At 42.5% G+C, this 576,716-nt stretch overlaps 4 protein-coding genes, 3 non-coding genes and 2 pseudogenes across 24 annotated transcripts; 2 read left to right on the top strand and 7 right to left on the bottom strand.

Annotated features, from left to right (window-relative positions):
- Positions 1–23,367: 23,367 nt before the first annotated feature.
- Positions 23,368–138,110, top strand: ABCD3 (ATP binding cassette subfamily D member 3). 4 transcript variants are annotated; one of them, XM_060622200.3, is made up of 25 exons: positions 23,368–23,490; positions 24,965–25,070; positions 26,752–26,901; positions 87,636–87,672; positions 94,619–94,717; positions 98,533–98,621; positions 105,459–105,528; positions 106,859–106,956; positions 107,301–107,424; positions 107,967–108,023; positions 109,979–110,121; positions 113,706–113,775; positions 115,820–115,889; positions 115,979–116,076; positions 116,193–116,284; positions 117,866–117,957; positions 118,039–118,114; positions 118,241–118,304; positions 124,151–124,228; positions 124,335–124,400; positions 124,497–124,586; positions 125,063–125,182; positions 131,436–131,540; positions 134,514–134,570; positions 136,531–138,110. In XM_060622200.3, coding segments are annotated over exons 2-25 (2,025 nt in total). In that variant the 5' UTR covers positions 23,368–23,490; positions 24,965–25,068; the 3' UTR covers positions 136,609–138,110. The 4 variants fall into 4 exon arrangements, with proteins under 4 accessions (XP_060478183.2, XP_060478186.1, XP_060478192.1 ...); XM_060622209.3 differs by lacking the exons at positions 23,368–23,490; positions 24,965–25,070; positions 26,752–26,901 and adding exons at positions 62,982–63,079; positions 86,630–86,695; XM_060622203.3 differs by lacking the exons at positions 23,368–23,490; positions 24,965–25,070; positions 26,752–26,901 and adding an exon at positions 62,600–63,079.
- Positions 33,930–40,685, bottom strand: LOC132673050 (poly(A) polymerase alpha pseudogene; annotated as a pseudogene).
- On the bottom strand, positions 78,431–78,541 carry LOC132674041 (U6 spliceosomal RNA). The gene has a single exon (XR_009608365.1). It is a non-coding gene; the product is annotated as a U6 spliceosomal RNA (small nuclear RNA).
- A 23,850-nt stretch (positions 138,111–161,960) lies between the features above and the next one.
- Positions 161,961–172,971, bottom strand: F3 (coagulation factor III, tissue factor). The gene is made up of 6 exons (XM_060626299.3): positions 172,748–172,971; positions 171,522–171,633; positions 167,139–167,329; positions 165,051–165,229; positions 164,350–164,497; positions 161,961–162,973 (listed from the first exon to the last, which is right to left on the bottom strand). The coding sequence occupies exons 1-6, from the start codon at positions 172,845–172,847 to the stop codon at positions 162,837–162,839; spliced, it is 867 nt and encodes a 288-aa protein (XP_060482282.3). The 5' UTR covers positions 172,848–172,971; the 3' UTR covers positions 161,961–162,836.
- Positions 172,972–173,142: 171 nt separating this feature from the next.
- Positions 173,143–505,088, top strand: SLC44A3 (solute carrier family 44 member 3). 15 transcript variants are annotated; one of them, XM_060626289.3, is made up of 26 exons: positions 173,143–173,450; positions 175,658–175,732; positions 181,065–181,193; positions 181,925–182,024; positions 183,860–184,080; positions 246,181–246,297; positions 341,209–341,264; positions 345,892–346,008; positions 357,075–357,250; positions 397,365–397,716; positions 398,235–398,342; positions 401,905–402,047; positions 404,162–404,298; positions 405,222–405,315; positions 429,023–429,183; positions 431,062–431,151; positions 432,380–432,504; positions 437,197–437,383; positions 448,549–448,714; positions 458,063–458,219; positions 461,396–461,479; positions 485,197–485,370; positions 490,151–490,288; positions 492,819–493,055; positions 494,456–494,624; positions 496,489–497,532. In XM_060626289.3, the coding sequence occupies exons 10-25, from the start codon at positions 397,690–397,692 to the stop codon at positions 494,555–494,557; spliced, it is 2,130 nt and encodes a 709-aa protein (XP_060482272.3). In that variant the 5' UTR covers positions 173,143–173,450; positions 175,658–175,732; positions 181,065–181,193; positions 181,925–182,024; positions 183,860–184,080; positions 246,181–246,297; positions 341,209–341,264; positions 345,892–346,008; positions 357,075–357,250; positions 397,365–397,689; the 3' UTR covers positions 494,558–494,624; positions 496,489–497,532. The 15 variants fall into 15 exon arrangements, with proteins under 15 accessions (XP_060482272.3, XP_078307761.2, XP_078307757.2 ...); XM_078451635.2 differs by lacking the exon at positions 175,658–175,732; XM_078451637.2 differs by lacking the exons at positions 173,143–173,450; positions 175,658–175,732 and adding an exon at positions 175,932–176,202.
- Positions 187,113–187,219, bottom strand: LOC132674021 (U6 spliceosomal RNA). Its single transcript, XR_009608348.1, has one exon. It is a non-coding gene; the product is annotated as a U6 spliceosomal RNA (small nuclear RNA).
- Positions 434,569–434,675, bottom strand: LOC145715710 (U6 spliceosomal RNA). Its single transcript, XR_014138142.1, has one exon. It is a non-coding gene; the product is annotated as a U6 spliceosomal RNA (small nuclear RNA).
- CNN3 (calponin 3) lies at positions 495,106–522,523 on the bottom strand. The gene is made up of 7 exons (XM_060626298.3): positions 522,414–522,523; positions 501,010–501,131; positions 500,745–500,811; positions 499,888–500,025; positions 499,396–499,512; positions 497,539–497,685; positions 495,106–496,216 (listed from the first exon to the last, which is right to left on the bottom strand). The coding sequence occupies exons 1-7, from the start codon at positions 522,468–522,470 to the stop codon at positions 495,875–495,877; spliced, it is 990 nt and encodes a 329-aa protein (XP_060482281.1). The 5' UTR covers positions 522,471–522,523; the 3' UTR covers positions 495,106–495,874.
- Positions 504,675–513,473, bottom strand: LOC132673578 (small ribosomal subunit protein eS7 pseudogene; annotated as a pseudogene).
- Positions 522,524–576,716: the final 54,193 nt, after the last annotated feature.

Below are 576,716 nucleotides of genomic sequence, written 5' to 3'. Positions count from 1 at the left end.
ATAAACAGTAGAAGGGAAACTACCACCTTGGAGGGACCCAGGAAGTTTTTACCAGGCAGGCCACGGCCCAGAGCATGAAGGAGTTTCTTCTGCTCTACACTGGGGACCTCCCAGCAAGAGCGTCTGAGTCAAATGGGTATCCTCTGTGGTCATTGCCCCCTCAGTCAAAGCAACAGAGGGCAAACAACCTGTTTTTTGTATGTTGCTCCAACAACCACCACCACAGAGTAAACCCCAAAGGTTGTGGATGGTTAATAGTAGGCTTTTATTAAAAACCCACATATTTGGCATCTCTTAGTTATCTGGTTTGACTTCTGATTTCACCCCTTACTGGTGTGTGACCTTGTAAAAGTCACTTCTCAAATTCTTTCTTTGCCTGTCAGTGAAGCCAAAAGCACCAAATCAGTGGAATTCTTTTGATTATTAAATGAGTGGGCACGGAGGGTAGGTGCTCACACAGCACCGGCACTGAGCACTCATTCGATCCTCACCTCCTCTTCCCTCTTGCCTTCTTCTCTCCTCCTCCCTCTTCTACATTTCCCTTCGCTGCCAAAACTGGGACTCTTTGGCTCCAGACTTCAGGGCTCTTACTTCATTACTGTTAAGTCTGCACTTTACAGAAGTATGAAAGAGAGAAAGTGAAATAACAATTTCCAAGGAATTATCGCTATTTGAATTGTCCTATTGGGACGTCTGAAAGACCTCAAGGTTTTCTCCTCTAAGGTTTTGATGGTTTCCTGTCTCACATTCAGGTCCTTTATCCATTTTGAGTTTATTTTTGTGAATGGTGTGAGAAAGTGGTCTAGTTTCAACTTTCTGCATGTTGCTGTCCAGTTCTCCCAGCACCATTTGTTAAAGAGACTGTCTTTTTTCCATTGGATGTTCTTTCCTGCTTTGTCAAAGATGAGTTGGCCATACGTTTGTGGGTCTAGTTCTGGGGTTTCTATTCTATTCCATTGGTCTATGTGTCTGTTTTTATGCCAATACCATGCTGACTTGATGATGACAGCTTTGTGCAGCCGCTCTGGAAAGCAGTGTGGAGGTTCCTCAGAAAATTAAAAATAGACCTACCCTATGACCCAGCAATAGCACTGCTAGGAATTTACCCAAGGGATACAGGAGTACTGATGCATAGGGGCACCTGTACCCCAATGTTTATAGCGGCACTCTCAACAATAGCCAAATTATGGAAAGAGCCTAAATGTCCATCAACTGATGAATGGATAAAGAAATTGTGGTTTATATACACAATGGAATACTACGTGGCAATGAGAAAAAATGAAATATGGCCTTTTGTAGCAACATGGATGGAACTGGAGAGTGTGATGCTAAGTGAAATAAGCCATACAGAGAAAGACAGATACCATATGGTTTCACTCTTATGTGGATCCTGAGAAACATAACAGAAACCCATGGGGGAGGGGAAGGAAAAAAAAAAAAAAAAGAGGCTAGAGTGGGAGAGAGCCAAAGCATAAGAGACTGTTAAAAACTGAGAACAAACTGAGGGTTGATGGGGGGTGGGAGGGAGGGCAGGGTGGGTGATGGGTATTGAGGAGGGCACCTTTTGGGATGAGCACTGGGTGTTGTATGGAAACCAATTTGACAGTAAATTTCATATATTAAAAAATAAAAAAAAATAAAAAATAAAAAAAAAAAAAATGAAAGACCTCAAGGGTCTTTTCTCCGGAGCTATTACGTCATGCTCTCAAAAGTTGTGCACATGCGCCATTTGGAAAGTGTGTTTCTCAGGAGGTTCTTCCCACCTCCTGGGGACAACCAGGGGCGGGACGGGGGCGGGGTTTGGTGCGCTATGGTAAGAGGCTCCTCAGGCTCCACCCACGGCCTCAGGGGATTGACACCTCTCCCCCCACCCCTCCCCTCCAGGGAGGAGACAGGGACTGGGAAAAAAGACCCTGTGTGCTGTTAATTTTTGTGATTGAAAATCCTATTTGGAGCTTTCCTTTAACAGAGCCCAGCACCCCAGAAAGCCATGCTGCTATGCTCCCCGCACTGTCTCTCATTTGCTCAGGTATGAACTTGGAAGAGAAACCCTGAGTCACCAAGGCAACTCTGCCTTCACAGTAATCTGTCAAAGCAGGGAACTGGGGCTCTTTATAGCAGATCTCAGGAACCCAATTTTTTTCTATGCGACGGGGGTGCTAAATCACCACCAGTGAAGTGTAATGTTTTTTGAAAAGTTTTTCATTAAGTCTTCAATAGATTAATGGAAACAGAAAATTTTTTTCCAGGAGTTTTTCTATGACTAGAATCTAGAACAAAGAAAAAAAAAAAAGGTGTATGTTGAATTGAAATGTTTGTACTTAACCCCATGTGTTGTATTTTTGTTCCAATTAAATATACTCATGTACTATTTTTTGGTCTAATTTAAACAACCAAAGAAGGAACTGACCAATCAGGTTTTCAAAAGGAATCTTTTGGCACCGTCTTGTGACCATTTATGGTACAATTTAAACAGAACCAAAAGCAGCCCTCTTTAAGTTTTCTAAAACGGTCTTCTGGAACTCTCTTGTGGCGCATTGTGGAACTGAAGAAAACAACAGCTACCGAATAATGCCCCTTGTCTCACATATGGGGAACGCTTTTGCTCCTGCTGCTATTATAACTATTATTCCCTGAAGACTTACAGCGCAGCCACACTCACTGATCTCTTTGTGTGACTTTGAAGCACAATATGAGAACGACCACGTCTCATTTTCACCTCAAAGATGGAAATAAAAGCGGACTTGCTCCAACATGTTAACATCTGTCAAGAACCACAGAATTTTAAAGCTGATCAGTCAAGAAAATATCAACTCTCCTCATGCGATGGTCATGCAGCAGGCCCACTCTGACTAGTAAAGAGAAGTGCCTGCCATCCTGGGCACCTTATTGTGCTCTCTAATCTCTTTATGTGTGTCAGTAGTTAATTTTCACAACTCTAAGAGGAAGGACTCTGTGATAATCTTATCCCCCACTGAGAAAACCGAAGCCCAGAAAGGCAATTGCCAGAGGTCAGTGACTGACAAGAAAGTGCCAGAGCTGAGATGTGGCCAGATCATTCCCTCAGAGGCTGTGTCCCCAACCCCTACTTCACACCTCCTCTAACTCTACTAAGACTCTGGGCATGATTTTAGTGACTATTGTCATTCTGCGTTAACCTTTCCTGTTGTTATAGCCCTTCGGCAATGTCACCTAAGTGCTTGTTAAATTGGTGATGTTAGTGTTAGTCTTGAAAAAAGTGACTGAAAATCCGCCCTTGATGTGAACATGGACTAAAGGTGTGATAAAATTTGAAGTGCAATATTAGCTGTCAACAAAGTCTCCAAAATGGAAATAAAGGAAATCCCTCTACCTTTTCTGCATTTATGAAGAACCACAAAATTTTGAAGCTGGCCAGCCAAACAAGTGCCATAATGTCTGTGCTGTTCATATAGGGGAGACTCTAAGGGTTTCTTGACTTTGGCACTATTAACATTGGGGCACTATTGACACACAGGGCTCTCCTGTGCATTGTAGGATATTTAGCAGCATCCCTGGTCTCCTCTACCCATTAGATGCCAGTTGTGACGATCAAAATGTTTCCACTTTGGTGGTGGTGGAGTCAGCAGAGAGGCTCAGATTCTTCTGGATTGAGAACAACTGAGATAGAATATACTATGAAATCATTGCAATAAAATGAGAAAATGCAAGGATTATAGCCAGCATAACTTTAATCTTCTCAAATTGTCCTCAGAAAGGGAGAGAAGAATGGAAACAATGAAAAAAATGTCATTGGCCTGGCTGCAAGATCAGCCCCCCCTGAAAAATGACACAAAACTATCACGTTTATATACCTGACAGCTGAGAATGAACACTGCCCCCCCTTACATTGAGTCCTATGGAAAAACCAACGTTGAGTATGTAAGATTTCCATGATTGCGTTGCACGATTGCATCATAAAATGTGACTGCTATGTTTCCAGAAAATCCTAAAGACTTATTCTCCTGATTTCCTGACCTTCAGGTTCTCTGCGGGCTCTGGCTTTCACCTTCATCAAATATTTCACTCACTTCTCAGCACCCTTCTTGAGCTATTCTCAGGTAATGACTGTAATCCCTCTTCATATCTGATATCAGCTCAGATTTAGATCTCCTCCTTCCACATATAGAATCTACGAGTTTCCAAGGATAACCTCATCTACTCCACCATTTTCCATGGATGTCAAAATATCCTAACTTAAAAGTTTCAAAATTTCATCACTCTCTGCTAACACTTTTAACCTCTACCTTTTTTCTATGATCAATATTTCATTCATTTATTCACTCGTTCATTCATCACTCATTTGGTGATTACCTATTATATCTTCTAGGCACAGTATTAAATGCCAGGAATACAAAAAGCATTAAGCTGGTCTCTAGGGAGGGCACCTGCAGTCTAACACTGAAGAGGGAGGGAGCAGGGAAATGACAATGCATTGTGTGTGGCAAATGATAGGATGCAGGTGTCCACAAAAGGCTCTGGGAACATAGGAAAGGAAAAAATTCTGCGTCGGGGTAGGATAAGGAGGCTTCACTGAGGAGTTGGGAATTAATCTGAGTGTAGAAGAATAAATAGGAGTTTGCCAGGCAAAGAGCATGGGGTGGTGGGGGGGAGGTTGAGGAAGTGGGGGGGTAGAATGAATCACCTATACATAGACCAGATCTGTGAACGAGTCTGGTGAGTTTCTATTCTTGCCTTTTAGATAGTCTCTCAAGAAGGGAATCTTTTCCCTTCCCCTGCATGTTGATGTACTCCATGTCGAACTAATGGCCACCACCTCACAGCCACCACCTCACCAGATTCATTTTTTTCTAGCCACACTGTGGCCCTTGCTCCAGAAGGTTCTGTCACTCTCCCACTCACCACCTCCTCAGCTGACTCCTCTCTCCCTTTCTGCTCACATCCAGTTCCCAGAACCTGTCACTTCCATGTCTGTCATCTCTGCCTCACTCAACCCATATCTCTTGCCCTATGACCATTACTGCTCTTCAGACATACCTTACCTCTGTTCTAGAATCCAGTGAAAGCCTCCTGACTGGCTCGTGACTTGCGGTCTCTCCCTTTTCCCATCTATCTGACCATAAGCTACAACTTATGGAACCGTTGTGGGGATTTTTGGACGACTCGTTCATGCGTTGACTGAAAGGCAGGCAAGGCAGGCATCTGGTATTTGCAGCCTCTCATGGAGATGAGCTCTGTGGTAGGGAATAAGTAGAGACAGCAGGGTCAGAGCAACCAACAGTGAGGCCACCACAGTTAACAACCAGACCTGGCTGATGTCATCCCTAGCCCCATTCTCACAGTCCTTGCCATGGCTTAGCAGGCTCCACACAGCCCTCGTGGTTGTGAATCACACAGGACATGCGCTCTCCCACCTCAGGCCTTGTGCTGACTTAGTGGCTCCCTGTATTCTTCACTCTCCCTCATTTCCTCCAACGTCTCAGATGTCACCTTTTCTGACCCATCTCTCCAACAACCCTCTGTAGAACAGCAGCTCTCTGTGATCCCGGGAATTCTTACCCTCCCTGACTTACCTCTGTGCTACTTTTTCATCTCCCCTCCATGACAGCAGTGACTTTGTCCATTTGTTCTCTGTTGTATTCCCTGGGTGTGGAAGAGTGTCTAGTCAGGACTGAGTCAACACCAGCTGAATACATAATGGAAGAGTCAAGTTCCATTTCTTCTTTCCCTAGCAGCATCTATATTTCCCAGCCATGGGATCTGGGTGAGGTTTTCCCACCTCTCCGTACCGGGATAGAGTGGAGGGAGGATTTGACTGGCCTAGAAGCCCCATCCTCTTGCCATCAGTCATTGGCTTAAAGGGGCACTTCCCCAAGTCCAAGTCAAACAGCGCAAGCAGTGGTTGGTTCAGGGCTGGGAAGGTAGCCCAAGTTGGTCTGATACAGGTAACACTCCTTTGGCTTGGTGGTCAGGGAAAAGGAAGCTCTGTTCTGTGGGTGGGCATGACTTGCCTTACAGTCAACGGCTCTAGGTACTTTGCTCTCAGGAGAGGCTCCAGCCTGAGGACCAAGTCTGAAAGCTGCGCAGAGAGCATAATAGACAAGTAGAGCCAGGGCCTCCACCACCATGTGAATCTCTCCTTCTGAAGCCATTGCATCTCTACAACTTCTGGATTCCTTGTTTCGTGAACTGATGAATCCCATTATTGTTTAAGTCAGCTTGATGTCAGTTTTTCTTTTTTGTGCAATCCAAAGCATCCTAGCTGATACACTGTCCTTAAAATGCTATTGTGCCCTAGTGATGATTTAAGGACACTGATCAACTAGAATGTTTATTATTGAATCAATAAATTCATTCGTCAAATATTTAGGGAGCACCATACAATGACTTTAAAGTCAACTAAATGATCATGGCTATAAAACCGACGTTGGGGCGCCTGGGTGGCCCAGTCGGTTAAGCGTCTGACTCTTGGTTTCAGCTCTGGTCATGATCTCACAGTTTCAGGGGTTCGAGCCATGCATCAGGCTCTGTGCTAGCAGTGTGGAGCCTGCTTGGGATGCCCTGTCTCCCTCTCTCTCTGCCCCTCCCCCACTCACATTGTCTCTGTCTCTCTCAAAATGAATAAATACACTTAAAAACAAAAACAAAAAACACTTACTTCATTTGAGGGAAAATGATAAGAGATAGGGAGTGTTTAGACTCGAGAGAAGGCTTCTTAGACAACAACTTCATAATAGATGTGGCCTCATATTTGAAGAGGATGACGTGTTTAGACATGGATTTGGCTAACACCTGCTGGAATACAAGATATTCTTAATTCTGCTGTAGGTGCCAATCCCTTCTCCTAAGGTGCCAGGGGGAAATACATTCACAGAGAACAAAGCAAGGAAAGGCAAGACCTTGTGATTAGCTCAGACTTCAGCTTTAGATCACTGTGCTTCCTCTCAAAAGAAAAGGGGTCTTAACCCAACGCAGACTGTCCTGGAGGAGCTAGCATCAAGGCAAACAGAAGGCCTCCTCTGTTTGCTTCCACCCCAAAGTGCAAACCCTTGTTGTGAGTCTTACCACTCCAATGGGAAGAGAGGATATCTATGCCGGTCTGAACCAGATGGGGAATCCAATGCAGGAATAAAAGATGCATATCTCTATCTCTACATTCCTTCCCTCTACTGAGCCACCAGATGAGATCACAGCCTTGGTCAGTAGAAATACAAACTTATAAAATCTTGATCTGGGGTATCCAGCTAGGCCACGCAGGGATTCCTGCCTGCATGACCTATGAGATAATAAATTCTTGTTTTTAAGAGGCTAAGTTTCTGAAGTTTCCAAAGGTAATTTGTTACACAGCAATAGATAACCGACACAAATGGGTACGTAGAGTTTCATTACGTAAATTTAGGTTGTTTCCAACCTTTCCCAACTGCAGTATGGCACTGAACACCTTTAGACATATGTCCCTACGCGTTACTAAAAGAAGTTGTGTATGATAAATTATTACACATAGAACTGTTTACTCTTATTTTAAGTTATAATACTGTCAAGTTACCCTCCCAAAAGTTATATACCGATTTGTACTACCAATAAAATCTGTTTTTTACCCCATAACCTCGCCACTACCAAGTATTATAGATCTTTATCATTTACCAGTTTGAAAGGGGGAAAAAAAGGTTTCATGTATTGACTGCTTACCCCGTGTCAAGCCCTGGCTCAGTGCTTGACATACCTTTTCCCATTTGATCCTTAGGGTAACTCTATGATGTAGGTGTTATTATGACCCCATTTATTACCCCAATGATGAGAACAAGACCTAATCAAGAGTACATAATTAAGTAGTAGACCAGGTACTCTCAGGAAATCTCACTTAGGAATCTGATCTTTAAATGGCTGGTGAGGGAGCCTGGGTGGCTCAGTTGGTTGAACGTCCAACTCTTGATTTCAGCTCAGGTCATCATCTCATGGTTCCTGGGATCTGCCAGGTGTTGGGCTCTGAGCTCACTGCACGGAGCCTGCTTGGGCTTCTCAGTCTCCTCTTCTCTCTGCCCCTCCCCTGCTCTTGCACTCTCCCTCTTTCTCTCAAAATAAATAAATAAACTTAAAAAAATAAATGGCTTGGGAAATTTGACCTAGTCTCACATGGCCATTAGACTCTTAGTATTTCTTTTCCTGTAATTGCATATTCATATTTTCTCCTTCTGTGCTGGGTGTCTTCTGTCTGCTGCTTGAGGATTCACAGTCTTCCTACTCTACCCTGTTCTCTCCTAGAAGTTTGACTTCTCTGGCCTTCATTAGCAATGCCCCAGTGCCCTAAGTCTCCCTGCTGGGTTTAGCCAGTGGAGAACCTGGCAGGAAATTAGAGGTGGGAAGAAAATAAACTCCAAGTATTTACTCTGACTGGCTTTGAAAAAAGGTCATTGTTCTTCTCAGGTGACCTTCTCTTCTTCTAGGCTCCTGTAATTTTTCTCTTCTCTTTTCACACATAGAAATGATTCCTGATTGGCTGCAAATAGCCTCAGTTAACTGTGGCTGTCCTATACACACAACTATACAAATAGTCTTTTGTAAATGAAGCCTCCTTGCTTTATCTTGAGTGTGCTATTATTTTAGATTTTCTATTATGTTGTCTTTTCTCACTGAATTGTAGGCATTCTGTATGTTGAGGTCATAATTCTTTGTCACTTGATGTGGAAGCGTCTATCTTGGTTTATTATTTTTTAGTATCATTCTTAAAAGTGAAACAGCTGTGGGGTGCCGGGGTGGCTCAGTCAGTTGGGCGTCCGACTTTGGCTCAGGTCATGATCCTGCGGTTCGTGAGTTCGAACGCCACATCAGGCTCTGTGCTGACAGCTCAGAGCCTGGAGCCTCCTTCAGATTGTGTCTCCTTCCCTTTCTGCTCCTCCCCCACTCCACACTCTGTCTTTCTCTCTCTCAAAAGTAAATTAACATTAAAATAAACAGTGAAACAGCCAGTTACTTTATGAATAAAATGGGTTTATTTGGGAATAGCAGAGGAATTTCAATTCAGGACATGTATGCCATGGCAAACCATAGGCAAGTGCAGAGATCAAAGGAGAGAAACATTACTTTATAGAGGAAAGGTAAACATTGGAAGGGGCTGCTTTGAGCGAGAGTCCAATTAAGAAAAGCATGAGTTCAGGCTGGTGATGGTTTCTCATTGGCTGAGTTGTGGCATTTTCTTATTGTCTGAGTTTGCTACCAGGCAAGAAGAAATACTCCCTTTACTTTCTACTCCTGCTGGAGTAGTAAAATCGGCTCCTTCCTGTTGGGAAAATGTATAAATATCTTCCTGTTAGGGTCTGCAATTGACCATGAATGATGATGGGGCTTGAGAATTCCTTTTGGCCTTGGGTCCATTTTATGAGGATTACTTTATTCAGTTGCAATAGTTTTATTTAAGATGATTTCTGTGTAGGGGCGCCTGCATGGCTCAGTCAGTAGAGCTTCTGACTTTGGCTCAGGTCATGATCTCAAGGTTTGTGAGTTTGAGCCCCACATATGGCTTGCTGCTGTCAAAGCAGAGCCTGCTTCAAATCCTTGGTCCCCTCCCCCTGCCCCTTCCCCATTTGCACTCTCTCTATCTCTCAAAAATAAATGAATGTTAAACAAAAAGATGATTTCTGTGTAAATATTTTTATATCCTCACCCAAGGCCCCACCCTAGAGAATGTGGCCTTGACCTTGACAAATCCATTGCAACTCACTTCTCCACTTTGGGGTGGGATGCAATGTCTGGATCCTAATCCATTTGTGCCCCAAATATCATCTTGCCCTCCTTAAAAGTTTACTTTCATCTTCAAGTATATGGAAAGGTTTTGTCTGTACTCCACCTGACTTGTCTACTAGATGCTGTTCCTCAATGTCATGTGCTTCCTCCTCTGCTCATGGCTGCTTCCTGCCTGGAATTCTTAGGCATGGTCCCCTGCCAAAAGGGCTCCTCTACTTGTACTGGTGGAGGAGTGAATGTGGGGCAGGCCACGCTTTGTTTATCATATACTCCCTTTACTTTCTAAAATACCGTTACATGAGCCTGTACGGTTAATCAGACTTTGGCTATGGGGGTGGGAGGAAAGAGAGGGTGCATTGCAATTGAGGTGGAAATTATTATAATACGGGATGGTGGAGGAAGGAGACTTACACTGAGGGTCTAATACGATTTTTCCCAAAGTACATATAGGAGGTTTGGTTATTCATAGGGAGTTCCTTGTGGGCACACCTGGTCACTAACATCACTCCTTATCCTGGTATCTTTCTTCTAACCATCTAACCCCTCCTCTCTGGATTCCTCTCCTGAACCACCCAGAGAAATGTTGTTCCCTGTCCACATGGTCAGTCTTGCCCCCAGAATTATTTTGTTACCTCTAGTGTTAAACTTTCCTTAGCAGAGTGAAGTGAAAGAGGAGCTCCAGCAGTACACCAATGGAACAATCTTGCCTTTGCAAAAGTCCCCCAGAACTGTGTGTGGAGGGGCTTCAGTACTCCAAACCCCATGGAAGAGTCTAGGATGGGCAGCCTGAGTCTAGTCCCTTTTGAAGAAGCTCGACCTGCAGAAGCTGCAGACCCTTTTTCATTTTTCCCATTCTTGAATGTATTCATTTCTGTTCTCGATCTCCTGTTTTCCGATTGTGCCCCTTCAGGCTTCACAGAGTAAAAAATGGACCATAAAGGGCCACTCCTTTAGCCATACAACCCCACAGCAGCTTTGAAAGCACCTTTTGTGAAAAGATGGGGTTTCATTTTTAACCAGGGGCTACGCTTACTCTCAGTTTGGGGGAAAAGGAGGGAGGAAGTCTTGGCTACATGTCTTAGGGAGAGGAAGGCAGATGGGAGACAAAAGAAAGAGGTCCATTTCACTCTGTCTCCTTAAAGGATGACAGGCCCAACAGTCAGATTCTAACAGTTGTTACTACAACAATGGAACAGGACACTTTGGAACACAGAAGCTCCCTGTCCTGGGAAGTATGTGATTAATGGGATGTCATAGAAAGGATTACCTGTCTTAAGAGCAAACACAAAGTCTTTCTCTTTACCTGTCCTTTTGAATCAGTTCTTTACTATTTAAGGATATAAATGTAAAGTCAGAATTGGACTTGGCTGACTATTCATGAGGGAAGAATGCTAAAGGAAAGGGGGATGGGATCCGGGCATGGGTTAGACAGGTAAAACAGGCTGTGTTACATTGTTGAAAGGAGAAGATAGCAGTGTGTGTGTCTGTGTGTGTCTGTGTGTGTGTTGCATGAAGCTAGATGCTGGTAGGCTGAGCTGGGCTAACAGATTCATGAAGAGGTAATTAGCTGGACAGAGGCTTCCCTAGACTCTTGGAACACAATCCACTGCATGCCCAGGTGTTATCTGCCTCTCTTCGCATTGCCCTGTGGGAGCTGGGGCTTGGGACACTGACACAAGTACTGATATTTGGCTACTCCTGCTGCTATAATGAGGTCCTTTGTCTATGATCCAAGAGTCTTCTGTTTTCTCCCAATATCCATGAAACTGTGGCAGGCTAACTCAGATTATAGGATGGTAAAATCTCAGACTCTTCGCAGTTCTTGACAGTCTTGGTACCAAGAGGGGATGTAGACAAAAGAGGCTAATTAGCAGATTTTCGAGGGAAGTCTCTGGGAATTGGCAGTGAACATGTCGACCAAGTTTTTGACCAATGAGGCACGGTTCTCCATGTTTTTGCCAATTATAAGGAGGAATTGAAGCAACCTGAGGACTAGGAGGTAGGTTCAAAGTCAGCTGTGTGAGGTGGGGCTTGGAGCATTGCTAATTCATCTCGGTGTAGGGAGACCCTCACCGGTTTGGCAGGCAGCTTCAGGTCTGCCCTGCTGTAACAACTAGTGCTAATATTAATCCTGGATGTGCAGGAGTTTTGGGCCTTTTTAAAAAAAATTTTTTTTAACGTTTATTCGTTTTTGAGAGATGGAGACAGAGTGCGAATGGGGGGAGGGGCAGAGAGAGTGGGAGACACAGAATCTGAAGCAGGCTCCAGGCTCTGAGCTGTCAGCACAGGGCCCGACACGGGGCTCGAACTCACAAACCGTGAGATCATGACCTGAGCCGAAGTCGGACGCTTAACCGACTGAGCCACCCAGGGGTCCCGGGCCTTTTTCTAGAAGAATGGCAACAACTGGATCATTAGTCCCTCCTATGATCTATCATTCCACCCTCAGATTCGTTCAGACAAGAGCAAAGTGTCTCAGCAGCTTTGCAGTGGGTCCCAGCCATTATCATGGTTCTTTGGGGGAGATATCCCCGAGACAGCTTCCATGGGAAGCCACAGAAGAAATCTAATATTTGAGCTCGTAAGAGTTCCTGGGATTGGATTTACAATGCCGCTGCAGGTGATCCACTGGAGAATGAGAAACTGACCTGAAGAATTCTACATAAACTCTTATAGTCAGTTCTCACCCCGCCAAAACTTACACTGGAACTAGATGAAGTCTCAAGAGATGTTATTTTGATAATGGGCAGCAAATGCCCCAGATTGAGGTAGATTTCTTAAAAAAAAAAAAAAAAAGTTGCTGCCGTGTGAGCCATGCCCAAGTCAGCAAAAAGGTGCAAACCCAGTAACACCAGCCAGAATATAAAGTGGCATGGCTACTGAGTCAAGGGGTTCCTAAGGCTGAAACGGGTGGTATTAGCCATGAGGATTTTCACCCAATTTAAATTGTTGAACCAGCCAAAAGCACTGCAAGCTCATTTGGTTGAGCCATGAGTAGACACCATACTGTTTGAAAGTAAAAGTAAATATAAAGCCTTGCTGGCCTGGAGAAGCTCTTTCGTCCTGTGTCCCCCTGAACCCTTCCTCTTCCCTCTACCGTTGCCTCAGCTGATGTTAGTACAGATGTTTTATGGACCTTCCAGGATCAATAATGTCCATAGGCATCTGGCATCAACCTTCAAAATTTCTGATTCTGCTCCCATCCCCTTATCCTAGTCCACGCACATAAGTAAATCAGGTTTGGTCACCGAATACAGCTGTCCTCGGAAAGGGATCATTTCCTCCTAGCTGCTTTCTGGGTAATGATCAGGACACAAGGGATGAGGTGATAGGGACTTATTTTGAAAATCTGAGATTTCTCCATGACCATTGCTGGGCATGGTATGTCTTTCTCTCCCCTAACAGCGACTCCAGGCCAGCATGGTTGGCACATCCTCCAGATGGCAGCCCCGTCAAAATGGGGCCTGGGAGATTCAGACTTAACTCTGGTTCAGCCACCTGGATTCTCTGGCTGGACTGACACGGTCCCAGATCATAAGGATAGTTGCCATTTGGTTGAGGACACCATCATCAATCCCCTATCACAGGCCAATGTGGAGGCCGCAATGGGTCTGTGTAACTTTTGTTAAAATGTCCAAGTTACTTTTTTTTTTCTGAATAAAAGGTCTGAGTATGATTAGGGGATGATTGAAGCAAAGGTGAAATGATCAACGCCGAAAGTGGATGCAGAAATTTGAGGCAATGGAGGACAGGCAGCAGTAGCACCTGGGATGGGAGCATCTCAGACCCTGAGACACATGAGAGAGAGAGAGGGAGAGAGAGAGAGATCTGAATGATCTTTGTTTTTCCAAATCACCTCCGGAGCCTTTCTCATGAAGAAAAACCTCTGGTGAGATTCTCCCAAACGATTGCAAGGACTTTTTTTCCCCCAAGGGCTTTTGATTTGACTGACTGCCTGATTTTGTCATCATCTGCCTGATGACTCTGATTGTGATTTGACCACTAGTCACCTTACCTTTACAGGGGAATCAATCAGAAGAGGCAGAGGATGGTCCCAGCTCCTGCACCTCCCACAAAGATAATACCTGTTAACACATCCAGATGTCTTCACCCCTATTTTTACAACCATCACTAATAGATAATAGATATCTATTATAGATAAATGCCCCCCCCAACTGCCCTCAGGCAGTCCTTCTATAAAGAAAGACTAAACTCAATTATTTAAACTCAGCCGGGGAAGTTCAAGGTTTACCAGCTGGCCAAGAGGTAATGTTGGATGTTCTGTCAACGTCTCCCTTTAAATGATATAGGTCCTACTTAGCAACCCCCACAACTATAAACAACACTTTCATTTCATGGTCATGATGTACATATGCTCTCGGGACTATACTTGCTTTGTGGAACTAGGACATTAAGTTCCCTGCCTTCTGAAAACACAATGATTTGCAGCTTTGCCATGGTCATAAGAAATCTTCAAGTGGTTAGGGAAGCACCACTAGTAAATCACGAAGCCCTCACAACTAAGAGATCTCTCCCAAAAGATGCCACTCTTGGTTCTCAGGAGAGATTCCCCAAGAGATAACTGACTTGTTATTTATGTGCACCCTGTGTATACCTATCCCTATATCAGGACTCATCCGATTAGAAGAAGTGGTACAAAAAATTAGTCCCTGACTGTAGTTGAGGTGATCAGTGCTAGTGTCTCATCCCCGGGAAGCATTCAAGTGGGCCTCAACTCAGCAGGTAAGATTGCTACAGATGAGAGAATTGCCCTAAACTTCCTCCTGGAGGGCCAAGCAGAACCGGTGCCATCACAGATACATCCTGTAGTACCTGAATTAATGTCTCAGGCCAAGTGGAAACACCAATACAGAAATATAAGGAAAAAATCCCCTGACTTTCTAAGGTAGAACCTGATGATATATGGGATTTGTTCAACTGCCTGGATCTGGAACCCTGGGAGGCATGGTTGGGGTGAATTCTACAGGTTGGTTTCAGCCTACTGGTTTGAGTCCTACTGATAGTAGACGAATTAGATGTTGTACTGTACAAATTGAACAGATTTGGTCTCAGCCTCTGTTGGTCAGATTCATTAGAGTAGCCAATGGAGTGGTAGACCCATCAGAAAAGTTTCCAGAGTATAAGACAGTGTAGATAGATGTGCTTATCTTCTAGTATAATAAAGTTTACTTTCAGAGCAAAGAGCCGGCAGGGTAACTTTTTTTTTATTATGAAATATTTGGTTTCTCTAAGCTCAGGGCTCCTTCCCTTTATATGTACATGTGTCAGCTGGCCCTTTCTGCGTCACCCTGTGGGAACTGGAGCACAAATACTCATGCTTTGGTATTTACTTTGCGAGTAAGAAAGTCCTCAGCCTTTGACCCTGGAGTCTCAGGTCTTCCGCCAGGATCCATGAAATTGTAGCAGGCTAACTTCTTAACTTGTGAGTGGGGTAAAATACCACTCTTCACAGTTTTCGACATTAATCTGTCCTATTTGTTTTGTACCTAATGGATTAAAGCTTTCCATCAAGTAAATCTAGGATAATCCTGTTCCTCTCCACCCACAAAGGAAGAACTAATGAAGGACGAGGGTGATGTTTGGTGTCCTTCACAGCTTTCTCCCCATTTGTGGGTTGCCCATGCTCTTTAAACAGCCCTCTCCCAGGGGTAAAGTGACCTCAATGGATTGCTCCAGGCTCTGCCTCTTGCTCTCTCTTGTGCCATCCTATCTCACCCCTGCAGCCCGTTTCTTCTCTTTGTCCATGTTAGTTACAGTGGCCATTGTTGGTTGGCTCTCTAGTATCCATTGTCTATCATTCCCCCACCCTTTCAGTTGGAGCTCCTGTGGGAGCCCAATACCATTCAGACATATTTCAAAGCATCCAGGGGAAGCGAACCCTGTCCCCAGCTTCAGACGTGGAATTCAGTGGTGTAACAGCAACACATTCATTCTCTTTGCCAGGAGATCTATTCTGGCCAGTGAGATCTTAGAGGAAATCTGAGGAAGAGCTTCTCAGAAAGTTACCTTTCTCTATTAAAAGATGGCCACAGAAAGAAGCACATCCTATTTCCAGTCGGGAGGTTTGGAGCTTCTGTAGCCATTTGATCCCAGCTTGCAAATAAGGCACCATTCAGGATGGCAGAACAGAGAGACGACCATAATGTCGTGATGTTCAATCAACTGTGAATCCCACTCTCCCTCTGGGAAATAATGCATTTCCTAAATGTTTAAGTCTTCTTGAGTATGCGATTCTATTACTTGTTAGCATACAGTGAACTAAGTTCTGGGCACTCTTCTAAGTACCTTAAATGAACATGTGTAGTTAAGGCTTATAACAAACCTATGTGTTTATTATTTTCTTCACTTGGAAGACAAGGAAACCTAGATACAGACAGCGTAAATATCCTGCGCAGGTCACACAGCTACTTAAATGACAAAGCTAGGATTTGAACCCAGATCTGGCTCAGAAGCTACAGATATAACCACTAATCTAGCACTTCTCACTATGCTGTTACTTGCAGTCTAAAGCATTTCAACTGATACTAACTGTTCTTTGCTTCTCAAGGCTACCTCAACTGACACTTAGGCTTTGGACCCCTTTGACCTCCAAGCTCATGGCTGCAAGCCAGTTTCATCCTCCAATGTCCACCTTCAGGGTCCACTGCTTGCCCAGAAGAAGAGATTCAACATTAATATCTAACTTCATCTCTTTTTTTTTTCAACTTTTTTTAATTTATTTTTGGGACAGAGAGAGACAGAGCATGAACCGGGGAGGGGCAGAGAGAGAGGGAGACACAGAATCGGAAACAGGCTCCAGGCTCCGAGCCATCAGCCCAGAGCCTGACGCGGGGCTCGAATCATGGACCGCGAGATCGTGACCTGGCTGAAGTCGGACGCTTAACCGACTGCGCCACCCAGGCGCCCCACTTCATCTCTTATTTGAACACCTAGGAAGGCAGCCCAAAGTTAATACATGAGTTCTTATTTAACAGTGTTTAAGCACCTTGATATGACCAACGTGTTCAAAGGGCATCTGCAGTATTGACCAAATAATGCCAATTACTGACTGGCAGTAACTGGGAGCTCTTATATTTGCCCTACTCCTGTCGAGGAAACAGACAAGCAGCTTCTCAAGCCTGTCTCAGGGATATACACACACACATATACACACACACACACACGCACACATATATCTACACACATGCACACAGCACAGTTACCATGTATGACATGGGGCAAGTGGGAACACAATTACCAGATAGCAATGACCTTTGCTCCCCTTCCTTTTGTCTTGGAAGTCCCTTCTCCTCTCTGACTGTTCTGGCTACTGGTCACATTCCTCCCAGCCTGTGATTAAGGGGAAATCTGGACTTTGCACTGGACACTTCTGCAGCCCACTGTCCCTGCCCCACCTCTCTCCATCACTATTATCGGTAATGTTTCAGATAAATTGCCAAAATAAAATTTTTTTTTAAATCACTGGAGAAATGAGGGCAGAAGTGAAAGGTGTTCTAAGGCTGGGGACAGAGGGTATCAGTGGGTGGATCTGTTTGATTAAATCAGGAGTGCTCTATTGCTTAACATTTTTACAATAGAAATGTTGAGTAACTCATTTCCACATTTTCTCCAAACCACAAGGGGTGTGCCCTTGAGGGAAATGGAGATAGGAAGAGTTCACCTTTGAGAGATTCTTAAATATTACAAGATTTCCTTAGAGCTACATGTGGAGAACTTGGCTTTTTTCCCCTTAAAGCTTTTGTATTATAAACATCCGAAGCCTGTTTAAAAAAGATCTTAAATGAAGCAGATGGTTCAAACTGATCTGAATTTGGAGCTCAAAAAACTAGAAAGTCTCTTTTGTAATTCACACTGGACTTTGAAGATAAAGGTCAGAGTCTTGAGAGGTCTTCTTTTCACATGGATAGTTGAAGAAGAGAATGCTAATAGAGGGTTGGGATTTTTCAATGTGTGAAGAAAGTATTTATTTTATATTTTAAAAATCCAAGTATTCTTTTCTCTAGACCAGAGAGAGAGAGAGAGAGAGAGAAATGATCATAGGTATCAGAAAAAAGGACGGAGAACAACGATGAAAGGCTGTGCATTCTATTAGACTTAGTCCCTAAGACAACTCTATGAACCTAAATGCTTAACAAGAACTGAATGCTGAATACATTATGGAATACTCACACAATGAAATACTACATAATGATGTGACTGAGCAATTTACAATTACGTGCAATAGATCAATCTCAGGATATTGGGTTTCGGAAATATACCAGATGCAAAATAGTACATTCTGCATGACTCACTGACAAGAAGTACAAAGCAGAGAAAGCTAATCTATGCCATTAGACATCAGGATGGTGAGTACTTTGGGACATAATGACAGAAAGGGAGCACCAGGAGGATGTCAAAAGTCAGTGAAATGTTCTGTTTTACAACCAAGGGGCTGGTTAACATGGGTGTGTTAAGTTTGTAAAAATTCAGTGTAGCTTCAAAATTGCAACAAGTCTATGAGAATATAGTTATTACCATTTCCATTTGCACATGGGGAGTCTGTGGTTCTGAGAGGCTGATGACCTGGTCAAGGTTGCACATTTCTTAAGTGCTAGAGTCAGGATTTGATCTAGGCGGCCTGCTTCCAGGGCCCAGGTACATAAAGATTCTGAGGAGTTTCTGTTGCTGCATATCCTGGCAACATTTGATGTCAGTTTTTTTGGATTTGGGCCACTCTAATAGGTGTATAGAGGTATCTCGTTGTTGGAATTTGCAGCTCCCTAAGGATATGTTGTACATATTTTCATGTCCTTATTTGCCAACCGTATATCTTCTTTGGTGGAGGGTGTCTGTGCAGATCTTTTGCCCATTTTTTTTTAACTGGATTGTTCATTCTCTTATTGTTGAGTTTTAAGTGTTCTTTCTATATTTTAGATAACAGTCCCCATCAGATATATCTTTTGCAAATATTTTCTCCTGCTCTAGGTCTTTGTCTTCTCATTCTCTTGACAGTGTCTTTTGCAGAACAGAAGCTTTTAATCTTAGTGAAGTTCAGTTTATCAATTATTTATTTGATGGTTCAGGACTTTGGTCTAAAATAGTCATTGCCAGGGGCACCTGGGTGGCTTGGTCGGTTAAGCGTCCGACTTCGGCTCAGGTCATGATCTCACGGTCCGTGAGTTCAAGCCCTGCATCAGGCTCTGTGCTGACAGCTCAGAGCCTGGAGCCTGTTTCAGATTCTGTGTTCCCTCTCTCTCTGCCCTTCCCCTGTTCATGCTCTGTCTCTCTCTGTCTCAAAAATAAATAAACATTTAAAAAAAATTAAAAAAAAAATAGTCATTGCCAAATTCAAGGTCACCTAGATTTTCTCTAATGTTATCTTCTAGGTGTTTTATAGCGTTGCATTTTATATTCAAGTCTGTGCTCCACTTTCAGTTAACTTTTTGTTGGGTATAAGGTCTGTGTGTAGATACATTTGTTGCTTGTATGTGGATGTCCAGTTTTTCCAGTGCTAATTCTGAAAAACTATCTTATCCCCATTGCATTGCCATGCCTCATTTTTCAAGAGTTGATTGGCTATATTTATGTGGGTCTATTTCTGAACTCTCTATTTTGTTTCATTTACCTTACTTTTTTTTTTTTTCTCCAGCACTACCCTGTCTTGATTACTGTTACTTTATAGTAAGTCTAGAAGTTGGATAATTTTGTTATTCTCCTTTAATATTGTATTGACTCTTCTAGGTCATTCACCTCTTTATATAAATTTCAGAATCAGTTTGTTGAGATCCACAAAATAACTTGCTGGAAGTTTCATTAGGATTTCATTAAATCTATAGATGAAGTAGAGAAGAATTGACATCTTGACAATATCGAGTCTTCTTACCCATGAGTATGGAATATCTCTCCATTTATTTAGTTTTTTTAAAATTTCTTTCATGAGAGTTTTTTAGTTTACTTCATATAGATCATGTACATATTTTGTTATATTTATACCTAAATATTTAAAAAATTGGTTCTGGGGAGCCTGGGAGGCTCAGTGAGTTGAGCATCAGACTGTTGATTTCAGCTCAGGTCATGATCCCAGGGTCTTGGGATTGAGCTCTGCATTGGGCTCCATGCTGAATGTGGAGCCTGCTTAGGATTCTCTGTCTCTCCCTCTGCCTCTCTCCCCCACTTGCATTCTCTGTCTCTAAAATTAAAAAAAAAATTTAAGAAATATATAAATATCTCCTAACAATTTTTTTATTCTAATGTAAATGATCTTTGTGCTTTTAATTGTAAATTCCATTTGTTTGTTGTTGGTGTATAGGAAAGCAACTGACTTTTATATATTAACTTTGCATCCTGTAACCTTGCTGTAATTATTTATTAGTTCCAGGAGATTTTTATTGATCCTTTCAGATTTTCTGCATGGATAATCATGTCATAAATGAAAAAAAAAAACAGTTTTATTTCTTCCTTTCCAATATGTATACCCTTTATTTTATCTTCTTGTCCTATTGCATTCGCCAGGACTTAAAGTGTGATATTGAGAAGAAATGGTAAGAGGGGACATCTTTACCTTATTCCTTATCTTAGTAAGAAAGTTTCTAGTTTTTACTTGTAGGTTTTTTGTAGATTAAAAAAAAAATCAACTTGAAAAAGTTCTCTTTTCCTGGTGTGTGAGAGTTTTTATCACGAATACATGTTGGGTTTTGTCAAATGCTTTCTTTGTGTCTATTGACAAGATAATGTGATTTTTTTTTCTTCTTTAGTCCTTGATGTAATGGGTTATGTTAACTGAGTTTTGAATGTTGGATCAGCTTTGCATCCCTGGAAGAAACCCTACTTATTGCAATTGGTCATGCTGTGTAATTCTTTGCTGAATTCAATTCGCTGATACTTTATTAAACTTTTTGTATCCATATTTAAGAGAGATGTTAGTCTTTGGTTCTCCTTTTTTGTACCATTTTAATTTGGTTTTGGTATCAGGACAATGTTGTCTTTATAAAATGAATTAGAAAATACTCTCTCCTCTTCTATTTTCTGAAAGTGATTATATAGAATGAGTGTTAATTGTTCTTTAAATGTTGGGTAGAGTTATCTAGTGAAACCATATAGACTTAGAGATTTCATTTGGGGAGGTTTCAAGATTACAAAGCCAATTTCCTTAATAGTTATGAGCTATTCAAATGGTCTATTTCATATTGACTAATTTATGGTTGTTTGAGCTTTTTGAGGAATTGGTCCATTTCATCTAAGTTGTCAAATTTACGTATGTAGAGTTGTTCATGATATTTTCTTATTATCCCTTTGATGTCTGTAGGGTCTCTAATGATATCTCCTGTTTCATTCTTGATATTGGTAATTTATGTCTTTCTTTCTTTCTTTCTTTCTTTCTTGTCAGTGTTGCTTGAGGTATGTCAATTTTACTGATCTTTTCAAAGAACCAGCTCTTTGTTTTATTTATTTTTTCTATTGTTTTTCTGTTTTCAATTTCATTGATTTCTGCTTTTACCCTTATTATTTATTTTATTCTACTTGCTTTGGGTTTATTTTGCTCTTTCATCTCTAGGTTCTTGAGGTGGAAGCTTAGATTATTAATATAAGACTTTTCCTTTTTTCTAATGTATGTTTTTGGTGCTATATATTTCCTGCTCAGCACTGTTTGAGCCATGTACCCAAATTTTGATATGCTGTATTTCCATTTTCATTCAGTTCAATCAATGTATTTTTGTTTGTTTCTCTTGCGACTTCTTCTTTGGCTTGTGTCTTACCTAAGTGTGTTGTTTGGTTTTCAAGTGTTTGGAAATTTTCTTGTCATCTTTATTTATTTCTAGTTTGACTCCATTGTTTTTGGAGAGGCACTTTGTGTGATTTCAGTTTAGATTTGTCTTATAGCCTAGGACACAGTCTATCTTGGCATATGTTTCACAAGTACTTGTCAAAAATATGTGTTCTACTCTTGTTGAGTGGAGTGTCGTATCAATGTCTCTTAGATCTTATTGGCTGATGCTCTTGTTGAGTTCTTCTGTATCCTTACTAATTTTCTGTCTAGTTGTTCTATCAATTGTTAAGAAGGGGGCCTTGGGACACCTGGGTGGCTCAGTCAGTTGAGCATCCAACTTTGGCTTAGGTCATGATCTCATGGTTCATGAGTTGGAGCCCCACGTTGGGCTCTGTGCTGACAGCTTAGAGCCTGGAGCCTGCTTCGGATTCTGTGTCTCCTTCTCTCTCTCTATCCCTCCCCCACTCACATTCTGTCTGTCTGTCTCTCTCTCTCTCAAAAATAAACATTAAAAAAAAAAGAAAGGAACCTTGAAATTTCCATCTGTAACTATAAACCTGTCTATTTCTCCTTGAAGTTCTATCAATTTTTTCTTACATATTCTGGAGCACTGACATTGGTACATATGTTTGTTTTAATACACAGACTGTGAGGAAAGACTTAGCTAAAACAAGGACATGAACTTTGTCCCATGGAGTGACAGGCTGATATGACTATGCCAGGCACCTGAGAAGGACAAGCATTTAAGGTACAAAGGGCAAGTTCTTACTTCACTGGACAAACCATCACTTACCAGATGCCTCTCGATATTGCTATTTTCTGACTGAAATCTCTGAAATGCATCTTAGGATAGAAGTCTCCAAATTCTCCAATGCCACTTATGATTATCTTGAAATGGAGTCAACCCCACGGTTCTTAATAAGGGCTCTTAAAAATGAGTTTTTAAATGTGAACTGATTTATTTAACTCAACTAGGCATTATGATTTCCATTTTTCAAATAAGGATACTGATGCCCAGAACATTTAATAATTTGCCAGTGGTCACCCCACCAAGGTGACTGGGTCCAGTCCAGGAGCCTGTTTCCTCTTCACTCCAAGCGGTCCCTGCTGTTTGGTTCCCTGCTGTTCAGGAGACTGTATTTGCAAAGTCTGGGTGGCTACTTTGTGCTAGGCTCCGAGGGGGATAGAGGAAAACAAGACAGGGTTTTTGCTCTCAAGCACCTCACGATCTTAAAGCCTCAAGTGCTACCATTTAAACAGTAGTTTAATTCTTAACTGCTCACGTTTCTTGTTGTCTTCACCTATTCACCCTCAGCAGAGGAGGTAAAGCCGTGAAAAGATGGATTGTCTTTCCGCGGTGTTGATGAATGACTTGGTGGAGTATAACGTGAGGAAACAGTCTGTACTCCTCACTGCTTTAACAAGAAACGACGTGTTTCTTTAAATAGCCGATCCTTCTCGGTCACTTAAGGTATCATTTGATTTAACAAGTTTAACGTGCTACAGGTTTTGGGGGGAAACGTACATTCGGTTTTAACCTTTAATCCGATGGCCGAGTTGAAGGAAGCCCAGTCCTGACAAGACTGTGTCCTGTGGCACAGGCTATGGGGAACCACTTGGGTCGCTGTTCACCTTAACTTTCTCGACAGGTGTTTTGCTGGGCACACGACCTCCCTGGAAAACGTCTGGTCCAACAGGCCCTCACAGAACCATTCCCCTCAAAGCAAATCCTGTCCCTGCCCTTTTACGCCTTGGTTCTCGCAGCCCACAGTTTATTTAAATCTTTCATTTCCTTTGAGGGTCAGAGCCAGAGCCACAGCTGCGCGAAGCCCTCCTATCCCAATCCAGCCTGTGGGGGTTTCCAGCCTGTGGGGGTTTCCTCCCCCGTAGTACAGAATGGAACTTCCTGTACCCTCACTCAAAAACATAGGAAGAGCACAGCATAACGGTTAAGACTTCAGGCTGTTACTTAGGCTTCTGGATTCAAGTTCATCATTTACTGGGTAAGTTATCTCAGCCTCAGTTTCTTCATCTGAAAATGGAGATAGACTCCACAGGTTAAATTAACTCCTAGGAAAGTGCTTGAGCAACCAAACGCCCGTCAAAAGCTGAACAAACAGAATGTCATAGATACATACAAAGGAATATTATTCAGCCCTTCAAAAGAACAAAATTCTGTCACATGCTACAATGTGGATGAACCTTGAGACATTATGCTAAATGAAAGAAACCAGACACAAAAGGACAAATACTGTGTGATTCCACTTAAACGAGGTAACTAGAAATAGTCCAATACATGGAGACAGAAAGTAGAATAGTAGCTACCAGGAGCTGGAGGAAGGAGAGAAAGGGGGTTCTTTTTTGTGGGGTATGGAGTTTCAGTTTGGGGTGAGGAGAAAGTTCTGGAGATGGATAGTGGTGATGACTGCATAGCAATGTGAATGTACTTAATGCCACTGAACTGTGCACTTAAAAATGACTAAAATGGCAAGTTTTAACAAAAAAAGTGCCTGATGGCACAAAGACATTCTGGATTCTATTTTCCTGGCCATGGAAAATATTTATAATAATCTTCTAAAACCATTATATTTCAGCACCCCTATGTGTAAGTTATGAATCTTGGAGCAATCATTACCCACAAGTTGAGAAATGTCACCCTAATCCAACTTCAGGAGACATTTACCTATGTTGCTAAGCATTTATCTGGAAATTTTCATAAACAGTGGGGAAATACACACACACACACACACACACACACACACACACAGATTCCAATAGCATTTATAGTGCATAATCACAACTAAGAAAAAAGTTCTGGGGCACCTGGGTGGCTCAGTCATTTAAGCATCCGACTCCTGATGTCAGCTCAGGTCTTGATGTCCAGGTTGTGCACTCAAACCCCATGTTGGGCTCCATGATGGGTGTGGAGACTACTTAAAAAAAGAAGAAGAAAAAGAAAAAATGAAGAAAGAAAAAAAGAAAAAAATTTCAGGAAAAAAAGGACTGGAAGGATATTCACCAAAATGACAGAAGCTATATTCATTTTCTCTTCACATTTAATATATATCTGTAGTTTTCAAATTTTAAGAAAGTGAGGAATTTTTAGAAGTGCAGAAGTTACTTTTACAATCAATCTCTCTCCCCTCACCCAGGCCTCCCCCTGCCTCTCTCTTCAGGAGGTCCTTCTCCTTTCCAAGCAGAATACCTCCCTGTGGGCCAGAGCCTGGGTAGAAATCTTTGTGGGATTGGCAATGGCCATCTATGACTTAAATGATGGCCTTGAAGTCCATGGTGGGCAATGAGTTCCTCAGGACAAAGGTACGATATCAATTCAAGAGATCCTAAACTATATTTTAATTTGATAATAGAAACAATAAAAGCCTAAAAGTTTCATAAACACAGGTTTATCCTTTTCAAAGCAAATGTTAAATTACTAAGATATCTTAGATTTTCTTCTCTTCTATTATATGTAACTAGCCCTGGGAAGACTGTCGATTCAATTCAGCGCATACTCATCACTTACTATAGACGAGGCGGTTTGAAGGAATGCAAAGCTGAACTTCAAACCAGTGGAAGAGAAAATGTAAGTACACAAATAATAATATCACAGTTTGGAATATGGTCAACTCAGCAAAGGCAGTCAAATGCTGTAGGATGTCCATAATAATATTTTATACATTTAATACTTTGGAGTCATGATAAAGATTATAAATATAACTATTTGGGTTTTCTAAGTAGCCAATCAAATCTTTAACCATTAAAGAAATTCACTGGAACAAGTAAGGTTTTCAGTGAGTGACATTTCCATTTGATTTAATTTTCAGAGTTAAGCATCTCAGTCTGTAATGATTATTCTGAGCTGCTATAGAAGTGTAACTCATTCTTTGATTCTCTAACATTTTCTTCTCAGTAGATGTGCTCAGATAAATTATTTGCCTTTGCTTCTATATTCCAAAACCTTTTTCTATGTGAGACTTATTCTGTTAAGATAAGATTAAATCTCCATTTCACAATTTAAGGAAAGTCTGATTCCCTCCCAAATGTGTCTGTCAAGCCCTTGGGTAAGACAGTGTGGTCATGCTACTGATGCGACCGCTTACCACTGTCACCTTGGATGGGTCACTTACTTCATTTTTCTGGGCCTTTATTTAACAATAGGCCTTGAGTGGTTGTGATATGTCATCTACTACTCACTGTTGGTTTGCCAGAGACTAGAAGAGGTGGTCTGCAAAAAAAAAAAAAAAAAAAAAAAAGACACTGAAAGTTAGTCATTTCTGTTCTTATAAGTTCTTGGAGCCTCTGTTCCACCAAGCATGACAGCAGGCTCTTATCTTGTCTCTCTTGCATTCTTGCTCCTCCCAGCTCTCCCTTTCACTCCACCCCTTCCCTTCAGGGTTCCCTGAAGATTTCCAAACTTTACCATTATGAAGAACAATTCCATTTCTTGAACCCTTTTCACAAACTCAGTTTTTGGTTTACTTTTGCAAAGCCTTACCAATTAAGATACTCAATTCACAATGCAAATATAGGATCAGGTATTCATCAAACGTTATAGGAGAAAATAGCAACTTGTATTTTGCATGGATGAAGGTGTCAACTGGACATTGTCAAAGGTATGTGATATTCACTTTTTGTAGATAATCCATGTTCATACAAAGGTAGCTGCAAAATAATTTGTAAGCAATTTATTCTGGGTGTATGCTAAGTTTTTCTAAAGATGTTTTGCATTTTAAAATAATTTTTAGGGAAGAACTTATTAGTAAAATACTGATTTGTGAAGTATATGTTGGCATATTATATTTTTTACAAGATCTTCCTCAGATTTTTATAAAAAAAGAATGTGTGGAATGACTTTAACTTTCCGTCTTACAGCTCGTCATACTTTTTTTTTAAGATTTATTTATTTAGTTTGAGAGAGAGAGAGTGGGAGCATTAACGGGGGAGGGGCAGAGAGAGGCAGAGAGAATCCCCAGCAGGCTCCGTGCTATCAGCTCACATGGGACTTGATCTCATGAACTGTGAGGTCATGACCTGAGCCAAAATCAACAGGCAGATGCTTAACCAACTGAGCCACTTAGGCACCTCATCACCACGTTTATTTGAAAGTACAGTCCATGTACAGAGCAAGAATTTGATCTCAGGTGTTTACACAATCTACATTTCCTCATTTGATGATCTGGGGTTATTTATTCTAGTGCCACAGTTTCGATTATATCTTCCACCTGAATCATGCACAAGTAGGTATTTCTGATTTATCCCCTAAGGGCAGCATCTGCTGGCTTCCTGCTGAACATTTTCCCTTGGTGTACATGCATCTCCAAACCAAACCATCCAGAGCAGAAGTCATCTTTTGACCCCAGACACCCCCACCTAGCGTTCCTATTCTACTCTGCCTCTTGTGGCCATCACCTTGAGTAATTACCATCCTCTCAGTCAATCAAACTTGAAATCTGTGTAATCTCCAGGTTTCTCTAAAATCTCTTGTCAACTTGTTGATTCCATCTCCAAAATGCCTTTTGAATTTTTTCCCTTCTTTCTACTCTTAACCACTATAGCAACTACCCTCACGCAGGCCTCATGCATAGATCTCCTTTCACCTTTGGTCCTCTCCCACACATGGTGCCTAGGAAAGTGTTTCCATAGATTCCACAGTATGGTTGTTCTCTTTGCAATCCTCATATGACTTCCTATCACATATAGAATGAAGTTCAAACCTTGTATTCAAAGCCCTTTAAATCTTTTTTTTTTTTTTTAATTTTTTTTTTTAACGTTTATTTATTTTTGAGACAGAGAGAGACAGAGAATGAACAGGGGAGGGTCAGAGAGAGGGAGACACAGAATCTGAAACAGGCTCCAGGCTCTGAGCTGTCAGCACAGAGCCCGACGTGGGGCTCGAACTCACAGACTGCGAAATCATGACCTGAGCCGAAGTTGGCCGCTTAACCAACTGAGCCACCCAGGCGCCCCCAAAGCCCTTTAAATCTTGACCTCAGCCATGTTTTCAGACTCATCTTCAATTTATTCAAAAATATTAAGTCCACTATGTGCAAGGTGCTCTGCTGGGCCCTAATGGTGAGCAACACCAGACATAATTGCTGGTTTCACTGGGCTTCCTCGGGAATATGTTCCCCTGCATCTCTGAATTCAGTAGCCCCGAATCACTCATCGCTAGCCAGGTATGCTTTAGGCTTTCCTCTCTATAGGCTTGTCCTCCACCTGGAATGTCTTTTCCTTCCCCATAGTCACCTGTTGAATTCTTCAAAGACCTAAATCTTGCTTCTTCCAAAATGCTTCCCGGATTTCCTCTTCTGTTTATTCATTATGGTACAGAGTAAAAACTACAAACCTTGTAGCCAAAAAACAGTAGGTTCAAGGCCTGTTTCTGCTACTTATTGACCATGTAAACTGGAGCAGATGACATAGTTCTGCAAAGCCTGTTTCTGCATCTATAAAATGGAGGCAACAGTATCTATCTCACATGGTTGTTCTATAGATTAAGTAATACAGATAAAATAATATAATGGCAGACAAGATGGTCTCAGTCTATCTTTTATGTTATACATGTGTAGAAATGAATGGTTATTCTATCCCCGTAGAGGTGTTAATAATAAACAGTCCAGATAGATCACAGTTTTTCACCATGGCAGTATCACTTTACCTGTTTTTTGAGTTGAATATTGCTATCATATATTTAATCCTTACTCTGACCCAGTCATTGTATGGAATCTCATTTAATTATCGCCAATCCTATGAAGTATGCATTATCCCCTGTGTTTGATATTGCTTATTAGCAAAACAACATCTATTTCCACCCTCTTCTGTGCTTTCCCTGGCATTAAAGGGACTGGAGATTACGAACTACATTTCTGGATGCAATTTAAATTCTGCCAATAAGATACACTCAAGATAATTTGGAAACGGTAGAGAAGGTTGAGGGAATTCACCCAAAAGAGAGGCAGATACGATGGCTTGGGCAAATGTGAGTTTTTGCAGATCTGGTCAGACTCTCTGTTCTACCAGTAGTGCCCAGCCTTGGAGGCTATTTTTTCCAATAGCTCCACATAAAGAAAATTTGGAGAAGCACTCTACTTGGCTCATTTTGTGTGCCTTAACTAACTACTTTGTTTATCCCATAACCGACCACTGTGGCCAAGGAAAGAAAGCTCCCTAAGAATATGCAGCTCCATTTGGATCAAGTGGCCATAGAAGATAGAGGTACAGTTCCTCTAAATAAGTGGAGTAACACAGATACGGCCCCTGAAGAATCATCTTGGCCTGAGTTTCCGAAAAAACAGTCTTGCAAACAGGTTGTTTGTTTAAGAAGGGATCCTAAGGAGTAGGAGTGAGAGTCTGGAGGAATAAGACAGGGAAGGGGAAAAAAAATAACCCTAAAATTCCATGACGCATTATTGATTTGGCGATCACTGTGGGTAACTGGTACTCAATTCTACCAGCATGTATTATTACTTTGATTTGTTAACTTGGCTGAAGGAAGAAACCTAGAGATTCTTACTTCACAGGTTGGGGGACCAATGTGAAGGCACTGTCAGCTACTAAGTATATGTGTCCCAACTATACGCTCATAAATGAGAGAAATAACCACAGGGTGGATCCAACAGATCTGCTGAACCCATAGTGAGACATATTTGAGCTAGGACTCCATTTATCACTTGGCCTCCCTATGACCCCATTTTAAGCGGAGAATAACAAAGGTACTTCAGGTCTCTTGATTCAGTACGAACACATAGCCCTGGTCCCTATATTCAACAGTTCTTAAAAAGTCTGACAATTCCTTTTTGCCAGTGCATATTTACCCGATGAACAGTCTTATATCCCTCTGGGAAAGGATCATGGTAGTGTTTATCATATGCAGTAGCATTGCATTGTCTTTCCTCAAAGGGATCTGCCTCTCCCTCAATGAATGGGCTTTGGGTCCGGGAAGTGACATACTTAGAAACTGGGTAAAGGGCTCTTTTTCTCTGAAGTAAGAGCTGGTGAAGATTTCTGTTCTCTAGCTCTCAATTTTTCTGTTTTATTATATAAGTCAAGTAACATTCTGGTTGGCTCTCCATCTGGCTCACCCCTAGGAACACCATGGTTTGTTGGCTAATTCCTGAGGGTCAAAGTATACTGAGTACTACTTACTATAGCCTTGCTGCCCATTAGGACATATGCCCCCTTTATTCTAACAGGTAAACACTGCCATTGGTCTCTGCCATTCCAGAATCCTACCATTTCCTCGATAGTAGGAATCTCAGTTTCATGGCAACATCTTCTGTCAACCCCAGCCTATACAAGACAGTTGTCACAGAGCTTCTCAAATTAACTGGTATCCCTTAGCAATGTGTTCCTCACCGCGTTAGTGAGGTAAGTGTCCTCTGGTTCCTCCTGGGGAACGCTATCAAGTATCGGTTTCTCTGATCACAGATAATAACCTCATTCTAATATTTTTATATCCCCCAATCTTCAGACCCCTTCCTCAGTGCTATGCCAAGTCAGTTTCAGCGCCTCCATCTCATTTATCCTAGGCTATCAGAGTGTGCAAGCTTCAAAGAGCCTTCTCAGCAGCATGTTGGACACATTACTGGTGTCCTTGACAGAACACTGAGCTCCAAGTCATGGAGAAGTACTCCCAATGTCAATAAGCTATAATCCACCCAGCTTTCTATTCCTGCCTCCCACCACCATCCTCAATCCAGTATGCTCAAGATCCCTGCACATGTGTCCCCCAGATTCCTAAAATATTCCTATTAACTAGGTCCTGCAATTTTGGGGGTGCATAAGCCCTTCTTCTTGGCACAAGAATGGTATTTCTGCTCAGGGGGTTATGAAGTCTTACTGTAGTAGTCAGCCTGAGGAAGAAAAGTATTATCTAGAGAAAAACCTGCCTCAGGTGTGATCTTTCAAATGTCTCCAGACCGGGAGAAGTTGCTCTCTTCTACAAAGGTCAAGAGCTAGTGAATAGAGAGCTGGTCTCAGTTGCCACTATGGAAGAAGGTAGTCCACTTCATTTATTGTAGATCTGTGAGAAGCTAGCTCTCCTCCAATGGACTGACATTGGCAGGGATGGTCTATATACCTTCTGGCCAGGTTTGTGCCATGTGGGAAGTTCATAAAAGGATATAAAATCCTGGGGCACATGGCTGGCTCAGTTGGTGAAGTGTGTGACTCTTGATCTTGGAGTAGTTGTGAGTTCAAGCCCACAACTACTGTGGGTGTAGAGATCATTTTAAAAAATAAAATCTTAGGGAAAAAAAAGAATATAAAATTCTAACATAAGAACAAAGGAAATATTTATATTCAAGTTTATTAAATACTCCCCCCCAAAAAGAGGATACCAAACTTATAGGACTAAGTACACCTTGAAGCAGAGTTCATACTGGTCACATTTTATTCAGAACACGTAGCCTGAAGTCAGGACACAATACAGGGAGACAAGGAGAAGGCCTTGAGTAAGCAGAGGAGCTTAGATGCATTTTTTTTAGATTTTTGGCTAAGGAAAAAAGAAAACTTAGAAATGGATCTTTAGTGCTTTTCATTGAAATGATAGTCACAGTTGCCTTGCCTCCACTGTAGCACTGAAAAAGTCCTCCAACCTGTGGTAATTCCCAACCATGTGCAGACGCTGTGATTGGTCTGTGTATGTGAACAGGTGAGCGGCTATGAAAAAAATTTAGTGAATTTAGAATTCTGTGTGTGTGATGATTTTTTTGAAATCTTCTTATTTAAAATCTAGCTTAGGGAAGAAAACCATCATTTGTATTTTAATTGAAAATATTCAGGACTGAGGAATTTGCGGAATTTGCCCCAAAATATTCTTTTCAATAATTTAGTTGTACTGCAAGCAGTTTAAGCAAAGCTATTTGGATTTACTGTTTTGAGAACAGTTAGGCCCTCTACAGAAAGAATCCAGTAATTGTGACACCATCTTAAGCATTTTCCTGATGAGAGGGAATCAGATCCCTAAGGCTTGACCCTGGGCGAGAACTTACCCAGGTAGTTAAATTCTTTGCTTGGAATAGGGATGGGGTGAAATAACCCTTACCTTAAGAAATTTGGAACAAAGAGGGGACTGATACAGTATCTGGAACAAAGGTGGGCCTAAGATTCAAAGGAAAGACGTAAGTGTAATTACAGGGTAATATATAGTACAAAGTAAATATTGTCTTTTCTTTTAGTGAAAGCAGTTTAATAGGCGATCAATCATGGATCTAATCACTGGCATCTGCAAAGGGTGAGGAGTTCAAAGATAATCAGCATTTGCCTTATAATCTTGCGTATTTTTGTAATATGTTTTATATGCATTTTTCATGGTTCACAAATGTGAGGCCAGACACCTGCTTTCTTGACCTGCTTTGAAAACATAAGCAGAACTATAGTTGTATTAGTTGCATTATTAACTTAGCTCCACACACCATTTTGTTCCCAACTTATCTAGTATCTGATCTTATCAGGCCCCAAATAGCCTCATTGTCCAGAAGAATGCATACTTCCAGATTGTTTGAGGCCCTCCTTCTAAGGTTTCAAGAATTCCTCTCATGTGGATAAGCTGTCCTTAAGCACAACAAAGCAAAGCAGCTTTGGCAATGATCCCCTGTCTTCTTGTTGGGCTGCCTTTCTGATAATAAAGCTTCCTTTGGCTTCAAAACTGTGTTTCAGCCATTGGCTTACTGCACATTGAGTGCCTGGACAAGTTTAAATTAGGCAACATACGCACAACGTTTTTCTCAGCTAAAAGGTAAGTCCTTCCAACGGGAGGCCGAAGTACTAATTATTCAATAAATAACACAATACCAATTACTATATCTTACAAAACAGTCAATGACTAAATATTTTCCATAATTCAGAATACCATAACAATGTTCTGGTTTTGTTTTTAAAGTTGATCCCATCTCTAAGAATTTTAACAGATACTCTGTTGAAATTAGTTTGCTTTATGTATTAGAAAGTGTGCCTTAACTTTGGAGCAGACAGATCCTGGTACTCTTATTAGGCATGTAAATTCAACCTCTATAAGATCATCTTACTCTGGAGGATGATCATGACTATTCAGTGAATTGAATTTTGATTATCAAGCACTTATTAAATGCCTATTATGTACTAATATTATCATGCTGGCCACTGGGGCTAGAATGAAGCAAATATTTTATAAGGCAATTCATGTTCCACAGTACAGGGATTTAGGACGCTTGTACCTCATGTGGCCTAAAGAATTTTGGAACTCAGAGGAAATGAAAAAAATCATCTTGATCAATATCTTCACTTCTCAGATGACTACACAAGGCCAAGGGAGGTTAAATGAATAACACAAAATCCCAAACCAGTTAGCTGTAGAGTCAGAATTACAAACTAGGTCTCCTTGTTCTTGGCCCTCTGTTTGTCCTGCTATACCTGACAGAGGATGTCCTCTCCCTGGGGATAATAGATGGATGCTTTTCCAGAAATAAAGGTAGAGCTTGAAAATAACATTTCCTCCATACTTTCTGCCCTATTCTTTTCTTTTTTTAAAGTTTATTTATTTATTTTGAGAGAGAGAAGGAGAGAGAGAGAGAGAGAAAGTGACAGAGCACACAAGTGAGGGAAGAGCAGAGAGAATCTTAAGCAGGCTCTGCACAGCCAGCACAGAACCCAACACGGGGCTCAAAACCCACAAACTGAGATCATGATCTGAGCCGAGATCAAGAGTCAGATGCTTAACTGACTGAGCAACCCATGCACCCCTTATTTATTTTACATTTAAAAATAAAAAAGGGGCACCTGGCTGGCTCAGAGGAGCATGTGAAACTTTTTTAAATAAATAAATAAACAAAAGCTGTGGAGTTTTAAAATTCATCAAAATACAGCCAGTCTAACATTAAAAGAATTTTTTTTTAATGTTTATTCATCCTTGAGAGAGAAAGAGACAGAGCACAAGTGGGGGAGGGGCAGAGAGAGAGGGAGACACAGAACCCGAAGCAGGCTCCAGGCTCCGAGCTGTCAGCACAGAGCCCAATGTGGGGCTCGAACTCACAAACCGTGAGATCATGACCTGAGCTTAAGTCAGATGCCCAACCAACTGAGCCACCCAGGCGCCCCCAGACAGTCTAACATTTTACCTATTTCTTTTGTCCCTGACCACAGCTATATGTATCAACATAGATGCAATTGTATGTATTAATTTTTTCACTAAAAAATCATAAGCATCTTTTCTAAGTTATTATAGTCTCATAAACATACTTTACACAATTAAGTTTATTGGTGGTTTCCATTATAAAAGATGCTACTTGGTCACTCTAGGAAATTCACAAGTCAGAAAAGTAAAAAATTAGAAGAAAAGAAAAAAGCACCTATAGTTTCACTGTGTATAAATTCACCCCCTATGTGTATTTTGGAACCATCATTATAATATTTAATGACTGAATAATTTTTAATATTTTTTCCAACATCTACAATCAATTTTATTCTAATATAATCTAAACACATACCATTTAGGAAATACCAAGAAAAATTTATGTACAAGAGTTGACGCTATTTCATTTGGATAAAGCTGACAAATTCTTGCTATGAGTATAGTCCAGGAAACATCTCCGAGGAAACCTAAAATATTGGAATAGATGCTGTGGCCCCCAGTTTGATAGCTCTCAGAGACAACTGAAGTTGTCAATGTTTGGTACTAGATGTGAAATTTCATTGGTTACCCTGCAACTGTTAAGGCTTCTTATGCATCTTATATCTAAATTCTTAAGCAGATTGTCGTCTCATAAATCCAAGTCTTCTGGAATAGCCTGCAGTGCTAAACCTGCAAACCAAATGCAAATCTCTGTTCCATCAAAACACAGTTTGATGCTTCTTCAACAGCCTTTTGTATGTACTCAACCTGTGAGATCCCAATGTAACAATTTTTCCTCCAACATTTTCAATTACAGATTGTGGAAGATTCTTGCTTTCACTGATTCTTCGGATCCACCCTTTTACCAGATTATTTAATTTTCACAAATTAAAATCCTGCGCTGCAGTTCCTTTTCCTCTTCGAAAACCCCAAAGGGCTTCACAGTCTCAATTAATTTCTGAGTAAGTTGGCAGTCAGTCTCTTTGGGGGCTGCTAAGAGGTGATGTCACGGCGCCTCTGTGGTCCCTGTGTTTGCTGTGATTCCTGAGGTTTTATCTGGAAACAGCACGCGGTCCAGCGGCCGCAGCTCCGGGTCACTTCTCCGCTCCACCCCGCTCCTCACCTCGCCCCGCCCCGCACCACCTCCCACCGCGCCGCCCGCCGCCGCCGCCGCCCCCCCCCCCCCCCCCCAACTCAGGATCCCCCAGCTCCCAGGAGAGAGGGAGGTAGGGACGCCACAGGTCTGGGTCCAGCCTCACTCCCGCAGGGCCCCCGCCGCTTTAAGTGTTTCTCCTTCCTCCCCCTTGTCCTAACACGGCAACGCGAGTAATGTTTTATCTTGACAGAAATATTTTTTATTATATTTAGGTGATTGCGTTCAGAATCCTGGAGGGAAGTAGGGGCTGAATGGGTTGTTGAGTTGGTTTGTGATGTTGTGTAGTGCTGTTGGACAATATTTCTCCTTCAAAACATATGGCAGAATTCTATTTCTCCACCCTCTTGAAGTCAACCATAGCTTTAACCAATGGGGCAGGAGTGGAAATGACTTGTGTTTGTTGCAAGTGGAAGCCTTTAAAAGTCAGTGCACGGTTGGCTATGTCTCTTTCCTCCTGCCGCAGTGACATGCAAAGTACCAGATGGTGGAAGTTACATCAGCCTGAGTCTTTGTGTAAGGAGAACAGTGCCCACAGCAGGACAAAAAAAAAAAAAAAGGACCTCAGCAAGAAATTATATTTGTTATTTTGAGACAGTGAGATCTTATTACTGCAGTCTATCCAGTTTAATGTTTTGCTTTAATCTCAGAAGCATTCTATCCATCTCACATTGAAAAGACTGCTGGTTTGTCATGTGATTGGACTTTGACATCTGCAACTCCCCTGATCACCTCATGTGATTGTACCTTCCCTCTGTTCCTGTTCCATATATATCTTTCCCAAAGACAAGATAATCTCAGGTAGAAGAGGACCACTTTTTAATTGTGATAAAAATAGTTGCACTCTGGCCTAAAACCTGAAAACAAAGCAAATTTGGTTTTTATAAAGAGAATTGTGCTGCTTTGAGAAAAGAATCTGTCTCTAAGAGTCCAGATGGTTGTCATAATTCTTTGACTAAAGAACTTGAAGACTAGGAGCACCTGGGTCACTCAGTTGGCTGGGCAACCAACTCTTGATTTTGGCTCAGGTCATGATCTTAGGGTTTGTGGAATCAAGCCCCACCTCTGGGCTTGCACTGACAGCTCAGAGCCTGTGTAGGATTCTCTCTCTCTCTCTTTCTGCCCCTCCTCTGCTTGCTCTCTCTCAAAATAAATAAATAAACTTTTTTAAAAAAAGAACTTAAAGACTAGAATGCCTAGCACAATCTGATAGATGTTCAATATATACTTATTTGGAAAGACAGTCAAGTGAAAGAGGGAGAAGGAAGAGTATGTGGAGTTTTAAAATTCATAAAGTGTATCGACTATATATATATATATATATATATATATATATATATAATCAGAATAGTTTAATTTGCAGAAAGAAAGTGTATCTATCTTAACCAGGAGGCTCCTTACAACATCCATCTGATAGAGACATTTCCAACACCGTTGGGCCTATGAGATCATAAGGTCCAAGTAGCCTGAACCTAATGCGGAGCCTTTTCTTGATCTGGATGCCACTCAGGACTGGATGCCTCATGTGCTACTACTAAAAGAGTCAGAAAACCATGCTTAAATATGGTATGTCCAAAAAAGTCTTGTCCTTGTGGTGGGACATTCCAGGTACAACTTGTCTATAACATTTTGAGGTGATATCTTAACATTGGACCCACAGAAACTCACTGGTGTGCCAGAGCCCTGAACTCTCAGAATTTAGCTCCATCTTTAGCATCCATGTTTTTCATTAAAGCATCTATCTGTGATGCTTTATTTTTCTAATGCTTTCTTTTTCCCACTCACCAGGCACGATTAGCACAATGTAACCAATGTAATGGACCGATGTGATAATGTGTGAGATATTAAGATTGAAATTTTACTAATAGCGAATGAATAAAAGCATTTTCTAGGTCAGTATCTGCATGGTAGAGCCAGACTGCAAATGACATCATTACCTAATTAAGGCTTGCAAAATTCCACAGTTATCCTCTGAGACTTGGGTTTTGCCACCAACTAGATGGACAGTGAGTGGGAAACTGAAGCCATTGGTAGGTTTTTATGCAGGGGCAGTCTGGTTCCCTTGGAGCAAGGGGAGGTGATGTTGCTGCTGGCAGTGAAAACTCAGAGGCTATGGGGATTTGAAGTTCTCAGCCCCATCTCTTCTGCTTAAAAGTCTTAGGTTCCTACTCCTTTCCTATTAGTGTCTTAACTGAGCATAAGAGCCTTAATGGTATTGTGCATTTAACGGACACTGAAACTCTGCAACTTTTACAGTTAGGTTCTGTGTTTAATTCTCAGCTGCATCTGCCCCGTGCCTATAGGATCCAAGGGATTACTTTAAAAATGTGATGCTTTCTGATTATCCACCCATGCCCTGCATTGGGCTTTAAATGCCTTAAATTTTACCCTTTTTTTTCTATATATGCTCTCCAGGGTTGTAAGACATGGCCATCCCAATCCACACAATCTTTGTACCTACCATTGCCACTAAATGCCATTCCCACTTGGTCTTCTAGTGCCTCGCTTTTAACCTTTCCGTCCCATGCTATGAGTGATCTGTGTCCCCATTTCTCCCTAGCAGGAAGGTTATTTATGTGTTCCATTTCCTGGAGCCATCCCACTCCCCTTTAATTGCTTGATCAGTCAGGGGCCTGGCAGGAAAGAGATGGAACCCTCAAAAAGATGACTAAAGAAAATTTAATGACATTATTACTTACAATGTGTGACAAGATATAGGGAAACTATACAGGCTGGAGGAGTTCTACAGGGCTGGCAACAGCAGGAAGCCTATGGTCTCTAAACTGGAGAAAGCAAGAAGAGGGAGGGATGGCTGAAACCAGTGAGAATGCAGTAGTAGCAGGGAGCGAGGGAGCTGTGGCCTTAGGTGTAGGAATGCATAACCTGTCACTTCACAAACAGGCAGTCAAGGGAATCGACCCATCACACTTTCACTGCCCTCTCATTTTCTGGTCTCCAGCCCATCCCAGTTGGAAATCTGGTTAATGCTGTTGATAAAAGTCAGGGGCACAGAGCAGAGTGTGAAAAGATGGTGAATGGATATGAAAGAGCAAATAAAGACTCTGCCCTCAGTCAACCCTCTTCCCTTTTCCCCATCAGCATCCACCATTAGTCTTTTTTTTTTTTCTCCCCTAGGTGAAAAATTCATTTCCCCCAAACAGGGTGCATACCCAGAGTCCCATCAGCTAGTATAGCATTCCTGGGTGTTAACAATGCAGTCATATTCTCACCCGAAACCTAAGACATTGGCCACCACCAGCCATCGGTGCTCTTCATATAAAACTGTAGATCTTTTAGGGCACTTGGGTGGCTCAGTCGGTTGAGTGTCTGACTTTGGCTTGGGTCACGATCTCAAGGTTGGTGAGTTTGAGCCCTGCGCGTTGGGCTCTGTGCTGACAGTTCGGAGTCTGAAGCCTGCTTCAGATTCTGTCTTCATCTCTCTCTGCCCCTCCCCTCCTTACATTCTGTCTCTCTCAGAAATAAATAAACATTAAAAAAATTGAAATTTATTTTTTTTGTAAATTTTTAAAAATGTTTTTATTTACTTCTGAGACACAAAGAGACAGAGCATGAGAGGGGGAGGGGCAGAGAGGGAGGGAGACACAGAATCCCAAGCAGGCTCCAGGCTCTGAACTGTCAGCACAGAGCCCGACACGGGGCTCGAACTCACAAACCGTGAGATCATGACCTGAGCTGAAGTTGGACACTCAACCAACTGAGCCACCCAGGCACCCCCAAAATTAAAATATTTAATAAAAAAACCCCTGTAGATCTTTTAAAAAGAAGAGAAATAACCAATTAGCATAGAACATTGTTGCTACCATCTAACATGGACAATATCCAGCATAGTATGGTCCTCTGGCCCCTTAGCATCTATGTGACTCATAACATGTGTGCTCTAAGAGGCAGTTGGAGCTCCTTGGAGGAAAATGGTTCTCAGGTAAGAGACAATTTGATACCAGGGTAGCAAGGGCAGAAGGACAAATCAAGAGCTTCTGAGCTGAGTTGTTTTCATCATCAGGATCCAATTATCAGTCTTGATCAGCATGCTTTGATCACCATTTTTAGAGGAAAGCAGGATCCAGGTTCAGAGAAGGGACTTAGTAGAAAAGTAGTGAGGTGGTGGTAAGAACTTCAACCTGTTAGGCTGGTGTTCAGGACTGGGTACTACTTCTATCTGGTGACAGTACAGAAGGTGAAGGAGATGAGCCTCTTCCAGCCAATGGTTAGATAGACAGAAAGCAGCCCACTGCTCATGTAGCACACTGTCAATCCACAAATACTGAGCGTTACCATGTGTCAAGTATTGTCTTGAAAACTGGAGGTATGATGTTTGAAAAAAAGAAAAAAAAAATCCCTGTCTTTACGGAGCTTGGGTAGAAGTGAGGAAGGCAGAGGTCAGATACATTCATTCAAATGGTTAATTAGTTAGGGGCGCCTGGGTGGCTCGGTAGGCTAAGCATCCACCTCTTGATCTCTGCTCAGGTCATGATCTTATGGGTAGTGAGATAGAGCCCCAGGTGGGGCTCTGTGCTGACAGTGTGGAGCCTGCTTGGGATTCTCTCTCCCTCGCTCTCTGTCCCTGCCCCACTCGCATGCATGCTCTCTCTCAAAATAAATAAATAAAAAGGGGCGCCTGGGTGGCTCAGTTGGTCAGGCGTCCGAATTCGGCTCAGGTCGTGACCTCATGGTTCCCGAGTTCAAGCCCTGCGTCAGGCTCTGTGCTAACAGTTCAGAGCCTGGAGCCTGTATCAGATTCTGTGTCTCCCTCTCTGTCTCTGCCCCTCCCCAGCTCACGCTCTTCTCTCTCTCTCTCAAAAATAAATAAACATTAAGAAAATAAATAAATAAGCTTAAAAAAGAAAAACCAAACGGTTAATTAATTAATATAGTAAAATGTGCCATGGACAACTCTTTGGCAATATCAGAGCACATATCAGGGCCCTACCTAATCTGGAGAGTCGGGGAAGACTTCTCAGGGAAACAAATGTATCTCACGATCATTAGTGGGCAGGTGTGAGGGCAGCAGACCACTTCCAGATACCACACCTGTGAAAGGGCACCTAATCACTAGCCCACCAGCCTTGACTCTGCCGAGTTCTAGGCCCACACAGGATAGAGCTAGATGGAAAACCGGCCCCAGAAGAGTCCAGAAGAGACATAGCTGTGAGTGGTCACATGTAGTGGCTCCAATTCCATTTCCTCCGTGAGTCTAATATTTCTCTGTTTGTGTTTGTGTGGGTGTATGTGTGTGTGTGAGAGAGAGAGACAGAGAGAGAGAGAGAGGGACAGAGAGAGGGAGAGAGAACACTTTCATGTCTTTGTCTCCATTGCTATTTCCTTGTTTGCTCCATTGTTGGAGCCTGGAAACCGACCCCAGCAACCATTAAAAGTGACTCTCAGGTACTTGAGGTAAATGCTAAACTTTCTCACATTATTCCTGCCTTTCTTTCTCTCTGTGGTTCCTGCGTCTGCTCAGATTTTACTCTTTCTGTGTTGTGGCTAAGAACTCTGAAGTCCTATAAACCTGGGTCCCAATGCTGGCTTCGCCAGTCACCAGCTGTGAGACCTGGGACAAGTTCCTTAGTGTCCCTTAACTTCAATTTCCCCAGTTAGAATCGGAGGCTAGTAACAGTACCTCCCTCACAGAGCTCGTGTGAGAATAGAACGGGATATGCCACTGTAGGTGGAAGTTCTAGTTGTTAATTCAGTTTTTCCTTTTTCACCACTTGGACCTGACAGCAAAGTCTCGATACCGAACTTTGACACTCATCCTCCACTGGGATGCCGACTGCAGTTACTCTCAGGTGCTTCTCATGCTGGGCCGCTTCCCATGAACCCCTCATCCAGCCTCGTGCTCTAGGACACCATGACAGGTTTAGCCATGAAGTCAATGGCCCCGCAGGGGTATCAGGCAGCTCCTCCTCATCTCGCTTCTCATCTTCAACCTCTCTCATTCCTTAAACTGTTCCAAATGAGGAAACAAATTTTTGTGGATTTTTCCCATATTTATGGAACAATTTTACGTAAATTCTTAATTTTAAAGTCACACAAATATAATGATACACATTTCGCTATATGAAAAAAACTCCCAACAACTGAAATGGCATGAAGTTGCTTTGTACTAATGCTAATGTTTTCTATGTGTCTGTGAGCCTGGATGGGGATGAAACGGTTCCCCAGCCCAGGACTAGATGATCTCTTGAGGTTCTTTTAGAGATATGAACAGGAAACTAATGACGAAATAATGAGTTCTAGTCTTACATGATGTGCAAGGTGTATGCCCGGGCTTTGTTGATAGGCTCAAGATGTTGTTGGCCGGTATTTCAAGAAAAAAAGAGTGTTGTGGTCTATAATTCTTTATTTACATTTTTTAAAAGGAGTTATTTGTTTATACTAGTTTCTTACTTGATCTCTGGATGCAACAATAAGGCTCCTGACTGGGCAAATATATTTTTAACTGCAACACTAAATGTATTAAAAAAAATTTTTTTTAATGTTTATTTATTTTTGAGAGAGAGAGAGACAGAGAGAGAGTAGGGAGGGGCAGAGAGAAAGGGGGACACAGAATCCAAAGCAGGCCCCAGGCTCTGTGCTGGGGCTCTGTTCTGTCAGCACAGAGCCTGATGCGGGGCTTGAACTCACGAACTCCAAGATCATGACCCGAGGCGAAGTCAGACGTTTAACTGACTGAGCCACCCAGGTGCCCCAACACTGAATGCATTTTATCCTAACATTTTTCTAAACTTTTTTTTTTTTTTAAAACAATTTAGATTTACAGATGTTTCAAAGATACTACACTGCGCACTATTTGGGCACCTGGGTGGCTCAGTCGGTTGAGTATCCAAATCTTGACTTTGGCTTAGGTTATGATCTCATGGTTCCCAGGATCAAGCCCATGCTGGGCTCTGCACTGATGGAGTGGAGCCTGCCTGGGATTCTCTCTCTGCCTTTCTCTCTGCCTCTCCCTCCCTCACGTCTGTGCACATGCTTTTTTTCTCTCTCTCAAAATAAACATTAAAAAAAAGATAGTACAAAGATAAGTTAGAAAGATAGCACAGAGATGGGTTACAAAAATAGTTTAGAGAATTAATTCTTATATGTACATTTCTTGGAGATCCTGAGGGTTTGGTTCTGGATCTACCAAAATAAAGTGAATATCACAGTAAAGCATGTCAAATGAATGTTTTGGTTTCCCAGTGCATGTAAAAGCTATGTTTATACTGTACTGCAGTCTATTAAGTGTATAATAGCATTACATATAAAAAAAAAAGAATGTATATACCTTGATTAAAAAATACTGCTAAAAAATGCTAACCAATCATCAGAGCTACCAGTGAGTTGTAATCTTCTTGCTGGTGGAGGGTCTTGCCTCGATGTTGATGGCTGCTGACTGATCAGGGAGGTGGTTGCTGAATGGTAGGTGGCAGTGGTAAAATACAACAGTGGGGCAACTGGGTGGCTCAGTCAGTTAAGCATCAAAGTCTTGAGATTGAGCCCCACCTTGAGCATTGGGCTTCCTGCTGGGAGTGGAGCCTGCTTAAGATTCTGTCTCCCCATCTCCTTCTGCCCCTCCCCCACTCATTAGCACACACACATAATCCACCCCCCCTCTCAAAAAAAGAGACAACAATGAAGTTTATTGCACCAGTCAACTCCTCCTTTCACAATTTGTCTGTAGCATGCGGTGCTGTTTGATAACACTTTACTGAAAGTAGAACTTCTTTCAAAATTTGAATCAATCATCTCAAACCTTGCCTTTGCTTAATCAGCTAAGTTGATATAACACAGAATCCTAAATCCTAAATCCTTTCTTAAATCCTTTGTTATTGTTTCAACTTCAAAAATGTCTTCACAGCATCTTTGCCGGGAGTAGATGCCATCACAGGAAACTACTATGTTTGCTCATCCATAAGAAACAACTCCTCATCCGTGAAAGTTTTATCATGAGATTGCAGCCATTCAGTCACATATTCAGGCTTCACTTCTAGTTCTCTTGCTATTTCCACCACACCTGCAGTTACTTCCTCCACTGCAGTCCTGAGCCCCTCCAAGTCATCCACGAGGGTGGGAATCAGCTTCTTCCAAACTCCTGCACATGTTGATATCATGACCTCTTTCCATGAATATGAGTGTTCTTAATCGAATCTAGAATGGTGAATCCTTCCCAGAGGGTTTTCAATGAACTTTGCCCAGATCCATTAGAGGAATCACTATCTATGATTCCTCTATCTATAAGGCAGCTATAGCCTTATGAAATGTATTTCTTACATAGTAAGACTTGAAAGTCAAAGTTACTCCTTGAACCATAGGCTGCAGAATGGATGTTGTGTTAGCAGACATTAGTGACATTAATCTTGTTGTGCATTTGCATCAGACCTCTTGGGTGACAGGTTCATTGTCAATGTGCAGCAATATTTAACAAAGAATATTTTTTGTGAGAAGTGGTTCTCAACAGTGGGTTTAAAATATTCAGTAAACCATGTTGTAAACATGGTTGTCATTCAGGCTTTATTGTTGTATGTATGTATTGTTTGATGTATGTCATTCAGGCTTTATTGTTCCATTTACAGAGCACAGGAAGACCGAATTTAGCAAAATTCTTGAGGCCCTAGGACTTTCAGAATGGTAAGTGAGCAATGGCTTCAACTTAAAGTTAGCAGCTGCGTCAGCCCCTGACAAGAGAGTCAGCCTATCTTTTGAAGCTTTGAGGCCAGGCGTTGACATCTCCTCTCTGGTGATGAAAGTCCTACATGGCAGCTTCTTCCAATAGACAGTTGTTTCATGTACATTGAAAATATGTTGTGTAGTGTAGCCACCTTTATGAATTCTCTTAGCTGGATCTTCTGGATAACTTGCTTCAGCTTCTATATCAGCACTTGCTGCTTCACCTTGCACTTCTATGTTATGGAAATGGCTTCTTTCCTTAAGCCTCATGACAGAACCTCTACTAGCTTCAAATTCTTCTGCACCTTCCTCACCTCTCTCAGACTTCATAGAATTGAGGAGTTAGGGCCTTGCTCTAGATTAGGCTTTGGCTTAAGCGAATATTGTGGCTGGTTTGCTCTTCCATCCAGACCACTAAAACTGTCTCCAAATCAGTAATAAGGCTGTTTTGTTTTCTTATATTCATGTGTTCACTGGAGTAGCACTTTCAATTTCCTTCAAGAACTTTTCTTTTGCATTCAAACTTTGGCTACCAGTTTGGTGCAAGAGGCCTAGCTTTTGGCCTGTCTCAGCTTTTGACGTGCCTTCCTCACTAAGCCTAGTCATCATTAGCTTTTGATTTAAAGTGAGAGATGTGCAACTCTTTCCTTCACTTGAACACTTGGAGGCCACTGTAGGGTTATTAATTGGCCTAATTTCAATATTGTTGTGTGTTAGGGAATAGGGAGGCCTGAAGAGGGGAAGAAAGATGGGGGAATGGTCCATCGGTGGAGCAGTGAGAACACACACAAAATTTATCACTTAAGTCTGCTATCTTATATGGGTGCGATTTGTGGCAGCCCGGAACACTTACAATAGTAACAGATCATTGCTTTGTTCATCAGAGATCATTGATCACAGATCACCATAACAAATGGAATAATAATGAAAAGTTTGAAATATTGTAAGAATTACCAAAATGTGACATAGAGACATGAAGTGAACAAATGCAGTTTGGAAAATGGTGCCAGTTGATTTGTTTAAAACAGGGTTGCCACAAGCCTCCAATTTGTAAAAACAAAAACAAAAGCAAAAACGCAAGATCTGTGAAGTATAAGGAAGTTAGATATACCTAGATAGTTTTCATGCAGCTTCTTTTAATGTTATTACATTGCATGTAAGCAGGTACCTTTATCAAACCTAAGGAATCAACATTGGTACAGCACTATTAACTAAACTTCAGACTTCATTGAACTTTCACCAGTTTTTCACTTACTTTTTTTTTCTGCTCCAGGGTTCAGTAGGTTACCACATTGCATTTGATTACCGTATCTCTCTTGTCTCCTCCAAACTGTGACAGTTTCTCAGTCTTTCCTTGTTTTTCATGAACTTGACACATTTGAGGAGCACTAGCCAGATATTTTGTAGAACGTCCCTCAATTTGGGTTTGTCTGATGTATTGTAATGACCAGACTGGAGTTATGGGTGTTTTAGAATGTCACAGAGATGAAATGCCTTTCTCATTTCATCATATGAGGGATATGTGATATCAACATGTGCTAATCAACTTATTACAGTGCTGTAAACCTTGACCACTTGGTTAAGATGGTATGTGTCTGTCAGTTTTCTCTACTGTACTATTACTGGGTTCCCCCCGCCCCCTTTTAATACTCTGTCCATTAGAAGTCACTTACTAAATCCAGTTAACACTCAAGAGCCGGGAAAATAAATGACTCCTCCTAGAGGTAGGATTATCAAAACATTTGTGAACATACATTAAAAACACCAAAACATTTAATAAATATTTTGGGGGAGATGCTTTGAGGCTATGCAACTATTCGGTTCCTCCTTAAAGTTTCACCCACTAATTTTAGCATTCATCCCAAATCTTGCCCACAATAATTATTGCCGTGGTGCTCAAATGGTAACTTTTCTATTTCCCTCATTCCTTCTATATTTATTATTCAGAACTTTGGAATTTTTCACCCACTAATTTTAGCATTCATCCCAAATCTTGCCCACAATAATTATTGCCGTGGTGCTCAAATGGTAACTTTTCTATTGCCCTCATTCCTTCTATATTTATTATTCAGAACTTTGGAATTTTTCTGTAAGGAAGGATTTTGCTTCTCCCCCATTTATTTGTTTCATCATTTGTTTATATCAGTTAAGGACTAATAGATACTTATTCTATTCTTGGGTCATAATCAAATACTATTGTCATTACTTTTTGTTGTTCAAATTGTTCCGAGTTTCGCCAATGAAAACTCCTTATTATTTCTGTACCATCCATCTATCTACATGGGTTCATACTGATATCTTTGACTCATTCAACTCCGCAGGGTTCTTTCTAGCCTTCCTGTCTTTACTTGTTTGTAATTTACTCTCCCTGACAGCAAGACATATGACTTCCATCATCTGTAATTTATTTACGTATTTGTTCAACCTTGTTGAACAAAGGATAACCTTTGTTATCCTTGTAAAGCAGTATCAGAATTGCTAACCTGTCCTCTCGTGTGAAACATGGTTACTAAGTAGACTACAGTGTTTTTTGTCCATTCTTTTTGTCTTTAGTCTTACAGTTTCCAATAAAAATTACTTAGGTCAACTCTTCCTCCCCACTCCCATGCAGTTATGTCATACTTTCTCATATAGTTAGATTCATTTGTTGTGGTTGGTCTTCATTCTATCTTGGGATTCCCCAACAATCCTGAGTTAGCTTTTCAAACTGCATGCAGTAAAGTTTACTCTTTGTGGTGTATAGTTCAGTGGGTTTTACCAAACACAAAGGGTCATGTATTCACCACCACAGTACCACATAGAATAGTCTTGTCATCATAAAATTCCCTTGTGCTTCTCCTTGTACTGAACTCCTTTCCCCTGCCCTAACACCCTATGATAGTGTTTTCAAAAATAAGCATTTTTAAGTGAAAAAGAATATTAGGAACCAACTTGTCCTAAACTTTTCCATTTTATAATTTTTGGTATTTAAAAAATTTATGAAAGTACTGTATACACATTTCTGTTTACAGGTAGAGAAAGCCACAATATAAAAAACAATCCTCCTTCAGTAGTTAGCATGTGTGAAGATGTAAGAGCTTGTCTATCGGTATGTTTTTGGCACAGTCTTGGACCTTTAAATCTGAAGTCTTTCATGGTAGTAATAGTTCCAAGCCCCAATCTCAGAAGTAACCAGTGTGAAGCCCTTTATTTCCCATATGAGAAAGTTGAGAACCAGAAATTAAGGTCATGCAGTTATTTATGACAACACATGAGGTGGAACTCACACTCAAGGCTCCCAGTCCATTGTTCTTTCCACATCCTGGTGTTTTTTCAAAGGCACGAGCTCGGATCAACCTGCCACCCAAATGCAGATGAATGTGAACCGGATAACTTGAAAACACCCATGAGGTAGTAAGTAGGCGGCTTTGACGTCAGTTGCTGCTGCTGTAGACAAAGGGACACTTGTGTGTGTGTCTAAATCCAGATGATTTTTATTTTCTAAGTTATGCCATGGAGGACTATAAAAAAAATCTTTCCACTCTGGCCACAGCAGGTATGTGATAGGGATTTGTAGAGAAGCTCATAGACAGAAGGCATTGGCAAAGATTCTCTTATGGAAGTCCCTGTTTTGCAAAGATTTAAGCAGTAGCAATTAGAAGCACAGATTCTAGAACAATAAAAGAATCATTGATAAAATCTGTGCCCTTGAAACTGGACTTGGAGGAACTGAAGAGAATGAGAAACTCTGGAATATGTATAACTGTGAAAACGGAAGCACGCCCCTCCCCCACCCACCCCACCAAAGGACCAATGTGGCACTCTGGAGCGAAAGGAGTCAAGGAGTGAATGAGCAGAACCAACCTGACCAAAAACATAGAGCTGCTTGCCACAGGACTAGCACAGGACGTCAGTCACCCTAGTGCTACCTGGCTGAAGGCTCCACCAGCATCTAGAGCACGGGAGCTGTGCAACACTAAAATTATACTGTGATTATAATACGTGTACTTGAAATATGGCACAGCTATCTCAACTTACATTATTTCCATTGTGTAATTTAGTTGCCTTGAACTAATCCTTCTATTGCTTGAGTAAAGAGAACTCCTTAAAAAAAAAAGAGAGAACTCCTTTATTCTGTTGAAGATAGATGTCTGAACTGGGTGGAACTCACTAACGTGTGCTTACAGCCCTGATTGTTGCCCAGCGTCGGCAGACCAAGACAACACCCCCAGGAGAGGATGGTGCCCAAACAGGCCCCAGTTCCATGGAGATATGCCACTTCTTACATATATGAAACAAAAGCTCCAGGCAGCAAAATCCAGAAATCCTTCCAAGTGTAGAAATATATACATTTTTCAGGATTACAAACTTACTATTTTATGTGTGAAATTAACTGTACATCTCACAGGGCATTCTTAAATATTCTAAAGGTTATCTGAGTGAATGGCAAGATAAATTATTTCCCTTGAATGTTTTTAAACACCCTAGGTCTTCATAAAATAAATTATGTCCCATTCATATTTTTAGATATTCCACGTCTTTCTCAGGACACGACAGCCTTAACACTGGAACAAATTCCAAGGACATTTAAGTGGATGCAACTTCTCTTTCAACCTGAATTTACCTTTAGATATCTCCTTTAAAAAAATAGCTTGTTTGTTTATTCATCATTTAATTGGAGTTACAATTTAAGGCACAGATCTAAAATGTTCAGTTTGATGAGTTTTGGCATTTGTAAATATCCATGAAACCACCACCCCAAACAAAATATGGAACATTTTCATCATCAGAAATTTCCCTTATGCTATCTTCCAGTCAGTTTTACCCCACTTCTAAATCCAACCACTTTCTGACTTCCATCATAAATTTATTTTGCCTGTTCCTACATTTCATATTCATTCAATCAAGTAGTGTGTTGTGTGTGTGTGTGTGTGTGTGTGTGTGTGTATTCTTTCATTCAGTGTTTTTGAGATTCATCCATGTCGCTGTACTTACCAGAAGTTCTTCCTTTTTACTGCTGAATAGTGTCCCATCATGTGGCTATGCCATAATCTGTTTACACATTCTGTTGTTGACACTGGAGTTTTCCAGTTTAAGGCTGTTATGGGAAAGGCTGCTATAGATATTCTTGAATTAGTCTTTCTTTTTTCCTTTTTCTTTTTTAAGAGTTTATTTTTTAAAGTTTATTTATTTATTTTGAGAGAGAGAAAGAGAGAGGAAGTGTGTGTGTGTGTGTGTGTGTGTGTGTGTGTGTGTGAGAGAGAGAGAGAGAGAGAGAGAGAGAGAGAGTGAGTGTGGGGGAGGGGCACAGAGAGAGGGAGAGAGAATCCCAAGCAGGCTCTGAGCTGTCAGCACAGAGACTGATGTGGGGCTCAAACTCATGAACTGTGAGATCATGACCTGAGTTGAAGTCAGAAGCTTAGCCAACTGAGCCACCCAGGAGCCCCTATATTTTTCTTTTTTAAAAAGTCTTATTTTGAAATAATTTCAAAATTATTCAAATAATTTCATAATTGAAATAATTTCAAAAATTATTTTTGCAACTACCAAAGTTACAAAAATTAAAATGACACAAAATCACACATATACCCTTTATCCAGATTTATTGATTGTAAATATCTAACTTTTGTTTTATCATTTGTGTGTGTGCTATTTTGTGTGTGTGTGTGTGTGTGTGTGTGTGTGTGTGTGTGTGTGTTCTTGAATCATGTGAAGGCCCTTTACCCCAAAATGATGGCCCTTTACTCCTACAAAGTTCAGTGTAGGTTTCCTTAAAATATGGATATTCTCTAATATAATCACAGTACAGATCTTCCTTGACTTATAATGGGGTTACATTCTGATAAGCCCATCAGAAGTTGAAAATATTGTAGGGGCATCTGGGTGGCTCAGTCGGTTAAGCGTCTGACTTCACCTCAGGTCATGATCTCATGGTTCGTGAGTTGGAGCCCCACGTCGGGGTCTGTGCTGACAGCTCGGAGCCTGGAGCCTGCTTCGGATTCTGTGTCTTCCTCTCTCTCTGCCCCTCCCCCACTCCTGCTCGCTCTCTCTCTCAAAAATAAATAAATCAAAAAAATTAAAAAACAAAAAAGAAGTTGAAAATATTGTAAATTGAAAATGCATTTAATACCCCATGACCTACTGAACACTATAGCTTAGCCTAGCCTACCTTGATCATGCTTAGAACACTCACATTAGCCCACAGCTGAGCAACATCATCTCACACACAAAGCCTATTTTATAATAAAGTGTTGAAAATCTTATGTAATTTATCGAGTACTGTACTGAAAGTGAAAACCAAAATGGTTGTATGGTTACAGAATGGTTGTCAGTGTATCTGTCGTTGCCCTTGTGATCGCATGGCTGATGAAACCTTGGTGGCCACTGCCCAGCCTCCCAAGAGAGGATTGTACCGCATATCACTAGCCCAGGAGAAGATCAAAATTCAAAACTCAAAGAACAGTTTCTACTGAATGTGTACTGCTTTTACATCATAAAGTTGAAGAATTGTAGGTCAAACCATCATAAGTCAGGGACCATTTACATAGTTAGCAATTTCGGTGAATTTTACATTGATATAATACTCTAAGCCATCAATCATATTCCAATTTTATCAGTTACTGACCCAATTATTGACCCAATAACATCTTTAAGGAAATCCTCTGCTGTCCCTCATCCCACCAACAACAAAATCCAGTTTAGGGTTAGCTACTGCTTTAATTGTCACCTCTTTTTAGCCTCCTTTAATCTGGAATGTTTTTAAAGCCTTTCTTTTTATGACACTGACATTTTTCACAACAACAGTACTCCTCTCTTGTTTAAAAAATGTTCTTCATTTTGGGTTGTTCTGATGTATCTTCATGGTTAGATTCACATTATGCATTCTAGACCAAAATACTGCATAGGGATGTTGTATCCTCAGAATAGCACATTTAGAGGCATAAGATATCCATCTGTCCCACCCTGGTGATGTTGATTTGAATTGCCTAGTCAAGGTGTTGTCCAATTTATTCACTAAAATCACCATTTTTTACTGTTGTAATTAATAGGTGGTCTATGGGAAGATAATTTAGGATTATGAAAATATCCTGTTCCTTATCAAAATTTCCTCCTGGATTTAGCATCCATTGGTGGTTTTTGCCTGATTCAATCTTTACTATGATTATCGCAAAATAGTAATCTTTCAACTTGTGTACTCCTCCACATTTACCAGTTTGTCCTCAGCATTGAACTATAATTAAGAGCTCTCTCCTCTGCTTCCTTATTTATTTATTATAGATATGAACTCATTAATTTCTGTTTCTTCACTGGCTTATAATTCGTTACTGTGCTTATTTTGGTGCCCAAATTATCCCAGATTTGGCCAAGAGGAGTCTCTTCAAGAGGGCTCTTGTGTTTTTGTGACATGCTTCATCTTTTTTTTTAACCACTTCTTATTTTCTGGCATTAGTAGCCCTTTCAGACTTGTAGTCACTTTGTTCCATGCCTAGAATTAGCCATGTCTTTGAGGAGCCCTCGTTCATTTTAGTGAAGAATGATATTAAAGACCAAGATCTTTAATAGGTACTAGGCATGATCGTTGCTACCAGCATCTTTGCTTCTTGGTCCTTTCAGTGGACAGAATTAAGAAATACACAAATGTATACACATATATACGAATGTACACCTGCAAAAACATACACATACATGTCGCGACCAGCGCAACAAACACTGAGATCAGGGTCCTGAGGGTAGGGGAATGTAAGAAATAAAAGAAGAGAAGCCAGTTTGGGAACAGGAGGGTCCCCTGGGCTGATGGCCCAAGTGACGGCTTTATTGTTGCTGTACACAATCTTTTATATCAAGACTCTTATGGATCAGGTCATTCTAAGAATAAACAGGTTTCACATGATTGCTGCCAGCCAAAACATTTAGTTCTGTGTACCTTGTGAACTTTCTAAACAGGTCACAACAAGACCTTGTTGATAGATTGCTAGCAAAACACAGTTCCCATGTTTGTTTCTCTTTGACCCCGGGTAGAAAAAGGGGGGTAACATTACTGCCAACACCCACAGACCACAGGCTTCAGGAATTAGCTTTCTCAGCCTTGACAAGGCTTTCGTATGCCTTTGCAAGTGGGGGAATGAGAGGGGGAACCACCGGGTTGGCTGAGTCAACAGGGAGCCGTTGCTCGACCCGGTCTCAGCCTGGCACCGGGGTCCGGCCTCCCACACATACATACTTATACACACACACCATATACATATTTTAGAAGTCATAAATTCATGCCTGAGACCTCCAATTCCAATCCATCCCCTCAGCATCCTTTTCTCGTTTTCTTCCATTCTTTATTTGTATTCTCCCTCTCTCCACAAGATATCTAGCTCCCAACAACATCTGTATGTTGCTCAGTCCTGTAATACACTCTAACATAACTTAGAATCACTAAGTTGATACTGATACTTAGAATCACTAAGCTGATACTACTATAATAAACGAATCTCTAAAAAGAGTCCAAGATTCACTTGTAATTCTTTTCTACTCCCCACCTTGCCCAAGACTAAGGGTGTACAGTCAAACATTTATCTGTAAGTTACTTGGCTTCCTTCCATCTTTCCTTCCTTGGTTCTTTTCTTCCTTAATCTTTTTCCTTCCAGTATGGTTATGGTATTCATTTGAAATACAGTTAGGTTCGTGTCTTTTCTTTTGCTTAGAGTTTTTTATTTTCCTCCCATTCTTAGCGTTTGAATTTAATTTTTGAATGTGTAGAACATAAATATGCTTTCAAGATCCAAAATTTTGCAAAAAGATATTCTCAGAAAAGTGATACTTCCTTCACATCCCTTCCCATCCTCTTTCTTCCCACCCTTTGTATGCCACCAATTTCATTGTTATCTGGTTTGCTGGTTAGCGTTTCTTTTTATAAAGATAAGCAAATATACGTATATATCCCATTTTCCCTTCTTTTGTATGTAAAAGGTAGGACCTGTTTAAGCTCTTATGCTTTATTTTTTTTAAAGCTTATTTATTTATTTTGGGGTGGGAGGGGCAGAGAGAGGGAGAGAGAGAGAGAATTCCAAGCAGACTCTGCACTGTCCGCATGGAGCCCAATGTGGGGCTCAAACCCATGAGCCATGCAATCATAACCCAAAACAAAACCAAGGGCTGCAATCATAACCCAATACAAAACCAAGGGCTGGATGCTTAATTGACTGAGCCACCTAGGCTCCTGTCTTATGCTTTTTTAAAATCTTAAGGGTACCTCCTGAAATAACTTCCTTGCAGTTTTTAGAGATCTGCTCTGTTATTTTTTACAGCTGCATAGAATTCATTGTGTGTCTGTGCCAAAGATTTTTCAATCCATATCCTATATTTAAGTCTTTGATTAGTTTCCATTATTTCATAACTTCAAATCATGCTTCAAGAAGAAGTAATCCTGTGCCTATATGTTTTTTTGTTTTGTTTTGTTTAAATTTCTGGACTGTACCTACTTCCTTGTGTATCTAAATTCCTAGAAGTAAGATTGCTGGGTTGAGGCATATATGCATGTATGGTTTTGTATTTGTTTCCATATTGCCAAATTACCCATACTTTTTTCATTCTCACAGTGATGTATGAGGGTGTCTGTTTTCCCCATAGTCTTCTCACAGAGTAACATTGTCAAGCTTTTCAATTTTTGCCGATGTTACAGGTAAGAAATGTATATCAGTAGAGTTTTTCATTTATCTTATGAATGAAGTTGAACATCTTTCAATATATCTAAAGGCCATTTTTTTATATCTCTTTTTGTGAATTGTCTTTTTTTGTTGTTTGTCCATTTTTCTTTGTTTTTTTCCCCAAGTTTTATAAATTCTTTTTTTTTTTTTTTAAATGTTTTATTTATTTTTGAGACAGACAGAGCATGAGGAGGGGAGGGTCAGACACAGAGAGGGAGACACAGAATCGGAAGCAGGCTCCAGGCTCTGAGCTGTCAGCACAGAGCCAGACGTGGGGCTCGAACTCACCGCAAGATCATGACCTGAGCCAAAGTCGGACGCCCAACTGACTGAGCCACCCAGGCACCCCTATAAATTCTTTATAAATTAGGGAGATTAGCCCATTATCTGCAAAACAGTTTGCAAATATGTTCTGCTAGTTTGTCATTTATCTTTTGACATTGCTTACACTGTTTTTTGACATATCAAAGCTTAAAAATTTTCATTACTTATATTTTTTATTTTTTTTCTTTTACTGCATCAGGATTTGTTAGTCATAGTTAGAACACTTTTTCTGATACATAGGTTATAGAAGAATTCACCCACCTTTTCCTATAGATTCCCCATACACGTGTAGCAGGATAATTTCTTAAGATATCAGTTTTTGTTTTCTCTCATCAGTTTTCCCTTTCCCTTCTCCTACTCAGGGAGCAAGTTCTATGCATCATCGCCTCAGCTGGGCTCTGTACGAGGGCTGCATGACTTTTGATCATCAAAGCTTAAAGGGAGCCTGGGGTTTGAGGAGAATGAAAAGGTCCTGCCAGAGACTGCAGGAGACAGGGGTTCTTTAACTGTATAGTGTACCAGCTCCAACTGGAGGCTAGGTCAGAACACCTAGCCTCATCCAAGATCTCCTGACTTGAAGGGAACTGTGCAGGCTGAGACAATGACACTCCAGTCACAGTGAGTGCAGACAGAGGACTGATAAATGGAGGGGCCTCTACAAAGCCTTTGTGAAGTGTTAGACTCCAGAACTTTGACACCCTCCATCCCAAAAGGAAAAAAGACTAAGCTTATCTATTTGTTTTATATTTCAATTTCATTTTAAAGATATAACAGTTTCAAAATAGTTCTGGGATAACTGGAGATCCACATGCAAATGAGACAAATGAAATGAGAATGAAATTAGACAAATACTTCACATCATATGCAAAAATTAACTGTAGGGGTGCCTGGGTGGCTCATTCAGTTAAGCGTCTGCCTTTGGCTCAGGTCATGATCTCAAGGTTTGTGAGTTTGAGCCCCTCATCAGGCTCTGTGCTGACAGCTCAGAGCCTAGAGCCTGCTTCGGATTCAGTGTCTCCCTCTCTCTATGCTCCACACTCCTGCTTGTGTTCTGTCTGTCTCTCAAAAATAAACAAAGGGGTGACTGGGCGGCTCAGTCGGTTGACTTCTGGCTTTGGCTCATGTCATGATCTTGTGGTTCATGGGTTTGAGCCCTGCATCGGACTCTGTGCTGACAGCTCAGAGCCTGGATCCCATTTTGGATTCTGTGTCTCCCTCTCTCTCTGTCCCTCCCTCGCGCTTAGTCTGTCTCTCTCTCTCTTAAAAATAAATATTTAAAAAAATTTTTTAATTAAAAAAATTAAAAAACATTAACTCCAAATGGATCAAAGATCCAAATGTAAGAGCTAAAACTATAAAACACTTAGGAAGAAACACAGGGGATACATTTTCATAACCTTAGATTTGGCAGTGGATCCTTTGATATGTCATTAAAAGCACAAGCAACAAAGGAAAAAATAGATAAATTTGACTTGAACAAAATTAAAAACTTTTGTGCATTAAGGGACATTATCAAGAAAGTGAAAAGACAGCCTAAAGAATGGAAAAAACTATATGCAAATCATGTATCTGATAAGGATCTAATGACCAGAATACATAAAGAACTTTACTTGACTTGAAAAGACATTTCTCCAGAGAAGGTGCGCAAATGACCAGCAAGCACATAAAAAGATACTCAGCATTAGGGAGATGCAAATCATTACCACAATTCACATTCACTAAGATTGCTATAATAAAAACAAATGAACAAATAATAGGTGTTGATGAGAACAGGGAGAAGTTGAAACCCTCATTCACTGTTGGTGGGAATGTAAAATAATTCAGTTGATGTGAAAAGGAGTTTGGTGCCTCCTCAAAAAATTTAACATAGATAGGACATCTAGCTGGCTCAGTCAGTAGAGTATGTGACTCTTGATTTCCGGGTTGTGAGTTCAAGACTCACGTTACATGAAAAGCTTATGTAAAAAAAAAAATTATCATAGAATTACCATATGTCCAAGTAATTATATTTCTAGGTATATATCCCAAAGAATTGAAAACAGGTGTTCAAGCAAATACTTCAACATATCTGTTCATAGCAGCACTATTAACAATGTCCAAATGTCCATTAGCTGATGAGTGGGTAAATAAAAAAAGTGGCTGATTCATAACATAGACTATTTTTCAGCCATAAAAAGATTGAAGTACTAATAGATGCTACAATGTGGATAAACCTTGAAAACATTATGCTATGTAAAATAATCCAGACACAAAATGTCACACAATGGATGATTTCGTTTATTTGAAATATCTGGAATAGATAAATCCATAGAGATGGAGAGCAGATTGGTAGTTGCTGGGGCTGGGATCAAGGGAGAGTGGGGAGCAACTGCTTAACAGGTATGGGGTTTTCTTTTGGAACGATGAAAATATTTTAGATCTAGGCAGAGGTGGTAGTTGCATAATCTCGTGAGTGTTCTAAATGCCGCTGAATTGTTGACTTTAAAAGACTTAATTTTAGGGGTGCTTGGGTGGCTCAGTTGGTTAAGTATCCGCCTTTGGCTCAGGTCATGATGTTCAAGCCCAGTGTTGGAATCTATGCTGACAGCTCAGAGCCTGGAGCCCGTTTTTGGATTCTGTGTCTCCCTCTTTCTCTGGCCCCTCCCTGCTTGAGCTCTCTCTCTTTTGTTCTCTCTCTTTCTGAAAAATAAACATTAAAAAAGTTTTTAAAAAGATTAAAATATTTAATTTTGTTATGTGAACTTCACCTCATTAGAATTTTTCTTAAATGTAATATATGATGTATTTACATGGTTAAAAACTTAAAGATACAAATTTATTCAGTGTAAATATTTCTTTCTGCATCTTACCCCCACTCAGTTACCTTTCCTACAGTCAATATTATCAACCTCATGAATATCCTTCTAAAGATATTATATTTGCCCATAAGCAAATAAGTATATGTTATTTCCTTTCTACTCTTTTTATGAATGGTAACATATTTAACATACTTTTCTGCTCCTGGCTCTTTCTTCTGCTTAATGTTATATTTTGAGATCATTTCATATTAGTACATATAATCAATATTCCATCACATTCATCTAACCTGTCCTTCACTTGTGGGACTTAAAGAATGTTCCTAATTCTTTGCTTTTACAAAGGTACCTTATATCTATGATATTTCACTGCCTGAGAGTACATTTAAAGAGTCAATTCCCTGAAGTAATTTACTGAGTCATAGGATGTGTGCATTTCTAACTATTTTTAAGCTATTGATCAATTGTTTTACAATTTGTACTAATTTACATGCCTCCCAGAAATGTTAATAAAAAATTACATAATGTGTTATCAAACTTTGGATCTTTGCCATTTTGATAGGTGAGAGTAGTATCTAAGTAAGGCTTTATTTTCTCTATGTGTGAGAAAAACATCTTTTCCTATTAATTTTAATTTTTTATTATGTGAACTATATTTCTCATATTATTTACCCATTTTTTAAATTCAGATTATGGCCTTTTTCTTACAGATTTGAAGGTACTTTTAGGAAAATAACCACTGGTCTATGAAATGAAGTACAATTTTTTTTCCTACAGTTTTCTTTCTGCTCTGTTTGCAGTGTTTTTTGTCACGAAAAAAAAAATTTTAAAGTAGGCTTCATGCCAAGCATGGAGCCCAATGTGGGGCTGAACTCATGACCCTGAGATCAAGAGATGGACACTTAACCAACTGAGACACTCAGGTACCCCAAGAAATTATTTTTAAGAGGCCAAATTTATTAATTTTTTTCTTTGATAGCTTCTGGATTTTAATATTTGTGGTATGGTCTTCCCCATACCAAGATTATAAGATAATTATTTCATGAAGAATTCTTTCCTCTCTTTTTTTCTCACAGTTTTATGGTTTCTTTAACTTTTTTTTCTTTTTGTTCATTCTTTGAGCAATTTGGAAATTATTCTGTTTGGAGAATGAAGTATGTATGGATCATAGTCATTTTTCAGATGATTCGGGATTAGAGAAAAATAAGACTTGGTTTCTTCCCTTGTGATGGTTCCTTCCATTTAAATAAATAAGCATTATAGAAGCTGTGACAGAAATCTGAACAGAGTGCTTTGGGGACATCAAGGGAAGGAAAACAGAGTCCAGAAAAGGCTTCATAAAGAAATAGATATCCAATACTTACTGACAATCTCAATGACCATTCCTATACCCTTCTGGAAACTCTTCCATTGTGACTTCTGTGATCCTCATGACTCCAGATTCCCATATTGCCTCTTTAATTATTCTCACTGTCCTGGATTGTTTTCTTTCCTCCATTGATCAAATATATGTGTTCTACAGGATTATATTTCACTTCCCAACTGCCCATTCTTCTTTCTAATTCTTTTTCAGTTCCAAATAGTCTCTTTTTTGTATATGAAGACCTCTAAGTCCATATACATTTTTTTCTGAGTGTATAACTAAAACTGTTTATTATATCTGGGATTTTATATTTGTGAGTATTTGATTAGTATGTGTTCCCCTACTAGACTGTTCTGCATAAAGACTGTTTTGTTTTTATCACCACTGGTCCCAGTTCCTGGCATATAGTAAGTCGTTAATAAATATTTTCATATAAATAAATGTTTAGTACTGATCTTTTTTCCTAAAAACTAGTTCTTAATTTTTTGATTACTTGCTGAGCATTTCCACCAGGTATTCCTTTTAGCTCCTCAAAATCAATTTGCTCAGTGTAACAAACACCGAGATTCTGGCTAACACTGTATAGGACCTGAGGATATATTTACTCTAAATAACAGAAAACACAATAGTAAGTGCATATGGTTTTAATCCATGTGACTTAGGGCAGCACTCTGCTGTAAGTTAAGTTCTATTTTTAACTTTTTGTTGAAACTCCACACTGTTTTCCACAGTGGCTGCACCAGTTTGCATTCCTACAAACAATGCAACTTACCAACAAGTGATTCTTTTTTAAGCAAAGATGAAAATGATGAATTTTTCCTGGTGACTTGAGGTGTTTACCTTGTTAGAGAAATGAATGCTAGTTTCTCTTAAAAAACATGCAACCATTCATTAATAGAATTATATATGAGACAGAGGTAGCACAAAGGGAATGATTAACTTGGCAGGAGGTTGGGAGTTGGGGAATGTGGTCAGAAAAGACAGTTTGCAGGAGGAGACCATCAAAGCTTAATTTTAAAGGATGAACTGAGTGGGGAGTGAGGATATTAGGGGAGAAAGGGGTTGGTATTTCAGGTAGAAGGAATAGAATATTCTAAGGAAGACCACAGAGGGGGAATATCAGTGTGTATTTATCTCCTAGGGCAGAGGTGGAATATGTCTTTTCCAGGAGAGTGCCAGGGTAGGAATTCAGAGAGGTAGGCAGGGCTTATGTCATAACTAGCTTTGTGTAAGGTGCTTCACGGCGGATTTGGAATTTACCTTGGTGATTAGGAACTAGTGACGAATCAGTCATCTGCATCTAATTATCTTCCCTGGCAAGAATGTTCCACTTCTGTGCTCCTGACTTCAGGTAACTAATGTCATCCTCTCAGGCACTCAACCAGGAAATATCGAAGTAAATTTAAAACTTTCCTTTCCATTAAATAACAATCTCACCATCCCCATCCAATTTGAACCCACAAAGTGTTTTCCTTCCTGTTTGCTCTGTGCTGCCTGACTCAGGTGCTTACAACCTTTCACCTAGATTATTTCAAGAGTGTTCAGACTGGATTCTCTGCTTGGTATTTCTTCCTGCAATCCATCCTACACGCTGCCACTGGCATAGTCTTTTTAAATAGAAGCTGAGATCATAACTCTTCCCCCAAACCTGGACTCCTCCCTCTTACATGCAGAATAAAATTCTACCTGGTTGAATGGGTGTTTTAGATCTTCCACCTTGACCTCCATTAAACATTTCAAGCTTTTTTCTTATTTCACACCCTTTCATGAACCTCCACCCAACACCAGACTTAATCATCTTGCTTTGTGCCTTCTTGTCTTTGTATCTTTGCTTCTGTTATATCTTCTCCTTTTTAAAAAAGTTTATTTATTTTGAGAGAGACGTAAGAGGGGCAGACAGAGAAGGAGAGAGAGAGAATCCCAAGCAGGCACTGTGCCATCAACGCAAAAGCCTGAGGCAAGGCTCAAACTTACAAACTGTGAAGTCATGACCTGAGCTGAAACCAAGAGTCGGACGCTTAATCCACTGAGCCACCCAGGCAGTTCTTCTCCTGAAGCCCCTTCCTTCCATCTGTTTTTCAAGGCTTGGCCCCAATCACATCAGCTGCATAACAAATTACCCCCAAACTTAGTGGCATAAAACAATGGTAAACATTTATTGTCTCTCACAGTTTTTATGGGTTATTTTGGAGCATCTTGGTGGAGCGTTCTGGCTCTGGATCGTTCATAAGGCTGCATTCACCCGTGGGGGTGGAAGATTCTGCTTCCAAGGCTGGTAAGCAGGTACTGGCTCTTGGTGGGAATCCATAATTCTTCTCTAGAGCTGTTTGAGTGTGCTTCGTAGTTTCCCTGAGAGCAAGCAATCCAAGAGACCAAGGTGGAAGCCACAATGCCTTTTATGATCTGGTCTCAGGAGTCACATGCTGTCATCCTCACCACATTCTTTCTGTCACAAAGACTAATCCTGATGTGAGGGAGATTACACAAGGGCATGAATACTGGAAAGCAAGGATCATTGGGGAGGATAATGGAGGATGGCTAACATAACAACTCTTCAAGAGGCTTTCCAGATTCTCTAACTCCCTGTGCCCTTCTTTTCTCTGTCCGCTATCCTGTGCATACCAAATTGCCTGATTGTTAACGGAGATGTAAAAATCAGAGCTCTTGGATATCTTCCAATAAAATCACATTTTTCTTAATTATTAACTATTATAAAGTGTGGACCTGAAAAATTGCTTTGGTTAATTATCAGAGGGCATGTACTGAGGAAATTTGTTCTGTAAAATCTTAAGTTGTCAGAAACTCTGTTGTTTCAAACTCATATTAGAGAGAGGGAGATGTAAACCATCGAAGTAAGTCACTTTGACTTGGAGAAGCTGCCTCTGAGTTTCAGAAAAGGGGTTTTTGGACACAACATTCTACATTGCTCTTAAATTTAAGTTACTAAGGGAATAGAACCCAGAGTAGACTTCTCAACTCAGGTCTGATTATTAACTCTACAGATCTGATTTGCTCTGAGTCTATTAAATACTGTTTCATTTAGATTTTATCTAAACTCCTTTCTTCTAATAGTATAATGACCCCCATTTCTTCCTTTTTTTTTTTGAGGCACACCCATAATTCCTCTGCTGTGTGGCATCCTCTCTGTAGCAAGTTAATAAACTTAACTTTGTTGGGTTACAGGTTTGTCCTTTGTGGTTTTACCTGATGGGCTTTATGAACAGCTAAAATTATTTGAACACACATTAACTAATTTCATTTTTTTAGAATCGCTTATGCTTTTTGAACAAGGGTACCTTTTAGAATATCTTGCCCAATGAGTCATTTTTATCTTTCCTCTGATCTGTAGTCTATTTCCTAAATATATCTTTCCTCTAAACTTGCATGCCCTTCCTTCATTGCTACAAACTTCAAGATAATATGTCACTTTCTCTCATGGTTCCTAACACTTTTATATTACTATGTAATTTATTGGTGAATTAATAATATTCCCTCTTGTCCTCTTGCATGGCTCTTTCTCTGGTCCTTTAGGATTCAGCTACAAAATCATTTTCTGTCAAGCCCTAATTGAAAGTCCTAGTCAAAACTAAACATTTTCCTTTTTCATGCTGTCATAGTGCTTTGTCCATATCTTTAATGTGACACTTACATATTTATAATTTTTTTCAGGGGCACCTGGTGTCTCAGTCGGTTAAGCATCCAACATCAGCTCAGGTCATGATCTCACCGTTTGTGGGTTCGAACCCCACGTCAGGCTCTGTGCTGACAGCTGAGGATCTAGAGCCTGCTTCCGATTCTGTCTCCAAATCTGTCTGCCCTCTCCTGTTCACACTCTGTCTCTCTCTCTCTCAAAAATAAATAAAACATTAAAAAAGATTTAAAAAAATATTTTTTTTTCATATTTTTTCCTCCTCTACCAGCCTTTGGAGAACAGCCTTTGGAGGGATTGTGATCTGTTTATCTTTGTATCCTCTGTGCGTACCAAATTGCCTAATTGTTGAATGAGGTAATGAAAATGTCTACATGCCAAATACATGCCAAATGGAGAATTTAGTAGAAAGCTCCACCTTCGAAAAATGTAAACAGTTACCTCCCCCCCCCCCCCCCCCCCCCCCCCCCCCCCCCCCCCCCCCCCGCTTTGTGATTCTTGTAATCTGTATTAGGTTATCTCCCAGTTTATACTGGGAAAACACCTAGGAAAAGTTTTGTGGGCTACTTTAATATGGGCTACTTTAACACGTAGGCTACTTCAATATGTGTTTTTATTATGCAAGGTTTTATGCATTTATTTTCTGACTCCAGCTTCTTCAGCCGAAGACAAGGATTCACTAAGTTACTGTACATATGCCAGTCTAAATGCTAGGGATAATGATTTCTGCAGCATAGTGCCAGCCAGAAGAATGCTGTAATCTGTAATGCCCTTCTGATTCTGGGAGTAAGGCCAACGCTCCCACAACGCACGATTGTTATTTCTGAATGTCCCTTTGCAAAGAACAGTGTTTCTCAAACTTTTTGTTTGATCAGACCCACATTAAAGAAATACACTTTATCACTGCTTGGGACACATGGATACAAGACTGGAATAAAAATTTCTCAAAACAACTCGTTTACATGTGATGCACTATGAGATTTTTCTGTCGTCTATCCTTACCGATCTCTCTCTCCAACACACATAGACACACAGATGGTCTCAATCTACCAAACTGATTCCACCGTCCCCTAGAGATTATAACCCTTGGCTTAGAAAAACTGGCTTGTAAAAAGGTTCTCGATTTGTAGTCATTCTTCCCACATTTTCCTATATCTCTTCGGAGTTTCCGACGGTTATTTTCGTCTGAATAATTACGGTGACTTCGGTTTTGTGTAAATGTTCTGTGATGGGGCCATTCCCCTTCTTCCTGCGCTCCTTTAAGAGGGTGGTAACGGCCCTTCACCGTGCAGGGGGGGAAAAGGGGAGGTGGAGTGGCAGGTCCCACCAGGTTCGGTGCAGGGCAGGCTCGCTTTTCCAGTTCTTGGGAAAGGTCGGTGTGCGCGGAGGTGGGGGTAGAGGTGAGGCAAGGGAAGCAACCACGCCGGGGAGAACTAACGAGCACCAGACCAAGGACCCACAGCGTCTCCGCGCCAGCAATCCCGGCGACTCTGCGGGGGTCCGCGCGTGCGCAGAAAGCATCCCAGGACTGTTCCGGCCTCCGTGGCGCCCGCGCGCGCTCCCGCCGAGCTGAAGTCAGTGGTGGGCTCCAGCGCGCGGACGACGCGGCGGCGCGCGCTAGGGGGCGGTCCTGCGCGGCCGGCACCGCCCTCCCTCCGCGCGCCCCTCTCCTCCCAGTCTGCCCCGCGCTTCCTGCACTAGGGTATCCGCTGCCGCCGCCGTCGCTGCCGCCGCGTCCCCGTTCCCGGCTCGCTTGCACTGGCGGTGCTATGGCGGCCTTCAGCAAGTACTTGACGGCGCGAAACTCCACGCTGGCCGGGGCCGCGCTCCTGTTGCTCTGCCTGCTTCACAAGAGGCGCCGCGCCCTCGGCCTGCACGGGTAAGAAGGCCCCTGGCCGCGCCGCCTTCCCGGGCCCGAGCGGGCGCGCCCCGCGCGCTCTCCCTCCTTTCTCTCCTGGCGCCGGGTGGCGGGTCCCTTTGCCCGGCGGGGTCAAGCGTAGAGGCCGGCCACGGCTGCTGCCAGGTTCCAATGTCAGGGTGTCTGGGTTTCCCTGCGGCGCCGTTGTCCCCAGTGTTCCCTGCGCCCCGCACTCTGCCTCCGGGATGTGACTCCCCACACCCTCTAGCAAACCTGTGCCTCTGCCCCGGGGCCTCGTTTCCAGTGCTCTCTGTGCCTTTTCACTGCCTCCAGGAGTGTGAATCTTTCTCCAGCGCCCGCTGGCATTCTTGTGCTCCGGCCGCGAGGCTGTTGCCCCCAGCCCACCTGCTGTGCCAACTTTCTGGGTATGTTCTAGTTTTGTCATCTCATTTCCTGAGAGACCGTGGGTTTGCCTTGTGGACGTGTATGTATGATTTGAGACTGAGGATTGTACTCGCCAGGCTGGAGGCTGTTGTCTCAGTCACTTGGCTGGGGTTTGACACGATTCCCTAGTAGTTGTTGAAAGTCGTGATGATGGTTCCTGCCAACTATCCTGGGTCCATTTGGCAAGATTGCTTTTGTAAAGTGGTTTCCCCATGGAGGTGGGTCAGTGAACTCCCTGGCATTTCATCCGGAAAGGCTCAAGTGGTTCCGTAGTTATTTGGAAAGCAAGTTTCCCTCCCCTGGCTCTTGAGGTGGAAGGTCAAAGTGTGATTTAGCTGAGGATCAAGATCCTTTTTGATTATATTCCGCTGCTTTCTCCTCGAGAGAATCTTAAGGTTTAGCTTTAACTTTGGGCGATTGTAAGATAAGAGGAAGGAAAAGAGTATTGAGTTACTGTTGTGGGGTTACAGACATAATTTTTTATTAACTGGGAGACACTTGGCTTCAGCAAATGAATGAGGGAAGGTTACTTCCCAAGCTTTCTTGCCATTCATTGGATATTCCATGTTAAATCTTGGCATACCGCTTTCATGTATTTTATTTCATTCATCTCCCTGGGCAGGTACTGTTGCCTCTTGTTTTTGTTTTGCTTAAAATGTCTGACTAGTAGTAGACTTAGGACTAAATCACTAAGAAGTGACCTTCCTTTCATGAAGTGTTTACTAACGTTCTCCTAGAAGTCTTCCCTATCTTACTAAGGTTTGAAGTGATGGTCTTTCTTTTCCTTTCTAAATTTGATTAACAAAGTTGAAAATGATCTGCATCTTTGTCCAGACAATACAGCCCCAATTTACTTTTCTTCTATTCAATTTGCTTTTAAAATGATTTATTCTGGAAAATATAAACAGTTTTTTTTTTTCTATTGGATTGTATGCTTTCTGAGCTCCCAGTTGGAAATGGAAGTTATTTGTTAACCTGGAATATGTCAAAATGTTAAATGCTATAAAATAGCGTTGAATTTTATTAGAGAAATGTTTCAGTGCATAGAACAGGTATTTTAGTGTCAGGTAAGGGATTTGAGGACAGCTCTAACAGATCTGGCTTACTTTGTTTTATCAGAGTATTACATGTGTAATGTGTTTGTCTGTAATATAGAAAAGTACACGTAAGTGGAGAGCTTCAAGATTTTTACAGATAGAACTCACCCATGTAATCAGCCTTCAGATCTGTACCCAGATAAGAATATTATCAGCATCTCAGCATCTCTTCATGTCCTTTACAGTTACAGTTTAGGTGGCTCCTGATTTATAAGACCATAGATTATTAAGGAAAGTTTTATTTTATTTTATGTTATGTTATTTTATTTTACATTTACTTATTTTTTGAGAGAGAGAGAGAGAGACAGAGGGAGACACAGAATCAGAAACAGGCTCCAGGCTCTGAGCTGTCAGCACAGAGCCTGAGGCGGGGCTTGAGCTCACGTGCAGTGAGATGATGACCTGAGCCGAAGTCGGACGATTAACCGACTGAGCCACCCAGGGGCCCCGAGTAAGGAAAGTTTTAAATATAATCTCCTGGGAAATAGTAGCAAAACAATACAACAGAAATGGTTTTACTGAATTTTATGTGTTTTTATCATTTACATTTTATTGTAAAATGCGTTAAAACTATCTTTTTTGAGAAACTTAGTAAACTTTTTGGGGGATTAAATTATGCAACAGTTATTTTACTGAACAGAAGATTGTTAACCTTGTGTATTGGCATGAGTAAGGAAAATCTTTATTTTCCACATTAAATATTTTGTGGGAGGAGAATGCAAATTAAGAGCAGATAAGCATGATGTTTAAATTACTGAGATAAAGTAAGTGAATTACTTTAAAACCATTAAGAATGGCATTGAGTCTATTTTTGTAGATGTTATATTTCCAGAAACTTTTGGAGATCTTTCAGATGCTATCTTTGGCTGCACAGTTTGAAGATTAGAAGATTAGAAAATTCTGACTTTATATTTTACTGGCTTTTTGGGCATCGTTTGTAACAGGGCTAATTAATTTTCCTATCTGGTGCTTAATTAAGGAACCTGTGGCTGCTTGACCTTTTTTCATCTGTGCTTTTATTTTTTTTTTTTATTTAAAAAAAATTTTTTTTTTTTTTTAACATTTATTTATTTTTGAGACAGAGAGAGACAGAGCATGAGCAGAGGAGGGTCAGAGAGAGAGGGAGACACAGAATCCGAAACAGGTTCCAGGCTCCGAGCTGTCAGCCCAGAGCCCGATGCGGGTCTCGAACTCAGGGACCGCGAGGTCATGACCTGAGCGGAAGTCGGACGCCCAACCGACTGAGCCACCCAGGCGTCCCTCATCTGTGCTTTTAATAATAAGTTTGTCTTAGAAGATATCCCTTAGAATCAAATAGATAATAGAGCTAGAAAAGCCACTTTAAAAGTTATAATGTCACATTATTCCAAACATTAGAAGAACAAGTAATTTAACTTCCTGAGTTATTTTTTAGTTTTGTTAATGCAGTTTTTTCAAAGTAAGCAGAATAACTACCTATATATACACTTCACTGAAGAAGTACCATCAACATTCTGCCATTCATGTTTCATCTATAGCCCCTTGCCTCCCACTCCTTATTTTTACAGATTTTTAGGTAAATTTATATATTGAACAGTATAAATCTTGCTTATACATTTTTTACGTAAATGCAGTACAACAATGTAACATACCCCTATCATAATGAGAACATTTTCATCTTCCTAGAAAGTTGCCTTGTGTTCATTCCTCACTACAGTATGCTAACTTTTTTCACCTTAATTTTGCTTAGTCATACATTTTATTTTATTTATTATTTATGGGGAATAGTGGAATCTTTATTTATGGATAAAGGAGAATGCATGTTCAGTTGAAAGGAAGTTAATGGGTTTCAGAATGTTGTGGGATGGAGAGTGTGTGTGTGTGTGTGTGTGTGTATGTATTGCACACACATTAAAAAAATGTATGACAGGGATGCCTGGGTGGCTCAGTCTTGATTTTGATGCAGGTCATGATCCCATGGTTTGTGAGTTCAAGTCCGGTGTCAGACTCTGTGCTGACAGTGTGGAGCCTGCTTGGGATTCTGTCTCTCCCTTTCTCTCTGCCCCTTCCCTGCTTGCACTCTCTCTTTCTCTCTCAAACTAAATAAATAAACTTCAAAAAATATATGACATCTTAGAAAGGATACATTTTTGTTAGGGAGAAGAAATTTAAATGCAAGTTAGTTAAAAATGTAAGGTGGTTACAGAATGCATTGTACAGACAGATATGCCTTAGAAGTTCTGAGAAAGGGGAGATTAATGTGTTTGAGAAAAGTTAGGGAAGGTTTTATGACGAATATGAGCTAAGCCCAGAAAGGGGGTAGGAATGGATAACTGCAGATAAATTGAACGTTAATAGCAGCCTTTATCAGATTTTTGTTGCATTTTGTGATATGAAGATGCTTTGTGGTTCCTTTTTAATCCAGCTTCCACTGCCACCAGAACTCTTTTTAAGAAACACAAATATGATCATGTTATTCCTTCATTAAAGTCTTTTGGCTCTTCTAAAATACAAAATTCTTTTTTAAAATTAAAAAAAAAATTTTTATGTTTATTTTGAGAGAGAGAGAAAGAGAGAGAGAAAAAGAAAACGAGTGGGTGAGAGGCAGAGGGAGAGAGAGAATCCCAAGCAGGCTCCATGTGGTCAGTGCAGAGCCAGACTTGGGGCTCGAACCCACGAACTGTGAGATCATGGCCTGAGCTGAAGTTGGACGCTTAACCAACTGAGCCACCTAGGTGCCCCTCTAAAATGCAAAATTCTTATCATGAGAAAATCGTGTTCATGATCTGGTTCTTTCGTACTGCTTCTTATCCTCATCCAGCCAAATGGAATAGCAGTTCTGAGTAGGAGAGTTTGCTCAGCCTTTGCAGTTTGATTGCAATAACTGTCATCCCCACTACTTCTCCCCTACCCTTTGGTGTTTATTTTCTTTCAAAACTCAGTCCAGTTAACACTTTCTCTTAGGTGTTTTCTGTCTTTTCCTGATTTCCAAATTGATGTTGTCCTTTGCTCTAATGATACTCTAAGCATTTCTCGACTTTAGTAGTTAGCACTCTGTATTGTACTAGTTTGTTTTCTTGGCTTCTGCCTGCATCATATTGAGTCTCTTGAGGGCATGTACTGTGCCATTCTTAAATTCCTAGTTTGCATATGTTACAGGATAGACAATTAAGTGTTTTATGGGGTACACAAATTACGTAGGGTAGTTGAAGAATTTTTAAGTGTAATTGTCTGATAGACAGTTGGAGATGTAGGACCAGTAAAAACATGAGTAGAAATTACATGAGTGGGAAATTATGAGCCAATTTTAGAGGGCAGACAACGACACCAGTCTGCACTGCTGTAGTATTTTATGATCTTAAAAAAAACAACAACAACAAAAACACGAAAAACAAAAACAGAACAAAGCAGTTTCTTTCCCTTCCCATGAATGCTTGTCAAGTTCAGATTTCTCATCCTGAATTTCAGAGCCTTCCCTCACCTGGTCTCACCTTACCTGGCTAATCTTATCTGCCATTGCCTGCCAATGAGTACTCCGTGTTCCAAATGGGCAGTTTTGCACCGTTCTCTGAACAGGCCACACTCATTCTAAGTTTTGAAGCTTATTCATATTAACCATCCTTGGAATATCTCTATATTTTCTGTTTTTCAGCTCTTATCCTTTAAGGTTTAGGTTAGAGTCACCCTTTTCGTGAAGTAGCATTCAACAACTCTGGATGATCTAAATAATGGTTCTTTTAACTTTCTGAAGCATGAATTCAGCATACCTTTTCCTTTGGATCAAACCATTTTATTGAGGGGCTTCTGCAAAAGGTCATTAGGCTGGGAGCACAGTGAGATCTGACATCTGCAAGCCTGGCTGGGAATCTCTCCAGCTTCACCTGTGCAAAAGGTGAGGCATTTTTAATTGCTTGACTGGGTGTGAACTAGTTGTCAGCTATCAGGGTATAGCTAAGTAAACCAGCTTGTAGAGTGATCCTTTATCCTTTTCAGAGCCCAGTCTCTATAGATGGTGGGAACACTGTTTCCTCCCCCAAATATTTTTGAGGAGTTTCAGGGAGATTGTGTTTTTCTTAATTACACCTTATTTCACTTTTTTGTCTCTGCTCTGTTTTATTTTATTATTTATTTTTTTAATTTTAAAATATATATTTTCATTTTTTTTTAATTTATTTTTGTTAAAGGTCTTATTTGTAATTAATCTCTATGCTCAATGAGGGGCTCAAACCCATGACTCTGAGATCAAGAGTCGCATGCTCTTCCAACTGAACCAGCCAGGCACCTCTAATATGTATATGTGTATACACACATATACATATACACATATACATATACATATTTTAACTCTAAGTATAGTTGACATACAGTGTTACATTAGTTACTGTTTTACAACATAGTGATTTTACAAGTTTATTAGTTATGCTTTGCATCACAAGTGTAGCTACTGTCACCGTACAATGCTGTTACAATACCGTTGACTATATTCCCTGTGCTGTACCTTTTGTCCCTGTGACTTATTCATCCCATAACTGGAAGCCTGTACTTTCCACTCCCCTTCACCCATTTTACCCATCCCCCGCACTCCACTCCTATCCCTCTGGCTACCATCAGATCTCTCTGTGTATGAGTCTGTTTCTGCTTTTTGTTTATTTGTGTGGTTTTTTTTTTGGATCCCACATATAAGTAAAATCATACGGTTTTTGTCTTTCCCTGATTTATTTCACTTAGCGTACTGTTGTCTGAGTGCATCCATGTTGTCTCAAATGGCAAAATCTCCTTTTTTATGGCTGAGTAATACTCGTGTGTGTGTGTGTGTGTGTGTGTGTGTGTGTGTGTGTGTGTTTATCACAACTTTATCCATTCATCTATCAGTGGGTGCTTAGGTTGTGTTCGTATCTGGCTGTTGTAAATAATGCTGCAATAAACATAGGGGTGCATGTATCCTTTTTTTTTTTTTTAACGTTTATTTTTGAGAGAGAGCGCAAGTAGGGGAGGGGCAGAGAGAGAGGGAGACAGAATCTGAAGCAGGCTCCAAGCTCTGAACTGGACATGGGGCTTGAACCCACAAACCACAAGATCATGACCTGAGCCGAGTTGGACGCTTACCCAACTGAGCCACCCCGGCGTCCTGCATGTATATTTTTGAGTTAGTGTTTTTGTTTTCGTTGGGTAAATACTCAGTAGTGGAATTAATGGATCATATGGTATGTCTATTTCTAATATTTTGAGGAACCTCCATACTGTTTTCCACAGTGGTTATACCAATTTACATTCTACCAACAATGCATGAGGGTTCCCTTTTCTCCACATCCTTGACAACACTTGTTATTTTTTGTTGTTTTGATTTTAGCTATAGTGACAGGTATAAGGTGGTATTTCATTGTGGTTTGTTGTTGTTTTTTGTTTGTTTTAAATGTTTATCCATCTATTTTGAGAGAGAAAGAAGGAACCCCAAGCAGGCTCCACACCCCTAGCACAGAGCCAGATGTGGACCGGAACACATAAATTGTGAGACCATGACCTGAGCCGAAATCAAGAGTTGGACACTCAACTGACTGAGCCACCCAGGCGCCCCTCTTTGTGGTTTTGATTTGCATTTGCCTGATTAGTGATGTTGATCATCTTTTCATGTGTCTGTTGGCCATTTGTATGTCTTCTTTGGAAAAATGTCTATTCAGATCCTCTGCCCATTTTTAATTGGATTATTTGTTTTTTGTCTTTTTTTGTTTTTTGGTTTTTTTTTTTTTTGGTTGTTGAGTTGTAGTTTTTTTTTATTTTTTATTTATCTTTTTAAATTTTTGTAATGTTTATTTATTTTTGAGAGAGAGAGAGAGAGAGAGAGAGAGACAGAGTGCAAGTAGGGGAGGGGCAGAGAGAGAGAGGGAGAAACAGAATCCAAAGCAGGCTCCAGGCTCTGAGCTGTCAGCACAGAGCCCGATGCGGGGCTTGAACCCATGGACCGCGAGATCATGACCTGAGCTGAAGTCGGACGCTTAATCAACTGAGCCACCCAGGTGCCCCTGTAGTTTTTTTTTTTTTTTTGATATATATTTTGGATATTATCAGATATATCATTTGCAAGTATCTTCTCCCATTCAGCAGGCTGCCTTTTTGTTTTGTTGATAGTTTCCTTCACTTTGCAAAAGCTGTTTTAGATCCCATTTACATTGTCTCTCTTTTTTATTTTTTCATCTTGTCTCTTGAACCTGTCTTTTTAGTATCTGCCTTGATTCCTATAAAGTGTCAGCCACAAAGCAGATAATTGTGATAGAGTTTTATTGAAAATTTGGGAGTGGTGGCAGGAATTATATCTCAGCATAGCGAACAGCTTAAAATAGAGACATTCTTTTATTTATAAATCCCTTTGATATTTCCACTGTTTTAAGTTTGTTGACTATTTTTCCCTGAGCCTCAGCCATGTGGCCTGTTGCTAGATCTTCTCTGTACCTTTTGGATATTCTCATATCTCTAGCTTCTACTCCCTGTACTCCCTCCCCACTAACTTTACAGCTTTCCTGCATACTTCAAATTCAGCTTTCTTTCCTTCCTGAGATCTGTTCCTTTCAAATCAAGCTCTAGAAGGGGCTGGCTTCCCTTTGCTCAGTTTGACAGGCCCACTAAATGTTTTGCAAAGTTCAGGTATGAGTCAGGTGAGGGGCTGGAGCTGCATAAGACTCTTGGGATGAACTATGAATGGAGTTTTTAGGCCCCATTTAGAACCTCAGAATAGAAAGATGGTGGTTAAGCGAAAGACCTGAAGGAATTTGCCAAGAAAAGCATTTGTGTACTGAAACCAACTAATGCAGGTCAAGTCCAGAAGCAGTGTTCTCAGAACAGTAGAGCTGTCTGGGGTCTATTGGACAGGGACTGAGTACAAACTCTTTAATTAATTACACTTCTCAGTTTCTGGCACATTAGCATCACTGGCCAGGCATTCGTTTTCAAGGCTTTTTGTATTTGCTGTTGCCTTGCCTGATATGCTCTTTCCCCAGGTACCACACTGCTAACTCCCTCCCCTTTTTCAGTCTTTCTTCAGATAACTTCTCAGGGAGACCTTCCAATGCCATTCAGTTTACAAAAGCATTCTCGATACACACACTGCCCACTTCCCCAGATTTTCCTTATCAGTCAAATGTGATATTTATTTTACATATTTATCTTGTTTATTATATGTCTCTGCCTTTAGGATGTAAGCTCCATGAGGGCAGCAATTTTTGTCTGTTTTGTTTATTGATACAACCTCAGTGGCTAGAACTATGTCTGGCATATAGTAGGCTCTCAGATAAAAATTGTTGAATGACTCTGTTTCTGAGATGCTCATTTCTTAGGGCTGTGGTTACTTTTATCTTAAATAACAAATTTTTCTTGCTATGAATGTTGTCTTTTTAAGTATATTATGAGCCATTTAGGAGCTGACCCCTTTTATATGCATTGGTAAAACAAGTCTTAGAAATTTATAAAAATGGTATTATTGTTTTATAATCTGTTTTTCACAGTTACAATACAGTGGAACAATACAGTGGAAACATTAAAGACAATTAAAAAAATTAAATTATCCATAATGTTATCACTATAACATACATATTGTTTTTATTACCTCTAATTTCTCATTTATATGCATATAGTTTACATAATTATAATGTATGTGTTTTGCTGTTTTCATTTAACATGTAGACATCTTCCCTATGTTTCATCATTAACTTCATAACTATAATTTTAAAGAAGTACATAAATACTCCTTCCTGTGACTGTATCATAATTTTTTTTGGGCATCTAGTTTGCTTCTGTAATTTTTCTAGATAATACTAAATATATTTGCAGGTAAACATTTCTGTCTCTGCAGAATTATTTCCTTGGAATAAATTGCCAGAAACGCGATTATACAATTAAAGCTTATGAACTTTTCTTAGTGTTTACGGAAAGAGTGTGAACATTCTGGCGCTACACAAATTATACGTGTTACTTTTCAAGAGTTGTGCCATAGAATACCATGGAATGAGTCCAAATTTAATTCTCTAATCATCATTAAAGGGTGTTTGAATTTGTTTTAGTACTTCAGAGGTGTAAAATAATGTCACAAGATTATTTTAATTTGCAAGAATGCACATTTGTACATGCAGCAACTTGATCTTTGTTATGGAGTCATTTTGGCTTAGTATAAAACGTGGTCTTTGGAGTTAGACACGGGTTCACGTTTTTATGCAGCTGTTTACTACATCTATAACCTTGTACGGTTTACTCAGCCTCTGAGCGTCAGTATTCTCACCTGCAGAACAGGGATAATAATAGTACTTAAATCAGTGGTTGTGAGGATTAAATCGGAAAATGTCTTTAATTTAGTAGTCTCTGGAACCCAACTGAATAAATAAAAGATAGCTTTAGTTCCCTATGCTTGCTGAAGGAAAACTAAAAGGACAGCAAAACGTGCCACTATTGGGTTCTCAAAAACTGTTGAGCCTTCCTAAAAATTTCCTCAAAGGTGCCCCTGAAAATCTCCTCAAGAAGCCTTTTTGAATTGATAGAATCATTTACTCTCAGAGTTTGGAAGGTATTTAAGTTACCAGGCCTCTGTATTTTTTCCGTTGCTGCTTCCTGAAAATGTACTCATTTCTCCACCTCTTAAAGAAGAAGTCTAAAAGTCAGTTTATTATTTTAAGTGTGGTCTGACTGACACAGAGTGGAATGGCTTGTTATCTCCTTAGTGATCCTAAGCTTTGTTAAAATCAGGGGAATTACATTTATTTTTGTGACAGTCGTTCACTCATATTTAGCTTTACACAGTTGTTTCCCCTCCATTTGCCTTCCTTAACCTGTTGTTGTATTTGTTTTTTTTTTTTTTTTTTTTTTTTTTAATTAAAACTGGGTGCAGGTATTTATGCTTATCTTTGGACATACCACTTACTCTAAATTTTTTTTTTTTGATCCTGCTCATTTAATTAATATTCGTTCTGTATATTTTCTCAATAAATTTAAGTTATTGGGTAGGACCAAGTATAGAACAGTGGATTTATACCTCTGTAACCTTTCTTTAATTGATACTCTTTGGGTGTTGGATTGGTTCTCATCTTCAACTTACTGAGCACTTTTCACACCTTTCCTTCCAGTAATGACCTGGCACTCTGACAGTAGGGCGAGGAATCTAATCCATACTGGGCCAGTTAAAGTCCTTTAAGTTGTTACTGCTGGAGGGTCTTTCTTTTCTGGTCATGGAGCTGTGAAAATGAGACCTTAGAGCTGTAGGTGACATTGGTTTCTTTTGCGTGGAAAAGGTGGAGAACTCCTGATTTGGGCCATCATCAAATGCTTTGTAGCATAATAAACAAGGTTACAGAATTTTCATGATCCCTTCAGAGAAGGGAATGAATTTGGTTCCACATGACTTTTTGGTGAACTTGTGCTTGTTCTTAGAATTTACCATTTCTGATAACTGATACCATGTTGTCCATTTGGATAAATTGTAATTCCACCCCCCCCCCCCCCCCCCCCCGATCATTGTCACTCTCATCCATGACCTGAAGAATATCATTACCTTCTAATCTATTACAATAAAATACAAGCTGGAATTATGAAGAAGAAAGATAGGCTCTTTACAGTTTTCTTTGCAATTATATATGCCAAATTGAATTTTATAAAAATGGGTACTGTATTTCTCTATTGTTATTTCTTTTGCAGTGATTTGCATGGAATGTTAGAGTTGTTTAAAAATGGCATTTCTAGTCATTTCTACAAAAAATTTCACATCAGGCCCTTGCTTAAGAACATTGCTCTCATTATGACAGTCTTTTTATGAAGAAATCACTTTTGTTTTAGGCATTTCTGTCAGTGATCCAGCCTTGCATAAATGCAAGGATAAAATTCTTTTACTAAGTGATGGTTGTGCTCTTCACTGGGAACTAATGTACATAGTAAGAGCATTTGAAGTCTTCTTAAGTAAAACCATAGTGAGTGTGTTTAAAAATGGTTTATTTTTATTAAAGTTTATAAAATGTTTATTTTTGAGAGAGAGAGAGCATGCAAGTGGGGTATAGGCAGAGAGAGGGAGACACAGAATCTGAAGCAGGCTCTAGGCTCCGGCTGAGCTGTCAGGACAGAGCCCGACACGGGGCTTGAACTCATGAATCATGAGATCATGACCTGAGCCAAAGTCTGAGGCTTAACCGACTGAGCCACCCAGGGGCCCTTAAGTGTTTTTTTTGTTTGTTTAGAAACATGCATTAGTAATCCTTTTGCTAGATTAACAGCCCTGAATGAATGCAATTAAATTAGTATAAAATTGAAAATAAAGCTCATCAAAGCATATTCAGCTAATTTGGTATCTGTTGTTACCTTGGGAGCCTTCACATTTGAGTCTGACTTTAAGAGATTTTAGTGTTTTGCTAATGGGCGGGGCGGGGGGGGGGTAGGGGTAGAATGTCTTCTGTGTGGGGAAAACAGCATGAGCAAGGGCATGGAGTTAATGGAGTTATGATTTGAGAACAGACTGTGAAGACATGAAGCTGGAGGTATGACTCTTAACTATTTATTGAGCACTTACCATATTTTCAGCATTGTTCTAAGTATTTTACATTTATTTCTTACAAATGGTCTTTTGGGATAGTTGTTTTACTATCTTCGTTTTACCAGTGATGAGTCAGGTAAAAATGGTACCTGATTATGAGAGTGTTTCAGTTTGAATTAGCCATGTGGAAGGTAAAAGACAGAATAAAGCATTTTTATCAGATCCTTCAGGTGGGCTTAGATTCAAAAGAATAGTCAGTAATCACTCAGGAGTTAAAAAAAAAAGTCTGAGGTTAAATGCAAAATTAATGTTAAAATTTTATGGCAAATGTTGATACTAAAATACTGGAATCATCACGAAATAGTCTAAGATTTCTAATGCCTTTTTATTGTATATTACCCTACAGATAAAGAAAACTGCATGAAAACACATACATAACTTAATGACTTTTTGCTTTTAAGATAAACACCCTTGTAACTACACACAGGTCTAGAAATAAATCTTTGCCAGCCACTCCAGAAGCCTTCCATGTGCCCCTTCCAATCACAGCCCATTCCTCTCCCTTGCTATATAATTGCTATCCTGACTTCTATAGTAATTGCATCTGTATGTCTCTTTTTTAATTTTATTGTCCAAAGGTGCATGCCTAAGCATTGTTGTGTGTTTTCTTGTCTCTCTTAATCTACATGTCCTGCTTGCTTTTTGTCTTGCCCCTTTCTTACAGTTTGTAGATTGCATTGATTGCATACATTTTTCTTCATTCTCTGTATTTCCTGTAAATTAGTAGTTGGATCTAAAAGCTTCATTAAAGTTTAGATTTTGTTTATTTTTTATTTTTTTGGACAAGAATACTTCTAGGTGTTGAGAGATACTCTCCATCAAGATGTATGTAGTGTCCGGTTGTTTCTCTTTTTGTGATTTTTAGCAGCCATCGTTGCCTGATGCCTTGATCAGTGCATTTATTATGGCTTGTAATATGGTGATATTTGAATTGTCATTCTTTATTTGTAAGGTGGAATGCTTCCATAATAAGAAACTTTTCTTTACTATTTGGTTACCCAGTGGTACAATTCAATTAGGAAAGGTAGGATAGATACATGCTTCTTAATTTACCAGTTTTCAAAATAATCCGTCAGTTCCCTTGTTCCCTGAAGGTGACCAATGAGTTGTTCTTAAGTGTCATTATGAACCTATTGATTTACCACAAGTAAATATTTAATGCTATTTTATAGATGCTTTGGTAGAACTCTATTTTATGAATGTAGTGGATCTTATAAATGAAATATAAAATGTGCCTCAGTTATCAACTCTTTCCACTATGTATTACTTCTATATAAATTTTAAGAGCAGCATGTTGGGATTTTGATGAAGATTGCTTCTAATCTGGATCAGTGTATGATTGCCTTTTTTTTTTTTTTTTGATTAGTCTTGCCATAAGTTCGTAAAATGTGTGAAGTTTAAAAAATCCAGCTTTCAGTTTTGCTTTACCTCTATTTAGTGTCTGTTTCTTACTTCATTATTGTTTTCCTTTCTGTATTCTTTTATTCTTTACACTTTCTTCAGTTAATTTTATTTTTCTAATGTTCCGAATTTCCAGACTTTGTTTTCCCTAGAGTGTGCAGTGAAGGTTATAAAGTCTTCTCTAAGCACTGCTTTCGTTGCAGCACACAGGTTTTTTGATGTATAAACTTTACCATTTTGTAAATGTATTTGATATGTCTATTATACATTTCAAAAATATTTTTATTTTGTTGAGCCATGACTTTTCCCAAGTGTATCTCTTTATTTATGTCTTTATTTATGTTTATTTATTTATCTATTGTTGCATAAAAAACCACCCCACAACTTAATGGCTTTTTGCCGCAATTCTGTGGGTGGCTCGTTTTGTCTGGGTTTGCTTGTGAGGCTGCATTCAACTAGAGGATTGGCTGCACAGGAAGATTTAAGATGGCTTTACTTCTTTCTGGCTGATGGTGCCAGCTGGTGGCTTGGGTAGTAGGTGCCTTGGTTCTCATCTAAGTAACTTTTTATTATCCAGTAGGCTTGACCAGTTTCCTCATGTGGTAGTCTCAGGTCAATATTCCAAGCGGCAAAAGTAAAAGAAAGGTTTTTGCCACATTCTTTTGGTTAGAGCAAGTCATAAGCTCGGCCCAGATTCAAGGATGAGAAAACAGATTCCTCCTTTTTAGGAGGAACACAAAGAATATGTCTCATATTTAATTTACCAGAATTTCAGGACATTTGGAAATTTTTCTTCTATTTTTTCTTTGTGTTATTGATTAACAGGATAATTGCTTTGTAGTTAGTATTTCTTTTTTCATTATTTTATTTTTATTCCTTATAGTGGTTTGGAAATTATTCTTTATTTTAATTTTTTCTTTTACTGGTGACCCTAGAAATTTTAACATATATTAAAATTTTCAAGGTTAAACATTAATAATACTTTGTCATCCTTGTAAGCAGTAAAATGACTTTAGAGCAGTGGCTCCTCTTAGTTTCCTCCTGATTTATATGTGTTTGGTGTGGTGTTGTTTTTCTTTTTTTTAAAGTACTAAAAGACATTATTATTGTTTTATGTAATTTTCATTTAGAGTTATGTTTACTACTCTTTAGTCTTCATTCATTTTTGCAATTTGCACCTTCCAACTAGAATCATTCTCCCCGCCACCAGCAATATGATCTTTAGTACAAATCTACTGATAATGAACTTTATGCATTTTGTCAGATAATATCTTTATTTGCTTTCATTCGTGGGAGTGTTTTTCCCCTGAATATTTAATTCTTTATTTATTTTGGGAGAGAGAAAGACAGCACAAGTAGGGGAGGGGCAGAGAGGGAGAATCCCAAGCAGGCTCTGCATTGTCAGCGAAGAGCCTGATGTAGGACTTGATCTCACAAACTGTGAGATCATGACCTGACCCTACACCAAGAGTCAAACGCTTAACCGACTGAGCCACCCAGGTGCCCCTAGAATATTTAATTCTTGATTGGCAGTGATTGTCTTTCCACTGAAGATTTGATTCCACCATCTTCTGATTTCCATTATTATTGAGAAGTCAGCTATCAGTTTATAACTGTTGCCCCTTTGATGGTAATGGGTCTTTTTCTCCTCTAGCTCTAACTTTTAGGGATTTATCTTTATCTTTGACTTTTCCGGAGCTCAATATGATTTGGTTAGGTGTGGATGTTTTTATCTACCCTGCTTAGGATTCCCAGGGCCTTTTTGACTTTGTGGATTGGTTCATCTTCCATTTTGGAATATTCTCAGCCATATACCTTGTTCTCTTTCTTTATTCTTCCCGGACACCAACTAAGATAGTCTTGTTATAACCACAGTCTCTTACTTTTTTTTTTTTTCTTTTAAAACACTTCATAAATTTGTGTTTCATCCTAGTGTGGGGACCATGCTGATCTTCCTTCTCAGTGTTATTCCAATTTTACTACATGTGCTGCTCATGTGAGCACTCCCTTGTTTTCCATTTTTTTTTTTTTGTTTACTTTTTATTACACTCTGGATAGTAAATTCTGATTTAGCCTCGAGATTATTAACTAGTTTCTTCAGCTGTGTGAAATCTGCTAAAACTATTAAATATTTAATTTCATTTGTTTCTGTGTTATTTTTTTAAATGTCATTTGGTTCTCTTAGGTTTGTGTTGCTTTTTATAATTTACTTGGTTTGGTAGATATCTTTGTTTTATTTTGTGTATTTCTTTTTTTTTTTTTAATGTTTTTTATTTTTGAGACAGAGAGACAGAGCATGAGCAGGGGAGGGGCAGAGAGAGAGGGAGACACAGAACCTGAAGTAGGCTCCAGGCTCTGAGCTGTCAGCACAGAGCACGACGCGGGGCTTGAACCACAAACTGTGAGATCATGACCTGAGCCGAAGTTGGACACTTAACCAACTGAGCCACCCAGGCGCCCCTTTGTGTATTTCTTTATATACAGTCTGGGGGAGGCTGGGTGGCTCAGTCGGTTAAGCAGCCAACTTCAGCTCAGGTCATGATCATACAGTTCGTGGATTTGAGCCCTGTGTCAGGCTCTGTGCTGACAGCACAGTCTGGAGCCTGTTTCAGATTCTCTGTCTTCCTCTCTCTTTGCCCCTCTCCAGCTCTCACTCTGTCTCTGTCTCTCTCAAAAATAAAATAAAAAACGTTAAAAAAATTTTTTTAAAGACAGTCTGCTTTGTCTTTTAGGATGTGTTTGGCAGTTCCAACGTCTGAAATCTTTTTGGGTCTCCTTCTGTTTTCTTTAATTTCTTCTGGTTCCTGTTTATGGAGTCCGTTTGCTGTGTTCTTGGTTACTTTGGTTATGGTCTGGACATTTTATTTCAAATTACTTACAGGGTTGTGCCTAGGTGGCTCAGTTGGTTAAACAATCCAGCTCTTGACTTTGGCTTAGGTCATGATCTCACAGTTTGTGGGTTCAAGCCCTGTGTTGGGCTCTGTGCTGACAGTTTGGAACCTGCTTGGGATTCTCTCTCTCTGCCTCTCCCCCTACTCATGTGCTCTGTCTCTCTCACTCTCTCAAAATAAATAAACAAATAAACTTAAAAAAAACTAAAATTACTTGTAGGAATAGTTTTGAGGCTTATAGTAAACATACTTTTCTTTTAAGAGGAAAGTTTGCTTTTTACAGTACCTGGAGGCATTATCATTCAGGTATCATTCAGGTTCAACTTAAACCAAATAAGAGCACAGTCTAAAATTTTTTTTTTTAATGTTTATTTATTATTGAGACACAGGGAGAGACAGAGCATGAGCAGGGGAGGGGCTGAGAGAGAGGGAGGCACAGAATCTGAAGCAGGTTCCAGGCTCTGAGCTGTTAGCACAAAGCCCGATGCGGGGCCTGAACTCACAAACCGTGAGATCATGACCTGAGCCGAAGTCGGATGCTCAACCAACTGAGCCACCCAGGCGCCCCCAGTCTAAAATTTTTAGTACAGCATTTTAATAAACGCAAAACTGACATTTCAGAGTCCATATTTTTGTTTCCCAGAGGAGTCATATCATTATGTGTCCACATTATTGTCATGTTAATAATGCCTTTCAAATCAATAACTCTACTCTTGAACTTCAAATGTAAAATTTTTAAAAATTGTCTTCTGGACAATTCCATATAGTTATGTTACGGGGACTTGAAATCGAACATGTTTACAGTGAGTCCAGTTATTTCCCTAACTGCTTTTTCTTTTTTTTTTTTTTAATGTTTATTTATTTTTGACAGAGAGAGAGAGAGAAGGGGGTGTGGAGACAGACTCTGGGGCATGAGTGTGGGAGGAGCAGAGAGAGAGAGAGGGAGATACAGAATCCGAAGCAGGCTCCAGGCTCTAAGCTGTCAACACACAGCCTGACGCAAGGCATGAACTCAGGAACTGAGAGATCGTGACCTCAGCTGAAGTTGGATGCTTGACCGACTGAGCCACCCAGGCGCCCCTCTGAATGCTTTTTCTACCGTTATTGTTTTTTATGGCTAACAGAATCACTGTCCTCCAGTCACTCACGGTGTAATTGTTCGTGAAACCTGAGGAAAATGATCTTTGCCTTTCATGGCATCAGTTTGGAACTGATGGTTTCTACTATCTCCTCTATCTTTACACAGTTTTTAAAGTCTATGTTCTTCTCCACTTTTTTCCATATTCATTCGAACCTTGAACAATGTAGCGATTAGGAGTACTGAACTCCCACGCATTTGACAATCTGTGTATAATTTTGGACTTCCCCCAAATTTAACTACTAATAGCCTATTATTAACTGACCAGAAGAAACCTTACTGATAACATAAATATTGATGAACACATATTTAGTATATTATATGCATTATGTACTGTATTCTTATAGTGAAGTAAGCTAGAGAAAAGAAACTATTACTCAGAACATCATAAGGAAGAGAAAAATGCATTTACAGTCTCGTATTGTAAAAAATCTGTGTATAAGTGGTCCCGCACAGTTCAAACCTGTATTGTTAAGGGTTGGCTGTAGTCCCAGCTCTGATCTATTTCCTCACTCTCTCATTTCTAGCAGTTTCCCTATCTTTCTTTCCATTCTGATAGCCACCGCCTATGTTCAGGTCTTCACCTTCGGGCCCTAATTAACCTCATTTGGGTGTATGCCATGTACGTGCACGCACATGCACACACATGCACACACACACACACACACACAATTTGATGTGGCTATGGAAATGAATTGAAAGAGCTTAGAGATGATAAGGAAACTATTTAGAAAGTAGGTAGGAAGAGTATAGTACTTCATGTGAGAAATTTTGATGGCCTGAATTGAAGTCCTGGAAGTACAGATGAAATGAAGAACATAAGAGAGTGATTGGATATGAAGAGTATGAGAAAGGGAGAATACTTAAGAATAATTCCCAAGTTTGTGGTTTGGGTGGTATCTTAGATGAAGGTACATTCACTGAGTTAGGGCCCAGGTTCAGTATGAGAAGATGAAAGACTAGATTTGGGGTAGAAAAGTAAGTTTAGAAGTATTCATTAAATATTATTTAATTTTTAGAATTTTATTTTGGAATATACTAATAAATTGATTATTCCATCAACACTAATGAAGCAGTGATTTAAAACCAATTCATTGTTTACAAAAGAAAAATAATATAAAATAATCTTGGACATTAACTGGAATAAATAATTCTTTATACTCTTTTACCCCCAGCACTGGTAATGAATTGTAGCAATATTATTTCACCTATCACTTTAAATGAATGTTGATTCCATTTTTATTGACCTTAAAATTTTTGCCTGTATTTAAATGGTAAATCTGTAGAAGAACTGTAAGAAAAAAAAGTAGTATATGCTTAATTTCATGCTTATACATATTTAAGGAAGCACCAGTTTCACTTAAGGCCAATGGTGGGATCTGTAAGAATTTGTTTTTTTCCTTCAAAAGAGGTTCATACATTATCCCAAGTCTGAGAAATACTGGCCTGGAAGAATGAACTAGGTGAGAAAAGCTTTAGGGACAACATTACTGTTCTGGTTAAATAAATTCTGATTAAGGTTTTCAGAATTGTTTTCTTCCTTTTTTAGTTTGAAAGCTTTTATCTAAAAACTTCTTTGTTTTAATTCTTGACAATTTCTTTTTCCTAGTCTTTAGTTGTCTCCTCCCATCTTTAGGGAACTTCCTGCCTGTTAATTTTATATGTTTTGCTGGCAGTATTAAGGAACAATTAACTCCATCTCCCCCTCCCTCACCTCTCCAAAAATAAAGAACAAACAAAATGCACTATTCTCTTATGTTCTTAGGAAAGAATCTTTTTTGGTATCTGTTAGTATTTTTTTTTTTTATGGCTTTATTGAAACATTATTGATAGTAAACTGCTGATATTTAAAGTATACAACTTGATGAGTTTTGGCATGTAGCACCTCTGAAATAATTATTGTAATCAAGGTAACGAACATTTCCATCATCCCAAAGTTCCTTGTGACCCTTTGTAGTCAGTCTCCTCCTTGCCCTTAGCTTGAAGCAACCACTAATATGCCTTCTGTAACTACAGATTGGTTTTAGTTGCTCTAGAATTTCCTAAGTGGAATCATACGTTATATACTTTTTTGTCTAACTACTTTCTGTCAGCATATTGCTTTTGAGATTCATCCATGTTGTGTGTATCAATAGTTTGTTTTTTTAATTGTTGAGTACATTTTATGGATATACCACTTGCTTGTTGATGGACATTTGGATTGTTTCCAGTTTTTGACCATTAAAAATAAAGCTGCTGTGAACATTTATGTAGAGTATATGTATGGATGTATGCTTTCATTTCTCATGAGCAAATAGGAATGGCTAGGTTGTATGGTAGGTGTATGTTTAACATTGAACATTTAACATTTAAAAAAAATTTTTTTTTAACGTTTATTTATTTTTGAGACAGAGAGAGACAGAGCATGAACGGGGGAGGGTCAGAGAGAGAGGGAGACACAGAATCCGAAACAGGCTCCAGGCTCTGAGCAGTCAGCACAGAGCCTGACGCGGGGCTTGAACTCATGGACCGCGAGATCACGACCTGAGCCGAAGTCGGACGCTTAACCGACTGAGCCACCCAGGCGCCCCTAACATTTTTTTTTTTAATTTAAAAAAAAATTTTTTTTTGAGACAGAGCATGAGCGGGGGGGGGGGGGGGGCGGGTAGGAGCAGAGAGAGAGAGAGGGAGACACAGAATCTGAAGCAGGCTTCAGGCTCTGAGCTGTCAGCACAGAGCCCAACGCGGGCCTCGAACTCACAGAACGTGAGATCATGACCTGAGCAAAAGTCGGACCCTCAACCAGCTGAGCCACCCAGGTGCCCCTGTTTAACTTTTTAAGAAACTGTTTTCCAAAGTGATTGTATCATTTTATATTCCCATCAACAGTATATAGGAAGATTCCAGTTGTTCCACATCCTTGATAATTCTTGGTATGATCAGTCTTTTTAATCTGAGCCATTCTAGTGGATGAGTGTAGTGGTGTCTCACTGTGATCTTAATTTGCATTTCTCTAAGAACTAAGGGAACGTTTGAGCATTATTCATGTGTTTATTTTCCATCCATACATTTTCCTTGGCACAGTGTCTGTTTAAATCTTTAAAGGAATTGTCTTCTTATTTGACTTAAGATTATTATGTATTCTGAATATGCCTTTTTCTGGGATATGTTTTGTTTTGTTTTGTTTTTAAGTTTACTTATTCTGAGAGAGAGCACATGAGGTGGGGAGGAGCAGAGAGAGAATCCCAAGCAGGCTCTGCACTAGTAGCCTGAGATCACCACATGAGCCGAAATCAAGAGTTACATGGTTAACTGAGCCATCCAGGTGCTTCTGGAAATATGCTTTATAAATATTTTCTTAATCTTTTGAAGAACAAACATTTAAAATTTTGATGAAATCCAAGTTATTGATTTTTTTTTTTTTTTTTTCTGGTACAGCTTGTATTTTGTGTGTCCTATTTAAGAAGTCTTTGTTTTAACTCAGGGTTACTAAGGTTTTTTTCCTGTTTTCTTCTAGAAGTTTCATAGTTTTAGCTCTTACATTTAGGTCTGTGTTCCACTTCCATTTCTTTTTTGTATATGGTGTGCAATAAGTGGTAGGATTAATTTATTTTACATATGGCTGTCCAGTTGATCTGATACATTTGTTAAAAAGATTGTTCTTGGGGCACCTGGGTGGCTCAGTTGGTTAAGCGTCTGACTTTGGCTCAGGTCATGATCTGGTGGTTTGTGAGTTTGAGTCCTGTGTTGGGCTCTGTGCTGACAGTTCAGAACCTGGAGCCTTTGTCTCCCTCTTTGTCCCTTCCCCTACTTGTGTTCTATCTCCCTTTCTTTTTCTCTCAAAAATAAATAAACATTAAAAATTTTACATAAAAAAAGATTATTCTTTCCCCATTCAATTATCTTAGTACCTTTGTCTTAAATCAATTGGCCATAGGTGGAGCTGGATGCTGCACTTGATCCCACAACCCTGGGATCATGACCTGAGCCAAAATGAAGAGTCAGATGCCAAGGGTGCCTGGGTGGCTCAGTCATTTGAGCATCTGACTCTTGATTTTGGCTTAGGTCATGATCCCATGGTCAAGGGATTGAGCCCCTGTGTCTGGCTCCGCGCTGAGCATGGAGCCTGGTTAAGATTCTCTCTCTCTCTCTCTCTCTCTCTCTCTCTCTCTCTCTCTCTCTGCCCCTCTGCCACTTGCACTTACCCTCTGTCTCTAAAATTAAACAAAAAACTTTTCTGATGAGATTGGTGGCAGTATTAACAAATATAATTTTTAAAATATTGCATAATAAAATATATTACATTTGGAAGGTCTGCTACACAACTCAGTGAATCAGTATTTTCCAAAACTCAAATGCATATTACAGAATTTTGCATGGATAAAATATCCACCAAAAGTAATGTACTATAGACCAATGGATTTTATTGTATAGGGTACAAAGAGGTTCATTGATTTCATACTGCACTGTAACATTATAGTTATGAAAATTATGAAGTACTCCCATTTGACAACTATCTGTATCACAATAGAAAGAATGACTCCGATATGAGAACCCAGTTTTCTTCTATTAAGTCAGACATGAATAAGATTTTCCGAAATATAAGACAGTGCCACTTTCCTAACTAACTTTTTTGTTTGGGAAAATATAGCTATTTTTATAAAAAATTTATGTAACATTATCTTTAAATGAATTTTGTTGTACTCTGAAATGTAACAAGACAACTATTGACTAATGACTGTTGTAGTTATTACAGATACCTTGCCATTAGTGTAAAAATCAGCAATATATTTTGAACACGTTGACCTTTATTTTAATGCATTTAGCTGGTTAGTTGATCTTTTTGGTAGCCAAAGAATACACAAGAGTAGAAGACATGACTGTTGTAGAGCCTTTTTTAGTTTCATAAGATAAAAAGAAAAGGTAAATACTGAATATTTGTTAGAATTGAATCTGCCTACTGGTAAGTAGATCATATTTTGGAAGTAAATGAACTTCTCTCCAGGCTGTAGCATGACATTTCAAGTGAAAACATGTAACTCAATAATTAGGATTCTGGCATACTAATTCTAATAAATTCTAATTTATCATAAAATTTATCATAAAATTCTAATTTATCCTAAATGATCTACATATATTTATGTAGCTAGTATCTTCAATATTGAGAACTTTCATGGAAAACATTAAATAATTCTTTTTTTTAAAGTTTATTTATTTATTTGGAGACAGAGAGTGTGAGTGGGGGAGGGGCAGAGAAAGGGGGAGAATCTCAAGCAGGCTCCATGCTGTCAGCGCCTGACGGCCAGGCTAGAACTCGCAAAACTGAGATCGTGACCTGAGTCGAAATCAAGTGTGGGATGCTCAACCGACCGAGCCACCCAGACACCCCTTAAAGAATTGTTTTAAAAAGTGGAATTTAGGGGCGCCTGGGTGGCTCAGTCGGTTAAGTGTCCGACTTCAGCTCAGGTCATGATCTCGCAGTCCGTGAGTTCGAGCCCCGCGTCGGGCTCTGTGCTGACAGCTCAGAGCCTGGAGCCTGTTTCAGATTCTGTGTCTCCCTCTCTCTCTGACCCTCCCCCGTTCATGCTCTGTCTCAAAAATAAATAAACGTTAAAAAAAAAAAAAATTAAAAAAAAAATTAAAAAGTGGAATTTAGAAAGCCTGTAAAAGAGAGCTCATAATTAATTGCACCTGCCTGAACATATATATAAAGGCATTTTCTAAAACAGTTTTACAATCTCATAAAAAATTTAAAACAGAAAAGCAATCCTGTAATACAATTGAAAATAGAAAAAATAATAAACCCAAGCACTCTTACAATAAGAGCATTTACTAAACTGTAGTTAAGTTTGGCTTGCTAGCCTTGTTCAGTGATCTGGTATCTTATAACTGAAAGTGTTCATTTTAGATTGTTGGAGCCCCACTAAGTGTTGAACATAGAGGATTGAACAATATATGCCCCCTGTAGACACGGAGGTATGCTACCCACATTCCCCTCAAATAAGGGCTTACTGTCCAGCTATAAGGAGTTGGATAACCAAGTGACCCCTTCTGCCTGCATCTTAGAGTCTGCCTTTGTTACAGAGTCACCTTCCCCAAGTGATTGACCTTTCTGGACCAGCATGCATTTGTAGACTGAACAAGGAAAAGGTAAAAAGACCTGGCCTTTTCAACCTTTCACAGAGCACTCTTATGGACAGTACTTGCTACAGGGTTTCCTGCCTGGTTGGTTGAAATTTTATTGGGCCTGCATCACAGTTTGAGTTTTGTCTAGACTTGCTTTCCTTTCATAGGTATTGATCCCCAGTAAACATTTTGTACCCCAAACAGCACCTCATGTCTACTTTGGAGCGACCAACCTGCAGTAGCTCCTGATCTCATGGAACTGATTTATAGGGAGGAATTATCCATCAAAAGAGATTTAAAATGTGATCAGTGTTGTACAGAATTATAGGGTTCTATGATAGTGTGTTACAAAAAGAACCTAAGCCTGATTATTATGTTGTTTAGGGAGGTAACCTAAATTAGTGGTCAGACCTAGATGTAATTACCAGATTAATCGCTTTTGAATAGCATGAACCATGCCACTTATGTACCAAGTCAGTTTTCTATTTGTAACATGGAATGGCACATGGTCCTTCCTCCTTTAGGCCACTAATCTGGGATTGCTCACATGGCTGGGAGAAGATTCCTAGCAGCAAGAGAGCCCAGTGCACAAATAGTTTGCAAGCCCTTGCTTGTGTTAATTTGCTAATATCCCATTGGTGGAAGCAGTTTGCATGGCCAAACCTTGATTCAAAGATGGAGAAATAGACTCTGCCTCTCCATGGGAAAATGAGTGTGTGTGTATTAAAAATTAATAATACAATGCTTGATATAGTAGTAGTTAACATATTGAGCATTTTCTCTAAATAATACTTAGTAAGGGGCAGCTGGAGTATTATATTTAATATGTTCTATCTTTGTGTGATATGAAAAAGAAGGAACTCACTTGGAGAATTTGGTATATTCTTCTGATGTCTTAAAATAATTTTTATGATGGGAACAGTTTGCAAATAAAGCTCTTTCTCTTTTCTTTTTTCCTCTGCAGTAAGAAAAATGGAAAACCACCATTACAGAACAATGAGGTAAAATTTTAAATAACCTACTCTTTGGGATTTCATGTATTTCATTTATTTTGTTACATAAATTTGAATTAGGATAAAATGATATTAGAATTAGAAGGGAACTTATTATTCAATCCACTGTTTATTATAGGAATTCTTTTTGAAATAGGATTCCTTGTAGGTGACTTCCAGTATTTACTTGAATCTGTTCATATGATGAGGAGTAGTAACACCTAGGAGGCAGCCATTACTGTATTAGTTCCAGCCCATAATGAGATTAATCTTCCCCTCTACCCTCTTAGTGATTGATTCTATTTTGTCTTTTGTAGCCATATAGGACAAGCCTGCTCTGTTTTCTCTAATAGACTTTCATATTGTTTGAAGATAGTTTATCTATCTTCTATCTATCTGTCATGGTTTCCAATCTTTTTCAATTCCATATACATTCTTCTGGACCTACACTGATTAGTTTCTCTAGACATTATTCTTAGTCTAGAACACTTGACTAGCATGGGATATATCAGCACTATTACCTCTCTTAATATGAAAGCCATATTGCTGAAATTCAGCCTAGAATTACATTTATGTCTTTGCTCCTAACTGCCGTTTACATTGAATTGAGTTTTTGGTAGATTGTAACCTTCATTTATCCTTAAAAAAAATTATTTTAATGTTTGTTTATTTTTGAGAGAGAGACAGAGGGCGAGCGGGGGAGGAGCCACCCAGGCATCCTTCCTTCAGTTACTTTCTGTTGAACAACTCTGTTGGCAGATTCCCTACATCTGTATTCATCAGTTGAATTTCTTCTTTAATAACAGCTTTATTGAGATGTAATTTATAGACTATAAGATTTATCCATTCAAGGATACAGTTCAGTATATTCGCAGAGTTGTGTGGACTAATTTTAGGAAATTGTCTTCTCCCCAAAAAGAAATTCCATGCCCATTAACAATCACTCCTCATTAACCTCTTCTTTTAGACCCCAGTAATCACTAATCTATTTTCTATTTCTGTGATTTGCCTGTTTCAGAAATTTTATGTAAAAAGAATCATATAATATGTGGTATGTTATGACTGCTTCTTTTATTTAGCATGACATTTTCAAGGTTCATTTGTGTTGTTGCATGTATCAGTATTTCATTCCTTTTTATTGCCAAATAATATTCTGTTGCATAGATTTACCACATTTTATTTATCCATTTATCAGTTGAGGGAAATTTAGGTTGTTTTCATTTTTAGGTTGTAAGGAATAATGCTGCTATGAACATTCATGTGCAAGTTTTTGTGTGAACCTGTGTTTTCATTTCTTTTGAGTAAATACCTAGAAGTGGAATTGCTGGATCGTATGGTAACTTAGTTGATTTATTTTAAATAAATATTTATTTCTATACATGGCAGCTTGTTGGATATGTGCTATTAGTCTATACTATAGTATGTCTGTACTGTTAGTGTAAGTTTGAATGTAATTCTGACGTCTAATAAGTCCGGTAGAAGGCATTCTCCATAATTAAAATTTTAGTTACTTATTTATTTATTTTAATATTTATTTATTTTTGAGAGAGAGAGACAGAGCATGAGCAGGGGAGGGGCAGAGAGAGAGGGAGACACAGAATCTGAAGCAGGCTCTAGGCGCTGAGCTGTCAGCAAAGAGCCTGACGTGGGACTCGAACTCACAAACTGTGAGATCATGACCTGAGCCGAAGTCAGATACTTCACTGGCTGAGCCACCCAGGCGCCCTAAAATTTTTTAATGCTTGTTTATTTTTGAGAGAGATACAGAGAGCTCAAGTGGGGGAGGGGCAGAGAGAGAGGGAGACACAGAATCCAAAGCAGGCCCCAGGCTCTGAGCTGTCAGCACAGAGCCTGATGTGGGGCTCAAACCCATGACCCATGAGATCATGACCTGGACCACCCAGGTGCCCCATTTTCAGTAATTTAAATTGGCCTTCTCATTCTTCTTCAGAATTGCTGATATTATTGACTACGTAATTAGGACCAAGGAGGTTACTCCAGCATCTCTTAATTTGTTTGCTTGTTTTCGGTTATGGTTTATTTGGCTATGACTATATCCAACTATAGCAAAATCAGGTTCATATTTCTTTATTAAGGGCCACAGTAATTTTCTAAGAACATCAATTCTTGATAAGTTTATTGATTCATTTATAAAGTCGATCTCTCAACAAATATTGATTGATCCCTTCATATATGTCTAGTTATTGGTCTTGTCTCTGGGTGTACAGCAGATATGAATATAAGTCCTTACCCTTGTGGAGCTTACATTATACATGTCAGTTAATATACTAGTAAAATGTTCTTAACAAAGAAGAAAATGGGAAGAGTTAGACATGACTTATTCCTAGTAAACTCATGCTGGCTTCTAGTAATTAGTGTCTCTTAATGTACCCAGATCTTCCATATAATGTCTGTTCTCTGAATATTCCAGAGATTGATGTCAAAATTGCTGTTCTTTGGTTTCTGTGATCTTTTTCTCTGACTGTGAAGAATGGGACAAGGTTTGTTTATCTCAATGTCTGGCATATTTCCATCTTCATAATCTCATATCTAAATTATATCTGAGTAATCAAACCTTAATTATCTTAGTTATATCTACCATCTGCATCATATCATATCAAGTTCTAGGACATCATTAAAACTTGTCAGTACAGCTAAATTCATTCACTGATTCTTTAATTTCTATTTTTGTATAACTTTTTTTTAGCATATACTTATTTGCTCATTGTATAGTGTGAGCAAGATAACTTTATGTTAGATTAAATAGTTGACAAAGGGATATAATACAGTATGCACACTTATACCACATTTGTAAAATTTATAGGAAGTGAGCACATATACACATATATACATATATGCTGAAATGAAATCTGATGGGATATTTGCCTGGTAGTTGATGTCTCTAAATGATAGGTATAGGCTCCTTATTTTTGCTCTTCAGACTTTTTAATTTTTCTGTAGTTAATGTGTTACTTAGGAGGGAAAGCAGTTAAAAAGGGAATGTTTTTTTCATTGAAATTTTTTTATAATGTTTGGTGGGATGGTACAATTTTCACAAGACATGAGATTTAAGAAGAAGATTTAATAGGGGCGCCTGGGTGGCGCAGTCGGTTAAGCGTCCGACTTCAGCCAGGTCACGATCTCACGGTCCGTGAGTTCGAGCCCCGCGTCAGGCTCTGAGCCCCGCGTCAGGCGCTGGGCTGATGGCTCGGAGCCTGGAGCCTGTTTCCGATTCTGTGTCTCCCTCTCTCTCTCTGCCCCTCCCCCGTTCATGCTCTGTCTCTCTCTGTCCCAAAAATAAAAAAAAAAAATAAAAAAAAAAAAGAAGATTTAATAGAGTTACACAGTAGTATAAAGACATAGTTGAGTTGATTTAAAAATACTTATTTAATTTTGATGGCAGTATACATGACATAAAACTCAAAATATATAAAGGTAAACACAGTACTGTGTTTATGGGGAACCATAAATTCAAATGGAGAATTTAGCATTCCCATGCATGTTTTATACTGATGGGGTGTTTGTATGTATGTGTATCTTCATAAACATTAGTGTAAGTAGAACTATTTTGCATGTTAAAAATTCTATAAATTGAATCATGGATGTATCATTCTACTTTTTTTCAGCTTAATGTTTTTTAGTTTCAATGTTAATGTCTGTGTTGATAGCTGAAGATCTAGTTAATGTAACTGGTCTGTAGTATTTTGTTGTATAAATAGGAGCTGCTTCCTTTTTTACAGGTGTGTAGAATTTTCATTGCATAAATTTTCTATAATTTATATACTATATCATTATTGATGCATATTTAGGTTTTGATTTTATGATAATATACGGTGTGCAGATGTTTTTCATTTATGTGTTTAAGCATATGTGCAGGAACACCAATAGGTTAAGTTCCTAAAAGTAAATATGCTGTGTTATTTTACATTTTACACCCCGTGTACATTTTACATTTTGTTAGTTGCTATTATAGGTATTACATGATAGTCGTATCAATTTGCACTTTCCCAACAATATACCGGAATGCTTACACTCTTGTCAGCGCCATATGACCTTTTATTTTATTTGCTGTTTCAAACATCTGTTTTAGTTCATTCTAGTTCATCTCACCTTTCTAAGTTGATTGGCACATCAGTTGGAACTTCTTTTTGCCCTTTGACCTAGTTGCCTCCTGAGTGTTAGGTACATTATTTTCTGGTTGCATTTTTCTTTCATTATTTAAATGGTCTTTATCTAATGGTTTGCTTTTTCTATAATTTAAGTTTTAAATTTGTAACATCAAAGTGTTTTTTTGTATTTTTAAAGAAATAGTGGGAAGTTCCAGGTGGGGAAAGTCAATTGTGAAATTGAAGTGAATTCATAGGATGGGCTAGTAGTGCTTATGAAATGTACTGTCTCTGTAGATGCTCTCCTTTAGATTGGTTTCAGGTATGAGTTTTATTACGTGTCAAGACTGGTAGAGCATTTTGGTACGTCTTCAGCCTTTCTGAGCCAGCCTTCTAGTCCAGGGGTTTCTTTGCAAAACATGCGGTGATGACTTTAGGAAGTATATATTCAGTTCCTTCATGGCTTGAAATGAAATGCAAATCAAGTCAGGCTTTCAGAAAGCTTATGGGTTAGGAGTGGTGACAATAGGAGCAGTAGTAAAAGAGGAGGAAGAATTATATACCAAGTAGCTGTTAATATTTTAAAGTGCTTCAATGTGACTTTCTCATAACTTTTCTAAAACTGTCCTCATTGTTTTCCCTAGATCGTTTTTTGAAAGCAACTAGAAATAGGTAATCCTCTGTTTAAGTCAGAAGATGGCCATTTAATTTATTACTACTCTGTTTATTCAAGGTATTGACTACATGTGCAGTAAGGTGTGGTAGGGAGGCAGTGACAGGAGGAAAAACTTGAAAGTAGAAGTTTTAACTTTTTTTTTTAAAGGCAGTTGATATCTATTGCCTTGTCTTTATTTTTTTTTCCTATATTTTGTCAGTTGGGGGAAGTAAAAGGGGAGATTTCAGTTGAAGTTGTAGGGTTTAGCTTGAGAAGAATAAGCTAGCTAAAGTAAATAGACTGGGGGCGCCTGAGTGGCTCAGTTGGTTAAGCATCCCACTTTGGCTCAGGTCATGATCTCACGGTTCATGAATTTGAGTCCCACGTTGGGCTTGCTGCTGTCCGTGCAGAGCCTGCTTCAGATTCTCTCTCAGTCTCCTGCCCCTAACCCATTCCTGCTCGCTCTCTCTCAAAAATAAATAAAAACATTAAAAAATATATTAAAAAAAACAAATAGACTGTAAGTAGCACTTTTGGTCTGTTTTACTTACTGGTGTATCCACATCATTCAGAACAGTGCCTGGGACTGAGTGAGTATTGAATGAATGCATGCATGTGTGAATGAAGTAGACTGGGCCTCTAATTCAGTAGAACGAGTTTTGCAACCTTCATAAGGTTTGAAAGACCTAAGCTCTGTTCTAGCAGTAACAGGGTAGGCTGATTGTTACCCATCTTAGTCTTCCTGATGTAACTGTACAAATACAGTGCCTTCAGACTTCCTTTCTTGGTTTACAGTTCTGTAATGCAGTCAGTGCCTGTTAAGATTATATAAATATAAGGCACTTAGCATCTGACATACAGATGGAAGATTATTATTATTCTGATTCAGTATACAAACTATTCATTTCAGGTTCATCAGCTTAGATGAAACATATTTACACTAAAGTTTAACTATAGAATTTACTATACCATGGGTATTGTTTATCAAGAGCCTAGTAGTTAACAAATAAGTAACTTTGATTATGGGAAGTGGGGAAGGGTCTAGGGAGGGGATGGGATCCTTCTGGTGTGTGTTGCCTACTGCAGGAAGTTTCTCCTGTATATTCTTCCAAACAGTCCAGGGGTAATAAAGTAAATAGCCTCTACCATACCCAGTTCATCTTACATTTTCTTTATCCTTGCGAACACTTAAAAGAAGAAATGTCTGAGGATGGTAAGATTAATCACTGCTCTTAAGTTTCTTCAGTGGTTTCCCACTACACTGGCAATAAACTCTAAGTCCTTACTGTGGCCTCAAGGGTCTGTCTTTTGCAGGCCATGTCAACCTCTTCAGCTTTTCTCATTTTTGTTCTCTTTGCTTTAGCATTTCTACACTCTTGCTCTTCGGTGTACGCACTAATTTTAATTCTCAACGCTGGGTTTTTGTGTTTGGTGTTCCCTGTGCTTGACTACCCTCCTGTCCCAAAGTTATCACATGGCTTCACTTTATGTCGCAGCTTAAATGTCACCTCCCCAAAGAGCTCTTGCTTTCATCCTAGCTGAATCCGTCTTTTTCTTCTGGTCCTGCCTAGTGTACCTGTAACAATTTATTGGTTTATTTTTATCTTTATTTCTCCTGTTAGAATGTGAGCTGTAGGAGTAAAGGTACCTTGTCTTAGAGTTTACGAGGAAGAGAGAGTGAGTTGGTAGATTGCATGTTGGAAATGCTAAATGATAAATATAGGAAACTAAAAGTTCCCGGTAATTAATACCAGGAAAATTCCTGTTCAGGATTTTAAAAACATTCTACTGTTAATCAGGAAGTGGATAATAGTAAGTACTTGACCATTTCTTAGCTGTCTCTCTGATCTCATCTTCTGCTTCTATCCTTTGCTTCTATGCTTCTAGTTCCAGCCAGATTGCCATTTCGTTGTTCCTCAAGCATCTAAATGAGCTTTCACCTTGGCATTTTACACTTGCTGTTTCTTCTGCTTGCAGTGTTCTCCCGGATATTCCCGTGGCCCAGAACTTCTCACTTCTTTATTCAGTTTCTGATAACATTTTATTTTCTTGAAAGCATGTTTGAAGAGCAGTGCAAGTTTGTACTCTCTGAATGCAATATCCATTTTGATAATTGTTATTACTGACTTCGATGAAATGTGGTTCTTTAATCTTATTTGTTATAAATATCTTAACTTTTTTCGTTTTAATGTAGAAAGAGGGGAAAAAAGAGCGAGCTGTGGTGGACAAGGTGTTTCTTTTAAGACTCACACGGATTCTGAAAATCATGGTCCCTAGAACATTTTGTAAAGAGGTAAGTCTTATGAAATTATATTGTTTAACTTTTGAGGTTACATGAGATCAGACCAATAGCTTTTGTTATTCTACAGGTCAGATGTTTTCTGTGTAGGTAATGAAGACTCCTACTAAATTTTAATTTTTTTTTAATCATCTCCTGTCATGTAAGTACTCTTGTTGTTTGGTGCCAATTTTTAAATAGTTTTCTCTTGTTTATGAAATATTCATTATATTTTGTGTGACATGCTAGGTAGAGTACTTCACTGCAGCTACCTTAAATGGTGTTGTATTTTTTAATTAATTAATTTGAGGGAGAAAGAGAGGGTGCGTGTGCACTTGAGCTGGGGAGGGGCAGGGAGAGGGGAGGGGGGAGAGAGAGAGAGAGAGAGAGAGAGAAAGAGAGAAAGAGAAAGAGAAAGAATGAATATCCTAAACAATCTTGGAGGAGCCTGGTACGGGGCTTAATCCCATGACCGTGAGACCATGAGCTGTGCTGAAGTTGAGTCAGATGCTTAACCAACTGAGCCACCCAAGTGCCCCCGTATTGTTTTCTTATAGCTAAATTCTGTTAATAAAAACAAGATTAAATTTAGAAAGACAAACATTTTTATATCATTGAGATATTAACAAGTCACATTGATTTATGGATGGAGTATGTTTGAGGGTTATGCTTTTGTATTTGATTAAATATGTTTTTGAGATGCCCAAAATGATATATGAATTTTCCCAGTAGTTTCAGTAAGTGAGCTGGTTCTAGGAATAAATTTTTATTATCTTTTCCTTTGCCCTTTTAATCAGTATTACCTTTATCATTATTTGAGGAGTATTTTTAATGATTAAAAAATAAGATAATGCTGTGTTCTCCATCTTTAGTCACCGTCTGTACCACTAGAAATATCATTACCTTTCACTCTCTTTCCCATAATTCATCTTTTCAGTCACTGGGATTGGATCATTTTTCATTCTGAATATTCTTAACCTGGATATTGTAGTGTTCTTTAGTTAGTTTCACTTCAAAGAAGCTCCCCTTTTTATCTTCTCTGCCAAATTTATTTTCTCGAAACGTGTTTTCCGTTGTTCACATTTTAAAAACCATTAGCCTTATAATCTGTGAATAGCAAGAAAAAGATAGGAAGTTCCCAGTGCACTGTAATCCCCAAAGAGAATGCACATTCCTTCGTCACACTGGACTTGCTCTCTTTCTACTTCACTTTGGCATGGTGGCTTGTGGATTCCACCGTTACGCAACTGTAAAAAATAATTTAGTAGCATTTTTTCCCCCAAATAAGATAGAGATAATGCATGTTCCTTGAAGAAAAATTGGAAAATGCAGGTAGATTTTTTTCTTCTTGGTACCTATTAGCCTCTCAGAACTTCTGTTGTTATTTTGGTGTATAGTACATATTTTAATAAAAATGAGATCACACTGACACTTTTTAAATCTGCTCCTTTCTTTATTTTTAAATGTTTTGTAGGGTAAGTCACAACCTGACTTTGACCTGTCTTTCAGTATCATCTGCTTAGAATATTCTTTGCTATTTTGTAGTCAGGCTCTGTGCTCTTGTGCTTTCATGACCTCATGTCTATGACATCCTGCCCTCTACCCCAGCAAAAACAGATATTGATAAAAAGTAGCTTAATGCTCAGTATCTTCTTGTGAAGTTTTCTCATTCTCCAACCACCTGACTGAAGAATTCTTATTTAAAATACAAACTTCTCTGGAAAGATTTGTATATTCCCCTCTTATGAGTTAGCAGTTCAGTACTTATTTGACCTTTTAGCAAGGGTTTGCTGAGCATAAAATGAATGTGAGACATTGGATGGGTCTCCGGGAATTAGTAAGGAAGATAAGAAGGGCCTAAATTGGCCAACCTCGCAGCTTTGTCTAGGCCTAGCCATGCTGCAGAGTCATTTTGCACACTATCTTTGAGAAATATAAAAATCCAAGTTTAACCCCAGTTCACCAAAGTGAAGTAAACTCCCATAGAAATCACAGGAGATTGGAAGTAGGGATAGAGAGACTAACTGATTTAGGAAATAGAGAAATGATAATACTGCATATGGATATATGGAAGTTGATCTATATCATGAGGTAAAGGACTGCCTAAATCAGTGCAGATCTTTAGTTTATGACATGTTCACAGACCCATTAACCGTGGGAATAGTAGTGATTCTAAGGACTTCTTTGTAGAAAGGTGCTTCAGGAGTGTCAGTAATCAAAGTTTGCCAGATTTTGCTAAAGTGAGCCAAGTCAGGTGGGTACTTATTTCAGGGAAAAATTAAGCCAAGAGCATAAAATGAAGGAAAAAAGAAACTATCTTTGTCTAGTGTTTCCTTTATATGTCAGTGATTAATTTAGGATTGAAATTGTGTTTAAGATCTGAATTGAAAGTTAGCATTACAGTTAAAGTGACATCTGCCCATAGTGTTTATTGAAATGAAGAGATTCTTCTGTTGCCAGTTGCATACCTAACTTTCAGATGGTGGCGAGTGTAGGAAGATGGTATCTTTGCTTTCTGGCAGATGTTGGGGTAGCAGCTTTCACTGCTCAGTTACACAGACTTTCTTTGACATTGTCTTTTCTTGTGGTTTCGTTGTTCTGTGTTTATGACTCCCTGCCTCGTCTTCACGGAAAGTGCTGTATTTTGAGTACCTTCACCTTTTTAAAAAACTATTTGTTTTGTAAAAGTTACATAAATAATAGTTGCAGTTGCCACTCGACTCCATATCTTTAACTTTAAATACATTATCCAACAAATGTCCCTGCTGCCACATGTCCTCTTCCCTGACTTGAGCTTCTATGTTACTGTCATTATTCCTCCAGTTTAGAAGATTTAAGTGGGGTCAGCTTTGAATGGTGTGTGTGTTGGAGGTTGGAGGGTAGGCTCTCATCTCGCAGAGAGAGTTGACTCCTCACTCAGTCTCTCATCTTTTCCCCTCGGTGATCTGTTTTCCACAGCATTGTTTAAGTAACGTCCCCTAAATGACACTTTTTCACATTTTGTTCTACTTAGAGGCTTACAGTAGCTTAATTCTGGTAAATTCTGCTGGATATGCAATACCATTATTCATACGGTTTTAATCTATTTTCTGTTTCCCATTAAATCCTTCATCTTTCTTTACTCATAATCCTCATTCTCTCCTTTGTTTTCCTTGGTCTGTTTGATTTGTTCCTAATGTCATAACCCTCTTTTGCCACCCCAGGCCTTCCTGTCCTGCCACTTATCACATGAAGCGATGGAAATATACTTGTCTCCTATGCTCTGTTTTCTTATTTTTTATTTCTTATTTTATATGTAAATCTTATTTTATTTCTTATTTTATGTGTAAATAACTAAGTTGAGGGCAGGGGCAGTATTAGAGATTTTTCTAACAAATTGAACCAAATTTATTCCATTAGGCAAACTTTTAGCCTTTAATATGTGTTAGTTATTTAACTGTACATTAACAGTTACTGTCCTTTTTCTTTATTACACTTGTATATTCACAGTACAGGACAATCATAATACACTGTGCCTCAGGTAATTTAAGTTCTACTGCTACCTTCTGTTATTGGCTAATTGTATGAAGGGAAGTCGTTTGACCTGCCTGGGATTCACTTTGAATTCTGGATGACAGAGTTAGATTAAATGATTTTAAGGCTTTTTTCATTTGTATTTTTAAATTCTTTTAAAATTATATTTAAAAATTACCTGTAGGTAAAATGTCAGCTACTGTATTAAAGCTAGAATAAAGATTTGAATTTAGAAATCAAAAATCTTTACCAAAATAATGTTTCTTTTAACCTTTAAAAATGCATTTATTTAATTTACTGTGCCTGGTTTATTTTAGACAGGTTACTTGATACTTATTGCTGTTATGCTGGTGTCTCGAACATACTGTGATGTTTGGATGATTCAAAATGGGACACTCATTGAAAGGTACTTTTCTATTCACCTTCCTCCTATATGTATAAAATACTAATTTGTCTCCTATATAACATTATCTTAAGCAAGAAATAGATTCTAAATTACATATAAATATTTAACTCAGGTGATGTATTTGTTCATTTACTTAAATGAGTGTTTCCCATGTGCCAGGCACCACGCTACTCTGTGATAGGGATATATTGGTGAACAGGAGAGACCCTGTACCAAGCCCTGCAGAGCTGACAGTTTATACAGGGCTCGGGACAAATAAACAAATTAAAAGGCAGTGTATTAAATGCTGTAATAGGGGTTTAAAAAAGTCACCAAGTTGGATATTTGAAATTAATCAGATAATTTGGAGGAAAAGATCAGAGCATTTCAGGGAATCACATTGAGAATGTTTACTGGAAAGAAGAAAACAATTCTTAGACATTTTCTTCAATTTTTGAAGTTAGTGCTTTATTGTGTTTTTTTCAATATAGCCTTTCTGTATATTATCACTACATGTGATCATTTTGAATTTAAAAACAGTAACAGCTGGGATATTAACATTTATCTTAATAAAGATTTTACTCCTTATGATACCAATTTGAACATCAGAGTAAAATATTTTTCTTGGAATTCTATTTCCTAGTGTGCAATATTTTATCGGAGAATTTCTTAAAGTACTTAATTAATCTAAATTAATTCGTTCATTTTGAATGACAGTACTTAAAATTTTTTAATGTTCCCAAATTTTGAAATAAGGGTTGATTTTTTTTTTTTTTTCTTTCTCGATTTGTTTCTCAGGATTTATAGGATGAGAAAGAATGCTTTGTGCCCTTGTTTTGACTCATCTCTCTAGGAGAATACAGAAAGTCATTTGCAAAGGACTAAAGCCCCAACTACACGCCTTAGAACATGCGTAATTGTGTGGGCTCTTGTAGTCGACACAGGTCTCCCTGAAACCTGTGGTTAGTCCCCTGTCTTTTTCTTTTAATCAGAGTAGTACGTGAATAGCTTAAAAAGGAGTACATGAACTGGACTTAGTCATGAACACACTAGTCCTGTGCCCCATTCTTCCACTTTAACTGTCGCTCCCAGAGTCAGTTCTTTTCTTTTCTTTTGTTTTTACCATTTCATCTCTGTCTCTGCGTTTCAATGTAACTTACGTTACTGTCCTAGGTTTTTCAGTGTTAGAGAACATGCATTTATTTCCTACTTTGGAAGATGAGAATTTGCTCTTTTATACTCCTACCCGTGCTCACCCTCTCATGTTCTACCTTATTTATTAAGTTAGAATTTATTGTTTACGTGATTTTGACTGTTTACCGCTGAGCTACATGCTGCACTTTGGTAGTTTCTTTTATGTACAACTTTTTGTTTTTCCTGGCATTTAAAAATCACAAGTTTTTGTTTGTTTGCCTTAGTTCTTTGCCTACTTCTTACTAATTCGGCTCAGACTTCCTGACAAACTGTAAAATCTTTACAGTGTTGTAATATGGTCCTGCACACCAGGATTTGATTTTTATCTCTATTTCCACTGCGCCTCATACCTCTTGTCAATTTCTTGTCTTCCTGCTCTACTCAGTATTGATTGCACTTTAGGCTCACTAAATAGCAGTCCTTTTTGAATTTGCTTTTATCATGATCTTGGGAATTTCCTTTATCTTTCTCTTTTGTATTAAATAACCTGTTTTCTGAATCCTTTGTCTCCCTCTTCCTTAGTTTACTTTCTCATTTTGGCAGGTGCAGTCTTTTTCTGAGAAAGGATACCAGGGAAGTAAATTTTTGAGGCCTTCCTTGTAGATCTGATAGTCTTTCTTCTCCTCTTAAACTTGACTGATAATTTAGCTATTAATGCATTCCAACTTGGAATTCATTTTTTGTTAGAATTTTGAAAACATCACCTGTTTGTTGTCTTCTGTAGAGCTTGGCAGTTCTCAACCTTGGTTGCAGGATGATTTGAATCATCTGGGGAATTTTGAGAAGGAATAATATCTGGGCTCACCCCTACACATTCTGATTCAACTAGTCATTACTTTTTGAAACATCCCAGTGATTCTAATTTGCAGCCATGGTTAAACACTGCTGGTCTAGCTGCCATGTTGGGTGTGGAGGCCCATTCTTGTGCAGATTGCCCTTCCTTGGCAGTACATCTATTTTAAGTCCCTATGGAAGCTTTTATTATCATTTTTTTATTGTTCATGTATTGCTGGTATTTGGGAATTTTACTGAATATTGCTGTGAATTTTTTTTTTCATTGTTCTGGGCACTAGATGGGCCTTTTTCTCCCCTCCCCTCCCCAGGTAGGCTTCATGCCCAGCGCAGAGTCTAACGGTGGGGCTTGAACTCACAACCCTGAGATCAAGACCTGAGCTGAGATCTAGTCAGATGCTTAAGTGACTGAGCCACCCAGGTGTCCCACTAGGTGGGTTCTTTTCTTTCTTTCTTTAAAATGTATTTATTTATTTTTGAAAGAGACAGAGCGAGCAGGCAAGGGGCAGAGAGAGAGGGAGAATTCCAAGCAGGTCCCAAGCGCTGTCAGCACAGAGCCTGATGCAGGGTTCGAACTCACAAACTGTGAGATCATGACCTGAGCTGAAACCAAGAGCCAGATGCTTAATTGACTGAGCCACCCACGCATCCCATAGGTGAGCTTTTTTTTCAATTTGAGGAACTCATTCTGCATTCTGAGATATTTTCTTGTGCTTTTCAAAAATTTTTTTCTCTCCCTTTTTTCTGGAATCCTTATTACTTGAGTGTTGGAACCCTAGACTGATCATCTGATTCTTATAATTTCTCTACTGTTTTCATCTCTGACATTTTCAAGGAAATTTCCTTTTACTGTATCATCCAGTGAATCTGTATTTGTCATAATTTTATTTCCAAGAGTTATCTTTTTGTATGGATGTTCATTTTTAGAGCAGTCATTCTTTCAAGTGTGTGACTTTCTTTCCTTCTTTCTTTCCTCCCTTCTTCCTTTCTTTCCTTCCTTTTCTTTCTCTTTCTCTTCTCTCTCTCTCTCTCTCTCTCTCTCTCTCTCTCTCTTTCTCTCTCTGTCTGTTCTCTCTCACTGTCACTCTCACTCTCTCCCTGTCTCCCTGCATTGTTTCTGTTTCCTTCTTGGCCCTTTGTTCTCATCTTTGTTGTTTATGTTAGCAACTCTGTCACTCTTGCCTCTCTATTCACATTTAAAAGTGAGGGCTGAAGGAAGCCAAGTTGAGGGCTTATTGAAGGTCTGGTCTTCCTGAATAGTGTTTTAAACAGACAGTCTGGTCATTTTTGTGTGTGTACCCTAGTGAGGAATTCACTAAAAAATTCTAAGAAGTTTGTCATAAACATAAGTGTTTATTCATTGCTGCTAGCATATCAGCTTTGGAGGATCAATTTTATTGCTAAGTTCTGTTTATATGGGCTGTGTGCCTAAGTAATTTGAGTCTTTTGTATAACGTAGAGAAGAGATTTATACCCTTTTACATGATTGTAGAATTTATAGTTTTTCCTTTGATGACTTTATTATCTAAATGCCATATCTATTAATAAAAATACAGTCTCACCAATTACAGCATTGTTAAATACTTACAGCAAAAAATGTGCAGGTTATATACACTATGAATTTATTAGCTATCTGTGTAGAAAGTTACATATTATATATAAATAACCTTGCACAACCTTGGTATAGTATAGGAGAAGTAGTTTATTTCGTAAACTTTTTTCCCCTTTTATTTACATTTTGTGATTTCACGTTTTGTAATCTAAAATAATATTTGCTCTTATAAACTATGGATTTCCAACTTTAACTGAATAGACACTGATACTAGTTTTCTCACAGACTTAATGCCCTGGAGAAAATGCATTGCCAAGAGTAGGTGGTACATTATTTGGTGATGATGGACAGGAGGAAGATTATTATCTGGCATAAGCCAGCTTATAATTCTGTTAGATAGAGTAATCAATTTGTTGGGTACTCAGTTTTAAAATGTAGTTTTGAGATGTAGAAAAAAAATGAAAAACAAAACTACTTAAGGGTTTCTAAATAACATATTATTTTGATACTATTTAAACGTACAGAAGAGTTGCAAGAACAGTGCAAGGAGCTTCCTTACACTCTTAACCCATATTCATCAATTGTGAAATGGCCATTTTAAAGTTAATTGTTAATTTTCTCCTTGATAAATATTTTTGAGCTTCTATGTATGAGATCTTTGATCTTTGGTTAAATTTAACATCTTTAAATGTGAATTCATAATATGAAAGTTTTATTTGAAAAATAACACATTCCTCTAACTCGGTACTAATGCCACATTGTAGATTGGTTTATCTGTCTTTTCCTTTTTGCCTCTGCCACGGAGGTTTAGATTCATGTATTTCTCCTAAAAAAAAAAAAAAAAAAGAGTCTCAAAAAGACTCATGATGGTCCTTAATGTACATTTTAATATCCCTTACATGTTTATTTGTTAGCAGTGGCTAAAAGCTTTAGAGTATGGGCACATTTTAACAGGACAGACTCCTTCTTTAAGGTAGAGACTGGTAATTCCATGATTTGAAGGAGAATCCTTCATACCTTGTTGCTGCTATAGTGGAATCATAAAGATATATTTTATTTTCACCCAGGCTACAGGCAACATTTTAAAATCACCAAATCATCATTTATAAAAGGCTTAAATGTTTTGGAAGTAATAATGATGTAAATAAACTGTAAAATTATTCTTTATTATTATTTTTCCTTTGCAGTGGAATAATAAGCAGAAATAAGGCTTTATTCAAGAAACCATTTTTTAAATTTATAGCTGCTACTCCAATGGTAAACCATTGCTGAATGATAGCATGTGCTTTACCAAGTTTTATAATCTTGTGTGTTTCACAGCTTGGGCTAAAGCTAAAGCACTTTGGTTTTATGTAAAGTTTGGTTCAAGTCATTTTAATTTAAACCTCTAAACTTTTTGTACTGTCTTAATTGCTTCTTGTTTTTAATATTCTTTTAAAAAAATTTTTTTAATGTTTATTTTTGAGAGAGAGAGAGAGACAGAGACAGAGCATGAGTGGGGGAGGAGCAGAGAGAGAGGGAGACACAAAACAGGCTCCAGGCTCAGAGCTGCCAGCACGGAGCCCGACGCAGGGCTCGAACTCACGAACGGTCAGATCATGACCTGAGCTGAAGTCGGATGCTTAACTGACTAAGCCACCCAGACGCCCCTTTAATTTTCTTGTTTCTACAAACATTTTTATATGATTCTATTTTAGCTTTTTCTAGTTCAACATAAAATTAAAAAACAAATTGTTTAGCACTTCTATCAAATTTGGACTATTAATTTTTTATCAGTCTAAAGGAGCATTTCCCTAAGTATGTCCTGTCTATGTATGACAGAGGAGATGCTACACGCTATAGAACTGTCTTAAAAGAGTTTCAGTGCAACACGTCATACTGTAAGAGCTTTGAGAAGACCTTTTTATAAAGACATTTGCTAGCTTTGTTTAGCTCAGATTTTCCAAATTTATTTGACCATACAACTTTTTTGCTCTAAAAGACCAGTTAACATTACATGGCATTATTCACCTATTCCCTCATAAAAATAAAATTATTACCATATCATTTTTTTGTGGTGTGGAGCTAGGTTTTGTTTTGTTTTGTTTTTCCGGTTATTTTGAAAGAGCAGAAGAGGGGCAGAGAGAGAGAAAATCCCAAGCAGACCCTGTGCTGTCAGCATGGAACCCAACTCTGGGCTTGATTCCACAAACTGAGATCATGACCTAAGCCAAAATCAAGAGTCAGATGCTTAACTGACTGAGCCACCCAGGTCCCCGTGGAGCTAGGTTAAATCATTTAGCCTATATATTTAAATATATATTATATATTTAAATATATAATATATATTTATTTAAATATATTTAAATTCAAAATATATTTTACTTATATTTGAATATTAATAAATACTATTTGAGAAAAGAGTGTGTGACCAAAGAAGTTCTATCATTTTAGTAGATCACAGACATAAGGTACTCAGAGATCCTTTACTTATATGATAGTTTTCAAAAAAGTAGTGGAACCCTTACTTTGAATAAGTTCTTAATGGATATTTTTAGAACAGATAAATATGTAAAACAAATGAACGTAAAAGAAGAGTTGGTTTAGTTTAAGTGTGTTAACACCTCTGAAGCCTCTGCAAAACCATCCTGAGGCTCTGAGGAACCCCACTAATCTACTTTCTGATTTATCATTTAGTCCTGGGGTCAGCAAACAAGCCTCCACAGGACAAATCCCACTGCCATCTGCTTTGGAAAATTTTATTAGGACACAGCCAGTCTCATTCTTGGCTGTTTTTGCTTCTGCATTTGCAGAATTGAGTAGTTGGAACAGAGACCTTCCTGCCCACGAAAGCTTAAAATATTTACTCTTGACCTTTTGCAGTGAGTTTGCTGATCTGTCGTTAGTCTGTCTCTGCAATTAGTTCATACAAATGAGAATCATGGTATTAAAATATTTAAAAACAAAGAAATACTAGCTTATTTCATCCATAATAACCCATTCCTGACTCTATAAAGTTAATTGTTTTGCCATCTAAGCTCCTTTTGTGGCAGTTTAAGCCTTTTTTTAAATTGCCATTTTTACTAAGGAAAGAACTAAGGAAATTATTCGTATTTGATTTTGCCATTTATAGAGGGATTTCAGGCAGCCTATGTAAAATGATTAAATTTCAAAAGTTAGAAACATGTTTTTGCAAGAAAATGTTTTTCAGCACCTTTTTTTCTTAATTGATTCTTTTGAGTCAATAAAAATTTCCAAGAGTAATTTTAGAGCTTTACAGGGTTTTTAGTGTGAAAGATTGCTTCTTTTGCAACTAATGCATTGCATGTGGTGGTTTGCAGTGGTATCATTGGTCGTAGCAGGAAAGATTTCAAGAGATACTTATTCAACTTCATCGCTGCCATGCCTCTCGTAAGTGTAATTCTTTAAAAATCTTTACATACAGACAAATTTGTATCTTACTAAAATCTTCAAAGATTTGTTTGTACTTCTTAACTTTAAAGATTTATGGCAAGTTCCTATTCCGAGTTTAGTTTTGTAACTTACAGCAGAATCTTTCAATGTAAACCTTTATCCTAGATAGAAAAATAAATTGGATTGATGTGTGTGTGTGTGTTGTTTTTTTTTTTTTTTAACCTTTAGGCCAGGGTATCTCTGATGTTTAGTAGCATTGCACTTGATGGTAGTAGTGCCCCTCCCCCAGTTTTGATGACCAAGTATGTCTCTAGGACATTGCCATATGTTCCATGGAGGCTGGGGTGGGGGTAGGCACGGTGGCAAAATCACCCTGGTTGAGAACCATTGCTTTAGGCCATTTATAGTAACTTGAACCACTGATGTAGTTTAAGTTAAATTGGATTTATTTATTTATTTGTTTGTTTGTTTAAAATGGGAATTTATTATCTATATATTAAAAATAAAGGTCAGTGTTTGGTTTAAATCATAAGTGATTTTCTTAGCTTGGTTCTTTATTGTCACTATAAGAATTTTAATATAAATATATCAGTGAAAAAAACTTGATTGTAAAATCCAGTTAATCAGAAAATATGTCAGATTTAATAAAGCTTGAGAAATATACATACATGGCTTTTAGACCTTTAAGAAATTGAGATAAGTAGTATAGATATCAGTAAAAGGTTGAGATTCAGTAGGCGGCCAGTGTTTTCTTGAGAAAATGTTCATGTAAATGAGTTTGGAACTGTGGAAGAATTAATTTATTAATTTTAATATAATGATGGAAAAGAGAAATAAAGATGACTCTAGAAATACTCTGGAAATGGTATTAGTTGGTGTGAAACTTAGAGTACTTTTTTTTAACAAATGCAAATGAAAATAGAATTTCATTGTCTAGGGTTGTCAGTGCTTGTAGTAGGAAACAAAATATAAACGCAAATGTCAGGACTCCTTTACATTGGATACAAAGGTGACAGATTAGGCTTTTTGTTTGTTTACAAAAAAAGTAGCAAGGTGCTTCTCATAATTGATGATACTAACATATTCTAAAATTGAGTGTCAAGTTAGGTTTTAATAATATATCACGATAGTATAGCCAATTGCATTTGGTTTAGCATATTGTCTTTGTATCTTTGTAAACTCTAAGTAAAACAGAACTGAAGTACATCAGTTTGGACTGTCGGTAATAACAAATCATAGGATTTAGGGACATACCCAGTGAAAGAGAAATAAATTGTAATTTTATAAGTAGAAATGTAGTGAAACCAGTCATATCTGTTTGTTTCAGATCTCTCTGGTTAATAACTTCTTGAAGTTTGGGTTAAATGAGCTCAAACTGTGCTTCCGCGTAAGACTAACTAAATACCTCTATGAGGAGTATCTCCAGTAAGTGATAACCTATTTTTGTATTAAAAATGCTTAAATTGAATAGAAATGCTTATGATATTGAGATATAGAGGTTTTTCCTTTGTATTGAATATATTTTTCAAGGGAATTGCTCTTGGACCCAGAAGCATACAGGGAAAGCCCTCAGTAATTTAGACTCTCCTACGGGCCTTTCCGTTAATCGACAAGTCATCCCTCTCTGGATGTTCTTCCTTGTTTCTAAAATCAGTTAGGACAATCTTTAGGGACTCTTCCAGCTCCTGACTTTTCTGTTTCTATGAATTTACACTATGTGCTAAAATGTGATTGTTTGTTTTAATGTCATTTTTTTACTGCTATTATAGAGCTTTCACATATTATAAAATGGGAAATCTGGACAACAGAATAGCCAATCCAGACCAGCTGCTTACACAAGATGTAGAAAAGTTTTGTAACAGTGTAGTTGATCTGTATTCAAATCTTAGTAAGGTAAGTTTCTTTATTTTCTTTTTTTAAACTATCAGAAAATTATAGGTTCATTCAATTATTTCAACACATGGATGTTTTGATAAAGTAATAGAATTAAACAATATTACAAGTAGAAAGAGCCTTTTGTTTTATAGGTGCAGATATATAGAAACCAGAAAAGGTGGTACTAGATTTGGGGTTCCATCTTAGGTCCTTGTATTCAGTGTCTTTACACTACATTGAGAAACTACTGGGTTACTAATGGTTAATTATCACAGTAGAGCTTCCTTAGTTGTTGGAAGGTGATACATGTTTTTCCCACTTGATGGTCGGTAGACATTGGTCATGCTGTCTCTATTTTAAGTTTTCAAGAATGTTTCTTTTATGTATTTGTTGATCTATATACTGTTATAGTACATTATATATATATAGTGGGAACTCTACGTGTTGACAAATATGTGTTAAATGTTGAATAGTATTTTATATTTGTTGTGTTGTGTTAGCTATATATCTATGCATTCCGGTTCTTTTTAATTCCTTACCTTCTAATATTTACGTTACAGCCATTTTTAGACATAGTTTTGTATATCTTCAAGTTAACAAGTGCAATAGGAGCTCAGGTGAGTTTAATCTCTTTTAAATTGCTCTAATATGGTGTTGTAAATAGCTGGAGTGTTTGTAGGAGTTTTTATATATCTCAAAGAATGTGCTTTTATGACATGTACCTAATAAAGTCTAGTTTATAAACTCATACTGTACTAGAGACTTAGAAAGTATTCTAATTTGGTGTTTTAATTTTCCTTAAGGCAGATACTTGGAAAGTTTCTGTGGCATTTATAACCGGAAGTGCTTTAACAATGACATACATGTACTTACTGTTGTAAAGTAATGGCTAAATAAGAAGAGATTTGGAGGCAGCCATTTTAATATGAAACTTGAATGTTAAAATGTCAGAAATACCTTTAGAGTGGCTGTAACTGTTTATTACATCATATATAATTTTATAAAAATGTAAATGGTTGACTATCTCATGAGCCTTATTACCCTGTCTTTCTGATACTCGTGTTGGTAACAATGACCTTTAGATTTTCTCTGAGTATTCTCATTGAAGTATTACTTTAGGCATTTAATACATTATTGTTACATATTTATCACACAACCATGTAATAATGTGGCCGTTGTATATATATGTGCATGTGTATGTGTACACATTTTGTAGTTGAGAATATATGATTTCTATAGTGGATTTAGCTTTTTTTCCAGAATACTGGGAAAGTAGTTTTTTATTTGAATTCTCTTATCTACCTTACTAACTTTTTGCTACGCTGTGATCCAAGTTTAATCATTCTTCTAGTTTGTTTTTACTATAAGCAAGTGAATAGGCCTAATGCCTCTCTCTCTCATCTGTGTGCTCCAATATTTTTATGGTACTTAGTACATTTTTATACTTAAATAATCTTTCCATGTATCCCTGTTATCCAATTCTGATTCTCAAAGGTAGAAACTATGTTTTAGTTCTTTCCTTTGCCCATTCTTGCAGTAATTGTTGAACTGCATTGAATCAATCATATTTAATTAAAAAAATATTGAATACACATTATAGTCCACACATCTTGTGTTAGGTGGTAAGGATAAAAAGATGAATAAGACACAGTTCCTGCTGAAGAAGGTTTACAATCTAATAACAGAATAGATATTCAGATTATTATAAGGTCAAGTGCTAAGTTCAGTAACAGAAGTTTGAATAAAATCTTTAGTGTCCGGAAGAATTGGAGGTGATATTTGAGCTGCTCTGAGGAGGATGAGTAGGCATCCATTAGATATGTCAGGTTTGCCAGGCATAAGAACAACTTCATTGAATGGCGTGTTCAGGAAGTCGTTTTTTCAGCATGGCGGAACATGCGATATAGGTGGGAGTGAGGGAGTACCTGTGATGAACTTGGAGAGGTGAGCTTAAAGCTTCTCCCTTGGGTTGGTCAGTGGGTGATGTGGTGACTCACCAAGTTACAAGCTGTGGCAGCTGCAGGCAAGATGTAGAGGGAAGGGCAATTAGAGCTGCCTTGGGGGACTTTGCTTGAGGCCCTACAGAGTAGTGAGGTGTTAAGTGTATGGTACTTACTTGGAGATATTGTCTTGGATTCTTAAGAGTGATGGGGGTAGAGTTAAAAATTTGGGAGAAGAGATCTAAGGAAGAAACCTCAGGGAATATTAACATTCCAGGAGAAGGCAAAAAAAAGAGGTCTGAGACTTTCTGTGGAATCTTAAGGGAATATCAGGAAGAGTTTCATCAGAAGAGTTTTAGATGCTATAGGAAGAGTGTAGACTGCAATTAGGAATTTTTGGGTGAACAAATTCAGGAGAGCGTACAGTGTTGGAGGAAGAGTTGATGAGTAGTTAAAAGGATGAAATGCCCAGTGTGTCCTTTCTCAAAAAAGAGTTAAGAGGAAAAAATTAACCAAAAGAGCAGTTTTTCTCAAAGCCACTGGAGCTAATTATAGAAATTGTACATGTTGCATCCGGTGAATGTATTATGATATCCTTAAACTTTGTATATTCTCTCTTCCAATAATAATAGGGCCCAGCAAGTATGATGGCCTACTTGATTGTTTCCGGGCTATTCCTAACTCGACTTAGAAGACCCGTTGGTAAGATGACAATAACTGAGCAAAAGTATGAAGGAGAGTATAGATACGTTAATTCCCGGCTCATCACCAACAGGTAAGGAGCAATGTATTAAAGGAATTTAGCTGTGGAGCACCTGGGTGACCCAGTCAGTTAAGCGTCTGACTTTGGCTCAGGTCATGATCTCATGGTTCGTGAGTTCGAATCCCACATCAGGCTCTGTGCTGTCAGCACAGAGGCTGCTTTAGATCTCTGTCCCCCTCTCTTTCTGCCCTTCCTCTGCTCCCGCTCTCTCTCTCTCAAAAATAAACAAACATTAAAAAATAATAATAATCATTAAAAAATGAAGGAATTTAGCTGTATTAAAAATGTGTTTTTATGAATATTGATGTCATATAAGTTAACTCCAAAAAGTGTGGTAGACAGTGTTACTAAAATGGTGTTTGTGAATTTCCCTCTTTTGAAAATATACATTATGAAAGATAATCAGTTTTATACAAGAGTAATCTTCCACATTTCTAACTCTTTTTCTTAACTGTGTAGTATCCTTGGTTCACCTCTTCATAATTTTCTGTTCATTTCACTTTAAACATGCTCAAAATATAATTCAAATTCTGATTTACTTACAATACTTCTTCAAGGAAAGTTCTATCTCAGCTTATCCACAAATACTTTTGAGACTGTTTGGAATTCTTAGTAATTCAGTCTTCCTGCATCTGTCTCTATTTTCCTATTTTCCAGATAGTTTCCAAAATAGGAAGAAAAAGTATTAGGCTTTGGAGCCAGCCTGACTAGTTTCAAAATCTGCCTCCTCCATTTACCAGTTATATATTATACAACTTTCGGCAAGTTAGTTATAGCTTCACTTTTCTTGTTTATGATAGATAATATAGGGCTGTTGTGAGGATTAAATATGAAATATATACAAAGCTTCCAGCACAGGTTTTGATATGCAGTTTGTACTCAGTAAATTTTCTCATGTATTAATGTATGTATGTATTAATCTGTCAACCTTACCTCATTTTGAGAATCCTGATCTTTATTTAGTACCCCATAAGCATTTACAGACTTATTCAGAATACTTTTTTTAGGGGCACCTGGGTGGCTCAGTTGGTTAAGCGTCTGACTCTTGACTTCAGTTCAGGTTATGATCTCACAGTTCGTGGGCTTGAGCCCTGGTCAGGCTCTGCACTGACAGTGTGGAGCCTGCTTGGGATTCTCTCTTTGTCCCTCTCTTTCTCTGCCCCTCCTCTGCTTTCTCTCTCTCTCTCTCTCTCTCTCTCTCTCAAAATAAATAAAAAATATTTTAAAAATATTACTCTTTTAATAATTCCCTCTTCCTTTATTTCCTTGCATCGCTAAAATGGTAGCAATGTTAAATAGAATTTTGTGCTGTAGGGAGGCTGAGGAATAGATGATTGGTTGAGTAGAGAGGTGATTTACCAAGTGAATGGAAGATGGTATCAGCTAGAATGCTTTCTTTTACAAGAAACAGAAAACCCTGATTCTGGCTGTAACAATAAGGACATTTACTACTTGACATAAGAACTCATAAGATGCCTGTTCCAGGCACAGCATGATCAGGGCTCTGGCTCTTCTTTTATGTTCTCTTGGCTCAGCCTTCCTTTGTACGTTCCTCTTTTCCTCAGCCTAAGTTTTCTTGTGATTACAAGATGACGAAGCAGTTCCAGATGTCACCAGCACTCCTCCCCTGTAAAAAGTCCAGAAATCAGAACAGGCCATCTCTTCATGAGAGCAGGAAAACTTTCCCGGAAGTCCCATGGCTGACTTTGTGTCACCTCTCATTGACCAGAATTATCACTTACCCATGTCTGAAGCAGTCACAGTAAAGTGATTGCCTGAGACCAAATGGAACTCATTCCTTGTAGATAGGTAACTAAGAAAATTGGAGTTCTCTTAGGAAGAAGGATGTGGAAGAGAATTAATGGTAGATGCCCAGCCATAGTATTCTAGGATGTTTTTGCCCTTTCAGGTTTTAGATTGGGGCTAAAATGACTCAGTGGAATGTTTACTTTATCTTCCTCCATGGGCTTAAATGTGCAGAGGAGGTAGAAGGAAGCGAGAAACTAATTATAGGTATAGAATTGTTTTTAAACTGGAACTCTGATACCCTGGGGCTCTATATGATTGTGTCAAGGAAATGGTGAAACACAGGTCGAACGTGATTCATTTTTTTTTTTTTTAAATTTTTTTTTTTTTTTTAACGTTTATTTATTTTTGAGACAGAGAGAGACAGAGCATGAACAGGGGAGGGTCAGAGAGAGAGGGAGACACAGAATCTGAAACAGGCTCCAGGCTCTGAGCTGTCGGCACAGAGCCCGACACGGGGCTCGAACCCACGGACCATGAGATCATGGCCTGAGCCGAAGTCGGACGCTTAACCGACCAAGCCACCCAGGCGCCCCAAACGTGATTCATTTTTATACGAAGTTAATTTTACTTGAAGGGGCTGAGGCAAGAGCTACCTTGTTTTTATAATGGGAAGAATGCAGGTACATTTTGGAGTAGAATATGCAATTCACATAAATTTTTAAGGGAAAAAGAGACTTTAAGGAAATATTGGGTGTTTATTGAAGGCTTTTCAACTCTGCCCTTAGACTCCTATGTAAATCTTTACTTTTCTCTGCTGTAAGAGCTACTTTTCTGGGAATGTTTACATCATACTGATGTATGGGAAGACTAGACTTGAGGGTCAGGTATGGTTTACAATCTTATCTGCTTGACTTGCTAGCTGTGTGACAACAGATTTTCTTAACTGCACTTTACCTTTCTTCATCCGTAAGAATGCCTTTTTTCTTCTAGTCAAGATTCTTGTGGCCCTTATGGACCCATTCAGTCCAGCTCAAGAAAAGGAGAGTTGTTGTGAGGAAATGGTGGGGTTCCCAGAATAAGAATGACTGTTCAGCTGGGCCTCCTGGAAGCTGGCACTGTGAAATCATTTGGAGTTGGTTTGCTTTTCAGTCTTTCAAAGGCTGTATGTCATGGCATCGCTCAGTAGCTTCTTCTACCTGTTATTTATCCTCTCCCTCCTGTGTGTAGGGTCTATACTCCATTTGTCATCTATAATGGCTGTCCCAGCCCTGCTTTCCTATATATCATAGCAGCTTCCTTCTTATTTTTTATTAAAGAAATTAATTAAATTTCTGAGGACTCACCCGGCGCATCTTTTCCAACCAGGCTACGGGTGGCATATGCAACATATGGCTGCAGTTCAGTCTGTGATCCGGTTAGGTGTGTGTTCCTGTGCTCTCTGGTCAGCTGAGCTTGGAGCAGGATCTCCAGCACAGAACTGTGGCAAGACACACCCATTAAGCCTATAGTCTTAAGTGTCCACTGAAGTTTTTTTTTTTAATGTTTATTTATATTTGAGAGACAGAGACAGAGCATGAGTGGGGAAGGGGTAGAGAGAGGGAGCTACAGAATCTGAAGCAGGCTCCAGGCTCTGAGCCATCAGCATGGAGCCCAATGTGGGTCTCGAACCCACAAACCGTGAGGAGATCATGACCTGAGCCGAAGTCATATGCTTAACCTGCTGAGCCACCCAGGCACCCCCTAAATGTCCATATCAATAAAATATTCAGTCATCAAATACTCTATTTCAGTTGTTTTTCACGCATAGATAATATTAAAATTAATTACTAAATTATTTTCTTTAATAGTGAAGAAATTGCCTTTTACAATGGAAATAAGAGAGAAAAGCAGACAATCCACTCAGTCTTCCGAAAACTGGTAAGATAACATGCTTGAGGCTCGTGTATTTATGGAAAGATTATTTTTGGCCCGTGACTATCTGTATCTATAGGTATATATCTTTAATCCTTAAGCTATTCATTTTTAAACAGCTATGAAGTATTTTTATGCTGTATTTTCATAAAAAATATAAGAATAAAAACTATCCTATTAGTGTATTAAGCCTCCCGTTACAAACATTATTTATTCATTAAAATAATTGTCAGTGTATTTTTAGAGATGCACAGGCGTCTTATTTAAAGATAAATTCTTTGGTTTCTGTAGCATTCTTGAAGATATTATTATGATGATTATTATTTAGAATAGGGTCGGCAAACTGTTTCTGTAAAAGACAAGATAGTAGATCTGTAGCTTAGGCTTCTTAGACCGTATGGTCTGTGTTGTACCTATTCAGCTCTGCCCTTCAAAAGTAACTCTACACTCTATGTAAATGAGTGAGTGTGACTGTGTTCCAATAATACTTTATTTACAAAAATACGTGGCAGGCTGCATTTGTACTTTGGGCCATATAGTTGGTTGACACTTGATTTAGGTTTCCAAACATTGTTTCTTGTGAAAACTGTACATACATCGGTTCTTTTCTTGCCATTTGGAAAATTTGAATTCAAGGAATTTTATTCATTCATTTAAAAGATACTGAGTGCCATCTAGGTGCCCATGCTTGTTCCAGGTGCTGGTAATTTTGTGGACGTGACATACAAAATCCTGCCTGTAAGGAGCTTACATTTAAGTGGAAGTTTGTGAAATTAAGTGTATATTTGAAGTGATTTAAAAAGGTTAAGGAAAGTCATTTTAAATTCCTTATTTCAGAAATTGGATTTTTGCCTTACTTATATTTAATGTGACTGAACTTTGATAGTGCTTACTGATAAAATGCATTTACGGTAATTTTCCAGGGAACTGCTGCTGTTCACCAGCTCACTCTTTACCTGGGTTGCTTATTCTTATCCTTAGATTTTAGCCCCAAAGTTAACAGCTTATTGTGGCTTTGCCTTCTCTGGTTAGTCTATGTGAAATGGCCTTCCCGATTTAACGATCTGTTTCTTTAAAAGCATATATTGCAATTTATATTTATCTTACTTGTTTTCTAGTTTGTCTCTTTCATGAGGATGTAAACTCCATGAGCTCAGGGACCTTGTCTGTTTTATTCACTGTTGTATCTCCAGCATTGAGCATAGCATATAACACATGGCATTTGGTGAATAAATGTTCCAGTCATTGTACTTTCACAAGAGGTAGTAAGAGTAAGCCACCCTGACATGCATGGAGTGAGCAAGTTAGTCACAGAATAGAAATATCAAGGAAGATGGTATTCCTGGCCAAGAGAACAACAGAAGGAAAGCCTTAAGACAGGAACATGTTTGAGGAACCAGTATCTCTGGAACTCAGAGAGGAGGAGCAGCTTAGATTAAATTTAGGATAGAGCCCAGTGCCAGATCATGCAGGGCCTTGAATAATCTGATAAAAAGGCAGAATACAAAACATTTTTAGATTTGTTATTTTAAGGTACTGCATTTAACTGAGATTAAAGCTACAGACTAGGGCTGCGCAGCATTGATTACATTAGCACTTGGTTCAGATGCAGTGTAATATGATTCTTAGAGAAAGCATAGACCAGATGTCTCCAACTAAAGCAAAGCACTGAGTGCCAATCTAAGCAGCTAGTGTTTTACCTAAATTAGCTCATCCTTCTGTTTTGTTGTCGTTGTTTTAGTTCTTGATCATTTTCAGCATATATGTATCTGACCATATTCTGAATACAATATTATGTGCAAATAATACCACATTATCATTTATATGTGATTTCCATTCTGTTTGCATAAAAATGGTTTCATAGAGTATTTTTGTGGCATCTACTCTGATCAGCACTGTGCTCAAGAAAATGTGATGTACAGTGTAATCAGAGATCGTAGGCACTCTAAATATTCATGGAATAAATCTTATAATTTTTTTATTTTTAGGGTAGATTCATATTTTTATATACGTACAATATATATATATATTTTGTTTTTGCTTCTGCCAGGTGGAGCACCTACATAATTTCATTTTGTTTCGGTTTTCTATGGGCTTCATTGATAGCATAATTGCCAAATGTAAGTATGCTTTGAAATGGATAGTGGAATGAGATTTGTGGAAAAAGTGAAGTGTTATTAATGTTTCAATCCTAACTGTTTTGTGTCAGATCTTGCCACTGTTGTCGGTTACCTGGTTGTCAGTCGTCCTTTCCTAGATTTGTCTCATCCTCGACATGTCAAGAGTACACATTCAGAACTTCTAGAGGTAAAGTATTAGTAACCGTTGTCATAATAAATGGAAAATTTCAATATAAAAACAAATAAAAGCTGCTTTTTAGTCTTAGAAACATAAGTGAAAACCAGTATTTATTTCTTTTTAAGGATTACTACCAAAGTGGAAGAATGCTTTTGCGAATGTCTCAAGCTCTGGGTCGGATAGTTTTGGCTGGCCGTGAGATGACGAGATTGGCCGGGTAAGTAAGATTAGTAATGATGAACAAACAGTTGCAGAGAAGTTTTAAAACTGTGTAATACTTAATGATTGTGCCCAGTTGAGGTTAAGATAAGGGGCAACTGAAGTCCCGTTTCCTACTCCTGGAAGCTGATTTAGGACCTTTAGAGAAGATTTTTCTCTGATAGTAAACTTTTCATGTTTGCTTAAGACAGCTGTTTTGAGCCTTCAACCAGGTTAGTGGTTCTTAAGCTGTCTGCTCTACGGACACTAGTATTCGATAAGTTGGGAAATGTTAAGTCATGGCAGTCTTTTCTTAATTTACAGAAAATTAAGTTAATGAAGAGAATTTTTGCATTTGAACTTTTTTGTCCTCCTCTGTACTTTTTTTCCCCATAGGTCTTGTTACTGGCAACCTAGCAAAGGATAAACACAGATGAAGTTGATTTTAATGGGTAAAAAGTAAAAAGTCACTTCGTGGTGTCTGTGGCTGCAGTTGTAAATATGGTCATACTGTTAGGTGAAATTGTTCTTAGACCATAAAATGGAATTAAATATTTCAGTATTTTAAGCTCTAATATAAAGGGCTTGGTATGGTGTAAAAAACACCATCATGTAAAAAGTACTTCTGAAGAAACTGGATCACATCGGATCCTTCCCAGACCTGTGACCCATCCGCATGTTTCTTCTTTATTCTTCCTTATGTTCTATGGCAGTTTAGGGCTTCATTGCAAGATAGAGGAGATTGTCTACTGCTATGAGGAGTCTGTTTCTCTTGAGAATGCGGACACTCTTCCTGCTTGTTAATAACTTTTCTCATGTCTTTATGGTTCATGGTAGATGGGGTGCTTCTGTTCCTTTGGAAGGTTTCTGCTTGATTTTCACTCTTTTGATTCTTTGATGCAGATTGCTTTCTCTTTGACCATCGTGTTATTTTTATTTCCTCAATGTCTTGGCATTAGCTTTGATTTCTCTCTATTGCCACAGTGATTTCCAGCTAATATTAACACTTCATCTTTTCTCCCTTTTGAAGTAGGAAAGAGAGGAATCATCCGTATTTGTCCATGTTTATAGGAAGGTAGCAGGCATTTTGGCATACTTGTAATAAACGCCTTCCTCAGACGGAGAAGCTAACTATACTTGGCATTGTAGCTCATTCTAGCAGGAACTCGGTCCATACTTCCTATGTCTAAGGAATGCACTAGTACTAGTCCTTAGTCTACTAGTCTAGTATCTACTAGAAACTTCCTTAAAATTCTAGTGGCATACAACTTTCTTGTCTCACCTGTTAAAAGAAGTAACTATGTGTTGAGGTGGGGATCCTATGAAACCTCTTCCCTTATCCTGTTCCTGTTGTCCTACTGAAACATAATAAAGCATGCATACACTATTAGCGCTCATACTTTCTGATGATAAGACTTCTTCTTTTAGGTTATTTCATTTAAACTAAATTATAATTTTGGAAACGAGTTCAGTTTGAATAAGTTTTGAACTTACACAATGTCATATGTCGTTACATCTCAAATAAATAACAAAAATAATAGAGATATGATGGCCTTTGGAGTTTTCATTAGGACTTTTTTTTGTGTGTTTTTTTTTTTAGTTTTACTGCTCGGATTACAGAATTAATGCAAGTACTGAAGGATTTAAATCAAGGCAAATATGAACGCACCATGGTCTCACAACAGGAAAGGGGTAAATATGAATGTACTGGGCCATGTAGTTTAAATTTTGGCTGACATAATGTGGTGCTTTAATACTTATTTTCCACTTAAGGTATTGAAGAAGGAGCACAAGTCATTCCCTTGATACCTGGTGCTGGAGAGATCTTCAATGCTGATAACATTATAAAGTATGTATTGAAAAGTTCTTTAGCACCATAAACATTTGCTAACTGCATAATAGCCTTTCTCTTTCAGCTGCATTTGCTTAGTATTTAATGTAAAATTTTAATTTTTTTTATCAATTTCCTCTGTAGATTTGATCATGTTCCTTTAGCAACGCCAAACGGAGATATCTTGATTCAAGACCTTAATTTTGAAGTAAGTTTTTAAATGATTGTATAAAAGCTTAGATCAGATTCAGAAAGTGAAATGGAAAACTGTTTTCTGAATATTTAAAATAACTGTAAGGCTTGTCTTAGTCTCTGAATCCGCAAAATTGTTTTAAAAAGTAAGTCTTTGAAACACTTAGAAATCTATTTTTCTTAATTGTCAGAACTTTAAAGTTTCCTATATTACTATGAAAAAATCTTTTGCAAATGAAGTCTGTCTCAAGAAAGCGATAGAAGGTATAGTTACTTGTAATCTCTGGTGAGGAATGAGTATTTAAACATGCAATATAATTTTATTCTAAGTTAAAAAAAACTATGGTTTGGTATTGTTTTGACCGTGCAGGAGGGTCTGTACCTATACAAACAAAATACAGAATTTGTTATAACTGAAAACATGGAAGAGCAGCACAGTAGCACTGCAGTAACATCTCATGCCAAGTGAATAGTGCTGCTGAGTCAGTGTGGTCTGTTAATCAAATGGGGATATAGCAGACGCCATTAAAAAGAAGCAGCAAAGATGCGTAGTTTTGTGATTTATAAGACATTCCCAGACCTGAGGAACTATAACTATTAGGTTATATGTCTGTTACGACTTTATGAATAGTTCAGATCTGAAAATCTTGTTGATTAGTAACAAATTCCTATCATGGAGGCTGTCTCCCCAGGTCTAGATATCATTTCTCTAGAACAACACTGTCCCATTGAACCGTCTGCAGTGATGGAAATGTGCCATGTTTGCTTTGTCCAATGTAGTAGCCACACTTAAAATTTAATTTTAATAAGTTAGATCTTAAATAGCTACACGTGACTGACCTAGTGGCTACCATATTGGACAGCACAGCTCTAGAATTCTTCTCCACATGCCTACATGAGTGGCCTTCTATAATTTGTTTTATGTGGAGCGTCTTTTCAACTACTTTCACTTTAGAAATGTCTGATAGTTGGGGCCCCTGGGTGGCTCAGTCGGTTAAGTGTCTGACTGCGGCTCAGGTCATGATCTCATGGTTCGTGAGTTCAAGCCCTGCGTTGGGCTCTGAGCTGTCAGCTCAGAGCCTGGAACCTGCTTCAGATTCTGTGTCTCCCTCTCTCTGCCCCTCCCCGCCCCTCACTTTCTCTCTCTGTCTCCCTCTCAAAAATAAATAAACATTAAAATAGTAATAAAAAAGAAATGTCTGATAGTTGATAAAATAAGTATCATTACTGGATTTGTTTTGCAATTGTTATAATCTTCAGCAAGTCTTCGATTTTGTTCCTGTTAGTAATGTATATTTTTTAAGTACGTCCCCACTTTCTTTTTAAGGAACTATAAAAATGAAAAATGTTAGCTATGCAAAGTACTTTGAACTTATTTGACAATGAGTATTATATATTACCATATTTATTTTCAAGCCAGGAAACACAAGAATACATAGGGAAAGTGTAAATATAATTGGTAAATAATGAATGACTCCCAAGTATCCCAGAAGTGTCTCATTTAATTCTCGGTGTGCCAGTCATTGTGGTGTGCTCCCTTGGCATAGTAGGTAAGCCATCTACCTGGCTTGATTTCAGGGATAAAGAAGAGCTCAGAACCCCATTTTTGTTACACCAGGGTGAAGGAGGGCCATAGGATTTCTCCAGTGAAGAATCCTCTTGGCCCTTTCTCCCACTTTCCCTCACTTTGTCTTGATGCAGAAATAGATTACACCAACAATACAGATGTATACTTGATTAAGCATAGTGAGAATGGATTTGGGATCTATACGTACAGATACACGGAATAGAAAAGATCCCGATTATTGTCTGAGGTATTGCCTACTTTGTCACATGGGTATCATGCTAAAGATGTCACTCTCCTTTTAGTCCTGAAGCCCTTCTTTTTAAAGTCCCTATGTTTGGATTTAATAAACTTCTGGCTAGTGCCTATAGCTTCACTTTTATAGTCTCAGAAAGACCGTTACTTTTTGCTCTTATTTTGGTTTCACTTGGAAAGTCTTTTGAGTCCCTAGTTATGCCCCTGCTTGTGTGTTACTTTGTGACCATGTTTCGTAGGACCTGTGATCTCTCCTGTTGATTCTTATTTTGTTTTCTCTTCCAATGGAAACTGTTTCTTTGACTTGTGCTCTTTGGGCCTAGTGTAATATATTCCTCTTCTGTCTTTCTCTGAGTTAGGTGTTTTAAGTTAGACTTGGCTTTTTCTCCTTTATTTCTGTCATTTTCCTTAATGTAGCCTTCCTTTATTTAACAAACATCCTTTACTTCTTTGTAACCTTTAGTTATTTTCTACCCATTTGGCTTACTTGAAAATAAGGATTCCTTTCTCCTGAAAAGAGGCATAATAAAACAGACTTGGCCACCAAAAAATAAATGTTTAATGCTTTATGGTTATTTTGTCTTTTGGGTCACCTAATAACAAGATAATATACACCTCTTTAGGATAGGAGATTTTATCCCTCATTCCTTTATAAACTCCCCCACCACAGATGTATTTATCCATTCAGATGTAGACTGAAGAGACCCTCAGAGATTAAAGACTTGTGGATTATAATGTAGGCATTAAAATAGTACTTTGTAAGTTACTCAGATTTTTACTTTTTTAGTAAGGCACATTTATAATGTTTGAAGAAGCCTGTGAATCTTCATAAGCAGCATACTTTTGTATATTCTCTTTTTTACTTAAATCATATTTATGTGTACAACTGTTTTTGATGAAGTCTTATATCTGGGGGAATATTTTATTGGTAAAAATATAGTGGTACAGAGCACTTGTTGACCCCTTAAACTGATCCCAGAACCTCAGTAATTATAGTGTTATTAAGGACTTCGTAACTATAAAAGGCCATAAGTGAAAGTTACCCTTGTCTTTTAGTCTTCATTTAAGCTGGGGTGGGGGGACATTTTTATAAATCTTTACCATGGAAAAATTATCGCTGGCTTATCATGACTCAGTCATAATCAGAAGTTTGCCCACCATTACCAAAAGCCATGGGGGTAAAGTTATGGCTGAATCCAAGACATTTGAGCATAAGAGAGTGCTTACAGATGTCTGTAAGTCTAATTATTATTTTTACATGTCATTATAAATTTGGTTTTTGGATTTCCTGGCATATTGCACCAAATAGAGTGGAGAAGTATTGGATATCAGTGAAAACCACAATGAACAGTTAGGAACAGAAGAAGGTCTATATGATTGATATGACTCAAAGCATAATAGTGGGGAACCATTTAATTAACAGTCCTGAACTTTAGGAGCTCCTAAGGAATCACCATTATAGTAAAGTAAAATTATTATATATAATCAGAAATATTCACTATATTCAGTTTCACAGGAAAAGGTAATAGGTAATTCCTTAGAAGTCCATCAAAAAGATTCTTTAAAAATAATTTCTCGGAAAATGGGATAGTTCATTTTTCTGGAAAAATCATTCAGTATAGTTCATTCTCTAACACTGAAGTACATAAGATGTGGTATTTTTTTGTAGATCAGTTATGTGGTAGGCTAGTCATTCTCAACCATTTTTTTTTTTCAATATATGAAATTTATTGTCAAATTGGTTTCCATACAACACCCAGTGCTCATCCCAAAAGGTGCCCTCCTCAATACCCATCACCCACCCTCCCCTCCCTCCCATCCCCCATCAACCCTCAGTTTGTTCTCAGTTTTTAAGAGTCTCTTATGCTTTGGCTCACTCCCACTCTAACCTCTTTTTTTTTTTTTTCCTTCCCCTCCTCCATGGGTTTCTGTTGAGTTTCTCAGGATCCACATAAGAGTGAAAACATATGGTATCTGTCTTTCTCTGTATGGCTTACTTCACTTAGCATCACACTCTCCAGTTCCATCCACGTTGCTACAAAGGGCCATATTTCGTTCTTTCTCATTGCCATGTAGTACTCCATTGTGTATATAAACCACAATTTCTTTATCCATTCATCAGATTCTCAACCATTTTTAAAAAGAAGCTCATTCTTTTGTTACTGTGGTAAAATATACATAACGTACAATTTATCCCTTTCTACCATTAAATTTTTTTATTGTGGCAAAATGCACATAACATAAAATTGACTCTTTTAACCATTTTTTAGTAAACAGTTCAGTGCCATTAAGTTCATTTATAGTGTTGTGCAGCCATCACCAACTAACCATCTCCACAAATTTTTATCGTAACCAACAGAAACTCTGGACCCATTAAACAATAATTCCTGATTTCCCACTCTCCCCAACCCCTGGTAACTACTATTCTACTTTATAGATATGACTATTCTAGGGACCTCATATAAGTGGAATCATACAGCAGTTGTCCTTTTGTGTCTAGCTTATTTCTTGAAGTTTCATCCATGTTGTAGCACGTGTCAGAATGTCCTTCCTTTTCAAGGCTGAATCCTATTCCATTGTACGTATAGTCTACATTTTGTTTATCCCTTCATCCTTCTGGGTTGCTGCCACCTTTGGCTGTTGTGGCTAATGCTGATGGCTCTGTGTTTCATCAGAGTAAAAGGCAGTCCTTTCAGTGGCTCCCAGTGCCCTGTAGGATTTGCCTGCACTGCTTTCCACCAACCTCTTACTTCTCTCAGCTCTTTTCCTACTACTCCTTCCTCTCTCTCAGTTTTCTCAACCTCTTTTCTGTTTTTTGACAAGGATACGTACATTCCTGCTTCAGTGCCTTTGAACCAGCTTTTTATGGGTAGGGTTAGGCTAGAGCAGTCTTCCTCTAGATAAACTCCTAATTTACTCCTTTCAAAGTTTCCCAGTTGTCATTTCCAATGAGTCCTGGTCTGGCCACCTTCAAAACGTAACCTCCCCTAACCGCTTCCAAATTTCCTTACCTTGGTATATATTTTTTTCCATAGCACTTATTTTCTAAGATACTGTTTAGTTTACTCATTTCTTGTGTGTATTCTTTATTTTATGTCTCTCCCACTAGAATGTAAACTGGTACGGGCAGGTTTTGTTTTTTTTTTTATTCATTAGTATAGCTCCATTACCTAAAGCAGAACCTGACACTGAGCATTCCAAAAGTATTCATTCAATTAAGTAATAAGAACATAAGGCCTCAACAGTTAAAAAAATTTGTCAAAGGCAGGTTCCACAGCTAGCGTAACTCATACCTTTGTTGTCTCCTTTCCTGCTGTGATACATTGCTCTGTAATGTTGTGAGCTGAAATTCTAACCCAGGTTTCTGATTTTTCACAGGGTTGATTAACACTTATATGAGACCATAAGCTCAGAACTTAACCACTCTTGATTACGTTTTTTTCGTTTAACTTTACATCATTGCAGAGCGATTTGGTGGCACTTGTAAATATTAATAATGCATATATACTTCTAAGAATCTGATCTGTATAGACACATTTCTCACCAATGCATAAATTCACTCACTGATTCCAGTTCATTGCAGTATTTAAAAGAGCAAAGCAAAATGCAAAAGACCTAACAAAAAGGAGGTAGTTAAATAAATTAGGGTGCATTCTTAGAATGGAATACACTGTAGGCCTTTAAAAATAGAATGGGAGGAATCTGAGTATACTGACTTAGAAGAATATTTGTGATATATTATTAAATAACATATAGAACATACATAGTATGATTCCATTTTTTTTTTTGAAAACATATACACACATACTTGTTTTCAAGAATTCTCAAAATTTATAAGCTGCAGTCATTGACTTTTAAATGAAAAAAGTGAGTAAATATTGAAAGTAAACAAAAATGAAAGGTCAACCAAACCCTCCACTGCTTCTACCTATTATCACAGTTATAGACAAACTAAAAAGCTTATCGTTAGCAAAGAACAATTTGACTCAAAAGAAATGTTCACTGAGTATATATTCCCTATTAATTCATGGACTGATTTTCAGGTTCGATCTGGGGCCAATGTTTTAATTTGTGGTCCAAATGGCTGTGGGAAGAGTTCACTTTTCCGTGTTCTTGGTGAAGTAAGTACAAATTGGCCTCAAGATATTGTAGTCTTGTTTTGCCATATAATCTACTACATGGTGAAATTTATAATTGCTCCTCTCCCCCTTCCTTTTCCTTTTATAGTTATGGCCTCTTTTTGGAGGGCGTCTAACTAAACCTGAGAGAGGAAAGTTATTCTATGTTCCTCAGGTAAGACCTTGTTTATTTTGTAATCTTTGATTTAAAGATCTTTTCATTTATTTTTAAAGAATTCACTTATAATAATTTTTGCTCTGCCACTATCAGAGACCTTATATGACCCTTGGAACACTTCGAGACCAAGTGATATATCCAGATGGAAGAGAAGATCAGAAAAGGAAGGGGATATCTGACCTAGTAAGGAGATGCTTATGGACTAGACCTACTGGAAATCCTCCATATCAGATTCTTTATCTTAATCAGTTAAGCATTTTAACTGCCAGGTAGTTTATCCTAGCCTGAAAAGCCTTGTAAAACCTTGTCATTAATTACAACTTTCCAAGTTGAGGTAAGATGTTATCTACTTTGCTTAAATATGGTTTGGTGAATTTAACCTGTCTTTATACTATTACTTTTTTTTTTTTTTCATTGCCCTTATCTTTTAATTATATGCAATAGTGTTATTCTCTTTAAGCTACCACATATGTCAAAGTTAGCATAGATAGGAAGTAAAGGATTTAGGGCTATCTTTGTGCCACATTCTTTTGTGAAATGTGCCCCTGTAAGTAATATTGGCAGTAGAATTACAGCGATTCTAGTTTAAAAAATAAAGCAAGCTAGAGAATGTTGGTTTACATTACGTGTGATTTAATCTTTAATCATTTTGCTGAAAGGTACTAAAGGAATACTTAGATAATGTCCAGTTGGGTCATATCCTTGAACGTGAAGGAGGCTGGGACAGTGTTCAGGATTGGATGGATGTCCTCAGTGGTGGAGAGAAACAAAGAATGGCGGTAAGTTATTCTTGGACTATATTGCATGACAGGGCAACTGATTGCTTAGGGTCACTCTTACAGTCCAGTATTTTGATTAATCAAGGCACACAGTTTTATCTTAATCTTTTTATTTAGCAAGTATTGTTGAATGGATTAGTTTAAATGATAATAGAAATGCTTGAAAATACATAACTTGCATGTACATTTAGAAGTCTGAAAAATCCATAAATTTTCTAATTATATTACTATTAATTCATTGGGGATTAATTAAAGTTGGGGAAACTTTCCATCACATTGATCCTGGGTTATATGGTAGTCCAAGATGTCTTATATCTTTTTCCTGTTGACCTCTCACTGAAGCTTTTCTTTCTGAAATATCAGAAGGTAGTAGAAATCATCCACTCTAACTTTGTTCCCACTTTATTCTGTTCCTGCCCTTCCCTCTACCATTATGTGTGTCCTGGTTTCAGGGCTCAGTATCTGCTACCCAAAATTATTTAGATTTCTTACATTTTCCTAATATGAAGAAGGGTTTGCAAGGAACTGTTTTAATTTTATGATTGTCTAAACTTATTCCTGATCAAACTTGACTACAGGACACTGCATATTAAGAGTGATACCTTGAGTACTCTGTTAAGAGGGATAACTTTTAAAGAGTCATTTTCTAACCCTGCATACCATAGTTTGCGCAGATCCAGAGGAATTTTTTTTCCAGTGTGTTAACCTTGTGGAAATTAGAACTGTGGCTAAGGAAAAACAGTAAAAGAAATGGCTTATTGCTGAATTGCTTACTCATTATCTTTAGATTCTATTCTCCCTTTTCTGTTGCCTCCTATTCCCTGATACTGCATATTATTTTTCCCAAAACATACCCATTCTATATGAACTTAATAGTGATTTGTCTGGCTAGTGCTATAGCATAAGATTAATTGATAGAGTGAAGAATGAGTCATAAACAAAAGAAAAGAGATGTCAGCCATACTCAAAATGGAAATTGGGTGGTAGGAGTGAGAATTTGAAGTGATTGGGGTTTCTGGAATCAATTTAGTAGATGACTATAGAAATAACTACAAGTCAGTAGAGCAAATTTAAATTCTTGTTACCATGACTTCAAAGAAGATGGAGGGATAAGTCAAGATTCACAAATGGACACAGTATAAATCCAGAGAAAGAAAAATAAATGTGCTGAACTAAGAACTCTATGTGTAGGGTACAGAAGGGATTGTTCTCCTTTGAAGATAAGAAGTTCAAGGTCTGGAGGAGTGAGAGAATGTGTTAGGGAGAGGACAAGGGCCAAAGAAGGAGCCCTGTAAAACCAGATGAGCCACTCTGGAGCGCCTGGGTGGCTCAGTCGGCTAAGCGTCGGACTTCACCTCAGGTCATGATATCACAGTCTGTGAGGTCGAGCCCTGCGTCGGGCTCTGTGCTGACAGTTCAGAGCCTGGAGCCTGTTTCAGATTCTGTGTCTCCCTCTCTCTCTGCCCCTCCCCTATTCATGCTCTGTCTCTCTCTGTCTCAAAAATAAATAAACGTTAGAAAAAAAAATTAAAAAATAAAATAAAACCAGATGAGCCACTCTGGAGTTGGTTGGGAAATGGAGGAGCTTACCCATGACAGGGCTGCACGACCAAGCCATTGGCAGGTGTGTTCTGTGTAGACCAGTGTTTGCAGAACTGACTGAAATTTAAAATCATATTGCTTTGCTACCTTCAAAAGGTTTGTGGGGAGAGAGAGAAGGCTAATGCAACAGATGTTGATGTTGGTGAAATTGGGCGAAGAGTTTTTGTGTGGTCACTTTACTGTTCCTACAGTTCTGGGTAGGCTTGAAAATTTTCAAAGTAAACAATTGAGGGAAGAGAGGACATAATTTTTATAAGTTATAAAAATTATAATTTTTTAGGAGTAATAAGCTTGAAAGGTCTAACCACCCCAAACAGTGAATCTGTAAGAGTGATGGTTGGTATAAACAGATGAACCAAAGGAACTTTTGGGTAAGGAAAGTCACATTTAAATTTGAGGGAATGGAATAATACCTTTGAATAAAGGGAGGTCTGGTGAACACATTTCTAAAAGTTCCTTGAAAAACGTCAGTATAAATGTAGGGAAATGAGATTATTATTCCATGATCTTAGTGAAAAAAACCTTAATTATGGTATAATTTTCACAGAGTTCACTATTAGCTGGGAATCTACTCTGTGCAGGCACTGAGATAGGTGCCTGCCCTTGATAATTGAGTGAGGAGATACAGATATTCTCAGCTATCTCACACACAAGGCAGTCTTCAGTTACAGCTGTAAGGAAGGTGCACTGGGATAACACGAGGGAAGGATTGGTTTTGCGTGGCAAACTCTATCTAACTCTCCTGGCAACCCTGTCAATTAAGGTACAGACAAGGGAAAGCCTTGCAGGCTACTGAGTGGCAGAATGGAGATTCAAGTGCAGGTGGGTCTGACACCAGAATTCTTGCTCTTTTTTTTTTTTTTTAAAGTTTATTCATTTATTTTTGAGAGAGAGAGTGGGAGAGGGGCAGAGAAAGAATCCCAAACAGGCTCCACACTGTCCTTGTGGAACCTGATATGGGGCTGAAACCTATGAACTGTGAGATCATGACCTGAGCTGAAGTCAGATGCTTAACTGACTGAACCTCCCAGGCACCCCCAGAATTCTTGGCTCTTGACCAATATGTGATACAGCCTCCAGTGTCCAGGTGGACTGTCTGTCCAGTTCCCTTCTCTCACTGTCTGTTACAGTCTCAAGTAACATCTTCCTTACCTCCCCTGCACTTGTTTGGGCCCAGCCATTACCAGCCAGGGTTGCTCTACCCAGTATCGTTAAGTTGCAATATCTTACTTCTCTGATTGATAGTTATCTTTCCTACTCCTCTATTCTTGTTCTTCCTATTTAGGAAAGTTTTTTCTTTTTAATTATGAAAAAGTATGTATGATAGAAAAGTTGGAATATTTTTAAAAGTATAAAGAAGGGCCAAAACCCCCCTTACCAGAGATACCATTGTCATAAAATTTTTAGTGTTTTTTAAATCCATTTTTGCAATTCTTTTTCTTTTACCTAATTGGCAACTGTCTCCTTGCTTCAGACACCCTGATATTTTGAATATTGACGCATCCCTTTTCTTATGATTGATAAGTCCCCTTCTGACTCTGCCTCCTTTCTGTCCAGTACAAACTTAATAATCCAGGTCCTGGCACATAGAAGGTACTCAGGTAGTATTTCTTAAAGCAATGAACAAATGATCCCTTCCCTTTAACTTCCTTTCCCACTTTTTGTTTCCTCTTATTACCTCAGCCTCAGCCCAAGAGCAGTTGTTTGCCTTGGCGTTTGTGTATATAGGCTCCTGAGCACAGCTGAAAGATCAGGGTGACGGGGGTTGGTACCGTCACGCTTTCATGGCTTCCAGTCTTCCAGGGGCCCACAGCACGGTCAGGTGGTCATTTACTTACTTTTGCCCCTCTCTCTTATTTTCCACGAGTATCATTTATAAACTACCAATCTCAGGCTTTCTACCTCATTGCCTACTCCATGTCTCTCTGCAGAACAGCTCAACTTCTCCTCAGAGGAGAAAGAGAAGCTGTTATGTCAGTGAGATGACAGCTCATTTTTATTGAGTGCTTAATAGGTGATAGGCGGTAGGCTAAGCCCTCTCCATTCAATTCTCACAAGTCCCCTGGGGCAGGAACTGCGGAGTACCCCGTGTATGGAGGAAGGTGAGCAATAGCACAGTGAAGTGTGCTGCCACACAAGGCTGGGGGTGAAGGTGACCACCGAGGCGTAGGCGGTGGCGTGTCCAGCTCAGGTGGCAGTACAGCTGCAGGGGTCATGGACTTATTCACATCACGATCTCTGTGGGATCTACTGTGGGATCAAGTACTGACGGCGGAGTGGGAGAGAGACATGTGAGAAAATCGCTACACGATGTGCTGGGTGTGGTGAGGTAGGTATGCAGAGACTTCCATGGGGACACAGAGGAGGGGCATTTGTGGAATGCCTTTAGATAACCAATCCTCTTCATTGAGCTTGCACTAGGCTGCCCTGACCTCCCTCATTCTGTCTGTGGAGGCTATGTCATCCTTCCTCTTGAGAAAAGCTCAGTGTCTCCATGTTTTTGGACCCTCTCTCCTCTGACTTTATCATATTCTTTCCTTCGGTTATGCACATGTGCAGACACACACCCTGTATTCAATCTCTTCTGGTCCTTCTCTTTCAGAAAGACATTCCAGGTCTCCCTGATCTAAAAGGCAAACTCAGCCTTAACCTCTGTCGTCTGTACCTTTCATTCTCTGCACAGCTGAACTTCTTCATAGTCTATACTTAATGCTTCCCCTTCCTCACCTCATCAAATAGATACAAACCCCAAGAGAGCTGCTTATGTTCTGGCCATTAATTTATCAAATATTTAAATGTTTCCTTCATGCAAATATCGAGTGTACAGTAGTGATTAAAATAATCTCTGCTTATGCAAATATACTAGCCTAGAGGAGTAGACAAAGAAACAAGACAACACACAGTTCAAAACCTATGAAGCACTGCAGAGATGTTAAGGAGTGACCCGCTTAGATTGTGGGACAGGGGTCAGGGTAGGTTTGAGGAGGTGGTCTAAACAGAAATTTCAAAGATGTGAGAAGCAGAGTACGGTGCGGTGTTTGAGACCTAAGAAAAATGACATGTGCTAAGCCTCTCTGGCCTTAGATACCTTGTGTCCTGGTCATGTTGAGGTTAGAAATGTTGAGGTTAGAAAGTAAGTAGGAATCCGATTATGCAGGGTCTGTGGGCCATTGTAAGGAGTTTGGGTTTTGTTCTTAGTGAAGTGAGAAGTTGTTGAAGGGGTTTAAGCAGAAGAGTGAAATTCTCGGATTTACATTTCTGAAGAATCCTTCTAGTTATAGGGAAAATGGATTGGAGAGGAGTGAAAGAGGAAATAGGCCATTTGTGGTCCTCTAGGCAGGAGAGGATTGTATTCTGGGCTGAGGGCATGATTTTGGAGATGCAGTAAAGTGAGTGGACTACAAAAGACTGAAGGACTTACTCGAATGGACTAAAAAAAATGAGGGGTAGGAATGTGGAAGGAAGGAGAAGAAGGGAAAGATCAAGGAGGACTCATGGCCTTCTAGGTTGAGCAGCTGTTTGATAGTGTGATTTGCTGAAATGTTTAAGATGGGGGTGGAGTACATGAATGGATTTTAAGGGGAAAATCAGATAACTAAGTAGAAATATCAAAGAGGAATATTTATATATCAGTCTTGTAATTAGAAGAGAAGGATGGGCAAGAGATACATATTGAGAGTTTACAAATGTAAATAATACTTGAGATAATGAGATTCAATGAGATCACTCAGACAATGTAGGAAAAAGAGGAGAGGACTTAGGAATTGGCCCTGAGGAACCCCAACATTTAGTGGTCCAGCAGAAAAGAAAATGCTGGAAAAGAAACTGAGGAAGCAGCCTAAGAAGTGAGAAGAAACGTTAAGACTATGGTTTCACTGTTACTTTCTCAAGAAGGAGGAAGTGGTCATCTGAGTTGCATGTAGCAGAGAAGATAAATTGGGTAAGGATGGAAAAGTGTCCATTGGTCTTGCAACATGGCGATCGTTGTTGGGGGCTGATGACCAATTGGAATATCTGTTAGACAAAGGATCAGGGTAAATAATTCCCAGAAAATAAAATACGTGTGGAAAATAAATGAGCAAATGTTCAGCATTTGTGCCAATCAAAGAAATGGAAGCTGTAACGATCTTGATGTTAATTTTTACTTACAAAATTTGCAGAGCCTTTAAAAAATGAGCACACCCAGTACTGACCTCAGGGATATAAAACAGGGGCACTCAAAAATAATTGGTGGAAATATTAATCGGCAGCTTAATATTAATTGCCATGACTGAGGTAACAGAATATTTAGAAGTAAACACATATTTGCACTTGAGCCATCTAGAGTCTGAATTCCAAGATTTGGTTACAATATATATCCTCTAATCTTGTTTAGAGAACTTTCTCTGATAGTTTGAAACTCAACTTCATTTCACATCACATCTTAAATGTTTTGATGAACTCTTAACAGTATTTCCCATGTGTTACATTTTCCCCATTGTTTGGGAAGACAAGTAAAAACAGGTTTTTTGATATTGTTTCTGTTTTGGGAAAACATTTTTTAAGTTAAAATAATTTTTGTACTTCTTTTACAAGACTAAGTGTATATCTAGTTGAGCTTACTAGTTTTTGCATGTTGTGATTACACAAAATATTTCTTTTTGTGCTTCAGATGGCAAGGTTATTTTATCATAAACCCCAGTTTGCCATTTTGGACGAATGCACAAGTGCTGTGAGTGTGGATGTGGAAGGCTACATTTACAGTCATTGTCGAAAGGTAAGTACTTCAGGTTCTCAGTTTTAGGGTTTGTGTCATTCTTCTCTGTGTACTCTGTGTCCAGCGAAATATCTGTCCAAAGAGAAGATTTCAAGTTACTAAGTAATGAAATTACTATCAAAGAAGGATGTATCGACTTTAATAAAGATTTCAAATGATAATTAGTAGATATGAATAAAAGAAAAAGAATTGTAAATGATTTCTGTATATAATTCTTTAGCCGTATCTTAGATTTGAAACAAATAGTATATTTAAACTTACTTCCAACTTTCTTACCAAAGTTTCTTTTGGTAGCCTTTTCTTTAAGTAACTATTGAGTGGTTACTAGCAGTATATCCTAACCATTCGCAGCTCTGTGTAAGTAAACGAAGTACAGGAGTCTTAACAACTTGTAGCTGTTCTTTGGGGGTTTATAGTACACATAAAAGGTCATATCGCATATTTACAGTGTGAATTCCTACCCATCAGTGTTGGTACTAGCAGCAGCAGCAGCAGCAGCAGCAGCAGCATCTCCCGGGAACTTGTTAGGATGCGGACTCTGGCCCTACCAAGTCAGAGTCCACATTTTAACAAAATTCTCAAATGCACATTAAGGTTTGAGAAGCATTGGCATGATGACAAAGGAATGCATGTGCTACATTCATCTTTGTAGGAAGATTTTCGTTACTGATTTTATTTCTGTAATGGTTTGTTTTCTATTCTTGAATCCGTTTCAGTCATTTATAATTTCTCTATGTATTTGTTCATATAAACTTTCAGATTTATAGGTATTGGAGGTATTTATAGGTATAGTCCATTTGATCAATGATTTAGAGGCTGGTAGTTTTGACCATGCGACTTCCTCTTACATCTAGTTGTAGGCTGTGAGTCCCCACATAAGATGTGATTCTCCTATAAAGCATAGATTCCATTTAAAAGAAAAAAATTCTTATGGGACTCCCAGTTGATAATTTAGCTTATACTACTATAACAGCAATTGAATATGTATAAGTATGAAATCAAGTATGAGCTCCTTGAACTTAGAGCTGATTTACAGCCACAGAACTAGTAAATTCACAAATTAAGTACAGACAAAACAGAGTTTCAATTTGGTAACATTAAAGAGACCTGTAAATACTGTTTTGCTGAAACCAAACCACTGGTTTAGGATTTAATTATGGAAAGATACAGTCTGAGGTCCAGATCTTATATTTTGAATTTTGTTTATGTATCTTCAGCAATTCTAACAAAAAGAATGCTTTCATTAAGTTGAGATCTGATCCAATTATTGTGGAATCATAAGAATAAATAATTTCTGAAGTGAGCTCTCAAAGATTAAATAAGTGTTGTACCACTGAAATGTATTTTATTAGTAACTTATTTTGTCATGCAGTTTCTGACCAATTTGAGAACCTTTCCACGTGACATCCAAAGTCACGGCGCATTAAAAGTTTTAAGTGCTGTCACTTTAAGTAATCACTTGGTACCAGCAGAAGTATAAATCCAGACTTGGGCACTTAAATCTCATGTCGAAATGATCCGGAATGTACTTAGGCTAATTTTTAAAAAATTATCAAAATGAAAATAAAATTAGAACTCATGATGGAATTTTCTGGATATTCTGGCATTTATCTCTGTCAGCCTTGAGAGATCCATTTTAAGAAACCATGATCTAGAGCAGAGTTTCTCAGTCACCGCTCTTCTGACATTTTGGGCTGGATAATCCTTAGTTGTGGGGGGCTCTCCTTTGCGTTATAGGATATTTGGCAGCATCTCTGACCTCCATTCATTAGATGCCAGTAGCTCTCAGTTGTGACAATCAAGAATGTCTCCATGACATTGCCAAGTGTCCTCTAAGGGATAAAAATCCTCCCGTCCCCAGTTGAGAACTACTGATCCACAGCATCTGTAGTTATATTGATTAGTGTTTTGTTTTTAATCTTTATTACAGTCTAAATCTTTATATACAGTTTAAAAACCAATAAGCTTTTTGGGGCGTCTGGGTGGCTCAGTTGGTTAAGCATCTGACTCTTGATTTTAGCTCAGGTCATGATCCCAGGGTCGTGGGATTGAGCCTCCCCCCGCCCCGCTCCCATGTTGGTCTCCGAGCTGGATGTGGAGCCTGCTTAAGATATTCTCTCTCTCTTTCTCTCGTTCTCTCTCTCTCTCCCTCCCTCACTCCCTCTCTCCTTCCCTCCCTCTTTCCCTCCCCTTCTACCTCTCCCTCACTCATGCTCACACTTGCTCTGCTCTCTTGCTCCCTCTCTCTCAAAAAAAATTAAAAACAAAATAAAAAAATGAAAACCAATAAGCTTTTAAAACCACAAGATTTTTCATTATTTTGCAGCAAGCTCAACTGGGTAGCCAAACTTTGCCTGAACTAACAAAAGATATTTAAACTCTTAGACGTCTCAATGTCAGTGTTCTTACATGCTGCCACAGAAACATTCATGTGTTTAATTACAGAATTCTTTCCCAGAACCCTCCGGTGATGATACTACTACTTTTCCAAAATCTGAATTCCAAGACCTATTCCAAAACAGGGGTTCCAATAAAGGATTATGATCCTGTATTTGAAAAACAGATGTACTGTAGACAACACTATATTATATAGATTTAATTTTCCTGATTTTGATCTTTTGCTATTTTTACTGTTCTTGTACTCTTTTCATATATTTTTCGCAGTAAAATAGGAAATGTGTTGGGATGTATATTTTCTGCTCCATACAAAATAGTATACTTAATGCTAGTACCTGTTAGTTTTTTTTATTTTTTAAGACTTTATTGATACTTGTTTGTTTTTGTTATGTGGTCAATGGTCAGTACTTTGCATTACCTTGAACATCGGGGCGTCCATTGTAATTTTTTCTCTTTCACATTGATTTTTAACTATAGCTTCTGAAGACAGTCATTTTAATAGCTTAAAAATATATACTAGTTTAATTTGTGATTCTGTGTTGTTGATGTAAACCTAAATCATTTTCTTTCTCTTAGGTCGGCATCACCCTCTTTACTGTGTCACATAGAAAGTCTCTTTGGAAACACCATGAGGTTTGTATTTCTTAACATTGAATGGTATAGGGGAATTTTATCTTATTTAAATATGTGCATTCAGGTGGTTATATGCTTTTAGATTTCTTGGTGTATGTTCCCTTTTAAATACATACCTTGAAGTACAAAAGGTGATTCTATTTCAGGTATATAAAATAAAATCGGTTTTTCTTAAATATTATTGTAGTTGTCAGTTTTGAAAGTTCTAATACATATAAACAAGCCTTCGTTGTATTTGAGAGATACTAGAAAACCACTTGTGGTTCTCTGTTTTTATAAATGACTGTTGTATAACTGACTAAAATTTACACAACCTTATCACAGCTATTGCTAAGTAAAGTTTTTCTCACCACCCAGTATTGGCAGGAGGGGAAAGAGTCTTGAGGATTAGATGGCAGAAGGTTTAGGGACAGTTTTAGTGAGATCATGGCTATGAAGGGGAAACTGAATAATGTCGGCTATGTTTACCATTGCACTGTAACAAAATAGAATCATTAAGTAGTCGTTATAATTTACACAGAGATTGTGTGAGGTTTGCACTGGTACAATACCCTATTTATTCTGGTGCTTAAGCAGAGCCATTCTCGGTGTGGCAGTTCTTTTCACCTCTTGATGTAAGGTGATCACACCCCCAAACTAAACCCTGTTGATTCATTTTCCCTCTCTCCCTACTTTCTTTTTCTCTTTCTTCCTTCTTTTTCTTCCTAAATGATACATTTTAGGTAGAAGAACGGGTTTGAGAAAAATTAGAACAATAGTATAGGGTATCTTGTGCCTTAAAATACATACCTCATGGAGCAGCGTTTTCACCAAGTACTGGGCTACATAAATGTCCTTGAGGGATACAGAGTACTGTCTTTACCCCCAAGAACCTTATGGTTTATGTGATCGTGTACAAATGATCAAATGAAGAGATGGGATTTAAAGTCAGAAAACCTGGGTTTAAGCACCACTGTTTCTGGCATCAGTTGCTTCCTTCATTAATAAAGTTTCTTATCGTTGCCTTCCTGTCTCCTAGATTACCATGAGGATCAGAGAGATAGCCTCTGTGAAAGTGTTTTGTGAAAAATAATGGAATTCTGTATAGCTGCTTGACTTTTAAAGATTCTTTTTATGATCTTATGACATAATTTGACCATTTTTTCATGAATGAAGTGAGAAAGTGAATAACAAAGCAGTTTGAAAAGTGTCCAGGCCTTTGTGTTTTCTCAGGGGTTCATAAACATTACAGCCAGAGGGCTGTGAGAGGACTTGGGCTTGACTTCCCCTCTTTTTCTGGTGGTGCACACAAGCAAAACATCAAGAAGTGATTATGTGAAGGAGGGGTGACACGTTACGATGTCAGAGGCCACAATAGCTAAGAAATAACAACATAGAAGACGGAAAAACAAGTCCTTTCTGTAAATAAAAAGCCACTAAATAAAACAGAAGCCTTTGTAACTGCCGTCCTAAGTGTCTTCAGTGGATAGGGTATATAGGAACTCTGTACAGATCTTTTCCTCCTCTGCTAAGACCAAGAACTAACAAAAGCCTTAAGTTAGAGGTCCCACACTGATCCAGGAAACCAGATAAAGGAAGTATTCAAGACTGCCCTGTTGGTCAGTGTGTTTTTACACAACCAAGATCAGATCCTTGTTTTTGTGGAGTTACAGAAGCATTCTGATTTGTAGGAGGCTTATACATTTGGTTCCTTCAAGATAATAAGGAATTCTGGTATTTTAGTTCTCATAAAGGAAAGTACTATATCCACTCCAAGCAGAATTATATTGTTGCTATTTTTAAAAAGATAAGACGTCTTCATTTAGTCTTATTACCTTTCTGTGTATAAAACTTTTGAAGGTTTTAGTAAAGCTTAAAGTAATTCCCAATTGTACTCTTGCATAATAATCTCTACATAAATTGCTGACAAAAAGGAAATTCTCTTAGTCATTGATTTTTCTCCCCTGCTTCTTTCCTACAGTACTACCTGCATATGGATGGGAGAGGCAATTATGAATTCAAACAGATAACAGAAGATACAGTTGAGTTTGGCTCTTAGAATCCAGAGAGCTGTACTGCTTCAATGAATTCATTACAGAACACACTTAGAAATACACAGTACATTGTAAAATAAAGTTGAGCTTGTTTGTTTTTAAACAAAGCAACAAATTAGCTATGAAATGATTGAGAACAAGTTGTTACAATTAATATTATATAGGAGATTGCTAATTGTGTATATGTTGGTTTAATTATTAATATGTACTAAGAATGTCCTTATTCTTGTGGTTAAAAACCTGCCTAAATTAAATTGGGCTTAAATCAGTGTAACCTGATTCATCCTGGGATGTAAACCATTTGAAGTCAGCTAATTTGACTTTGATGGCTCTATCTTTTCCTTCAGTGAAGAACCCTATTAAAAACTGGGGTCATCATTTATCCTGTTCTAACAAGATAGTTTTGAGTTTCATTTTCTTGTGCTCCATGATAGTGGGAAACAAATCAGTGTATTATCAAAATGTACAACATCAATGCATAATAGCATTTATTACACGGTGGCAGATTTCTTTAGCTGCCACCACTACACTCATTCCTTGTATATGTCTTGGGGTACATTTGACTCCAGGAAAGCCATTTGAATTTTCTTTGGCTAAATCATAAATGTGCCCCTCTCGATCTGCAGTATTGAGTTGTTTTGAGGGTTCTTTGTGGTGATATAACAAAAATTTATGTGCAGTCTTGCTTACAAGGGGTGGTTACTATGTTTCACACCTGATCTTCCCAATGTTTGGGATATTAAAACACAAAGTCCTTATATATCAAGCTCAAGGTCTTTAAGAGTGTTAGATTTTTAAAAAGAATCGGATGGATTTGTGTATGGTAGAAACCCATTCATTAGAAGTATGGTGGTTACACGGCATTAAACTCCGGATGAGCCATAGGAATGCACTACAGGAAGTAATGCACTGAGTATGCAATGTTATCACTGTCTTTGACCGTGATTTTATGTTGGAGAAATATGTTATAAATGATTATGCACATGGGTGAATTATGTTTCTTAGGCACTGGTTTATCTCTGTGAATCTTGAATAGCTTTTTTATATTTGGGTTATTATGTTGAACTATCCTAAGAGAAATTGATTTCAGCTCACCAAACCACATTAATGACTTGTATTATTTGCACAGGGAAAACTGAAACTGAATATTCTCAATAAGCTAGATATGAAATCAGTTTTATCAAACTAGGGTTTAGAAAGGGGCGTTTTATATTCTTATTTCTGTATAACTGATTTTGGTTTTTTGCAGAATTAACTATGAGAATCACCGGCTACCAAAGTAAAACTTGATGTACTGATTCCATAATACGTAACTTTCAGTTTTTACCACTCTCTTTGGCAAACTTGTATACTTACTTATTTTCTGTTCAGATTAAAAAGAATCAGATATCCTGTACAACCTTTGCTTGTTCTTTTTATTCTGCTATCTAAAAACTGGGTAATTCATACATAGTTCATATAATCTTGACTTGAAAAACACAAAAATAAATTGACATTCAGAAATCTCTTTTAGCACCCAATGTCTCTTTTAAAAAAGTTTTGTTGGGGCGCCTGGGTGGCGCAGTCGGTTGAGCGTCCGACTTCAGCCAGGTCACGATCTCGCGGTCTGTGAGTTCGAGCCCCGCGTCAGGCTCTGGGCTGATGGCTCGGAGCCTGGAGCCTGTTTCCGATTCTGTGTCTCCCTCTCTCTCTGCCCCTCCCCCGTTCATGCTCTGTCTCTCTCTGTCCCAAAAATAAAAAAAAAAAAAAAAAAAAAAAAAACGTTGAAAAAAAAAAAAAAGTTTTGTTAAATTTGATTTTAACAGAATGAATTTCTCTTTTAGAAAAACCACCATAACACCTTCAGTGTATCAGGGCACCTGGCTGGCTCAGTTAGTAGAGCATGTGACTCTTGATCCTCGGGGTCATGAGTTTGAACCCCATGTTGGATGTAGAGATTACTTAAAAAAAAAAAAAGTTAAACTACAAACTTCAGTGTACCTCACAAATGCTGCCAAATAACCAGGAGACCTTAAAAGATATCAGTCCTGGGAAAGATTTTAAGTTATGGAGGAAATTTTAGATTTTCAGATTTCAAGATTACCCTAAACCTAATAGCTGCCTCCTAATCCCTTCTGTAATGGATGTTTACCATCAAAAAACCATTTTGGGTTTTTTTAAAATTTTGTCTTCCTTTTAAAATTTAACAAACATTAAAGCACCTCACCATTTGAAGCATAGAGGAATATCCTTCTCCTGGAGAATCACCATTACATTAACGTAATGATGGTTCTGAGAAGATCTACAATAAAGAAACCAAACATTCCTAAAACATGATTGAACAGGGAACATCTTTTTCATCATAGTTCCTTGTAACATCGACTATAGGCTGCACTGGGAAATAGCAGTTTAATCTGAAAAATAAGCCAAAGGATAAGTTTTATCCAGGAGCAACATACTATTGCGTACCAAGCGTATCACTCCGTTCTAACACCAAGCTTCTAGTTTTCATACAACAGAAAATAGGGACGTAAACAACTAAGGTTGTTTGCTATGCATTAATGGAATAAACATGTATCTAGGGTTTGCCTCTGCAGGGCAGGAAAAATGTTACCTTCCCCTTCTTTGGGTTTTTGGCTGGGCCTGAGAATTAAGTTGACACAAGATGGACGAACAGGAAAGAAACAGATTTATTTAATACAAGTTTTCGGTTGCACAGAAGCCCTCATAAGGAGATGACCCAAAGACGTGGCATAACCTAAAGGCTTTGATACTGGGTTGAACAAAGAGAGGCAGCTGTGGAAAAGCAGATAAGGTATGTGAGGAAGCCAAGAAAAAAGGTTTTGTATAGAATTCTCTCAGTCTCAACATCCTGCCCTTGAATGAGGATGGTACTTTCCTTCTGGTTGAGGGAGGACATCTTCAGAATGGGGAGGACAAGTATTAGCTTGTTTTCAGAAAGAAAAAGGGCGGAGTCAAAGTGCCCTTCTTGTACCTGTTTTTTTTCTGTGTCTTTAGATCGCAACTGTCGTTATGCCGAAGTAAGCATGTCTTGGAGCGGCATATTTTGCCACCCTTCACCTTTTTCCTCCTCTCCTAATGATTAGCATTTGACTTAAAACTGTAGTGATACTATAGGTTGTATCATTTCCTTATGTAATTTTCACACTTTTAAAATTGGTGTTTAAAAGTGTAGTTTGCCTAAAGGCGGAGTGAATTGTCTTCTGTCAGATGGACTTGAGCATTGTTAGTTGTAGGAAACTGTTGACATTTTTACCTACACCAGTTATTTTTCCTTTGCAAGTCATTGAAATGTTCTGACCTATAAACATATGCATGTCACTTGGAAAAAATCTACCAAAAATTACTGAAAAACAGTCCCCTCCTCACCCCTAGAGGCAACCATTTTTAATTGTTTTGTGGTAATTCTTATTTTTAAAATAATATGCTCTACAGCTATTTCTAGATTTATCAATTTTAAAACACTTCCTATTGCCCATTTGTCACTGGCCCTGAACTCAGGACTGACCTCCTGAACTCAAACTCCTAGAAGCTTCTGCCTCAGTCATACTTTTTGAAAACTAACTTAAATGCTGGAACAGAAAAAAGAAAAATCTGAAGAAGACACCTGAGCAGATGAATCAAAAAATGCTTCAGCCTCATTGTAATGGTAAAATCCCCTGAATGTTCATCCCAACCCCTACTAACAGGTGCCTGTCTTCTCTTGTTTAGGGAGTCACTGCTCTGGAAATTACACCCTGTGATCTCATTGTTTGTGCACATGAGGACCTTGTGAGGCAACTCCCATCTGGTGCAGTCTGTCTATAGGTCACCAAGAAGCGGACCAACTTTGGTCCTGTAACAGATTTGGTGACCCAGATGACACTCTCGTCCTTCTGAGGTTCTATATTTCAGTTCCCTGGTTTCCCACGGGCAGAGCAGTGGGTAACAGCAGCTGCCCAGGCTATTGGGGCCAAGCGAGGATTCCTTGGGGGGACTCTCCCTTGTTGGTGCCTGTGTTACCCTACAGCATAAGAGACGAGGCTGGACCCAAAAGTCAAAGCCACCTGCGAGGTTTTAACAGGTGTTACAGGTCTAGCTGAAGGGAGGTACCTTATAAAGAGGGAGGCTTACATAAAGTTCCCGCTCCAATCCAATCCGCTAATAAGAGAAAAAAAAGCCACCTCATCCTGATTGGTTGGAAGGGCCGTGTCCCTACTGGTCGAAATTCGCAGGCAATTCAGTTTGGCACTTTTGGGAGCGAGAGTCTTCTGTGTTAAGCCAGACTTGTATATGGGGCTACGTCGTGGTCACAGTCTCCTTCTGCTCTGTAACAGAAGCAGTTTAACAATAACAGCCCCCGGTGCATAAGGTTTTTCACTTGGAGCCTGTTCCATAGTCCCTAACTGTCTCAACCTGTGTTGCTGGAGCGGCCTCAGTGCCCCACTGGGAGACCCAGCAGCTACACTGAGCCTTCTGTTCAGAAGATCCTTCCACGGAGGTAAGTGGTGCTGATCCCACAGCACAGCTAGAAGAGTTACTCTTCAAGTTGTCTCACAAAATGTGGGTAATTCGGCAAAAAAAAAAAAAAAAAAAAAAGTCTCGTTAGTCAAGCATACTTTGTTCAAGTCAAGCTGGGGGATTGAATGCTCCTTTAAATCCAGCCTAATCATCCCTGGGTTGAAGGATTGCAGCAGCCGGCTGTTTAGGGACTCGGAAGCACCGGCCCAGCAAAGCGGGAACAATCTATTGAGGGCTCATTTAGGGCCTGGATACCTGGTTGGTCTATTTGTCTCAGATACCTGACATTGTTGTGTTGTTTAAAAACCCATCAGTCTTCCCAGAGAGGCTGTGAGATTGTGTAAAAATGCATACAAATTGGGACCCTGAGGCCCAAGGTAGTCAAGTGGTCCTTAATACCCGTTTCTTCCTTTTTTTTAATATATTTTTTTAATTTAAAAATTTTTTTTTAAAATTAATGTTTATTTTTGACAGAGAGACACACAGTGTGAGTGGAGGAGGGGTTAGAGAGAGAGAGAATCTGAAGCAGGCTCTAGGCTCTGAGGTGTCAGCACAGAGTCCGACACGGGGCTTGAACCCACAAACTGTGAGATTATGACCTGAGCTGAAGTCAGACACTTAACCGACTGAGCCACCCAGGCACCCCTAAATGTTTATTTTTGAGAGAGAGACAGAGTGCGAGCAGGGGAGGGACAAAGAGAGGGAGACAGAATCCTAAGCAGGCTTCAGGCTCCAAGCTGTCCAAAGCCCGTCTTGGGGCTTGAACTCAAGGACCATGAGACTGTGACCTGAGCTGAAGTTGGCCGCTTAACCGACCGAACCACCCAGGCGCCCCTTAATACCTATTGCATATCTCAAAGTGCTCCAGATATCTGCAGAAAACTTCAAAAATTGGCCATAGGTCCCAACACTAACTCCACTCAGTGGACAGAGACAGCTTTTAGGGTATTCAATAACTGATATGTGACAGAGGGTGAAGAAGAAGACAAGAAAATGAAGACAGACTGCCGTTGTGGCAGTGGCTCCAGTCTGCATGAGGTAACTCAGGGGAAGAAAGGAAGGCCCCATGGGTGAGTGTCCCTAGTCCCAATCGTGGGACCAAGTTACCAAAGACAAGATAGGGTTACAGTCAGTGTGCGTATTGTAAGCACGAGGAGCGCTGGGAATGGGATTGCCCATATTGCCCCGGGGAAGGAGAGGGGATGGGCAAAACCAAATCATTCCAGGTGCCCCTCATAGAAAATCAGATCCTCATCTCCACGAGGAGCACCTGTGGCCCTAGTAGAAGAGCCAGTTGGCTTTTTCCTTGATACTGGGGCTGCCTTCTTTCTGCGGATCACCCAGGACAATAGCCTTTCCAGTAAAAATATAAGAAGAGTCTTGGGAAAAAGAGACCAAAAGATTTCTGGAGCTTTTGACCTATGAAACAGGGCCCAAATTACTAAAGCACCCCTGTTCAAACCTGGCCCGTGGCTTCCATAGACTTACTGGTCATCAAGGATAAGTACAAATCTTAATAAGGTTTTTGTGTCTAAGTGTGCTATGTTTGACCTCCGGATGGTTGTTAAAAGTAATTTGTAAAAGAACTCCATTTGATTTAAAGGCAAGTGCTTGTAAGAATTGGGCATTGTTGGGGTGCCTGGGTGGCTCAGTCATTTAAGTGACCTGCTCTCTATTTTGGTTCAGGTCATGATCTCACGGTTTGTGAGATCGAGCCTTGTCTTGGGCTCTGTGCTGGCAGCGAGGAGCCTGCTTGGGATTCTCTCCCTCTCGCCTGATCTTCTCTCTCAAAAATAAACAAATAAACTTAAAAAAATTGGGCACTCTAGAACTCCAAAATATAAACTAATCCAAATGCTTTTCAAGTTCACATGATCTGTGATAATCTCTTGTAAATTAAAATCCAAGTTTGTTGAGCATCAGCATATCTTTTGGAGTTATCAACATCAAACTTATTACAGTAATCAGCTTTTATTCTACCTGAATTTATGGTGCATCTGTTGCACCTTGTCAATAAAAATGGCTTAAAGTGATGGTTGATTTTTGTCTGTGAAATCATTAAGAACAGGTAGGTTGAATAGATAAAAAGGCCTGTAGGTAAACTTGTGAGTGGCTTCCAAAATCTGTGGTAACCTAAAACTTTAAATCTTTGCTGGATTAGATGATAAACTGGGTTGAACTCACTGGATATATAAGTTGGATAAAATATGGAAACGTTGATCACTAAAAATAAGCTTATTCACTTTTGTCCTATTACAGAGAAACTAACAATAACTTGGGTCTGTTAGTAATCATATTTTATGCTTTATGAAAAATGGTATTGTGAAAAGTAATGTTTTTAGGAATGATGAAATATATCCAGAAATTTGCTGACCTAAATAGTTCTGGTGTAACAGCTCACAATTGCTTTACTACTTAGTTTTTACTAGAAATTAAAGTCTCTAAGCATTTAGAATTCTAATAATTGTAACTAAGACTACTGGAAATAATATGGGAAATAACTCTGTATGCAAGGAAAGTAAGATATGTGTTTTTGGTAAGAAAGGTATGAGGAATGGAAATACATTTTTGTTGAGGAGAAAGAAAGTAACTTGTCCTAAAATGACACTGGTTGTATAGGAGAGGGAAAATTCAGGATAAAATCTGAAGTTAAAAAGAAAATTGTAGAAAGCCTGTGAAAAAGGAATCTCTGGAAAGGAGTTTTATGTGTGATCAGGACTGAGATGGGAATGAATGAGATTTATTGATTTATTGATTTATTGATTTATTGATTTATTTATAACTCTACCATTTAATCATTTATTTATTCAGTCACTACCATAGAAGACTCTGTGGGCCGGTTACTGGGCATTCCTGGATTTATTCAATATTTATTCATTCAATATACATTATTTTAGTGCTTACCACATGCTCTTTACTATTCCAGACTCCTTACTGTATTCTCTCCCTAGGACTATAATCTTGGGACGTTCTAAAGATGGTCAGCCATGGGAAACTGTGCATGGCCATGGAGTCCAAATTGAACATTTTTAAAAATATAATTTATTGTCAAATTAGTTTCCATACAACACCCGCTGCTCATCCCAACTGCCCTCCTCAATGCCCATCACCCACTTTCCCCTCTCCCCCACCCCCATCAACCCTCAGTTTGTTCTCAGCATCCAAGAGTCTCTTATGGTTTGCCTCCCTCCCTCTCTGTAACTTTTTTTCCCCCTTCTCTTCCCCCACGGTCTTCTGTTAAGTTTCTCAAGATCTACATATGAGTGAAAACATAGGTTATCTGTCTTTCTCTGACTGACTTATTTCACTTAGCATAATACCCTCCAGTTCCATCCACATTGCTGCAAATAGCCAGATTTCATTCTTTCTCATTGCCAAGTAGTATTCCATTGTGTGTATAAATCATATCTTCTTTATCCATTAGTCAGTTGTTGGACGTTTAGGCTCTTTCCATAATTTGGCTATTGTTGAGAGTGCTGCTATAAACATTGGGGTACCGTGCCCCTATGCATCAGCACTCCTGTATCCCTTGGGTGAATTCCTAGCAGGGCTATCTCTGGGTCATAGGGTAGTTCTATTTTTAATTTTTTGAGGAACCTCCACACTGTTTTCCAGAGTGGCTGCACCAGTTTGCATCCCACCAACAGTGCAAGAGGGTTCCCATTTCTTCACATCCTCACCAGCATCTATAGTTTCCTGATTTGTTCATTTTAGCCACTCTGACCGGCATGAGGTGGTATCTCAGTGTGGTTTTGATTTGTATTTCCCTGATAATGAGTGACATTGAGCATCTTTTCATGTGTCTGTTAGCCATCTGGATGTCTTCTTTGGAAAAGTATCTATTCATGTCTTCTGCCCATTTCTTCACTGGATTATTTGTTTTTCAGATGTGGAGTTTGGTGAGCTTTTTATAGATTTTGGATACTAGCCCTTTGTCCAATATGTCATTTGCAAATATCTTTTCCCATGGAATGAGTGAGTTTTAAAAGTACACTGGTATAGGGGCACCTGGCCTAGCTCAGTCAGAGGAACGTGTGACTCTTGATCTTGGCTTGGGGTCATGGGTTTGAGCCCCACATTGGGCGTAGAGATTACTAAAAAAAATAGAATAAACTTAAAAATATATACTGGCATAGGTTGGAATTTGATTCACTCTTGATAAAAAATTATAAACAAAGTTTTTTCTTGGGGCGCCTGGGTGGCTCAGCTGGTTGAGCATCCAACTCTTGATTTCAGCTCAGGTCATGATCATGGGATTGAGGCCTGCGTTGGACTCTGCACTGAGCGTGGAACTTGCTTAAGATTCTCTCTTTCCCTTTGCCCCTCTCCCTTCTCGTGTTCTCTCTCTCTCTCAAATCAATCAATCAATAAATAAGTAAAGATTTTTCTTTATCTACCCAGGAAAAATGGTTTCTATGCTTTGTTTTTATCAGGTCTTTGATTATTTAAGAAAACAGAATCTTCTTAATAACCTCCTGTTGAATCTCTTATTACCAGCTTGGGCAAAAGTTTCATAATGATCTATGATCCCACTTAGACATGGGCTTTAGAACCTTCCAATATTTTTTTTTTACAAACTTCCCCAAATTCAAAATCTAAATGAAGTCTTTGACTAATTAGGCTTGTTTATTTGGTTTGGGAAGCATTATCAACTAAGCAATGATAAACCTTCTTAGGTTATCTTGTATGGGTAAATGCTATGGTTGTTCTAGAAATTAAATGAAATCCCTCAAGTTCTAGTAGGTCCTGGTATAATATCATCACTGGTAATTCTGATTATTGAGGTGTTGTATATCACAAAAATACTATAGCCAGCAAGGGATATATAAGGTATTGAAAGGAAAGGCCCAAATTTTGAAGGAAGCTGTAAAGTACTTGGGGTTTATGATGTCTGAGGGGCAGTGAGGTCTTCCTCAAGAAAGGAAAATAGTATTATGTCAGCTGGCCCACCAAGGACCCACAAACAGTTGTGTGGGTATTTGGGAATGGCTGGTTTTGCCGCATCTGGATTCCTAATTTTGCCAATTGCAAAACCCCTTTAGGATAATCTTTAAAAACATTTTTTTTAATATTTATTTATTTTTTTTAAATTTTTTATGTTTTATTTATTTTTGAGACAGAGAGAGACAGAGCATGAATGGGGGAGGGTCAGAGAGAGGGAGACACAGAATCGGAAACAGGCTCCAGGCTCTGAGCGGTCAGCACAGAGCCTGATGCGGGGCTCGAACTCACGGACCGCGAGATCATGACCTGAGCCGAAGTCGGACGCTCAACCGACAGAGCCACCCAGGCGCCCCTTAATATTTATTTTTGACAGAGAGAGAGAGACAGAGCATGAGCAGGGGAGTGGCAGAGAGAGAGGGAGACACAGAATCCAAAGCAGGCTCCAGGCTCTGAGCTGTCAGCACAGAGCCTGACGTGGGGCTTGAGCCCACAGACCGCGGGATCATGACCTGAGCCAAAGTTGGACACTCAACCGACTGAGCCACCCAGACGCCCCCCTTTAGGATAATCTTAAAAACAGACCTGTTTTTAAGAGACAGACCTGTTTGAGTGGGATTCAAGCATGTGATTAGGTTTGCTCTGGTCACAAAGGTCTCAAAAGTGAACTTGTGTTCAATGCAGAAGTATAGGTATTTGTTTCCATTTTAGATGGTGGGGAGGGCAGACGGTCCTCACTGTAAAGATAATATATATTTTTTAGTGTTTATTTATTTATTTTTGGGGGGTGGAGAGAGAGAGTGAGCATGAGCAGGGGAAGGGCAGAGGGGGGGTGGAGAGAGAGAGAGAGAGAGAGAGAGAGAGAGAGAGAGAGAGAGAGAGAGAATCCCAAGCAGGCTCTGTGCTGTCAGCACAGAGTCTGATGTGGGGCTCGATCTCACAAACTGTGGGATCATGACCTGAGCTGAAATCAAGAGTCGGATGCTTAACTGACTGAGCCGCCCAGGCATCCCAAAGATAATATTTAAAAAGATGTAAAGGAAGTGAGGGAGCTGGCCATATGGACATCGGGAGAAGAACATTTTAAACAGAAGGAAGTGGTAAATGTGAAGGTCATGAGGCAGCCATGCCTGGCCTGTTAAAGTGTGATAGGCAGCCTCCCTATTCTCACCCCCTGGTGTTCATACCTTTATATAATTGGCTGTCACACTGAGTTAGTGCTGGCCCAGTATGATGAAAGAGCACAACAGAAGTGACCATGTATGACTTCTTTTTTTTTTATTTATTTTTTTTAACGTTTATTTATTTTCTTGAGACAGAGAGAGAGACAGAGCATCTGAGCTGTCAGCACAGAGCCCGACGTGGGGCTCAAACTCACGGACTGTGAGATCATGACCTGAGCTGAAGTCGGACGCTTAACCGACTGAGCCACCCAGGTGCCCCGACCATGTGTGATTTCTGAGGCCAAGTCAGCAAAGGCATTGTGGTTTTGCCTTGATTGCTTGGATCACTCACCCTGAGGGAAACCAACTGCTGTGATGTTGAGGACACCCAGGCAGTGTGAGGAAAGGTCCCAGGCTATAGCCAGTGCTGATGTGCCAGTGTGTAAGTGGGCCATCACAGAAGCAGGTCTAATCCCAGCTCCAGTCTAGCCTTCAGACAGCTGTAGCTCCAGATAATATCTTGAGTGCAGGCCTCTTGAATACCCTGATTGAGAAGTGCTTCTGATCCCTTCCTGAAGTCTTGACCAAAGGAAAACATGACTTTTGATGTTTTCTTTTCATTAAAAAAAATTTGTTTTAAGTTTACTTTTTTTGTGCGAGAGAGAGTATACAAGTGAGGAAGGGTCAGAGGGAGGGAGAGAAAGAGAGTCCCAAGCAGACTCTGCACCATCAGCACAGAGCCTGATGTGGGGCTTGATCTCCCAATCTGTGAGATCATGACCTGAGCCGAAACTGAGAGGCAGACACTAACCTAACCTGAGCCACCCATGTGCCCTGCTTTTGTTGTTTTTAACTGCCAGACTTGGGGATGCTTTGTTATGCAGCACTGGATTACTAACGCCTGATGAAACATTAAAGAGGCAAAAGTAATAAGACAGTGGGTCAAGGCTTCAGAGAAGCAATGAGGGCCTAGATTATGTGGGACTTTTTGGTCACAGAAAGCACTTTGACTTTCTTGTCTGATGGGAAGTCATTGGGGTGACATGATATGACTTAGGTTTGAATAGGCTCCCTCGGGCCGCTGTGTTGAGGCATGGACTGCACACACAGGGGTAGAGGCAGAGGAGTGGGTGAGGAGGTCCTCACAATAATCGCATAAGAGGCCGTGAGGACCTGAGGACTGAGGCAGGGTAGTGGTAGTGAGTGTGGTGAGCAGTGGTAAAATTCTGGATGTATTTTGAAGGTAGAACTGATAAGACTTGCTGAAAATAAGTTAAAAGCCTGGGCAGAATATAAAGAAGCAACCTCTTAAAAACATCCTAGATCCAGCATATAGTGAAGAATTACCTAGCCGAGATCAAGGAAAGGCCTAGAGCTCAGAAGGATAAGCTAGAGATGCTCTGTCCTGGAGGTAATTGCAGAGCCCAGAGCAGGAAGCTGAGAGCTAGAGTGAGTCTTTGAATTGGGCTCATAAGTGTCAGTCAGCTGCTGCCGAGAATGGGAACCACTGCACGCTCTGAGCAGCTATCCTGGAAAGACAGAACAGGCTAAAAAACCCTGAAAAAGATCCTGGCTAGTTTGTGCCAAGAAACACAGGAAAATTGGTTGAGACTATTATTACCAATATCCCTTTCTAGGATAAGGGCTGCCTCAAGAGGTAAACTAAAACTTAGCTTATTCAAGATGACTTATGGGAAGGGCGCCTGGGTGACTCAGTGGGTTGAGAGTCCAACTCTTGATTTTGGCTCAGGTCATGATCTCATGGTTCATGAGATCGAGCCCCATGTCAGGCCCTGCGTTGACAGTGTAGAGCCTTCTTGGGATTTTCTCTCTCTGTCTCTCTCTGCCCCTCCTCCACTTTCTCTCTCTTTCACTCTCTTTCTTTCTCTCTCTGCTCATCCCTCAAAATAAATAAATAAACAAACTAAAAAAAAAAAAAAATGATGTATGGGAGGCCCTTTCCTACAAACTACTCCTCCTCACTGCCAGACCCAGAGGGTTCTCTGGCTATTAAGCATATAATTAACCTTTGACAAGTGGTGGAGACACTCAACGAGTATGGAAGCTTTTACCTCCCCCTACCTACTGAAATTGGACTTGACCCAATGGACCTGGGGAGAAGGTGTACCTCAAAAGTTGGAAAAATGGGTTGCTGCAGGACCAGTTACGCCCAACTAGACAGGGCTCCACCTAGTAGTATTAGCCACACATTCTTCCTTAATATTAGAGGGAGGGGCTCAGTTGGGTAGCTCAGTTGGTTAAGCGTCTGACTTTGGCTCAGTTCATGATCTCACGGTTCATGAGTTTGAGCCCCGCGTTGGGCTCTGTGCTGACAGCTCAGAGCCTGGAGCCTGCTTCACATTCTGTGTCTCCCTCTCTCTCTGCCCCTCCCCTGCTTGCTCTTTCTCTCTCCCTCTCTCTCAAACATAAAAATAGACATTTAAAAAAATAAATAAATAAAATAAAATTAGAGGGAGTCGTGGCCTGGATCCACCACTCCAGAGTGAAAAAGGCACCGGCACCAGAAACTCAGGAGGAGGCGCTCCCAAAACAAATGACCACAAGTACAGGTATGAGTCACTTACAGGCCTGTAACTTCTGTTCTGCATCCACGAGGTAAGTGAAGCCCCCATGGATAGAGGTTCTCAGGTTTGAACTCTGAGAGTTTCAATCTGAATGATACTGGCTCTGCTGATGTGGTTTCTTCAGTCTTGTCTCACCCCTTGAGTGGGTGAAATCATTTTCTCTGCGACTGTTCAATAACGAGTGCCACAGATCGTAGTTAGCACAGTAAATGGATAGTTTTCTGGTTCTCTTTGTCCATTGGGTTCTAGAGACTGGGTGCGATGTTTTAGCCTTACGATCTCAAAATGAACGCTTTTCCTGATAGTAGTTTTTGTCACAGTCGTTCTAGGGATATCTAAAACTATCAACACAGCAGGGCACTCTTGGGAATTAAATTCTCTGGTGAATTTAAGTAAGAGATACTAGACTGGCTGTGGACTACCTGTTAGTGGGAGGAAGGTCTGTGCAGTAATTAATACTTCATGTAGTACCTGGATTAATACCTCAGCTGTAGTAGAAGTAAATATTAAGAAAATCTTTGATCAGGCAGCTTGCCTACCTACCTTCAACCAAAGAGGAGGACCCTCCAGAATGTGCAGAATGGCACTACCCACCCAGGATCACATGGTTCCTCTCTTCTCTGGGGTCACTAATAATCCTGCTATTCTTATCAGTTTTTGGACCCTGCATACCCAACTCTTGGGTAGTTTGGGGTCAAGCGTATGGAGGCTGCAAAACTGCAGATAGTACTAACACAAGGGTGTGAACAGCTACAGGTTAAACCCAGTGACACACAAGCATGTCTCAGACTAGCCGGGAAAACAGTTCTGCTCCTCTACTAACCCCTGTGATGTCACACACGTCAGGCAGGAAGTAGCTGCGGGAGATGGCCCTTTGGCCTGTGCCCCTGAAGGATGAGGAGCAGAGTAAAACTAGAGGACAGGTTTTGTCACCAGCCTGACCTCCTGAACTCAGGAAACTCCTAGAAGCTTCTGCCTGTCCATCTTACCTTTTAGAAACTAACAAACGGCTGGAACAGAAAAAGAAACATTTGAGGAAAACACCTGAGCAGATGAATCAGAAAGTGCCAGAAAGTGTCTCAGCCTCCTTATAATGTTACGTTGACCTTCTGAATCTTCATCCCAAGTGCTTATAAAAGGAACCTGCTCTGCCTTGTTCACGGGGTCATGGCTTGGGGAATCAGCATTCCCTGTGGTCTCCTTTCTTGTACAAATAACATGACCTTGTGAGGCAATTCCACATGGAACTGGTGTCTGTAGCTCACGCAGGAGTGGCACCCCCTTTGGTCTGCCACATCCTCCACTGGGAGTTAAATCATTTAAACCATTTAAATTCATTTAAAATGAATTTTAAACACTCTATTGAAGCATAATACACAGGCAGCAAAGTCCATCAGTCTTAAGCTCCATGAGTTTTTGGAAAGTGTGCATACTCATTATCACCCTCCAAATCAAGAAATAGAACGTTTTTACATCTCAAAGGTCACCCTCCTGTTGCCTTCTAATTCTCAGCCCCTAAGAGCCACTATTCTCAGTTCTGTCACATAAATTACTTGGTCTGTTTTTGATATGTATTAGATATGATATCTAATATATATCATATATATTAGATACCCTTCTGTGTACAACTTCTGTTCTTCAACCTTATGAAATTGTAGATGTGGCAAGAGGTCCCTCATTTTTATTGCTGTATAATATTTAATCATATGAATAGACCATACTTTATTCACCTTCCCATTGGTGGGCATTGGGTTTTCTGTTTGGGGCTATTACAAATAGCCCTAATAAACATTCTTATGCACATCTTTTGGTGCCCATGTGTGTGCAATTTTGGAGTGGAATGTGTTCAGCTTTGTTATGTTTTGCAGACTGTTCTCTGAAGCAGTTGTACCATTTTTACACTCCCACCGTTAAGTATATGAGAATTCCAGTTTCCCCAGTCCTTGCCAATATTTGATATTGCTAGTGGGTTTTTTTTTTACTTTTTTCTTTTTACTTACGTATTTTTAGCCATCAGCAGCAAATCTTGTGGTTTCATTCTGCATTTCCCTGATCAGTAATGAGGCTGAACTTCCGTTGCGTGTTTATTGCCCATTTGGATATCCTCTTTTTTGAAGTGGCCATATAAATCTTTGGGCCAGCTTTTATAAATTGTCCTAGTGATATTACAGATTTTTATATATTCTGGGTATAAGTCCCTTATTACCTAAATGTTCTAAGATCAGACAACACAGACTTTAGGACAATGAGCATTTCTTAAAAAATAGACAAACAAAAACCCACATAAATGCTTAAACACAATTAACCAACTTGACCTAACTGGCCTATGTAAACGGCAACTGTAGATTTCTTCCAATCCTTGAATATGATAGATCTGTCCATTTAAGACTTCTTTAATGTTTGTCAGTAACATTTGGTAGTTTTCTGTGTAGAGGTCTTACACATCTTCCATTAGCTTTGTTGCTAGACATCTGATGTTTGTCGTGTCCTGGTGTTGCTAGACATCTGATGTTTGTCGTGTCCTGGTATAAATTGTATCTATTTAATACTCCTAACTGTTGCTACTGAATAGAAATGCAGTTAATTTTTGTATATGGATCTTAGTGACAGATTGTATTTTTCCAAGAATGGATCCCTGAATATATATCCCATCCCACATACTCTTTACAGTGTGGAGAGGTGAAGTCTATATTGCCTCCTCTTGAACGTGGAAACGTTTGTAATTTGTTACGATAAGTTGGGAGATTTGGGCGTTAATCCAGGAGACAGGATCAGGAGAGGCAGTAACACGCAAACCTTATTTGGGTGGTGCTTGAACACAATTGCCTGAGAGGGAAGTTCCTCCCAGTAGCAGGGTCAAAACCCAAAAGAACTGACAGAACTAAGGAGAAATTAGTTCCAGAGATGGTGGTGTAGGACCAGCACCCATGAGGGGAACAGGACAAGGGGACCCCCGGTGGGGGAGGGGCAGGGGGAGGGAAAATCAAATGGACTCCTCTGTCTAGGTAATGCCGTTCAGCAGCAACTGCTCCAAAGGACAGCAGGAGTTTGGGTCTCTTACAGCTGTAGTGTTGTCTCGTCTGTGGTTGGCAGAAGTTCAAGGCAGTTTCATGGGCTATGTACAGTAAGTATGCTCTAATTGGCTAAAAATATGGGAGGGTTTTTTTTTGTTGTTGTTGGTTTTTTTTACTACATTTAAAGCAAATGGATGTGTGAAGATTTGAGTTTGGCACTGGTGGGCTTTGGGCTGATGGTCCTAGACTGCTGTGAAGAAAGAAACAGCAGGCCATTATAGGCTAATTTACAGGGACCGTCTTGAGCCCATTTATAGAACACTTCTGCAACGAATAGAATGTAGCACAAATTTCCAGTTAAATCATTTTATGTTTTTTTAAAGTTTATTTTATTTTTAAGAGAGGCAGGGGGGCGGGGCAGGCAAGGAGAATCCCAAGCAGGCTCTGCACTATCAGCACAGAGCCCAGTGTGGGGCTTGAACTCAGGAACCGCGAGACCATGATTTGAGCTGAAATCAAGAGTCAGAGGCTCAACCGACTGAGCCACCCAGGTGGCCCCCAGTTAAATCATTTTGAATTCATAATCAGCATTTGCTTTCTGATGAATGTATAATATAGTTCATTGCAGAGCCAAGCAGAGAGCTGTGTTTGTTTCTTACTGTCTTTTCTCTCTAGTGTCCCATAGCCTTTTTTTTTTTTTACCTTGCTCTATCTGCCGCAATTATCATAACAGATAATCTTTAATTACTTCCCGCTGTGCCACCATATCAATGTTTTATTACTTTCCAGAGGTGTTCTTCCTGGGGTCTTCTGGCTTCTCCTTCCCTCTGGTTCTGGAGACCGGCTGAGCTGCTAGCCTGACACTGGGTTCTCCTGCATTGAATCCCATGTCCTCCTCTACTTTGGGTTTACTCCTTTAGAGTGGAACATGTCCTGCTGTGGCTTTCTGGGACAGGGTGCATGGGAGGAAAATTCTTTGAAGTCTTTCATGTCTGAAAATATCCTTATTCTGTTATACTGGTGGGATGTTCAGCTGGAATGCTGAATTTAAGCTGAAGATCATTATCCCTTAAAATTTTTGTATATTCATCAGCCTCTTATATTTGTTTTCTTAATATCCAGTTTGCTGTCGAGACTTTTTCTCCTATCCCCCCGCCCCAACACCCGTCCCGCTCCAGATACTCCCCTGCCATATCTGGCAAGTCCTAGTGTCTGAGTTTCTTCAGATCTCTTTGTCAAACACACTTTATTTTTGGTATTATCTGATGCCCAAGATACGGTTTTAATGATGCAAGCATTCCCCCTTCCTGGAGGACTTCTGCTACTCTCCCGTCTCCCTTTCCCCCTTTGCCTGATTAACTCTGTATCCTTTCCTGGAGATTTTACTTACTTATTTATATTTTATTTATATTTTGAGGGGGAAAGAGAGAGTGTGAGCGGGGAAGAGGGGCAGAGAGAAAGGGAGAGCAAGAATCCCAAGCAGGCTCTGTGCTGTCAGCACAGAGCCCAGTGACGGACTCAAAATCACAAACTGTGAGATCATGACCTGAGCTGAAACCAAGAGTCAGAAACTTAACCGACTGAGCCACCCAGGCGTCCCTTTAGCTGAGATTTTTAAGTAGTTCTTCCAAGTCTAAGTTAGATGGCCCCCAAACACCCTATTCTTGACCCACATATTGTTATCGATTACCTATTATTCTGTTATCATTATTTGACATTTTACTCTACAAATATATGAGCTCTATAAGTGCTGGGATTGTGCCCGTTGTATTTTAATCAAACGCATAATGCCTGGCACATAGTAGGTGCTTAGAATTAGAATAAATTAATGAATTCAAATGCATAATCATGGCTCTTTTTTTCAAGGCAATTATGATTGAAAAAAGGAGCCAAGGCAAGTAAAGAATTATTTTGTACAACACTAAGGGTCCTGAGAAAGAGCGTAAGGGTGTAGAGGGGTAGTGGGGAGAGTGTTCTGGGAATCCAGGGGAGGAAAGCTTCTGGCTGACATCCAGGAGACATTATGAACTACCTTGAAGGGGGAGCTCGGTCGAAGCAAGGCACATGAATCAGTGGAATTGAGGCAGGAAAGCTTTCGGTCTTTAGACAGCTGCGGATGAGGCAGAGGTCCTCAAAGTACTGTCTTTGGAAAATAACAGAGTGCGTCTTTGGAAAATGTAATATTTGTAATATCATGGCTCTGCTTTTACTCTTGGCATGGGTTAATAACTTGCTGATATTTAATGTTAATGAACGGCATCCTCTCATCAAGTCTGTGCAGTTCTATCCGTTGGTGAGGTGTGTTTTCCTTCTCCACCCTATGTCCCCTAACCTGCTTTTGTGAAATCGGGAATAGTGGCCTCAGTCATTGGGAAAGCACACAGAACAGAGCTTCTCAGACCTTGGTGAGGGTACACATCACCTGGAAACTGAAGATTCTGATCGAGTAGATCTGGAGTGGGGCTTGAGAATTTCCATCTCTCACTAGATCTCAAAGCATGCCCAAGCCGCTGTCCCCCCGACCGCACTTGAGGTAGCAGGATCTGGGGTAGAGCTCTAGCTCTGGACCGCAGAGACCATCACAGGTAGAGTTGCAGCAGCTTGGAGAAGGTACTGTGGTTCCACGACTCTGGCCACTCCTGCACTTACAGGTGTTTGGTTTTACCACGACTCCCTTCTTTTCTAACCCAGTCTACAAGCAGTCTGGTCATGCTGTCGATCCTCCTCAGGACCTGAAGATGGCGCCACGACCTTAGTTATCAAGCACTCTTCCATCTGCAGTTCGGCGAGGGAAAAGCATTTCCTGCCCCTCCGAATGTTCCGGTTCTCATTCTCTGGTTTGATACGTGCTCGGAGAACAAAAGTAACTTTGCAGATGAAGCATCGTCTTTTGGTGGTGTTTGAAAATCAAGTTGGAGAAAGAATTTTAGGTCAGGAACCTTTTCCTTAAAGCGTTGTTTTAGAACCCTATTTAAAAGTTTATTTAATTTTGCGTGTTCAAGATGAATTGCAGTTTTTTGGTTTCAAAATTCTTGGGTTTTTTTTTTTTTTTTTTTTTTTTTTGTATTTTCATTTCCCCAGAGGAAGAGTGTTATTCTTAGTTGTTAATTATTGATGGTCTAATAACGTGTTATAATGTAATTTAGGTTAAAGGAGCTGAAGAGCTTTAGGTCAATTAGTGCACTTGACAAAAGAGAAAACAGGCTTCCCAATTTCATTTAAGTTCTCTTGAAAGAGTTTCTGTTCCTTGCAACAGGTTAAATCCTAAGAGATTCCTACATGACAAATGTTCTCCAAGGCAGTATAGTCTATAGTTGGAGAATCTTATCATGCTGTATGTGTTAATTTGATTGTGGCTCTACAGCACGCCACAATTCTGACCTTTGCAAGGGCTAGGAATGCCCCGTTTGGGTCTATAGCTACTCTTACTGCAGTAAATAATAGATTAAGCCAGTGGTTCTCAAACTTGATTGGGCATTAGAATAACTTGGAGAGTTTCTTGTAACAACACAGATTGCTGACTCCTGTTCTTATCCCACTCGCAAAAATTAACTCAGAGTGGATTACAAACTTAAATGTAAGATTTGAAACCATGAAACTCCTAGAAGAAAACATAGGAACGAAGCTCCTTCATAATGAATTTTTGGAAATGACACCTAAAGCACAGGCAACAGAATAAAAAATAAACTTGTGGGACTACATCAAAATATAAAGTTTCTCCACAGCAAAGGAAGTCATCAACAAAATGAAAAGACAACCTATGGAATGGGAAAAAATATTTGCAAACTATATATCTGACGAGGAATTAATATCCAAAATATATACAGTACTCATATAATGTAACATCAAAAACCAAAAACTAAAAGTAAAAAATGAGCAAAGGACCTGAATAGACATTTTCCCAAAGAAGACATACAAATGGTCAACAGGTACATGAGAAGATGCTCAACATCGCCGGTCATTAGGGAAATGCGAATCAAAACCACGACGAGATATCACCTCACAGCTGTCAGAATGGCCATGGTCAAAAAGACAGGAGATAACAAAAGCTGGTGAGGATGTTGGTGAAAGGGAGCTCCTGTGCACTGTTGGTGGGAATGTAATTGGTGCAGCCACTGTGGAAACAGTATGGAGGATTCTCTAAAAATTAAAAATAGAAATACCATACAATCCAGCGATTCCACTTCTGGGAATATATCTAAAGGAAATAAAAACACTAACTCGAAAAGATGCCTGTACCGCCTCATTCATAGCGGTATTATTCACAACAGCCAAGACATGGAAACAACCTAAGTGTCCATCGATGGATGCGTGGATAAAGAAGTTGTTGTGCAATGAAATACTCTCCAGCCATAAAAAAGACAGCTAGGACAGTTCTACCGTTTGCAACAACATGGATGTACCTTGAAGGCATTATGTTCAATGGAATAAGTCAGGGAAACACAGATACTGTATGATCTCACTTAGAGGTGGAGTCTAACAAGAACACCACCACTAGTATCACAGAAAGAGGTCAGACTTGCAGTTACCAGAGTGAGGGTTGTTGGCCAGAAAGGGGAATTGGAGGGAGGTGGTCGAAAGCACAAAGGTCCAGTTAGAAGATAAAGCTGCACTAGGTCGGGCTGGAAAGTATAATAGACGACTAGCCAGTGCGGCTGTGAGATGCGCAGGAAAGCTGTTACGGGAGTCGGTCCTAAGAGTTGGCAGCACAAGGCGAATTTTTTTTTTCTTTTTATCCTATCTGTGTGAGATGATGGATGTTAACTAAACCTGTTGTGATCATCATTTCACAATATGTGAAAATCAAACCATCATGCTGTGTACAGCATGTATACCTTAAATGTATACAGTGATGTATACCAATCATTTCTCAATAAAACTGAAAAAAACCTGCACAGATTTCCAGTTCTGTAAGTCTGAGGTCAGGGTTATAAATTTGCTTTGCTTTTTTGTTTTTTAACGTTTATTTTTGAGACAGAGAGAGACAGAGCATGAACAGGGGAGGGGCAGAGAGAGAGGGAGACACAGAATCTGAAACAGGCTCCAGGCTCTGAGCTGTGAGCACAGAACCCGATGCGGTGCTCGAACTCACGGACCGTGAGATCATGACCTGAGCCGAAGTCGGATGCCCAACCGACCAAGCCACCCAGGTCCCTAAATTTGCTTTTCTAACGAGCTCTGGGGTGATGGTAATGCCGCTAGTTTGGGGATCCTCACACTTGCAGAACCATTGGATTAAGCTAACGCTGGACCACAGCAATGGTTTGGAAGTATCCAGGAAACAATACAATTTCTTTCAGGGAATCAGATATGCGCACAAGATTTAATCTTTGCCAACACGCAGACAGCTTCCCTTTAAAAGGAAACAGTGTGGTTTAGCTGTTGGTCAGGGGAGGATATTAAAAATGTGAACAAGTGGGAACCCAGGCATGGAGCAAAGTGTAAGCAGTATTTTTTTAAATGTTTATTTATTTATTGAGAGAGAGAGAATCCCAAGCAGGCTCTGCACTGTCAGCACACGGCCCGACATGGGGTTCGACCCCACAAACCCGTGAGATCATGACATGAGTTGAAATCAAGAGTCCGACGCTTAACCGACTGAGCCACCCAGGTGCCCCAAAGTATAAGCCGTATCATGGGCGGATGCCGGAAGGGCCAGGGATCTGTCCTACAGAGTGGCAGACCTGCATGTGCTCTGATTTAGGACGGAGAAAACTCTTCTTCTGTCTCCACAACAGCTGATGAGTGAAATCCCACCAGCACTCTCTCATTCTTCTTCAAAGTGTGACTCTAGGTAAAATACTGTGATGAGTCACTGACCCCTTACTGTAAGTGATTTTCAAATGCTTTTTTTTTTTTAGTTGGGACAGTGGGATGATGTGCTCTGAAATACCCTTGACCCTTCTCCCTGTTCAGTCAGTCCACAGTCCTGTGCTCCTTGTTCGGGAGAGATAACAGGAGCCGAAAGCAGAGAAGAGTGGAGTTTCCTCTGGTTCTGGACAGTCTGGACAGACAGGACTAGTGCACAGACAGCAGATTGAAAGAGGACATGGCCGTGAGTACTAGCGAGGCTCCTGCCACCTCCAGCCCACCACGCCCGCCTAGAAAAGATTTCCTTGAGCAGGAGGGAGAGACTAGACACGGGAAGAGGAGGGACCCAAGGCAGGAACAGTGGCAGTGGACACAAGTCCAGGGAAAAAGTGGATGTCCCAGGGAAACGCCACATTACTCGGGATGGTTTCTACCAGCTGGTGCAAAGAGAGCCTAAATGAAAATTAAGTCAAGTGTTAAGAAAATGAAGAACAATCATCCACTATAAGCTTCTGAATGAAAGTCACATTGCAACAGTGATGAACCTCAGGCAACCCTTGGAGAAGAAATAACACGCTAAATACACATGTCCTAGAACAGGTAAAAATTGCATTTGGGAACGAGTTTATTTCCTATTTGATGGACAGAGATCATTATCATTGTTCATTTATATAAGAGATGGATATTTGGATTATAAGCCATCAGTTGTAACTAGGGTAAAATGTCTTTGGATTTCACAAGTCAAACTTCATCAATATTTTAAGATCATAATTTAAGGTCATAGAAATCCCTTTTCAAAGCTTGGAAGTTGACTTTAGTAACAATCAGCTTTATGATACTTTAAGGGCCAGGCTAAGTAACGAATTATACTCTGGCCCCCTGGAGGGCAGTAGTCTCTGGATGCCTGCCAGCCAGGACTCTAGGCTTTTTCTGCTCCCAGCGCTAACTGCTGTGTTGATTTTAGAGGCAGCTGTTTAGTCTCAGCCATAAGGACAGGTGGGGAAACCTGAGGCGCAGCGACAATGTGCGGTATGAAGCCTCCCAAACGTGGCCTCGTCGGGATGTGTAATGAATTCCTTCCCTGTGAACAGCCAGCCACCTCATTAGTACCCGACCTGCTTTCACTCGGCCTGTGCTCTCTTTAATGGGACCATTCAAATTCCTTAGATTAGGAGGCCGCACGGTCACGTAACGCTGCGATTATGCCTGGCAGGGAACAAGCAGCCTGATGGAAAGGCTTCGTCAGATGCCCTCTCTGGGAAGTGTTCTTCACCCCTCCCCCCCCCTCCCCCCCCCTCCCCCACGTCTAGTGCACTAAGCTCTTTGTCCTGGCCAGCGCCGCATGAGCAGGACTTCCAGGTACTGGCCCAAGCACACCTACCTCAGGACATGCGCCCCTGACAAGCTCTCTGTTGTTGACACTGTTGCACACGCACACGCACCCCGTCTGTTCTCTGGCACGCTGCAACAGGGTAGACTGAAACGCTGCAACAGGGTACGATTCAGCCTCTCCCGCGTCGGTACGGATCGTCCAAGGCAAGCGCGCCAACAAAACTAGCCCAATAAACCAACATGTTCTCCTTGACGTCTCCAAAGTTTCGACCATGTATTCGCCTTTCAGGCTACCACTGGTAGGGGAACAGCAAAGGGGTTTTTGCCCATTCTTCCACAGACTGTGATGTTCTATCACACATTTCATGTTTAGAGTTTTACTGATAATGCTTGGAGTTCTTTGGAGCAGAGGAACAGATGAACTTAAAATTTATGAACAGCTGGACAGTGAACAGATTCTTTGCTTTTTTTTTTTTTAATGTTTTTATTTATTTTTGAGACACAGAGAGACAGAGCACGAGCAGGGGAGGGGCAGAGAAAGAGGGAGACACAGAATCCGAAGCAGGCTCCAGGCTCTGAGCTGTCAGCACAGAGCCTGACGCGGGGCTTGAACTCATGGACCGGACCGTGAGATCATGACCTGAGCTGAAGTCGGACGCTTAACCGACTGAGCCACCCAGGCGCCCCTCTTTGCTTATTTTAATGTCAGCTCAGGTCTCCTTGGCGGGGCGCTTCCGGGTGGGTGTGCCATCTGGAGGCTTTAACTACACTGACTGCACCGGCCCAGACTTTCACAGTGGGAAGCAAACACGGTTGAGGCCCAGCTACGTGCTGGGAAAGTCACTTCCATTTCGAGTTAGAATCCTCTTCCAACACATTCATGAGATCAAGACTTCTGCTGCGTTTTATTTGTATTTGAATATTTCCATTTCTCTTCTCTAGAGGGAGCTAATGCAGTCAGTTGGACTGAGCCATGACTAAGAGCCTGCTGGCCCCGCCACCATAAAGGGGAAGTAAATGTGAGCCAGACCCAGTCCCACTCACAAAGGGCTCTCCATTTAGTTTTTCTTATTTTTAAATGTTTGTTTATTTTTGGGAGAGAAAGAAAGAGAGAGGGAGTACAAGTGGGGGAGGGGCAGAGAGAGAGAGGGAGACACAGGATCCAAAGCAGGTTCCAAGCCGATAGCAGAGAGTCCAATGCAGGGCTTGAACTCAGAACTGTGGGATCATGACCTAAACCAAAGGTCATGATGCTCAAACGACTGAGCCACCCAGGTGTCCCTCAATTTAGTTTGCTTTTAATGAACTCTAGACACTCCACTTCTCTATCTTACATTGTCCTTTTGTCCAATTTTCTTTGAAGACAATAATCCAAAGAATTTTTCCTTTCTCCTCTCCAACTTTCATCTCCAACTCAAACTGATGCCCATGGGAAGAAATCACATCTTCTAAATCTGCAGTCAGTTGTATCATTTTCTGTCTTCCCTGTAATGCCATGTGTCCCTGCCATTGCCATGCGACGGGGGGTGCCTCCTTGCAGGCAGAGTATTGTCAGGCGTGGTCAGGTATCTTGCCTGGGGCAGTTGCATGGGAGCAGAAGTTTTGTGTTTTTCTTTTTTTAACAATTTCTTTTTGATTTTAATTTAATTTAATTTTATTGAGAGAGAGAGAAAGCACATGCACAAGTAGGGAGGGAGCAGAGGGAGAGAGAGAGAAGTTTTAAGACGTGGCTTAAAGCTTGAAGATGAGACTACTCTTCCTCCTGTTTTTTGCTTTTCCCTCTGCCCTGACCCAAACAGAGCCTTCACCTTCGGTGTGGGTTCTAGAATGAGAACCTAATTAAGAAGAGCTGTGGTCAACTTGCAGCCACCAAACTAATGTACGCGAGAATTCAAGGTAATGCTGTTGTGAGCCACTGAGAATTTGGGGGTCATTTGTTACCACAGCAGTGCCAACTCGTACAATGGCCAAATCGTAAACAATACGTGGAAGATATAATCAAGACGATAGCCACAATTCCCAGTCACCTTTATTTATATAAAAGTATATTAAATAAATTATCTCAATATATACAAACAGAACAATATTACTTCTATAAATAGATAATCCCCATGTGTAAAACCTCTTAAAAATATATAAATATACACAATATTGGCCATAAAAGCTCGAAGTACCTTAAATCATAAACTCTATGTGGTTTGTATAGTAGTCTTATAAAAATATAGTTAATTGTCAAGTGCTTAATCAACAGCACGGAAGTCAGTTAAAGTGCTACCCCTAAGGTGCTTTAGGAATGTGCCCCAAACAGAAGTCTTCTGCATTTCACACATTCACATAAACGTTTGCCAATTGTTTTGAACCTCCAAGAGAACTCAGAAAAGAAGCAGCAGAAGACCCTAAACACCATATATCACAAAAGCAGAGACACAGGTTAGACAAGTCCACCCAATTTCCATTTTACTCTCCTGTGTGATTTGAAGTCAGCTTCTCAAAAGCCTTCCAAAAGTCTACCCAGGAGTTTTTTGTTTTTGTTTTTGTTTTAAGGCATTTGTTCATTCGTTTTTGATGAGACAACCTGGTTTCATCTTGGGTGTAGAATATACATTCTAGAACATGATATGTGCAAAGGATGTCATAGTGTTAAACAGAAATTTTAAAAACTTGGAATGGTTTGTACTGTTCGTTACATTCCACAGCGTCTAATGCTGCTGTTGAAACCAGAATGCTAACTGTGAGAACAGGTCAGATAAAGAGCTATTGTTGAGCCCGAGAGTCTCCGTGCTCCAAAATACTCATTTGTGTTTCCATATATTCTATTCTCTTCAAAGTTCTTGGTCGCAGTGCAACATGAACTGTGCCGTGGTCGGCAGCTCCAAGGGTGTGTTCTTTATGCAGCATTGAGTGGGGAGCCCTCCTTCCCGCCTCGCCCCCTGCGCACCTTCCTGCACTTGTACAGGGACACCCCCAGGATGATGGTCAGGATGATGACTGCAAGCACCACCATTCCAATGACAAGGAACATTTCTGGAAAACAAAAGGTTCCAGTCAACTTTGAGAGCTTGAACCCCATTTATCAGCGGGCAGAACGGAGGGTGTAACTCTAAATTACACCAGCCTGCTTTTGCGTAATTTGAAATTTCTTTCTTCCACCCTTTCCACCACAACATATTTTGATTAGGAAAGAACTGGTCAAACCCTAGATGTTTTAGGGCAATTGACAGTGGCGAAATCATTCAATGGGCTACTTAATAAACTGGATAATGTTCACAGCCAGGAGATGGTACACGTAAATGGGAGCAAGAACAGCTTTTGGAAACAAGTGGCTAAAAATAATGCTGGGTTTGGTGGCAACAATTATCATAGTAGAAGATAAATGATCAGTGCAAAGAGCAAGATGCAGAGTGCTGGCAGGGTTCAGGTCAATAGAGATGATCATTGGTTGGGGCAACAGGAAGGGCTTCCTGGTGGAGGAGGCATGTGAGACGGTTCTCAAAGACACATTTCAGTAGATGGAGCAGAGGCAGGGAAGCAGCGATCTGGGTGTGCATGAAGACAGAGAGGCAGCAGAACTCCAGCTGGCTTGAGGGAGATGGCTGTGAGGACTGTGGGTAATGATGGCCCAGAGGGGTACAGGACCAGAGCGAAGGCCAGCCCTTTTCTTCCATCATGGTTAATCAACAGGAAAAATTTGTTTAAAAGTGCTTTTAAATTTTCAAATCTCATCTTAGCAAGGAGCCATCCTGTGACTCTTTTGATCCCAGAATGTCCTCAGAGTACTATCCCTACAAAGCCTGGAGGGAGACTCAGGCTGTCAGCTTCATGGACGAGTCTGAACCCCTCTCAGCACTGCCAATTAGGAACTAGTCCTCGCAAGGGGTCTGGGCCCCATGTAGGCACACACACTCACGTAGGTATATTTGCTAGAGGCAATCCCCTCCCTTCATGGGTTAAACTTTCTGTCTTCTGTGACAACAGCCCATAGCAAGTGCTCACAGATGTCTATTGGGTGCAGCTGCAGCTGGCCCAGAAACTCCCCCATAACCCGCAGAATCAGAATTTAAGTATGAAAAAAATACCCAGAGAAATCTGTGATTTGATGCTAAATGCTAAACATGTACAGTGTGTCCATTGCTCAGCAGTGAGCTTGGCACACAGTAGGTGCTCAAGAAAACACTAGCTAAAACAAGGGAACAACGCAGAAACATTTTCAAATGCCTAAAATTGTAAGAGTCTCCCCCAAACAACATGACCCAAACAAACAAACAGCAACAACAACCAAAAACATGGCTGTTTCTCCCTGAACAAAAATACTTCCTGGTTCTAAGGGTGCACTCGAACTCTGGAAGGTCTCCATGCCTCCCAGAAGAATAACGGACAGAGCCATTCACCTCTGGACATACCTTTCTCTTGGCTAGTACACTCGATGAGACTTTCTGGACTCTTTTGGTTTACTTTCCGTGATGGAATCACTGCTTGAACATTGAAACAGTAGCTTTCTCCTTTATCCACATCAATCAAAAACTCGTTAGTGTTTGTCTTGGCTGTTTTCTGTTAAAAGATCAAGAGTTCTTAATTTATCTGGGCTCAGAGTGAATTCTTTCCCCTTCACTAAGTCAACTGTGGAAGCAAAAGCCTGCAGGGGCACACCAGACATATAATGGATTAGAAGTGACTTGGCTGGTCAGTTCCCCCTGATAACTGCTAAGGATGCTTCTTCCTAGACCCAAAATACCCAACTTAAGCCCATCCAACCCAATTTAGCTCCTTTAGAAGATATTTGCAATAAAGGGAAAAAGGAATGAAGCATTAGTTGTGAATGGAAAACAGACTTTGTCTCTGGGATCCTCAAGAGAGGAAGAAATGGGAGAGCCAGTAGGAGCCTCAGAGAAGACCTGGTCCAGCCCTTGGCTGAGCAGCCTGTGTATCCGAAGGGCCACGCCCAGAGTCACAGAGCCGGGACAGCAGGCACCCCTGCTCCTCCACCACACTGCTCTCTCAACCACCCCATTCTGGCATCTTTGAATTGAGGGAAGAAGCGGGCTGTAAAGTCAAGGATCCACAATTTAAAACAAGTCCTAAAACCAAATGAAAGAATCCTCACCTTTCCCGTACTTGAAGCTTTCCAATAATAAAGTGTGTAACTTAAGTCTTTCCCAAAAACATCCCGGAGGCTTAGGAATGTGCCGTTCATCCTGACTAAGGTATGTGCATCTTGTACAGTCACATTCAGTTTTGTCCCAACTTGTTTGTAACTCTGAATCATGGGCTGTCCAAGCTTTGCTAAAACATAGAAAATGAGCTTCATTGGAACCAAAGAATTCTATACCAAATAGAATCGCATTTAGTTATCACAGTTAATAACAAGCCAGTACCCACCCCCCCATTGTAAAACAGCCCCATAGAATATGCTCCCTGCAGGAATTCGCTCAGTGGCTCCAGAGCGGGACATCCTACGGCAGTGCTATCCAGTGCAAATATAACAGCCACAGATGTGATTTAAAATTTCCTTGTAGTCGCATTAGAAAATGTAAAAAGGAACAGCTGAAATTAAACTTTAATAATACATTTCATTTAATCCAAAATAGCTAAAATATTATCATTTGGCATGTAATCAATAGAAAAAATTTTGGAGATATTTTTCAAAATCCAGTGTGTATTTTATACTTACGGCATTTAGCTGTGGGTGCTCAGTGGCCATATGTGGCTAGTGGCTGTTGTATTAAACAATACAGTTGTATACAGTTCCATATTTGAGATAGAGTAAATTAGGGGCTGTGGAAAGCCCAGGAAATGTCCTTGGTACCTCAAGGAACCAGTGTTAACTGGTCATCTCCTATGCTTAGGCTGAAGGACAGTAGAATAATCCCAGTAATTTAACACGAATTATATGCATTTATATGTGTGTGTGTGTGAGCACATGCAAAATTAATATATAAAATACTTTCTCACGTCAAGGAAGGATTTGAAGTGGCTTAGAAGAAACTCAAGAATTATAAAAAGGGGAATGAGTGTCACTGAGCCTGCACTGTCACTGAGGTGGCTGTGGCTGTGGTGGCCATGCTCCAGCTGAGGGCCCAGAGAGACACGGGAGCAAAGGCCACAGAGGAGTTTGAAGGCAGGCTCTGGCCAACAGGGGCTCAGGAAAGGCACACAGATTCGCTCAGGGGTCAGGCCGCCCCCTATTTCCACCCTCCAAGTAGATACCTGAGGGACCAGGTGGTTGACAGTCCCTCCCCCCTCCCCCCTCCCTGCCGGGAGAGAGCGTTCTCACTGGGCAGCCGCAGGGCTACACACAAAAGCACCAGATAAAAAACATGACACGCTTCCATTCTAACCTTTCGTTCTAATTCTTCTTAAAAGAGCAGCTGATTTCACCCAGCACGATGTGCTGCATCTGTTTATTTAAAATACCTAGTTCTGACCAAAAAAAAAAAAAAGTTGAAATCTCCTACTTGGCAGGAATCCTCTGCATTCCGTTTTTAGATGCTCAGGTCAGCTTACTGGGACAAAGGCTGGGGAGGAAAGCATTCCTCGTTTTCAAAACCAGCACGAAGGAGGCAGGCTGGGAGCCGGCCCAGCAGGGCATCACGTGACGCGGAGCATGGTCAGGTTATTTAAAAAGGTCGAGCCTGATTGTGGACTCAGAGGGACGCCGGACCTATCCCCTGGATTTGTGACTGTTTGTGAAAACCCAAAACGGGGACTTCTGGTCTGATAATGGAAGAGAAAATTCAGGAGATTTAGTTGCATCTGTAATATATAATGTAAATGTCCTCCTAGACGCTGAATCTCCAGCTTTGATAGATTTCCTACTCCCCAGCCCCTCCATCCAGGCAGTTGCTGGGAGGGCCTGGTGACAGACAAAAGTTACTCAATGACACTGTTACCAACTCCAGAGTTCACGTTCTGTGAACCTCCTAGCACGCCTGGACGGAGCCAACAGCGCTGTGGCACTTACCAATTTCTGAGAAAGAGAACATGTTTAAGGATGAATATTCTTTTCTTTTAAATTTATTCTTATTTTTTAATTTACATCCAAGTTAATTAGCATATAGTGCTATAACGATTTCAGGAGTAGATTCCAGTGACTCAACGGATGAGTATTCTTTATGGAATAGCCCCTGCAAGTCACAAGCTCACAAAAACATTCAGACCACAAATGAAAGGGTATTACACATTGAGCACTTACTCTCTAAGTAAGGTGTGAACTCTGGGGAGTTTGTAAACTGAGGCTCCCCAGCGTAATCGGTGGCATCAGCTGGGTAGGAAAAGACCCGGGCCAGGTACGTCTGATTCACATTGTTCACGATCTCGTCGGTGAGGTCACACTCCGTGTCTGTGGTGTAGAAGCATTTGCTTTTCCAGTTGCCTAATCTGGGGCTGAAGGAAGGAGGAGGAGCGTATGAGGATCTGCAGCTGAGACAGACAGCTTTCTGGTGTGGTGCCGGGTTCCAACACCACTCACAAGCAGTCTGAGTAGGCATTTGCTACGCCGAGTCCTTTGGACATATCTGAGTCCTCACAGCAAACTGGGGATGGCTCTGTAATTACTGTTTTCACAGATAAGGCAACTGAGGCAAAGTGAGACTGGGTGACCAGCTCATACAGCAGGACTTTGGGCCACACAGCACTTTGCCTGCCGAGTCTGTGCTCTTAACCATTCGTTAAATGTCTTTTTTAAAATGTAGACAATTTGTTAGAGTCACACAGGAGAGAGAGCAACATCCCATCAAGACCCAATTATTTGTTCTAGTCTACTTATTATATCATTGTATAACACACGTATCTTTATCACATTCTATAGTCTGTGTGGAACATAGCCACTGTAGTAATAATAGAATCTACATAATAATCTATTCTATATCTTACATTTGACTGACCATTGCTGGTATGGTTATTTATCATTGAATCTACTGTATGCCAGGTACTGTACAGGGCCCTTTACACAGGCTACCTCATTTGATAGAATCCTTTCAGGAAGGGATTGGATCTTTTTTACATATAAGGACACATGCTCAGGACCACTAAGTGACTTGTACAAGGTCACCTAGCTGATGAGGTGCGGGCTGAGTCTGTCCATCTCATTTTACGACATGCCTCCCTCACTTTACAAGATATGAATACAGCCCAACAAAGTTTACAACATAACAATAAAGGCAGGATCGGAGAGTCTGAGAGACTAAGAGACTGGGACAGACCTTTCTTTTGTAAGACGCCATTGAAGGGGAAATAGTTTAAAGAACTGCTAAACACGAAATTATTCTAAAGGACCAAAACAATTTGTAGATGAATGCCCCTGCTCCTGGATCCACACACTTCTGACCCACGTATATTGACAGCCACACTGTTCTCTCCTTTGGCATCATGGACCTCCAGAGAGCCCTGCCCACCATTTAAGACCATGCTCCAGTCCCACTTTCTCCAGGAATCTCCAGATCTCCTTTCTCAGAATTGACCTCTCTTCCTTGTTCCCAGCAATGATACCTCCGTTAAAGCACTTACTGTGAACTTGGTCCCACTCCCCATTAAGCAGCAGGGCTAACTTGAAGGATCACACATAGCCGGGCCTTGCTGAGTGTTAGGCAGTTTGCACTTACGAGTTGGATCAGGGGGAAAATGGAGCTGCCATAGGATTCGACTGTCTCAGTCCACACACGAGAGCCGTAAGTACATATTTTTTTAAAAAATCTGAACTAAATATCCAGGCTAAGAGGATGTGGGCAAACACACTCTGCCCTAAAATTCACAAACTGAGATCGACACAGAAATATTTTGGTTTTCTAGATTTCTCTTTCTGTGAAAAAGTAGAGAGTCTGTCTCAATTCCAGAATGACAAAAATGCTTTTTTAATAGTTATATCACTTCTCTTTTACACAGTGAATCAGAGCATGACGATTCTTCTCCATCACTGTGGCACACACACGGTTCAGATTATCAGGGGAAAGACTCCTGGGCTCTGTGACTACGTTCCATCCGAGAGACAGGTATTGGGCTCCCCCAGCTCACTCGTAGAAATCACAGTACTCTATGGTGAAATTTAGCACAAGCGCCTGGATCACTGAACGTCGTAAAGTAATGTGAACAGGTAATGAAGGGGCGGTTCTGTACTACATTCCTCTAAATGCTATTGCCAGCATTAATATTTAAAAGACTTCAAGGTTCCTCTAGGTATTGTACACCCTCCTGATTTGGAAATCATAAATGTCCCATCTGAATTACTAAAAAATTCCAGCAGAATCCAGATTCACCAATTTAGGAGCAGGTTGTTTTCTAGAAGGTGTGGAAGTTTAGTGTTAGAATTCAGAACATTTCTGTGGAATCAACATCACAGGTGGTGGTTGGGTGCTAAGGCTTGAGCCAACGGCACTTCCCAGCTACCTCTAGAAAGTGTTTCCAAAGAGGAAAAGTGCAGCTGGATCTCCAGGCACAGCAGTGGCACCCATGGCTGGGGACAGGCCGGCAGCGAGGTGGCGGGGGGGCGGGGAGTGGGTGAAGAGGGACAGTAGGTTAAAATGCTTTCTCTAGGGGCAGAGAACCGGGAAGGAAGAAAGCCCACAGAGGAGATGCAGTGGGAATGACCTTCCTTCCTCCTCCCAGCCTTGGGGCCTCACATCAGACTGTGGCAGACCCACCCAAGTAGGTGGTGGTATGGGGTCCTGGGGAGACCTTGGTTCCAGACCTGGGTGGGCACCCGTTATCAGGGCAGGCAGTCACGAATAAACCGCTCACTTGCCCATGGCAACAGTGTCCTCTTCTATAATAGGATTGCTGTGGTCCTTTTCACCCAGGAATCCTACTTATTCATGGGGAGGCTGCAGGAGAGTATGTGTCTCCCAGGAGCAGGATTGGGGACTGTTCACAGGCCTTGGGGTGCAGGGCCAAGAGTACAGGGAGATCCCTCTCTTGGCAGGAACTCCCCACCCCTACCCTCAGGCACCGCCAAGCTTCAGCTCAGCTAGGATGTGCGCACATCGCTCTTCATGGGGGACGTGTTCATTTAAATATTAGCAGCCTTGCAAAGTCTAAGAACTTAGGGTTAACTAAGGCTTAGGTTTAAAAATCAGGTAGGGGCACCTGGGTGGCTCTATCGGTTGAGGGTCTGACTCTCAATATTGGCTCAGGTTGTGATCCCAGGGTCATGGAACCGAGCCCATATTGGGCTCCATGCTCAGCAGTGGATTCTCTCTCACTCTCACTCTCCCTCTCCCTCTGCAAACCACCCCCCACCCCACTCTTCTCTCCTGCTTGTGTGCTCTCTCTCTAAAATTAAAAATAAAAAGAATAATCTTGGGAGATTATTTACAATTGTGATGGGGAAGTGATTAAAAAAGAATAAAAAATAAAAATCAAGTAAATCATAAATGTTTCCACATGTTCACCAAACATAAGACTGAGTATATTTAGGAGTAAGCATTCTTCCTAAAATCTTATTTTCTCAATCCAGAAGGAAGGTGTTTTACTAAAGTAAGCTTCAGCTCTCTATCAGAGGAATTAATTACTAATTCTCAATTAGTGGAATCTGAATTGACAAGTGTGACCACAATTATAATTATTCCCTGGGGTTATGAAACCCCCGTATCTCTATACATGAACGAACACACACACACACACACACACACACACACACACACACCACACACACACACACACACACAGATTCTCCTCCTTGTCTAGCAAACAGTCGTCATGAAGTTCATTTTGAAAAACAAGAACATCCACCTAAAAGACCCACTGCGTATTTAGGAGCTGTGTTCAAACACAACAGCAAAACATCTTTAATTCTTAGCCAGTGATACTATTGTGCCTTTATTCAGTTAGTGTTAAAATAACTTCCACAGCAGCTCTCCTCTATTTAATAAGATCTCTAGCAAGCCTCCTGAACATTTCAGAAACCCCAAACTCACCAAGAATATGGTGAAAACCATCAAGGAACAGAGATGGCACATGTCCGACATTCAGACTGAACGTGCAAATCACCAGCTCTTGGAAAGAGCTGCCAATCAGAGCAGGATGGATGAGTGCAGACAGAGGAGGATTTCTCCCGGGCTTAGTGAGTCACAGATTTGACCTCCGAGATCGTGGATGCAACTGAATTTTGAACCAGTGTCTAAAGATTAATGAATCAAATACTGCTTAAGGGCAATGTACACATTTGTACTCCTCCCCGCTTCCTCCTGAACATGTTAGATCTGGCTCACAGTCTAGACAGTGAGGAAAAAGACGGGTGTGCTGAGAGGATGTTAGTTATCTTCAATTGTGACCCACACCTACCCATGCTGCCATAGTCTGCTCAAGAGAGTTCACCTACCTACGGCTTACACTCCATTTGAGAATCTTCCCATCCTGTCCAAAACCAAGTAAAACATTCTATCAGTTTAAGCTGAGGAAATGTTGCAGGCTTCATAGACTATGCCACTGGCCAGCAAATTACCACCAATGCCCTCTTTGTCATCTGTTAAATACTCTCATCCATTAATCAGCTTTAAAGACGTTTGTATTCAGCACAGGAAAGTGAAAACATCAAAAACCTTAATTTTCTTTCTTTTTTTTTTTTTTTTTGTACGTAGCTTACCTTATCTGAACAGTGTAGACATGATTGATGGGTTTGGGTTCCCACTCCAAAATTGTCTTGAAATTAGTTGATTTCCAAGTTAAATTATATGCTGCCACTACATCTGTAATGCCTTTAAACAACAGAGAAACAGCTATTATTACGTGAACTCAGTACATGATTTCATGTTGATGCTATAAAACATCTTCCCATCCCTCCCACATCACTATAAACTTCATATTAATTTTTTTTTGCAACCACGAAAGCTTCCATTCACTACTGAATTATCAAGACAAAAAAAAAATTCAAGTTTTTCTTAATTTTCTTAAATTCTCTTAATTTTCTCCTGGCAAGATTGACCTTGTAATCTAAGAAAATCCTTGTTTGAAATGATTTATGGAGGAAGCCCTGTGATAACCTGACCTAGCACACAGCCCAAGAGCTATCAGCCTCCTGGGAGGTCCCAGGCCAGCCCAGGGAAGTACAGGACTCCAGAGGTTCCACTCACCAGGGAGGGCCATGTAGGATGGGTTTGGGGTAAGCTATGGAAGAGAGCAGATCCCACATGTGTGAGAGAGGTTAGGGCCGCATACCATAAGAAAGTCAAATCTTGACTTTTCTCATTTGTATCTAGCATGTCTCTATACTGAAACTTTCAGAGAGCCAGGCGGAAGTGTGGCCCGTCACACCATCGGATATATTCAGTTAGGACGCTTTATTATTAAGGTCTGCTTTGCCAATACGCAGCAGGTCACAGTCTCTGCCCTGCCCCCCCACACCGAATAAGCATAAGGGTCATGCACCATGTGGTGTCTACGCCAATCCAAGCGACTTTTTGCCACAGGATTGCCTCTAATTGAATCTAGAAGGTGATCGAGGAACCACAAGTGCCTCTCCCGCTCCATCAGGGAACGTGGACGCGCAGTGAAGGATGGTATCTATCCAAACCCTGCACGACGCTGACCAGTGCAGGTGTGGGTCCACGTCCACCACCTTCAAGGTCGCGGACCACTGGAACAGACTGGCTAAACTTAGAGCGGGAGCCACACTCCACGTGTGCAATCCCAGCGGCCGGACACCGAGCAAGCCTCTCCAGCAGAAGCGGCAGCCGCCTCCTACCCTCCAACTCCCGCCTGCGCGCCCCGGGGGCCGGCTTCGCTGACACGGGTGAGAGCTGCCGCTTCAGGCGGGCGAGCCCATTCCTCCGAGCCTCGCGCTCCTGGGCTTCGGGGGCGCCCGCCACTCACCGGAGGCTCCGGTCACCTGCAGGAGGACCAAGCCGAGCAGGAGCATCCGAGCGACGGTGTCCTCGAGGCAGGGAGTTCGGGGTCCGGGGAGGGTCTCCATGTCCACGAGCTGGCGGTGAGGTCGGGAGGATTCCGTTGCGCCGCGAAGACTGGGGAGGCTGGGCTGGAGGCCCCTTTGGGCACTGGCGGCAACGGAAACGATCCCGGAGAACCCCGAGTCTGGGGGAGCTCTGGCCCCGCGCGCTTTAAAGAGTCGCGCGGACGCCGGCGCCTCCGCAGGCCCCCGGCCCGCCCCCGCCGCTCCTCCCCACTCCCGCCCCCGGCCCGATCACTGGCAGTCGTGCTGGGCGGACCCCGGGACCGGTCCCCACCCCTGCTCCGCCCCCTCCGGGTAGGAAACTCCGAGGAGTGATTCACGCGTGATTCAACCGCGCCACCGAGCGCGGTGCTGCCCTTCGGTCCGGCGGCTCCAGGTGCTGCGGGGAACCGGGTCCCCCGGCCCCCAGCGCTCCCCGCCCGGTCCCCGGGTCGCCGAGGCCGGCGACCCCGACGTCCGGCCTGAGTGGGCAGGTCTTGGGGCTGAAAGCGGGGGCGCTTTGGAAGCAGTTCTCGAGGTGGAGGGAAAGGATTCTTCTCTACCGTTTGGAGACCCAGTGCTGTCCCGGCCGGTGGGAGCGGCAGCACTGACGGGGTCTAACGGCAGGTAGGGGCTCCGGGCTCGGTATTTCCCCCGCGCTTTGCCCATGTGGGGCCGAGCCTCGGAATCTGCAGCCAGGTGGCCGCGTGACTCTGAGCAGAGCTCCCTCCCAGCCTTCGTCTTCTCCCCCGAAAGCAATCATACCTGGCCTTCCCACCTCACAGGGCCCTTAGCGTGGGTCGCGAATGCAGGTGTCTGCCCACTGGTCCGAAGGTCAGTTAGCGAGGCTCAGGCCAGCCCCGCTGGGGGTAGTAACTTGGGAAGAGCTGCTTCAGGCCGGCAGTTTGCCCCTGGGAGAATTCCAGCATGACATCTGCAGCCCTGTGGTTCCCGAAAGGACTGCTCTCACACCGAAGAAGAAGACGTTCGTGGGACTGAGTCCTACCCAAGTGTAGAGAAACCAAAAATGAAATAAAAAAATCAGACTTTTTTTTTTTTTTTTTTGGCCAGTAGTCCTCAGCATTGGTTTTTGGAACGTATTTCTGGCTTCCTCTTCTGGGCTTTCCTGTAAAATTGTCAGGCGATAGGATGTTACCGTGTATTCTACTAAAGCGGCATTGTAGAAAGCCTTGTTAAAGTATTTGCCATCATTCCTTTATTATTACTCCTTAGTTGCCTCCAAGACAGACTGGAGAGGTGTTCGGGAGAAAGTAGATAGAGTCTCCCACTTTTTTCTAGGGAAGTCAGCCTTGCATTTGCATTTAGTGTATACTAAATACTGTATATTTCCATATAGCCCGGGAAACCGTAGCATACACTCATTTTAAAAGAAATAAAACCTCGCAAAAGTTTTGTTTTCTCCCTTTGCCTGAACTGAAATAGCACATCCAGTTCTTGTTCTTTTTTCCTAGAAGCTGAACGCTGCACTTGGTGGTTTCTTTTTGTGGTCTCTTCCAGCTCTATACCCCACAAAGTTTGTATTTGCAAAACGAGACCATGTGGGCCTCCTTTTTGTAGTCTCCCGCCTGAGTCATTTTCCCTAACAGATCTTTAGCCCAGCCTGGGATGTGATTCTTTGTACCGGAGTTGAAGGTACCTAGGAGAAAACGTTACACTTGCTTTCAGAGACTCAGGGAATCGTTGCTGTGTCTACAGAGTGATTGGCTCCACTCGGAGTCCCTGACTCTCCTGAAACATAAAGGGACTTAAGTGTGTCAAGGTCAGCAATTTGGCAAGAAAAGTATGTTTCACGTTAGACGGTGACACAGAAGAAATGCCTTAAATGTTGATACATTAGATACTTACTTTGCAAATTCACCCAAATTATCAGACAGGGAAGAGAGGAATTTGTTGAGTTTCTGCGTAGGTTTTTGAGTAAATATAGAATTATATCCTTCAAGGTTTGAAAAATGCTAAAATTTTTTTACTACTTCCAAGAAAAAGAGGAAGCAGACTGGCTATAGTAAATAATATCTCTGTGATATTGCACTCAATCAGACTGTGGCCAGACGATTTCTAGGTCTCTGATGCTTGGCACTGTTAAAAGAACATTCCTAAAATTTCACTGTTGATATTTATTGCACAGAAACCAAGTGATTGTTAAAAATTATTCCCTACCCATACACATTTTTTTTTTAACCCCCTTCGGTAAACCTGAGCTTAGCAGTTACCAAAGTTCCCTCCGGTTTGGTATATCTTGGAGACTCTGAGAAGTTGGAAAAATTCTTAAACTATAATGATAATCAGGCTAGCTGGACCACTCCCTTTATGGTTAAGTCGTAGAGTATCAGAAGGCTGGCGGGGACCTCACAAACATTCTTTTAGGGATGAGGGTCCTACAGACAGCCTCACCATGCAGCTCTGGTCTTCCGACCTCAGGAACTTTTCTTTCCACAACCAACTTTCCTCTGTTCCAGTGCATGGAAATAAGACTGGCTTATAAACCGTGACTTACTTGATTAATTTATTCATCCATAGGCACTCAACAATGCTCTCCAAGTAGGTATAGAAAATGCTTGCAGTTTGGGGAACTCACTGTTCTCCGGAGGAAATATCCTGATGGTTATTCCTTGAAGCGTGCATACATGGAGACTTGTGGAGCAGCTGCATAGCTTTTGCATAACCAGTGATGCACTGTGGTTGATGAGGAGTGTGAGGATGAGGGCCATGTTGCAGCCCTTCCTCTGTGCCCCCCCGAGAACTTCACTGACTTGATTTCATGGAGTACTTCACTTGATTTCAACTCTGGGTTTGTTGTCTTTCTTCGCCACTAGAGCTCCTTGGGGGTAGTCAGGACTGGATTTTTCTTCTTCACATCTCTCAGCCCTTTGTGCAATTACCAGCACAGGGTAGGCTTTTATACATTTGAATCAATGAAAACGTTTTTTTGGAACCATGCATGCGGCCAAATATTTTCGCTGGCATTCAAGAGATGAGATTTGCCATTGAAGTTTTTCTGTCTAATGGCTGGGCGGTGAGTGTTCCATAAAGCTCAGATTGGTAAGAAAATACGAATCCATCATGGGTTGCAAGGTGTCCCTTGACAGTAAGCTCTGGCTGTCTCACTAGTGACTAATGATTCTTGCTATAGCAAGAAAATCTAATCTGGAGGAGAGGTAGCCGAACAGCAGAAAACAAATGTGGAAGTTTGGAAATGGTTAGCAGTTTTCTAACAGCCTGGATTCTGGGGTGATTCAGAAGATTTTCAGTCATATGATGAGGCTGTTCTTGCATGGAAAGGCTTCACGACTTTTCGGAAGAAACTGCACAAAATGTATATCTCTCCAGGAAGGGGACAGGCTAAGCTTTATGATCGCAGGTGAGATTGAGAGTAATTTATGTAAAACTATTATATTCATATAGAATGGTAAAAAGAGCAGTGGATCCTTTTTACCCCAAATTCAGGAAAAGGGCTAAGTCTGAGAAAAGGCCAGAGGGACTTAAGAGTGGGAGGGAACACAGAGTTCTGGAAAAAGAAAATATGACTTAGCAGAACTTAAAACAACATCTGGGAGGGTATAGTTAGTCATGGAAAAATTGGCAGTCATGATTGTGCATTTTATGAAAATAATTATGTACTAGTTCAAAAGTTAGCGTTTACACTGAAATTAAATAGTCGAAAGCCTGTACGATGAACTCTATTATCCTCGCCATGCAAAAATACTTCTATTAGCTGTCTAAAATCATTTACAGGAAGCTTTACCAAGTACGTTATCGCACAGCACCAATATTTTCAAAGCATAATTTTAGAGAAATAACTTCCAGTTCAAACCTTACACAGGATTAGTATTTTCAGCACAAAAATATCTTTATAAACCCAAGGCTTATCAAACAGCCTGTCAACCTCCATTTCATGAGCAGTAAATGTTATTTTTATTCTGTACGTACAATGTTGATAAACTAGATACATCCTAAACACAAGTCGTGGATATTGTTTTAGCAACAAAAAGTCATTTAAAATGAAAACCTTTAACGTATATTCTCATTAATATAGCACATATACTTTTAAAGTTTGTACATGGTATCATTTTATGTAAGCATCCCTTAATTCCCAATTTCTATAGCTCCTTATGCTTGACATATGCACTAACTCGATGAACAGAAATCCATTCATTCAATAAATACTTGACTATCTTCCTGATGCTGGGTTCTCCCTAGACCTTGGATATACAGAATAAAACAAGGAGTCTCTTTCCAATTAAATATATGAGCACTCCTACTTACTGTCCTGGTTTTAATTGTTTGAATGACTTCCTGTCAGCATTTTGGATTGGATATAAAACAATCTTAATGTTATTTATTAATAAATTTTCTTCCATGCCAAAAAAATTTATAAGGTTAGGCATGTCATGGTCAATCCATCGAACAGGTGTCTTCAACTCAGAAAATTATCTGTAGCCTTAAAATCCATGTACTTTATCAGTTTGAAAGTATGGATGAACTTTCAAAATTTTGCACGTGGAAAAAAGTCAATATCCCAATATACAGAGCCATGTCTATAAACAGGCAAAAGATAGCTAAGTATGGGATTCCTCAGATGACGAGTTAAAAAAAAAATTGGTGAAATAACTAGTTTAAAAGTACTCGCATCTGGAGGCCTTGTTCTTTTTTAGATAATTTATTTGTTGACATTTTATAAAATAGCATAGTTTACAGATGCTGTAACATATTAGCTCGCAATCCATCCAGTCACTTGCCGCCTTTAATGGATGATACTCCATCCTGTTACAGCAATGCCTCTTTCACACAGAGCTTGCAAGCTGGAAAGTAATTGCTGAATAAGCAAAGTTTTCTGCACATTGGAAGCATGGTTATAGCATTCGGCTAGTTGTACTTGCCAACCTAAACCACTACCCTCTGCTACTGTATTGCAGCAACTCGAAGTTCTAAATCAGCTACACACCAACCACAAAATGACTCCTCTCCCCTGTCATAAGGACCATAACAGGACATAGACTATAGAGGGAGCTTGTGGTACCATGACAGGACTGGGTTTTCAGGATTTGGTAAACTTTATAGACAGCTGTTAAATTGACCAAATCAAAAGGATGGGCCTTAAACCTGGCCCTTATTTTTAAAAATAGGTTTTGTCTTACATCTCCTATCCTTTATGGATTTGTCAACCCAGATCTTCCCGTATACAGGCTAATAAATATGTACTGAAGGATTACTGTGTGTAAGGCAACGTACTAGGAACGTTATGAGTCCTTTTTTTTTTTTTTCTGTTTATTTATTTTAGAGAGTGAAAGGGCGGGAGCAGGGGAGGAGCAGAGAGAGAGAGAGAGATCCAGAATCCAAAGCAAGCTCTAGGGTCTGAGCTGTCAGCACAGAGCCAGACGTGGGGCTTGAACCCATGAATGTGAGAACATGACCTGAGCTGAAGTCAGACGCTTAACCGACTGGGCCACCCAGGCACCCCATGAGTACTTTTTCTAGAATATCTTGCAAGCTAGTCAGAGAGCTGAAGCAAATGTGTAAGCTTCCACAGGAGAAGGCGGGGGGTAAGTGAAATGCGACACGTTGCCATGTCTCTCACTAGTAGATTGAGAGCTCTGTGCCAGCAGAGTCTGCTTTATCTTTACTGGCATCCCTAGTGCCTGGTGTAGTGCCTGGCATGTAGTGTGTCCTCCACACCCATAAAGCTTTGTTTAAAGATATAGGAGATATTTGGGACTTCGAGGAGACAGTTCACTGTTGTTGTCTTTTTTTAAGTTTCTTTATTTATTTTGAGACAGAGAGAAAGGGTGAGGGAGGGACATGGAGAGGGAGAGAGAGAATCCCAAGCAGTCTCTGTGCTGTTTGCGTATAGAGGGGTTGAACTCGCAAACCATGAGATCGTGAAATGAGCCAAGATCAAAAGTCAAACGTTTAACCTGCTGAGCCCGCAGGTGTCCTGAGAGAATTCACTTTTCACTGGGATAATGAGAGAAGGTTCCCTGGAGGAAAGCATTATCTGAGCTGGATCCCAGGGGAATGGGTAAGGGGGGGATGGGTAAGGGGGGAAAGGGTGAGCCAAGGGCTGAGGCCTTTGTGAGCAGAGTGGGGGCCACACACACCGGGTTTGGAGATCCTGCAGGTGACAAGTGTTGCCAAAAGCTAGAACATTGGGTCATGGGCAGCTCTGGGGGCTCCACTAAGAAGTCTGGACTTGGTTCAGCAGACATTACCTTAAGAGGCTTACTCTTCTGGTCGTGGAATGTCAGAAGAATTGAGTCAAGGGGCATAGCAGGAATCTAACCCCCTAACCCAAATGGTGGCTGAGAAATGGAAAGGAAGGACAGCTGTAGGAAACTGTATGAAGGAAGAAGCTGCAGGACTCAGTGACTGATTGTGGGTGCGGGCAGGAAGGAGAGAGAAGAGTAAGGTCTTGGGGCAGAGAAAAATGGCGGCACAGGTCAAGATGGAGCCTGGAATGGAAGGTTGGCAGCTCAGAAGCTGTGAATTTACACATGTTGAAGGGGAGGGGCAGTGGACATCTAGGAAGAGTGCCCAGCACAAAGAGTTGGGAGCGGGGCACTAAGGCTTGCGAAGAGATTGAGGGTAGAGCTAGAAATTGGGAGACATTTGCCTAGAAGTTTGGTCAAAGATGTAAAAGTGGACAAGGTCTCCAAAGGAGGGTCTTTAGTGACAGTAAATCCCTTAGCAAGCACTAACAACCTGCTCAGCCTGGCTCAAATCAAAGGGGCATTTACAAGTTTATGAGTCTGGGAAGCTCATAGCCCAGTGGAAGGGTTACAGAACCAGGGCCTCTGAGACTGGGTTTCTCTCTTGCTCTTGCCTGCTCTTTCTCCCATTGAAGCTGGTCTCCATTTGTGTCTGCACATGGACTCTACGTGGTAGGGCCTGGTTACTGCCAACAGTGTAGAGCAACATTCTCTCAGCTCTATCACACCAGGGTCCAGCCATCATTCTGGGGAAGGACTTTGTCCCTATTTGGGGCATTTGTTCACTCCTTGGCCAGTCACCATTGCCAGAGGAATATTAGGCCTGGCCATGTGTCCACTCCTGGGGTCAGGGAGTGGGTCTCCTCTACTAGAAAGAACAGGTCAATAAAGTTAGCCATCAGACAGAAACAATCGCTACCAGTGGGTCTAGAACTGAGGCTGGGACATGACTGGAGGAGGAAGATGACCTAGGGAAGAAAGTAGAAGAGAGTCCGGAGAGATGGGGGAGGACAGATGGGACCCCAACACTGAAGGAGAAGAGTTTTAATAAGAAAGAAGGGGCCAGGGCACCTGGGTGGCTCAGTTGGTTAAGCATCTGACTCTTGATTTTGGCTCAAGTCATGATCTCACAGTTTGTGAGTTTGAGCCCCCCTCCAGCACTGTGATGACAATGCAGAGCCTTCTTGGGATTCTCTCTCTCTCTCCGTCTCTCTCTGCCCCTCTCTCAAATAAATGCGCTCTCTCTCTCTCTCAAAATAAATAAACTTATAAAAAAAATTTTTAATTAAAAAAAAAAAAGGAAGGGACCATGGCAGCTAACAGTGAGCAGAAAACCAGTTATGTATGTAATTTTAATGGGTACTAAAAAACAACCCCAACTCCTAAAATTAACTTGGCTACCCATCTTGTCAAGTTTCTTATTTCTTTGGGTTAAAACTAGAAAGATCTACACGGCTGAATAGGGGAGAGACACATTAGGTTTTCTTAGTCATTCAGATCAATTCAATAAACTTTTATTAACCCCTTTCCCCTATGTGGTAGGCGTGATGTCAGGTGCTGGGGACACAAAAAGAAAGATGTATTCTTGCTCTGAAGATTCTGAGACGAAGGACAACCTGAAATTTACAATAAAGCACAGGAAGTGCTATGTTCCTTAATCCCATGAATGTTTATGGAGCAGCTACTATGGACTTGACTAGTGCTGGGTACTTGGGGGAGGTCCCGTCTTCTGCCTGGTCAGTGGCCAGAATCCCGATCTCACCCTCCTACCACAGTTAATGCCCTGTACTGAAGTTAGTTGTGAGGTCATTCTCTTCTGCTCTGGTCTAAGCATCATGCAGGCAGGAACGTGTCTGCCTTGTTCCTGCACTGAAGGCCAGTAGCTTAGATGCTAGTATCACATATTTGCCAAATGAGAGAATAATAAACTATACATAGCCCTGACATGATGTCATTTTCGAGAATCCAGGAAACATGCAAAATAACTTTGTTCTCTCTACATTTTCTTTCTTCTTAGCTGATATCATGCCGCCAGTGGAAAAGCGAATGGTCATTTGGAAGCATTCAGCAGCCCTCAGTAGCTGTCCATTTCTATTATTTGTGGCGAGTAAAAATCACCAGAAAATACTATTCTAGCATTCTCTAGGTATTAGCTTATTTAATCCTCACAACAACCCTGTGAGATGTAGGTAGAATTTTATACACGTGAGTTAACCCAAAGCCCAGAGAGGTTAAGTAACTCACTCAGGGTTACCCAGCTGGCAGGTGGTGAGAGGTGGGATTTGACCGTAGGCAGTTAGCTCCGGGGTGCACCTCCGCACCCACTATACCAGGCCACCTCTCCACAGGGGCAGCGTTAAGGTGCGCACCTTCCCTGCTGCACATCCCTTTTCCTTTTTCCCAGTGTTTCCTGCCCTTGTGCAGCTGGCCCTCTCTGAGGTTCCTGGCTTTGAAATACGGGGAATTTCCAATAGAAAACCATGGCAAAACCAGGCGTTAGTTGAGAATAAAGGGCTCCTTCTTTTGCTTTGTTTCCACCTCATTTAGTCCTTAATATTTTTTGACATCCAGATTTTTTTTTTCTCTCCAGAGTGGGGAAAAAAAAGGAGACCCTAGCCTGAAGATGTCTTTTCCCCCCGCTGACAACATGAAACAAAAGCTCTTCCCTGTTTCTGTTTTTCATTAAGAAATAGGGGTCATGATGATAATTAACAAACCAGAGTTTAGGTTAGGAAGGCCCTTCTGACGTACTTCTTGCTTATGCCATAACTGAGCTGATGAGCTAGTTGAATCTAGAATCACCTCCACCCATCGATCCACCTTCCACATGCCTTTTCTAACATGTGAATTCTCGCCCTATTTGATACACATGTTCAGGCTTGAGATGGAACTTGTCGTAGAATCACTTATATTTCTACTGGTCTATGTGTACGCTGATTTCTCCTTATTCGAGAGCCCAGAGGGGATGCTCAGGCAGGTAAGCTCCCTCCCTTGGGATGCAGAAGCCATCTCCACCTCTGTGGCCCCTCACTTGCCCACACCTTCTGCCTCCTGCTAACCCCTGACCTTGCCTCTGGAAACAAGCCAAGTGGCCCCAGTGCCGGGGTGACAGAGGCCTTTCTTAGCTGAACAGCTACGATCTTTTTGCCTTTCCTATGTGGTCATTTCCACGTCACCTTTAAAGCATCTTAGAAAAATGTTGATGGTATCTGAGATGGTATCTTCTCCCCCCTCCCACTGGAAACATTTTTATCATTTGGCAGTCAGGTTCCAATAATCATTAAGGGCATCCACGAGGCAACACCCCCTGGGGGCAGCAGGAGCTGAGTGAGACAGCGTGTGCGATGTTAGGGGGCTACGGGGAAAGATAGGGAGAGATCTGTGTTTGTAATAGGGAGGAGTTTGGGTCTGACTCTCTGACATGAACCACAGGTTCCCACCAGCTGCCTCCGAATACTCCAAGAGGTACTTCGGGGTATGTGAACACTTAGTCCCCATACCCGAGGAAGTCACTTTGCCTCTTTTTATGTGAGGCAGAAAGGTTGCGTTGTAACAGGGGATATTACTCTGATGCTATCAGGCAGTACTCACAGACTCTGATTCCCGGTAGCTGTTTAGCCCAGTGGGGCAAGGATGGTCACCGCACTCACGCCGTGATGGGTACCAAGAACATCAGGTGTGTGAGAGATGCCATTCCGTGGGTCTTTCACAGAGAGTTCCACCCACCCTGAGTTACCCAAGAGAGCTGCTCCCTACAGCGCAACCTCGGCTCTCGCTGCCACGCTATTTCCTGATAGTATCTGGTGCCTCTCCAGATAGCCTCCACTTCTCTCTGCCTCTGCTTTGATCTCTAACCTCGGTAAGCTGGATCTGACATCGGCTCCATAAAAATCTGGTCCTGGACCTCTGACCAGGAACTTTGTGTCGCTAAAGAAGTGTGCATGCAGGCTCCTTGCTTCCTTCTGTGCCTGTGACCTGTTGGGCAGGGCACTAATTCTTTAAATCAGCATTTCAAAGAGAAGATTAAGAACAAGTTAAGGCTTTAGTTCAAAAAGTTCAGTTAATCCTAGAGCAAAGCACACTGGGTTTTGAGGCCATGTGAAATAGCCAAGCCTTAAAGTCAACAGTGGTCATGGAAAAGTCACACACAGTCCTTCCACTAAGAGGGAGAAATTTATATGGTGAGTGTGTGTGTATGCGCGTGCATGTGTGTGCACAAGCTGTTTGATTTCTCAGGGTTTTCCTTTTCCTATCTGTAAAATGGGCACAATGAATCAGTGGTCCAGATGTCCGATCCTCTGTTTTGCTATCTTAGAGACGGATGTGTGGACCAGAGCTTTTCTTCCTGGCTGCTACATGCTTGTTGTATCAAATAGTTACTATTTGCAATTTTTAAAAAAAGTTTTAAATTGACATTTGTCTTCTTCTAAGGATTATATAGTTTATAGTTTCTGTGAACATACCTCCTAAACTGACTTGGTTCAAAGCATCCAGTGGTTCCAGACAAACTGGTTGTGCGAGCTGGAGACCAAACTGGAATTCACTCAGATATTAGGGGCCATTTACTTGTGAGTCTGCTTATTTTATCTCGGCATTGGCACATGCAGTATTATGGTTATCACGGTCTCAGCAATACCCATGATTTACTGAGGTCCAGACATGCAGTGGTGCACAATGGGTGCACAGCTCTCGGCGCAGATAAACCTAACCAGGTACACCAGTAGGACACATCACTCAGAGGGGGGAGGCTTGCTGGCAGCTGATTGCATGACAAGGTCTGCACCTGTTCCTTAGTGCCCATCTCTTTCCAAGGTCAGTGGGAGGTGCTGTTCCGGGAGGAAGAGAACTTGAGAGGGAACGGCTCAGAAGGTGAAGCACAGAGCATTTTCTGCGACTCTCCTACGTGCCTGTAAGACTCTTCTGCGAAAACTCACTGGGTTCTCCCTTCACCTAAAACCTCCTGAAACCTCCATTCTTCAAAGTCTTCTTCATCAAGAAGGGATGTTCACAGAAACTATAATCCTTAGAAGAAGGTAAGTGCCAATTTAAAACGTTTTTTCACAATTGGAAAAGGTAAAAGCATGTAGTAGCCATCGAAAAATGCTCTGGTCCACACGTCTGTCTCTAAGATAGCAAAACAGAGAATAGGACATCTGGACCACTGATTCATTGTGCCCATTTTACAGATAGGAAAAGGAAAACCCTGAGAAATCAAACGGCTTGTGTGCGTGCACGGGCATGCACACACACACACACACACACATACACACACACACCATATAAATTTCTCTCTCTTAGTGGAAGGAGTATGTGCGACTTTTCCATGACCGCTTTTGATTTTAAGACTTGGCTATTTCACCTGGCCTCAAAACCCTGGACAAGCTGGTGGTCTCTCCCCAATACCCACCTCTGAACACTCCCCTCTTTGCGAAGCACCATCTAAATGAGAAGGTTTTCATTTGCCCGAACACTTCATAAATAAGTAATTGTTTGGCTCATATTGATGAACTTTTGCATCTAGATCATCAAGATTTAGTCACAATAACCATGTACTGGGATGATCTAATTTACGTCTGATGAAAATCCTGGAGAGCAGGTGCTGTAATTTCCCCTGTGAGAAAACTGAAGCGTAGCAAGGCTAAAGTAACCTGGTCAAGATCACACACTGGGACGAGGCCGAGCTCACTCTCAAACCAGGTTGTGCAGCTCCAGAGCATGTACAGTTGAGCACGACCCAGCCTGCTAGCACCTCATCCTGGGCCCTCACTCTGCGCCCGCTCAGGGCCAGGTGCTGCGGGGAACCGGGGAGAGCAAGATGTTCCCCTGCCCTCACGGGGGCCCAGGGAGGTGAAGGCAGCAGTGTGTGCTATAACATGGGAGATGCCGTGCTAGGTCCGTGACCCAGGAAGGACAAAAAGTGCTGCAGCGGCCTGAGAAAGGAGTCCTGAGTTCTCCCCGGGGAACTATTTTATCTTTTCAGTCTCACCTGGCTAACTTGAATTTTTTGTGTATTAAAAGGATGACTCAGACTTTGTAAACTGGGAGAAAGCACCTATACAACAAAACAAAACAAAATAGAAAAAAAAAAAAAAGAAAGACTTTATGGCTTTAAATAAAACCCCTTGTTTGCCTCCCCTGGTGAGTGGCAGGTAGTCTGGGACGCCCTTCTGTTTATTCTGTTTGCCTTTTTCTTGTATTGTCTGTTCTGCCCAACGGTGAAATTCAGCTTCCTTCAGCAGCTAACTTCATTGCCTTGCAAGGCATTAACCTTGATAGAAAATTTTCTAATTAACGCCGAGGAGGAAGGGCAGGCTCTGAAGCCTTTCCTGCCCTCCCATACCTGTTCAACGACTCCGGCAGCTTTCTTCGGCAAGCCAGAGAAGCAAACAGACGGAAAATCCAGCCCGTCTTCAAGTTTATCCCAAAACGGTTGTTGGATTAATGTATGAGGTGGACTTGACTGCTCCAGCCAGTGATGGTAGTGACACTGTTTTCAGCTTATAGACAAAGCCTAAACCTTCAGCGATGTCTCCAGGTGTTGAAAGTAACAAAACCCCTTAGGGAAGTGTCATGATTAAAATACCACTTAGGAATGGGCCTGAGTGGACTTTTTTTTCCTTGACAAATTCACTGAGAATGAGGCAGCAGGAAGCCATGGGTGGGGAGGGGGTGAGCAGATCTACCCTGGGTCAGAACAGAGGAGAGTTGCTTCCTGGGCAATCGGGCTGAGCTCCAGGCTGCAAGTCTGGGTGAGGGTGAAGGGTAAGGAAGTCCCCCACCCTAAGCAGGCTTCCAGCAGCCCTTATTCTTTCTGGAAAACATAAACAGATTGAGGGCTCTGTACAAATTGCTACATGATACCCAACATCCTGTGTCTGAGTAAATGGACATGGCTAGCTCAGGCCTTGATTGTGCTTCAAAATTTAACCTCTCAGGGTGCCTGGGTAGCTCAGTCAGTTAAGCGTCCAGCACCCAACTTCGGCTCAGGTCATGATCTCACAGCTCCCGCGTTTGAGCCCGGAGTCCGTTTCTGTGCTGCGCATTCAGAGTCTGGAGCCTGCTTTGGCTTCTGTGTCTCGCTCTCTCTCTCTGCCCCTCTCCTGCTTGTGCTCTGTCTCTCAAAAATAAGTTAACATTAAAAAAAATTAAAGTAAAATTTAGCTTCTCAAGGCAAACATATGTAGGGAAGCAGAGATTCTATACTAAGGATGTTCGGGTTTGGGCATGACTTATTCTCTCTTAGGAAACAGAAACATATCTTCACTTTGAAGATAACAACAGTACTGTCCCAGGACAGCATAATACCAGGAGAAACAAATATCTTAAATAACAAATAGAGTCTTCATTTCCCCTTATCGGTCCAGAGGAACACATTAAAAAAAAAAAAAAAAAAAGATTTGCAATGTAAGAAGTCTTGTCCAGACGTATTTTCCCCCTAAATATTAATAAATCAAAAAGTAAATTATGGTACTAGACTATTTAAATTAGGTATATTTTTGCAAGGCATTAATATAAAAGGAAGAAATTAGAGTCAGATATACTGGGCTCTACTCCCTTCCTTCTTCCAGAAGGAAAGAAGGACTGTGAGGCCTCCCCAGCCCCACGGGACCGTTCGAACTTCTTCAGGCCTCAGCAGAGCAGTGCAGGGTCCCGTCTTGTGTCTGTCTGGTGGCTCCAGGGAATTTCCTCAGCTGCTTTCCTGCCTGAACTTCTTTCCTTTTTTTACTCATTTAAAAAAAATTAAGACTTTATTTTTTTTTAAGAGCAGTTTTAGGTTGACAGCAAAATTGAGCAGAAAGTACAGAGATTTCCCATATGCCCCGAGGCCCCCACACATGCACAGCCTCCCCCATTGCGAACATCCCCAGCAGAGTGGTACGTTTCTTACAACAGGTGAACCCACACTGACACATCGTTATCACCCAAAGTCCGCAGTGCACATTACGGTCCACTCATGCTGGTGTGCATTCTATAGGTTTGGATAACTGTGTAATGGCCTGAATCCATTATTATGGTGTCAAACAGAGTATTTCACTGCCTTCAAAACCCTCTGTGTTCTACTCACAAAAATAGGGAATGTTTCATGCATTCGTGTGTCATTCTTGCAGGGGGGCCAAGCTAATCTTCTCTGTATGGTTATAGCTTTAGGACATGGGCGGCCGAAGAGGGCACTGAGCTTCTTATGAGGCAAAACCAAAAAGACTCTCCCTTGTTGAAAATCAGCCCTCAGTGCCTGGAGGGCTGCAGAGTTGGCTCAGGTCAGCTTTGTGTTGCCCTGGCCGGTATTGCCACCCCTTTGCCCTGGTGGGGAAACCAATCTCCATCCTCTACGTGAATCTGTGGAGGACTCAGGTCCCTGGAAGCAATTTCTGGGTTTGGAATTGCATGGATTCACCAGTCTTCCTATGCTGAGGGCAGGTTCATTGCTTTTCTAATAAAATGTTCATAGCTCTGGTTCCAGGCAGAGAATTGGCACACAGTAAGTGTTTGTTGAGTTCAACTGAATAAACTAGAATTCAGGGGAGAAATATCATTGTTCTTTATAGTAATATCTCTATTAATGAAGCAGGTGTGTCCCTAGTGCATGTGTAATTGCCATTAACGTGTCCGGCAGAGCCAGGAATAGCAGAGGAAGTGGGAGTTTCGGTTTCTCTCTGACCACATCCTTCCAGGACATTCCCCCTTCCCTCTCCTCCAGATAGAGTGGATGGTATTGCTCTGGCTCATGTGAAGGGTTGAGGGGTTTCTATTCATCTGCAGTGCTTAGAGTAGTGCCTGGCACACTGCAAGTGTTCAGTGAATTTCTGTGGAATCAACGAATAAACCATGGTTCCGCACCCCAGCAATGGGAGGGCCTTGGGAAGCTGCAGCCTGGGCAGTGCTTTTGCAGTTTTGGAATTAGACCCATGAGAGTCCAGACACACAGCCATCCACCCTCTGCCAGAGCTGGGGCTGATTCTATCCTGTTTGGCTCCTTAGCTGCTGCTTTCAATCTCCATTCTTCTAGACGAGCTTTATTAGAATGAGTTGTATCTACAGGAAGCGAGTTCTGTTTACCTTCTGAATCTTCTACTTTGCAATCCAACCATGCATTATGATTCTTTAATACTCCCTTGGAGTTCATGCTCCCTGGATTTCAGCCCAGTCTCATGGCCATCTTCCTCACTTTCCTAAAAGTGCTTTAATATATTTGATAATATATTTGATAAAATATATATGATATTTGTTGTCATGGATGAGCAGGAAAAAGTCCTTTGTGCCACCTAATCCTCTTTAATCAGTGGCCTACAGCAATACTTTCAGGCTCTCCTTTCCCCACCCCATCCTACCCACCACCATATTTGCAGCCTATTCACTGCCCCATTGTTGATTTCTGAATAGTGTATTTCCCATTAGATTAGAGATTGGTCCTTCTCTGTCCAGCCCTGTATGGTAGGGGAGTACATTTCCCAGGCTCCCTTTTAGCTTCTTAGCATAGTCATTGGGAAGAAGTGGTAGGAGACTGATGGGCGACAGGAAGGGAGAAGCCAGGGTATCTCTCTCCATCTCTAGCCCCCACTTTGGTCAGCACGCTCCCTGTCAGCTGCACCTCCTCCGTGGACCCAGCATGGCAGTTCTATCCCTGAGATCTGGTAGCACTACCTACTGTGCCTCCATCCCTAGGGATAGTGGCAGATGTTTGCTCGTGTTCTTCTTGAGATTGCTTCCCTGTGTCCTCTTTGGTTTCTTAGCTCTTCCATGATCTCTGTAACCAATTCCATGTATTAAAAAAAAATGTTTATTTACTTTTGAGACCGAGAGAGAGAGAGGGAGAGAGAGAGAGAGGACCATGTGGGTGGGGGGAAGGGCAGAGAGAGGGGGAGACAGAGGATCCAAAGTGGGCTCTGTGGTGACAGCAGAGAGTGTGACACGGGGCTCAAACTCATGAACCGTGAGATCCTGACCTGAGCTGAAGTCAGACGCTTAACTGACTGAGCCACCCAGGTGCCCCATGTAACCAATTCCCTGTATTAAATCCAGTCTGGTTTGAGACACCTAGAGTGGTGTCTGGTTTTTGACTAGACTCTAATAGATACAGCATGCAAATAAATACTACTGCTGACTTCATGTGAACTCCTCACTTTTCTTCTGACTCCTCTGTGGACTGAAGCACTTACCTCACAAGGTGTTGTCATAATAAGTTGTTTGTGGAAGATCTCTGAGATCCTGGAGTGGCTGGTAAATTATAAGCAAGTGCAATATGTCATTAATTAGCTTTCATCCAAATACTCTGTGCATGCTAAAGAAGGCTTAATTTCTATTCTTTTTGGAGGGACTATTTGAAAAGTCCCTGGTTGAAGAGGCTGCAGCACTCCCTTGACAGTGCTTTGGCTTGGCTTCTAAGCCTGGAGGCAGTTGTGGTACCTGACTTGTCACTCACTCAGTGCTGGGTCACCTTGCACCTGTCCCAAAGCCATTCATCCTCTCAACTTTGGGTTCCAGTGGGCACCCAAACCTATATTTAGGGTAGCTGTCCCCAGGGACCCGGCAAATGACTCAGGGCTGCAGGTTTGGGTGGAGCATGGCTTTGAGGGCTGGATACACCTGGATTTGAATCCCAGCTTTGCATCTCCTGAGATGTGTAAGTTTGGAAAAATTACTTCACTTCTTTAAACCTCAATTTTTTGTTTAATGTCAAATGAAGAGAAGAAAGTTTCACATCAGGCTTTACATTAGATGGTTGCCTCAAAGAAAAAGATCTATCTTAAGGCCCCAACCAGAGTTTACAAATATTAAGACTTGGCTACTGAGAGTTGGATCTTCTCCCTTCCCATCAACACAGTATGTAAAGTAATACATGTTCTGTATGGTCTGTGGAGAATCCCAAACCCGCCCCTGTCCAAATCCAGATAGGCTCGGAAGTAACCTAGAACCTAAGACTTTTTATTTTTATTTTTTTATATTAAAATGTTTATTTACTTATTTTTGAGAGACAGAGAGTGCATGCAAGCAAGGGAGGGGCAGAGAGAAAGGGAGACAGAGAACCCCAAGCAGGCTCTGTCAGCACAGAGCCTGATGTGGGGTTCGAACTCATGAACTGTGAGATCATGACCTGAGCCAAAATCAAGAGTCAGAGGCTTAACTGACTGAGCCACCCAGGTGCCCCAAACCTAAGACTTTTTAAAGAATACAATAATTATGTTTCTGATAAAACATCAGCCCCCTTAGTTTATTTCTTGTCTGTGTTTATTCACCTTGCCTATTTATTAAACATGTTTGATTTCTTATTCTTTGCAAGTAGGATATGAAAAGGGAGAGATAAGGAATGTTTAACTTTGTATAGCTCTGATTTCACACCTGGTAAATATTGGATGGTGTTGACAGGAATCCAGGTCCTGAATGTCTCACCTTGAGGGACTAGGCAAGAGTCTTTCATTATGAGATGTAGTCTAAGCTCTGGCTTGACCAAACTCTAAGCTGGAGGGCATCACATTGGCATTATGCTTTTGTTTTGAGCTCCCTTGAAAAGAATTGATTTCTGCTGTTTGGGGGGAATGGGCAAAATATGCCACTAACTTAATTTTATTTAATAACTCTGTTAAATGGTTTTAGCCAGTGCTTTCACTATTTAAAAGGGAAAATGTAAGCCAGTCAACCCACATTATGATCTAAAAAGCAAACCCTGTTAGATGAATGGGAATGTGGAGGAGGAGGAATTCCACATCTCAAACTATCCTACCAAGTGCTGATTTGCATAGATTTGAACCGCCTGGCTGGGAAAGAAACTGGGGCACAGCTTTGTCAATGAGGTATCAGAGATCTAAAGACTGAGATGTTCTCAGATGAAGAACCTCAGAACCTTAACTCTCGTCAAAGAGGGACTTTTGCCATAGGAGGTGGTCAAGGGACTTTTGGGGCAGCTGAAAGAAGCCTTTCCCCTTCTTGCCCTTTGAGGAGTTGGGGGAAGGGTGGGCCAGGTGGTGTGAGGAATTGCTGGTCTGTCAGAATACATATTGCTTAAATAGCAGCAGAGTCAAAGTTCTTCTGACTCTGAAACAATTCAAAAAGCAGCATGTCTCTGGGGACTGGTCCTAAAGAAGCCCCCAACGAGAATACGAGGAAAGCCCAGGTAAAATCGCCCTTATGTAGGACAGATGTGATCAATGTGCTTAGCTTCTCTTTTCAGCTTTCTTGCCCAGCCTGCAGGTTTGCAAAGGAGCCTTTGGATAACATGTGTGGTCATATGTTCACTCTCATGGGCCTAAACCAGGCAGCACCCAATTGAGCCTTTTTCGTTCTGCAATCTATTAAGTACTCTGGATTCTTCTTACCTGATTCTACTGTTATTTTTCAAAAATTTAAATAACACTTATCTCTTTCTAAAATGCTACGTACATATTTTTAATTTTGTTAAATGATTGTCCACCCTCCAGGACTATAATTTCCTTGAGAATAGATATCTTTGTGTGTTTTATTCGCCCACATATGTCCCCAGCACTTAGAACAGGGCTTGAAACATAGCAGATCTTCAATAAATATTTGTTGAATGCATGAGTGAATAAACCACAATCCTGGTTTCATATTTTCAGTATATCAGAAGGCTAATAATAGAGACTTACATTTAAAAAACATTCAAGAGTAAGTAAAAATTGAGCTCAGTATCTTTTCCCTCTCTATACCTATAGTCTACACAGCTGGTTGGACCTGTGTAGATTCCAAGTTGGATATCTTAGCCAGATTAGAACAGGATTCTTTGTGCTCACTGCTGGAGATTGTACTGGAAGGCAGTGGAATTTGGGGACACAGAGGGCTCTCAATAGGAGGGATACACTAGCTGGACTTAATGAATTTGCCACTTGAGTAAGTCGTATAGACCAGGAAACACAATTCATTTATGTGCTTCATTATGTAAATGAACTCCATGCTTAAAAATTCATAAGAGACTACTATCTCTAATCATAAATTCAATTAACTTACCAGGCTGGAAAAACAGAATTCAGGAAGACAAGATAATCAAGCCAAGCTTACTACATTGGTCTCTCCCATTGGAAAACTGTGCAGGAAGGCAATGATCACCTTAGTAATGCTGGATTCAGAGCCAGGTATCTTACTTCTAGAACTCAGATGTTGGAGCCCACACTCTGAGGGCTGATGTGTGTTTCTCCACAGCTGGGCACTCTACACCCCCATTGGCCTCCATTCTACTTCCAGTCAAGACACCCTCGGGTCTCTTGGGATGGTGTGTGGATGGGCCAGCCAGATTCTGAAACTTCCCCTTTTCTGTGCTTCTGTAGGCGATTAACACATTCCATGAAATATGTTCATGCTTCAGTCAAGTCTTGGTCTGGCCTGGGAATCATTCCATCTCACTACTTCTTAGATTAAATATGCATGCAGATCATATTTTTTGAGTGTTTGCCCCATGCTGACCAATCCAAATGGTTCTTCTGCGACCCACTGGATGGTTTGACTCTTCAGAAGTTATCCATTTCTGTCGTTTCCAAATGTTTGGGATATCCCTCTATCTCCCCTATTCACTGTCTTTGCCTATGAAGTAAGCTCCAAATACTGATGGATCTGCCCTCCTGAGCAGCCTCTCCCCCAGAGAGCAAAGTGATGACTCTCTGAGCCAAACCTTCTGATCCCTGATCATTAGTTTCTTCCTATAAATCAGTAAGTTGTCTTTTGAGTGTATATGACCACCTCCAGTGAAGTGAACTCCCCTCTAGTGAGTTCAGCTTGTTCCTCTAGAGCTTGATCATTCCTGGCATATTGGAAAGTCACCACAGGATTGAGAGATGTGGCCTGAAGGAAGCTCACATTAGTGGCTGTCTCTGCATGGGTTCCCCCACCCATTCCCACACCACAGCCTCTCTCGCATAAATCCACCCACCTTTAGAGCCCCTAAGCCCCTGTGCAGCGGATCCACCCTGTAGTTTGGGGCCCAGCCCATGACTTTTGGGAGGTGAAAAGCTGAATTAGCAAGATGGCAGATAGAATGATCCAGAAAATCCTGTCCTTCTGGGAAGTCACTGGTCTCACACCAACTCTTGAGAAATGTGTCCCTATGGTCCCAGCCAAGAAACCTATTAAGTTCATGTTCTGAAACCTGTGAAGCTAAGGACCCCAAGCCCGGGGCCCCTCCATGGGCAGTGCCAGTGTGGGAGAGCCATTTTCACCACCCTTACGACAACGGGGCCACTGAGTAATGTTTAGAACAAAGCTTTGATGATGCAGAATAACTGACACACTCTCCACATTAATGAAAGTAAATTCAATTACATTAGTTATACTTTGCATGGTTTTGTTTATTAAAACTAGGAAATGGACAATACACTTTGGAAAAAAAAAAACATTAAGCAAGGCTTGAAATAACAAGAGATTTCTTCAAATAATTCAGTTTATAATACCAGGGCTATCCAACAGAAATATAATCCACACCACAAATGTAATTTAAAATTTTCTAGTAGCGATATTAAAAAAGTAAAAACAATTTCCCTACCTACTTTTGTCATATCCTAGTAATAGATAAACTATGAAAAAGGTAAAAAGAAACAGGTGAAATTAATTTCAAGAGTATGTTTTTCCAGTCCTGAGGAGAACGTGCCTCCTCCCGGTTGGGCAGATAAACCTTCATCCTAACATATGGAATCATGGACCCTAAGGCAAGACTTGTCTACATTCATCACCGACAGCGGGGGACATTCAGGACTGAATCTTGGCACAAAGAATGATTAACAGCTGTGGGGACCAGAAGTAGCAGGTGAAAAAGAGCCCGTAATCAAAGCTTCTGACTTCATTTGGAAAATGTGGTCCTAACTTAAAAGTGAGATTACTTTCCCTTATCACTGCTTTGCCAAATTAACTCCTTTGAGAAGAAAAGCCACGTTATTCTTTTTTTTAATGTTTATTTTTAATGTGTATTTTTGAGAGAGAGCACGTGAGGGCACGTGAGTAGGGGAGGGGCAGAGAGAGGGACAGAGGATCTGAAACCCACTCCAAGCTGTCAGCAGAGCCCCCCGATGCGGGGCTCGCTCGAACTCACCAACCACAAGATCGTGACCTGAGCCGAAGTCACTCAACCGACTGAGCCACCCAGGCGCCCCCCACGCTATTCTTTTTATTGCAACTTGTCCATAGGCTGTTGTAGGAATGACCGTACATAGTAAGACAAACTGGATCTCGATAATTGTGAGAGCAGCTTGCCTGCAGCTTGGCTGGCATTCATGGCCTTCCTTTTGATACAAGATCAAGCACTTACAAAGCACATGTTGTGGGACCGACAGGGTGTACTGGGCCCTGTAATGTATAAAGAAAAAAACTAAGCCCTCGTCATTTTGCCGAAGTTAGGCTTTTTTAGAAAACAATACAATATCTAATATGCTAATTATGTGGCATGCACGCTACATGTAATAAAGGTTTTGAGGAGAGAAAAAAAATATGTTTCACTCAACCAATATATCCAAAACATTATCATTTCAATATGTAATCATATAAAAATTATTAGTGAGATATTTTATATTCTGGTTTTTGGGAGTTTTGTTTTTTCTACCAAATCTTTGAAACTCAGTATAATTTATACTTCTAGAACATCTCCATTTAGACCAGCTGTATTGCAAGTTCTCAATAGCCACATGTGGCTGGTGGCTACTATGCTGGAGAGTAATAAGACCCTTCCATCCCACAAACTTTTTTTTAAATAATGTTCATTTATTTTGAAGGAGAGAGAGAGAGAGACAGAGCATGAGCAGCAGAGGGGCAGAGAGAGAGGGAGACACAGAATCTGAAATGGGCTCCAGGCTCCATGCTGTCGCACAGAGCCCGATGTAGGGCTTGAACCCATGGACCGTGAGATCATGACCTGAGCTGAAGTCAGATGCTCAACTGACTGAGCCACCCAGGCGCCCCCACAAACTTTCTGATTAATTGAGATTCCGTGGTTTTGAACTCAAAGAAGGCATTATTAATTTACCTTGACCTGGGCTTCCGGGCACAGATGACAAAGCTCATGTTAATAATGTGCTAAGGAGCTACACCCTGGGGTTGTCCCTGGAGTATTCCTGCTTCTGTTCTGTTTTGCAGACACAACCAGAGTGATCCCTATAAAGTCTAAATTAGATACCATCACTTCTCTGCTCAGAAACTTTCCACGGCTTCCTAGCTCAGTCTTCTCATGGCTTACAAGGCCCCACACAGTAGAACCCCTGCCTACATTTCTGTCTCATTTCCTGCCATTCCTGCCTGTCCCTCATTTGCTCAGCCACACCATCTGTTGCTGTTGCTTGACCTTGCCAGCACACTCTTGCCCCAGGGACTTTGCACTCGCTCCTCCCCTTCTGCCCGGAACACTTTCCCCCCACAACTTCCCAGGGTTTACCCTGCACTTTCTGCACAAATGTCACTCATCAGAGGAGACTTCCCTGGCCATTCTATACACTTGCCCTTAAAGAGGGTTTCTCTTGAGGCCCCCTTCTTGTCATCCTGCATCCCCACCCGCTTACTACCTGCCTTATTGCTTTTCATGGCACTTGCTTATTTATTAGTTAATTTTCTGTCTTCCCCAGCCCCACCCTACTAAAATGTGAGTTCTATGAGGGCAGGGACTTTCTCTGTTTCTTTTGGAGGCACTGAAGCCCCAGCGGCAATAGTATCTGGCACATAGTAGGTGCTCACATACACTGGTGAGTAAAGGAAAGAATCCAACTTGGCAAGAAATGCTTATAGGAATCACAGGCTTTCATAACAATAATAGATTTATATTTAAGATCCTTATTTGAGTTCAGTCTTGGAACTAAGCAAGAGTTCTCCTGGTGGTGAGTAACTCACCTCAACAGAAAGGCAACGGCCTCGGGGCGCCTGGGTGGCTCAGTCGGTTGAGTGTCTGACTTCGGCTCAGGTCATGATCTCACAGTCCGTGAGTTCGAGCCCCGCATCGGGCTCTGTGCTGACAGCCTGGAGCCTGTTTCAGATTCTGTGTCTCCCTCTCTCTGTGACCCTCCCCTGTTCATGCTCTGTCTCTCTTTGTCTCAAGAATAAATAAAAAAAAAAACGTTTAAAAAAAAAAAAATTAGGCAATGGCCTCTCATCCAGGTCACCCCATCCAGCTGGGGTCTCTCTCTCCATGACCTCCTTATTGCTCTTATCACTTCTCAGCTGTGACAGGCCTGGATTAGACACACTGTTTTTATTTGATGAACCATAAACTGACAGTCACCTAACGGTCCTAGATGTGCTGCTTTGCCAATGTTGCCTGCTTATAGCACCTCAAATTGCTTAAAACCAGATCAATAATCTCAAAGAATTCCTGTCCCATGTGTATCTGACTGCCCTTCTCTTCATCAGTATGTAGATACATTCCCATCAGGAGTGCGGGGTGGGGGAGTGGGGGTGGGAAAGGCTCCATATGCGTTCTTTAGGTCTCTGGAATTCACAATTATTTTCCTGTCTGGGTTGGGTGTACACAGATGCAGCCATCAGCGGCTCCTAGCTCCTTCGTGCCTCTCAGGCTCCTGCGTTTCCTTTGTTCTGCTTTGGAGCAGATCGAGGGAGCTGCCTCAGAACCCACCATTTAGCGGGATTTATAAAAAGCCCTCCTGCATTAACTCTGTAAAGTTGTGTAGTATCTACCCTAATTAGTCTATATTCTCACAGGCTCCCCCCACCCCGGCCCCCAGGGCCTACAGCACAGAGCTGTGAAGTCACTGGTCAGGGGTGGAATGAGACCAGTGGCCATGGGATGGACGACGTCACCAGGATCCAACCTGAACGTCCCCCAAATGCGCCAAAGACATCATGTTCTCACCGGGTGAACCGTGAGAACTGTAACCCACCGGGCCTCTGATGTGTTAGCTGTGAGATTGGACCAGTGTGAGCCCATAGAGGTCTGCACGCTTGGAACTACTCAGAGGGATCTTTAGGAAACACAGCCGCAAATGCTGCCACTCAACCCAGCTTCAGCGCGTGATGAAGCGTGTGCTCCAGGGAGGTGCGGAAGAGAGCGTCCTCTTCTTGATAAGCGTTCTTACTTTACAGTGACAGTGTAGAGTAAACGCACAGTGAATTCTCACTAGTTGTAGGACAAACCTAAAAAATCTTTTTATATAAGGACATAGAAAAATGTAATGGCCACAGGCCATGAGAAACAGCCTGTCAGGATTAAGCAAATTATTCAGAATTTATTTGAAGCTGTGAGAGCCATTCCTTTTTTGCACAGCTGACTCATGGTGTAATTGTCAGACATTCTGTGAGCACACTGAGCAAATTTCTCCCTGCTATTCTCTATCCTATATTCTGTTTGTTTCTTTAATAGTAGTAATTATAGGGGCGCCTGGGTGGCTCAGTTGGTAAAGGCGTCTGACTTCGGCTTAGGTCATGATCTCGCGTTTTGCAAGTTCGAGCCCCCTGCCAGGCTCTGTGTCGACAGCTCAGGGCCTGGAGCCTGCTCCAGATTCTGTATCTCCCTCTCTCTCTGCCCCTCCCCTGCTCACACTCTGTCTCTCTCCCTCCCCCAAATAAATAAACATTAAAAAAAATTTTTTTAAATCGTAGTAATTATACATTTATTTGTTTTTTTTTTTTTTTTTTTTGTTTCTTACCTGTATCCCTGACAAGACTATAAAGTCCACAAGGCAACAGAACATTATGTATTTTATTCACCAGTGTGTACCCAAGAACAAGTACCATACCTAGCCCCTGGAAGTTTTTAAAACTAATATTGACCACTAATAATATAAATTGAGTGAATAGATCAGTGTCAGTCTTTTCAACAACATGTTTAAACAAAACGGCCAAATCAAGATAAAACATTTTCCACAAGTCACTGTTGTAGATATCAATTTCCAAAGTGTAAACTATTTTTGAAAGAGATAACTAATCCAATCCAGGAGTTAAAGCATGTTAATTCTTGAGAACAAAGTGATTCCAACTAGGCGAACAGTGATTTGTGTTCCAGAATTTTATATTCATGTAATGCAGGTGTCCCCCACTATCTGAAAGTAGAGCGTTCTGGTGAAACTTTCATAGGCCCAAATGGCATAAAGCCCAGTGTATCTGTCGCTAATTTAGGTCTTTCTTAAAAGTCGAGTGGTCTTTCCTAAACTTTCAGAAGGGAGGGGATACCTGTATTGATTTATTAAAGTTCACAAACTTTGTCAAGTTTTACCCAGAGAGAACTGGAGCATGAGGACGCTGGCTTAACACGGTCCGGGAATGTAAGGATTGACCTACAGCTCAGCAATGGGAGGCTCTGCCTGCCACGTTAGGACCCTAAGCGCCATTCACTTCACGTCCACAGATATTGATCCGTGACTTACAGTGCTCCAGGTAGCATGATGGGAATTAGATGCCGTTCTTGTATTCAATGGACCCATAGTCTGTCAGAGGGAGATAAGCTTGATGACGTTGACAAGCACACACATAGGAATATGGTCGCTGTGCTTTAGTCACTCAGAAGAGAGGTGGCTTGTTTCCCTGGTGTGCTGGGGACACTTCCCACAGGAGGTGGCTGTGGGGGTCAGCCCCTGAAGAGCCCATGTTATGGCCCTGGCACCTGCTATTTCCACTCCCGGAATAGATCCTGGCCCTGGATTTTCCAAACCCCCTCACACCACCTCAGATTACCCCCTCAGTCACTATTTCTCTGTTTTCTTCTTGGCACTTAACATTATCTGAAGTTATCTTGATGTTTTTTGGTTTCCTTATTTGGTGTCTGTCTTATCCTTCAAGTACATAAGCTTTGTGAGAGCAGGAACCTAGTTTTCATTGTGCATTAATGTATGCACAGTGGCTAGAAAAGTGTCTGAGACATAGAAGGAAACCAGTAAATGCTTGTGGAGGGATGGAAGGGTGTAGTAGCATGAAGGAGCCATTGGAGCTTCTTGATTGTGAGATGACATGATGAAATTGTTCTGGAAAAGCCATTCTGGCAGTTGGTTTAAGATGAATTGTGTGGGACATAGACTTGGGACAAGAACAATGAGGAGATTCCTGCAGTAAGTTAGATGTGAGTGCTACAGGTCAGGAAAGAGTTGTGGCAGGAGGAAAAACACGTTGAATCCAAGGCATATGTTGAGAGAAGAGACTCCACTCGCTCTGGCCCGCCTTTTCATCTTACAGACACAGCTCATTCCCACCTCTGCTTTGTGGTTTTCCCCTCTTCCTACAGCTCCCCTTCCCCAGATCTTTGCTTTTTTTTTTTTTTTTTTTTTTTTTTTTTTTTTGAGAGAGAGAGAGGGGGGTGGGGAGAGAATCTTAGGCAGGTTCCACACTCAGCATGGAGCCCAATGTGGGGCTCAATCCCACAACCCTGGGACCATGACCTGAGCTGAAATCAAGAGTTGGATGTTCAACTGACTGAGCCACCCAGGCAGCCCCAGGTCTTTGCATTTTATTTAGGTTTCTGTTAATATATCAGAAGTTCTTTATTTAGAGAGTTCTTTCCTGACCCCCTTAAGCATCCCCACCCTATACCCTGGTTTTGATTTTCTTTTAGCACGCTTACCCCCTGTCATTACATTATATATACTACGTGACCTTACACATCACAAGGAAGTTCCTTGAGGCCAGGGGGCAAAAACTCCATCTGCCTTGTCTACCACTGTATCTCTAATGGATGACACATCACAGGGGCTCAACACATATTTGCTGAGTGAATAAATAGATTAGATTGAGTATGATGGTAATTAATGAGAGAACCTATCAAGGAAGACCTGAGTCACTAGGAAATTAAAATAACAAAAATAGAGAGCTTTCCATTAAGACAGACTCCGCTAAGCCTCTATGTTGCCGCATTGAACAGTACCTGACACATAATAGGCCCACACAATAGACTGATTTAAAGTGAATGAAAGAACACTTGTTTGCTCTTCCAGTTACTGTATTGAGAAACCAATAAAAATGATGTCCTCAGTGAAGAACTTTCTTTCTTCAGAGATTTGACTAATTCATACTGGTTCTCGCACTGTTTTATATGTACCAGTAAAGCTTTGCTGGATTAAACTAAACCATTCGTATCACTGATTCATGGTTGCCCTGGGAATTACAGTGAACATCTTATAATACTCTAGTGTGAATGAATGACAACTTCCTTTTAAAAGTATATAAAACTTTGCTCCTTTATAGCCTCATTCTCTCCCCCTCCTTCACAGTTATTGTCATAAAAATTATGTTTTTATGCATTGTTCACCAATCAACACAGATTTATACTTATTGTTTTATAGAGTTGTCTTTTAAATCAAAGAGGAGAAAACAAGTTACAAACAAAAAAATACGTCTATACTGTCTTTCATATTTGCAACATCATCTTTACCAGTTTATTTCTCCATATGGATTCATGTTATTATCTAGAGTACTTTCACCTAAGCCTGAAGGAAGGATTCCCTTTAATATTTTTTGTAGGGCAGGTTTGCTACTGACAAATTCTCTCCATTTTTGTTCATCTTGGAATGTCCTAATTTCTCTTTCATTTTTAAAAAATGTTTATTTATTGTGTGAGAGAGAGAGAGTGCGAGCTAGAGGAGGGGCAGAGAGAGAGGGAGAGGGAGAGAGAGAATCCAAGCAGGCTCTGCACTGTCAGCACAGGGCTCAATCCCACAAACCCATGAGATCATGATCTGAGCTGAAATCAAGAGTCGGACATTTAACCAACTGAGCTACAGGTGCCCCTCGCTTTCAGTTTTGAAGGATAGTTTTGCTGGACATAGAATTCTTGTGGCAATCTTTCTGTCAGTACTCTGAATATGCCACCCCACTGCCTTGTGGCCTCCTTGGTCATGGATGAGAAATCAGCTGTCAATCTCATCGAGACTCCCTTACATATGATAAGTCCCTTCTCTCTTGCTGCCTTCAAGATTTTCTCTTTGTCTTTAGCATTCAGCAGTTTGATTATAATCTAAATGTTAATCTCTTTCTGTGTATCCTACTTGGAAGATTTTTGTTTTTTTCTTCTTTCTTTCTTTCTTTCTTTCTTTCTTTCTTTCTTTCTTTCTGTTTTTAGCTTCTTGGATGTGTAGATTGTTTTTCATGAACTTTGGGAAGTTTTCAGTCATTATTTCTTCAAATATTTTTTCTATCTCTTTTTGTCCTTTTCTGGAACCATCATTATGCATATTTTGGTATGCTTGATGGTGTTCCACAGGTCACTGGGAGTTCTGTTCATCTTTCTTTATTCTTTTTGTTTTTTTTCTTTTCCTCAGACCGTATAATCTCAATTGACGTATCTTAAAATTCATTGCTTCTTTCTTCTGCCAGCTTAAATATGCTGTTGAACTCCTGTAATGAGTTTTTACATTTCACTTATTATATTTTTTAACTTCAGAGTTCCTATCTGGTTCTTTTTTATAATTTCTATCTATTTATTTGGTGAGACATCCTTCTCATACTTGCCTTTAGTTCTTTAGACATAGTTTTTTTTAGTTCTTTGAACACATTTAAAATAGCTGATTTGCAATCTTTGTCTAGTGTAAGTCTAATACCTTGGCTTCCTCAGGGACAGTTTCTACTGACTGTTTTTTTCCCCCTGAAAAAAGGCCATATATGCCATATGTTCCTGTTTCTTTGCACGTTTCATAATTTTTTATTGAAAATTGGACATTTAAAAAATATAATTTGGTAGTTTTGGAAATTATTGTATCCCCTCTCAGCATTTGCTGTTGCTGCCGATTTGGTTAGTAGCTTTTCTGAACTAAGTCTGGAGTTTAATTCTGTATACTTTGTCATGTATGGCCACTGAAGTCTCTGCTCATTTAGTGTTGTGGTCAGTTAATGATTGGATAGAAATTTCATTAAAATGTGTGGGACTAATAAGTCTGCTGAGGAGCTCTGTGTGAGTATTTCGGGGCACACCTTCAACATTTGGATAGGCAGTGTCCAACTCTTAGTCTTCACTTCCTGCTTGCGTGCAGGCTCACTGTCAGCCAGAGGTGAGAATTTAGGACCTTTCTCAGGTCTTTCCTGAGGTTTATGGCCTTGGGCATGCACGAAGCCTTCTAGATTCCCAGGAATATATGAAAGCTTTTCAAAGTTCCCTAAAGATGTTTCACTCCCCAGCTTTTTCTTTAAAGCTTTTTGGTCAGCCTGTTTGACCCAGCTGTTATCTGCCACCTTGGGCAGCTGTAATGTTTTCAGCTAATGCTTCTGGGGAAAGGGCTTTTCATAGTGGGTAAGTTCCAAGTCAGTCCAAATAAAGACGGTTTTGTGAGTGGGGTCTTCTAAGAACCACCAGATAGATCAAATATTGCCAGTTCTCTGAGAATAGAAATTTAAAGGAGCCCCAGCTCCATTCTGCCCCCTCCAGTGGTTGCAAGGATGCTGGTTTTCACTGTGCTTGAGGGTCGTTGGTTATCAAGGCTACTTTTGGGTTGGGGAGGTGAATTGGAGATAGAGCAAGTTAAAATGTCACAAAGCTTGCCAGTCTTGCTGAGATTCAGCCTTTTTTCTTTCTTTCTTTCTTTTTGAGAGAGCACATGCATGTGGAGGAGGGGCAGAGAGAGAGAATCCCAAGCAGGCTCCACACTGACAGTGTGAATTTTTACATTTCATTTATATTTCACTGACAGTGTGGAGCCCTATGCGGGGCTTGATCTCACGAACTGCGAGATCATGACCTGAACTGAAACCAAGAGTCAGACACTTAACTGACCCAGCTGCCCAGGCACCCCTCAGCCTTTTTTCTCAAATAAACTCTTCTCAGATTGCCATAACTCTTTGACTAATTTCCAGAGTTGTGAGAAAGTAGATTCTGACAATTTTTGCAAGTGTTCTCACTGCTTTTATTGAGATTTTTCAGAGGCCCACTCTCTGCCAGTTTTGCTGCTATCCCTCCACAGATTCTTTCAGTGCAATTTATCCTTTCCTTGACATAAACTACTATTTTCGAAATATTGACCACCTAAAGCCACAAAGTGTTTAGATTTATTCTAAATTTTCAGGAACTGAGTTTTCTGAGACAAACGTTTACTTTTATAAAACTACCAAGGAAACAAGGCAATTAAAGTAGGTACAAACAGAAAGCCACAGAGAAAAGATAAATTGTTCGTGGCTGTCTACAACTTTCACCATTACTTATGTCTTTTTGCTTTTTGTTTTAGCATGGACCTGGTTACTTTGAAAATACCTGGTTAAGGTTCACCTGTGTGTCTGTTTCCCATCTCCTCCCCGGGCTTGGGTAAGCTTGAAGCAGTATAAGACTGAAGCAGTCTTCAGCAGCCCCTTCACTGTTGGCCATCTTTGTTGTATTAGTCAGCTTGGGCTGCCATAATAAAATACCACAGACTAAATAACAGGATGGCTTAAAACAGAATGGCTTACTGGAAGAAATAACAGAAATTGACTTTCTCATAGTTCTGGAAGTTTGATGTCCAAGATCAATCAGTGCCAACAGGTTTGGTTTCTTCTGAGGTTTCTCCCTGGCTTTCAGATGGCCACCTTCTTTTTTTATTGTATTATATTATATTATATTATATTATATTATATTATATTATATTATATTTTATTTAAATTCAAGTTAGTTAACATACAGTGTAGTATTGGTTTCAGGAGTAGAACCCAGTGATTCATCACTTAAATATGACACCCAGTGCTCATCCCAAGTGCCCACCTTAATGCCCATCACCCATTTAGCCCATCTTCTTATTATGTCCTCCCATGGCTTTTCCTCTGATCACATAGGCTCCTTCCTATAAGGACACCGGTCCTATTGGATTAGGGCCCCATACTTGTGACCTCATTTAATCCTAATTACTTCCTCAAGGTCCTGTCTCCAAATACAGTCACAATGGGGGTTAGGTTTCAACATATGAATGCTGGTGTAGCAGGAGGAGGAGGGGGCACAATCCGATCTGTAACAAGTGTCCAACATGCAATAAGTAGGTTCTCCATAAACATTTCTATTGATGATATGCATCCTCTTTTGTCCCTTGTCCTTTATGCTTCTGTACCGTCCGTCCTTTATCCCTCTGTAACATGTCCCAAACTAGGCACAGTGGCTTCTGGTCTATTGGGAGAGCAGCACTGTGTGGAGCTTCCAGAGTAATCTCAATGCCACAGTTCAAATCCCCACTCTGGTACCAACTAGGTCAGTTAACTCACTTTCTCTGGCTTTTGTATTCTCGGGTGCTTTGGCTCTATTCTCTTTCACTTCTCTCTACCCTCTAGGCTCTGGACTTTATACCGACTCCTACTCTAAACCGTCTTTACTTCAGCCTCTGTGTAGCACATCTAGGGGTCCACTAGTAAAATATATCCTGGGTACATGCACTGATTAAACACTTCAGAGTGGTCTCCATCTCCATCTGGGTAACATATGTGTTTCCAGAGATGCTGTCCCTGCTATGGCTGCTCAGGCAAGAGTGGCATTAACATTGTTGGGCAATGTAGTTCAGGAGGGAAGGGAAGGTGCAGTGTGGGCTAGTGGCGAGATAACAAGGGGTAGACCAGAAGCTGGGAGTCCCCTCACATATACTTACTTCACCAACTTTCACCGAGAATCTGCTTTGTTCTGGGCGCTGTGCAAAGTGATGGGCCAGAGCTCCTATCAGTGGCTTCTCTGACCAAAGGATTGGACTTGGCATAAACTACACCACTGTAGTGGAAAAAATGGCCTGAATTTAAGTCTTGGGTTTATTGTTTATTTCTTTCTGACCATAGACAAGCCACTTAGTTTCTCAGAGTCTTAGTTATTCCTGTTTTATTTATTTATTTATTTATTTATTTATTTATTTGAGTTTATGTATTTATTTTGAGAGAGAGAGAGAAAGGAAGAGAGTGAGGAAGGGGCAGAGAGAGAGAGGGAGAGAGAGAATCCCAAGCGGGCTCCACAACACAGGGTTAAATTCACCAACTGTGAGATCATGACCTAAGCTGAAGTCAAGAGTCAGATGCTCAACCAACTGAGACATCCAGGTTCCCCTAAGTTATTCTGTTTTTATTTTTTTATTTTACTACTGTTTTTAATATTTATTTATTTTTGACAGAGAGAGAGAGAGAGAGAGAGAGGCAGAGAGAGAGGGAGACACAGAAACCAAAGCAGGCTCCAGGCTGTGAGCTGTCAGCAAGGAGCCCAGCAGGGGATTGAACTCATGAATCCTGAGACCATGACCTGAGCTGAAGTCAGATGCTTAACTGACTGAGCCACCCAGGTGGCCCAGTTATTCCATTTTTAAAATAACGGATGGGTCAGGTGCTCTATATGCTTAGTTCTACCATGTTGGCTCTCATCTTCTAGAATTCTCTACTGGGAGTGTGGATTCTGCCTAAGGAAGAATCTGTATCTTTAATGTTGATTTCAGCACATGGCCACTCCAGCTGGGATGATGGGAGGAGAGAGATACATACAAGTGGTTAATGTTTGGGGGAGAAAGTTAACCCTACAGTTCATTCAGAAAACATGGAAGTGAACGTTTAAAGGAACCAAATGTTTGCATTCTTATGCTATCCTTTGATGTTATTATTCACGAATAGCTCACATACGGTGAGAAAGAACTCACCTTCACAGTTTAGGCAAAGAGAGGTGTATTGTGGGTTATTAATCCTAAAGAAATTCATAGTAAATGCAGACTTAAGAGGCAAAACTCTCGTTTGCCCAGTGTCACAGATGAAGTATCACATGTTGATGTGTTTCAATGCAGGAGCCATGTTTTGTTAGCTTCCCTATTCCTAGCACCAGGCTGCACAGAATGGACATTTGATGGACACAATAGTCCTTATTCTCCAAATGGAATTTTCTTCACCTTACCTGCTGAAAAAGAGAGGTAAAATCAAGACCCAATTTTAATACTGACTTTGTCCCTTAAATTGTTGGAGAACTGGATTTCATTATTTTCAACAAATTCAGTGGAAATTGTCCTCACCTTTGGAATAAACAATTTAAGCCTTTGGCTCCCCAGAGCCTCGTGTTCAGGCTAACCGCCTTGGTGGCAGCCTTCAGGGACAGCTTGTATGTCTGAGGGTGGCAGCAGATAACAAGAGGGAGGAGGCTCAGGCTGCTGGCTAGAGCTGGATTCAAGTTCAGGCTCTGTCACTCACAATTTTTAACCCCAGCAAGGTGTTAATCTCTCGAAGTTCACTTTCCTTATCTGTCAAATGGGGATGATACTGTCACCTACCTCACAGAGTCATTATGAAGATCAATTTTAAAAAGGCCTGAAAGTATACAGTGGCTGGCATGCAAGTTAAAAGCACAGAAAATCTTAGCTTGAAGAACTGACAGTAATGGGCAGGAAGAACTTTCTATTTCTTTTATTTTTTTCAAGATCCACGCAGCCTACTATAATAATAATTATTATTATTCTATTTTTTATAATTAGTTTTAATAGCATGATTATTTTTATAATTATTTTAAATATTATTGTCATATTTGGGGACTTTAAGTCTTTGTACTTTAACATAATTGAGAAACTTGGATGCTTGTGAACTATGGGTACTCAACCAACCTGGGAAGTCATTAGTTTGTCTTTTAGGTGTCCTTTTAGAAAGTCTCACAAACCACCATCTCTTATCATTGGGGTGCTTACAAAGGTCGGAAAAAACAAGTCAAAAGATAGATGCAGTCAAAGAAGGTGAGGAAAAGAAAATATCAATAAGAGCCTTAATTCTTTTAAAGAACATTTACTCTCATCTCATACATTTGTATTTATAAACAGCAGCATATTCTCTATGAAATAATGCTTAAAATCATTGAGGATTTACATGTAATTTCTTCAAAGCCTTCTCAGGAAATAAAACATAAATAAGTTCTTGATACTGGTATAAATATTTTTAAAGTCTTTCCAAACCAGTGAATCTAAACACTTCCTTTCTTTGTGCCTTCCCCACCTTCCTCCTTCAAATGAGTACTGTTGTTATCTTTAGATCCCAAAGGCGCTTTAGATTTATGTACTGATGATTAGAGAGTAAAATTTTAAGAGTCTTCTCTCTAAAGTTTTTAGAAATACAGTAGTCTCCCTTATCCACAGGGATATATTCCAACACCCCCAGTGGGTCCTCAAAATCATGTGTAGTGCTGAACCCGACATATACTAGGTTTCTTCCTATACATACCTACCTATAATAAGGTTTAATTGATAAATTAGGTACATTAGAGATTAACAACAGTGAGTAATAATAAATAGGCAATTATAATAATATAGCTGTAATAAAAGTTAGGTGAATGTGGTCTCTTTCTCTCTCAAAATACCTTTTTGTGTTATATTCATGCTTCTTGAGATGATAGGAGGTGATAAAAGGCCTACGTGAGGAGATGAAGTGAGGTGAATGGTGTAGGTGTTGTGACACAATGTTAGGCTACTACCGACCTTCTGATGATACATCGGGAGGATTACCTACTTCCAGAAACTGCAAATGATGGGAAACTACTGTATTTTAAACCACTACAGCCAGGTAAAGAGAGATTGTCTGAAAATCAAGCTAGCTTTGCCTCAAATTATGAGAAATTTAGTGAGCACTGATTCCTTTAGAATCCTCAAAGAAATCTTTTTTTTTTTTCTCCCAAAGAAATCTTAAGCAGGGTCGTGGTGATCTTGGAGAAGGGAGAAAAATATGAGCTACGTGCTAGAGAAAGGTTTTGGTCAAAATTCTATTAAAAACAGGAAGGTTAATCTGCCAGGACCTGATTAAGCTTCACTGGATCAAATACACAGCTCATGATAACCTTTTTTTCTAGAGAACTTTGGGGGAAAGAAATGAATGACCTGATATCTACACTTGTTGAGATGCCAGAGATTGAAGTCACAATAACCTGGGGTTGAGTGAGGTGTCCTAGCTGCTCTATTTGCTGAGGATTTTTCCAGGGACCAGAGACTTCTCTGAAGTTTACATACATGCACAACTCCCTGTGTCCACTCCCTGCAGACCCGAGGCCTCCCTCATTATCTGGGACTCCAGATCTCACCCACCTTGTAACAATTACACTCACAATTTTTCCTGAGTCAGGGGACGGGGTCAGTGAAAGCACAGAACAAGACTAGAGGTCTAAGCAAATGAAATGACCCTGCTATTTTCTTTCCCTCTGCTGGCACAGCCTTCCCCTGAGTGTCTCACTCAGATATGGGATTGTTTGTTGTTGTTGGTGGTGGTGGTGGTGGTTTTAATTTTTTTTAACGTTTATTTATTTTTTGAGAGACAGAGACAGAGCATGGGCTGGGGAGGGAACAGAGAGAGAGGTGGAGTCACAGATTCCGAAGAAGGCTCCAGGCTCCGAGCTGTCAGCACAGAGCCTGATGCAGGGCTCGAACTCATGAACCACGAGATCATGACCTGAGCCGAAGTCGGATGCTTAACCGACTGAGCCACCCAGGCCCCCCCAAATATGGGATTGTTTTTAAAAAACGTCTCAAGCCAGACAATAACCTTTGATTCACAGTGAATGGACCAAATGCCCATCAGTAATAGAATGATTAATCTGAGCCATATTCAACACAGTGGGATGCATTGCAGTGGTTAGAAGGAGCCACCTGCTACTAAAACCACAATATGGGTGACTCTCATAAACATGGTGTTAAGTGAAAGAAGCCAGGCACTATAGGGTATACGCTATTTTCTTTCTTTTATATAAAACCCAGAAACAGGCAAACTAATCAGGTAGGTCTCCCTTTGGGGAAGGAGGTATAGGAGGGCCTTCTGGGGTGCTGGTGATATATATATATATTTTTTAACATTTATTTATTTTTGAGAGACAGAGAGAGAGTGCAAGTGGGGTAAGGGCAGAGAGAGAGAGAAGGAGACGAAGAATCTGAAGCAGGCCAGGCTCTGAGCTGTCAGCACAGAGCCTGACGTGGGGCTCAAACCCATGAACCTGAGCCGAAGTCAGACACTTAACCGACTGAGCCACCCAGGTGCCCTGATACTCTGTTTTTTGTTGTTATAGTTCTGAGTGCTGGTCACATAGCTGTGTTCTTTGTTAAAATTCACTAACCTGTACACTAATAATACATGCCCCTGATGTATTCTTAATTTCATTAAAAAGCTTTTTAAAATGATATATGGAAGGGTGCCTGGGTGGCTCAGTCGGTTGAGCATCTGACTTTGGCTCAGGTGATGATCTCCTGGTTCACAAGTTGGGTTTCTTAGAGTCGCCTAATTTTAGAGGGCAGCTGAGGTAGAACAGATGTGAGGGTGCTGGGGCACAGGTCACACAAAGGCCTTTTGAGCATCGAAATACTTGCAGTTCTGAGTGTTCTATTTGTTCTTTGTTTTTATACTGATTGGTTGTTTTATACTGATTGGTAGATGATAGGTGTTGTCCCATGAGTTTTAACAAACAAGAAAGAAAAGCAAATAAATGAATTGAGCAATAAAGGCATCTTTTGTTAAAATATTTGGATTTTGTCCTCAGTTCTTGAAATAGCTTCAGAGTAATAAATGTGAGGTGGATATTTTTTGTTATTCATAACAAACCCTTGTTAACCACATCTGCGTTTATGTTAATGGAGTGACTTTTGGAAAGCCCCTAGGTCACCACTGGATGGGGACTGGTTGCCAAGAGAACCAGTTATGATTAGAAGGTTGGAACTTTCCATGTGGGAAGGGGAGACGGGCTGGAGGTTGAATTCATCACCAATGGCTAATGATTTGATCAATCATGCCTATGGAACGACGCCTCTGTAACAAGCCCAAAGGACAGGGTTTAGGGAGCTTCCAAGTTGGCTAGGAAGGTGGCACACTGGGAGAGGGCATAGGAACTCCACACCCCTTCCCACATACTTTGTTCTCTGCATCTTTCCCATCTGGCTTTCCTGAGTTAGACCTTTGGCTTTGAGTGTCCCTCTCTTGCAACCCTGGCTCAGAAGTCTTCTTTAGTACATGAAGTTGACTTCAAAGCAGAGCTAGAGACTTCCTCCCTGTATGACCAGGGCTCCTGTATCAAAAGCCAGATTAAGCGTATTAATTTTGTGTGACCTCTCAAGCTAGCACCTTGCTTAGATTTCATCCTACACAAAGACCTACGATTCATTGAAGACCGAAAACACTTCACGGTTTTTCCAAATCTGCCCCCTGGTATATGAAACAAATTTCATGCAAAATGAGATAATTTCTCGGGATGCTTGCCTTTCCAATGCACATTGCCAAAAACTGTCACTGCCTTGGTTAGCGAGAGCCCAGGGGTCATCTACATTAAACACCATACCCTTGTGTGCTTCCGCTGAAGGGTCTGCCTTAGCCATATCTGGTACGCAGGATCCTCTTTCTCTCCATCCCCACCCTCCAAGGCACTTGTGCAGCCATAGAAAATGGCCTGGGATGGGCTGTTGACCCAGGGTCATGCATAGTCTGTCTAGCTCAAAATGATGAGCTCATCCCAGGAATTTCAATGAAAAATATCGAGAGGATGAGTTAGCACCAGGAGCTGAATCACAAAGGGACATATTCAGGAGTGGATGAAGCCAGGACCATGCAGGGCCCATGGTCATGACATCCAAAGTTAGGGGCGAGGAGGAGTGACACCCTAAGCAACAGCCAGGAGGAAAAATAAGACTGAACAAGCAGGAAAGAACACGGCAGAAGGTGGAAGAGCAGAAAAAGAGTAGCTGAGAAGATTTCCTGAATATTCTGTTTCTTTTCCTGTGTTTCTGTGCACTCCTTAGAATAAGGAATAAACCTCCGTTCTTTGTATGTGACCTGGATAAATATCTATGTCTTGCAAGCATAAGAGACTGTTAAAAACTGAGAACAAACTGAGGGTTGATGGGGGGTGGGAGGGAGGGCAGGGTGGGAGGGAGGGCAGGGTGGGTGATGGGTATTGAGGAGGGCACCTTTTGGGATGAGCACTGGGTGTTGTATGGAAACCAATTTGACAGTAAATTTCATATATTAAAAAATTAAAAAAAAAAAAAAATCTATGTCTTGCATCCAAAGCCCAGAAAAGTTGGACCAGATGCACACACTGCTCCCTTCTTTCCGCCCAGTGATTGGGAGCAGGTGTGGAGGAATCCCAGATTATTCTTGTTATGGATTTTCGGTGCTGATAGGGCTTGCTAACTCATCAGTGACCCTACAAACTTTCCAGGGCTCAGATGGACAGGTCTCTAAATTACAAGACTAAATAATTATACCTCACTGAGTTTCCTCATTTCTGGTTCCCTTCCAGTTTATAGACAGGGCCCTCCTTCCGGGTGAGAAATGGCTTGGGGGAATAAAGGTCATTGATTCTCATGGCTTTTCTTCCTGTGATTTGTAAGGATGGGGAGGAGGGAATTCCTCAAGAAGGCATTTTGCATTTCTGTACAAGAAGAAACTAGAAAAAGTCCATCACCTTGCAGCACTATTTGATTTTGCATGATCATGCCGTTAGGCATTAAAAGAAAAAAGGCCCAAGCAGCAGTGCTGAATTTTAGGGCACTTCTAGCTCATCTGGTGCTTGCTGATTAGACTGGATGGTTCTGGGCGGGATGGGTGCAAACTTCATCCCTGCAACCAAACAGTGGGGGTGCCCACATCAGCCCGAGGGCAGAACTGCCAGATCCCGGACTCTGTCTCCCCAGTGTGCCTGTCACCGGTCTGTCTTCCAAGCGGGGCTTTATTGCACAAATGAATGCTTTATGGCTTTTTTGCACTTGGAAGTTCACTGAAGGTTGATTGATTCAGTTAGTTGCTCTTAAAAAGAGTTCTCTCATTGTAAACTTGCTTTGTGAGATGAATTTAAAACAAGCCAGGCTGATCTGACTAGCTCTGCTTCTCTCCTTGTCTACCGCCTTGAGAAGCATTTGAAGCTGTTTGCCGAGGAAATCATGTTTTCTTCAGACGTTCATTCCTTTCCGTCTCGTGGATAATTGGACTGTTAAGGCCCCACCGCTTGCTGCTTTCCACCTGTAAAAGCAATTGGAATCTGGGCTGTGGGCTGAAGCAGTTAACAGGGTGTCCCCTCCACCCTGGGGAGCGGCCCCTTGAATGGGAACAGTCCAGAAATTCCTAACTGCCAGGCCACTGCAGGTGCCCTCCTAACTTGAGGCGCTCTCATTTCTCTCACCCCACTTCTGAGAGGCTCAGGAGCCCAGTTCTGTCCCGGGGAGGGGGGCAGCATGTGGCTGGGACTTAGAAAGGCTTACAGAGAGAAGAAAAGAGTCCCATGTTTTCCCTGCCAAACATGAAACAGAGGCCCGCTTGTGCCCCTTCTCTCCGGTCATCCTGCCTCTGTTCCGGAATAATTTGCTCCGTGAAGAGTGGGCAGGGGCCCCAAGTTGCAGCTCCCTCCCCACCCCCACCCCCATAGCTGTTCTTTCATCCCTGTGGTAATTCCCATCCGAGGAATGTCTCTGGTTTACCTCAGGATAAACCCCCTTCAGGAAGAAGTGTCCAAACAACCCTCCAAAACAATAGTGCTGATGAGCGTGGTGGCATTCCTTCCCTAGTGGGAAGGGGGATGGTCCCGAAGATGAATTAACCCTGTTGCTAAGCAACCCTCTCTAACCCCAGTCCCAGATGAGCAAGATGAGAAAGAACCAGGCCACTGATTTCCCAGTCTCTGCTCATTACCAGTCACAGCTTTGTCTGAACTGAGGGCGTGCAGATGTCCTCGGGCTTGCTCTAGTGGCAATGCTGGCTTTCATGACAGAGTGACAAAACAGCCGTGGCCTGGAAGCAGGCTGGGTCACTTCCTGCAGGCCTGATGAAGTGTCCAAGGCAGCGAGGCTGTGCCAGAGACCAGCCCTGTACAGCGCAGCTCTCTATACCTTTTCTCAAGCCACACAACCCTGGGCGCTGAGTGCCAGTTACGCTTGACAGATGATGGGCTTGAAGCTCAGAGAGATGCAGCGACTGGGCTAAGGTCGCCCAGGAAGTGAGCAGCTCATTTACCCGGCTCTCTCTGGGAGAAAGCACGGCGGTCCCCCCACGTCGTCAGTTGCGGTTGCCAGGCTTCTGCCGCACCGCTGGGGAAGAAGAGTGGGGCCAGCCACGCAGGTACTGGTGTTCGTTATCAGACTAAATATTTGCAGATGAAGAAGGCCTGCGGAGCTGCTCACCAGCCGGTCACGATGTGATTTCTTTCTGGTCACACAGCAGCTTACTGTCTGTCCACGTAGTTACGCTCATCTGGAGAGGCTGAGCCTTCTCCGCTTCGCGCGGGAGGGATGAAGTCAGGTCTTCCTGGCGGGTGAGGAGTGTTACCCTCTTACTTCCTCTCAATGCAACCCCCCAGTCTCTGGGGCAACAGCAACCCGAGGCCCTGCGACTTGAATTTACTACACTTTTTCTTCCTGAAAGCTCTTCTCATCCTCCCAGACTCTTCTCAGTGGAGCCTTCGTGACTGTTCCCCTCCCTGTTTTCAGAGCGCTCTGGGTGACGGGGTGGCCACCGTGGTCCCGCACGCAGGTTCCCGTGATCGGCGGCCCTGTTGCCCGACTGCTGGAAGCTTTGCCGGTGGACGGTCTTCAGCCGCCTGGCTCCCCAGGGATGGCCCCGGCTGCCCGAGTCGTGCCCCATTCCGGGGGCCCCAGCCAAAGATTAATCAGTGCAGTGACCTTCCCTCGGCCTAACTCTGTGAGGCCTTTCTAGCACCGGCGCTGCCCGTGGGTGGCGGAGGCCATCACCAGGCCTACGCTGCCGTTGGACATCCCCCTCTCCCCATCCTGCATCCCTCCCTGCCCTTCCGCACGTGTGGATCCCAAGGGCACCCTGCACGCTCAGCTCTGTCTCAGCGTCTGCTTCCTGTAGCGCTCACCTGCCACAATCTCCCTTAGACTTTCTCTGTACGTGACTGTCCTGCCCTTTAGACTGAGCTCCTTAAGGGCAGGGGCTGAACCTTGTTTATTTCCCAACCCACAGTGCCCAGCGCAGGCGTGTAGTAGGTCCTCAGGAGATGTTTGAGGATAAATAAATGTAGTCATTTACAAGCTGTTGTGAGACAGAGGAAATGAAAGGCGGGATAGGGCACCTCATTCAGTGCCTTTTGTTTACTGTCGCCTTCCCAGAAGAGTATGAGTTTCTCTTATCCTGTCCTCCCCTCCCCTGCGTCACTTCCCACAGGCAACTCCACTCTCCAAACCAGGATTTCCCCCCAGACTCCATCTGTCTTTCTGCACTAAAAACTGGGTTTGGGATGTGGTCTCTCAGGAGCTGTTGAAGTAACAGGAGAAGCCAATGTGTGGGCTGGAGGCTGCTTATTCCAGAAGAACGACCTTGTGCTCCCCGGCTCTCTGCACGTGTAGACATTTTTCTCTTAGTTGATTCCTATTTATCTCAACCTTGGCACTTTTCATTAAATACTCTGTTTCAGATGAGATCAACGTGTTGCTGACACCTAGCCAGGCCCGTCCCAGGGCTCTCAGGAGGTGGCACCCGTGGGGTTGGCGCTTGTGGAAGGAATGCCATGTTGAGCCGGGACACAGTTAGTAATCAAGACGAGGGACTTGGGCAGAACAGCAATTCCTTTCCACGATCCTTCCTGGAAGACGCTTCAGGGACAGGTGCTCCCATCTCCATTACCCCCACAGAGTTAGGAGGAATGGGCAGTTCTCTGAAGGGAGAAGCTCTGATAAGCTTCACATGAGGGACCCCAGTGGGCACGCTAAAGAAAGCTTTGTGGGTCTCAAGTCACAACCCTGACTGATCCTGGGATTATTGTGTCAGGAGCTTCAGTACTCTACCCCAGGTGCACTTTTGAATAGCCTGGGCCCAGCCACCACAGCTGTAGAGGCTCCTCGCTGGGCCTCCTTGAGGACTGGAAGGAAATTGGCCCAAAGGAAAAATCGACTGAGAGTCTTATCCCCTCACGGAGGACTCTCCTCTCCTAAGCAGGCCAGGCACTTTCCTCGTGTCATCTCAGGCCTAAAGTGGCTCCCTGTGACGTGACATTGGAGGCCCCCCCAAGGGAGGACATTCCTCTGATCTGCAGTCGTGCAGCTGTGCTTGTGTGGGGATCAACACATAAACAAGAGCCGCCCAGGCGGCGTGGCAGACTCCTAAGGTAATCAGAACGCATTTTTATCTGTAGTCTCAGCATTCTTCACGATCTGTTTACTGTTGGTAATTCTTCCCTGCCCCTGCACGAGAACTCCAGCAGGCCCCAAAATGTTTTTGCTTATTAAGTAGGAGACAATCCTTGAGTCCTTTTAGGCTTCAAGTGCTGACTTAGCCCAGCAATGAGCGGTCAACATCCTGAACCCAGTAAGAGGCCAAACCTTGTCTCCTTCCCTAGTGGCTGCCTGTGGGCTGGAAGCCAGCTGTGGGGAACTGGGTGGCAGTCTGGTTGACTTCTCCTCAGTCTCTCTGTGGCTGGCCCACGGGCTCATGGCGCAGGGGAGGACGAGGAAAAAGGTGAGGAAAAGTCTCACTTCATGGATGGAATCGTCATAAACTGGCCTCATCTTTCAGGGATGATCAGTCATCTAAAGCCGGCTCTCCCTCTCTTGGGGTGTTCTCATGAGCCACTTATAGGTTCCCCCCGGACTCCCCACTGTGACAGTGCCCTTAGCCTCCACATCAGGGCATTTCCATTTCAAGAGGTTATTGACACTCCTTTTTCAGCCTTTAGTCATTTACCTCCAACTACTCTCTACTAGAGTCTCTCTGCACCTCACAGAGGTGCAAGATCCTTAGGCCAAGATCCTAGGTGACCCCACATGAGATCTCTCTCCTTAAAGTCCATTGTCCCAACACTACACAACCCTTACCCCAACAAACCTGGTGTTCTGGCCAATCCTGCCACGACAGCAGTCTCCTGGCTCAGCTTCCAAAGCTGGGGGCTCAGTCAGTTGACTGTCTGACTCTTGATTTCTGCTCAGGTCATGATCTCACAGGTTGGGAGATCGAGCCCTGTGTTGTGTTCTGTGTTGAAAGTGTGGATCCTGCTTGAGCAATCTCTCTCTCTCTCTCTCTCTCTCTGTCTCCCTCTTCCTCTTTCTGCCGCCCCCCAAAACCTATGGCTCACAGGGATGATGCTACCAATAAACTTGTTGTTTACCTCATAGAGTCAAGATCACTAGCAAGAGGACAAAGTCCCAGATTTAGTCATTAGTGAAAAGGCAATCTTTTTGGCAATCTTGCTTATAAAACTCAAGGAACTGAGCTGTGCAAACTCGTGACCACAGCTCTGCCCCTGTGGACTGAGGGGGAGAAAGAAAGGCTGGAAATGGACCCAGATGTCACTTTGGGTGACAGCAGAGGTTGAAGGGGGTGAATAACAGGAAAATCTTCTGCTCTTTGAGCAGCAGTGTGGTCAATGGCATGGATTCTAGACCCAGGTAGCTCTGGATTTGAATCCCAGCACCTGTGTAATTTGGGGTAAATATTTCACGACCTTGAATCTCAGCTTCTTTAGTAAAATGTGGATGTCCCTTACCTCACGTGGTGCATTCATGATAACAAGATGAGATTTTAGGTGGAAAGTGACTGCACAGTGACTGGCACCTGGCAAGCTCCCCATAAGTCAGTTCAGCCCCACCAGATGCTGTGTTTTACGGCGACTCAGGAGAAGAACTCTGAAGAGGTCATACATGTTACCCTGGTGAAAGTCACAGCAAAACCTTTCAACCCTGAGCTGGAAAAGCAGGGACGTAGGAAAAGGTATTTATTGATCACATCCTGTGTGTCAAACTAAGACTTAAGAAGAGTCTTCTTAAAGAGCATTTTGAAAGAGGTTTCTCGTTTAGTATTCCAAATAATGCTATGACATTGGTAGTTTTTATAAAAAGAAATCAAGGCTCAGAAATATCTCAGATTGGCTTAGATTTGAATGCATGGGACAGAAAAACTCAAAATAATAATGACTTAAATAGGAAAGAGAGAGACATAGTGTTAGCACCCAAGCTTCTCCTATCTTGTTGCTCTCCCATCCTCAGCATTGGCTTCCACTCTGTGGCTCAAGATGGCTGCTTAAGCTTCAGCCATCCCCTCCACATTCCAGCCAGTATGAAGGAGGAAGGACCAAAGAAGGGTGCACCTTCTTCCTTCAATGACACTTTCTGGAAGTTGTACACATACTACTTTCCCTTACAAGCTATTGGCTAAAACTTAGTCACCTGGCTACACATAGCTGTCAGGGAGTTGGGAAATTCAGTCTTTATTCTAGGCAGCTCTGATTTAAAAATCAGAGCCTCTGTTACCAAAGGAGTAAAGAATGGATAGTGGGCCGAACAACGAACAATTTCTGCTATGGATATTAAGTAACTTGCCCAGAGTTTTCCAGTTGAACTCTGTCTGAAGAAGATGCTGGTGCTACCAGAGGGAAGAGGCAGTAAGGACATAGGAGTGTGAGGAGGTAGAAGCTTAGGATAATGTCGGCCCTGCTCCAGGGTCTCCTGTCTGCTCTGCTGAAACTCCAGTTGCTTTGCCAGGAGTCTAGTCAAGTACCTAGCCACCTGAATCTTCACTGAAGAAGAAAGCCACATGGCTTTGGCCATTGGACGCTGGTGCTAAAACCTACATGGCAGAGGACAGAGGAAATATGTCAAAGTCAGTGTTGAAAGGGTGGGAAGGGGTAAAAAGTAGAGCGATTTTCATTTCCCTTCAGCTTTCTGCCTCTTGGCTTCTCTTCAACAATGGTTGACTCATGGTTCCATTCTATTCTAGCTGATACGTGGTCAGCTTTTACTCCATGGAAGACCCCAAATGGGCCCTGGGGCGGGGGGTTGTTGGGGGAAGTTCATTGAAAAGATGTGATGGCCAGGGGACCTGTGAGATGGATCTGGGAAATCTGAGTCTGGATAGCAAGAAGAACTGGAATTTGAATTGTGATCTTTTGACCTCACGTTACAAACAAGCGAGACGAATGAAAGCAAGACTAAGCAAACCCAGCTCTCTCCAGAGACCCCTAATGCCAACACCAGACATGGGTACCCCACTTTACAAAATGTCCCTCCGTCTCTTGTCCAGGCAATGATCCAGGGCCATTAATGGCTAACAGAAGCATCACAGCCACCAGACCCAACTGAGGACAGGTGCAAATAGTCAACATGCTTCAGTAGCCCCAGGGGGCAATGTAGAACTGAGAATGGTCTCCAAACTGGTTTTCATAACAATGACCTTAAGTCAGCAAGGCAAATGGGATCCTCTCCTCATTGCACTCTTATTTCAGAAAGCAGTGAGTGCGCAAGAGATTTGAGGAAATCAAAAATGTTTAACACAGATGTTTAATCAAGAGTAAATTGTTTAGAGCACTTGTAAGTTTTCAATAACGTGGAGAGGAGTTGTTGACTCTGGCAGATGGAGTAGGCGGCTTCTGAGGAGAAGGGATCGCCCCAGAATTTCCCACCGTGAAGCTGAGCGCCCAGGACACTGTGGTGGATGAGCATTGGGGTTCCGCAGCATATGCCAATTCCCTTTCCTTTCATCAGGACAGGAAGAAGGGAATGAGCTTCCAAAATCCCTGTTGGAAGTTACATTGATTTACCATTTCCATTCTTTATGACATTTTTCAGGGACTATTAAATGTTTCTGGTCAGGGCTGTGTTATTATTTCAGCCTTAGTAGCCCTTTAAGGGTTCCCGACACCTCTGGAGAGCAGCAAGTGGACTGCATCAGCACTGAGTGGGTCTGAGCTATAATAGGGTGTCTTCTGACCCTAATCCCAACTGCCGTCTGGACTTATGGGCTCCCACCAGTGCAGAGGGTGGGTGGAAGGTCCAGGGAGGCTCACTAGCTGCGCGATCTGCCTAGGGAGCTGGGATTACATAGCTGGGATCTGCTCAAAGCACCAACTTCATAAGATTCCCCCATTTTGCACAACCCTGCAACAGAAGCCACATCCTCATTGTGCAAGTTCGGGTTTAACCACAGACCAAACAGCCTGTGCCTTGCTAGGCAAGGAGGGGCCTGACCCACTGAAGAGTGCTTTCTTTTAATAAGGAGGAAGGGGTTTTTTGGAGGGTGGGAATCAGGGGCCCTAAGGTTTCAGATTAGGACACTGTGCAAGATTTTGTCTTATAAGTTGTTAGGTCACTGTTCCAACATGTGATTAAAATGAGCAACTGATTAAAATCCAGACATAATGCCATTATAAAATATTTTAGTTTGGACAAAGCCTGAGAAAAACTCAGGCTTCTCCTCCACAAAAACTGACAAAACAATTTATGCAGAAAACTCACGGTTGTCCAGTGAATTGAATGAATGAATACACACAAACCATGGGGGAAATTCTAAAGGCTGAGTTGAGAGAACAGTGGATGGTAGAAATAAAACTTTTATCTTGAAGCTATAATAAAAGGAAACCCAATAAATTAAATGGGCTACAGGATTCATAAAGCTGAGTTATAAAAAAAATAATAAACACAAAATCCCGTGGGTCAGGCAACATAAAGATAAGAATTCAGAGTCTGTTTGTTTAATAATAGGCTCTTTCCTGTTTAGACAAAGAGCATATCAAGGAATTGATGCAAATGTGTTTCTGTTTCTATTCTCATAGTTCCACTTTCCCCGCTAAAATTACTTTCTGTAGCAGATGTAACAATTAAATGAGATACTATGTGTCACTAAGCTTCCGTGCACAAGAAAAACAAAATACATGTGGTTAAATTGGAATCTGAATAGTGCTGTTCTTCCTCCATATTCCTTCTCCTTTTTCCAGTCTCCTCTGCTTTGTTGGTTCTGTTTGAGAACTATGTCCCTGGATCAGTGCTGACATGGCCCTGATCTCCAGGAATTTTGCTCATTCACATCCTCAGTCAATATTTATTGAGTTCCTATGATGTACCAGGCTCTCTTCAAGGCCCTGGAGACTCAGTGTTTAAGGATGACAAAGTCCCTGTTTACATGTGAGGGGTAATAAACCAACAGATGCATAAATCTATGGTATAACTTGGAATCCTGTAAAGTGCTCTCAAGAAATGCAAAGGAGAGTAATGGGATAGAGACCAGCAGGTGGGGGTTGGGGGACATTTTATGTGGAAAGATCAGGGAACCCTCTATAGAGAAGGTGGAGCAGTGTCCTGAATCATGTGAGGAGTAAATCCACAGGAGGATCTGGGCAAAGGATGTGGCAGAGGCAGAAGAAACAGCATGTGCAAAGGGCCCAGAGGTGGGAAACAAGATTGGTGTGATTTTAGGAAAACAAAAAGGCCGTGTGGCTGGAACAGAGTGAATTGCAGAGAGGGTTGTTGGTGATGAGCCTAGAGGCTTGCTGAGGGGCCAGGTCACGTGGGGCCTCATGGGGCATGCTAAGCGGTTCATTCAGATTGTTGAAACGTTATTGATGAAAACAGGATTGATGAAAAGTTATTGGAGGGTTTGAGTCACAATATCGTTTATGTGTATTAAAAGGATCAGTCTGCCTACTGGCCAAAAGGGCAAACCAGAAACAGAGACACCCGTTAGGAGAGGCAGTGTAACATAGTGGGCAAGGCTCTGGAGCCGGACTGCCTATGCCATTAATGAGCAACGCGAACATAGCCAGGTTAAATGACTCGTCTGTGCCTCGGCTTCCTGATCTGTAAAATGGGGATGATCGTAGTAAAGTCTGCCACTTTGTACAGGTGGAACCGCCCCCTGGAGCACTGAACACCGTGTGAAGGGAAACTTTTGGAGCTGTGCAGCACTGTGGTCTTACTAATAACAGAGGTGGGTCTTTCTACCTCGTTGGGTTAAACGGTCAAACACAGAGAAGTGCTTAGAACAATGCCTGGCACCTAGGAAGAGTTTAATAAATATTAGCTATTATTTGTAGTCCGAGTGAGAGATGATGGCGGCTTGGACTAAGGTGCTGGTGGTACCAACTGGGGTGGTGAGTGCTCAAGTTTGAAATAAAATGTGAAGAAAGAACCTGCGCTGGCTCCCAGGGGCACAACGGGTCCCGATGATGGAACTCGAGGGCTACATCTTCGCCAAGACTTCTAGGTGGGGGGTTTTTTCAGTCTGATTCATTTTGGAGCTGAGTTTTTCAGCATCTTCCCCACCAGTATGTTTCCCTCCTCGAACGATGAGTGTACGTAGTATCTCATTGATAGAGTGACCGTGCAGGGAAGAGAGTTCAGTGCTTCTCTCGTCTTGTGAGGATAAAGTGTGCAGAGACTTCAGGAGTTACTGTCTTGAGGCCACAGTGTCCCTGAAGTCCTTAGTGTCTCTGGTTCCTGAAATGCCTGTCCTTGTGCCCTCGGACACCCTCCATGGCCCCCAAAGGGCTCAGTTAAGCAGCCCAACCAGGAAAAGAAGCATGAGAACATACATAAAAGCAGATGGTTCAAAGGCACCATTCATTTTCATTTCATCGCTTTCATCAACCACAGAACCCGAGTCAACCATTTAAGGTTAAGAAATTTGTTTAGAGGGGCACCTGGGTGGCTCAAGGTGGTTAAGCATCTGACTCTCGGTTTCCCCTCGGGCCATGATCTCACGGTTTGTGAGTTCGAGCCCCACCTTGGGCTCTGCACGGGCAGCCTGGAGCCTGCTTGGGATTCTCTCTCTCTCTCTCTCTCTCTGCTCCTCCCCACTCTCTCTCAAAATAAATAAATAAATAAATAAATAAATAAATAAATAAAATAAAATAAACCCTGAAATTTGTTTAGGTTCTGTTCCATTTTCTCACCCACTTGGCCCTAAGGAATCTCAAACACGAGTATTGGAGGCAGCAGGGGCATTGGGCGGGCTCAAGAGTGCAGACGCCTAACTCCTCCAGGGTCTTCCTCAACCCCCCAGCACAGCAGCCATGGGGTAGGAGGTGTGGGTAGCTCTACGTAGCTGCTCTGCCACCCTCGGCCTTAGGTGCCAGTGACATTGCTGTCTGGTAACTCATACGTGAGGTAATCTCATTTTATTTGTTCTGGACGCGTGAGGCATGCGATTCCTTCTTCAGAAGTTATAAAGTGGGGCCCCAGCCAATAACTGAACATAAAAAGAGGCTGCCATTTTCTCATTCTCAGGCTCAGTAATAATTCCTGCCGTGAGCCAGTCATCATGGAAATGACTCAGGCTTTCTCTCCAGTGTTAATAAGGTTTAACTGTCTTTGGTCCTGACTCAAACTGGCTGGGAGCAAAGCCCGAATATTAGAAGCTATACCGAAGTGTGCCACTGTGTAACTGTTTACTTGACTTACCCGGATACTCTGCAACCCGGTCATGCCAGCCCTTGGCCTTCCTTCTGAGTCGGCTGCCTTCTTAGCCCCGTTCACCCAATGGGGGTATCTGTTGCCCTCTGTCCTCTCTTGCCAGGGAGCTGAGACCACAGTTCTGAACTCAAAATCAGGCATCTGGCTCTCTTTGCATCTCTAATATTAGTGATGCTTCGTGTCTTCTTGGGGGGTCCCAGTATGAGAACTGATCCAGCCCCAGGTCTCAAGTGAACCCTCTGGTTAGAGGGCTATGACGGAGGGAACCTCCAGTCTTCTTTTAGTTGAAATGATCACTCTGGGGTACACCTGAGATCCTGGCAGTTCAGAAGTGAGCCAGAGGCCCTTCATTTACCTGCAGACATTTTCGATTATCTACCCAGCACCCGGCAGTGCTAGTCATCAAGGACAGAGAGACAAAGGCATAGTTCCTAACATCAGGGACCCCGGTATGGTGGGCTGATGAGAAAATAAACAATTGGAGAACAGTCTGGCCACTGTTGTAACAGATCTTCAGGTGCTACAGGGAATTCAGGGGGTACCTGACCCACACCAGTGGCGAAGAAAGAATTCCTCAAGTCCGGTATGCTTAAATGTCTCCAGAAGGGTGCACAGAGCCATGTAATCAGAGAAGGGCCAGGAAGGGTGTTCCTAAAGAGAGAGGGAACAGCATGAAAGGCATGTGTGACAAAGCCAGCTAGCTGTGACAGGAAGATCTACTTTCTCCCCCTTCCTGGGCTCACAGCCCCTCTTGCAGTATGACAGAAGGTGTGCAGACATGATGGGTGGGCCTGACCCAGAAGACCCTGTCCTATATGCCCTTCCCTGGGCTTTCCCATGTCAGCTAACTGGGAGCAGGTAGGAACCAGAGCTCGAAGTGCTCGCATGCCACTTGCAGGAGCTCCAAAACTGAGGTGCGGGTGAGAAGAAATCACATTTTGTTTTTAGAGTAAAAGAGATGGTACTTTGTCAGTGGTCAAGCCCAACTTGACCTGGGCTCTGTGCTCCTGGAAAACAGCGCTATTAAAGAAATCCCCTGCCCTTTTGTTTTCCCAAACCCTTTATCCTTTGCCGTTCCAAGGCTAAGCCTCAGAGGACCACCGTGGCCTCCAGTGTTTCAAGATAATAAGACCCCTCTGCCTCCTTTCTCAAGGCTTCTATAGGACTTGAGGATGACTCCCTCCTTTACCAACCCACCTAGAACCCCAGGGCCCCTTCCTTTTTTGTTTGAGACTTTCCTCCCTCATCATTATTCTCCTGATTGCAATAGCTGGAATGAAAGCAGCTCTTTAATCGTCTGTGGCATTTGGTCTTTATGTTAATACAGTAGCATCGAACTGAAACTCACTTCTACTTGGGAGTAGACGGCTATCTGCTTTATTTTTCTTTAACAACTTTTATTATATATTAATTTGTCACCAGTCAGCCATGAGAATATAGCCTCCTTGAGGGAAGAGTTTGTCTTCTTCACCATTTGCCACCGTATCCCCAAAGGCCTAGAACAGTTCCTGGTACACAGTAGGTACTCAATAATTAGGACAACTCATGGCATGGTGATCCCCAGCCCATGTGAGCTTTCTGCCATCCTCCCTGAGCTCCTCCTGCCCTTCTCTCTCTTGTCTCTTTACCTCTTTCTCTGTGTCTGGTTGTCTCCTGCTCTAGCCCCTTTCTGACCACATGCCTGCCCCTCTCTTCCCTCTCTCTTTTTTTATTCAAGTTTTTTTTTTTCTTTTTTGAGAGAGAGAGAGAGAGAGAGAAATCTCATGAACTGTGAGATCGTGACCTGAGCTGAAATTAAGACTAAAGCACGTGGACACCCCTTCATTTTGATCTCTTTCCTAATCCCTCTCTTCCTCTTGCTTCCCTCTCTCCTCCTCAGGCCTGGCAGTCCCGTCTCCTCCCTTCAGCCCCTATTCTCCAGTCAGGTTGTTCAGTTGGGAGTGTGCAGGGTCAAGTGAGAAGGCTCCACCTATGGCAGGAGCGAACCAGCCAAGCTCATGTCTGTATCTGCTGGGTCAGGACAGTTCTAGTGACTCTGGACATGCATTTGGCCAAGGGATCCTTCAAAGTTAAAGATTCACTCAAAACTACCCAAGTGAGTGTTTGGAAAACAACCAACAATTGGTCACTAAGCTTTGCTCTAAGCAAAATGCTGAGAGCTGGGGAGGAAACAGGGAACAGGATGAGGCCCCTGCCTTCAAGGAGCTCCCAGTCTATTAGCCAGGGAGGTTAAGGCCCACAGGTGATCTTCTGGGAAACAGTGGGGGAACAGAAACAGTCAGACATAGGGTGCCCGTGTGGAAGCCAGAGAGTTCTGGAAGGCATCAGATGCTGTTAACTTTGGGGCATGTGGCCTATATGTGAACGATGGCAGCCAGACAGAAGAGGAGACCAGGCATTCAGCTGCAGAAGGGAAAGTGTCTGCCCGTGACTGCCAGGCTCCTCCGGGCCACTTGGGCCAGGGCTTGAAGAGAAGCCCCTTCACTTGTCCAACACCTGCACTGCTTCCTCTCCCTGTCCCCTCCCCGAGGCTGAGGAAAGGAGCCCAAATCAATGCCTGCAGATTTTGGGAGAGCACAGAATCAGCACTGATGAGCAGGACCTTCAGTGGCTACAGAAAGCATCACAAAGCCTCAGTGTCCTGCCGCTGGGTGACCTACCCTCGGTCCTCAACAGGACAAAGTGTCTCAGCAGAGTCGGGCACAAGCCCTCCCCCTAGTTTCTTACTAATTATCAGCTGAACTGGTTTAGCTGCTCGGAAGCTGATTAATAAGACCTGCCGTATCAACCCCTTCCTCTCCACATTAGCGTCCAATACTCTGGGGCACAGGGTGGGGCGAGCCAGCTGGAGGCAAGGGGAGAAAGAAGGTGGGTGGTCCGTGCTGGTGCACCCACTCCAGGCAGATGGCAGCCTGCCCAGTGTGAGAACTGTTTATGCTGAGCACAACCTGGTCCTCTTGCAGCTGCTTCTACAAGAAGGGTGGGCCAGAGTCCTCCTGGGAAATTCCTGGGGGAACCTTGTGGCTTCCTAAGGTGGGTCCTTGTTCTGTAACTCTGGGAAGACAGAGGAGGGAGAGAGTGTTCTAGAGCCCTGGCATTTACAGATGTGCTTTGGGGAAGGAAAGAGAGGGGAATGGCGGTAATGAGTAAAGCCATCGATGAGTGCGTGTTTGCCCAGGAGGCTGATTCTCGGAGCCCAGGGGGAATAGCGAGGGACGGGGTTAGCAGAAAGGGGTTAGCGTGAGTGTTTGCTCGAGCCACCCCCGAGTTCCTCCAGAAAGAGAGCCCCCATTTGGTTATCCTGATAACTTGTGCCACTCTCCCCAATAACTGTGAACAAAGTACCCACTGAAAATATCCCCTCGAAGGCTTGTTGGCTTAGTCATTCCTTCCTTATCAGTGACGGTCTCCCTACGTGTATTTCACTCCCCTGGCTGACTCACAGATTCCCTTAAAAGCTGCACTTTTTGTGCCTTGGAAAGATAGTTTTATAATACCACAGCTGCTCCCTGGCCTGTGTGCTGTGTGAGTCGGTGTGTTATGAGTGTGCTGACAATATCTGAAACCAAAGTTCATGGCCCAGGTTAATGGATATTTAGGACAAAGTTCCTGGTTCCATTTCCAAATCTCCCTCCCCCATCAACTGGGATATTTTAAAACATGTCTAAATAGCAATGCAAAAAAGACTAACTTGATTTACTTCTGTCTCCACTAAAAAAAAAAAAAAAAAAAAAAAAATTAGCATTTTCCAGGTTCCACATTTCAATATTAAGATGCCTTACGTTATTGAAATGTCAATAGCAGTAAAGCAACACAAGGAATCCTGGAGGCAGGGGAGCGACAAGGGGTAGATATTTCTAATATTTAATGACTATCTGTGCTGTGCCAGGCACCATGCTTTGCTCACATTTTATCCCTCACAGGAATGGGGTGTTAAAAACTGTGATGGATCTCATTCCACAGTTGAAGAAAGTTGAAGAAAGGCTCAGAAAGGCTAAGTGCCACATACAAGTTCACTTGGCCAGTAGAAGATGCAGCTAAGACCCGAGTCCACATCTGCGTGACTTCAAGGCCAAGATCCTTCCCACCACACCAGAGTCTGTCCACAAAACCCAGGATGCCTTCCTCAGCCACTGGAGTCTCCCTTGACCATCCAGCGGCACAGACAATGGTTGTTGCCTTTGGTTATAGTATCAACGCAATGTATCTCTTGTGTGTGTGTGGAAAAGCAGAATTATCTACTTAATGAAAAAAACAACTTTTAGATATAATTGCTTTATGATTTACAAACCTCTAAAAAATCCATATGATTTAACTCTTACCACAACCCTGTAGAGTAGTATCATTGTTAGGGATTATGGTAAACACCTGTTGTTTTTGCCAGTCCATTGTTTTGTTTTGTTTTTTTCTGGTACCTTCTGCTTCCTTTAGGGGATCACTCTTTATTCACCAAAGTCCGTGTATTTTGTCTGAGGCTGATCCCACCCACTGGCTCTGGGGGTCTAGACCCAAACCTAGCCAGTGAGGGCACGTCATCTTTGATCGGTTTTGGGGTGACCACACTGGGCCAATCAGAGCAAATGGGAGTCAGCTCCTGAACTTTGGCGGGAGTTTTCTTTTTGTTGGTGATGCAAAGCTCTAGGAAATGCTGCTGATTGTCTCTGCCTGTCTTTGCGGAAGGCTGCTCTGAGAATCGAACCGCTACAGGGGAAGTAGACCTGAAGAAGAGGCAGGGAGCTGGGCCCTGATGACAGTGTCTGTGCACCTGGGTCCAGTGGCACTCTAGGTCCCGGAAGCCTGGACTTCTCGATTCATTTTTTGCTAATTAATTTGCTTTTGCCTAATCTACTTTGAATTGGGTTTTTATCGTTTTGTTATGTAACATTCAAGTTATTGCTCTCCATCATCAAAGGAAATCTGGTTCATATCATTGCCTTCATCATTGTCAACCTTAGCGACTGCTTATTAATTGGGGGTTCTGCAGACAAAAGAAGCATCTAGCCCCAGAGATTTCATATTTTGTTATGGGGTGGCAGGGCGTGGTGGTGGAGTGAGTGCTGATAATAACAGTATAAGGCATTGTGGACTAAAAATTGCACTTAAAACCACCCTTCCTCTTTCCCTTCCTTCTCCTCAATCTCTCTCTCTCGTTGGAAAGGGTACAGAGGAGTCTAGAGAAATGACAGAAGTGGGGAACTAGGAGGAAGAGGTGGTGTTTGGAAACGTTGTCTATTGGGAAGGAAACAGGACTCCATGTGAAATGCACACTAGGCAATATCAAATGTGACCCTGGGTATTTGATGAGAGGTCAGAAATGAAGATGCAGCTTTAGGTGATACCCACAGAGGTGAAAGATGAATTTTCAGAAGCTTATACCGTGAAGGGAGAGCAGGGTACTAGCACTGAGCCGTGGAAGAGACGACTAGTCAGCATCAGTGTCATTCAAGGGAAAACTCACGCAGAAAATTTACTTGAGAACACGGGATAGATGTGTCTTCAGGTATATACATTGATTTTCAGAAAATGCAGACTCTTGTTAAAGTAACAAAATGTATTATTCCTCCATACCTCATTAATTTCTTTGTCAGTTGGAAAAAATGTATTTAGGGCGAAATGCCTTCAGCGATTTTGACCACAATAGATAGTTGTCATTTGAAAATAATTTCGGAATGTCAGAGAATTAAATAATGTTTATGTGTAATTTTGACTAAATTTGGAATCAAAACAAAATGCCCACTCAAATGATAAGACTGAAGTGTTATTGTAGAGCAGAGCCTTGTCAACGTTGTGTGTAAGTCAAGGGTCTTTTAATTATTTTGAGAAGTCTGTAGGCTAGAAAGCACATCACATGAGAAGACGGTACTCTGATTGGAGCTACTATTGGAAATTCGTATGTAAGGATTTTGTTTTTTCCTGGCTTCGTGGAGCCAATGTTTATTATTATTTTTTTAATGTTTATTTAATTTTGAGAGAGAGAGAGAGAGTGCGTGTGCGCACACAAGTGGGGGAAGGGCAGAGAGAGAGGAGACACAGGATCCGAAGCAGGCTCCAGGCTCTGAGCTGTCGGCACAGAGCCCGATGCGGGGCTCGAACTCATGAACCCTGCCATCATGACCTGAGCCAAAGTCAGACGCTTAAGTGACTGAGCCACCCAGGCTCCTGGGAACCAACCCTTATTTATCTAGAATGAGAGAGAAAAAAGAAAGCAGGGGGCATATCACACTCCTAAGAGTGTGTATACTTAAATGCAAGTATCCTGGACAATAGTAGTAGACAGATTTTGAGCCCACTTGATTTTTGAAGCATTTCCCTACTTTTCCTTAAGTAAGCCCTGCCCTCCAGGTCACAGGCTCTTTGTACATATTTATTGAGGCTGAGGCTGATGATGACGTCAGTCCTTTTTTGACAAAGCCCCCTGAAGATAAAGCTCAGATTGGCTATGTAGAGTTTCAGACCAGATCCAGAGCTGAGCACCACTCCGAGGGCATGGACCCACCCAGGAGTGCAGCTGACATTTGAGACGGGATGTTCTTCATAATGCAGAACTGTCCCTTCACTGCAGGATGGTTGGCATCCCGGACCCCTGCATTAAATGTTTGCAACACCCCCCAGTCACTCTGACAACCATATCACCATCCGCATTTCCAAATGCCCTCCAAAGGGTACTGTCTCCCTTTCTTAGGCTAGAGGATTGCCTCTTTGGGTCTGAAGACGTTAGCTCTGGAGAACTTGGAGGGTTAAGTGTTAAAAGATAAACTGAGGCACGTTAAACGTTTTTTAAGAGTTTATTTGAGCACAAATTGACCTGAATGGGATGCAGCACCAAACCAGAAGTTGTCAAGAGTGCTTGGAGGAAAGGAGCTGAGGGTGTATGTGTTGGGGGGCTTATATAGAAAAAGTGCAGAAGCAAAGAAAGGAAATTATTTGGTTGGCTGTAGCTTACAGCCTAGTTGGCTGTTTGTGGTTGGTTGTCCTTAGGGTTTGATTTCATAACCTTGGGGCATTTACAGACTCAGAATCTGGTCTCTTTCCATAGACTGCCATTGAACTAGAGCCACCTCAGTCTAACGGCCTGCTTGTCTAATTAATTTAACATGAGAGACCTACATGCCTAACCCAACCTCACTCCACCATCCATTTCTGCTCTTGACATGTTTCTTTCATCTCTTTGGTTGTCAAGCAGAAATAACAGATCTGTTGGGATCTCATTCATGACTGTCATCACCTGACTTTCTTACTAAATTACATACAAACGATATAGGCCTGTACATTAGAGTTAAGACTTTGGAGTTATTCCCTGGGAAGGAAAAGTTCCAGAAATCCAGAAACCTGGGAAGTGGTGTGGAGCCAAAAAAACAAAGAGAAGAATGAAACTGGACCACTTTCTTACACATACACAAAAATAAATTCAAAATGAATGAAAAACCTAAATGTGAGACAGGAAACCATCAAAATCCTAGAGGAGAAAATAGGCAACAACCTCTTCAATCTTGGCCACAGCAGCTTCTTCTTATCTGACGTGTCTCTGAAGGCAAGGGAAATGAAATAAAAAATGAACTATCGGGACCTCATCAGGATAAAATCTTCTGCAGAGCAAAGAAAACAATCAACAAAACTAAAAGGCAACCAAAGGAATGGGAGAAGATATTTGCAAATGACATATTGGATAAAGGGTTAGTATCCAATATCCATAAAGAACTTACCAAACTCAACACCCAAAAAACAAATAATCCAGTGAAGATATGGGTAGAAGACATGAATAGACACTTTTCCAAAGAAGACATCCAGATGGGCAATAGACACATGAAAAGATGCTCAACATCACTCATCATCAGGGAAATACAAATCAAAACCACACTGAGATACCAACTCACACTGGTCAGAGTGGCTAAAATGAACAAATCAGGGAACAACACATGTTGGCGAGGATGTGGAGAAGAGGGAACCCTCTTGCACTGTTGGTGGGAATGCAAACTGGTGCAGCCGCTCTGGGAAACAGTGTGGAGGTTCCTCAGAAAATTAAAAATAGACCTACCCTATGACCCAGCAATAGCACTGCTAGGAATTTACCCAAGGGATACAGGAGTGCTGATGCATAGGGGCACGTGTACCCCAATGTTTATAGCAGCACTATCAACAATAGCCAAATTATGGAAAGAGCCCAAATGTCCATCAACTGATGAATGGATAAAGAAGATGTGGTGCACATACACACACACACACACACACACACACACACACACACTGGAATACTACTTGGCAATGGAAAAGAATGAAATCTTTCCATTTGCAACAACATGGATGGAACTGGATGATATTACGCTAAGTGAAATAAGTCAGTCAGAGAAAGACAGATATCATATGTTTTCACTGATATGTGAAATTTGAGAAACTTAACAAAAGACCAAAGGGGAAGGGAAGGAAAAATGAGATACAGAGAGAGAGGAAAACCATAAGAGACTCTTAAATACAGAGAACAAACTGAGGGTTGGTGGAGGTGGGGAAAATGGGTGATGGGCATTGAGGAGGGCACTTGTTGGGACGAGCACTGTATGTAAGTGATGAATCATGGGATTCTACTCCTGAAGCCAAGACTACACCATATGTTAGCTAACTTGACAATAAATTAAAACAAAACAACAAAAAAAGAGTAGCAGTCCTTCCTTGGAGCAAACACATGGCTTGTGAAACCCTTCTTGGGGTGGAGGTGTGGTGGGAAGATGACCTTGGTCTGTGACCCACTTTGCACTTGCCTTTGCACCTGAGGCGCTCAGCCAGAAGCCTCTCCCTGCATCTGTCTGTCAGACATATGACACTCCAGCTGCACCCCTGCCCTGACTGTGCCTGTTCCCAGTTGTGCTGTTTTATTTGTTGTTGATCCCAGTGCCTGAGGCCCTAATGTGCAGAAACTGTCATAGCTAGGCTGTTGTATTTCTGAGAAAAAACATTTAAAGGATTTTTTTAGAGGGAAAACAGAACTTGGCTTCCATGGGGGAACACGTGGGATGTCACAGTATAGGCCTGCTATCCTAAGAGCGTTAAGTCATGGTTTCTACAATGTTTGCAAGGCCACACGGCTGTCCACACCACTTTCAAGTACACCTAGATCAAAACGCCAACCTGGGCAGCTGCTTTAAGGTGCCTTGTAACTGCTTCCTTGGATATAATAATCTATCTGGAACGGAGGGACCACTCAGCCCTCAGAAATATAATTATTTGGGCCACCAAAAGCAATGTAGAGGGTTCTTGATGGTCTGTAGAAACTTGGAGAATGTAGTGTAATGATAAAGAAGAGAACAGTCATTGGCATTCTGGATTCAAGTCATAGATTTACTCTACTGGCTAGGTGACCTTGGGAAAGTTACTTACCCTCTCTTATCCTACCATTCTCAGGTATGAAATAGGAACGGTAATAATATAGCAGGCGCTTGTGACAGAGGGTTGTTGAGAGCATTACATGAAGTAAAGTAAGTGGAGAATTTTGCCCATTCCTGGCATGTTGTTGGGCACGTATTTATTACTCAATACATTGTAATTATTGTGATGAATATCTCTGTAGAAAGAAGAGTAGGCATTTGAGAAAATAAAGCTTTTGTGGGAGAGAAAGTAAGGGGAGAGGTGAGGCCAAAGAAGTAAAAACCCTGTTTACAATTACAAATTAACTTTGTTAATATTAACAAAATATTGTTATATTTTGTCATGAAGTTTCAGAGAAAATTAGGAACATAGGAAAAAAGCAAAAAAAAATTGTGGTGATATATATGGAGTTAATGGAAGCAAAAGGCATTGCTTTAAGAAACAAGAATTGGGAAGCCTTTGAGTTGAGATGGTAGAATTTATAGCTGGTCTCCTTGCCCACCAAGAAGCCCTGTTAATCCAGATTCCTTAGAGAACTAAGAGATTTCTTACATTCCTCTGGGGGCAGTGGAGTGGCCTGGCCAGCAGCAGCCCCATTTATGGGCAGAGCCTCCAAAGCCCCCAGATTGAACTGCACATAACAAAGCTGCCTTCTGGACAGGCGCGAAAAGATCAGGGTTTGCCTCTTTCAAAGGGCAGGAGACAGCTGCTCATGAGGCAGTGCAGTGGAGGGTTAATACCGAAATGCATGCGGCTGGACTTGATTTTAACATAAAAGAAAAACCCGCTGACAGTTGTATTTCCTGTTGGAAAGCCCTGTGGGTGGGTGGGGTCTGAGGGTTCCTAAGAATGAATGACAGATATGAGATGTGCAGCACGTAGCCGGGCATCGAGGAAGTAACCAGCTGTCGGATTAAAACTCACCTACCATCCACTGAGCCCCATTCCTCCTTCAGGGCCCTCTCTGGTCTCCTGTCTTCCAAGAAGCATTATTAATGTCACCCGTACCGGAGATGATGATAAGACTATATTAACTACAGTAATGACCATTCATTTCAAAGCCAGCAGGTGCTAGGCCCCATGCTAAGACCTTACCACATATCTATTTCTTAACAATCCAATCCTAGAAACAGTCCAACATGCTTTACGCATATCCTCTCTAATTCTTACAACAAGCAACATAGGTTTTACGACCCTTGTCTTACAGACGAGAAAGTGCACTTAGAGAGGTTGTAGTGTGCCTAGGGCCACATGGCCTGCTGCAGACAGAGCTGGCGTTTGGACCCTGACCTTCTCGAGGTCAAGGGTCATCTTGTGTCCATCATGCCCCTCACAACATGACCCCTTAGCCCATTGTTCTGCAGAAGGTTCTCAGCAAATACTAATTTCTTAAGTGATCCAAATTCATGTTTGCCATCTACACCCAGGAGTGGTACTATGAGATGTGCCTTTGTGTGTACGTCCTAGGAGTAGCAGGAAAAAGAATGTGGATGCAGTCTCTGAAGGCGCTCGGGCACCAGCACCCACCTGCCCTGGGCTGGCAGCAGCCAGGCTGCCCCCTCTAACCCTGCTCTTCCACGTCTCAGAGGATGCCAGGATTTAGAGCTGGAACTGGCCCCACAGACTGGCTGGCCCTGACCCCTTTGTTGTATAGATATTGCCATCCATAAATTTATAGGTCTACAGCCTTGATGAGTGAGGCCCAGAGAGGTTGAGTGAGTTCACTAAGGTCACACAGCTAGGAAGAGGCAGGCCTAGAACATGAACACAGGCCACCTCTTAAACCTGCATCCAGCCCCCTTTCCATTATACACCAACAAGACATAGTGTGAGGGCACGTGAGAGCAGAAGGGGTCTTTGCTTGGCTGACCATGGTGATGCCAAATCCTCCCTGGAGCTGAGATAGAGTGACACAGAGCACTCGCTTGCCCGCCATGATCTGCCCAGCCATCACTTACAAGCAGCCCCGGGTGCCTCTGTGGGGCAGGCAGGGAATCTGCCTGTCTGGACCATTTTGTCTGCCAAGAGTCAGGCCTTAGGGTAAGGTTTATTTTCTTAGAGTATAATTCTGCATGCTCCCTTAAAGACCCATCGTGATGTTCACCCAAACAGGCTGAAAATTTGTGGTAGTTGTCTCTAGATTATATTTGGTTTGCTTTGCTTATCTCAGCTTTCAACTGTTATCCCTGTCTGAACACTCCAGGATGAACTATAGGTATGGACATCGTGGTTAATTATTTTATTTTATTATTTTTTTTTTAATTTTTTTTTAACGTTTATTTATTTTTGAGACAGAGAGAGACAGAGCATGAACGGGGGAGGGTCAGAGAGAGGGAGACAGAATCCGAAGCAGGCTCCGGGCTCTGAGCCATTAGCCCAGAGCCCGATGCGGGGCTCGAACTCACAGACCACAAGATCGTGACCTGAGCTGAAGTCGGACGCTTAATTGACTGAGCCACCCAGGCGCCCCGTGGTTAATTATTTTAAAACATGCAATTGAAAATAATTTTATTGGAGGAAGAGACTTTTTCATGGTCTGTACCAAGTTTCATGAATTCACTGCTTTTTCTTTCCTGAAGGAAATTGTCCTCCACAATGGAAGATCAAAGATCAGCACATTCTTGGGTATATGTTAGTTGCAAGGCCCTGTGGAAAATAACTAAGTACTGTGAGAATTAGCCTCTGCCCTCAAGGAATGTACAGTTTAGTTGTAGAAACATAGTAATAAAGGTGGCAGATATTGAATACTTCCCAGGGGCCAAGTCCAGCGAGGAATGTGACCCTCCTGGACTATACCATCTGCGACATTTGAAGCCATTTCCTAGCAAACTTTTAGTTCCTGGGCAGAGGGGTCTGACTAGCCTCCCTTCCCACCCACCCCCCTCCACTTCCATTTGGTGCTTCCTTGGCCAAGAACACGAGGGCGCTACCTGTGTGAGTTGGTCAGGTTGGTCTGCAGCCAGAGAATGTGGGGGCTGGCCACGTCCCAGCAACACCACACCCAGATCTGCACACCCTCCACATTTCTCCGCATTGCTCGGGGAGAGGAGGTAAGCCCGCTTGGCATGACTCAGGCCACGGAAGTGAAAAGCCCAGACGAGGTGGTTCATCAGTTTCTCCCAGGTCTTAGTCCACGCTTACTAACCCGGCAGCATGTATAGACTCTGAGACCTCAAGGCAATAACGGGGAGTCTCTGGGGACCAGCTGTCTGAGACCTGTGGGTGACAAATATCATTTGATTTCATTTACAGGGCTGGCAGGTTTTTTTCCTCTTTCCTTCTTTATGAGGGAATTTTTCAGTAGGGTTATATGAAACAGCACCCCTCAAGCTTGTTCCCAAGCTCAGATCTAAGCAGGAGTTTTCAACATCTTCCTGGTTCTCTCCAGTTATGGGCAAGAAACAAATGCCATAACCAAATTTTATGACATTGTGGGAGCAGTGTCCAGGGTGAGCCTTGTAGAAATGGCACGTAAAGGGGCCCTGCACATCCTGTTTGCAGTTATAGGGACAGGGCAATGTTCACTTTACGGCTTGGCCTTGTGCCCCGGAGGCCAGGCCTAGCTCCAAGCTTCTCCTCTGAAGACGACCTCACAGTTCTCACACAAGGAGTCCTAGGCCGCTCATGAGCCCTGCGGTAGAAGTTGACTCCTCCAGTGCTAGAGAGAAATGGGATGGCCTGGTGCCTGAACGGTTTCTCCTTAGCGGCTTCAGATGGATGGAAAGTCAAAGAGCCCTTCTCTCTCATGAGGTGTGTGTGGGGGGTGTCTTTGAAGAGCCCCTCTCAGTGAGCTTCCCTGGGGGTGCTCTGCCTAGTACAGCACTTATCGGGAACCTACTGAACGCCACACCTGTGCCAGGCACCATAGAAGGAAGGATGGATGTGCCTTAGTTGTGTCCCTGAGGGCCTCAAAGCCTGTGGTTGCTGAGATAGACATAATTACTAACCCAAGATGGCGGTAAGAGCCCACTCCTCCCATATTCATTGCGGTCTGCTCTTCTCCTGGATTTGGGCTTGATAGAATCCTAAAGGAAGCACTGTCTCTTCAATGTTCCCTCTTTTTTTTCCCCCTCATTTTTATTTGTTTGAGAGAGAGAGAATGAACGGGGGAGAGGGACAGAGGGAGAGAGAGAGAATCTTAAGCAGGCTCCATGCTCAGTGTGGAGTCTGATGTGGGCTCAATCCCATGACCCTAAGATCATGACCTGAACTGAAATCAAGGGTTGGAAGCTCAACTGACTGAGCCACCCAGAAGCCCCTCCTCTTTCTTTCTAACACTGATCATCCCTCTGCGGGTTTAAGTGGGCTGACAAGGGAAGGAAGCATATTCAAAGTGCATTGAACGAGCAGGTTACCACACTCTCATTCCTCCTGGGGGGCGTCTGGGAAATGGTGTGGAGTCTGCCTGGCCTTGCCCCCTCCCCGTCCCATGCACGGGGCCAGGAAGCTGGGAGAGGTGCCTGCCAGTTCTCTCCATCCCTGGTGGGGGGCACAAACTCCCAGCAAGCCCAGCCTGCCCTGCCTGGAAGCCGAGCACCTTCCCGCAGAGAAATCCCTCAGGCAGGTTCACAGAGTGCACAGGCCCGTGGAAGGGGGAACATGGCTGGATGTGGCTGAGGCATCCCAGTGGCTGCCTCACCCACCCAGGCCTGGGCCTGGAGATGCCGCACGGAGATGGAGGCCAAACATTCTGAGGCTGAGAGGAACCCCAGCTGGCTGCGTGGGAATGGCCAAATTAATACCCAACCCCGGCAAGAGGAATGGAGCCCCACTGGTGTTGACCTCTCAGCCTCTTCCCAGCAGGGGAAGCAGGGGCAGATGTGTTGTCTCCTACAGCTCTCTGTCTTTATGAAAATGTAGGTGCTCAGGGATGTGGGTTTGAATTAACCTCACACATACATAATGATGCTTCCTTGGTCCTTGGCTGCCCTGACCACAAGCTCAGAGTGTCACCTGCACAATTCTTACACCAACTCAACACACAGCTTTTGCGGGGGGGGGGGGGGGGGGGGAGGGGGGGGGCCAGCTGCTGGGTAGGAATGTTCTGGTTCCTGCTTTTCAGCATCATGTAAATGTTCTGAGACCAGGGTCTGATCTTGGGCCTTCTGGAAGCTGCTCCACATTCTGAGTATCGGGGTGGGTTCAGTGTTCATGCCTGCCTGTCAGAGGGAAGTTTCTGTGACGGTGAAACGGGTCTGTGAGACGCCCAGTATGGCTGTCATGAGCCAGCTTCCTGGGAACAGCGGTGAGCCATCCTGCCTGGCTCCCCCATCCAGACTCAACAGGGGCTAGCAAAACCCTCAGACCGCATGGGGGGGCTACACTTGGCCCAAGTTCACTTGGGAAGTGATTGGGCCTGCTCCTGCGTGCCAAGGAGCTTGTTAGTATTTATGAGCTGTTTATTAGCCTTGAAGGAAATCAGCCCAAACCCTGGCGGGAAGGGAGGGCTGAGGAGGGAGGCTGTCTTCACCTCAGCACCCCAGCTTTTGTTTGTATAAATAGCTGGGTGCTTGGCCAGCTGCCCTCCTGCTGGTGGAGTCTTCGATGCCCCGATGCCTGGGGCTGGCAGGCATATGAGGACCTGGGACAAACCAGCAGCTCCTCCTTCCCCAGGCTCTGAATGTGGGGAAGGAAACATTCAGGTGTAAGGCCCCTTCATCCTCACACTAAGGGTAGATTGAAACCTGCCAGGTGTCTTTCCAACGCTCTCACTTTTCAACTGCATCACACCTGAGTTTTTTAATCAGGAGCGCTCACAGGGCAAAGGAAAGGTAAGTTTTCCCCTGTCGACCAATCACTCGCTCCGTGGTTGGGCCTCTGCTCTGGAGCAGAGCAGGCGGACCAGCCGAGGGACCTTTCTGAGGTGAGTCTCCTCCAGCTCAGAGATCACGAGCACTTACATCCAGCCCGACCTGCCGAGGCCGTGATGCTCTTCTTCTTCAGGCCGACATAGCCTCTTTAGTTTGAGAAGGGAGCAGCCGCTGACCAGAAAAACCGGTCATTCTCCAGAGATCCTGCCTGGGAAGAAAGCAGTTAGAGTTCGACCTCAAATTCTGTATCAGATTCAGGGGGCCACGCCCAGCAAAGCCCAAGCATTTTCCTTCTCTGCTGGGAATCTGGGCCTCTCTGGTGCAGCTTGGGCTGCCTGAGAGTGGTCTATTTTTTAGGGGGTATAGGAGCCTTCCGGAGAACTCATTCCAGGCAGAGAGCCGGTGCAGTGAGCCAAGCTGGGAGCAGAGCGTTAGGTGTTAGAGGCCAGGCATGATTCTATCCTCAGCCTGGCTTCTCAGACTTGTTACTGGGCCACAGGGAGACAGGGCTGGGAGTAAACCACACGTTTAAAAAAAAATTCTAGCCCCGTCCCACCACTCACAGAGTGACTTCGGGCAAGTTACCTAACCCTTCAAGGGCGGCCCCCTCTAGCAAATAGCCATATATGTGTGGTTCCTAGCTCACAGAGTTGCTATGAAGTCGTGTGAGTTCGTGCTTGCAAACTGCTTTGAATATTGTAAGTGCAAAATATTGGGTGAAATGAAACCCAAAGCATCTGTAAGATTACAGGCCCAGGTAGCACTACTTTGGGACTCTACCAGTGCATGAGGAAGGGAATGGAGCACTTTCTCACCTCTTTCCACAGACCACTCACTTCTCCAGCACGTGAGAGAGCGGCGCTCAGAACAGTAACTGTGCATCCAAGGTGCCCCCCACCCCCACCAAGCGAGCACCCCTTGGGGACACAGACCCCTGGGACTGAGAGGTGGTTACTGGGAGGAAGCCTTGTAGGAGCAGGTGAGAGGGTACAAGTGGGTACACATTACTGTTAATGTGGCCTCTTCCACACCCTGTAACCAGCGAGGCCTGAGGAGCTGGGTCACAGGCAGAAGCCCTAGGCGCCACCCAGAGTCACAGTTTCTTAGCAGCCTGAAGTTCAGAGAATGGGAAGGGATGTTTCCTGGTAGGGGCCTAAGTAAGGCTCGTGGGCCTAGCTTCTTTCCACCCCAGCTATTAGTTTATGGTATTTAGTAAAACTCTTTGGTTCTTTTCTCACTTCTGTGGTGCTGAAATCTAACTCTCACAATCCCCACTCACAGAGAGCTGCGTTTCAGATCCTCTGTGTTAATCATTGGGGTGGTTGTTAAAACTGACCAAGAAGATTTCTAGAAAGGGCATCACCAAAAGACAGGATTTTTGAAAAGCAGCTGGAACCGGAAGTTAAGCCGGAAAATGGAGGCCCATGCTCTATTGGACAACAGGAGTGCTCGGAGCCCCTCATTCTAAGGAAGGGCCAGACCACTCACTCCATGCTTAACAAGAGGATGACTCCCTGTAACCTTCACCCCACTCCCTTCCTCAATATAATTAGAGACCTGGGGAAGGAGAGAGAAAGAGGGCAAGTTTCGGCCAGTGCAGTGTTCACGGGGGAAGGTTACTTCCTCCCCGAAGTGAGGTGGAGAGCCAGATGTGCTCTAAGACTGAGGGGCCATCTGCGTGGATCAGAACGTGGCAGGACTCGGAAAGTTCTTGCGGGAGCACAACTGATGTTCCTGTCGTTTGCAGGCACCCATAAAACTTTTAGGTCAAAACCTCGAGATTTCCCAAGGCAGAAGGCCTGTGGGAGCAGCCTGGGCAGAGGGCTGCAGAGGCCGCTTGGTAGTTGCTTGACAACAAGCCAAGTGGCCAAGTGAGGCAATACCCACCCAGAGAAGAGGTTAACGGCGCAGACTAATGCTGGCCAGACGGAGGTATGGCTGTCGCCAAGGGGGCCTCAGTTCCGGGGCTTTCTCAGGGAGAGAGGGAAGGAGAGGCTTACGCTGGATCTGAGATTGGAATTTTGACCCAGACTGGGCTGGACGGGCAAAGGTGGTGACTGGGGGAAATGCACCTTATTATATTTGTTTCCCACTTAGTTGAGGCTCCTCAAACTGTTTTTGCAGCCATGAATTCTAGGGGCTTTAAGGACATATTTTCTTCTTGAAACACACGATCTGGAGAAACCCAGAAAACGGAGCAAGAATGGATGCCTTGTTTGCAGCAGAGTTCTGAAAACGCTGAAGCATTCCTCAACGCCCTGACACCTGTTTCTCACCAGGCTAATACATAGCATATTAGTTTCCTATTGCTGCTGTATCAAGTTACCGCGGACTTAGCGACTGACTATAACAACTTTATCACCTTATGGTTCTGTAGGCTAAAAGTCCAACATGGGTTTCATTGCGCTGAAATCAAGATGTCAGCAGAGTTACACAGAGTCCTCACATGACGTCACTTCAACCTCTCCCCTTGCCTTTCTCTTCCATTGTTAAGCACCCTTGATGTTATATCAGGCTCGCCTAGATAATCCGGGCTAATCTCTCAATCTTAGAGTGAATTGGTTAGCAACCTTAATTTCATCTGTAATCTTGTTTCCCCTTTGTCATGCGACCTAACATAGTCACAGGTTCTGGGGATGATGACGTGGACAACTTTGGGGGGGATCATTATTCTCCTAACACATGTGACTTATGTATTACTGAATTCAGTTTAATTAAAAATACACGTGAGTCCCAGGTCACCCAAGCTAAGATTCAGCCACATTCCATCGCCTTGCCTCCGGGGGTTGGGGGAGGCTTACTGTGAACTGGGAGGCTGTGGCCAAGGGACTGCTGGACTTTCGTCATGTCTGGAAGGCCCCACAAAAGGCATTCAATCCCTCTTAGGCCCCGAGCAGGGGCGACTGGAGGAGCCCGTGCCCTGCATTCACCCCTAGAGGTAAGGGGCTCTGAACGCCCCTCTGAGCTGCCACACGTGTGCATCAGCTGACACCAGGACTTACTCTTTCCACTGATAAGCATCTTCTGCAGTAAGTGCCCGAATTTCAAAATTCCAGGCAGTTTTAACCGGTTTCTGGTGCTGGAGATGCTGCGGACTTTGGGAACAAGGAAGGAGGTGAATGTTGTCACAGCGTTCCTGAGCATTGAGGCTCACCTTTCTCCGGGTGGAATCTTCTGGTTAAAGGCTGCATTGGTATAGGTGTGGAGGAGGAGGGAGCTAGAGCCAACCCCTCCTGACCTGCCTGGACGGTTGGTGGTGGAAGGGCTCTGTAGACAGTGGGGCTCAAGCACCATTAACTATGCTTACTGGGATGGGGAAGCATGCATTTCGTACAACTTTTCTGTGTATCGCAGCACTGGTGTCTAGTCCCTCGCTTCCCAGCTTGAGATGCACCAGCAGCTCTTGTACCGCCTCTAGATATAAAAATGAGGATCGGCCCCCATGCTAAGAGCTGGTTCCCTGGGCCCTATAGGTGTCCTGGGAGTAGAAAGAGGCTTTTGTGCAGCTTCATTCTCATGCTTCCATCAGTCACTTGAGTACTCACCCTCATTAGTGGGCCCCCACAGTTTAGGTTGGCCCTGGGGCAGGGGCAGGCACAGGTCCAGCAACCCCCTGGGACAGGAGAATGTTTCTGCTAGTGCTCCCCATCCCCCATCCCATCACCAGGGCACCTTGAGGACACCAAACCTTCCTTCAGCCCACCCTCATGGTTGGTGTCCAGGCAGCTGAGGCCCCTGGCTCTGGAGCACTGCTCCCCCCTCCCACACCGCCTTCAGTTCTTGGGCACAATGACTCTCATTGTCTCTCTTCTCTTATGCAATAAAGCTTAACAGCTTGTTGGAAAGAACACGATGGCCTGTTAAGTCAGAAAATCAAGCGTAAAAACTTATTTACCCTCTTGGAGAGTGGAAAGGGTCCAGTCCTCTCTTAGAAACACAAAACCGCTGGGACCTTGACACAACTCTTTTCCAGGAGCATTCATTCCTTTAAGATGAGGTCACTTTCCCCCAGGGATGGTCCAAAGTCTCTACCTTGGAAACACAAAAATCCACAAATCCGCTCTCTAAACACGTTTTCTAGAATGAACATTATTACTATCATAATGGGAACAATAATCACCTGTATTTCTGAATGTTTGAATAACAAGGCCTTGCAGATCGAAGCCAAATGCAGTCATGTTCCCAAATTGGTAGGAGCGGTTTCTTTCGTTTGGATGTGGAGCCCTAGCCTTGCATCATGATTTTGTCATAGTTATTTGAGGGGTGAAAAAACAGGACGTTTCCTACCCCAGAAAGACCTCTGGATTAAGTCCAAAGACCTGGTTGCTGATTCCAGCCCTTTTACTGACTTGAATTTGAGACTCCGTTTCTTTGGTCAGGCATGGAAACCTCGTAACACTGCCTGCCCACCTGTGACAAGCCAGGGAGCGGGGGGGGGGGGGGGGGGGGGGGGGGGGGTAGTGCATGCATATTGGAGGCTCCCGGTGGCCCTGCGTCATCCGAAGGACTCCCTCGGCAGAGATTGTGACAGCAGCCACAATGGCAGAATGAGCCAAGGAGAAGCAGGGGCTGGGAGAGGGGGCCAGAGGAGGTCAGACTTGCTGTCACTTCCCTTGTGGTGTTGGTGAGAGCGCTGCGCAACCTGGCAGTGAGGCAGGGCAAGACCCACTTCCAGGACAGAGTTCTAGCAGAGTCCTTTAGGAAACCTCAAGGCTGGGATTCTCCCCCTTGTCGGCATGTCCCCAGGCCCAAGCTGTGCCCCCAGGAGAGCCGTGCTGCCCGCCACAGAAGCTGTCATAACCCTACGCTCCAAGACTTTGCCTCTAATCCTGTCTTTTTAAAAGATTTTATTATTTTTGAGTAATCTGTACATCCAACGTAACCCAACCCTTTCAACCTCGAGATCAAGGGTCACACACTCTATGGGGCCCCTGGGTGGCTCAGTCAGTTAAGGGTCCCACTCTTGATTTTGGCTCAAGTCATGATCTCACTGTTGTGGGACCATATCTGGTCCATGGAGCCTATTTGAGATTCCCTCTCTGCCCCTCCCCAACTTGCACTCTTGCGCGCGCGCTCTCTCTCTCTCTCTTAACTACCAGTTGCCCAAATCTGCATTTGTGTCAGCGGGCTTTCACCCATCTCCCAGTTCAGATCTGGGGAAGGATGCATAATTTGTGCTTCCTTTAGGCAGCCAGAGGTGCTGAGAAATTAACATATGCCCCGCATATGCTCAACTGGACTCTGGAATTAGCCTTACAAATATTCCAGCAACCTGGCCTTTGGGTGGAATACATTTTCCAGACAGTTTTATACCTTTCCCCAGAGTTTCCCTTTAGGTGGAAGCTTTAGTAGCTCACTATGGTAGCTGATTTCTTGGCTTCCTTTCCTTCCCTGGATCCCTTTCTCACTCCCCTGCAAGTATTAGCCGCACTGGCCAAAAAAACTATTTCCGCTTGAGTCTTTGTCTCAGGATCTGCTTCTGGGAGAACTCAAACTAAAAGAGGTACAAATAAACAAAAATGAATAGGAACTAGTAAAATGCTTGACACATTACAAATATTCAAATAAACGTTTGTTCCTTTGAAGAGACAACAACGCAAAATCTGTTCTCAATGCTTATCCCAGAGCTGAGTGCATAGTAGACATTCAATAAAAGCTTGGAGAGTGGGGAAGACAGCCTAGTCAAGTATAGGCTAGGTAATCACCTGGTAAGGATATTATAGAGAGGTTGAAGAATCACCAGCTAAGTGGGTAAGACAGCCTTTGAAAATCCATACGTTCAGAGCTCTATGGGTGTGACTGTTGTCACAGCAGTGGTGGGGAGCCTCCCAGGTGCTAAGAATGGGATTTTTGGTTAGCCTGTCTCATTTTCCTATTGAATTTCCCACAAGCATTATTTTAAACAGCTTTATTGAGGTATAATTTATATATCAGAGTATTCGCCACTTTCAGAGTTGTACAACTATTACAACTTTTCAATTCCGGAATATTTTCATCACCAACCACCCCCCCCAAAAAAACCGGTGCCTATTCTCAGTCACCCCATTGTTGCTCCTTCCAGCCCCTGGCAAACACTGTCCTATTGTCTGCTTCTGTAGATTTGCCTATTCTGGATATGTCATATAAATGGAATCGTGTAATGTGTGGTCTCTGTGGATGGATTCTTTCACTTGGCATAACATGCTCAAGGGTCATCGATTGTTGTAACATGAATCAGTGCTTCATTCCTTTTGATTGCCAAATAGTATTCCATTGCATGTATATGCATCCTTCGTTTATCCATTCCTTACTTGATGAATATTGGGTTATTCCCACCTCCTGGCTATTATGACTAATACTGCTATGAACGTTCATGTACAAGTTTTTGCACATTTAAATGTTTTCGTGTGTGTATGTATACACACACCCCTAGGAGTAGAAATGCTGGGTCATGTGGTAGCTCCGTGTTGAACTTTTTGAGCACTATTTTACATACCTACCAGCAGTGAAGGAGGGTTCCAATTCCTCGTCATCCTCACTATTCTTGTTATTAGCTGTCTTTTTCTTTTATAGCCATCCTAGGCTGTACAGAGTGACATCACATTATTGTTTTGACTTATATTTCCCTAATGCTTAATGATGTTGAATATCTTTTCACAAATGCTTATTACGCATTTGTTCATCTTATTATGAGAAATGGCTATTCAAATCCTTTACCATTTTAAAGTTGTGTTTGTTTTGCCTTTTTTATAGTTTAATGTATTTTCATAGAAATCTTACAGGAACAGCATAGAAGACAGACAACATTAAAAGCATGGACTTGCATGTAGGACAACTCAGAAAAGTATAGTGAATGTGTTTTTTGTCTTTTTATTCTTGAGTTGTTAAGTACTCTTTATATATTCTGGATACTGGACCCATATCAGATATATAGTTTGCTAATATTTTCTCCCATGCTGTGGCTTTTCTTTTTAGTTTCTTCATGGTGTCATTTGAAGCACAGAAGTTTTCAATTTTGATGAAATCCAACCTGTATATTTTTTGCCTTTGGCTGCTTGTGCTTTTGGTGTCACATGTAAGAAATTGTTGCCCAATTCAAGGTCATGACGATTTATACCTCTATTTTCTTCTAAGAGTTTTATAGCGTTAGTTCTTATATTTAGGTCTTTGGTCCATTTTGAATTAATTTTGATATATGAGGTGAGCTAGGAGTCCAACATCATTCTTTTGCATGGTGATATCCACTTGTCCCAGAACTATTTGTTACAAAGAACTATAGAATTGTCTTAGCACCCTTGTCGAAATTAGTTGACCACAAATATAAGAATTTCTTTCTACATTCTCAATTCTACTCTACTGATCTATATATCTTTATTCTGGTGTTACAATACCTTGATTCCTATACTTTGCAATTTTTTTCAAAAATTTTTTTAATGTTTGATTTATTTTTGAGAAAGAAAGAGGGAGGGAGAGAGAGAGAAAGAGAGCAAGAGAGAGAGAGAGAGAGAGGACGAGCAGGGGAGGGGCAGAGAGAGAGGGAGACACAAAACCTAAAGCAGGCTCCAGGCTGTCAACACAGAGCTTGACACAGGACTTGAACTCACAAACTGTGAGATCATGACCTAATCCAAAGTCAGACATTTAACTGACTAAGCCACCCAGGTACCCCTGAAATTTTGAAATCAGGGAGTATAAGTCTTCTAACTTTGTTCTTTGTAAGATTGTTTTGGCTATTCTGGGTCCCTTGCATTTATATGTACATTTTAGTATCAGTTTGTCAATTTCTGTAAAAAAAGTCAGCTTTTTGTTAGGGATTGTGTGTGATCTGTGAATCAGTTTAGGGAATGTGGCCGTCTTAACAGTGTTAAGTCATTCAGTCTACAGACATGGGATATCTCCCTATGTATTTAGGTCTTCAATTTTCTCAACAACGTGTTTTAATTTTCAGCGTGCCAGTATTGCACTTCTGTTGTTAAATTTGTTTCTAAGTATTTTATTCTTTTTGATACTATGGCAAATGAAAATCTTAATTTCATTTTTGATTTTTCATTGTTAGTGTATAGAAATACAGTTGTTTCTTTTTATGATCCCACAAAATTTTAAAGTCTGTTTTTTTCCCTTCAAAATCAAGAGTTATCATATCCAAGAAATATTTTGTCCATCTTAAGGCATGGGATTCTTTGAGGCCTGCCACAAAGCATCAAAAGCTGGCTGCTGTCCTTGAGAGAAAACTGGGAAAGAAAATCTTGATGTCGGGAAGTAAAGTATGTGATTTATTTAGTCCAGATAAGGCAGGTTCATGTAGCCATGAACTTTAAAAAATAAGAAGTCCTTGAGCATAGAATACGGCTCTGGGGGTGCTACAAATAGGTTACAAAGTGAAAGGTTAAACTCAAAGAGCCAATAGTATTATGAGGGCAGGAAAAATGCATGGTAATATAAAACACATAAGAAGCATCCTAGAGAAACCAGGTATGCATTCGAGTACCAACTTTGGCATTAGCTATGAAATACCATGAGATCATCCAGTCTGCTCCTCCAAATTTACAGATGAGAAGACTCAGTATGATGTGCTATATAGGAGAAAAAGCAAAGGGTTTAGAGAGAAGTGACTGAGTCATCACTATCAGGAGACCTTGGGAGAGGCTCCTTAGCTCCTGTCCACCTCAGTTCTTCATCTGTAAAAGGAGAAAAATGTTGCCTGCTTTGTAGGGTGATTGTAAGGAATCAGTGATTGAGTGAGTCACCAGTCTTTCCTAGCACCATGTGCCAGGCACTGTGATCAGTGCTGGGGACAAAGTGGGGAACAAAAGGGACACAGTGAATGACCACAAAAGAGCAGATTTAGGGTGATGCTTAAAGGGCACAAGGCTCAGCATGGTGTTTCTCTGGCTCATTGTAAGTTTCAGTTAAATTTCCCAAGGGCAGGGCCCCATTGCATTTATGTCTAAATCTTGAGTGCCAAGCACATGCCTGACATCTTGTAGTTACTCAATAAGTTTGTTGAATTAAACAAATTTTCTTTTCTTACCCCAACGCAAAGGAGGACTTTAGACACTGAAGGGGAGAAGAGCGTTTTCCTGGCAAGAGCAGAGTGTTTCAGGAGGAGGTGACGACAGGCATGGAGATTGGAAAGAGAGGTGCTGGGCCAAAGGAAAAGGTACGTGATCGGTTGAACCACAGCTTATTTTATTTTTAAAAGAAAGATATCTCATGATAAATTAAAACAAAAACAGAAGAGCCTTTCCGGTCCTTTCTCCCTTTCTGCTAACATCTACATGTGAATGTATTTCCTCATCAAATACATCAGTTATTCTTAAACATGTAGGCTAAGTTTTAAAAGAAGTAACTGTGGTGTGTGTTAGCATCACTCTGAGAAAAAAAATGCAAGGAGTTCTGTGCATACTATCACAAGTTTGAGCCCATCCAAACTGGGATGATAAGAATTCTGAGGGCGGGGCGCCTGGGTGCCTCAGTCGGTTGAGCTTCTGACTTTGGCTCAGGTCATGAACTTGCGGTTGGTGAGTTTGAGCCCTGCATTGGGCTCTGTGCTGATGACTCAGAGCCTGGAGCCCACTTCTGATTCTGTGTCTCCCTCTCCTTCTGTTCCTCCTCCGCTCACACTGGCTTTCTCTCTCTTTCAAAAATAAAGATTTAAAAAATTTAAAAAAAAGGAATTCTGAGGGCAACATGGCTACAGGCAGGAGGAAATAACATCATGCTCTGGGTCAGGAGCCCAGGCCCCTGTGAATCACTGTAGATTTCTGCATGGGGAGGGCCCCTCATTCTTCTTGCCAGGTCCACAATAGCTTGAGGAGTCCAGAACTGCTGGGAGGGAGCAGACGGAGTGGGAACCAGGCTAGGACCACTGAGGCAACGGATCACCGTGAGCCGTGCGTCAGGCATTACACAGAGCCAGCCGGGTCCTCGGTCCTTCCTTGCCTTATGAAGTCAGCCCTTTATAGACTTTATGAATGAGAGCAAAGAAGAGTAAATGTTGAAAGTGATCCTCAGGTGGAAATCCAGACACTTGGATTCTAGGTCTGGCTCTGCTTCCCATTGTCGGTATGATCTTGATGGAGTCACCTCATTTCTCTGAGCATCGGTTCCCTCAGTTGTAAAATGAGAAGTTGGCAGTAGGTCAGACGTGGCAAATACCCACGAGGCAGGCCCCTGTACTCTGTCTCATCCATGGCAGACATTACCAGTCAATCACCCCTCACTTCCTTCCCACCCAGCCGCCTGTAACTCCTTCACAGACCAGCGTTATGTGGAGCCTACACCAGGCACGTGGTACTGGAGCACAAGACATGACCTCCTTGCCTTCCTTTACCTGAAATTATGTGATTCTAAATCCTGTATGGACTTGTCCAGGCTTCCTACTAAAGTTGCCATGAGGCAGAAAACTAATGAGTCCATAAAGTCAAGAAATAGCCTGACGTGGCTCAGTGTAATGCAAGCTGTACTATTATTTATGCAGAGTGCTTGCAATACTGCTATCACACAGGGCTTTCCAGTTGCTGACGGAAGGGGCCTACCTACTGAGCTTGGTCAAAGATGGTCCCTGGGGGTGGAGATTGAGTAGCCGGGCAGAAACAGAGAAAAGGATTTTGAAAGATTTTTTTTTTTTTTCCCGAAATATAAACTTCCAGTGCTATGCCAGAATGAATTCCATGCCGTGCCAGAACTGTTAGGGCAGCGTTGCTAGGAAATTAGCAGCTGTTAGTCTGGATGAGTTTCGACAGGAATGTGTCATTCATGCGATGCAAACAGAGAGGGCTTTGAAGTGGATGGAGCTGGTCTCTGTCAAGTGCTATTTAAGGAAGCGTAGCACAGGGCTTTTGAGACAGAGCCAAGGTGGAGAATCTTTCCCAAGGTGATCCAATTCCTGGGGCTGGACGGCGTGCGGTCACCTTGCATCCGCCAGGCTTGGCATTGCCCTCCCTCACCACCGCTGCCTGGCTTTCCCTGCTGGGCCTGGCCGCTGGAGCCTGGGACCAGAGCGACGGCTGAACTGGAAGGAAGGTGATACCTCTTTAGAAATGAGCCCCGGAAAAATAAGATAAAAACAGAGAGGGAGGCAAGCCGTAAGAGACTCTTAAATACAGGGAAAAAACTGAGGGTTGCTGGAGGGATGTTGGGTGGGGGGATGGGCTAAATGGGGGCTGGGCATAAAGGAGGGCGCTTGTTGGGATGAGCACGGGGTGTTATATGTAAGTGATGAATCACTCCTGAAACCAATACTACACGGTACGTTAACTAACTTGAATATAAATAAATTAATTAAAAAACAAAAACAAAAACAGAAAAACCAGAAATGAGCCTTAGAAAGCTAACTCACCCCCCAAAATTCAGCCTTTGGAACTGTGAATTGGACACCTTAGGAGTACCCCTACTCATCTCCAGCTTCACCTCTGATGTGTCTTAACTATTTGTTTAGAATCTTTGTCTCTCCTTTCTCTCTCCTTTGTTGCTGGAAGCTCCATGAGGGTGTGGAGTTTTGTCTGGTTTGCTCATAGCTGCTTCTCTGGTACCTGGAACAGTCTCTGGAACACAATAGGCACCAAAAAGTGTTTGTCAAATGACCAAATCCATTTATCTCTTCAATATTTTGTTCGTCCAGAAACTGGATTTGTTTCAGCTAAGGAAACTTCTGTTGAATCTGAATGTCTGGAATTATTCCTGGGGTTTGGGTTTGGGATCCAGGAGGGAGTTTGAAAGGAAAGAAGGTTCCCACTGAACCTTGGAGAAAGAGACAATATAACAATAGCGTCCTTCATGTATCACTTCTTAGGCTGCAGCCGTGTGGTCACTGCGCCTCAAACAGCCCTCGGAAGTAAACGAGCAAAATAAGTAAACTTAGTTCAGGTTTTCAGAGGAAGAGATGGAGGTTCAAAGAAAGTCCAGTAGAACCTTGGATTGAGAGTGATTTGTTCTGTGAGTGTTTTGCACGGTGAGCAAATATTTCTAACACATTTTAACTTGATAAATGAGTGATGTCTTGAAATATGAGTAGTATGTGATGGCATCACATGACCCCAGCTGAGCCAATGGTTCTTGGAATTCGGTTTGACGAACAAGTTTGGATTACAGACATGTTTCCAGAACGAATTATGCTCGCAAATCAAGGTTTTACTGTAATTTGCCCGAAAACACATGTCTACAACGTGGTAAAGCCCAGGCCTTTATAAAATAGACAAGTGCCTCCCTCAGCTGCTGGCCACCAGCCCTTCTTTCTCCTCCTTGCACCGTCTGTCCAGCTAGCTGCTTTCCAGAGGGGCAAAGCTGTTCTAATGACCAGGGTCTGACAGAAGTCCCTCAGAGAGTAGAGTATCGTGTAAATGACTGCAGACTTGCCTGTTTGTTTGATCTGCCTTGGTTCGAGATTTCTACTACGTGAGCTCTAAAAAGCAGACTAATTCACTGTGACTCTTACTCATAGGATGAGAGAATGTGTGTCAGAGAAGAGAGAGATGTTCAAGTTTGGAATCAGATTTCCCAAATAACTAAGGTGGGAATCCTGGGTAGGATCAGAGTCAGCTGGCTCTGTTTTAGGGAACCCTTGGTTTGCACTACAAAATCAAATTTGTTTCCAATCAAGTGTAGGCTTAGAGATCTTAGTGATGTACCCCTGTTCCAGGCCACCAGACAGCCCTCTAATCTGCAAACTGCAGACTGGAAACACCGAAAATCTTCTGACTGAGCAACTGAAGATTCCAGATTAACCTCCCAGCAGTCTGGAAACATCCTCTGTGTGAGATGGTTGGCCTGAGATCTTTCTGAAGGAAGTTTAAATTCTGGTCCTGAGAAAGTACCATTGATCTGTGTGTATTACAGGATCACTGGATGTCCAGGGCAGTGGCATTGGCCTGCCTAGCATAGTGGGGTGAAAGAAGTCGGGGTTTCACTGCAAATAAATATCCTCCAAGCAAATATTTAAATAATACAATTTTCTTCTAACGGAGCTTCTCTTATGTCTTATTCATGCCATTTTTTTTCTCTTTACTCATTCAGTTTGTGAAATAATTTTAAAACTTTAACATTAATTTCTTTTGCTAGGTTGTCAGGCAAAAACCACATCTGTTTTCAGAAAGGGCCTCGATGTTTGCTCACACCCTGATGAAACATGTTCCTCTGTTAGCTCTGACGGGAAGGTCGGCAGCATGGTCTAAATACAGCCATGTCCCGGCATCCCAGCCCAGGGATCCAAAACCCCGCAGGCCAGAAACTGACAGATGAAAAGATATTCCGCATCATGAGATTAGGAAAATGTGAATCAAGGCCACAGCGAGATATCACTTCCTTCACACTAGGATGGCTAAGATAAAAAAGATAATACAGAAGTAACAAGTGTTGGTGAGGATGTGGAGAAATTGAAACCCTCCTCAAACATCGCTGGTGGGAGTGTTAACACTGAACGAATGTGGGACATTCTTTGTAGGTAACATACAGAATTGCAAAGTGACCAGTATGCAGCTCAAATTTACCACAGCTGGACTGGAACTCTTTATTTCTCAGGGAAACCTGCCCCTCTTCCAGTTTGTCCAGCCTCTTGTCAACAGCATGGACGTCCGTATAGTTGCTCAAGCCAAAACCCAGGAGTCACTGAGGACTTCTCTGTGCCTTCATTCAGTCCATCGAGAAGGACTTCAAATACCCGTGCACCGTCTCCCACTTGTACTGCTCCCGTCCTAGTGCAGCTCCCATTGGCTGGCTCCTCATCCCTCCGGAACCCTCCATTCCAGTCTCTCTGTTCCTTACAGGCCGGGCTATACTCCACAGTTGGGGTAAATCACATCCCATCACTGCTCTGCTGAGAATCCACAGTGACTCCCCAGCACACTCAAAATAAAACCCAAAGTTCTTGCCATGCTGGCAGGACTCAACATGAGTGGCTTTTTGTCCCTCTGGCTTTGCCTCGTACCTCAATCTCCCTTTCACTGTGTCCCAGGCACACCAGTCAGCCTACTTTCTGTCACTCGACACGTCAAGCTCATTCCCATCTCAGGCCTTCGCACTGGCTCCTCCCTCTGCCTGGAATGCTCTTCCTCTGGAACATTGCATGGCTCCTTCTTTTCACTTTGGTTCAGTTCCAATAGCATGTCCTCAGGGAAGCCACAGCTCCTGTCCTCTGCTTTTTCTGTTCTAGTTTCTTTATAGCACCCGATATAATCTGAAACTGTCTTGCGTGTTCGTTTACATGTCAAGTACTGTTCTTCTCCTCGACCATAACATAAGCTTCACAAGGCCAGAGGCTTTGTCTGGTCACCCCCAGCTCCTAATGCCTGCCGTGTAATGGCTCTGAGTAAACAGTTCTTAAATGACTGACATGGTATCAGTGCTGCAGCACTGGTTTCAACCGTGCCTTCTTCTAAGCATCACATAAGGAGGTTTATAGAAAATAAGATGGCTTGTTGAATACCAGCCTAGGAAATTAGGTTTAAAAAAAAAAGTGGATAGGAAGCTTAGATGAGCTCTTAGCTTTGCGATACCCCAGGGCTCTGTTGTTGGGACACCTCTTCTCTGCCTGCGCTCACCCTGGGGCCGTCGCCTCCGGTGCCATGGCCCCAAGAACCCCCAGTTTGTTTATACCCAGCCCAGGTATCTGCCTGAAACTCCAGCCCACTCATCCTCACCTGGTGTCTAGCAAGCCCCTCAAACTTAGCGTGTCCAAATCCACTGTCCCCCTATTCTGTCACCATATTCAGGGGTCGACTATACATCCGCAATATGACCCTTTCTCACCTGCCCCTGCTACCAGGTGGCTCGAGCCCCATCACCTCTGAACTTCTGCAAGTGTGTCCTAACTGGTCTGCCTCTGTCTCCTCTGTCTGATCTCAAGTCATTAGCTAGAGTGACCCCTGGGGATTATTCACTCCCCCGCTCAGAACCCTGCTCAGAAATCCGCTCAGATGGTTTTCATCTTAGGCAGCATAGGGTCCAAGCGCATCAAAGCCCTCCCAGGCCTGACGAGGCTCTTCTTCCGGGCACATGATACATGTGACTGTGTCACTACCTCCCTTGTGGCTCTCCAGCCACGCCGGCCCCCTTGCTGTTTCTTCCACATGCCCAGCACACTCCTGCCTCAGGAATTTTGAACTTTCTGCTCCCTCTGTCTGGAATGTTCTTCCCCAGGGATCCACACAGCACACTCCCTCACCACCTCAGGCTTTGCTCAAAGAGCAACTTCCCAGAAAGTTTTTCTCAGATCTCCACTCTAAAATTTACCTTGCCTACCGTCTTCCCCTTTCCTGATTTGTTTTCTCCTTTTTACCACACTAATATACATATATGCATATGTAATATATGTAATATTACAGGTATGTGTAGGTAGAGGTAATTACAATGTATATATAATATTGCATATATGCACACGTAACATACATAATATTGCATATGTACATAGGCATGTGTAGGTAATTATATAGGTAACACACACACACCATTACCAATAGGCGTATGTAATTTGTTTCCCATGTATCCCCCACTAGAAGGTAAGCTTCCTCGTGGGAACTTCTGTCCGTTTTCTTCAGGGTAGGATCTAGATGAGTGCTTGCTGTGTAGTGGGCATGCGGTAGCTTTTCTTGAATTTGTTAATGTTGATGAAGCCAGGAATGAGGCAAGAACACAAAATACATGGTGTGAGGTCTTCATACTGGTTAGCATTGGGCCACTGACTTAACCCTCAGCTTTCCGACAGTCAATACACACATGAAAGCGGCTTCAGTTGTGTGAGTCAGAGCACCTGTCTGTCAAATCACACCGTTCGGGAAAAGCATAACTCTTCCTGAGAGTAGGGCCGGAGAGAAATTTCTCCCACGGGCCCCTCCGAAGAGATTATATATTGTGAGCAAGGTCCTCCACCAGAACATTTAGAGAACTACGGTCAGGCTCGTAATGTTTCTTATGACATTCTCCAATGGGTCGATGCCTTATGCCAGAGCGTAATTAAGTAAAAGCAATCGCATGCAGGGTCAGAACAATGTGGTCCAGAAGACAGCCTTTTATTCATCTGGATTGTTCCAGGAACAAACCTTCAGTACCCTGGAACAGACATGCTTTGTGGCTCCTGGGCTGCTGCTCTCAGTCAAGCTCTTGTTGAGCTCTACCTGGCAGAGTTCAAGCATACACCTGCTGAGAAATTTGTGGATAATCTATTAGATGAGGCTTTCTTGGAGTATTATGGAGGTTGTTACCAGTATAGCTTTGGAGGGGCCATCATGGTCCATGCAAGTAACACACCTCGGGGCCATGCAGTGCACAACCTGCACAACCGTATGAGACTTTCCTGTTTATGAGGCTGGGTAAGTGTAGAGTCATAGGCTTTAACCTGTAGCCAAAGCAGATATATTTATAAAAATGTAACAAGTGCAGCACATATTTATAAAAGTTCCAGTTCCAAAAAAGAACACATATCATCTCACTTACTACAGAAATGAGCTAAAGGAGCGGCAGTGGGCGGGACCAAGATGCTCCATTAGAAATAACTTAGAGTTGGATCTAACACAGAGAATGGCCACAAGAATGTTGGTCTGAACATTTTCAAAGCAGGTAAAACAAACTGTGTCCTTCCCACCCACCCCTACGCCATGCCAGCTATAAAATATCTCAGTAGAACTCCCATTGGTCTGCTCACTTGGGAGGGTGGTTTCCAGTTCAGTGCACAAACTGTGAAGGAAACATTGAGGTAGATGACTGAATTACCTTGCTGTCTGGGATTGCTAGTCATTAGCCACTCAAATCGGAGCAGTTACCCAAACTCATGACTATGGTAAGCTTTTCCACTCAGAAAGAATGATTCTATAAAATTTACGTTAATACAAACATTCACTCTTCCACGCAAGGGCTCTGAACTTGCACAGCATAGGAAAATTTATATTTCCCTGTAACCATGTGTAAGCAGCACATTTCTTGCATTTTTGTAGTGAGTCAAGGACTTTCATGAGAATTAATTTCACACATCCTCCCTCTCCCAAAGATATGCATTTTTTGTCTTTCGTTTATTGGAGGATGTGAAGAAATCACATGGTAATTAAGTTGAAAAGTATGTAAGACGGTGATGACTAAGCAAACACCTCAGCTTTCATAATCACAGCTGGCTGAAGTCTCCAGGAATGCACTCACTGGGGGAGGTGGGGGAGGGGTTAGAAATCAAACCCTCCCGGAGAACTGACCATGTGCCAAGCGCTAAACTAGGCACTTCCCTGAAGTGGAGTAGAGAGTGGGGTGGACATGACTCTTGACCTTAAAGGAGCTCCCAGTCTGGTGGTGCAAATTTACCTAGCACGGGGAGGCAGTGCGTGCTGAGTCCACTGAGCGGAGCTGACCACGCGTGATGCCTGTGGATGAGAGGGCTCTGGAGCCTCTGAGGGAAGTAGGCTCTGAGTTGGTCCTAAAGAAGAACAGGATGTGGAAAGTTGGGGTCTTATAGAGGAGAGGGCCTCACCACCCTCCTACCTGTGACTTCTTATGATCTCTGTTAATAAGAGGGAAGTTAAACTTAGACAGTTTCAGGCCACTGTATTTGTGGGTCTCTTTGCTATAGCAGCTTCACCTAGAGCCTAACTGAGACACCTGTGGAGTTTTTCTTTGGCTCACTTCTTCCTAATACATCCAGCCCAATATGACTCAGCAAGAAGGAAGCAAGGGGGCCAATGACAAGTGGATCCATCTTCTAAAAAACAAACAAACAAACAAACAAACGATAACTTCCCACTGACTCTGCCAGGCAGGGGCTATCACTCACTTCTACAGATAAAGGACCAGAGGTGCCAAGATTTTCCAAGGTCACTCACAGCTAGTAAGCAGCAAAGACCAAGAACGCACATAGATGTGACTTCCTGTGACTCACGTGTAATTGAGTGTAGACAGGGAGAGCCTCAAAGTACCATATCAAGTGTCACCCTGGGTCTCTCTTCACTCCAGGAGGGCAAGGGTAGGATCCCTGAGGTGCTACTGAATCAGACAGGTGCAGGTGGCCTGGGGAATGGAGGAGCAACATTCTTTTAGAACTAGAAAGGCACTTGAAAATTTCCAGTTTAACCACCTCATTTTACAGATGAGAAAACTGATGATGTGGAGGTTAAGTGGTTTGTCCAAAACAAAATGATGCATAGATAGTTCATGGCTCTATTCAGCACAACATGCTGCGAACATTATACCCACGATCTTCATGGACAAAAGGCACATTAGGGTATATGTTTTCTTGTAGACCTTTCTCCTGTGTTTCTGCGTTCAAGAAGCAGATAATGAAGGAGGCTGTTCAATATTGATGGAGAAGCCAAGGACGGAAATATGCTTCAGTTATGGTGGTACAGAGCTGACCCTTGACCATGTATGTTTATTTCGGCTGTCTCTTTAATGACCAATGAAAAACGTGGTCCTCATCAAAGAGAATCCAGGCCCGGCCAGCAAGTAGAGAGGGATTTGGGGGGAGGGGCAGGGCTGTGGGTGAGCATAGGAGGAAGGAGGGCCATTGGGAAAATCTGATAATAGGGAGGCCATCAATGCAAGCACCCTGGGGCCCTGAGGATTGGAGGCACGCTGGTTTGCGTGTTGGAGCTCAGCATTGCCTTCCAGAAAAGATATTTCGGTGATGAAATAAGAGCTTTTGTATCTGTTTAGGGAGCTCACTACATTCCCTGAAGGCCCCTGACTTGAGCAGGCTGAGTCAGGAACTGGCCCATTTGTTAGATAAACGCAAGAGATTTATTGGTTTCTCAAGACTTTGTTAACTGGTCCTGTATGGGAGTATTTCCCTTTCCTTAAATGGATCATTAGGAAATATTGGACACAAATCAGGAATTCAATTTCTAAATAAACACACGCCTACCCACACAGATAACTTGACTCATTCTAGTACAGGCAACTTCTAATAAAGAAAAGGTTTTCTTCATTTCTGAGACTGACTTTGGACTGGAACCCTAGGTGAGTGCCTACAGGGATCCCTTAAGAGTCTCTGCCTCGGCTGCTGTAATCCGACATGTCACAGACAAAACGCACCATATACGTGAAAGTTTTTAAACCTACGTGTTTTCATATGCTGGTCACTCAGGATGACGTCTGTAGATCATATTCTTATTCCCACTTGATAGATAGGGTAAACTGAGGCCCAGAGTAACAGAGAACTGGCCCAAATTCACACAGCAAGAAACCATCCCCAGTGCCTTTTTCTGCCTTCACACAGCACATGCTCTCTTGGCACATAAGTGAAATGGCACAGGTTAAAAGAGAGGGGTGAGCCACCAAGAACCCATAGAATTTGTTCATTCATTTAAAAAAGTTTTACTGAGTGCCAGCTGTATGCCAGGCACCATTCTAGGTGCCAGGGATTCAGCAGTAAATGAAGCAGAGAAGAATCCCATGGCTGGCTCTTCTGGTCCTTTGATTCCTGTCCCTTTCTGGCTACTCACACCTGATATTAGAGCTTACTGGTTTACATTGTGCTTTCCCACGCACTGTCCCCTGGGCCCCTTGCAGCCATACTCAGCTAGGCTAAGTGCATTGCCCAGAGGCTCACGGTAGAGCTATAGGCATGTTCCTACTGAGCTTTTCTGACAGAGCTCTCTCCAGTGTCCCTGAGGCTATAGGCAGTCTCTCCACAACCAGCCAAGGGTCAGAGCTACTGTTGGGAGCCTCCAGGAAGGAGCCCTCCCAGCTGCTCCACCGATACTCCCACCCTCCATGCCTTACGCAGTCTAGCGGGTTTCTCAAGAGCCAAGTGGTGGGGAAGAGAGTCCCCCCAACACCTGGTAAGTTCAGCTGTCAAAGCCAAAGGGTATGACCGCAGGCAGAGAAAAGACACAGGTATTGGTGCCCTTTCCTTGTGACCTGTGTGTGGCTTGGAAGAGACCAGGGCTTGGTGGAGGGTCCACAGGAGCTAGAGAAGGAGGCTATGCAGTGTTAGGTTGGGGCGTAGGCGCATCCATGATTCATACTTATTTGCTCTAAAAGCAGCATTGGGCCTCCTGCTGGCAGGGAGCTTCCAAGGAGGCAGGAGGCAGGGTCCCTCTGGACCAGGGTGGGCTCAGCCTGTAGGAGGCAGGAAGTGGGGAGTGAGTGCCAAACTATACAAGGGAAGGTAAGCTGGTTGTGCCTGAGATGTTCTGATTAGACAGGTGTGCTGTCAGATCCTGGACCATCCGTGAGAGCTGTGTGACCTCGGATAATGTGCTTAACTGCCCGAGACTTGATATCTTCTAGATGTAGAAAACAAGGACACCGATACCTATCCCAGTCCTGTTGTAAGGACACACATGATATTTGAGATGCATGTAAACACCTGCACACAGTCACTCCTCTGTTTTATGGGTATTTTAAATTTTTGTAATGTTTACTTATTTTTGAGAGAGAAAGAGACAGAGTGGGAGCGGGGGAGGGGCAGAGAGAGAGGGAGACACAGAATCCAAAGAAGGCTCCAGGCTCTGAGCTGTCAGCACAGAGCCCGATGCGGAGCTTGAATCCACAAACTGCGAGATCATGACCTGAGCCAAAGTCAGACACTCAACCGACTGAGCCACCCAGATGCCCCTGTTTTATGCTTTTAATTGTTATACGAGGAACTTTTCTACATATGCTTTTCTCTTTTTCCATATCTTTAGGATATTTTTTTCACTTCAGTGTGAAATACATTGATAAGGTTTCATTAGTGGGCTCTTTATGTGGCTTTTTTTTTTTTTTTTTACAAGATCAAAGATGGTTTTGATTTCTTCCAGAGTCCCAAATTCTCAGATGAGGCATGTTTCTGGAAGTCATATAGTTCAGGGATGTTTCAAATAACAACACACTCTTTAGTAGATGAAGTCTCCGAATGAGGCTGTAATAAATGTCTATGTCCTCAGCTTATACTACCAGTATATCTTGAAACCAAAAGTAAGATGATTTTCCTGTTCCCACAGTCTATTTAATTCTTGTTTTAAAATATGAATATTTCTACCATTTATAATTTTCTGTTTTGGAGGATTATTCTGACCACCACCTTTATGATGTTTTCTAATTTGCTTCTAAGTAGTGACTTTACTAGAGGCAACAAGTCTACCCAGTAGTCCAGTGAGATGTATTTTCCCTCCTGTGAGTTCTTGGTGACCATAGGAGGGCTCCTAATCATCACCAAAAGCTACAGGTTCACCTGTACTTCTCATCCTTCAGAAAGTTAAAGCCATTCAGTCTTAAATTCCTGCTAAACAAAATGTGAACCATTGTCTCACGGTTCTGAAAAGCCTCAGGGGAAAACATCCACTGTATTTTGATGATGGGCTTTCTGTCCATGAAGAATCTCTGAAATTAACCAAATCTGTGGACTCTCATGGGGGTAATTAATTGTTCAGGCAGGTGGCCGGCTCAAGACAGTTCCTTTTCTCTGCCCCATCACAGCCCCCACTTCTAGGAGACTGTTTTCTGTGACAAGGATTTGGAAGAGGATGAGCTTTTTTCTGCCACAGATCACCTTGTGTAGTTTATTTGGGCATTCTGTAGCTGGTCTAACTGTTCTATCTATGTACACAGCCAACGCTTTTGGAGATCTCTTAACTTACCGTCCTGTTCTTATTAGTGAGATTAGACGTTGTTTTTTGTTTTTTCTAGGAACCTCATTGGAGTGATCCTCCATATTACTACAAAAGTTCTGTGTTTGTTTGCTTGTTTGTTTTTATAATTTATTGTCAAGTTAGCTAATGTACAGTGTATACAGTATGCTCTTGGTTTTGGGGGTAGATTCCCGTGATTCATCGCTTACATACAACACTCAGTGCTCATCCCAACAACCGCCCTTCTCAGTGCCCATTACCCACTTTCCCTTCCCCCTGACCCCCCCATAAACCCTCAATTTGTTTTCTGTATTTAAGAGTCTTGTCGTTTGTTTTTTTTAATGTTTATTTATTTATTTAAGAGAGAGAGGGAGAGAGAGAATCCCAAGCAGGCTCTGCACTGGCCCTGCCCTTCTCAGAGCACAAAGAACCTGATGGAACAGAAAGAGCTAAAACACGTGAAACTTCCAAGGCAATACTGCCAATTTCCTGCCCAGAAAAGTTGCACCGATTTATTTTTTTATCAGCAGGTGCCAAAAGGAAAGATTTGGGAACCTTTGTGAATTCCTCAAGCCTGTTATTACTGTTACAGCAATTAAACCTATAAAAGACAAGGAGGTCTTTAAAAGACGTCCCCACAAAGGGGACATTGAGAAGTTGGTCTGAGTTCCCAGGGTGTGGAAAAGTGACAGCAGGAAATTGATAAGACAAAGCTTTAAAACGTCCAAGGGATGAGGGCGCCTAGGTCTAGGCTCAGTCGGTTAAGAGTCTGACTCCTGCTCAGGTTACGATCTCACAGTTCGTGAGTTTGAGCCCCACGTCAGGCTTTGTGCTGACAGCTCGAAGCCCGGAGCCTGTTTCAGATTCTGTGTCTCCCTCACTCTCTGCTCCACCCTGGCTCACACTCTGTCTCTCGAAAATAAATAAACATTAAAATAAATCAATAAATAAGTCCAAGGGATAGAAGGAAGGCCGATGTGGGGGAAGGGTGCCTGTGGAGGTACTCCCCATGTGTGTTTTGATGCCCGAACTACACAGAAGCCTCCTGGGGGCAGGATGGTAGCTCTACTTTACCCTTTGCACTGATGTCTGGGTCAGCGCTGGGCACACAGTGGGGCTGGCTCCCACTTGGAGGAGGACCTGAAAGTGGATTTAAAAATGGCTGCCCGCAGGAGGAAGGGACAGTGGAATGCTGGGGCCGGGTCCGCCCCAGGCATAACTAGGAGCAAGTGTCGGGTGGAAGAGGCCTAAATGCCTTCAGATAACCAGCTCTCAACAACCTTGGCCACATTCTCAACAAAGCATTGAAAGGAGAGTATCATCCAGGCTTTACGGACCCTGTAACCTAATCAACTCACCATCAACCAGCTTGTACCCAGCACCTATTTAATGCCTAGCCCTTGACTTGGGCCCCGCGGGGCTGCAGATGGGGTGCAAGCTGTGTATCTGCTTACGAAGAGCCTGTGGTCTTGGTGGGGAGGCGAGACCGGTGTGCCCGGGAAAGCACCACAACCCACACAAGCTTGTGCAATGTCAGACCATGCACTGGGTGCAAGATGGTGTGGTGGAACCCTGAGGATAGGAGAGGGATGGACAGGACGGGGGCTTTGGCGGGGAAGCGAGGCTCGAGGCTTGGGGACCCCAGGGTGGCCGCCTTATGTCCTTGCTTCTTGTGAGGTGTGAAGAGCTGACCCTTCTGACAGGAGGAAAAGCAGCACCCACCACTTTCTAGGCTCCCTGCTCCTCCCAGCACCCCCTGGCTCCACACATCAATGCTCAAGGGCTACTGGCGAAGGGAGAAGGCAGAAGGAGCAAAGAGGGGTGACCACAGAGCAAACAGAGCCCCAGCTCCTTCAACCGGGCCAACTTTGCAGCTGGCTCTCTGGCTGCAAAAGTGAATCTTCAGGGTCGCTTGCCCCTGGCAGGGAGGGGTTGGGGACGCATCTAAGTAGTCTTCTGAGAGTCCCCCGGATCTGATAAAAGCCCCAAAACCCAGCTCTGCAGCAAGGATCTGTCAACATCCTCACAACTGGATATCTGAAGTGCTGGCGTATTCACCCTGCTTAATCACTGCCCCACCCCTCTGAGGAAAAAAGCTGATTTCAGTCCCTTGAGGAGAGAGAAATAGCAGCGACCTTTCTGCAGGACTGATAACTCGCTCCTTATAAGGAGTGGACAAACAAAAGCCCCACGCTCATGGCTCAGGAATGCGCGTCTCTGTGTGTGTTCTTTCTAACATTACCAGGTAATAAGCCTCCACACCTGAGCCCGGCATTTCCAGGACAGCGGAATGGAGTGGACCTGCCTTCTCCTGGAGCCAAGAGAGTATTGATTGCTGTGGATAATCCCAGCCATGAAGTTTCTCAATCAGGGCTGTAATTGGATTTAATGTGACCAATGAGCTGTTAAGAGGGGGAAAAAATGTTTTCTAAATTTGAGAAGCAAACTTTCTAACAGTTACATAAACTCCTGCCTCAGGGTGGATTATTATATAACCCCTGATAAAAAGAAGGGTCAAAATTCACAGCAATCAAAACTAAACGTCCCTCCAGGACCTAACAGAGTAATAAACCGTCAATAATTTTAGCTATTCTTTATTTATAGTGCCTCCCCTGCATCACACACCTGGCTTAGATCGGTTAATTCCTCCGGTAACCCAGGGATCATGTCCGTTTTATAGATAAAGTCTACTGAAGTTCAAGGAGAGGTTAAGTCATTTGCCTCAGTTCACACGGCTAGTGAGTGGAAGCAGAGAACTTAAACCCAAGTATTTTTGACGCCAAAGCCAGAAGAGTTCTTTCAGTGGGAGCCTCAAATACTTTCATGACTCTTCTCCCACCCCCAGATGACCAGGGTCCCTTCTGGCCTGTGCACAGTGAAAAATGAGTTTGGCCACTCCAACTTGTCCTGTTCCTCATGAGGACTTCCCAGACTTTCAAGGAATAAAAGAATGTTGTGTTTCTTCCTAAACTGTTTTTCCCTCCAGTCTTGTGCTGCTCAGAAAAAAAAAAAACACGGAACCAGGAAGACAAATCCCAGAGTGCTCTCTCTGCTCAACATTGGAGGCGCCCAGCCGGCAGGGCAGCCTGAGGTCTTTTTGTGAAATGCTTCATGGCTGAACTGCCCTGTCCCTATCCTCTGGCCGCCACCAACACCCACCCAGGCTTCGTGTCTCTGGCTCCTGGAGCTAGTCAGCTGGGCCAAACTCACCCCAATATTTGGTGTGGCTGCACAGACATTCTGACACCTCGACCCCTCATTATTCATTCAAACAAATATTTTGTACTCATTATATATTCAAGGCACAGCCTAAGGTCTTGTGGGATAAGGCAGAGATGGTCACTGCCCTCTGGGAGCTGACATTCAGGAATGTGGAGTAAATCACCAACTAGTTAATTGCTTGACTGCAATTATGTAAGTCCTGTAGGGATTGCTAAGTTGCTAGAAGAGTCCGTAACTGGGGCAGGGAAGAAGGTCCTGCTAGGACTGAGGGATCAGGAAGTCTCCCCAGGAAGAAGACAAGATGGCTGGATGCACAGAAAGAAGGGTCAGTGGTACAGAGGGGTAAGTAGGATCTGAACCTGAGGGCCCTGTGTAGATCTGGGCTTGATCTTTGAAATGATGAGAATCATGTGTAGGGTTTAGGTGGTGACTTATATGTGCATGTAAATCAGGGAAGAAAGGAATGATGTGTATGGCAACAAATTCTAGATCATGCTGAGAATTAACAATTGCTTTCTGGCTTTTGGTCCCCCTGAAACAGTAAATTTCTAGTCAGTTAAATGCTCTCACTCAGAAGGGGGTCATAATGTTCGCTCTGGACAATGGTGATTTATGCTCAGGAAGTGGAAGCATTCCCTCGCCCGTGCCCCAGTCTGGACCTGGAATGGTCTTCTCCCATAGCCACACTCAGAGGTAGGCCCCTTGAGGCCAATTCAGAGAGGTGGATCTGGGAGCGGAGGGTAGGTGGAGAGGTAAGACAAAGAGTAGCGTGGTGCTGGGACCTGGTCCCTTTTGTCAGGATGTCCTTTCCCACAAACCCAAACAGCATTCTCAGAGTCTGCCCTGACATGTCACCACTGACGCCTTTGACTCTGGAGCCTTTTTCCATGGCAATAATTAAGGCTTTGCCCCAGAGGACCCAATGAAGTCTCCTCTCACCCTACCATCCTGGGTCTTAAATGCCTAGAAGGAGACATGCTGTTCCCAACTGAATCCCTAGGAGGAATGTTTATAGTGGACAACTCTGAGAGCTAGTTGGGGCCTAGGGAGGGGATGGAAAGGAAAAGTTCGGGTATCAGGAAGGATTTTTTGATCAATCAAATGGTGGGGAGGCACCAGGCAAAAAACCTCCGTGACTATAGCATGACGCACCAAGAGATATTTGAAAGCTTTGAAAGCTCAACTTGTCCAGAACCGAGGAAGATTGAAACACACACACACACACACACACACACACACACACACACACACACTCCATATGCTTCTTATGTAAGGGAATGTTAACCTTTCTTTAAAGTATTCTTCTTGGGGCGCCTGGGTGGCTCAGTCAGTTAAGTGTCCGACTTCGGCTCAGGTCATGATCTCTCAGTCCGTGAGTTTGAGCCGCTCGTCGGGCTCCGTGCTGACAGCTCAGAGCCTGGAGCCCGCTTCAGATTCTGTGTCTTTCTCTCTGCCCCTCCCGCGCTCTCTCTCTCTCTCTCTCTCTCTTAAATATAAACATTTAAAAAATTTTTTTAATGTTCTTAAAATTATATTGGGAGACCACATTTTTTAACTTGTGAGAATATATCTCCCAATCTCAATAAAACGTAACTAAAAAAATCACAAACATCCCCTAACCATGACTATATTTAGTGTCAGTGACCAAAACGCATGCCGACTTGCAGTATTAGCAACCTAGTGGAAATGCCTCTTCTGCCAGCCCCTTTTCCTAGTATTTCGTACATTATCACACATCTGAAAATTTTCCATGGAGCTTGTCCCCTCCAGAAAAGTGCTGGGAGCGAGTTCCCAGGCAGTGCTGCTATCATGTGCCGAAAAGAATGTGAGAAAAAGGAGATAACATTTGAAATGGGAAAAAAAAAAAAAAAAGGTGGGAATTTCTAAACCACATGTTGTTAGTTCTGTTTCACAGCTATGATTAATTGACAACCAATTAGCAAAAGGCCAAATTTATGTGTGTGGCATTGTCTTGGGTGGTGGCTGGATCCCAGAATGTCACGTCACCAGTTCCACATTGCGTGGCTTACGAGCCAAGGCGTTGTAGAGTCTTTGCCCCATGCTGGGGCTCTGTTCCCAGCAGAGGAGGAAATGTTTCCTTGTTCTCCAGCTTGATATAGTGGCTTGTGCCTTGGCTGAGGCATCAGGAGACTGTTCTAAGAGCAGTCAGCTCTGCTTGTTATCAGCTGTGTACTTTGGCCTAGTATTGTAACCTCCTGGAATCTCTATTTCTGTATCTCTAAAATGACAGCAACAACTCAACAGCATTTGACTGACGACAGACTATGTTAAGATTTATTTTTTAAATGAGTTTATTTATTTTGAGACAGAGAGAGAGAAAGATGAGGGAGGGGTAGAGAGAGAGGGAGAGAGAGAGAATCCCAAGCAAGCTCCGCACCATCAGCAGAGAGGCCAATGTGGGGCTCCAGCTCACAAACCCTGAGATCACGAGCTGAGCTGAAACCAAGAGTTGGATGCCTAACAGACTGAGCCACCCAGGCGCCCCTGTATGTTAGGCTTAAGTGTGTATGAGTTAGGGTGAAGTCATGGATATAAGACGTTGAATGATTACTGCGTGTAAGATGACTCCAAATATTAGAGCGTCCCCATTTATCCAATGAGAGTTTAATAGAGGATTCTGTTGATACGAATATAAAAATATATATATGTATGAATAGAGGATTCATATGTATATCAATAGACATAAATGAATGAGACAATTATCTGTGTATAATAGTTAACATATTTTAATTACCTATATATAAAATCACAAATGCTGTTTATTAATTTATAAACACTGATTAATATGTTAATAGTTTAAGTGATATAAGTAAAATCTTAGATTGCGAGTAACTTATTCTGCAAGTGTTCTGCAAGATGAACAAACATTTCTGATTTTAACTTGATAAACGAGCGATGTCTTCAATACGAGTAGTATGTGATGCCAACCATCACGTGATCAACTGAACCAATGGTTCTTGAAATTCGCTTCGATATCCAAGTGCTTTGGAGTGTAAGCATGTTTCTGGAACGAATCATGCTCACAAACTAAGGTTTTACTCTATTTAAAAATCACATCATGTTAACAATGTAGACATGTAGTCTTTACCCACTTGCAATGCAATGCTTTTAATCAGACTCTTCCAAGGTGCCTTATGCGTAAATGTCTTGGTCTTCAGGCCAGTTTTCTGGAGCACATCATCTGCATATCCACCCAGGTTGCTTGACATTCAGCACTTTTTGAATCTAAGTATAATGTTGTCATTGGAAAATTTACCCCAAGCTACAAGAATCCTTTCCTTATTTGTGATCTCATAAGATAACCACTTATTTTTAAACTATAGCATGGAGTAGTATTGATTTTTAACATGATCTTTATATGGTTTGTTTACTGTGGCCTCTAACACTCAATAGTCAGGGGTCAGATCCCCAGGAATAAGTGTGTCAGATTCCTCTTTCCCCTACCTTCCTGTATTGCCAGGAATCTTCCATAGGATCCCACATTAGCATTGCTTTAGATGGCTTAAGACTAAGATGTCTTCATTTTGTTGTTCAACATAAAGTGATTAAAGAAGTTTCCTGTATTCTGTAAGGATTCTAACATAAGATGACTCCGAGGTATGATTTTGGAGGTAAAAGGCATGATCATATTTGACAATTGCAATAGAAGTTAGAGGGTATTGAAAATCCCAGCTGCCATCCTCCTGACAAGACATTAATAAAATATCCTTGCCTTTTGTTCAGTTGAGACAGATTAGAGTTTTTCCCGAGGAGCCTTACCAAGAACCAAAGGAAATCTAAGAACTAAAGATAGAGACCTCCGAGGGTCTCAGTGTTACTGTTCCATTCTGCATTCTGCAGGCTGCAGGCATTGTCTGTCCTGTGCTTGTCTCAGCTTTTCCCCCCTCTACATCACTGTGGGATTGGGGTCGGTGTGGGGATGATAATAGAAAGCCACTGGGATTTGGAGGAAGGCGAACAGAATTCAAACCAACATCTACCTCTCACTGGCTTGAAGACTTTGGATACATCGCTTCACCTGTCCAAGCCTTGATTTCTTCATCCGTATAATGGTGAGAAATCTCTTAGAGAATCTTTGAAGATTCTCTCTGAAGATTAACTGGGATTGTGTATCCAAGGTTCTCAGCCCAGGGCCAGTCCGCTGAGGTAAGAGTTGTTGGACCCATTGACAACCATCAAGTCCATTTTGTTCTCTTGTGTATTTCCTGGGGTGGACAGTGAATGGGCAGGGGGAGATGGCCCATTTCCCCTTTCTAGGGATGGCTTAATAATATAGTAGCCCTAGCAATGACTCTGAACCACTCTATTACCTTTTTTCCAGTGAGGATTAAAGTTTTATTTGATATTTACTAAATGAAATACCTTTGTCAGGGGCGACCTCCAGGTGTCAAGTTAGCTTCTTTGATTTAGCATCTGATCTAGAAAAAGCACCCACCACCATTGTCCAAAGTTATTCCTCAATCTTTGGAGAGGAAGCAAGTTTGTAATTTTTCCCACCTGCACAGGGAATGTTCCCCAGGCAGAGGAAGGAGAGGCACTTGTCAATGCACCTTTGCCTCCTGAACCAGCTACACATATTTCACAGGGCCTAAGAAGTCTTAGCTCTTCCATGGCCCCCCAAAAAGTAGCATCCTTCCACTTCTGTGGTCTCCCCTCAGTCAGGCCTAGCTAGGCAAGACAAAAAATTAGTTTAACTCTCTCTTAGATGGGCCTATCTTTATTGAAGAACAGACCTTGATAAGTATCTAGAGAAAGAAGGTGAGATCCTGAATCATGCCTTAGCTGAGGACAAGCACATTAAAAATTAAATTGATTTAATTGGGGTGCTGGGTGGCTCAGTCAGTTGAATGTCTGACTCTTGGTTTTGGCTCAGGTCACGATCTCACATTCATAAGTTGGAGCCCTGTGTCGGGCTTTGTGCTGACAGCGTGGAACCTGCTTGGGATTTCCTCTCTCTCTCTCTCTCTCCCTCTCTCTCTCTCTCAAAATAAAGTTAAAAAATTTTTAAATTGATTTCATTAACAATTAAATTTTTCTGAATTAGAATTTAATGGGAACCCAGAGGTAGGGGAGAGCAGATAAAGGTTAGTTGTGGAGGGATTGATGAGAAAAGAAAGATGACAAGCTGTATGGTTGGGGGCAAAACAAACTGGTAAGAACAAGGAAGTCTACTTGATGATCTGCAATCATCTGCTCTGTGCTGGCATGATCTGCCCCCACGCTTCCTTGCCCCTCCAGGAAAACCCATTTCACAGGCATTCACACAGGCTTGGTGGGAATCTAGGGAAAGTGCCGAGCTCCACATAGGTCGCCCTGGCGTGAAACCGGGACAACATCTACAGAACAGGGAGCAGAGGTAGAAACTGAATTTGATGGGAAGTCAGCCTCAAGCCTGACTATGAAGAAGATTCCTCAGAATTTGCGGATGTCTGAGGGGGTGATTTGTAGTTCTGATAAGTCTGTATTTGAGCCAAGGTTGATGTATCTTAAGGGACAAGATGTATTCTCTGGGTGTTGTGCACATGATGCATCTTGGACAAACTCGGCCAGTTTATCCCAGCATCTTTGGGGCAGCCTTGCTGGGGCCTCAGGGGTGTGTGGCTCTAGAGCAGGGAACTCTGTACTGTATAATCTCAGAGATAACCACCATCTTCCTAGCCTGTCTCTCTCCCAGAGCAGAATCAGGACCTGCGGGCAGAATTCTTCGGCATTCCCTCCTTCCCTTGTTCTGGGTCTCCAGTCTTCATTGGGTTTACATCTACCATGTCCCTCTGAGATGGAGGTGGGCAGGTGGTGGGTCCTCACCTTCAAGATATACAGAAAGAGTTCCAGAGAAGTTTAACTGCAGGTTCCAGTATCAAAGGGAGGCTCTTCCCATGAATCACAGCATCCTGCCCATCCTAGCCCTGACTCCTGTGTTCCAGGAACGAGCTGGCCAAAGGAAGCCTGTGGGACATCTTTAGGGCATTCACTCCCCTCCTCTGCCAGACACAGAATTATCTGGTCTCTCTGTATCACCCAGATATCTGATTCCCAGCCAGGGTCTCTCCCTTCTCCAGACATTCCAGTGGGTTTGTAGAAGTGGCCACGTTGACTGTGGAACCCCTCGGCCTTAGACCTGGCATTTTTCCCTCCTTCAACTTCTTATCAGCTGCTTCATCAGGGAATATTTAATAGAGAAGAGCCAGGGACTGACAAGCTCACCGGCTCTGATTTGTCCTCTCAAAGCCTCAGCAGACTCCCTGGCTGATGGTTTGCCCTTATCAGGATCTTGCAGGATTTCTGCCACATAGATCTTCTGATCTGCCCCCTCTGTTCTTCCTGGGGACATTCCCCCATCCCCTGGCTTTCCCTGCCAGGATGCTTTTTGGCAGAACTGTTGGCTTGAACTGTTGCTGGACCTCTGGGAATATGAAGACAAACATATTAAGAAAACCTTAGGTTTTAACTTACTCCTCTCTGGGGCACCTGGATGGCTCAGTCGGTTAAGTGCCCGACTCTTGATTTTGGCTCAGGTCATGATCTCATGGATTATAAGTTTGAGCCCTGCGTTGGGCTCTGCGCTGACAGTGCAGAGCCTCCTTGAGATTATCTCTCTCTCCTTCTCTTTCTGTTCCTCCCACATCTCTCTCTCTCTATCAAAATAAGTAAACTTGAAAAAAAATTTACAAATTTAACTTAACCCTCTCTTCACCAATCAACTTGCTCCCTCCATGCCCATGGCTGGGGCATTTGTAAAGTATCCCCAGAGCCTGGTCATGACCTCTGACACATCTTTCTGCCCCTTAGGAAACTCCCCCTTCTCACTACCTTTTAGACTCTACAGAATTCACTGGGTCTTCCTACTTTGAAAAATACTAGCTAAAATTTATTGAACACATTATATATTCCAGGCACTGTACTAAACACTTTATAGTCATTGTTTATTCAGTTCTTGCAGCAAGCCAATAGAATAGGAGCTATTATTGTTCCTTCATTTTACAGAAGAGGGAACTGAGGCACCCAAAGGCTAGATAACTTTCCTACATGGTCAGAAAGGGACTGCTAACTCCAGAGTCTGTACTCTTTTTTTTTTTTTTAATGTTTATTTATTTTTGAGAGAGCCAAGTAGCAGAGGGGCAGAGAGAGGGGAACAGAGGATCTAAAGTGGGCTCTGCACTGACAGCAGTGAGCCCAGCCTGATGTGGGGCTTGAACTCACGAACTGAGAGATCATGACCTGAGCTAAAGTCAAATGTTCAACCAACTGAGCCACCCAGGTATCCCCAGAGTCTGTGCTCTTTATGTCTGTCTTACTGGGCCTTATTATGTCTGTCAGTTATTTCCTTTGCTAAAAGAAAAGAACTGCCTACTTCCTGCCCACACAGTGAGTACATGAGTATATGTGGCTGGTTGTCCTTTGCCTCATATACGTAATGGGTAACAAGTAGTGTTGGATGGGTGGAAGAATGGATGAGTGGATAGGTGGATAGATGGGTGGACAGATAGACAATAGGTGGGTAGGTGGGAGATGGATGGATGGATGGATGGACAGACGGACAGACAGATGGGTGGATAAGTGAATGATGGGTGGGTGGATGGATGGGTGGATGGATAATGGGTAGATAGACACGTGCATGGATGGGTGGACTGCCATGTGATCTAAGATCTTTTGTATAGAAAAACATTTTGGAATACAAGGAATGCAGACAATCCAGAGATGCACCCTCTCTGGCTGCCTTGTTGCTTTTTTGTCCAAATCCTACAGGCTGTTATGTTTGCAAGAAGAGGGCTTTCTCCAGGTACCTAAGCCCACAAAACAAACAGAGCAGCTTTGTTCCTACTAATAGTTATTTCCTCCTGCATTTATTTTCTTAGATGCTTCATGCTAACTTTGGAATTCGAAACATATTTGCTTAGGGAGGCTCAGTTTTTAGGAAGGCTAGCTGTTCTCTGATCCCAGCGGGGGCCTGTGGCCCAAACCTAGCTCAGGAGCATCAGGCTGTGGGATTTGTTGTTTATGTCTGCAAGTCTGAGGCACCCCTGTTGTGCGGAAACAAGGAAATACACATGTCCCAATATACTGCTACAAAACAGAGGCTAGAACTGGGTATAGCCCTTCCTTTTAACCCAGAACAAGTTCTGGAAAAGGTGAGCTTGCAGGATGAGAACAAACTTACCATCAGGTCTCCCTGCCCCTTCACTTCCAGATTCCCACCTATCTTCACTCTGTTTATACAGCTCTCAGATTTGTCTTCTTTTTCTGTTGGTTCCATATGACAAACTCACTCTTGCTAAAGTAGTAGTGAGTTACCACTTTCCTCTCCTGTTAGAAAGATGCCCCTCAGTAAAAGCCATGTTAAACTCAAAGGAAGACTTGCTCAAATTATACCAAGCAAGTGGCCCAGGCCACTGGCCTGTCATTCAGGCTAGCCTGTTCATTTGTGATTTAGCTTGATGTATTCTTTTATTAACCTGAAGTCAGACAGGTCTGGAGAACAACTCAAGGCCAAGTCTTTTTCTCCTTGACTCTGGTATCTCTAGAGAGGCTCTTCCTGTCTTATTCAGGACCAGGATTTGGGCACAAATATGCGAACTGCTCTCACCAACCCCAGCACTCTCATTCCATGTCTCACTGGCTGGTCTGTAACTTACCAGAAATGGCCTGCTCTGCCCTTTACATGGGGTCCATCTGCCTTTCAGAGTGACCAACAGGCCCTGGTTATGAGGCCTGGGCTGCTGTGTGCCTCTGGCAGGACCTGACATTCATCTTCAGGTACTTGTGGTGTAAGAAGGTAGAGTTACCTCCATGGTAAAGTTTCCAAGATATTGACTAATACATACATTTTGGCCTGGACATAAAAAAAAAAAAAAAAAAGGAAAGAAAAATTGTATTTTCCCATCTTTGAAGCTTTTCAATAAAATCCACATGCCCAGCTCTAATCGTTTTGTCTGAGTATGTGCTAAGATTACAAGTGATCTTAGTGAACTCTCTGCATGAAAATCATCTTTCCAAAAAAAATAAATAAATACGAGTTCTTTATTTAGTAAAGCGAGTTCTTTCCCTAGTGCTCCAAATCCTTTTTGTTATTGAAATGACAATGAGAGATTTAGTTGTCATATCCAATCAGCCGATTTAATGTGAAAACGAATTAAGTCTTTATGCCCCATGAACTATGAACAAACCTGCCCATTACAGGTATGCCCCAGTCCCTGGCAATCATTTATGCCAGGTTCCGGAATTTCTTTTTAATTTAGATGGGAGAATGATTAGAGGGAGGGAAGATATGCTCCTGGCAGAGGGAAAGTTGCCAGTGTGGTGCCTGTGTGAAACTGGGAGAAAGGCATCCTGTCTTCTGGGCGGACACAGTGTCTCCTGGTCCCAGGGCTTGGGGAACAGAGTGCAGACTGATTTCAGCCCTCAGCCCCTCAGCAGGTGGTATGTGAGGCAGCCCCAGCCCCTGGCCACACAGCCTTGTGAGAGGGTCTCTGTCCTGCTCTGGAGAGGGTTAGTCCAACCTCAGCTCTTGGAATGCCTGCTTTAGATTTGCCCACCAGAGACCTGAGGACAGTGAACAAGTCAGTGACAGAGTGATGAGGGTGAGAGAGTTCCCAGGCTGGCCAAAGGCTGCATTATCCCTGCTTATTCAGAGGCTTTCATCGACCATGTCTACTCAGCAAAAACGACATTGGATCTCAACCCATGCAAACTGCAAATTTCTCTGAAGTCATCTATTCAAGATAGCTCTTAGCTATGTAAAGCATAATTGATAGCAAAGCTGGAAGCATCCTTGAGAGGCAGTCTAGGTCACTCCCAGCCTTTAGGCAAAACCACCTCTAAACTGTCCTAGAATTCTCGGCAGCTGATGGAGAGGTCACTGGTTTGAGCCTTCCTTGGAAAAAACATTAAAAAAAAATTTTTTTTAATGTTTATTCATTTTTGAGAGACAGTGACAGAGTGTGAACAGGGGAGGGGCAGAGAGAGAGGGAGATGCAGAATTCAAAGCAGGCTCCAGGCTCTGAGCTGTCAGCACAGAGCCCGACGCGGGGCTCAAACTCACGAATTGTGAGATCATAACCTGAGCACAAGTTGGATGCTCAACCGACTGAGCCACCCAGGCACCCCAGAAAAAGATTTCAGATGGACTCTCAAGGCTTCCTGAATGCTTATATTTTTATTTGTAATTATACCATGCAATAGAAGGAAAATTCGCTATTAAGTCAGATATCAGCATCCTACCCCCACCTTTTTTTCTGGTCTGTTCCCTGGGAGACCACTCTGAAAAAGTTATTAACAAGTTGGAAGTTGTTTGAGCAAGTGCTCAAGCACCACATCTGTGACGGAGTAGAGGAAGCAGGACCAGGCAGAGGTAGAGGCAATTGTCACTGTAACCACCTAGTCCCAGCTTAACCCAGCAGAACACGCTCCTCGCTCCCAGCATCAAAGGCATCTGTCTCAAGAAAGGACTGTGATGGGTGCAGGAAGGGTCCTATGCCCACTCCTTGGTCCAATCAGTATGGGCCAGCAGGGGATGAGCAATTATGATTGGCCAGTCCTTGGTCACATGGCCACTGATATCAGGATAATGGGGAAGCTTCCTGCACAGACAACAATATCTACCACACACCTCTAATGCTATATATCTCTGAAAATTGCTGAAAATATTAGTGCCTTAATACAGTGACTAATAGGAGACACTCAGTAGATGGTCATCTTCATTTCTTTTATCGGCATCATTAGAACTAATACAAACAATGTTTTCTCTAGTCTTGGGGCAAATGGGTGCTGATAAAATCAACATTGACTCAAATCTCAGCCCCAAATTTGAACTGAGCCTGAACTTTTCTGAACCGAGAATGTTTAGCAAACATGTTACTCTAACAAATTTGATCTTTGTGTGTCCTTATACTTTATGAGCCAGAATGGGCCTGAATCATGGAAACCATCATAAGGATGCTTATCTCTCTAACAGCTTCAGTGCTCTGAAAGTATTTCCCAAGAAAGATAGTCACCAGTGTTTTTCTGACCTTTTCATAGAGCCAAAGCATTTGGATAAAATGTAGAAAATTCCTGTCTCTGAACTGAGTGTCCGCTTCTTTCAGGGTCTCATTCCTAAGGATGGATCTTATATGTCCTTCCCCACCTCAAAACCTTAGGCCTCTCCAGAGCCTCATGAAGAATTAAGGACAGAGAGTTATGGGCCTTCAGTGACAATCCCACCACCCCTACTCCCCTGCATAGTGCTATACTGTGCCAACTGGATATCTGGACATTCCCCAAACTCCCGGCACCCTGCCCTTTGCATCTGTAACATGCCATTCCCTCTGCAGAGAACACATTCTTTCCACTTCCTACCCACCCCTCAAAATCCTATCCATTTTCAAGCCCCAACTCAATGATCTCTCCTCCAGGAAGGCTCTCCTACCCTTTCAACCAGCTGTGATTTTGACTACCTTTTAATCTTTTTATGGAATATACATTGTGCCTTATGCTGTGTTCACCTGAATGATGAGTTTTGTAATTCAACTCAAGGACATTTATTGAGAACCTACTATGTGCTGTGCCAACCAACAAGGGGCTCTTAGTAGCCTAGGTATTGCATATTTCAACAGATGAATTTCCAGGATTTTAAAAAAGATTTACTTCTTGCTCATGTTTCAGATAATACTGTCACTGCCTGCTCAGAGCTTTGCTGTCCTCAACTACAGAATGAGCTTTGGGCTACATGGTCACCAAAGATCCTTTCTCACTCAGCAATGAGTCTTTCTTATATTCCTTTTTTTCCCTGTTTATTTATTTTTGAGAGAGACGGGGGAGCATGAGCAGGGCAGGCAGAGAGAGGGGGAGACACAGAATCCGAAGCAGGCTCCAGGCTCTGAGCTGTCAGCACAGAGCCCATGTGGGGCTCGAACTCAAGGACTGTGAGATCATGACCTGAGCTGAGGTCAGATGCTTTAGGCGGCCTGAATCTTTCTTATGTTCTATATTCACCTTGTCAGCACTTCCAGTGATCAATTCTGCTCCTCTTATTATCATCCAGTGATACAGTGTCCCTCTGAGCTTCAGAGAATGTGGGCAGAAGTTTGAAATTAATATGTAATTAGCATATCTGTGTTTGCTGAACATGGTCAACCTCGTGGTTAAGTGGATGACAAGCCACCCTGTCTATCTAGACCTCAGTCACCTCATCCGTAAAATGGGATGGTTGCAGTAGAGGCCACTATGGCCCCTTCCAACTCTGATGTTCCTTGATTGATTATCATTCTCTGTCTCTCTCTTCCCACAAAGAACTCATTGCACTCTTTAAAGACATTGCTGCCAAGCACCGAAACACATACTCAGCCACTCCCAACCTCACTGAGGGAGATGAGTCAGTTTTAAAGTGGCTGCAACTTGGTCTAGAAGGCTTGAAGTTCAGTCACCAGCCACCATTCTCAAGGCAAATTTGCTGTGGGAATCAGTGGATCAAATTTAATCTCTGGAGAGGAAAGGGCAGTAGCCAACACTACTTCATTGAAAAACTCCCCCATCTTACTTCATCTCCCACCTCCCTTTGCCCTCTTTGCTGCCTCCACTCCTGGCCACGTTCCCCTGTGTGGAATGAAGCTTTGTCTGTGGTGCCATGTTGACTCTTCATCGGACTCAGCCTGCTTGTTGGCCAGCTACCCATCACTCAAAGAATATGATGTTCGATGAAAATTTCAGTCCGTTAATTCCAATTTTTCTAAGTAGAAAAGAAGGGTTTTTTTTTTTTTAACTGACTTCCTTTTAGACTACTATATTAGCCATGATTTCCATCTTCCTGTCAAATATGCCGGTGGGATGCCCCACATGAGAAGTCTGCACCATGTGCTTAAATGCTCCCACCAGCTGAGCTCTGTGTTTACCAAGAATCAGCCACGCTCGTCCCCCAGCCTGTTTATAGGAGTCCTTGTGACTGTGGTGATGTACTTTACTTGAATATTATATAAATCAATTAAGTATGAGTACAAAGAGAGTTGTTTGTTATCTAAAAACCAAAGGAAATGCTCAGTAAAGAGTAGACAAAATTAAATTCCTAAAAATATTTGCAGTCAGTTTTGCCGTATGGCATAAGTGTTGCTGTTGTGTGACAAACAATGAAAATACAGAAACATCCTACATTCAGGTTGTTATGCACTGTCTATGTCTTCTTGTTCCACTTTGAAGAAGCTATAATTAAAAATTGTAGATGAGACCTTATGGTGGTAGCCAATGCAAAAGCGACAACACAAATGCCAATCAAAAGGCCCCAACTCAAAAGAAAAAAAGTCTTAGCCCAATCAAAACATTGACTCACATAGTAAGTTTTAAGTTAAAACACAATACATAAGCTGTGTTTGAATCAATTGTTTCACGTATTACATCTAAGAAGATTTCAACTGAACATAGATGAACACCATTCTGCAATGTAGGACCCAAGTATTTTACAGAACTTTTCAGTTCACAGTTTACATTCAGATCTTAGAGTGTCTCCGTAATTTTTATTATTATTATTAAAAGTTTTAAGCACGTACAAAAGTCGAGAGAAAAGTAGAGTGAACCTCCGTATCCCATCATCCAAATTTGCCATCCATTTTTCATCTACTTCTTTTTTTCCTTTCTGATATATTTTCAGCACACTTTAGATATTGTGTCATTTTTATCCCCACTTACTTTATTAGATATCTCTAAAAAATATAAAATTAAAAAATAAACAGTGTCTTATCTAACTACAGCACCATCATCATGCTTAACATAACTAGCAGCAATTCTATGGTATCCTTTGCTACTTCGCACATACTCAATTTTCTCAGAATGCCCCTAAAATGCCTTTGTACTGTTAGTTTGTTCAAATCATGATACAAATACAATGTACACGTTAGGTTTGGTTATGTCTCTTTGGTGTTTTTAAAATCAGAACAGGGGCGCCTGGGTGGCTCAGTCGGTTAAGCAGCCGACTTCGGCTCAGGTCATGATCTCACGGTCCGTGAGTTTGAGCCCCGCGTCGGGCTCTGTGCTGACAGCTCAGAGCCTGGAGCCTGTTTTGGATTCTGTGTCTCCCTCTCTCTGACCCTTTCCCGTTCATGCTCTGTCTCTCTCTGTCTCAAAAATAAATAAATGTTTAAAAAAAATTTAAATTCAGAACAATATTTTCTCATTTTTTGTTTCTGCTCTTACTGTTGAAGAATTCTTACTTTTATTAAGAGAGATGTGAGAAGTTCAAAGTAATTGACAAGGGGTTAGTGTAATGGCAAGGAATCTCAAAAAATGCCAGAATGAACCCAAAGTCTTTCAAGGTGGTCAGTGAGCTGATGCTCTTATGGCCCACAGAAGTGATTTTACTCCTCTCTGACAAAATAAGCAGAGATCTGGAGTCTGGATTTAAAGGTGAAAGGTTTAAAGTTCTAAAACAGGTTCATTCTATCAACAACAAAGGCTTAAGCCATCAAGGAAATGCAAATCAAGACCACAGTGAGAGACCATTTTGTACCCACTAGGCTGGCTATAACACATATAACGTATGATAATACATGACCCACTAGAAATGCAAGGTGGTACGCTGAAATGGTGCCTTGGAAAAACATTCTAGAAGTTTCCCAAAAGGCTAAACAGAGCTTACCACATGATCTAGCAATTCTACTCCTAGGTTTATACCCAACAGAACTGAAAACATGTCCACACAAAACTTATACATAAATGTTCCTAGCAGATAAGTGGAAACAACCCAAATGTCCACAATGAATGGCTACATTCCTGTGCTACATCCACAAAATGAAATGTTATTCACCATAAGGAGGAATGCAGTATTGATACATGCTACAACATGGATGAACCTTAAAAGTACACTAAGTGAAAGAAGACAGTCGAAAAAGACACGTATATGAGTGCATTGATATGAAATGTTTAGAACTGGCAAGTCTGCGAGAAAGAAAGCAGGTTCGAGGTTGTCTAGACTAGGGAGATGGGGGAATGTTAGAGGGGGTGGTGGCTGAGGGGCGTAGGATTTCTTCTGAGGGTGATGAAGATGTTCAGAATTAGTGGTAATAGTTGCACCCTGCTGTGAACATACCACAAGTCATGGACTTGATACTGCCAAGGGTGAATTGTGTGGCATATGAATTGTATCTCAGCAACACTGTTAAAGCATACACACACACACACGCACACACACACAAAGGTTTGAGTCCATTTTTAGCCAGCTTTGAGCATGCAGAAGGACCCTGCTGGGAGGGTCCACCTCCAGAGAGGACACAGAGGCCTGCCTGTTGCTGTCACAAAGTATGACTCAGTGCCAGTGCAGACCACCAAGGGAGAGTACATGGTCTCCTCTATTGGTCCTTACCATCTTCTGGAGTGGGTTGGTCCTGGGTTATGAACTAGACAACCTCCTGACCTTGGTTTCAGTAAGACCATGAAAGGAAACCCAAGAGGGTCATAAAGGAAAATTCATTTTCATTTTCGCCCACCTGATTTCCCACCGGACTGACCACATTTCCTCTGAGGCCTGCGCTAACCCTTGTTTCCTGCCTGCCTTCGTGGAAGACAGCGCAGTTCGGGTCCAGATGCTTCACACTCAGGGAAGTAGAAAGAGAGGGAGAAGCTGTGGGTCAGCCACACCACCTTGACAGCCTCCTTGCCCCCTGAGAAAGTTGGAAATACCCAGACAGGAGGTCAAAAGTGGGCTTTTCTAGGCAGTCGATGAAGATAAGACTCCATTGCCACATGGGTTCAGCCTGGGCTTCTGTGTGATTGGTGGGACTGTTGAGCAATGCCTAGCATGAGATTATAGCCAGGGAGCAGTGGGATGTTGGTGCAGACATTTCCTTGCCTGATTTTGAAATCTTCAGGCTGTTCAAACTGTTGCTCTTGTCAGAAATGGAATCTGCCTGGCCCACGCATCTCCAATTATCCCTCAGGCCACAGGATCCTATGCCCATTTGGCAAAGGCACAGACCTCAGGAGAAGCATGTGAGCCCCCTGAAATTGCAGGGCAAGTGGGTCTTCAGAAAGGCCTCTGGGTCTGCTGTTTATAGGGAAAGCTCCATTGACGGAAGGGCACCCGTGGGTGGGCCAAATTCCCATGAGGCTTTGAGGACTCTCCTGGGACAGCAGAGACCTTACAATGCCCTCCATCCTTGCTCCCACTGCTTCCCATTCCTTATCCCACTTAGAGGAAGAGGAGTCACAGGCCACAGCCCTTCCTAGCAGCTCCAAGGGAACAGGTAAATAAACAGAAGACAAACATCAGTAAGAAAGAGGGCAACTCGCAAAGCAGGTGTATCCAGGGAGAAGAATCCAGAGAAAATATTAAGTGGTTGTTTGGAGCCTCGATGCTAGAGAAGTGCCCTCTCTACCCTTGCCACTCCATCCCCTTGCTCTTGTCCCCAGCCCTGGACCCCAGGAACCCGCACCCAGGAGCTGGTTGTTCTGTGTACCTGGCCTTCAACATGTCCTCTGTCCCCCCACCTCTTCTCCTTCCTCTCCACCAGCGCCCAGGCCCTGCAGAGAGACCAGCCTCATGCTTCCCACTTAGGCTGTGCCTGTCCCAGGAGCACTACCAGTGTGCACCTCCTGGGGCCATCCATGGTAAGGGTTGAATGAGAGATGTTAAGCATAGGAAGTTTTTTCTTTTTTTAAATTCTCTTTTCTCTCTCTTCTTCCACTCTTTTCATTCCTTCCCTTAAACTTAACCTTTGCCAGGCTCAAGCATCAGTTGTAAGCTGGGAGTGCCCCAATTATAGCTGGTTTTCAGGGTGCTGTGCAGCACCCTCTGACCCCCTGTGCCTGGCTCTGGATCCCCCTGAGATGCTCCCTCAAACCCTGTCTCATGCACAGGAAAGGGGTCCCGACAAGGTTCAGCATGTCGTCAATGGCAGCCCCACCTTGTGACTTGCAGTAATTCTGTGTTAGATGACATTCAATCCTGTGTCTGATATGGAAACAAGGGGCTTTTTAGCTGTTGCTCTTTGAGGGCCTGAACATCATCCTCCCAAGACTGGAGGCTCCTGTGAGGGGCACACCTCTGGTTTGCTTCCTTTTCAACTTCAGCAGGCCCTTTGTGCAACAACACTGTCCACACGTGCTGTGGCTGCTACCTGGACCCATTTCAGTCCTGTGGAGGAAGTACCTGAGCAAGCATGAAGGGATTGAGGGGAGGAGGTGTTTGGTTCAATTCTAGAACTCTATAAATAAGGATTCAACCTTTCACTTTGGGGCTCACACATCACCCTGTAACATTGAAGCCTTGTAACTCCCCTCCAGTGGGAGCAGAGTCCCTGGGTAGGGGGAGAGGGCAGTGATCAACCCCTCCCCCCCTCCACACCCTGTACCTAGAGAAGCCTAGGCTCTGTAGGGAGCACCTACCAGGAAGATTTTATGCACCGAGACTCCTGCCTGTCACCATGAGGTCTCCTGACTATATGCCAAATGTCTGTCCAGCTGCTGGGAGGTCAGCCTGCCCTGCCTTGGCCCCACTCCTGAAGCAAGGGCCTCAGTAGTTGCTGGAGGTCAGCAGTATTAGTCAGGGTTCTCCAGAGAGACAGAACCAATAGGGTGCATAGACAGATGACAGATAGATGGAAGAGAAAGAAGAATTTTCCTTCTACCTTTCTAAAGTCTCAGCTGAGGTCTCTGTAACAAAAGACAGATTAACAAAAGAAAAATAAAGTTTATTGACACGTATATTTCATGCATATATGGAAGAAATTCAGAGATGAGTAATTCAAAGGTGGCTAGAATTCAGAATTAAATACCATCTTCAGTTAAAACAGAGGAAGAAGGGTGTGGGAAGGCCAGATAAGGGGTGGCCAGGAAAAGAACAGTAAGCAAAAGTAGTTTGTTATACAGATTCAAGTTGGTGCTTTCTCCATTGATGAGTCTCCAGTGATTTAGTCACCCTTCTCTTTCTGGTACAGAGGAGATACCCTTAGAAGTGGAGATCTCCTTATCAATGTAAATTTCCCTTACAAAAGCTCTGTTTTTAGAGCTTCTCCTGTGTATGCTGTTTTTCAAAATAATCAACTCAAAATAATCCTGATGCCAAAGAGGGATTATTTTGGAGTGGCATCTTCGGGTCTCCTACAATAGATAGAAAGAGGTTCATTATAAGGAATTGGCTCAGGAGATTATGAAGGCTGACAAGTCCCAAGATCCGCAGGATGAGTTGACAAACTAGAGACCCAGGACACCCAATGATGTAGTTCCAGTCTGAAGGCCAACTGGTTCAAGACCCAGGAAAAGCTGATGTTTCGATTTAAGTCTGAAGACAGGATAAAAGCTGACGTCCCAGTATGAATGCAGTGGCTCAGAAGGGAGCTGGGAGTAGATAAACACCCGACCTTCCTCTCCTCCACTCTTCCAATCTCTTGTTAGAACCTCCTTGGGAAACCCAACCAGAGGTCAGAGGACAAAGGAGACTGCTGATACAAGTCTTCAGCCTCCTGGAGCATAGAGCATGGTGGGAAGATAGGAAAATCCATCTGAAGGGGCAAGTGGAAAATATCCAGTGCATCAGCCCTTGATTAAAAAATAAAAATCACATTCTTTTATTTAATGTCCAAATCACAGCAATTCTGAGTCCCTCCCTCCCCCAGTTATAATCTATTCTCCTCAACCCTTATAGAGGGTACGTGTGCCCAACTTTTCCTACCAGTAGCACATAAGTCCTGGGACATTGCCTGATGTTGGCTTTGGCAGGATCCATGCTCTTGTATGATATATGCTCTTTTTAAGTCCTAGGTCACATGGGTTAAGAGAGGATAATTTTAGAGATTTTCAGAACTTCGTGGGTACCTTATCTATAAAAGTCACAGATGTGGCTATCTTCTAAAGTAAAACTACCTCTAGGTCATGAGTTTAATATACTAGATTTCTGGGTCATGTTATTGGACATGAAATTAGGAGATATGTCTTTATCTTCTAGTCAGGGGACGATGGGGATGATGATGTATCAGATATCTAGGTTTCATATGAATTAAATATAAGGAAGATGAAGAAGTTTGAAGGTTAATATGATTCTAAGTCATGGGAAAACTCTGCTTTCAAAATTTCATGATCATTTTGGATAAAACTTGGGCCATGTCTGAATCCAAATGGCATTGCCTATTTTCAAATAGAACTGGTTTTGTGACTTTGTGAGCTTTAGACCCAGATTATTCACTTATATCTACTATTACAAATTTTTTCTTGAGCTAAAATGCTACATGCTATTGTAATGAACTTATGAAATTCATTGGCAACTTCCCGGCACCCCTAGACTGGGACAGATTGGCGCCCAGAAACATTTGGTATGCCAAAAATTATCATTCTTAAAGGCTTACTACCAACATTTTAAGTCTAGAGTCCAGAATCCTTCTTTTAAGAATTGTGGTTCTGTAGTCACTGGTGACAGTTCTTAGAACTACTTTGGTGACTTGGGAGTGTGTATCAATCAATGTCTACCTCTTTCACCTCCAATAGGGAGTGATGAAATTCTGTCTAATCTGTACTCATAGCCAGGATGCTTTTTTCTTTTTAAGTTTTTGAAATTAAATCCAGTTGATTTTTTTTTAAATAAACTCTATGTGTATTGTGGGGCTTGAACTCATGACACTGAGATCAAGAGTCACATGCTCTATTGACTTGAGTCAGCCAGGTGCCCCACCAGGATGCCATTTGGAATGTTTTTCCTGGAAGAGAGGAAGGTGGAGAGTAGATGCTAGATGTTTCTAACATCACCTAGTGCTGGTTAGAAACTTTGGGGATATGAAAACATTAGGGGATTGTATGAGAATATTTTTGGTTACAAGGAACTGAAAATCTCAGCTCAAAAAGCTGTATACAACAAGGAAAATTTCTTATTTTACCAAACAAAAAGCTCTGTGATAAAATGGCTCCCAAATTAATGACTTTCCTGCAAATCCTTATGGCAAATCTTCTGGCTTGTCCTCAGATTATCAATTTGTAGTTATAAAATGGCAGCCACGGCTATAAGTATCACATGAAAACACAACAATGTCAAATAAGAGAAATATCCCTTTGCCTCTTTCTCAGAACCCTCCAGCAGGATACTCTTATTTCGTATCAGTTAGAATTTAATCACATGTTCAGGCTTTAATCTATTACGAGCAAAATAATCAACCGGACTGGCTAAATTTCATCAACACCCAACTTCTGGAAGCTGGGGGTGTCCTCAGTCCACCCCAAAGCACAACGTCCTCACCGAGGAGGGGACACTGAATTGAATGGTGGTTTAGTTAAGAAGGAGGGTGGTCACAAGGCCCATGGTAGACAGCAATCTCACAGTGCCCACTGCAAACATCTAGCCATATGCCTGAAAAAGTGTTGCACGTTTGAAGACCCAGGTAGGATGGAAGTGATGGACAAGTCAATAAACTCAGGGCGAGATGTTTTCTCAGGGATGCTGCCATCTGGTACTCATTCTCTACATAGGTAAAAAGAGCTCTGTTCTAGGAAACTGGGTGGAAAACAAAAACCTAGTAGATATCCTTTCAGCATATGCTTGCAAATGTAAAATAATTTTATACTTTTAACTGGATAAGTGTCTTAAAGTATAACTCTCAAGTGGATTTTAAAAGATCGAGGGGTAGAATTCTCAGTGTCAAACACTTGAGTACTCTCAAGTACTGGTTTCCCCAAGAATGGTCCTCTACTCTGACTCATTAGACAACAATATGTTGGACCCCTGTACCAATTGTTAATTGGGAACATGTGGTCCCTGGACCTATGAGGAAGCTAAAAACTTTCAGGTGGAGTTTTCACATCATCATAAACTGCCTACAGGTGAAAGGAAATGTTTGCTTTTCTGGGTCACACCTAGTCTTTCTACCGCTGATGACTGGAGGACTGTTATTTCATAAGGTCTAGACTTTTTATCCTGCCCCAAGCACACACCTGTCTATGTGTGACTCAGCCACCAGAGAGCCAGCCGATAGCCACTTAGCCTCTCCAAACAGGCTGTTTTTTGAAAGCCCCTCAAACAGCCTCAAAAAGCCTCCCTTTTCCCATTCTTGTCCCTTCTATCAACCTGAGGTAAAATTTATAAGCATTATGTTGAAAATTTAAGGGTGAGTTTTTATACTATTTAGGCACAGGGTAGTAATTTTCCAGAAACATGGGTTACTGAGACAAATGAGTCATCTCTCCAGCCAAATTACCAATCCTTTCATGACTAAAGGCAACATTTTCTCAACCAAGGAGGTGTTGGCTGGGCTCAGAAAGGCAGAAAGAAAATTCTATCTTGAAAGGGTAAAAAATGAAATGTCTTTGCTCCATGTAAAGTCACCAGTGGGGGACATTATTGTTCATTGGTGTCCCCCATGATGTCATTTGTCAAATAAATATGTCCACCAATAGCAAGTGGTCTGTCTTCTGGTAGCACATGGCCTATTGGGTTAAAGTCCTGCTTGTGGAAGGCTGTCCTTCCTTCAAGCCCTAATGTGTTCCACTCTTTTATAAATATGTCTTCCTACTCTCTCAGGAAGGCAGGACTGTGTAGGAGTTAAGGGCTCCAAGCTAGACTTTCTGCATTCAAATCCTAGTTCTGCCACTTACCTTCTGTGGGATCTTAGGCAAGTTATTTCATGTTTCCTTACCTGTCAAATGGTACGAGGGTGTCTACTTCACATGTGTGTTGCGACTCTTATGTGTAAAGTAATTGGGATACAGCAAGTGCTCAATAAATGTCAACTTATTATTATTTTTTAAGTGATTATGCCCTCTAACCCAGAAATTCTGCTTCTAGGAATTCATTCTAGGGAATTTATCATGGATTTGTATTAAGAAAACTATTCCTTTAGCATTTTTAATAACATCAAAAACTAGGTACAGTCTGAGTAACCCAGAATAGGGAATTGGCTGAATAAATTATACTACACCCATAAAATGAAACACTATTCAATAATTAAATACCAGTATATTTCTAGTTATGATGTGGAATGATATTTATGAGTTATGGTCAATAAGTGATATATATATAAAATAATATGCATAGTGATACAGTATTTTATAAGAAGGATGAGAATATGTATATGCAAGGAAAGGGCATACCAGATGTTAATAATGTCTAGGATTTTAGACTATTTTTTTCTTACATATATTTTTAGCTTTTCTGATATTATAAGTAATCATGTAAAAACTCAGTGAATTCCAAACTGCATTTTATTATTTATATCTTTAACTTGGCTGACTGACCTGAACCTGGGTCCCTCTCAGGGAACTAGAAGAAGGCTGTTCTAAGAATGGGTACCTGGTCAAGGAAAGCTCACCTTTGGGTGGGCCCGGTGACCCATGAGGTGTGAGAGGCTCTGCCCTACATGGAGATAGTGAACATCAGGCAGAATGGCTCTTTTGGGATCTAGACAAGAGAGTCAGGAATAGGGTGGGCAACCTGGCAGGTGAAGAGAACAAACCAGGGCCTGGAAGATGGGCCAGAAACACTACCATAGAGAGAAACCATGGGAGAAAAGAAAAAGAAGGAGGTTCCCTGTGCTGCCTTTGGCTTGCTTGTTCTTGGACCCATTTGGTTAAAACCAACTTCAATTTATGAGAGCATTTTTGAGTGAATCTTTGTGTCTCATGGCAAAAACAACTGAACTACCAGCTGTCTTAGCACCATCTTTCAAGATGGATTCTGAATTTCTTCAGGGTAGGCAGCATGCCTTCTTTATCATGCACATGGAGCTCAAGTCTTGGCATATTAGTTGTTCACTTAAGCTTCATTCATTCGTGTCTTCACTCAACACATATGTAATATGCATTTAGGGTATGCTAAGTATGCTTTTAAGCACCAGGGTTTCAACCATGAAAAAAACAGACCCCAAATCCTGGCTCTATGGATTGGTAAAACACAATAAATAAAATGTATGGTGTGTTAGGTCATGACACATGCTAGTGAAAAAAATACATCAAGAACAGCAGTACCAAGGGTGGAAGGAGAGTGGGAAGAAAGAGTTGCAATTGTAAATAGTACATCCAGGGAAGGCCTCCCAAGAAAGAAGCACTGTAGCAGAATCCTAAAGGAGATGAGGGGGCATGCCATGCTATTATTTGGGCCAAGAGTGTTCCAGGCAGAAAAAACAGCACGTGCAAATGCCACGGGGCACAGAGAGCCTGATATGTTAGAGAAAGAGCAATGGCACCAATGTGGCAGGAGGAAAGTGAGCAAGGGGGAGAGAAGGGAGATCGGGAAACAGGTTTTTGCGGTAACCCAGGGGAAAGGTAATGGTCACGCAGAGGAGTGTGGTAGTGATAGCAGTGGTAGGAAGAGGCAAGACGATGTTCTAGATGTAATGTGAAGGTGGAACACTGCAGCAGACTTGATATCCTAAAGAGATATGACCCCAAACAAAGGTTGTGGCTTCACTTTCCAGTTTTAGATTGAAGGCCAAGGTTACCCCTCAACATGTCCCTGCCTGGAAAAACTATTGACCTTTCTGGCATAACATGACTCATGTTGGTTTTAGACAATAGGACATTTCCCTGGGCCTCTGCCTGGATGAATATTCGTTCTGAAACTACTCCCACCTTTCTGCCTTTCTGACTATTCACTAATAGCCTGAAATAATTGAATTGTCCTCTTCGATATCTACTTATCAAGTTTTTGGCAAGCTCAGATGAAATAGCAAAATTCCCCTTTATTTCTTTTTTTTTAATTTTTAAGTTTATTTATTTTGAGAGAGAGCATGTGCGCACCAAGAGAGAGGGAGAGAGAATCCCAAGCAACCCCTGATGTGGGGCTCAAACTCACAAACCTGTGAGATCATGACCTGAGCCGAAATCAATAGTCAGATGCTTAACCAACTGAGCCACCCATGCACCCCAAAAAACGTTCCTTTAAAAATAATCCACATATTTATTTTTTGAAGATGGAAAAAAGACTCCCCATAGCCTTGGAAGGGAGTAGAACAAGGTGGAATGGAAGGGAGATGGTAAGGAATGCTCAGGTTCAATGCTCCTGGTGTATAGTCACCCTTGGCTTGAAAGCTGGGAAGACCCTTGGGAAAGTGATTAAGGTTCCTCTTAATATGCTGTGAATCACTGCTGAGGAACATCAAACAGCATCATGTGACCTCCAAGACTTAACACACTTCCAAATATAGCTAATAAGTTACTAGGAAGAATCTTAGCCCCTTAAAAAACATCTCACTGAGGCTAAACAATGTAGGTTCTGTGAAATCAATAACCAACCCTTCTCCTCCACCTCCGTCCCCCACCAACTGAACACTGTTAATCATAGGACGACCAGACAGCTCTGAAACATACATTGTCCCCATCTTCCCAGCTCCTAACAAAGTGTTCTGAATATGAATTAATAACAGGGAGAAAATTATGCTCGAAAGCATGCCAGGAATGGGGCTGTTGAGTTTCTGAGTCAACTAGAACTAGAGCTAGTATCTGCTAGAATGTGTGGTTTAATTGCTCAAGGTCATTTTCAAGGAGCTGTACTAGAGGCTGACAAGCTTTATTGGAATTATTGGAATTTTTTCAAGCTTGGTCTTGTTGGCCCTCTCTCATGTAGGCATCAGATAAAATATCAGAAGTCTGACTGACCAAACTTCAAGTCACATATTTTCTTCCTTGCCTGTGCTCACTAGTTTTTCCTAAATCCATTAGTTCTAGTGTCAAATGATCTGGTTTTGAAATTTCACTTTACCACTAACTGGTTGTATGGTCTTTAACAAGAAGCTTAACAACACTCAACAAATATTTATTGAATACCTACTGTGTTCAGGTTCTGTAAATATTGAAGAGTATGCAGTTGTTTGAGTCTTGGTTTTCTCATATGTAGATGGCACTAATGTCTCCTCCCTTGATAGTACAGTCAGCAGGGAGTAAGATTAGGGGGAGAATTAAGTCAGATGCTTGCTCAGCAGCCGGCACATAGTAGGTGCACAGTAAATGATATCCATTACTGTAATTTTAAGAAAAGATGTCGATTTTAAAAAGGGGTAAGGAATATTTTCTCAATCTACCACCCCTTGAACAGACAGGTAAGAAAATCTGGTCCTCTCTGAGAAAGTAAGCAAAAGTTGACTCTAGTGCTTTACAATCTTTTGAAATGGCCTCTCACTGGTTCATGCCTATGTTTCTTTGATGATTAATTTTACATGTCAACTTGACTGGGCCATAAAGTGCCCAGATATTTGGCTAAACATTATCCTGGGTGTTTCTGTGAGGGTGTTCTTAGATAAGGTTAACATTTAAACTGGTAAACTGAGTAAAAACAGATTGCCCTCTCTAGTGTAGGTGGGCCTTATTCAATCAGTTGAAGCCTTGAATAGAACAAAAAGGCTGATCCTCCTCCAGGTAAGAGAGAATTCTTTCCTGCCTGACTGCTTTCCAAATAGGACATCAGCCTTCTTTCCTGCCTTTATTTGTGAACTGAAACCTCAACTCTTTCTGGGTCTTGAGCCTGCCAGCCTTCGGACACAGACAGCATCACTAGTTTCCCTGGTTCTCAGGCCTTTGAACTTGGACTGAAAGTAAACCATTAGCTCTCCTGGGTCTTGCTGGCTCACCAACAGGTCTTGGGACTTGCCAGCCTCATAATCACATGAGCCAATTTCTTATCCTAAATCTCTTTATATATATATATATGTGTATATATATATATATATGTATATATATATATATGTATATGTATATATATATGTATATATATACATATATATATATATACACACACACACACATTTACATTTACATATAAATGTATTTATATATATACACATATATATATAAATATATATGGTGTATATATATATAGTCTCCAATAGACTATATATATACATATATACACAAATAAAGATATATACATACATGTACATGTATGTACACAGAGATAGATATATACATATCTATAGCATATGTATGTATATATCCTATTGGTCTTTTTCTAGAGAAACTTTTTTTGTTTTTTTTAGAGAGAGAGCATGCACATGTGAGCTGGGGAGAGGCAGAGAGAGAGGGAGAGAGAGGGAGAGAGAGAGGGGGAGAGAGAGAGAGAGAGAGAGAGAGAGAGAGAGAGAGAGAGAGAATCCCAAGCAGGCTCTGCATTGTTGTGCAAAGCCCAACGTGGGGCTCAAACTCACCAACCATGAGACCATGCCCTGAGCTGAAATCAAGAGTTGGATGCTCAACCAACTGAGCCACCCAGGTTCCCCTAGAGAAAGGTTTCTAATACAGTTCCTCAACTGATTTTCTACCACTCCCCATAATCTATCCTGTACTCCAGCTGGGCCAAACCCATAAATCTCCTTGGCCTCCCATGCTCTCATGTGTCTTTCTGCCTTTGTCCAAACTTTGCCTTTGCCCTAAAGCCCTCCTCCACCCTAATCTTCAGGGTCAAGTCCTGCTCACTTGTCAAGACTCAACCTTAGTTTCACCTCACTCAGAATGTAATGCTTTTGAATTGGGGCCTTCTCTGACAACTCCCAATGCTTACTTCATTCCAGCACCTATATCCTGTCATTTATTGTGACTGTGACTTTATCTGGCTCCAACAATAGAAGGTGAACCCCTTGATGACATGGGTGGGGACCTATTATTCATGGTATCTAGCGCTACGTTAGTTGCATAGGAGAGAACCAATAAGTGTTTGTTGCAAGAATAAAGGAGTAAATGATTGAGCAAATGAACAAAGGCATCTCTTTCCCCATTGAGATATAAAATGCAAAGGTTAAGAGAAAAGTTATCCTAGAATCATTCAGCCAAATCAATGAATTCACGTGGTCACTAGCCACTGGCTTCAAAACCCTATTGAACTAGGGCTTCACAAAGAGCAGTACAGGTTTGGAGTAGATGTTGAGGAGAGAAATATCCCTTTCACAAGCCAAGAAAGCATATGGGCATATTTCCTTTAGTTTTGACTGAGGTAATATTTCTAGAGTGATTCAAGATAGTCCTCCTTCAAGATTTTTGAAATTGAAAAGAATAACCATGGCCAATTCTATGAGTGAGGGAGGTTCATAAGCCCCAATAAAAGAATGCAATGCAACTTCAGATCCCCCACTGACCATGAGATTTCTTCCACGTTAGATACTTACTACTAAAACGAGCCCACCTGTGAATGCCCTTTTGTAATTCAAGATGAAAACTCCACCCTTCCACGGAGGCAGTCCTAGCTAGAGAGGGTGGAAGGCAAGGCCCACACAAATTGATGCAAAGGGTTCAATGCTAATCAAATCTTCCATGGGCCGCTGCTCTTTGTCCTGAGATCCAAAGGGAGATGTTGGCAGATCTGGGTCATCTGTGACCCGTCATGCTGAGATTCAGAGGGCAGCTGCCATGGATTCTTACTTCAGAAGCACCATTAATGGCATCACAGGTAACCATGTCCTGTTGGTGCCTAGGAGGTCTCAGTGAGACGAAGAATCCAGAAGACAAGAGATAACAGAATTGCAAAGTTGAGAGTTAGGGGCAGGTATATTTCCTGATGGGTCAGGGACTTGTAGGGAAAAGAGAAGAGAGTCCAGCAATCCTGGGCAGGTCAGGTTGGGCTAAGGAAGAGCCTGGGATAGAAGACTGCCCTCTTATCCTAGACATCTGGAGTTCTTGTGTCTCATCCTGGTGTCTGCAAACCCAGAGAGGTTTTCCTAGAGATGAGGAGTCTCCTCTTGACATCCAAGGGTCAGAACTGGGGAGAGCAGTGAAAAGAGGTTAGTGTGCTGTGGACAGATGAGTGGAGAACTAGAAGAAATTGGAATCCACATGGAGTATAAGGAGGTAGCCTTGCACATGAAGAGGATAAAGCACCGACTTCATTTGATTTGAAAAGTCTCATACTGCCAGGATCTGGATCTCAGAGATAAAACTCTCTTGGCTACTTCCAGTCACTTTCGAAGCTGTTAAAACAGTGTTGTCATAACACCACTCTAAGAGCCGTTAAGTTGTGTATGGTGTGGTCCAGACCACAGAAGCAATAAGAATTTAGTACCCTCTATTAACTAAATTTTGCCTTTAAATTTTCTTCTAATTTATCATTTTCAAGATACCTTTAGCTTTAAAAAAATATATTGTCATCTCTTGTTTTCCAGAAAGTGGATGAAAATATCTTAGTATTCCAGATGAAATAAATCTCTCCATAGCAAGCATGTGCTAGGGAGAACTGGGCTCACTTTTTTTTTTTTTCCGCCTCCTTAAACATATCTACCTTTAACAAATGTGTTGATTAAGTACATTTAACAAATGTGTACTGATTGCACACAGTATATTTTAGTATATTCGAGCCATGAATTGCCCAACATTTTATCCAAGAAGTAAATGTCACTGTGATTAACAAAACCCTGAGTAGTTTAGGTAAACACAGATTTCATTGTACAGAATCCCTTTGCTCACATGGCATTGTTTATACATTGCCATGGTCAGTTCCAGGGTCCGTACGTTCATCCCTGGCTCTGGGTTTCCAGGTGATGTTGCAGGATTTTTTGCCACAATATCCAGGATTCATTGTCTCACCACTTCGAAGAATGAAGAGATGGACACAAAATGAGCAGCAGGCAAAAGTTTATCAGAATATAAGATTAGAAAGGAATAGGAAAGCTCTCTTTACAGACGGGGAGGGGGGACATTCGAAAGAGAATGCCTGAGGACTACCGGCAAGGCTCCTTGTTTTATAAGGTTCTGGTCAGCCCTGCCCCTCCCCTTCCCCTTGTTCCTTTTCAGGTTCTGCCTTTATTGGCTGGATAGTTCTGGGTGCTGGGTTGTCCATTCCTGACTGGTTGGACTCCATTATATGAGGGGTGGTCTATGGCCATACTTAGGTTTTTTGTCAAATTCCCGAGCGGATACCTGAGGGGGAGTAGGTGGGGTCTGTTAGATTCTTAAGAGGAACCTTATGCCTGAGAGGGTTTGCTGTGGTCAGACACTCCCAGCATTGTTCCAAAATATGTGTTTTTCCATACCCAGGGACCTCAGGTCCTATGCTTTCCCTCTCTGCCTATTTTATCTTATCTTTTCCTATCACAGTGGTATCAGGGACACAGTTCTCCTTGCTCTGCCCAGATTCGTTACCACTGAGAACAAGAGCATTATCTGGTTTTCCTGGTCTCCAACCACACCTAAACCCACATCCTGCAGGACCCCTGTGTCTCAGTTCAGAGGGAGAGGAAACAGTAGTGCCCCACACATGCCCCTGGAAACCCATCTGGATCCCAGGTGAGAGGAGACCCTCCTCAGATTTCCAAAGGCCTCCCCCCACCCTCTGCCCAGACTAGAAGTGAGCCCTGCTCCCGGCCCACCTTCAGGAGACCTCAATCTATCCCAGTCCTGGAAGAAAGGTTGCTTATCTCCCAGGGTGGGCTTTGAGAAAGCCTACCCAAGGCCTGGGTGGCCCTCACCTCAGGGAACAAACAGTACCCAGAGTCACCCTTCAATGACCCTGGCTCATGGAGGAGGCATGATGTGAAAAGTCCCCAAATCCTCCCTCTTTGGCTTTACAATGCATTGTCTTATTACTTCCAGATGTTTTTACTAATAACATTTTCTTGATCTAATGTAACAGTGAGTTTGTGTTCCCCGAACATCCAGTGGATGTGGGGAAATAATCTAGAAGTGAGTGAGAAAATTGAGTATTTTAGACTAAATACATTTTTTGCCTAGATGATTCTCACAGTTGATAATCCACCCACGACGGCATACAGATCGGAAAGGAACAAATAAAACTATCTTCATTTTTAGATAACATAATGACTAGTGTAGAAAATCCCAAGGTATCTAAGAACAAACAAACAAGATCCCTCTTGGAACTAATTGTTTAGCTAGGTTGCAGGATACAAGATCAACATTCACAGATCAATCATAGTTATATATCATATCAATGACCCTATGGAAATCAAAATTTAAGACAGTACCATTTCTAGGGTCCATCCTACACCTTCCAAGGGAGTGCAAGCTCTTTGAGAAGGGGTCTGCTTCTGTTGTGCACACGTCTGTATCCCCATCCCCTATAATAGTGCCAACAGATTGTAGGGACTTAGAAAATATTTATGGACCGAGTGACTGACGGTTGATTAAACAAATAATGAAAAAGAACAGAAACAATCTTGCATACAAGCAAAGAACAGGTCCAAGCTCCTGGTAAGAACAAGGCAGCAATGTTTACATGCGCATGTTTTATACAAGGTCCACCTCACAGACCTTCATGGGCTACCCCGTATGCAGCCATTTGTCCTTCTTCAGAATTCCTACAAATAATGCAAAAAGGGTCACTGTGCAGTACCCTCCACTCAACTCTAGTTAAAGCATTTCCTGAGCCATACTGTGTGGCTGGCACTGTGCTGACAATGGGGCTTCGGAGATGAGCAAAGCCTGCTTCCTACCTAGAAGAAGCTCCTGATGCGGCTGGGTGAGACAGACAGGCAAGAGGATGTTCCCATCGGTGAGGACAGTGAGCAGAGCAGAACCCCAGTCCGGCCCGAGGGTGACGTAGAAGGCTCCCCAAGCCATTAGACAGATGGGGAGATGGGCAGACAGGCAGATAATCACTCCTGAGAGTGTAGTTTCTGTCACACAGCCTGCTGAACACTACTTGCATCGTCTCGGTGAGCTTTCTACTGCCCTGAAAGGTTAAGTTTATTCTTCCACTCACCTGAACCTGAGAGAACAAGCAGCATTAGGCAGGTAAGAGGAAGGGAGAAGGTGCTCCCAGGTCAAGAGAGGATTATGGCCAAAAGCAGGGGCGTGTGCCCTGCCTGGGATGTCTGAGGGTTTTCCAGCACAGATCCTTTGTATTACTGTGGAAAACTAGACCAAGACTGAGGTGGGAAAGGAACCAGAAGTAGTTTACGGAGGCCAGACCCTGGAAGGCTTTGTTCACAATGCCAGAGACTGTCAGTGACCTTCAGACGGGGCTCTGTGGAAGCCTGGCACTCACAGGGCTCGGCCATGGTGCTGTAAATGTTTTGGTTCAAATTTCCCTCAAGAGGTTTTAGAAGAATGTTCGTGCTTTGCCCATACATCCTGCTCCTTAACACTTGAGTGCACACCTGCTTGCACTAAGCTCCCAGCCCTTGCATTCCTTGAGATCTTGCTCTGACTGCCTGAGTCCACTGTGCCTGGCCACGTAGCTGGTTGCCCACACCCCATAACCCTCAAATAATACAATTGGGTCTAAAACCCCAGCTTCATTTCCCCTCGGGAGAAATAACACTGAGCCACGTGGCCTGTGCTGGCTTCCAGAGCTCCCCGGTGGAACCAAGCTCTGGTTGTCCACGGAGCAATTGATTCCATCTCCCCCTCCCCCCGCCCCCATTCCCAGTATCACATCCCTAGCCCCTCTAGGGGTTTTGCAGGAGCTCCTCCCAGAGAAACAGCTGCATTTAAGTCCTTGTATCAAGGTCTGTTTCTAGGGCAGCCCAAGCTAAGACACGTGTGCACACACACAGTATCTCTGGGAGGACTCAAAGAAACAGAACAGTGAGGAAAAGCAGTGGTTGGGTATGAGGTGGAGGGAAGTTTATTAATCACTAAATATTATTTTTTACCTTTTGGCTTTTGGACTATATCTATGGATTTTCTATTTAAAAATACTTAAAAAAAAAAAAAAAAAAAAAGGCTACCCAAAAGGCGCTTGGGTGGTTCATTCAGTTGAGCGTCCAACTCTTGATTTCAGCTCAGGTCATAATCTCAGGGTCGTGGGATTATGCTCAGTGTGGAGCCTGCTTAAGATTCTCTCTCTCTCTCTCTCTCTCTCTCTCTCTCTCTCTCCCCCTCTCCCTCTCTCCCTCTCCCTCTCTCCCTCTCTCTCTCTCTCTCTCTCTCTCGCCCCACCCCCCGACCCTTTCTCCACTCGTGCACTCCGTCTCTCTATAATAATAATAGTAATAATAAATAAATAAATAAATAAATAAATAAAAGGTACCCAAAATATGTACCTTAAATTGTTAAAAAATCAACAGTAATTTTACATCAATAAAATCATATGTGCTGTGTATCAAATGTTTACCTATTGGTGACTGCCAGTGCATTAATTCATGCTGCCAGGCAAATGCTCTTCGATAGCCTCAGAAGAATTGACCTTTTCTGCTAATTTGATTCATGATTTTGAATATTCAGTAAAGCTATCAGTGAGGAGAAAGACTATCTCTGGGTGATTTCTTAAAATTAAGGTCTGTTGGGGCGCCTGGGTGGCTCACTCGGTTAAGTTTTCGACTTCGGCTCAGGTCATGATCTCGCGATCTGTGAGTTCGAGGCCCCCGTCGGGCTCTGTGCCGACAGCTCGGAGCCTGGAGCCCGCTTCAGATTCTGTGTCTCCCTCTCTCTCTGCCCCACCCCACTGTCGTGCTCGCTCTCTCTCTTTCTCAAAATAAATAAATAAGCAAAAAATAGATTAATTAAATTAAATAAGTCTGCACACACCCTCTCCCATCAATGTGTACAAACGCACTGATGGGAAACTGAGTAACCAAACGCAGGCCGACAAAGCCTAGGTGATCACGTTCACGCCCTGCCACATAACTGGTTAGCTGTGCAGTCAGGATAATATTGTACGAGTACCTGTCCTAAGTTTGGGCTACTTTTGATGTGATTTTTTACGTTTAACCTAAATAATGAAAGCCATTAGACACTGTGAATGATTCAACATTAAACTCAATGTTTCCTCCTACTCCACACTCAAGATCTTGGGTTTCTTTAATTGAGAGCAGCCTGAGGTGGCAAGGCCAGCTGTGCGAAAATAAAAAGTTCTGTTCCTAGTTTGATTACTTATCTCTGTGAGTCAACCTTTCTCCATCTCGACTGATAGAAACCAGTGCAGGAATGAATTGGATACCGAGGCAGATCTAAAACTGTAAATGCTGTTTTCTCTCTCTCTCTCTCAAAAATGAATACACGTTAAAAATTTTTTTTCAACGTAAATGTATTCATGACCATGAATGTGGAAAGTGCATGCTTTTCGAAATAGCCTGACGTTCAGAGTGGTTGGCTTTCTAACAAGCAAAGGTTATAAATGAATGGCTATGAAGTACGTGTCTACCAGTAAAACCACTCAGCAGACTCATCTGCTTCTTCTATAGGCGTTCAATGCAATGTTTTATTTGGAAAGTGAGTTACAGTCCCCATTGTTCGGACCTGTGGTCTGGAAGATGGCCAGCATGCAGGCTCTCCTACAGAGACTGGCACTCTGGTCGGATGCATATGTTGGGCAGGCCACCCTGAGCTGGGAGGGGAGGGGACTGCAAGGAGGGAGATAGAAGTTCCTCTGTGGCTCTGGAAACCAACTTCGGAAAGTCAGGCTGGAGACAAAGATTGGGCACTGAAAGCTGACTAGGAAGGAGGTGGCTGTTGTTTTGGGTGTAGGTGCAAGAGTCCAGGGAACACTATAAAATAAGAAGAGCCGTAGGTCCGGAGTGCAGCCTGCGGAGTGAGGCCGTTCTCACCAACCATTCTTCTTACAGGCGTGAGCGTTAACTTCATAACCTGACCAAAGACTCCTCGAGGAGTCTGACTTTGGGTTCATGGCCCTTGAATACCCCCACAGGGACCAGAATAAAACTCTACAGACAGCAGGTGCACTGTATTTATTGCTCGGTTGACTGATTCATCTCAGAAGGTGAAGGATTGTATTACAACAAGAATCCCATTTAAACAAATTTATCAAAATTCCCACATGATAACCAAACTTGTTTAAATGTCTCCACCTAGATAGGGCTTCTGGGTGGCTCAGTCGGTTAAGCATCTGACTTTGGCTCAAGTCATGATCTCACAGTCCATGAGTCTGAGCCCCAAGTCAGACTCTATGCTGACCGCTCAGAGCCTGGAGCTACTCAGATCCTGTGTAGCTCTTTCTCTGCCCCTCTTTCTCTGCCCCTCCCCCACTCACGCTCTGTTTCTCTCTCTCAAAAATAAATAAACATTTTTTAAAAATTAAAAGAAAGGGGCGCCTGGGTGGCTCAGTGGGTTGAGCATCTAACTTTGGCTCAGGTCATGATCTCATGGTTTGTGGGTTCAAGCCCTGCGTCAGGCTCTGTGCTGACAGCTCAGAGCCTGGATCCTGCTTCAGTCTGTGTCTCCCTCTCTCTCTGCCCCTCCCCTGCTCCTGCTTTATCTCTCAAAAATAAATAAACATTAAAAAAATTAAAAGAAAAAAATGTCTCCACCTTGACAGAAATAGCAGCTAGCAACTTTCTTTATTACGATATTTTTTAATTGGAAAAAATGTACACACATTGGCTACTTTTAGATGGCATCCTTTCCCAGGAGCAAAAGAGAGAGAGAGAAAAGAGCGATGAAGAAAGTAGGAGGGAGGGAAGAAAAGAAGGAAGAAGGGGGAAAGAAAGCAAGGCATATGAGGCCCTTCAGCAGCCACATCTTGTGGAAGTAACAAAGGGTGTTGGTCTGCATGCTGCTTCTCTGCCTCTGGTAAGGTAGTGAGGACTGTGCATAATGCCTGCCCTTACCTCTCCGGCCTGCTCCACTCGGCCCCCTGGCCCCTTCCAGCTTTCCAAAGCAGACTCTGGGCCCCCGGGGTGGGGCTCACACAGCCAGCTCAATAGAGTCCCACACTCGGGTCTGTGGGGCCCGGCCCCTCCCTGCCACCCCTGAAAGCTCACAGTAGGGGGTCTGGAGGGGGACCCCCAGCCTCCTTTCCGGGTGTATGCCTTGTCCTCCTGATTCCTCTTCCTGGGTGGGGGCAGAACCACTAAAATCAGAGAAATGTTCTCTTTGGAGAAGAGAGTCCTTCACCTCTGAGGAGGGACTTATGTGCCTACCCTCACTGTTGGTGTTGTCCCTGTGGGCTGGCCAGGCTGGGACACGCTGTGGACTCGACTCCTCTCCGTCCCGATTTCTATGTAGGCAATCTCTGGTTGAGATGGAAGGCCAGTAAGTCTGGAACGGGAAAAAAGTCACAGAAGGGCAGCACTGTAGGGGAGGAAAGGGGGGTGGGAGGGATGCTAACTTGGGGTGAGTGGGATGCTCTGGGGTGATCCCAAGCCCAGGCCCCATGTCCTCTGCTTCATCAGCAGGAAGCTAAGGAGTCCAAGCTTCAGGGTCCCTTGCTTGCCTTTCCAAAACCCCGTGCTTTAATTTCATATTTGTAATTTTATTTTATTTCTTCCTTAAAGAAGACATTCCTAAACTATAAGGGCTTCAAGGACCCAAACGAAAGCCAGCCCTTATCACCAGCTGGTTTGGAGCCACTCTCCTCCCGTTATCACTTGCCAGGACGACTCCACACCTGGCCTGCTGGTCTCCCTAATTACTACTTCCCTGACTCACCGGTCACACCACGGGTCCCCTTGTTCCTCAAACACACCAGGTGGTGGCCAAGGTGTCACTCTCTGCCCTGGCTGTTCCCCCTGACTAGAATGTTCCTTTCCTGATGCTCACCTCCTATATCAGCTCTGGTGGCACCTTCTCCATGAGCCTTCCTGGGGCTCCCTAGTTAAGGTGAAATTCCCTGCCCCCTCCACCCTGCAGCACCTCACCCTCCAGATCCTACTAACTTCCACGTCATTTATCATTTAAGATACCTCGCAACCTAGCTACTGATTGCTTCTTTTCTGTACCTCACCCCACACCATGAGAACGTAAGTCCCATGAAGAAAGGGAAATTCAAAATCTGTTTTGTTCACTGATGTCTTCCTGGTGTCTAATACATAGTGCGGTAGGCATTTGGTTAATATTTGCCTCATTAATGCATGAAGTTGCAACACCTGAGGCAGGGACCCTGCCTGCTGCAGTGTGGACACAAGTCTGGCCAATGAATATCCAAATGAGAGAAAACAAAGTTCCTTCTCAGACGTGACTCGGCTTTACAGGCTGGGGAGGTCTCTGGACCACGGGCTGAGGACACAGGCGCCAGGACATCCTGGCCCTGCCTGTCTGCCTCAGGATGCATCATCTCGTCCCTGGGCAGTGCTGCTACCCAAGAAGTATCCAGAACTGCTGAGCCTGGGATAAGAGAGGGGCTGGAGCCTGCTGTCTGTCTCGAGGGTTGGTGGCAGGGACCGTGGGACTTTTCATGTATGTGTCCAATCCTAGGAGAGCATAGCCAATTAGTAATACGGCCAAGAGCAGAGATGTTTACTCAGAGCCGGGGCTGATTTCCTGCCTTTGCACATCTGGCAGACACACACCCGCTGGCCTGACCTGGGGATGCGGTGGCGGAGCTTCCTGGTATGAGGGCCTCGTGTCGTTTTAACCCCATGGGGACACATCTCTGAGTGGGATTTGTCCTGGCGCCGGGAAGAGGGTGTGTGTCTGTGAAGTGCAGGGTGTGGGGGACACCGAGATGTCCACGAGGCACCCCCTTCCTGGAGCCGGTGATCCACAGTCAGCCGATCAGGACCCCCCCCCCCCCCCCCCCGCAGACGATGCTGATGACATCATGGTGACCCCGGGCTTTATGTAGTCATGTAGGGTTGCCAAAACTCTTGGTCATGCAGCTTTCATTTCATGGTCATCCAAACCTGCGAGGAAGACAGACCAGGAAATATCATCCCATTTTCCACAGGAAGAATGTGAGGCCGAGTGGCTAAGGGATTCACAGGGTCACAGAGACAGCACAGGTCAAGGAGAGACTGGCTTCTGCAGTCACAACCATGCCCTGTCCCGTCTGCTCAGTGACATGGGCCCTTTACATCCCAGGTTTAACACTTGCCGCTTCAACTCTTTCCTAGAAGCCTCCAAGCCCCCAGGTGCAGTGACTTATTCCCACGCAGTGGCTGGAATCAGTCGCTCAGCTGGCAGAACAGTGCCCCTGGCCTTGGTGCCCCCAGCACACTTAGCTTGCTATCCTCTAATCACTGTCGGGACGCCGTAAATGTCCTGCCATGACTACCAAATAAGAACAAATAGAAAAAGACATTTCTTTTTGAAAAATGCTCTGAGAGTCAGGGGCCACGGCTAGGTAAATTTCGTGATGGGAGGAACGAGGCTGTGTACGGAAGTAACATTCACAGCTGTCTTCTCCTACAAGCTTGCAGGTGTCAGACATCATGTTGAGTGCTTTGCACACTATCTCATTTATGCCTCCCGGCTGCTCTATGATGTAGGTGATGCTGTTATGCCCATCTAACAGGTAGGGAAAGTGAGGCCTAGAGTTTCATTCAGTGCTTAAAGCCTTACTGCTGGTTAGCAGTGGAGCCCAGAGTCCTATCTGGGGTCTGTGTGGTACAGCCCAAGTTCTGAACGTCTTCACTGTACTGCTCCCCCACCCCCACCTCCCGTGCGAATGCAGTTCAGCAGCCTGTGAGGAGTCCTACACGAGTTTGAACCCACCTGTCTCTTCATTCATCCTCTGGCTCTCAGTCCCCTCTTTCTCCCTCTTATCTCAGGGTCTCTTTCTTGGGCTGACCTGGAAACTCAAAATCCTTCTCTTTTGGCCATGCAAACGATCTATTTGTTCAACACATGGTTTCGGGCGACTATCCTGTGCCGAGCTCCGTTCTAGACGCTGGGGAAATGGCAGCGAACAAAACAGACAAGAACCCCTGACTTCACAAGGTGATCATGCTAGCAGAGCGATAACCATGAGCCCATGTACAAGGTAAAGTCAGGGAGAAGGCTGTGGGGGAAATTGGGCGAGATGAGGTGGGATAGAGAAGGATGGGGCGCTGCTGCTCTTTGAGATATGGGGTCAGGGAAGCTCTCCCTAAAGAAGAGGCTTTTGGGCAGAAACCAGAGTCTGGCAAGGAGGAAGTCACACCTCTGTCAGGGGAAGAACATCCCAGTGACAGGAAGGAGCTTGGCATTATCTCCAGATTTAGCAAAATAATAATAATGATATAAAGAAATAAAGAAAAATTGGGCACCTATTAAATTTAAATTTCAGGTAAACAGTTTAATTTGAGACATATTCATACTAAAATAAATATTTGCTGTTAATCTGAAATTTAAACTTAACTGGGAATCCTCTTGCTTTATCTGGCAACCCTCGCCTTGCATGAGTTTATGGAACGGCAAGAAGACCGATGTAGCTGAAGAGGAGGCAGCAAGAAGGTGGAGGGAGACGAGGAGGCGAACTTGCGGACGGGAGGGAGGCTGACATTTCAGACCTGGAGAAACCATCTAAATATGCTTCCGGTTGTCCCGGTGGAATTTCCTCTGGGTTGTCCAAGAGAGAACCGTGTCCTAGGAGCTATAGAAAAGGAGATAGGAAAGCAGGCACCACAGGAGGAATTATCTAGTCTGGGTCACAGAGTTGTTTGGGACTACATCATCTCTTCTCCAAAGGCGAAGCTCTAGGAAACCTCCTGACGTCAACGTGACCCTGTGTCTTTGACCCACCAAAGAAGCTGGACCCCGAGCAGACAGAATGAAGGAGGTGGCATGGAGCGTGAACCATTAGCCCAGGGATTAAGCTGTAGGAAGTGCAGGGGTGGCGGTGGGGGAAGGGCATCTCCTCTCTTGATGGAGTAAGGAGGCGTGTGGAGTCAGAGATCAGCAAGGTGTTTGGGTTCCAGGATTCCTGGCTGCTGTAACCTGCAGAGGGGATCAAGCAACTGCCAGAAAGAAACCGCAGTGACACTTCCAAGCTGTAAGTATTAAGGTTGAAATAGAAAACACCCTTTGAGGGGTGCCCGGGTGGCTCAGTCGGTTAAGCATCTGATTCTTTTTTTTTTTTTTTTTTTCAACGTTTATTTATTTTTGGGACAGAGAGAGACAGAGCATGAACGGGGGAGGGACAGAGAGAGAGGGAGACACAGAATCGGAAACAGGCTCCAGGCTCTGAGCCATCAGCCCAGAGCCTGACGCGGGGCTCGAACTCACGGACCGTGAGATCGTGACCTGGCTGAAGTCAGACGCTTAACCGACTGCGCCACCCAGGCGCCCCAAGCGTCTGATTCTTAATTTCAGCTCAGGTCATGGTCTCACAGTTCATAAGATAGAGCCCCGTGTCGGGCTCTGTGCTGGCAGTGCAGAGCCTGCTTGGGGTTCTCTCTCTCCCTCTCTCTCTCTCTCCCTGCCCCTCCCCTGTGCTCTCTCTCTCTCAAAATAAACATTAAAAAAAAACCACCCTTTGAGGTTAGAATGTAAATAATCCAATGAGTCTCCTCCTGGCTGACTTCGGAATCTCCAGAAAAGCAAGATAAACCAGAGTAGACATTTCAGAGAAACTTTCCGCTATAACCCCAAACACCTACTTCATAGGTCACCTCAAGGATTAGATGGGGAAACGTATGTAAAGCCCTGTGCTTGGTATGTATGACATTAAATGTTCTACGTCCCTACCCTATCCTACCCTCCCTTCCCAAGTTCTGGGACCCGGATGGACCTTGAGTGCCTCACAGAAATTAAAAAGAAACGGTAATGTCAGATCCTGGACAGCCTAACGCTCGGCACTGCAACTAGACCTCTTCCCTTTCTGTAAGCGGTAACCCCATGGGGTTCGTGAGCCTGGCACACAGCAGCGACCCAGAACGTGCTGCTGCATGTGTAGCATGGAAATCATTGGCTCATCCTTACGGGCCTCCTGGAGTCAGATTTCTCACATTCAAACCAACAGAAAAGGAAGTAGGGCTGCCAGACTGGGGCTCCAGAGAATCCGGAGCAGGCTGTTCCCCACCCTTCCCAGGCCCAGGAGGTTGCCTCATAGCCCTACCGAAACGCAGGCCAGAGAAGCAGCCGGCGCCCAGCACAGCATCTGCCTTATAAGGACATTGGCCAGGCCTGCCAGGTGTGTCATCCCCGGGTCCACCAGGAGGCTGGTGACGTCCCCAGTGAGTCAAGGCTGGGTGGGTGAAGCGGCCTCGGAAAGCCGCATGGGTGGCAAGTGAGAGTTTTCTCACTTCCCTCCCCCCTACATCTTTCCATGTGTTTTAGATTATTATCTCATTTACCTTAGCAATTGGAGAAACAGAGAAAAGGATTTTTGAATGAAAAAAAAAAATACCCATGAGTATTACTTCAGGAACAAACGAAAGGCTCTCTGTACTTTTTTTTTTTTTTCTTCCTGGCAGGGTGGGTGGGGAGATGAAACGAAGAACATGTAGTTCTGTGGACACATCCCCTTGAGAATTAACACATGGGCATTTCCTGTCCAAGCCCAGGCAACGTCCACAGTGAGGGCCAGACTGTGGCCCTCGACCGAGGGGCGGCCTCCGGGAGACCTGGGCTCCTCCTATGGTCTCCCAAGGGAGACAAGCCAGGATTGGGCAGGGAGCCTTGGGGGAAAGCACCCTTCTGAATTATATGAAGGCAAAGCAAGGGCTGTCGGCCTGTCCAGAGACAGTGTGGAGTTGAAGTTAAGTGATAAGGTTTTGAAATCATACAGATCTGGGTTCAAATCCTCAATGTGCCACTTCCACTGGGTGAACTTGAGCAAGTCAATTAGTCTTTGTTAAGTCTTTTTTTTTTTAATGTTTATTTATTTATTTTTGAGAGAGAGAGAGAGAGCGCACACAGCAGAAAAGGGGCAGAGAGAGAGACACAGAATCCAAAGCAGGTTCCAGGTTCTGAGCTGTCAGCACAGAGCCTGACACGGGGCTCAAACCCAGGAGCCGTGAGATCATGACCTCAGCTGAAGTCAGATGCTCAACCAACTGAGCCATCCAGGTGCCCCAGTCTTTGTTAAATCTTGACTGCCCCTCGTGTGAAGTAATCGTTCATTTAACAAATACCTACAGAGCACTTTCCAGTGCTTTATTCGCATTAACTCTTCAAATATTCATAACCAACCTGTGAAGCAGACTCTATTATCCCCATTTCACAGGTGAGGAAAGTAACTTGCCAACAGTCACTCAGCTGGTCATTGGCGGTATCAAAATTCCACCCCAGATTGGACCCCCTCTGGGGCCTGTACCCCAAAATGTTAAGCTGTGCTGTTGAGAGTTTATAATTGTGCCCACTTCACCTGATAGGATTAAGTGGACCAGAGCACGTAAAAGCTCCTACCGCCGGAGCACGCATGTGGTAAATGTTCAATGGACGTGACCTGTTGGTGCCCATTATCTAAGACATGGGGGATTACTTGGAAGAAGACCTTGAGAGGAAGGTGCCAGTGCAGGTGACCGAGAAAAGTCACCCCTGGAAGAAACTGGTGCAGGAGTGGGGGAAGCAAGCAGGGAACTGGAAGGAGACACAGTTGTGAGATTTTAGGCAAAGTATCACAAGGGAAGGATTTGTGAGTTTATCCCCATCAAGGTGGTGTCGGGCTTTGTGCTCCCAAAGGCTGTCGGGCCCTGGCTGAGGGGTGCCCTGAGGAAATGGAAATACCCAGGCCCTCTGGGCTCTGCTCTCCAGTCATCCGCAGGCAGTCTTCCAAAGGGAGTTGAAGGCATGGGGCTGTTAGAAGAAATGCAGCAGAAAGCAGCTCCCCCTACCCCACTCCTGCAGCTGGGCCCCAGGCTGGAGTGATTTTCACCATCTCCCTCCCCTCCCACTCTTTCTAGATTCCCCTCACTCTTCACCAGCACTTCCGCTGGTCTGGGTGGCCTTCTGGCTGAGGTGACATAGATCACCGGAGGTTCTGAACCCCCTGTTACCAAGCCCTTAGCAGGTGTGTTTGCTAGAATTGCCCATCTACAACTATAACTGCACACCAACAGATGTCCCAACGGATCTCCTAAGTTCCAGGCCTGTTTCTCCTCATCCCCACGATGCGGCAGCAAACCCACCTCCTCATGATGATCAGATGCAATTGCTCTGCCATGTCAGGTGTGTGCCTTGTCCCCCTCTCTGCCACCACGACGACAACTCTGTTCACAGACCAGTGGTGTCAGCACGGGGGCGGCTAAGAGCAGGCCGCCTGATGTCTCCAGGTCAAGTCACTCTTTTCGCCTGGTTGTGGAGTCTCTGATTCTACAGTGGATTCTCTGTGCATCATGTATGATATAACAATCCCTACACTTCAGGCTTCCTCTGTTTACCCTTCTCCCATATCACCTCATCCCCAATCTTCTGATCTTGCTCTTTCCAGACCCCTGACGAGGTGGCCAAACCACTTGTCACAGCTCAGGACTCCCAGTATAGTCTTACCTAAAGCCATTTCTCTCTTCACAATCTGGATGACTAGGTACACTGCCTGAATCTCTACCCATCTGGAGGATTTTCTCCCGCCCTCCTACTCTTCGTAGGTCCCCTGAGCAGAGCTGTGATTCAGTACGGTCTATTCTCAGCTCATACCAACATATCTAGTCAAGCCCTTCATGAGCTGGGCCTGGATTTTCTGTTTCTCCTCTGCCAAGGGGCTCCAAAGCAATGGAAATGACCAGACATGCGAGTCTGGTCAACTTGATCAGTTAACTTACTCCTGCTCTCTGGACCTGCTCAGGCCCAGTCCTAGTCGTGCCAGGATCACTCTAAGACAGATACTGCTGGCCCTCTCCAACCTCATGACTTGGTGGGAATGGCAGCACTCAGTCCATGATGGGTAGCTCTAGATGCAAAAATATCTGAGGACTTCTGGCAAGATGTTCAGTCTCTTCCCATATTCAGTAGCCTGCCAAGACTTCCCTTTCAAAAAGTGCGTACTTTTTTGCTGCAGATAACATACCCTGGCTCCAGAACTTAGAGAAACTCTCCACAACTTGCCAGATGCGCGTGGTGCTTTTGATTATCACAGATACCTCCTGCATCATGGGATTTTTCCAGTTTATGGAGCCCAAGGACTGCATGTACTATAGCCTGGACCTCCCTCAGAGACCTCTCTTGCTCTGGGACCAAATCAAAATTGCCAGCCATTCGAGTCCTCAGATAAATGGGATGGAGCCGTGTTCTCGAGTCCTAGCTCCTAGCCAGACTTCTAGAGATGAGAGCAGCAGCCTGTTCTGAACACTGAAACCTTGGAAATGGATGGCATCACCCCTTGTAATGTTAGAATGAGCAATAGAGCTGGCATGGAACCCTAGGGAAAATCAAGAGAGGAAGAGAGAGGATGGGAGAGAGGGTGGGAGACTGAGAATCCCAGTACACGTGCTGCCTCTCCACAGGCTCTGAGATATCACAGTAGTGAGTCAAAACCAATCTAAGTCTCACTCTTTAGCTCACTTAGTGAGCCACGCTCAACACTTTACTGTCACTATAGTTTGCAATGCTGATTTAAAGTCACTAGTGTAGGGAATTCAATGCTTCTGTTTCCCGTGTCATGACCCCAACCCAGTCAAATGTGTTTCTGCTCGCATTAGTTCTTTATGGTCAGAGCAACCAGCCTCCACATGGGTGGTATTTCTGCCCTTGTATTCACACAGTGACTTTTGCACAATTCCAAGTAGCTCTCTATGCCCCCTGGCTCTGCTTCCTCACCATCTACCCTCTTCATCCCAGGCATAGCCCCTTGGAGAAGATATTTCAACACAAGGAAGTAGATTATTGTGAAGGAAAAGAAAACACACCCTTTAAGTGCCCATGCTGTCTTGGAAATGAGGCACATCCCTCAGCTGCCCAAGATTCCCAGCTGGGGGTCAGGCAGGTTGGGCTGACCGGGAGCCAGACTTGTCCACCAGACACATGTGTTTGGCACTTGCCTAAAAGAGAAGTAATTTTCAACAAATGTTAAAGGGTGTTTACTCTTCCTTTAAGATGATCAATTTTCCACTAATTCAGCTGCCTTCCCAGAGCCCTTGTACCCTGGCCCAAATCACACTTTGGGAAATTAACTACTCATTCTCTTTACCATCAGTTGTGTTCCCGGTTACATTAGAAACTGCCTGAGGAGGCCAGAGGCTCTGATGGAGCCCACAAGTGCCCAGGCCTGGGTTGCATCCATTGGAGACCCATAGGGAAATGAAGTGAATCCAGGAATGCGGCTCACTGGGACCCATGGGCCTCGTCCAGTGTTTCACCCATAGCAGCCTGTCTAGTCACACAGCCTGTTGATGATGGTACCAGGACTATTGCACAAGCAAGCAAGGAGACACAAAAGAGTGGCTGGACAAGAGCATAGCCTTGGCCAGGCCTCCTTCTCTCACCAGCCATCTGAGCTTGAGCAAATCGCCATGCCTCTGTTTCCTGGTCTGTAAGATAGCTGAGGAGCCATAGTTCAGAGCTGACAGGAAGACCAAGAAGGCAGATCGGTGGAAAGCTCATGGCAAAAGGCTGGAGTAGAATAAGTACTCGATGAACATTTAGCAAACGGAAAACAGAACTTCAAAAGAAAACCATATAAACCCAATGAAGCATTTGGTACTTCTAAGCATATTAGCACAATTTTGTTAAATATCTTGACATTTCCAATTTAACTCTACCCAGAATGCAGTTGGGAATTGGGGCTCTTGGTTCCCTAAGCACAAGACCGTTCCCTTCTGAGAGAAGGGCCCACGTGGCTTTGAACACTGTCCGGGCTGTACTGAAACATGCATTGTCCATGCAGTGACCTACACCCAACCCAGAAGCCAGAAATGGAAATGTGGAGTTATGTAACCAGAGGCAAAATGGGGAAGTGGTCAGCATTTTGTGGATGAAGTGGAGTGAGGTTCATAAAAGCAAAAGTTTTCCCTGCTCACAAACACTGTCCTCCTGTGGCCTCACTTGCTGTAGGTTGGTAGGAAGGGAGGGGAGAGGTGGCCTCAACCCCCCAGAACCCCTCCCACGCCTTGGCTCATGCTGTGTCCTCTCAGTCACACTACTCTGTTGAGATCCTCATTACCCGTTTATGCCATTTCCGTGTGTCCGCCTGCCTGCCCATCATGACAGGTTTCTCTGGTTTCTAGAACCTCAGCAACTGGCACATCTTTTTTTTTTTCTTTCATCCCCATTGCTGTTTTCACCAAGCAGGCTCTGTGCACCTCTCTGTTTGTTCACCTGCTGGGTGGTTTTATGCTACGATTCCATGAATCCGGAGTTCAATGTCTAGCCAACTGGGCCATATTCGCTCAGCGTTGTGGATTTAGGTGGCATGCTATAAGAAGCATCTAAGGTTTCACATTCTAAGCACTTCACACGTATCAACTCATGTTTCATCTTTCAGACAACTTCCTCAGCTTGCATTCAATAATTATCCTCACATCATGGGTACGGAAAGCAAGCACAGAGAGGTGAAATAGTCTGCCCAAGGATACAAGGTAGGGAGAGGAACCAAGATGCAAACCTCCTGGCTCCAGAATCCGTGTTTGTACCACTGCACCATGCTACAAAAACAAAACAAACAAACAAAACATGGAAATGATTGTTCTCAAAGGCAGCGTAGTAATTACCTTTACGGGGAGGCAAGGGATAGAAATAAGAAACGGGTGAGGGAGAGATCCCTGGGTACTGGCAGTGGTCCCCCCATGACCTAGGTTGTGGTGACATAGGAGTTCACATTTTGATGATTTGTTGAACTGCAAGTATCTCTCATGCAACACCTCTTATCGAGAGGCAGGGAGGTAGGAGGGCATTGAGCCTTGTGATTGTGCCTATACTCTAGGGTTTGACTTCTCAGCCCATTCTATTCTATGATGCAGTGGGGTCCCCAACTTGGTGTTGTGGAGACTCTGGCACCACAAAACCTTCCAAGGGGAAATACCGCCTGGGCACTGAAGGAGCCAGAGTACCTGAGGGGCTCATGTCATTTAAATAACTGTTATCCTGGACTCCCTAATCCCTGGCGCCTGGATCTGAAAGTAGAAGCAGGAGCTTCTACCAAACTTCCTGTCAGGCAGCTGAGAGGCCCCTGGGAAGTCTTTCAGAAAAATCATCCAGAAAGGCCAGGGCAAGGCACAGCCCAGGACAGCAAGGGCCGGAGCCATGCCTGGGCCTCCAGTCCTCCATCCTCTCGTCTTGCCTGACCTGTGACCTCCCAGTGCCTCGACCCTCATCTCTGCACCATCTGAGACCCCCATGGGAACAGCAGCCTCAGACCTCTGGCTTCTCAGAGCTCTCTGGCTGGTGACAAAGAGCCATTTTCCACTTCTGCCCAGAATGAGGTTCTAGCTCTTTCATGGAATTTCCAAGTAGTGAGGCACATCTGAACCCAGTCTGAGGTAAGTGGGACCCTGCCACATTACTGTGTTCTTCTCATGGCCCCTTGCTCCTTGCGGGGGGCCCCCACAGTGTCATACCTCCTGGGAGGAATGACTTGTGGCTTTAGGGAGAGTCAGTCTCTACAGTGCTTTAGGGTTCTGGCACTGGTATGCTGATGATGACACCAGAATTCCCCTTCCACCCCCTAAAAAGGCTTTAAAGTCCAGCATGCTTCCCAGCTCCCCTTCATGGTTCCATTCCTATGAACTCAGCAGTCAGTAGAGTCCTGTCTTCCCCCCGCACCCCGCCCCAGCCCCCGCAACCCCTCTCCACCCCCCACTCCTAGGCCAGCTCAGCCTCTCCCAGGACACTCACTCCCAGATCAGCATCCCACAACCCTGTCTGCTGACTGCCTAATGTTCCCTCTTCTGCTAATACTCAGTAAACAGTAACATCTACAGAGGGTTTACAATATGGCAGACACAATGTCCAAGGCTTCTACAAATTATCTCATTGAATTCCCATTAAACACAGCTCCTGGCACATGGGAGGGGTTCCATAAATATTTCTTGACTGGATGCAACCTCATGACAATCTTTTGTGGGAGGTACTATTAATCTCATTTCACAGGTGAGTAAATTAAGGTTAAGAGATGTTAAATAAGCAGCCCAAGGTCACAATGACAAGTGTCAGAGCTGGGATTCCAAAGCATGTCTGTTTCTAGAACTTATGTACTCACCCCCATTGATTTACTGCAGTTTATTGGTTCATTCAACAAATATGAATCCAGTATCTACTATATGCTAGGAACTATTCCATGTACAGGGGATACAGCAAAGAATAAAACAGAATTTCAGCCTTATGGAGCTTACATTCTAATAAGGGAGACATACATTAAGCATAATAGATAAACAACATTTATAGTATGAGATTAATTGTGGTAAGAGCTAATGAAAAGGAAGGGGTGGAAAGAGTAGGGGTGTCATTTTAGATGGAGTGAGCAGGAAGTCTTCACAGAGAAGGGGATAGTTGAATAAAGACCTAAAGGAGGTTAGGAAGACAGCTCTTCACAAATGCAAGAGAAGAGTGACAGGTGCGAAGGCCCTGAGGCAGGAAGGTTCTTGGTGAGTTCTAGAAACACTGAGGAAGTCAGTGTTGTTACAGCAGAATCACTGATGGAAAGAATACTGGGAGCCCAGAGAGTAGTGGGGTTAGCTCATATTGGGCCTTAGGTCATTGTACAGAGTAGTATGACCGCTGAATGCCATGGAATCCAGTGGAAGATTATGAGTGGAGGTATGCCATGTTCTGATGTGGCTTTTAACATGCTTACTCTGGCCGTTGATGGAGACTTGAGACAAAGCAAGGCAAATGTATCAGCAAGGAGACCGGTTGGGAGGCTATGGCAAAAACCCAGATAAGATATTACAGTGGCTTGGATTGGGGTGGTAGTAGTAGAGCTAGGAGGAGACACTTGGTTTGGGATGTGGCTTTAAGATGGTGCCAACAGGATTTCAGACCCTCTGCGCCCAGCTGCAAGTCCCCTAGCCCCTCGGACACAGCACTTTGGAAACTGAACTCATTCTCTTGCCTTAGGAAATTTTCATCCCTCCTATACTTTTATTTCTGTTTATACTACTCCCATCCAGTTGCCCAGGCAAGAAACCTAGGCATCACCCTCGATTCCTCCCTCTGTCCGCCTCCCACATCCAGCTGGCCACCCTGTCCCGTCCTGTGTGTTCTCTCCTTCTTTATCCCCACCTCCTCTGCCTTCATGCAGTCCCACATCCCTCAGGCCTGGCCTCTGTCAAGTTCCTCTCCTCTGGCCTGGCCTCAGCAGACTCCACACGCACCAGGTGGATCTTTAATGGGAAGCAGATCGCATCCATTTAAAACTCTGCTAAGACTGTGTTGAATAAAGCCCAAGTCCTCTGGCCCAAAGCTGTCTAAAAGAAATGCAGTGCAAGCCACATACATAGTTTGAAATTTTCTGGTAGCTGCATTTTTATGAGTAAAAAAAAAATAGATGATATTCATTATAAATATACGATTAAGCCAACAGCATGAAAAATATTAAGGAGATATTTTACATTCTTTTTTCACTGAGTCTTCAGAACCCAGTGTATAGTTTACACTTACAACCCATCTCAGTGTGGACCAACCACGTGTCAAGCGCTCAGTAGTAATGAGTGGGCACCGGATTGGATAATGTGGCTCTAGCTATTCAGCCAGAGCCCCTTTCCTCATGGCCTTTTCTACTGCACTGCAGTCTCTTCCCTGTTCCCATATCACCTTCCTCCATTACTTGTTCCTTGTGCTCTGGCAGATCTCATCACCTTGTAGTGCCACAAACATGCCACGCTGCTAACAACGCCCTGCCCTTGCACGTAAGTTCAGTGGTGTCCCTACCGGCTCTCGCAGACCAACTGTGCACATCTCTTCCCCACTTCCCATCCAGGGATGCCGTATCAGTGGCTGACATCCTCCATGGTGGGAGTACGTTCAGCACAGAAATTGACAAACACTACAAATCAGGGCTGTGGGGGCAGCTGGAAGACCATTTGTTAAACATTTAGCAGCAAATCACTGCACATAATGTTTCCCTTTCATAGTGTTCCTCTCTCACCCTTAGTTCATCTATAAAGCTTTCATCGTCCGCGGTCTGTGTATATTTGCACCCCTACTAGACTTCCAGTTCAGAAAATAGAGCCTAGTTTTCTCTATGCAATTCTTGGCACATGGTAGTTACTCTCTTCTCCTCTGCTTTTTGGTTCCCTGAACACCCGATCAAAATGGCTAGTGTATAGAAGAGGACGTAAAGAGAAGTTTAATACATAAGCTTAAAAATGAAACCTATCTGGGTTTAAATCACACTTCCTCTACTTACTAGTGATGTGGGCCCAGGCAGCATACGTAACCCTAAAGAACATTGATTTACATGCCTGCAAAGAGGTTTAAAAACATATTCACCTCAAGAGTATTGAGATGATTAAATCATATAAACCAGTCTAAGAACTTGAAAAGGTTTAGATATTATTATTAAGTCCTTCAGTTTTATCACTTGTAGAAAGTAGTTACTCAAAACCTTTTTGTTAAAGTAAATGTTGAATGAAATTTCAGAAGTTCCTCGTGTCTGATTCATAGTGTGTATGAGTCAGAATTCCAGCTGGAGACAGATGATATGTATACTCAAAGGGCTGACTAAGGAGAGTTTATTGAAGGACTGTTTACAAAGGTCTGAGCAGGGCTATGCCTGTTACCACCTTTAGAACTGAAGGTGTGACAGGGGGGCATCTCCCTGAGCCCAGTGAGAAATGTAGCTGCAGGAAAGGTCACAAAATGGGAGTTGGCACCCACCCTTTCCTAAAGGAATCCAGAAGCCATCAAGCCATCAGGGAGGGGTTGGATAGATAGCCCACCTTGATTTCCTCCAGCTCTTCTGGAGGACCTTCTGCAGTGCTTCCTCTTGGCCGAGCCCAACTACAACCCCAAGGGCAGAGAGCCCTTGCACAGTTTCTGAAGGGCAGACTCTTGGACAATGAACATTATGGGGAACGTGGAAGGTGGGCTGGAGGCCCAAAAGGAGGCTTGAGATCAGAGTCTTCTAGTGGCCCTAAACCACCCAGCCCCTGGTGCTGGGGCTTGTTTACCCACTGGAGATGACAATCATTGAGACTAGGCCAGTGGTTCCTTGGTTTTGGCCTTGAAGGATAACATCAGATAGCAAGCATTCATATGGGCTAAGTTTGGTTACTTAATCTGTGAGTCTGTTCCCTCAAATGCAAGAAAGCTGATTTCATTTCATAACCCTCCACTTTGTGGGTATCCAACCATTCTAAGAGGATGTTGCCTACATCCAACCTAACAGATTCCCACTACAGCAGAAATATTTTGTATCTTCAATAATTCTCTGCAGAAAAAGAGAAGAATTGGTATATATACAGCCTTAATTAAGATACTTCTATAGCAATTTTACCTTTATCATCCTTATAGTTCTTAAAATTTTTCACCTGTGGTCCTCTTCTCTAGTCTTCTTTTTTTAAAAAAAATTTTAACATTTATTTATTGTTGAGAGAATGTGAGCAGGGAAGGGGCAGGGAGAGGGGGAGACACAGTATCTGAAGCAAGTTCCAGGCTCTGGGATTTCTGCACAGAGCCTGATGTGGGGCTTGAACTCATGAACTGTGAGATCATGACCTGAGCGGAAGTCAGACACTTAACCGGCTGAGCCACCCAGGTGCTCCATCTTTTCTCGTCTTCTGATCAGTCTCTAACACTGGCAAAAATCTCCTGATTTCAGAAGAACTGTTAAAATACTGGTTTATTTTTGCTATTGGTGTAATCCTGGAAATGATGTATGGTTTTCTTGGGAAAGCCTGGAAGGAGGCTGTAATCATTTCCTAGCTTTATTTTGGAACTCTTTATCTCCTCTGTAAATCCTTTTTTCTGGCAAGAATGGTTAGGGCCAGAAGATCAGTTTCGCTTTCCTATTTGTTCTGAAGTGTGGCATTTTGAGTCTTCCCTTCTCTGCTAACAATTTCTAAAAGTACTAGCTGAAGCCTCTTCCACAGGAAACAGGGAGTGGGGGGAGAGACAGGCAGTGAAAGACCCAGATTCAACCAACATTTTGATTGGTCCCATAGACCATAAGTAAGCCCCATCAGGGCGGGGACCACATCTAAGTGCTCACCTGTGTCCCTGGTGCCTGGCACATAGCAAGTGCCTGGTATTTTGTAGAATTTGAATGAATGAATGCACACTACCTGCTAAACACTTACAGGTAGGAGATGGTGGAGATCTTGTTTTTCACAGGAGAAAACTGAGGGCCCCAGAATATTTATAATGTCAACAGTGGGCAAGGCCTCAATCTCAGGCCTTCTGGCTTTTGTGGTGCCAACGCACCCCACTGCTTCCCATCCAGGATGTGGCCTCTCTTCATCAAGCCACTTGCTTTACCTTTGCTATTCCCTCACCCAAGTTCAACTTTTCAGTAATAAGCCTGGATGACAGGAGCTTCCATGATCAAGAGCCCCTCTCCCCACAGCTCATTCCCCCGTATGTGCGGCTGTCTCTTTAATGTTGACCTTGCCCCAGGGATCTTCCCCTTCTAATCTTAAAATCTGCAGCTCTTGGGGCTCCTGGGTGGCTCAGTCGGTTAAGCGTCCGACTTCAGCTCAGGTCACGATCTCGCGGTCCGTGAGTTCGAGCCCCGTGTCGGGCTCTGGGCTGATGGCTCAGAGCCTGGAGCCTGCTTCCGATTCTGTGTCTCCCTCTCTCTCTGCCCCTCCCCCGTTCATGCTCTGTCTCTCTCTGTCTCAAAAATAAATAAACGTTAAAAAAAAATTAAAAAAAAAAAAAATCTGCAGCTCTGTGGGGGAAATTATGAGCATGTCCCAGAGACTTCTCTTTGAGTAAACTGTTGTTGAGATATTAGAAACGGTGGCTGCCCTGGAGCCACCACCAGCCAGTAGTGGCCTCTGTGACCCAGTGGCTTGGCAGCTCCTGGCGCTCTCCTGGTCTGGGGGGAAGCCCGGCTACTTTCAGGCTGTCCAAGGGTTGGTCCCCACATCTAGCCATGACCTGCTTCCAGTTTCCCCTTCCTGCCTCCAGCTTGTCCCCACAGGCCCCTGAACAGCCCTGGCTGAAGAGCACCGGTGAATGGTGAAGACAGTGCCTTGTTTGGGTCGCCCTCCACCCCGCCCCCAAGATCCAGTGCTTCACTGTCCAGGCTGTCTCCCCACCGGCAGCCAGACTGACCAGCTTGGGGACCTTTGCTCGTCCTGGCTCCATTCTCTGTGACAGAGGCAGCTGTGGAGCCAGCTAGCAAAGCTGTGACCGAGAGGCATGACTTTGTCTTTCTGCCGGCCCTTCTCCCCCATTTATAGGTGCCACTTTGACAAAGCCTGGACTCTTGTGTGTTGGCCTTGGGACCATGTCACATTTAAGTACAATAGCCAAAATGTAATTTAAAAGGAAGTTCTTTCTTTGCTCATCCCTCATGCAAGTCATTACAAAAGACGAACACAGATAGGAACAAACGTTAAATTTTCTTTTGTGTCTCCTTTGCTCATAGCTGCTCTGATGGGGCTGTGCTCATATCCCTGAAGAAAATTCCTCTACTCCCTTGTCCTCATGACTGCTCTTTCTCCTCCACCCCCATATTCCTCCTCCCTTAAGGTTTTATTGCATAGCTTGACTTGGCTCCTCTCCCAGCATCAAGGAATCTTACTTCTCTGGAAGAGTGGAGAAGTCAGGGCTGCGGCAATGAAAGAGTTCTCCTCAGGGTGCAGTGGGGGAGGGGGTAGCAAATACACAGAAATGAGCTTGGACCCATCACCTCGACATTTTTCAGAATATGCACAGCCCCGTTCGTTATTTTATTATTAGTCGCCAACCATTAGAAATACATTTCCAATTGATCTTTGTGATGGTTAAAGTGCCACATCAACAATTACCCTTGCAGCTTGGAAACTAACCTACAAGCTGGTGAAGGGCAACTCTGGGCTCGCGTCTGGCTTAGGAATAGGGCTGGGCTGAGTTCTAGTTGGTCAGCACATCTGGTGGATCAAGTGTGGCCTATGACTACATCATGGCTCTGCCTGGTGTGCAAGAGCCTGTTCACCCATTCAGTCACTCACATGTCCGTTCGTTCATTCATTCATCTTTCATTCATTCAACCGAGATTTTCTGTGCAGCCATTATCAGTCCAGCTGTCTACTAAATATGGAAGAGGCAGAGATGAATACGCCTCACCTTCAAGGAGCTCACCTCAAGTTGGGCAGACACGTACACGATCTCATCGGCTATAACAGTGGTGTAACAGCAGACACAGAAACAGGGGACCACGGGGCCACTGGAACAGAACAACTAAGTCTGATGTGGGTCAGGGATGGATCAGTCTAGGAAGGCTTTGGAGAGGTGATATTTGAGCTGGGTCAAGCAAGAAAAGCAGAAGTGTTTCAGATGAAGACTGGAGTACAGGCATTCCAGGCAGAAGGCATAGGATGGGATGTGGTGGTGACAGGAAGGAGGGTGCTTTCTTTGGGGAAGAATGAGAAGTTCAGAAGGCATGTGGCACAGTAGTAAGGGAGGATGCACATGGGGAGTACAAGGGGCAAGACTGGAAAAGATCTTGGACGTTTAAAAAAATGTTTTGGTAGAACACAGAAAAAGTTTAAAGTCACCATACTCTCCGTCATTTATTAAATGTTATAAAGGTAAGACATGATGAAAATTTCATCTCTGCCCATCCAAAACGACCCCACTGAGGAAACCACTGCTAATTGTTAGAAAATGTCCCTTCTTTTTCCTCAGTGTATGCAAGGATTTTTGTACATATTTAAATCACATTTTAAAAAGAAAAACCAGGGGCGCCTGAGTGGCTCAGTCAGTTAAGCATCTGACTTGGGCTCAGGTTGTGGTTTTGCAGTCCGTGAGTTTGAGGCCTGCATCAGGCTCTGTGCTGACAGCTTGGAGCCTGCTTCCAAGGCTCCCTCTCTCTCTGCCCCTCCCCCACTCATGCATTTTCTCTCTCTCTCTCCTCTCTCTCTCAAAAAATAAATAAACATTAAAAATTTAAAAAGAAAAACTGAAGTATTTTATACCTAACGATCTGTAATTTTTTTCCAGTTAGTAATACGATAGAGATATTTTTATAGGTCAATTTATACAGGACTATTTTGTTATTTTTAACAGACAATGAGGAATGAGTAAAGGACTCTAAATTTGAAGATGAGTGAATCGGATCTATTTTATGTGGAAGCTGCATGAGAGAGAAGAGGCCAGGGAGTTGGCTCAGGGAGGGTAAGGGTAAGAACTTCATTGAAAAGGCCACAAAGATGAGATTTATGAGCAATTTCTGAGGTAAAATCAGCAGTGTTCAGGGACCAGCAATAGATGGGCAATGCAAGGGATTTGGTGAAGGTTCATTTTGTTGTATGTATAGAAGCTACTCGAAGTAGATTCCAAAGAAACATTTGGAAGGGGAGATTGAAGAGCGGGAGCTACTTGGAACCCAGAACTAGAAATCTGTCAGGAGTCAAGATGACCGACTACCCTTTCTTTTTTTTTTTAATGTTTATTTATTTTTGAGAGAGAGAGAGCAAGTCGGGGAGGGACAGAGCAGAGAGCCTGATGCGGGGCTCAAACTCATGAACTGTGAAATCATGACCCGAGCCGAAGTCAGATGCTCAACTAACTGAGTCACCCAGGCACCCTGACTGACTGCCCTTTCTAGAAACTCGGTCTCTCATACCAGCCTCTCTCTGTAGGTCCTCCTCAGTGTCCTCTGTCTGCTCCTCCAGGCACTCATGTCACTCCTAGCTGTACTAGAAGTCACTACAGAGCAGGCTCCAGTATAGATAGATCGTGAATGTGTGTGTGTGTGTGTGTGTGTGTGTGTGTGTGTGTGTGTTCAAAATTCCCTGGACAATGTTAACACAGAGCAAAGGTGAGAAACTCTAGTTGGCATGTGTTTGCTGTCTCGAGACGCCATTCCCAAATTCCCAGGAGAGGATGTGATTGGTCCAGACAGGTCAGGGGTCGCTCTGGTCCAGTCAACTGTGTACGTTGCGGAGCAACGTGCAGAATAAACCTGGTGGTAGCCCAGCCTCCAGAGCAAGGACGGGAATGGGGAGGCAGGGAGTGGCCTGTGACAACATCAAGATTTTGTGGTTCCACACAGCACAGGCAAAGCAGGTTTCATGTTTACCTCCTGCTGTGCTCCCGAGGGAAAGAGCCCTGGCCTCAGTGAAAAAATGAGTGCTCTGTGTCACTGACAAGGGTCCCATCACACCCCTCTCTGCCTAAAAGGACAAAGGGAGTAACTTAGACCCTGGGCTAAGTCGGTCTTCAGGTCTGCTCTCTGGGAGCTGTCCTCCCCAGGGAGCCAGCACGGCCTGAATCTGCCCCAGTCTCAGAGCCTTTTATGTCATAGGGATGGCAGAACTCAGACCCTGTATCTCAGACCCTGAGATGCAGATCTCAGACCCTGCATATCGTAGGGATGGCAGGAAACACTTCTCCTGAAAAATGGAAGCAGAAACAAACAGCTGCAAAATGATATTCCATTAGAATCAGCTTCTTGTCTGTCAGAATGAGTAACAGGGAGTGACTTGTGGCTTCATATTTCCATCCAGGTTTGGGGGAGGAAGGGAGACGAGAAAGAACCAACCAGAGGAATTTGAGTCGTAGAGGAGACAGCCATTTGTTGTGTCTTTCCCCGTATTTACTTGAGGTTGTTAGGTCTCTACTCCCACTCACCTAAGATACTCTCCTTAAATGGATAATTCCCCCACATGGGGCTTCCACCAGAGGAAGGGGAAGCTTGGTGACATCTGAGGGGACTTAGCCCAACCACAAGATATTTCTGTTTCCTACTCCTCCAACTCAAAGTCACATCACTCCGGGTGGGACTGCGTCTTAATATAGTTTAGCAAACCTCAAGAACAGCCCAGTGGTGGGTCTAAAGCCAGCAGCCTCTTTGTGTTTCTGTTTTGCTAGGTCTTATCTTTCCTTTTAACATCCTACCACTCTTTCAACAGCGTTTCAATGCTTTGCCTGCTCCAAAATTTATGGATGTGTTTTCGAATGATTTTCTTCAGTTTTGTTTTCACATCTCTGCAAAAGATAAGGGAGTTACATTGTTGTGCCAAGACAGAAAACTTACTTGAGACTCAAAAGACCTTAAGACAAGTTCCAGATCTGCCAATTACTAGTTTTGTAACCTCAGGCAAATGACTTTGGTTTCCTCCCCCGTTCTCCCATGGCTGTGTTTATACTTCTATTATTATATGTATCACATCTCCCTGTCCCCTAGGAGATTTTAAACTTCTTAAGACCAAGATTTTGTCTGTCTGGGTAACAACCACAATGCCTAGCACAGTGCCTGACATAGAGCAGAAGTCCAAAAATGATTAAAATTTAACCTCTCAGAATCTATGAAATTAGGATAATCATACCAAATTGTAAACATTAAATAAGGCAGTTTGCATGATTTATAAAGTATAAATAATAATGTCTAAAAGCTGTCATGATGTCATTATAAAAATTTGTGTAGTTTTTTAAAAACTATGGTTCTACTTTTTTAACATTTACTTATTTATTTTTGAGAGACAGAGAGAAAGAGAGAAAGAGAGAGAAAGCCACAGAGGATCAGAGAGAGAGGGAGAATCCCAAGCAGGCTCAGCACTCTCATCACAGAGCCCTACGTGGGGCTTGATCCCATGAACCATGAGATCATTTCAGATCAACTCCTGATCTGAAATCAGGAGTTGGACACTTGATCAACTGAGCCACCCAGGCACCCCCAAAAATATTAAATTAATTAAATTAATTTTACTTTATAATTGAAAAGTTTAGGGTAAGGGATTTGTGGGGGAAAGCTAAGATTTCTCATTTGTAATAATCTTATTAATCATGTATCTTACTCTGTTTCTAGTATAAGCCTCTGTTCTCCCCCGCTGTGTTTTTTCATTCAACTAGTTACATTGTTTAATGGCTGATATATTTGGTATAAAGGATGATAGCTATAAACCAGGGTTTCTAAACCTCCCCATTATTGACATTCTGAGGGAGATCATTTTTTTAGTGTTTATTTATTTTGAAAGAGAGAGAGAGCATGAGCAGGGGAGAGGGAGAGAGAGAATCCCAAGCAGGCTCCACACTGTCAGCACAGAGCCTGATGTGGGGCTTGATCTCATGAACCATGAGATCAGTACCTGAGCTGAAATCAAGAGTTGGACGCTTAACAGAGTGAACCCCCCCAGGCGCCCTAGAGCCAGATCATTCTTTGTTGGGGGTGGAGGGCTGTCCTGTGTATTGCAGGATATTGAGCAGCATCTCTTCCTGCCTCTACCCACTAGGAGCCAATATCACTTAAGAACCCCAAATATCTCCAGGCGTCAAATATCCTCTGGAAGGAGGTATAGGGCAAAATCGTTCCTCCTCCCTTCTCTGTTGAGCACCATAGCTCTGTTGAGCTCTGAAGTTTTGATTTATGCTTTTTTCTTCTTTGATCTTCTATTATTAACTTTCTCAATATTTAAATGTATCAGTTCAGATTACTCAAGCGCTGAGTCCTACTCAAAGCATTTTTTTGCTGACTTGGGTTTGAAGATATGCATGTCCTTCCACACATCTCATTTGTCAGAGAGAATTTTCTAGCTTGCCAGAAGAATTCCCTGTTTCTGCTTCCTTCTTCCACACCCAGGGTTGGTACAGCCTTAATATCTATCTTTTACTCCAGGTCTTTGGAGATCAAGCCTACAATTCTATCCTCATTTCTTCTAAGAAGGAAGCAGGCTTCTTACCCCTAGGGCCTCTGAAGGCCTGACTTCTCAGAGTTGCCCCAAGTAGACACATAATCGAGGCCCCTCTGTGAGTCTCACTGTACTCAGGGACCCTACGTATATGGCATATATACATGTAGGTGTGATCACTTCATATTACCACAAAGAACAAGTGTCTCTTAAGTGAACTACGCCTATCTTCCTATTCACACATGTACCTTTGTTCTTCACTTCTTTCCTTTCCTCTGCATTTGGTGCCTTCATGGACCTACCCCAATTCACAGACAATAACTTAACTTTTCCATCCCTTTGATAACTGGAGCCAGTGCCATAGTCTTCTCACTAAAGATGAAATGCCTACCCTCTGCCCCATCACCTATCTACCCACCCTCCTTTGAAGAGCACAGAAGTTCATGGTCTTATCTGACATTTGTTTTCTCCAACATGCAAAATCTGTTATTAATAGTCTCCACTTGTTTGCCTATGAACTTGGAAAGCATCAATTTACCAAGTACAAATGCTACCCACTTCTCTGAACACCCACAATACTGGCACTCAACAAATGCCTCTCTCCCTGCTAGAAAGGATACTGCCCCATCAATGGAGAATGTCCTATACCATGCACACAGCTTCCACACCTCCTTGAGAAACCACATTCAGAATGGGACTTGCTGTCATCTGATTGTGTTACACACATGTTGGAGGCTCAGTATCTGATACATAACACTTCTATGGCTGTTTTTGGCAAGACGGTTTGCTAACTCAAAATTGCAGTCTTAACAAAGTAGTGTGACCAGCTACTTTGTAAGTTAATATTGTGAAGATGAGTTGACATCTTAGAAGACAGAAGAGCAGTTAATTAGGAACCCATCTGAAGAGATTTGGAAAGGCTGTTTAATGTCCAAAACGTTTTGAAATAATTCTCTTCACATTGACAACCACCATCACCACCACCAGCGTGAGCTCTGACTTAGTTCCTGCTGTATATTGAAAAAATCCTGGTGAGGTTTTACTGGAGATAAATATTAGTATCTCTTTCTTAAAAATGAGGAAACTGAAACTCTGAGAGATTGTGTGAACTGGACCAAGGGCACAAAGTAGTTAAGTAGCAAATTTGGGATCTAACCCAAAGCTGGATAAAGTGAGATGCTGGATATTACCATAAAGGACACGGTTTTCTACAAAACTTGAAGCAGAGTAAAGATCTTCTTGTCTAATGCCGACAACTATCGCAGTAAGGAGCTCTAAGAAAAAACATAGACTAGTGTGAAAAAACACAAGATTAGGAATCAGAAGACCTAGATTTTAATCCCCACTTGAGTACTTTCTAGCAGAATGATCGTGGACAAACTTATTTACCGTGGCTGAGCATCAATTTTCTCATTGAAAATAGAGATTAAGAGCTGTTGTGAATAATTATATTAACTGTTTTCTCATAAAATTCTTGTGTGACTGTAAGCATTTCCCAAGGGGCACATCATCAAATCACGGGAAGAACCTGGCTTCCCTACTCAAGTCAAGTTGGACAGCCATTGCTGAGGTGGTCATAAGGCAATGGTGCTCTCTTTCCCATAATATCAGTGATGACACAGGCAGAGTGGCCATGTCAGGCCACGGGGGACGCCTCTCTAATAGGCTGACCACACTTGGAACACAGACAGGGCCTCTTCTGAGTAACCACAAGGAGAGGACAAACAGACTCAAAGGCACTCCTCCAAGCGGCTGGCCAGCACCCGTAGGCTTTGGAACACTGGTTAACCCCAGACCCTGGCAGGAGGGAAAAGTCCCAGCTCTCCAGTTAGTTGCTTCCACAAAAGTAAACCAAAATGAGTCAGATGAAGATGGAGAAGCCTGCAGAGACACAGCCTTCCATGTAAGGATCAGCAGAAAGAATTAAAACTGGAGATGGGAGAACGCGAAGAACCTGGGCAGCTGATGTTCCTTCCCAGTGAGTCAATATGTGAGACACGTGGCAGGACGTGAGCAGCTTGTGTGTGCATGTTCACACTCATGTGCAAGGAAGGACCTTTTGTATTCTTCTGCCTCCTCTTGGTTCGCTTGTCAGTTGCTGCTCACCATTTTTGTGGATTGGAAACTTTAAAATATTATTATTAGAGGGAGAGCCTAGTTCTTTTTCATATTACAAAATTGCCCTTGGAAAAGTTTGGATCAGTTCAGTTTTCATTCTTGAAAATAGAGTATAAGAGGGTCTGTTTACTTCACCAGTGGCAACACTTTGGGATAATATTATTATCTCCATTTATATATTTTTTAAATTTTAAATGTTTATTTTTTATTCTTTTGAGAGAGAAAGCATGAGCGGGGAAGGGACAGAGAGAGGAGGGGACAGAGGATCCGAAGCGGGCTCTGTGCTAACAGCAGCAAGCCTTATGTAGGGCTCAAACCCATGAACCACAAGATCATGATCTGAGTCAAAGTCAGACACAACCGACTGGGACACCCAGGTGGCCCTCTCCATTTATATTTTCAAAGTAATACATACTTGTGATGAAAATTACATTCATATAGTATATAACGCTGAAAAATCTGCATCTCCCCCTCCTTACCCTGTTCTACTTCCTGTGTTAACCAACTTCAGCCAACCTGATTTTCGTTCTCCTGATGATTGCCACAAAACTAAATAATATGTTTATACCTCAATTGCTTGATTTATCAACTTTCTATAGTATTTATCGCCTCCTTACTTGAGGATTTGTGATAAGTTATCCTCACTATGTAAATAAGGAAATTGTCCCTTTACTCTGCCCCCCATACCCATTCTCCCTATTTCCTTCACATCCTGTCTTCTGCCATAACTGCCCCATTCCTTTTATAATATTTATTGGGTTTGCCATAGTTATATTCCATTCTGAAACCAAAGTCTTTCATACTTTTTCTAAAAATTTATTCTAAAATTTGAAAACCAATAAGAAGCTTTTATAACCGTAAACATATAAAAATTATTTACTAAAGAATCAAGGAAGGAAGGAAATTAGTCTAAGCTACTCAAAAGAGAATGTTCAAAAATCAAAATCAGAGAAGTCCTCTTTTCTTACCTTAATTAGTTTCTCACATCTATACCTTAATTTAGGTTGCTTCTTATTTTTTTTTAAAGTTTTTTTTTTACATTTATTTATTTTTGAGAGACAGAGTGAGACAGAGCCGTGAACGGGGGAGGGACAGAGATAGAGGGAGACACAGAATCTGAAGCAGGATCTAGGCTCTGAGCTGTCAGCACAGAGCCCGACACGGGGCTCAAACCCATGAACTGTGAGATGATGACCTGAGCAGAAGTCGGACGCTCAACCGACTGAGCCGCCCAGGCATCCCTAGGATTTTACCTCTGATTTTACACTAGGATTTTTTTACACTAGGATTTTACCTCTGATTTTTTTCTTCTGGGGTTTCTACTTACTTTTTTAAAACTAATTTACAATAGAAACATATCCTCATGATCATATCATTAAGAACATCCAATTTCTGGGAGCCTGGGTGGCTCAGTTGGTTAAGCATCTGACTCTTGATTTTGGCTCGGGTCATGATCTCATGGTTTGTGAGATCGAGCCCTGCATGGGGCTCTGCTCTGACTGTGAGGAGCCCGCTTGAGATTCTCTCTCTCCTCTCTGCCCCTAACCCGCTCGTGTGTGTTCTCTCTCTCAACATAAATAAACTTTAAAAAAAAATCCTATTTCTTTTTTTTTTTAATTTTTTTTAACGTTTATTTATTTTTGAGACAGAGAGAGAGCATGAACGGGGGAGGGTCAGAGAGAGGGAGACACAGAATCTGAAACAGGCTCCAGGCTCTGAGCTGTCAGCGCAGAGCTCGACACGGGGCTCGAACTCATGGACCGCGAGATCACAACCTGAGCCGAAGTCGGACGCTCAACCGACTGAGCCACCCAGGCGCCCCCCAAAAATCCTATTTCTTAAACATACCATTTTGAATGGCCTAATTTTATCTCATTGTGGTGTAGGTATATACCAGTTGCCACCACGTGTTTGTTTTGTTTTTTTTTTTCATTTTAATTATACCCTTAAGTTATTTATAATATCTCTTGGATCCCTTGACTTTCTCTTTCTTGGATTCTTCTTTCATCTCATTGAAGAACACACACAAGTAATCTTTCAATGCTATGGTCTGAATGTTTGAGTCCTCCCTCCCCCCAAATTCATATGTTGGAATCCTAATCTCCAATGTAATGGTACTGGAAGGTGGGACCTTTAGGAGCTGCTTAGGTCATGAGGGTGGATCCCTTGTGAATATAATTAGCGCCCTTATAAAAGAGGCTCCAGAGAGTTTATTTTCTCCTTCTTCCATGTGAGTTAGTGGCAGTTTGCGCCCCAGAAGAGGGCCTTCACAAACACCTGACCATGCTGCACCCTGATCTTGGCCTTCTAGCCCTCAGAACTGTGAAATAAAAATTTCCATTATTTATAAGCTGCCCAGTCTGTGGTATTTTGTTATAGCAGCCCCCAAACAAAGGCAGTGGATAAATGTTTGAGTCTCTGTTTTGTCTATAGACATTCTGAAAGTTGAAAATCAATAGTCAATATTTTGTCAATATTATATTATAATATACAATATTATAACTGTATAAATACAATATTATAATATTATAACTGTATAAATATTATTAACTGAAAGATTGAGTAGTGCAGTTCTGAAAAACTCTTTATGTGCCCTGATATTCACTTAGTGAATAATTTGGTTGAATTGATAATTCTGGAAAGAAAAATCACATTCCTTTGGTATTTAAAGGCATTGTTGCACTAGGTTACTCTTCTGGCATCTGAAATTACTGACAAGAAGGCCATGGCCATGTTAATTATTCTTTTATGATACTGTATCTTTACTCCCTGGAGGCATTGAAAATCCTCTCTTTGCATTTCATGTTCTAAATTTTATCACAACATATATGGGTCCTTTTAAAAATTCTTTTTGTATAGTCCTCAGCAACTCCTTCCAATTTGAAAACTCATTTTTCTTTTGATAATGTTTCTCCTTCATGTTCTCTGTTCTTTCTGGAATTCCTGCCAGATAGATGTTAGACTTTTTTTTTTTTTTTTTTTTTTTGAGACAAAGAGGAGGGGGGAGAAGGGGAGAGGGAGAGAGAGAATCTTAAGCAGGCTCCATGCTCAGCAGGGAGCCAGACATGGAGCTTGATCCCACAACCCTGGGATCATGACCTGAGCCAAAATCAAGAGTCGGACGCTCAATTGACAGAGCCACTCAGGTTCCCTAGATGTTAGACATTTTGAATTGATCCTACATGCCTTTTAACTTACCTCTCATATTTTTCATCTCTCTCTTTCTAGACTATATTCTGGAGTATTTCTTCAACTTTCTTTCAGCCCTTCTACTGAAATGTTTAATTGTCATGAACTCTGGCTGTCCTTGGTGTATCCATTCACATTTACGAGTATATGTTAATAGTAGAGCATATGGCCTTGCACTGCTCACTTTAGATACAGGGGTAGAAGTCAGGCTGGTGGGATGCTTCTCACACCCCCGCACATCCCCTTTTCATGGCCTTCGCAAGGACAGGCTCACTGTGGAGGGCCCACCGTCCCTCAAGGAGCCCTAGATCTCCCCGGGCCGACTGTTGAATTCCCCTAAAGAGCACACTCGTCTCTGAAGGGAGCCAGTACATGGCCAGCTGCTCTGCACCCGTGGCAGGGAAGCGGTGTGAGTGAAGGTGGCCAACTGGCTCAGCTGCCCACAGCCTGCCCCACAAATGGTCATCCTGATAGCCAACCCGCATTCCATTCCTACTTGACCGTTCTGTCAACTCAGAGCTTGGCACCGCTTCTGGAAGATAGCTCTCCTTCCAGGAGTCCATCTCTCTCACTGCAGCGTCCTCTCATACCTCATACACAGCTCCCCCCTCTGAGATTTATTTGGCATTTCAAGCCCAATGACTTTCTATCTTCTAGAGAATTATCAAAAACTCTGCTGATGTCCCTACCTGCTACATTCGGCACCACAGTGAATTTATTCTCTTGTGTACATCTTTGCTGCCATTTCAGTAGAGCTTCTGAGTGGGAGGGAAGGATCTAGGTGGGCTCACTTCAACTCTCTGAACTAAAACCGAGCGTGGTACTGTTACCCGTTGTAAACTTTGTGTGGGACGCGAAAAATATACATCTCATCTTTCATTTGCCTTTCTATAACTTCTAGTGAGGTCGAGTTGCTCATACTTGGTTGGTCATTTTAGCTTCTTCAGTGGGCAGCCTGCTTACATGATGCATGGTTCCAACATCATCCAGGTCCAACAGATGTTTTTCTCCAGCTCCTTGCACAGGCCACGTGAGGTCACCAAGGCATGTCGCTCATGAGCTCTCAGTCCCTGTGTGTCGTAAGTCGTTCTTTATGAATTATTAATCCACAAAAATAGAGCTGCCAGTTAAAAGAGCTCAATGTTCTCCTTTCTCAATGTTTCCTCCTGCTTCCATTTCCTGACTTTGTTGAGGAATGAAGGAATGTACCACGTCCAGATGTTCTCTCCTGAAGGCAGGTTTCCATCTTGCCACCTCCCTGAATTCTGACTCTCTGCTCTTGGGCCTTGTGGTTGGAGTCCCCTCTGCTTGCCCATAAAAGGCCTCTGGAACATGCCAGGCTGGCACCCCTGCCCCAGATTCCACTCCCCGGCAGGACGTCTGTGTGAGATGATAGGCTCTGTGAGTGGCGCCATTCCTGCATCTGGTGGTCACAGTGACAGGTACCAATGCCCATGATGTCAACATCCCGGGACCCCCCCACTTTGATTTATATAAACTGAACGCTCTCTGTCCCCCGTAGCTCAGAATCACAATGCTACTTGATTTCAATAATCTGAGTACTCTTTGAACAAAGCTCTCTATTTGGGGAAAGGCATCAAACCCCTTCTGAAAATTAACCCTTGGAAAAAAAGGCATGATAATCCTGAGAAGACTTGAAGTCATATATGTGCCTCTTAGGAGTTTTATTTTAAGTAAGACAAGGAACTTTAATACACTCATGCAGCAAACTGGGAAGATCTGGGGACTTCAGAACCCACGTTCTCCCTCCCAGCCGGGCAGGGGGCCATGGGACTGTGACTCTACCTGTGGCAGATAGCCTGTGCCTCAAAGCCTCAAGAATGATCCTTCTCCTGCTTACCTCGCAGGTGCACAAACTTCTAAATTTAGGACAGATAAAGAGGAGCCAGACAGAATGGCCTCTAATGAAAGATGAGGGGTGGCTTCTCGCAAAACTTCTGGGAAGGCCACAATTTTATCTTAAACCATACTGTCACGGGAAGAAATGCTGCCTAAGGAGACTCAAAGAATGGGACTCAAACAGGAACATCCCATAGAAACCTCCCAGGGATCCTCTCTTGCAACCCGTATAGGCAAAGGACTTTGCATATAGTAGATACTTGCATCATTCTGCTAGGGCTGTCCTAACAGAATACACAGGCTGGGTGGCTTCAACAGTAGACATGTGTTTTCTCACGGTTCCTGAAGGTTTGTGGAAGGCTTGGGAGACAGAAGGACTGAGGCATACTGCCCACACTTGAGGAGCTCAGAGAGCCCTGCAGGCAATAGACAATGTCACCATACCACTCAGTATGATAGGTTCTGTGAGAGGAGGGAGCCCTGAGGCAGCCTATTCTGACTCAGGTGGGACCAGAGTGGTGTCTCCAGGGAGAATATGGATCTCAGTAGGGGCTGGGCAGGCAAAAAAGAGGGTCAGAGAATACCAGGAAAGGGAGCAGGCCATTCAAGTCATAAGAGAGAAAGTCTTGCCCCTTTGTGGCACTCTGAGTAGTTGAGTGTGGTGAGAGGTAGAGCATAAAGTGGGGGACGGAGGGGTGCCTGGGTAGCTCAGTTGGCTGAGCATCTGACTCTTGATTTGGGCTCAGGTTGTCATCCCAGGGTCATGGGATCTAGCCCCGTGTCGGTCTCTGTGCTGAGCATGGAGTCTGCTTAGGATTCTCTCTCTCTCCCTCTGCCCCTCTCCTGGCTCACACACTCTCTAAAAAAAATAAAAGAAGTTAATTAATTACTTAATTAAAGAGTGGGGGAGGGAAGGTAGGCAGGAAATGAGTCAAGAGGGGAACCAGGACATATTAAGGAGTTTGAATTCTTACCCCAAAGGAAATAAATAGGTAATCACTAAGGGCGTTAAGTAGGAGAGTCACAAGAGCTTTGCAGTTTAGAAAAAGCAATCGTGTAGCAGGGATTCCAGACTGAAGGGTGAGACAGGAGGTCAGTGCATTGGCCCCAGAGAGAGATGGTACAATTTCAGTCCAGAGCAGTGGCAGTGAGGATGGAGAGCAGGATTGGATTCAAGAGACATTTAAGAGCCTGTATTGGACTTGTGACAGAATGTGGGAGGTACAGGAGAGGCTAGGGCAAACATCTAGCTTTCTTTTGGGTACATGGGTGGATGACAGTGTCATTCACCGCAGCGTAACTAGGAAGAGGAGCAGGTTTGGAAAGAAAGGTGAGCAGGTCGATGGAGCACACTAAGCTCTGGGGGTCCATGAATCCCAAACAGAGATATTCAGGAAGATTGGATTCAGGGCTCTGGAACTTGGGAGGGGACTGGCTTCGTGATTGGAATTTGGGAGACACTGGCATATTAGAGTAGGTGCTATAACAGGACGGTGTGAGGTCACCCAGCAGAAAGATGCAGACACCTATGTCATTTGATGGATGGGGAAACCGAGGCCAACCCAAGCTCTCTCAGATGATACATGGCCGAGCTGGGCCTGGAGTCAAGTAGTCTGCCCTCCAGTTCCATTGCCATTGCCAAGCTTCTCCAGGGAGCCTGAAAATGAGCCCAGCCATACCTGGGAACCAGCAGATTGTACTTCTGTGGTTCTTCTGCTTTATCTGTAGTTAGCAGCCCTGGAGCAGCACCTCAGGTGGAAAAGACTTTGCTGTGTTGCTCTTGGGGCTTCTTGGAGGTTAGTGCACATACCCATCCTGGAAATGCCCTCGCATGGGATAAAGCATGAGATTCACACATCTGCTGCCATGTTCATGCTTGCATTTGAGGCTTACAGCTGCCCAACAGGCCTCTCACTTCCCTGCCTCCTTCTCTAGACTCTGCCCACCTTAGGCTCTTTGCTTTACCTCTCCTCTCCACCAGACTTTGCCTATGTTAGTCCCATTCCATCTCCACTCTAGAATCTAGGTTCTCTGCTAGACCAGTGAGAAAGCAATTCCTGCTAAGGTGAGCGCTAATAGGTTCATGAGAAATCCACCCCATGGTACCTACTCTTTCTAACCAGAGTTCTTGGAGACATGTAGGCAGTGGTGCTAATGGCAAGAATTTCAAGTGACTTGGCAGATTATTGAGGAAAGGATAGGAGTGTGAGCAGGAGAGGAAGCAGAGAGAAAGCTGGGAGGTAGATCTCCATGAGTATATTTCATATCACATTAAGGTGTTCGGATTTGAGTTTTATTCAACACCGTGAGATCGGAGTCTGCCGGTCCACAAACCCCTTTTTGTAATGACAGTTGATGTTCTATTTTACCACCTGGCAAAACAATTATGTGTGTTGACTGTGTACACACACACACACACACACACACACACACCCCACAAGCATCTCTCACCTCCTGGTATGAAATACAACAGAGGCAGAGTAAGAGTAGTTTTCAAATCAAGGCTGCAAGTTTCAAATCTACTTTCTCAAGTATTGTGAGTGATATTGGTGGATCCAGGGCTGGGCCAGCTTTGAAGCCCACTCAGAAATAGTGTTTACTAAGGGATGGGTTGAGAAGAAATCCTCTGCATGAGAGATGTTTTTTCTCTCTTGGCAAAATATAGTTTGCTGCTTTCAAGTTAATGAAAAGAAGAGTGGAAAAATAAACATCTGAAAGGTCCTTTAAAGGAAGTGCAAATCTGGACAGACTGAGAAACACAAAACAGTCTGTCCTGCTCCTTCTTGTCCTGTTCCAGCCAAGACTCAAGCCACAGTGACCTCAGGGTCACTGAAATAAAGAGCCCATTGGGGTTGGGGCTTGGAATGGAGTAAGGTTGTCTGGCCCATGAGGCACAGACAGCGGGCTTATCACAAGGGTCTAAAACTCTATGCAGGCCCTGGGGCATCCTGCCTGCCTGCCTGGGTAGCAGATGGTTGGTGGCCTGACCCTCTGCTGTAACTCCCAGAGAAGCGCTAGACCTCAGGTGGCGGGTCAAGCCCAGCCTTCGTCCCAGCTGCAGACAGGAAATGCTGAAGCAATGGGAACCAGGGCAATGGAGTTCATGAAATCACATGCTCTCTGGCTGGAATAGAATCGCAAGGCTGTCCAGTCACACTCCCACCAGTTGGTGTCTGAATTTCCTCTACAACATTCCCATCCGGTGGTCATTAAGCCAGAGCTTGAGGAGCCCCCATGACAGGACATGATTATCCTTTAAGGAAGGCCGTTTTATCTTCGCACGGTTCTGACTGGAGGGGCAGTCTTGCTGACACTGAGTCTGAGCGCCTTCCGAATCTCAACTACCCAGTGTGAGATGATCCACAGTCACATAGATGCAAAAATTCTTAACCAAAATTTAACAAACAAAACCCACAGCACACAAAAAAACAAAACAAAAAAATAATCAGCTGTGACCAAATGGAGTCTAGCACAGCTATGCAGGATGGTTTAATGTTTGAATACTAACCAGTATAATTCTTCATATTAGCAGACTCCAAAGGAAAAACTGTATGTATGATCAAGTCAACCGATGCAGAAAAAGCATTTGACAAAATTCAATGATTCCTAATAAAAACTGACATCAAACTAGGAACGGAATGGAATTTTCTCAGCTTAATATGGAGCATCTACGAAAAACCAACAGCCAGCATCATACTTATTAGTGAAAGACTGAATTCTTTCTAAGAATAGAAACAGGAAGGTTATCTGTTCTCATCACTCATATTTAACATAATACTGGAAATTATAACCACAGCACTAGGGTAAGAAGAAAGAAATTAAAAGCATACAGGTTGGAAAGGAAGAAATAAAGCTGTCTTTATTTGCAGATGTTATGATTATCTACATAGAAAATCCCAAGAAATCTACAAAAACAAAAAAACACCTCTTTCGATTTATAAGTGAATGCAGGAAGATAGAATACAAGAAAAACACACACAAAACAATCACAGTTCTGTGGACACCAAAATTCTGTGGTTCAGTGTCTAACTCTTGATTTAGGGTCAGGTCATGATCTAACAGTTTGTGAGATTGAGCCCCATGTCAGGCTCTGTGCTCTCTCTCTCTCAAAATAAATAAATAAACTTAAAAAACCCCACAGTATCATTTATAATCACTTTAAAGAAAATGAAATACTTACATATACAGTTAGCAAAACAATGTATAGTATATATAGGCTGAAAATTGCAAAAAGCTAGTGAAAGAAATTAAAACCTAAATAAGCGTAGGGGGTGCCTGGGTGGCACAGTCATTTAAGTGTTTGACTCTTGATTTCGGCTTAGCTCATGATCTCACAGTTTATGGGATCAAGCCCTGCATCAGGCTCTATGCTGACAACATGGAGCTTGCTTGGGATTCTCTCTTTCCCTCTTTCTCTCTGTCCCTACCCTGCTCTTGCTCTCCCTCTCTCAAAATAAATAAACTTTAAAAGAAATAAATAAAACCTAAATAAATGAAAAGACATAACCTGTTCATGGATTAGAAGGCTCAATATAGTTAAAGATACCACTTCTCTCCAAATTGATCTGTAGGTTTAATGTAATTTCTTTTCTTAATTTTAATTCCAGTATAATTAACATGCAGTGTCATATCAGCTTCAGGTGTATAATATAGTGATTCAAAATTCTATACGTTACCCAGTGCTCATCATGACTGAGTGTACTCTTAATCCCTTTCACCTATTTCACCCATCCCCTCATCCACAACTCCTCTGGTAACCATCTCTTTGTTCTCTATAGTTAAGAATCTGTTTTTTGGTTTGTCTCTGGTTTTTTTGTTGTTGTTGTTTGTTTGTTTCTTTTTTAAAAGTTTATTTATTTTAAGAGAGAGAAAGCAGGGAATGGGCAGAGAGAGAGAATCCCAAGCAGGCTCAGTGCTGTCAGTGCAGAGCCCAACATGGGGCTCGAACTCACAAACCATGAAATCATTACCTGAGCTGAAATCAAGAGTTGGTCACTTAACCAATTGAGCCATCCAGGCTCCCTGTTTTGTTTTTTAATTTCACATATGAGTAAAATCATATGGTATTTGTCTTTCTTTGACTTATTTCACTTAGCATTGTACTCTCTAGATCCATCCATGTTGTTGCAAATGGCAAGACTTCATTCTTTCCACGGTTGAGCAATATTCCATTGTGTATATACACCACATATTCTTTATCCTGCATCTATCGATAGGCACTTGGGATGCTTCCATACCTTGGCTATTGTAAATAATGCTGCAATAAACAAGAGTACATATATCTTTTTGGACTAGTGTTTTTGTATTCTTTGGGTAAATACCCAATAGTGGAATTACTAGGTCATATGGTAATTCCTATTTTTAACTTTTTGAGGAACCTCCATACTGTTTTCCACAGTGGCTGCCCCAGTTTACATTCCCACCAGTAGTGCACAAGGGTTGCTTTTTCTTCACATCCTTGCCAACACTTGTAGATTCTTGAAGTTTTGTTTTTAGCCATTCTGACAGGTGTGAAGGATACTCATTGTGCTTTTGACTTGCATTTCCCCGATGATGAGTGAGGCTGAGCATCTTTTCATGTGTCTTTGGCCATCTGTCTTTGGCCATCTGTCTTTGGCCCATTGGTCTTCTTTGGAGAAATGTCTATTCATGTCTTCTGCCCATTTTTTAATTGGGTTATTTGTTTTTATGGTGTTGATTTGTATAAGTTCTTCATATATTTTGGATACTAACCCATTATTGGATGTGTCATTTGCAAATATCTTCTCTCATTCAGTAGGTTGTCTTTTTACTTCTGTTGATTGTTTCCTTTGCTCTGCAGAAGCTTTTTTTTTTTTTTTTTTTGATCTACTCCCAATAGTTTATTTTTGCTTTTGTTTCCCTTACTTCAAGAGACATATCTTTTAAAAATGTTGCTGTGGCCGATGTCAGAGACACAAACTGCTGCCTATCCTCATCCAGGATTTTTGAGGTTTTATGTCTCATATTTAAGCCTTTAATCCATTTTGAGTTTGTTTTTGTGTATGGTGTAAGAAAGTGGTCCCATTTCATTCTTTTGCATATAGCCATCTAGTTTTCTTTCCCAACACCATCTGTTGAAGAGACTGTCTTTTTCCTGTTGCATAATCTTGCCTCCTTCATCAAAGATTGACCATATAATCATGACTATATTTCTGGACTCTCTATTCTGTTCCGTTGATCTATGTGTTTATTTCTGTGTCCGTACCATACTGTTTTGATTACCATACCTTTGTACTTTATTTTGAAATCTGGGATTGTAATACCTCCAGTTTTGTTCTTCTTCTTTCAAGTGTGCTTTTGACCATTCAGGGTCTTTTATGGTTCCATATAAATTAGGATTATTTGTTCTAATTCTGTGAAAAATGTTGTTGGTATTTTCATAGAGATTGCATTAAATCTGTAGATTGTTTTGGGTGGTATAGATATTGTAACAACATTTGTTCTTTTAATCCATGACCATGGAATGTCTTTCCATTTGTTTGTGTCATCTTCAATTTCTTTCATCAGTATTTTATAGTTTTCAGAGTGCAGGTCTTTCACCTTTTTGGTTAAATTTATTTCTAGGTATTTTATTATTTTTGGTGCAGTTGAAAATGAGATTGTTTTCTTAATGTCTCACTTGCCATTTCATTATTAGTGTATAGAAATGCAACAGATTTTTATATATCGATTTTTTATCCTGTGACCTTACTGAATTCATTGATTAGTTCTAGTAGTTTTTTGGTGGAGTCTTTCGGGTTTTCTATATATAGTGTCATGTCATCTGCAAGTAGTTAAAGTTTTACTTCTTCCTTACTAATTTGGATGGCTTCTATTTCTTTTTCTTGTATGACTGTTGTGGCTTGGACTTTAGTACTTTGTTGAATAAAAGTGGTGAGAGTGGGAATCCTTGCCTTGTACCTGACCTTAGGGGAAAAACTTTCAGTTTTTCACCATTGAGTATGATGTTAGCTGAGGGTTTTTCATAGGAGGCCTTTATTATGTTGAGGTGGTTTTAATGTAACTTCTATCAAAATCTCAGCAAGGTTTTTTGTAGATATATACAAACTTATTCCAAAATTTATAAGGAAAGGCAAAGACTCTAGAATAATGAAAACAATCCTGAAAGGGAAGAAGGTGGGAAGAATCATTTTCCCCAATATTAAGACTTAATATACATTTAAAGTAATAAAAACAGTGTGGCTTTTAGTAGACGGATAGACACATAGAGCAATAAAACAAAACAGAGGACCAAGAAAGACTCATACAATATGCCTGATTTTTGACAAAGGTGCAACAGCAATTCAAAGGAGGAAAGATCACCTTTTCAACAAATATTGCTCAAGCAATTGGACATGGATGGGCAAAAAAAAAAAAAAAAAAAAAAAAGGTTTTTGGCAGGGAGTCCTGCCTTTTGTTTGTGAAAAAAACATGGATGGACCTTGAGGGCATTATGCTAAGTGAAGTAAGTCAGACAGAGAAAGATACTGCATGGTACCACTTAAATGTGAAATCTAAAAAAAGTCAAACTCATAGAAACAGAGGGTAAAGTGGTTAACAGGGCCTGGGGGGAGAGAAAGAAGGAAAGGTTGGTGAAAGGGTCCAGACTGCCAGCTATAAGATGAAAAAGTCTGAGGATCTAATGTATAACATGGTGACTCTTGTTGATAACATTGTATTTTACAATTGAAATTTGCTAAGAAATTAGAACGTTAAGTGTTCTTACTGAAGCAAAACAAAACAAGGTAAGGATGTAAGGTGATAGATATGTTAATTAACTCAAGGGAGGGAATAGGTTAATAACATATATGTCTATCAAATCATCATGATGTACACTTTAAATATTTTATAATTTTATTTGTCAATTGTACTTCAATAAGGGTGAAAAGACCCAGAGTGAGTGGCTAAAGAAACTATGTATATCCATATCATAGAATACTACTTAGCAGTAAAAAGAAATGAACTATGGGGCCCCTGGGTGGCTCAGTGAGTTAAGCACCCAACTCTTGAATTTCAGCTCAGGTCATGATCTTGCAGTTTGGGAGATGGAACCCCACTTTGGGCCCACACTTGGGATTCTCTTTTCCTCTGCCCCTCCCCCACTTGCTCGCTCTCTCTCTCTCTCTCTCTCTTTCTCTCTCTCTCTTTCAAAAATAAATAAATAAATTTTAAAAAAAGAAATGAACTATTGATACGCTTAACTTGTATGAATCTCCAGAAAACTGTGTTGTGTGAAAAAAGCCAATCTCAAAAGATTATAGTCTGTGCAATTCCATATGTATGACATTTTTGAAATGACAAAATAGTAGAAATGGAGAACAGATTCATGGTTGCCAATGGTCAGAGACAGGTGGAGAGGAGGGAAGTGGTATGGCTATAAAAAGGCAACAGAAAAGATCTTTGTGGAAATGGGAAGATTCTACACCTCGACTGCCTTACCTGGCTGTGATACTGTACTAGGTTTTTTAAGATGTGACCATTTGGGGAAACTGGATAAAGAATACAATGGACCTCTGGGGGCGCCTGGGTGGCTCAGTCGGTTAAGCATCTGACTTTGGCTCAGGTCATGATCTCACAGTTTGTGAGTTTGAGCCCCACATCAAGCTCTGTGCTGACAGCATGGAGCCTGCTTTGGATTCTCTGTCCCCCTCTCTCTGCCCCTCCACAGCTCTGTCTCTCTCTGTCAAAAATAAATAAACATTATAAAGAAATTATGTGTACACACACACACACACACACACATATATATATACACACATACGCATACACACGGACTCCCAAGGCCCAGAATAAGAATCTTCAGGGGTGAGATGCAGGTGTCTAATATAAAATCTGCCTGGATTTGAAACCACTGAGATGGGGAATAACATGAGATAAGCAATAAGAATGAAATAGATTGGGATAGAGTGTGGTGCTATGTGATGGAATGGGCCTTGAATCTCTTGCTCAAAAGTTTTAAGATTACGAAATAGAAATACATATGATTTCTGAGAAGGGAAGTGATGTGAGTAAAACAAAGCTGCCACAACTGAAGAAGTTTCAGAAGTGGTGGTTCCTGTGTATCCATAGAATGGTAATGACTGGTTGACTCTTCCTAAGTTTCAAGAATGCCAAAGGCTGGTCAATGCTTTCTTTGCTGACCACATTAATAAATGATGTAATTGCATCATGTGATTCTACAATTCTGGATGATGATTTTTCTCAGTGATTTTTGTGCCGGAAGTTCTTTATCTTTATTAACGTATTCCTAGTCTCTGCATTTCAAATATTCTGCCATGCAGGATGAGAGGTTTGATCCTGTCATGATTTTTAAAGGGGCATCAGAAGGTGGCTGTCCAGCTCATGACACTCTTCCCTGAGAACCGCCCCTGCTCTGTCCATAGTAGTGCACAACGTTTAGCAGCTATGCTTGAGCTATATGGCCTTGTTCACCTAGGTGAGACAGAGTCCCCAGGAGATCAGAATTAAGATAAATAGACATGAACTGGCGTTCTCTGGTCCCGTAACCTGTGCACGGGCCACTCAGGTGTTGCGGGATGGGATGGCTGAAGTCGTGAAGGTCATCCTGCAGAGAGAGAGAAGGCAGCTGATTCAGGGAGAGGCAGAAGCCAGGACTGACTGGAGCTCTTGGGGCTCAGTGACTCTCAGCTCTCAGTCACTTCCTGTCTTGGGTGACCCCAAAGCCCCCACAACCTTGCAATATGCCCTTTTTCCTGCCACAGCTGCTTTGAAGTGGCATTCTGTTATGAGCCAATTCAGGGACTTGATTTTGATAGTGAATACCATCATAAACCCACTTACACCTGTTACTTTCAGTATGCTGATTGAAAATTAACAAAGGAATTTTGTACAATTATCTCCAAAGGTGAATTCATATCCAGTGCTTTTTGCTTTTCCTTAAAGTAACAGTGATGCTGACTTTTCCGGTCAAAGAGGAAACCACTGACCAAGGCGGGACTGAGGTGGTTTTCTGGAAGGGAGATAGAAGGAGGAACCTCTTCCCATATCCAGGCAGTGGCGCAAAGATTGAAGCTAAGAAACAAAACCATCCTGAAGTTAAAACACTTCCTGCTATTGGCCTCTCTTTCTCCATTTGGAAATTCTGTCTTAATATCTCCTTTAAACTCTCCAGACCTTAACTTGAGCCTTTTTCTGAGGAGACCGGGAAACAGCTGTGATTGGTGTCTCTCCTGTACAGAGAAGCTGTCACTAAGGTGCTGTTCAGCCCTTTTTTTGTAGGCTAACCAACTCCCTTCCCCTCAGCTCTGCAACCTGTGATCTTTGCCGCTCTACCCAGACTGTTACTCACTTGCTCTTCCTTTCCTTGCTGCCCCTCCCGGCTCAGTGCCCACATTGGGGTTGGTGCAGAGAAATGGAGGTTAAATCCTCTCTTTCTCCCTCCCAAAGTTTCCATTAGTGTCTTCTCTTGCTTCCCTTCCATTCTTTCTGCCATTTCCAAAGTTCAGGTCTCATCAACTCTTAACTGCCTTGTGGGACTAAGACCTCTGCCCTCCCCTGCCTTCCTGCCGCCTGCATTTATCCGCCCACAGATTCCTTCCTTGACCAAGTCATGTTCTAAGGCCTTGCTGTGATCCTATCACTCCCTTGCTCCAAAGCCTTTCCTCTTGCATATGGAAGAAAGTGTAGACTCTAGGTTCGTGTATTCACTCCGTTCTCTATGAGCAGGCCCAACTGACCTCCCACCGAACCCCCTTTGTGCTTCCTGTGGTCCAATCCAGCATGCTGGGTGCCCAACATGACCCCATGAACCTGCCTATGTTTTCTGGCTTCTGCACACCCTCTGTCCAAACTTTCTTCCCCTTTCTCAGCTTGTCCAAGTCTTACGTGTTCTCCTCTAGCTGGGTGTGCCTTTCTTTGTGATTCTCCTAGTCAGAATGAATTAATCTGCGCCACCCAGTCACACAGTTTATGTTTTTGTTCATAAAACTTTTCAGGGTCTGGCCTGTAGTCCTAGAATATGCACCTGTCCTTCCCACTAGAAAGCCAGTGCTTTGAGGACAAGCCAGGCCCTGCTGCTCCCAGTAAGTTCCAGGTCCCTAATTCAACGCAGGGCACGGCAGTGTGTGATCTCCGCATGTTGGTTGGGTTAAGTTTGCAAAACTACGTGCCCATAGGCAAGCTGTGTGCCCACAGCAGTTTCCTCTGGTCATGTGACTACTGTTTTAGAAGATGCATGAGGTCAAATGACTCAGCAAAATTTTGCAGGCCAAATGACAGGAAGTAAGAGCTTCAGAAGCTGACTCGATTAACACTGATCTAAAACACATGTGTCTGGAGCCCCGGCGCCGGTGTGGGAAGATTTTCCACGGCATATGCCAAGGGTCTGCAGCCTGATCCTGTGCCCCGGGAGGAGCCAACGCACCACAGGCTCCCCTTGGCATCTGCTTCCACATCGAGGGCACTTAGGAAGCCTGCGGGGCCTTAAGCACACCTGGAGTTATGCCTCCCCTAGCCAAGAAATCCATCTGCCCGGATTTCCCAGATAATGGAAACTTGCCCCTAAAGGCACCAAAACTTTTCAAAGTAAAATCCGTTTTGATCAACAGTTTCCAAACAGAAGAACACATTCCTGTGCTTTCGTGTCTTCTCAAGCTGTCATGAATGTTATTTGACCACCTCTTGATAGCTCTGGGCTGACCTCAGGTATATTAGTTGCCGTTTTTCCCACGGGTGGCCCACTTCACTGCTACTGTTTTACCTTCAAATAATAACAATTACAACAAAAATAGCCAGCATTTATGAGCCCTTCCTATGTGTGCAGCTCACGGAGGGACACTGTACGTAATGATTTCATTTTGGCTTCACGACATCCCTAAAAGGGAGATGTTATTTTTCCCAGGTTTGGGGTGTGAAAACTGAGGAGCTGGTTAAGTAACTCGCCCACGGTTACATGGCAAGTTAAATAATGGACAGTGGTCCTAACTCAAGCAGTCAGCTCCAGAGCCCACGCTGGCAAGTCCTTTACTCTGCGGCTTCCCTAGGCACAAATTGGCCTGAAATACGGTGATCGACTCATCCAGGGACTTTCCTGGGCTTAACACTGAAAACTCTCAGTCCAGGAAAAACCACGGTGGTTGGCCACCCTAGCTTGAAAGCAAGAAAGCTTTCACTCACCAGAACACCTGGCTTTTGTAAACCGGACCTGTGACTTGCTGTCATCTACCCCTGACCATCGAAGATCGGAAAAGAACCTCTGAACCGGGTCAGACCAGGAGGGCCCAACAGAGAAACAGGTCCCTTAAGACAGTTAATGTTGCTCTCCTTGAAGACATGTTTGTTCAACACGAGTGGGGGGTGAGAAACTTCTACGAGTAAAAATCACATATTTCTTTCTTTATATTCGAAACAGGAAATGGCTACACACATTTATTGTGGGCAGTTTTCTACATCAGACTGTGTTTGTGAGGCATGTTAAAGAACATCTCATTCAGTTAGCGAAAAATAAAGAACACCTCACTTCCAAGGAACAGTGTCTCAGGCTTCACGCATTACTCAGCTTCACAGGCCAGCTGACTGTGACTCATCTCTGCGCATGCACACAGGTGGCAGGGAGACAGGTCCGCCTGCAGCCGTGCCCCACTGCTTGCACAGAGACATCGCAAAAAGGAAGGCTTCCCTGGAAAGACCGACAACGGTGAAGTCTGCATTAAGGAACCTCTTCCATCCATAGGAATAGTTGCAAGTGAAACCCTGAGTTAACTGATCCCACACTTCTGGTTTATTCCAGTGGGGTTTTAGCACTCCTTCAAAACCAGTGGCTGCACCTTTCTGGGGACCTCCTCCTTAATCTGCCTGGCGCTCTGGCCCAAGGAAAGTGGATGGGCTTTGTGACTGCCTTTTCCTCAAAGGCCTTTTCCAAAATCTTTCATAGCTGGGAAATCAAGGTCAATGGCAATCTGGCTCCCAGAATGGCAGGGCTGCTGTATTTGGAGAGTGTTGCTTCCACAGGATATTAAGTACTCCTCTGAGAGTTCAAGATTAATTTCTAGGCAAAGCAAGTGCAGTGGCTTTCTGCCTCACTTCTCGCATTTGTGTAAGCCTGGACATTATCTTGGCGGGAAGACAACGTTTTAAGGAAAGAGGAGGCAGAGGAAAACTGATCAGCCTAATGGCAAGATGGATGCTGCTGTCTTCCCCACAGAAGTTCCTGGCTTATCTTGCATTTGCTTTGAGGCAGCTTCCGACAGGAACTGCACTCAGAGCCAGGCCCTTGGGGCTGCCCTTGAGCCTCTCCCGAGGGATCCCCAGCTCCAAGCAGCCAGCGGGCATTTGATCAGGCAGCCACATTACTCTTCAATGAGTTAAATAATTTTTTTAGGAATCAGAAACCAAAGAGTTTGAGATTGCCAGAAAAGGTAACAAATTTGCTTTTCCTTAACTGTATAAAAAATTGGCCCATGGAAAATTATAAGGGCATTTTTAAAGGACATTGGAGTTTTGTTTTCCATTTTCTTCTTAAATTTAATTTAGCTATTTAGGGAATTGCTTATTAAAACCAAAAGATCAAGATATTTTCTCCCTTAAAGCCACATCTGGTCTGTTTTCTTTCATGGGACGTTCATAGCATCTTCAGGGAGGGAAGTGATCACCTCTACTGGGGGAGCCAGCACTATTCTGGTCCAGTCTCCATAAATACTATTATTCAGTTTGTGCTTTTCCCAACTCTCAACTACCTGGCCCATTCATGGGCTTTTGAATGTTGCACGGAATTTCTGCAAATTGCCACTGACACGGTATTGAAAGCCTGCACAGGCAAACACCTCTGTGCTATGGTGGAATCCTAGATGGACTTGGCTGTGACCCACAGCAAAGTTAGACCCTGAAACACAGTCTCTCTCTGCAGGAGCCTGTCTTCCCCAAGAACGTTAAGTGAGGACCCCAATTTATTCTGTTCAGTTACCTCAATACCCAAATAGAAAAACCTGTTCAGACCATCCACTTAATGGGAATAGAGGCAGAAAAGGCTGACCAAAGTGGGTAGGCTCAGAAATGTAAAGCCATTTTCAAAGTAATAAAATCTGACTTCAAATTAATGCAATCAAAATGAACTATAATGTGAGTTATTTGTGTAAGGCGTTAAGGCCCAAAGCAATAATGACATCTTGAAAGTTAAAATTTAAAAAAAGAAAGAAAGAAAGAAAGGTAAAATGTACTGAAGTTATGACCCCTTCCAAATGGATGTACCAAGGTAAAAGCTATGAAACCCTTGTTCTTTGGCCCTTTACATTCAGTTTCACGCAAGGTAGATCCAGTCATCCTCATGATTCACAGATTCCATATTTGCAAATGTGCCAGTGGCTAGAATGTATCCGTTCTCCCCAAATCAGCACTCCCTGTTCTTCTGCGCTCACTAGAGACAGCATGAAATTTGAGGCGCCCACTGCACTGCTTTCTGGCTTTCTAGCTGAGCAACACCACTGAGTTCCAACAACGGTATGCTCTACCTTCTTGTTTCCACTCTCTTCCTATAAATAAACATCCTTTTCACAGTCTATTTAGTGTCACGTTTTTCACATTTTGGTGTCTTTTCCTGGTGATTTCGTGGTTTAAAATGACTCCCAAGCGATGTGCTGACGTGCTGGCCAAGATTGCAAAGCTCCAGGCTCTAAGGGGCCTTATGGAGAGAATACGTGCATTAGACGCCGTGCAGGCATGAGTTATGGTGCTGTTTGCTGCAAGTTCAATGTTAATGAATCAACAGTATATATAATAAGGTGTCTTTCAACAGAAACATACATAAAACAAGGTTATATATTGATGGGTGGAGGAAACCGCTGTGACCAGAGGATCACAGGAATCTAACCCTGTATTTACATTGAAAGGTGGTTCAGTGTTTGCTAATTCAACGTTCATAGAAACTTTATGAAACATAACTACCACAAATAATGAGAATATTTTCTCAAGCTTATAACTGCCCTTTTAAGGAATTTCAACTCACATGTGTCTCTTTTTGTCAGTTTCTGTTCACCCTCACTTATTAAGTATCGATTGTGTGGGAAACATGATGATAGTTCCTTAGAGGGTCCAGAGATGACTAATGCCAGTATCCTTGCCTTTCAGAAGCTTCTGGTCCAACAGAGACAAGAATTTGAATTGATGGAGCCTAACAGCATGAGGTAAGAAAACTAATACCTGTTCAGGTGTTTATCATCACAGAATCATAAACTGCCAGACTTTGAAAAATCTGGCCCACTGCCTCCTCCTCCAATACCTCTCTCACCTGGCTTCCAGGGTACCAAACCATATCCCCATTCTCTCCTAATCCCCACATTCTCCTACTGCTAAATGTCGGGGTGCCCCAGAACTCAATCCTTGGATCACATTCTATCTATACTCACTTCCTTTGTCATATTATCTGCCTTTCTGATTTTAAATATTAACACTGATGACACTCCCTGACCTCAAAATTCACATATCCACCTACCTATCTGACTTCTCCATTTGAAAGTGCAAGGGGATGGGGTGCCTGGGTGGCTCAGTTGGTTAAACCGTCCAACTCTTGATTTTGGCTTGGGTCATGATGTTGCAGTTCATGAGATCAAGTCCCACATCTCCCTCTCTCTCTCTCTGTCTCTCTCTCTCTGCCCTTTCCCTGCTCTCTCTCATTCTCTCTCTCTCTCTCTCTCAAAATAAATAAATCAAAATTTAAAAAAAAAAAGAAAACAAATGCCAAGGGGCATGTCAGAATTATCTCAAACTCCTAATATCAGCTTCTGATCTCACCCCACTCCAACATTCTTCATGTCAATAAATATGTTACTTTGTCTGTAGAAGATTTATTTCATTTATTTTATTCTATTTATTTTTTCCAAAAATAAATCACACAACAATATATCCACTCACATGTGCTCTTGCCATTTCCCCATCAAGAGATGGAGTCTCTTTCCCTCTCTTTGACTCTTGGCAGAACTTTGTAATTGCCTTGATGCATAATGTTGCAGAAGTGAGGCAAGACTTCCATGGTGATGTCATAAGTTTGATACACAAAATACCAACACCATTTTTCACAAAATTAGAATAAATAATCCTAAAATTTGTATGGCAACACAAAAGACCCCAAACAGCCAAATCAATCTTGAAAAAGAAGAACAAAACTGGAGGTATCACAATCCCAGATTTCAAGATACACTACAAAACTACAGTAATTAAAACAATATGGTAATGGCACAAAAATAGACACGTAGATCAATAGAACAGAAAGCCCAGATATAAACTTATGATTATATGGTCAATTAATCTTTGGCAAAGGTGGCAAGAATATGCAATGGAAAAAGTCTCTTTAAATGGTGTTAGGAAAACTGGACAGCAAAAGAATTCTGCAAAAGAATGAAATTGGACCACTTTCTTATACCATACACAAAAACAAACTCAAAATGGATCAACGGCCTAAATGTGACATCTGAAACCATAAAAATTCTAGATGAGAGCACAGGTAGTAATTTCTCTGACATCAGCCATAGCAACATTTTTTTTAGGTATGTCTCCTGAAGCAAGAGAAACAAAAGCAAAAATTACCTATTAGGACTATATCAATATAAAAACTTCTGCACAACAAAGGGAACAATCAACAAAACTAAAAGACAACCTACTGAGTGGGAGAAGATATTTACAAATGACAAATCTAATACAGGATTAGTATCCAAAATATATAAAGAACTTATACAAATCAACATCATAAAACCAAATAGCCCAATTTAAAAATGGGCAGAAGACATGCACAGACATTTCTCCAAAGAAGACATTCAGATGACCAATAGACACATGAAAAGCTACTCAACCTCACTCATCATCGGGAAAATGCAAATAAAACCAGAATGAGATATCACCTCACACCTGTCAGAATGGCTAAAATCAAAGCCACAGAAACAACAAGTGTTGGCAAGGATGTGGAGAAAAAGGAACCCTCTTGCACTGTGGTGGGAAGGCAAACTGGTGCAGCCACTGTGAAAGACAGTATGGAAGTCCCTCAAAAAAATAAAAATAGGAATTACCATATGACCTAATAATGCCACTACTGGGTATTTACCCAAAGAATACAAAAACATGAATTCAAAAGATATATGTACTCCTCTGTTTATTGCAGCATTATTTACAATAGCCAAGATATGGAAGCAACCCAAGTGTCCATTGGCAGATGAAGGATAAAGATGTGGTATAGGGGCACCCGAGTGGCTTAGTTGGTTAAGCGTCCAACTCTTGATTTTGGCTCCAGTCATGATTTCACAGTTCGTGGGTTCGAACCCCACCTCAGGCTCCACAGGTGTGGACCCTGTTTGAGATATTCTCTCTCTCTCCCCACCCCTGCTCCTCCTGTGCTCATGCTTTCTCTCAAAATAAATAAATAAACTTAAAAAAAAGATCTGGAAAGATGTGGTATATATATGCAATAGAATACTACTCAGACATGAAAAGAATAAAATTTGCCATTTGCAACAGCATGGATGGATCTAGATAGCATAATGTTAACTGAATTAAGTCAGTCAGAGAAAGACAATACCATATGATTTCACTCATGTGGAATTTAGGAAATGAAACAAATGAACAAAAAAAGAAAGAGACACCAAAAACTTAAATATAGAGAACTGATGGTTATCAGAGGGAAGGTGGGTGGGGGGATGGGTGAAATAGGTGAAGGGGATTAAGAGTGCACTTATCGTGATGAGCACTGAGTAATGTATAGAATTGTTGAATCATTACATTGTGCATCGGAAACTAATAAAAACACTGTATTTTAATTATGCTGGAATTAAAAAAATACTTTTGAGGAAAGAAGTTTTTGGTACAAGCTCCACCTGGCTCTCTCTCTTTCTGAGGTGACTCACCCCTGGAACCTTGGAACCCAGACACCAAGGCATGAGGAAGCCAAGCAGCCACATGGAAAGGCCACATATAGATGTGGCCAACAATCAGCATCAACCACCACATATGTGAGCGAGCGAACTCTCAGAAGAAACAAGCCTCCAACGTTGGAGTTGCCTCAGCTGACACTGAGTGATCAGAGGCAAGCTGTTCCCTCAGAGTGCTACCCAAACTGCAGATTTGTGCGCAAAACAAATGCTGTTGTTTATGCCACCAAGGTAGGACATGACTAGTTATGCAGCAATAGAAATCTGAAACACTCTTGTTAGAAATGCTCAGGCCCAAACCTGTGGTCATCCTTGCCACCTCTCTTTCTCTTATACCCCACTCCCAATCGGTCAGAAAATGCTCACAAAACATATCCAGAATCTGACCTCTTCTTGCCACCACCATTGCTACCAATCTTTCAACATAGTTCCTCACAGGAGTTATTTTGGTAGCTTTCCAACTAGCCTCCCTGTTTCCACCCTTGCCCCTCTTCGATCTCATTCTCAACACAGCAGCTAAAGTGATCCTATTAAAAGTATGTCAAATCATATTAACCCTCTAATCAAAAGCTCTAATGGCTTCCCATATCATGATACAATTTCTTCCAACCTCCCCATGAGCTCTCTGTCCCTATTTCCTACTCTTTTCAGTCCCCAGGTATACTGACTTACTTAATGCTCCCCAGACACACAGGTCTGTTCCCACCTGGGCCTTTGCACATGGTTTACTCCTTTACTTCCCTCAAGTCTTTACTCAAATGTCACCTTTTTCATGAGGATGTTCCCTGCCACCTTAGCCTCCTTCCCTGCTTCACTTTTCTCCACAGCACTCCTCACCACTCGCATAATTTTAATTATTTATCTGCTTTCTCAGTTGCCACTTTTCACACCACCACCACACTCACACACAGAGAGACCACAGAACACATAGTAGAGTGTTAGCTACATGATGTCAGGAGTTTCTGTTTTAGTCACTATTCTATCCCTGGCATCTTAAACAGTACCTGACTGACACATTGAAGGCCATTGATAAGTATCTGTTGAATAAGTGGATGGGATTAAATGCTTAGATCAAGTCATATTATCTAAGTGGCCTTAGGAAAATTTGAGCCCAGTCTTTTGCTCTAGCTTTTATACCATGTAAAATACAGTAAGAGAATACCCAAATTAATCAATAAAGAAAATGTACTGTCTTAGAAATGAGACATCCTGAAATGCTTCCCAAGTTGATTATTTTAGAAGCATGATGATGGTTCCCAGGACATAGCATTTTCTATCTTTTCTCTCTACCATCTGTACTTATTGTATGTTATGGACTAAATGTTTGTGTCCTCCCCACCCCCCGCCAAAAATTCTTCTGTTGAAACCCTAACCCCAATGTCATGGTATTTGGAGGTGAGCCCTTCAGGAGGTAATCATGACTAGATTAGGTGATGAGGGTGGGACCCTCATTATGGGATTAATGCCCTTATAAAAAAGAGGAGGAGACACGGTATTTTTCTTTCCATGTGCGCATACCAAGAAAAGACCATATGAAGACAACCAAAAAGAGTGCCCTCACCAAAAACCTGAGCACCCTTATTTTGGACTTACAGCCTCCAGAACTGTGAGAGATTGATATTTGTTGTTTAAGCCACAGAGCCCATTGTATTTTTTACAGCAGCTCAAGCAGACTAGGGCAGTATGGCAGATATTTCCCCAAGATGGCCACCCCTATATATTTCTTCTATGGCATGTTTTTCATGCAATAAGGCTGATGTTCCTCCCACCGAGAGGTGGTGTCTATGTTGTAGGGGTTGTAGACTGTCAATCCTAATCAACAGAGTGAGGTGGAAGTGATGCTATGTGAAACCAGATTACCGAAAGCATACAGCTTCCACTTGGCTCTCTCTTTCAGGATGCTTCCTTGGGAACCTTGACAACATATTGTGAGGAAGCCCGTGCCACACGGAGAAGCTGACATGGAGAGGAACTCAGCCCTCCCGCCAGCAGGCAGTTCCAATTTGCCAGGCATGTGAGTGAGCCATTTTGGAAGCGGGTCCTTCAGCCACAGTCAAACCTTCAAATACGTACACCTCCAGCCAACATGTGTTTGCAACCTCATAGGAAACTCCTAAGCCAGAACCTCTCCCAAATTCCTGGCTCACAGAAACCATGAGAGATTTTTGTTGTTTAAGCCATTAAGTTTTGGGGTAATTTGTTAAGGAGTATTTGTGTGACCCAGATTGATGTCATCTTGGACAAATCCACCGCGATGACTCCTCTGTGACATGAAGCCTTCTTGAGCACAGCACCCACCCCCCAAATTCTTCCTTTTTGTTTAACCACACCCTTAAGTACACTCTTGGAGCATGACATCCTTGATCTGCTCTGGAGATATGACTATGATTCTCAAACATTCTCCTCCTGGGTGGTCTCCCAGTCTCTAAGGCTATGAAAACAGGTCAAAACAGATCTTACAGGAGGTGGGGTCGCAGAGATATCCTCTTGCCACCACCCAAGACATGCTTCTCTCCATAAGTTCCTTTAATGAATCATTTCTTGACAAGCTGTGCTTGTTGGCCTTATTCTTCAGTCTTACAGCCCCTTTGGCCTTTGGAGGACATTTTGTATATACCTCCCTTTCACAGAGCAGTATTGGCTAAATTAATACACTCAACATGTTAGCTTTGTCCTTCATAGTTAAGGCATGGCCGCTACAGCTTCTGACATCTCATCACCGTTTCAGAAAAGCATGACAATATTCTAAGAGCAGAATTAAATTAACCTTATAAGCACCAAGCAACTAGAATCTTTGGAGTTCAACTCTGAACATAGGATTGCAACATTAAGAGCTACAGGACTAGCTAGTTTTTTGTTCTCTTGTCAAGCTAGGGCAGGAACCCACTCTAAAATCCACATTATCTTCGCCACTAGTAATCTCACTGATGAAACTGCATTGGTAGCATCCATTATGCTAATTAGAAAGCCACCAATTTCATCAGCAGAAACCTATTTCTAACATTAATTATGTCAGCTGATAAATTGTCTGGCGCTGATCAGAGATAAAGATAGTGGAAGCTTTTGCAGTAGCTGTTTCTGGAATACAGGTTTCCTAATTAGAGTGCTGGCTTTCCACCTTAGGATGTAAATTCTCAATTAGGACAAACGATAGTACCTAGGCTATCATGTAACTCTGGTATATAAGAACACTCTGCCTTTGGTAAAATATTTTAAAGTATATTACAGACATTACAATGCCCAGTTGGGTCTCTTATCTCAAGTTCATTTCTACATCCCCTTTCACACATCCCCTTCAAGTCTCCCTGTTAGTTTCATTAGTTTCTGAGGAACCAAATCCACTCATACAGGGATAGGTTTTGGGTTTTTTTTAATTTTTAAAAAAAAATTTTTTTTAAGATTTATTTATTTTTGACAGAGACAGAGACAGAGCTTGAGCGGGGGAGGGGAAGAGCAAGGGGGAGACACAGAATCCGAAGCAGGCTCCGGGCTCCGAGCTGTCAGCACAGAGCCCGATGCAGGGCTTGCACCCACAGACGGTGATATCATGACCTGAGCCGAAGTCGGATGCCCAACCGACTGAGCCACCCAGGCGCCCTGGGATAGGTGGGGTTTTTTTGGTGTTTTTTTTTTTTTTGATACTCCATCTAGGACAAGCTGCAGAAACTGTTTTGGCTCTGAGATCTGCTAAATGTGTGCCCATTTCCCAAGGAAGGTAGTGATCCGTGCAGGCAGTTGAGTCCAAACCCGTGTTCAAGAAGGACATACCCCGCATTTCTTTCACTGCCTCATCACTTGCATCTTGAGTCAGGGATCCTCATTAAGGTTGCATATAGGATTTGGTCCCTTGGTGCCTAACAGATTAAGACCAGAACTGTGTTACTCCAGGCCCCAAGCCCAGCAAAGAGCCCAGCACGGGGCTTGATCCCACGACCCTGGGATCATGACCTAAGACGAAATATAGAGTTGGGCCCTCAACCAACTGAGCCACGCAGGTACCCCAACATGCTAAGTGTTTTTCGTGCATCAGCTGATGTAATTCTGGCAACAGCCCTACATGGAAGGAAGTGTTGTCCTACTATGTGTTTCAGGGAAGTCAAATACCACACCTCAAGTCTCACAGAGCTTCTTGTCCAGGTGAAAGAAATCACTGTGCAACACAGCAAGTGCTACCACAGTGGCATGTCCAAAAGCAGAAATGCTGACAAGGAAGAGAGAAAAAAGCTCCCTCCCCACATGAATCTGGAAAGATTCTTTGAAGGGGTACCATTGAAGAATGAGAGGAACTTTACCTGATCAGGAAGAATCTGTTGCCATATTAGATTAACTCAAAAATCAGAAAATGATAAAGAAGAAATCAAGAAGGTCACTGCCACCTAAAAATATCACAATAACGGAAATTACTTGGGTTTTCATAAGGCTATAGATTAACGTAGATGCTGCATCTTTTTTTTTTTTTGCAAAGAACAAACAAAAAAAAACCCACCTCATGATTTCAGTTCTTGCTTCATTTCCTCCTTTATGCTAAGTAATACTGCCCATGAGGCTTCTCTCTTAACCTCCTGACTGCCCTTCCCCCAGCTTCCAGTCCATATGTCTGTTAATCACGTGGTTATTTTTCCCAGAGCCGAGTGCTTGAGCATGCTGTATCTTAAGAAATGTGCCAGAACAGGTCAGGGGAGGCCCCTTCACTTTCTAGGAACATTGGCAGCTGCATGAAGGCCTTAAGTGACTGGTTCTTCATTTAGGTTCTGGCTTTAACTTACACGCAATCACATATTTGTAAGTCAGGAAATGTGGAAATGTGAGATTTTTGCTGTTCAGCACTCATGTTCTCCTCCTAGATGATAGGAACTCAGGTGTTCTTGGGGAATCACCTCTCCCCCCAATCTCAGTCCAAGAGCTTGAAAGTGGTCACCTGTCCCCAGGCCTGGCCAATCAAGGTCACACTCATACCACATGACCCATGCAGGGCCAATGAGCATCAGCTTGGAACTTTCACGGGTCCTCTTGGGGAAGAGGAATACTCTTCCCATGTTGGTGACAAAGCTGGTGCGATATGAACTTGGCACTATAGCTGCCCATCTTCGCCACCACCTGAGGAGCGCCTACCTGACAATGAGGCTAACATAGTGTCGGTGTTTCTGCTCAGGCTGGTTGTGCCCTTCATGGCTTTCTTCTTGCCCATGCATAAGGCTACTAGTGTCACTGCAACTGCACTACCAGACGAGCTTCTGATGGGGACACAGTGACTGTCGATACTGCCTTTATTCAAGAGGTCAGTGGGGCGCCTGGGTGGCTCAGTCGGTCGAGCGACCAACTTCAGCTCAGGTCATGATCTCACGGTCTGTGAGTTCGAGCCCTGTGGCGGGCTCTGTGCTGACAGCTTGGAGCCTGGAACCTGCTTTGGATTCTGTGTCTCCCTCTCTCTCTCTGCACCTCCCCGACTCACGCTCTGTCTCTCTGTCTCAGAAATAAATGAACATTAAAAAAAAAAAAAAAAAAAAGAAGTCAGTGCTGTCCCTCACCCGTACCTAGATTCCTGACATCCTGGCTGAGACCCTATAACCTGTCCAATTACTTAAAAATCTCTCTTGCTGAGGCGCCTGGGTGGCTCAGTTGGTTAAGCGTCCGACTTCAGCTCAGGTCATGATCTCACACCCCGTGAGTTTGAGCCCCGTGCTGACAGCTCAGAGCCTGGAGCCTGCTTCGGATTCTGTGTCTCCCTCTCTCTCTGCCCCTGCCCTGCTCACACTCTGTCTCTCTCTCCGTCTCAAAAATAAATAAATACATTTAAAAAAAATTTTTTTTAATCTCTTTCTTGCTTAGTGCATTCCAACATTGTCCTTGTCCCTGGCCAAGACCTGCCAGCCCCTTCTTCATGTCCCAGAAAGTATATCTGAGTTAGTCTGGAACTCTCTCAAAGCCAGTATCAGCTCCTCCATCAGGAGGGTGACACTGCTTTAGGGCTGTTTTATGAAGATTTAGACTCTCTACCTTCCCCTGAGGCTCCAGGGTCTTCATGCAGAAGAACAAGGTGCCAGACTGCCACCTGGACGTCTGTGACCTCAACACAGGTGCTGTCTGAGACTGCCTGCTTTTCACACCAACTCCAGACTCCAGGAGAGCCTGAATGAGGCTACATGGAGCATATCCCTTCAAACCAGCATCAATATGTGACAGTGCTGTTCCTTATGTATGATGCCCAGCTGTCCCTCAGATAGCAGCCTCGTGCCCAACCTTATGATTTTCTGAGAGGATACCCTGATTTTGCTCTGCTCCATCTGAATCTCCCTGAAAGTCATGACTGCTGGTGGCCAGGTATGATGTTTCTGGGCCACATTCTGTCCAGCCGGAGCATCTAAGGTATTAACATAACTGGAGGGACTCCTCTGTGGTTTATTTAAGATCCTCTGGTCTTCCTGGGCCACTGAAGGAAATATCATAGCTGCATAATGGTCTATAAAATCCGAGTCTACATTCCTGATACTCTACCACACTTCCTGCTAGGAATTAATCACAAGAACAAAGGCCATTCGTGTTTCTTAGCAATGCCTTATTTGTGAGCAGATTGCAAAACAACCACAGCTAAACCAGAATTTCAGTCAGATCTCAACTGAGTTTGGTTTGTACGTGTCAAGGTCACTTATCAGCCAATTCCTGGAACTCGGATGCGTTTTCCCATGGAAACAGTATGACAGACTGTATGAAGGCCTCAGGTCAAGCCATTAGTGCCTGCAGTAACCATGGTACCGAGAGCACAATTTCAAGAACTCCCAATCACTATGTACAATGTTGCTTCTATAGGAAAATGCCTGTCAAGCTCTCATGCCGGGTTCTCAGAACATCTTTCTCAGCCCCACATTTATCCTGGCAGCATGAGAGAATTTCCTCCTTTGATTAAGCGTTCATTCATTCCTACAAATATTTATTGTGCAGCTAATCTGTACCAGCCATTGCTCTAAATACTATAGATATAGCAGTGAACAAAATTTACTCCCTAGATGTTCTGAAATGGGGGCATAGGGTCAGCTGCTACCATATTAACCAGCATAAGGGAGGAAGGGCTACCCAACTGTTTCTTCCAAAATAACCAGGGTGTCCCAAAGGTAAGTTTTCATTTATACCCTTGAATGCATACATGAAGACTCTCAGCATGTCAGTTTTCTATCTTAGCAATGTTTACATCTGGGCTTCATTTTGCATCCCCTTTTTCACATCTGGCTGTTGATTCTCAAATGGACCAAAAGCAAATCACCAAGATAAGAAATATTTTCTCATTTTGCATGGGGCAGAGAAGACCCTGGGAAGCACACCGTGTCTTGACTTTGGCTTGAGGGCTTCTAGTACCTTGGGAATCATGAAAGGACTTGGGGAATCAGGGAGTGATAGCAATGTTCCTCACATCGGTGGAGGTGGCTTTCCAGCCAATCCAGATGGTAAGAAAGAAGCTACATTCTTCTGCTTCCCAACCGCTCTGGGAGAACCTTCTGGGTAAAATCAACTGGACTCTTCACCTCTCTAAACGCTGCTTATTTCCTTATGTAATTGAGCATGCTGCTACAAGACTAACTGAAAAACGGGGTTTATGCATTAGTCCTTCACATTCATTCACTCAGAGCACCCAAACTGTCTCTAAATTGAAAGGAATATTGATAATTTTCAAGTACTCTTGCTCCTTATAAAGTGGTCCTATAGGTTTACTCCCTACCACCATGTTTGATGTGTTTGTGATTGCTTTAAAAAACAAAGTAAAACAAAATCCTTTTTGTTATGGCAGCACAATGAACTCCAAGAATAAAAGATCTTCTGGCATTTGATCGCTCTTCCTTTTCTTTCTTGATAGGCTATTTATATGAAAATATACTTAAAATGCATATTTAAGTATTTTTTTTTGATTTGCAAAATATCCAAAATAAAAATCAGTGACTTCCCAATAGCATCATTAGATCGCAGGCTTCCTTGGGACAGAGAATCTTTAGTTCTGTTGCGGAGTGTATGGTGAACAAGATACTAATAATAAACAAAAATTACTAATTACTAATTAAACAAAAATACTAATAATAAAATCTAAGAGCTATACATATATTGTTCAAAAACTGGTCTGGGCTTTCACTACTAGGGCGTCACATTTTTTAGTGACCTGACACCAGACAAAGATAAGCAATCTTCTAAAGACACGCACAAAATGTTTCTCCAATATGTCTGCTTAAGTTTATGGGGAGGGGAAAATTATACTTGTTTTATTTGGCAATCATAAACATGACCTAGATATGTGTAGAAGATAACAAAATTCCTTCTCCATAACTCTTATTCCCATTAGAGAATGACTTCTCAAAGGTCACTAGACTAAGTTCAGAGACTCGATGTTGGTAAACAGAGCCTCCCTCTGTCCTCCCGGGAGCAAGTGCAGTCGTGATCCAAACCCTTGCACCAGAACTTGAGACCAGGTACGAGCCCATCGCACCAGAGTCCGGTCCATCCTCATCCCTGTGGCCACTGGTGCCAAACACTGAGAGGGCAGGTGGGGGCAGCTGGGCCTCCTCTCCTTGTTTTTCCTCCTCCCATGGGGATAGAATATGGAGGTGGCAACAGAGGAAAGGAGACATGAACAAGTGTTCATCCCCTTTAGGGGTCTGAACATGAAGAACAGGAGCCCAGCCTCCGGGGGGAGGTAGCAGCTTGGTGGGGCTTCCTCCCCAGGAGCCCTCCTGCTCTGTCTTCAGACATTTCTGGATTGGAGGGCTTACGGTCACCCAATCTGACTCCAAGCTCTGCCTTGTTCTGACTGTGTGACCTTGGACATGCAACTTTCTCATTCATAAAATTAGGAATAATATAAATTCTACCACTTAGGCCTGAGGATAGAATGAGCTAACATTTGTACAGGGTAACAGAGCACCACATCTGGTACCTGCAAAGCAGGCCACAGTGGGTTTTACTTCTGCGAAACTACAAAGCTTACACTTCCTCTCCCGTGTTGGAGAAGAGGCTTTTCCATTTGAGCCCAAAAATCCAGAGACTCGACAGCGTACACGTGATGCCCTGAACTCAGCATGATGGTCGATAAAGGGATTCCAACATCCAGTGCTCTGCAAGTCTCTGAAAACAAGCTCGGTTTATTCTTTGCGTTCAAGAGTGGTTGACATCACTGCTCTATTTTTTGAAAACGAAATGCCAAAGTCCTGGAGGACGCCTTGCAGAATTTCCCCACACATTTCTCATGCATTTCCTGCAAGTTGACGTTGCAACCCAAGCAGATCAAAAGTTAGGCAACCCTTTTCTTAAATACCACCTACGTAAAGAGCACTGTGCTCTGCTTACAGAGTCATGAAGAGTTGGGGGAAAGAATTTCATAAAATACCCGGGGCTGAATACGAGGATGGTAGCAGTGTAGATGGTGGACTGAGCGCTGAGTTGGGAGGCAGGAAAGCCTGGGTCCTGGACCCATCCCTTCTGTTTCATAACTGTGTGATCTTGGGGCGCCTGGGTGGCTCAGTCAGTTGAGCGTCTGACTTCAGCTCAGGTCATGATCTCTCACTGTCCGTGAGTTTGAGCCCCGCATCGGGCTCTGTGCTGACAGCTCAGAGCCTGGAGCCTGCTTCGGAGTCTGTCTCCCTCCCAATCTCTCTGCCCCTCCCCTTCTCTCTCTCTCTCTCTCTTTCTCTCAAAAATAAATAAACATTAAAAAAAATAACCTTGTGATCTCAGTGTAGCAGTCAACCTCTCTGGGCCTATGTGCTCACTTGTACAATGCAGGGGGTGGCCTAAATTGACTAGAAGGTGCCTTTCAGTCTGAGGTTGTGGTTATGGAGGAGAAAGGGGACGTGAAGAGATGTGAGATAAATAACAGAGTAGCAGTGCATCCCAAATCTGGAGAAGGCCAGACTAGAGCAAAGGGGTCATCGATTGAGTGGAAAATATAAATTCCCACTTTTCCCAATTAGGGTTAAATGTTTTACATTCTTGAACTGTCTGCTTTCCTCAGCTTATTGGAAGGAACTCATAATGAGAACATTATGAGTCCTCTGAGTTCATGGGGACAGAAACCTGAGCCGCCGGTGAGAAACTGACCCTCTGGAATGCGGAAATTCTCAGGAGCCTTAATAAGAACAGACACCGCTAATCACTTTATTGTGACAAAAGTGTTACAAAACCCTGAGTGAGCCTGGGTCAGAAAGGAAGCTTTAGCTTCCAGGTGGGAGCAAAATGATCTCATGGGAAAGCCAGGCTTTGTTGTTTTTCACCTGTGGATAAAATCCTGCCCTCCACCCCCCCCCCCCCCATCATTTCCCAAGAAGAATCCGTGTCAACATACACAGACAGCCTTGAGGGAAAACACAGCAGCTTGCTGTGCTGAGGAACAGGCTGAACTGAGGGTGTGCCTCTCCCGGGCCTAATGCCCAGCTATCCACCCTAAAGATAAGCCAGCCCAAACTGGCTAAGGCCAGGTTCTTCCACGAGCCAGCTGGGGGCGAGCAGGCAGCCCACTGGAATTTTCCAGAGCTTGCAGGCATCAGTGTCAGGGGGCGGGGGGCAGCCAAAGTGCCCGTTCAGCCCGCCCACCTCCCTCAGGCCCAAAGGACCTCACTCCAGTTCCCACCTCTGTTGGAAGAGCTTAGGCAAGAGGTCTCCCATTTCCCAAACCTGGAAAGACCCTGAAATGAATCATAAATATGGAAACACAGAGCTCTCTTGGGATCTCCGTTATAGAAACAGCCGGAAACAGCATGCCTTCTCATCTCCCCATTGATGTCAGCTGACCAGGAGAGTGGGTTTTCAGATCATATGTGGTGACCACTCACGTACACACTGCAAGGTGAGAAAGCCCACTGTCACCCAAAACAAACATCACCAAACACTGCTACCACGAGGAGGAGCAAACAATAGCCATTAAACCATACATTCGCCCTGAGAAAACAGGCAGAGATGGGTTCCGAACTTGCCAGGAGTTCCCACGCCTTCATGGCTTTCAATCTTGTCCTCTCCACCTGGAACGCCTTCTTTTGCTGGTTAAGTTGCCCTTGTCTTCAAGACTCTCCGGAGATCAGAAGACATCTCTCAGAGCGCCTGGCCTGCCTCCCACAGCACATGTAGACCGTGTCCTCATTACCAATGCGTGCCAGTGTCTGCATCCTGAGCAGCTCCTGTGTGGGCCCCACGTGCCCGGCTCAGTGTGTAGCCAAGAAAGAGCTCAACAAAAGATTTCAGGCAAATGACTAATGGCCAAATGATGGCCTTCAAAGGGCTTCTACTCCAGGAGTTCCTCGAGAAATTTTATCTCTTGTTCCTTTACAACATGGTAGGACTTTGGTTTGGGGTATAAATTTATAATTTTATTGGGTCTTGTCAGTGGTAACATCCTCCTTGCAACTAATCACGGGTGGGGAAAGAGGATAAATTAGCCCCGGCTGCCAAGTACACAGCACCCTGGGAGTGCTACTGGAACGGCAGCATTTTCCAAGCAATGACATCTCCCAACGAAGAGAGAGGCAACTGGTTCTTGAGAGAGTATGTTCTATTATTTCCATTGAATTGATTAGCAACTGAGGCAGAAAAGTTTCATGGTCAAGAGTCATGATCGTGCAGAATTGCTACAAGAAAGCCCGTTGTTCATTCATTGACCTAACATCTATTTGGCAGGGACCTCCACGGTGCCAGACACTTTGCTAGGCACACGGGGTGGTGATCGAAACAGACTTGGTCTCTGTCATCATGGCGTGGGCGTGGGAGCACGGACATCAGACACATAAATATATAATTGAAGGTTGCAATTAACGTTATAAAGGAAAAGCACAGGATACCATGAGAGACAATATAATGGGGGCTGCTGATTGTCCCGTGTTTATTTATTAAGAACCTAGTGTGTGTCAGGGATTCTGCAATGTTCAGACTTGGCTCATTTGACCACAGCCCTCAAGAACGAAGTCATGGCAGAGACCCAGTGTTCTCCGCTAGGGAGGTCCTATGGCTTTTCTGTGGTCCCGGTCTTCTCATCTGTCAGACGTAGAGACCACAGCAACCTCTCTACTTGCTGTACATCTGAGCGTGATCAATGCTCAAGCACTTTGGCTTCTAAAAATACTGGGTAATGCTAGTACTGAATAAAAGCTTTTACAGAAATAAGCTGTTATTTCCTTGAGTTCAGATTTATATTCAACAAACAGAACTCATTTCCTCAACCATCCCAACTCCAAATTTTTATATACAAAGGGTTGGGGGGGGGGGTTGTTTTGTATTGCCTGTTTGCCGTTTTTAAAAAGCCTATATAGGGGCGCCTGGGTGGCTCAGTAGGTTAAGCGTCCGACTTCAGCTCACGTCATGATCTTGCGGTCCATGAGTTCGAGCCCCGGGTCGGGCTCTGTGCTGACCGCTCAGAGCCTGGAGCCTGTTTCCGATTCTGTGTCTCCCTCTCTCTCTGACCCTCCCCCATTCATGCTCTGTCTCTCTGTCTCAAAAATAAACGTTAAAAAAATAAATAAATAAAAATAAAAATAAAAAGTCTATGTAGCACTGTTAAAGGTAAAACCACAGGGACGAAGATGTAGGCTTTCCCCAGGAGCACAGCATGGGAAGGCCACCTTTCCTTCTCTGAGTCTGAGACATGGAGCCTCCTCATCTGAGATCGGCCAGGGAGCGTCTGGCCTCATGTTTGTTGTCTCCTCCACCTCAGTCCACCCCACAAGGAGACAGTGTGAGACAACAAAGAGAATGAGATGGAAACCGGGGCCCTCTGGCTCTGAGGGGGAGGCCAACCACCCACCCCGGACTTTTCGCTTTCACCCCGCGGGCAGCTGCAGGTCTCCACCTGCAGGCTGGGCTTCCGGGCCCTGACCTCCAGCTGAGGCAGGGAGGGAGGGAGGGATCCCCAGTACTCGGGCCCAGGTGATTAAAATAGAGCCCAGAATGAGGTCTTGCCCTACCAGACAGAGCGTGAAGGCCCAGTGCCAGGGGGCCAGGGCTGGCTGGTGTTGGGGTGCAGCTCTGGGCAGGCGAACCGCAGGACGCCAGGAGGGCCGCCGGGGGGGAAGCTATGTGGCAAGAAAGCAGAGTTTGGCTCAGGCCCTGCCCTCCCCCCAGGTCTGACTTTTCTCCTGCACTGCCTCCTTCCTGCCTGGGGCAACCGGGGACTCAGCCTCTGCCCTGTGAGAGAAGAGAGAGGAGATTCACCTAGTGAATTCCTTGTGGCCCACGTGCAAGAGGCTGGAAGGACCTCCTCTAGAGAAGCACTGCACAGGAGACGCGTCGGCGGAGCGGTAGGTCTCAGAGGTCAGCCTCTTTCTTCTCATATGGGGCTGGGGGGTGACGGTGCACAGTTCAGTGGGGCTCCCCAGGCCCTTTCATCCTTGCAGCTACCGTTGGAGGTTCTTGTTTAATTATTATTATGTATTTTTTAAAGTTTATTTCCTTCTTGTAATTTTTAAAACAAAATTTTTTTAACGTTTATTTATTTTTGAGACAGAGAGAGACAGAGCATGAACAGGGGAGGGGCAGAGAGAGAGGGAGACACAGAATATGAAACAGGCTCCAGGCTCTGAGCTGTCAGCACAGAGCCCGACGCGGGGCTCGAACTCACGGACCGTGAGATCATGACCTGAGCCGAAGTCGGACGTTTAACCGACCAAGCCACCCAGGCGCCCCTCCTTCTTGTAATTTTTGAGAGAGCGAGCACCAGTGGAGGGGGGGCAGGGAGACAAGGAGAGAGAATCCCAAGAAGGCTCTGCACTGTCAGCACAGAGCTCCATGTGGGGCTCAAACTCACAAACCGCGAGACCATGCATGACCTGAGCCGAAGGGGGATGGTTAACCACCTGAGCCACCGAGGTGCCCCTGCATTTGGAGATTCCAAAGGAAGAAGTTCGTGGGTCCCTGGCACTGGCACTCTTCATTTTCTTTTTCCTTGCTCATAAAAAGCGTGGCTACTATGTGCCTCCTTACAATGCTGTTACAGAAGCATTGGCTACATTCTCTATGCTGTACGTTTCACCAGTAGTTCGGGGCTATTTTTGTTTGTAAATATGGGTTTTGAATATGGCAAACAGATTGAATGAAAGAACAAATATTTAAACATATTCTGAAAGTTAATACTTCTAATTCCATTATTTAAAAATGATCTATTTCTTATCAAAAGCAACATCTTGTAGGCTTCTCAAGAATTCTCATTTATTATCCACCATTGTTTGATCCCACGAGAACATTTGCTTTTCATTTGTAAATATGTCTTCTTTGGAGCCCTTCCGTGATTTATTTGGTTGTTATAACTCCTAACTTAGAAAGGATTATCTAAAATTTATTCAGTCCTAGAACTTCACATCTGGAAGGGTCATTAGTGGTCATTTAGTCCAATATCCCTCCCAGAGCAGAAATTCCTTCCACAACCTTGGTCAGTGGTATGCTTGAATACCTCCTACATTGGCAAGCTCACTACCTTATATGAAAGCCTCATCTGTTTTTGTTTTTTTTTTGTGCTGTTTATTTTTTTGTTTAATTTATTGTCAAATTAGTTTTCATACAACACCCAGTGCTCATCCCAAAAGGTGCCCTCCTCAATACCCATCACCCACCCCCCCCCACCCCCCATCAACCCTCAGTTTGTTCTCAGTTTTTAAGAGTCTCTTATGCTTTGGCTCTCTCCCACTCTAACCTCTTTTCTTTTTTTTTTTTTCCCTTCCCCTCCCCCATGGGTTTCTGTTAAGTTTCTCAGGATCCACATAAGAGTGAAACCATATGGTATCTGTCTTTCTCTGTATGGCTTATTTCACTTAGCATCACACTCTCCAGTTCCATCCACATTGCTACAAAGGGCCATATTTCATTCTTTCTCACTGCCACGTAGTACTCCATTGTGTATATAAACCACAATTTCTTTATTCATTCATCAGTTGATGGACATTTAGGCTCTTTCCATAATTTGGCTATTGTTGAGAGTGCTGCTATAAACATTGGGGTACAAGTGCCCCTATGCATCAGTACTCCTGTATCCCTTGGGTAAATTCCTAGCAGTGCTACTGCTGGGTCATAGGGTAGGTCTATTTTTAATTTTTTGAGGAACCTCCACACTGTTTTCCAGAGTGGCTGCACCAGTTTGCATTCCCACCAACAGTGCAAGAGGGTTCCCGTTTCTCCACATCCTCTCCAGCATCTATAGTCTCCTGATTTGTTCATTTTGGCCACTCTGACTGGCGTGAGGTGATATCTGAGTGTGGTTTTGATTTGTATTTCCCTGATAAGGAGCGACGTTGAACATCTTTTCATGTGCCTGTTGGCCATCCGGATGTCTTCTTTAGAGAAGTGTCTATTCATGTTTTCTGCCCATTTCTTCACTGGATTATTTGTTTTTCGGGTGTGGAGTTTGGTGAGCTCTTTATAGATTTTGGATACTAGCCCTTTGTCTGATATGTCATTTGCAAATATCTTTTCCCATTCCGTTGGTTGCCTTTTAGTTTTGTTGGTTGTTTCCTTTGCTGTGCAGAAGCTTTTTATCTTCATGAGGTCCCAGTAGTTCATTTTTGCTTTTAATTCCCTTGCCTTTGGGGATGTGTCAAGTAAGAGATTGCTACGACTGAGGTCAGAGAGGTCTTTTCCTGCTTTCTCCTCTAGGGTTTTGATGGTTTCCTGTCTCACATTCAGGTCCTTTATTCATTTTGAGTTTATTTTTGTGAATGGTGTGAGAAAGTGGTCTAGTTTCAACCTTCTGCATGTTGCTGTCCAGTTCTCCCAGCACCATTTGTTAAAGAGACTGTCTTTTTTCCATTGGATGTTCTTTCCTGCTTTGTCAAAGATGAGTTGGCCATACGTTTGTGGGTCTAGTTCTGGGGTTTCTATTCTATTCCATTGGTCTATGTGTCTGTTTTTATGCCAATACCATGCTGTCTTGATGATGACAGCTTTGTAGTAGAGGCTAAAGTCTGGGATTGTGATGCCTCCTGCTTTGGTCTTCTTCTTCAAAATTACTTTGGCTATCGGGGCCTTTTGTGGTTCCATACACATTTTAGGATTGCTTGTTCTAGCTTCAAGAAGAATGCTGGTGCAATTTCGATTGGGATTGCATTGAATGTGTAGATAGCTTTGGGTAGTATTGACATTTTGACAATATTTATTCTTCCAATCCATGAGCAGGGAATGTTTTCCAATTTCTTTATATCTTCTTCAATTTCCTTCATAAGCTTTCTATAGTTTTCAGCATACAGATCTTTTACATCTTTGGTTAGATTTATCCCTAGGTATTTTATGTTTCTTGGTGCAATTGTGAATGGGATCGGTTTCTTTATTTGTCTTTGTGTTGCTTCATTATTAGTGTATAAGAATGCAAATGATTTCTGTACATTGATTTTGTATCCTGCAACTTTGCTAAATTCATGTATCAGTTCTAGCAGACTTTTGGTGGAGTCTATCGGATTTTCCATGTATAATATCATGTCATCTGCAAAAAGTGAAAGCTTGACTTCATCTTTGCCAATTTTGATGCCTTTGATTTCCTTTTGTTGTCTGATTACTGATGCTAGAACTTCCAACACTATGTTAAACAACAGCGGTGAGAGTGGACATCCCTGTGGTGTTCCTGATCTCAGGGAAAAAGCTCTCAGTTTTTCCCCGTTGAGGATGATGTTAGCTGTGGGCTTTTCATAAATGGCTTTTATGATCTTTAAGTATGTTCCTTCTATCCCGACTTTCTCAAGGTTTTTATTAAGAAAGTTTGCTGAATTTTGTCAAAGGCCTTTTCTGCAACGATTGACAGGATCATATGGTTCTTATCTTTTCTTTTATTAATGTGATGTATCACCTGGATTGATTTGCGAATGTTGAACCAGCCCTGCAGCCCAGGAATGAATCCCACTTGATCATGGTGAATAATTCTTTTTATATGCTGTTGAATTCGATTTGCTAGTATCTTATTGAGAATTTTTACATCCATATTCATCAGGGATATTGGCCTGTAGTTCTCTTTTTTTACTGGGTCTCTGTCTGGTTTAGGAATCAAAGTAATACTGGCTTCATAGAATGAGTCTGGAAGTTTTCCTTCCCTTTCTATTTTTTGGAATAGCTTGAGAAGGATAGGTATTATCTCTGCTTTCAACGTCTGGTAAAACTCCCCTGGGAAGGCATCTGGTCCTGGACTCTTATTTGTTGGGAGATTTTTGATAACTGATTCAATTTCTTCGCTGGTTATGGGTCTGTTCAAGCTTTCTATTTCCTCCTGATTGAGTTTTGGAAGTGTGTGGGTGTTTAGGAATTTGTCCGTTTCTTCCAGGTTGTCCAGTTTGTTGGCATATAATTTTTCATAGTATTCCCTGATGATTGCTTGTATCTCTGAGGGATTGGTTGTAATAATTCCATTTTCATTCATGATTTTATCTATTTGGGTCATCTCCCTTTTCTTTTTGAGAAGCCTGGCTAGAGGTTTATCAATTTTGTTTATTTTTTCGAAAAACCAACTCTTGTTTTCATTGATCTGCTCTACAATTTTTTTAGATTCCATGTTTTTTAGATTCTAGTTTATGTCTGCTCTGATCTTTATTATTTCTCTTCTTCTTCTGGGTTTAGGCTGCCTTTGCTGTTCTGCTATTTCCTTTAGGTGTGCTGTTAGATTTTGTATTGGGGATTTTTCTTGTTTCTTGAGATAGGCCTGGATTGCAATGTATTTTCCTCTCAGGACTGCCTTCACTGCATCCCAAAGTGTTTGGATTGTTGTATTTTCATTTTCATTTGTTTCCATATATTTTTTAATTTCTTCTCTAATTGCCTGGTTGACCCATTCATTCATTCTTTAGTAGGGTGTTCTTTAACCTCCATGCTTTTGGAGTTTTTCCAGATTTTTCCTGTGGTTGATTTCAAGCTTCATAGCATTGTGGTCTGAAAGTATGCATGGTATGATCTCAGTTCTTGTATACTTATGAAAGACTGTTTTGTGACCCAGTATGTGATCTATCTTGGAGAATGTTCCATGTGCACTCGAGAAGAAAGTATATTCTGTTGCTTTGGGATGCAGAGTTCTAAATATATCTGTCAAGTCCATCTGATCCAATGTATCATTCAGGGCCCTTGTTTCTTTATTGACCGTGTGTCTAGATGATCTATCCATTTCTGTAAATGGAGTGTTAAAGTCCCCTGCAATGACCACATTCTTATCAATAAGGTTGCTTATGTTTGTGAGTAATTGTTTTATATATTTGGGGGCTCCCGTATTTGGCGCATAGACATTTATAATTGTTAGTTCTTCCTGATGGATACACCCTGTAATTATTATAAAATATCCTTCTTCATCTCTTGTTACAGCCTTTAATTTAAAATCTAGTTTGTCTGATATATGTATGGCTACTCCAGCTTTCTTTTGACTTCCAGTAGCATGATAGACAGTTCTCCATCCCCTCACTTTCAATCTAAAGGTATCCTCAGGTCTAAAATAAGTCTCTTGTAGATAGCAAATAGATGGGTCTTGTTTTTTTATACATTCTGATACCCTATGTCTTTTGGTTGGCACATTTAGTCCATTTACATTCAGTGTTATTATAGAAAGATATGGGTTTAGAGTCATTGTGATGTCTGTAGGTTTCATGCTTGTAGCGATGTCTCCAGTACTTTGTCTCACAGGATCCCCCTTAGGATCTCTTGTTGGGCTGGTTTAGTGGTGACGAATTCCTTCAGTTTTTGTTTGTTTGGGAAGACCTTTATCTCTCCTTCTGTTCTAAATGACAGACTTGCTGGATAAAGGATTCTCGGCTGCATATTTTTTCTGTTCATCACATTGAAGATCTCCTGCCATTCCTTTCTGGCCTGCCAAGTTTCAGTAGAGAGATCGGTCACGAGTCTTATCAGTCTCCCTTTATATGTTAGAGCACGTTTATCCCTAGCTGCTTTCAGAATTTTCTCTTTATCCTTGTATTTTGCCAGTTTGACTATGATATGTCGTGCAGAAGATCGATTCAAGTTACGTCTGAAGGGAGTTCTCTGTGCCTCTTGGATTTCAATGCCTTTTTCCTTCCCCAGATCAGGGAAGTTCTCAGCTATGATTTCTTCAAGTACACCTTCAGCACCTTTCCCTCTCTCTTCCTCCTCTGGAATACCAATTATGCGTATATTATTTCTCTTTAGTGCATCACTTAGTTCTCTAATTTTCCCCTCATACTCCTGGATTTTTTATCTCTCTTTTTCTCAGCTTCCTCTTTTTCCATAATTTTATCTTCTAGTTCACCTATTCTCTCCTCTGCCTCTTCAATCTAAGCTGTGGTCATCTCCATTTTATTTTGCAGTTCACTTACAGCATTTTTTAGCTCCTCCTGACTGTTCCTTAGTCCCTTGATCTCTGTAGCAATAGATTCTCTGCTGTCCTCTATACTGTTTTCAAGCCCAGCAATTAATTTTATGACTATTATTCTAAATTCACTTTCTGTTATATTGCTTAAATCCTTTTTGGTCAGTTCGTTAGCTGTTGTTATTTCCTGGAGATTCTTTTGAGGGGAATTCTTCCATTTAGTCATTTTGGATAGAACTGCAGGGCACTTCCCCTGTGCTGTCTTGAATAACCTGCGTTGGTGGGTGGGGCCGCAGTCAGACCTGATGTCTGCCTCCAGCCCACTGCTGGGGCTACAGTCAGACTGGTGTGTGCCTTCTCTTCCCCTCTCCTAGGGGCAGGATTCACTGTAGGGTGGCGTGGCCCATCTGGGCTACTTGCACACTGCCAGGCTTGTGGTGCTGGGGATCTGGCGTATTAGCTGGGGTGGGTAGGCAAGGTGCACGGGGGCAGGAGGGGCAGGCTCAGCTTGCTTATCCTTCGGTGATCCGCTTAGGGAGGGGCCCTGAGGCACCGGGAGGGAGTCAGACCCGCCGCCAGAGGGATGGATCCGCAGAAGGACAGCGTTCGGTGTTTGTGCAGTACAAGCAAGTTCCCTGGCAGAAACTGGTTCCCTTTGGGATTTTGGCTGGGGGATGGGCGAGGGAGATGGCGCTGGCGAGCGCCTTTGTTCCCTGCCATGCTGAGCTCTGTCGTCCGAGGCTCAAGAACTCTCCCTCCCGTTGTCCTCCAGCCCTCCCGCTCTCCGAGCAGAGCTGTTAACTAATAACCTTCCAGATGTTAAGTCCCGCTTGCTGTCGGAACACACTCCGTCCAGCCCCTCTGCTTTTGCAAGCCAGACTCGGGGCCTCTGCTTGGCCAGCGGGCCGCCCCTCCATCCCGGCTCCCTCCTGCCAGTCCATGTAGAGCGCACAGCCTCTCTGCCCTTCTTACCCTCTTCCGTGGGGCTCTCCTCTATGCTTGGCTCTGGAGAGTCCATTCTGCTAATCTTCTGGCGGTTTTCTGGGTTTTTTAGGCAGGTGTAAGTGGAATCTAAATGATCAGCAGGACGCGGTGAGCCCAAAGTCCTCCTATGCCACCATCTTCTTCCCAGAAAGAGCCTCATCTGTTTTTTAAAGCTGCTTATCTTTAAGTTCTGTCCATCACAGATGAAAGTTTCATGTTGTCTACGTGTGTGCCTCCAACCCCCAATGCAGAACTCAGCACATCAAAAATATTCAATAAATGTTCATTGCATGAACAAGGAGAAGTTTGAATTCATTCACTCAGTTGTTTAGTGAACATCTATCCTAGGGCGGGTGTTATTTGCAATGTTGAGGGTATGACATTGGACAAGAAAGACATAGTTCCAGGCCCAGGAGGTGTTTTCACTTCAATTGGAATGAATTGTCCATCCAGAATCCCCTTTCCTATTTAAATCTCAGGTACAAATAGAGGGCAGACAGGGAGCAGTACCATTAGGACAGGTTGAGGAATAGGTAGGGGTTTCTTGAATAGTCCTAGAGAACTTCCTTGACAACCCCAGAAGAAGACAAGACTTCCTGTCAGGCTAGGCTGGTGGGCATTCTAAGTGCTATTGGAACATTCAAGAAATGCAGGGATGCCTGGGTGGCTCAGTTGGTTAAGCATCTGACTCTTGATTTTGGTTCAGGTCATGATCTCAGCGTTCATGAGATTGAGCCCCACATCAGGCTCTGCACTGATAGCACAGAGCCTGCTTGGGATTCTCTCTCCCTTTCTCTCTGCCCCTCCCCTGCTTATTCTCTCTCTCTGTCTCAAAATAAATAAACATTTAAAAAAAAGAAATGTAAACTTATTTTATCTCTAAAGCAAGTAAAGCAGGATGTTCAGTATAGATAGAGATAAGGTAGAGAGGTGTTAGTACATACATTTACACTTTCCTACTTATCAACACGTGTATATATGTGTGTATATAGACATACATATACATATATATGCACACATATATTCCTTCTTCTATGGTTTCAGGGATAGAATTTAGTGATTCGTCACTTACCTGTAACACCCAGTACTCATCCCAACAAGTGCCTCCTTAATGCCCATCACCCCTTTAGCCCATTCCCCCACCCACCCCACATCCAGCAACCCTCAGTTTGCTCTCTATATTTAAGAGTCTCTTATGGCTTGCCTCCCTCTCTGTTTTTATCTTATTTTCCCTTCTCTTACCCTATGTTCATCTGTTTGTTTTGTTTCTTAAATTCCACATGAATGAAATTATATGGTATTTGTCTTTCTCTGACTGACTTATTTCACTTAGCATAATACACTCTAGCTCCATCCACGTTGTTGCAAATGGCAAGATTTCATTCGTTTTTATCACCAAGTAATATTCCGTTATTTATATATGTGTATATATATATATACACACATATATATGTGTGTATATGTGTGTATATACACATATATATACCACATCTTCTTTATCCATTTGTCAGTTGACGGACATTTGAGCTCTTTCCGTAATTTGGCTACCGTTGATAGTGCTGCTATAAACATTGGGGTGCATGTGCTCCTTCGAAACAGCATACCTGTATCCCTTGGATAAATACCTAGTAGTGCAATTTCTGGGTCATAGGGTAGTTCTATTTTTAATTTTTTGAGGAACCTCCCTACTGTTTTCCAGAGTGGCTGTGCCAGCTTGCATTCCCACCAGCAATGCAAAAGAGAGCCTCTTTCTCCGCATCCTCACCAACATCTGTTGCCTGAGTTGTTAACGTTAGCCCTTCTGACAGGTGGGAGGTGGTATCCCATTGTGGTTTTGATTTGTATTTCCCTGATGATGAGCGATGTTGAACATTTTTCATGTCTGTTAGCCATCTGGATTCTTCTTTGGATGCACATTTATTCTTATTCAAACATACATACTCACATAAAAATGGAAGGATATTGACTGAATTTTTAAAATAATCATCTCTAGGCATTAGGATTATAAACTTATTCTTTTTGTTTTCTATATTTGATACATTTTATATAATAAACAAGCATTACATATGCAAAAGAAATTTTATAAAGCAAAACAAACAAACAAACAAACAAACAAAACCCAGCGGGTCCCGTGAACTGGTGGTACTCTTGATGCCTTGGTGCTATCTTCTTGCCAGTGCCTCCCTCCACCTCACCTCTGCCTCTCCACACCTTCAGGTCAGGTAAATAGAGTCCCAGCTCAAGCATCACCTCCCCTAAAAGCTTTCCTGATGCCCCCGGCCCCAGGGACCCTGCATCTTTCTTTCTTTGTGTGCAGACATTCATGATGGCACCTACAAGTGTGCGTTGGGTACTCCTCTGGCAGTTTGCAAACTGGTTGTGAGCATCTGGCAGCCTGGCTCTGTGCCGCTTGGTTCTGGACTCCAGTCCCCAGCTTGGTGCCTCACCCTCCACCATCCCCCCCGCCAAGATGTGTGATGAATGCTTGGGCCTCACCTAGCTCACTGCCTCAGCTTGTTCCTGGTTTCTGGTCTCCCATTCGGGTCACATTGGCTCCTCCTTGAATGCTCCCTGCTGCCTACTAAGAAAATGCAGTGCCTTAGGGCATCCAAGAGCCTCTACAATATGGCACCAGCTCACCTTTCCAGCCCTACTTTTCTCCTTTATATCCCTTCCCGGGACCACCCATCCTGCCCCCAACAGGCCATGCTTCCCCACCTGTGCTCCTGCTGTTGTTTTAAACTGAAATTCTCTTCTCCGTCTCCATCTAAAGAATTCCTAAAAATTCACCAGAAATTAGGATAACACCAACAGCTAGCCTTAGAACTGTGATGGGACCGAATGATACAAGGCGTGTGGAGCTCGTGACACTGTGCTTTGCAACTGCTAAGTATATAACGAATAATAGCTGTTATTATTACCATCAGCAGCAACATCATTGCTATGTGTCAGGCACCACCCTCCACCCTAATGATAAAGAGTTTTATAAAAAGGTTCTTGCACCCAGGCAGGTAAAAAACTCACTATCCCACAATATGATAGGTATTATGACAGAGCCAGAAACGAAAAAGCTATGGGAGCAAAGGATTGGGGGAGAGACATGGCGTCTTCCCAGAAGACAGGCTGTTTTTACTGAGTCTTAAAGGTCAAGTGGGAATTTCACCAGGAGAAAAGTAAAGAATAGGGGAAGGTGCTCCCAGCAGAGGAAATACCAAAAGCAAAGGTATAGAGGAAAAAATGAGTTTGGACAGCTGTGTGGACTGTATAGCTGAGGCCTTCCTCTTTTCTAGCACATTGCAGAGAATCGACTTCTACTGCCCAGAGAGCACAGCTGGGGTGCTGGGCTGATGGAGGGAGTGTGCAGAGCCCCGGCACTCTTGGCCATCACTTGTCAAGTGAGGGGACAAGAGGCCTAATCCCTGGTGCGAAGGGCAGAGTCACTAAGCTCCTAGCTGAGGGAGATGAGAGACCTGGGCCACCCTTCCAGCAGAGGGTTGGGGAAGCCACGGTTGGCAGTAACTGTGAAGAGACAGCCAAGGGGCCGGAGTGCAGCCAGCGGGCCGCCCATGCAGCCCTCCTCATAACAACCATTGTTTACTTTGGATGCTGGCTGTCCCCGCAGTCCGCACACAAGATTTATCACCAGAAGCTAGTCACTCAGACTGTAACACTAACAGCCTTTTCAAACACAAGTCTTCCCCCACACGGCGAGAAGTGGAGGATGTGAAGGGAAAAATAGTGTCCATTCTGGAGACAGCTATCATGCCTAATGGATTTAGAGAAAGGAAGTTCTCAAGACAGGTGAGGAAGTATCCCCCTCTGTATTCAACAACTTTGGTATCGCATTCCTACCACAGAGTAATATCCTAAAATGTTAAACTGTGTACATGCATGGTCCCTGTGTTTTCCCCTACCCTCCTTTCAATCAGGAAACCAAGCCTTGTGATATCTCGAGAGGGGATTTCAGCAACAAAGAAAGCAGATGTCAATTCTAGAGAAATAGAGGTCTCTATTCTTCTGAGGTCGGGACAGGAAGAGTGTCCTTGAGGAGCAGTAAGATAGGAAATAGAGATTCCTGGAAGTGGAAAGCAAATAACAAGACTCCAGAGAGGAATGGTTCAGTGGTTACAGACGCACCAAAGATTCCTGGAGCCCAGGCAGGGCTGTGAGGAGGGAACACAGAAAATAGGCAAACAGGTGTAATTAGAGACCTGCAGAGGTCTCCCTGATGCCCCAATACTTGAAACCCTGGGACAAGGCTGAGTCTTTAAAATGACTAGATTGAAAATTTTTGCTAGTCAAGTCAAATGGGAGCTCAAATAAGTCTTCTTTGCCAGTGGAAACAGCCCTTCCACGGTCATCTGCTTGCCTAAGGAAGCTGTAGTGGTGTCCCCAGAGGCAGTTGCTTTGTAGGACACTGTCAATCCTCCTCGGGACCCACCCCCATCCCCCCTCTTTGCTTCCAGACCTGTAACTAGACTAAGTCCCAGCAGGCCCCAAAAGAGGCGTGACCCATGGGGAGGCACGCCACCCTGCCAAAGAAGTACATGATTTTTCCAGTTTATATGAACGGAAATCTGGGGAATATGTGTAGGAATGGTTACTAAGGGTGTAAGATAAACACAGAAGGAACACAAAGTTGGATCGGGCCAAACTGATTGATATGGGCCTACTAAGCAGACACTCTGAACTTAATGCTGTGGCTCAAGGGATTAGAAAGGGCTCTAACAGTTTGGTTCGTTGGCTGAAGCATGGACCAAAGAGTAGCCTATACTAAATGAAATTAAAATTGCAGAACTGTCTTGGTGGATTGTAGAAGAAGGTATCTAAAAGCTTAGGGTGACTAGAACATTAGAATAGACTTAAAGTTTTTTTGTGTTTTGGGTTTTGTGTGGTTTTTTGTTTGTTTGTTTTTTTAGCAGGGGAGGTATGGAGAGAGAGAGAGAGAGAGAGAGAGAGAATCCCAAGCAAGCCCTGTGCTGTCAGCACAGAGCTCAACATGGGGTTCGAACCCACGAACAATGAGATCATGACCTGAGCTGAAATCAAGAGTTGAATGTTCAACCAACTGAGCCACCCAGGCACCTCTAGAGCAGATTTATCATTTAAGATCTGCTCAGAGGTCCAGAGGGCACATTTACCACTATGACTATGAGAAATTAATTTCTGAGGGAACCCTAGCATCCTGCAGAAACTCTGTGGTCACTCTTCTCTGAGGCCAGTAATCTCCATAGTAACTGCTATCACTAAATTGCAATCCTTAGATGTAACGGGGTAATTAGATCCTGGGGTAGCAGGGGCCAAGTGGTGACACTTAATTGCCAAAGACAAGGTGGGTATGGTCACCCTACTGGATTATGGTCACCCTACTGGATAGCAGTAATCAGAATAGTAGGACTTACAGAGACCTATGGCCCTAGAAGTGACACAGACAGGCAGACTATTAAATTGTTACTTATCTATGTAAGAAGAGTTGAAACCAAATGAACTGAAGTCTAACTTGAATCATGAGAATAGAGATCCCTGGCCCCTCAGTGAATTCCTGGACTTGAGCCAGTTTAGAGACCCAGAACCTTGAATGAAGAAGAGGCTGGACTTCACCATACTGCCCCAAATTTATAACATTAATATATCTTCTAAGGTAAAGGATAAGTTGTGTGTCTGGCACCTCCTACCACCAAAAATTGTGACTCTGTATTTTGGAAAGAACATACTTCTCATTTGGGTATACTACTCCAGCCCATTTACTGAGTGACCTGAAGAGCTACTAGTTTTGAGTGGAGCCTGGAACAAAAATGGTCAGCAGCAGAGCCAGCTACCGTGCAGGCTATTATGCCACTTGGGCCATACGGCCCAGCAGATCCAAGAGTGCTTAAAGTGTCAGTGGCAGAGGGGCACCCAGGTGGCTCAGTTAGTTAAGGATCTGACTCTTGATTTTGGCTCAAGTCATGATTTCATGGTTGTTGAGTTCTAGCCCCAAGTCTGCTTGGGATTTCCTCTCTCTGCCCCTCCCCTACATGTTCTCTCTCTCTCTCTCTCTCTCTCTCTCTCTCTCTCACACACACACACACACACACACACACATTAAATAAATAAGTTTTTTTTAATGGTGATTAGAACTTACAGAAATTTTTTTAAAAAGTATCATTGGCAGGTAGAAATGCTATTCGGAGCCTTTGTCAGGCCTGTATAGGTGCATCATAGCACAAATCCTTAGGAACAAAGCCCTGCCATCTCCTGCAGATAACTACTGTCCTCTTGAGAAACAGCTCTTGGTCAGTTACCGGGTCTTAGTAGAGAGTGAACACTTACCTGTGAGTCACCATGTTACCATTAGACCTGAGCTGCCCATCATGAACTACGTGTTTTTTGACCCATCAAGACTTAAAGTTGGGCATATAGAGCAGCACTCCACCATCAAATGCAAGTGGAATATACAGTCAGGCTGGAAGGCACAAGCAAATTACATGAAGAAGTGGCCCAAGTGCCCTTTATCCATGATCCCCACTGCTGGTCTCCACATTACTTTTTCTCTCCTAGCCTACATCTATGGCCTCAAGGGGCATTCCCTACAACCAGCTGACTGATAGAAAACTCAGGTCTGTTTTACATATGGGTCTGCAACATATGCAAACACTACATGAAAGCAGATGGCTTGAGCACTTATAGCCCCTTTCTGGAACATCCCTGAAGGACAGTGGTGAAGAAGAATCTTCCCTGTGGGCAGAACTTCAAGCAATGTACCTGCTTGTCCATTTTATGTGGAAGGAGAAAGGGCCAGATGTGTGATTGTAAGCTGATTCATGGACTATGGCCAATGGTTTGGCTGGATGGGCATGGGCAGAGATTTGGAAGGAACATGATTAGCAAACTGGTAACAAGGAAATTTGGGGAAGAGGTGTGTGTATAGACTTCTCTGAATAAGTGAAGATCTTTGTGTTACATGTGAATGCTCACCGAAGGGTAACCTCAGCAGAAGCTTTTAATAATCAAGTAGATAGGATGACCCATTTTGTAAATACAGGTTAGCTTCTTTCTCCAGCCACCCCTGTCACTGCCCAATGGGTTCATGAACAAAATGTCCCTGGTGACAAGGTTGGAGGTTATACATGGCTTAGCAACTTAGACTTCTACTCACCAAGGTCAACCTGGGTATGGCCACTGCTGAGTGATTAATCTGCCCTCAGCAGAGACCAACCCAGAGTCCCCAATATAATATCATTCCCCAGCATGATCAGTCAGCTACCTGGTGACGGGTTGATTACATTGGACTTCTTCCATTATGGAAAGGACAGTGTTTTGTTCTTGCTGAAACAGACACTCTAGATATGGATTTGTGGTCCCTGTGCACAGTGTTTCTGCCAAAACTACCATCTGTGGACTTGTAGAATGCCTTATCTATCATCACAGTATTCCATACAACATTGTGTTTTGTTTTTTTTTTTTTACCAAGGAACTCACTTCACAGCAAATGAAATGCAGCCATGGGCCCATGCTCATGGAATTAACTGGTCTTACCATGTTGTCCACCATCTTGAAGCAGCTGGCTTGGCCTTTTAAGAACTCAGTTATAACACAAGCTAGGTGGCAATATCTTCCAGGGCTGAGATGTGGTTCTCTAGCTATATGGTCTTCTGTATATGCTCTGAATCGGTGTCCAATAGATGGCGTTGTTTCTCTCATAGCCAGGATTCACGGGTTCCAGAATCAAGAGGCGCAAATAGGAGTGGCACCACTATAACTCTTCGTGATCTACCAGCAACATTTTGCTTCTTGTGCCCACAGCCAAATTCTCTGTTGCTCTAGATATCTTGGTTCCAAGAAGGAAAACGCTTCCACTAAGAGACACAGCAATGATTTTGCCACCCAGCCACCTCAGTCTCCTCACAATTCTGAATCAATAGCAAAGACGGGAGTTACAATTCTGGTGAGGGCGACTGATCCTGATTACCAATGGGAAATTTGAGTGTTAACATACAGTGGAAGTAAGAATCTCCTGAAATACAGGAGATTCTTTACAGCATCTCTTAGTACTTACTATCATGCCCTTGTGATTAAAGTTAATGGAAAATTATAACAACCCAATTCAAGCAGCACTACCCTGCAGAAAATGAAAGGACTGTTATGAACAACTTATTCCAACAAAACAGACCATCTATATGAAATGGAAAAATTCCAAAACAAACAAAAACGAAAGCAAAATCCATGAATTATCAAAACTTGACTCAAGAAAAAGTAGAAAATCTGAGTAGATACACCAATATCAAGTAATAACATTGAATTAGCAATTAAAAATCTTTCCACAATCGCTTCTTGGCCTTTGGCTAAGATCAAGTGTAAAAATCTTTCCACAAAGAACAGCCCAGTTCTGATGGCTTTCACTATTGACCTCTATCAAACATTTAAGGAAGAAACAATGTCAAACCTATATAAATGCTTTCAGAAAATAGAATTTGAGGGAATACTCTCAAATTCATTTTAGTGGCCCAGTATTAACCTAATATAAAAGCCACACAAAGAAATCACATGGAAAGGCAATTATATTTTAATATCCCTTATAAATAAAGATGCAAAATCCTTAACAAAAAATAGCAAACCATAGGGCTCCTGGGTGGCTCAGTTGGTTAAGCATCCCACTCTTGCTATCGGCTCAAGGCGTGATCTTGCAGTGGTGAAATTGAGCCCCTCATCAGACTCTGTGCTGAACATGGAGCCTGCTTAAGATTCTCTCCCTCTCCCTCCCTTCCTCTCTCTCTCTCTCTCTCTCTCTCTCTCCCTCTCCCTCTCCCTCTCCCTTTCTCTCTGTCTCTGCCCCTCCTCCCCCTCAAACTAAATAAATAAATATTTAAAACAATAGCAAACCAAATCTAGCAGTAACAACAACAAAATCACCAGGACCAAATGAAATTCATCCCAGAAATACAAGATCGGCTTAATATCCAAAAATCAGTAAATGTAGTATACCTTAACAAAAGAATAAAAGACAAGTCCATAGACTCATCTCCACAAATACAGAAAAACATTTGGCAAAATCTAATATTTATGATTTTTAAAAAACTCAACAAGCTAGGAACAGAAGTGAGCTTTCTCCACCTGATAAGGGGCATCTATGGGAAAACCTACAGCTAACCACATAATTAATGGTAAAGCCTGCATGCTTCCCCCCTAAGATTGGGAATAAGGCAAGGATGTCCGTCCTACCATTTCTATTCAACATTATGCTGTAGGTTCTAAGCAGGACAATAAGGCAATGGAAAGAAATTAAAGGCATACATACTGAAAAGGAAGAAGCAAAATTGTCTTTATGTTCAGATGACATAATCCTGTAGACAGAAAGTTTTACAAAATCTACAAGAAAAAAAAATTAGACCTAATAAGTAAGTGTGGCAAAATCACAAGATAAAAGATCCTGTTTTGTAGAAATTAACAAGCAATTTCTAAAATGTATATGAAAATCCAAGAGACTTAAGATAATGAAGAAAAAGAAAAAAACTGAACAAGAGCGACATTAAAGGACTTACTATAAGGCTACAGTAATGGAGACAGTGTGCTATTGGGGTAAGGAGCAACATATAGACCAATGAAACAGAATAGAGAGAACAGAAGTAAACCCTTGTATTTAGGGTAAATGAATTTTTACAAAGATACCAAGGCAATTCAATAAGGAAAAGGATAGCTTTTCAACAAATGCTCCTGAAACAATTGGATATCCACATGCAAAACCAAAATGAAACAAACCGGAAAACGAACTTAGACCTTCACCCCCCGACTGTACACACCGTGCATGGTTTTAACTAGCTCATAGACCAAGATGTAAATTCTAAACCTATGCAAACTTCTAGAAGAATATCCTTGTAACCTAGGGTTGGGCAAACACTAGCTAGAGCTAATCAAACAAAAGCAAGATCTATAAAAGGGAAAAAAATGCTAAATTGGGCTTCAGCAAGGTTTTATTCTTAAAAGATACCATGAAGAAAATGAAAAGACAGATGGTGGCTACACTTGTGGTGAGCATAGCGTCACATATAGAAAAGCTGAATCACTGTGTTGCACACCTAAAACTAATGTAACACTCTATGTCAACTATACTCAAGGAAAAAAAAAGTTTTTTTATCTAAAAGGCAAGTCACAAATTGGGAGACAAGTCTTGCAAATCCTGCACCTGATAAAAGCCTTGTATGTGAAACTAATCAAGAACTCCTAGAATTCAATGAGACAAACAACCAATTAAAAAATGGGCAAAAAATTCAAATATATACTTTCCCAAAAAAGATACCCACGTGGGTGATACGCACATGAAAAGATCTCAACACTGGGAGTCATTAGGGAAATGCAAACTAATACTTCAATAAAATACTTAACCCCTAGAATGACTATAATAAAGAAGACTGACCACACCAACTCATACGGTGTTGGCGAAAAAATAAAACGGCAGAGCAACTTTGGAAAACGTTTTCAGTTTCTCAAAAGGTTAAACATACCCTTACCACTTGACTCAGGAATTGTACTAAGTATCTATCTGTGAGCAATGAAAACCTATGTCCACAGAAAAACTTGTAAGCAGGTACTCATAACAACCTGGTTGATAATAACCACAAACTGGAAACAATCTAAATGTTCATCAACTAGTGAATGAATAAATCTGCTGTGGTTTGTCCCTACACTGGTGCCCCGCTCAGCAGTGGAAGGAGCGACTACTGATACATGCAGCAACACGGATGAGACTCAAAACGCCACGTGAGGGCAAGACACCGGACGCAGAAGACTACATGTTGCCCAATTCTGTTTACATGAAATTCCTAGCAAAGGCAAAACTATGGAAACAGGAATTAGATCAGCAGTTGCCTGGAGCTGAGGGTAGGAGCCTGGATTGACTCTAAGCAGGCAAAAAGGAACTTTTGGGGGGAGACAGAAGTGCTCCAAGAATTGCTCCATGTGGCAAGGCTACATAAATTTACTAAAAGTCAGCCAACTACGCAGTTGCAACGGATGAGTTGAATGGTATAAAAGCTGTCCCTTAATGCCACTGTTTTTGAGAACTGGACTAATTCTTACACACTTGAATTTGTAGATATAAATTCATTCCTATTTCATCAGTTATAATTTTCCCCAAACAGAAATCATCCTTTTTACTATAAGAATCTGTTTGGACAAAAGTGGGCAATTTGCCCTCATCATTCTGTAATTTATTTTGAAATTAAAAAAGCTGCAGTCACATGCCTTTGATGCCGTCTCCTTCCAGATATCTGCTGCTTTGCAATTATTCCACTTGGGAACGGCTCAGTCAAAACAAAGAGTACGCAGTAATCACAAGGCCCAGGTACGATACCATCCCCTTAACGTCCCGTCTTTCTTCCCAATCTATAGCAAGGATTACTTGGAGCCAAGAGGACCGCATTTCAAAGACTGAGAAGACCTTCTGGAAAATTTAAATTTCTTATTGTATTAAGTCTTACTCCCATTAAAATAGAGAAGGAATGAAGTTCCTCATGAAGCCACTATCTGGGGCCTGTTCGGGAAGCCTTCCAGATCCAGTGCCATCCATGATCTGAGTTCTGGGATCTTGGAAACCCTGGATAAACTTAATTGGCCTCTTTGGCCACATTTTGCAAATCTTCCATACTTGGAAAGTTCCAAGAGTGGCTTAAAAGGCTTTTAAAATTTTCACAAAACAAAATTCAAATCGTGTTTATGCTCTTTCTAAACCTATAAATTTCAACTTAATTGAATGGCTGATGGAATTATCACTCCAAATAATACAGCTGTATGAAATTTGAACCAAACTATATGCCTACCAGTTAGTGCAGCAAAATACACAAAATACACATGCAGAGCAAAGTACAATTCTCGGACGAGATACCCAAATCTAGTAGCAGAAAACCATGGCTCAATTTCCAAATGGTGGGCTTTAAGGGAAATGTAACTTTTATGTCAAGATAATGGTTATTTCTCCAGTGGAAATAATAATGGTCACATCTTTAAATTTGCTTTTCTTTAGAGATCACCGTTTCTTCCCAGCTACCACCAGCATGCTGCCCCAGAGAAGGAGAATGTCTGTAACTAGCTTTCATTCAGAACATTATTTTGACCAAACAACTCTGAGAGTCCAGGTGGCTGAAAATGGTCTCCCAGAAAAAACTCAACAGACCTAGCAGCATAAAAAGTCACAGAATGATGTAATCTCAGAGGTGAAGGAGACCACTCATCTAACTCAGTGATCATCTGTATATTTTCCCTGGTGTTCATCTATGTAATTCTACAAAACCATTACTCTCAAAGTTAGGAATTCCATATTCCAGCCATTTCTTCACGTTTGGTTAGACCCTTGGATCCTTCACACAGAGTAGGGAATCAGTTCTGGCTGTGTTTGAGGTAGATGACAGGACTTCTGAACCTGGGGAGAATCATACCAAAAAGCAAAGGTACATGTCATGAATTTAAGCACAAGCAAGAAAATGGTTCCTTCTCTCTTCCCAGGATCATCCCATTCATGGCCCATCAAGTCATTTTGAAGACTTCAAATGCTATCCACAGTTCTGCTTGAGGAAGGGAGGAGGATCTTGCAGAGGTCTGCAGTTTCTGTTCCTGGTTTATAGTTTATATTTTTGTGAGACAGCGATAGACAGATACTTCCTCTATCCAACTTAGTACGCTTAAATTGTGAGTCATTTACAGGAAGTAAAAGGAATTCCCAAAGCCCTATATATATATATCCTTTGGGGGGTTTTTTATTAACTGAGGTTTCAACATATCACAAATAATACACACGAATTAAAAAAAAAAAAAAAAATTCGTAACCCTTCCAAAGAAGGACTTTAGAGCGATTATCTGGCATAAGAATCATCTTGCCAAACAGTCATTACTCATGGGCCTGGGGGTACCTTGCATTCTTTCTAAAAACGGATCTTTCCATGAAAAAGCACAATATGTTGGTTCTGGATGAGCTAAAACTACAAAAGAAGCTATTTTTGTCCTCCAGGCAGTTAATAATATATTCTAAACGGAGACAGCCAAATAGTTTACAAAAGAAGGGAAAAAAAGGAAACGAGATATACGGAAACACACTGTTTTTCTTTTGCTCCAGTTTACATTTCTGAAATATCTTTTCCTATTACATAAAACCATATTCTCTAGACAATTATGTCTGCTAATGACCGTCCCCACCTTGTAGAAGGCAGTGACAGTAAATTCAAACAACAAAAACGAAAGAAAATAGAGATCATATCATTCGATAGAAATAGGCAGCCGATGCTAAAACACATCTTCTCTTTCTATCTTCTGAACCAGGCTCTGCGTTAAAAGGTAGGGTTGGGAAAGCATGTGATCTATAATTAAAAAGATGTCATTACAAAGATCTGTGTGGGCACAGGAGCTCCAGTCACTTACAAACTGATTTCGAGCAACATACTCCATCACCACCAGCTCAGTTTCCTCATCTGCAAAGTGGGCATCACAGAAACCGCCTCATCTAGGAGCAGGAGTAAATGAGGCGGGAGGAAAGACGTTAGCACATTGCCTATCACAAAGCAGGCACCACAGCGATGAGCAAGTAGAATCCTTGCTCTTAGACTTAGGCAGGATTTTGGAGGAAGGAACGGTTGGGAAGAGTGAGCAGAGAAAAGAAAACTAAGAGGTAAAAGGACAAGGAAAAAAGAGGGGAGTTTGCCTGGTGACCTTCCCAGATATCAAGGTCCTTTCAGTATCATGGCATTGGAGACCACATTTTTCCATCATGGTCATTCTGAAATCATGCACCACTTACTTTTCTGTCCAGTGAATTTGTAAGGCAACTAGTCATAAGCTCCTACTTTTCACAGACTGACGTACTGAAATGCTGGAGACCCATGGGCAGAGCCAGAAAGGAAACCCACAACTTACTGTGGACATTCAGCTGCTCTGCCCATAAGCAACAGAAATGGGTCTAACTGTCATTTAAAAAAAAAAATCTCTTATGCACGAACATAGGTGAAAATATAAAATACTTATGATGATACTGTAAATAGGTTTAAAATACACATCATAAGAACTAGAAGAGCACATCGACAAATAAAAACATTATTTTAGGAGAAAATTACATGCAATATTTCTGCTGGATTTCCATTATTTGAAATCTTCACAATAAAAACTACACTATGAATGCATAGATCCTAACACAATCAATACCATTCTTTTTTCTTTCTTTCTTTCTTTCTTTCTTTCTTTCTTTCTTTCTTTATCTTTCTCTAAATACTAAAGCCTGAAACCAGTAGTGAAGAAGCAGGCCTACCTACCTGGAAGGTTCCCTTCCATCAAGTTCCATGATGCATGGATATACCCAAGAGCTAATTTTCTAGTAACTAAGGCCCATTCCTAGCACACTTACTTGCCATAGTCTAAAGAAATTCAGGAAGAAAGTCAAAAAACCACTGGCAACTAGTTGCAAAGTGCCTGGTTTTTAAACCTTAAAGGCAGATTCTAGGGACCAGCAATCCAAAAGTTTTAGCACCACCATCTTGAATACTTGTCTTGATGTAGAAGCACTACACTCCCGAGTGACTAGATAGTCCAGAGCTGGAGTGAACCTTTCAAATCGCCTCCTGAAGGATCCTAACAATCAACATCAAACCTGAAAGATGGTCGTGGCTTTGTCCTTAATCCCACCCTCATGCAAAGCAGCATGGAACCATTGAGCAGCCATCGTCTCATCATGAAACACATGCAAAAGAAGGGGAGAGAAGAAACAGAAGGTGAGTGAGAGCAGTGAAGGTGTAGAGAAAGGAGCAGACAGAACGTCTGCATTCCCGAGTCAAGAAGCCCGTTTGTCAGCTGAGGCAGCTGTCTGAAGGAAAGCCAAGCTGTGCTTCGAGCAGGGGACGCTGTGTGTCAGCAATTCCCCAGGAGCCTGGTGCCTCCGGGAAGGAGCACTACAGATTGCCCACACTGGGACAATCCTTCTTCCCCTTCGAGAGAGACCACAGAGCTCCTATTTCTGGGCAATGTCCACAATCTTATACTCGCTAAGACTGCCACTGAGAAGTTCCTAGCATTGCACCCTGATTCCTGGACGAGTTTTCTGGCGGCAAATAGGATATTTTTCTCTTTCTTAGATTGGTATGATTATAGATGGAACACAGTCATATAATAAAGAGGTGGCTTTTGGCCAGTTTTATTTCACAAGAAGCTTGAGGACTTCCAAAAAGCATGATATGTGAGTTTTGATTCATAGCATCTTAAAAAAATTGTGTACCAAAACATACATACACACATAGCGTGCAAATGCTTCGTAAGCGTCATGTTTTTCTAACCATCTTGGTCTGGTGCTCCACTTCCTGCCTTCGTGAACAGGATGTGACCCAACAGGATGTAGCTCTCCCTTGTTTTCCATTTTTCAGTTCTAAAAGCCCTATGTCTGGGTTTGATGACTTGATTATTGACCTCTGGTAAGCATGGCCACAAGAGGAAAATCCATACTCCAATAATCTGAGCCCCTAAGATTGTGGGACTTTGTTCTTCCCCTTGGTGTCTGGCAATCTCCTCTCTCCAAGTAGATGAACAGCAAGTAACAACTGAACAGCCGATTCATCGTCTGACTGCATCCACAACGGTTCTGCTACATCTCTGCCAAGGGCTGTGCTTCTCCGGAGGGTGGACATTTTGCACGGAGGGAGAAGATGGCAGGGTCCTAATAAGCTCACAGCCCAACCACTGCACCCCAGCCCCGTTGATCATCTGAGATCTTGGGCACTTGCCCAGCTGGGAGTATACAGGGGCCTGACCCTGGCCATCAGAGCTGCTCCCCTCTAACAGGCTGTCATTTGTCCGGTTTTCATAGATGAATTAACTGAGGCACAGAAAAGTTATGTAACTTGCTCAAAGACAAAGCTTATTCTCCTCCAGCACGCTTCTCAGGGAGCAGTAGTAGAGGAACTTGGAGACTTGAGGATTGCCAAGTGTGGCCAAATAGATTAAAGACAGATGCCATGAGAGGGCATGAATGACTCCCTTTGACTTCAATCCCCAGCTCCTCTTAGCCACCTGCCATTCGCCAATTTCTGGAACACCTTTGGAATCCAGTTGCATATCTCACTTGTGCCATTCCCCACCCCACCCCCCGCCCCGGGGAGGAGGGCACCTTCTGTAGATTTACCACTCTCCTGTCTTCGCTTCTCCAAAACAGTCTTGGGACAAGGCGCCGGTCCTAGTGGCCTTCAGAGAGCTTCCTATGAGTGCCACTCCTCTCCTGAGGTCCTTTCCATGTGCAACAGAGAAACAAAAACAGGAAAAGGGAGGGAGGAAGAGGTTGTCCCAGGCTGGCCTTCTTGAGATTTCAGAGCTGGGATCACACGGTCAGCACCTCCAGCCAGTGTTCAGGCCCTCAGACCACCCACAATCCCCTAGACTGGTTTGGGCCAGCCAGCAAGTGGTGTATTTTCCTATCTGAGGAGACAGCATCAGAGATGTAAAGTAGCCTCTGTCTTACTGCAAAGCACACAACTGTCCACTGTGCCACAATGAGAGGAGGGAAAATGGCTCGAGGGAGAGGTGGGAAGGAGCTAAGACCTCTGCTGGGGAGACACATTAAATTTGGGGTTCTAGGGGACAATCTAGGTGGACTGCCTAGTAGGCAATTGGAATTCTCTATCAGATGGGACTCTGACCTATTAAACACATTGGTTCTCCCATAATGTGGTTTTATTCATGAGAATCTACATTATCTCCCTTGAGTTTCCTTGCTATAATTCACCACTAAATCACACTCAAATAAGCATAACTGTGATTTGTGCAGCTGACAGTTCATAAGCCAATCTTGGGACCCTTCTTTAACTTCATACTTAAGAGGGAATTAAGTCATACCTTCAGACGACTATGATATTTTAAAAATATGTAGTGTTTAACGGACAAACAGAACTATTCAAATACAGTTTTTGAATTTTCTTATTACTTCTTGGTATAAAAAATAGAAATGGTCATAAATTGGCTATATTATGAGGATATTGGAGACACAATTTTTAATTATCTTATTTCTAAATTCCCATGATTATGAAACTATCACTTTCTTAACAGTGTCATAGTTACTTGCATGCACAGCATGGAGTACCTATTACATAGTGAGCTGCTGGCTCATCGTCTAACCCAACAAGTCTGGCACTGTGCTTTTCACACAGTAGGCTTGCAAAAAATATTAGAGGTCTTAAATTTAAATAGTGACCCTCAAAAGTGACCCGTGCTTATTAGCGAGAACGGTTACACTTAACCAAACTGTTTAGAAAGCTAATCACATTGCTTTGTTTAAATGTGTGCCAAAACAATTTTAAAATAGGTATCAAGTTGAAAGGGACATCAAACCAAAGCAGTTTTCCAAAGTAACAATCTAGGCATGTCACTAATAATACCATCACATAAATCTCTCATAAATTAACTCATTAATGTGGATTATGGCATTATAACATTTGTTCTCAGCCTTGGTCACAAATTTGGATACCTGAGGCCAATCTCTAGAAATTACTTGGTCCAGCAATTAATTAAAAGATAGGAATTTTGGGGGGCACCTGGTGGTGGCTCAGTCGGTTAAGGATCCGACTTCGGCTCAGGTCATGAACTCGCATTTCATAAGTTTGAGCCCTCGTTGGGCTCTGTGCTGACAGTTCAGAGCCTGGACCCTGCTTTGGATTCTGTGTCTCCCTCGCTCTCTGCCCCTCCCCCGCTCATGCTCTGTCTGTCTGTCTCTCTCTCTCAAAAATAAACATTAAAAAGCTTTTTTAAAAAATCATAGGAATTTTTAAAATTCTCATGTTCAGTGGAAGCTGAGAAACAATGAACTATATTTTACTCTTTCCAAAAATATGATTTTCCAAAATATTCAACCTCTCTAGTAACTTAAAAAATTAAGAAAGAAACAATAACTTGTCACTATCTCAGATTTTCACATAGGCAAAAACTAAAAAGAATACTAATATTGAAGCATTGACATAGTGTTTGTTCAAACTGTGAGTTACCACCCATTGGTGGCTCATGTAATTAACTTAGTGGACCATATCTGGCTTTTTTTTTTTTTTTTTTAAGAGAGAGGGAGGGCACAAGTGAGTGAGGGGCAGGGAAGAGAGAGAGAGAGAGAGAATCCCAGGAAGGGCAGAGAGAGAGGGAGAGACAGAAAGAGAAGCAGGGCTCACCCGAAGTGGGGCTCAAGCTCAAAGCAGGACTTGAACTCAGGAACTGTGAGATCATGACCTGAGCCAAAGTCAGATGTTTAACGACTAAGCCACCCAAGCACCCCATGTCTAGTATTTAAGAAAGTTTTGAAAAGGAGAGGGAGGGGAGAGGAGAGAAAAAGTTAATTCTATCTAGTCAGGAAAATAGTAAACTTTGTTTAATGTGTATACACCAAATCACTATGTAAAATGTATTTCTTACAGTAAGTCAAGCTGCACAAGTTTGAAAAACACTCTAGAATGTAGAGGAAAAACATACCATCCTGCAGCGCTGGGAGGTTGTACATGTGCACAACTTTTCCTGAGAGCCCTTTAGCAACAAGCGTTTAGAGCCTTGAAAATGTCCACTGTGACCCAAACGTTTCTCATCTAGGAATTTATCCTAACGAAATAACCCCCCTAATGCACATTTTTGTGTAAGGGAGGTGCATTCCATTGCTGTTTATGATAGAATTTTTAAATGTCCAGCTATGTGGATTATGGTTAAATACATTATGAGATACCATGCAATAAAATACAATGCAGTCATTAAGAGCACTGAAGTTGATTGATCTCCATTGACTTGGAATGATATTCAGGTACGTTAAAAAGAAAAAACAGGTTATAATACAGTAGATGCAGTATGATCCCACTTTGGTGTCTTTATATGTGTATTGAAGCTATGGAGAGAAAGGTTAAGTGCATAGACTTGGAGCCCAGGGAGTTAGGTCTCACGACCTGGCTCTGCCATCCCCCGGCTGCCTGGTCTTAAACAAGAAGCTGAATTTCACCAATGCGATGGGGATAATTTGTGTGTCTACTTTGAATGGGTGCTGTGAGAATAAATTTCCTTATCACATGTAAAATTCTCCAAGCAGTGCCTAGCACTTAGTAATCGCTCAAGGAATGCTAGCTGTATCTACCCCAGAGAGAGAATGAGAAATTTCCCACTATAAAGTCTAACTAACAGTGGTCATTCTCTGGGTGCTGGGTTTACTGATGAATTGCTCTCATTAATTTATACATTTTGTATATTTAAAATTTATAATCCAAAAAGTCAATACACAGCATAAAATTAAAGTATATAACTCTATCTTTGAGTTCTAAAATGTCTTTAATGACTTTAGGCTAAAAAATAAATAATATTAAAACAGGAATAGCAGTAAAACACATTTTAATTGGATTTTACTTGCTACTTTAAAGAGATAAGGTTTGAGGGAATTTTTTCCCCCTATCAGGCAACGAATTCTGCTCTGGAATTCCGTTTCCCTGATTTTGGAATTTCTGTAACTTCCGTGACTGGTACAAAGACTCTGCTTCCCCATCCCCTTCTCTAAAGGTGTCCTGTTTTCCCTCACGTTATCAGTCCAAGCAAGGATGCTGACAGAAATCTATATTAATTTGCCCCATTACACAGGCCCCCAAGCTATTCCCTGTCCCGATATCATAGCTTAGGCAATTGAATGTCTCATAATAATGATGACATCCTATCCAAAGAAAACAGTTCAAACTGAGCTGTCCTCTGTTTACCCATGAGTTATGAACAGAGTCCTTAAATGGCATTGTATGTGGGTGGGGAATTCATTATTAAAGAAAGCTGGGAATTACAGAAGCACGTGGAGAAAGAGATTTGAAATTCACCCATTGTTTCTCTGTTTAAAACCCATTAACATGCTGGTGTATTTCCGTCCAGGCTCTGTCTTTACAGACTATCACAGGCTGCTGTAGTCATGTTACAGACACAATTAAGTCCATTGTTCTTTCCTCTTGGCATTACATCATGAGCCTTTGCCATTCTGTCATATAAATTTCCAAAACATTATTTTAATGACTGAATAAAGTTTTCTTGGATGAATAATTTAGCCACTTCTCTTTTAAAAGGCATTCAGATTGTTTTTAAGTTTTGGCTAATATAAATAGAACTATGGGAAAATTTTGGTGAACGAGCTTTTCACATAGGTAAAATTGTTTCAGCTTTTTATCAAGTGTAGAGTCCAAAAGGAAATTACTGTGTCAAAAGTAATGAGCAGTGTATGTCTTAGGATAGATGCTGTCATATTACATATTACAACTTATCTTGTTTTCTACTTCATGTCCTACGTTGAAGTTGCTATCATACATTGATACAACTCTTTAAAGAGGCACTGGCGATATGGATTATTCATTTATATGCGGCCTTGTTCCCCAAAGAAATCTGAAGCTGCTTACAAAAGCAAGTACAGCTAAACAAACATTTTTAAAGTGGGAAAGTTAGGCTGAACACGAAAAATAAGTAACAGCTAGCATTTGTTGAATACTTATTGTGCACCAAGCATTAAGACTAGCACATCTAATCTCATTTAACTCCCGCAGAAAAGAAGTAGGCATTGTCATGCCCATTTTACAGATAACAAAACCGAGACCTGAAAAGTTAATAACTTGTCCAATTCCACAAAACCAGTATGGGACAGATATTCAAGATATTCAAGTAGATATTCAAGCCCTTAATTTTTATGCTGTACTTCATTCGGGGCTACACGGAGTTACCTTTATTAGAGGTGAGCCAAAATAAGAAAACACAACTGTGGATAAGGGAGACTACTGTATATGAAAACTTAAAAACAAACAAACAAAAAAAGCTCATTGATGTGGAGAACAGACTAGTGGTTGCCAGAGGTGGGGGTGAAATGGGTGGAGAGAATCAAAAGGTACAAACTTCCAGCTATAAAAGAAGTAAGTCCTGGGGATATAACGTACAGCATGATGACTACAGTTAATAATACCATATTGCATATTTGAAAGTTGCTTAAGAGAATAGATCTTAGAAGTTCTCATCACAAGAAAATAGTTCTGTAACTCTGAGTAGTATTGGACATTAACTAGACTTAGTGTGGTGATCATTTTGCAATATGTACAAACACTGAATCATTAGGTTGTACACCTGAATATAATGTTATATGTCAATTTAAAAAAAAAAGGTGTCTTGCCAAATAAGATAGAAAAAGACATCAGAGACGAAGTGACTCGAGGAGCAAGAGGCACACACAGTAACAAGTGGATTCTGGCCCAGGAAGCAGAGCCAGGAGGGGGACAGAGGTATCAGACACAAGGAGGGCTGGGCAAATGGGCCTGCCCACCGCCATTGCACATAAGCTGTTCACGATAATTCTCAAAATGGTCACACAGTACAACACTTTCTGTTCCTAATAGTGATCTGTTGTCACTGAGAAAGATAAGGCACACATACCCCCCCATTTGAAGCCACCACACTATTCTGTGTCATTATAATACCATTTGTCTCTGAAATAGTACATTATAAAAGTAGATAGATCTGCCAGCCCTTACGGGAAACAGCGATCTGTGTTTTCCCATGCTCTGAGTGCAGTTGTAAGCTCTGTGATAATGACAGCTGAGTCTTCCGGCCATGAGTATTAACTCACATCTGTAAATGCTCTCCGCCATGGAGCCCTCTAGTGTTCCATCCTGAGCTGAAGTTCAGCACTGCGTGTGACTTATTCCACTGTGGCCTTGTCTCCTATCATTTAACTTGTGTCCTAGAAAACAACTTTGACCTGGTACAGACCTTGGTACAGTAGACCAAGTGTGCAGAAGTGATAGTGTGCTCGACCTGCCACCAAATAGACACATTTGTGTATGTGTGTGCACGCGCCTGTGTGTATAGACACAGATTGTAGATTCAAGATTCAGATTGTAGATTCTGGTACTTTAAGTTGCCCTCAAGGCAACTATTTGCGGAGGAATAAAGTTAAGTTCAGCAGGCAACTTGATATTTTGAGGGGCAGCGTAAATATTACTGGAGCCTTGACAGTCCAACCAACAATTATTTGACCGGCAGCTAAAAGAACACATGTCTGGACACAAGTCACGACAGAGAGGATTGGATGGTTCTGGGAGGCCTTCTTCCCAGAAACCTTGCTGTGTGGGGGGAGCTGGTCCAGCTGGCTCTCCCCTTGCCCAATTCCACGTGCTCTAGTCCTTGTGTTCTGCAGGCTGAGAAACAGTTTGAGCCCGGGATCTAGGAAGCCATCAACAAGTATTTGTTGAATAAATGATTTTCATCAAAATTCTCAAAATAGTGGAGACATCTAAAAAGTTAGATGTCAGTTATCTAGAACTCTCACCAACTTAGAATTCTCATTTTCTGACTATGTCATTGGTGTTGTTGTCATATCAGACCCATTCATCTTTTTTACTTTTTTAATTGAGATATAATTGACATACAGCATTGTGTAAGTTTAAGGTGTACCGTGTGTTGATATGATATATTTGTATATTGCAACATCATCACCGTAGGGTTGGCTAACACCTCCATTACATCACGGAATTACCATTCCTTTTTTTTTTAACGTTCATCCATTTCTTTTGAGAGAAAAAGAGAGAGCGTGAGCAGGCAAGAGGGGCAGAGAGAGAGAAGGAGAGAGAATCTTAAGCAGGCTCCATGCTCAGCATGGAGCCCAATGTGGGGCTCGATCCCATGACTGTGACATCATGACCTGAGCCGAAATCAAGAGTTGGATGCTTAACCGACTGAGCCACCCAGGTACCCTCATTTCTTTTTTGTGCTGAGAACATTTAAGATGGTGTCTCCTAGCAACTTTGAAATATAAATACAGCATTGTCGATGATAATCTCTATGCTGTGCACGAGATCTCCAGAACTTACTCATTTTGCAAGTTCAAGACGCATTCACAAAGGTAGTAGAAACCACTGCACCCGCAGCTGACCCATGGCAGATGAGCAGCACGTGGGGAAGCAGAAAGGGCAGCAGGAACCAGACCAGTCCTGTAGCTCTGTTTTTCCACTGCCCAATAAGCAAATTAAAAATCATAATATCATTCAATCCAGTACTACAGAAATTCAGCTAAGTGAATATGATCCCAACGCTAGCCTGTTAGAGTTGCCAAACAATCCATACAAACAATGTGGAGAACTTGTTTTGAAGACACATTTTGTGCCCCACCTCCAGAGATTTTGACTTAGCAGGTCTGGGTGGGTCTGGGAAATGTACCTGTTGAACAAACACCTCAGGAGATTTTGCTCCAGGAACCAAACTGTTGGACCGTAAAGCAGTGCCATATGGTCTGCGCACCAAACGAGGGCCCAGGATCCACAGCCCCAAGTCAATTAGCTAACTGGGTGAATAGCACAGGTGCACTCTCCCTATTGTAAATTAACGGGATAGCACAGGTGCACTCTCCCTATTGTAAATTGTAAACCCACTTACTCTGGGTTTTTGTTTCACATTCTGTTGCTAACCTAAGCTTTTAAAAATTATATTACACTAGCTGGAGTTCATTGAAACTGTTGTAAGCCAAGTTCTAGGGTAGGCATACAATAATAATCTTCCAAATTAGCCATTTTTTCTCACCATTGTTTTATTTTTATTTTTTAGTTTATGTATTATTTTGAGACAGAGAGAGAGAGAGAGAACAAGTCGGGGAGGAGCAGAGAGGGGGGTGGAGAGAATCCCAAGCAGGCTCTGCACTGACACATATCAGTACAGGGCTCAAACTCACAAACTGTGAGATCGTGACCTGAGCTGAAGTCGGACTTTTAACCAACTGAGTCACTCAGGTGTCCCTGTTCTCACCATTTTAAAGATGAGGAAACTGAGGCTTAGAGAGGGTAACAAGTTTACTCTAGATCGCACAGCTGAGTGTAAGAATCTGGTTTCAAACTCCAGAGTCTGTCCAACCCCAAATGTGCAGTGATTCCCAGACAACTAAAAAGGGCATCACTTTTCCTTCTTCGGTAAGACCTTGCATTCAGTGATTTTGAATATTATCCATGGGTAATTGATGCATTCCTGGCAGTGCTAAGGTTCATAACATATTGAAATGTCCCCCATTCTAAGACAGTGTTAAGATTTGATAAGAAGCCACATCAATTTAATAACAGCTTTCAATGGGCATAAAATTCTACAGTATATGTATATACTGAGTGTAAGAAGCCTCACAATTTTGGAAACGTAAAAATGCAAACATAAAAAAGGAAGAGATCTTAGAACCGATGGGGGGGGGGAACACTACAATTTATGAATTTATGGCTGGTTTGACTACCCAGTCACTGGCTTACAGTGCCACCTGCTGTAAGAAAGTGGCAACTACATTAGCCCTCTATGCCAGGACTTTGTCAGAACGCTGGTCTGCGGTTTACAACTGCCAGGGGTCTAACAGAGCAAGTGCCAATATCAGATATGATATGGGGATACAGAATGAAAGCAAAAATAAAATATAAGAAGAGTAAAAGTAAGGATTATGGGAGAGAAATATAAAATCAAAGTAGAGAGGTGCTATCACATCGTTGATCATTGTGTGCCTAATATCTACCTCTTTGTCACATGCAGGACATTTTGCATATTTTATCTCTAACCTATGTTATTGATCTGTCTTATAGAAGCTTGCCTTTTTTTTATTTTTTCAGTCTTTTCAAAGAAGAAGGTTTTGTTTTGTTTTTTTTTCATTAATCATCTCTACTGTAGTGTCACTTCTGTTTCACATATATTCATTCATCTCTGCCATTTGCTTCCTTTTACTTACTCTGGGTTTTTGGTCTCCCTACCTGTGCCATGTAGTTTTAAATCATAGCATTTCTGAGCTGGAAATAGACATGGGAGAATCTGGCTCTCCTCCCCCATTTTACGAAGAGGCCCAAAGAGATAGAAGGTTTGCCTAACTTCCTACAGCTGGTAACAAGGTTCCCACACTCTTGATTTATTGCCCTTTCTTCACATCTCCCCCTCCCATATTTTCTCTCTCCTTTCCTTTTCCTCTTTCCCCTCCCAGAATAGAAAAAGACAAGATTGCTGGATTGATAAAATTCAGGAGAATTAGGCACACTTGCCCCTTAAAAGGTTTTGGTGCATAAGAATTTTTAAATTTTTTTAATGTTTTTTTTTTTTTTTTTTTTTTGAGAGAGACACACACAGTAAGAGTGGAGGAGGGGCAGAAAGAGAGGGAGACACAGAATCTGAAGCAGGCTCCAGGCTCTGAGCTGTCAGCACAGAGCCCGACATGGGGCTCCAACCCACGAACCGCGAGATCATGACCTGAGCTGAAGTCAGATGTTTAACCGACTGAGCCCCCAGGTGCCCCTGCATGTAAGAATTTTTAAAACACAGTACTTTGGTGTTAGTGGTTAGATTTTTTTTCCTGTTTTTACAACACTATACATTTAATCCAAATGGACAGATCACCTATTGAATGAGAAGAGAGAAAAAGTCACAGGTAATCAAATATAACACAATATTAGAAAATAAAAGGAGATCCTTCTAGATGCCTTCTAGATGTGTATACCTGTATCTATTAAAATTCTGATATTTATATCAGATATTTGGCAAGAAGAAAAATAGATGATATCTTTATGTATCGATTATTGGTGTCAAAATGCAAGTGGAGTCCTACAGTTCAGGTTAAACAGACGAGCACTTCCAGCCATGAAGTATTAAACGGTGCAGTAAAAAGCACTGGTGCTGAGAAAGTTAAAAGACACTGAAATTTGACTTCTGGGCTTCTGTCCAGCCCTTGAATGCCACCCCCCGATCTTCAGAAACCCTGGTGACCTTGACGTCTAGGTATCCCCTGCCCTCTATCAACATTTTTAATAAGAAAGGAATCTGGCATTAGTCGTTCATAGCTTAGTAGGGAGTTATTACTCAAATGCCCTCTCCCAAGGCCATTTGTATTTTGTTTTCCTTCAGAGTGGATTAAAAGCCTTTTGTGTCTAAGAAGTTTGAGGTAGTGCTGACCAGGTCAGCTAGGCATGGGGAGGAGGGCTTTTCAGGTGTCTTGGAAATCATTCCTTCCACCCACAGTATCGAAGACCCTGCATATTTCAACCTGTTAAATTGACCATGTCCTCCAAAAATATACAGTCCCTAAGAGCACTTCTCAAAGCAGTGTTAATAGTTGTTAACACACACACACACACACACACACACACCCCACAACGTGGGTCAGTCTATAATATACTGATGAATAGTGTGATGCTGTGAGAGGGGTATATTTCTAAAATATATCTCACCGCATGGGGCGCCTGGGTGGCTCAGTCAGTTGAGCATCCAACTTTGGCTCAGGTCATGATCTCCTGATTCATGAGTTTGAGTCCCATGTTGGGCTCTGTGCTGACAGCTCAAAGCCTGGAGCCTGCTTCGGATTCTGTGTCTCCCTCTCTCTATGCCCCTCCCCTACTGTCTCCCCTCTGTCTCCCTCTGTCTCTCAAAAATAAATAAATGTAAAAAAAAAATTTTAATGTATCTCACCACCAGACATTTTCTTCAAGTAGCATCTGCGGGTCTGTAATGGGTAAAATAATGCCACCACCCCCCCCCCCAAAAAAAAAAGATTACATCTACTGGAACCTCAGAATGTGACTTTATTTGGAATAAAGATAGGTAAGGTAAGGATATTAAGAGGAAGTCATCCCAGATTGATTAGAGGAGGCTCTAAATCCAAGGTAAGGGTGTCCTTATAAAAGACAAAAGAGAAGATACATGGTGGCCCAGGGAATACGGCCATGTGGAGACAGTGGCGGAGACTGGGGCAATGCCAAGGGGCACTCTGGGCCAGTTGAGAGGAAAGAGTCTCCCTCTCTAGAGTCTTTAGCGGGAGGGTGGCCCTGCAAACATGTTGATTTCAGACTTGGCAGCCTCCAGAACTGTGGGAAAACACATTTGTTGTTTTAGGCCACCAGAGTTGTGGTAATGTGTCACAGCAGCCTTAGGATGCTAACACAAGGCCAAATCTCCCTAGGAACACACAAGGGACCGGGTCCTACTTCCTTCTGTTCAGTCGCCAGTCCTAGCAAAGAATTATTCTACAGGCTTTCTGATGGCTTTGCTGTTAGAACTCTGGTCGTTCATATAGAGACCTAGGAAGAAGAAGACTGTTTCTGCAGATGGGTGTGGACACAAAGTGTCCTAGAGATGGCTACAAACATTTGGTGAAGGAAAGTAGCAAGTGGCTTCAGTTCATTTATGGCAGTGTTCACCCTGCACAAGTGTGGAAACCAAGGAGGTAAGAGAGCTGATTAATATACAAATAACATGGAAAGCTGACTAAATGGAAATTGTGGGACAAAGGAAAACAGACTAGACCAAGCAGTCAACCTCTAGTAATGCAAGTGTTTTTTTTTTAATTTTTTTTAACGTTTATTTATTTTTGAGACAGAGACAGAGCATGAACGGGGGAGGGGCAGAGAGAGAGGGAGACAGAATCGGAAGCAGGCTCCAGGCTCTGAGCCGTCAGCCCAGAGCCCGTCGCGGGGCTCGAACTCACGGAACGTGAGATCGTGACCTAAGCTGAAGTCGGACGCTTAACCGACTGAGCCACCCAGGCGCCCCAGTGCAAGTGTTTTTATCTCAGCATTTGAAGACTCAGAAGTTTGATTGTTCTGCTTTTCTATATTTATAGTCAATTAAGTCTGTGTTTAAATTGTCTGGTTAAGTCTATGAAGGACCAGCCTCAAATTTAAAACCAAACGTGAAAAGCACAACGTTGAGTGAGAAAAGTTTCTTACAACTGTGTACCATTTACCACTAGTTTTTATAACATCCCCTTAAAAAGCAAACTAAATTATGTTAGGTAAGGTTTAAGATACTGTGAGATGAGTATGTTTAGCCAAGAGATTGAAAAACAAAATTCAGAACAGCAGTTATGTCTGAGATTGAAGGTTTGACAGGGGTTGTGTTTGAGGAGGGACATTATGGAAATGTTCTATTCCTTTTTTAAAAAAATTTTTAATGTTTATTTATTTTTGAGAGATAGAGAGAGACCGAGTGCGAGCAGGGAAAGGTCAGAGAGAGAGGGAAATACAGAATCCGAAGCAGGAACCAGGCTCCAAGCTGCCAGCACACAGACCGACACAGGGCTCGATCTCACAACTGGGGGATCATGACCTGAGCTGAAACCAAGAATCAGATGTTTAACTGACTGAGCCACCCAGGCACCCTCCATTTCTTTTTTTAAAATGTTTATTTATTTATTTATTTATTTATTTATTTATTTATTTATTTATTTTGAGGGAGAGGGAGAGAGCATTAGTGAGCAGGGGAGGGACAGAGAGAGAGGGAGAGAGAGAATCCCAAGCAGGCTCTGTGCTGCCAGCACAGACCCCAATGTAGGGCTTGAAGGCACAAACTGTGATACCATGACCTGAGTCAAAATCAAGACTCGGACACTTAACCAAATGAGCTATCCAGGCACCTGGGAAATGTTCTAGTTCATAAAATGGGTGGTGGGTTTGACTGTTCATGTTATTATGTCTTATAACTTAGATATGTTACATATATGGCACATGTATGTTACATATAATTTTACCATGCAATATGTGATGTATACAAAAGAATACATGAACATAAATAATGTAATTTAACATATTTAAACCAATGTAAAAAAACAACAACTTTTTAACCCATCTGAAAGTCCTTTGGGGCTGGAAGAAGAGTTCCAAGGATCACATTTAGGAAGAGAGCCTGATGGCTGTCCTGTCCCCATGTCTCACTTCCCCATGAGAGTTTTCATACTTGGTTCTCACCACGTGGGTTCTCCCATACCATGCCCAGCCCCCAAACTGTCTCTCCTGCTCCCAGCTCCTCTGAGGTACAAGGAGGACACAAGCCCCTCTCCTTCCAGTCCTCTGGGCACAACCAGGCCAATAGCAATCTCCAAAAGCTGTTCTACAACGTGAGAGTGAATGGGAAAGGTATAAGCACAGAAACACAAGCAGAAACTTGATGTGGCATGCTGGCCCTAAATGGCTGGGGACTCTTTGCCCTCAGACTCATCATACCCTCTCCCTTTCCCTTCTTCCCTCGCTTACGTTCATCCTCCAGCAGTTCTATGTTGCTTGGGGTTTTCCAGGCACTTCCGTGCATCCAGGCTTTGTTCATGCTGTTTCTTCGGCCTAGAATGCCCTCTTCACCTTTCTGTGCGTCATCATGTCTTATTCACCCTTCACCACTCAGCTCAGACATGCTTTCCCACGAAGGCTTCCGGGACCATTACACTGGGCAGAGAACCCCCCACCACATGGCTTATCACCAGCCCTCATGTGAGCATGAGCTCCATGAAAGGGCAAATATTCCTATGTGGTGCCTGTGCCCCTTGAGTTGGCCCAAGTCCTAGCACAAAGCAAAATGCTCAGTCATTGTAGGATCAAGATAAGCTAAAAATAATCAGAGTTCCAAAGACCAGATTTCTGATCCAAAGATCTCAAGGAGAAAAGAAGACTTTTCTGAGCCTCCAACTTCCTCACCCTGAAATTACCTCAATCCAGCTCCAAAGGGCTGGGACTCCTTTGCACACACACCTTGCTCGACTCCCTTATCCACCATACCCCCGTTCATAGCGAAATCGTTCCTCGCAGCCCCCTATTCTGTCCAAGTGCATCTTGGGCCATTCCTGAACCAACTATAAACACCAAAGTTCAAACCCAAGACCCCTTGGATCCTTCATCTCCTTTCTGGCTTCCAATCCGAGGGATGACTCTTCCTGGCTGACAGGAAAGGCAAGATGATAAAAGATCTGGACCCTGAGGCCTGAGTTCATAATCCTGCCTCCTCTGGAGCTTTATCACATCCAATATCACACTATTTTCACCATCGTGTGTCAGGCTATAGTTCAAAGCATGCTGGGAACTCAGCCACAGAGCTAGTGAGGCAGGGGAGGAAGCCTGAGGAAAGGGAGGTGAGGGGTGGGAAGTCTGGCCTTCCCCAGGTGCTGGCCCCAAAGCACAGATACTAAGATAAGCAATAAGATACCCAGGCTGAAGCTGAGCTCACGCTGTAGCCTGCACCTAAGAGACCCGACCCAAAGGGATGACGGTCACACACTTGAAAGCAAAGTGGGCAACTGGAGTGGCTCTAATTGCATCTCCATCTGGCCAGATTGCAAGCTGCTAGAAGTTAAGGAAGTGCCAGAAACTTGGGAAGAGGTGCAGATGAGAACATCTGGAAGGCCAAGTGTGAGAATCATGACAAACAGGGATAGGTGGGCAGGAGAGGTGATATGAGGAAGGGGATGGGGAGGTTCCCGCAGAAGGGGCAAAAATGTTCTGGCCAAAGCGCTACAGGAGCACCAGGGACCCAGGTGGGGTTGGAGAGGAGACCGTGAGAGCGTGGCACCTTGGCGAAGCCAACAGCTCTGAAGACACAACCACCCTAAGGCCAAGCAGGGGCTGTTGCCTCTTGAGGAATGCATGGGGTCAGGTGGAGCGGGGGTCGGCGGGGGGAGTAAAGAAGGGGGAAAGGCGCCTGCAGACGATAAGTGTCAGAAGCTGCCTAAGTGGAGGCTCTGGAGGCGACAGGCACCGTGGTTTACTCCGTATGTGTGCGCAAGGGTGTGTGTAGAGGTTCAAACACGCAAGAGTAGAGAAAACAATTTAATGAGCCTCATGTATACTTCCCCAACTTCAGCAATTATCAGTTGGTGGTCCATCTCGTTTCCCTCCACACCTCCACCCGTTGCCCTTTGCCTTGGATTTTTTTTTAAAAAACTTTACTTTTAAATGTTTATTTATTTTTGAGAGGTGGGGGAGGGACAGAAAGAGGGAAACAGAGGGTCCGAAACAGGCTCTGTGCTGAGAGCCCAGTGTGCGGATAGAATTCACAAACAGTGAGATCACGACGTGGGCCGAAGTCGGATGCTTAACTGACTGAGCCATCCAGGGGTCCTTGCCCCGGAGTTTTTAAAGCAAATCTCAGACAGCCTACTATCTTGTGTAAGTTTCAGGATGTAAATCTAAATGGTAAGAACTTCCCTTAAATTTAACCCCAATGACATCATCAGATCCCCAAATTCCTTAATATAAATTGCTTCAAATTATCCAATATCCAGTGAGGATTCGCATACCCTAGATGGTCCTCTGAAGGTCTTTCCTTTTATTTTGCCAGTTGGTGTAATCTGGATCTAAACAATGTCCTCTGTTCTCTGTTAAAATACCTCCCAACTCTCTTTTAATTTTTAGGTTTCCCCCCTTTTTTTTCTTAAAATCTTTTTGCTGCTGCTACTGTTGTTGTTGATGTTAAAACAAGGTCCTGTGTCTGAGACTCTCCCATTCTCGGTTTTGCTGATGGCATCCTGTGGTGTCATTTGACTTGTCCCTCTGTTCCCTATACTTCTTATAAATTGGTAGTCAGGGGCGCCTGGGTGGCTCAGTCGGTTGAGCGTCCAACTTCAGCTCAGGTCATGATCTCGCCGTCTGTGAGTTCGAGCCCCACGTCGGGCTCTGTGCTGGCAGCTCGGAGCCTGGAGCCTGCTTCAGATTCTGTGTCTCCCTCTCTCTCTGCCCCTTCCCTGCTCATGCTCTGTCTCTGTCTCTGTCAAAAATAAATAAAACATTAAAAAAATAAATAAAAAATAAATTGGTAGATTCGTGTAGATTTTTCTGGTTGACTACCTCACAGGGGGCAATGTGTTCTTTCTTCATTGGGAGAAGACTAATGTCTGGTTGTCCCTTTGTTGTCATGTTGGGCAGACTGTGATATCCTAAATTCTGTCATTCCTTCTGCACTTATATAAGCCAGAATATTTCTATAAAGAGAAATCTCCGTCAATTACGTGATTACCCCACAGCACAGTTCATATAGGAGAGGCGGGATACGTGCTTGATTCCTCCCCTTTCCTTAACCAGTTTTCAAAATAATGAGTCTGACCCCTAGAAACTTTAAGAGAGAGACAGCACACGAACAGGAGAGGGGCAGAGAGGGAGAGGGAGAGAGAGAATCCCAAGTAGGCTCCGTACTGTCAGTGCAGAGCCCAACGCGGGACTAGAACCCATGAACTGTGAGATCATGACCTAAGCCAAAATCAAGAGTTGGACACTTAACTGACTGAGCCAGCCAGGCACCCCTGACCCCTAGAAACTGCTAAAGGCAACCAATGAGGCTTTATTTTTATTTAGTATTATTATAAATTTATTAATACAAACACATTTGATGTGTTTCAAGGATGGGGGTATTTATAGGTTTTTCAGGGTCTGATTAAGATGCGTCCTTCAGTGCAGACAGGCTGATTAGATTGGACAACTTGGTCATGTCATAGTTGATATGGACATGGGAAGGGGAGGGTTTGAAGTGAGTCTTGAAGGGTACAGTTGTGAGATAACTCTGTTGACTGATCTGTGGGTCACAGGAAGAGCTGTTATTCTGACAAGAACTAGTTGGGCAGTTGGTCCATGGCTCCAAAAAATGGATTTTTAGGAAATTCCTAAAACAAACGATAAAAATATTTGAAATATTTCTATACGGCTTGAGATGCACCCTTGCAGTCTGAGGTTTCTTTCTTTCTTTTAACCTTGGAATTTAGCTCCATTAGGTCTTCAAATATTTCCTCCTCTCCTTTTTTGTAACATTCCTTTTCCTGTCCTGGTTCTCTATACCTGATACTCCTTAGGAAATTTTAAAATAAGCTGCCTTATTTCCTTTTTTTAATGCTTTCCTGCTTCCGCTGGGAAGTTGCTGAAACCGCTCTTCTAATCACTAATTCCTCTTCAGCCGCATTGATTCTACTAGATTTATCCCACATTATTATTAATAAATAGCATCAATAAACAGTCATTCCAATTATTATATTTTTCATGCTTCATATTTCTCTGATTTAGATTCATGGGTTGTTTTTTTTTTTTTTTTTTTTTCCTGATTCATATTCGCTCTTCCCATCCCTCACGTAGTGTTTGCAGAAAACCACTTGAAAGCGCCTGCCCGAGGGCTTGGGTTCAACTCCTAGTTCTACAGCTTACAGCTGTGTCTCACTGAGCATGTCCCATCGCTGCTTTCCCGTGCCTCGGTTTCCCTCACTGCAGATCAGGGATAACAATGATTTCTGCTTTGTTGATGATTTCATAATGCTTGTCGAGCCGCTAGAACAGAATCCGGCACAGGTAAGTGCTACTTCCTTGTCGGCTGGGCGTAACGCAGTACTCCACCCCTCGGGAAGGATTTGTTAAGACTCTGCTTCTTGCTCTTCGCAGAGGCGCTAATTAGGACGCGCGCAGGATCGTGGCTGAGCCGGGGCCTCCGCGCTTCGGTCGGCGAGATGGGCATCCCGGGAACCACCACCGCGCGGGTGGTGGACGCCGAGGGCCTGGGAACGCGGCGGCCCTCCCGCTGACAGGTGACTGACCGGGGCGGGCCCGGAGCCGCTCCGGTGACGCCGAGGGCCAAGCTCGAGGCTCGCGGAGGCGGCCGCGGGGCGGCGCTGCGCCCCTTCCGGCTGCTGGGCCTTCTGGCCGCAGGCTCCTCTGCCGCGGGGCGCTTCGTGGGCTCCCAGTCTTCGGCCCGGCTCCGGAGCACAGGATGCAGTGTCCCGGCGCCGAGTACCTGGTGAGTAACCGCCGCGCTCAAAAAGGCCCCGCGGGAAGGCTGGGAGCCCCAGGGGAAGGTTCGGGCCACTCCTAGCACCTGCCCGTCCGGAAGCTTCCGCCTTCCCTATCCACCGGGATAGAGCCCAGCCCGCCCCTCGCCTTGTTCTGGGGACACGTGGCGGGGAGGATCTAGGACCCCACTCGTGTGCTCAGGCGGAGGCGCGGGAGAGGCTGGCTGCAGAGCACAAACTTGGGGCAGCCTACAGGTGCACCTCCAGGTAAGGAGTTAGCGACTGGGGACTTCACTTCTGCTCTGCACAGAGCAGGTTGTTTCAGAGTCTGTTGAAAGCTTCAGGAGGCCACGTTAAAAAAAAATGAAAGGAAGGAAGAAAAGTTACTTTGAGCAATCTTCAGTACATTTGGATTCAGTTTCCAGGTTATGACCCATATGGTTATTTATCCCCTTTTCCTCAACTCCTCAACCCCCCCCCTTTTTTTTTTTTTTTTTTTTTTTTTTTTTTTTTTTTGGTCTGGAAGGTTTCTGCAGAGAGAACCCCCCGGAAAAGAGAGTGGAGACCTCAGATTTATAGGAAGTGCACAGATACAACATGGCTATTCCTCTTCTTTCTCTTTTGGACTGGTTTGGTAAGTATAGATGTCTAGTAGGGAAGAGACCACAGTGTGTTTCCTGAAATAACTGTGCCCACATGTAAATCGTATTCCTAGTGCCTTCCCTGGGGAAGCCTAGGGATCCAGGTGGTACCAGGTTAAAGTTTGTGCTACAATGAGAGACACCTGCCATTACCACACAGTAAGCATCGGTCCTGGGGAAGTTCTATCAGGTGTCTCTTAATCTCCTAGGCCGGCTAATTTGGAGAGGCTGTCTTATTACTGCAGGCCACAGTCTAATGAAAGACTCCATTAGGAAATGAGAGTCACTTCTTAGGATTGTTACTTAATAGGCCAGCGTGTGATCCCTTATTATCTGAGCTCACTGCCTGGAAGTTCTTTTACCATCACAGCCCCCCCCAAACAAAATGTTCATGAACTGTTTGCCATTCGGGCGAAAATGCTAGAGAGAAATTACTCTCACCTCAGCTGAGCGTCACACACACACTCTCTGTATGTTGTGTTTAGCAAAGGAAATGAGCCTTTGATAGAAACTCTCTAGTTAGGTGATGAATTTTTTCCCCATTCTAGTTTCTAGGTACATAGGATTGCTGGTAGACCTCATCAGGCTGTGCCACATGAGTCCTGGGAGGGTTTCTTGGCAGCTAAATCTGGATGCTTTGATACTTATTTTAGATACCTTATTGTGGGTAACAGCAGAAGGAGCCCTTCTCAGCTTCTTTAAAGATCATGTTCATGAAAACATCCATTCTAGACTGAGGCACACTGTTTGCTGTGCGGTTAATGATTAATTTACAAAGCAGCATAATAGCTACCCCATAGTAAATTACCTTTGTGGCAAGGATTTCAACTTGAATAGACCCTAAAATACCATGTTTGTTCCTCTTTCTTTGGAAAAGCATTTATTCACTGGTCGACTTTACCTACCGGTGTCTCACAGACATGGTTATAGGCACAGTGGAAGGTTGGGTCTTAAAGGTGTAACTGAATGTCGTGTGTTGTCCCTTTCATGGCTCTCGGAGCCCTCCTACGGGAGGAGCCGGGAGAGAGTATGTGTGTATACACCGCATCCTTCTTAGCTTCCCCACAGACGGCTGCTGTTCCTCTCTGGGCCTGCTGGGGTTCCGGTGCAGGGAGCAGCTGTCCTTCAGGCACCAGGCAGCTTCCGCCTCAGGTTGTCCATGTTACTGGGTGATCTTCCCTAGCCCCTCCACGGTTCAGACCTAGCACATCGCTGCCAAACTCTCAGCCCAACAGCCTCCTAGGGAAAGGATTTGTAGATGGCTCATCACAGCCTGAAGAATTATGAGCCATCTGAGAGGTGGCACAGAGCTGGGAACTGTTTTCAAATTACATGTCATTTACAGGATAAATTTGAAGGCTTCAATATGCCAGCATTCTCTTTCCTATATTGCATTTGAATAATGAGAGCCCTTCAAGCTGACTGGCTTTTCGTATCTTCTGCAACTTTTTTTTTTTTTTTTTTTTTTAACCACAGATACTTAAAAAAGGGCAAGGAGGCTTTTCTGCCTCTGCTGTTTAGCTTTCTGATCTTGTGACATCTTGAGCAGTAGTGAGGTAACATGCTAAATGGGGTTATTGATGGTACTGCCCCCCCGAGTTAAGACAAAGGAGGTTTAGGGTAAGAGGCTAGAATTACAGGCAGAGATGGTCTACTGCCAAGAGAAAGAGTAGCCTGCCTGTGTTTATATTTGCATAAGACGCACAGAACAGAATGTCTCAAATTCTGGACTGTCTCTGCCTCTACTTACCTCTCCAGCGTCCTCCCCCACCTGCCCGCCTCCATTCCCCTTTTAAGACTCCATTTTCTGGATCTCCCCTGGCACAGTTGACGGTGACCTCCTTGACAGCCTCACCATACCTCGTAGACACGCCTACTGTATCACCGTCATACGGAATTGTAATTGTGCGTTTGAAATTAGAACAAAGTTCAAAGGTATAAAGTAGTAGAAATATGGCAAGGACTCAGCGTGCACCAAATCCCTCCCGCCCTAAAATACAACAAAAACAAAATGTCCGCTCCTCCCACAGGCTTCCCAAGGGAGATATTAACATAAAGAATGCTGGTAAGTGGAAAATACCGCTTTGCTATTAGCTCTCTGGTGAGCCGGGCAGAGGCACAGGACCCCTTTCCTCCAAGTCCAGACCCAGTCAGGACCTTCCCACGCTCCAAGCCGAGAGGGAGGAGAAGCTGCAGCCCGGGGCTGAGTATTCCCACCCCCACAGCCTCTAAGTACAGGATGAGCCAGCTGTCCCCCAGCAAAGGTGATACTCTCGTCCTGGAATCAGACCATGAGACTGAGGAGGTGCTGGGTGTGGGAGGGACAGAGAACCTGCCCATCTTCTGGGCTGAGTTCCTTGAAGGCAGGGACTTGGTTTTGTTCATATTTATGTCCCCTGGTCACAGTCTCTGGCACACACTGGGCATTTCAAGACTATTATCCTGATTTCTAAATTAGTAACAAATGCAGACTATCTGAAACATATTTGACTTTGGGACAGTCTACCTTTAGGACATAGGGCATCATTACTACATTTTATCGAATGATGTACTGTATCCTCACTCCCAGAACGATCATGTCAGCACTCGTTTTTCAATGCTATTCAATGCACTGTAAATTGGGAAACTTACAACACTAAGATCACATCACAGGGGGAGGTACACACTCAATCTTAGTGGAGGGCCCCATCACTACATATAATGAATGAGACAGTGGTTTGAGCTAAAGTTTCAAGTATTCCATATTCATGATGATATTGGGGAAAAAAGTGACTATAGTTGCAAGAGGTTGTTGTCCAGAATTCCTGAGATTCTTTATTTTGTATATTTTAAGCACTTATTCCAAAACACCATTTTCTCACTTGTTATGAACAGTATCTTGCTACACATCAACTGTGTTGTCTCTGTCCCTGAGGGTCAGAGTCCCCTAAATATAAGACAAAAAAAGAAAAAAAGAGAGAGAGGATGGGTGGGGTGGGGAGAAGGAAGAGGGGAAAAGAGGGAAGGCAGGACCAGTGAAGGAAACTTGGTGGGGCGCGGTGGGGGGGGGGGGGGGGTGGGGAGGAAAAGGAAAGGGAAGAGAAGGGAGAGAGTTGGGGGAAGGGGATAGAAGGAAGCTTGGGGAAAGATGTGGCATAGCGGGCGGGGGGGGGGGGGGGGGGAGCACTTAGAGAAAGCAAGAACCTCCAGGGGGAAGAAAATTTGAGTTGCCCTGGTAAAGTTAGGCCCAGAAGAAAAAATGACAGACTCATGGAGAGGACATGGAGGTAAGAACATGGAGGTCCTCACAGAGGACATGGAGGTAAGAACACAGACAAGGATCCGTTCAGCCTTTTAGGATGTTCTCCCTACCTAACCTGTTAAAACAAGGGTGAGAGTGACAGCCTCCTGACTGATTTGAATGGTTGACATTGTTGCTGAAGGAGAGAAGTACAGTCATGCTGGGGAGATTCATTGTCTACCTGGCTCCACTTGATATCAACATCTTGAGGGATGCAGGGGCCCATGTTTTCAGCCTGTTGGCCAACCTCTTATGTGCCACTTGAATTTTACCAGCTGTTCATCATGGGCTACTCGATGGTGGCAGGAGCCACGGGAAGACTCCTCTTTGGCTATGACAGCTTTGGCAACGTGTGTGGCAAGAAGAACTCCCCTGTAGAAGGGGCCCCTCTTTCAGGGCAGGACATGACCCTGAAAAGGTAAGTGTTCAAGTAAGTCCCCAACCTACAGGGGCTATACTGTATTTCAAAACTGTATAAATTCGCCATTTTGAGCCTGGAAAATGTTTTCTCATTTAAAACAATCAGCCCATCTCATAAAAAAGGAGGCATGTGTACGGTAGCGAAGACACAGGTTTGGGAATCAGCTAGTCCTCTGTTCAGATTCAGCCGGTGCTAATTTTCAGCCATGTGACCTTGGGCAGAGTACTTAACTTCTCTGAACCCCGTTTTCATCTTTTCAACTGGTTGTTGTGCCGGTCTCACAAGCTTATTTTAAGGATCCACTGAGATACTGCATGAGCTAAGACTTAATCTGTTAGTGGCTACTATTGTTATCCATAATGTATCAGAATCACGTTACCAATTGATGTTACCAGTTGTACATCATCCACAGTATTTTATCTGTGTGGTAATTCCTGAATCCCACCTGGGAATTCTGGGAACTTGTGTTCCACTCCCTCCCCAGTCTGTGGTCTCGACTATGGCACTGTAGTCTCACTACCCCCCAACTCCAACACAGAAACAGAAAAGGAAGAGAAGAAATAGGAATCCCCTGAGAGGCAAGAAAGCCTTGGCCATGGTTTTTCTAAGATGGAGGCTGCCTTGAAGTAATTTTTGAGACTTGATGATCAAAAGCCCCTCCTACGAGAGAATGTTGCAGTTCTGAATAGGTCTTGAGTACAAGTTTGGAGTCACCAAATACAGTTCTCAGACCACGCCCCTTCTACCACTCAGTGTTGCCCCTGAGGAGAGGGGCTCTACATTGCTGGATGTGGATCACGTGGACACATTTCCTCCTGCACTTGGGGATCACTTTAAAAAAGAAGGAAGAAGGGGGCTGCCCGGATGTATGCGTGCATGCTGAGAAATAGTCATCCTCTTGGAGATGTAAAGTATGCATTCCCAGGAGCCAACAGGTAGAGGCAACCAGGTGTCCATCAGCAAACACAGTGTTGTGTGTGTATATAATGGGATATTAGAATTTCCTTCCTCTTTAAGATCGACTAACACGAGGTACAACTTGAGTAAATCTGGAGGATGTTAGGCTAAGTGAAATAAGCCAGTCACAAAAAGAAAAATACTTTGTGATCTCACTATCTGAGGTCCCTAGAGTAGTCAAAGGCACAGAGACAGAAAGCAGAATGGTGGTTGCCTGGCACAGGGCTTGCTTAGTGGGTACAGAGCTTGGGTTTTGCAAGGTTATAAGGAGTTCCGTGGGTGAGTGGTGGGGATGTACTTAATGCCACTGTGCTCTACACCTAAAATGGTTAGTATGGTAAAATTTTATGTGTATTTTACCATAATTTCAAAAAAAATTAAACTATGTATCCTAAATTTGGGAAATCTGTTCCCCCGTCTCCTATCATACCACCTCCCTCTGTTCTGCCCCCCTCCCCACGCCCCTTCACCGGGTCCCTCCAGGACTGCCTGTCTGGCAGGCTCCGGGGCTCCCCTTCTGGTGTCCCTCTGATCTCAACAGCCTGGGGAGGTGTTGGGCATGGTCTGAGAGCTACCAGTGCCAGCCTGGCTCACGACCCCGCTAATAGCAACAACCAGCTTTCTTCTCGGCCCCATCTACCCAGTGGTGGAACAGTGGGAGTGGGAAGGATCTCGTGACTTTCCTGGCTCTCAAACTGGCAGGTGGGGGAGAGGGGTAGGCTTTTCATTCACAGCCGGGGCCTCCCTCTTTCTGCTCACTCCCCTGAGGTCAGCTATTCTCTGAAGTACAGTTGAACACTCGGGTGCAAATATGTCTTCCGTGGACTTCGTTAGTAGTTCACGCACTGGCCTGATCTAGCATTCCATGTGCAGTTTAATCCTTTCCCTTCCTCAGGTCACCCCTTAGGTTCTCTCCCAGGAAATGCTGAATCTGGAAAAAGGAAGTTTTATTACTGTTTGAGCATGATTCCTCCGCTGCACAACTCCATAGATGACCCCCAGTAGGCATAATACATGGTAAATTATTCTGAGGTGCTTGGCTATAAAAGTTTGCCTTAATTATTCCCACATTTGATAACATGGGTTTTAAGGCCCCTAATTAAACCCAGTGAGAGGATACGCTCTAAGATATTCTCATTTCATCTGTTTCCTAGACACGTATTCTTTATGAATTCCTGCAACCCGGAAGTCAAGGACATGAGGCTCAGTTCCACCATCCTGTGCGTGTCGAGCTGTCCTGAAGAGCAGCTTGATACCCTGGAAGAGGTCCAGCTCTTTGCAGACAAGAATGGTAGGCACCAGGGGACGGGGCTTGCTCTTCCCCCTGAGGGCGGGAACCACAGTGGGGTAACCTGTGCAGACCTAGGTGAGACAGATTCCCCTGGCACTGCTTTCTCTGCAAAACTGGAGATTGTCATTGCCTGTGGTAGCCTCTTCTTGTGTGCGAGAGGCCATCAGTGCTTTCTCCTGGGCCTTGTACAGCCTCATTCAGCTCTATCTGGAATTTATCTGAAACCCTAGCTGTTCTCTGCTCACTGCCAGGGGATGGCCTTGCATATAGAGTATAGTGTAGACTGACGCTTAGGGCCCAAAGGCAGCGTCAGACGGAGGTCAGAGAGCTCTGTGCACAGGGCACATCCAGTCCTAGAGAGGAGCTGCCGGCTTTGTAGCGAATTGCTGACAAGTATGTTCTTTCATTACAATGTTGGGGCCCATGGATACTTGGCACTAATTGTTTACGTAACTGAAGCACCTTGCCCTGAGCCTGCTCGTGAGATTTATGTTACAGGGATTAAACAAGAAAAGGAAAGTAAAAGAAATTCGAGGCAACCCGCTGCAAATTCTATCTGCCTGTGAAATGATGTGCCAGATTTTTAAAAAATTATTTGCAAGGCTGGGTTAAAAATATCAAGCCTATGCAATAAATCATTCCTCCCCCCCCCCCAAAAAAAACCCTTCAAATAATTTTTGTGCCAATTGTATAACTTTTAGTTTTAAACTGAGATATAGTAGAGAGAGAAAGAGAGGCCTCAATCTGACCTCGAATTGGATGCTTATTCTTACTGTGTTTAGATCATCTATAGACGTGTCTTCTAAACCTGAGTGATGGATTCCATCTCCTTCTCAGTTTGGTAAACGGATGGTAGCTTTCTTACTGGCTCCCCTAGAAAGATGAGAGGGAGATAGTATAGTCTGTGTGTCTTCTGCTTCCAGGGTCCTTCCTGTGTGTTTACAGTTTGAATTCCATCAACTATACCCAGAATCCAAATGCAGACTCATTGTGTCCCAGGCTGCCGGTTCCTCCGAGGTAAAAAGCTTCCATATTTTTTCTTTATCCATCAACAGAAGTTATGGAGTGCTTGCATCTGTTGCTCTTGTGGGTATTGTTGGAAGCAGGAAGGAGATATTTGGTAGAGTCCTACAGTCTACAGAAGGCCAGGGATAAACAAGGAGGAGCTATCTGCCCTATACATGATGGACAGTAGATTAGGAACCAGGCTACAGAAGGAGAAAACTCACCACTGGAAATACACATAGTCAGAAAATGGCAACACTGGAGCTAGCAGAATTCATATGCGAATCACCAGTTGAGTGGTTTGATAAAGTAGTTGGTATGTGTTTTTTCTACTCCAACTACTTATTACAAAGTAGAAAGTATTTTCTCTTTTATGGCAACCAGACATTGTTAGTTTTTACAACTCTAGATGTCTCCATAAGAAACAGACCTATATGTGCGAGGCCAAGTGGCCACCAAAAGCACCTGCTCAATGAGGACAGAAAACAGGTCCTTCTCAAGGATTCCACTTGTGAACTCCTTTTAGAGTCAGCCGTTCCTATCAACTAGTGTAGTACCTGGCACATAGGAGGTACCTTACAAATATTTGTAGAATAAAGCTGTAACGGTGACACGGTAGTTGTATTGCCACAGTAAATGGCTCACATTTGAGCCATCGAGAAAGGTAATGCGGAAAACACAATTACTAATCATCGCCACCGTCAGGATGCTGAGATGTTCTGAAGGAAGACTTGGTTTGTTTTGCATTACCATGCTTTTAAAAGTTGTAAATATACTTACAGTGAATGAGACCTCTGTGCAAAATCCCTGAGAAGTAATGATAATTGAAGTAGAACAGGGCATTGGGCCAACCGTCCAGTACAGTGTTAATCAAACTCTTGGCTGGGACCCACAGTAAAGAATGTATTCCATCTATACATGCACCTTCACACATCCTTATGAGTATAAAAGAGAAATGCAAGTCTCTCAAAACAAGATTTCCCCTTACTGCAAATGATTTGTCCTAAAGGTTTCAATTCTGTTTCACTTTTTAAAAACAGCAGTTTATTTCACCATCTTCTAATGGGTTGTGAGTATAGCTTGAAAAATGCTGATCTAACAGGTGCTAAAAAATAAAAAATAAAACTCCAGTCGATTTTAGCTACATAGGAGGAAAGAATATAGTTAACCATTCTCCTGGCATCTAAAATAAATACTTTGTGTTACAAGTAACTGGAAGAGGAGAGAATTATTTGCAGAGGAGAGTCCCATTGCATTTTTCTGTATCTTATTTTTTAAATTCTGAGTTTTGTTAGATATCATAAACATCTCTCAGTGAAACATAACTAAAGCCAAAAAAGTAAACTACAGTGGCTTAGTAGGTTAAAGGAAAATTATTTAACGCTTGAAGAGAGGGGTTTAACTTTGTACATTTTGACCATCATTTTGCCATTTCCCCTCCCCCAGGCTCCAGCCAACACCTTTCTACTCTCTGCTCCTGGGAAATTGACTATTTTAGATTCCACATATAAGTGAGGTCATATGGCATTTGTCTTCTGAGAAGATTGTTCTAGGGAACACAATTTGTAAGTGTGCCTGCAGAGGGAATTGGAAGAGAATGGAATTCTTCAGGCTGTAACTTAACCAGAGGTAGATAAATTCTTCCTATCAATGGGATGGCGGCTGTAATTCTATGGGAAGCTTGTATCTTGATATTGCTGCTGCTAATAGCGAGCATTTATTGAACTTTTGATACTTGCCAGGTACTTTCTAAGCTCTTGACATATTCATTGACCTGGACCTCCTCAAACCACTGTGCTGTAGGCCTTGTCTTCATCCCTGTTTTATGGTAGAAAAAACTCACGCAGGAGCAGCGTAAAATGGCATAAGCAGCATGTGGAGCTGGCCTGCAAACCCAAACAGGGTGCATATCTGTTTCTGTAATCCAAAACCAACCGTCAAGGCTTCATTGCTGTTATTTTACCTGGCAGATGGCCTCCTTGGGCTCACACCAAGGTGGGGGTACGGGGAGCCCCATAGCATGTGTCCTAGGGTCCCCATTTTTCTGCCACACCTGTCCTAGGCCTTTCAACCCCCAAATGCAGACCTTTCCATGGAAAGACAAACCTGTTGGTTGACCTTTCTCGACAGAGTCAGGGAGAGAGAAATCGCCTTGAGGGCTCCGTTTCCTTTTCCTACACAAGCAAGAGCTTGTTCTAAGATGGAAATTATCGTATTTATCATGGAAGAGCAGTGCCAAGAGTGAAAGCTTGAAATCATGAGAAGTGTGGCCACAGGGCCAAAAAACATTTTCTAAATACCTCTATTGACTAAACCAATTGTTTCTTCTCCCTCTGTCGATCACGTGAGGAGAAACATACCCTTTTAGAGTAGTGGCTGAATATCAAGAAGGTTTGTGTCCCGAGGTATGAGCTTTTAAGAGCAGTGAAAAACGACAGAAGATAACAAGCAAGCGTATCTTTTTCCCTTTGGGGTTCCACATAATATTGTATTTTGAGTCCCCATGTATTTAAAATCCAAAAGGCTTGGGTTTTTCCATCAAGTAAGTTCTAGTCCTCACCTCCCACGTGGGTGCCCGTGCACATCACTGCGTTGTTTGCTCAGATGAATTCCAACAGCGTCATCGAAATGTACAGTCAGCTCTATGAATTACTTCCTGCAAATCTGAGTGGTTTTGCTGGTGAGAGAGGAAAAGGAGAAGTGGGGAAGAAACCACCGTCTGGGGCCCAGTCACACCCCCTGCCCCAGCTAATCAAGTCCTCAGAGGGCAACTGGTCAACCACACACATCAGGGGTGACCCACACTTTACATGCTTCTCTGTCACTCTCAGGGCTGAGATGGGTCATTCTTTACCAGCACAGGGTTATGAAATGCCTGAAAAGCACCATCTTAACGAACCTTGTTGACAAAATTAATGTCTTAGGGAGAATTGTGTTTGGGGAAAAACAAAATGACATTAGATTTACATCTGACCTTATTTTTCAGAAATACTAATTGAAAGTTCAGAAAACATTTGCTCTAAAAACAATTCAGATTTATTGGTATTAAGACTATTTAGTAGGGGCATGCCTGGGTGGCTCAGTTGGTTAAGCGTCCAACTTTGGCTCAGGTCATGATCTCACAGCTTGTGAATTCGAGCCCTGCATCGGGGTCTGTGCTGGCAGCTCAGAGCCTGGAGCCTGCTTTGGATTCTGTTTCTCCCTCTCTCTCTGCCCCTCCCCTGCTCGCACTCTGTCTCTTTCTCAAAAATAAATAAACATTAAAAAATTGTTTTAAAAAAGACTGTTTAGTACTAGAAAAGGAAAAAATTAGAGGTTTAAAACTCAGAGAGCAGGAAGTAAAATTACTCTGCGGTGGTAAGAAAATTAGCTGAGGCGCCCCTGGGTGGCTCAGTCAGTTGAGCGTCCGACTTCGGCTCGGTCATGATCTTGTGGTTCGTGGGTTCAAGCCCCGCATCTGTGCTGATAGCTCAGAGCCTGGAGCCTGCTTCAGATTCTGTGTCTCTCTCTGCCCCTCCCCAACTCATGCTCTGTCTCTCTCTCTCTGTCAAAAATAAATAAACATTTTTTAAAAATTTTTTAAAAAGAAATTAGCTGAAAAACTACAACTGATAAGAGAATTTATTTAGGTGTCAGGGAACACAATTGATAAACTGAAATCTGCAGCATTCCTATATTTTTTAAAAGACAACTTTTACTGCAGTGAGAAGAAATACAAAAACGAACTGGGTACTTCAATGCCTAGAGACAAATGTAACAAATATACATAACCATGAAAAGAACACTTTATTTATTTATGACATCATTTTTTTTTTCAAATTTTTGTTAAATTCTAGTTATCATACAGTGCAATAGTGGCTTCAGGAGTAGAATTCAGTGATTCACTTACATACAACACCCAGTGCTCATAATAGCAAGTACCCGCCTTAGTACCCATCACCCATCTAGCCCGCCTCCCTCCCACCTCCCTCTGTCATCAACCCTCAGTTTGTTCTCTAAGACATTCATATGGTTTGTTTCCCTCTCTCTTTTCCCCCTCCCGTATGTTTATCAGTTTAGTTTCTTATATTCCACATATGAGTGAAATCATATGGTTTTTGTCTTTCTCTGACTTATTTCACTTAGCATAATACATCCTAGCTCTATCCACATCATTGCAAATGGCAAGATTTCATTCTTTCTGATGGCTGAGTAATATTCCACTGTGTGTGTATATATATATATATATATATATACACACCACATATATATATATACACACACATATATATATATATACATATATATATATACACACACACATATATATGTATACACATATATATATATATATATACACACACCACATCATCTTTATCCATTCATCGCTTGATGGACATTTGGGCTCTCTCCATAGCTTGGCTATTGTTGATAATGCTTCTGTAAACATCGGGGTTCATGTACCCCTTTGAATCTGTATTTTTGTATCCTTTGGGTAGATACCTAGTCGTGCAGTTGCTGTATCATAGGGTAGTTCTATTTTTAACTTTTTGAGGACCCTCCATACTATTCTCTAGAGTGGCTACACCAGTTTCTGTTCCCATCAGCAGTGTAAGAGGGTTTCCCTTTCTCTGCATCCTCACCAACACCTGTTGTTTATTCTTTTGTTAATTTTAGCCATTCTGACAGGCATGAGGTGGTATCTCATCGTGGTTTTGATTTGTATTTTTTTGATAATGAATGAGGTCGAGCATCTTTTCATGTATCTGTTAGCCTTCTGGATGTCTTCTTTGGAAAATCGTCTATTCACGTCTTCTGCCCATCTCTTAACTGGGTTATTTGGTTTTTGGGTATTGAGTTTGCTGAGTTCCTTATAGATTTTTGGGTACTAACCCTTTATCAAATATTTCATTTGCAAATATCTTCTCCCATTCCATAGGCTGCCTTTTAGTTTTGTTGATTGTTTCCGTAGCTGTACAGAAGCTTTTTATTTTAATGAGGTCCCAGTAATTCATTTTTGCTTTTATTTCCCTTGCCTCAGGGACATATCTAGTAAGTTGCTATGTCTGATGTCAAAGACATTACTACCTGTGTTCTCTTCTAGGATACTGATGGTTTCCTGTCTTACATTTAGGTCTTTCATCCATTTTGAGTTTATTTTGTATATGGTGTCAGAAGGTGGGCCAGTTTCATTCTTCTGCATGTTGCTGTCCAGTTTTTCCAACACCATTTATTAAAGAGACTGCCTTATTTTTCTGTTGAATATTCTTTCCTGCTTTGTTGAAGATTAGTTGACCATAGAGTTGTGGGTCCATTTCTGGATTTTCTATTCTATTCCGTTGATATATGTTTGCTTTTGTGCCCATACTAGATTGTCTTAATGACTAGAGCTTTATAATATAGCTTGAAATCTGGAATTGTGATGCCTGTGGTTTTGTTTTTCTTTTTCAGGATTGCTTTGACTTTTCCGGTCTTTTGTGGTTCCATACAAATTTTAGGATTGTTTGTTCTAGCTTCAAGAAGAATGCTGTGGTATTTTGATGGGGATTATATTAAATGTGTAGGTCGCTTTGGGTGGTATAGACATTTTGACGATGTTTGTTCTTCCAATCCATAAGCATAGAATGTTTTTCCATTTTTGTGTGTCCTCTTCCATTTCTTTCATAAATGTTCTATAGTTTTCATAGTACAGATCTTTTGCCTCTTTGGTTAAGTTTATTCCTAGGTATCTAATTGGTTTTGGTGAAGTTGCAAATGGGATTGATTTTTTTATTAAAAAGAACATTTTAATATGTTCCTGAGGTATAAGGAATACTTAAATGGAGAGACGGTGTTGTTGACAGTATGACTCAGCATTATAAAAAATGTCATTTCTCCCTAAGTCAAGCTATAAATTTGTCATGATTACAAACAAAACAAGCAGATTTTTTTTTCAGTAACTAGATAAGTTGATTGTAAATTTGTAAGGAAAGTTTTTTAAAAAGTAAAAAAAAAAAAAATCTGAAAAAGAAAAACAATGGAGACTAGCCCTTACAGTTTTTAAAAACTATTGTATTATAAAATTTAATAATTAAAATACTGTGGCCCTGTAACTGAACTAAAATGAGTTTCCTCCTTGGTGAGTCCCAGGCAGAAACTCCACCAGGTAAGTCATCACACAAAGGAAACTTTATTTGCCACGAAGAAGGAAATTATGGGGAATAATTTACAAAGCTGTGACTTCCCCAGCAGGGGTGAATGGGTTCCTTTTATTTACAGTTAAGATGAATATTTAGAAAGCGAAGCCTTGTCACCTAATGTAGAGGGAGGCAAGGTCGTGCTTGCGCCTTGAGGAAACGTGCCTGTGCGTACATTGTATGTTACGTAAATGAGACTTGTGCTTCTCTTTGGGTGGACATTTTAGTATTATAATGAGGTAAAGGTAACTGTCTCTCACTCCATGGGTCACTCCATGGTCCTATGAAGGTGTGAGTCAGGGGTTAAGCTCAAACTTGTGTGGGTGGTCTGGGCCAGCTGGCACTCTTCCTCAGGACAGTCATTATTGTTTGAGGGATAGTTTCTGTTTCGAACACAGTTGCTATGCCCCTTGGGTCTTTTGTCTGGATTAAGAGAGAAGTTGGAAAGAAGGATTTAAGGGGAAATGTAGGGCAGAGGTCAGCAGGTACCAGCAGACGAGCAATAAAGACACTGTCTTGGGGTCTAGCTGGTGACAGCACTAGTTCACGTGTAGAAAAATCAATAGAAGATACTAAGCAATCCAGGAATAGACCCAAAGGCTTACAGGAATTTAGTACATGATAAAAGTGACAAATCAGTGACAAAATGGCTGGCTATTGAGCGAGTGGTGTTGGGACAACTGGACAGGCATCCAGGGGAAGAGCTGGATCCAAACCTCATGCCTTATATGAATAAATTCCAAGTGGATTCAAGACTTTAATGTATAAAGTGAAACTGGAAAGTATGAGAAGCCATGGGAGAATTCTTCTATAACCTGAAAGTAAGGGAGCCTTCTATCCATGACTTAAAACTCAGAAGACATAAAATTAAACAATTGATGAAATGAACATCTCTGCCTGAGAAAACACTAGAAGCAAAGTTAACAGGCAAATAAGTTGCAATTTGTATAAAAATATTAGTTTCTCTAATTTATAAAAAATCTTATTAATCCAACTTCTAGAAGACCATATCTCAGTATAAAAATGAGATAAAAAATGTGAATAGATGCTTCAAAGAAAAAAATAGTGTTGTTTAAACATATTAAAAGAGGCTGGACCTCCCTCACGATAGGGGAAGTGCTGATGTTTTCACACTCCCGATGTTTAGGTGACAGCATCCAAAAGTTGGATGATGCACTCCACTGACAAAGGTGTAGGGAAATAGATACTTTCATACATTGCTGAGGCAGGGATCTGAGGAGGGCAATTCATCAATATTCATTGGTGAAGAATGTATATGCCTTTAAGTCAAGCATTTGTGCTTCTAGAAATTTAATCTACAGGTATACCTGTAGAGTATGAAATGACATCTGTACAAATGTATTCACTGCAGTGTTTGTAAGAGCAGAAGAGTGCAAACAATCTCCGTGGCTGTCAATAGCAGGCTGCTTAAATAAATTACAGCATTGCATTTAATGTAACACTATTTAGAAAGCTAGGAATAGCTTAGAATGTTCTCTGATAAAAGAGCATCAGTGAGCAATCTCCAATTAATAGTATACTTAACTGTGAACTATTGAATTCTTGCCTACCTGAGAACAAAGCAAGATTATCTTCTCTGACCACTTCCATTCAGCATTGTAATGGAGGTCCTAGGAATTGCAAAAGAGGAAGGAAAAGAAATAGAAAGGAAGAAATGAAACCATCTTTTTTACAGATGACCTAATTGTTTATATAGAAAATCCAAAAGAATCTACAAAGTAACTACTAAATGAACTTAACAAAATTGCAATATACAAGGTCAAATTGCATTTCTATGTATTTGCAACAATTAGGAAATAATTTTTAAAGTCCATGTTTAGCGTCAGAAGAATATAGCTAGGAATAAATTTAACAGAAGACATGGAAGATGTGGGACTGAAAACGTTAAGACCTTGCTGAAATTAAAGAACTCCAAAATAAGTGAAGAGATAGACCTTGTTCACGAGTTGGAAGTTTTAATATTGTTAGGATGTCATTTCTCTTCAAATTGTCCTACAGATTCAATGTAGTGCCCCCAACATAATTTTTGTAGAGATTGACAAGTTCATGCCAAAAAAAAAAAAAAAAATGCAGAAAAGCTGAAGACCTACAGTCACACAAAAAATTCTTGAAGAACAAAGTTAGAAGACTCATACCAGCTGATTTCAGGAGTTACTATGAAGTTACAGTGATTAAGACAATGTGGTGTTAAAAAACAAAGTTCAGGTGTACCTGGGTGTCTCAGTCAGTTAAGCGTCAAACTTCGGCTCAGGTCATGATCTCACAGTCTGTGAGTTCGAGCCCCGTGTCTGGCTCTGTGCTGACAGCTCAGAGCGTGGAGCCTGCTTCGGATTCTGTGTCTCTCTCTCTCTCTCTCTCTCTCTGCCCCTCCCCCACTCGTGCTCTGTCTCTGTGTCTCAAAAGTAAAAAAATGTAAAAAAAAAAAAAGTTCAACTGAATACATTTGAAGTTCTAATTGGCTTTATTAAAGAATTCATGAATCAGACATGGGGTGGGTGGGATAAGAAAGTTATTAGCAAAAGGAAAGGATTGTTCCAGGCAAGGTAGCTTTCTTTCCCTTAGGAAAATGAAGGGGTTTTATGCAGATTACTTCATCTATATGGTGCTAACTGAAAAATTCCTGGCTGACTGGTTAAGACTACACGGGGGCGGGGACTTGAAAGTGCAGCTAGATTAGATATTAAGCCCCAGGCTTGGAAACTTGGTCTAAGTGACACCATTTGGGGCATATAGATTTCTTTCTTTCTTTCTTTCTTTCTTTCTTTCTTTCTTTTTCAATGTTTATTTATTTTTGAGAGAGAGAGACAGAGTGTGAGCAAGGGAGGGTCAGAGAGAGAGAGGGAGACACAGAATCTGAAGCCAGCTACAAGCTCTGAGCCAGCAGCACAGAGCCAATGTGGGGCTAGAAGTCACAAACTGTGAGATCATGACCTGGGCCGAAGTCAGACGCTTCACCGAGTCACCCAGGTGCCCTTGTAGTTTTGTTTTTTTAATTTTTTTTTAATGTTTATTTATTTTTGAGAGACAGTATGAGCAGGGGAGGGACAGAGAGAGAGACAGAATCTGAAGCAGGGTTCAGGCTCTGAGCTGTCATCAGCACAGAGCCCATCACAAGGCTTGAACCCACAAACTGTGAGATCAAGACCTGAGCTGAAGTCAGATGCTCAACTGATTGAGCCACCCAGGTGCCCTTATAGTTTTCTTTTTTTAACAGTTACTCCATTTTGATTAGATTCTCCAAGTAACTGAGAGATGTGATCAAAATTGAGCTATTGCTCTGAAGTTCTTGCAGTTTTTGTTGTTCCTTTATGTTGTATCCAAAGGTCGTGACATTTTTGCTTAACCTCTGTGATAGTCACAGGACATGGCTTCAGGTGTACATTCTTTAAGTGGTTTATTTTCTTCGTTCCTTAGACATTTCAGTCTTAGGGAGATCGTTTGTTTGTTGGTGAGCCACTGTGATCATGCATGTAAAGCTTTTGAGAGAATAAGTGCACCAGGGAGATTATTATGATCCCTATAAATAGGATAATTCCCAATATTTGGAGTGTACTTTAGAACCATGGTCCCCAAGACCCCATGGAAGGGGTCATCTTTTTAAGTCAAGTGATGTGTTCTGTGATTTTATGTAATTGAATTTCAGTTTCCCCATAAGTGTTAATCCAGACACAGCAGGTGATGTTGGCCAAGGCACAGACACTTCCTTGCTCAGCTAAAAGATAATCAAGAATCGTTCTAGTATCAAGGACAACTTTGGCTAGAGGGATCTTTGCTGGGCTGCTATTGTTTTAACAGCAGATTTTGCAATAATTTTAAGAATTAAGGGAGAGTTTTTAATCATAGCCTCCCTTACATTTATCTCTAGCCAGAGACATAAGGACCTGCCATAAGAAGTGAATTCTGGTCATGAAACTCTCCTTGGTAGGTCCTTTTTAACTCAGCAATGTAAATTAAAGAGAGTCAACCAATTAGATGTCTGATTTTGCTTGTGAAATGTTAGAGGCACCGTTAGATTTTTCTCTTAGCCTGAAACAAGAGGTTCCCCCCTTAGCAACAGCCTGGGAGATACTGATGAGGGAGCTATCTTTCCAGGCCAGTGCCACAGTACAGGAAAGGAAGAGAAGGAAAAGGGGGTTTACGTTTAAAGTATGAAGTCTAAGTCTGGCTAGATTGATGCGGAGGTATCCAGCGTGTGTGCAGAACAGTGTCAGGTAGATCTTTCTTTAGCTGTGAGATGTGTTTCCAAGGCTCAATGTCTTTTAGTTTTACAGCTGTGTCAGTGTTCTGGAGCACTTGGTAGGGTCCCTTCCTTCGGGCTCAGAGCCGTTTTTTCAGCAATGATGTTTCCACAATACCCAGTCACCAGGTTCCAGACTGTGACCAACAGGATCCTTTGAACTTGGGGTAAGGGAAAGCATCTTTAACATGTTGATGGTGGGCTTTAGCATAAAAGACTTACAGTAGCTTATCATGCTAGCACAGGAGAGGATCAGCAGAAAGTTGTTTACTGATAGAATTCTACAACATTAGCGAGGTCTTGTTAAGGTTTGTATGATTTGCTCCATGCAGTGGTGCTTTGATCACGGGGGATGGTGAAGGAAACATACTTTCTAACAGTTTCTTTGCTTTTGTTGGGAGGCATCAACCTTGCAGCGGGAAAAACCTTCAGCCCATCCAGAAAACATACCTCCAGTAACAAGAACATGTTAATAATCCATGCTAGGTGGCAGTTGAATGAAGTCCAGCTGGAGATGTTCAAAGAGGGAGAAGGTTTGAGGCCTCTGTGAACAAAAATTTTTCCAGACCTATGGACCTGACAGGTTAGACATTGATGGTAAATGGTTTTCACAGTCTTATTATAGAAGTCTCCCCAGCAGTGTTTAATTATAATTCATCTTAATGTTTATATTTGTTTTTGAGACAGAGACAGAGCATGAGCAGGGGAGGGGCAGAGAGGGAGGGAGACACAATCTGAAGCAGGCTCCAGGCTCTGAGCTGTCAGCACAGAGCCCAACACGCGGGGCTGGAATCCATGAACCGTGAGATCATGACCTGAGCCGGTATGAAGCTTAACTGACTGAGCCACCCAGGAGCCCCAATTGTAATTCATCTTAAACACCCCATAGTGGGTAAAGGAATTAAAATTAAAAAATTAAAATTAAAAAATGGGGTTTGTCAGGGAATCAGGAAGAACCAGTTGGCCATCTTGGCCACAACATTTAACACTTAACTAACACTGTAAACTGTTTAATGTACAGCTATTGTTTACCCATCTTAATTTCTCCAGGTTTAGAGCAGACTGTTGCCATGTTACAAGGACATTTATCCTTCTGTGGACTGTAGCAGAATGGACTTTATCCACATGTGACATAATCTTACAAATATGATGTAAAGGACAGAGGCTTAGTATTACTTATTTGACAAGGTGTCCCCTGTAATTTACATATCAAATAAGCCTAATTAGTTTAACAAAGTTTTGGAATATTCCAGGTCAAAGACTTCACTTAACATTTGATTTTAGGAAGTTTGTCAAAGTATCAAAAAAAAAAAAAAAAAAGGTGTTAAACCATTTGCCTAAATAGGGTCACAGGTCATTATGAAATTTAATACTTAAAATGTAAAGACATTTTCACCATTTTATGAAAGGAGACCAAAAGTCCAAGAAAATCTTGCCTTTTTACCAGAGAGAAAACCAAATTCTAATTTTGTACCAGCTTACCTGATATTAAAACTTATTTTTTAAAATGAATTCATTTTAATCTTAACCAGCTTGACTGCACATTAAAATTCCTTTTCAGAGATTCCTTTTCCACAAATGTTCTACAACTTTTCTACATTCTGATTTTGTCCTATGTTTTTCCTCTTTAAACAACCAGCCTTATTTTAGGACAAAATTACTTTTTTTCTCCATAACAAAAAATGCATCTCCATTTCTCACACCTTTGTTTTTTTTCACTGAAAACACATCCTTCTTCCTTCGAATATGGAGATATTCATATCAACCTATCAGGTGTCATATCAGCATTCTTTTTTTTTTTTTTTTTAGGAAGAGCACGTGTGTGTGCAGGGGAAGGGCAGAGAGAGAGAGAGAGAGAGAGAGAGAGAACGCACACAAGAGAGAGAGAATCCCAAACAGATTTCACTTGGAGCCCAATGTGTGGGGCTCTATCTCAGAACACGACATCATGACCTGAGCTGAAGCCAAGAGTCAGACACTTAACCTACTGAGCCACATAGGTGCATTCTTTAAATTTGCAAATTTATGAATATATTTCAAAATTTCTAAAAGCATGTACCTTTTGGAATATGTTAAAGTATAGCATTAACATATCCAAATATCTTTTAATTTCTCTGTAATGAGAAACCAAAAGTGGATAAACCTATGCTTAGCAATTAATGTTTTAGTATTTTGTCTTATTTGGAAATGATGTGTAGGTATTGAATGAATTTATTCCTCATTTAACTTAACTCCTCATTTAACCTAACTCAGCAAAACATTAAGGTTTGTAGGTTACCAAAAAAAAATTTTTTTTGAGAAAACTATTTAAGCAGACATAAATAGTGCTAAAAAGTTCATTTGTAAACTTTTATCTTGCTTACATCTAGTTAAAGTACTCGTCCTTAATAATTATGTTAGCTTACCTACAAAAACTTCATTAAACATTAGGTAAAGTCAGCCATTATCCTAAGCTATCTTTTTTTTTTTTTTTTTTTGACAGATCTTACAAGTGCTAACATGAATTTATTTGGCTAGTAAACTCCGAATAAAAATTTTATGTTGGGGTGCCTGGGTGGCTCAGTCAGTTAAGCATCTGACTTTGGCTCAGGTCATGATCTCACATTTTGGGAATTCAAGCCCCACCTGGGGCTCTGTGCTGGCAGCTCAGAGCCTGGAACCGACTTCAGATTCTGTGTCTCCCTCTCTCTCTGCCCCTTCCCCACTCGCACTCCGTGTTTGTTTGTTTCTCTCTCTCTCTCTCTCTCAAAAATAAACATTAAGAAAAAAGTTTTATATTTAATCTTGATGATTCTACTGTGTCTCCCTCTCTGCCCCTCCCCCGCTCTCGTGCGCTCTCAAAAATAAATACACGTTAAAAAAAAAGTTTTATATTTAATCTTGACCACCCTAAAGGCACGTCTGTTTAATTAAGCCATCAAACTTCAATTAGCTCTCATATCAAATATTTTTCCAGATCAGGTGAATTTGAAAAACATTTGGGTTTCTAGTTTCTGGGTTTTTTTTTTAATGTTTGTTTATTTTTGAGAGAGAGTGAGAGTGTGTGTGTGCATGAGCACAGGAGGGACAGAGAGAGAGGGGAACAGAGGATCCAAAGCGGGCTCTGTGCTGACAGCAAAGAACCCAGCGCAGGGCTCAAATTCACAAACCATGAGATCATGACCTGAGCTGAAGTTTGACTCTTAACCAGCTGAGCCACCCATGCACCCCTGGGTTTCTAGTTTCTACCTAAGAGATTTAGAATGGCCAAACCATATGGGCACTTTCCTTCAAACCATCTAAATAGAGCTCTTTTACAGATTAATTTTAGCAATACCATCTGAAGGTAGAAAATATTACATAACTACAGCATACATATACATACACACATATATATGTACATGGTGTGCAGGGGCACATAGCACCTGGCTCTGGGGGCCCCAAGCAGACCAGGTTCGGCCACTTACCGCTAACAAGATCCAAAAGCAGAGAGACCAGTGGTGGGGAAACAAGAAAATTTATTTCAGCTAGTCCCCTATCAGGACCACAGCTGACTAGTGTCTCAAAGACTGTCTCAAAGTGCCGAAAATACTCCCAGGTTTTATATTAGGAAAATCTGAAACAAAGGTCGATGGGTAGGTGCAGGGGGACAGCTGATCATTGTCTTGAGGTCAGTCCTGTGGGGTCTTGCAGGCTCCGGACAGTCCTTACTGCTTGAGGGGCAATTTCGGTCCCATCCTGGGATGCCTTCCCCACCAGGTCTTTTGCCTGAGTTAAGAGATAAACTGGAAAGAACTTAATCGGTGAGAAAATACAAACTGATGTCAAAAACGAGGTAGTTGAAGTCCTCTTTCATTTGACACACAGGAACATTGAGAGACACAGAAAACTTACAGCTTCTATTTTAAAATTACCTGCCATGAAATAGGTATGAAATTGACTAGTTATAAAATTTGGATCTGAGTTAGTTTTTCCCATAGATGGAATAAGTTAAGCTGAACTGTCGAGATGACTACAGCTTTTTAAAAAATATTTGTGGAGAAGACACTGAAGATGTGTTGTCTTTGGCAAGTCAGGTTCCAAATGACCTTTCCCCCTTTTGTTTTTTCTTGATAAGAATACCTCCCTAAAATTTACACTTCAAAGAGATGGGCTGGAAAAGCCCAGGAGAACACTAGACAGAACACTGAGCAAGGACAGTTTAAAGGCACAGGGAAAACACTCCACTACCCTGCCCCCCCCCCCCCCAATGACTTTGATCCCCTTAAAGCCAAAAGTTTTATACTTACCAGCCTTTTGAGATAAATAGGGGAGGCTTGGGAATTGGTAGAAAGGACTGGTGTTCTTTGAATTGTTTCTGGAGTCACACCTCTGGCCCTGTGAAGACAGCTTTGTAAAACCAGGACGGCTGTTTTTAATTCCTCAGAGAACTGGGTTGCCACCTAATATCAAAGTGTGTATAAATACACACCCACCCACCTATAGGCATACCTTCTTTTCCTCTGGGTACATTTAGCTTGGGGGCAGAAGACCAAAAAAAAAAAGTTCCTCTCAGGCTCTGAATATCAGTTTCCAATTTGACCAGATTTCTGATTCTGGAGTTATTAAGTCCTTTCAAATATCTTGTCAAGTTCCAGCCAGGTCAAACAGTGAATATTTTTGGCAATATTAAACAACCTCCTGGACCCAAGAGCCATCCTCAAAGAGGGTTATGTAAAATATAGCATCTTCACAAGATCTAAAGTCGCTTGCAAAGATAGCCCAAGAAAGAACCAACAATCTGCATATCCCAGGCAGAAAAAAAGAAAGTCAGGCTATGTTCTTAAGATGCAAAAGGAGACAAGCAAGAAGGAAATAGTTATTCCCAGGACAGAAAGGAAGGGATAATGTATGTGTATGTGGAAAGGAAGGGACAATAGTGAATTTTTATTCCCTTCTCTCAACTGGGTTCAGGAGGTGATCTGTTTTTTTTGTTTGTTTTTTTTTTTTGTTTTTTTTTTTGTTAATGTTTATTTTTGAGAGAGAGAGAGAGAGAAAGAGACCACCAGCGGGGAAGAGGCAGAGAGAGAGAGAGAGAGAGAGACAGAATCCGAAGTGGGCTCCAGGCTCTGAGCTGTCAGCACAGAGCCCCACGTGCGGCTCGAACTAACAAACTGTCAGATCATGACCTGAGCCAAAGTCAGATGCTTAACCGACTGAACCACCCAGACACCCCAGGAGGTAATTTATAAAAACTCTTGAGGATCCTCCTGGAGTTGAAGAAACACTTTAACTATGGCCATTAGTTGGACCTTTGACCAAGGAGTGAGAGATATCTGAAGTGGATCACCTGTAGCCTGGAATGGTCTTATTTCAAAAGGTCACTGTGTCCCAGTCTCTTCAGAATGGAAAGCCAGTTCAGCCTGAGGCTTACTGGGGTGGGTACTCAAAGAGTAGAGGGGAGCAGTAAGAGTTACCACAGTCTTACAGTCTTGCGTTAGATACCTTTCCTCCTTTTTCATTAGCCTTTCGTAATGAATCTTTCACTGAAGCTATTTTGGAATCTTGAAATCTTTTGGAGGCTTCTGCATGCCAGCTGCAACAGGTATCCCATTCTGTTTAATTTGGGAACTCTTGCTTTGCTTTGGAGTGTACTTCTTAAAGGAATGATCTTGTCTAATTGGAAAGTTCACCATAATGGCCATTGTAATTACACATTGTTCTTGGTGAAACTTTTTTTTTTTTTATTTGCTACATACTTGCAACTTCCAGGAGTGTAGTTGTTAGACACAAAATAAGCGAGTGCCCCGGAAGGTGACCTGCTCAGCCCTCTGGATACAGAGGATCTCTATTCCTTTTAGTTAGGCCTTCGGGTTCCCAGCTAAACTAATACCAGAGAGGGAGCCACTGCTGTGCTGGGGATTGTGTTTTACAGCGTGCCTCCTCGCACAGTTTTCTCAAGGTTGGCAGGTGACCTAGTGTTAATCTAACCTGTTCCACGACCAACCGTCCTAATGCAGGAGCCTTTAAGTTAGGCGGCAAGCACTCTAACAGATCTTAAATGCTCCACCCATGCCCACCAATTTTTGTGGCATTTTGGCCTCCAAGATCCCTGCTAGCAATAGCCTTTATTTACATAAAACAAGACAAACATGTGCCCCAACATACCAGCAGTAACCAAACCATGGTATTGCAGACTGGCCAAGAGAGGGGCGTGCAACTAAAAGGAATGAACCGGCAATACACATCACAGCTAAGTGGAGGAAGCTTTACACAGAAGAATACATACTGGATGATTCCACTGAAATAGGAACATGGCAAGAATCAAAAGTAGTTTGTAGTTCTATAAATCAAATTAATAGTGCCTCTAAGTGTTGGAGGTTGATTGGAAGAAGGTTTGAAAGGACTGTCTGGGATGATAGAAGTGTTCTACATCTTGAAAGGGGTGATAGTTACATGAACATCTATATTTGTCAGAGGTCCCTCATTGTTTATTTAAGATCTGTATATTTCACTCTATGGAAATGTTATTTCAGTAAAAGTAAAGGGAATCCCTTATATACTGATATAGACAGAGCTGCAAGATGTTTTCGTTTTAAGAAGAAAACAGACTACAGGGGCACATGGGTGGCTCAGTCGGCTAAGTGTTTGACTCTTGGTTCTGGCGCTCATGGTCTCGTGGTCTGTAGGATCAAACCCAAGTGAGGCTCCACGCTGACAGCACAGAGCCTGTTTGGGATTCTGTCTCTCCCTCTGCCCCTCCCCAACTCATGTGCATGCTCTCTCTCTTTCCAAATAAATTAATTAAAAAAAAAAAAAAAGACTATAGAGCAGTATGCTGTATACTAAGTATAATTTATGTGTTCACATACATGTAAGTGTATATATATGTGCACGTATTTGCTCATGTAACTTATATCAAGCAATCATAACCTATAGGATGTAGTCAGAAAGCAATTTTATTTTTGTGTCTCTTTTTATTTATTAAAGTATTACATAGTTATGTTAGTTTCCGATGTGCAACATATTGATTCTATACGTGACTCAGTGCTCACAATGGTGTTTGTCACCAAATGATATTACAATATTATTGACTATATTCCCTATGCTGTACTTTTCATCCCTGTGTCTTAGGTATTTTGTAACTGGACGTTGTACCTCTTAATGCCCTTTTGCCTATTTCACCATCCTCCCACTTACCTCCCCTCTGGCAACTATCAGTTCTCTGTATTTATGAGTCTGTTTTTTGTTTTATTTGTTCATTTCTTTGTTTTTAGATTCTACACATAAATGAAATCATATGGTATTTTTTTCCTCTGTCTTATTTCACTTAGCATAATAACCTCCAAGTTCATCTATGCTGTCGCAAATGATAAGATCTCATTCTTTTTTAGGGCTGAATGATTATATAGTTATATATATAGCTATACATACTTACATACATAGTCATATATATAGTTATATACATAGTTATATATGTATATACATAGTGTTATATAAATATAGTTATATATATATATGCATAGTTATATATAGTTATATATACATAGCTATATATATATACATAGTTTTATATATATTCACATAGTTATATATATAGTTATATATATACAGTTATGTATATAGTTTTTTATATATATAGTTATATATGTAGTTGTATATATAGTTATATATATATAGTTGTATAGTTATATATATATATAGTTGTATATATAGTTATATATATAATCATATATAGTTATATGTACATAGTTATATGTATATAGTTATATATACACATAGTTATATGTATTTAGTTATATATAGTTATATACATAGTTATATAGTTATATATATGTACCACCTCTTCTTTATCCACTCATGTATCAATGGACACTTGGGCTACTTGCGTATCTTGGCTATTATAAATAATGCTGCAAAAACATAGAAGTGTATATACCTTTTTGAAATAGTGTTTTTGTTTTTTTGGGATGTAAACACCCAGTAGTAGAGTTATTAGATCATATGGTAATTCTATTTTTAATTTTTTGAGGACCGTCTGTACTGTTTTCCCCAGTGGCTGCATCCATTTATATTCCCACCAACAGTGCAGTTTCCTTTTTCTTCACATCCTTGCCAACACTTGTTATTTCTTGTCTTTTTGATTCTAGCCATTCTGAAAGGGGTAAGGTAATATCTCACTGTGGTTTTGGTTTTCATTTCCCTGATGATTAGCGGTGTTGAGCATCTTTTCGTGGGTCTGTTGGCCATCTGTATGTCTTCTTTGGAAAAATGTTTATTCAGGTCTTCTGCCCATGTTTTAATTGGATTATTGGTTTTTTGGTGTTGAGTGGTAGAAGTTCTTTTTATATATTGGATATCAGCTGCCTATCAGATATATCATTTGCATATATCTTTTGCTATTCAGTAAGGGTTAGGGCTAGGGCTAGTAGGTTGCATTTTTGTTTTGTTGATGGTTTCCTTCACTGTACAAAAGCTTTTTATTTTGAGGTAGTTCCAATAGTTGATGTTTGCTTTTGTTCCCTTCCTTGAGAAGACATATCTAGAAAAATGTTGCTAAGGCCAATGTCAAAGAAATTACTGCCTATGTTTTTTTTTTTTTTTTAATAGTTTTATGGTTTCAGGTCTTACATTTAGATCTTTAATCCATTTTGAGTTTAGTTTTGTTCGTGGTATTAGGAAGTGGTCCGGTTTAATTCTTTTGCATATGGCTGTTCAGTTTTCCCAGCACCATTTATTGAAGAGACCATCTTTTCCCTGCTGCATATTCTTCCCTCCTTTGTTCTAGATTGATTAACCATAAAAATATAGGTTTATTTCTTGGCTCTCTACTCTGTTCTATTGATCTGTGGGTCTGTTTTTGTGCCAGAACCATACTGTTTGGATTACTATAGCTTTGTAGTATATCTTGAAATCTAGGATTATGATACCTCTAGCTTTGTTCTTCTCTCTCAAGATAGCTTTGGATATTCAAGGTCTTTTGTGGTTCCATGCAAACTTTAGGATTATTTGTTCCAGTTCTGTGAAAAAAAATGCTTTTGGTATTTTGATAGGGATTGCACTGAATCTGTAGATTGCTTTGGGTAGTATGGACATTTTAACAGTATCAATTCTTCCAACCCATGAGCATGGAGTATCTTTCCATTTGTGTTGTCTTCAATTTCTTTCATCAGTGTTTTATACTTTCCAGAGATTAGGTCTTTCACCTCCTTGATTAAGTTAATTTCTTGGCATTTTACTTTTGTTTGGTGGAGTTGTGAATGATTCTTAATTTCTCTTGCTCCTACTTTCTGTCTCTTTAAATTTATTCAGTGGGACTAGTTTTTCTCTGTCCCTGAATGAAAACACAGCTCCCAAGACTGCTTTGGTTACTTTTAAGCAATAATTACTCAGTCACTTTAAGTTGTAATAGATACTTTCCATCCAGTAATTAAAATGTTCAGTCCAATATGATAGACTTTAGACTTGACTGAGAGTTGAAACTTCTCCCTCCCCCAGCGTGGGCCAGGAGCAGATGGGAAGGCTTTGGCTAGGAAAGGGGGCTGCAGTCCTCTGCTCCATTCTCTTCTCTTCCTCACCTCTTTCTCTGCCAGTCCACTGAGACAGGCTTCTGACTCTCAGGCCTGGCACAGCAAAAGTGAGGAGGATTAAGAGGGAATAGGGGTGTTCTTATTTGACTGATACAAGTACCAGTTTTCTGGGTTTGGGAGATGTTCCAGCCAGCTTTCTTCCATAGAGACTTTTTGGATTCTTTGGAGATTTCCCGTCCCTGGGGCTCTCTCAGCTACAGTACTCTTTACATGGTCAAATGCATCTCTGCTCTGGCTGGTTATTTGCTAAGTCTTCCTTCGTCCTGTGACATTAAGCAGCCACTTCCAGCTTCTTTCTGCTGAGAGCCCCACAATTTTCTACGTAGCTGTCTTGGACACCAAGCCTCCACTTCCCAGGGCTCAGACCTTAACCCATGGTGTCATCTGAGCCCTCTGAGTTTTCCAGGAAACCCTTCTCATCTGACTTGGGAGTGGTATCTCTCACCTTCTTTCCCTTGGGGGGGGGGGGGGCATGGATGGATTCATGTGAAAATTGTCTCTTTCAAAAAACAAAAAGTCTTTAGAATTTCTCTTTTACATGATTCAGTGTACTTACCAATGCCTGTAGAGAGTCAACTTTACTGTATCCAAATAAAAAATAAAATCAACCAAAATATCAAGAGTTCTCGGGGTAGAATGTAGACCATGACATATGAATTTAACTTAATACAAATATATGACATAACCTCACTGAAGGGGAAAGAGAGAAAAGGACCTGACCTAAGTACTTTGGAAAGCAGCTTTGTGACTAAATACTGTGAGCTGAAGACAAAAATAACTGTACATTAGCACCATGCTCTAGTTGGCAAGTTTGTTTGTCACAGGAGTACTAGTTAGCAATTCTGACAATACATACGAGGATTGAATATAAGAGGGCCCAGGATCAGTGACACCCCAGTAGCAATGAGCATACCTACTACCCAGATATTGGTTTCTAAATACCATTTTCCAAGGTATTGACTGATTTTAGGGCTTAGATAAGGAAAATAGTATGGCATAATCTTACAGAGCCAGAAAGTGAAAATGTTCTTCAGGAAACAAAAGGGTGTGTCAAAATTACCCAGGGCCAACATGAAGGACCTCCTAGTGGCCAAAGCTGGAATGATTTGAGCAACAGAATAAATAATGATCATACTAGATTATAACCTCAAGAGCAAAGTAAATATCCATGAGTCCACTGATAAATGACTGAATAAATAAATGGAAGGAGTGCACAAAGGAATAAATCTTTACAAAAGAATCCCGAATAATATTTGTAGATACGTCCTGCTTAACTTCCCTCCCCTTGAGAGTGGGCTGGGCTTAGTGACTCACTCCCAAAGAATATAGAATATATTCTGTAGACTATAGAATAGTAACATGCCAATGGAGAAACCTAGCAGATACCAGCCTCTTTAACCACGTGATCAAGGTTAACTTCATCAGTGATGTCATGTTGTTCTTCATGTTCCCCAGTGTGGTTCTATGGAAAGTGCATTTCACCTCCATGGTGTTCTTCTCCCAAACCCAAAAACAGCAGTCTAGTTATGAGAAAACATGAGGGACATTGTACAGTGTGAGGGACAATTTACCAAATACCTGACCATGAATCTTCAAAAGTGTCAAGGTCACGGGAAACAAAGAAGGACTAAGAAACGGTCATAGACCGATGGAGACATGACAACTAAATGCAACGGGGCATCCTGGATTGGATCCTGGAAGAGCAAATAAAGGACATTAGTGGAAAATGGTAAAATCCAAATAAAGACTGTAGTTTAGTTAATAGTATAGTACCAATGCTAATTTCTGGATTTTCACAAATGTACTGTGGTTGTGTAAGATGTTAGGGGAGGGTGGGTGAGGTATACACAGGAACTCTCTGTAGCATCTTTGCAAGTTTTCTGTAACTCAAAAATTATTCCAAAATTATAAGTTTATTTTCTAAAACGTTCTTCTAATCTCCAACTCCCAACCCTTTTATACTCTCTGTGGAACATAGGGGTGGTAAGGACAAGCCACCTAGTTTTCTAAACAGTGTTTTTGGCAAGCCCAGAATGGTGGGGTCTGGCATCTCATTTTGGAGTATAATTTTTATTATCTTTGAGCTTCAGCTATAGACTTCCATTTAAATTTCCTGTTATACTCATACATGTTTTTAAAAGTCTCTAGAACAATTTCAGCTCTTGATCTCGGGGTTTTGAGTTTGAGCCCCACATTGGGCGTACAGTTTACTTTAAAAAAAAGAGAAAAAAATTAGGATGATACACTAGATAAACCAAAACAACAGTTGCCTGTGAAGAAATAATTTTCCTTAAAGAGAAGAGACAGCCATTTCTCACAATTTATTCGTTCTATTGTACCTTCTGGAACTTGAGCCATGTGACTGTATTACACCTTCAAATTTTTTAACTAGGGAAAAACTGCTTAGTTGTTTTACTCTTCTCTTGAATCACTATTCAGGGAGTCAGGAAATATTCCTGTAATGTTATGACTTACTGAGAAAGGTTCTTCTATGTTCTATGTTGTGTTCATTGAAAGTTCAGAAGCCATTTTTTCTTCATGATAATACAATATTGTTTGCATTTGGGTTCTCCCTTGTTTCATCTTCACACATTTCAAAAAATGCTTGGTTTTTAGCAATGTGTCTGATAATTTGATGCCTCTTGGGTTGGGATTATTTCCACTGTTGGGTGGCTCAGTCCGGTAAGTGCCCAACTTCAGATCAGGTCATGATCTCTTGGTTCATGACTTCAAGCCTGGTGTTGGACTCTGTGCTGACAGTTTGGAGCCTGGAGCCTAATTCGGATTCTTTGTCTCCCTCTCTGTCTGCCCCTCCCCTGCTTTCTCTCTCTCTCTCTCTCTCTCTCTCTCTCTCTCTCTCTCTGTCTCTATCTCTCAAAAATAAATAAACATTAAAAAAAAATTTTTAAGTCATTAGAATGGATATCCCTGAGCATTTTTAGGTTTCAGGAAGGGACCCCAAAAAGATCAGCTTTTTCATCTACCCAAGGCAGTTACCAACCACAGTTTTATTCATATATTCATTGCTCGCTATCCACTCTGTTCGTAGCAAGCCTCTCAAGCCTTATGCACCTTCTCAAAGAGGACAGAATGGTAGTTTCATTGACCCAACTTCCAGTTAAACCAGCTCTTATCTCTACCAGTTCCTTAAATGCCATTCTTGTGTTGGAGTTGGTAGTTTGTATCCAAAAAGGGCCAAGACAGGAGAATCAGAAATGTCACTCTCCAAGTGTAGCGTTCCAGTTTCTCTGGGTCCCCATCATCATTCCCCACCCAGAGCATCAGCTAATTACTGTAGCAGAGCGTACAGAAAGAGCTTGCTTTCTTTTCATTTTTTTCTTTTTCTTTCTTTCTTTCTTTCTTTCTTTCTCTTTCTTTCTTTCTTTCTTTCTTTCTTTCTTTCTTTCTTTCAATGTTTATTTATTTATTTTGAGGGAGAGAGAGAAAGCAAGCAGGGGAGGGGCAGATAGAATTCTAAGCAGGCTCCATGCTGTCAGTGCAGAGCCTGATGGGGGGCTCAATTGTATGAACCCTGAGATCATGACCTGAGTTGAAATCCAGAGTCGGACACTTAACCATCTGAGCCACCCAGGTGCCCCTTGCCTGGCTTTCCAAGGTGTATTCTGCAAACAGGATGCTAAACTTCTTTTTATTACTGCAGATCTTATGCTTTCTTGGTTGTTGAAATTTTTAAATAAGCTTTTTTTTAAGTTAACTAATTAAATAAATATCTTTGCCGTTTCTTCTTTTCTTTTTAGCAAGTCTTTCCCCTTGTTTAACAGATGTGTCCCTCAAACACCCGAGTGCTATTCCTTGTTTGCATCTGTTTTGATAAATGATGTTGACACCCTCCATCAAATTCTAAGTGGAATAATGTCAGGAAGAGACACAATCCTTGGTCTGTGTATCCTCGCATTAGGTAACTTTAAATTGCTTTTCTTTCAGTGACTCTGCCAAAGTTTCTAGCACTTGTGTATGTTGTACGATGAGAATTAGCCTCTTAAAGATAAAAGTTCACATGTTTTCTTTATAAAGATTTTCAGTGTTTCAGGTTCAAGTGGGAGAGGGGACAATAAAATTAGGGAGACACCAGCTGGCTCTCTGCCAAGAGGCCTCACCGAGTGTGGGTTGTCTTAGCATAGTGGCCATGTTCCGGTACCTGGTCCTCAGCTCTGCATAAGGATGGATGTGCAAAGCATATTGCCAATTTGCTAACTGGCCATGAAAAGTACAACTGTCAGGGGGACCAGAAAGCCATGTCTTCTGGCCAGAATGCCCTCTCCCCATAGGCAAGCCAGATTAGAAGGCCGCATGGGAGCAAGAGAAGGAGGCGTGTGTATCTGTGTTGAATAGCATCAGAAGGCAATGGCCTGAGGTAGCCAACCGCCTGCTTTGGGTTGTAGGCAGGTCAAGGCCTTGAGCTGTGACATGCCTCTTCTGGGCATTTCTGGAAGCAGCTACCCACTCTTGACCCTTTAACTTCCCATTTCAACTTGATGAGCCCCTTTAAGAGTTGACTTTCTCTTTGAACAAGTTGATACTCTGCTGTGTGGGCAGTCGTAGTGGCCTGCTATCTACCCCTTCTCCAGTGGCTGCTTCCCAACCTTTTTGTTGAAAGGAATTCTTTGATCAGACATGATTTTGCCAGTTTACTCATCAGATTTTCCCTAATTTCCTTACCAAAATGTTACTAATTCCTGAATACTTGGGAATACTTAACTCATCACCATTATGTAACTTCCAGACTTCTTAGGACCCAGATGTGCCAGGCATTGTGCTTACTTTACTTTACTCATTAAAGCCTTGTCCGAATCCTGTCACCATTTGTAGGAAGGGAAACTGAGGCATAGAGAGGTTAAGTACTTGGCCAAAGTCAGGCAGTGAGTAGAGTAGGTGGCAGAGCTGAGACCCAACCCAGATGTATCTGGTCCTCAAATCCACATTCTTAACCACTACACCAAAGTGTCTGTAAGTAACACTGATTTCTTTTTTTTTTTTTTAATGTTTATTTTTGAGAGAGACAGAGCATGAGTGGGGAAGGGGCAGAGAGAGAGAGAGGGAGACACAGAATCCTAAGCAGCCTCCAGGCTCTGAGCTATCAGCACAGAGCCCCATGCAGGGCTCGAACCCATAAACTGTGAGATCATGACCTGAGCCAAAGTTGGATGTTTAACCTACTGAGCCACCCAGGCGGCCCCAAGTAATACTGATCTCTTGTTTAGGAAAAATGTAAAATTATATATAAACTCACTGCAATACTTAACATAAGGTCATAAGCTTAAAACCCCAAATACTGGAAAATCATATGCGGATTTTTTTACACATACAGCTTACCATATAATTGGACCTTAAATTTTTCATTTCTAAAGGCATTAATTTTTCATATTTAATAAAAATTCCTGAGAACATTTAAAGTTAAAACTTTATATAAGCCCAATAAGAAGTAAAAAGAGTTAAGTGTGGTTAATAATAATAATAATAATAATAATAATAATGGTTTATTTGGACTTAAAAAAACATTTTGGGTATTTGGGAATAAGACCTGATTAAAAAAAAATTAATAAAAGAAGAATTGGTAGGATTTCAGAAACTGGCTTACTGTAGCAGACTGAACTTATATATGCTTTAGAGAGTACCCTGTGTATGTCTTGTTATTTTTTTTAGTAGATGTTTAAGATATTTAGCAATTGAAGGAAATTCTCAGTCCTCCCTCCTCTGGGAGTCATTAAAGCCCTGCCATCATTACCTTCACACCTCGGTTGCTGTTGGGGTTTATATATTTTGCTTAATTTTTCAGCCTTGTCTTTGGCCATGATGTTCACCTTCTGGTTCATCACCACCCTTCTGGTTCACATTTTCATTGCACTGATTATTTCGGGACTGCTGTGTAAGTATTTCTACTTGATTGATTTCTTTTTGATTAAATGCAAAGCCTTTCCATTAAGTACAGAACTTACAAGTTGGCACTTTTGAGCTAAATGGGGCTCAGAGAGTCTCTCATCCAACCCCATCATTTTACATATGAGAAAACTTGGGCCCAGAGAGGACAAAGGGAGTTGTTTGTGTTGCAGATATTAGCAAATTTGATGCCAATCTGTTGTCTCTGCTGCACTCGGCTGCTGCTTAGTCAGGCCTGCCAATCCAGAGTGGTCCTGGTGACCATAACAGACGACCATTAACAGATGACTCCAAGTCTTGTGGAAGCCTTTTAAAGAGTGTCTTCTGAACTTCCACATCAACCATTGATCTTGGGTCCCCACAGTTGTCATGCAAAGGCTCCAGTCTAAAAAGACTCAGGCCCTGAGCTGGGGAGGGTCCCAAAGAGCCTCTCCTGTACCTGCTGGTTCCCCTTTTGTGGCTGGAATGTGGGTCCATCCAAGAGTTATCAGGAAAGGAGGTCTGAGAGGTAGGGGCACACAGGAAGTTCAAGGCAGCAGCTATTTACCAACTGGCATGGGACATTTTAACTTTTAATAATCGATATGACTATAGAGTCTCATTCCCCTTAATCTGCCCTCAGCAACTTAGAGCCCCACGCCTCACAGGTGCACAGCGTGCCATGCTGGAGGACAGGCACCGCAGCTTGTGATGGACACTTTCCCACTTAGGACAAGTAAAGATGAACGTGACCTTCCTGTGGTGGTGCTGTAGGTGGCGTTGTAATGTTTAAACAGAGAGCGGTTGCAATATCGAGTGTCTACCCTGTCTTGTGACCGCCAAGCCGACCTCCAAGTTCCCTCAGGAGTTGGCACCAGTGGAGCTCACTGGGCAGGTCTAGACTTTGGACTCTAATGTTGTTCCCCTCACTGTCCTGTCCGTGCACTTTCCTCCCTGCTCACACCCATGCCCAGTGTGTAGTCTGGGCTGACAGGATGCACCTGTGTTCTAGCATCACCTTCCCGTGCCTCCCAAGGACAAGCAGCCACTGAGGGTCTGGGTGGTCCTTGGGGAGGCCACCCTGGCCCTGCCCAGCTCCTTCAGAGGGTCGGTTGTTACACATCAAGCCCCAGGCCCGTGGGACCCACTGCCGGAGCCAGGTCACCCAGTGCTGGGGGTTGGGGGAGGCGGTTATCCCATGCACATGTGCTGAGTTCCCCTGGTGTTTTGCCTTCTAGTTGTCTGTGGTGTCTTATGGTGGCTGTATTACGACTATACCCATGACCTCAGCATAGAATTGGACACAGAAAGGGAAAATATGAAGTGTTTGCTGGGGTTTGCTCTTGTATCTACAGTAATCACGGTAAGAGACGCCCTTCCAGCAGGAGGTCAAGTAGCTTGCTAGAACTCTGAAATCCAAATAATTTAACCAAAAACAACTAGAATTTGGTTTTGTTGTTGTTGTTTTTTAATCTCAGAGTATGCATTGCATAATAGTATGGTGAATACACATACATGTTTAGGACTTTCTCTCTTTTATTTGCAATATCTACATAGGGATAAATCAAAACCTTCCAAAAAACAGGAAAAAAGAAGGCCTTACCTTCTTTCCAAGTCATTTCTGCCATCTCTCAGAGGTTAATTTTCTACCTGTACTGATTTGTTTTCCTTGAATACAGTAGAACCATTTTTACCCCCAAGCAGCTATAAGGTGGACCCTGGAGGGGGGGCAGACTTACGACAGTTCCTCTTTCCTGTTTGTGAGCAGACTCCCCGGTCCAGCCAATGGATGCTCTGCTCCCTCCAGGGTGTGACAGCTCCCACTGCCCTTGAACACAGAGAGTCCTTTATTTCCAGACCTGCTGGCCACTGGGTTATTTTGGTTTTCAGAGAACCTGCTGCCACCTCTGTGAGCTCCCTAGATGAAAACAGGCACATGCGGAGTTATGGAGGCAGCAGATACTGGTTGTTGCGGGAGAGAGGTTGGCTGTTGCAAACCGTTGAGGTCACTCCCCAGGTGGCACTAAATGGGCTAGAATCACAAGGCCCTGGAGGGACCGTGGAGTTGATTTTAGGCAACCACGGCCATCCTTGCTTGTGCCTTGCTTGCTAACCGTTTTGTGGATGAGCCACAGCTAGGTTTTCCACAAGCCCTTTAATTCTTCCAGCAAACGCAGACTCTCTCACAACTCACTTCTCTCCTGAGGAGATCCTTCAGTTCCCCTATTTGGTGGTCTTCACATTTTTTCATTTCTAGTGAGGTTTCAGGTTTGTGTTCTTCACATAAACTGCATCTCGGGAAGCAAGTGTGTGATTAAGTAAAGCTTCTGATTTGTCCTGCCTCAGGCAGGGACCAAGCCCATAACTGCTCCAAGGGCCTGAAAAGGAGGCTGGAGAAAAAAGGAACCCCCTGTAACCCAGCCGGTGCTGAGCTGTTGGGCATGGAGGAGGGGGTGGGGAGCAGGGCTCCAAGCTGGGGGGGAGAGTGTACCTTCTCCCTTAGCCCTCCCCAGGGCTTCCTTTGTCTCCACACACTGAACCATTAACGGCCACCAGACACCAAAGTCAGGGGAAGTTCTCTTCACTAAGGTTGGTGAGAGGTGAGGCTGTGAAGGCTGTTTGCACCTGTGTCTGTGAGGACTGTTCAGGGGATGGTATAGAGGGTAGAAGCGAACCACAGCTCATACGCCATTGCTTTGGCACACCTATCACAGCTACTTACTGAGTTCCCACCACGTGCTGGCTGCTGGGTGGGCATGTCCTCACAAGAGCCCTAGATTGTTGATTGCTGTGTACTTGAGTCCCTATCATACACTGGGCCATGCACTAGCCAACAGAGCTAGCAAGATACAATACACAGATAGCACCTGCCCCGTGACTAGATAAATTACAGAGCAAGCAATGTCATGACCTGGTGCACAGGGAAAGATTCCAGCCTTTGCGGTCTGAGGCGGACGTCCCAGCCCATGGCCCACTACCCACTGTGTGACCTCACAGAATTGTCTTGGCCTTAGGCTTGGCTCTCCTCATCTGTTGAATGGGAATATTCCTACAAGATTCCCCTAGGGCCACGGACTTCCCTCCTCCCTGGGGAGCATCTGCCATGGAAACTCAGCATTCCCACAGAGAGCCACCCCTCATGCTCCCTGACAGGGGACCCAGGGCTAGGAAGCTGGGCTGGCTATGGGGCAAGAGAAAACCACTTTCCACCTGCTCCTTCCCCTGCCAGCCCAGCTTGGCTCCCACAGACCCCTGCACAAGATGAGGGAAAGAGGTCAGGGAGAGAACGTCATACTGTGTCCCCTAGTCAAGTACCACTCCCTGTCCTCAGTGCTGGTATCCAAGAGGAAAGAGGTGTTAGCAGCTGCTCTCCTTCTCCCTCACTCCGCCTTTCTTTTTTTTTTTTTTTTTTTTTTTTTTTTTTTTTTTTTTTATGGAACGCTTCACGAATTTGCGTGTCATCCTTGCGCAGGGGCCATGCTAATCTTCTCTGTATCGTTCCAATTTTAGTATATGTGCTGCCGAAGCGAGCACTCTCACTCCGCCTTTCTTACCCCACTTTTCCAGAGAAGCAAAAGAGGGAAACAGCATTAGCAAGAGGGGAATAGAATCAGGAGAAAGGTCACCTCCTTCAACCCTCATCCTTCTTGCTCACATGGGAGCCCCATCTCACTTCTTCCCTGACCTGTATGTTGGAGCCCAACAGAGACCCTGAAAGTCTCATCTAGTGAAGATTTCCCAGAGAGATCCTTGTCTGCTACCAGGACACTTGGCTGGGATATGTTCCTGTCTCCTGAGTTCCCAGAAGCTGCCTCACAAGTCAACTAGAAAACATGGTTCAGGGAAGATGGGGGCTGCCTATGAATATTATTTAAATAGTTTTGTTATAAGCGCTAGCAGCAATGGAGAAAAGAGGGTAAATGGCCTTAAATGCACACCTCAGGGCATCAGCCTAGGAGCACAGGCTGAAGGGCAGCTCCCTGCAGCTTAGAGCCCAGATGAGTGAAGTCAGGACGTGGCCCCCATGGTAAGTCAGCCCTACTGCTCAGCCCAGCCTGGCCCACACCCCCGGCACCATCCCCGGTAGGTAATGCTGATCCCTGCTGAAAGTTGACTCTACGCTTCTAGTGAGCATCCTTGCAGTGTACTTAGAGTGTGAGAGGAGTATTTTATGCATATATATATAACTTGTAAAACACACATGTATTTAAATATACATATGTTAGCTTTCCACTCAGGAGCTAGAAGCCAAGTTTATTTGCCTGAAGATCATATCATTTTGCTTCATGAAAATTTTAAGTGAAACAAAAAAGGTTCCTCTTTTTTGCTGATTGTGGTAGGCATCAAGAATGCAGAGTTGGAAATTCCTGCTTAGCCTTTACCACTTACAGGGGTCCGGACATCTTCCCCAGTTCCTCCAGACACCCATGACTGGGTCGGGAGGCTCTGCTCCCATTTTATCCCACCTTCCTTCAACTTTCTTGTAAGATCCTTTGGGCCAGGAATGCCCCAGCCCAGCTGGGGGAGAAAGGGTATCTAAGGCTAAAGGAGAAAGGGTATCTTGTCATGAACACAAGAGGGAGCTGTGGAGGTTCCCTTGGCAGAAGGCTGAGAGGCAGATACAGGAGGGGCCATGCCAGGAAGTTCCTTATCTGTAGTGATAATGACCTTGATCTTTATCCAGAAGCACAGGGGAACCATGGAGGAATTTTGAGCTGGGAGGTGACATCATTGATTCTACTCTTTACAAAGACCCCTTTAGCTGTGGGTTAGAGGAGGGAAAGGGGTAGGGGTTGGGGACCAGTGGAATTAAAGACAGAGGCTAAGGAGGTGGCTATTTGGGTGCAGATAATTGATAAGACCTGAGATAATTGATAAACTTGGGAAGAGAAGGGAGGTTAGACTGAGATATCTGTCAGGAAACTGAATGCAGGAGATGGGGATTGTGCCCTGCACTGGGCCAGTTCTTGACAGTAAGGGACGGCTCTGCTCTCAGCGAGCTTAATCTAATGAGAAAGTCAGATGAATAAACATTTGCCGTATAAATTCTGAGTGCTACAATTCGTAAGTTTGGGATAATATGGAAGCACACAAGAGGGGAACCATCCTTACTCTTGGAGAGGCCAGAAAAATTAGGGCCACTGGAATAGGAAATACAGAAGAAGGAGAAGATTCTTCTATGAAGATAATGAACTTGGTTCAGGATGGGTTGAATTTGAGACACTGTATGACGTCCACGGCCTGGCCGGTAACTGATGTGCTTACTCATCTAGCACCTAGAGAGAGGTGAGGCTGGAGGTTCTTCTTTGAAGGTTATCAGCCTCTAGGAAGGACGCTAAGACCACAAAGGAAAAGGAGTCCAAAGACTGTAGAAACAACAAGAGGTAGGAGGAAAGCCAGAAGAAAGAACAATCACAGAGGTCAAGAGAGGAGACCATTTTAAGAAAAGAGGAATGGGCAGAGATTCACATCCCGTGCTCTAGGTTAGGTTGCGGGAGTATGGGTGGCAGGTGGAGACTAGTCAGTGCCGATGCTTGTGTGTGAAGAGCATGAGGAGATGGCAATGACTGGGCTGGGATGTGGGGGTGAAGGGTGATTTCTTTCTTTAGTAAGAAATTTATATGGAGGGAGGCCAAAACCAGCAGAGAAGAAGGCACAGAAGGTTGCTTTGAGGCATAACCACTGTCCTTTCCCTCATACTTACATCCCTTGCCTTTTGCAGTCTTCGAGCATTCTCTGAGTATCTTGCGTATTGTGGGGAGGAGGTGAGAGATAGAAGACAGTTCTCTGACCCTAGAGGACTTTCTTTGCATTTTCTCTTGTTCTCTGACAGAGACTGTGTCTCGTTCATGGTTACAGCTGCAGGATCTAGCACAGGGGCCAACACATAATAGACGCCCACTGAGGATGTGAATATTTTTCTGTTTAATATAATAAAAGTGTGAGTAGCTATCTTAAAGGAGCTGTTGGCTGACACGTCAGTAAAATATTAAGGTTTGCTTTAAGCCTTTCTCTTATTATTTTGAGTAATTTGCTCTAACCCCTTATTCTCCAGGCAGTTCTGCTCAGCTTGATTTTTGTCTTCAGAAAAAGAATAAAATTGACAGTCGAACTTTTCCAAGTCATTAATAAAGCCATCAGCAACTCTCCATTCCTGCTGTTCCAACCACTATGGACTTTTGCCATCCTCATTTTCTTCTGGGTCCTCTGGGTGGCCGTGCTGCTGAGCCTGGGAACTGCAGGTAAGGGTAAAGGGTTCCATCGCCTTTGAGTTGTGCGTGGAAGATCCTGCCATTTTGGAACCATTGACCTGTTTTGTAGGGGCCGAGCCTCCAGTGGAACTGGAGGTGTCTGATGACAGCAGTGATGGTGCCAGGGGCTCTGTCGTGGGGGGAGCAGGAAAATCCTTTTCCTTTTTTATACTGGCTTTAAAGAAGCTGAGTGTGTTTCTCGAGAGAGCAAATTCAGTAAGGACTAAAAGAGCTTTGAAAAAACTACAACATGGACAAAAGCCTCTAGAAAGAGTATTAGCAGGGCACCCGGGTGGCTCGGTCGGTTGAGCATCCGATTTTAGCTCAGGTCATGATCTCGCGGTTTGTGGGTTCGAGTCCCCCATCGGGCTCACTACTGTCAGCCTGTCAGTGCAGAGCCCGCTTTGGACCCTCTGTCCCTCTCTCTGTCTCTGCCTCTCCCCAGCTTACACTTTTCTCTCTCAAAAAAATAAACAGTAAAAAAAAAAAGTTTATGGAAACAATACTATCAAATGTCTCTGGATTTAAATTTTGTCCAAGGTAATCTGCCAACTCCTCTCAATTCGGGCAATCAAGAAGGGCCCAGGAAAGGCCCTGTTAAGAGTCTGGCTTGCTCAGCGGAGCCAGCGTAAGTTTAAAACAAGTGCAGATGGACGTTCACATTGCTTAGGTCCTGAGAAGACAATACTGAATCCTCCACCTTCCTGTTAATATCTGTACGATGGTTTTCCACCACGGGCATTCCTCAGAGTCAGCTAAGGTGCTTTATTAAAATACAGTTGCCTGGGCCCTGTCCTCAGAGATGCTGATTCATTTGGTTTGAGGTAGGGCAAACTATATATTTTTGAAGCCCCATAACAGAGCAAAGAAAGGCTGTGTAAAGTACTGTCTGAAATGAGGTAAGGAGCTTTGTCAGAATATATATCACCCCCTCATGGAGAAAGTCTTGCTATGGGGGAAAAGAAGTCACCAGAAGGAAACGATGGGCTTAGTCAAGCAGTAGGTCTGTGTTCTGGCTCAAGCTCCACATCTCACTGTGGGCTAGTAACAAACAGTGTGAGGACACGCAGCTAGGCTCCCAGGCACGTGTCGAGCGGCCCTGTTCTGGATCGTCTCTGACTCCCGTGTTTGATTTGGATAAGGCCCACATCCACACTACGATGGGAGTACGAAAGAGTAAGTTGCTTTCTGGGACTGTCACCAGACAGATAAGAGCCACAGCAGATGTCAAATCAATAAGGCTAATGTAACTCCTTACCGTTTTATCAAGTTTATTTGGTCCCCTGTCAGCTCTGGTCAACTATGTGAGAACTGCTGTGTCGTAGATTCTTAGGAAATTGGGGTCTCCTCTCTGTCCTCTGGAGTAGAAGGCTCATTGGAGATGGCTTCGAGATTGTCAGCAGGCTCCCTGGGAGACACAGCCCACACTTCCAGCCTCAGACGCGCTTAGGAGCAATCTCTTCTGTTGCTCTCTAGAAGCTTTCTGAAGACCTGCAGTGAACTCAGAATAATTATCCATGAAGAATCCTTGGTTAACCAGATACATGACTGTAATCAATCAGGATGAGTTTGGGAGTAACAAAAGACTAAAAAAAAGCAGTGAATTAAATAAGATATAAGGTAATTTCTCTCTTACATAAATGAAGTTCGCAAGGAGGAGGCACCGTGCTAGCATGGTCCTGTAGAGGTCAAGGACCTGGGCACTGTCCTTCTTCCATTTCATTTCAGCACCTTGTGGCTGACATCCTCTACCACTGGCTTCCATCTAGTAGCTGAAGCGGACACTCAGGCTCCAACCATGTCATTCCAGCCCTTAGGAAGGTGGCGGAGAGGAAGGTGAACATGCCCTCTGCCCCCGCCCCCCAATTCCCCAAGTCAGGCCCTCACTTCCACCCTCTTGGCCACATCCTAGTTACCGGGCAATACCTACCTGCAGGGGAGGGACGGGAGATGCAGTGTCATTGGGGGCAGCCATGCGCAGTGCAAAAATTAGAAGTTCTGTTGCCAAGGAAGAGGGAAGAACAATGTTGTGGGGCAATTGGAAGTCTCAGCTGAGGGCAACACTGAACAATTCCAGTTTGCCCACATGAGGTCGTCTCAGTCCTGGTCAGAAAGGCGGGCAGTGGCCTTGGTACGTGCAGAAAACAAGCATTTGTTGGAAAGGGCCCAAATTCCTGGCTCGGGATTAAGACCTTTCTTATGTCCTCTGTGTTAAGCAGTGCAGTCCCCCTTTGTCGTACACGCTGTTCTGCTCCAGTTATGGGTAAGGGAATTGAGGAAGGTCACACAGCTAGAAGTGCGAGGCTCTCTCTGGCTCCGGAGCCCTAGGAAGGGACCTGTGCTCTCTCCACCATCTCACATTTCCCGTGGCTGCTGGGACACAGAATGGGCCTCCTCAGTTTTCTGTCAAGTCAAAGCAGTATCGTGACCACAGCAGCTGGCTGGCGGATGTGGCCTGTGCCCATAATGGTGTGTTTGGGGTCTGTGGTTACAGGACAACATGGCAGGGCCAGAGGTCAAAGCCAATTTGGGCTGGGAGGGAAGGGTGACAGGGGGTGGCACACTGGGTGTTGGACTGTAGTACGTGAACCCCTACCCTAAAAAATCACCAAAAAAGGGTGAGGTCGTGGGAAATATGGCTCATGACCAGGGAAGGAACTTCGTTCCTCCTCCAACCTCTAGGGCACAGCCGCCCACCCCACTGTTCCTTGTCGGCTGTGAGCGTGGCTGAAGGAAATTGTCCCCATGTTATCCCATAATACTTTGAGGTGGGGCACATTCATTTGTTCTTGCTTTGATTCGTAAGGGTTAGGGGAGCGTCTCGGGGCCGAGGCCCTGGGCAAGGCCCTAGGGAGGAATGGTGGTCTCTCCTCACAGCACTTAGAGTTGAGTAGGACACAGTGACAATTAGACATGTGCTCATGGTGAAAATAGGAGAAATTTGGGGAAGCTCCAAGAGCGGCAGAACGGGGCCCTAACCCACTTTGGGAGTCAGGGACGGCTTCTCAGAGGATGGGCTAGAAGTTGCCAGATCAGAAAATGCAGAAAGAAGCCAGAGGGGATTCGACAGGGGTCACAGGCAAGCACCAGGAGAGGACAAGGAGAGAGCCAGTCCTGGGATTGAGGTGCAGCTGGAAGGAACAAGCCCAGGGCTGCCTTGGGAGTGAGCTGCCAGCGTGGTGCCCCTTCAGCTCCCCGTTAGGCCCAAGTTGGGCCCAGGACTTAGGGGGCATGAAGTAGCCTCTGCCCCAGGACTGAGAACAGGAGAGGCAGGGAGCCAGGAAGGTGATTCTGTGGGGCCAAAGGGAGCGCCTCAGAGGCTTCCCTGTCAGCGGAAGGAGGAAACCAGGCAAGAGGGTGAGGAGCAGAAGGGCAGGAAAAGCTGGGTCCCCAGGGCCTGACCTAGGCCGGTGAGCTAACTGATCTTCCCTTTACAGGAGAGAAGGGATCACACAGAGCTGTAGCCTTCCCTCCGCCCTGGGCTCGGGCATCGTAAAAAAAAAAAAACAAAAAAAAACAAAAAACACAAACAGACTGCTGTCCTCTCTGGCCACCTGACTTTCCACTCACCTGTGGGCTGAACCAGGTGCACAGAACTCCTTTGTTCTCAAAGGCCTTTTCACTCGGTGCCAAGCCACCACTCTGGGTGTGGGCGGGTCATTTCTTTGCCTCATGTCATTTTGACCTCTGGGAGATGCCCCGGCCACGTTTGTGGGAGGCTGGGGGCTGCCCTCAGAGCTTGTGAAAAGAAGCCAAGTGATGTGGGTGGTCAGAGATGGCTATGCAGCGCCTGACGGTTTCACTTCACGTCCCCTCAGGCAGTTACAGGATCCTCCAGTTCTTCAGTGCTGTGGCAGTGTCCACAGTGGGTAATGTCGTGTCAGATGGTTGAAGAAACTAATATTTTAATGTGTAGAAAAGAAAAAAAATACAGAAAGAGTGAACTTGGGGTTTTTTTGTCCAGATGAGCAATTTCTCCAGTGACTATAAATCAGCCTCTGAGCTAGTTGACAAATTCTGGCTTGTTTGGGGATTGTTTCAGCAGAGCACATCAAGGCCCTCCAGCAATGACATTTATTAGCCCATCGGGACTTGTCTGCTACCGACAATGTGACAACGACTGCTAAAATCCAGTGGAAGAAAGTGAAAACTGTAATAACCTTGGGAACCCAGCAGGTGCAGGTGGCAGGTTGGAGGGAGCCCACGTGGTCTCATTATGCGCCGTTGTCATTAAGGTGGTCTGGAAGCCCCAGGGTCAACCGTGGAAGAGGCCCATCTTGGGCTGGCACTTTCTCCCCCTACGTGCTGCAGTTAGGTGATCACAGGGATGGATTTGGCATGCTTGGGACAGGCAGAGGGCCATGCTTGGAAAGGAGGTAGTAGGGTTGGACAAAGGGTGTCCCATCAAGGGACCCAGGATCTAGCTGGCTCTGGGCTTCCTTGGGCGTTAATCCTCTGTGCTTCCCTTTCCCCAGTTTTGCAATAGAAAAATGATGCTTTCCCCAGATGCTTTACAGGGATGTGAGGAGGCCGAGATGGGGCCAGAACTTTGCTTTGCAAATAAAGGACCATATATGTTCCTTATATTGGGAATTACTGTTAACTAAAGAGTACCTGGAACTAGCTTCAGCTTTACTCTCTGCTCTGCCTGGCATATTTGACAGCACAGTTTAAAAGACAATTGTCTTCTTTTTTAAATGATGAGAGATCTAGAAAATGATTGACATTAGTTCACAAAAACCTCCTAGCAGCCCCCACCTGTCCTAGGAACAGGTGGAGGGAACTTGCACAAGAGAGATTTGAAGCAGCTCCTGATTTTTGGAAGTTTATAGCCCCTTTGGGAAAGTGCAAAGGAAAACAGTCTCCATGAACATCTTCGTGCCTTTGCCTCTGCTGTGACCTTCATCTGGAAACATCTCCTCTTCCCAACTTGCCCCTTTCTACCCGAAACGGCTTAGACAGCTAGTCATTCTCCAAGAATTGTTTTGAGCATTATATTTCTTAGAAAATCTATGAATTCCCCAGGCATACTTAATTGTGCTTCTTCATTTTCCTTGCATTTTTTAATATTCTTCATTCTTTCAGCAGATATTCATTGCAAGCGTACTGTTGCAGGCCTGGGAACTGGAGGTACAGCCGTGAATGAGGCAGAGGCGCTAGTGAGTGGGGAAAGAGGGAATAAATAAGTAAATATATGTAGACGGTGAGAAGTCCTATGAAGAACAATAACGCAAGTTAATGACTTGTTACCATCCAACTAGGGAATGGACATCCTGAGGGCAGGGGCCATGTCTTTTTCTTTCTGTGTCTCTTTATTCAGCGTACAGCCCCTAAATGAGTTCAGTAAATGTGTCCTGAATCAGTGAGTGGATTTGCATCAGTGCTGTGTGAAATGAGATATAGACATAGGCTCTACATCGAGATTTTCTTCTCTTTCCCCCTAATCTTCATGCTGTCAGAGTAGAAGCTGAGCCAGTGGGAGACACGGGCAGGAGGGATGTCACTAGGACGCTTGGGCCAATTTGCTGGAAGAGGCCAGTACATAGAATGTACTAGAAAGTCGAACCCTTCCAAGTTGGACCCGCTTCCTTTGGGAAATTATCCCAACCATCTGGACTGCCGTCCTTGAGAAATTGCCATGTATATGATCATGAATGTCACCTTAGTCTTTCAAAATGCTTTAAAGCTTGCTTATAGTTTCTAGATTTATGGTTAGCTTCATGATGAATTTCCTCCAGGTTATATGGATGATGTCCAGAAAATTGTCTCAGATCTCTATAGGATATAGAGATCCTATATCTGTAGGATATATTAGGGATATATAGGATACATTGAGATATACATATGCTATGCTGAGGAAGTTTGATTCAGTTGTTCGTTCAATAAATATTTATTGAATATTTACTGTATCAGACCCTGTTGTAGAAGCTAAAGGTACAGCTTTCCTTCTAGTTTTGTAGCTAGAGGAGGATAGGGGGACAGGCATTAAATAAAATATGTAAGTGAATTCACAATACATTAAAAGTTGATAAGTGGTATGGGGAAAATTAAAGCAGAGGGGAAGAATGAGAAATGCTTAAGGGGAGGTGCAATTTTAAAAAACATTTTTTTTAATCTTTATTTTTGAGAGAGAGAGACAGAGTGCGAGCAGGGGAGGAGCAGAGAGAGAGGGAGACATGGAATCCGAAGCAGGCTCTAGGCCCTGAGCTGTTAGCACAGAGCCCAATGCGGGGCTCGAACTCACGAACCATGAGATCATGACCTGAGCTGAAGTCGGATGCTCAAGTGGCTGAGCCACCCAGGTGCCCCAAGGGGCAGTGAAATTTTAAATGTGGTGAGTGGGGGAGGGCCTCATTGAGAAGGGGATATGTGAACAATGATTTGAAGGTGGTAGAGGCAGAGCCATGAGGCTGTATAAGGGAAGGGACCGTGTTCTTGGCAAAGGGAACAGCAAGAGGCATGGGTACTGGGGGCACAGCAGGCAGTCCTCTTCCACTGGAGTGGAGTCAGAAGGGGGTCAGAGAGGGCATGGAGTCAAATCCTCTGGGCTTGTAGCCTTTATAGGAGCTCTGGTTCCAATCTGAGATGGGAAGCCATTACAGTTTTAAGTAGAATATTTACATGATCTGACTGACGTTTTACAGGCAGCCGTCTAGGGAGGAGCATAATGGCCGTGGTTTGACGTATTGGATTCTGTGTCTATTCTGAAGGATTTCCCAATTTATTTGTGGAGGGATGTGAAGGAAAGAGATTTAAAGATGACAGTGAGCAGCTGGAGGATGGGACTGCCATCAGCTGAGATGGGGCAAGACTCTGAGTGGAGCATTTCAGGGGAGATCATATTGGTTTTGATTGTGTTAACTGAGATGTCTCTTCGGCAGCCAGATGGAGATGTCAAGTGGGCAGTTAGCTGGTTGAGTCTGAAGTTTCTGGAGAGGTCCCAGTTAGAGATCTCGCTTGGAAATTTGGGAGCATATAATGGTATTTAAAACTATGAGAATAGAATGAGTGCAGAGAGAGAAGAGTGGAAATTTAAGGACTATACTCTGGGAATCTTCAGTGGTTGAGAGGTCCTGGAGCTGAGGAGGAATACAGAAATGAGGCTGGCTGGGGCTTCAGGGATATGTGAGTGGTGTCCAGTGTGTCAAATGCTGCTACCAAGTGGGATAAGACCCAAAGACTATCCACTGAATCTAGCAGCGTAGAGGTGAAACAAAACCGCTTGAGGGAAGTGAGAGGGAGTGGATCATGATTGCAGTGGGTTTAAGAGAAAGAGGGAGAAAAGAATTGAAAAGAGTAAGTAGAGGCAGTCTTGAGGAATTGGGCCGTAAAGAGGAGCAGAGGAGTGCCTGGCTGGCTCAGTCAGAAGAGCACGTGACTTGTGATCTCAGGGTTGTGAGTTTGAGCCCCACATTGGGTGTAGAGATTATTTTAAAATAAATAAATAACTAAACTATTTTTAAAAAATTAAGAGGAATAGACAGAAGGCAAGGAAGCTGGAGGAGAGTCAAGAGTAGGTTTTGTTAAAGACGAGAAGTGGTTAAAAATGATTTGGTTGAGAGGAATACTTGGATGAAAGAAAAAAGAGGGGAATATTGCTGAATAGCTATCATCAGTAGGTGAGAAGGGAGATCCAGAGGAGGGGTTAGCCTTAGGGTCACTGACAATTTATCATATTAAGTAGGGGTCAGGTAATGGGCTCATGCTGATGGCAGGTAGATGTCAGGGGTAGGTACTGGCAGAGGTTTTCTGATTGCTTCAATTTTCTCAGAGAAACCAGAGGTGAGATCATTGAGAGAGCGTGACAATGGGGGGAAAAACCCTTAGAGGTTGAAGGAGAAATTAGGAACAGTCCAGAAGGAGAGATGAATAGACCAATAAACCAACATGTGAGTTCCTGAGAGTCACTCAGATGGTATCTTCTTTCTGATTTCTTGTTTGCTTCTTTCACATCCCCCACCTTAATTGCTGATGTCTAGCATAATTCCAACGTATAGTAGATACTTAATAAATATACGTTAAGTCCAGAACTGGAATTCTGTCTACCTGTATTTCAGTTACAGCTAACCTGTCTTGAACTCATTTGTTCAAGTGTCTTACCCATTTAATCCTCAGAGTAGCTGCATGCATGGCGCTCGGAGCCACAAGACTGGACAGGGTCACCAAGGACATGAGGAGTAGGTGTAAATGTCTTCAGATTGCACGTGATGAGACAGATGTTACAAGGTCCCCTCTGCCTGAGCCTGGTCAGTCATTAGGGGATGGTGTGGAGATAGATATAAATCTCAGCCTGTGTGACTCAAGCCTAAGCCTATAACCACTGCCTCAGGGTTCATCTTGTCCACCCTTTTTATCTTTACAATGAGGGAACAGGGACCCAGGTTGCTTATCACAAGTGTCACAGCCGAGACTGGAACCAAGTCCTCTCCCATTTCAGTACCCTTTGCACCTTTATTCTTGAGATCCACAATATCTTGGGATCTGTCTGAAGTCCAGTGCCCATTAGCCCGTGTTAGCTACACGTTGTAGTGACTATGTTGTTAACAGTCCTTATCGACAAAGCAGCTCCTCCTTTGACGAGGGGCTCTTGCCTGCACTGACACTGTCATCCAGGAGAGGGCAGTCTTGTGCGCATAAACACGCCTGCCCCACCCACAGGCTGTAACCACTAGTTGCTAGGCTTTCACCCTGGAGCCACAGCACCTCATTCTTCAGAAAATGTTTGCCTGAAACTGTGCTTCTTGAGTAACAGGTTTATCCCCCAGGTGGCATTTGGCAGTGTCTGGAGACATTTCGGGTTGTTGTAACTAGAGGAGGGGAGGGAGGTTGCTCCTGGCACGTAGTGGGTAGAGGCCAGGGATAATGCTAAATATCCTACAGTGCACAGGCAGCCCACCCCCTCCCCCCCCCCCAAAAAAAAGGATTATCTGGTCTGAAATGTCAGTTGGCATGTTGAGAAGTTGAGAAACCCTGCCCTAAAGGAAAATCTGTAAACAGCCTGGTATAAATGAACCAGAGGAACAAACAGAAGATGGTTTAGACAAAGATATTCAAAGACAGCAGTGACCAGAATTTCTAGATCCTGCTTCTTTGGTGACTGCCATGGATTTGAAGGCTTATGTGAACCTTGACTTACTTTAGCCACTCACTCTTGCCCCTCAGTGTGCCGAGCTGGAATATGTATGACCGTGCTCTTGATGGCACAAGGCAGCCAAGAAGAGACTGTCCCCCATTAGCCTCCCGGGCCTCTGTATTTACCTTTCATCTGTCAAAGAAAGCATCCCTCCTATTCTATGGAAATGTTCACCCCCAAACCACGGGACACGCTGTCAGCATGTTCTTGTGAAACCGCAGTCTATCCCCAGGAAATACAGTGTGCTTGTTGGCTGGCCTTGCTCACTTCTGATATTCTTTGGAGGGATTCTCCAAGTCTCCATCGACCTGACCTACCTAAGCCCGTGTGTTAGTGGTGAGGGGTTGCTTCCTTTAGCGTTGGGAATGCTTTCCTGAGGCACACTTATTTTGGAAAAGCATAAACACTTATCAGTGCTGTACCTGAAACAGAAATTGCCTCTAAGGCAGAAAGAGCCCAGCGCTCAATCAAATATTAACTTCTCTGTAAATCAAGCTGCCCCACTGTTTTTTCACAATGTGACTCTTGTTCAGCAGAACACAGAGCCTAAGGAACTAAGGCCAGCCTTCATCTGTGGAATCACATTGCGCTACAGCATGGTTATCTTCTCCCACTTCCTTTGCAGAGACCCTATTGTGAATGTCTACAGACACGTGAATTATGAACCTAAAATCGATTTATACCTAAGAAGGAAAATCTGAAACTATCTTTAAATGTTGTCCAAGTTGTTGGTTTTGCCAAAGACTGAAGTGCCTATCTCTTACTTAACGGTAGTTTATTTTAAATACATAATGGAGAGCATCTAGCAATCAAGCATAGCCACTGAGCTGGGATTTGGATTTACTAAATCCAAACTGAACTGAATTGAATTGCAGGGCTAATTCCAGGGTATAATTCAGGGGCTTCTTTAGATGAGGGCAAATAAAGCAGGGTATAGCCATGGGAATGTTGGGGTTACCATGCTGGTCTTGATTTAATACAGTATTGAGTTCCTCAAATACTATTGAGTTAATAAAATCATGACCGCTCACAAAATGAAATTTCCATGGACCAGGCCCTATCTTCAGCATTTACCATGTAATCTCATTTAAACTACCAACAGGAAGTTTAGTCTCCCAAAGGAGACTAAATAGTTTGCCCCAGTCTAACCAGGAAAGGATAAAGGCAAGATATGAACCTAGAAGTTTAACACGGAAACCCAATAGATATTTTATTATTTTTTTAATCTTTATTTATTTTTGAGAGAAAGAGACTGCGAGCGGGGGAGGAACAGAGAGAGAGGGAGACACAGAATTCGCAGCAGGCTCCAGGCTCTGAGCTGTCAACATAGAGCCTGACGCAAGACTCGAACTCATGAACTGTGAGGTCATGACCTGAGCCAAAGTCAGACACTTAACTGACTGAGCCACCCAGGCGCCCCTCCAATAGATACTATAAATGTGTTAGAAGAGTTAGTCCTTGAAATGAAACCTGAAGTGAATCCCTTGGAAAAATGAAGACCTTGTCTCTTTTAGGAACTCTATGTTTTTGGTGGAGCAGGGGTCTAGAATATAGTCCTAATGGCTTTGTATGATTTCACCAATTTAACAAGCTTTATTTGTGTCACAAAGTGGTGTGGTAGAAAAACCATGGGTTTTAGAGTCGAATGTGTCTGGGCTTATGTGCTCCTTCCACTAATCATGAGCAGTGAGACTTTCTGAAAGTTTCTTGATTCTTCCAGACCTCAGTTTTCGTATCTACAAAGTGAAATGACCATTGCGTACGGGTCAAATGTCTCACAAATCGCCCACCCCTCAGTCATTATAAATATCGTTATGAATATTATTCCTAAGTTAAAAGTGTGTTCTCATTTTTTAGTTTGTGCTGTGAAGACCTTCAATTATGGCGGATGCTTCAAACTTGACTTTGGCATCTGTGTTTCACATAACGCCAACAGCCAGCCATGAGGAAGTGTGGCCTGTTGAATCATCTTCCGTGCTTAGGAAAACATTGGTGTAAAGCATGTTTGTGTTTTAAACTTTAGGAGCTGCACAGGTTATTGAAGGTGGCCAAGTGGAATATAAGCCTATTTTAGGCATTCGGTATATGTGGTGGTACCATTTGATTGGCCTCATCTGGACTAGCGAATTCATCCTTGCATGCCAGCAAATGACTGTAGCCGGCGCACTTGTTACTTGCCATTTCAACAGGTAGGTCTAGCGTGTGGCTCCTATTGATTTGTCTATGTGCTTCATGTTGGGTGTCACAAAAGATATTTTGGAGTCTTAAAAGCAGTTGGCAGAAAACTAAGGTAAAAATTGGAGCACGATGCTCATTTGGTAGTGAAAAGAAATAGTATACCTTAAATTTGTCACATTTCCAAGCTCTCTTGCTTTGAGCTAGAAAATTCAGAAGGAAGCAAAGCAGGGGGCATAACCAAACTACTTAGAATTGAAAGACAGCTGAAAGGAAAGGTTGACTTCGGTAAATATTCATTCTCATTGTCTTTAAACTTAAAAAAAATTACCGGTCTATTTGGAACACATGTCAGTAAGTTCTGCAAGCATTATTTTATCCTATGTAAGTGAGAATGTCGTCTTGGAAAACTGTTTTAATGTTTATTTATTTTTGAGAGAAAGAGAGGGCACATGTGCAGGGCAGGGGCAAAGAGAGAGGGAGACAGAGAATCCAAAGTGGACTCTGCGCTGACAGAAGAAAGCCCAGCACGGGACTCAAACCGGGGTCAGGGGACCCCAGAAAATAATTTTTAATCCTAAGGAAATTGTATACAACTCCAAAATACAGTTCGTGTTCATATAGTTAAATACTAGTGAGTTAATGACTTCTTTGTTCACCGTGACACTTACTTAAATGTTTTCACCCCATTACCTCATCAAAATAACTGAGGACTCCCCACCCCCCCAAAAAAAACATTTTTTTTGTGTGTGACTCTCCATGGGGCAAAGATAAAACCACAGGCAAGTGGAGCAGGCCAGGACAATGACAGGGTTGGACTGAGAACAGGAAGTTTACTCCCAATAGGACTGATCCTCCTCTAATCTTTCAGGCCAAATGAGCAGATAAGCATGAGTATTCATGGGGGTAAGAAAGTCAACCAGGGATGATTCATCCCAGTGAGCAATTACCTCCCGACAGTAAGGAACCCCGTGGGTTTTAATACAAGGGTGCTGTTTGGGAGTCTTCGTCCCTACAGACTCTGTGGGACGCACACAGGGGCTGTAGCCCTTGGCCTTGAGAACCTCTGTGCCCTGGGGGGTGGGTGGCATGTGCTGCTTGCTCCTGAGTACGGGAGCAAAGATTATTTTAACCACATTGGCCAGCAGGTAACTTACATCTGTCTGATAGCAGTGATTTTGTGTTATCTTAGAAGCACAAAGCCAAATCATTTTCAATGAGGGTTTTGCTTTACACTTCCAGTGAAGCATATATCTGTCTCCTAACCCCTCCTCCTCCTCCCACCCCCCTCCCCACCAAACCCGAAAGAATGAGAGAGGAGGCACGAACACACCAGGACAGTAGGAAATGACAGAGAAAGGAAACATCAACCAAATGACGAAAGCTGGAGAGAGGATGGATGGGTAGCAACTGAGCAGACTGCATAAACCTAAAAAGGCCTGTCTCTGGGGTGAGGAGGCGAAAATAAGATACTTGAGTCACAAAAATTCCAGTCAAAAAACTGGAATTCAAGTGTGAAATGTACTTCTGACGGTTAGCTACAGGTCTTCCTAAAGAGTAGTTAGGCTCCAGGGCCCTTCCCCCAAACCAGCAGAAGACAGGAGCTTTGTTCTCCGGAGAGGTAAAGCAGAAAGGGTCTGGACTTGGGGTATCTGGCACAGCTGAGGTTGGGGGCGAGGCTGTGTACTGAAAGAAGGGGGGATAAGTGGAAGGGGGGTCCTGGTGAAGAATAGTGAGGACCCCCTCCCCCCCACTGCCACCACCAACACGCATTCCATGGCTCAGCTCCTAGGATGTTGAGAGCAGGTTGATATCCTGCCCCCACCTCCACCCCCACCCCCACAAGAGATTAGAGGATTCTTTGGAGAAATTACCAACCCAAAGTAAGGACCTACAGATAACCTGGTTGGGGCAGGGGGAGGAGTCCCTCAGTGAAATGATTCCCTGACTGAACCAGACAGTGAAACTCACCAGGCAACTGTCACCCCTCATACAGAGCTTCCAATTCTGTCTTTAGGGCCTCAGTCTTAAATATGGATTGGTAGCCAGTGATTATTAAACATTCACAGAAAGCCTCTAGTGAACGAAAAAGTTTGAAATGAACCAAACAAACAGAGGGAATTAGGGAAAATGGAGACAGAGCAGGCAGCAGAAAAAAAAAACTGCAAAAAAAAAAAAAAAAAAAAGAACTATAATATTCTCAGAACAAAGAAATACTGCATCCATAAAATAAGTACCCAAAAAAGGAATAAAATACCTCTTAGTAATTAAAAATATGATTGCAAAAGTGAAATTTTTCTATTCAAGGATTAAAATATAAAATTAAATAATTTTTCCAGAAGGTACAGCAAAAGGACAAAGCAAATGGAAAATAAAGGAAAATAAATAAAGTTAGAGGAAACATTTTGGAGACCCAATATCTGACTAATAAGAGTTCCAGAAATAGAGAACAAAGGAAAAAGAAGGGAGGAAATTATCAAAGAAAATTTCCCAGAGCTGGAGGACATGAGTAAAGGGGAAGATCCCAGAAGTTTCTAAAGGGAAGACTAGATCACAGGCAAAGGATCAAGAACTAGAATGGGGTCTGATGTTCAACAGTAACTCTGACCCAGGAATACAATGGAGCAAACAAGGAGAGATTATTTCCCAATCTAGAATTCTATGCCTATTCATACTGTCAGTCAAGGGTAAAAGAGAATAAAGTCATGTTCAGGACTGCAACATCCCAAAAGACTTCACTCCCCATATCCTTTTTTAGAAAGGGTGTTCTGCTCTGAAATGGACAAGTAAACCAGAGATGAAAACATGAGTTTCAGGAAATGGGCTCCAACACCATAAAAAAAGAACAGGGAAATCCCAGAAGGGTAGCTATGTAGCAGGTATAAAAAACATCTATGGGGTGACTGGGTAGCTCAGTCAGTTAAGCATCTGACTGGATTTTGGCTCAGGTCATGATCTCATCGTTATGAGATCGAGCCCTGCATCAGGCTCTGCACTGGGTGGAGAGCATGCTTGAGATTCTCTGTCTCTTTCTTCCCCTCCCTTGCTTGCTTGCCCAGGAGCACTCCCTCAAAAACAAACAAACAAACAAACAAACAAACAAAAAAACCTAGTCCAAGGAGAAGCAGGAGAGCAGTGGACTCCAGGAGGCATGTCTCCAAGGAGGAAAAAAAGGGAAAAAAGAAACTAAGAGAATACCAGATGTATTCGAACATGCAGAGGAAAGATTTACACTTTGGTGAAGCGTTCAGTAAAGCCAATGGGAAACCAGACAAAATAAAAAATGTGAAACAATTATTAACTTCAGGAAAACCCAAAAGTTGCATAGGAAAGGAATTATAATCAGAATACAGTACTTGGTTTATAAGTCAATAAAGATAAATATATAATTTTTTTAAAGAATATACTACTTAGATCAGTTGTGAATGTTACTTATATATGGATAATGTAAACACTAAATATTAACTAAAACATACTCAATGGTAAAAGATTGAAAGTTTTTTCTCTAAGATCATGAACAAAAGTGCCCAGTCTCACCACTCCTATTCAACATAGTACTGGAAGTCCTTGCCAGAGCAACAAAAAGAAATAAAAGATATCTAAATCAGAGAAAGAGGTAAAATTGTCTTTGTTTGCAGATGATATGGTCTTATATGGAGAAAAATTCTAAAAACTTCACTAAAAAACTGTTAGAAGTAATGATTGGATTCCGGAAAATTGCAAGATACAAAATCAACATTGCAGAAAACAGTTGTGTTTTAGTATTCTAACAACATATTGGAAAAACAAAACAATCTCATTCACAATAGCATTAAGAACAATAAGATACTTAGGAATAAGTTTATCAAGGAAGTAAACAATCTGTATCCTGAAAACCGTAAGATTTTGATGAAGGAAATTGAAGAATACACAAATAGACATTTCATGTTAAAATGTTCATACTGTCCAAAGCCATATATAGATTCAATGCATTTCCTATCAAAACTCCAATGTCATTTTTCACAGGAAAAAGAAAGCAATTCTAAAACGTGTGTGGTATTAAAAGATCCTGAATAGCCAAAGCAGTCATGAGAAAGAAGAACAAACCTGGAGGCATCACACTTCTTGATTTCAAATTACGCTTCAAAGCTATAGTAATCAAAACAGTGTGGCACTGGCATGAAAATGACACGTAGATCAGTGGAACAGAATCAAGAGCCCAGAAAGGGAAAAGGATAGTCTCTTTAATAGGTGTTGGGAAAACTAGTAACTATAGACGAATGAAATTACACCCCTATCTTATATCACAAAAAATTAATTTGAAATGGTTTAAAGACTTAAACATAGGAACTGAAACCATAAACCTCCTAAAGAAAACATAGGGACAAAGCTCCTTGACATTGGCCTTAGCAATGTTTTTTTGAATATGACACAAAAGCATAGCAACAAAAGTAAAAACTGCAAAAAAAAAAAAAAAGTGAGACTACATCAAACTAAAAAACTCTGCACAGTGAAAAAAAAATAAAATGAAAAGGGAAAAAACATTTGCACATCAAATATTTCATGAGAAGTTACTATCCAAAATATATGAAGAACTCATATAATTCAATAATAACAACAACAAAATCCTATTAAAAACTGAACAAATGAACTGAATAGATATCTTTCCAAAGAAGACATATAAATGACAAACAAGTACATGAAAAGGTGTTCAGCATCACTAATCATCAGGGAAATGCAAATCCAAACCACAGGGAGATATCACCTCACACCTGTTAGAATGGCTGTCATCAAAAGGATAAGAGATAAGAGTGTTGGCAAGGATGTGGAGAAAGGGAGCCCTTGTGCACTGTTGGTGCGAATGTAAATTGGTACAGCCACTATGGAAAAACCAGTATGGAGTTTCCTCAGAAATTAAAAATAGAACTACCATATGATCCTGCAATCCCACTTCTGGGTATATATCCAAAGGAAATGAAAATAGGATCTCAAAGAGATATTTGCACTCCCATGTTTATTGCAGTTTTATTCACAATGCCAAGCTATGGAAACAACCCAAATGTTAATCAACAGATGAATGGATAAAGATGTGGTGTATACACACAATGGAATTTTATTCAGTCATGAGAAAGAAGAGAATCTTGCCATTTGTGAAAATATTGGCTCTTGAGGGCATCATGCTAATAAGTGAAATAAGTCAGAGAAAGACAAATACTATATGATCTCGTTTATATGCAGAATCTTAAAAAGCGAAACGTAGAAACAAAAAAACAGAGTGGTGACTAACAGGTGTTGGTACAGCTGGGGGAAATGGGCAGATGTTGATAAAAGGGCATAAACTTCAAGTTAGGATGAATAAGTTCTAGGGATCTAATGTCCAGCGTGGTGATAATAGTTAATAAGACTGTATCATATACTTGAAAATTGCTAAGAGGAGCGCCTGGGTGGCTCAGTCAGTTAAGTGTCAGACTTTGGCTCAGGGCATGATCTCACCACTTGTGAGTTCGAGCCCTGCATCAGGCTCTGTGCTGATAGCGCAGAGAAAATTGCTAAGAGAGTAGAACTTAAATGTTTTTACCACAATAAAGAATGTAATTATACGACATAATGGGGGTGTTAGCTACTGCTGTGTTGGTACTCATGTTGCTGTGTGTAAGTATGAGGTCAAACACCGCACACCTTAAATTTGCACAATGTCATCTGTCAATTATATCTCAATAAAGCTGGGGAAAAAACCCTAAAAACTTCAATATAATTATATTGAGAAAGGGCGAATGGGAAGATGTTTAGGTTGTATAAGAGAAACAATCAACAAACATCTTTCAAAGTGAGAAGTCAGTAGACAATATAAGAAGCTGAAAAAATAAGACCTGGCAGGAAGAACGTAATTGAGAAGCATAAGGGGAGAGTTTCAGAAGAAATAGCTGGGATATTACCTCTGGGGAAGAAAACTAGCAGTGGGGAAAGCAAATTGCTATCTTTCCTGGTTAGCTTCATGCTATTTGACTTAAGATAGTTCACGTATTACTCTGGGGCACCTGGGTGGCTCTGTCAGTTAAGTGTCTGACTCTTGATTTTGGCTCACGTCACGATCTCACAGTCATGAGGTTGAGCCCCATGTCTGCTGGAGAGCCTGCTTAAGATTCTCTCTCTCCCTCTGCCCTTCCCCTGCACATGCTCGCTCTCTCGTTCTCCCCCCAAAAAATATTTGATATATTACTTTGATAAAAATAAAATGCATGATGACTGATTTAAGCACTGTTTCTTTATTAAAGAGTTCCACTGTCTTTTTTGCTTTGTGTCTAATTTTGAAATAAGGTTTTTCTTTATCTCAGGGTTCCCAATATCTCATTTTAGCCTGCACTCAGGGTAAGGAGTAAATATAGCCAGAATGCAATCAGCTCTGTCATTCATTTAAGCAGTAAGACAGCTGACGAGTTCATACAAGCACCATCAAGTATCAGGATATGGCAACCTGTAAAATTTCTCTTTTACAACCATTTGCTTGAAGAGGGGTCAAGGGAGAGCCATAAAGATGTGGCTGGGGATGTGATAGAAGGAACTAGGACCGTGCAATTTGGAGAAGGGACGCTTGAGGCATGACGTCATCATCACTTTCAAATACACAAAAGATGGTTTCCAGCTGCTCTCGATTCACTGAGAAGGAAGTGAGGGAAATGGGCTAACAGATGAGCCTGTAGAATTTAGCTAGGAGACAGATTTCCTAATCCTAACAGGAGTTGATGAGGACAGCTACAGAATCCTGTTCTTCATAATAAAGACAATTTCCTTTTTCCGTAGAATTGGAAACATGAGCCTTGCAGGGATCTTGCTGCAAGAAACATCAGGAAAAGAGGGTCTCTTCAGGGACCACACTGTGCTCCTTTGCTTGGGACCCATTTACATTGGAGGCCATCCCTCCCATTCATGTCCGTCCTTGTCCAGGAGCCTTGGCACAAAATTCATTTCCCATCCTATTGAAGAGTTCGCACCACGAGGCTGCATCTAAGTAGAGCTCAGACTTGCCTCTAGCGCCCTGAAGTTGCTTCAAGGCCAAGTGGCTTGGCCTTCTGCTCTGTTGTCCGCAGGACTGGTAGTTGCAGTACAGTGCTTGTGTATCATGACCCGAAGCTGCTACAGGACTTGGGTGGATGGGACCATTAGCCCTCTGCCCAGCGACTTGAGTTGCTGCTGTGTGCTGGGGCACTGGCTCCCTTGCATGGGGCCGGGCACCTTTCGCACTCAGGACAGCCACAAGTTTAAAAGAAGGGAGAAGCAGCACATCCTGGAGTCCCCTACTCTCTCCTGCTACCCAGGTCTTTCTCATGCCACGCCCCCAGAATTGGGGTGGCGGGGGCTCCACATGGAGCAGGCTCTAAAGACAGAAGGTAGGCCTGACAGGAGGCCCCAGCTTCCTCGTGGCTCGCCGCTGGGTGGCCCAATACGCCCAGCACTGCATTGCCACCATTGCCATTCCACAAGCCAGTGCTCCAAATACAATGAAATTCAGAGATAAGTATTATTGTAAGTCCCACCAGATACACTCTGTTACTCCTCCTGGGGACAGGCTTTGCTGGTTGTAAAGGAGACAGAGACAAAGGCCCCAGGCAGAAATACAGCAGGGAGAGATAACAGGGTGATGTTACCTTTGAACATGGAGAAAGGTCTAAGAAGAGAATGTGGGAGCCTCAAAGACATTCCACTCATTTAACCCTTTTCTGTAGGGTCGTTTCTAATTTGGGGGTGGGGGGGTGGGGGCAGGTCTTGAATGACTCCTGGCTCCACGAGCCGGCCTAAGTGTAAAGGGCCGCCTTTTAAAGTTGTCTCTCTCATCACATGATAACCCAGCTTCTGGAACTTCTGCATCTTCTTCCAACCAAGCCCCGGAGATCCTGGCATGATAGCCAGGATGTGTCATGGACCACAGCAGTCACTCCACCTGAAATGGTTAATCTCGTCCCCACTAAACCTTCTCAGCAAGATGATGCTCAACCCCAGACTTCAAAACCTGGGGGACCAGACTCCAAAGCCTCCATTCACAGTGGCCTACGCATCATTTGTTTCCCCACCAGATGGAAAGCAGGTGTTGTCCTCTTGTCCCTGCACCCTCTCTCGAGCACGATAACGAGTTCTGAGGCACATAAATCTCCTAAATGGAAAAGTAAACATTCTTCCTTAAAAAAAAAAAAAAAAAGCTGAGGAAAGGGAAAAAATGTGTCAGATTTTCCTGGCCTGTATTAGTCTCCTAGTTTATCAGATCAAAATGAATTCGTATCAGCAATAGCTTCCTTGGTATTTCCTATTTTCAGTAATATTGAATTGAAACACACATCACCCTTTTTGTGGGATGATTGGATTACAGTTCCTCCGCTCCCAGTATTACTTTTCACGTTCTCTTTTCCTTCCTGGATGATTTCAGTAACAGCAAAATACAGTCATTGCCAACACTTGAGACATTTCTGGCCGTATTCCTTTTCTCCCTCAAAACCTAGGCTGTTGTCAAAACCTTAATTCATCGTGACTTATTAGCAACCGGAGCAAGTTGTAGAATAATCCATTATGAAGAAACCAAGCTTCACTTGGAATCCGCGAGGTGGCTTCTCGGAAAGAGCCTCATTTTCTAGAACTGGCACCAGCGGGAATTCAGAGGGTCAGGGGAGGGGTTGCACCAGCCCTCCCTCCTTTGTTTTATCTTTCAGGTTTGGGGTAGAGTGAAGGCTGTGCCCGTTCTGTTCATTTTCAGTTTTTTCTCCCCCCCGCCCCCGCCCATGCCTGTGAAACTGACTTTTGCATTCTTGTTTGCTGTGTCATGACAAGTTCCACAAATGATTCACACTGAAGTGACCTTTAAAGAGCAGAGCAGAAATCAGCTGGATTTTAGGAGCCTAGAGCTGTGCAGAAGCCAGAATTTTCTATCCCTTAACATTAAGCTGGAGCTCACTGGTATCTCTGTGGCTGCCTTTCCTGGTCATGTGATTCTGGTGGTGATTTTAATCACTAAGCTAATGCTGCCAGTATTTACACATGTAATTGAAACCTTGGAAATTATTATATCATCAAGCTTCTGAAAATGAGATTTATAGGGCGACTTAAAGAATTGGTGGAGGGGGAGGTGTTGTAAAGAGGGAAACGTTTATTTTAACTCATCAGTACTTTTTTTTTTTTTTTTTTAATTTTCTGTTCTGTTTGTTTGTAGCATTGAGTGCCATGAAAAGGAGTCAGTCCAAGAAAGAATTTAACCTTAGCTACCAAGGAGTATAAAAGTTTTGCCAAATGCTTATTGCATTACTGCTTTATAAATGTTAGTACCACTGATGATTTGAACCAGAGAGAAGTTTTAAATGGTGTTTTTTAAATGTCGCCTTTTTTCCCCTTGTTCCCAGAAATAAAAATGACCCTCCTGATCGCCCAATCCTTTGGTCTCTCTCCATTCTTTTCTGCTACCATCAAGGAACAGCCATAAAAGGGTCATTTTTAATCACTGTGGCAAGGATTCCAAGAACCATTCTCAAGTACATTTACAACACTCTGAAAGACAAGGTAAGGCAGCTCAGTCATGCATATTGCACGGGGTGTTTGACTTGCAGAAAAGTTAGTCACTGGAAAATTACAGCAGGTCCCTGGACAGGAATGTGAACCTGTGACAGTGGCCATTCAGCAGGCTCCAGTGTTCTTGAGCTCCCATCCCTTACCCGGCCCCTAGCAACCTTTTGGTCCCCAGCCTCTGTTTTGTTTATGGTTTTGTTTGTTGGGGTTTTTTTGCCAACAAACTGGCAGAGGTGGGGTGGGGAGGGAGTCCTGCCTTAGCTGGTTTTCCTTCTCACATAAATGCTGAACAAATGGGAGGAATTTTCAGATGAAATTCACACACTTTTTTGTGGGCATGCTTTTTGTTTAAATATTAAATATTTGTATATATATTAGTATATATATATGAAATATATTAAATATATATTAAATATATTATTTAAACATGTTTAAATATATTAACTATTAAACATACTAAATATACTATTTGAATATATTTAAATATATTAAATATTAAATATCATGCTTTTTGTTTGAATAAGAAAAAATACTACAAGATAGGAATAACATTTGTTTCTGTTTTAATGCTAAAATATTCCTTACTCCTTTGTTTTTTAGAGGTGCCATGGGAAGTGACCTGTGTGTTTGAGGGACAGAGGGAGCTTTAATGAGTGAGTGAGTGTAAGAGAGAATGTGTGTGTGTGTGTGTGAGAGAGTTGTGAGAGAATGTGTGAGAGAGCATGTGTGAGTGTGTCAGAGTGTGTAAGAGAGTTGTGAAAGAATATAAGAGAGAGGATATGTGTGTGAGAGAGTCTGTGTGTGAGAGAACACATGTGTGAGAATATGTGTGAGAGAATGTGTGTGGGAAAGAGTTGTGAGAAAATGTGTGTAAGAGTGTGTGAGAGTGCTTAAGAGAGTGTGTGAGAGAGCTGTGTGAGTGTGTCAGAGTGTGTGTGTGAGAGAGTTGTGAGAGAATGTGTGTTAAGAGTGTGTGAGAGAGCTGTGTGTGGGAGAGAGAGAGGGAGAGAGAGAGAAAACGTCCTAAAGAATGAGAAATGGACAAGTTGACCTAAATCTCAGCTCAAAAGACCGAAAACTGTAGGGCTTTTGTGCCTGGGGGTTTTTCTCCTCCCTGGTTTGTATTTCCATGCACATTTGGTTATGAATGCCAGTGGCAACCAGAACACCAGGAAAACAGCTGTTCTCATGGTATTTCTGGCCAAACAAGAGAGGGTTGGACTTTTCCCAACTTTTCTGTTCTCACACAATGTTAATCTCTCCCCATCCCCACCTCCGTGCTTGTGACTTGGTCAGAGTTTCACAAGTTTACCTAATTCTAACCTTTTGGGTATAACTATGTTCCTTGGTAAATTAGGGAGATTTTTTATTATATTTTAAATTGTTTGATATTTTTAAGTCCCTAATCAAGACTTAAGATTAGCTTATCAATAAGGAATAATTGGTTGAATTTCACATAAAATTATCTAGCTTCCTCATCATGAAGTGCACGTTAAGAAGCTGCCCTGATCATAGAGTATTTTCTTGTATTTCTATTGAAAGATTACATTGTAGATACTACTTATGTACCCAAATTAAAAAAGAATCAAGTCTGGGGTGCCTGGGTGGCTCAGTCGGTTGACTACCCGACTCTTGATTTTGGCTCAGGTCATGATCTCATGGTTAGTGGGTTGGAACCCCCGGTTGGGCTCTGTGCTGACAGCTCAGAGCCTGCTTGGGATTATCTTTCCCCCTCTCTCTCTGCCCCTGCCCCCCCCCCACCTCAAAAATAAATAAACTTTAAAAAATAGAAAATAAGTGTAACTTTTTGGGAATCCTATAGTGAGGTTTTCAGGGCTAAATTTCAAGTGATAAAAATATATATGCGTTTTGGTCACTTGAAGAGGCATTCCAATTGCAAGCCAAATCTAACTACTCTGGTTCCTGCATTTTCCAATTGATCCCTCAATCTCAAGAAGGATTTTTTTGAAGAACAAAATAGTTTTTTTTAATTTTAAACATATTTATTGTATGCATCAGCAATAGATAATCACAAATTATTGAGCAGTAGGGGACCTTACCATCCTTCCTAGAGCTAGACACCTTAAACTCTGGGGCAGCAGCCTTCCCTAAATGTAAAAGAGAAGTCAGTGAATTGGCCACTTTGGCAAAGGTCTGAAGATTATTTATCACTCCTGAGATCCCAAAAGGATCAATGGGCCAAACTCCCCTCAAGTGATGTCACTACTGTAGAAATGTGTCCTGTCTTAGGTTAAAAAGATACACTTTTCCTCAGCAGTACAGCTCCGTACTGTGTCTACAATTTAAACACTTCACACAGCCACTGTGTGATCTTCCCTACGTGAAATGGCTCATTCACAACCACAGCCAGGCTGAAAAATATCCAGATAAAGTTTCATCCAATTGAATTAACACTGGGACAAGAAAATGTCCATATAAGGTTGAGTGACTCCTGGGGTCCTCAGAGAGCACTATTTCAGGATTGTTTACAGGGATTTTTTTTTTTAATCTGGGAAGTGGGTGGGACACATTGAATTACCCCTCCTCCATGAGTTTTATTAAATTATTCACTCTTGAGTTATACACATGTCCAAATTATATTTCAGAGGACTAATTTGTGCCTTGAAATTTAGCCCTGAAAGTCTCAGTATAGGATTTTTTTTTTTTTTTGCAGAAAAACTTGATTCTTTTTCTTTCTTTTTTTTTTTTTTTTAATGGGCACATAACTAGTATTTACAATGCATGGTTTTATTGTCTTTGGACATGAATTTTTCGTGAATACAAACTGGTTTGAAAAAGCAAAGTTTAATTGATGGCACTCGGGAAGACGCAAAGAGATTTTTTTGTTTCTTACTAGAACCAGAAGGCTTAGTTTACCTTTGCTAGTAAATATAAACTAACCCATATCCATTTTTGCTGAGGTCAACAGCAATCACAACAAGGTAAGCCCACAGGAGAGACACTTCATTCATCAGTGATAATAATGGTAATAATTAGTAGCATATGTAGAATAGAAGGACTTCTCCCACACTGAGAGAAAATTGCTACCGTGCTTCCCCAGGTGCATAAATCTCAAATAGAAACATACTGTGTGTCTGCAGAAACTGCCTGCTTGCTTCTTTCCTGTGTTTCTGACTCTGTTCATTTGGTTTTGATCCCGGTCCCACCAGCATAATGCATGGTCGACGTACATGTTCAGATGCTGCTTCTGCTGTTTCTGGTGTCTTGACAAATGCCTATGTCATCTCAACCAGGTACGCACCCTACCACATATCCCGGGGACACACAGAGGAGCCCTCGAGTGGACTCCATCTCTTAGGTCAGGGGTTAGCAAATTTTTCTGTAAAAGGCCAGACTGTATAAATATTTTAGGCTTTCGGGCCATTCGGTCTTGGTTGCCACTACTCAATTCTGCCGTGGTAGTAGGAAGGCAGCCATAGACAATATGCAAATGAATGGGTATGACTGCGTTCCAAAAAACTTTATTCATGGACACTGAAATGTGAATTTCATGTAATTTTCACATGTCAAGAAATGTTATTCTTCTTTTGATTTTTTTTTCAACAGTTTTGAAAATATGAAAGTTATTCTTGAAAGCAGGCTGTCTGATGGATCTGGTTCCTGGGCTGTAGATTATAGATCGTTACCTTAGAATCTTAGGTCATTAAAGCCATTCTTCACGTTCTGAAAGAGATGTGTTTCTCTTCTCAGAAATAAAAAGGGGAGGAGCCTTTAGAAATTCCAGCATAATGAGTATGTGTCAACTGAGAGCTAATTTTCAATGTCTTCTTCAAGAACTATAATTTTCCTAAAATAGGAAAAGAATTGCCTCTCTGATTTTTATATATTTCACCAGCTTTTCCCTTTTAAGCTATAAATATTCCTTTAAAAATCAGAAAAGTTGTATACTGCAATTGTTTGAATTTCAATTTTTTTTCTCGAGTCTTTCAAATTGATGGAAATTTAAATATATGTTATGTTTTTCTGTAGATAATTTAGGAAATTAATAGCCCTTAGATTTACACAAAGCAGTATTTTTCTAAGTCAGCAGACTGTTTTATAATTTAAAAGTCCACAGAAATCTCACTTAGCAAAGTATTCCTTAATACTGCCCCTCTTCCCAATAAATATAACAGCAGAACTAAAGGGACTAATTAATTAGACCATCCATGTTTAATGTCTTATTACAAGTGGTATTGAGAATACCTTTCATTGTTCAGAGGAAAGTGTAGTCTTCTTATAGTAAAGCTCTATTTTTAAGGCTCTTAAGAATCTTAGAGTTCATCTTAGATTGTATTTAATTTTCATTTGGTTTGCTTTCAGCCAGCATGTATAAAACACAGTAAAATATGAAACAGCACCTTTCAGAATGGTGGGTTGTATAGCAAGTGAAACCAAATCCTGTGAATGTCTTGTCATGGATGTAATATTCCAGCCTCCCTCTTCCTAGAACTGTGTGCACATATCCCGACACCGACTTACTCTGCAAAGATTTTGAGATGCGTTATAAAAATATACCAATTGTAATAAAATATATATACATGAAAATCCAGGCTAAGAAACATATAAACCAGAAAGACAAAAGCAATGGGACCATTGATATGCAGATATCTATGTTGTCCACATGGTCTTACAAGGCCTCTCACTGTATATGTAAATTCATGTTCTTTCCCTGTCCCTCCTTCACTCATGGAAGCCTAGGGGCTCCTTGTGGATGCTGTAGGAACCAGCACTTCGGGAGAGGAGGGCAAGGGCTCAGGAGGAAGAAAGGTGGGCTCGGTCCCATACCTGCACTACCTTACCCTGCCTTCCAAACAGAACTTATCTGAGCCAGGAGTGGGATTCCGCTGAAGGTTTCATTTGAGGACAGGGCTCTACTGCTAAGATACATTTGTGAACCACTGTCCTGTATTATGTTTATGTTTATTTCCTCTGCCTTGTTATCCTAAGGGACCTATGTTCTGCATTCTGAAATTTCACCACCTCATATTAACCCGATACCCTTTCCCTTGGGAGTTCAAAATGTTCCCAAGATCATAAGTAGCACCGGTGTTAGCCACACTATAGTTACCATTATGAAGGTGAGGGACCCTGTAACAGATGTACAATGACAGTGATTGTCTGAGTCACGAAAAAGCTCAACTAGCCTTGATCCCGTTCTTGGTGAATCAGTGTTGCAAACAAGGATAGATCCTTCAGATTCTGATCACGGTGCTGGTGCAGTAGGCCTTGGCCTAAACCAGCTGTCAGAACATCGTTCACTTGGGGTGGCTCCTACGGGACCAGGCAGGTCCAGCTAACACAGTCATTGCTGGGAGGCCTGAGATTTAGGAGATGGAGAAAAAGGAGGCAGCATGGAGAAGGAAGAGGAAGAATTGATGTGAATACTGATAGAGAGGGAACCTATCAAACCTCTGGTCTGAATCAACTACCGAGGGGTGCCTGGGTGGCTCACTTGGTTAAGCATCCGACTCTTGATTTTGGCTCAAGTCATGATCTCATGGTTCATGAGACTGAGCCCTGACTCAGGCTCTGCATTGACAGGGCAGAGCCTGCTTGGGATTCTCTCTCTTTGTCTCTCTCTGCCCCTCCTCCACTTTCTCTCTCTCTCTTTCTTTCTTTCTCTGCCTCTCCCCTACTCTCTCACTCTTGAAATAGATAAACTTTTAAAAAAATAAATCAACAACTAGAAAGCAGAGTAAAATAAAGATTTTAAGAATAAAGATAGTTACTGTACAATGGTGGTCAGAGTTGTTGTGATCTCCTTAGGCAGGAGACGAAGGAAAGGGAGGCTAAAGTGAGAAAGAATTTAGATTTGCCTTTTGAAAAATATCCTGGCACTGTCATGAGCTACCAGAATATTTCTCTGGAGAGCTGAGACCTATTTTATTTGCCTTGTTTTGTGCAGTCAGAGCTGGGAAATGCTAAAAGAGAATGAGCCCCATTTGTTTGCATCAGAACCCAGATACTCTTCTTTACTTAACATCAAGGAGCTGGTTGTGTTCCACCACTGCTGCTCAGAAGCCCAATCCATTTTCACCAGCCCCGGGAGGGTGGCAGGTGGTAGTTGCTGCATTTTATAGACACCCAGCCTGTGGCTGGGCGGTAATTCACTTGCACACTGGGAGATGAAACCCCACATCTCATCGTTTCTCATTACTTGTCTCTCTGTGTCGTAAATGCCAAATATGTGCATACCTGAAAAAATGACACGTGTGCGCTTCGCCCGTTTATTTATCCAACAACTTATCTGCTTGTTTGTGGTGTATTCGAACCACTTGAACCCCAGCATCAAGGGGAAGGGGACTGTGGTGAAAGAACCAATATACAGCAAAGCCAGGCCTTCCAGGAGCTGACAAGCTAGTTTGAGGGACGGGGAAACAGTACGAGGCATTTGCATGAGATCTTTACATAACTGTGCGGAGAAGTGCGTGTTGAAGTGTTACAACGGGGACGATGGAAGTTGAGGAAAGGAGAATCTCGGTGGTTAGGAGAGGTGTCACAGAAGACGTCGCGTTTGCCATAGAGCACAGAACACCCGCTGGAGGTCAGCGGCTAGTAACAGCAGCAAGAGCAGTGGGCTTTTAGCACTCACTCTGCTGCCAGCTGTAAGCTAAGTAATCTTCCTGCATTCATGTCCATTGTTGTTCGTTTTCACCACAGCCCTCTGAGATAGTATCTCCAATGTATAGATAAGGAAACTAAGGCTTGAGAGGGCATATAGCTAGTAGAACTAGGATTTAAATCCATATCTATTTTGTCTCTGGGACCCAAGCCCTTAACCACCATGCATTTTTTTTAAGTTTATTTATTTATTTTGAGAAAGAGTGATAGAGCGAACAGGGGAGGGGCAGAGAGAGAGAGAGAGAGGGAGGGAGGGAGAGAGAATGAATCCCAAGCAGGCTCTGCATTGTCAACACAGAGCCCGGCGCGGGGCTTGAACTCATAAACCGTGAGGTCACGACCTGAGCCAAAACCAAGAGTTGGACACTTAACCAACGGAGCCACCCAGGTGCCCCGCCACTGTGGGCTTTTAAACAAGAGGACGGAGTCACAGCTCCTGTCTGTGGTAGATCTCTCCGGTGCCTGTCCAAGCCAGGGTCCAAACCAGTCAGTTTTCTGGCAGTTGAGCAGATCGTTTACAGGGCAGATTTTGGTGGAGGACAAGAAAAATTGAAAAGGGTGAAGGATGAATCATGCAGTTATAGATCCAGAACTTGTCAGGGCCCACCTCCTCCCCTCTGACAAGTCGAGTGTCAAAGTTTCTGAGAGGATGGACTGGCTGTTCTCAGAGATTTCAGCGGAGCAGATCCTGTAGCCTCCCCCTCCCTTCCAGCACTTTCCAGGAGCCTGACTGAGAAGTTCCCCTGTGGGGCTCTGCAAGCTAACCCAATGGCAGACACACCTCTTATTTCTTATGGTGTCCACACACAGTTCCTTATGGAAATGTGTCTCTAAGTGCACATCTCTTGTCCATTGATGACACGAATGTCTATCCCAGCTCTGATGGTAGTTTTAGATCAGTGTTCCTCTAAGTTTGAAACCTACTGGTAGGCCACAAGACTTTTCCTGATGTTTGCAACCAGACCTGAACATTCCAGAATGTTCTGTCTTCAATTCTTGTAGGCAAATGGCAAAATTTCATGGGTTTTCCTTGTCGCATACAACAAAGAGCTATTAACCAATCAGCCAAGTACATAGTGTGTTACTAAAGCTTTACTAAAGTGTGCTATTTATGAACTAAAATTGATGTTTTACTTCGTTTCCTGAGGACGCAAATTGATAATTCTGTCAAGATGTCAGGCTGCCAAAGCTGTGCCTGGCAACGCTGCCAAGCTTGTGAATGTGCTCGCACAGTTGGGCGTCAGCAAAGTGGGGAAAGAACACTTTGCGGTGGGTGTACCGCCAGAGTCACTCCGGGTTGGCTGTCCTGTTCAACTGTAGTTCTTCCTGCCTTAACTAACATTTTACTCTGTGGACTACTTGGCTCTTGTTTAATGTGTGTCTTTTTGTCACGTTGAGCATTGCATTCCTCTTTGATCCTTTGTTCTTCCAGCAGAAGTGGGAAAGGGGGTGCAGGAAGTGAGCTGTGGGCTCTGGGCAAACCATCTGAGGATGACTCTTCCCACTCCGTGTCCTGGAAGGAGCTCCTGGGTAAAGCAACCCCTAGTCAGATGTCGCAGCAACTGCCTTCTGCCTACCTTGTGGCGCTGGGGTGAATCCCTCCACCTTCCTGAGCTTCCATGGAATGAGGGGCTCAGTTTATGTGACCCCAAGGTGTTCATATCGCTTTCTGACCGTGTGGTGGTCACACCGCCCCATCGCAGAGTGGGGAAAATTTGAACCGCATGTTTCTCTGTCAGATTCCAAACAACAGGCTTGGTTTTTTTCACATTGTACTTTTCATCCATGGTGAGGACTTGCCCTGGGATCCCAAAGATCAGTGAGCCACAGTTTATGTGGTCCCGATCTCCAGCCTCAGAGTCTCGTGGAGTACACCGAACACGTCGGGGGCCATGTGGCTGCATCCTCTCCTGGCAGTTCCCCTGGACCACTGCTACGCAGGGATAACAGCAAGTATGCAAAATGACTGGTGACAACATACTGATGTTGTCATACTGACGCCATGAGACGCCAATCACCTCTTTGTCATTCTCACGAGTGGAGAGCACGGTACCGCCCGGCAGCTTTCACGTCCCTCCTTTCCTGCCGTGGGCCATCGTGCAGGTAGCTGGCTGACTGATGGATCTCTGCTGAATCTCCTGTTCGCCTTAATGCAGGCCATAAAGCCACAGCCTACCGTCCCTGGGCATCTGTCTAGATAGGAGAGACTAAGTTGATCAGAAATGCCTGTGGCTTCCTGTCTTCCCGAGTAACAGATATACCAGCCCGAAAAGCCCCAGATAATCCTGTCCAGTCCGGGGCAGAGAAAAACTTGCTGCTGCCCGGAAAACACACACATCTCTCCCTTCCCTACTTCATAGCCCACCCCCACACCCCACACTGCCTGCCAGTCCCTTTCTTTCAGTGCACATAATGTTGGTCTCTGTCTTCCAAGCCTTTGGCAGGCTTGATTTTGTAATATCTCAAAGCCTTCTCTCCCCACTGCTGACTTTCCCTGCATTAGCTTGGTTTCAATGAGCCTCTTTCTCATAGTCCATCAATAGCAAAGGCACTCGGTGACCCGTCCATGTCAGGTTCTGGTTCATCCCAAGCCAACTGGCAGATCTCCAGTGACTCCTCTCCTCTCTCCCCAGGGCATCATGTACATCTCATGGAAAAAAAAACAGTGATGAATATTGTGCAATTTCTCTAGCTAAATTATGAAAATGATGTAAAGGGTCTTAAAAGGACACAGTGCTTTTGGTAGCGGACATTGCCATAATAGGTAGCATCATCCCAGAGCGTCCAGACAGCCATTCCCTCAGTGACAGCGGTTCTGGATCCTGCCACTCCCCAGCTATTCTGGGGCAGCCAGCTGATGGTGAGGGCCCTCAGAGGTGCCCCCAAGTGTGCGTGTTTTAGGAAGAAGCTAACATGTGTGTCAATATGATCGTTTACATTAAAGCCCATTTATAGACCATGGTAATCCTCACAGCCCAGCTGTTTGGTGGCAAATGCTGCTACCCTGGCTTTAGATAGAAAGGAATCGAGACACCTATTTGTCAGGGGCCCCAGACTGTCTGGGGGAAAACGAACTGTATCCTCACGTTGCCTGGTGCATGGCTCTGAACCCGCTGTGCTTAGGGCCATGGCTGTATGTGCCTTCCTTGGGAACAGCCTCTCTGGAGCCCAGCTCCCACCTGCTGTGGGTGTGACAAGAGTCACGGCTCAGGAGGGTGAGGCCCCAAAGCCCTCTTCCCCAAGTGGGCCGTAGCAGCTTCTCCTGTTTTGGAGGTAAGGCCCAGTGAACAGCTGCCATCTTAGGTTGGACTCTGAAGTCCTTCCTGACTTGAAATTCTTCTGTCTTCTCAGAGAGGCAATTAATATTTGTTGAGTGAATGCATCACCATGGGGTAGGGAGGGTAGGCTGTGCATGCAGCCCTCAGCTAATCAGAAAACCCTCCAGAGAGGCAGCTGTTAGGCATTATTACTTTGGCTCTCCATGGGGTGTAACTCCTGGAGACAAGAATACCTCCACTTACTGGGCACTTGCATTGTGCCAAGCACTGTGCTAACTACATGTATTAACCATCTCCATCTCACAAATAATCCTGTGAGGAAGGTATGATTATCCTTTTTTGTTTGTTTTTGTTTTAAATAGATGATGCAGTCAGGTTCGTACAAGTTAAGCAGCAGCCTGCTCTAGGATAGGAAGAAAGTAACAGAGCTGAGTGTTGAAGTTTTGGAGACCTATTAAATCCTTGTCCAAGTTCTGAACAACTGAGAGACACAAGAGTTAAGCAGGTGAGGATTAAAAATATCACCTTGAGAGGCGCCTGGCTGGCTCAGTTGGTGGAGAGTGTGACTCTTGATCTCAGGGTTGTGAGTTTGAGCCCCTTGTTGGGTATAGAGATTTCTTAAAAAAAAAAAAAAAAAAAAAAAAAGTCTTTTAAAAAATGCCTTAAAACATTAAAAAAAAAATCACCATGAGTACCTAAGAAGTGTGTCAGAAAATGTATTGTAGGAACAGTTTATTAATGTCTCATTCCTGAAACAGACCAACTCACCCTCTCCCAGGCCCAGCCAATGATGTAGACCTGCCTCTGGGTTCTCCTCTGTAAGCTTACTGCTGAGGAGCTAAGAAGGTGCTCTCTCAGTGACAGGTGGATCCCAAAGAGAAGGACAAAGGGCTGAGCCAGCCTGAGGTCTCCTCCTACCCCTCAAAATTGTCTTAAGTCAGCCTCCCCTTCAGGGAGCACATGAGAGGTAATATCCTAAAGGAGGTCTCTGGCCATGGAAACACAAATACAAGGTTACCCCACACCAGGATTCAAACCCAGGTCTCCCTCAGTCCATTAGGGCATTTCTTCCACAGGGTAGGAATCCAGACCCTAGAATTCTGGAGATCATGGCACACCCTCACCTCATGATAGCAGAGTCTGGGGTCCAGTGGGCTTCAGAGCCTCAACCGGGGCCATCGCTTTTTATCCTCTTCTCTGCCTCGTATCATTTTCTCTCTCTGCCTCACAAACATCATTGACACACTAGGGACAGACAGGTATGCCACATTACACAATGTGAGCTGCCCTAGCTTACCTTTTAAGCAGAACCATATGTAAATCTCCTCCATTCCTTGGGCACCATGGAAGTCAGTCTCATGCTCCTGAGCAAAACGGTGGGGAACATTTGGATCCTGAAATGGGTGGGATCTCCCTTCTTATTAATGGTTCCAAGCTCTCAGATTCCTTCTCCAAGCCTCTTCTCTTCTCACACTTTAGTCCCTTTTTCTGGAAGACATTTATCCATATCTGATGAGAGCTCCTTCTTCCTCCCCCCCTTTTCCCCCTCCCTGGGTCTGGACCATATACCCATTTCCCAGCAGTTTGATAAAGTAGAAAGAAGGCAGGCAGGTCTGGGCTCTTCCACTTATTGTGTGACATTGGACAGGTTGTTTAACTTTTCAGCCTCAGTTTTCCTACACATAAAGCAAAATTCTTAAAGAATTTTTTAAATTTTATTTTAGAGAGATCTAGGGGGTAGAGGGGCAGAGGGAGGGAGGGAGGGAGGGAGGGAGGGAGAGAGAGAGAGAGAGAGAGAGAGAGAGAGAGAGAGAGAGAGAATCCTAAGCAGACTCAACGCTCAGCGCAGAGCCTGACATGAGGCTTGATCCCACAACCCTGGGATCATGATCTGAGCCAAAACCAAGAGTCAGACACTCAACCAACTCAGCCACCCAGGCTCCCAAGCAAAATTCTTAAACCTATCTCATAGGCAGTGAGAAGGTCAGCCCAGCGAATACATATAAATATGATAGCATGGTGTCTGGCTCAGTACATGCTCCATAAGTGTTAGTTTCTTTTGTGAGGGGAAGGGGGGGATTTGCTTACTTTAGTTGATTTATTCACTCATCAAATACTGGGAGTCTTCCATGTGCCAAATTGGGTGGAACAATGCCTATCTCCCAGGATTATATATAAATAAATAATGTTTGCAGCGCTCTTAGTTTTGTGCTTGACGTGTAGAGGCAGGTATTGACTAAATGGAAGTCACTATCATGGTTATCAGCCCACTAAGTGAAGAGCTCTGCTTCTGTCCTGTGCATTTAGAGTGGAGCTACTGGGGTTATTCATGAAGCCTGCTCAGAAGTGTATCAGCATCCATAGAGAATTCTCAAAATACACCTTTCTCTTCCCCACCCACCCTCAGCCATAACCACTGCACTAATGACTTGCTGGAGGCAGTCGAACTAGGAGTGGTGCTGCCAGTCCCCACGGTCCAGAATAATGCCCAGGTTTCCCTCTCACGAAGGGTGACAGTGATGGAAATCAACATTCACATCCAAACCCGTGATCAGACCACCAGAAAGGACTGTAGCCTGAAGTTAAGGACACATGCCCTGCACAGCAATGCACTTGGCCCCTCTTTTCCTTACCTAGAACTCATTTTCTGGCTCTTCACACCCATTTTCAGCAGTCCAGAGCCACTGTGTCACTTCCTACCAAGGGCAGCTGGGACTTTTTCCAACAACACTGGTTCAAAGGGCATCGGACCCAAGGAATTACCATGTGCTTCACTGTAAGTCTCTTTTCACAAGTCAGAGCAACCATGAAGCAACCCCTTAATGTCCTTCGTACCTTCTCATCATGGCATGCTCTAACCACACTCAGGAAATATGCTGAGGGAGATGGCCCGTGTTTTTAACTTTGGTTTATGAAAATTACCTTTGAAGTTAGCAAAATGCAGTTTCCTCATAAGTAAGCAGGTGACACATGAAAATACTGCTCTGAACAGCACCTGATATGGGGCTGTGGCAGCTGCAGACAGACTATGTTCTTCTCATCCGCAAGCTTGTGTCTGCTGCGGGTGCCACGCTTGCTGGGCCACCGAGGCTGGGCCTGCTGTCATCTGTGATTCAGGGCCAGGAGTGGGGCTGAGTTGGGGAAGGCAGTTCAGAATGGAAGATGGAACTTAGTTCTCAGCATTACCCTAAGTGCTTAAGAAATGTAAACGTTATTTAACCCATCCTGTAGGTGACGGGGATTAAGGAGCACATTTGTTGTGATGAGCACCGGCTGTTCTAAGGAAGTGTAGAATCACTATATTGTACACCTGAAACTAATATTACATTGTATATTAACTGGGATTTAAATAAAATTTTTTAAAAATGTAAGATGATAGATTAAGTTTCAACATTTCCCAAATTCATTTAGCATGGGAAATGAAATTAATCCATGAAGTAGCTCCTACCCCAAGTCTAATCTTCCCCATGATGGAAAGCAGGTTTCTTCATGTCATTTCTCTCTGAGACTGCTTCTGGAACAGCTATTGTCAAAAGGCTCAGACCGCCCACCTCGGAACTTGTGCCTTCCCCTCCATACCCTTCTAAGCAAGACCGTGACTGTGAGGACGTTCCTCTCCTGTCATCCCCCAGTCTTCTTTGTCCTAGACACTGAGACTAGTTTGGGAGGAAGGAGTGATTGGTGGCCAGGGACTAAAGGATGTATTTGTAGACAACAACCTGAAAGATGTGCATCATAGTGGTTGAGGAAATAAAGGCCCCTTCGATGCCCCAGTCGCTGATTCATGTTCTGCTGCAGGCTGGAATCTGACAGTGCTTTGGGCCCCCCGACTTCCGTGTGTCATCCTTGCCTGACTTCATATGGGTGTGAATCTCAATCACAAAGTCAGGTGTGTAGAAAATACTGTATCGTGTCTCTTAACCTAATTTCTGACTTGAGCTCCATTACACTGGACTGGAAGTAAATTTCAGCTGTTACTCTTGGGCTATCCCCCCATGGGCTTTTAGGAGATTTCAGGTGTCCCCAAGTATTAGTACACATGGGTTACCCTTAGACATCCACCTTTCCTCTTCATGGCATCCCATCTTCAGGCTTTGTTTTGGGGAGCAGGAATCTTTTGCAAGTCTCCTCATGGTCCTGTCTGCCTGGATGCGTAGTGGTCAGATAACCAACCTTCCTGCTTTGTGTGAGACGGTTCAGGTTTTAGCCCTGAAAGCCTGTGTCTCTGGAAGCCCTTCGCTCCTGGCAAACCCAGACCCTAGGAGTGAGCACTTCCTGTTAGAGTCTTGCCTCTTCTTCATGCTCTGCTGAGAAAAAGGAGACCTAGTGTCCCGGGTCAGGACCCACAGATCTCTTTTCCCTCTTTCCTTCAGCCCAGGGGAGTCTCATCTTCTAATCTAGGGGTGGAAGAAGACCTACACGCTCACCTATGGCTCCGAGACGTTTAGTTCATATCGAGAATCCCCTTCCTTCACCTTCTCCACTGGTAGGTAAGAGCTAAAGAGCTTAAAATTTTGGAAAGCAAAAGCTAGTAAGAGTTGCCAACTGGGTGTCCTCATGCCCCCAGCCCTCAATTGCCCCCTAATCTCACGTAAGGGAATGAGTGCACAGCCTGAGTCCTCCTGGAGTGGGGGGACGTGGAGAAGAGGAAAAGGAGAAAGTACACAGGGAAAAGAAACAGGCCAAGAGAGCAGAGGAAGAGGAAGCCGCCACACCTGTATTTGCGGTCGCTGGACACTCCTTCCATTTACAGTGTCGTCTCTATAGATGGTTGAGGAGCAAGGTCTGAAACTAGAAGGGGAAACAAGGGATCTGGGTTCAGTTTGCTTCCTTATCTAGGTGGGGCTAGACGGTTCCTAAAAGTTTTGGCAGGTGGATCCAGGCTTTGACAGTTCGTCGAGTGGGTTCCTCTTCACCCTCCTTTTGCCTTTTACAGAAAGCCTCAGTTGGCGTCGGGTTGGGGCGGGGCAGCGAGGAGCATTTGCTATACTTGCATTCATCCGGGCAGTGAGACAGCTGAGGCCAAATGCCTTCATCAGGACGCATCTCAGTGGGGCAGGGAAAGGCACTCGGGGTCTGTCTGCTGTGCCTGTGTCTTGCCTCCATCAAGGTGGCAACAAAGAAGCTTGGTGAGGTCCCAAGAACACGAGGCTGCTGACCTGGCTCAGTGCCCTGCCGCTAGCCCCGACCTTGTCTGTGGATGGAAGGGTGATTGAATACGAGGGTCTGAACTTTCTCAGTACCAGCCCTGGCTTCATGCCGCCCTCACACAGCTTTAGTGTCTGCTAAGACTAGCAGGGAGGCAATAAAGAAAGCAGAAATTCCGGCTCAAAAGAGCTACCCTTTCTCGTTAGAGCTGCACTAACCAACACCTCAGGCGGACTTCCAGGGAAACTGCTTTCTGAGAAGTGGCCATGGACAGAGGATGCTAATGTGGAAGGGCTGATAGTCTTTCGAAGCTTCAGAAGGAAAAGATCTGTAATTACAGTCAGTGTCTTTAAGCAAATGCATTTTTCTTAAGAGTTTTTGTGCTGCAAGCTGGGCTGAGCTATGGTACAAACCAGTAATCATTCTCTGCAAGCAGTGACCTTTCCATTGAGCACCAGGCTCTCTGTCACCAGGCCTTTCCATGCAGGTCAGTCTTTGCCTTAGCAGCCCCAAGCCCACCAAAAACGTGTTCGTGAAGGGACAGACACTTGCCTTAAAATTATCTGCCCAAACCGTGCAGTATATGAAAACATGTAAACATTCCCATTTCTGCACTCTGTCTCCTCTTGGTGTTTCCACGGTCCTGCGCTTCAGATCAGAGATGCGTGACATTCTTTTATGGTTCTAGAGAACCAGTCTTCTAAAGTCTATAGATAATAGCCATTTATTGAGTTTTTACGGTATGCCAGGAGCCATGGTAGACAGTCTACATGCAGTCTGAATTTATCCTCTCGGGGATGCTCCGTATCAGGTGGTGTTACCCTCTTTGTACAAACGAGAAAGCTGAGGCCTACCCAGAGGTTGAAGAGCTTATCTAGGGTGATGGCACTACGATGTGGTGATCCGTAGGACTGCAGTTCTGTACTTTAGTGGCTTCATGGTGCTGCCTGGAGTTGCTTGTCAAGGAGAAGGGTAAAGGGGAGAGGAAACCAGTGGTCTCCACTAAAAGGGACAGCCCATCTATTTAATCTCTATCTACTAAAGCCTGAAGTCAAAAAAACAGAACGAGCATTTCCCATTTCATGGATCCACAAGTTGCATCTTGCCTTATGGAAGATCAAGCCTCCCTTCTGCCTTAGTCATTCCCTCCACTGAATATGCACGGGTCAAAGGAGATAAATGGACAGGAGAGCCCTTTGTGATGGTCAAGGGCATATTGGACCAAGGCAGCACTTCCTTCAAAGCTCTGTATCCTGGACACGCCTCATCAATTTTAATGAAATTGTTGTTCTGGTGGGTTTGCTTTGCAGAGTGCCAATGACAGGTCAGGTTCAGCAAGATGCGGGTGACTGATTTGGCTTTTTCTGGATTTGTGGGAAGAAGGGGCATTGCCTGTGAAGACCTAATCCATGTTTGTCACCTATATCTGGTCACTTGACCTGTTGAGATTTCCATTTCCTCATCAGTAAAATAAGAGGATGATCCTGGGTGATGTCTGGGGTGCCTTTTAATCCTAACATTCTACCGAAAGAACAAAGGTAACAAACATCTGAGTTTGGGTTTTGTGTGAGGAAATATTATTTAGAAAACATTCTTGGGTTGCCAAAAGCAAACCTTTATCATTCAACAAACGTTAGCTTCACAGAGAGAGTTGGGTCTCTGGAAGAGCATCTGGGCAGAAGGAACAGCATTAGAGGGATCGGGAGGGGCCCTGCAGACACTGTAAAGAATAACAATGAAACTCACTAAAATCAGGAGGTGGGACAAAGTGTGCGGGGGACTCTCATCTTCCTTTTTTTTTTTTTTCTTTTTTTTTTTTTTTTTAGAAATTACTCTCTAGGGAGTCAGAATCTCCTTAAGCCTCTATCTTTATTCTTTTTTTTTTAAATTATTGAAGTCTGGTTGACACATGGTGTTATGTTAGTTTCAGGTGTACCCCATAGTGATTGCACAGCTCTGTGGTATCCTGTGCTCCCACAAGTGCAATTACTATCTGACACCACACGCCCTATTAAAGTACCATCGGGGCGCCTGGGTGGCTCAGTCGGTTGAGCGTCCGACTTCAGCTCAGGTCATGATCTCGCGGTCCGTGAGTTCGAGCCCCACTTCCGGCTCTGGGCTGACGGCTCAGAGCCTGGAGCCTGCTTCCGATTCTGTGTCTCCCTCTCTCTCTGCCCCTCCCCCGTTCATACTCTGTCTCTCTCTGTCTCAAAAATAAATAAATGTTAAAAAAAATAATAATTAATAAATAAATAAATAAATAAATAAATAAATAAATAAATAAATATAAAGTACCATTGAGTCTATTCCCTATGCTGTGCCTTTCATCCCCATGACTTACTCATTCCCTAACTGAAGTCTGTGTCTCCCACTCCCCCTCACCCATTTTGCCCCCCTCCCCCTCTGGCACCCATCAGTTCTCTGTATTTTCGGTCTGTTTCTGCTCTTTGTTTTGTTCTTTAGATTCCGTATATAAGTGAAATCATATGCATTTCTTTGTTTGACTTATTTCACTCAGCATAATACCCTCTAGGTCCATCCATGTCACAAATGGAAAAGATTGCATTATTTTTTTTTATAACTGAGTAACATTTCATGATGTATATATGCTACACCTCCTTTACCCATTTATCTGTTGATGAACACTTGGATTGCTTCCGTGTCTTGGCTATTATAAATAATGCTGCAGTAAACATAGGGGCACATCGATCTCTCCAAATTAGTGTTTTCGTCTTCTTTAGGTGAATATGTAATAGTGGAATAACTGGATAATGTGATATTTCTGTTTTTAATTTTTTGAGAAACCTCCATACTGTTTTCCACAGTGGCTGCACCAATTTATGTTCCTTCCCACCACCAGTACACAAGGGTTCTTTTTTCTTCACATCCTTGCCAATACTTATTTCTTGTCTTTTTGATTCCAGCCATTCTGACAGGGGTGAGGTGATACCTCATTGTGGTTTTGATTTGTATTTCCCTGATGATGAGTACTGTTGAGCATCTTTTCACATGTCTGTTGGCCATCTGGATGTCTTTGGGAAAATGTGTATTCAGGTCCTCTGCCCATTTTTTAATTGACTGATTTGGTTTTTTGTGTGTGTTGACTTAGTATAAGTTCTTTATATATTTTGAATACTATCCCCCTACTAGATATAGCATTTGCAAATATCTTCTCCCATTCAGTAGGTTTCCTTTTGTTGTTGATAGTTTCCTTTGCTGTGCAAAAGCTTTTTATTTTTCGTGTAGTCTCAATAGATTATGTTTGCTTTTTGTTTCCCTTACCTTCAGAGACATGTCTAGAAACATGTTGCCGAGGCCAATGTCAAAGAGATTACTGCCTCTTTCTGCTAGGAGTTTTATGGTTTCAGGTCTCACATTTAGGTCTTTAATCCATTTTGAGTTTAGCTTTGTGTGTAAGAAAATGCTACAGTTTCAGTCTTTTGCACAGAACTCTCTAGTTTTCCCAGCGCCATTTATTGAAGAGTCTGTCTTTTCCCAGTTAAATATTGTTGCCTCCTTTGTTGTAGATGAATTGACCATATAAGTGTGGGTTATTTCTGGGCTCTCTGTTCTGTCCATGTGTCTATTTTGTGCCAGTACCATACTGATTTTATTATTATAGCTTTGTAGTGTATATTGAAATCTAGAATTGTGATACCTCCAGCTTTGTTCTTTCTCAAGATTGCTTTGGCTATTTGGGGTCTCTTGTGGTTCCATGGACATTTTAGTATTATATGTTCTAGTTCTGTGAAAAATATTATTGGTATTTTAATAGGGATTGTATTGAATTTGTAGATTGCTTTGGGCATTATGGACATTTTAACAATATTGATTCTTCCATTTCATGGTTGTGGTATGTCTTTCCATTTGTTTCTGTGTCTATAGTTTTTTTCATCAGTGTTTTATAATTTTCTAAAATCAGGTCTTTCACTTCCTCAGCTAAGTTTATTCTTAGATATTTTATTTATTTTGGTACAAGTGTAAATGGAATTGTTTTCTTAATTTCTCTGTCTGCTACTTTGTTATTAGTATATAGAAATGAAACAGATTTCTATATACTAATTTTGTATCCTGAAACTTTACTGAATTTATTTATTCTACTAGTTTTTTGGTGGAGTCTTAAAAGCTTTCTGTGTACAGTATTATGTCATCTGCAAATAGTGACAGTTTACTTCTTCCTTACTAATTTGGATGCCTTTTCTTTTTCTTGTCTGTTTGCTGTCGCTAGGACTTACTTCCAGTCCTTTGTGGTTTTTTCCCCAGTACTTTATTGAAAGAAGTGGTAAGAGTGGACATCCCTGTCTTGTTCCTGATTTTAGAGGGGAAGCTGTCAGTTTTTCACCATCAAGTATGCTACTAGCTGTGGGTTTTCATATATGGCTTTTATTAGGTTGAGGTATATTCCCTCTAAACCCATTTTCTTTGTTGTTGGTGTTGTTGTTGTTTTAAATTTTTTAAAATTTTTTAATATGAAATTTATTGTCAAATTGGTTTCCATACAACACCCAGAGCTCATCTCAACAGGTGCCCTCCTCAATGCCCATCACCCACTTTCCCCTCCTTTCCACCCCCCCATCAACCCTCAGTCTATTCTCAGTTTTTAAGAGTCTCTTATGGTCTAAACCCATTTTAGATGAGAGTTTTTATCATGAACAAATGTTGAATTTTGTCGAATACTTTTTCTGCATCTATTGAGATGATCATATTTTTTTTTACCTTGATGTTGTTAATGTAGCATATGATATTGATTGATTTGTGGATATTTGAACCATCCTTATAACCCTGGAATAAACCCCACTTGGTTGTGATAAATGATCCTTTTAAGTATTGTTGAATGCAGTTTGCTATTATTTTGTTGATCATTTTTTGTTCAACGGGGATCTTGGCCTGTGGTTTTCTTTTTGTGTGTGGTGTCTTTGTCTGGTTTTGGTATCAGGGTAATGCTGGCCTCATAGGACTTATTTGAGAGCTTTCCTTCCTCTTATTTTTTGGAACACTTTGAGAAGAATTGGTATTAACTCATCTTTAAATGTTTGGTGAAATTCACCTGTGATTCCATCTGGTCCTGGATTTTTGTTTGTTGGTGGTTTTTGATTAGCAATTCAATTGTGTTACTATTAATTGATCTTTTCAGATCTTCTGGTTTTTTCCTGGTTCACTTTTGGAAGATTGCATGTTTCTAGGAATTTATCCATTTCTTCTAGGTTGTCTAATTTGTTGGTTTGTAATTTTTCATGGTAGTCTCTTAAAATCCTTTGTATTTCTGTGGCATCAGCTCTTTTATTTCTGATTTTATCTATTTGGGTCATCTTTTTTTCATGATGTAAAAGTTTATCAATTTTGTTTATCTTTTCAAAGAACCAGCTCTTGGTTGCATTGGTCTTTTCTATTTTTTTAAATCTCTATTTTATTTGATAAGATGTTTATTATTTCCTTCCTTCTGCTAACTTTGGGTTTTGTTCTTTTTCTAGTCCCTTTAGAACTAGAACCTGTAAGGTTTGGTTGGGGTTTTTTTGAGATTTTTCTTGTTTCTTGAGGTCGGCCTATACCACTATGAACTTCCCTGTTAGAACTGTTACTGATGTATCCCAGAGATTTTGGACTGTTGTGTTTTCATTTTTATTTGTCTTTACATATTTTTAATGTTTTGGGGTAGGGTTTTTTGTTTGTTTTGTTTTTTGTTTTTGTTTTATTTTGTTTTTTTTGAGAGAAAGAGACAGAACACAAGCTGCGGAGGGGCAGAGAGAGAGGGAGACAATCTGAAGCAGGCTCCAGGCTCTGAGGTGTTAGCACAGAAACTGACACAGGGCTCGAACTCCCAAACTGCTAGATTATAGCCTGAGCCGAAGTTGGACACTTCACCAACTGAGCCACCCAGGCACTCCGTCTTAATATATTTTTAAATTTCCTCTTTGACTTCTTCATTGACTCATTGGTTGTTTAATAGCATGTTGTTTAGCCTCCATGTGTTTGTGTTTTTTCCAGTTTTTTCTTGTAATTGATTTCTAATTTCATACTGTTGTGGTCCAAAAAGATGCATGATATGATTTCAGTCTTTTTAAATCTGTTGAGATTGGTTTGGTGGCCTAACGTGTGATCTGTCCTGGAGAATGTTCCACGTATACTTGAAAAGAATATTCTGTTGGTTTTGGATGGAATGTTCTGTATATATCTCTTAAGTCCATCTGGTTTACTGTGTCAATCACACTGTTTCCTTAATGATTTTCTGCCTGAATATCTATCCACTGATGTAAGTGGGATGTTAAAGTCACTACTATTATCGTATTACTGTCAGTTTCTCCCTTTATGTCTATTAATATCTGCTTTATATATCTAGGTGGTCCGACATTGAATACATAGATAGTCATCATTGTTAAATCCTCCTGTTGGATTGATCCCTTTATCATCATGTAATGCCCTTTTTCATTTCTTGTTACAGCCCGTGTTTTAAAGTCTATTTTGTCTGATACAAGTATTGCTATCCTAGTTTTTTTTTTTTTTCCTCTTCCATTTGCATGGCAGATCTTTTCCTATCCTTTCACTTTGAGTCTGTATATGTCTAGGTCTGAAGTGAGTCTCTTGTAGGCAGTATATAGATAAATCTTAGTTTTTAATCCATTGTGCCACCCTATGACTTTTGATTGGAACATTTAGACCACTTACATTTAAACTTATTATTGACTTGTTGCCATTTTGTTGTTTTTGTAGTTCTTCTCTGTTTCTTTTTCTCTGACTCTCGTTATGATTGATCACTTTCAGTAGTGTTACGTGTGGTTTTCTTTCTCTTTATTTTGTGTGTATCTATTATAGGGTTTGTAGTTACCATGAAGTTCATATATAACATCCTAAGTATAAAGCAGTCTATACTAAGTTGATGGACACTTAAGTTCAAACACATTCTAAAAGAACTTTTTTTTTTTACTCCTCCCCTATATTTTATGTATATGTTGTCCTATTTTACATCTTTTTGTTCTGCGAGTCCTCTTACTAATTTCTTTAGGTATAATTGATTTTACTACTTTTGTCTTATAACTTTCATGTTAGCTTTATAAATGATTGCTCTACTCCATTTACTATATGTTTGCTTTTTTAAAAAAGTGTTCATTTCGAGAGAGAAAAAACTGAGTGGGGGAAGGGCAGAGAGAGAAAGGGAGAGAGAATCCCAAGCAGGCTCCATACTCAGGGTAGAGCCAGACATGGGGCTTGATCTCACAATTGTAAGATCATGGGGGCGCCTGGGTGGCTCAGTCGGTTGAGCTTCCGACTTTGGCTCAGGTCATGATCTCACGGCCTGTGAGTTCAAGCCCCGCGTCAGGCTCTGTGCTGACAGCTAAGAGCCTGGAGCCTGTTTCAGATTCTGTGTCTCCCTCTCTCTCTGACCTTCCCCCGTTCATGCTTTGTCTCTCTGTGTCTCAAAAATAAACAAACATTAAAAAAAATAAAAACAAAAAAACAAAAACCAATTGTAAGATCATGACCTGAGCTGAAACAAGAGTCAGACACTTAACCGACTCAGCCATCCAGATGCCCCTGTTTGTTTTTACCAGTGAAACTTTTTCCTTTTGTAACTGTCTTACTTCTAGCTATGGCCTTATTGTTCTCCACTTAAAGGAGTTCCTTCAGTGTTTCTTGTAAGGCCAGTTGTGTGGTGATTAACTCATTTAACTTTTCTTTGTCTGGAAAACTCTCTATTTCTCCTTCACTTTTGAATGATAACCTTGCTGAGTAGAGTATTCTTGGTTGTACGTTTTTTTCCTTCCAGCTCTTTGAATATATCATGCCACTCCCTTCTAGCATGCATAGTTTTTGCTAAACATCAATGGATAGTCTTATGGGTTTCTCTTGTGTGTTACTAATTGCTTCTCTATTGCTGTTTTTAAAATTCGCTCTTTATCCTTAACTTTTGACAATTATGTGTCATGGTGTGGATCTCCCTGGGTTCCTCTTGTTTGGAACTCTCTGTGCTTCCTGGATGTTTTTTTTCTACCCCAGGTTAGGGAAGTAGTCAGCCATTATATCTTCAAATGAGTTTTCTGCCCCTTTCTATCTCTTGTCTCCTTCTGGGACCCCTATAATGTTTATTTACTTGAAGTTGTCCAAGAGATCCCTTAGTCTGTCCTCATTTTTTTTTTTTTTAATTTTTTTTAACGTTTATTTATTTTTGAGACAGCGAGAGACAAAGCATGAACGGGGGAGGGTCAGAGAGAGGGAGACACAGAATCTGAAACAGGCTCCAGGCTCTGAGCCATCAGCACAGAGCCCGACGCGGGGCTCGAACTCACGGACCGTGAGATCGTGACCTGAGCCGAAGTCGGCCGCTTAACCGACTGAGCCACCCAGGCGCCCTTGTCCTCATTTTTAATATTCTTTTTCCTTTTTGCTATTCAGGTTGGACGCCTCCCACTCTAATCTGTCTTCCAGATCACTGACCATTCTTCCATATCTTCTAATCTACTGTTGATACCCTCTAGTGTGTTTTTTACTTCAGTTATCATATTTTTCAACTCTGATTGGTTCTTTTTTATGTTTTCCATCTTTTTGTTGAAGTTTTTACTGAGTTCTTCCACTCTTCTCTCCAGTCTGGTGAGCATCTTTATGACCATTACTTTGAACTCTTTATCAGGTAGATTGATTATCTCCATTTTATTTAGTTCTTTTTCTGAGTTTTTTTTTTTTTTCCTTTCATTTGGAGCATGTTCGTCTGTCTCCTCAGTTTGCTTGACTTTCTATTTGTGTTTCTATGAATTAGGCAGAACAGCTACTTCTCCTAAACTTGGAAGAATGGTCTTGTGTATGGTGATCCCCTGGGGTGAAAGAGCACCCATCTTTCACCACCAGTGTTGCCTAAACTTAAGATACGGTGTTAAATAAACAAATAAAACCAGTAAGTGATCTTTTAACATTTTTAATGCTGAGTTTAGAAAGATTCTTTTAGAAACCTAAGGCTAATTTATGAAGATACATTTGCCTAAAATTCAAATATTCCTTTACTTCCAGTTTAGTTTCATTTTCTTCTGGTGAAGTGAAATTAACATTAGTATTTTTATTTAAAATAACATAGGGAAGGGTGTCTGATTGGCTCAGTCAGTGGAGCATGTGACTCTTGATCTCAGGGTTGTGAGTTTGAGCCCCATGTTGAGCATGGAGATTACTTAAAAATAAAATCTTTAGGGGTGCCTGGGTGGCTCAGTCAGTTAAGCATCTGATTTCAGCTCAGGTCATGATCTCACAGTTTGTGGGTTCAAACCCTGCATCAGGTTCTGTGCTGACAGAACAGAGCCTGGAGCTTGCTTTGGATTCTTTGTCTCCTTCTTTGTCTTCCCCTCCGCTGCTTGTTTGCTCTCTCTCTCGCTCTCTTGCTGTCTCTTTGTCTTTCTCGCTCTCTCAAATAAACATTAAAAAAATTAAAATCTTTAAAAATAAATAAACAAATAGAAATAAAATAACACATAGAGTGTTCCATTTTATAACATATGTTTGCCCATCCACTCTTCCTTCCTTTTGTCTGGTATACTTGCAGAGAAATGTTGGGGTACGGTCCACATGATGTTAGCAATGGTTATTTCTGAGGAGTGGGACCAGAGTGATTGCCTTGCTTTCTTTTTAAAAAAAAATTTTTAATATTTGTTTATTTTTGAGAGACACACAGAGTGAGCAGGGAAGGGGCAGAGAGAGAGGGAGACACAGAATCCGAAGCAGGCTCCAGGCTCTGAGCTGTCAGCACAGAGCCTGACGTGGGGCTCGAACCCACGAACCGTGCAATCATGACCTGAGCTGAAGTCGGACACTTAACCGACTGAGCCACCCAGGCGCCCCTCCTTGCTTTGTGTCTCTGTTGCTTAATTTTTTAATAACGGGCCTAGAATAATAAAGCCATTATTCTAAAAATGAGCAAAGAGCAAATAAATTTAAGAAGAACAAACCAGACAGCACTGCCATGGCTCTACAGGCAGCACAGTTCTCAGCATAGGTATGGTCCTTTTTCCATCCACCTCCCACCTGGCCCCCACCCTGGAGGAGACTGGCAGATTTCCCCTGCTCACCATCTCATTGGGCTTTTGCAGCTAGTGACTACTGAACTCCTGAATGGCTCTGAAGGGTGGCTGCAAGGCCCTGGAAGGCCCAGAGGCTATTTGTGTGTACACCTCACTGGGCGTGCGTTCCTGCCAAAAACAGAGCTCAAGATGAAACTGGCTTGGGATGCTTCCTACAAGTTTTACTGTAATCCCAAGGAAGGATGCTTGGATGTATGGGGATGTATCTGGGCTCAGGTTTCACTGTATTTCTTTTAGTTTTGAGCGAAGTGTGAATACCAGGGTTATTTATTCACCATCCAGTCTCTCAAGTTTGTTTTAGTAGTTCTTGTTGAATTTTGAGTTGATAAATATCAGAACTTTATGAGGAAGGCATGCGAGAAATAAATCTGGCAATTCATGGCATGTTGTTTGCCACATGCCTTCCTGCCTATGCGGAGGGAAACTCTATTTACCTTTGTGAAGAGTCGGTAGAACCTCAGGTTCACATCTTCTCCAGTAAAAGAAGGAACCACTTCAGTTTAGTGGGGGGACAAACGGCTGCCCTTAGCTGAGGAAGGACACAGGGCTGAACTGTGCTGGCTTCAGTTTTGACTTAAGGAGAAAAAATGTTCCTTCTGCCAAAGGTGCGATTAACGTTCTCGGACAACTCTCAGAGTAAATTACGGAGGTAACCCAGCTTTTCTGTCACCTAAAAGTATACTTCAGTCTCTTTCATTTTTCTTCAGTGATTAGCATTTTCTGTAAAAGGGAGATAATAATACCCGTGGTGATGATTTCAGTGAATGGTCATAAACCGATGAGATTACATAACATGATAATAGGAGGGTGACTCGTCCACTACAAAGTAGAGGGCAAACATAAAGCATTTTTAACATAGAACTTAAGAGCAGGAAATGCCTTTTACAAGCTGTGGAACAGGGCAACTGAGAAGTGACATTACTTGGTGGAGGCCATGCGGCCAGTCTTTGGAGGCAATGTGATTGGAACCCAGCCTCTTTCCACTGAGCCTTCCTGCCCCATCCTTACCCCGTCTTCATGATACATCTCATGAGAGCACCACTTTGTTATTTGGAGACTTCTGGAAGGAAAAGCACAAAGAACAGCTCACAGTAAATGTTTTCCTGAATGAGTCAGAGATCTACTACATGGGAGTGATGCAACATGAGTTGCATGTGCAAGCCCCAGGGGCGTGCTGCCTCACCTCTCTGTGCTGTAGTTTCCTCAACAACCTTATCATCCAGCTGCGGTTTGCAGAGGAGTAAATGAGGTAATGCATTCAGGGGAATATAGAATAAGAACAGGGGTTGGCACATTGTGTGTACTCCATGAATACTTGCCATTATTACTATTTATTATTATTATTATTATTAATTTGCACACAGAAGTTTCACTTGTGTGAAACTTTGCCTGCTGACAGCAAAAGAAAGAAAGAAAAAGACTGCAGAAACGAATTAGGAAACTGCCATCAGGACTATGGCAAACCATTTGGGATATATTGCTAAGGTGCGTCTTCATGTGGGGTGCAGGGGAGCCGAGAACCTTGGGAAGAATCCTACAAGTATTACGATTCCTAGTAATCTTGTTTCCTCCCCAGAGAAGGGCTCCTTTTCACTGGGCCTGGCCCCTGGCTTGTGACTGCTAATGGTACCAGCGTGCTCAGTGGATGGATGATTGCACCGTATTTATGCATAATTTAAGCAGAGCCCAGTAGACACTGTGGAGGTGCTTAGGGCTCCCCAAAGGCTTAGGAGAGAGGAGGTACGGGGCTTGGTAGCTAAATAGGAGACAGTGATGAGGGGAGAGCTGCCCTGGGAGAGCTTCCAGAAGCACAGGCTGAAAATGACAGGACTCCTGAAACTTCCTGTCTCTTCCCTTGCTCCACAGGATGGCATTTCAGCCTCACTGAGGTCCAGCTCAGGACTCCTCCAGACCCATTTTCCACCACAATCTCTTCTGGGCACTTCGGTCTCATTCACTGCCTCCTGCTGCTGCCTCAGCCCCTGCCTATCCCAGTTTTCTGCAGGGAACAGTCAACTTCACCAGCTATGCGCCACTTCTGTGAGCTCTTCCTCGCTGCTCCCCTCCCGCCTGCTCCTTCCTCCCCGCCACCCCCAGCCTGTGCTTCTCCTCCATGTTGCTTTCACATTCGTTCCTGAGTTAGAATTCATTGTTCACCAGTCCTCACTGCCATGCAGGACCTTCCTTGTCTGTGTCCTTCCCCACACCCTCCCCACCTGCTTGTGACAGTCCTTGAAAGCTGGAAAGCTAATCAAACCACATCTAGAGGGAGTCTCTAATCCCAGGCAAGGGAGTGAGAATGGAGATGTAATATTGAGGCGCTCCCATCGTCGAGTTGGAAATCTTTCTTTTCCGTTTGATTTCAAGACGCAGAAGTATCCACTTGTTTGGTGGCACTAAAGAAATGTGCACACTTAATGTTGTCTGGTAACAAATTAGGAGACTGAAACCACTACCTCTTGTCTTGCTTAAAGATTAGCCTTCTGGGGTGCCTGGGTGGCTCAGTCAGTTAAGCGTCCGACTTCAGCTCAGGTCACGATCTCACGTGAGTTCGAGCCCCGCGTCGGGCTCTGGGCTGACGGCTCAGAGCCTGGAGCCTGCTTCCGATTCTGTGTCTCCCTCTCTCTCTGCCCCTCCCCCGTTCATGCTCTGTCTCTCTCTGTCTCAAAAATAAATAAACGTTAAAAAAAAATTACAATAAAGATTAGCCTTCAGGATCTCCTGATTAACACTCACAACCAACAAAACATGTTAACCCAGTCCTTATTATATCCAGTCCTTTCCACACATTGTTAGGGTCTGCAAATTGGCTTTAGCTCGTTCACCCCAAGTTCCATCAGCCCAGGCAAATACAAATGTTCTGAGCGAGGACTCACCACCTTGAACATTTAGGGCAGTCCATCTTCCAGCTGCCTGACAAGGAAGCAGCATCTACTGAGAGTACATATAAATTAGCTAATGCTGAAACTGCAGGAATTTTCAGTCCATATCCTGTGTCTTGAGTGATGCTTCCCTCCTCCAGCTATTCATTCAGACATTAATTCTAGGTCTCTCTGTTGCACTCAGGGTTGAACCTTGTGGTAAAATACTAGTGGTGTAGCAACTGCAGGAAGGCATATCTAATTTCCCCGTCAGAGTGGTTTTAATGCTCTCTTTCAGTGGGCATGAAACATGAAAGAAAAGATCAATGGTTATAGGCCCCCCAAAATCTGCAGAGTCAACACATGTGTGAGAAATTACCATTTTAACCTTGAATCATTTTAGCCAAGAAGCAGAATCTATTTTTACTGCTTATGACCAGTAGTGCTGAACTGACCATGGGATGTTGATCTGAAGGGAAAGGAAGGCCTCGTGAAAACTGTAGTCCCCGCTGTAAATTGGGAAGTACGTGGAGAACCCCAGTTTAGAGGCCGGAAGTGGTGGGGTGGTGAGCTGGGGACAGAGCCTCACGGCAAAGAAAGACCCGGCTGGGCCCTGGAATGTGGTCTGGGAAGCCAGGCCTGCCCTTCCTGGATCTCTGAGAGTGTGAGGGATCAAAGCCCAGGGATAAAGAAACCCTGGGCCCTTTCCACACCTCCTCAGGGCTGAAAGAGAGGCCTGTGTTTCCCAGTTGTAAATGAGGTCATCCTTGGCGAGGTCTGGATGATAATAGCTCCCCTTTACTACGAGCTTTCTGTGCGCTAGGCGCTTTGCTGACTGCTTTATAGGGAATATGTTCTTTAATCCTCCCGACGCCCCCTTGCAGTAGGTGCTATAACTCACTTATAGATGAGGAAATGGAAGTCGGAGAGAGGTTAAATCACTTGCCCAAGACTGGCAGCCGGTGGGTGGCAGAACTGGGATTTGAACCCAGAGACTGCCTGGCTTACCTTAACCACCATGCTTTTAAATAGCACTTTGTCCTAATGAAAACTGTGTAATGTCCGGAAAGTTAGAATTAGAAAAAAAAAAAAAAAAAAAAAAAAAAAAAACATTTACCAGGGGATCTGGAGAAATGCCCTTGATGTTGGTTTCTGGTCTCTAAAAGAAGAATTATGTTATTCTTTATCCACCTACCGTACAAAAGTATTGAAAATGGATAATGAGTTGGTCATCAGGGCTCATAGAATCTTAGATGACTGAAGATACTAAGCAAAGAGCAAATGCATTTCCACCTCTGTACTCAAAACTTAAGTCCCCAAACTGGGGCTGGCTTTAGTTTAGTTTTGTGGGTTTTTTAAAAATATTTATTTATTTTGAGAGAGAGAGGGCATGCCTGTGTATGCATGTGTGCAAGGGCACAAGCAGGGGCATAAGTGTGGGAAGGGACAGAAAGAAAGGAGGAGAGAGAATCCCAAGCAGGCTCCACACGGTCAGCACAGAGCCCGGCATGGGGCTTGATGCCATAAACCATGAGATCATGACCTGAGCTGAAATCAAGAGTCAGACACAACCAACTGAGCCACCCAGGTGCCCCTGGGGTCAGCTTTCTGCAACAACCAGTTTGGGATTTTAAAAGCAAATTTTATGTTCCATCCAAGTCAGAAACCAAAAGTTCTTTGTGGAACTTTTGTCTTTGAAAACCAGACTTTGATCTCTAGTTGGCCTTGGTCAAGAGGGAGTTTGGTAAATTCTACCCCTTTATTCTCCGTGTCCTCTATCACTTACTCTGATTAAGAGCTGTATCACTGGGAGATGGGTTACTACAATAGACTCCAAATTGGTTTCCCTACAGTGTTTTTGAATGGGCGTAGGAAAAGATTAATTTGTATATCAAGAGATAAAAAAAAAAAACTTTCATTTTTTTCCTAAGCTGAAAGAAATGACAAAACCCCAACAGGTAGTATTACGGTGTATTTTTCCAGGGAAGTTACAAATTCTGAGTTGTAAACTGCAGTGCAAATAGCATTTTTAAAGGTTTCAAGGGAAATATAAGAAATAGATGGTTTTGAAATTATCATATGGTCATAAGAAGAAGGTATTTTGGAAAAAGGATCCAGGAAATCTTCCCTTGTGAACATAAACACCACAAACACATACACTTGTCCTTTTTGATTTAGTTATCTCGTTTTTGAAATTTATCCTTAAGAAATTATCCAAAATCCATTGGGCGCCTGGGCAGTTCAGTTGGTTAAGCATCCCATTCAGTTGGTTGAGCTTGGGTCATGGTCTCACAGTTTGTGAGTTTGAGCCCTGCGTCGGGCTCTGTGCTGACAGCTCAGAGCCTGGAGCCTGCTTCCTGATTCTGTGTCTCCCTCTCCCTCTGCCCCTCCCCTGCTTACGCTGTCTCTCTGTCTCTCTCTGTCTCTTTCTCAAAAATACATAAACATTAAAAAAAATGATCCAAAATCCAGAAATTAAGATGTCCATTGCATAGTTTTTATAATAGCAAAATATTTAAAATAGTTTGTATATGCCCTGTCTACACACACACACACACACACACCTGACAGAATGTGTATTTATTAAAAATTAAAATTATAAAAGCCATGGAGCAACAAGAAAATGCTCATTATATAAAGGAAGAAGATACGTAAAGTGATACTGTGCCACGAAAATTATATATTTTTTCATTTCTAGGATTTCTATTTGATTTGCTTTTGACTCTGTCTCTTCACTTTTCATACCAAGCTCTTCCTTCCTTACGGTCACTATTCTTTCCATTGTCTTAGCACCTTTATTTATTTTTTATTTTTTTTAAGATTTTATTTTTAAAGTAGCCCCCTGGGTAGCTCAGTCAGTTAAGCATCTGACTGCGGCTCAAGTCATGATCTCACGGTTCGTGGGTTTGAGCCCCGTGTCGGGCTCTGTGCTAACAGCTCAGAGCATGGAGCCTGCTTCTGATTCTGTGTCTCCCTCTCTCTCCGCCCCTCCCCTGCTCACACTCTGTGTCTTTCTCTTTCTCTCTGTCAAAAAATAAACATAAAAAAAGGAAAAAAATATTTTGTTTTTAAAGTAATCTCTACACCAAACGTGGGGCCCAAATTTACAACTTCGAGATCAAGAATTGCATGCTCTCATGCTCTACCAACTGAGCCAGCCAGGTGCCCCCCAACCCCATTGTCTTAGCATCTTAAACGCACTTTCTTGAATATTTCAGATTTTTTTTCAGGGTACAGATTCTCTTGTTTGTTGTGGTGTTCTTTTCCTTGGGCCATCTGAAGCATTTTCCTATGAGCATTACTTCACTGTCTTCAAGGGTGGTTGTCTGTGGGACTCCATCATTCCCTGGCCTACGAGGATGTGGTTTTGCTTGGCCCCTGCCTAGACTCTAGTAATTTCAATGGCCCCAGGCAGATAGTGTATTTCTGTACCACTTTCCCGGGATAGTTGGTTGAGTCTGAATTTATGCTGAGAGTTCAGTTCCCTAACAAGGGCCTGAATATTGTCTTTTACCCCTAAGGGATTAAGTTTCCAGCCCCAACCTCTAAAGCCTTTACTGATTTCCTGCCCGTTGAGCCTGTGGGTTCATATCTCATTAATTGCTAGGGGCTGCTTTGTTTCTAGCACCTAAACTTCCTTCTCTGCCCTCAAACTCTGCCGTTCATTAAAAAAGTTTCTGCTTTACCTATCATTTCCAGGCTTGTAGAGCGATGTCCCATCCACACCGTATTGACCAGAAATACTTATTTTTCCATTTACTGCAACTATGTGAAAATATATGTGAATATAACCAGAGACCAGAAGGTGACTTTGAAACTGAAATGATTTATTATGGGTAGAGATGGTGGGTTTATAGCAACCATTTTTCTCCATTTTGCAACTATTCTGTATTGTCATGATATTGTCTCTAAAACAATATAAGAAGCATCATCTTTTTCACCATTGTCTTTTGTTTCAGAATGCATATGCTGCAACTGCCATTAATGGGACAGATTTTTGTACATCAGCAAAAGATGCGGTCAAACTCTTATCCAAGAATTCAAGTCATTTCACATCTGTTAACTGCTTTGGAGACTTCATAATTTTTCTAGGAAAGGTGAGATGTCCTCACTGAAATAATAAATAGAGAAACTTGGGATCCAGACGTGAAGCCACAGAGCTAGACTTGAAAGAGAACGAACGTTTCTTGAGTGCCTGCTCTATAGTGGATGCTGTGCCTTATTCTCTCATTTAATCCTTAGTCCTGTGAGGTAACTTATTTTGCAGATGGGAAAACTAAGGCTTAATAACTTGTCCAGGATCACACAATGGGTGGAGTCAGGATTTGCATCCTAACCCTTTTCTCTCAGCAATGCTCAGTTCTCTAGACCATTCTGGCTCCCACTTTTTCATAGCTAAAATGAAAATGCTACTAGCCTCATTAAATGGATATATTTTGGGGGGCTTTTTTCATAAAACATACGGAAATAGTACTGAAACCTAATGAAATGTCTGGATTATTTAAAGGCATTAAGTCCATAAATACAAAGGCAGCTTGTTAACGTCCCAAGTGGAGCCAGAGGTACATTTCCACTGTCATCTGAATAGCATTTTTCAAGGAATTGTGTGTAGTCTTATGTGCAGTGCAGTGAACGAGCATCTTAGAGCTCCATCTCATGTGTAAAGGACAAGGCCTGAACTTGGGGTCTTTAACAACTCCAGACCTCAGGCTGGACCAAAGATAACAAGTGTCCTTTCTAGGTTAACTAAAATATGGAGGGGCGCCTGGGTGGCTCAGTCGGTTAAGCAGCTGACTTCAGCTCAGGTCATGATCTCACACTCCGTGAGTTCAAGCCCCGTGTCAGGCTCTGTGCTGACAGCTCAGAGCCTGGAGCCTGTTTCAGATTCTGTGTCTCCCTCTCTCTGACCCTCTCCCATTCATGCTCTGTCTCTCTCTGTCTCAAAAATAAATAAACGTTAAAAAAAAAAAAATTAAAAAATAAATAAATAAATAAAATATGGATGCAACTGGTATGATAGCCTCTAACTGACCATGCTTCAAGCTGAAGGTTCTCTACACTGGACCATATGGTGTGTCCCTTTGCTTGTGATTGTCACGCACGGGGCCTAATTCTGCACACCTGTTTGCCTGATCCCACTTCCACTTGATTGCCTGCCCTTCGAATCCCTGACCCCAGACCTCCTGAGCTTCCTGCCATGTCTGTGCTATTCCAAGCTAGACATCCTGGCTCCTTCCAACCATTCCTTCTCAAGGCTGTGAATGCTGAGGCCTTCAGTGGTGCCCCAAAGTGAACAAGATCTTGGTCTCCAGTTGTGACCCGGCCACAGCCAAATGTGAGGACTCCTGGCTCATTTAGCATTTTGTGCCTCCGTGGTGTTTGGTAAATGTCTCTGGTGTATTAAGTAACAAGTTATACCATGCATGGATTTCACAGGTGTGTGTGTTAGTTGCACATATATTTTAAGGCTCAGATGGGCCCCAGAGATTTTTCATGCAACGGTAGCTCAAACTGATTATGCCTTTCAAGACAGCCTAAATAATCTAAGTTGCAGTTGTTTTTAAATGGGTAATATTGCCTATGTTAGTTTGGTAAGATGTTCTCTAATAACTACTTCCAAAAATTTTAGAATGAGGTTTCATCTTTTAACAGAATTATCTTTTATTTTAGGTAATAATTCATTTTCCTGTATTTCCCATAAGGAACATGGAATTGCTAATAAGCTTCTAGTGAGCATGTAACAACCAGTGATTCTTTGTTTTTGAATGAAGTCCCATTCACACATTCATGTCCGTCTTTGTGGGTATCCAAGGGCAACGGGGATTCCAGATGGACTCCATACTCCATTTTATTTGTTTAAGAATTAGGTATAAAAAAAATTTTTTTTAAATATAAAAAGGAACATCATGGTCTGTAATCATGTTGCTGGAAATATAATTACATATGGCAAGAGCCTGGATTAATCCTATTATCTCCCCACACCAGCACTGGAAAGCCCTTCCAGTAATCCCTAGGGTAAAAACAATCACATATTAAACTACAGTATATCCACCCAGTGGATTGTTGCACTGTTATGTAAAAATGGCACTTATTTAAAAGTATTAAATGAAGGCACGCCCTGGTGGCTTAGTTGGTTGAGCGTCCAACTCTCGATTTTGGTTCAGGTCATGATCTCACAGTTCGTGAGATTGAGCCCTGCGTCAGGATTCTCTCTCCCTCTGTCTCTCTGCCTCTGACCAGCCTGTGTGCACACACACGCATGCACGCTCTCAAAATCAATCAACAACAACAAAAGTATTAAATGAAGATACTTATGGGAGTGGCACGTGAAAAAACTAAAAATTTTCAGCTATCGTTACATCTATATAAATACAAAAACTAGGCACAGATAAAAAATGTAAATACATCTACTCTCTTATCCTTACTCTGAATTAACTGGGTCGTCTTGTGGTATCATAGCTCCTTTTTTTCTTAATTTCATTGGACCACATTTTCTGACAAGCCTTCTTTACAACAGGGCACACACATATGCATATATATGAAACTACTACTTGTAAATGACAGACAGCATTTCTCAAATATTCTGGCCAATTTATAAAGGTTCTCAGTGAAGTCTTGTTTTCCCAGGTGTTGGTGATGTGTCTCACTGTTTTTGGAGGACTGATGGCATTTAACTACAACCGTGCCCTCCAGGTGTGGGCAGTCCCTCTGCTGCTGGTTGCTTTTTTTGCCTACTTTGTAGCCCATAGTTTCTTATCTGTGTTTGAAACTGTGCTGGATGCACTCTTCCTGTGTTTTGCTGTTGATCTGGAAACAAATGATGGATCGTCGGAAAAGCCCTACTTTATGGACCAAGAGTTTTTGGTAAGCAGACATTTCACTTCCTGCTGCAGTCTCTATCCTCAAAATCTCAAAAAGTGTTCAAGACTCACACGTAAAGGAGGCTTGTACCTAGCCTCGTTTGTTCTTCCAGAGGGTTCTGTGTGCTTCTGCCACTGGCCTGAATGTCTAGAGTGAGATTTGGGTTCTGTTTTCTGAGGCTGAACCCACTTCCCTTATTGGAAACTCTCCCTGGAGAGAAGTGAAGCTGAACAATTAATACGGACCAGATGACCTTGGGCAGGTGTTCTGGACAGAGCAGTCCAAGTCCCTTTGGTCCTGTTGGCCGGGTCTGGCGTTTTGGGTGGTCTGGAGGTTTAACGGCTGATCTTTCTCTAAAGCATTTTTGCCTCCTCAAGCGTCACAACAGACCCTTTGTGTTTTAGGGGGCGCACACATCACCATCTGTGCCAGTATTGACAGATCTGAGGTTCTCAGGCCTTTTATTAACTCAGGCCCCACCGATGCAGGAAAAGCCACACCCTGTCAAGTCCCTTACAGCTTCTATCTGGAAATAGCAGGCAGCTGTTTCCAACACAGTCGTTGCTTATTTGTCTTATCAGGAGTAGACAGGGATATTTTAACAACTGAATGAAGTCTCTTGGTTGTCTGGGTCAAGTGAGTTTTAGTACTTTTATTCTGTTGTCATAAAACTTAGGTGTTAAAGCCCATTTGCTCTTTTTAAGATTTTATTTATTTTTAAATTATTTAGTGTTTATTTTTTGGGAGAGAGAGTGCAAGTAGAGGAGAGGCAGAGAGAGAGGGAGACACAGAATCTGAAGCAGGCTCCAGGCTCTGAGCTGTCAGCACAGAGCCCGACACGGGGCTCAAACTCACAAACCGTGAGATCATGACCTGGGCTGAAGTTGGACGCTTAACCGACGGAGCCACCCAGCTGCCCCATTAAGATTTTATTTTTAAGTACACTCTGTACACAACATGGGCTCGAACCCACAACCCTGAGATCAAGAGTCTCATGCTCCGCCGACTGAGCCAGCCAGGCGCCCCTAGCCCCTTGGCTTTTAAACAGCATTCAGAGCACTCCTTGGCTCAGCCAGGCAGTGAGGTTTAACAAACACATCTATGGTTTTACAATCAAATAGATTCTCCACCTCCTCCAGAGAAAACCTAAAAATACAATAGCACTTTATTTGTATCTAGCCTAAAGAAATTCTTCCCGATGATGGTAGGAAGCTAACCGAGGCTTCTTTCTCGGATTTATACTTTTCTGATTACAAATCCACTTGGGAATCTACCCCCTAAAAAACTTGAATTCAACAGGGAAAACTTTAAGGATTAAATTCCCCTAAATGATATGGTCAAATAAATAGTTGTGGTTGGTGCAGATAGCTAACACTGGTCTAACTCCTTCTTTTATTTTTCAGAGTTTTGTAAAAAGGATCAACAAGTTAAAAGACACGAGGGCACAGGGGGAGGAGAACTCACTAAGGAACGAGGAGGGAACAGAACTCCAGCCCGTTGTGTGATAGGTGCCCATTAGAGTGTTGCCCCTGGAAAGTGTCCTTCTTCTAAGAGCCATTCACAGAATAAATGGTAAGGCCGATAGACCCTATTCTTCACTGTCTTTGTCCTTATTGTTTGGCCATTATAATACCAGAACCATGAAAGTATATCCTATTCCGGATTCAGTAGTTCCTTATCGATGTATATCCACCTTGGGGTATGAATATAAAATACTCCCACCCCGTCCCCACCAATGTTCCTGAAGATGATTTGAAGATTATTCCAAGTTGGATTTAAGGTGCTTTTGAGGCACGTGAGTCTCGATGGAGTAAGCGAGGGCCAAATCAGGGTCAAATACTAGTTTGAATCTTGGCTGTCATTTTCTGTGTACAATGGGCAGGTCCCTACAGTTTCCCAAGCCTCAGTCTCTAGCATAGAGTGCATTGTTGTGTGGATTAATAAAGAAATGATAAAGTATCTTATAAGACCTGAGAAAGAGGACTTTTTAAACAAAATCTGCCTTCACCTATCTGGTAGTTAACCAGAAAATAATCAGCCTGTGGCTCATATGAATGTTCAAAAAAAATATTTATTTATAAAAAATACAACGGGATAAGTTTATGCTGAGAAATGCAGCAATAAATACAGTTGAAGGAAACAGCAACTCTACATTGATACATTGGCACAAACAGGAAGAGCACACACACCACCCAGACCTAACTGTCTGCAGGCCGATTTTGTACACGCTCCTTTAGAAACACCACTCTGAAAAGATCTTGTCGGTTTAGGTAAGAGAATGAGTACACATATAATCACAAATGCACACGGATCAGGACTTTATTTAAAAGTTAGCAAACAATACTGTAGACATTGATATGTAAATTTCTAAAATGCTGCATCTTAAATTTAGTTGGCAAAGACCACATTTAGCTCTAAGCATGACTTTAGTCTTCCACATAGAAACCAGATAACTGTAAAAAAAAAAAAAAAAAAAAAAGCTTCCTATTGTTTGAAAATCCCAGTCTATTAAGTAGATTGTAAAAATGCATAGGTCTTTAATAAGAGAATTGGCTGTACAAGAGTACTCCCCTTTCACAGTATTCCTTTTTACTTCATATGTGAGTTATTGCTTCTGCTGTAGGATTTAACTGTTACAGCACTAAAAGGGAACTATTTAGGGAAGAGGCAGAAAAAGGAAAAGGGAATGTACGTAAGGCAATATTTCTTTTAGGTACAATAAGCATAATAGTGTTTTAGGAAGACAAGATAAAAATTACTCAAGGCTAGCTTGGTTCTCACTGAATAAAAACGGGCTAAATACTGAGCTCCTCTGTGTAAATCTAATAATCAATGCCTTGGTCGCCATATTGGTAATCTCTGGGGTAGTCATCTTGGTACTCTCCATGATATTCATCTGGGTATTCTGCCTGATAATCACTATCACTAATTTCAGACCCATTTGTTCCCGTTCCTTGGCTTCCATTGTGAATGACAGGTTCTGTGGGAGCGGCACAGTATTTCGGATCATATACTTGCCGCCCAAGCCCATACACACTCATTCCTTTCTGGGAAGCAACTTTGTTGGTTCCCATCTGTAGAGAAATCGTCGAGTTGTCCACCGGTTGTAATGTTAGCTTCTGATCGTAGATGTCTCTTCTGGTACCTGGTGCTAACATCCCCGCCTGGTATTAGAACATAGTATAAAAGTTAAAACAGCAGCTAAAATCTATTCTGCTGAACATTTTCTAAGTTATGAAATTCACATTGTGAACGCTAATGTAATAATAACTTCATTTCAGGGGTAAAGCTAGCTTACCAAATAGTCCTGATGCTGAATCTTTCTCAAGTACCAATACTCACTGGCTTTCAAACCAGGTCAGCCCTTCCTTCAAACCCTTGCTCTGCTATAAAACTGCTAGGTGGCCTCTAAACAAGCTAATACTTTTGGTTTTAGGTTTCTCATATGCAAAATGGAGAAAATACCACCTACTTTGGATTTAGGAGAGGACTCAACATAAGCAATGTAAAAAGCACAGCGTAATGTGGGCACCCTGGAGAGTTACATGTGAGTACCTATTATGACCACATACACTCTCCAGGCCATCCATTTCAGAAGCTCATCACACATTCAGCAGAACTTATGCCGGGCAGTCCTTAAGGCCTGAAGTCTCAAAGAGCCAGCCACAAGTACAGTAACTCATTTCTCCATTTATGCCAAGCAGACAGTTCCAGGTTTAACTGGTAAAAAAGCAAACTTGAATGGCACCTATACGAGACAATGCCACATGTGGCAGGACATCTCAACTTTAGGTCACAAGGAGAAAGCTTTTTCAAACCCTATCCCCCACTCCTGTTGGATGTGAGCCCTGCCTGCTCTCCAGTGGTTATGGGAACCTCCCTATGAGGGGCTGATCTATTTTTAACAAGGAAATACTTCCATCTTGCATGGTGTTAGAATGCTGGCATTCTCACCATGCTATAGCCCCACCTAACTCCTCCTTAGAACACCAGATCATTTTACCTACCAAGTTTCAGAGGCATTAGAAGGAGCAATTTACTTGGATCTGGAGCAAGAAATAAACTTGCTATAATAAACGTATCTCTTTTCTTCTGGTTAGACGGAAAGACCAGCTGTTCTGACTGCCAACACACCATACTTGTGTTCCTACAGAAAAGTCCTCTGATTCTTTTGCTTTCTCAGCAAAACCAACTTTCCTGAAGGAATATACTTTATACCATACAAAAAATACGTCCTTTGAACTTAGTAAGTTAAGTGTGGGATGCCTGGGTGGCTCGGTTAAGCATCCAACTTCAGCTTGGGTCAGGATCTCACTGTTCCTGACTTCAAGCCCCACATCAGGCTTCCTGCTGTCAGCACAGAGCCCTATGTCCCCCCCTCTTGCTCCCTCTCTAAAAATTAAACATTAAAAAAAGAGTAAGTTAAGTGCTAATTTAAATGATCCTTCTCTACTCTTTGCTCCAAGTATAAAAAGGCACTGCTTACCTGGCTGGCTCCTTTGTTGGTGCCCATCTGCAGACTAATTGTGGTCTGGTCAAAAGGTTTGTCAGTTTGCATTTTGGGATCATAAAGATGCCTCCTGGTCCCATAGGCCGTCATACCTGCCTGGCTGGCACACTTGTTGGTTCCCATCTTTGAAGTTAAAATTAGCAATGATTACCACAGGTCACCACCATATACGACAAGCAAAACTTTGTGTTCTACTAAAAAGACAGAGGGGCACAATTGACAAGTCCCTTTTTGTGCTGAAGCTAGCTAGATACAAAATCTCCATGCTTTCACAACTTTCAAGGTGCTCACTTTATTATTTTAATTTTTTTAACGTTTTTTTAATTTATTTTTTTTGACACAGAGAGAGATGGAGCATGAACGGGGGAGGGTCAGAGAGAGAGGGAGACACAGAATCCGAAGCAGGCTCCAGGCTCTGAGCCATCAGCCCAGAGCCCGACGCGGGGCTTGAACTCACGGACCGTGAGATCGTGACCTGAGCTGAAGTCAGACGCTTAACCGACTGAGCCACCCAGGCGCCCCCCCAAGGTGCTCACTTTAAAAAGAAAAATTTCAAACAAGGTTTTAGAGGGCAGAATTATGAATAATTACCCCTGCTCCTCTTCTCCCTACTGTCTGTACAGCACAGATAACCAAATTAAGAGGTACCGCATTAGCCACTTAAAGGGACAGAGGCACTCTGACTAGGCAGCATGCTTTTCTACTCCAGGGGTTTGTATAAAAAGTGACAGCAAATGCCAGGTGTCTTCTCTGGCAGCTCAACAAGGGCTTCTTTCAAGTCTCATTGAGATCACCAGCATCTTCATGGGAAAAGGACCACATTTTATTCCTCCAACTCTCATGTCACCAGAGAGAAAGAGTGAGGAATGTGAACTCAACCAAATTCAGAGGAACAAGAATTCTTTTCTCCACTGAGAATATGGCTTTAAGGACAACTGATATACCCAGTTCTATTAGCTGGGGACACATTTCTGATGGGTCTTTTTCCTTAAAAAGGAAGGGAGGGAAAAAAAATCATTACAATCCTACCACCCAGATATTAGCTGTAAACCTTTGTGTGTGTGTCCTTCTAGGCTTTATCTTCTCTATGTATATATTTATCAATACACATGCATGTAAATAAATATACATTCAAAAATAGGCATGTGCATCTTTAAAGTAAAATCGTGATCGCACTGACCATTGTATTTTGTAACCTGATTTGTTTTCCTTCATCTTTGAATTCTTGTGTATCATTTTTACCTTACTCTGGTTCCTTCTGTGCGGTTATAATTTAACCAACTGACTACTGTTTGGAATTTCAGGTTTCCAATTTCTTACCAGATACGATTTTGTAGTGTACAAAAATAAATCCACCTCACATGATGCAGTGGCCGCGAGGACACACTTCTCAGTGGTGGTTTCGTGACATTCTCCAGGGGAACGATGTGAAGGGGAAAAAAATACCTGCACTAAGTACTTCCAGTAGTGCTTGGCTGCTGTATTGTGCAAATAAATGACTTCGGCATTGAGGTTTTATAAAATTGCCTCATTTGGTCAGTATCATTTAGGAATTTATAAAACACGTTTTCTTAAAAAAATAAAGACAATGTAATTAGGGAGGAAAAGTCATTTCCTAGAGAAACAATTGTCAAGTCTGATGGCATGCCTGAGGTTTCTTCTGAAACCATCATCAACGTCTCAGGGGCTTTAAATGGACATAAATTATATAAACCACATATCCATCCCCAAAACCTACATTAGCATGGATCTCATCCATTCCTTACTTATGAGAGACACACTTTACATGGTGAGAACTGACAATACCGAATCAAGCAGTAACACGTTGCTTACCTGCAAACCAATTACACTCTGGCCAGCTTTTAATTTTCCTTCATCAAAACGTCTTGTTTGTTTTTCTGCATACTTAACTCCGATGTCAATGGTTGTATGGAATCCTTTTGTTTTAGCCTAGACAGAAATTTGCACACTAACTAAAAAGGAACGCTGAAGTGGAGATTCTGCCAATAGTTTTTCACAGAAGGAACAACAAAGAAACGATACTGTCCGTAGATGAAGGCTTCACTAGGTAATACTCAAACTGAGGGGTTGAAAAACATATTTAAGGCCAGTCAGTAATACCTGTGGCTCTGAAATGTTAAGTGTTCTGATTAAGCTCTCTTATATGAGGCAGCTGATGTCAGCAGCCTTTCCATAAAGCTAATAATTATGGAGGAGACAGAGGCTGCTCCGCGCCTAGCCAGAACTCCCATGGGAAAGAAAAGACATAATTCATCACCAACATGGTGGGGCTTTTAAAAGCAGCCATTAAAGACATATACGTACCAGACCTGCCAGAGCCACCAGTGTAGTCTGAACCTGGGTCATGTTTCCATTCTCAAAAAGATCGTTCGCTTCAAATATGTCATGTGGCTTCATGCCATAAGCTTGAATAGCCTTAATAAAGTTGCCAATATTCTCCAACTATAAAGGAAAAGAGCCATATAACTTTGGGAGCTCAACACTGACATTCACATCATCTAAACATTATAAGCCTTCGTGACTACTGTAAGATGCCAGGCAGAAAGTTACTTGGCAAGGAGTCTTGACCAGATACATACCAAGCACAGCTCTGTCTGGAAACGGAAAGAGTAAATAAAGAGTATTTTACAGTAGGTCACATAATGGTCTTTTTATTTTTACGTAGTCATTTTTTTTTCAGTTCTTTGAAGGCAAGATCTTCCGTAGATAGTTTTAAGAATTCTGTGATTCTGTCTGAGCTATCCAGGGCTAAAATTCTGTCAAAAGGTACAGGATTACTCATCTTAATAATTTATTATCTCGAAATATATAGTCAAAATATCCAATTTTATGTAACCACACCCATTTGTGAACTAAGACTGCCTAATATGGTGTTCTACAATCAACCATTAGTTGTTAAATTCCTTGCTTTTTCCCTCGTTTATCATTATGGTCTAGATTGTATTTCTCTGTATAAGCTGTGTCAAATCCTCTCCAAGAGTTGACAGACTAAATACAACTTCTAAGCTAAGGATCTAATCACAGAACTAATTCTAAGTAATTATGGAAGCAGAGTAAAAAATAAAATATAGCCATGTGCATTAATTTCTGCTAAAATGTCTACTTTAATCAAATCTTTGCTGCATAAAGAATAACCAGAGGTTGCAGGTTCAGCTGTTTACCTGAGGCCAGTTTAACGAGGACTCGTTAACCTTCTTCACTGAGCCCGGCTGTAGCTTGTTTATGAGTCTGAAAAGTAAAGTACAGGTGACATTTATTGTTCATACAAAAACAAGGACTGGAATGTAAAGTTGGCTCCTTTAACATCAGTAAGAAAGCATTAAAAACATTTCTGAAATGTTAAGGCTTGACATCCTGGATTGGGAAGGAGGACAGCACAGAAGCCTTGTGGAAAGGACCAGAAGAACAGAAATGGCCAAAACTTACTCGCAGAGGATTATGCCATCTTTTAAGCCCAGCTGAAAGTTGGTGCCAATGCTCATGCCTGTCACCTCTTCTATCCAGTTTCGGAGATCTTCTTCTGCCTGATGATCATACTTGGAAGCGATCTGAAATACAAGTTAACCAACTTTGGAAGAATTTTCATTAAAGCATCAAAAACTGCTGACTTCAGCTTGCTCTACTTTTCTTATCCATTAAGACCACAACCGTGACATGCAGTAAATTACACTCATTGGAATTCACTGGCAAACCTAACCAACTATTATAGCTTCAGTAACTAATAAAAAACTTTGGTTAAGGCAGTTCTTGGAGAAAATTTGAACAGTACAGGGAGAGAAGCTGGGATTGAGAAGGAGAAACTATGGATCAAAACAAGACAGATTTCCACTCATGACACACAGGAAGTGACAAGAGTTTATAGCATATTACAGTATGGCAGTCGTCATATTAAATTTCAAAGATTAAGTCATTAAACACCACATTCCCAAAAAAGAGAATGGCAGGATTCTGACACATGCACCTATTTTACACAGTGTCTTAACCTGCCAACGCATCTCGGCCAATAGTTTTGCTGCTCGCAGGGTTCTGGTGTTTCTACGCCTCTATTCAGCCAAATGCACACCGTGTGCATGTGCACACACATGCACGCACTCCTTGGTACTGACCGTTGTACTGTAAGTACAACTTACACTAAGAAGCTCTGTTTATGTAGTCTATAGCCTATAAACTCACAGCAGTCACTTCTAGACCCTTAGTGTACCTAGCACACTACCTGACTTCCAAACATTTAATACAACTAAAAGAAAAATTCCTTACTTAACAGAATTCTATGATAAAGGCAATTTACAAACATAGATCCTATACTATTATACACGCTAAAACCTACTACACACAGATTTTCAAAGATCTCTTCATAATAAGACCAGAAACCTCAATTTAAAAAAAAATAAAATTTACACAAAATATTATTAAAAACCAGTTCTCAAGCTATTCCTTGTCCTAGGAATATTAGAGAGGTCGGTCAACCAATTAAGAAGAACACAGCTGGAAAGAAGAGATTATGTGTCATTTTTCTTCTCACACAGGTGAAATGCCAGCAACACGCAGATCATGCCCAGGGGGATGGAGAGATGATGAGCTTGTAACTGACTGTTGCAGCATCTATGGAAACGGAAATGAACACAGAAACATTTGCTTCCATAAAACATGATTAGGTTTCATTACTGAAATAAATAGTCTGAGGACATTTTTGTTGTGGAGAGGGCCCTCAAGTTCTAGTTCCACAGGGAACCCTCTCCCGAACCCTCACCATCAAGCGGCCGGGCAGGGTTTCTGATTCACCGTCTTCACTGCGGAGGGCAGAATCATTGGATTCCACTCATTACTGTATCATTTAGAGAGAAGCAGTCCTTGATCTGCATTTTCCTCCCAAGTTAGAGAAGTGGCTCTATACCTCCCATAGGCTAATGGAGGATTTATTTGAGCTGTAGATTTACTTAGCCAGAATTCTAAATGCAAATTCAATGAGTTTACATTTTCATGTTAAAATAACTAATGCTGTGCAAGGTGTCCTGGATCAAATTTTGGCCTGGAGGTTAGTTTATAAAAGACAGGTCAGGCACAATATAAAGCTAGTACACAATGTGTGTTCACTGCCTGCCCTCTGGTACTTCCATCCCCCCCCCAAAAAAACGCCACATTTATTTGGATTTCCTGCCAGTGTGGGTTACTGGACGTGGGAACAGGAAAGAAGGAGGCAGTGATGATGGAAGGTGTTGCCAACGGGACACATTCACCTCTGGTGAGCAGGAAGGAGGCATTACTCCTATTACACCTCAGATACGTATTCTTACATAATGAATGTATCTCCCCCAACATAGGGGACATATCTATTTAGATAAATGGCACCTTTAGAAAATGCAATAAATAATTTGATAGAAAAAAATTTAAGATTTTCACACTAGATTTTGGTTCTAGGTGACTAGGAAAAAAAGCTAGAAATGTGGGCGGGGTGGGGTGTGTGTGGTATGGCTGGAAAGGGACCAACAAAGAAGAAAAGGAAAAACCAGCACTCCATAAGTGTTAGCTGTGGAAAACAATCTCCCAGTTGAATTTTTTTTCAAAAGCAAAACACTCAACGAGGAGTTGCATTTCAATGAATCTAAAGACAAACATGGTAGGCTAGGGTGGGAGGGGTGCGGTCAGGGCTCTGAGCTGGCTCCACGCATCTTGCTATGGGCCCTAGTTCATAGTCAATCCATCTAGCTTCTGATCCATTTCCTGTCTACACAAAAAGAAGGCTGAATCCAATGAGCGCACTAGGTCTCTTTCCATTCTAAACTGTCTACACAGTTTGGCCAACCAGCAAAAATTAGAAGGAAATTCGTTCTCTTAATTTTTCCAAACGTAAAAATGTAAGTAACACTGGAGGGGCTGGGGGTGTTTTGGAGGGGGGGATGAGCCCCAATGAGTCAAATTTTTATTCAACAACAAAAAAACCCATAAAAGCATATTTATGTTTCCTTTATGCAAATGTGTCTGACAGATTCAATGCCATGCCCCAAACCACAAAGTGATTACAGATTTAACTTGAAATATCCTAGCAGAAAAGCCAGAGAGAAATTCATCTTCCCTGTGGACTGTTCTCATCAAGGGAGTGAGGAGAGAAAAATCAAGGACTGGAATTAGCTGGAATTAGTCAGGGTTCAAACCCTGACTCCACCACTGACTAGTTGCAAGCTGGAGCTCTGGACGGCCGACTCCGTCTCCAGACTTAATGTAATAGCGCATGCACGAAAAAAATTCATAAGCACATCCAGGCAAAGCTCAAGACCCCAAGTGCTAATCTAAAGATGAAAAGTAGGAATGCGTCCCCATCCTGTAACTGTTGCTCCTGGCCTAGGATTTTACTTTAAGTAAAGGAGCAGCAAGGATTTTTCTACTCAAATACCACTTTTTTAAATAAGTGAGCTTTCTGCAGACAGCCCAGCTAAATAGAAGTCAAAATTTCAGAATATGTACTTGTGAGTTTAAAAAGAAAAAAAAAAAAAAAATTCCTATGAAATCATCCAGGAAAAAAAAAAATCTATTTCAAATTTTCTTTTAGCTCCCGGCCTGCAGCACTGTTCCACAGGACACAGAAATCGGAAGTGCTTCCTTTAAAAGTGTATCAGAACACAACCCAAGCAAATATGGTTATATTCTTTAATTACAGAGGATATTTTTTTAACTGTTTTATATATACAACTTGTAAAATCAAGGGACTGAGAACAATTAAAAATAAAAAGTAAGGTCTGGCCAATAACACTTATTCACTATTTCTATCTAAAAAAGCTTTAATTTCCGAACATCAGGCAGAAAATGCTGACAAGAAAACTAGCTTAAAAGATTACTTAATCTCACTTCATTAATACATCATGGAAATGTCACTCTGATTTGTTTAAAAATGACTCTTCTGGGGGGCCTGGGGAGCTCACTCGGTTGAGCGCCTAACTCTTGATTCTGGCTCAGGTCATGATCCCAGGGTCATGGGATTGAGCCTCGTGTTGGGCTTCACGCTGAGTGTGGAGCCTGCTGGAGATTGATATTCTCTCTCTCTCTCTCTCTCTCTCTCTCTGCCCCTCTCCCCTCTCTCTGAAATAATAAAAATAAAATAATAATTTAAAAAAATCACTCTCCTGGGGCGCCTGGGTGGCGCAGTCGGTTAAGCGTCCGACTTCAGTCAGGTCACGATCTCGCGGTCCGTGAGTTCGAGCCCCGCGTCGGGCTCTGGGCTGATGGCTCGGAGCCTGGAGCCTGTTTCCGATTCTGTGTCTCCCTCTCTCTCTGCCCCTCCCCCGTTTATGCTCTGTCTCTCTCTGTCCCAAAAATAAATAAAAAACGTTGAAAAAAAAATTAAAAAAAAAATCACTCTCCTGAGTTATTCATAAACATCATTTTATTTACTCTTCTACAAGATTTATTTGATTTGATCTTCCCAAGCCACTTTCACAGACCTTCTGCCTGGGTCCCTCAAGTGCACAGCAGCGTTTCCCAGAGCCCTGCCTCCTGACCCCTCTCCCGGGGAGGTGCACGTCCGGACAACTTTGGTACCATCACTGGAGAACCCCCGCTGCAGGATCCTAACTAAAGCTCACCAACATCCCCCTTGCCAAACACAATCAAAGTTGAAGAAAATGAAGACAGAAAAGCCTCTGGGGCATCTGGGCTGGAGGTGAAGAGAAACCTCCTGCCAGTCATCCTCCTGGCCAGTCAGAGCTCTGCCAGTCCTGCTGCCACGCCCCTGGTATCTTCGGTTGCCCGCCCCCGCTTCCTCTTGTGCTGGGGCTGCCGCTCAGGCCCAGGTGGCTTCAGCCTTCTGCCCTTCCGTGGGCTTGCTCCTCAGAGCTAACAGCAACCAGTGTGGAGTCACCCTCTGGTTTAAGGGCAGCTCAATCCTTTCTAGCTGTATGACCTTTCTTCTGGATCTCTAAAATAACACTTGTTTAAAAAAAGAATAATAATAAATAAACAGTACAGAAGCATGCAGAGTGTGCATTTTCAATGGGGTAACACGGCCCCGCAAAGGGACGACAGTGGGTTCTTGTGGTGGGAGTGAAAACAACCGTAGACCTTACGGTAATCTGTGACCCTCCCCAACAAACTCTATCCCTTTGTACTAAATCTGGTGGGAGTCAAGAGGTAATTAGGAAAAACATCTAAAAACTTTCTTTGGGGAAGCAGTGATGGAAAAAAGTTGAGGAGCATGGAGACAGTAAAAATGCACAGGTTTCTCTTCACCTCCCTCCCCTCCCCCTGCCAAATCCTCCTCCCTTCCCAGAGGTGAGCACCTGCCTGTCTGCCACTTCTGCCACGTGCACACATACATTCGGGCAAATCAAGTATAAAATAACACTACATCTCCCTTCACAAGCACAAGCCCCAAGGGCCGACGCCTCAACAGTAAAGGGAGACACTAGATCAGACGAAAGCCTGCTCATTGCCAATAGCCAAGCCCTCCCAGCCAAGGAGGTCTGAGAAGTTCCCCGACAAAATCCCTAAAAGGGGATTCGGAGCAACAAGGGAAACAGAGCTTCAAAACCATCTCAACAAGTGACCCCAAACTGCACTGTTTTATGCACTGTTTTATGGTGCTTCTCAGTGTAAGCAGGGAGCATTCAGCCAAAGTGCAGTTTAGTAAAAAGCTGGGGGTGCACCCGTGTGAGGGGCAGTGATTATATATATAACAAGAACTGTCGGATGGCCCCGCTTACACCCAGGGATGTTCTAGAATCTTCGAAAGAATGAAGATGTGTCTTTCCCATGCACTCCTCACAATATATTCTTCTCACAGTGCTTGGTAAAACCTGGAGGCGGGCAATTCCAGATCACTAGGCTCCGTGTCTCACACCACCAAGGTAACCCAGCATTACCCCAAACCCTCTAATTCAATGCAGCGTCCCTCTGTTTCAAGAGTTCCTGTGCATCATGGATTCTTCCTCCAACGTCCTTCTCCATTACTCCTTCCTTCCATCCATTATTCAAGTGGCTACTACATACCAGTTAGGTTCAAAGGCAAAGTCTCCGCCTGAAAAGCTTACATTCTAGTAGAAAGAGACAAATACCTATTAAATACAGTGTTAACACCCTTCCAAAAAAATTGTATTCAGAAAGGGGGATATTTAAAATAAAGAAAAGATGCCTGGCTGGCATATGCCTGAAGCATATGACTCTTAATCTCGGAGTTGTGGTTTCGAGCTCCATGTCGTGTGTAGAGGTTACTTAAAAATAAAACCTTAAAATAAAGAACAGAACCCCCTGGGACTACCAAATAGATTTCCACCTAAAATACCATGATGCCTCTTCCCTTCTTTATCACCTGCTATATAAAAATATATTTCTTTCTTTTTATCTATCTATCTATCTATCTATCTAGATATCTAGATATCCTTCATGCCCAGTGCAGACCCCAACACGGGGCTTGAGCTCATGATCCTGAGATCAAGACCTGAGCTGAGCTAACAGTCTAATGCTTAATCCAATGAGCCACAGGCACCCCTAGCATCTGCCATTCTTGATACCTCATGAAGACAATGAAGAGGCTTTAACATTTTTTTTACCTACCTTAACCTTCCCCACCCTTGGCAAATTTTTAAAGTATTCACATTGTGGATACAACAAGCTAAAGATCACATGTCTTGAAATCAAACTTTTAAAACTTCCTAAAACTGTGTTCCCAATTCTAGTGCGACCTAAGTAAATGACTTAACCCTGGTGAGGGAGGTCATCTTCCTCCCAGGACCATTGTGAGAATGAAGCCTGCTCCACAGGTAAAGAAGGGCCCATCTCAATGCCTGACACATCAGAGTTAATGCTCTCCCTTTTTATCGGCTTGAGCACAGAAATTACAAACTATTAACCGAACCCCACTACAAACTGTTCGCTTTATTGTCTATGATTCAAAAAGTTCCACTGGGACTCATCTGGGATACTGCCCTTTGCCACTCATCAGCATGCCCACTCCTGCATGTCTTTGCATCCCCAATTCTCGTTCTTTTTCAGATTATTGATGAAAAGGATAAAGTAACTACTTTTTGAAAAACAGATTTATATCTTTAAAAAAAATTTTTTTAATGTTTATTTTTGAGAGAGACAGAGCATAAGTAGGGGAGGGGCAGAGAGAGAGGGAGACACAAAATCCGAAACTGGCTCCAGGCTCTGAGCTGTCAGCACAGAGCCTGGTGCAGGGCTTGAACTCACAAACTGCGAGACCATGACCTGAGCTGAAGTTGGCTGCTCAACTGACCGAGCCATCCAGGCGCCCTAAAACAGATTTATATCTTAAGGGTGATAGAGGTGGGAATTCTAGAGAAAAAAATCACTTTTACGTTTGGGATAAGAAGGTCAAGGTAGATTGCATGCCTTCCTCAAGGTCACTATAGAATCTGAGACTCCTTCCACGGTCTGAACTGTGCTAAAGATCTGATGGCAAATGAGTATATTCCAGGGCTATGGAAAACCAGATCTGCCTCAGGTAAACAAGAGGGACACCTAACAGCATTTTTTTAAATCATATTTGTTTACGACAGAAACTCTGGGAACTCAAAGTGAACATCCTTGCCAGTGAGCTTCCAATAGATGCCAGAGAAAGTTTCAACCCTGTGCTCCCCATTGTTCTGCTGTGCTTTAGCCAAATGAACCTTTATAACCTGGCTGCCATCCAGTTTCACGTGGATTCTCTTGCCCACAATTTTGCTTGGGAAAACCAAGTCCTCCAGGATCACGTTGTGCACGCCTGTCAAAGTGCAGCTCCTGGGACACTTTTGCTTATTTTCTGTATGGCTTTTTTGAGTTGGCCGAGACAGAATTCTCCTCTGAGCAATAAAGACAATATGCTTCCCACTGAACTTTCTCTCCAATTCACAGACGAGCCGGACTTGGATTTTCTGGAAAGATTTCAGTTGAGGAACGCGAATAAAGATGATAATAGCTTTTGGACCACCACCAACTCCAATTTCCTTGGCTGCTGTTATATTCAGCTCCTTTAGCTGGGCTTTGAGGTCCGAGTTCATCCCCAGCTTGAGGAGAGCCTGGTATATGCCGGACATGAAGTTGTCCAGCTTCTTGTCATTGGGCCTCATGATCTTCATGCTCAAACTGAACATGGCCTTCTCCTTGGTGAGAGCGCTGGCCCAGGAAGAGCCTAAATGCATTGTAAAGTTGGGCCCTTTTCTCAGAGGTACAGCTGGACCTTCAGATCAACATGTCAGCATACGGCACCAGCACAATTTTTTCTCTCCGAATACGTATAGTCAGATAAATGCAAAGATATTATGGCTCAATGTACCAATACTATGAAACTGACAAAGTTTTTAAAATGTCCTAAGAGGAGTTAGTCCAATGCATAAAGCAAACCGCATAACTAAGAAAATGCAGAAAAAACAGAATGTCAACTTTGCCTTCTCTAACTAGAAAAAGACCTTCAGTTTAGAATATACAATTTAGAATATACATAGTTAAAAGTTGGACTTTGAAATTTCAATCTAAACAAGGTGGGAGTGAGCACAGAGGCTGGATTCCCAGAAGAATCCAGACTCAGAAAGAACGATGAGCAAAGATGCATGGATTAAACAGCTCACTGATGTGAGATGCCCTGGCAAACAAAAGAACAGGAACCTGCATGAGGGCCCGCTGCTTCCTGACCCCCACCCAAAAGGCAAGGACCTCTCTACTATAGGCTGAAGAGCCTGGCTGTCATGCTAGAGTGGACTCCTGGAGAGAGAGTGTGCAGGTACCTGGGCAGAGGTGGGTAGAGAAAGTCATCCATTACCAGGAGCCACCATACCTATGCAAGACACATCTAACATGCCTGTACTCTCCTTGGGGACAAGACAGGCTTTAGTCATCTTGTACCCCTAGAGCCCATGCCTAGCGCAAAGTAGGTATTCAACAAATGATTTTTCATCCATTGGTAGTAGTACCCAACTAGAGAAATGCCACAGATTTAAAGATCTATCTTGTTTCGGAAAGACATCTGCATTTGAATACTGCTGGTTTTTACAGGCGCCACATCTCCTTGATCTACCAATCTAGTAATCTTAGATGGACCACTAGGGACATATTTGTTTTACTTTCTCATAAAAGTCCCTATGTCCATGGCACTCCTTAGGTCCAGTTTAGTAACTCTAGAAGTAGGGCCTGGTCAGAAGCAACAACCATGCCCGCTGTGCTGATCTACGTCAAGGAAGGAGGGGCTTCCAGTGATATGTACCTTGAGGCTTAGATTTAGATCTGTTCTCTTCTGTCTTGGTAACAAATTAACAATTGGCAATCTGGAAACTATTGGACATACTTATCAAACGGATAGAAAATTAAATTAGGAATAGCTCAAAAGAAACACAGTTCAGATTCAGAACATCCTAGCTTAATAAATTATTCCAGGTATATGTAAAATCCTGCACCAAAGTTCTAGAACTAACTCGTCATGCATACTCAATAAGCTAAACAACTCTGTCTTAAAAAAGCTAACACTCTCTCGGTGTGCACAGGTATACAATTCTTTATAAAATACTATTGCCTGTGTTATTTGCTTGATAACAACAGCTCTATGAGGTAGCCAAGGAAAGGGTTACTTAAATAAAACAGGTGTGAGAGGAGCATGTAAACTAGAAAACCTTATGCAATTATCATCGCCCTTACTTTATAAAGAGGGAAAACCAACTTGCCAAGCAAGGATTGGAATCCTCAAGCAAGGATTGGTGCCTCAACTACCTTATTACAGTGATCAAAACAGAATGACTCAGTGCTTTGTAGTCAAACAAAGGAGTTAGTTAATAATCCCACTGGACTTTGGTAGGTTAAACCATATCTGTGGCATTACCGTGATGAATTCTGAGTGCTGCAGCCTAGAAGGGGACACTGACAAATGGGCAACAGTTTCTAGAAGGGGCAAACTGAATGGGGACAAGATCAGAAAAATCATACACAGCCTATAATGAGAGACTGTTCGCCAGGAATGGCTATATATAACCTAGAAGGGACTTTGGGGGCAGGAGAAGAAACAGGCTGGTACCATCTGAATAATTAGATGAAAGTCCTATAGAAGAGGAAGTCAATCTGTTCTGAATGCCACACTGCAGGCAGACCCAAGACAAGTGTGTGGCAATTCTAAGGAGACATACAATCAGCATGTAAGGATGGAGAGCACGTGAGTGCCAGCGAGCGAAGCACAGGGGGAAGGAGACCCCCAAGAAAACCTGCTGGAGAACATTCTCTTGCTTCGGAAGGAGGCTGGCTGGGTCTTGAATTTGATGTTGCTGTAGAAATCCTGCTGAAAGGGGACTGTCACAGAAGCCCCTCAGGTAAAAGAGATGAAAACAGAGATGCTCTTGAACACTCTGCTTCCTTCACCTCACCTCTAGGATATTTGAGGGTCCGCCTCACTCATCGCTCATCAGACTTGCAGCCATCTGCCATTTTTACTGCCATCTACCTCTTCAGGTACTGGTGTCCTCAGTAGGCACCTAGGTGCCTCCTGAATAACTTGTGAGTCAGCCACAGGGTCGGCACTGAAACGTTGTCCTTGGTTTCTCTCATTACAAGGGGCATCAAGGCAGGAAGTCTTCCTTCCATAGCTTTAGAACGTTTACTCACTCCTCATCGACTATACAGCAAGTCTGCTTAGTAGGACGGGCCTTGTGACCTGAGGAGGCATGAAATCCACCTCCAAAGCCCTGAGTGTACATTGTATTTACACAGAACTCATCTCTACCAACCTGGGAAATGCTCCCTGCTCCCAGATCGCTGACCACATTCATCGAAGTGCTCCCAGCTGTCCACCCCAAAAGTGAGTCAAACACACACTGCCCCCTTACTCTGAGCTACTGTTGGGCCATGGGCAGAAAGAAGGCCAAGGAGGAGCAAGACCCCAGCCTTCTGGTCAGCCCTCAGTACATCAGGAGCTCCTGCTGGGGGCCCAGTTCTAGGTCTCAGATCTTGAATGCCTTTTCTAACCACAGCGGAGTCTGTCCCTTTGAGAGGCCTGGCCTTACACAACCGGTGAAGAACAGAGTTGAAATACCTCATTTTAGACACAGGCTAGATGCTGCTAGTGAGGTTTCACAGGAGTCTTAAGGATATATTAACTGTGCAAGATACCAGGGCCTTTTTCTTCGCAGTGAAAATTAGATATGAAATTTCCATTAAAAAAGCAGGATGGGATTTCACATTTCCTCTTTTTAAAAAATTGTATGACCTACATCATGAAATAGCATATGAAGATATAGGATACCCAACTTGTTGAGACACTAAGTAAAAAGGTTTTTGGTTTGATTTGCTTTAATGGGGAGTGTGAAAAAAGATGAAGTCAAAAATAAGGTTCAAACACCTTCATGACACCAAGTCCTACACAACTGCCACCAAAGACGGGACAGATGCAAACTATGGCTCAGGCTTCTTATACACTGCAACAAAGAAGGAAAAAGTTACAAGACTGACAGAGTTCCTTAAAAAAATACGTTTCCACATGGCTCCCTTTTCCAGTCCTGAAGCCCAAGGAGACCCTGTGATGAGGTCACACGGCGCCCTCCACATCTCAACAATAAAGCCAACTGCACATTTTACCCAACCTAATGCTATCTGAGAGCAGGGAACAAGGGAAAATAAGTTCCTCTGGAAGCTCTGGATCCCCCATCAGCGTGCTGTGCAAAAGTATCTTGGAGAAAAAAAAAAAAAAAAGCCTCTTGGAGACTATGTAATAAAGGCTTGCTATAGACATCCAGGCACAAAAACAAAATAAACCCAACTTTGCATCCCTTCCAGATGAAGGGCCCAGGGAATGAGGACAGAGAGCAGTACACAGGCTGCAAAGGGGCCTCAGCAGGACTCAGCAGAGAGCGGCAGCTGAATCAACAGTATATTCCACAGGCAGGCGTCAGCCTGGCCGGTCCCCTCCCACTGCTGCTGCCTGCACCATCAGACCCCAGTGGCTCCAGGAAAACAAGGCCAGGAGCAAAGGAACACCCTGATTTCGCATGAGGAGGGGAACACAACGGTGGTAAGGAGGAGGAAAGGTCTCACCCACCTCAGTTGTTTCCCGGTCCTCTTTCTTGCTCCTTCCCAGCTTTTCACAGTGAACCTTCTTCCTTCTATTGCTTTGGTCCCACTCAAAGTGCACACCAAGGCCTTCCCCTTATTTGGTCCATCAGTGGGCACACACCACCCCCTATGTTGTCTGAAAAAGTGCCTTTTCCCCCCTTTTTTGAATGCAGTTGACACACAGTGTTATGTAGTTTCAGGTATACAGCACAGTGATCCTATTTCTCTATACGTTATGCTATGCTCATCACGACAAGCACTCATCACTTTTTTTTTTTTTGTTAAGTATTATCTCCATCCAATGAGGGGCTCAAACTAACAACCTCGAGATCAGTCTCCTGCTCTACTGACTAAGCCACCCAGGTGTCCCAATCTTTGATTAAACCTGCTGCCGGCTACAAACACCGTCCTGTTTTCTCTTTCATTTCATGACAAACCTCTCCATTTCCTCACTTAGTACTTCTTCCTAACATCTCTGGAAATTTCCTCTATGGAAGACCATCTCTCAGAAGGTCACCAGTGACCCCTCAGTAGCCAACTCCAGTGGCCTGTTTCTGCAGCACTCCGGAAAGCCCCTCCAATCCCCCTCCCTGTGGCCGCTTGTTAAAGAACTTCATCCTAGAGCTTCCCTCTCCGGTCTGCCTTCTCCTCTTCACCTTGAAAGATGCAAGTTCTCCTTGAGTTCTGGCTTCTGATTAAAAGTTAACAGCATGGGCTCTGGCAACTAAATGCTCTGGTTGAAATCCCAGCTCTACTGTGCTGGGACCTCCTCACCTGTAGACCAGAGATCATTAATAGCACTTAACATCGGAGAGTTGTTGGGAAGAATCAAGGATTTAATTCACGTTAATCATGAAGAAGTCAATAAATGTCAAACCTTACCCTTCTATGTGTGCTTTGCTGGCCACTCCTGTAGAGATACCATCAAGATTTCCTCCTTCAAACTCAGAACATCATCCGGAACAATCACTTGACACTATTTGATAGCCATTTGGATAAGAAATCATCTTGATGCTGCCTAGACTTTCTATTTTAAAAACTACGTATCATCAAATAATTTGTAAAAGAGAGGCCCCCACCTCACTCTGCTGCCAACTCACACCTGAGTGGTGGGGTGACTGAGACAGTAGGCGTCAACAGATGTCAGTGACCCGTGACTTTGTAATAATGAACTAAAACAAGTGACTTGAATTTTGACAAGCCTGCTCTGATATCGTTTTGGTTTACCACCAAGAGGAGAACCACCTTCTCTTTCCTACCTTTGGTGGGAAGGATAAACTAATTTTTTTTAGAGAGTCATCTGGTACTACCTATAACACTTTTATGTATTAGGTCAACAGTTATGCGCTTTTCTACACAAGTACTTTTTAAGGAAATATCCACCAGAAGGGAGGTAATGAATAAATAACCAGAATCTCTACAAAAGACTACAATTCAGTTCTAAAATGGTCGAATGATATTCAAAGTTGCACCAGTGGTTGGGTGGGGGGTAAGGGATACAGGATACTTTCACTACTTCACTATCTGCACTCTTCACAACAAATATTTCAGTCACAAAATCAGAACAGAAAAAGAGAAGAGGTTCTCATAGGCAAGGAAGATGGCGCCCCAAGGTAGATGCACTGTGTCCATACAGAGATCACTTGTCCAAAAGTCATGGGCTCAGGTCTGGCCCCAAAGCCTACGTCTTTTCCTCCACTAATGTTCTCCCACCCCCACCCCCCTGAACCAGCCCGACAGGAAGTGTCTATGCTGCACACTGAGCCTTTGGCAGAGGGCTGTGCTGCCAGCCAGCCAGAGGAGGGTTAGGCAGCAGGCTGGGCCTCTGCGGCTTCACATGAAGTCCTTTCCACTCCCAGAGGAGGAGAGGGCATCCAGAAGCAACCTCTACCACCATCACCGCATCAGACTGATGCACCATGAACATGCTACAGAGTTCGAGAAAATGTTGATTCAAACCAGCCCATGGGGAATCAGCAGTCTCAAAGGGCGTTGCCAGCGTGGTTCAAAAGTTCATAAGAAGATATTTGGCAGAGATGTCTCAGACCAGAAACACTTTAACTCCTCCACGGGCCCCTATAAAAAGGAACCTCCTACAACAGGCATGTTTGAGAAGGTGCTGTAAGACGGAATGCAGGAAAGGGTGTCAACAGAGCAGTCATGGAAAAGAGGAAAAGAAGAAAATTTAAAAATCAAGCCCAGAGGGGAAGAAAATTCAAAACGAAAGCCTGGCTGGCAAAGCACATGCCTGTGTGTATGTGTGGCCGAGATGAGGTGGGGCTGAGGGATTTCTACAACATACAGGTCTCTCAAGAAAGGTAAGGAAAAAGCAGAGACAAATGCCTCCCAGTCTTCAGAGCAGAGAATGGGCCCATTCAGGGGGAGGGATGCAGCCATACGTGAACTCTCGTGAACTCTCGAGAATGGCCCCAGAGTTCCGGCTTAGCTGCGAAGGCCAAGGACCCTGACAAGCTCACAATATGACGTTTAACCTAAGTATGATTTCTGTACTCGATCAGAACTATGATTGCTGTTGCTATTTTTGCATTCAAAGTAGAATCACATGTTTGAATTATGAGAGACTTACTACACATGGTATTGATTATTTTCTCTCCAATTTCCTCCCATGTGAAACAAAAGGAGGGAGGGAAAACTGCGATCATGAAGCACACACTCTCTCTCCCATTTGTGGAGCCTTGTGTAGCACGAAGCAGGCTGAGAGGCGGGGGATAATGAAGAAAGATCAATGTCCAAACACTTGGGAAGGGGAGAGAAACAACGAAGTCCTGGCCAGCCCTGTCTAGCCACTCCACAGCCAGGATCCCCTGGAAACGTGTCAGCGAGGAGAGGAAAATGGCCATAAATGCTTAGGTTACGTCTCACCCGAAAGAGTCCTTCCACGCCCAAAGATCTCTTTTCCCTGCACTCCTGCCTCCAATCCCCTGGCCTGCCCACTACAGGCCACTGATGGCACTCATACCCTGAAGCTTCCTGTTGGCAGAAGGAAGATGCTAAAGAAGTTCCCTCCCTTCCTTATGGGGGAAAACTAATACTACATCTTCTGGGCCCATGGACTTCCTTCACACAGGTCTATGCGAAGCCTTCCTAAGACCATTTGACACAGAAGGCCTCCAGTGCAACCAAGATTTAAACACAAAGGGGTAGGGGCAGGCTCAGGCGGTGGAGCATGTGACTCTTAATCTCCAGGTTGTGAGTTGAAGCCCACGCTGGGTGGAGAGATTACTTAAAAAATAAAATCTTGGGGCGCCTGGGTGGCTCAGTGGGTTAAGCATCCAACTTCGGCTCAGGTCATGATCTCACAGTCCGTGAGTTCGAGCCCCGCGTCGGGCTCCGTGCTGACAGCTCGGAGCCTGGAGCCTGTTTCAGATTCTGTGTCTCCCTCTCTCTCTGACCCTCCCCTGTTCATGCTCTGTCTCTCTCTGTCTCAAAAATAAATCAAAAAATAAATAAATAAATAAATAAAATCTTAAAAATAAATGAATAAACACAAAGAGGTAAATATGTTCATCAGTGCACTATGGAGGAATATGAGCCCTATCTGAAAGCAAGAAATGAAAGAGGCATCTTATCTTGTTTAACAGAAATCTATCTCTTAAGAAGAAAAAGCCAAATAATAACATGGCCAGAAAGCAAAGCCTCAAGCTCTCCAAGAAGCACCTGGCTCTGGGGGCAATGTGGACACAATGAGAACAGGCTTCGAACCCCAGCATTTCACAGAGGGAGCACAGGCTACCAGGGGAAGGAGTCTTGGATAAGGACTCTAGGGGCAGATCATATTCTAGACACAGAAGTGAAATCCAGAGGTATTGTTTGGCATTGTGGTCCCCTATCTGCCAGAAGCCTCATTCAGATACAAACAGATTCCTGAATGAATGTCCAAGTCTTGGAGATAATCTCAATATCTAGAAAACAAGAGAAGCTCAGTAGAACACAGGACTGAACGTAACCAGCAGAGAACCAGCCAGCAACGTGGAACAATGGCTAACACTTACATGATGTGTGCTTGTAGTTCCAGGCATGATTCTAAACACTTTACAAGGGCTGTCTATTTTACTTCTCCCAACAACCCTATGAAGGCAGGTATTTCCATATCCTTATTTTGCAGATGAAACACAGGTTACTTGCCCAGAGTCGCAGATTCAGGGGCAGAAACAAGATTCAAACGCAGTCTCCATAGTCCACGGTCTTAGGCACGAGAATCTACTTTCTCACTGACAAGAACCAGGTATCTTCAAGTTCACAAGGATTCCCACGGTCGTATGTTTTTATGAAGTCTGCCAGGTATTTTTGTATTTCTGGGAATGATTGACATGTTCCGCCCTCCCACACTGCATATGCTTCAGGCCCCACAACCAGGATCTACTCTGGGCTCAAGAAATCCTTAACAAAAACCTGAGCACAAGGATGTGTGAATAACAGCTAACAGCCCAGTATGGCCAGGAATTTAGGGTTAGGAAGAACCAACACACACAGAATATATGCTGTAGGAGGCTAATGCCTAGAATAAAATGAAACTTGCCCAAAAACTCTAAGGACAAGCCCTCTCCCACCACCTAGTCATACTGAGAGAGTAAGTTAAGCATTTTCTCATTCTGCTGGGTGTAATGGTATAATTGGCTACAAAAACCAAAGCCATCCAATTGTGCTTCATTTTCTTCTTTTTTTAATGTCACAGATAATAATGATCGGTTCATAAAACACTTTTAGGTGAAAATACTCACTAACCCCCACGATCCGAACCTGGAAGGGAAACGGTACAGGGGGAAGGATGCACCTCTGGTTGATGGCAGTACTTGCGACATCTTCCTCATCAAGCTTTTTTTTTTTTTTTTTTTTTTTAAACGTAAACTCTACACCCAACATGGGGCTCCAACTCACAACCCTGAGATCAGTCAAGAGTCACATGTTCTACCACCAACTGAGCCAGCCAGGCACCCCATCAAGCTTATTTCTGAAATCTAAAGGAGTGGATAGAGACAGACAAATAGTACAATTTCCACAAAGGAAAGAGTGTAAAAAGCTGTGAGTCACAGCACAGTGAACTTGATAATGATCTTCATTAAAATTCCAGAGTAAATATGTCTCAGCATTTTAGAGAAGAAAGCATGGTACCCCTTCTCAATTTAGCAAATGTATTTTCTTAAACTGTTTTGGTTAAGAGAGGGGGAGAAAAAAAGAGGGCAGGTAAACCACAATGGCATCTCCCACCCAGGAGGCCAGATCCGCTGAGTGACCACTTTGCAGGTGGTCTTTGGGAGATGCAGGTATCCCACAGAGCCTTACAGAGGGGCCTTCTACCGTTCCTCCCTAATCTGGGAGTCTAAGAAAGAGCCTCAGCAAAAGCACAGGAATTATCTTGCTAATAAGTTTTCCAGTGTAACATTAATAAAACAAACTGAAGAAAAGCAATCTGTGAAAATCACCTTGTCCTTCCAAATTATCACATTGCACTACAGAATTCTATTGCGAAGAATAATAGGGTTAACTTCCAATTTTTAAAGATGGTAAAATCTACTCCTGATGGATAGATTCATTAAATCAACAAATACTTATTAAGCATCAACTATATCCCAAGTTGTATTCTGAAATACAGATCTTGACGTAGCTCATCAATGAATAAGACTGGAACCCCTATGGCTGGTAGAAAGAGACCGTAAAGAAAAGCTTTGAATTAAAAGCCTATGTCTGGGGACGCCTGGCTGGCTCAGTCAATAGAGCATGCGACTCTTGATCTCAGGGTTGTGAGTTCAATCCCCACGTTGGTTGTGGAACAACAACAACAAACTAAAGCTAGACCCAGCTACATTTTTACCATGATTCCGGTGCTGTACCAGGCAGACCACCTTAGGGTGCAATCTGCGGCTGGAGTCCACAATCACCTGGGGTTAATGTGATCAGGAACACTCTTAGAGCAACTGCTTGTTCAAAGGCAGGCTGGCTGCCAGGCCTCGCGGGACATTTGGTCCTATTTGTTACTATATGATTGTTTAACTTACTCTTCAGTGATTTACAATTTTAGTAGTAAGTCTTCCAACATGATTTTTAACTGTTGAGGGCTACCACTGTTGCAACCAAGAAGATTCCGCAAGAAGCTATTTTGCTCAAACCATACATTCCAGGTGAGAAAACTGTGAGAACGTTCATTCCAGTTCCCATTCTTCTTAATATTTCAGAGAGACGACACCCCTCAAAGATACGGAGGTAATTTCAGCTCCACCCACTCCCTCCACAACTGATTTCCTCCACCTTCCCTGGGACCTATAAGCTCCCCACAGCATTTGCCGTGAGCCCAGGGAGGGTATGCTTCCCTGCATCCTCAACTTTACAAGGAGGTCTACTGGCTCCAACATCTTGTTCAGAGCCAAGCGTCAGGAAATGCTGTGCTTTCCTTGAGGACCCGTCATGTTTTCTCACAGCTTAAAAGGCACAAAACTGTTTTCCTTTTCATTTTGGTCCCCAAAATGCAGTGGGGGGGTCTGGCTCAACCTTACTCCGTTCTTTCTTCCTTTCTATTTCTTTCTTTCTGTTTCTTTCTTTTCAGGACCTTACTACTTTATGAGTGTTTCCATATCCCACAGAATTATCTACACCAGCTTCCGTGTTATCTGTATTATCCCTGACCCTACTATTCTATTAAGATCTTTGCAGATTGCAAGTTATTGACCCTTTGTTGTTTAAAGATGCAGTTCACAGTCCATGCTGAAAGATTCTACTTTTTTAGGCTGTTTTCAAACTTTTGCCATTAAAAAAAAAAAAAAAAAAAGTAAGTCTGATATGTTTTGCCATGTATTATCTATCATCTTGTCAAATAAATATCTTAAGTTTACAGATTTTTCCCCTGCACTTTTACTAAGTAAAAGTACTTAAGATCAAAGATTTCCTCAATTCATTGACGAACTGCTTTCACAGCTGGAATATAAAAAGACCAAAGGCTTATTTAATAGAAATGGAATACTTACAGAGTCAGTGACAAGTCTAAGAAATAGAATATCGATACTAATTTTCAATTACTAAGAACTAATAGCTACAACATAGTCATCAAGTACGTACTACAAGCAGACACATCTCACCGTAGTGTTTAGGGGTGGTAACTATTATTTCCCCCATTTTACTGATTAGGAAACTGGGACAGAGATATACCCATGAACTTGCCCAACATCATACAAGGCAGAGTGACAGAGGGAGGACTAGAACCCATGTCTGCTTGAATCCAAGGTCTGTTCCACACTGCTTCCTGAGGACGTTTATATTTTTTCCACTTTGTTAAATGAAGTTTTAAGAGGGGGGAAAAACACACCTTACATTTAAGCAACATATCAGTTATGCAATACATAAAGAAAACAGAGGAAGAAATCAAAGAGTGTCCAAACCAAGCAGTGTCAAAGTTCATGTTCCATATACCCACTCCTCTGTTGGCACTGTGTCCACAGCTGAAATGCAGTATCTCATACAAAAGCCTTACCAAACATGGATATTTGATTTCCAAGCCCAGAGCAGATGAAAACAGCACTGGATGAGTAATTACAATGTCAAGAAGTGACAGGTGGACAGCAAAAGTGGGGAGGGTGGGCAGACAACAGTGACTGGTAGTAGAATATCCCTAACTACTTCACTAAGATATCACTTGGAGAGTTTACATTCTTAGAATATTCCAACTCTCTTCTGTGATCTTGAGCAAATCACACCCTTTCTGAGCTTTGGCATCCTGACCTATAAATGATGTTGGATAGCCCCAGCAATCCCTCCCACCTCGAGGGGCTGCTGTGCTGTTAAGATCAAAAGACTTCCTATGAAAGGGTACTGTATGAAGGGCCCATATAAATGAATGGGGTAGTTAAAATATGCCTTTTGTGCTTAAAGGAATAAACCCGCAGTTATAGAAACTCGAAGCTATAACTTTCCAAAGGCTCTGAAAACTGAGGTTTTACTGTTTTTAAAAATGTACAATTACAGTGATCTAGCCAGTGTGTGCAATTCCTTCAGTCTGCTCAATAAAAAGGAGGAAAAGGGCAGAAGCTGCTTCATTAGTCAGCAAAAAGAAATTAATACGGATATGAACATCCAAGAAAAATAAGTCACTTGAAGGACTGCCAAAGTTATCAGGACCTCATTTACAATGCAAAAGGTAGAGACTCAACCGTTCAACCGTCCCCAGCCAAGAATCACAAGGGCGAATTAAAATTAATGTGTACACGCCAGGCCAGGGTATCACATCCAACAGTTTGGACTTGCGGATTCCTCTGAAAGGATTCCTAAAGCTCCATTTGTAAACCCTGGAAAGAACCGAACAATCAGGCACAAACCATTTCTCTGTCCTCTAAAAAAAATGTTCAGGAAACTATTTTCGAATAAGGGCAAGGCACTAGACAAAGTAAAGAACCCAAACGTTCCAATGTTGGATTCGTAGGTTAAAATCAACTCTTTGCCTCAAAGACTGTTCAGAATTTATTAACTGAATCAGGATGCGCAGGCTGTAACGGGGGGGAGAAGAGCTATAACTCTCCCTTGGGGTTTGACAACGGTGCGCTTCATTGCCTCCATATAATTCACTCCACACCGCGTGCACCCTCAACACTGGGATGCTGCAGCTTTGACAATGCCAGCGTATTCTACCAGCGGTCGGACGGTGCGGTGGCAATCCTGACATGCTTCGGCTCCCGGGAGGTTAATGGGAATTAAACCACAGCAGCCCTCCTTTGTGGCGCTTTGGCCAGAACAGCAGAAAGGAGACAATGAGCGTTCTGTGCGCAGTTCCGCGCCGATTGGCTGCTCTCTCCCCCCAGAAACCCCTGATGTCATGGGCTTGGAATGCAGGGAGGGAGGGAGGAAGGAAGGAGAGGATTTGGGGAGGGGGGACGCCTCTCATCTCTTTCCCAGACCAAAAGTCCCAAAGATAAGCCCAATGCATTCCTAATGCTAGGCAGTGGCAAAGCTGAGAGTTTCCAAACGCAAATCACTCCACACTACAACCCGCCTCGGCAAACATACCCTAAACAAAAGCAACCCACGAAAATATCCTTGATACCGTTGAAGTCTAATGTACTACAAACTTCGGTTTTACAAAAAATCTCAACTCTACAGCAGATTTCGCTTCCAAAGCGGCGCACTCAGGCTTTGTCTCCGTTTTCCGCAGCAGCAGCAGTTAATTTGCCTCAAGACACCGCAATTCGGAAACTGTGAAGCGTCCGGGGGTCCCTGGGGTCGGTGGACCTCTCAACGGCCCCCCTCCCCGGGAAGAGGCAAGGAACAATGGGGGGCCCAGTTTGGCCACGTAACCGCCTGACTCGGCTTGTGGCTGAATTCGGCCGGGGGGTTGGGGTGAGGGAAGACGCACGGTCCGGCAGCAGCCCAGGCCCGGGCGGACGGCGGGGGCTGCTTGCCGGGTCCCCAGCCGCGCCGATGGGCCCCACCTAAGGGCGAATGACCAGGCAGGAGCGCCCCCTTCCCGGAGGGGCGCGTCCTGCAGCCACGGACCGGCTCCGGTAGCTGCAGGCCGGCGCTGCGGGATTCCAGGAGCCCGGGAACCCACCGCCCGCCGCCAGTCCTGGCCCGCGGCGCTGAACAAAGCCAGGAGAGCGCGCCTGGGAGACCGGCGCTTCGAGCCCGGGGCCAGGACCGAGACGCGCGGCCACTCTCGCGCCGCCCCGACGTCGCCTCCCCGCGTAGCCGGACAACCACCGCGCGCAAAGGAGAAGAGCGGCCCAGCGCCGCCGCAGTCCCAGGGACCCTCGGGCGGCATCTAGCCTCCCACCCCTCGCCCTGGGCGTGGCCGCCCCACCAGAGCCCGGGCGTACCTTGTTCTTGACCTCGGCAGAGAGCCCGTAGGAAGGGCCCTTGTTGAAGTGGGTCATGGTGGTTCGGGAGGCGGGAAGAGGCTGCGCTCGGGTCTGGGGGTTTCTAGTACTCGTCTTCCCCGCTCCTGGCCCCGAGGAGTGGCCGCAGCGCGAGATGCTCGGAGCTCGCTCCCCTGGGCGGCGCAGGAGACGCCCAGACGCGGCGGCGGAGCGCGGGCGGTGCCTCAGCGGCTTGGTCCGACTGGGTCCCGCAGAGCCTCCCGCTCCGCTCCCGAGTCCCCCACGAACTGCCCCCGCCTCCTGCCCCGGGCCTTCGGGGATTGGCCGACGGGCCGGACCAATGGAGAGCCGCCTCCTCCCGCCTCTCCGACGAGGGGGCGGGTCGGCCAACCGAAGGGCTAGGGGCGCTGCGCGTCTCCCGCGCGGGTCTCGGGCCCCCGCCCTCGTCCTCGTCCTCACGCCACGGAGATCCGCGACGAGGCGGCCCCTCCTCCCTGCCTGGCCGGGGCTGGGCGGCGAGGGCGGAGGCCGGCCGGAGGACTGCAGCGGCCCTCGGGCGCCTAGGGGCTTCCCAGCGGCCCAAAATGCACGTCAACTTCCAGGCATCCGCCGCTGCGCTCGGGGCTGGCCCAGGGCGGGAAGCCCACCAGCGTCTCTTTCCCGGCCCGGGGCCCCAGATACCGGGCAGGGCTCCTCCGCCCGCTGCTGGGAACACTGCGAGCAGCCTTGGAGCCCCTGTGCCAGAGAAAAGGGGGGGGGGGGGGGCGGGCCCTCCTCTGACACCTGCTCCTTGCTCTCTACCTCGAAGCCTCCCACACCTGTTGGTCTGACCTCTACCCCGCGGCCGCCACGGGAACAGTCGAGGCTTTGGGCCAAATTTGAGCTCACTCTGTCTTTAAACCTCTAAGTGCAGTGCGGAAAAAACTGGGGACTGTGCCATGGCAAAGCCTGGGGCATTTCAAATCTTTTTCTGGATTCGCACCAGCTCCTTTTTACAAGCATCTTTATCCGAAACTCAGTCCAAAAACCCAGGTGGCTGTTGCTCAACTTTTTTTTTTTTTTTTTTAATCTAGCGGCTTATTTGAATAGGAGACCTTTGTACAAGAGATAAATATCCTCCTTTGGGCAAGAAGCGGCCTCCATTCTTTCATGGTTCTGCTTCCTACCCACCACTTTCTCTCTTCTGATCTCAAAGTAACTTAATAAATAGGAAGAAGGGAACATAACTTTCGTCGTTCGCCTGAGCTCCTAGCACTGTACTAGACGTCTTCCAAACATGATCTCATTTACCCCCACAAACAGCTGGTAGGTAGACATCATATCCGTTGTAGAGATGAGAAAAATGAAACTCAGAGACCTAAGTATCCTGGCCAAGGTCTGCCCATCTCTAAAGCTTCACCTCCTTGCCATCACTTTCCTGAGCACACTTAGGACATGTTTCAACCCCTGAGATCCTAGTATAAGAGTTTTGTTTACCAAATACCAGCTACTGTGCCAGAAGAGATCATAGAATCAGGAGGAGACAACAAACATCTCACCACAGCTGAGCCATCCTTCCAGGAGGCACTTTTAAAAAAACCCGCAGAAAACTGCTATGGACTTTCGAAAGACTGGGGGTAGAGAGTGGGAAGGCGAAGGAGGCTAATAGGGAGGAAAGTGAATGATTTGTGTATGATTTGCTAATTTAGACAGTAGGTAGCAATGATAATTAAGTCATTCTTCCCACACAAATGACACAATTGACCCACAATTAGCAAGACAAGCAGTTTGGGCTGTTTTTCCAGTAGTGTGATAGTGGCCATGTGTCATCGACAAGACCTCACCCACTTTTTTTTGGAGTGTGGGAAATGGCGGCCAGATTTGAGGTACAGTGGAGATGGAAAACATAAGATCACAATCATTTCATTTATTTATTTATTTATTTGAGAGAGAGAGAGAGAGAGAGAGAGAGAGAGAGAGAGGAGGTACATGTACAAGCAGGGAAGGGGTAGAGAGAGGGAGAGAGAATCCCACACAGGCTCCACACTCTCAGCACAGAGCCTAACATGGGGCCCGATCTTACAACCATGAGATCATGACCTGAGCAGAAATCAAGACTCAGAAGCTTAACCATCTGAGCCACCCAGGTGCCACATAATCATGTTAATCTACTTCAAAGTCATTCCTTAAGAGCCTAAATGTCCATCAACTGATGAATGGATAAAGAAATTGTGGTTTATATACACAATGGGGTACTATGTGACAATGAGAAAGAATGAAATATGGCCCTTTGTAGCAACGTGGATGGAACTGGAGAGTGTGATGCTAAGTGAAATAAGCCATACAGAGAAAGACAGATACCATATGGCTTCACTCTTATGTGGATCCTGAGAAACTTAACAGAAACCCATGGGGGAGGGGAAGGAAGAAAAAAAAAAAGGATAGAGTGGGAGAGAGCCAAAGCATAAGAGACTCTTAAAAACTGAGAACAAACTGAGGGTTGATGGGGGGTGGGAGGGAGGGGAGGGTGGGTGATGGGTATTGAGGAGGGCACCTTTTGGGATGAGCACTGGGTGCTGTATGGAAACCAATTTGACAATAAACTTCATATATTGAAAAAATAAATAAATAAATAAATAAATAAATAAATCATTCCTTGTAGAATGTTCAAGAATTATATTCAATTTTGTTATGAAAATCCTACAGACAAAGGTGAGTTTTGTTTAATGGGAGTTATTGTTTAATGGGTATAGAATTTTCATTTGGAATGATGAAAAAGCTCTAGAAATGGACAGCAATGATAGTCACAAAACAATATAAGTATACTGGATGCCACTGTGTACCTAACAGTAGATCTTTTGTAACCCTTCCTCTTTCTCCTCTTTGCTACCCTACCTGACCAAGCAACCACTGACAGGCTTTCTGTTTCTCACATCAGTTTGTGTTTCCTAGAATTTTATGTAAATAGAACCATACCTTGTGTATTCCATTTTAACTGGCTTCTTTCACTAAGCAAAATTACTCTGAGATTCAACCATGTGGTACCATATATCAATAGTTCATTTCTTTGTATTGCTGAGTAGTATTCTATGGTAAGGATATATCACAGTGTACATATCCATTCCCTTGTTGAATATTTGGGTTTCTAGTTTTTGGCTATTGCAAGTAAAGCTGTATGAATATTCATGTGCAAGCCTTTTTATGGACATATGCTTTCATTTCTCACAGATAAATATGAATAGAATGGGTGGGTTATATGAAAGGTATATGTTTAATTTTTTAAGAAATTGCTAAATTTTTCCGGAGTGATTGTACCACCTTGCATTCCCATCAGCAAGATGGGGCACCTGGGTGGCTCAGTCAGTTCAGCCTCTGACTCTTGACGTCAGCTTAGATTATGATCTCACAGTTCGTGGGTTTGAGCCCCACGTCAGGCTTTGCTCTGGCAGCACGCAGAGCCTGCTTGGAATTCTCTCTCTCCTCTCTCTCTGCCCTCCCACCTGCTAGCGTATGTGAGTACACTTTATCTCCCTCTCTCAAAATGAATAAATAAACTTTTAAAAATTAAAAGAGAGAGAGAGAGAGAGGTTCCAGTTCTTCTATATCCTCACCAACACTTGGTATGATCAATCTTTTTAAGTTTAGCCATTCTCATAGGTGTGAAGTGGTATCTCACTATAGTTTTGATTTTAACTAAATTAAGTGAATTAAAAAAATTAATGTGCCTGTCATCTGTGTATCTTTTTCGTCAAGTGTTTGTTCACTCTTTTGCCCATATTTTGTGTTTTAACTTATCCCTCCCAGGATGGATTTAGAAAATCCCGACCAACTTCTAGCAACAGAATGTGTCAGCAAGGTTTAAGTAAAATTTCACATTACAAAATAACTTCCAGGGTGTGTCCCAGCAATCCTAAGCATTTTAGCTGGAACCGCCTTTAATATGCAGAACACTTTGAACTGAAATAAATGCTCTTAAGTTAATGCAACCTTTCCAAATTCCCACGTTGAGCAGTTGGGGGGAAGTTGTAAGAAAAGATTCTTTCACAGATACAAATCTGTAGATCATATTGTCACGTATCTTGCCACCGGAACGATCATAACAAATGTTTTGGAGAATACATCCTATACATCCACAATACAGAAGTACAAAGAACTATGAAGGCATCAGTCAGTTGTATGAAAGGCAGAGGGGACCCTAGAAGTCTCAGAGGAGGCTAAGACTTCAGCACCTAGTATGTACTAATCAGTATTAGCAATGGATGATGGGCAGTGAGATCTTATAATTTATCACCCAAATAGGGACGCTTTTGAGAGTGAAATGTGGTACTACTAATATTTTTTGTCTCATCCAGTCCTGGTAAGTCTCCTTAGTAGCGTTCCTTTTCACTCTCAAAAGTGTCCCTGTTTAGATGATAAATTATATGTGGTCAGCTCACTTACAGATATCACTCACAACAATTCTGTGATGGCAAATATTATCTATTTACATTAACAATCAGAAATTAAGATTCGGGGAGAAAGGATATACAACTTGGCCAAGGTCAAACAGTGAATAGAGAGCAGAATTGGGGTTTGAAATCAGGCCTGCTTTCGGATTTCTCAAAAATCAACTTCTTAGATGCCATAAGAATCTGAAATCACTCTTGCAAGGTATATCTGCTCTTTTTTTTTTTTTTTTTTTTTTTTTTTTTTGGCTATACTGTATGTCCTTTTGAGGAGTGTCCACCACTCACTCCTGTGATACTGTTAGTCTATCAGTCACAAAGCTACCTCCTTCCACAACAGACACAGGCATGTGGCAGATCTGTCAAAGGGTTTACCCCCTAAGCACAGTTATGGGTTTCAAGGAGACCTAACCCAGGCTGGGTCCATCAGGTTTCTTTTCAGTGAATAGATATGGAAGTCGAATATTTTGGTTATTCAGACAGAAAACCAACTCAAACTGACTTAGACAAAAAATGGGCTTAGTGGGCTCATGTCTCAGAAAAGGTTGGAGAAGATGTACCTTCAGGCATGCCTGGATTCAGGGACTCAGTCACAGGGTTCACAAGCCAGTATCTCCACATACTGCTTCTCTTCTGTTGACTCTCCCCCCTTGGGATCAAATACACCACCAGAAGGTTCAGGTTTGCATCCTAACCTCTCAGGAGCCACAACACAAAAGAAAGCATAACAAGAAAGTGAACGGGGGACCTGGGTGGCTCAGTCGGTTGAGCGTCTGACCTCAGCTCAGGTCATGAGCTCATAGTTTGTGAGTTCAAACCCTGCATCAGGCTCGCAGCTGTCCACGCAGAGCTTGCTTCGGATCCTCTGTCCCCGTCTCCCTCTGCCCCTCCCCTGCTCGCACTCTCAAAAATAAACATGAAAAACAAACAAATGAACAAAAAACAAAAACAAAAAAGAGAACAGTTTCCCAAAAGTTCCAACAAAAAGTCTTGTTGGCCTGGTTTGGGTCACCTACCCACCTTCACCACAATCACTTGGCCACAGGAAGAAAAGCTCTGATGATCGGTCTAGAAGGGGTGTCTGAAATGGCGTGGGATGTGAGGAGGCACCTGCCTGCTCTCCCAAAAAGAGGAGCTGAGGGAGGGAAGGTGCACAAACCCAAAGGCAAACCAAAGGAAAGTGATGTTGGCAGACCACATAAACATGATGCCCACTGCACGTGTTCTTTTCAGTGTATGTGAGAAGGGCCCCCTCACTTCCAAGGACACCTTTCAGAGCCCTGCACTTAAGTTTTTATTCATTGCTTTTTATTCTTTTTCTCAAAGATGGCAGCTAAAATTATATAAGCTCCAGCTCCCCCAAATTGGGAGATACCCTATAAAGGAGTCAACCAGAGGGGCGCCTGGGTGGCTCAGTCGGTTAAGCGGCCGACTTCGGCTCAGGTCATGATCTCGTGGTCCGTGAGTTTGAGCCCCGCGTCGGGCTCTGTGCTGACAGCTCAGAGCCTGGAGCCTGTTTCCGATTCGGTGTCTCCCTCTCTCTCTGACCCTCCCCCGTTCATGCTCTGTCTCTCTCTGTCTCAAAAATAAATAAACGTTAAAAAAAAATTAAAAAAAAAAAAAAAGGAGTCAACCAGAATGCCACTTCCCCCTTCACTTACATTAAGCACCACGTTCTCATCAAATTCTTTTCCCTCCCTTCCGAAAGCCTGAAATTGAGGTTCTTATCATCTGTGGCCAAGGAATGACATCCTGACGCCAGTCTTCTTCTCCCAGATTCATCTTCAAAATTGAGGCCTTAGAGCATGGATTTCCTTTAAGAAAATAAATAAAATTTAAATTTAAAATTACCAGGGGCACCTGGCAAGCTCAGCAGGAAGAGCATGTGACCCTTGATCTTGGGATTATGAATTTGAGCCCCACGTGAGGGGTGTAGAGATTACTTATATAAATCTTAAAAAACTTAAAAAAATAGAATTACCATATGATGAAGGAATTCCACTCTTGAATATATACCCCAAAAACTTGAAAGCAGGATCATGTAGACATATTTGTACACTCATGTTCACAGCAGCGTTGTTTGCAATAGCCAAATGTAGCAACAACCCAAGTGTCCGTCAATGAATGGATGAACAAAATGTGACCTATACATTGAAGGCGTGAAAACATTTTGCCTTCCTCCTTTCCAGATTCTTTGGCTGGTCTAATAATTAAATTGATGTAAGACAGATTAGCAGAGAAAAGCAAAGTTAACTGCATACATATGGGAATCCCATAAAGATATGAAGACTCAAAGGGTAGCCAGGTAATATCTTCTGTATAATATAAATATAAGATCGTGGAGCTAAGGAAAAAGGTAAGGATCCGGAGAGATGAAGGGAAGATAGACCATTCACAGGAAGGCAGAGGAGATGTTTGAAAAACAAAGGTAACCCTGTTACAGAGATAAGTTTCCTAGGTAAAAAGGTTATCTCTAGCAATAGTTCCTTTCCTGCTATAGACCCCCTTTATAATGGATATTTAGTCAGTTGAAGGGGAAGTAGAGCTTTTCCCTAAATTTGCTGGGTTTTGAATGGTTTTAGTTCAAAATAATCCTTATGCTGCAAAGAGACACATTTTGAGGTGGTAAAATCTGCTCCCCTTCAACATGTAATATGGAATATCATTCAGCCTTGAAAAGGAAGGAAATGCTGACATGTGCTACAACATGGACAAACCTTGAGGATATTATGCTAAGTAAAACAGACCAGTTGCGAAAGGACAAATACTACAGGATTCTGCTTTCTGAGGTTTCTAGAGTAGATAAAAATCACAGAAGCAGAAAGTAGAATGGTGTCTACCTGACTTAAAAATCTAGCCGCTTGGGGTGCCTGGCTGGCTTAGTCGGAGGAACATGTGACTCTTGATCCCAGGGTCATGAGTTCAAGCCCCACACTGGGTGTAGAGATTACTTACTTACATTCATACATACATAAGAAAAAAAAATTTATAAGTCTAGAGGCTCTTCATTTGGCCACAGGGCCAAGCCCAACCTCTACTCACAGGGTTGCTGTAAGGAAGATTTCAAGAAATCACGTATGCGAAGTGCTTAACTATGTGGCAGTGCCTGGCACAGAGTCATAACTCAATAATTGGATGTTACTGTCATTATTACCATACTTTTACTTGGTCTCTCCATACCTCTCCAGCCTGAACAGTCCGGGCCGTTTCACACTTAGGTGCCTCTATATAAGCTGTTTTCTCTGCTTCTTTTTGTTGACATTTATCCTTCAAAATCCAACTCAAATATCATCTTACCCCAAAAGCCTTCCTGGTCTCACAAGCCTCCAGTGGATTTATTCATCCCCTTTTCTTGTGTCTCCTTTCTATTTCATTAATGTTCTTTATAGTTGCTACTGACACCGTACTTAACTTATGTGTTTACATGCCAGTGTCGATCCTAGATTGTGAATAAATTTAGGGCAGAAAACTATGTATTGTTGATTGCTTCATTCCTCAGTGTATTATACTGAATCCAGCATATAGTAGATGGTCAATATGTTTGCTCAATGAAAGACTATGATAAGCACATTCTTACAAATATCCCATTTAATCATCACAAAAACAATTCCAGGGAGATATGACCGTCCTCAGTTTTTTTCACATGGAAGAAATAGGCTCAGAGAGGTTAGTAACTTGTTCAAGCTTGCACAGCAGTGATGCTAGAACTACAGTTTAGTTTTTTTCTGCTTCTTAGATCCATGTTTTTCTTATCACACTATGCTACATCATTATAGTTCACAGTTTCCTCAGGGACAGTGTGTAAAGAAAACAGAAAGGTGAAGCTGAGCTCTAGGATGGCTCAGATTTGGAGGGAAAAAAAGAGATGGAGGGAGAGAAACAAAAAAGTACAAAGAAAATCGTTAAAATGAACCTAGAAAACACCACAGAAGAGAGTTGTGGGGTTTTTTTTAACATTTTTTTTTTAATTTACTGGTAATGTGGTTTCATTTGTTTATTTATTTTTAAAGTAATCTCTACACCCAATGTGGGGCTCGAACTCACAAGCCTGACATTAAGAGTTGCATGCTCTACCTACTGAGCCAGCCGGGTGCCCCAAAGCAAATTTTTTTTTTTCCATAGAAGAGTGTTTTATGGGAAAAGGCAAGTAACTACCTAAAATGAAGCTTTAAAAAAGACCATTTAATTTTTCACAATGGTCCTTCTGGATGAGAAGCCTTGGGACCACAGGTTTGGTAGAAATCTAATTATTGGGTTAAAAAGGGAAGAACTGGTGAAGCCCTGGAGGCAGGAGGGGTAGAAACCTCATCCCTAGTGGAAGGAGGCAGAGAAGCAGGGCAGTCCTTAACCCCCAGCCATCTGGGCAGAGAGAAGCAGAGAGGAGAATCCACAGGGGTACACAAAAGCCCAGGAGTCAGGAAAGCTGGCGAGATGAGAGTTCATGCAGTCACAGGGGCTCACAGTTGCCGAGGGAAGCAAGGGCTTCTTCTGGACTTCTGGAAGAGCCCGCCACCTCTCAGCATCACCCAGCTCCTGCCTCCGTGTCCCCTTCTCCATGTCTCTGTCTCCTTGTCACGCCTTCTGTCTTCTGCATCCTTTTACGTTTATCTTGCTTCATTCCCTACTTGAAGCAGTTGGTAATATCCTAGTAATTGTATCTACTGTTATTCAGATCAGAGAAATTGCTGACTGTTAGCAGTTCAGCGTTCAAAATAAAACCAGCGCTTAACCAGCTGCCATAGAACATGGTGGTCTGGAGAAGGAGAGTTTAGAAAGAGAGGAGAGGCCGGTCAGGTGTTCACAACCTTCCCAGGACTTTTATACAATAATTGTATGTATGTGCTCATGTACATTCTTCTGGGAAAGGATCCTACTCCTTTCATTAATTCTCAAGGGAAAAAGGGATCAAAGAGGTTCAGGATTGGGCACCTGGGTGGCTCAGTAGGTTAAGCCTCTGGCTCTTGATTTCAGTTCAGGTCATGATCTCATGGTTCATGGAATTGAGCCCTACATCAGGCCTCTGCGCTGATAGTGCAGAACCTGCTTGGGATTCTCTCTCTCTCTTTCCCCCTCTCTCTCTCTCTCTCTGTCTTCCTCCTCTCTCTCCCCACTCTCTATCTCTAAAAAAAATAAAAGTTCCGGATCTCACTGCCTTTCACCTCTATCAAATACAGCTGCTTAATTTTAGTTTTTTATTTTTTTAATTTTAGCTTCTTTATAATAATTTGTTCTCTTGATTTTGATAAGGATATAGCCTAAAAGCTTCTGCTTATAATGAATAGGATTAACATCAAGAAACTCAGCTCAGCGATCATTTTGAAGTACAAAATGACTCATATTCCAGTGTCACGTTCCAATCTTCCTGGTTGGTTATCAAAAATCATAGATAATTTAAGATGGTATCAAAATACTAATGCAGTTTAATTCCTTTGTAAACTTGTTTACTCCAAAACGTAAAGGCCAGAGTTCCTATTGAAATGCAATCCCTTTTCATTGAGGCAGCGGGAACCCATTTTTCTAATGATCTAATGGTCTAAATTTCAGCACATAGCACTGTTCTGACAAAGGAGAGTATTTCCAGATTATGCTGAAAGTTGCTCAGCACCTGTTTCTTGAAATAAATGTGTTTAGCTTTTGGCAAAGGAGACATCTGGAAAAGAGGCATTTTGCTCAATAATATTAAAAGCATTAATATAATAAACAGGAAACTAAACTAACTGAATTTTTCTTTTGGTTTTCATTAGATTAGAAACTCCAGAAGGGCAGGAACCATTCCCTTCAACACTGTATCCCTGTATTTAATAGGCAGTAGCCATTCAATAAATAAGGAGATGAAAAATAACAAGCCCCTAACAGAATGGATTTTATAGAAAGCATTTTTTTTCTTTTTCTCCTCCTTTTTTACAGCTTTATTGAGATGTAAGTGCTATATAACACTGTGTAAATTTAAAGTGTCCAATATGGGGATTTTTTCGATACATTTATCTATTACGAAGTGTTTACCAAAATAAGGTTAGTTAATACAACCTTCACCTCACATAGTTCTCATTTTTGTTATTGTTGGTGGTGAGAACATCTAAGTCCTACTCTCAGAGCAACTTTCAAGCATACAAGATGTATTATTAATTGTAGTCATCATGCTGTACATTAGATCCCTGGAACTTATTCATCCTATAACTGAAAGTTTATACCCTTAGAGCAACATCTCACCATTTCCTCCACTTCCCTTAACCCCTGGTAACGATCAATCTATTCTCTGTTTCTGGAAGTTAAATTTTTTTAATTGCAGTATAGTTGACATACAATATCTTATTAATTTCAGGTGCACATCATGTGATTTGAGGTTTTTATACATTGGGAAATGATGCCCACAATAAGTCTAGTTACCATCTGTCACCGTACAAAGTTATTACAATATAATTGACTATATTTCCTGCGCTGTACATTATATCCCCGTGACTTATTTATTTTATAATTGGAAGTTCGTGCCTCTTAAGAATCTTTATCTATGTTGCCCGCCTCCCAGAGGCAAGGTATTGGAGGCTACGAGGCGTTTGGCCTTGAAGGAATAAAGTCCTTTACTCAGGAGTAAAGGTCCTGAAAAATCCTCCTGTGCTCGTCTTCTGAATTAAAGAAAGCTTAAAGTAAGCCCAGATAAGTTAAGTATTGAGGTGACTTAAAAATAAAAATTCTTGGGTGGTGTATCTGATAACCCATCCAAAACAAATGAAATTAAGTAGGTGGGCTCATTTTCCAGCCATTCTAGATAAATAAGCACCTATTATATTATTATGTTTGTTCAAGTAAAATCCTTATTACTTAGGGGAGGAATGTGGTCAACACAGTAGGAAAAATTTTTCCACTCTTTTTTTTGTGTGTTTAGAATTGGCGACTCTACTAGTTTCCATTTCTTTCTCCAACTTCGCATTTCAAAATGCTTGGATCATGATCATAGATTTGAAAAATATTGTGGCCTCACCTAGTCTTTTTTCAAAAAGTTTTCAAGGAAACTGCTTTGTAAAGTGATGCAGGTGCACTTTACTTTCAGCTTGAAGAAGGTATGGTACGATTTATGGGCATTATTCCCAATACAAAAATAAATCCATTTCAGCTGTTAAAATTTGCCTTTGAGTTGTTTCATTTTACTGCTGTCTTGCCATAAGTTATGTCAGAAAAATAAAAACAAAACATATAGTTACATGGAATTTAAATGATAACACAGTTAACCTTGAACAATACAGGGGTTATTGGATCTTACCACCTACTCTCCGTCCCTATGCTCAAAAATCCACATACAACTTTTGATTCCCCAGAAATGTAATTAGCCTGCTGTTGGCATAAACAGTTGCTTAACACATTTTTTGTACATTGTGTTTTTTTTTTAATTTATTTATTTTTGAGTAATCTCCACACCCAATATGGGGCTCGAACTTACGACCCCGAGATTAAGTTTGCCAGCTTTTCCTACTGCGTCAGCGAGATGCCCTTGTTAGGTTTTTACATACTATATTCTTACAATAAAATAAGCTAGAGAAAAGAAAATGTTACCAAGAAAATCCTAAGGAAGAGGAAATACATTTATAGTACTGTACTGTAAAAAATCTGCATATAATGGGCGCCTGGGTGTCTCAGTCAGTTAAGTGCTGGACTTCGGCTCAGGTCATGATCTCATGGCTCGTGGGTTTGAGCCCCACTGTGGGCTCTGTGCTGACAGCTCAAAGCCTCAGATTCTCCATCTCTCTCTGCCCCTCCCCCACTCACACTCTTGTCTCTCTCTCTCAAAAATAAACATTTTTAAAAATTTTAATTAAAAAAATCTGCATATAAGAGACCCACACAGTTCAGATTCATGTTGTTCAAGAGTCAACTGCATAGTATTACATTTTAAACATATGTCCCCAAGGTGAAATTGCACTTTATTAAGACCTAACTCTCAATTATTTATCTTACACTCCATTTATTCACATATCCTTATATTGGTACATGTGTGTTAAACCCTTCATTATTATCACACAATCAGCCATGGTAGTGATCACCTTTCTATGATGCACGCTTAGGGGAGGAAAACACTTTTCCTCTAACCTCTTAGGTTTTGTAAATGATGACTGTAAATTAAACCGACAAAAGACATATTAACACAACAGATTTATCTGCATGCACATGGGAGCTTCTCAGAGGAGAAGTGAAAACCCAAAGGACAGGGTTAGGCTTGAGAACTTCTATACTATTTTAGCATGGGGCAATAAATTGTGGAGAAGGGACAAAGTTAAAAGATTTTGGCTTCCAGGGGTATTAAATTGTGGGAAGATAAATATATGGGGGGAAGAATGAGTAGAGAGAGGGTCATTTTAGTAAGGTTTGTTATGCAAACTCAGCGATAAGATTCTCCAGTGATTAAGAATCCTTCTTCTCAAGGTGCCTGGGTGGCTCAGTTGGTTGAGCAACTGACTTCGGCTCAGGTCATGATCTCACGGTTTGTGAGTCCAAGCCCCGCATCGGGCTCTGTGCTGATGGCTCGGAGCCTGGAGCCTGCTTCGGATTCTGTGTCTCTCTCTCTCTCTCTGCCCCTGCCCCACTCATGCTCTGTCTCAGAAATAAATAAACACTAAAACAAAAATTTTTTTTTAAAGAATCCTTCTTCTCTTCCCGGTACAGAAGAGAGGAGGAGGGAGACCTTCACAATGGGCAATCTGTGCCCTGATTTTAGGCAGAATGGGGGAGGGCAGAGGGTTCCTCCTGGGTCTGCTGTTTCTTAATTGCCTCCACCTCAAAACAACACCTTAAATCCATGGGAGGGGCTCATGTTATATATCTGCTCCTTACTGGTTCCTATCAGCATTCCAAGTGTGCAGCAAGTGGCCACAGTTACATTTATGAGTTAAAATTGTGGTGTAGCTGGGGCACCTGGGTGACTTGGTTAAGTGTCCAACTCTTTGATTTCAGCTCAGATCACGATCTCATGGTTCATGAGATGGAACCCTGTCTCGGGCTCTGTGCTGACAGCATGGAGCTGGGCTTGGGATTCTCTCTCCCTCTCTCTCTGCCCCTCCCCAGCTCTCTCTCTTTCTCAAAATAAACAAATAAACATTTAAAACTTTTTTAAAAATTGTGATGTAGTCAATTATACCTCAAAAGAAATTTCACTGTTACCTCCTCAGGACTGCAGAGTCATTTATATACCCATCCGAAAGACTGGTTGATATATAACTTACTACTTTGTCAGCTCCTTCAGATGTAAACACAAGATACTGTTCTAGTCAGCATCAACCCCCAACAGATAAATGAAGATTGGCAAATGTGCTCTTAAAACACTCATCTTTTCATCCAACTCATTTATTCATTCAACAAATGTCTGTTGAGTGTTTATTGTGTGGCAAGTTCCCTCCTAGACTTTGGAGCGACAGGAGTCAGCAAGACAAAGTCCATAACTTCAAAGTTGTGGCTTCCCCTGCTTGGATTTTGCTATCTGAACTGATTCAGGGCAAGTCAAGATATTTGTCCTTACATTTTTCATTTAACCCAAAGACACGTGCCTGAGGATAGCAGCACATCTAGTTATTTTTTCTAGTTATTGTAGGACTCACCTGTGCTTCTAGGATAAACTCCAAACCACTTGGAGTTTACAAAGCCCTTTTTACATAAAATGTCTAATAACTAGCCTGAAAACACACACACACACACACACACACACACACACACACACACACACACACCCAACAACAACCAAAAAATGCTCTCTGAGCCTTCTGTGTCTCACCTTTGTATTCTGTGTTCTAGGCAAGGGTCAGCTTTTAGTAATTTAGGAAACCAGCTGTGTCCAGAAAACAGCTGTGTCCTTTTCCATATGTTCTCTTCTGTTTTACCTGGCTCGCTTCCACTAGGCTCATTAATCACCTCCTCTGGGAAGCCTTCCCTGCTCCTAGTCTCAGTCTGGTTAAGTACCCTTCTGGGTTCCTAGGACTTAATTTTTAACCTCCGTCCTAGAAATGATTGTACTATATTATACCGGTCTAGCCTCTCTTTTCACTAAACTGTGTGCTTCTTAAATTTAGACACTCGTTCTTTTACATCTATGATGACCATATTAAAAGAAGGGAAAAAAGAAAGAAGGGTGGATGTGTGTAGAAATCGGTAAGAATTCGCCTCAGAGCCCCCACTCTTTTTTTTTTTTAATGGAAGCAGACCCACCTGGTCCAAACCAGCATCAGTACTTGTCAGTTATGAGACTTTGGGCAAGTTATTTAACTCAGCTGGGCCTCTTACTCTTAATAATAAGTGCTTAATAAACACTTGCTTCATGAAAGAATAATAATGATTGTTAGAGGCTTAATTAATATGATAGTTAACATATACAACATTTAGTCTGTGCCAGGTATTGTTTTGAGCACTTTCTATACATTATCTGTATTAATCCTTACAACCCTGTGACGCGGCACAGTATATTCCTTCTATAGAAGAAAATGAAGACACTGTGGCCCCGCGATGGTGACCTGCCAAGTTACTGAGCGGGCTTCAGAGCCCATTCTCTGAATTATCACTCCCTCCTGCTGGTTGCTGGCTGCAAGAGAGGAGAGAATAGCGGAAGAGACAAGATGATGAACATAAGGATCTCCTGCCCTGCTCAAGAAAAGCATTCTTGGGGCGCCTGGGTGGCTCAGTCAGTTAAGCATCAGACTTTGGCTCATGTCATGGTATGGCAATTCATGGGTTCAAGCCCCACTTCGGGCTCTGTGCTGACGGCTCGGAGCCTGGAGCCTGCTTGGGATTCTGTGTCTCCCTCTCTCTCTGTCCCTCCTCCACTCGCACTCTGTCTCTCTTTCTCAAAAATAAAATAAAACATTAAAAAAAATTTTTTAATCATCCTTTACTGCTATTATCGCATTTCCTGGGGATGACCCACCAAAATCCTCAAAGTGCTGCTCTTCAATCTGATATTCCTAGCTTTTGGCTAAAATTCCCCCTACCTACCAAAAACATCTCATATTAATTATATGTGGTTTGCGGGTCTAGAGGGACAACATAGCTCCTTGACTATGCTTGACTGAAGAGTCTTTCTTCTTAATTGGGACTGTCATCCTCTTTGGCAGAATAGGCAGCTACAGAAGGTCTTTGTGGGAGGATGAGGTCACCCCCTAGCTAGCCAGTCCACCTCACATCCACAGGTGACCTTATTAATTGGGAGAGGGATGTTGGTTTCCTTTCCAATTTCTGAGATTTCCTTCTCATTCACTAAACCACTTAATGCTTATACTTTACTTTTACCTATTATAAATTATTTATTTCTAAAATAACTCATACGTGTCTCTAGGAATTGTTAGTCTCAGGACAAAAGCCTGGGTCAATAAAGCAGACAACTGTCCTCTAAAGACCCCTCTCCCTTCACCTTGTCCACAGGGTGAGTTCCAGCAGTGAGGCTTGTATTTCTTTGTCTTTCTTTCTTTCTTTCTTTCTTTCTTTCTTTCTTTCTTTCTTTCTTTTTCTTTCTTTCTTTCTTTCTTTCATTTAAAAACATTAGAAAGAGAGAGAAAGAGAGCAGGGGAGGGGCAGAGAGAGAGGGGACAGAGGATCCAAAGTGGCCTCTGTACTGACAGAAGACAGCCCGATATGGGGCTCGAACTCACAAACCATGAGATCATGACCTGAGCCAAAGTTGGACACTCAACCAACTGAGACACCCTGGCTCCTGGCGCTTGTATTTCTTGACTCTCCCGTGACAGCATAGCTGACTAGAAGACCAAGATAGGGCAACTGATTCTCTTGCCTGGGTATTTGATTCTTGGCCAGTCACTTCAACTTCCTATAAATTTAGAAGCTATAAGGTGGTCACCTTCCATTTTATATGTAGAAAAGCAAATAAAGCAGGTTTATTGGTCAGGTTCCAGATTCCAGCTTCTTTAATAAAGACCCAATATAACCCCAGCTTAAATGAGATAGAAGCATGTTTCCCTTTCACATAAAAGTCCAGGGCTAATATGACAGCTCCATGCACTTAGAGACCCAAGCTCCTACCTTATGGCTCCAACAACCTCTACCGGCAGCTTTCATCTCCAGGTCAAAGACGATGGCTTCAGGTCCCGCCATCTTTATCCATGTGCAGGCAGTAAGGAGAGAAAAGAAAGGAGAGGGGAGCTCATTTTTTTGCCATTTAAGAGCATACTCTGGAAGTTGTGCATATCACTTCTGTCTGTATTGCACTGACCGGAGCCTAATAAATGGCTACAATTAGCAGAAGGGAGGCTTGGAAGAGTGGCCTTTAGCTGGGTAGCCTTGCGTCTGGCTAAAACTCTATCCTCATAGAAGGGGCAAGACAACAAGCAGCTTCAGCTGCTTTCAAGCTCACACAGCTGGTCAGCAAAGAGTCAACATGAAATAGAGACAAGGAGAAAAAGCAGCAATGAGAGACTTGGGACCTCTGAGGCGAGGAGAGCCACACTGCTTCCTTTTGGCACCCATTTCTTGGTTTCAGTCTCTTATTGATTATCAGCAGCTTGCTTTCTCTTGCTTATCATAAGTCCTTGGCTTTGCATAAGCCAGCCCAGGGAACCTCTGTTCCTTGACACCAAAAAGCCATGTCTAAGACAGTCAACCTGATGATGTGCTCCTAGAAGGCAACAGTCATTTTGTTGTTGTTGTTCCTACTCAGGGTTTCCATAGTGCTGAAGTTCTGTACATAAATATTGATTGAACTTAATGTATCCTTTTGCAGCTGGGTGCATTTACTAGCTGTCTCCCTTATTTTTGCCAGTGATAGTTTGTAGACTTCCAAATTACTTCAAAGAACAGAAAGGGTGGACCTACAAGAGGATCAGAGAATGTCTCAGTCTGAGACTGGAAGAGGAGAATACTAACAGTTTTGGCACAGGCCCTTTCCTGAAATCTGTCAGCGCTCCGAGGGTGGGGCTGTGCTCCGCTGCACCAAGGCGGCGGCCATCTTCAGCCACGGTTATGTAAACCAGGAAGACTAGAAAGGTCTCCCTCCCTCCTGTGCCTGGACAAATGTTTGTGATGTGTGCATTCAATATTGACGCCTCCAGCTCACCCTCAAATGAAAACGCTCTAGCCTCGACTTGGAGAAGAGTCTTACATGCAACTTTTCTCAGTGTTCTAAGTTTAACCAGCTGGAAAGAAGTACCATTCTATTAAATGCTTTTTAAATGAAGGATTTGCTTTTTTTAATGGAAAAATCTGCATTTCATCAAAGGGATGGAAAACAATACCCTTGACTAGTTCATTTGATACAAAGCCCAGCATAACAACATACACAAACCCATGCTTTTGTTGATATTCTTGAAGAGAAAATAAAGCAAGGGATTTTGAGAGGCTTGCCTAACAAGGGCCTATAAGCCGTATTCTGAGGTATCATAATGAAAACAGCAGGATTCAAGTTATATCCAAGAACTTTACAAGTCTGCCTGGCATGTAGAAGGTATTCAATTAATTCTTGTTGAATAGGTATGTTTCAAACTGATGCTGAAACCATTAGTCTAGAAATCTCTATAACATGATACATTTAAACATTTCACTCTTAAAACACACAGGATTTGTGAATGAATATCAAAATCAGCTTCATTTATAGTGGGAATGAAATCAAGTCCTCTGGGGAGGAATAGTATGAGTGGGGCAGGAGGACTTGTAAAGCTCTGTGATCTAAAAATTGTAAATGGGGGTGCCTGGGTGGCTAAGTCAGTTGAGCATCTGACTCTTGACTTTGGCTCAGGTCATGATCTCAGGGTCATAGGATCGATCCCTGCATCAGGCTCTGTGCTGAGCAAGGAGCCTGCTTAAGAGTCTCTCCTTCTCTCTCTCTCTGCCCCTTTCCCCCCTCACACTCTTTCTCTCTCAAAAAATAAAAATAAAAAATAAAAATAAACATCGTAAATGATAGCACTGCCATTTTCTGTTTTACTCTAAACATTACAGTTAACTTTTATAGTGCAGAAAGATTCCTAACAGCTCCTAGTTTTAGGGAACAGTCATTGAGGACAGAACGCTGCTTGGCAGCATTTGTATTCTTTACTTCTTCCGGGACATTTCAGATGTTATGGTTCAGAGTCTTTTTATGAATGGTATGTTCATTTATTGACATTACGTTAGATAGTGCTGTGGTATTTTCCCAAAAACTGTTTTGTTCAGAGGCAACTAGTTTAGCACTCTGTTGGGAGGTCTCCAAGACCACGTCCAGGTTCGATGATTCATGAGATCTCACAGGACTCCGCTTCCCATGGTACTCATGGCTCTGCTTTATTACAACCAAAGGGCACCAACCAGTCAGCAAAAGAAGAAACACATGGGCAAAGTCTGGGGAAAACCAGGCATGAGCTTCCAAGGGTCCTTTCCATCCAGGACATGCTAATCCTTCAGGCAACGACTTCTACGGGGTGACGGCACATGTAAAATACTGCCAAGCAGGGAAGTTCATTAGAGACTCAGTGCCCAGGGTTTTGACTGGGGGCTGGTCGTAGAGGCAGCCTCGGCCTGGCACACACACAAATGCCAGACTCTCAGAAGGAAAGCAGGTGTTCAGCATAAATCACGCTGTTTGTGTATGTAATTTAGGCGCAGCAAGCCACCCTCATCAGTTAAGTGTGGGAACCTTCTCAAAACCTAAGTTCTTAGTCAACAGCCAAGGGCCAATCTTGCAAGCAGCCCTCTTTGTGGATAACAACAGTTCAGGCCTGCTATGCTAGCTCTTTTCTGCACAAACGCCATCAGTAGAGTATGAATAATTGTGATAATGATGCTAATAAGTTTGATGGTTTCGGGGTGCCTGGGTGGCTCAGTCAGTGAAGCATCTGACTTTGGCTCAGATCATGATCTCACAGTTCGTGGGTTCTAGCCCCTCATTGGGCTCAGCTCAGAGCCTAGAGGCTGCCTTGGATTCTGTGTCTCCCTCTCTCTCTGCCCCTCCCCCATTTGTGCTCTGTCTCTCTTTCTCTGTCTCTCTCTCAAAAATAAATAAACATTAAAAAAAAATTTTTAAATAAGTTTGATGTCTAGTCGCTTTATTTTATTTATTTATTTTTCTTAAAGATTTTATTTTTAAGTAATCTCTACACCCAACATAAGGCTCAAACTCACAACCCTGAGATCAAGAGTTGCACGTTCCATAGACTGAGCCAGCCAGGCACCCCTAGTCCCCTTCTTTAATCATTATGCATTATGTAATTAATGTTTATGGAGCCCTTATCACATGCCAGACCCATGGTGAAAGTCATTTAATTTTTATAGTATACTTAAAAAGCAGGTCATGTCTCTGTCCCCATTTTATAGATAAGAACATCAGATCCAATGCAGTTAAATACCTTGTTCCAGTCTTACAACTAATAACTGGTAGTGCTAGGATTGGACTAGGAGGGGCTGACTTTATTTTATTTTTTTTTTTTTTAATTTTTTCCCAACGTTTTTTATTTATTTTTGGGACAGAGAGAGACAGAGCATGAACGGGGGAGGGGCAGAGAGAGAGGGAGACACAGAATCGGAAACAGGCTCCAGGCTCCGAGCCATCAGCCCAGAGCCTGACGCGGGGCTCGAACTCACGGACCGCGAGATCGTGACCTGGCTGAAGTCGGACGCTTAACCGACTGCGCCACCCAGGCGCCCCAAGGAGGGGCTGACTTTAAAACATGGGCCCAGTGGGGAGTTCTTAAAAATTTCACCCCACACTTTTTTTTTCTTTCTTTTTTTCCTTTCTTCTCACGTGGTCATCAAAAAATTTACACGTACGCGTGCACACACATCTCTCTCTCTCCATGTTGTGTTGGTAGGACACAAACACAACCAAGTACAGAACCTAGTACAAGCTGGCTTTCAAATACATGTTGAAATGAATGAATAATTAAGCATAACAACCGAATATCTAGCATTTATGTATCGCATCTTTAGATACCAACATGTTAACCCTTGAAATTCAGTAGAAGGAGCCTAATGCAAGAAACCTGGGTCAGTCATACCACGAAGTACTGTATCTGTCCGTGTGGCCTTTTGTGAATTGTTGTAGTATTTTTCGAAGTTTAGAAAACTTAATACCTTATGGAATAATACACAGATTCATCATCCCTTTTTGAGTCTTACCAGTGTGCAGAGCACAGGATTACTGCTTTTTTTAAAAAAAGCAAAAGCCATGAGCCATTGAAAGTATGCTTCAATTTTGTCAAAAAGTCTCGGAGCCTCCCATGCCTTTGGAAAGAAGACTATCTGCCCTAGAGATGCTGCAAAGGGCGTAGAGGTCACGAAGCTGGGAATACCATCAGGGCAGGGGGAGAAGCAAGTTTTGACAAAGCAGAAGCAGAGTTGACAAGGATTTCAGAAAGTATGAAATTTAAGGGAGTGATGATTGCTTCTTTGGAATCCATTCTTTCGGGGCTCTGTCCCAAGGTGCTAACAGTACTTAACATTTGGATGGGGCTTTCCTATCCTTTCAAAGTGCTTTCACACATATCTTCCTACATTCTCCTCACAGCAGCCTAGAAGGGAGGCCAGTCTATATTATGCCCATTTTGCAGATGAGAAACTAAGGCAAGGATAAGGTAACTTTCCCAATACCTCAGGACTAGTGACTTGTGGTCTTTTCATCTTGGACGGTGCTTCTCAATCTTTAATGTGCAGATGAACCACCTAGGGATCAGTAGGCTTATTAGGTCTGAGGAAGGATCCAGATTCTTTATCTCTAACAAGTTGTCAAGTGATACAGTAAGAAATAAGAATATAAAATGTGTTACCTTTAAAATGATGGGTTTTCTTATTGTGAGATAAAACCTATATCCACATGGGGCACCTGGGTGGCTCAGTCGGTTGAACGTCGACTTTAGCTCAGGTCATGATCTTGTGGTCTGTGAGTTCGAGCCCTGCATTAGGCTCTGTGCTGACAGCTCAAAACCTGGAGCCTGCTTCGGATTCCGTGTGTGTCTTTCTCTCTGCCCCTCCCCTGCTCATGCTCTCTCTCTCTCTCTCTCTCTGTCAAAAATAAACAAACATTAAAAAAAATTTTAAACAAAACCTATATCCACAAAAGAGTATAAACATTACGTGACTACTTTAAAAAATTATTATGAAGCAAATGCCATGTGACCCCACTACCCAGATGAGACATAGAACATTACTGGAAGCCTTCTCTCTCCCTGTCTCCTTGATCATTAAGACTCTCCCTCCCCCTGGGAGGAAACACTATCTTGACTTTGGGGGTCATCATTTTCTTCCTTTTTTTTTTTTTTTTTTTAAGGAAAACTGAATATTTGAGGTGATATTTTTTCATTACTCTGGTTTCTGATACTTTGGAGTCACCAGTATTTCACACATGATAATGATATACAGGCCAAGGGATAGATCTTGTCTGTGGAAATCTTTAGTAGGAGAAAGTCCCTTAGAGGAGTCCACCTGGAGCCTGCTATGCAAAAGCGTGCAGGAACAGAGGCAAGCCCCACACTTTAGGAGTGGAGCGTACTAGAATAAATGAATTCTGGATCTTTGTTGCTGTATCAAGTCAATATTTAACAGATCAGTTATAGCTGGTTAAAGTCTGTTACTGACAGATAAGAAAGGTCAGTATCCAGAAGAGACAATAAAACAAGAATAGTGTTATTAATGTTCTGCCTGCCTGTGGGTGGTCTTGCTCATGGCCGTTCTGATTCCCTTCACTTCATGAAGTCATCCCTCCTGATTTTCAACAAAACATATTTTCCTAAAACTACTGCTTATAAATATGGATGTCCACTTTGCTCAGTCCAATTAAAAGTTTGAGTGGGCAGCATATTCAAAGGGCCAAGGGCATCAAGGGCTGCCAATGTTTCTGTTCAGCACCAGGTGGCCAGGAAGTTTCGCTTCATGCAAAAAGGAAGATCAAAATTGCCCAGATAGCTCGTGATAGGACAATGATGCCTACACGAAGGGAAGGCTAAAAAAGGCCCCGCTTGTCTATTGAGCAGCTCTTTCCCCATGCAATCTGTACTTTATGTGTAGTAGTTAGCTATTGCTGTATAACAAACCATCCCCAAAGTTAGTGGCTTAATAAACAGCTTATGATTACTCATGACTCTTCGGTTTGGCTGAGAGGTTCTTGTGCTGGGCTTGCCTGGACACACTTTGGCTGGAGAGTCAGTTGGGCTGGAAAGACCAACATAGTTTCCCACACATAGCTGACAGCTGATACTGGCTGTTGTCTGGGGCACCTCAGATTTCCTCCATGCAGCAACTTGTTCCTAAATGTTTGTCCCAGAGAAGCTAAGTATTCAGGATTTTTGTAGTCAGTTGTTAAACCACTGGTAGCTTGAAATCAGCCATGGTGGAAGTGTTTATACTGAAAAAAATGAGCAAATACTATAAAATCAGGTGTTGTTGTTTTTTTGTTTTTTTGTTTTTTTGTTTTTTTTTCTGGAGTGCTGATTTACCAGGATACCACTGCCTATATCTATGTGTGTCCTACAGAGTCCCACACAGTGTAGGTCCTCAGTATATGTTTGTTACATTGAATCTTTGGTTAAGAGGCAGGAAGTTGTGAACAGTGCTGCAGTCTCATAAAAAAATGTCAAAAAAAATTGTGAAATGAGGGGACCAAATCCAAGATAGTGGAGTTTGTTTGGGGGATGTGATACGATTACTAAGCACACATTCACATACCCCACATATCATAAAGAGTATCAGTGGCTCTGTTAATTTAAACTGTTATGGTGGAGCTTTGGATGGAGAGTTTCTGACTCTGGCGTAAATGTGTAATGTATACTTACATATCCCGGAATCGAAGCTGAATAATCAAGTTTCCCACAGGACAGTATTCGTAAAGCTATATTGGTGTTGTGTCTGATAGAGATACAAAGTTTATGGAGAGGTAGGACAGTTCAAGAAACACACCTCTCTGCTATTTTCATGTATCTTTCATCCTGTTTCTGTGTTCTACAGATTTTGATTTGTGTCCCTCTTTGACCACCTCTGCACATACCTCTGCCTCTTCCGGTATCGAGTAGACTGGCTAGTTTGTCTATATTTCTCTGAATTTGTTTGGGTTTTCCTCAGATCTCTGCCTGGGTAAAAGAAGGGTATGGGCAGCAAAGTTGGTTTAAAAAAATCTGGTTTTTTTTTTGTTTTTTCACACAGTCTGCCATGCCACTTAGCTAAGCATTTCACCTGTGCCCTGCCATGCAATGGGGCTACATCTCACCGCTGACCTGCTGCGTTTCCAAGGGTGGTTTGCATCCTGAGAATGACCAATTAGGTCCTTGGGACAGCCTTACATTACCATCCCAGGTAGCTTCGTGGCTTCTTCTACTGCTTCTCTTTTTTTCCTTTTTGACCAACCTGAAAGAAGTAAAGAATAAAAGCAAAGCATAAAAACACTCTGTCCCTTTTTTTAACAGTTACAAAACTCTATCTCCTCTACTGCATTTCATTCCTCCGCCCATCTTTAAACGTCAGTGTTCCCCAAGGTTTTCTCTTCTGACCTTGTCTTCTGCCCCCTCTCACTCACTGGGTAGTCCTGGGTGATTTCATCCACTCCCAGCTATTGAAACTCATGATGCAACGAGGCATCCCCAGATTCACGCACTCACTACCTGCTGGACAGCCCCACTGGAACATCCCAAAGGCTCCCCATGCTCATTACCCCCTCATACGAACTCATTTTCTATTTCCCCAAACCTCAGTTAATGGGAGTCATTCTGGTCTTCTTCTCCTCACCTTCAAACAAATCCTATTGATTCTACCTGTTTCAGTTATCCAATTTCCGCAAAACAAACTGCCCCGAGACTTAGTGGTTTAAAACAACAATGGTTTAGTATTTCTTGTGATACTACAGTTTGGCCCCGTATCTCGCTATTGTTTTTCTTGGGCTTATTAGAGAAGCTGCATACAGCCAGAGAATTAGCTGGCTGGGAGGTCCAAGACGACCTCACTCATAAGTCCGACAGTTGGTGTTGGGTGTTGGCTAGAAAGCCTCAGTTCTTCCCCACGTGGCTTCTTATCCCCACTGGGACAGACGGGCTTCCTTACATCAGAGTCTCAGGGCAGTGCTCCAAACAAGCCAAGCCGAAGCTGCCAGGCCTGTTAGGCCTGAGCTTCAGAACGCTCATGTCACATCTGCTGCATTTCATTTGTCAAACCAAATCACAAGACCAGCCCAGATTCAAGGAGGCAGGGAAACAGGCTCCATGCCTCAACAAGAGAAGCCATGAAGTCATGTGGCAAAGGAGCGTAATACAGGGAAGGGAGGAATTTATGTGCATTAAACAAACGACCACATCACCATAGTAAGGATTATGGAATTCTTTCTATGTCAAGGTCCATCATAATCAGACCTGCATTTTGGGAAGATGACTCTGGTGGTTTGTACATGATGACTTAGAGAGTTCAGAGATTAGAGGCAGGAAGCCCAGCAGGGAGTTTGTTTCAGGAGGCCAGGCAAGAAGCAGGAGGGCATTATTCAGAGACAGAGCTGAGTGTTTACTATATGCTTTCGCACTAGCACAGGTGCTATAGGGAGATGAGATGTAAGAGATTAGTAAAACCTGATCCAGCCATGGGACAGGCACTCAAATGTTTGCTTGTTTAATGAAGAACTTAAAACATTATTTTTATTTTATTTTTAATTTTTTAATGTTTATTTATTTTTGAGAGAGAAGGACAGAGTACGAGCAGGGGAGGGGTAGAGAGACAGGGAGACACAGAATCTGAAGCAGGCTCCAGTCTCCGAGCTGTCAGCACAGAGCCCGACGTGGGGCTCGAACTCACAGACTGTGAGATCATGACCTGAGCTAAAGTCAGACGCTTAACTGACTGAGCCACCCAAATGCCCCTATAATATATGTCTTTTTTTTTTTTTTAAAAAAAAGGAAAGCCTAATGAAAAAAAGTGGATGTTGTAGTGAACCACCCTCTTTTCCTTCTTCTGATAATAAATTATCTTTCTCATGGTAAACCCATTCTGATATCTCAGATGGGACAGGTTAGCCTCACCACACCCTGTGCAAAATACATTTATCCTCTCCCCCCGGGGGCACATGTCCCAGCACCTGCCAGAGGGGTCCACCCCTCTCCACAGGGTAGGCTCAAGCACATACGAGTCAAACCTGGACAAGAAGCAGCTGCCCTAGGACTTCCCTACAGACGCGATCTAGGCAGGCTGTCTCTTTCTGCCAGGCCTGTGGAGGATGGGAGGGTGGGGCTGCCAATGCCGTGTTGTCCATCATACAGACAAGGGTTGCATCCAGAGTCAAGCAGCGCTGAGAGATGGGGAGACTGCACTCTAATGGTGTGCTTTTGCTCCTGGATTCCAGCCATGCCTAGAACGGATGCAGCCTAGATCACACTTTTATATAAACCAAGACGTTCTCTTTTTGCTTGAGCCTGATTAAGTTGTACTTCTTTCACACACAACTAAAACAGTTCTGACTTAACACAAAGACAATCACAAGATTGTATCATCAGGGGTCATGAAGGTTCTGGGCTCTGCCCCTGTGGGCTCCCCTCTAAACCATTCTGTATACTTCCACTATGTTATTCTTTGAAAATACTAATTTTTTCATGAAAAAATCTTCCAAGGACCTCCAGTATTTACAGACTACTTTGATTCACTTCAAACAAAACCTAGGTTTAATTTGCACCCCTCCCCTCTTTTAAACTGGTATTCTTCCTAGTATTCCCTCCAGTCAGATTGGCTTATTGACTTCTTCCAAAATTCCTTTTTCATGCCTGACTCTGTTTTCTTGCTCATGCCTCCTATTTACCCTCCTTGGAATGTTCTCCCCATTCCCTTGTGCCTATTGAAATCCCACTCATATGTAATGTCTCAGTTCAAGTACACTTCTTCCCTAAATGCTTTCTCAGAACATAACAACTCAAGAATTCTTTCCCTTTTCTGAACGCCCATTGTACTTACCATCTGTCCCGCTCCTGACACATACAATAATATAAACTGCCTTCTATTATTTTTTTAGCTTTATTTATGTATTGAGGGAGAGAGAGAAGAGAGAGCAGGGGAGGGGCGGAGAGAGCAGGAGAGGAGAATCCCAAGCAGGCTCCACACTGTTGGTGCGGAGCCTGATGGGAGGCTCTAACTCACAAACCATGAGATCATGACCTGAGCTGAAATCAAGAGTGAGATGCTTACCCGACTGAGCCCACCCAGGTGCCCCATCTTTGCCTTCCTTATTAGATTTCAAATCTGTAAAGGCCTAATGATATGAGGTTAATCACGCAGAAAATTGACAAAAGAGGCTTTGTGTCATGTCAGAAGGAAGCAAATTCACCAAAGAAAACCCAAAAGGGATGACAGTTGAGGTGAAGTCCTAAATACACAGATAAGAAAGTGAGTGTTCACGAAGAAGATTGTGGTAGTTACCAAATTCCTGCTTCTTTTTCTAAGGTAGAAAGTTGTTGGCAGGTAGCTTCCTAGTCAAGGACCACATGTCCCAGCCCCACCATCCTTCTTGATGGGGAGTCACGTGACTCGTCTCCAGCAAGGGAAAGTGAGTGGAAATGTTGTGTGTCTCATCTGGTCAAAGTGGTTGAGAAGCACATGTGCCTCTCTACTCTTACTTTCCTTCCTGCTGGCTAGACAGAGAGGACTTGGGAGGGTCTGGAGGATAATGGCTCATAGGATGGAAGAAGCCTGGGTCTCTGAATCACCACAGGGTGAAAAACCAGCCCCTGACAAGGAACTCTGGCACTGGACTGCTCCTTGAGCAAGACATTAATTTTGTGTCCAGTCACTGAAATGTGCAGGATTATTTGTTACAGCAGTGCGTTAGGGTTCTCCAGAAAAAGAGAACCAATAGGATGTGTGTATCTGTCTATTTACCTCCTTAATCTATTGAGAAATTTATTTTAAGGCACTGACTCATGTGATTTTGATAGATGGCAAGTCCCAGACCTGTAAGGTGGGCCAGCAGGCTAGAGATCCAGAAAGAGCTGATGTTGCAGTTCAAGTCCAAAAGCCATCTGCTGGCAGGATTCCCTCTTGCCCAGGGAAGGTCGGATTTCTACTCTATTCAGGTCTTCAGCTGACTGGATCCATCCACATCATGGAGAGTGATGTGCTTCACACAAAATCAACCAATTTAAATATTAATCTCATCCAAAATACCCTTACAGAAACATCCAAAATAATGTTTGACTACATATCTGCGCACCACAGCCCAGCCAAGGTGACACATAAAGTTAACCATCACAAGCAGATAGTACTTCCTTAATATACACCAAAATGTGTTGAGACTAGCCACCAACACCTGCAGAAATGGCGTATTTCTCATTCCCTTGTCTTCACCCAGAAGTGGTTCCGACTCTGGTAAAGGAAGACATGTTCTTTTCTTTTCTTTTTTTAATGTTTATTTATTTTTGAGAGAGAAAGACAGAGTGTGAGCGGAGGAGGGGCAGAGAGGGAGACACAGAATCTGAAGCAGGATCCAGGCTCTGAGCTGTCAGCAGAGCCTGACACGGGGCTAGAACCCACGAACCATGAGATCATGACCTGAGCCAAAGTCGAACGCTTAACCAGCTGCGCCACCCAGGTGCCCCAAGAATACATGTTATTTTCAAAATATGCTGAACACATGAAACTTTCTACAGAGATACGATATTTGAAATGGCACTGGAGAATACACTATAGTCATTACACCATGATTTGTCACGTTTGCTTGAGGAAAGATACGGTCACCGGCGCTTTACTGACCAATTGATCTCCCTGCCTAGAGTCAGGCACAGTGAAGATTATCACCAAGGACACTGCCCTACACGTCCATCTTTGACAGCACCAAGGTTTTTTCTTGCCATGAGAGGCTCTTAGAGGAAGATCACCTGACTCCTGTTGGGCACCAGTTGGGCTTTTATGTCTTGGTTCTTATTAAGAAGCTTGTAAGCAGGGTAGAAAAACAGGACTGCAAATAGGACAGCTATACATATGGACCTCTGGAAACATCTTCCTTACCTTCAGTAGCAAAAAGATCAGTCAAAAACTAAGTGGTCTCCCTCCCCACCCCCCCATCATGTCGCACAAGATGGAAGCAGAGGGAATTGGTGTTGTTTCTGAATATTTACTGGCTGCTAGAGGCTTTGTAGTTCTCACGATAACACCAACAAATTTACCATAACCAACATTCTGGTCAATGCCCCATAATGATCTAGGTAACTTACTACCTTTTCCATGAACTCACTCTCAACCACCCCAGACTCTTTATTTCAACAGGCGTATATTCATTTATTCAACAATCAGCAGTTGAGAATCAACTATGGATATAACACTGTATCAGGTAATTGTAAATAATTCAGAGACGCACAGGGCGTAGTGTTACATATCTCCGTAAACTCTCTCTCTACACTGTGTGGATATGTGCATGCACATGCACTTAAAAAATAATGCTATCCTACTTGAACCCTGTGTCCTTTCTGTACTTTCCTTGGCTGAAGTATCTAAACACTTTTTGCCTGTGACCAGTTATAAGGGGGCCAGATTTCTGGGTCTCCTCCCTTGAAAGCTACTGTGTGTATCTGACTTTGAATTGTAATGGCATTACATGCTCACTACCAGGACAAGAGGGGACACAGATCTAATTTGAGGGGTTGAGGTGGGCATGCCCAGTAGCCAATGGCCCCTTATGCACTTCCTGAAGGTCCCACCCCAATTCTAGAAGATCTTGACAGGTGTGGTATAAGGAGGAAGTCTGCTCGTTTGTTGACTTGCAAAAGGGCTTAACAAAGGGGCAGAGCCACTGCGCCCCCAGACCATAGGGAATCTTGCACATGACAAGCTTGCACCAGCTTGGCTGGTATACATATAACTGGAACTTCTGGAGACCAGATTCTGGGAAAGAAACACACCTGTCAGTTGCCTCCCTCCCCCTCATTTTTTTTTTTTTTTTTCCTGTCCCTGGTTCTTGAAGCTCAGTGGGGGTTGGAACCATGACTCTGGAGCAAATCTCCCGGCTTGACAGTGTCGGGGGGATATCTAGGCTTTCAGCCCACAGGCCTGTCAGTCCTTCAGGCGCCTCTCGTGCCTCAGGGAGGAGGGGGGCAGTCAGGGGGAGACTTCCTACCTCACCATATGGTGCAGCTCTTAGTTTATTTATCAGACTGAAAAGTTTATGCTTAAGTTTAGGTATTTTTGTTGAATGGAAGCTTTAATTATTCCTCTGGCTAGGCTACAGTTCCAACATCTCAGTTTTCCAGCCCTCGCTCCCGAATTTAACTGCTGCTTTATTTTTCCCTGGCTGAGCCTCAAAAGGGCAGCCTGGAGAGGCTGCAGGAGGGTGGGATTTCCCCTCCTCTTGTCACATAAACAAGGAAGTGAAGGAGGCCTCTGTACTCTCAGAACTCCAAGCATGAAGTGCTGAGAGTCTAAGCATTTAGATCACTTGGCCTGGACAAGGCATGGAAAGCGCTCTTTTTTCATACCAATTAAACGTGAACCTCTGTGATGCGTTTTGGGACTTGGGGTTATCATTGGGATTATACTTTGATTCCTGCACTGGGTGTTCCACAAAGCTTTAATAAACAACAACAATAACAGTAGCTACCATTTATAGCTATGCTCCAGGCACTATCCCAGGGGCTTTAATGCCGAACCCTGAACATTTGTAATTATTCTCATTTCACAGTGGAAATGACGCAGACCCAAAGTGGTAAAAGAGACAAATGAAAACCTGCCCAAGGCACACAATAGGTCAGAGTTAGAAGTTGAATTTGACCCAAGGCTACTGTTTAACTGAAGTGCTTTTTTTTTTTTTTTTTTTTTTTTTTTTTAAGTAGACTTCACACCCAGAGCAGAGCCTAATGGGGTTTAAACTCACCACCCTGAGATCAAGACCTGAGCTGAGATCAAGAGTCAGACGCTTAGCTGACTGAGCCACCCAAGTGCCACTACCAAAGTGCTTTCAATTGACTCCACTGTTTCATAGGAAAAATGAAAATCAAATTATACTTTAAAGCTTTTTTGTTTTTAATGTTTATTTATTTTAAGAAAATGCGAATGAGCAAGGGAGAGACAGACATAGAGAGAGAGAGAGAGAGAGAGAGAGAGAGAGAGAATACCAAGCAGGCTCCACACTGTCAGTCCACAGCCCCATGTGGGACTCGATCTTGTGAGATCATGACCTGAGCCAAAATCAAGAGTCGGATGCTTAACCGACTGAGCCACCCAGGCACCTCCTCAAATTATACCTTAAACCTATGGAGATTTGCTATATATGAGGATCTGGTGAATCCTCTCATTAAGTAAAAAATATTTAGTCTGTGTGTCAATCCAGATATATACAGGTATAGAGATAGATTTATATTATAAATATAAAATATATAATATTTCATGTGTGTAATATATAATTTTGGACATGTTTAAGGTGACCTACAGTGTTTGGTCTTTTTATTTGGGACAGTAAAGATGTTTAAAAGAATAGTAAAGAGGGGCGCCTGGGTGGCTCAGTTGGTTAAGCGTCCGACTTCAACTCAGGTCACAATCTCGCAGTCCGTGAGTTCGAGCCCCGCGTCGGGCTCTGGGCTGACGGCTCAGAGCCTGGAGCCTGCTTCTGATTCTGTGTCTCCCTCTCTCTCTGTTCATGCTCTGTCTCTCTCTGTCTCAAAAATAAATAAACGTTAAAAAAAAAATTAAAAAAAAAAAGAATAGTAAAGAGACCTCTGTTCATTCCTCAGCAGGTATTTATCAAGTGTCCCTCCGTGGGAAGACGAAGATAAGAAAAGCAGATGAGCTGTGTCCTCATGGACTGTGTGGTTCTTGGCTTTCTAGAGTGTCACTCCTTGCTAGCGGACCGCTTAGAAACAGAATGCCCACTTTCTTTGTGGTAATAAGTCAACAGCTGAAAAAATTTTATTTCCTTTTCCGTTTACCACGGTCATGCCTCTCACTGTAAAAATTTTAGAAAGCAACATTATAAGAATATATAACACAAAAAGTTACTCTCCAGGATTGCCGGCCCCAGAGAAACCAGCAGAATTATAGAGGAAAACTGTAATATTGAAATCTCTTGCTCCCAAGGGGGAACTGAGGAGCGAGGGTGCTAACTCCCTTCACCGGCTCCAGCGCGGCCCTGCAGGACTTGGGGGAGACTTTCCTACTCGGTGACTCCTAACTTAGGGCAAGAAGAAACACAGCTAAATGGAAATACGAAGCAAAATCCTGGCCAGAAGGTCTGACAAAGCCTCTTCTCCCCCTGCCTTGTTAATTTATTTCCATGAAAAGTCGCCAAAGACGTTTAAAATTAGGATTGTTCTGGAAAATCCAGACTAGATGGACACCAGATGTATATAGGGAACCAGGGCCTATCCCCAGGAAACAATAGATAGGTCTGCTCAATGAAGGAACGAAAACTCTGTACTGATATTTAGAAAATTAAACCAAAACAACCCTGAAATTTATCATGCCTGCCTTCATAGGTTTTATAGGTTTTCAATTTACCAACTTTTTTTTTTTTTTTTTTAATACACAGCAAAGGGAAAAATAGCCAAGCATTTCTTGGCTGAATTTTTCTATTTTGCTTTCAGTTTCTGCCATTTCAGTTCCTGTTATCACGCTTTGAGGTCCACTGAAGTGCAGCAAACCCCGGGGGTATCCGAGGCCGCTGAAAAACTTGGGCAGGCAGCAGAAGATATTAATAATGTGATGTCAACACAGCGCGCACTCAGGAAACTCCAGGAAAAGGACACAGACATAACCCCGGTACGAAGCACTTTTTGGAAAGGCTTTAGTGCAAAAGGATGGTAAGGGTTTTTACAAGGGCTATGAAGAAACGTATTTAAGTTAATAAAGCTCTTTATTGAGTGTTTACTGTGTTTTACAATGTGCCTTACATCTATTAACTTGCTTTATCTTCAAAACGACCCCATAAAGAAGTCACAACTATAATCCCCACCTTACAAATGAAACAACTGAGGCACAAAGCAGCTCAGGAACTTGCCCAGGGTGAAGGTAACTGGCAGAGACAGAGTTAAACCAGGCAGGGAAGCGGGTGCGTGGGAGGGGCTGAGTCGAGTTGTGGAAGGGAATTAAGAGGTACAAATTCTCAGTTATAAAATAATTAAGTCACAGGGATGAAAAGTACAGCACAATGAATCCAGCCAATAATGCTGTAATCACGTCGTGTGGTGACGGCTGGTGACTACACTTATCGTGGTGAGCATTTTGTAATGTCTATAAATGTCCAATCGCTATGTCGTACACCTGAAACTAATATAATATTATATGTCGACTATATTTCAATTAAAAAAAAATAAAGAAGAAGTCAAAGCAGGCAGCCTGGCACCAGGGCCCTGGTGTTAAACTGCTCTGCTACACTGCCTGTCAAGAGGACAGGGACACACGATTTATTCCTGGGTTGCTGAATGTTAGGTTATGTACATTGATCCCCACCCCTGCCCCCCAAATTAAGAGGTGAACAAAACATACGGGAAATGTTGGCAATAACATGTTAAAAAGCTCTTATGCTTCGTTCTTACTAAATCTATCATTTATTCATTCATACATTTTCCAAAGCATTTATTGCATATCTGCTGTATACCTATATAGTAATGTGCTAGCACCTCTCAGCTACTCAAAGGTGCATAAAGCACAATCCTACCACCAGTGTTTCCAGTGAGTTTTGGAATCATACATAAACAGGTTTGAGTCTCAGTCTTGCCACCTACCAGCTGTAGGACTTTGACAAGTTTTTTCACCTCTTAGAGTTCAGTTTCCTCACTGAGACACGAGGGGTAGCAGCGGTTACCGTATCAGGTTGTCCTGAGGAGTAAATGTGCTAACGTATGTAGCATGTCCAGCAGAGTGCCTGAAACATTATACGCACACGGCAACTGTTAGCCAGGCTCTGATTCACACCCTCACACCTTGTGAGGAAGAGGACACACAGAGACAAGCAGAACGCTGCCTCACCAGGGCTTACCCAAGGCAGGCCACACAAAACCGGAGGAAGCGAGCTGGATAACGTATGCCCAGGACTGCTCCCCTGCAGGAACACACTCCCTGTGGGCAATGGCAACACCAGTGGCAGAGTACAGGCTTGGATGTGAGCGCTGGCAACCTTGTTTACTTCAGGGAGCCCCGTAGCCTCTGGAGGTCTGCTTCCTCAGGTCTAGTAAATTGTAAGTTGGCCCAAGTGACACCAAAGTTTCTTCTGTTCTTTTTTTTTTTTTTTTAAGTAGGCTCTATGCCCACCATGAGACTTGAACTCATGACCCTGAGATCAAGAGTCACATGCTATACAGACTGAGCCACCCAGACACCCCTATAAATTCTATTTTAATCACATTTTTGGTCTTTCTTCCTTGTAAGGCCAAAAGAAAGGAGTCATAATTACATTCCGCCACAAAAAGGGTGAGGTTTTGTTTTTTTTTTTTCTCTTCTTTTGAATTCCTTAGATGGGCTGAGCATTGAGAACAGTCAACTGCTAGCCACTATCAGATTTGGAGAACAGAACACCGGAGCCATAGTGCATCAAACAAAAGCCTCAGGGTATAGGATTCTTTTTCTTTCTAACTTCAATTATCCAAGAAACAGATGATCACATGACCAGGGAGAAAATTCAGATACACAAAACTCCATACCTTCAAAAGTCCCCTAATTTTATCTTCTCCACAAGTACAACTTGAAATGCAGAAAATGATTTTAATAAAGTCAACTTAAAAAATGGCTTCTGCCCAGAGAACCAGAATGACAACATTAGACCTCGACTCTACTTTGTGTTCTCGTTATCAGTTACTCAGAGGTAGACAGTGTTTCTTTTAGCTCTCACGGTTCATGCTGTTACCTGAGTTCTAGGTATCGTAAGTGTGTTTCATCTGTGTGCTCTTGAAGAGAACTCTATCATAAGTCAAGTCAAGTGTCCTCACTTTCGTTCCTTGGGTGACATGCGGTGGAAAGTAAGCCTGGAGTGACAACATGTGGGTGTCAGTTAGAGCTTCTGTGACTCTACAGCTCTGGGTCTTGAAATGTCTTTTGTCCTGTGTCCTCACCTGTTAAAAAAAAATAATAACGGGTGTCCTCACTTCCAACCCTTCGACCTCTAAATTCCATGCTTTCACATCTGAGTTATTAACTTCTCTGTATGGTACTCACAGAAGAAGGAAAATAAAATATCCAATTGAAATTATTTTTCTTTTGCTGACTACAAGCAGGATTAGCTTATTCGTGCTTTGGCAAGCTTCTCCTCCTATCGTTCTGTCTTTTGTTTCAACCCCAAAATGGTTTATTTTATATCTCAGACTTATATTCAAATGATTACATTTGATTTATTTTGCATGTCAGTCTAACCACTGAGCATATGTCATCACATCACTTAATTTATACCAGAACAGAAATTTGCTGTGTTGGCTCTGTTAGCCAAAATAGAATCTAGTAATTTACAGTCATCCACAGAAGAATTTACAGTGAAGAGTACTAAATAACAATAGTAATCGTCAAGAAACTCAGGAGGAAAAGTAAAAAATAAATAAATAAATAAATAAAGGCAGATTTCTGTTAAAAAAAAAGAAAATTTCTACCACCGTTTAAAAAAAGTTTTGTTTTCTTTTGTTTTGTTTTTCTGGGCCACCTGGGTGGCTCAGTCAGTTAAGCAACGGACTCTTAATTTCAGCTCAGGTTCTGATCTCATGGTTTGTGAGTTTGAGCCCTACATTGGGCTCTGCACTGACAGCATACAGCCTGCTTGGGATCCTCTTTCTCTGCCCCTTCCCCTCTTACTCTCTCTCTCTTTCAAAATGAATAAATAAACATTAAGTTGTTTTTTTTTTTTTTTTTTTTTTTTTTTGCATCCTGCTGCCCTCAGAGAAAACGTTACAGATGCACCACCCCTCCCCCTCCCACCACATCATTCATTTTCAGATGTGCGGGGTGACCAAACAGGCATAAAGAGAAATGAAGATTAGATTGTTTTTTCATTAAACTTCAACCCTCAGATTGAAAAAAAAAAAAGGTAATAAAATAAATTTTAAGTGTAAGTTTTGTATCCTTTTGGGGGGGTGGGGGTGGGGAAAGGGTTATAGAGAATCTAATGAAAGCTATAGACAATCCTTCCAGAAAATACATAGATAAATCCCCCAAATTTCAAACCTTTCTGTGGACTCCAGTTTAAGAATCCTTGGCTTGGTCACTGTGGAAAAAATATTTTAAAATATTATATGTATAATTAGCAGGTACTTTATGTAGGTAATAATGGTAAGCCAGACCCTTAGTTTTTCAAACTATTTAATACATTATTTGTGTATGGTGTAGATTAACTCCCATTTACAATCCAGCGAATTTATGAAAAGTTAACAGATTTGGTTAAACAAATCTGAGTTTTAGACCATTGTACCCGTTGGAACAGTAGAGGAAAAAGTAAGGAAATCCTTCCATTGTGTAACTGACCTGTTTCCTTTTCATAACTGGAATATGCCTTTTAACACACACTGCCTTAAATCTATACATTCGGCATCCTACGTAAGCCAGGACTCTGGTGGCCCTTAGGTACTTTAATTATATGGACATTCACCTCTAAAATGTTGTTAGACGATGGAAGAAACAACAATTTCATAAAAACCCTGATGCTAAATCAGAATTATCTCAATTAATATCAAGTTAGAAGTGCCAGATCCCTCTAGCCAATGCTGGTATGAAGAATGTGCTGGCAGCTCACCAAAGACATGTGGCCACTTACCCCATTGTTTTTAGGATAGAAATAAAAACTTATCCTGGCTCCTTATGAATCCCTCCAGGAGTTCTCACTGATCTCCAGAGAAAGGCAGTCTTCTAAGAAAACTTAAAAAAAAAAAAAAAAAGGTCACAGACTGGAGGTTGTAGTAATAGTTTGAAACATGGAGTATCTAAAGAGAAAGCCAGAAAGAAAGAGAAAAAGAGATTCCACATTAGAGATCTAGAGTGGCTTTATTAAGCCCATGACTTTAAAGCATGTTGAGAGGCAGACAAGTTACTTCTCTAAACAGCATCACGAATGGAGCTTTTTAAATAAAAAAAAAAAAAAAAAAAAAAAAAAAAAAGACCTTTGGGAGGTGATTAGGTCATGAGGGTGGAGCCCTCATGAATGGGATCAGTCTTCTTATAAAAGAGACCTCAGAGGGGCACCTGGGTGGCTCAGTCTGTTGAGCGGCTGACTTCAGCTCAGGTCGCCATCTCACGGTTCAAGATTTTAAGCCCCACCTTGGGCTCACTGCTGTCAGCCTGTCTGTGCAGAGCCTGCCTCCAAACTTCCGTCCTCCTCTCTCTGTCCCTCCCCTGCTTGCATTCTCTCTCTCTCAAAAATAATAATAATAATAATAATAATAATAATAATAATAATAATAAACATTTTAAAAAAGAGAGAAATACCTCAGAGAGCTGTCCTGTCCCTCCCTTCCTCCATGAGAAGATATAGCAAAATATGGCCATCTATGAACCAGAAAGTCATTTACACCAGACACCAAATCTGCCAGTTGGATTCCCAGACTCCAGAAGTGTGAGAAATAAATTTCTGTGGTTTATAAGCCATCTAGTCCATGGTATTTCTGTTATAGTAATTTGGAGAGACTAACAAGACATGGCAAAAATGAAACAGGAAAATAGACTCTATAACCATGTCAGTAACAGGGCAGCTGGGTGGCTCAGTCAGTTGAGCATCCGACTTTGGATTTCAGCTCAGGTTATGACTCCAGGGTGCTGGGACCAAGCCCCACGTCAGGCTCCATGCTTGGGAGCCTGCTTGGGATTCTCTCTCTCCCTCTGCCCCTCGCCCCTGCCTGCAGGCTCTCTCTCCAAAATTAAAAAAAAAAAAAATTAAAACCATGTCAGTAGTCCCAGAGACCCCACACTTGGGGTGAGGAAGGAGCACGAGTGGGGAAGTGGTACAGTAAAGCACAGAGGCTCAAAGCACGGCATCTTGACTCAGGCAGGTCTGGGCTGAATCCTGGAGCTGCTGCCCAGGGGCTGTCTGACTTTAGGCAAGTCACAAAAAGTCTCTAAACCTCATACCCTTGCTGAGGAAAGGAGTGTAATAATAGCACCTACAGTCCACTGGATTGTGAAAGTTCAAGGTAAGGTAATTGGTGCTAAGAAGCCCTGTGGGTGCCCCGTAAATATTTGCTATAATTATCAGTTATCTTCGAAGGAGATGCTATTGATGGGGTTCAGGGCAGGCCAGCCCAGGGTGTGTCACTCTGGCATGTTGATTATTTTGAATTAGGATTACTTGGGAAACAGCAAGTGCAAGAAGGCACTCTGACCCTCCTCTGTGCCTCTGAAAGCAAGAAACAAAGTCCCTATGTGAGGGGTACCCTCCCCGCACCTGGAGGGCAGAGGCATCCTTTGTCTTGTCAGTTCTTTATAAATGTATTCTTTGTCTGAAAGGTACAAAAGCTCTGCTCTGCTCCCTACTTTGGGTGTCATAACTTTGGGGCCCCTGTATGTACTAGATGAAATTACACTTGTTGTTCTCCTATTCATCTCTTTTATTACAGTGTGTGTCTTGGCCAAGAAACTAGAAGGGTAGAGGGAAACTTATTTTTTCCCCTACAGATGTGGCAAGCCAGCCAGGAGATTTCACCAGCTGGACACTGCTTGCTCCAGGGCTGCTGTAGCTAAGAGATCTTGGGACTTCTGACAAGCACTGGAAGAAGCTAGGAATTCTTACTGTGTCAGTCTCCTGGACTTCCGCCTGCGGAGTCTGTTGGAAATGAGTGGTGAAAGGCCTTTTTAAAAATTGAGATTGGGGGTGCCTGGGTGGCTCAGTCGGTTAAGCGTCCGACTTCAGCTCAGGTCACGATCTCGCGGCCCGTGAGTTCGAGCCCCGCGTCAGGCTCTGGGCTGATGGCTCAGAGCCTGGAGCCTGCTTCCGATTCTGTGTCTCCCTTTCTCTCTGCCCCTCCCCCATTCATGCTCTGTCTCTCTCTGTCGCAAAAATAAATAAACATTAAAAAAAAAATTGAGATTGGCAGGAGAAAATACCTGGGCAGCTATTTCTATAGGAACTCTGGTGAAGATTTGGTAACGAGAACTCTTGTTTTCTATCGATCCTCTTCCTCCCAGAGACGATCATTATTTTCTCTTGTCTCTGTCTTTTGTGTCATTTGTCATAAAGGGAAACATCATGGGTCTTGTGAGGTTTTCCTTTGTCTTATTCTACGTTCTGAGAGTTTGGCTTTATGACCACTAAGAATATTCCCTCGGCGTACCTGGGTGACTCAGTTGGTTAAGCGTCCGACTTTGGCTCAGGTCATGATGTAGCCGATCACAAGTTCGAGCCCCATGTTGGGTTCTGGGCTGACAGCTTGGAGTCTGGAGCCTGTTTCAGATTCTGTATCTCCCTCTATCTCTCTGGTCCTCCCCTGCTTGAGCTCTCTCTCTGTCTCTCTCAAAAACAAATAAACACTAAAAAAAAAAAAAAATTTTTTTTAAAGAAAAAAAAAAAAAAAAAGAATATTCCCTCTGGCCTGGGCCATCTGGAAGGTGTATATACCGGCATGCATCTGGTGAATAGACTGGGATTCTGAGACACGAAGTCAAGCAGTGCTCTCTTTGTAGACTGTGCCAGCAATCAGGGGAGTTTGTTACAAGGGGTCCCAGTACACAAGTGGCCTCTGTAATCTCAACCTTCATTGTCTTGTTAGTGCTGGAAAAGTCCCATTGCAGTAGTATGTGCCCCTGTGCCACAGGTTAGTTTTCACATGAGAAACTTGGAGACACTATTTTCACTACACAATTCTTACCACCTAGGACAACAAAGGTCTTTGTTTCCTGGATCTTGTGAGGACTCTGTCTTTTGCAACCTCCTTTGGGGATGCGTCTTATATCCTGATGAAGCCAAAAACAGGTTTGTTGGTTTGAGTGGCTATGGGGATTCATAGATCCAGTAGTCAATGGCCAGACAGTGCATCTTTTGAATTTGAAAAACTTCTGTATTTGAAAAAAATTTTAGGAGCATTCATCCTAAACAATTGTTTCATTAGTACCTCTGGAAAGACCAAATTAAAAAGTGGATTCAAAGAAGTAGAATGGCTAGTCTTGGGGACTCCTTTAACTAGATGAAAGAGGAGAGATTAAATTTAGAACAAAATTAAAGTTCATATCCAGTGTAGATTCCCTCTCTTAAAACCTGGCTCTCTCTCCTCAGCAAGAAAGCTAGCACCCCAAACTCCTCCACCTTCCCCAGAAAATCCCTTCAACACCAAGCTGCTTATTTTAACTTCCCTTTCCCTGCAAGATATACAGAGAACACTCCAGACAAATCTCTGGGCCCAGTGTCTGCAGGTTATTCATGTAAATGCTAAAAGCCAGGAGATAAATTCAGCAGAAGTGCCTGGGCTGGGCAATAAGTCTCATTTTGCTGGCCTCTATGATCAGGCCCTGCTGGCTTCAGGCCTTCCTATGCAATGCCCTTTGTGGATATATTCTAGGCCCCCACCCAAAGAATTCATGTCTCCTGGACAACAGAACATCATTATCTTTTGATTCCCATCTTAGTTGGAAATTTCCTCTCTGATATAAAAAGGCAAATTCAGGGGCGCCTGGGTGGCTCAGTCGGTTAAGCATCCGACTTCAGCTCAGGTCATGATCTCACTGTCCGTGAGTTCGAGCCCCGCATCAGGCTCTGTGCTGACTGCTCAGAGCCTGGAGCCTGTTTCTGATTCTGTGTCTCCCTCTCTCTCTGCCCCTCCCCCGTTCATGCTCTGTCTCCGTCTCAAAAATAAATAAACGTTAAAAAAAAAAAAAAAGGCAAATTCAAAATAGTACAGTTGAGTAGGCAAATCAACCTCTAAGTGTTTTAATGAAAAAGGTTATGCAATTCTTTGAAGACAGCTTGCAGGAATGAAAATTTAAAAAAGAGTTAAAAGTCAATAATTCTTTTTTTTTTTTTATTTTTATTTTTAAGTAATCTCTACACCCAACGTGGGGCTCGAACTCACAACCACAAGATCAAGACTGAACACTCCAGGTGTCCCAATAATTCTTAATTTACAACTTAACTTTTCAGAAAAACAAAAGCATAACTCTGAAAGCAACGCAAAATCCACTCAGACCCTTTCCTACCTGCCTTCAGACATGTATAGATGCTGCAGAAATCAGGGCACTGGAAGTACAATGGTCCTGCACTTAAGAAGAAGAAAAAGAATTTAGATAGCAATTACCCTAGACTTCTGATAATGGAGAAATATATCCAAATTCCTAGAAGAAAACTTGCATTCTTTCTCTGTCCCTTGAAGATGTAAATCTTACCACGTCTTTGAAATGTAAACACCGAAGGAGGTAACTAAAACTCACTGGAGACTGGGAAATAAAGAGAAAGAGGCCTTTTTAAAATACAGATGGATGGCTGTGAAGGCTCTCTTGCTTCAACTCTACAGACTACAGCCTCCTTAAGATTACTTCTCAAGGGCAAATACACATCTTAAAAGTCATCTTCACAAATAGTAAAAAGCTTTAGGCATCTGAATGAATAAACTTATTCCAGCTGTTATTTATAAACTAGCGAGTTTTATATCGTCATATCTGATTCACGGCTAAAATTGTAAAATGTAAGGTATCTGTCTTTGGCTGTATGTATGTCTTTGTGTGTGATTAGCAGTATGGCCATTTATCTACCTCCGAATGGCATTGCCAAAGTTAATTTGTAAAAGAGCTCTGTTTAACTGGCTTAAAAATAAGCGCTTTTAACTGAAGTATTTCTACATCTCAGAAAATAGTAGGAACTAACCCAAAGGTTTTTCAAACCCACATTATCTAGGATAATTTTTGGCAAATAAAAAGTAGTTTAAATTTGTTGGTTTAATTAATACAGACATGTATTATACTTTTAGAGTTGTCAGCAGTTAGTATGATACTTTTATTCTACCTAGGTTTACTAAAAATCAAAAAAGCTCATGCTGTTACAAAAATTTGTCAGCAAAGAAAAAAATTAAGATGGTGGCTAACTAATGTTTCGTGGAATCTTGAAGAGTAATCTAAGCATGATTGTTAAGAACAAATGAACTCAATACATGTAAATGAGATGAGTCTTTAGGTGCACTTTTCAGCAGTGATTATTGCTTAAATAGTTTTCCAGATCTTTTTGGTAACTTCCACCATCTAAATTAAATCAGATGATGGGAATTCAACGAATGTCTAGGGGCATTTCCAAATAAGATAACATATGGAAACACTAATTGCTAAACAAATCTAAGCTCACCTATTTTGACCTTTTATTACAGAGGAACTAAGGATATTGGGGCCAATTATTAAACATGTCTAATGCCACATTAAAAACTCTGCCATAAGGAAATTATGTTTCTAGAAATTATGAAATGTATTCATAAATTTGCCAATCTAAAGAGTGCTGGTATAACAGTTCACGATTGCTTACTTCTTAGTTTTCACTAGAAATTAAGGTTTCTTAGGATTAAGACTTCTAATTAATATATGCAATTCAAGTTACTTGAAATAATAAGGGAAACATCTCCATAGGCAAGAAATGTAGGATACGCGGGGTGTTTGTTTGTTTGTTTGTTTGTTTTTTGGTGAGAAAAGGTATGGAGAATGGAGATGCATCTTTTTGTTGAGGGAAAAGAAAGTAATTTTGTCCTATAGTAAACCTGATTATTTATGAGTCGGAAAGATGACAGGGGACAAACTAAAATGGACATAGAAAGTTGTAGAACGTTTCTGGGAAAAAAAAAAAAAGACCTTGGAAAAGGAATTTTATGTGTGATCAACCTGAGCAAAACTGAATGGATTTGTTACAGGGTTTTAAACGTAAGCTTTATACCAATAGTGTACTTACGTAAAATTGAAACTTAATTTTCTTTCATGCACTAAAAGGACAAAGTTTGCTTGGATTCTTGGTCTGTTCCTGATAAGGGATTATAAAAGGTTTTCCCTTACCTTTTAAGTAATCTGCCTAGAAAGCAAATATTTTGTGTTTTAATGTGTTCAGGCCTTTGATTACTTAAAACAAACATACACACAAAAACAACCCAACAACTGAGTCTTTTCTATTAAAAGAGCTCAGTTTTACTTACAACTACTTAACTTCTGGTATTTGCCTGCAAAGTCTTTAATTGTTACCATGGTTAAATGGGTAAGTATTGTTTCATAGTGACCTATGATCCTATCTGACCAAGTGTTTTAAAACTTCTTTGATATTTTTGACAAAATTCCCCCCAATCAGATTCTAAATGACGTCTCTTTGACCTCAAACAAACTTTGGGAATTTCCAGAGGGTTCCTGGGACAAGTTAAAGGATTTGTTCTCTCTCCTAATAAGAAGAGACATGTTACACTAATTAGCCTTATTTGTTGTTTTAAATTACATGGGAAGCATTTGCCAAATAAATGGTGATAAACCTTCCTAGGTTATATTAAATGGGTGAATGTTATTAATACAAGTATACAGAAATTATATAAAATTTCTAAGAATCTGGTATGTCCTGGTATAATATTATCAGTCATACTTGTAGTTATTATCATAAATTTTGTATGGCATAAAAATAACCAAATTTCCTTGTCAGTTACATTATAATGAACTCTCATCAGATATTTAACTATGGGCATTTTTAAATCTTTGGTCATTTATAGACAGTTATTGTTTTCCTCTGATACTTTTGCAAATGTATTTCACCTTCAGAGAGATTCATGGAAAGGATTCTGACAAGTACTCTAGAACACAGTTTCTGTTAACTTTGAGATCATCAAATGAAACTGATGGAATTTCCAGAACTAATGGAAACACTGGATTTAAGCAGAACAAGAACTATTAAATGGAACTGAATGCAGTGAGTAGGATAATTATACTTATGACTTTGAAACACTGCTGATTTAAAAAATCTTTTGTTCTTTCAGATTTAAGGAAACCCTATTTTCTCTTTAACTATGACTTAGAGCAATTTAGTAAAATATGCCTTTGTGAACAAATATGACCCATTTATCTTTTTCTCCCCACTTCATCCCCCTAGAATTTGGAAACTCTCAGTGAGTATTCTTATATTTGTATGCGTTCAATCAGAATCTGTTCTCCTTATAATAAGACACTGGAGGCGTTGGTTATATTACCAAGATGTTGACTGGAATGTCATGTTTGAGAGAGACATGCATAGACTCAGACACAATCAGGCAGCTTTAAGGAACTAAGGTTGACTTTATGGAGCCAATAAAGTCTCTTGGAAAAATTGGCCTGGTACTTTGCTTACAGAGTTCCCAGCAGTCTTACCATGTGAGTAAGGAAGGTTACTTCCTGGCAAGACCAGGAGTCTCAGAATATTTTGGGGACCTTATGAAGTCAACAATTTACCCAAAACTATAGGTGTTACAATGAAGTCTGATGACTGGTCCTTGGGTTGGCTTCTTAGCCTCGAGAGGCTTTTAAAAGTCCAATCTGAAATTCCTTATGAAAAGTTCCAGTAAAGCAGATTAAAGATTCTGTATGATCAAAAGGTATTCTTGGGGCGCCTGGGTGGCTCAGTCGGTCGGGCGTCCGACTTCGGCTCAGGTCATGATCTCGCACTCCCTGAGTTCAAGCCCCGCATCAGGCTCTGTGCTGACAGCTTGGAGCCTGGAGCCTGTTTCGGATTCTGTGTCTCCCTCTCGCTGACCCTCCCCTGCTCATGCTCTGTCTCTCTCTGTCTCAAAAATAAATAAAAACAATAAAAAAAAAATTAAAAAAGAAAAAGGTATTCTTGCTGCACTTATACAAATAATCAAGCTCAATTTGTAAATAAATTGGTCTTACTGTGGTTATTGTTGACAGAAATGTGGTGATTGTAGACAGAAAAAACACATTTCAGTAAAAACTATAATATGCCCTTGTGGATATTAGATTCTAGTTCTGTTAATTGACTTTGAGGTTTCATTTTCTACCTGTAAACTGGACTAGATCTTGAATTCTTCTAGTTTCCTCCAATATCTGGCAAAAACTCTCCAAACTAACATTCCAACTTTTCTCCCACCCTTTCGACTTAAAATCATTGAGGACTAAAGCTGCCCAGTTTCCAAAGCCACACAAGCTAAACCTGGACAACTTGATATGAACTACAGAAATCAACACAACAACATGAAAAGAAATGAAAAGAAAAGAAGAGAAAAGAAAAGAAAAGAAAAATAAAATAAAAATCAGCACAACAGCTCATGTATGGACAATCTTCATGCCTATTGATATATGGGCCACTCAGAGAGATCTCACTCAGACAGTCAAACTGCATATCAGGGGAATCTGTCAGATTGCCCCTGCCTGCCCTCCCTTTGTCTAAAGATAATTTGAGCCAGACATCTAGAAATCTTTGCAACTAACTGCCTCCAGAACTCAGAAACGAGAATAGAGTCTGCTCTATTAACCATTGCTTTTCGTTTGTTTCTGATCACTAAATCACTAAACACCTGATTGCTTGTACCATACAGGACTACCTTCGGAAGCCTACCTGCAAGAACACCTACTGAAGTTATAGACACAGATATTTAACTGGACTGACCTATTCTCTGGGCTGAGAGAGAGTCAAGGAGACATGGATACCAACTCAGCATCTACACTGTAAAACTCCCAGGGAAGTTTCAGAGGAGGGAACTAATGGGGCTCAGGACAGGCTGCCCCAGGGGGTGCCACTCTGGCATACTGATTATTTTGAATTTAAGTTACTTGGGCAACAGCCAGCATGAGAAGGATCCTCTGACCCCCTCTGTCCCCCTGGAAGCAGGTAATAAATTCCCCATGTGAAGGGTACCCTCCCTTTTTTGGGGCCCCCGTATGTACTAAATTAAATTTATTTTATTCTTGCTAATCTCTCTTTACAGGGGGCGTCTCAGCTAAAAACCTAGAAGGGTAGAGGGATTCCACCCCCCCCCCCCCCCACAGCATTATGCATTTACTTCACTGGAGTCACAGAATTATTAAAAAAAAAAAAAAAAGTAGAGCCAGGAGTTCCTTTAAGAACAATAAGTACTCGCCTCTTATTTTATATGTAATACTAAAAAAAATGATTAGTAATTCAAGGACTCCCTATTCCCCCACAGCCTGCCTTTGGCTGGATGCACACTGAAGCTGAGACCAGGTTGGATTACTCTTTGCAAGAAAGGATGGACTGTAAAGTCCATTGCTGTATCCTCCAGCACCAAGAACAGTCCTGAGAAACGGCAGGCATGAAATAAATATGTTAAGTGCAAATAGACTTGGAATAGGGAGAAATCATAAAGAGTGTGACTCGGAAAAAGAAGGGGAGAAAAGATTTTTGTTTTGTTTTTGTTTTAAACGGAGAAAGAAATAGAAAAAGAGAATTTTGGCAGCTGGTCATGGAAGAGGGAATTGGCGGTGGGGGTGGGGGGTGGTGGGGGGAAGGAAGTATTTAAAGGAAACCTTAAGGGTGTTTTGCTGGTGATATGTGATGCAACACCCCCCCCCCCCCCCCCCCCCCACCATCCTCAGGAGAAATTAACATTGTCAGTCAAAGCTTCTGGAATCGTATTAGGGGATTTGGGCATGTGACAATGCAGGCAACTGACCTCCAGGACAGGCACTGGGCCTAAGAAGCTCGATTACATTTCTGTTGGATCTAGGTGAACAGAGAGGTCAAAGGATTTGCCCACAGACCTAATTAATGGCAGACTAGACTAGAACTCAGATCTCTAGATCCAATTTCACTGACCTTCCCATAAATTGGCATGAGGCTTAGTCGGCTGCCATACTTATTCAATTTCATGTTGAGTAAGTCAGACTGTGGTCGGGACAACACATTTCTGGCTGCCCACACACTGGGCCTGTGTTCACAGATGCCTCATTGTGATTGAATGTCCCAAGACTCTAGCCCTGGCTTGACCACGTACCGTCTGTGGAGCCTTGGAAAAGCCACAACCCCTCAAAGTTTTATTTTCATCATCCGAAAAATGGGGGCTAAGAGTCCTACCTCTCAGTGCCTTTGCAGGATCAAGTGAGATGTTGTGAAAGCTGCATGTAAGACACTAAGTATCAGACACATGTTTATTAAGTAGTTACTTCTATTCGTAATTGTTACACTTGCCAGTATGGTATTTCTTTGGACATACTATGTTTTCCTTTTTTCTACTTCCTGAACTGATGCTTCCCAAGAAGACAGTCATTTTTGAAAATCTTATTTTCTTTCATTATGTTATATATAATCAAAATAGAATTTAAATAATTATGGGAGAAACTTGATACATAATTCCTCAACTCAGAGATATATCTTTAGCCCTTTAACAACTCTGCATATATTTAGAGTTTCAAACCGTGTTCATAATATACACTTTTTGCATCATTTTGAAAAATTTACTCGATATAACATCTTAAGCATTTTCTATGCCATTAATTATTCTTCAGCAATATGATTTTTAATGCCTGCACACTAGTCCATTGTCTGGACATACAACGTATAGAACATTTTTCAATTTAGATTGTGTCCAATTTTTTTTTCTATTATACATGATACCCTGATAAACGCCTTTGTGTATAGACTTAGTTCTAAGCTCACTAACCTGTCTCTTCATGTGGTTGTTGTGAGGGTCGAGCGAGAGAGTACATGTAAAAGATGAAGAATTGTACCTGGCACACTGTAAGTACTCAATACTGCTAGCTACTATTCTTATCACTAACTTCAGATATTCGTGGTTAGTATCCAAACATATCCAGATCGAGTACTTGGTATTAAGTACATCAAATTATGCCTTCTAAAAATACTCTAAGATTATTTTTATAGTTTTGTTCAGAAATGTGCTTTTTCAAACGACCTCGAATTTGCTGGATGTTTCATTACGAATAGTAATTGAAAGTATGTTTGTTTAGATTTTATTTCTGTGCCTCAGGATGTCCTTGGAGGGAAGGTGGGGGTCTTAACATATTTGAAGTGATTTCCTGGTTTTAGAGTTTAAAGGAAGTCAACAAAGACCTACTTATTGGATTGGTCAAACACTTGTCCGACAGGGTCAAAATCTAGTTAAGTTACCTTCTTGATATTCCGTGGAGGGACCCGCAGCTGTGGGTCAGAAGTTCGGAACAAAAAGTGAAATCCTAGGATTAACTGTCATACTCTTGTATCAAATACTTTGCTGTTGAATCGACTTTCCCGTGGTAATTGTGTTTGGATGAGGCTTTGCCACCAGGGCCGTCTGCTGCATTCTCAGCTGGCACGGAGAACACAGCATGCAGGAGAAAAGCAGCTCGACGGGTGGCGGACAGCTTTTCAGGACCGGCTCTGTGTCTCCTGAGAGCCCCTGGGATGGCCGATCCTGTGCTTTTGTTGGGTGACAGCATGAAAGGGAAGAGCCTGAATCCCAAGGTGGTAACCTGAGCCCCGCTCTGCCACTGACCAGCTGTGCGACCTTGGGCAAATGGCTCAAGCTTCTGCATCTCCATTTTAGTCTCTGGAAAATAGATATAATAATAATAATAATAATAATAATAATAATAATAAGTAGCTCATTAGGCCCACCTCTAACACTTATAGGACCCCAGCCAAGAGTATAAATAAAACACCTCAGGCCCACAGCCCATCTCCCTTTTCTTTCTACCTGGTCCCTGTCTCACACTGTGAGGACCTTTCTGCAGTGTCCACACTCCCACCTGCAGGTCCATATCTTTCCACCCTGCCTCCTCCCCCACCCTTTCCAGGAAGCCAGACTTGGGAAAGCATACCTGGGGAAGAGGCCCATGCAAGCCCTACAAGGAGGCCTGGGCCACTGAAGCAGGTGATTCAGGGGTCCGAGGCAGCCAGGGTTTGGTCTAGAAAGGGAGTATGGGCCCAGGTGGTCACACCATTCTGGCTCCACAAGGAGGGAAGTGGCAAGTTTGGGGCCTCTATTGCCTGGATCTGAGGGTTAAATGGGTCGATACACGTACTGTGCTTTGTGTGGCACCTGGCACGTTGCTAGTGCTCGGTAGATTTAATGGCCACAATAATCATGGTAGCAGTTGTGTTCTCGGATGAGACTTCAAGTCCTTCATGTTATGTGGTGAGGAAGCACAGAAATATTAAAATTCACCTCTATGAGGCACATACAGGACCTGAACCCAGGGCTCTTACCACGCAGTTGCCTTTCCTCTGCTCCGCAAGGCGTTCTCTTCAGCAACATGAATACGTGGGGTCAGAATCACCTTTAATAGTCAAGGTCCACAGAGGTGACTTGCGCTATCCTATCGTGATTTTCTGAAAAGGGGGAGGGAGTGTGTCCGCCTTGCAGAAAGGGGCACCTTCAGTGCGGGTCAGCGCTCCGAGGCCTCCTGTGAGTAACTCCCCATGTTGATGTTGGAACATGACAAATATTTACTGAATGATGAGAAGCACACGGATAAAGAAGGTGACATTTTGTACTTGAAAGCAGTGTATTGAAAGGCCCAGGAGTGAATACTTTAAGTCAGAAAAACCTATGCTGGTTCAGGTATCAGATCTGTAGACTGACTGAATTTCTTTTTTGTGAGTTAAATATGAACTAAAAGTAATTTTGAAATTTCCTTTCTTGTTCTCATTGTAAAACCTGGTTTGTTTCATTTTATCTCTAAAAATACCTTCTTTGACTTTTTAGCATCTGTAGATTTCTCACATGATATTTTATTTTATTTATTTTTATTTTTATTTTATTTTGTAGGTTTCAAGCCCGGCAAGGAGCCCAACACGGGGCTTGAGCTCACGGCCCTGAGATCAAGACCCGAGCTGAGATCAAGAGTCACCCACTTAACTGACTGAGTCATCCAGGTGCCCCCTCGTGATTTATATTTTTAAAACTTTTCATTATGGAAATGTTTAAACACATAGGAAAGTAGAGGGAATAACATGATGAGTTTGGTGTATGATGTTCCATGCATCCACTGTCCCCAGTTTCTGCAGTAATTATGTACAGCTAATCCTGTTTCATCCATAAACTCTCCTTCTTTCCCTATCCTGGAGATGAGTTCTGAATCAAATCTCAGAGCTTCTATCATTTCATCCATAAATCCAGTAATTTGTTTTCTCTAAGATTTTTGGCGAACGTTATAAGCTCTCTCTTCATCTGGCCACTTCAGATTCAGCCTGTTCTGCAGGGGAGTCAACGGACCAAAGCTTGGGCCTTTCTAGAGGCCTTGCACGGTTACACATCCAGAGAATTCAGGCTTATCAGCTTGAAAATGGAGCCTCTTTTCATTGGGTTGCCTGGTGGGAACTGAATAAGGGACCATTTGGATACTTTTTATTCCTTGCCGAATTTCTACCAACTCTGTATATGGTATTACCATAAAAGTCTTGTTTTCTTTCCCTTTTATTTGAAGAATGAAACTGCTTTTCCCTTTTTTTCAGAGAGAAGACAGTCTCAGTTCCAGACTCCTTCATCCCCCCTGCTGCTGTTCAGCTTTCCTTCCATTTGGTTCTTGCACAAGTCTCAGTTTGCATATTCTGGGCTTTTGCAAATCCCTGGGTCTCCCTGGGCGGGGAGGGTGGCCCTAGTCAATGCCTTCGAAAGATTATTGCGCTTCAATCACTAGGGTTCAACTGAAAACTTAAAAAAAAGTTATCTGTGTAGCCACTGAATTTTAAATCATTACCCTAAAAAGACTCAGGGGTGGGGGGTGGGGGTGGGGGGAAGAATACCAAGTTAGAAAAAAGATTTCACATTTCCCTGCCAGAAACACTGTTCTTATTTTCGGTTGAATGGCTTGGCTATTAATTAAGTTTTTGTGCTCAGCAACTATCTCGTTTTCTACATTCTTGCTGTTAATCGTCATATATGTGACACATGACTTCTGTTTAAATGCTAAAGTTTATTAGAGTGGAAAAAAAAGGTATTCAGGGAAGGAAAAGAGATTAGGAACCAAGTCCAACCATTTGCTTATTCATCTGCATATGGTTAAAAGATTTAAAAGAATTCATTGGTTTCTGTTTCACTGCTACATGCAGGCCAAGGAGCAAGGGTTTTGAAAAAAAGCCTTTTCCTATCCATGGTGTAGAAATACATTTTCTTCCCTTTGCCTTGGGGGCAAGAAATCGTTTCCTCTCCTAATATTAAGCCAAAGTAACCAAACTTTGGAAGGACTGGCTCCTTCTGAGAGGTTATTGTTCCAATTACCTCTTGCTTTGTAACAAATCCTTCAAAATTTAGTGGCAGAAAACAGCAACCAGTTCATCTCGTACATGGACTCTGTGGGTCAGAAATTCACAGGGCACAGAGGGGCCTCTTCTCTCTTCCAGTGTTTAAGCCTCAGCTGGGAGGACTAGAGAGTCATGGAGTGACGAAAATCGTGGGCTGGAATCATCTGGAGGCTTCTCTCCTCACACGTCTAGTACTTTGGATCAAGATGACTCCAAGTCTGTACTTGGAGGTGACTGGGAACCGGAACACTCCCACGTGGTCTCTGCGTGTGCCTTGGGCTTCTCGGAGCATGATGGCTGGATACCGAGAGGACATCCCAAGGTGGAGCATCCAGAGGGCAAGCATTTCAAGACCAAGTCAGAACATCACTTCCTACTCTTGCTGCATTCTAGTGGCTGAACAAATCACTCAGGCCAGTTTAGATTCAAAGGGAGCGCCACTGGACTCTACCTCTTGATGGGGAAGTCAAGGTCATACTGCAGAAAAACACGTGGATGGCTGACTTTGACAACACAATTACTCAGTCATCTTGGCTCTTGGCTGGTTGTGAGGCTGTATAATGGGGCGTCTTTAGTGAGGAGGTTGGGGAAGGAGTTATTTCATGCTGAGACCATCTTCTTCCTCTGGGCCCCCTCACTATGTTATTTCATCCAGTCCTTACTCAGCTTTTCCCCAAAGCCATGCTTTGTCTCCAGCACCTTCAGTCTTTGTTTAGTCTCTGGCCGTGGGCAGAGCTGGAATCACAATAAACAAAAACACTCCCTGTAGCAGCTTCCTGGCTGCTGTGCTTACTTTTCTGTTTGGTCTTTTTTTATCTGCATACACACCCACAAATATCTATATATATGGATAGATTCCTTGACTATTGATTGAAAAATAATGTTTTTTGAGAAATAATTCACATATCATAAAATTCACCCATTTAAAGTGTGCATATGATTCAGTACTTTTTGGTATAGTCACATAGGTGTACAACCATAACCACTATCTACTTCTGGAACATTTTCATGACCCTAAAAAGAAATCCCATATCCATTAGGAGTTACCTCCACTACTCTCTTCCACAGCCCCTGACAACAATGAATTTGCTTTCCGTCTGTGGATTTGTCTACTTTGGACATTTCATGTAAAGGGAGTGGTAGGATATGTGGCCTTTTGTGGCTGCTTCTTTCACTGAGCATGTTTTCATGGTTCATTTATCCATGTTGTAGCAGGTTATGTATTAGTATTTCACTCCTTTTTGTGACCAAGTAATATTCCCTTGTATGGACATACCACATTTTGTTAATCTGTCATTGCTCAGGGGACCTTTGGGTTGTTTCTGCTTTTTTCCTATTACGTAATGCCAATATGAACATCTGTGTACAAGTTTTTGTGTGAATGTATATTTTCAATTCCCTGGCGGTATATACCTGGGTGTAGAACTGCTGGGTCATACAGCAACTTTATGTTTAACTTTTTTTAACTTTTTTAAAAATGTTTTTATTAATTTTTGAGACAGAGAGAGACAGAGCATGAGCAGGGGAGGGCAGAGAGAGAGAGAGGGAGACACAGAATCTGAAGCAGGCCCCAGGCTCTGAGCTGTGAGCACAGAGCCCGACGCAGGGCTCGAACTCAACGGACTGTGAGATCGTGACCTGAGCCGAAGTCGGACGCCCAACTGACTGAGCCACCCAGGTGCCCCTATGTTTAAGTTTTTAAGGAATGCCTAAACTGTTTTCCACAGCTGCTGAACCATCCTATATCCCCACCAGCAACATACGAGGGTTTCAATTTCTCCATGTCCTTGGCGATCCTTGTTATTTTCTGCTTAAAACGTTTTTAATAGCCATCCTAGAGAGTGGGAAATGGTGGTTACACTTTGTTTAAGGACACCCTTCCTTCAGGCCACTTACGTACCATGGAAGTCACCTTGGTTACGTGGAGTTATTGAGGGCTTCTTGTGTGCCAGGCTCTGTGGTAAAGGCAGCACACGTACCACCTTAGTTTGGTGCACACAAGTCTGTAAGCAGGGACCATCATTATGCCTATTTTATGGCAAAACAAACCAAGGCACAAAATAAACTGCTAGAAAAGTGATGCAGTTTGGAAGACATGCATTTCCTGTGTTAAAAAAAAAAGAGAGAAAACATGGATACTAAGGTAGGAATTAAGTAGTTTAAGTGACAGGTTTGAAAAACATTTTTTCCTCCCAAAACGAAACAAAACAAAACAAAACAAAAAACCTCTGGCAGGCTGTGGTTGGCAGAATTCCAAAATTCCAGACCATGGCATCTACACCCTTATAATCCCCAAGTATGGGCGGGGTCTATGAATAATATCATGAGATATCACTTCCCTGATTATGTTTCATTCACATGGCAAAAGGTCTCTACAGATGTAATTGTGGTCCCTCAGCAGTTAATTTAGAGTTAATTACACGGGAGATTATCCTATGTGTGCCTGACCCAGTCATGTGAGTCCTCAAAAGAGACCAGCAGCAATACAGACTCTCTCTCTGGTCTTTACGGAACAGGTCACCATGAGTCCTACAACTGCTAGGAAATGAACTCTGCTAGCAGCAACCTGAACGAGCTTGGAAGAAGGTCCAGAGCTCCAGATCAGAACTCTGCCTGCCTGTCTCCTTGACTAAAGCCTCGTGAGACCCTGAGCAGAGAAGCAGTTATGCCCTGCCTGGATTTCTAACCTGCAGAACAGTGGGATAATGGGTGTTGTTTTAAGCCGCTAAATACAAGGCAATTTGTTACACAGCAATAGAAAACTAGTACACTGGGGTGCCTGGGTAGCTCAGCTGGTTAAATGTCCGACTTCGGCTCAGGTCATGATCTCGTGGTTCATGGGTTTGAGCCCCGCATCGGGCTCTGCGCCAGAGCCTGGAGCCTGCTTTAGATTCTGTCTCCCTCTCTCTCTGTCCCTCCCTCCCCCACTTGCATTCTGTCTCTCTCTCAAAATAATAAACATTAAAAAAATACTTAAAAAAAAAAAACTAGTAACAGAGATGGATCATTGACTAAAGGCTGGTAGAGGAGATAGAAGTTATTGATGTGCCATTGTGTAGAGCAACCGTTCTTAAAATGTAGCCCAGAGACCCCCAGGGGGTCCTCAAGACCTTTTCAGGGGCCTGTGAGGTCAAAACTATTTTCATAATAATACAAAGATGTCATTTTCCTTTTTCCTGCTCATTCTCTCCTGATTTTAGTTTTCTAGATGCTACATGATGTGTGAGGATATCATTGCTCTGGTGGCTAACAGAATGTGTCCTTGTGTATTCTTGTGTTTAAAAAGTTTCCCTGTCTTAATTTCTAATGCAGTAAATGGTGACAAATATATCCCCCATAAACAAAAGTTTGTTGGGGTCTTTAATAGTTTTCAAGGGTGTAATGATGTCCTGAGACCAAAAAGTTTGAGAATACTGGTCTAGAAGAGCTGTACTAAGTAGGTCTAGACCAAGTCTGTAGGTATGAGAATTTATGTTTGGTCAGTGCCTACATTTTGTCCAAAACTGTGGCAGGTGTGACCAAGAGTGGAGCACGTTTCTAAGTGCAAGGTATTGCAATATGATGGTATGTAGCTCAGGGCTAATCTTCGGCATGGGTGGCTATGTCACAGAGGTGTTTAGAGAACAAGTTGCTAAAACAAGGCTGTGGGAGGTGGGGAAAAATTTGTGGGGAGTAAATTGGGAGGGGAAGTGGAAGGAGGACAAGTATTCAAGGCTTATCCTTCAGATCTCAGCTAAAATGTGCTTCTTAGAGAGGCCTTCCCCGATATCCCTTGCTAGAGCACCCAATACCTTCTCCTCCATCACAGCACCCTATTCCTTTCCTTTCTAGCCTTTTTATTATTATTTTTAAGTTTATTTATTTTGAGAGGGCATGTGGGTGTGAGTGGGGGAGGGGAGAGAGAGA

Source organism: Panthera onca, chromosome C1 (assembly GCF_046562875.1).
Source record: "Panthera onca isolate mPanOnc1 chromosome C1, mPanOnc1 haplotype 2, whole genome shotgun sequence".
Lineage (NCBI taxonomy): Eukaryota > Metazoa > Chordata > Mammalia > Carnivora > Felidae > Panthera > Panthera onca.
The sequence above is the reverse complement of the archived record's forward strand: the minus strand, read 5'-3'. Positions and strand labels throughout refer to the sequence as shown.

Excerpts from the sequence above, each read along its gene's own strand:
- ABCD3 (XM_060622200.3), top strand. Across the intron at positions 116,077-116,192 it reads CACATTCAGAACTTCTAGAG|GATTACTACCAAAGTGGAAG; the intron begins GTAAAGTATTAG and ends TTTCTTTTTAAG. Across the intron at positions 131,541-134,513 it reads TTTACAGTCATTGTCGAAAG|GTCGGCATCACCCTCTTTAC; the intron begins GTAAGTACTTCA and ends TCTTTCTCTTAG.
- SLC44A3 (XM_078451634.2), top strand. The coding sequence starts at position 397,690 with ATGCAGTGTCCCGGCGCCGAGTACCTG. Across the intron at positions 431,152-432,379 it reads GATTATTTCGGGACTGCTGT|TTGTCTGTGGTGTCTTATGG; the intron begins GTAAGTATTTCT and ends TTTGCCTTCTAG. Across the intron at positions 432,505-437,196 it reads TTGTATCTACAGTAATCACG|GCAGTTCTGCTCAGCTTGAT; the intron begins GTAAGAGACGCC and ends CTTATTCTCCAG.
- F3 (XM_060626299.3), bottom strand. The coding sequence starts at position 172,847 with ATGGAGACCCTCCCCGGACCCCGAACTCCCTGCCTCGAGGACACCGTC. Across the intron at positions 171,634-172,747 it reads GCAGGTGACCGGAGCCTCCG|GCATTACAGATGTAGTGGCA; the intron begins GTGAGTGGCGGG and ends TGTTGTTTAAAG. Across the intron at positions 162,974-164,349 it reads GTGTACTAGCCAAGAGAAAG|AAATGTTCCTTGTCATTGGA; the intron begins GTATGTCCAGAG and ends TTTGTTTTCCAG.
- CNN3 (XM_060626298.3), bottom strand. The coding sequence starts at position 522,470 with ATGACCCACTTCAACAAGGGCCCTTCCTACGGGCTCTCTGCCGAGGTC. Across the intron at positions 500,812-501,009 it reads GATGGCATAATCCTCTGCGA|ACTCATAAACAAGCTACAGC; the intron begins GTAAGTTTTGGC and ends TTTACTTTTCAG. Across the intron at positions 496,217-497,538 it reads CCAACAAAGGAGCCAGCCAG|GCGGGGATGTTAGCACCAGG; the intron begins GTAAGCAGTGCC and ends TTCTAATACCAG.